General features: G+C 47.0%; 6 protein-coding genes across 18 annotated transcripts in view; 2 read left to right on the top strand and 4 right to left on the bottom strand.

The window, feature by feature from the left end:
- CCHa2 (neuropeptide CCHamide-2) overlaps positions 1 to 6,104 on the top strand; it is a 57,246-nt gene extending 51,142 nt beyond the window's left edge. For all 10 annotated transcript variants that reach the window (XM_077628719.1, XM_077628716.1, XM_077628712.1 and 7 more), the window contains 2 exons: positions 2,707 to 2,742; positions 5,756 to 6,104. In XM_077628719.1, coding sequence (XP_077484845.1) covers positions 2,707 to 2,742; positions 5,756 to 5,955 — 236 coding nt within the window. In that variant the 3' untranslated portion in view covers positions 5,956 to 6,104. The remainder of the gene's footprint in view (positions 1 to 2,706; positions 2,743 to 5,755) is intronic.
- A 10,153-nt stretch (positions 6,105 to 16,257) lies between these two features.
- Positions 16,258 to 75,276, top strand: LOC144093857 (uncharacterized). Of its 4 annotated transcripts, XM_077627588.1 has the most exons (4): positions 16,324 to 16,830; positions 46,789 to 46,812; positions 70,366 to 71,043; positions 74,439 to 75,276. In XM_077627588.1, exons 1-3 carry the CDS (start codon positions 16,551 to 16,553, stop codon positions 71,028 to 71,030), a joined length of 969 nt encoding a protein of 322 aa, XP_077483714.1. In that variant the 5' UTR covers positions 16,324 to 16,550; the 3' UTR covers positions 71,031 to 71,043; positions 74,439 to 75,276. The 4 variants fall into 4 exon arrangements, with proteins under 4 accessions (XP_077483715.1, XP_077483713.1, XP_077483714.1 ...); XM_077627587.1 differs by having other exon boundaries at positions 16,304 to 16,830; positions 70,366 to 75,276; XM_077627589.1 differs by lacking the exon at positions 46,789 to 46,812 and having other exon boundaries at positions 16,258 to 16,830; positions 70,366 to 75,276.
- A 9,758-nt stretch (positions 75,277 to 85,034) lies between these two features.
- LOC144093856 (acetylcholine receptor subunit alpha-like) lies at positions 85,035 to 251,018 on the bottom strand. Its single transcript, XM_077627586.1, has 7 exons — positions 250,757 to 251,018; positions 155,623 to 155,762; positions 102,468 to 102,512; positions 100,277 to 100,386; positions 98,233 to 98,413; positions 90,551 to 91,441; positions 85,035 to 89,370 (listed from the first exon to the last, which is right to left on the bottom strand). The coding sequence occupies exons 1-7, from the start codon at positions 250,818 to 250,820 to the stop codon at positions 89,185 to 89,187; spliced, it is 1,617 nt and encodes a 538-aa protein (XP_077483712.1). The 5' UTR covers positions 250,821 to 251,018; the 3' UTR covers positions 85,035 to 89,184.
- LOC144094392 (uncharacterized) lies at positions 185,053 to 186,406 on the bottom strand. Its single transcript, XM_077628357.1, has one exon. The coding sequence runs from the start codon at positions 186,295 to 186,297 to the stop codon at positions 185,053 to 185,055; it is 1,245 nt and encodes a 414-aa protein (XP_077484483.1). The 5' UTR covers positions 186,298 to 186,406.
- A 53,084-nt stretch (positions 251,019 to 304,102) lies between the features above and the next one.
- LOC144095383 (uncharacterized) lies at positions 304,103 to 306,479 on the bottom strand. The gene is made up of 2 exons (XM_077629139.1): positions 305,588 to 306,479; positions 304,103 to 304,119 (listed from the first exon to the last, which is right to left on the bottom strand). The coding sequence occupies exons 1-2, from the start codon at positions 306,477 to 306,479 to the stop codon at positions 304,103 to 304,105; spliced, it is 909 nt and encodes a 302-aa protein (XP_077485265.1).
- A 124,510-nt stretch (positions 306,480 to 430,989) lies between these two features.
- Positions 430,990 to 433,242, bottom strand: LOC144095381 (uncharacterized). Its single transcript, XM_077629138.1, has 2 exons — positions 432,474 to 433,242; positions 430,990 to 431,006 (listed from the first exon to the last, which is right to left on the bottom strand). The coding sequence occupies exons 1-2, from the start codon at positions 433,240 to 433,242 to the stop codon at positions 430,990 to 430,992; spliced, it is 786 nt and encodes a 261-aa protein (XP_077485264.1).
- Positions 433,243 to 495,447: the final 62,205 nt, after the last annotated feature.

The raw sequence follows: 495,447 nt of genomic DNA, 5'->3' as shown, positions 1-495,447 counted from the left end.
CCACCTGGGGATCTTTAACGTGCACTGACATCGCACAGCACACGGGCGCTTAGCGTTTTTCCTCCATAAAAACGCAGCTTCACGCAAATTTAACATCCTTCACATCGCAAAAGGGTGCTTGCGTATGCCAAGTGTGGAATGCAGTAGACAATATTTCTCAAAACATGTTGGCAATACGATCTTCCGCCATTTTCATGCAGACGGATTTTGCGCCCGGGATAATATCAATATTTCTAGAATTCTTAGCGTAATTTGTTTTTCGTTACAGAAAGTAGTACTATGTTTAATCGAGTGTCCAATCCTGGTGTTTCGATATGCTCCTTAAGAAAAAAAAAAGGTTTGGTTTGAATGTACATACTCCTCCTTAAAGCGTTGACCAAAACAGCCCGCCAAGTCTGTGGCGCGTGCTAAGACCAATTACACCCCCGCAGCAGATGACGTTAAACGTTGACATCTCAGCTGCATTCCAAAGAGGTTCCCAGCCACAGTGTGTGCTGGTTTCTCGTCGTGAAGGACTAAACCACTACGGAGTTGTTTATGCATATTAAGACGATAGCCTTTAATGGCTCATACTCGCATCCGTCCGTTACAATTTAGGTCACGTGACCTTAAGACCACGTGACATCACAAGGTCAGTTGACACCACGGCGCAGCACGTCTTGATGTCACGTGAACTTGAGATGTCACGTGATCTCTCTGCTACGCTCGTGCCAGCTGCTCTTCTCTTCCGTAAAATGCATTCAAGAGCGGAAAATTCAAATCAGTGCAATGAGTCGCAAACGGCTTTCGCCTTCCCGCAGTTAAGAGATATCTAAGTGCCTCCAACGAATTTTTCTAGCACCGTCAAGGGTTCTATGATTGCGAGTTTCCCGCGTTAAGTTTCTCGACTGTCGTGTAGAACTCTGCTAAACGCTTCCAGGTTTCTGGATGCTCAGGTTGCCACCTGTTCGCTGTGTGGTACTTAAGTAATAGGTGACTGTGCGACATCAGTCGCGCGCATGATTTAGTAAAACGCATGTTCGGCGGCCTGTTTGCTATATCCCCTGCACATTCCTTTACGCATGCTCACGGATGCATTTGGAGCGCCCGTTTTTATGAGTGTACTGAGTCTTCCCGGTCAAAGCACATTGGCCCACATATCATTGTGATGTTCGTTTCTGATCAATTGGTAATTTACAAGTGGCGTCAGTAGTAAACGGAATTCGGTTCTGCAAAGTTCTTATAAAACGGAAAAAGCGCGGATGGGAGACATTGTATAGTTTGGGCGGTACGCACTGTTCATGAGAGAGCTTTCCTGTGCCCCGTTTCTGCACCAACATAACTAATCCAGAATATCCAGTACTGAGGAGATCAGCGCACAGTCGGATCATGGAACCGTCATCCGTTTATTTCTGGCGTGGCTAGCCATGTTCACCTTGTGAAATCCTAACTATTATTATTAAGCCATTAACTCAACGTAGAAAACTCTATGAAACTGGTTGTGAGCTCGGCATGTAATAAAAAGCACTGCAATGTTATGTATTTGTACCATGCACTATGAAATGCGTGCTGAATAAAATATCATGCCAGAAATCCTTTAAAAATGATGTATATATGTTGAAGCTCAAGCCGAATAAATAGTGAATTGATTGGAAGTGCTCAGGAGTATGCAACATGTAAAGTTGAGCGAGATAGCTGGAATTCATTGCTAACGCTAAAGAAAAGGCGGAACATGAACGGAAGTGTGCCTTTGAATAATGGTAGGTCCTCGACATCCGTAGGGGAGATCTTGCACAAGTTTTGCAGCTGTCGGTAGGCGGTGGCGGTAAAAACCTTTATTTTGACAGAGGTGTTCGGGGCACACCGCTCGACTCCACTACACTCAAATGCTCATGATTCTACGGTCTATGACAGCAGCAGCCCGGCCCGTAACAGTCTCCTGCCGCGCCGGGTACTCAGGGCGTAGGAGGGTCTCCCAGTCCTCCCAGCTGGTGAGGTGCTTCAGGCCCCGCGGTAAAAGCCCCAGTTCACCCTCGTGGTTGCACTCGATGTACCAGTCCATTTTATAGGTTTCCGTTTCAGCCTGGAGTCCGGGCATGTCTCCTGATGCTACTCTCCTCTTTCAGTCCTGCTGAATTTCATGTCCTGGAATTCTAAACCGGATAATGGTGGTATTGCTTTATTATTACTGCAATAAGCTGCAAGAAGCGGGGTGTCAAGCTTCTTGCAGGTTGTCTTAGAAGCTATTGAAGAAGACGCGGCTCTCGTAGGTCCTTTTTGTGTATTAACCGATATAGAATCAGCTGTACAAGTCAAACTGCAAAATTAAAGACGCATCAAGTCACCGGAGATGCATGCAACCATTCTATTACTGCTTGCAGATTAAAGGTATCCTTTCGTTGTTTCAAACTGCATTGCTGCGAAATTCCGTACAAAATTTAAATCGTCTGACAGACTGAGAGAGGGACCGAGGGATAGGCGTCAAGGCAGCTGGGGAAGGCGGCATAACTTTTTACGTCACCTCAGTTCTTGACCGACATGAGGAAAACATTAGGCGTGGACGCATCGATTCTTACGCCGTGCACTGCATCTCGCACTGCTGACGAGCTGACGTAAACCGTTAATTTGCAGCGACTGCATGGAGCTCGAGCGTCATATCACCCGTGCCTGGTGCATTCTAACGAAGTTTTTTTCTTTCTCTTTATTCTATTCCTTCCCTCTCCTCAGACAGCTGCAAGCTGTACGGCCACTCATGCCTAGGAGGTGAGAACTGTGCTTGTCCTTTGGCTCACTTACACTGGGCGACATAAATAATGCGTTCATGGGTGACGACAAAAGCAAAATTAGCAGAGCGCTTCGGGCGACGGGGCTGGGCGTTTGCTGTAGAACCAGTTCATCCCATTGGTCGGTCGATCGGTCGACAAGAAGAAACAGAGTTGACCTGATTTCAAGGTTGATAACCTAGGATAACGCGAATGCAGCGCCCGTACTGGCGGACCAGTTTGGACGGATAAAAAAGTACATAAAAAGCTGCATTCGTAGAATCCTTGCAATGTGAGTTTAGCCTTCTGAAAACAGCGACGGGCGGTAACAAGCTTGACGAAATGCGAAAACACAGTATATTGAGTTGCGCGTGTTTCTTCGAACGCTGTTCGTTTTGCAAGTTCACTCTGTTTTCAGGACATGCCCTGACTAGCTGATCAGTTACTTTAGTAAGTTAATTGCTTAACTATCAGGGTACTTATTACTTTTCCGGAAACTGGGAACAGCAAATCCGCACGTTTTCCTTTTCTTTCGCAGGATAGCCTAATAGCAAGTGTGTTTTTAAAATCGGCAATGCTGTCAATGGTGCCCATAAAACTTTCATTTTTCTGTGTCCACCAGTTCAACAACTTGGGCTTTGTTGCGACGGGCATGACTAGCGGCAGCCCTTTAGAAGCGTACATGACACATACTCATCCAATGTGGCCTCGCGTTCAAGGCTCTAAGGTGTCTGGGAAAGGAGAGAAAAAAAAGACTGGCAGAGAAACAGAGGCACTCTTCAAAGCTTACCTCAGTGCTGAGTTGGCGCGCAGCCATCGGCAACACTCCGTAGAGGAGGTTACCTTTAATGCGGGGAATATTTTTCTGTGGTGAGTGACTTGTATAAATAAAAGAATAGATATACATGTCAGTGAAAAATTGGAGTAATTAAAATTGGCATCTTCACTTTTTTTACTGCCATTGTCTTTTTTTTTTAACAGTGAGGGTGCAAAAAAAAAAGAACAATCTGTGTTTAAAGACGCAGAACTCAAGATTTGCCCACTGGTTGCTTTACGTGAGGATTGAATGGTTGTTAAAAATTAGGAAAAACGTTTATTGCTATTGTAGAGAGAAATATTGTGATCTGAGAGAGATCTGAGCGAGACATCTCTCTTGAGACATATAGAAGGACAAAAACGAGATAAAGTTACGGGCCGCAGCTGCAACTCTCCGCATGCAGCCAGGGCTCAATACATACCTGGCTAGGGGCCAGAGTCAACAAGCGCTCTTAAACCACCTTCGGAGCACAAAGGACAGGAAAGAAGTGGGTGCAAACACTCAAGACGAGGCTCATCTTTCCAGGAAAAAACCGCAACCAACATTTCAGTATTTCACAACGCTATGTCGGAATCGGCCTATCGGGCAACATTTGTGTTTATAGTAACGCAAACAAACAGAAACCATATGAGCAGTGCAAGCACCAGATCGTATTTGTAGTCAGGAGCAAAATGAAACGGCACCTGGTGATATGCCGTATACGGTATAGCTGAGGTTTTCCTATGGCTGTCGGCACGACCGGCCTCTGAATGAAGGTGAACCCATCTGCACAAAAAAGCATGAGGTAAAATTTGTGAAGTGCGTAGAGAATCTGGTTTATTCGATCCCTTTGAGTTGTGGTGGTTCATATGTTGGACAAACTGGTCGTTGTTTGAACGATAGGCTGAGGGAGCACAAAAATGATGTCAAGAACGCTGCCCGCCACATTGGTGTTCACTGTCGTGATTGTTCGTGCCAGCCTCTGTATGACAAAAGCAGAATTGTTGATAGACACAAATATCAGCTGACTAGAGAAGTTATCGAAGCGTCTGAGATCTTTGAGCTGGGTCAGAGGTGCGTAAGCACCCCTTCTGTCGCTATCTTGCAGAAAGAACATGAATTTTTGCACACGTGTTAGCCTTGTGTTATCAAATTCGTGCCTGGTTGGAGGGATATCTGTCACGGTTCTGTGTGTGTTTTTTTCTGTTTTATCAGTGTCCCTGGCGCCTTTATAAGCATGGCTCACTGAATCAACATTCTGTTGTTAGTCAGCGCTGTGTATCGTCCTTTCTTGTCCTCTGGCCTTCTGCCGTTGCGCTGTTTCACTGAAAACTCTAGTTATAGTGGCACCAGCTGCTTCGCCGTAGTAACATTTAATATAGACGTTCAATTAAAGCCAACCGTTCTCTTGGGTGCCCACATAGTTTTGTATCACCATTCGTTTAAGCCCCTGGCAGAGCGCGCCTTCCATGATTGAGAATCTGACGGCACCTGATTCTACTTTGCTGACGTGTTGCGGCCATAGAAGTCGGGAACTTTATTAGTGGCAGGGCTTGCACAGCGGCCGTTCGTACTTATAGATTTGGTTTGTAGCCGGCCAACGTGCTTTTTCTTGGCGGCCAGTCAGAATAGATAGCATGACGAAAGGACCAGCATTCAGGGAAGGATTGTATGCAACGACCAACTAGCTCACCAGGCAATTCTCTTCTAGATAGCCCTTGAGCGAACGAAAACTTTAATATCCGGAAAGGCGTATAGGTCGGCCGGCGAAACGTGTCTATGGCCTGCTACCTCACAGAAAACAAAATGCAGAGGGTGAAAGTGTGACAGGACACTCATTGCATTATGACATGACATATTGCGATGAGGTTCCTGCTTTGTTTAAGGCGCAGTGCTCCGCCAAACACGGGAGAGAAAGTGACGTCACAGTTTTGAAGCCTATAGTCGCAACAAATAAAAGGGAGAAAGTCGGCTCAACGAGAAGGGCCGTGGTTGGCAGTCACGTGAGGCCGACATTGTGAGGGAGAAAGAGACGGAACTTGACTAGGCACTTAGGGAACGGCACCTAGGGAACGGCTCCGAGAGAGCTCGAAGCGCGAATTACGCCATGCTAGCCTTCGAGCTCGTCTTCAACCAGGGTCGTACTTAAGTTTTTGTGAAAGGGCTGCAAGTTTCAGCGTTCTCTTTGTTCACTTTGGTGTCGCGGTTTGTCCCGCAGGTCATGGCAAGCGTTCGGACGACGGAAGTGTCAGTGGCGGACCCGCCATGACGCCGGACGTGATGCAGATGCTGCGAAAGTCGGCCGATGACGAAGCGGCTGCCGCAGGGGGGCCCTTCCCGCCGCCGGCCAGGTTCAACAGGGTGGCCCTGCTCGAGAAGGCGCTCGTCCAGCTCCTGCGCAACAGGATGCTGGTCTGATGAGGACGCGTCTTCTCTCCATCTTCCGGATCTCTCGACACCGCCGCACTTCGACGCCACATTAATTGGTCACCTCTGCTGCAGACAGAGCGATGCCGAAGCCGGCGCTTGGGGCTCGGGTTTTTGCAGTAATAAAAAAGAAGTCAACGACGGAGAAATTTGAATTTGGCGTGGTGGGGCTGTCTCATTTTTTTTTTTCAACAAAGCAAGTGGCGAGGCCTTTTCGGTTGAATGCTTGGCCGCCGTCTTGAGCTAGCAAGATAAGGTGTTTGTTTATATGGTGCCCAGGATCGAGATTGCAGGGAACATGAGAACGTCAGCTAATGCACTATACTCCTTTTCCTGCAGTGAACTTCATGGGCACAGGAACAGTGTACTAGAATGTCCCTGTAGTACAGGTATACAAATTCATTTTTATTTTTTGTTTTTTCGCAACAAGGCAAGCAGACTGTTCAATCCTCAACATAAACTACGATTAGCTATTTAACTTACTTTCTCCGCTTGAAGACGTACTGTAAATTTTAGTGTGGAGCTAACGCGTAGATGACGTGACAAGCAAAGCGTTAACGAGTGTCGCATGCATGCTGAAAACAAACAAACGCCAAAAAGTATGCTCTTAGCAGACAATCAGCAGTGTATTCCAACTCGCGTCATGATTCCTTGGATTTGAAAGGAGGAAGCGCTTTTTCTGTTTCTTTTTTACAGTGATGACAACATATTCTTGGCATTTTTGTCCCTTCGTTGCGATATCGCTGTATGGAAAATGAAATCTTTTAATACGAATATTGCACAGAGAGACAGAGAGAGAAATATGAATATTCGTTAATATAAGAGTCCCACACTGAAGCCGCTGTTGGTACAACTAAAAAGCTGCAACTAGAAGCGAATACAACTAAACAAAGAAATGGACAATGACCTTCAAAGGGGATTCGACTCCAGCCAATGGCGGCAGACCTCTCCTGTTTCATTAAAGTTCTTCTCCTCCTCCAGCCAATGGCGTCGTGCTAATGTGATGGCGTCGCGGTCGACCACCTCGTACCGGCTAGCCACTTGCAATGCCGCGCAATATAGCATGCAGTTACAAGGTGGTTGACCGCGACGCCATCACAAAAGGACGATGCCGTCAGACTCATTTGCCCCTTTGCAGGGCATTGGCCACTGCTATCTTGAGTTGTATTCACCTATACGAACATTTCCTTCTGGAAAGAGAGATATCGATGCGCCTACTCTTTTGGGTGTTAGAAACAGGATCCGCTGCTTCCATCATGCTCCCGCCATGTGCATACAACAGCAAGCGAGCAAAAATTCTTTAGGGGCACTTAGATATCTCTTAACTGGGGGAAGGCGGAAGCCGTTTGCGACGCATTGCACTGACTTGAATGTAGTAGTAGTAAGTGTTTATTGATAAAAAATATAATAAAAAGGAAGTTGCAAGATTTTTGCTCACCCCGGCATCTGCCATCACTGTGTCGGCGGCACCTGAGCTGGGGCAGCGGAAATAAAGGATAGAAGGCAGTATGAAGAAGAGAAATGAAAGAGTTGAGGCGACAGCAAGAAAGGACATAGGGAGTGGTCATATATACACTATTTACAAAGAGTCAAAATGAAGTTGTCCAGGTCGTGCGCGTGTGCAGTCAATGAGAAAAATAAAATAAAAATAAAAACACACGCGCACAACAGTTTGCACACAGCAGCTGCGGTGGGGCGCGCAGCTGTTAAGCGTCCGAGGTAGTGCACAATGCTGCGCTCGAATTCGTTTCACAACAAAGGAGAAGAGCAGCTGGCAGAGAGATCATGTGACATCACAAGGTCACGTGACATCACGGCGCCGCACGTCGTGATGCCACGTGACCTTGTGATAGATCACGTGACCTAAAATATAACGGACGGACGCAAGTATGAGTCAGTAAAGGCTATCGCCTTAATTTGGCGATGTCCAGGAAGACCTTATGCAAAAGGTCATAAGCCTTTCAATAAGCGCTCTCTGGGCATCGCCACGTTCCTGACCGCACTATTGTGTGCACCTGACGCTAGCGCCGTGTAAGCAGCAGCGGAATCGGTTTCTAACACCCCAGAGAGGGGCCATGTGGACATCTCCCTCGGCCAATGGAATGGTTACCCCGTTAAAACGGTATGCAACTGTATGCCATCCCAACAGCTTCGCGAGAAAAATACGAACAAAAGTCTACCAGGATGGCCTCTGCAGTGTCCTTCGCAATCCTGGCCAACGCAGGAGAAAACCTCGCCGCTCGTGGCAAAGGTTTGCCGGGATTTATTCGCCACTTCTTTCCTGCCAGTTCTGGATGAACTCCAGGAGTTAATTATACGGAGCGGACTTTTTTTTTTTTTTGCTAGCGTGCAAATACCTCAAAGTCACTGTCACTGTCGGTGTTTTCGCGAGGGTCGACTCCGTGATAAGGTACACTAAAGAGGGGGTGGTAACTCATCCATCTGGTGTGACTTCTCCCGAGTTCCCGGTCATGCCCTTCGTTACCCTATTCGTATCACCCGAAAGAACCACACCCGGCATGATTTCTTGGGCTGCCTTCTGCCACGGCCGCTCGATTTATGCGAAATGTGCTCCCCGTCAGGTGCTGTTCGCAGGCTTCAAATAGGCGCCAGTTTCCTATGACCGGTCCCACGAATTACTGGACGGACCGATTGGTATCGTAGCTCCGGATGTCACATTATCTGGCTGCTCCCTCTCGTGCGGGACATCGGGTGCCTCTCACGCACCCGGACATTGGCGCACATGAGCAGCGTAGATAGTGTAGACAATGAGCGCAGATAAACGGCAAAACATGTTATCTGAGAACAGCACCGGAACAATGCTGGGTGTAAACGAGCCAGCCTAACTTATGCACTTGAGGCAATGTAGCCAATTGGCCAGGCCCATCTTCCTCTCTAGCATGCCGCATGTTTACAGTAGAGCTGGACAGCTGGAAATGCTGCACACCATCGAATCCGCTTGGTTGCCTCATCGGCTATGTCCGGCAACCAGGGTACCACCACCAACTTCGTACAGCGACAAGGGCTGGCGATATCTCACCTGGAAAATGAATTTTTGAACTGAATAATGCTTGCACTGCAGTGATTACGGGTTTAATAAAGGGACTTGTACCCACAAGGCAAGGTATGAAAACATAACGTTTACACACAGCATATAGCAACTGCATTTTACAACAATGCATGCCAGTGGCTCAATTACAAAACAGTTGAACACTGAAAGAAAGATGCGCAGTCAATTGCAAAGAAAAAAAAAAGCCTCAGTGCGAGGCGAAAACCAGGGTTTTCTTTTTCACGGATATATAATTGCATCAGGTAGATTCTTATGCTAGAATGTGAATTCACAACTTTTTCCTTTCTGTTTTTTTAATCACCTTTTTTAATCCAAATTCGAGTCTTCGTTACAAAATTATCCAATTACTCCACTGCTTACCCATGTGTGCGTTTGTATCAGCAATGTACCCCGGCCAATCCCCCGCCGTGGGCGCGTGCATGCCATTCAGCCTGAGGACATCATCATCAACATCATCATCATCATCATCAATCAGAGGGCTGCCTTCGTCGAAAAGCTAAAGTATTGCAGCTATATTTCTCTTCGACATTTTTTTCTATGGTCATGCCATGTGTTGCAAGAATATTGGTCGTTTTGGAAGGTTGTAGCATCCTGACTGGGTACGATAACTGGTGCGGCATAATGGTATCGATCATAAATCGGTATGGCGTACTGGATATGCTAGCATGTATTGCACAAACGGGAAAATATTGAGCATTCAAACGTTGTTATTTAAAATGGCAGATTTATACATCCGTAAAAGCCAAAAAGTTCATAAAGTCGTTCATTTGAAGTTGTTAAATTAAACGAAGCATTAATCAGTTGTACAATGGTGCATAAACATTTATTTACACAAGTTTTGTTTATGTGGAAAATATGTTCTGGGTTAATTCACTTTTGTTGTTACCCAGATGGCAAGAAAGTAAGCGATAATTATTGCAAGTTATAATCGCTTAGAGTCAGTAAGTGATGGTAAGGAAATCAGGTTTTAAAATGACCGCTGCTGTTTGAAGGGAAACAGAGAGAGCAAATAGCACCCAGGGGTTACAACCGCTATTTTTATAGCGAAGTGCCGGGAAAAACCAGACAGGAATAACGAATTGAACATGATGCTTACCGCTTGACTACACCTCCATCTTTACAACCTCGTATTCCGGAAAAAGTCTTTCGTATCTCTGACGTATCCAGGGTACGCACAACCAAGGGTTTCGTAATAAACCTCGACATGGTTACTATATGTTCAATGTCTGTGCTTATGGGATGTTACACTTGTGTAAAACTGAGCAAACAGGTGGTGTAACGGTATTTCCTCTCAAACTCTAATGCGTTTGTCTAATTCGCCCTATCCTCACCGCCACAAACCGCAGTGGATTATACTCATTTGAGAATACATGATTTGGGCGAGTTGGTAAAGGAATTCCATAATTATAGAAGAAAGCGCAAAACACAGCGTTCTGCTGTTTCATTCTTTCTGTGTCTCGCCCGTCGCACTCCAGTTGCAGGGACTGATTCGAGAACAAACTACCGTCGTCGAGGGGTAAATTACCGATTATCAGCTCTGCTAAGTTGGGCTATTGGCGCTCTTATCAAGACTTCTCCGATATTACTGTACCATCTCTAAAACGTTATTGTTCATTTTGGTAATTACTCATACGTCCTTCGCTGTTTTCTGATTCAATTTCTTGCTTATTTTCTTTCGTGTTAACAGCATAATATTCATCATACATTCCGTACAGCGCAATTTTATGTGATTTGCTTTTATTGCTTGCATTATTTTGCTTAATTCCTAAAATGTATTGTGAAATGTCGAGCGTGTGCCATGTCAAGTGGATCACCGCCTGTTTTTAACCTCCCCGATTAATTTTAACCGACGGAAACTGAATGTTATCATTATTGCTGTAAAGGTGTTTATTCGAAGCGCAGGTCAGTTGGCGTTGGTTGAACAGCGACACGACGGACACACTCAAAGGCGTCACTCGAAATCCCAGCTGCACTTCGTCTACATCTTCGCTGCGCTGCTTGAACTGCTGCCGGTCGGTCCCATTACATTGCTAGCATTAATTGGAAATTGTTCTTCGCGTCTTAAAAAACGAGCTGATAGTTAGCAAAAAAGGTATTTTTAACAGCGTTGCATACAATTGTGCGTTCTCAATGGATGTATCCGCGCTGCCTTTCTCGGAATTACACTATTTAATGTTTTTTTTTGTGCAAAAAGCCGCCGCGGTGACTCAGTGGTCATGGCACTCTGCTGCTGATTTGAAAGACGCGGGTTCGATCCCGGCCGTGGCGGTCGAATTTCGATGCAGGCGAAATTCTAGAGGCCCGTGTACTGTGCGGTGTCAGTGCACGCTACAGAACCCCAGGTGGTCGAAATGTCCGGAGACCTTCAATGCGGCGTCCCTCATAGCTTGAGTCGCTTTGGGAAATTAAACCCCCCTATAAACCCATCAACCATCTTTTTCTGCAAAAGTGACCTCACGAAACTTTCAGAGCAGTGATTTAGAGAATGTCGTGGCCTCATGTCGTGCAGCAAGAAAATTCCCACGCTATACTGGGTAGCGCCACTCTACGCATTTTTCTATAGGAACCCAGGCGATATGTATCACGATTGTTTTTCGACCTCTTTCCAGACGACTACGACTACGTTGATTCCAATTCCAAGCTCTAACAATTCGTCAAGAGCTTAGAACACTGAATTTTATAGCCTTCTTGTATGGCAGCCGATACTCTCTGAATGAGTTCCGTTCTCATATGCTAACTTGTCGTACATTTCTTTTGTCTTCTTTGCTTGTTTTTGAATCCCTTATAGAGTAAGGTTGGTATGTAATCCATGAGACAGCACCTTGAATCTTTTCTTGCCTGTTTTTCTTTTACCTTAGGTTTTATTTAATGTGGCTACATTTTTGGGTAAGCCCAACAATCACCATGCTGACTTTCACGGTCCCGTCTTATTGTGAAGTTGTGTGGGATTTGTGAAATAATCGAATAAAACAAAAAGTGCTTGTTTTTGCATCGAAAATTGCTACTTCAGTGAGTATACAGAAGAGGGGGGTCACATAGCTCATGGCTGCATCAGGACCTCCTGTAAGAGCGAACGGGAAAAAATTAAATGAAGTAAAGCACAACAACCGCAGTTATAATGGTATGAGTAGCTTACTAGTGCTGCAAATGATATTCGTACCAAAATTGAAGTTATAAATATCAAAAGTGATCGATGTTCGAGAGAAGTTAGACAATACCAAAGCTTATGAATGATGCAGTAAGCATATGTAAGGGGGAAAAAAAAAAGTCAAACGTGGTGAAAAAGCAATATATTAGACGTGTCGGCCGCGGGTCCCGCGGCCGACACGTCTAATGCATTGTTCTTTACCACTTCTTTCTTTTTTCGTCAAATAAACACAGTAAGTGTAATATTTTCAGTTGTAGTCAGAGGACATCGTTCGAGCTTCAATAATGCACTTGCTAGACTGTCTTTGAATATGTGCAGAGATGAAGAATCTTTCATGATTGCTGTTGAACTGTTCCACATCAACAAAGCCGAAAAAAAAAATATTGCGGTTTTGCGCGCAGCTGGAAGTAAAAAATTATGCCAGATTAACTTTTCGGAGTTTTGATTGATAAGAGCATCTCATTTGAAAGCGACGGGTGGGATTAGGTTACTGCCGAGTTTGTAAACAAGAATCATGAGGCGATAGCTAACTAGACGGACATTTGGGAGGATGCGATAAAGGTTATAATGCGACTTGATTTTCGGTACGCAACAGCTGTGATAAATGGGTGTGCAACATGCTTCTCCATTACGCAATACTGTAAGTTAAGTTACAGTTAATTAATGCGTAATAAAGCAAACTCAATGGCGACTGTGACAAAAAAGTGCGTGCTCTGAGAAAAGAGGTGCTCTTATTCTGTAAGAGCATTTTAATTTGATATGCCAGACATTTTCGGCACACTTTAAATTCGAGTTAAGAACGATGCCAAGAAATGTACAATTGGTATAGGTGCAGGAATAGCATACTAACCTAAAGTAATCACTGACAGATGTGAACGAGTGTTACGATGCGAAGAAAATATCATTATATTTTTTCAGCAAGGTTAATTCCCAAACACTAGCGATGACAACTGCAGCTAAAGATATTATTATTATTATTATTATTATTATTATTATTATTATTATTATTATTATTATTATTATTATTATTATTATTATTATTATTGCACCGATTAGACAGCACTGCTGTTAGTAGCGGTACAGCAGCCCGAAGGAACGCTCATGGGCGCACTATTGCTTTGCGCTCCTGTGCGCACCAAATCAATCAATCAATCAATCAATCAATCAATCAATCAATCAATCAATCAATTGCATTTTTGCCAGCAGCAGCAGAAGCAAAATAACCAGCAACGGTACCAAGCAACATAGATTTGCACATAAGCATTCAAGTAATTGTTTCTATGCAAGAAAAGAATGAAATGAAGCATACCTTACTGCTAATGAGAGCACGGACATATCTAAAGATGTAAATTGTAGGAACATACGGATGGATTTATTTGTTTGTAACAAAAAGATTGCGCGTGCTAATTATGCACGCGAGAAAAAGAACAAATGCACTTCAACAGCACCATAGATCATCTACAAGAGCATCACAACCACGGTGAGTGTTATTTTTACACCGTGATCACAACAGTCATTGCCATCGCGCAAGCTTGGAAGGAGCTGCACGACTTCACTTCCGACATTCGCCTTCTGCACAAACCGGAACGCAGCCTTTCTGCTACACTTTTATCGAAAAAAAAGAAGTGGAATTGAAAGAACCCGTTCAGTTTTTCTGCTGCTGTCTCTCAACAGGACCGCTCTGAACTCCCGGCAATTCGGTTTGACCGCTTCCTCCTCCTCCTCATTATTTTTATTTTTTTTTTCCTTGCTTGTTTCCAAGTTGTAGTGGAAAGAATGCGCCCTGGTTGGGCGCGCGAGAGCATTAAACGTCCCACCGAGGAGCCGGTCGTCGCTATCACGAACCCGAAAAAGGGTCCGCACCTATAACCACCGCCTCCTCGGGTCCAGGCCGAACAGAGGGGACCTTTCATCCCCTCCATTACCTCGCACGCGTGCCTCCTCTAAGCTTATGCAGACGGGCGACGTTTGCTTCTCTTGCCTCTGCCGCGACCGTCCTCGCATTGCATCGGCAGCACGCGCCCGCTCATAGCATCATCCACCCCCCGCTACCCCGGGTCGCTGAGCTGGCCAGTCAAGTGCTTTGACCCCCGCGGGGCCTTGTCGCCGGTGCAGCGGGGACATCCGGCGCGCGGCACAGCTAGCAGAGCAGCGTCTCGCCCCTTTCTCACCACCGCTCGCGCCAGCGCGAGCGCGCGCGGCTGTAACCAGGCGAGCCCAACCCGCTCACCGCAGCCGCCGCTGCCGAGCCGGCACGCTTCGCACCGTCCCGCTGCTGTGCCTTCTCCTTCGCTCACTTGCGTGTCCTCCTCTCTCAACTCTGCCAACCGAGCGGTCAGGAAAAAGGGTAAAAGAAATGAGAAACAAAAGAAAAGTCAGAGGAGGAAGAGGATGCTCGATTAGATCACCCATTTAGTGCATCCAGACCAGGGCGTCTGCCTCCGCAGCCGCGTTCCTCCAGATACGCGGTAGGTGGCGCTGAAAACGCATGCGACTTGAATGCTCTGGATCGTTGTAGTAACGTTGCGTCATATGGGCGAGCCGTGATGACGAGCGCACAACAACGAGGTGTATGCAAAATCAATGGTAAAACTCCGATGCATTCACAGTGCCTGTCCTGTGGGGTGTGCACGCTGTTTTACTGCTCTGTCTGCTATGGTGCTGGCGTTTTTCTAAGTATTTCATGACGCTTTTGGGTGCCAGTGCTGCGGCACTTTTCAGCAAGTCCTTCTTCGACCATGGTATGAATAAAATGCGTGCAACGGCGAAGGCACAAGAAAAATGGTTGTATTAGGGATATCAGAGGCACCAGTTACTCAGCAGTTCTAACCCTGGAATCCCAGTCTCGTGAATTCGTGACATCCGTTTGCACGCAGTGTACTCACGAGAACAAATGCCACTTGCACGCTAAGTTCGAAGTCAACACGTTCTCAGGAGCCAGAGCTTTCCGGTCGAAATGTCTGGCATCACTGTGATCAAGCTATGTGAAGAAGAGGGGGGCCTCGAATATGCAAATTTTAATCAGCGTCAAACTATTCCTGGTATCTTGCTTTCTGGCGAATGTTGTGGAGAAAAATAGGAAGGCATTCGCTGGATAAAATATTCTTTACTGTCTATGAGCCGTCGAGTTGGTCTTTTATTCAACTCGGGCTACGAATGCTAATTGTTGCTAGTTGGTGAAATACCGATTTACGAAATTTTAGCCGTGCTATCAAAGTTTTGATATTGTCATTTGAATTAGGTAGCATAATGTGGTGATGAAGGTTTTTTCTGCGTAATGATTTGTTTTCTGTAGTTCCTTCCTAATTTTGTCATTAAAGGGCTAAGCTGTGTAATCGAAACAATTTTTGGATATTAACGCTGAACTATGCCGCTACGTAAATGTAGTATCGGAGGCCCATGAAAGCCTACAGTTAATTGTGTAGTAATACATTTATAAGTCGTTGAAACGCATTCTATGCAAATCTAAGAACATCAGCAATGCATTTGAAATGCATCGGTTGATGCAGGCGGAAAAGCAGAAAACTTCCAAATGATAAACTAACGGGGAGCGTGACAGTCACGGGGGGGGGGGGGGGGGGGTATTGCGTTTATTGATGTTGTCAGCAGCAAAACTAACTTCACTACACAACTCGAGCTCTACTGTGGACATTGTCAACGCAAGTACAAGCGACCGAAGCAAGGAACTAATTTCAAAATTTCCATGCCGCAACGGCCAGCGGCTGTGATGTCAAAGACGGATATTCTTTCAGGGGTCTTGTTACAAAACTCGAACTCTCGCACTTGAAGTGTTGTACTCTGGGCAGTGAACAAGGACGGCCTGAAGAGCTACAGGCACTCACGTATCTCCTCTTTCAGTTTCTATCGTCTAGACAAGGTCCAACACACGCCCTGCACGTGCCGCGCATCATATCGTTTAGTTCGCGGAAAGCTAACACCGCGCGCTAGCCGCTTTCTATCCCACCATCGCCGAGCATTACGAAGCGCGCCAGCGATCGCCGCGCCATCGCTTGTTAGGGAGCGTCACCACGTTCACGGATTGAGGCTGGAGTGGACCCTCTCTCTCAGCTCTCTCAGCCCTGTGGCGGGACATGGCGTCGTCGCGCGCGAGAGGGATGCTGCTGCTGCTGCAGCCGGCGGCGAGGCGGGGCGCGGGCGGGTGGCGAGGGCGACGGGAGAGAAGGTTGCTGCTGCACGGCCGGGCGGCGTGAGCCGCGTGCGGAATCGATCGCGTGTGCGTGCTGCGTCGAGAGTGCGTGCATGCGTCATGGGCCGTGAGTGGAGAATGTTGACTCACGCGCATCGGCGCGGCGGCGGCCGCCGGCTTCCTTCCCCGGCGGAGCAACGCGGCGGAGGAGGCGCGGCGACATGTCCTCCGGCGAGGAAGCGGCGGCGCCATTTCACGGCACCTTCACGAAGGACATTCTGTATGAGCTGCACCGGCGCCAGCCGCACCGGTTCCACTTCATGACCAAGTTCAACGCCAAGAGCGCCTCGTGGAAGGACTTCGAGTTGGTGGTGCTCGACGGCGAGCTGCGCGACTTCGCGCGATGCGTGCACTGCAAGAACTTCGTCTCCTACTCGAGCAAAAAGGGCACAGGCAGCATGCTCAGGCATCGCTGCCACGCCAAGGAGTCCTACTTTACAGGTGAGACAACGCGTGACGCTGGCAGAAACCCTGTGCCAGGGGTTCCGCCTCCCTCCGCCTCCCCAGCCCCCGCCCCCCCCAACCACCCGCCTAATAACACCGCACCACCATGCTTCAGCTCCCCTCTCCACCTCTCCCCTTTCTCATTTTCACTACTTTTCTCATGTACTGTATGCAAACTATGTGTGTGGAGTGAACCGCGCGCTTGGTGTCGCCTCAATCATGAAGCTGCAGCTGATCGAGGGGTACTTGTGAAGGCGTGAATATGCACGGTCGAGAAGCCAGCACACGACCCTTGTCAAACGATACGTGTTATTTGCAAAGTTGACGGGACGAAGCGCTGCAAAGAGGTATTGCCGACGCAATCGCTCATTGCGTTGCCAACACCCACCCAACTTGCCTCAAAGCGCTATATTCTGAAAGAAATGAATTGAAAGTGTGCGCGGTACAAGTTTCACGTCGTGTCAGTTCTGGATTGTTGCTTTCATGATCAGCACTGGCACAGTCACTTACTGTATATTGGTTATAATGACATTTCGCAGGTTCTCGCCTAAAGCATATTATTATACGCATCAATGCATGCCATTGCTGTCGTAATTTCGCACCGTGCAGAAGTAACCGCTAGTGCCACGCTGATATAATATCGATGAGAGCAATCTATCCGCTGCTCTTTACTTGTCCCGACTCCTGTTGATCCCATTCCGCGAACCAGTAACCGCGCAACACAGCGCTGATAATGTGAATGATAGCAGTCTAGGCGACAGTAAGCGTTGTGACACGTCGCGTAGTGCTCACGCAACCCGCCCCTCCTTGACTGCCATGACATTTGTTCATGGCTTTCCGAGAACCGAACTGAGCAGGTACTTTAGATGAGACGTCTTCGTGCAGGTGCTGCAACCTGCATGCAGGCACATTCAACGCGTCAAGTAGGTTCCGCTTGCACTACGAAGAAGCGACCACTCTAGTGCGCGCCGGAAAGCCAGCCCGTGTGCGAACGCCTTCGAAGGCGAAGATTGGATTGAGCTATCTCGTATAGTTGCTCTGACAGGCTGTCGTTAAGCGCTGATTACAAGAGGAGCAAGTGGTTAACTTTTGAAGATCACTCCTCTCCTGTAATGTTCGGCCAGATTGATAGTGGAGCGTGCTGATGGAGGCAAGGAAAAACCGGCATCAAGTTCATTGCTAAAATTGGCGCTCCATTTAAACACTAGGCAGTGAGCTGGGGCAAGCGGTTGAAACGAAATTGAATGAGAATTTAACCGGTGTACAGAAATACGATTCAATTCGGTTCAGGTTTCCGCCCACGCATCGCTTGCTGTTTCTGATTACTAAACACGGAACAAAAATATCCCTGGGCGAGAAATATAGGGTAGCGGCTTGAGATAGTTGATGGCGCGTACTTTTTTATGCGAACCCGCACGAAACAACCTGCACGGACGAAAACGTAGTCTTTTCCGCGCTGTTCACACCAGAGGAGAGAAATTGTCCGAATTTACTGATTAATTAATTTAAGAAATTTAATTTTGGTCGTCGTTTCACTCCATTCCTTTGCAGATTTGAAATATTAATAACCATTCCGCAGCCCGGCTTTGAGGCTGAGGAGAGGGGGGGGGGGGGGGTATATCCGTTCTTTTTTCCTCGCACGGTGGCTGACATCTGCCGGACTGCCTTCTCGTCTTACCTCGTCCGGTATGCCAAGTGCACAGGCGCAAAGCTGGGGAGCAGAGTATATGAAGTGCAGGCGGATTGCATATGCGCCTATAGCGGTGCGGCGACGGTTCGTAATGAATCTCCCTATATGTTCTTTTTTTTTAGTTTTTTTTTATTCTTTCATGAATTTTTAGCCGCGCCCATGGAAGCTCAAAACTGAGAAAGGAAGAAAAAAAATACTGAAGCAAGCAAAAAGTGACAGAAAGCGAGGCCAGAGTTATGCGATGGGCGCCGCGTGCACAGACAGGAATGCAGCTGACCTCCGGTGCGTTTATTATGCCTTGCTTGCAGCACGGTCGGGTATGCGTCGAGCCAGGTGCAGAAAACGAGTGGGGAATGAAACAGTCAGAAAAAAAGAAAAATTGAAAGCCGCTGTTACGCTGGATCGCGCATGTCGGAGCCAGCGGCGGGACGCGCGCCAGAGGCAATCGCGAAGTGGAGCGAAGTTCCGTGATGGCGTGAGGGAAGGGTGCCTTTTTTTGTTGTTATTCTCGCGACGGGCTTCCCCTAAGAGAAGAGTGGGAACAGTTTCCCCGTATGCTCTTCTTCGAGTTTCACTGCATGCACAACGACCTTCTGAAACAAGCGGGGTGTTTCGTTCAAACAGGGTTTCTTGTTCAATCAGTCCGTGGTCAAGAGACTCCGGTACGGATAAACCGCTGCAGGCGAACAAAAAAAATTAAGTAATGCCGTCTATGCGGTTGGTCGGCTTTTGTTTGAGGAGCCATCTTAGAACCCTTTTTTTTGTGCATATAATTTTGTTATTTCCTTTCTAGCCGGTATTAGTCCCGGGTGGCGAGGCCGGTTGCATGCTCTATCGGGGCTTCTATTCTATAAAAGGTGAAAAGAGCAGCTGTGCATGCACACCGCGACTCCACTGCACCGAATGGGGACTATAAACACGCGATTATATCTGTATGCAATAAGGTCCGGATGGAACGTTATTGGAATGTCGCTAGCCGGGTTATTTCTACCTATAACGACACTAAACGTCGCGGAGGCCATTGATAGCTTCGCTATTATACGCCGAACGACCTACTGCCCAGCGCGTCAGTTGCGACTTCAGGGGCACAAATACGTGCCGTGCAAACAATGGGGGCGTCTCTCATATGCACGTCTTGCGCCACACCATATACGAGAAGAGAAAAAAAGCTCACGTTCCTTCTCAAAATTGCGCCTCAATCCGCAGCAAGCAGGATTGTGTGTAGGGGATTATAAAAATAAAAAGAAAGAAAAGAGAAAACAAACAATGTTTCGCACCCCCCCCCCCCCCCCCTGAAGAACAAGTAAGGAAACTGGCTGGCACCACAGCTATTGGCCAGCGTTAGCATCGCACGTTCTCAAATTCAAGGCTGTAAAATATTCCCTCAATATGTCGTCAAAGTAATTCAAGTTAAATAATTCAGTCCGGGGCCGGACTTCAAGAACTTAATCAGATTGAGGGTGTTGCTACTTCGTTCTCCGGTACTATTCCTTCCCTTTCCCACTGTCGTATTCCGTATGACAATAGAGCGGTATTAGAAGCGGCTTTTGTTAAAGGCAGTGACTAACTAGACTACCGCCGGAGGCACTCTATGCACTGCCTATGCGGTACTCGAGAAGGCACTTTAGCAGCGACCGTTATAACCCGGTCCGACAGTTCGCCAAGCGCGCTCTTGCACTGCCGACCAGCACTGCTGCAGATGCAATTGTGCGTTCGTTTGTATGGTGGCGTGTGCTGAGTCACGAGCACATTCGTTTGCTGTCGCGCCGCGCTATGGCTTTAACGAAAAAGAAGTTTGTCTTGATCATACGCAACGAAAGTTTAAAAGTTGGAAAGTTCATGTGCTGTGTGCTGACGACAGCCGCGCAGCGTCCGAGTACGGATGTCGTGCAGAGCGGCACAATCCCGGAGCGAAGCGGGTTCGTGGCTTTCAGCTCTTTGCCCTGGAAGCGATACGCCGGTGTTGTAAGGTGACCTCTGATCGATGCTACGTAAGCATCTGCGTTATTCTGTCTTGCACAAACGCCTGTCCTATCTCCGATAGGTCTGCACTGTCTCGACTTGCGAAAGGTGCAGCGGTCATCGGCGTATCCTTCAGAGCGGAGGTCGTACTCGTCTGGCTATAGCTGCAGTATATTCCAAGACAAATGTTCGGCACTTGCAGGAGCTCTGTACTGGAACTCTGCAGGGTACAGCAATGCACAGACAGTGGTGGAGTACGACAAGCGGAAAGCCATTTCACCGCAGCACAGGTAATGAAGTCGTTGTGCCTGTCGCTGCTGGATAACAATGGCGGTGTGTGTGCGCTAACCTTCAGACCCGATACCGCGAAGCTATCAGCCAGTTCGCGGCGGGGCTGTTACCTTTCGTCACGATTTCCCGTCGGTATGGCGTTTCAAGCCGGACTCCGCTGCTGTATTTCGTTGCATAGAGCGAATCGTGGATGGGAGGATCCCGTTTCGCTAATGGCCTATATTTCAAACGGCGATCCGGAGCAAGTTCTTTTGCTCTGTGAAACTGAACAGCGTGTTTCAAGGGGCGATTTGGATTCAGATCTTTAGTTCTGATTTGACGGCGACGTTACGGTCCCTAGACTCCCTAGACATATTGCTCCTTCGCGGATTCGCAGAGCTGCTATACTGATCGCCGATTGCAGTACGTCGTAAGTTAAGCGGGCCCTGGTTCCGCCTGCTCGCGCCAGATCGAGATAATACCGAGGCACTCGGTGCCAAATGCGGTGATTCGATGCATACCTGAAAACCGATCCTCTTCGTTTTGTTGTCATTCTGCTTTTGAGGTGAGGGCGGAAAGCAGCTATTTGTGGCCAGTTCATCGGATATGGCGGGGGTGTCGAGGAAGCCTGGTCGTAAATTTTGTGAGCTAGTTGATAAAACATCGCATTGCGCCGAGTATCCTTGCTGCCACCGCAGCACCTGACTGCTAAAAGAAGAAAAAAAATCTTTAATGGATGACGTTATGGAGTATCCTATGGCCAAGGTCTCTATCCCATTGTTTTTAGTTCGTTTAATTGTAATGCTTCATTAGAGAGTTGAGCCAACGCCAACTAGTCTGCTAAAGTTCTCGCTGCAGTCAGCCAAACAGGTCCTGTAGGCAGCTAGATACTGCAATGTTGGGTTAGCGGTTAAGCGCGCTGTTGAGAGTAGTTACTTTCGCCTTTGTAAATCCCGTACAAAAGTGGATGCCAGCTGCGTTTGGTTTTCCGCCTTGTATTCTCCCTAACGTCCCAACTCCCGTAATAGCGGTATACATATCAGTTTTACGGGAAATAGCTACCTCCGAGTTTGCGGCTGATGGCGGATAGAAGTATAGAGCTGAAGAGAACTCGCCCTTTGCCAAAGGTCCCGTACGCGTGTATACGCAGGAAACCAAGTTACTGAAGCCAACGGAAGAATAGGGGGAATGTTTTTTTTTTAAGGCGAATGCCTTTAATGGTTCATGCTGGCTACCCTGTCCGTCCGTCGGTTGCTCCGTCCGTTAGACTTTTCAGCAAGTCGATAAGAAAAACAAATCCTTGCGCGCGATGGGATTCGAACCACCATCCTTCCGGTCCGCAGCCGAGCGTGTTAACGACTACGCTACTTCCTGCCTTTTTTTTTCTTTATTGCATGGAAATAGTGCCGAAAAAGAAAAGTCTAAGCACGCTTACGCCACAAAACACCAGGCCACCTTACCCCTGCAAGGGCCCTCCTTCTAAACATCAAAAGTCTGGGAGGGATACACATGCATCCAGATAGGGGAGCCAGCTAGGCGGCTCTTGCAGGGCAGCATATACTCCCCCCACCAAAGCGCATTGTTCACGAAACAAAGATTTCGTCGACCGTGGAGATTCGGCGTGGCGGTCCATCATGCGGCTCTTCCAGAGACTAAATAGTCCCAGCAACATAAATAGATCATGTGGCATAGCACAGTTTTTCTCCACAGACAAAAAACTGATACTGTAGGGTGTAATCTCAATGTCCTTCATAATTGTTCGTTGTAAAATGTCCCAGAAGAATATAGCATCAATGCACAGAATAAAACAATGGTCAATTGTATCTGGTGTATTGCACAGGCGGCAATTCACCGTCCATGGCGCAAGCATCTCCTTAGCATGAACCAATGCCTTTACAGACAGCCTGGATGTGTGAAATTTAAAAAAGAATGTTTTTGCGGCAGAAGAAATGTGCATTCGCCTAACACGTTTTAAAACACTGGCGTCAAGGAACTCCAGAAAAGGTTGCCGATACATCGGTACAGGGAACAAATACTCTGTAAGTGCTTGAGTCATCTGCCTTCGGGAGAGGCTATACAGATAGTCTAAAGAAAAGCGCACAGTGAGGAAATTGAAGGCGTCAGCAACTTCCTTAAGGAATCCCCATAAAGGCCCCTCACGAGTGTGTCCCGTCGGTGCGAAAAGGAAAGGCAAATGAGCACTGGGACGCCTAATAAGGCCAGCTACTAAAAAAGGGTGCTTTGACGATTTGAAAACGAAAAAAAAGAGGCGAAACAAGCTGATGCACGAATAAGTGAACAAGGCCGATTCCACCAGACTCTAGAGAAAGAAATAGGTTATTGCTACCCATTGGTTTCCATTGGGAACGCCATACGAATGTAGCAAATATTCTGTGCATCACCTGCACTTTCTTCCTCGCACAGTGGAGAACCTGCAACACATAGGCAAGTTTTGCAAATAAAAAAAAATGGTGCAGACCTGAGCCCGAGCCGACATTGACAGTTCCCTATCCATCCATGCCTGGGTTTCTCGCCTCATGGAGACTATCTGTGATTCCCAGTAGGCGCCACTGTTGCGAATTTGGTGAAGAGGAACCCCTAGGTATAGTGAAGGGTCCCGCAGTCCCAGCTTATGCCACCATAATGACTTGGTGTTGTACCCCAATGGCCCAACCAAGAGTTGGGCCCCAATGGCCCAACGCTACTTCCTTCCAGCGCATGTGAGGTTTTCCTTGTGAGGGGCACTGGAGAGTGTTTGCGGAAAGGCGTCGAATCAGACGAATGCCTCCCAAACGCCCTCCAGTGTCTCCATTTAAGATTATCAAACAATTGTGTACTTAATCAGCATATTAACCACACATCAGTGACACAAGCAACACACCGCGCTAAGGGCTTTCGCCTCACCGCAGTTTAGGCCAGAATTTTTTTGCGCGTGTGCGTTGATCAGTGGAATTTATGGTGTAATAATTTCTGTTCTGACGGATAATTGATTAGAAACTAGAAGAAAAGACAACTATATGTGCTGCCAGTGGTATCCTAACCCACGACGTCCGCATCGCGCGCACGGCGCCCTATCAAATTTCGAGTGCGTTTGTATTGCGTGTAGCCTAGCCTTGAGCGTGTTCACCAGCGCCACCCTCGAACGATGCGGCGGACGTGGAAAATATTGAAATATCGCAAGTGCCACGGGGAACGTGATCGAATGTTGATGGCGGAAGTTGTGCGAGAAACCTCTTATGCTGCCTATGGCATCAAGATGTCCACAACCGAGCCTGTCGTTAAGTTATTGAGCAGACAAGAGTAGGAAAGTTTGGGGCTGGTTACGACATACATATTGTTACGTGGCGGCAAGGCGAATAATTAGACGCGATGACAGATGCTGATGAGATGATTTAATGGCTCCTACACTGTGAAAACGAATTACCCGACAAAGGAGTAAATGGTAGTCTAGCGCACTGCCTAATGGGGGCAGGGTATTCTGCCCAAGCACCGAGGTAGATTTTGATTACTAAATATACAGAATGCTTACTGTTTGCAACGGAGGCATATCCTCAGCTATATGCACGGTAACGTGATTGAGTTAGCAAGAGAAAGAGACTTTCAAACGCGGCACCGGGAGTCTTGAAGTTATCTGTTAGAGGAGGTTGAAACCTTGGTTAAAATCTAGGCAACTACACGAACTTCGAAGGTTTTTAAGAAGGAATCTGTTTTTAAGTATTCCTTTTTTTAAGGAAGGAAATCTACCCCAGGACCTGCCATAAGGAGTGCGCTTGACAACCATTTGCTTCCTTATAGGATTAATTCGAGTTCACAGTTTAGCGCAAGTGCTCCGCCTGCGTCAATGCCCGCTTCGTCGTCTTCCTAGTCCGCAACACTAGCCGGGGCCACCGAGAGCGATCGTCCAGATCGCGAACTAGGAAACATTTCACAGTCGGTGAGGTGCACGACATGGCGGTGGGTGTGGCTGTACACACTAAACACAAATCAACCCAGATGGGTGTTTTTGGCTTGTCCTCTAGCGTCCTCCCAAATCGAGGTTCGATATGCACCGTTAGACTTGGGGTAGATTTCAGCACCAAAAAATACGGAGGACTTACGGTTGGCGAAGGGAGCAGATTGGGTGTAAATTTTTACACCAAAAAATACGAAGCACTTGCGGTTGACAATGGGAGTATATTTGGTGTAGATTTCTACACCAAAAAATACGATGCACTTCCGGCTTTTTTTTAATTGGTTTTTTGGGGAAAGGAAATGGCGCACTATCTGTCTCATATATCGTTGGACACCTGAACCGCGCCGTAAGGGAAGGGATAAGGGAGGGAGTGAAAGAGGAAAGGAAGAAGAAGGTGCCGTAGTGGAGGGCTCCGGAATAATTTCGACCACCTGGGGATCTTTAACGTGCACTGACATCGCACAGCACACGGGCCTTAGCGTTTTTCCTCCATAAAAACGCAGCCGCCGCGGTCGGGTTCGAACCCGGGAACTCCGGATCAGTAGTCGAGCGCCCTAACCACTGAGCCACCGCGGCGGGTATTTTGCAATGGGAGGTTTCAACCGCGGCGATACGCTGAGCGGAGGCTGCGGTGTCGTGTTTATGCAGGCGCCGATTTTGCAACGCCGGCATCTAGGAGGAGGTGATGACAGCGGTCCGTTTTTCTATATTGCATTTCTGCTCTTTCTTACAGGGCTACTAGAACTGCTAACTATATAGGCGGAACGGTGCTAGTTAGTTAATCACAATAATCAGGTTCGAATGCGCTTTGTATTCATGAACAAAGCCCAATCGAACTTCAATTTTGAGATATAACAACCAGTCCCGTTCCGTCCATGCCGTTACGAAGTAGTACTGTAAGGAACAGGGCAAGAACGCTGGATACAAAGTGCATCCGACCGCTGTCTTCACCTCCTCTTTGAAGCCTGCGTTGCACGATTGTGGCGCCATGCGTACACACGACGTCGCAGTCACGTCGCAGCGTACTGCCGTACTAGCGGAAACAAAACGAGACCAGCGGCGGCGGCAAGGAAACGCCTTTAATCTGACTCCGCTGTGTATACGGCACTTCTGTGAAAAGTACACAAACCATGGCTCCGGCGCTAGCCGAAAGTATCTTGACGGGGTGGTTCGCAATAGGCAAGAAAAGCAGAGTTGGGGAGACGACAGGCAATGAAACTGAAAACAAGACCGTGGTAACGGATCTACGTGCCAAATTCCTGCAACACATTTTTCTTCTCGTAAAAGTATACCATCTCTTCACTGTGGTATAAAAACCGAATCCCTGAAGTTAAAGAACCTGAGTGGTGCACAAGCCACTTGCGGGCAGCTGCACATTGGATAAATGTTTGCCATCTCTCTGCCTTTAAAAGTTACTTATTTTTGCAGGTCATAATGGACCTTTTTAAAGAAAATTTTGAATTCCGTGCTCCACTCGCCCATTGAAAATATTTTTCGAGCACTATTTTCATCCAGTCTATAAGTCCTCAAATTCGATAAAAGCAGGATTTGCACTAAGGATTACACAAAAACATTGCACATAGCTTGTGCTCCGTGGTTTTATTTTCGAATAAAAATATAGTTCTTGGATTTTACCTTCATAGTGCAAGGTAGTTGTGTAAGTTTGTTAGACATTTTTTTTTCCCGAGACTGCAGTTTTAAGCACTTTACAGAACATTGTTACTAGCACATCCTCAAAACACTGTTCGCAATTTAACTTGTGCATGCGACTTACATTCATTCCATTGGATGTTCGAAATTACTGAATTACACAGACCACCGCTACAAATAGCACTGGATTATCACAAATGTCAGTTACTAACCTACACACATATCTGAAATATTAACACCAGCAGCATTAAAAGGCTGCTTAACATGTCAAGCTTATTCAGTTGAAAAGAAATTGAAGAACCTGCGTAAAGTAAAGGTCACAAAGACCTGTTGATTACAATTTTATTTTTTTTAAATGGAGGACAATAAACAACATTTGAAACCACAATTCTTGGACAGGTATTAGAGATAGGGACTAACTTGAAATCAGCACCTAAAAGTAATGAAAACGATACAATAGCAAATCTTGAAAAACAATGCAGAGTTGAAAACTTCTTCGCTACACTTCAGGCTAACTGGTGCTGTCAGATAAGATTAGCTAAAAAAATGTTATGCACCAGACAATTCCCAGTGACTAATTCCAAGTGGCTAACTTCAAGATGCAGATTGCGAACTACAGTAAAAGAAATACTAAACAGACATCCTAAAGCAGCCCACTAAATCTACAGTAAAATATCACAGGTATCCAACCTCTAATGTTTGTGTTTGTTCTTGAGAAACACATAAGATGAACATAACCTTAGAAAACGTATACAATACATTGAATTTAACACAGTCACATAAAAAGAACACAAAACAAAACTTTACACTCAATATATGGAGGCCTATGCTCTAGAGAAAGTTTATGTGCCCCGAAAGATATGTTAGGCATCCATTTGAAGGAGCCTGTCGGCAATAAAATTCAGCACTCATAAATTATATGGAAAAAATTAGAATACAGAAACACATGCACACATGCTTTTCAATCTAGCTAACAAGTAATGACTAATGCTGAATTACAAGGAATTAGTCAACCTGGTATTACATGACTGTGCGCACAACAAGCAAGGCAAAAACACATGGGCTAAGGTCAAAGCGCTAAGGACACATGCATTCTGATTGATCGGAGAAAGGCATTCATCACCTTCACTTTAGGACGAAGTCAAGAAAAATCCCAGAAAAGTTCCCATGGCAACAGGTCAGACTAAGGCCTAGTAACTTTGTGATTAAATAAGTAATTGAATTTCTGAAGACCTGTGTTTAAGCACATATTTGCTTGGAAACTTAATTGTTCACCAAATCCATTATCACCATTATTTTTTTCTAATTAAAGGATATGAATAAATGCTAAGAAATGTGTCATGTGGCAGAACGGAAAGTCTATAAAAAACGTAAAAAAAATTACAAAATGCTGACAGTGCTCCCAGGAAGCTGTCCAAGCTAGATGCAAAAAAGATAAAAACCATGATTAGCCCATGCAGGGACAAGAAACCAGTAAGGTGATGATTCTTAGGGTCAAGAAAATGTTGCTGTTCCTGTTTGTCATGTCTTTCCATGTTGCCACATAATGCGAGTACAGCATTTGTCGAAGTTCAGAGCCCAAGGAATTCACTTCTGAGCCTTGTTATGCATTGCTAGCATTCCAGGTCTCTTGAAGGTACAGAAAATCTTGCCCTGACCACCGTGAATGTTGGACATCCATGGATGCTCAGAGGCCTTATTACACGGCTTAGAAGCCAAACCCTTTGGCTCTGTACTTTTTCACAAAGGCTATACATCAGTTTTCGCACAGATTCATGCTGATATTGTTTTCCTTTTTCTTCGCTCTGGCTAACTGTATCATGTTAACATTGATAAGTTATAGTAACACAGTTTGTGTTCCACAACCAGTATTCCAAACAGTACCAAAAAACTAGACATGTAAAACATGTACAGGCAGATAGAAGAGGCAGCTGTGAAGGAAAGACGAAGTGGTTTTTAAAAACTGATGAGCTCAATACCATCGAAGCGTGGTTTATTTTAAGCCAAATATCTAAAAGCACTCTCAAGAAAGGTCAGCAGACAGAGTGCCTTCTTTATATTTTCCAAACGGAACACCCAGAAGGCTGCAAACAGCAGAATCCCCACAGAAGCGATGAGGTTTCACTACAGGGTGACGGCCCATGAACAGGAAAACTGCGCCCTGATAGGTGAGGAGGCATGCTGTAAGTGCTTGGTCCTGCAAAATTAAAAATGAAATATCACTGACGTTTCTAACACTTGTAGAAGTGCAATAAAATACTGTCGCATTTCAGTATAATGCACATTATGACTACACTATCCTAGGGATGAATTCATGAGGGGGTGGTCTCCCCTCCTCAAAGTGAGAAATTTTACACAGAAAAACCATGCTCAACCCAATGTTTTCAAGAATAAAGTCAATGAAATGTCAGGTTCAAACATGTCACTGACCGATTTTTAAAGATAATGGTAACCAGGCTAATGTACTTGGAGCTATCAACACTGTCTAGCTTCAACTTCATTGCCCACCACTATGTGCAGGAGACCTTGGTGACAAGTTTTGTATCAAAACTTTTTCATTCAAGATTCGTTAGTATGGATGAATCACTTTCCGAGAATTTTGCTCGGAAACCAAAGTGTCCATATTACAGAGGTGCAACTGTACATATGATTTGTTCATTAGAGCCATGATCACATTTAGTGGGCCACCACAACTATGCTAAAGTTAAACAAAACGCTGCAATGGCCTCCCTGCCAAAGATTTGAAAATCATATTCTAGCTATAAGACAACTGAGCTGCTCAATCTCATTTAATTGCAACCAGTGCAGCAACAGCCTAACTGTAATCTAACTAGAGGCTGAAGAAACAATGGTGAGCCACAGCTCATAAGGGAGCGTGATACAAAGTGCGTATTCGAAAGGTACAGCTGCACATGAAAGTTACCACTCTTGCTTTATCCGTGACATTTGACACATATGGCGACTACAGGAATTTTTGCTGAGCATCGAAGAAGCAAATGTTCTATGGGGAATCACATTTTGAGCACCTATAACAGCCCGGGATGCAACAATCAGTACTCCCCATGAATCATATTTGCGTGTGTATAATGAAGACCTAAAAATGCAAAACTGGTATGGTGTTGTCCGAAGTGTATATCGCCATTATACAAAGCTTGTGAAGTAGCACTCCACAATGATTGGATGCCATCGAAGAATACAACACAAAACACTCTTTTCCAACTGAAAATAAAAAATAGCTGCACCGTATCCAGACCTCATTACCATTTGTCAATAAAATGAAAAAAACCAGAGTCGCAAAAGCAAATAATGGTGATCGCCTCTCCATAGTTTCGTGCAAGTCTAAAGAAATCAAAACCGTCTCAGCATTGGATTATTGGTTATTTGAAAAGAGTGGTAGTGAACACGCGTGGAAATGAGACAGTAGCAATGCAAATCCCAAAATAGCAGCGTGTCAGTACGCTGTATCTGGTTTAGTCATGAAAGTACTCTATTTTCAGAACTGAGCATAGTTGCAGCAGTTACACTGGCTCCTTATTCCTACTGTCTTTTTTTTAATTGCACAAGTAACTATGCATGAATTTTAAAGAAAATCCCTTGGGGGTCAGCAGCTCCTTACTGCCACTGTTTGCATCCCGCCTTTTTGCAATATAATGAAACACCAGGGCTTTGTGCCAGCCCCATTCTAAAAAAATCACAAAACCCAAGCTTTGCTAAGGCTCGTGACATCAATGACTACATTTGAGTAAATTCTGTGCCTAAAAGGTAGTCATCAGATGCTCAGATAAATACTGAGCTGCTATTTTCTTACAAAAATTTCAGTTCCTGCCTATGTCCACCAATAATTTGCACAAAAATGCCTACAAGTGTTGCAGGGGGCATCTTTCTTTGCGACTTAACTCTGAACTGTTTGGTACTGCTTGTAGATTAAACTGATGCAGCCTTGGAGTTCATAGATTAGAACCTGTATAGAACAATGTCCAGTCAGGTTTGATGCCAAACAAATCATTACGAATAAAATACATGTCGTTCGAATTACTGACTCCAATAATGATAGGTGAGCAAGACAATGAAGTATGTGATGCTTTGAAATTAAAGCAGATGTTATATTTTCACAAATAGTGACAACACGTTTATGCTGCACACATCCAAGTTATGCCGCAACGAACCGCAGAACATAAGGCAAGAACTGACAGCCGTTGCTTTCTCGCTTTCACTCGTGTTCCAGTGACAAAGAGATTGCGCCATTGACTGAAAGCAACAAATAATCAGATTGGAATTCTAAATGTGGCAGCCGAATCTATGACGGCAGAATACAAGTATGCGCTTCTGAAGCTTTGAGCACATTCATTTGCTGTGACGCGCACGATAAGCAAAATTATGTTTTTTGTGGGGAACCATAACATTTTAGAAAAAGCGACCTGATTTTTTTTTATGTTAATAGCGATGCCGCATACCTCGTTCTGCGAACATGCATGAAATTAAGAGTGGCCAAAAATGTTTCACATATCCAAACTAAAATGACACAAATGCTTCCGAGGGCACTAAAATAACAATGCCGAAAACATACAGCCGCTTGCAAGCGCAGACGCAAGCAGACTTGTACTATAGACCGCTCGTGCGGTGCTTTGCGGAATGAAGGCGAACTTATAACGCAGGCTTTGGGATTGACTGACAATTCTGGTGCTCAAGCGCTGGCGCATAGTCATATAAAACAACCCATACACTGGCGGCGCGTCGTTAAGAAAACTGCGCTAATGTTTTGCTCCATTCCGCAGCACAGTGCTTCAGCGCTCCGCACAAGCCTGCTCACGTCTTTATCGTACAACGATATTTAAGACGCAAAATCAATTAGCATTACGGCGAGACGGATGTGAGACGGCAGGGATTCAAAAATATCCTTCCGGGCAGCAGTGCCGAGGTATAAATTTCCCTCCCACTGGCCATGGGAGCGGCAAAGCCAGCGCTTGTCTCAATTCGCTCACAACGGCGCCATACCGCCATTCGCAAACCAGAGCGAGGGGCAAGCTCAGCCGTCGTTTACGATATCCACTACGGTGAACTCGGTTAAGCATCCATATTTCCTTTCTCCGTCGCACATCGAAAAGCAGCAGCGGCAAACGCACAGTCGCCGCACAGGATATCCGTTCCAAGAGAGGCTCCAGACAACCCGCCGCGCTCAAATCCGCGACGCAATCCGAGACGGCCCCGCTGGCGCTACTAGGCCTAGCGCCTACGCCGCGTCGGTCACAGCGTCCGCACTCACTAGCCACGAGTCTCGCCGTCTTTTGATCCTTTGCGCCGCCTGCTGTCGATTGCATCTCGACCGAAACCAAAGCTTGCTGCTTCGTTCCGGAACTAAGCGAAACAGATAAAAGTACACAGTTCCACTGGCGCGTTCTTTTGAACAGCAGCAGGAATTCGACCTCGCTCCGTCTCAGTTGCCGTCCGGTGTTTTTTTCTACACCGTTCGCAAGGTTCCGAATGGCGACAACCACTCCGTTAGAGACGGCTGATGAACGATTGCGGACCTCGTTAGCACACCGTCGGTTCTAGCTGGTGTTGCTTCGGTGTTTATGATATCATGTGCACCGTTTTACCGGTGTTCTCGTCTGGCGATGCGGTGTTTTAAAGCGGACGAACACCGATAAACCTCCCATCTCGTGTCATTCGTGTTTAGTGTGTATGGTTGAGAGAAGAGAAAGTGAAGACCTTGCCGCTACGATGAAAAGATTAGGAACAGTCCTGAATACTATATAATCCCGCCTTCTTTCTTGGCAGCCTTATTGTGAACAAGGCTCTCTTACGGGACCCGAAACGTCATTTTCGTTTGTTTGTGACTTGGTCAGTGACCCAAACTTCACCTTGTTATGATGAAAGAGATAAGCGGATCAAGCCTGGTCCACGAAACCTGCACAGCAGCTGGGATCGCCAAAAGAACGCCGTGACCCATGAACGCACTGAACGGCAGGGGTGGGGTGCAGTCTTGATTACTGTGGTTTTCGGGTCGGTAAGCTTCTGGTCAGTCAGCGTCTTCTTGTGATCGGGGCCGGGAACGGGGTGAGGGTATCGTTTGATCTGGTCAAGTCGAGCTGGGGCGACGCTGGTAGGTGGTGCATGCGAACCACCAGCTCTCGACTGGACACCTCAGCGGACAACAGGCTCCGAAGCTCCGGGACCGAGCTGATGGGGATAGCTCGCACCTCACGTGAAATGTTATCCGGCGGCAAGCCGAAGTTTGGGAAGCGATGACAGTTGCTGATGAGGTGACTTAAGCGTTGCTGGTCTAGCGCGAACGCTCCGCCCGCGCTTCGTCGTTTTCCTACTCCGCAGCAGTATACGAAGGAAACCAACAGTCTGTGAAACTAAAGGAAGAAGAGCGGATTATTTTAACGCGCTAGCGTTAAGGAGCTCGTGTCACGGAAAATCCGGCGTTGTCGGTGTCGTCGGCGTCGTTGACCGTGAGCAAAAAATCTCCAGAGAAGCAACCTAGGATGTTGGTAGGCCACTTAGGTCACACGACCTTGTGCCATCATCACAAACCGCCCACCGGATTGTGAGCGAACTGACCACCGCGGCAGGTGGCAGTTAAATTAATGATAGGTCGCTTGAGGTTGCTCGGCGAGAGCAACCTGGGTGGCAATAGCCCCGCCGGTGGTAGCGCCTGCCATCGCAGGTTAGTTGCGCATCGCTTGACTGCTGCACCACTGCGCCAGGAGTGGTATGAGGACTCCCATGGATCTATAAATGTTAAGTACAGAAAGACGAATTCTGCACATACGGGCATTAAACCACTAAAGCCATCGCCCCATACCCTTAAGGCGGAGCTCAACTGCCCCCTCCAACTTTTTTTTTTCGTCCAGGCAAGAGGGCATCCCTCGCCGGTTGCTACCTCATGGGAACGCGATCACGTGACCACTCATTGCACATAATCCATGCCTTGCGCCTCGCGCTAACTTTCCCACAACAAAGAGATTTTCCCGGAAATGCATGTTGTGTTCGCGAGGGACTTTTCCAGGTCCGTGCAGGGCAGGGGTGGAAGAGACTCAATCATTATGGCATGTCATCTAGTGATCATTTTCCGCATAGTCACTTGTTTAATCGCCATTAAATTTTTTTAACCACTGTGAGATTTTCTACAGCACCAACGGGCCAGTTGCTCTGACATTATGATGAAAAAGCGCAATGCTGTTACCCTTTTGCACCATCAGCTTTGTGCGTATTTTCGCTTATACAGGCAACAGAAATCCGCAGAACACGTCAGCGCCAACCGAAGCCGATAACTCTGTTATTAGCCAGTTGTTCCGTACCGCACTTGTGGAGTTAGAAATCGACACAGGTGATATAATACGAGATAGTGAAATCAGGTGATTGTCGGCAACGTGACAGCCCTGCGCTTGGATCGCTGTCCGGGCGTCCCGAGAACTTTTTCCCTCGATTGTACAGTCGGGGACATAAGTCTCTGGACCACGAGTTCCTCACACATAGCCGATAGCTCTACAATTAGCTGGCGGCTGGACGCCACACTAATGGAGATGAAAAAGCAAAATTTTGACTTTGACCTCCACGGGTGTGGTCTCCAGCCGCCGGCTAATAGCGGAGCTATCGGCTTCGTTTGAGAAACACGTGGTGCGGAGACTTTTGGCCTCGACTGCAAATACCCGAGCAAAAATAACAGTTGTTGTCTGTCGGAACAAATTTGACTGATTGCCCTTCCTGTGGCCGGCGTACACTGTTTATGCCGAAAATTTTTTTGGTTCCAACGGAAATGGCTATTAGCGTCTGGAAAGGTTTATTAAATGCGATGACTCTGAAGAGCTCCGCGCGAACGTTTCCAAACGATTCTCAACTACAGAGGCACCTCTTGTGAACGCACTACAACGGTTGCATCATCGCTGAAGCTCTCGACGGTTAACAGATGTGGGTGCAGCTCCATCAGCCGCCGACGACGTCATGCATGTCGCGATATCGTGCTTCTTGGAAAAAGAACGGTCGAACAATAATAAAAAAGAAAAATACATCGAACGCAGGGGTAAGGCAACGGCAGGTGTGTCCACACTTCGGGAAGAGTTCCATCCATTCCTAGAAAGGTTATTTCGCAAATACAGCTTGTGGAGTGGGAACACACCCACATCGAAGTGCACCCAGGGCGGGTATGCAATGTAACTATTGCATCTGTTGGGTTTGATTCCATTACTACCGCCCACTGCTTGACTGGAAGATACCGTGGCGGTCGCAGGGGTGTGATCTCACTTTAGCCAATAGCCAAGGACGGATATATTAAAGATTCAACGTAAATGGTATACTGGGGAATATTGGTAACTGTTACAGTTTACAGTCTTTAAAATAAGACTATGTAAACTTGAAAAAAAAAAATTCACCCTGTATAATGGTCTCGTTGGGACCCAAATTCCACGTAGAAATAATAAAAGAAATAGCGGACAGGGAGTCTGAAAGAGTACTCGGTCCGTCCATGGCGGGCAGGTCGGCTCATCGGGATTGCAGTTGGGTGCGGCGCGATAGCAAATAGCAGTCGGGTGTTTGCGGGCTGGCAACTCGGCTGATTCGATACTGATGCGCCACACACTTTTGTGGTTTGCACAGCTGCGGGGCAGCCGCTCATGTGCCGCTTGGATGGGAGCAGTGTGAGGATCCCCAAACAGGAAGTAATAATCGTGGCGGTACTGTCGTCTGTCGATTTTGCGGATCAGTAAGTGTACAGGGCACGAATGTGGCTAACTGTTCACACACAGGGCCAGGAGAGAGAGAGAGAAACAACATTATTGAACCGAGCTAATTACGACGACTTCTTAGACGCCGTCGATGGAAGTGGTTCCCTCTTCACGGGACCCATATGCTTCCCTAGCTACCTGGCCCCTGGAGATCAGGACGAGCTGGTCTTCCAGGGCGGGGCTGGTTAGCAAGGTCTCCCATCGCTCGGTAAGGGAGGATGAGGGATTGGATGGGGCAGTTGGGCAGGTAAGAAGGGGGGGGGGGGGATTGCCTTGACTAAATCGCATACTCCAAGGACGTGTTGCAGCGTGCCTAACTGAGTCTTCTAGAAATTACATTCCTTCTCGTACCTTTCCGGGTACGTCTTGTTTCGGAGGTAAGGGTGCGGGAAGGATCCTGCCTGTATCTACCTGTAAATCGCTTGCTGTTCTCTGCTACGCGATTTGTGAGGATCGGCGTAACGTCGCCTCTCCGTCTTGTGATGGTTCGTAATGTCCCTATAACTAATTATGGGCTGTGGCTCACCTTCCTCGGCCGGGTTGTGTTTTGTTGGAGGATAAATAAAATTACGCCCGTGTGCTGTGCAATGTCTGCGAACAGTAAAAAACGGCACGCGGTCTAAACTAATCTGGAGCCTTCCACTACGGCGTTCCTCAAAGCCCATGTGGCGCTTGAAGATGTTAGACTAAATTCACAATTCACATCGCCTTTGCCATATCCTCTAGCGGCACCACGCCTTCACGACAGCGCTTTCGTTTGGGGCAAGGGTTCCAAAGTCATCTGGCCGCACTGGCAGCATTAATAAATTTTAGTCCGCCGCGGTGGCTGAGTGGTTATGGAGCTCGGCTGCTGGCCCGAAACACACGGGTGCAATCCCGGCCGCGGCGGTCAAATTACGATGGAGGCGAAATTCTAGAGGCCCGTGTACTGTGCGATGTCAGTGCACGTTAAAGAACCCCAGGTGGTTGAAATTTCCGGAGCCCTTCACTACGGCCTCCCTCATAGCCTGAGTAGTTTTCGGACGTTAAACCCCATAAACGATAACCAACCAACTAACCAACCATAAGTATTAGGCTCTCACGGGTCAATGGCCGCAAAAGGGAGAGGGAATAAAGAAGCTTGCCATTTAACACCCAAACTCACTGAAGCTGACAATGCCTCTCATCCACGGGATGTGACGCACACGCTGCCTATGCTGAAGCTTTCCAGGGGACGCAGTGCTCCTAGAAAAGTTAGAGGGGACACTTAACCTTTGCCTTAAGGTTGCGAAGCAACTGTGTAGCGGGTTAATTCCCATATATGCAGAATGTCATTCTCCACTTTACATTCATAGATCCCTGCGAGTCATCATAGCCCTCCAGGCACAGTGGTGCAGCGGTTAAGCGATGCGCCACTGCCCTGCAACGGCAGGTGTGCTCCAGGTGGTGGGCCTTGTGGGAACCACGTTGCTCTTTTCGAGTGTCCTCTCACGATCAGCCCGGTCCCCCTGAGCTACTCAGGAATTCTAAATTATCATAGGGGGGTGAGAATGAAGTACCCACCACCATGAAAACAGCTAAACAGACAAGAAGCAGTAGGATGGAGACTACTGCAGACAGGGGCCTAACCTTAACACCCTCAGTAAAGCCTACCCCACACAATACGGCGACAAATGCCCGCGGTGTGGGGCTAAGCCGAACCTTTTCCACATAACATGGGCCGTTCAGAAAAATGACCAGGTATCCAAAGTAGAAAACCCGAGTGCGGAACAGTGGGAGGGGATGTTCTCCATCGGGGACCTGAACATCCAACGTGGAGTGGTCCGACGAGCTTACTGGACAGCGGTCCTCAGCGGTGCCCTGGACTAGGGGAACCGACCCTGTGGAAAGAAGACGGAAAACACCATCAGAAAATGGAAGACATCGTCTGAAGTCGCGAAAATCACACCTCTTTTAGAGCACAATAAATGCTTTTCCTCCTCTTCCTCTGACGATCACGATAACTTTTTGAGAACTTGCCCCACACTTCGGACAGCGCGCGAGCGACATCTACGGAGCCAGGGCTGGACGCATGGGCCTCAACACCGGATCTTGTTGATACTCAAAACCGGAACGAGCTTGTAAAATTTTCTTTAAATTAATTTTCTCCAAATGGCAAATTCTCGTAATAAAATACAATTCAAGGAACAAAGCGGTGTTCAAGGCCCCCCAAAAAACGGAGTAACGAGCTAAGAAAAGAAAATTTTAGCACAAAAATCGAAGCGAATTAATCAGAAGCTCCGGCGAAGATGGCTACCAATAAACTAGGAGTTTGATCATTTTTTTTCAGTTAGCTTCTTTTGTTTTTGAGTCTTAATCAATGTTTTCTGGTCGTTTAAATAAAAGCTTTCTTTTGACGAAAGCAGGGATGAGCGGACATGACGTGGAAGGATTGTCATAAGACGGTAAAAAAAGGGCTGACGTTCTTCCGGAAGAAAGGTTGGTGTGTCTGGGGCTACAAGGCAATGTGGCGAGGCTCGCTCGACAAGTCTCTGCGAGCCGCCTTTTTGAGATCGCTGGTTTAGTGCGTTGACGACCACCGTCCGAATGAGAGACCGTTTTGTTCCTCAGAAACTGCGTATACCTGTTGTATGGGCATGAAGCTTGTAGGTCTCTACCGGCTACAAGGCTGTCATGCCTCGCATCTGTGTTGGACGGTCCCGTAGCCTGCGCATTCGGAAAAGTGACCGTTCGAAATGATATTTCGACGCCGCGAAATTGATTCTGCGAAAAGAAATGGCGTAGCGGTCATCACCCTGAACGGTGAATGTGAACTTCGAGGCATCTTAACACGACTAGCCTGGCGTGTTGGTAAATCATGCTTACAATAACACAGCGCAAAGACAAACACGGACAGCAAGTGGTGTTAAGCAATTTCATTTTGTCCAGCGCTTTGTGGTGTTTTCTTACTTGTCCGTGTTTGTCTTTGCGCTGTGTTATTGTAAGGAGACATCTGCTACAAGCTCCGCGTACCGCCAAGACGTATCGGAATCGAAAGACTCAAGATTTCGTACTTTCCCTGAAGCCAAGTCGGCCTATTGTACCAGCTTAGGAAGGCTTTGTGGTTGCATCGATCCTCTTGCAAAACGCATGACATGAAAGAAATGGCGGTGAGGGAAGCAGAGATGTATTTAATCGAAGTAACTCGGCTGAAAATAATGAAAAACGTGTCGAGTGCGGAGTGGCGGAATATGTTGACGTCATGCTCGCGCATCAGAAGCATCCTATTTTGGCACGTTTATATTGTATAGGTGTCAACCTCTTAAACGGAAATTTTTCGCTCTCTTCCAACTGCGTCTTCTCCCCCCCCCCTCCCCCTTATCGGTCTTTGCTTGTGCCAGGGTGCTCACATATTTCTTTCGGGCTCGCAATACCTTTATTATGAACAAGGAAAAAGAATGGATAACCGGATTCGGCTTTGTCTTTCGAGTTGCATATTGTTGTGGAAGTGTATATATCCCTTCGTCGCTTCCGACGTTTATCACCCATGTCTGCCGTGTATGCGTATACCACTGGCGTAATGAAGTGACGTGCTTCGTGGGGGCTCCTTTGATAATAAACGTGTGTTTTCTGCGCTGGATACTTCCGTGTTACCTGCCGCGCGTTGTTTGTTCGGCGGCCCGTTGAAGGTGGAAATGGCCGCGTGCGCCAACCTTACAGGATGTGTGCGCAACCCCAACCCTCGCCTGGTATCTCTGCCAACGGCGCCACTCCATTCGCTTGTGTGCTCCAGGTGCAACGCCTGTCCCTAAGCGATCTGTGGAGGTAAAGCGTAGTGGACGCTGTCTCTTTGTGCGTGACTCCGTTATCGGCAGGCAGACACTCCGTACACACAGGACGGAATGCGACCGCCCACACGAGCTTGTTCCCCCTTTGATGTGTAAGCCACTCCCAGGCCCTGAGGGGCCGTCGTCTGCTCAGGCCAATCGGCCCTGTCACGTCTGCGCACAGACGGGAGGCGTTCCCCTTGCTTCACCGAGCGTTTATTGTCTAGATTCTTGTTTATTTCTTTCTTTATGGCACGAACTGTAACCTGCGAGGTTTCTTTTTACTGTTATAACGGCACTTTGCAGCAGAAACCAGCGCGTCGGCCGTTCCTCGTTCCTGGAACGACACTGTAGTCGAAGGCAACTACGACAGTCATTCGAATGCATCTACGACAATCAGTCGAAGGCACCTACGACGTTCAGTGGAAGGCATCTACGACAATCAGCCGAGCTAGAGCAAGTCGTGCAGAAACTAATTCGAAAGAGGAGTTCAGTGTTCGATTGTAGAGCGTCGATAAAACTCACGGCGCCGCGGAAAATACATCCTGGATATCAGTGAAAAAAACACTATATATATATATATATATATATATATATATATATATATATATATATATATATATATATATATATATATATATATATATATATATATATATATATATATATATATATATATATATATATGAATCCGGCCTCGCGCTGCACAGTTTTTTGCCCTCAACCCTCTCCTCTGATACGTGAGCTTTGAGTGCCACGAGGCCTATTTCTCAAAGGAGGTATGCAGCAAGTATGCGTGCATTATTGGATACTACTCAAATCAATTTTTTTTTCACGGAAAAGGCTATTGTTTCTAAGTTGAGCAGCCCGCTTGCTGCAAACGTTGCTCGCTGTTGTTTATGCGTTCATTTGACGGCCACCGCGGCGGTGCCATTTTCAGGCGACTGAATTGTGTGACTGCGCCGGAATATTTTGTTTTCCACACACCTGCGTTTCGTAATATTTGATCGTGATAGTACCTATACATTCACAAGCATACGTCTGCACGCACCTACACACATAGAAACTCTCCTTAATGGTTCATTACTATGCAGTATATTCGAAGCAGTCTTCAGGACCCGTAAATATCGTTGCAGCGAGTACATAGAATTGTCCTGGGAAGTTATCATTTAGCTGGCAGGCAGTACGGCACACACTGCTTTTTAGATTGCTAATCCGATACAATTTTTTTTCTCGTATCGTAAACACGGCGTGCAGTAAATACCCATAGAAACAGACAAATGTTTGCCGCGTGTTTGCGCCGCGGGTCATTGCTCCCACGCCGACTGAGGCCCGCTCATATCACACTCACGAGATATACGTCCCGTTGCCGAAACGGGCCTCTCGGCGGAGATAAAAACTGCGCATGAGGACGTCCTCCCGCTTGCGCCACGCTCCGAGGCCGTCTCCAGCATTCTGTCGTCCGTAGGGTGTTCCGCAACAGACGCACTATATGTGTGCGTGTCTATAATGCCAGCGGCGCGAGCGAACACATGTGTCGCAACCGGCGGTCACAAGTTGTGGAAATATGGGGGACAATAAGCCTTCCGCCCCCGCACTCCCACTCCGTGGATGCAGCGTTTCCGGTCGCTAACCGCGGAGGGGTTCGTGCTCGAGATAACAGACGACAAAGCGTGAACGCTCATATGCTATTTATTACACTTGCAAATAATACACAGAGCGCGCCAGCTAGCTGCAGAACATCAACGAGGAATTCCTCGGAAGTAGAAGGCTACGTAAGAAGGGCTTCCGACTTACCGGCTGGGACAGGGACGTGACTTCGGAGGTATCGGCGGAGAACGTTTGTGTGCGCCGACGATGGCGGCCGGGTGTTCCCGTGCGCGCCGCATTCTCGGGGCAAAGCCATCCGCGAGCATTTGCTAAGGAAGGTGCCGAGAGCGCGCGTTTGCTGCGCTCACTTCGCTGCCTGGAACCAGAAGTCCAGCGGCATGGCATGACGGATTTCCGTGCGCCTCCCGCGGAAGGTGACGAGAGCGTGCGGCTGCAACCGCTCGTGACGCTGGCCGGATCCCGAAGAGACCCTCAACGGCTCCGCGGAATTTCGCTTAACCTTCGACGTGGAGCTCCCGTCGCTGTTTCCGCTTCCCCCATGAGGGAGACTTCCCTCCTTAGATTCAAAGCACTGTCCACTAGCGTTCGTGGTGTCCGTCTCTCTTCTGCCCTTGGCTTTAGCGCTAGTTACCATGAGATTTGAATCTAAAGATCACCAACTATAGCCCAGCTGCTTGCTTTAAATTTCCTCCTCGCCCAGCCGGTGCTGTCCTGATGCTCGACGATGGATATGGTCGGCCTCGTCGAAATGGAGGGGAGAACATGTTTTCCACATCCCTCCCTCCTTAACTGTTGGCCTATGGTAGAACTCATCCATGGGTGCTATCGACGAAGTTTCCACGAGCGCTGCGGTGACAACTGCAAGCCAACTCGTACAGGCGGTGAGCCGGGGTCATCCGATGAGCAGCAATGTCACCGGGCAGCCGTACTTGTCCCGTGGCAGGCACCCAAAATTAGCGTGCCTGGAGGGTGTTGTTCGCGCTGACGCGTCTTTTTTGGAAGAAAGGCGGTTGCCGCGCTGACGCGTCTTTTTTGGAAGAAAGGCGGTTGCCCCCCCCCCCCCCCCCCCCTCCCTCTAGTAGCCGCTGCAAACTGCTCGCCGGAGACTCTGCAGCTCGAGGACTCACGGCCGCAAGGCAGCAGGCAGGGACCCATACAATGGACAGGAGGCCGGACGGCTTCTCTCGCACCCTGCACATCGCTCCTATGATCTCCTACAGTTTTAATCCAAGGCAATGGAGATCGAGCAAACTTACCATTTGGTAAAATGCGGAGCAATGCGGGTGCCAAACAATTCAATCCGGCACCGCCTAAACGCTCGGTTCATTTGAACGTTCATTTGAACGGATCTCCGTGCGCCTCCCGCGAAAGGTGACGAGAGCGTGCGGCTCAAACCGCTCGTGACGCTGGCCGGATCCCGAATAGACCCTCAACGGCTCCGCAGAATATCGCGTAACCGCCGAGGTGTCGGTCCCGTCGCTGTTTCCGCTTCCCCCATGACAAAACTTCCCTCCTCGCCCAGCCGGTGCTGTCCTGACGCACGACTGTGGAGATGGTCGGCCTCGTCGAAATGGAGGGGGGAACAGGTTTTCCACAAAGTGCTCTTGAACGCAAGTGCATTCTTGATGTCTGTCCCTCTCGAGAAATCTCACGCACCTGTTGCGTCAACAAGTCGTGATTGCAGTGATAAAGACGATAAAATTAGTAGTTGCATTTTCAGGAGGGTTTCGTTTATCTCCTGCTCACGGCGGAAATGCGCGCGACAATTGCTTCTCTGGCAGCACCAACGCAGCTCAAGTGTATGGGAGAATTGGCACGCTTACAGAATGCATCCGGCATCGGAGGAGAGCGTGCTATAAAGTGTCGATATGTGAGCGTGATATGTACAGCTTTCTTTTTTTTTTTGTAGTAATATCACGGGAGAATCGACCAGACGGTCGTTCAGAGTCCCATGCAGGACCGCAGTGGAGAAATGTACGAGAGTATGCGCATGCGCAAAGTGCTCTTGCCATCGTCTGCTCGGCTATTCTGCTGACGTGACACGACCCCCGTTGCTCGTCTGATCGCGTGACTTTTTATCAGGACGCATTTCAAACTGTTCGATTTGATCCGCCGCTCTCCAGCTGCAGAAGAGAACCCCGGAAGGCCTTGAAGGAGCAGCGAGCAACGTAGAGTAGCGCGGTAGACAAAACACTCAACGATCCCACCTGGAACAATTGAATTTGATTCGCTTGCTACCTTCTTTTCTCTTCGTGCGGCATGTAAATACGGCAGAAGCACGCATTCGTGCCGTTCCATATTCGGCGATCAATATAGCAGCGCGGATTTTGCAGGGCAAGACTCGGACGATATCAGGTTAGATTAGGCTTGCTTTGCACTGACTGAACCGACTGCTGAATATTTAGCCGGTAGTTTGTCGCGGTAATCGCCAAATCTGTGTCCCGACCAAAAATACATCGCTAGATTTGTATTCAGGGCGGAAACGGAGGTCGCGTTGCTGCCACGGCAATTATGCGGCTTGCATTTTGTTTTCGCCTTAAAACAGATTTTTTTCTATATTAGTATCCCAAGTAAGCTTTTCTAAACGATTAAGCTAACCTAGATTTGTCACCGAAAAGCCGCATTCCCGAGAGTGTAGTCGTGGACTAGTCAAGTTCTTACATTCTAAAGCTTTAAAGGGTGGCAATGCGTGTCTACAATGGACTATTTCACAAAGATTTTGTGAGCACAATGTATGATAACTACCTTTAATCTTTGAAACCTTAATTCACTTGTGCAGCATCAGTTACCCTTCAGAAACGAGACACAGCGTAAAAAGTATGAAAAATGAAACGATGTGTTCCCTACGGTATAGTTATTTTTTTTTATTCGTCATTTTTGTCTGGCACTTGATCATTGGTCGAATAAATGAAAGAAATCATTTTCGAGGAAGTGGATTCGGCTACCTAAGCATAGCTGCGACGTGATTGAGGTTATTGTACGTCATATGACATTGATTAAATTGCGAAACTAGCATTCCTGCATTCACGAACATGTCAGCGCAGATTTATGATTTCGAATGACGAGAAGCTGTGATACCTTTGTGCGTGTATTAAATTCTTTCAGTGCCGACCTTTATTACTTCCTCTATATATTTTACGACAGTCACCTGCTGTCTTGTTGATGTGATTATGTCGCGGGCTATAGTGTATAACTACTATTTGTGCGCTCTGTATGCTTTATAACTGCAACTAGGAAGGAACGCTCATACAGTCAGTGTGTGCTGCAGGACGGCCGCAAGCCGGGTATGGACAGAGTTAAGCAAGAATCGCGAGATTAAAAACAGGAGTCGGTAAATGTGTTGCTGTAGCCGAACCCACGTTTTATGCTATTGTTCGTGGATGCATCAGTAATGCTTATGGTCCAAAGTTATACGAGTTCTATTCAAGAATTCATTTTGTTGGTAAAGATAACCAGGAAAGGACCCCAATTCTGCAATAGCCACGATAATAATACAATTTATAATTATTTATCTGTTTGAAGTGTTTCTTTCTGTTTTTAACTTCTTCCTAAACTGAATTTCGAAGTAATAAAGAAATCAGAAAACCGCGCAGCCCCTTGAAAGCTATATTTGCTGACGGGTTGGTCGGGCTTAGAAACCTTTGTGAGTCTGAATTAGCGCTCTATAAGCAGTGGTTACGCCTGCTTGCGCATGAGTCTGGAAATCTTTGCAGCACAAAATAGTACCAAACAGCGGCAAAACAAGAGCAGGATGAGTGCTAACTATCGAGTGAGATTTTAGTGAAAAACATTAATTTTATATATACGCTCAGTGCCATTTCAATCCCCACGGCGCTTGAGCGCAACTCCGGACAAACTTCACCGATCACGGCGAAAGGTCACTTCACGTGCTTGGTTTATGAAACTCGCCCAGGTTGCGCGTCCTAAGTACCCAATAGCCGCGAAATCTCACGTGCCACAAACTTGCAAACTCAGTCCCAGGTGAGCTAACGCTTCCCCAGCTCTGCTCGGTTTCGGGAACGAGAGATCAGCCCTGCCTTCAAAGCCGGGCGAATATGGCGAGGGCTTAGTCGGAGCTCACCGTGCATTCAGTGGTTGCATCTATACAGTGCAAAGTGATGAAGCGCACTCGCGTGGTAAGGGCGCGCAGTGGACGTGCCACCCTGATCGTGCCCGCCACGCTCAGAGGTCGTTTGCCTGCTTAGAAAACATTCGGTCGTTTTTTTTTTTTGTTCCGTGCGCCATTATCTTCATCCTACGGCGGTGGCTCAGTGGTTAGAGGGCTCGTCTACTGATCCGGAGTACCCGGGTTCGAACCCGACCGCGGCGGCCGCGTTTCGATGGAGGCGGAACGCAAAGGCGCCTGTGTTCTGTGCGATGCCAGTGCACATTAAAGATCCCCAGGTGGTCGAAATTGATCCGGAGACCTCCACTTCGGCACCTCTTTCTTGCTTTCTTCTTTAGTCCCCCCTTTATCTTTTCCCTTAAAGCGCGGCTCAGGTGTCCGCCGAGATGTGACAGATACAGCGCCATTTCCTCTCCCCGCAAACCAATTTTCAATTTCGTTTTTTTTTACCCGCCACGGTGGCTCAGTAGTTAAGGCGCTCGGCTACTGATCCGGAGTTCCCGGGTTTGAACCCGACCGCGGCGGTTGCGTTTTTATGGAGGAAAAACGCTAAGACGCCCGTGTGCTGCGCGTAGTCAGTGCACGTTAATAATCCCCAGGTGGTCGAAATTATTCCGGAGCCCTCCACTACGACATCTCTTTCGTCCTTTCTTCTTTCACTCCCTCCTTTATCCCTTTCCTTACGGCGCGGTTGAGGTGTCCGCCGATATATGAGACAGATACTGCGCCATTTCCTTTCCCCAAAAACCAGTTATTATTATTATTATTATTATTATTAATTTCAATTTTTTGCATTATCTTCAAATGCTGCTCGCTTTTGCTGGCCTTCTCATAATGTACACGGCAGGAATTCCGTGCAGTTAGCGTTGCTAGAAGGGGGAACAGCCTGGATACCGACGTTGCGAGGAGTCGAGTTTTATTATGAGGCCTTTTCGAGATTGAAAAGGAGCCCGCGATACATTGTTAACGTGTAGCAAACGTGGATACTTTTCTAAAGAACTGCGTGAAGCAAAGCAACCCGGTGCTGAAAAGAAAAACGGCCGAACGGGGTGGCACGTAAAGCAGCGACAGCGGCGAGCTCCTCAAGCTCCGAAAGCAGCCAGGAAGACCAAACGCGCTGCCCAGCTCGACGAACAGAAGCGGGTGAAGGCGAAGGCACGCTCAGCCGCCAGAGGGCCTGGCCTGTACGCGAGGGTAGCTGCCTCGATCTATGAGCCATCCTAGAATGAGTGTCATTCTGCCTGCAGTGCATATGCGCACACCTACAATGGACGACGAGAAAACTTTTGTTTTTTTAAAAGCTGCAGCTTCGTTTTCTTAATAATAATTGGTTTTTGGGCGGGAAAGGAAATGGCGCAGTATCTGTCTCATATATCGTTGGACACCTGAACCGCGCCGTGAGGGAAGGGATAAAGGAGGGAGTGAAATAAGAAAGGAAGAGAGAGGTGCCGTAGTGGAGGGCTCCGGAATAATTTCGACCACCAGGGGATCTTTAACGTGCACTGACATCGCACAGCACACGCGCGCCATAGCGTTTTTCCTCTATAAAAACGCAGCCGCCGCGGTCGGGTTCGAACCCGGGAACTCCGGATCAGTAGTCGAGCGCTGTAACCACTGAGCCACCGCGGCGGGTATTCTGCAGTTTTTTTTTTCTGGGGGGGGGGGGGGGGGGTTGTGCATTGAAACTTTGCGCAGCGCCATTGTGGCAGCGTATAGAATGGGTGCTAAACAGAAGTCAGAGTCAATGGTTCATTGCTTCAGCAAACATTGAAATCTTATCAAGACATTATTTGCGTGCTTCTGAGCACATTGGCCGTAAAAACGTTGCAGAAACGCCGTTATGTGGCGGCCATCACGGTACCGGCAAGAGCCGTGTGATCACACACACACACCAAAAACAAAAGATCGTTGTTGGAGGGTAATACGGCAACCGGTAGCATGCACGAGACTTTACCATAATGGCTACCACTAGGGTTTGCGAGATTGTGCAGAGAGTATGCATGAAGTTGCGACCACCGCTTCCGCTCTAGATTCATTACATTAACTGAATTTTGTGTAATTAGTTACAGGGTTTAAACTCATAAGTGGTTGTGCCGAAATTATCATTATTCGTTTTGTGGTGCACGAATTGTTTCAAAACGCTGTCTAATGCTGGCGAATTCTTTTCTTGCCGCCTATAGGTTACGCGGCCAGGAAGAAATCAGGTGAGAGATAATTTTTTTGATCAGTCGGTGGATTAGAGATCCAGCGTATCATTCCGATTAAATTAAAAATGCTGGCGAAGTTCGGCGGCCACTTTTTTTTTTTTTACACAGCTGGTTATTGAGGTGGGGGCGAAAACAAATTGTGGGAAATTATATGGGCGGAAATCTGGGAAATATATGAAAAGTCAAGAGAAATCACAATACGAAAGCACGAACTGCAAATAGAGAGATGTGCATGTTCAATTTTATTCGGTGGTCTCATGTGTCTGCAAATCAAGCTTACGCTCCCAACAACGCCATACATTGTTCGCGTTGAACACGTGTCCCGCAAATTTTTCGGGACGCGTGTTCACGGAAAAAAAGAGTTATTGTAGCTTTGTCTGGCGACCCAGTGGCGTGGTATTGTTACCAGCGGATAGAGCAAGTAGTACGTCCCCTCGAACACTGCGACATTTGAGGCGACTGAATTACGTGACGGCGCCCAAATAATTTTTTTTATCGTACACTCCGCTCCCATAAACTTTTTCTGCCAATGGTACGATGTCACAGTTGCATTTTTTCCGCGTAGTCCTTGAGACTACCGCGCTATCTTATCGCATGTAAAAAAAAAGAAAACGTGACTATTAGCTGAGACCAACTTTCAGGGGGGGGCTGACTAAATGATAAAATCGTATAGTGGCTCTTAAGAGCGTGGGCGCTTTGAGAGCTTTGCAGGGCAGAGGAACTTTCCATTCAGACATCTCGTCGTGAGCCCGCGAATCTGGTAACTTGACCTTAGTTATCTAGCTACAGTAGAGGTTAAATAGTTAATGCTTAGGCGTGCACTTGATCCAATATTTCGCGGGAATGCATATATATTTACGCAGATGCAAAGATGGCGCTAGTGTGGCTCTTTTCGTTTCCACGTGTGTTTTTGCTTGAATGAAACTTCATCTTGCCTCGTTATTATGACCGCCGTTAATATGGAGAACTGGAATTATGTGCCATTGTTTTGGGCACCAAATTTTTCTCGTGTACTTTCACTTCGTTATAATGGAAATTCGCTGCCCGGACAATGGACGGAGAGAACAAGCACAGAGCCTACAGGGGGCCATGTTTGCTTCGCTTTATGTGGGTTTATCGTCACAAAGCGACTCAGGCTATGAGGGACGCCGTAGTGAAGGTCGCCGGAAATTTCGACCACCTGGGGTTCATTAACGTGCATTGAAATCGCACAGTACACGAACCTCTAGAATTTAGCCTCAATGGAAATTAGACCGCCGCAGTCGGGATCGAACCCGCGTCTTTCGGGTAAGCAGCCAAGCGCTGTAACCACTGAGCCACCGCTGTGGCCCAATATAGAGGGCCATGTATTGTCGTGTTATTATGGCCAGCGATGAGAACAAAATGTCGACTTCCTGAAACAGATATTTCCATTTTTGCATTTTGAGTGTTGGAAATTAGTGAAAAGCAGTGCAGAAGTGCAAAACTTGCCAGAATGATGGCGTTCTGTAGTGGTTTCATGCTTTCTAGTGTCATTGTGTTCAGTGTCATTTGCATCATTTGTTATATACTACATGAACGGTCGTTAAGTATGCTTTTTCTGTCTCCTTCAGGAGCTGTCCGACGGCTTAGTATTGATATATACTGATGGTTTGTGTTATATAAGCAGTCGTGATAGTAGATACGTCATCATGCCATGACACACCATTATATTTGCCATAGTGTTCTTAATTTCACCATTCAGCCTTTCTTTTTTGCTCTTCCTCTTTTTTTCACCAGCCGCCGCGGTGGCTCAATGGTTATGGCGCTCGGCTGCTGACCCGAAAGACGCGGGTTCGATCCCGGCCACGGCGGTCGAATTTCGATGGAGGCGAAATTCTAGAGGCCCGTGTGCTGTGCGATGTCAGTACACGTTAAAGAACCCCAGGTGGTCGAAATTTCCGGAGCCCTTCACTACGGCATCTCTCATAGCCTGAGTTGCTTTGGGACGTTAAACCCCTATAAACCAAACCAAACCTTTTTTTCACCATCCTCTTATCTTCTATTCTTTCACCTTCACCTGGAGTAACATGCCAGGCCGACAGCCAGACTGACCATTCCTGTTCCATTAAAGTCCCCCCCCCTCCTCCTCCTCCTCTCAGGTGCTTCATACCGAGTCATATTATTTTAAAAATAATGGCGAACAGGGTGACACACTTGTAGCTTCCAAGATTTTTGTATAATTCCCAGTTCACTGCCCACCACTATGTACAGAAGGAGACATCAATCACGAACATTTTTTTTTTCTGAACAGCGTGTCTTTCTTTCATGATTCGTTATTACAGACGACTATCTTTATGGACAGCTTTGCTTGGGAACGAAGTGTACATATTAACCAGGCAGGGCTGTATATGACACCACCCAGAATGTGTGCGAGGTCCAAACACACGCGGGCATGACTGGTCGCTTAGAGCTCGCTTATCGTTTTACGAGAGGGAGAAGGACGCGTAGCAAGGGGGAAAGGGGAGGTCGTTGCAGCGCTGTTAGCGCGTCGAGTGGCTACACGTATTGTAACGCTGATATGACCGAAAGGTTTGACGCTGTCCAATCACGCGGGTCTTTTCGTTATAACTCGGCCCCAAGGCCCCATCTTGGATAAAGCGTTCCAGGAAAAAAAAAAAAGCCCTGCCGAAGGCGCGACCCCGGTGTCCTTGCCCATTCGCTTTCGCAACCGGGCGCTCGCATCCGCTGCGTTTTGTGCGTGCGGTGGGCACCGCGTCGCTCTCTGGCGCCTTCGCAGGTTGCGAAAGCCGAGCGCATGACGCGAGTGAAATGAAGGCACGTTACGAAGAGGGGTTCGCATCGCGCGCGTGTTGGCAGGTGACGCCGGTGAGCGAGTTTGTTATGCGAGCGGCAGCGAAACGCCTTTTTCTTTTTTTTTTTCATGCACGTGTGTTCAAATGCGGCTTGTGATATAAATGTGAAGACATACGCTCCTATATGCGCGGGTATATCGCTAGCCATGCGTATCTAGTCAGATCTGGGGTGTGCGCAGGGGCTTAATTTTGTTCTGGTTTATGGTTTATGGGGGCTTTGCGTCCCAAAGCGACTGAGGCTATGAGGGACGCCGTAGTGAAGAGCTCCGGAAATTTCGACCACCTGGGGTTCTTTAACGTGCACTGACATCGCACAGTATACGGTTTGGTTTATGGTTTATGGGCGTTTAATGTCCCAAAGCGACTCAGGCTACGAGGGACGCCGTAGTGCAGGGCTCCGGAAATTTCGACCACCTGGTGTTCATTAACGTGCACTGACATCGCACAGCACACGGGCCTCTAGAATTTCGCCTCCATCGAAATTGCACCGCCGCGGCCGGAATCGAACCCGCATCTTTCGGGTCAGCAGCCGAGCTCCGTAACCACTGAGCCACCGCGGAAGCGCACAGTACACGGGTCACTAGAATTTCGCCTCCGTCGAAATTCGACCGCCGCGGCCGGGTTTGAAAACCAGCGAAAACCAAAGACAAACGACCCGAAGAAGGCACAGACGCACTCTGCCGCCGGACCTACAACTGTGTATTTCTTACTCATCCGCGTACTTACGAGTACGTGGATGAGCAAAAAGACAAATCAACTCCAAGTCCGGCGACAGAGTGTATATGTGTGTGTGCCTTCTTCCGAGTCCTTTGCCTTTGGTTTTCCCCGGTTTTTTGCTAGTGCATAAACAACCAACTCTTCCAGCAATTCATGCTTCTGAGCTTAATTTTTCGGATGAGAGTAGTTCCCGTACGCGGTAATGTTCAGTGGCATTGGAATGTTCAGGTGACCTTGTAAACGCAGTATACGTCAAATGCGCATAGGTGGAATTTGAAAGTGCGTTTCGCACTGCGGTGTCAGTATACATACTGCCCTGTTTTAATCAGGCTTTTTTTTTGTGCGTGCCTAATTTGGCCGCATTATTGCGTCTTTAATGAGCCTCTGAAACAGATGTCCTCGGTTCGGGATGGATTACTCACAACGGGTGGAGGGTACTATTCTGTCCAAGTTTTCTCGCAAAAATTTCTCCTACATGCGCTGGATCAAAAAGTGCCCCGCCATCTTAGTGCTGCTGGTTTCCTCTTCAACCCGTACCCTGCTGGCGGCCACCTAACGCTGGGCTCCGCCCCAGTGGAAATCACTTCATTCCGCGAAGCCAACGTTGTCAGCAAGGGGCAGTTGAAAATGGACGAAGTATAGCGTCGTCCTAATCGCTTCTGCGGTCAGTTTTTCTAAAAGTCATTGTACGCTGTAGCACCTGCGCTGAGCGGTTAAATGCGAACGCTCACAACGATCTCTTGTATGATTTTATTGCATTAGAATGTGACCACTTAATCGTTCCAGAGTCCCCTTAATGTTTGTGTGACAGGTATGCATTTAAACAGTAGAAAGAAATACTTTTAATCGGTGCGGCGAAGTTAGCGGAGTTGTCCAATTATTCATTTTGCCTTGTTTTGTAGGTTTATACCGCGAAACACGCAGCGAAGGATGGACGCGCCGTGGAGACCGCTTTTTGTCCTGGCGGGCTTTGCTAATACTAAGATTTATAAGGTTGAGTGTGAGCAGCAGAGCGGCCGCTGCTTTTGCATTTAACAGCTTCAGTCGAACTTCCGTGTCTGAATTCGTAGCCAGAACTAATTTACTGCCAGTAGCATGAATAACTCATTGCTCCCGGTAAAAAATCGTTTATCAAATAATTAATAGGCACCGCAGGATAGACCTCACTGAACTACTTACTTTATTCTGTGGGTATGTCACTAGAAAAAAAAAAACGTGCAAAAACTTTAACACCGTACCGCGCACACAATAATTGTTTTACGTACTCTTTTTTTTCTCCTTAGGTCAAAAACAGACTTGACCGGCGTTGCTGACTATGCTTTTTTTAAGCCAAACGTAGAGCTTCGTTTTAAACCTCAACTTGACTTAGCTTGACTCTTATTCTGGTTTATGATCCATAGCGCAGCAACAAAACAGGGGACAAATACAAGCGCTAAACTTCCACTACGGCTTTATTTGGTGCACACAGAATTTATACAAGAAGTAAATAACGATACCAGTCAGATTAGACAAGATACTTTGTGAACAAAGCTTAAAAATCACATGCAATACATTTCACCGGTTGGCATACTGCTCCGAGTCTAAAAATACCATATCTTTCTTTGTCAGCGACAATGACGGACTGCTGACGCAGCTTTCAGGTCCAGCTCTTTCGATTCTGCTTCATTTGTACCTCTGTGTTTTTTTTATTTATGCTTTTATACTTTTTATTCTTTGTGTTCTGTAGCATTTCGTGCTTTTATCGGACGTCTGAAGTCGACCACACTAGTCGTTACCGGACTTCCTTCGAGAGTCCAGTGCGTATCTACATGCAGGTAATACTTTATGCCAGCAGGCACACTGTCGCAGTATTAAAAAAAAAGAATACGAGACTCACAATTGTGTTTTGGGGGATTGTACAGATCGCGGGCGAAGCTTTACACCCCTGTACAGAAACGTAGAGGCCAACCGAAAAGGGTTCAGCTTAAGCTAAGGACAACGCAGCGAGCCATGGAAAGGAAAATGATAGGTGTAACGTTACGAGACGGGAAGCGGGCAGAGTGGGTGAGGGAACAAAAGCGTGCTAATTACATCCTAGTCGAAATCAAGAGGAAGAAATGGGCTTGGGCAAGGCATGTAATGCGAAGGCTAGATAACCGCTTGTCCCTAAGGGTAACAGAGTGGATCCCAAGAGAAGGCAAGCGTAGAAGGAGGCGGCAGAATGTTAGGTGGGCAGATGAGATTAGGAAGTTGGCAAGCATAGGGTGGGCGCAGCTGGCAAAGGACAGGGTTGATCGGAGAGACATGAGACAGGTCTTTGCCCTGCAGTGGGCGCAGTCAGGCGGATGATGATGACCCTGAACAAAGGGCGTGCCGCTTAGCACTTAATAGTAGCACAAAAGCGGTGAGAAGGAAACAATATTTCCAGCAGTCTCTTTTGTTGCCTTTTTTTTTTGGAGCGGGGTTATTTAATCCAGCATCAGCAGAAGAATACGTCTTGCAACCTGGGGCGATGCGATACCCTGTGCTTATCGATTCTTCGCGCGTATCGGATTCTGTCAAGCGCGTGTGACTAGGCGTTACCAATGTACGCATGCACAGGGCCGCGAGTCATCGCTGTTGTTACGTCACCAGCACCTTCCGCTCTGGTGTGTGACGAACGAAGAGCGGCGTTTGTGACTGTTCGGGAAGTGAGAGCGTGGCTGAACGCTGAGACACAATGAATGCACGACGTGGCTGTTTTGCAGTCTCTATTTAACAGGTGTTATAGTTTAATTTCACTTTTGTTTTCATAATTACGGTCCATGAAACCGGCACTTGGTATGTGTTACAGGAGCACGTGTCAAGGTAACGCCTTCTGGGCGACCTCCTATTAGTAAATGCGTAGAAAAAGAACTCAGAACTTAGGAAACGGAATAAGCATTCGGTTGTTCACATATAATTAGCTGTTTATTGGGCAGCTCAGCCACGTCATAAGTGTAAAAGAAAAATGCGCATATACAAAAAATAATCTGTTTGTCATCACCAGAAGAAATCATAACAAAAAACAATGGCCAAAGTGATTACACATACCTGAATAACTTATGTTGAAAAAAAAAAACACGGCGGTGGTCTAGTCACTTTAGCATCCGCCTTGGCTGCTAGAGGTGTGGGGTTCCATCCCCAGAGCCGCCGTGCCCACATTACAATTCTTATTGTGGCCTGTTGGGAGCCTCTATATCCTTGCCCACATAAGGATGGTCGCTGAGGTTTCCCGACCTTCTTAAAAGCTTCTACTATTATATATTTCTAAAATTGCTCTTTATATGCTATCACTTGGTTGTACAAACTAACTTTTTAGGCCCTCTACACGACCGTCGCTTTTCCCGTTTTAATAAAGTTCTGCTCGAACAATTTTTCTCTACACCTTGAGGTTGGCGCATGATGGCTTTAGATGCTTATGCGCCACTAAACCGAACACAACACAACACAGCACAGCACAGCACAGCACAGCAAAGCACAGCACAGCACAGCACAGCACAGCACAGCACAGCACAGCACAGCACAGCACAGCACCGCACCGCACCGCACAGCACCGCACAGCACCGCACAGCACCGCACAGCACCGCACCGCACCGCACAGCACAGCACAGCACAGCACAGCACAGCACAGCCACAACACAACACAAGACACCACAACACTGGTGCTCGACTTATCTGGGGTGAAATGCTCGGGAAATGGGTCTTTTACTTCATCTTGTTTTGACCAAAATACCTCGTGACATGGTTCTTAGCGGCCAAAGCTGGCCTAACGTCATAAAAGTGCATTGTCGTTAACATAGAATAAAGAACACAAAAAGTATATGCTGCATAGAAAAATTCCTCTGTGTGAGGCAGCATCGTCATTGTAGTACATCGAAAACGAAAATTCCTAATAATAAATGGAAAACTGCCTAATAATCCCCGAGAACTTTGCGTGCTAGGTCCAGCAACAAACAGTGCCTCCGTGTTTTTAGACATTTCCGGCTGTCATCGCCGGTCAGTGCGAACAAAAGCGCTGCCGCACTCTGTGTGTTGTGAAGACTGGCTTGAAAACAGCACTGTTCTTTGCGTAATACATGCACGAAAAGCTGCAAACTAGATGTTCGAGTAAACCAGCGCGTTGCTGCGAGCATGCTTTCAGAGGGATCATATCAGTGACGGCCGGACTCTGCTCACAGGTATAGCTTAGGGTCATTTTTGCCTCGGCGGCTCATGCATGGGTGCAGGAAAAGTGATTGACACCCCCCTCTCTCCCTTCCCCCGCCCTCGTTCAAGGCGCGCCTATCGCCTGCAATGCTAAGCAATGGGCACTTTGGCGCTTTTCGTGGTGTTTGTGCATTTGGTCTTGGGAAGGCGGAAGCACTGGAAGAAATATATTCTCCTTGCGGTTTTTTTGTTTTTATTTATGTCGCTTGTCCCCCGTCGACCCGTAAAAAGTTGGCTCGTCATCAACACGTCTTAATCTAGGTTGTGTAAAAGGTGTATGGCCGTATCTCAGACATATGAGGACACAAACGAACACGCAATCCAGCACGAAAACACACACAAACGCGCGCGGACGTACAAACACGAAGGGAGATAGATAGCAGGCAAAAGGTCCCGACCGCACCACCGAAGTACGCGCTCAAAACGTTCGCCTCATCGGATAATTCCGTTCACTAAGCCAGAAAGCAAAACGAATACTTCAGTCCGCAGCGGAGTACGCGGCCACGATTCGGATTGGATCTTATGAGCATTGGTCGAAGAAGATATAGAAGTGGCTCCTGTGGCTCCCAGCAAGCCTTTTCGGTGTTCTAATTGAACTCTCATTTAATATCCAGCGTCAACAATGCTCGACATATCCAATGTACGCTGCGTGTCTCTTTACATTTGGAACTGAGGCGAAAGTTTAGATGTCAGCTGGTTCCGAGAAAACCTGTTAGTGGTGAAAATGTATGGTGCCGCTTTGAATAATAATAATAATAATAATAATAATAATAATAATAATAATAATAATAATAATAATAATAATAATAATAATAATAATAATAATAATAATAATAATAATAATAATAATAATAATAATAATAATAATTGGTTTTGGGGGAAAGGAAATGGCGCAGTATCTGTCTCATATATCGTTGGACACCTGAACCGCGCCGTAAGGGAAGGGAAAAGGGAGGGAGTGAAAGAAGAAGGGAAGAAGGAGGTGCCGTAGTGGAGGGCTCCGGAATAATTTCAACCACCTGGGGATCTTTAACGTGCACTGACATCGCACAGCACACGGGCGCCTTAGCGTTTTTCCTCCATAAAAACGCAGCCGCCGCGGTCGGGTTCGAACCCGGGAACTCCGGATCAGTAGTCGAGCGCCCTAACCACTGAGCCACCGCGGCGGGTTCTTTGAAGAAGCTGTGAGAAGGAAAAACGGACACGCGTGTACAACGGATATATTGATTTATTGATGGACTGCTAGCCCGCGTTCAGCGTCTCGACTTGCTTCATTTTTACCGTAATCATTGCCGAAGTAATGGGGCAAATTTTGAGGCGTAAAAACAAAAGTGCTCTCTTCACGTGAGCGTGAAGATTGGCCATGTCGTTATCAGACTCGAAACGCATGTTCTTGACGGGTGACTCGTTGGTTTTTTCAGTGACGCTCTTCGCGACTGTGAAAACTCGTTCCTACTCTGCCTCGAGAAAACACACAGGAACCAGTTTTTTTAGGGGGGGGGGGAATCTTTGCGCTTCTTGTTCGGATTCAGGTTTATTGAAAAAGAACTACATGTATAGGGTACATAAATGAGTACAGAACGAGGCCCCAAAGTAGAAACTTTCGGGGGGGGGGGGGGGGGGGTTGAGCTACTGTTATTGGTTGTATATATGAGGCGTGTAATGGGAATTAATCATCACCATCATCATAATAATAATTTATTTTACCCTTAAATGCCTTTATTGAGGCATTACATAAGGGCATTGCACAACAGAAATTTGGTTAAGCATGTCGAATTTTACGAGCACATTTAGAAACACGGCGAGAAAGAGAACACAGTACTCTGTAAAAACCCTCATGCAATAAATGCAGTACACAGTAAATACAGGGTTCATTGGCAAGTACATACTTTCTCAAGTTTTTATGGAATGATGTTTTGGTACGGGATGAGTTGAAGATTGTGGGTAGCGTGTTTAGGCAGATAACAAAGAATAAAGCGGACTGTTTGCCATAATTTTTTACTTTCGGAAGTATGTTGTTCTGAGAATATAGTATTAATAATAAGACAGATGTGATGCAGTAAAGATAGGGATGGTAGTGCTATTGTGTCGGGCGTGATAAATCAATAAACTTAAGTTGCAGCTGGAGTTAACAAAGGAGAGGTAATGTATTGAGCCCGAGGTAAATGAGATCACTGGATGCGGTGTATGAGCTGAAGGTCATTATTCGAACAGATTGGTTTTGAAGAGGACATAAAGAAGAAAGATCGCTACTGTTCGTGTTACCCCACGATGATAAACAGTAATCGAGGTGGCTGTGAATGAATGCATAATAAAGTAAACGAAGAGTATGTTGCTTAGAAAACGCGTTCTAATTAGTACATGTATACTAAATGCAACATTATTGCCAATAGATTTAGTGTGGAGGTTAAATTTTAATGTGAATCAGATGTCACACCAAGGAGTATTACAGAACAAGATGGGGAAATACAACCCTTGTCTGTAAAGTTTCGAGACTGATTTATTTTCTTCTCTAGAAATGATTCCCCAAAACAAATGTTGGCACGTATGTATAGCGCCATCTTTTCGGGCTAACCTGAGCTATTCATCTTAATTGCTGTGGCAGCCGCTAGATGACACTGCATGCTACAAATACGTTGTCACTGGTCGTTTGCGCATTCTAATGTGAGTGAATGTGGAGTGATAGACGTCCTCCTCGAAAAGCGTGTAAACATAAAATTCTGTGTGAAGCTTGGCAAGACAGCCACACAGACGTATGAGCTCCTACGTGATGCTTACGGCAACGAGACATTATCTCGGGCGCTATATAGTTTTCGAGTGGCACAAGAGGTTCGTTCCGGGGAGAACGTCGGTGGAAGACGACACAAGGCAGGGGCGCCCTTCAACCTCACGGAATTAAATACAACGTGACTCCGATCAGAAAAATCGTACTGCAAGACCGTACCATTACAGTCCGCATGCTATCAGATGCTCTCGACATTAGGAAGACAACATGCCACCAAATTTTGTTCGATAACTTGGGGAAACAAAAGCTGAATGCCAGAGTTATGCCGCATTCCCTCACAGAGGACAAGAAGGACACGCGGGCATCACTGAGCGCTGATTTGCTCTCTGAGGCAGAGAAGGATGCTGCATTTGTCGACAGCATATTAGCTGAAGACGAAAAATGGCGCTTTCAATACGATCCTCAAAGAGGCAGGTCGCCGAATGGCGGTCCACAAGCTCTTCGGCGTGGAGAAAGGTGCGGCGACAGAAGATCAAAACAAAGGCGATGCTGACAATTTTTTCGATGCCAGAGGTGTCATACAATCACGAGTTCGTCCCACAAGGGCAGACGGTGAATCAGGTGTTTCATATCCGAGTGCTCCAGCAAATGCGTGATGCACTGCGACGCCGTCGCCCTGACTTATGGGCATCTGGACAATGGAGCCTTATCCACGATAACGCAAGACAGCACACTGCTCTCAGCGTGACGAAATTTCTCGCCAAGCACAGTACTGCTGCACTTCCTCATCCGCCATACTCGCCTGTCCTCTCCCCATGCGATTTTGTCCTGTTTTCTCGTGTGAAGAGAGCCCCTAAAGGTCGCTGGATGGGGAGCGTGGATGCCATTCAAGACGCCACGACAAAGGAGCTGGCAGCCCTGCCAAAGGAAGCGTTTCCCAACTGTTTCCAAGACCTCAAGTAGCGTTGGAAGCTGAGTATAGACTGCAAGGGCGACGATATCGAAGTGGTGCTGCACAAATGTTTTCAATGTTGAACGCATTTTTTTTTATTGGACTCAGTCTTGGAACTTTACGGAATATGGTTGTATATGGTTATCTAGATATACGTCAGGAACAGAGAGAAGACGCTTGTGTTGTGAGTTATATAAAATTAGCTTTGTTCTAATTGGGCTTATTTGTGAAATAATGCTTCGAGACCAGTCCATTACAATTTCTAGGTCAGCATTAATTTTAGATGTTAGGTTACTTAATTAATCACTAGAGAAAAATAACGTAGTGTAATCATCATACAGGAAGCAGTTAGTGTTGTTAAGGTATTTATACAGATCATTAATGTAAATTAAAAGCAGAAGGGAGCCTAGAAAAGATAATTTGTGCCCAAAGTGTTTCAGGTCTGGTGGACCCCCAAGAAGGCGAGTTTTGTCTGAAATTATGGCAACAAACAACCGCTGTCAAGTGGTAGCAGCGATGGCAATCCTGTTCGCTTATGCTGCTTTGGAAAGCGACCATTTGTATATGGGCCGCAGCAGCAGTAAGGAGCCGACGGGGAATGGAAAATGACGTTGAGGGTTTGCGTTATTTAATGTTAATGTTTTTAATAGTGGTAAAGAATTCGTGGAGTGAGAATAGAAAATTACATAATTTGCAGTAGCGGGAAGCTAGCGACTGTACTACAGTCATCAAATACGTTTTTGTCGCTAAAAATGCCGCCTACAGTTTCTAAAACCAGTTTCTAAGCTGGTCCTAAAACCAGAAAAATTAGTTCATAAGTATGTTAGAGAAGCAACTGTGTAAAATTTTTATGACGACAATCGGCGCTCACTCTATTTTGCACAACATACGTGAATTATAAGAACAAATACTTATTCCGAGACCTGCTTTCTTAACAAATATCTTTATAGCGAAGTTGCGTTTTTCATATCCTTTTAGGAACATGCGTAGACTGCATTTCAAGGCACAATTTTTTAGGGATTTTTAAATGTGGGTGCCTGACTTAGCCCGCATAATGCAGCGTTTATGGCCCCCGAAAGATTACGTGGATGAAAATGGCATCCGGTGTGCATGACCAACTATCATTTCTCTTAGTACCGAACCTTTTGATTATGCGCACCTTTCTGGCGATACTGCCGTTTCTATCGCCGCAGAATTTCTGTTCGGTCTGCTGCACCGGATACCTGTGCCTCTCGAAGCGTAGCGGGCACCGTGAGTATCAGGACGAACGTTTCGCCGTTTAGGTTTGAGCATTTTACTATGCAGACTACTTTACTTCGTCGAGAAATGGCAGCGTCATTCGAATCGGATTTGTTGGTTGTATATTTATTTAGTATACCCCCAGGGCCATTAAGGCATTGTAGAGGGGAGTGGCTACAAAACATGGAAACAAGTCAAGATAACAAACTGCAGTTAATAAGTCGGAACAATGTGTAAAAAACGGCTCTTAGATATACGTTCTTGTCCCGCCGCGGTGGCTCAGTGGCTAGGGCGCTCGGCTACTGATGCGGAGTACCCGATTTCGAACACGACCGTGGCGGCCGCGTTTCGATGGAGCGAAACGCAAAGGCGCCCGTGTGCTGTGCGATGTCAGTGCTCGTTAATGATCTCCAGGAGGTCGAAATTATTCCGGAGCCCTCCACTATGGCACCTCTTTCTTCTTTCACTCCTTACTTTGTCCCTTCCCTTACGTCGCGGTTCGGGTTTCCACCTTGATGTGAGACAGATACTGCGCTATTTCCTTTTCCAAACAACCACTTTTCATTTCATTTCTGTGAGGGACGCCGTAGTGTAGGACCGCGTTTCGACCACCTGGGGTCCTTTAACGTGCACCGACATCGCCCAGTACATGAGCCTCTATCATTTCGTCTCCACAGTAATACGTCCGTCGCGGCTGGAATAGAACTCGCGTTTTTCGGGTCAGCAGCCGCGCACCATAATCACTGAGCCACACCGCCGCGGGTTTTTGAATTCTTGTTTTTTATTTGATCCTGCACTCATCCTGGGCTTCAAATTTTTCCAAACATTTTCCTCTATGCAGGCCGGCGCGCGTCCGGTCAGCCGTTCAGGTATGCCGCGGTCTTTCTACGTCCTGTTCCAGTTGTGTAATGTAGGCAAAGACGGTGGAGAGGGTAATTTACGGACCGCATGACCGGCCGCACACGGTCGCCCGCGTCCTTGGTCTCTCTCTCCTCTCTTCGCCTTTTTTTTAATACTTTTGGTCCATCCCCAACAAGAGCTATCAGAAGTGAACTGTCTCATCTCGAGCCCGTTCGACGCGCCCTCCTCTGCTGCACCCGCGCTCGTCCTGCGCGAACCACACCCCTGGCCAGCTGAAGAGCCTAAACGTGTGCCGTGCACGGCTTGCTACGGCAGCAACCGGGAAGTGTATGCAGCTTGGCCGCGTCTTCTTCTAGTTGGGCCGAATAAGATAGCCGGGGCCACGCTGGCAGGAGGGGGGGGGGGGGGGGGGTACGGGGAAGGTGATCCGCACCAGGGAAGAAGGCCGTTCGTTTGATAACTACGCCCGACAAGAGGCGGGCGGCCCAGTCAGCGGCGGCCGCGGGCCGCGCTCGTCCAGATAGCGCCCCGTGGCCTCCCGTTACCGAGAAGCGGCGCCCGATTGTGGGGCGCTCCAACTGGCGTGGACCGCGCCCACCAGCGGGCAATCGGGGTGCATTCGATTGGCGATAGGCGCCGCGAAGAGCATGCTGGAGGACCGGAGACGCAAGCTCGCGGCCGCCACCAGCCACGTGATGCCGGAGCCGCACTGGGGGTCCCGCGACCAGGCTGCGCTACCCAAGCGCCGCTGCATTCTTCGGGACATGGCCCCGTCGCAACCCCCGCCGCTGGTGGCGGCGTCGTCGCCGTGGACGTTGGAGCGCGCGCCGGGGGGCCCCCCCGGACTCCTGCCGAGAGCCGCTTTCCTTACACGTATGTAGTGCAGCAGCATTGTAGTCGTGGCACCGTGCGCTTAAGAGGAGGAAAGCCGGAGAGGCTGTTGGGATGGGGAGAGGAGGTGGGGGAGGGAGAGACACTCCCATGCACTGCGCTCGTGCAAGCGGCGTGAAGTATGCGTACGCCGAGGAGGGAGCCGGTTTTAAGTGGACTGGCTAGTGCCGGTGACGCAACGACAGGCCCTTGGTGCTAAATGCCCGGGAAGAAAAGAAGTGCTTTTTGGCTGAATATCGAATGGCATGAGATTGATGCCGCGCTTATAAAGCGTAAGGTATACACACCTGTGATTGTAACATCGGGCTTTCGCCCTAATTACAGCTCGACTGATAAATGATCATTACTCGTGCGTAAACTGTGAATTGTTAATTTTAACAATTATTTCTCGATTGATGTTAGCTTTCTTTTTCTTTGATAAAATGGGACTTGCTAAATGTCAGGCACAAAGGAGCTTGCACTGATGTGATATTGACATTGGCTATTTTGCTCCTTGTGACGGGTCAAGGCGTTTACTCAAACTGTCGTGTACAAGTTTACTTGGAAGAGGGGAGGGCCAAGAACGAAAGGCGGGAGGGGCAACCAGCCCTGGCAAAGCAGGGCGGAGCAAAAGTCGTGATCAATGACCGCGATATCTCTTGGGCGGTGACACTTGAGTTGCAGAGCTACGTTCAGCACTTTCGTGGTGTTGGCGTGAAGTGTTCAGCTCGCTTGTTCAATGGCCGCTGTGCGGTCAACGCTGAGATGATACGCTTGTGTGTTGCTGTGAGGTACTACATGTAATGTCGTCGTTCGTATACCCGTCTAGAACTCCCTTATTCTTTTTAATTTTCCGCTACGAACGCGCTCGCGAAGCGCGCACATTGTTACTCTTTTGAAGGGATACTGATTACAACATTAAGCTTCCTTTTTTTTTTTTTCCTGAGCCATATCAGACGCCGGAGCTTTTCGTGACTAGGTGGATGACTTTCCGGCAGCAGAATACGCATTCGTTGTCTTCCCTTTGAAAATAAATCTGGAACGTTTATTTCACCTCTCTCTAACTGGTAACGCTTGCAATTCAGTCGAGTCTTGTCCGTTTGCAGTGCTTCATTTTCCACATTTAGTTCTTCTTTTCTTCTTCCTTGAAGGAAAAAGTGTCCCAGTGATTAGGAGACAAAAGTCAGCCTAACATTATAGTGCTTATTCCATCTTTTTGTCTTCTGCAAATTTCCAAACTTCCTGTGACGTCATCGCAGTCTAGTTGCGGATGCGGCGTCTAGTCGCGATACGTGTGTTTCATTTCTCTTTTTTTTTTCTTTCTAGCTTAAGCTTTGTTGTCAATAAAAGTATCCTATTTGCTATTAGAGAGTCGTAATCAGTCGATGTAGGTTTAATTCAGTTCGTCCAGCGTTCCTTTAAAGCTTTATGCAATCGTCGAAGAACTCCTGCCAGTTTTGCACAAAGCATGCAAGAGATCTCTTCAGCTGCGTGTCAGGGCAACTATTTTGGAGTTCAGCGTGAACTACTGCGGTGCAGTTAGGCGACGCAGTTTGACTGCACAACGAAGTTGCTTACTAACGTTGGGAACTTAACGCACTTTCAGTGCACTGACCGCACTTTCAATAAAGCATGCTACTGGGAGAGTTGGTTGTGTGTGTTGAAACACTTAGTGCAAAAAAAAAAAAGACAGGAGTAAAGAACGCAGACATAGGACGTTCACACGCGCATATATGAACGCCCGTGTCTGCCTTCCTTCGTCCTGTTTTTTTTTTATGCGCTAAGTGTTTCTAGGATTGCGGATTTGGCGTGAATTCTTCGCTATTCGCTTGCGTTCGTTTCAGCCGCGGTGCTCCAGTCCTAGCTCTTCGAATTTGCTTGAGGGATACATCAGAGCGAATTCGCATCTACGTCTTGTTTTTTTCGGCGACCATGGTGAAGGATATGCGCAGGTCTTGCTTTGACTCCCGTTGTATAGCCGTTGACAAAAGTTTATGGAGCGCCAGACATTAGCGAGACATTTTAATTTCAACGGCGCTTTTGCACGCAGCTCAGAAAAGATACCGTAACCAACCTAATTCTGTGTTCACGAATTACGCTGAGCACCATGCAATTTCAAGCAACGCTCCCTGAATGAAAAAAAAAACGAATTTTTTCACCAATGTCGCATTGCATAAACTTGTCACTTTAATTGTACATTTTTTCACCTGTATTTTACTCTCTTCTTTGCTGCGTATTTTGCCTGAGCAGACGATCGCATAGGTGAACGTGGTATTGCGAGGAGAGAGAGGGAAGGAGACAGAAGAAAGAAAGGGAAAAGAACTGATCATTCGGAATATGCTATTCGAAGGTACAGCGGCCGAATTAATCGTGAATTTTTTTCCATGCTATATGCCTGGAATGACTGCGACAGCGGATTTTCCCCCATGACAATTTTTAGCCTAACTTCGACTATACTGAGCGGATCTGGTTGTGGCTATAGTCACCTTACGTCCGCCAGGCGCCTCCACCGTCGGCGCTGCATTCAGCGCCACCAATGGCCAGTTCAAAGATCCAACGCGCATAGAGCATCTGGCACCTGCGCGCCGCAGCGGTAAGCAGCGGCGTTTCAGCCAGTCAGCGAATCGATAAGTTTCTTTCGAAGTGGAAACTTGAGTAAAGATGTTAAGCTCTTTGAAACCGGCCATCTCCACCACTTTAAGGAAAATGTGAGTGAAGAATGGAGTAGGGTGAAGTAGTGGCGCCGTCTGCCGCGTGCCGATGACAAACGAGCCACAACGAAGGAAGCCAACGAGGGTATACTATTCTAACTTACTATTCTGTTACACACTGCAAACAACGCATGTAAAAAGAAAGCCGCCTGTTACAGTTCTGTTAAAGCTGCAACGAACGAATGTGTGATGAGAATAATTACGCAGAAATATTATAACAACCACTTACTTGTGAATGCGAACGAGTTGAATCGAACGATTTAGCCGTTCCTGCTACAATGTAACACGGTAAAACTTGTCCTCCGGCGAATTCCGTTCAGTGTTGCTGCAGGCAACAACAAAACAGTTAGCAACGCTCTTTTCAGAGTCCACATATGCCTGAAAGGAACTCTGCTACGAACCGCAAGATTCTGCTCAACTAACCGCCTCACACGCCCAGTTACTCTTGCCGTTCTAACCCAGACGCTCGCGCCGCCGCTAGAGGCGCGCGCGTCGCTCTGGGGGGGGGGGGGTCTATAGTTACTCTATATGTATACCTAGAGTTGCGTGCTCGTTTTCGCTCGGCCGCTTGCTACTGTATTGACCGAACGCGTTTACATGGTTGAAAAGCATCCTTGAATTGCGGAGAAGTCAACACATTTGCATCTAATTAGCATCAGACCGTTGCTGTCAGCAAAGTTGTACACCCACGGTTTTCGTGCTTTGCGGCATTCTTTTTTTTTCGCCCGAGAGCACCCGTTCACTGAAAACAATGTTTTCTTATCAATAACGCGAAATTTTATCGCAAGTGTTCGCTAACTGTTAAAAAGAAAACGTCTGTGATTTGTGGTGTTTAAAACTGATGGCGCCACCCATCCACATGGCGAGTATTTCGTTCTTCACTCACTGAGGCAGGCCTCGGTGCAGCCGACCGATTACCAGTAAGATGTGACATTCAATGCAGCAGTAGTTTGCCTTAAATAAAGCGAATTCGGCGACCACAAGCAAGCGGATTGAGCCTGCACTCGCTCTAACCACGCACCAAATCCGCCTCCTGCATGCAAGAGTTGCTGCTTTCCCTCATATTTGGGCGCTTTCTGCGGCAACTCTGCAGACCTACGCGCAACTCTAGCTACTTATACGGTAACTCTAAGGGAGTTCACACCTGCCCAGCTTGCGGCGCAACTGCTAAGCTGTGGAGGTAGATGCGCACGGATACTTCGCCTGCGTGTTGACCGCTTTCGTGGCTGAGTATTTCACGCCAGATTGTCCGGGGATCCCTGCGTGCCTTATCGGCGGATATGAAACGCGCATCTTGTATCTCCCGGATGTTTTCACGATGCGAGTCTGATTACCTCAGGGGCCTGTAGTGTTCCATTTTTCTGCGTATACGTGCTCGAAGGGTATACACTCTTACAAACTTCAAGTACGGACAAAGGACCTCGCCGCTCTATCTTGGCCACCTTCGCTCCGCCTGATTAACCTGCAGAGTTTATTGACCTGGTCGAAACAGAGTAGGAGATCTTGCGCATGGTTGACGAACGGAGTTTCCTTGCAGTGATACTTTTTGCACCCACGCTCCGGTTCCCACGACTGGCTGAACTTAAGTCGCTGAACTTAAGTTCCGAGGAAATGAAATTTTATTTTATTCTATCTGCTCACCGTGGATTACTCATTTTAGCGACAGGACGAGGACGCGCATTCAGTGCGCGCTGTTCAGCGAAGACAGGTACCTGCATGCGAGTACAGGATGTAAGACTGGCGGTTGAAATATTGTGTTTGTTCACGCCTTCTGTGGCGTGATTATGACACTGCAACAGAATTGTCATTTGCCTAGTTTTACAAAGTTCGCCTTTAAAATGGCATTCATTCCTTCAAATTTATAAGCGTTAAAGCTGTATAAGTTTTAAAGGGACACTGAGGAGAAATTGAAGTTGGCTTGTATCGATAGAATACTAGCTCCTGATCACAAAAACGCCACTCTTACCGAAAACAAAGCTCTTGTAATGTAGAAAATAGCAAGAACCAAAATACAGGTGTCGCCGCCACAGGCCAATCTCGCAAGTACGAGCGTGATGACTTCCTAGGACAAGAGGCGCCACCTTGAAGGAATTTTCCTTACTTCATGGAAACCACGAATCTCTGAGGCTGGCAAAGGAAGGTTGCGCACCGCACCGCTAGCCGTCAGAAATCACGGAGTCTGCGTTTACGTCACGTATCACGTCACTCCGTTCTGAGACGTCATAAGAGTTGCCGTGGCGTCATAAGAGTTCCTTGAGTTTGAATCAGAGCGGCGGGAAAAACATTTTCATCTTCGAATCCAAATTTCTTTGAAATAAATGCATCTTTCGCGCCCCGGCAAGCGGCAACAAAGCCATGAAATGCCGAACTATCAGATTTTGCTAACAAAAAAAAAAAATGATAGAGTTCTCCTCAGAAGCATTGCAAAGCGAGCTCCTGGCGCAGAAATTTTGTGCGTCTTCCCGAATTTTGTCTGGACTAATCAGCCAAAACTTGTTGGCGAATAAGCTGACATAGCGGGAAGCGGAGTAACGATGCTTTTTTTATTTTTACGTTGTGAAATATGCGCCTGAACACGAGTGTGTCGTTCACATACGTGGGAAGTTGCTTTTGAAATGTCGTTTTTAGGCGTTTCTCAGGATTTTCTTCTCACTATATCAGACAAAGCAATCTACCTGCGACATGTAGAGTAGTGCCCACTTTTATGCTTGGAAAGCTAAAGCTGCGTAATCGAGGTGTGACGTCCATTTTTGTGGTTTGCAATGAATTTTTATATGTGACGGGCAAATGTGTCGACCTAACGAAATTGTCGAGTGTTGTCGGCGTGATGTGTTCCGTTTTCCAAGTTTAGTTTTTCTTGTGCAATAAAGTTTTCCTTATGGTAAACAAACAAGAGTTAGCACAATATAAAAGTGCTTAATCCTTCGTTTCCTCTCCTACACATACCCAAAGTTCCCATGACGTCACCGCGATTTATTTGTTGAAGCGGCCTGTGGTGCGATATTTGTTTTTTCATTTTTCGCAGCTTTGCAATAAAGTATCCTATTTGCTATTAGAAAGTGCTAATAAGTCCCTTTTAAGCTTGATGCAGTCGCAAAAGAACGGCGGTTGGTTTTGCACAAAGCGTAAAAAAAAAAAAACCTCCTATCAACTGTATGTCAGGATAACGTGTTTAGCGTTCTACGTCAAAATCTTTGGTGTAATTAGGCGCCGAACCTGGGCTCTATAACGAAGTTGTTAATCAACGCCGTGCACGTGCTTGCATATTCCGCCACTTATAATTTTTTGTTTGTTTTCGTTGTAATCGTGTTGCTCCAGTCCCCAGCACTTCGAAGTTGCTATCGCGATTTATGTCGGGGAATTCACATAGACGTTGTCGTCTTCGTCGTTCACGTTGCGGAGGCCGTCCTTTGACTCCCGGTGTGCAGGCGCCATGAAAAGTTTGTGCAGCGCGCATTGTAAGCGAAACTTTTATTTCAATAACGCCTTTATACGAAGCTTGCGAAAAATATATAACTAACCTAATACTGTGCTTTGCGAATTACACAGTGCACTGTATAATCTCAAGGGGTGCGCCCTAGATTAAAAAAAAATTCTTCGCCAACTTAACGTTGCATAAAATTATGACGGCGGGTTTAAGTCTTTCACCTGCATTTTCCTGTATTTTGCCTGAGCAGACGGGCCAATGATGTGAACGTGGTTTTCCGAGGAGAGAAAGGAAGCGAGGCCGAAGAAAAAAAGAGAAAATAACTATTTGAAAAATATTTTTATAAGCTACAGCAGTAAAAGTAACCGCGACTGAATGTTCTTTCAATTCTACATGGTTAGAACGACTGCGGAAGCGTAATTCCCTCCATAAGAATCCTTAGCCTTACTCGGGCTTCACTCGGTGGATCTGGCCGTAGCTAAATATTCCTAGGTCAGTTTCTTCGAAAACTCATGAAGGGACATTTATAGCTCGGTATTCTTCTCTTGAGTGTTGACAGTCAGTGTTTCACGCCAGATTGTCCGGAGATTCCTACATGCTTTATCGGCGCGTACGCGACGAGTATTTGTGTTTTATCTCCTGGATGTTTTCACAGCGTGAGTCTGACGATCGCTGGAGCCTTCAATGTTCCATTTTCAACTTTGCGGACGCTAGAAGTGTTTACTCGTGCATGCGTCACTGTCAGCCAGTGTAGCTTCCCCAGACTATAGTAGCCAAAAGTTGTGGGCAGCCCATGTTAAAAACTATAGTACGGACAGAGGGCCCCATTGCTCTATCTGGGCTCGCTCCGCGCCGTCTGGTTAACTTGCAGAGTTTATTGCAGTGTTCACTCTTGGCTAATTTTAATAATTTGTTTTTTGGGGGAAAGGAAATGGCGCAGTATCTGTCTCATATATCGTTGGACACCTGAACCGCGCCGTATGGGAAGGGATAAAGGAGGGAGTGAAAGAAGAATGGAAGAAAGAGGTGCCGTAGTGGAGGGCTCCGGAATAATTTCGACCACCTGGGTATCTTTAACGTGCACTGACATCGCACAGCACACGGGCGCCTTATCGTTTTTCCTCCATAAAAACGCAGCCGCCGCGGTCGGGTTCGAACCCGGGAACTCCGTATCAGTAGTCGAGCACCCTAACCACTGAGCCACCGCGGCGGGTCACTCTTGGCTCCTGGAATGGATTAAAGCCCCCCCCCCCCCCCCCCCCCCCCCGCAATGCGGAAAATTTTACGGCAGAAAACCACGCTCATTAGCAGCCGTGGTGGCTAAGTGGTTATCATGCTCGGCTGCTAATCCGAAAGACACAGGGTCGATGCCGAACAAGGGTGCATTTGCATGGAGGCGAGATGCTAGAGGCCCGTGTACTATGCGACGTCAGCGCACGCTCAAGAACCACAGGTGATCGAAACTTTCCGGAGCCCTCCACTATGGCGTCCCTTATAGCCTGGGTCGCTTTGGAACGTTAAACCCTATAAAGCCAAACCAAACTAAAACCGTGCTGAACCACATTTTTTCGACCAATAAAGTCTGACAAATACAGGATTTAACTGGACTGCCACCCCAATTTCCTCCTTAGAGCAGCCCACAAATACGCCCCCTGTTTGGCTCGAAGCAGTAGAAAATTTTCTGTTAGTCGCTGAACTTATGCTGTGAGGAAATAAAATTTGATTTGATTCCAACTGCTGGCTGTGAATTACTTATTTTAGTGATAGGACGCGAGCTCTGTTATAAGCAAGCCCATTCAATGGGCACACTTCGGCGAACAGATAGTGCCCGCATGCGGGCAAAATCTATAGGGCTTAGATCGAAGTATTGTGTCCCGTTTCATGTGGCGTGATTACAACAATATATCAAAAATACCATGTTTCGTTTCTTACAAGCTGCCGCTTTTCGAACGTAATTAATTCCTTCAAATTAGTTTGTTATAGTGCAGGCTAATGATTTATAAGAAACTAAAAACGGCGGATTGCGGATCAGCTGTAAAGCGAGGTGCTGGCGGGTAAATTCTGTGCGTATGCTGAATGCTCGCTGAACGAAGCGGTAAATACTTTCACAGCGAGTAAACGTGAAAGAGCTGTGCCACCAAAAAGACGTCAGGTAGTCCGTCGCTCCTCGGAGCGGTCACGTTGTCTCCCCTCCCCTGCCACACGTATATATCTATGACGCCTGCGTGCAAACGACTCGAACGGCTGCTCAGTGCCGAAGTTGGCGCTGCATGTTGTACCGTTGTAACGTTGTTGTAACGTAAGTTGGCAACTGCATTTTGTAACGAGTTTTTCACGATGGAGGTGGTACCTTCTCAGCGTGATGAGCTTGACTGAGCGACTTCAAGAAGTCAGCGCGAAACCGGACGAGAGACAGGAGAAGAGATATAAGTCATTCAGACATCAGATGACATTCAAGACGTGTCTTTTTCTTCTGTTTTTCGTCCGGTCAGTGGGTGTCGTATGGTACTCCTGGAGGTACTAAACTCTCAATCTGACAAACTAGCCACAAAGCAATGGCCACAAGCTAACTTGGTTGGCTGTATAATCCCAAGTCTGCACCAGCTCTTTCGCCAGGTTCCGACGACAATCGCGCAGAGACGTTTCTAAAAAGCAGGTCCCAGATCGATCAACACTTGCTAAAGCCAACAAACGTCAACCGCGATCGAGTCGCGTCATACCTTAGAACTGCCAAGTGAACCATGACTAGCCATAATGCCCGCTGAGTGCTGCGTAGCACATAGGAGAGGATGGAGGAAGTGATTGATTAATCGACTCATTAATGGGCCTCTTACGGGGCAAAGCACAAGGCCAACCTCCATAGCAGTGCATGCCCGCGCTTCCTGCCATTGTTTGGCTTCAATCATTAAAGAGTGCTTCCGTTTCCTTTTCCTGTCGAGGAATGAGCTGCAGTTCTTTTATTTATAGTTATTTGTTTCTCTCTTTTATCTCCTGATTCCTCCCCGCAGCGGAGGAGCACAACCGCTTCCGTGAAATGGAGCTGTACATGCGGACGCCGCAGCCGGTGCCCATGGGCCTGTCGTCGCAGTTCGTGCCTCGGATCAAGGTGGAGCTGCCGGAGCCGCCCGAGTCGCCTCTGCGCCGGCTTCACACCGACTGCGGCGGCGTCGTCGGCCTGGGGAACTGCGACGACAGCCCGCTGGACGTGCGGATCCACCCGCGGTCCCCCAACGGCACCAGCAGCGCCAGCAACGGTGGCGGCGTTGGGGGCTGCGCCAAGGCGACGCCGACCACGACAACCGTGGGCGGCGCACCCATGGTCGACAACGGGGAGGTCGAGGAGATCGTCGCCAACGTCGAGTTGGCCGACGACAGCACTGGGGACGTGCTGGACGACCGGAACAGCGGCTCGGGCGGCGCGGCCGCCGCGGCGGCCGCCGGAAGGATGCCGTACGCATCGGCGCGCGCCGTGGCCGAGCGGCAGCTGGCAGAGCTGCAACGCATCCACGCCGAGGAAGAGCACAAGCTTCGGGTAGAGCTGCTCAAGAAACAGCACGCAGTGACCGACCTGCAGAGGAAGTACTGGCGCATGAAGGTCAAGGCATTCGCGCAGAAGATCCACCACGGCGACAAGAAGTCCATCGAGGAGGACGACTCGGACTCGGCCGACTGACGGACTGCTTGTTGTACGCGACTGGTTTACCAGTTCTGAGTGCGTGCGTGTGTGTGCGAGTGCTTGCGAGGGCGTGCGCGTGTGTGTACATAGTCGGGACGTCGCCACCCGTTTTCTGTCTCAATTTTTTTTTTCTGAGTGCCATGTGAACATAGCTTGCTCACGCTCATGTCTGGTCAAACTTGTTGTGGGAGGGCCACCGTTTCTCGATCGCTGTCTCTCTTAAGTCATTCGCAGTTTCGTGTCTGTGCCACAAGAGTCACGTGCCCCATGCTTTCTGTGCTTTAGTCGCTCCAGGCCTACAAGCTGTTCTGTGATCCGAAGAGCTGGTCGACGTCTTTTGTTTGCTAGTCATTTGTTTTACTGTGCGTGTGATTGAGGAGATACTGTGAGGAGGGACAGCTGCGTTCACCTGTGGCTGCAGCGCAAGCCCGAGTTTTATTTTGCTCCATACCTCTTCCATTTAACTTGGGAATGATGCGGAAAATTTTGCTCAATGACGTGCACTGTTGTGAAGGTCGTCCAGGACTCGTCGGTGGGCCTGTTCTTATTTCACTCCTGCGTTCACAGTGGTGGCTAAGCATGCATTTCCTTACTGTGTAGTAATTCTGAGTCAACAATGTCTACTGCATTGTTTCATGACCAGTAACCAGGGGGCAGTTAGGTGAGGAAAGAAATGTTTAGGGAAGGCTAACAGGATTCCAGCGGTATCCCTAGAAATATGGCCAACCTTGCACAAATGGCAGTTACCTAGTTTTCCTTTCACCTAACTGATCTCGCATGAGCTGGACTGTTCTCATCTCCTCCTTCCCTCGCTCCCCTCTCCTTTTCTTTTTTTCGCCCGCATGCTTCAGAAAAGAAATTTCTGGCTTCACCACTGCTAGTAACACCGGGTCCTGAACGACTGTTTGTGACACAGCGTCTTTGAGGATCGCGGTAGGCATCACCAGTTCCTTGTAAATTGCCGAGGAGTGCTTGAGGTGTTTCGGAGTGCCTTCCTCGCGCGCATTAAATGTGTCAGGCATGCCGAAGCGAGTGATGCAAGCAGTTAACGCTTTCCTGTGCAGCACAAAGCGAGCTTAACGAATTTTGAATGTATATTGATCTCGAGCGAAGTATAAGGCTGTTCAGCTGCCCACCTTTGCTAGCGCCCTGCACACACAAACAAAAAAGACATGGGCTAACCATGATTAATGCGAAAAGCCAAAAATAATATAAGTCCACACAGTCGGGTGTAAAGTTGTCGTGTTACCTCCCTCCTCCCCCCCTCAAGAAAAGAAAAAAAAACAACGAAGACGAATTGAAAGTGGCTTACCATGGCTTGTAAAGTGGCGCTCGTCCTGTGTTCTCTGTATGAATGTGCTCTTTGAGCCGGAATAATATTCCTGGGCATGTGCCAATTGGCCCAACAACAGGTCCTCATAAGTTTTAGCTACTGTTGTTTGTTGAAGGCGTATTTATAAGGAGCTGGAGATGTAGCGCCAGGAGGGCTCGCCGGAGCAACTGTGTTATCGAGATGTCGCCTTATCTCTCCTCTCTTGACGGCCAGCACTCATGCGGTTCATGCACTCAGAACGCCCACAATCCCTCGTGGCTTTGAAGGGTGCCGGAACTACAGCCACGCTGTTCGTCTTCTTGGGGCGGAAGTGAAACGCGATCCTATGCAGCAACCAGACCAAGGGATGTTTGAACGCGCGTTGCCAAGGGCTCAGTGCAAAAAACGCCGAGTGCAATCTGACTGGAAACCTTACACGTTTCTGTCGTAGGGATTCACAGCTGACACGTATGCGTGGCCGGCTCAATTCGGAAGCGTTGGCGGTCGACAAGTGCGATTCTGAAATGACAAGTGGGCACTGCATCGGCCGCCTCCGCGCAAACCCGTTTGAAGCGGCGCCCCGTCTTGCCTTCCCAGCTGAGCTGAGCTTCAGTCCAAACCTGTGCCAAGTTTTAGAACCTGTTCTCTATACTGCGACTTACGCCACGCCGTAAAAGGCGTAATGAAGCAGATGCCTCTGCAGGCTTGTTGAGTAGAGTTGTATATTTATCAGAATGCCATCACTCATGACACTTCAAGCAGAGATCGCATGTGCGTTAGAAAAAAAAAAAAACAGCTGCGATGATTATCATGGACGTGAAGTTGAAGCGGCTTTCAAAAGAGCGTAGTGATTTTATCACGCGAGTAGATTTTTCTTAAAATCTCACCGGCTGCGTGTTATTGCTAGTGGGCTGCTTGTCAATAATTAAGAATGCTGCCAAATATGTTTTTCAACGAGCGGGCCAACATTGCAGTTGTGTGAAATGCGGTAGTGCATATCGCTGCATGAAGTTGTTTATGACGATGCATCATATTATTAGAGGATTTTCAGAACGGTTAGGGGACATTTTAAGGGTAACCTTAGTCTTCGTATTTTCATTTCATTCAACCGCTGGCGTGCTGCGTTTACACTCTGCCATTTTTTTCTGCAGGACATTGCATTCACTGCATCGTCTTCTCTTCATTTTTTTTTTTTGCGTTTGATCAGCACAGTTTTGTTTATGGTGGGATCGGAAAAAGAAAGCCGATGTAGAAATTTATGGGCATCCAGCGGCAGGCGCTCATTTATACACAGATATGCAAGGCAAGGTTCAACCCAGCGTACAAATAGAAATGAATTTAACTTGTACAGCGCTGGACGCAGTTGCTTGTGTTTATTGTAATGACGGAAACCTCTCGCCGAAAAGTCTGCCTGATGTGTCAGGTTGCACCGAAAGGTATTCAAAGTAGCGGCGAGGGTTTTCTTAACGCTCTTGTATTGCGTTTGTGGGATCGGCCAAAATACCAGCGTTCGTAGACACCCCCTTTAGTTGTTAGGACAGCTGTCGTAGAGGAGTTTCGCTTTAATTTTTGAGCTTCTCTACCAAGAAGAAGCACTAGTGCTCGCCTTCAAGTAACTAAACAGCTGTTCACTGACTTGGCGAAAGAAAGGTCCGCAAAAGCTAAGCAACTTTCTAATGGGTGCTGTTTGATTTATTGCTGCGCCGGGCTGCGATCTCAAATGAGTTTTTCCCTTATTTGCGTGTATCTAAGGTGCCCAAAAGTGGCCCTTCGTAAGTCGTTACAGCTCAGCAAAAAATAAAGAAGATGGTCGCCGGTACTGTCGGCTTACTCATGGAAGATAAATATTGCTACGGATTCTTGCTTTCTTTATTTTATTTTTCGTAGCCATATACAGCGCTTAGAAAAATATAAAAAAGCTCCTCATTAGGACTAACTGGAAGCAGCGGTGGAAAAGAAGAAAAACAAAACAAAAAAAGAGAGACCCGGGAAGAGTTAGAGTTGTAGAAATGAAATATTTTAACAACACCTAAACGAAGCGAATATAGTAAATGATGTATGCGCTAAAATAGCTTCTGTTTGTATCTATACAGATGGCAGCACAAGTCCGTGTCGCTACGTTTCAAGCAAGCAGCAGCGATTTTTCAGCCCTGCGCCACGGAGGAAGCTGCACGCTGCGATGTTCCCATGCTTGCGGGGAGAACTAGTTCTGCCAACCAAGAGCACGAAACTGTCCCTCTCGCTCGCAGCCGGTGCGCGTTTTTATGCTGATACGTGAACGAATAAGCGGCCGTCGTCTTCCCTATGCGGACCATGCGCAGAGCTTTAGGTGCGCACCGAACAGCGGCAGCTAGCTGCGCGATGGTGTTAAGCGTGCTGGTCACGCCATTGCGTCGTCCTATGCCGACAGACGCGAGCGCGCGTCTGAGCTGGTCGTCGGTATTGTGCCAAGGTCGTCGAATATAGGCTCACTTTTTGCATTACACGAATGCTCTGTAGTTTTCCTCCTAATGGATTGTTTTTTTTTTATTTCCTTCTGGTGCTGCCGCCTGCACTTTGCCAGCTGCCCTTTAGTAGCTGCATTGCGTTAAGACATTCTCGAGCTCTTATTCTATTCTTAATGGAATCTGATCTCCTTTGCAAAAATTTGTTTTTGTTAATATCACGAGGGAGGACGTTGAAACCTTCATCAGAGTGGCGAGTAGTGAAGCCGGCCGGGTTGAATGTGAAATTTTTGTCGCTTTCTTGTTTTTTCGTTTCGCAATTTCCGAAGAGTGAATATGAAATGATTTGAAAAGCGCGACGCGCCTGCTTTTCGAGCCTGCGGCGAGTTACTCTGTGATCTCACATTGTTGTGCCAAAAGATGCTCACTTTTCCTTTTGGTCATTGCTGTACATAAAATGAGAAATATAAGCGCCTTTTTCAACTTTGTTCTGCGGTGCATCCTTTGTGTTCTCTTTCCTTTTGGTGGTGCGTACACACATTTATACACATATTCACTAGCCAGGGCTGCAGCCCAGTGCCTGAGGGGTTCGGCTGCCAGGCCCCAAGGTACCAGGATTAAATCTTCTGCCAAGCTGGCTGCCTAGCGAAGGCGGCAAAACTCAGAACGCCCATGGACAGATATATTGGTGCACGTTTGACCGAAGGCAACGCAGAAACCTCCGCTATGGTGCGGCGTCACAGCCCGTAGTGTCACCTTGGCAAAAGGAGTTCATCATTTAGAATTAGAGCTTTCGCTTCTACTGCTTTGTTCAGTAGACTTGGCACCGATATTTCGAACCAATTTAGTGCTTTGTGAGAATTATCTAAATGTGCCACTTTGCAAGCGTTCTCGAAGCAGTCAGATGAGGCGCAAGAATGTATCGTTAGCATTGCCTACTTAAACAGTGAGGGCTATGCTGTAGGCTTTATGTGCCTAAATGTACCGGGTGGATTGCGTTTGAAATACTAGTGCGCCCAAGGCAGAACTAGCGCAATAAGAGAGAAAAGGCTTAAGAACATGGTGCCCAAATAAAAGCTGCTGACTATCAGGTGGCCAATAAAGAGATTACGGTTCTAGGTTTCTTGCTAGTTGGATGCCACGGCTATATATTTTCGGGTCCTCACCTCCCGCGTGTTCTAGGGGACGGACAAACCTGGATCAAAACGAAACTCATAAAGCATATTCTCTCTATACGCCAACACGGTGACATGTATGCTCCGTATAAAAGCACATACGTATAGCCGCGGTGAAAAAGTCATGCAACGCAACTTTAATCCCTTAGTATCCAGTGCTCAATGACCGAGATTTAATTGCGCATGGAATGATTCGCATGATCAGAAAGAGGCTGCATTGATAGCTGTATTTCAGGCTTTTTAGTGAATGCCGCGTTCCATTAACTTTTGACTACGGGTGTAACGGATATGGCCAACATATGGACACGTTCATGCGTTGCTCTCACTGTAATCAAGCGGCTTATAGGAATGGCGACGTCTCTTGAGTTTGCTGCTGTGATAAATATACAACTAACGTCATGACGATATACTATATATAGGAACACATAGAATTGAAAAGCTCCATGGAGCTGTTGTTGCTCCATAAAGAAAAGAAACGTCAGGGTTCTGCGGTGATGTATAGTTACTGACGGATAAAAGCTCGTCACCCTGTCATATGACCACCGGTGAGTAGAAAATTGAAGAAACAGCGCTTTTGCATACGTCGGGAACGCGGATTGATTGACAGCAGCGCCGTGTCCAGGGGGAAACAGTGGTCACTGCACTCCTCACAATCTTGACGCTTGGCAAAGGGGCGCTGTCAAATATCGTAGGCTTTTGCGAGGGTATGCATTGCGACGGCATAATTTTCGTGTTGGGCGTGCACCAGCGCTCCCCATTTGCTACACGCACACGCACACACGACCGATTGAAGGGGATGAAGAAAAGTTTATTGGGTGCCAGGACGACCACATCTTAATGTTTCAAGGAAGTCTAATAGGTAAATTTGCGCGCTGTGCGCTGCATAATGAAAGAATGGGCTCGATGAACAAACAACATCCAGGTGTAACGTGCGATATTAATTTAGCTGCGATGGTAGTTCGGTTTCCCACTTTGAGGCGTGCTGCCTGATAGCTGCTTGGGTTTATACCTGTCTTGCATTTTTTGTCCAATTAAAATAATGCTTCGACGAATAAGCAGAGCAAGAAGCCGCAATTAAGCCCCTACGAAAGAAGATTACACCAAAAAAAGACCAATTATTATGTAGATAACCTGCAGGCAACCTGCTGCAAAATATGTAATTGTAGAAAAAAAAAGAGTGTTTTTAATATAAACATGGGAGAATATTGTGTGGAGATGGACATGGTAATGACCTGTCAGAAACTCGGTACAGGAACTATGAACAAAGCCTACGACATGTAGAAGTAACCATCAGGGATTTAGTGCGCGATATGGAGGACTGCCTCAAACCACACGCTACAGACGGTTTCGATAAAAGGAATTGGGCATGAGAAAATTAATGGCAAGATGTGTGCCTTGATATTAACCAGAGGGGAAGATAGAACGAGGGTGGTATTTTGCACAGTGACAAGTGTGTCCTTCGAAGAAAAGGACGAATATTCATGGTTTTCAGGCGTTGGGGAAACCGTTTCTCAGGAAGCTGTCTTAGTGTTAGCAGTCCGTAGCACAAGCACATTCAACCTCAAGCAGGCCACGAAGAAAAATGACCGAGAACCTGTGCCAATTTTAACGCTGGAATTGGGCCAAAGGTGGCGCATGGGGATCAACTCGAATATGCTATGCATGACGATCGATGTCGCCTTGCGAAGGCAAGTATTCCCACCGGACCGTGAAAGGCCCTTTCGTTTGCTTATCTCAGGAGCCATTTATATGCGCTATCCATGCGTGTGACTGCCCTATTGCAACTGGTTCATCACTACCCAACAAAACGCGCTGTCCTTGAGTTCTCCCGTCTCGACAATGTGTGTTCAGAGGCGCGCAGCAAGACCAAATACCTTTGGCATATCATCGGGAGAATGCGGTCACTTAATGCAAATTGAAGCATTGTGCGTGACTTAAATCGAGCTCCGCGTCGCTGCGTGATCACTTTGATAGCCTGATTACACGATAACCTGCGGGCACCTAATTTTATTATCAGCTTTCACAAAGAACGTTTATATGCTGGCGCGCTCCCAGCGAAAGAAAAATAAGACGAACAGCTAGAAATGTGAGCGCTTGAAGCGCTGCTCCTGTCATCTACCGGCAACACCATCACTTCCGACTTGGAAGAGCTCGTTGTAAGGACACGATGTGGCGCTCTAAGCGCACTCACCTTAGTGTTCCTGTATATGCTCCCGCAGGGAGCAGAGTTGCGCGACTGTTTTCCTCGCGCCGCTCTTGACGCCGTTCGCCGAGTGGCCGTCACGTGATTCTGCTGACGACGTTTGTTCCATTTTGAAGTGGAGGAGCCGACTTTCCAGGCGCTACGCCGGTTCCTTGCCAGCCCCAGTACCCTCTCGGCTGCCATCGTGATCGGACGCGTCCAGTGCGGTCGGCTGCGGTGTGTTCCCGCCTTTTTCATGCGCTCCAGTTGTATATATTTTGATAGTGTGCAGTGACGGCAGCCTCCAACTATGACGGGGTGCAGTGCGCCAAACTGCAAGAACCCTACCGAAAGCGGCAATGCTTTTTACGCAGTGAACAAGCTTTGCCTAGGCTATTTAACTATTTTATTTGTTAAGAATACCCTTAAGGTTCCACTGACAAGGATGTTAACACTGGAGGAGAGAGGAACAAAAATAGAATGAAATACTTGAAAGCAAAATTGGATATTCAGATAAGTTTTTTACTTGAGCAAAAGCATGGACCAGTCCAAAACAAAGATATTTCAGAATGCAGAGAAGGTACATATAATTCAAGTAGGTCAAGAGAAAACGCAATAGGGCTTAGGGAAAAACGAGCAAATAACAGCACCAGAAAGAGATACACATCACTTTTCGAGATCCTTGGAAACCCGTATACCCCAATTCAGCTGCAATGACTTAAGGCAGGCTTCTCTAACTTTCGGATGTTAAAGAAGTACGGCACGTGATGCGTTTGGCTTGAAAAGATGACCATGGCATAGGAAAAAATGCAGTGGAGGGCTAGAAGTCAGAGCAACAAATGGTACGTATATTTTGTGAAAGATAAGCGCGCGAGTTTGCGATATCTATGCCTTTGGTTGGTGAGATTTACTTGCTTGCAAAATTCATTGTTTTATACTGCCCGCATTCACATCGTATGCAGCGTGGTTTCACAAGCTTCGTGCAACATCGGTGGTCGCAACCCTATAGAATAATGTATTTCAACGTGGTTTTGCAGGGAGATGCATTACCAAACTTCTCTTCATCGCTCAATTCACGCAGGTTTTTCATTTCCAAGCATTTCTGCGCCATTAATGTCTGTACTGGGAGCTATCGCTGTCATTCCGCGATCTTTCTGTCATGTTGTATGATATTTTCGGAAAATCAGATTATTTTTACGGCGTTTTTTTCAACGAAGTATGATGGGCTTAGCATCGATTCCTGAGCACTGAGTCTGTAAAAAGAAAAAAAAAGGATGCCTGCAATCTGGCGCCGTTTCTAAGCTTTAAAAAAAAAGCGAACTGCTCTACAACGCCAGCCCCGTCATGATCCCAGCGCCTGTGCGCTCGAGGAGCTGCTTTCTCGCACAGCTTGGAACAAAATGGCGGACCTTCGCGCAACTCTGCTCCCTGCGGGAGCATATACAGGAACACTAACTCACCTAACTCACCTCACACTCGCCCCTCAATTAAGCTGCTTTAACTCACCTGACCTCGCGGAGAAGGACGCGTCAAAACAAAATATGTTTGTTTCTTAGCCTTTTTTTGTGCGCAGGGAAAACTATGTATCCTCTGTATGTGTTGTTAACCTTTAACTGTCTGCTGCAGTCTTCCAGCCCCGAATACTTAACAGGTTCACTGGCTCCCCTTGGCCGCGACGCGGTGTAGTGCGTGGCGCGCACAAGATATTTAGCCTCTTGCATCTTTCTGCGATTGGCATGGACACGAACGCTGACGTTTTCACCACTCTGCGATCCATGAAAAGCACGTTTGTTTCCGCGATGTATCGATAGCGTATATTTTTACCTCGTTGTCAAAGTGTAATATAACAGGGATTGTTATTGCCATCACCATCGCTATTTAAATCGTCGGGAACTGCATCCGTGCTTTCCAACAGGCCTTGTTTCATTTCCTGTGCTGAACTTCTTGCTTTTGCGCAACGAAAGGGACAAAAAAAGCGAGCTGCAACAGAGCAGCCTTTTACCTCCTTCGATGCACGTCACATTATTCAGGGAACTGCCACGAATGTCCTTGGCTGGGGATGAGGAAACATTTTCGATGCGCCAAAAGTGGAATCTGCTCGTTGGTATTGAAAATATTGAAAATAGAAGTCATGTGTGTAGGATAGGGCGTGTCAAATGCCTTGCATGAAAGCGACCAGCTCGGTGCGTTATTTCAGCAGAATGCCAGTAATCTGTTCCGCTCACCGAATTTATTCTTCTGTATCTCTGAACAGAGAGGAAGCTGCCCCATGGAGACAATTACACACAGGTTCTTACCCAAACCTGCACATACTAAACAAGATGCACCCTACGATGTACGCGGACAAATGTCCCTGGTGCGGCGAAAAACCCACATTATATCACATCACATGGGCCTTTCAAAACGTAGACGTGGTCCCCAAAATACAAGACCCGAGTGCGGAGCAATGGGAGAGTCCAGCGACCGCCGTGATGACCAACAAGGTCTGGTGCAGCGAGCTCAACGGGCGGCAGTGGCCAGCGGAGGCCTGGACTGAGGGCAACCTACCACTGATTAAAAGTGGACGAGCTCGACAGAGAAGACTCCTGGGGATACAACCGAAGAGAGGACATCTCTCAAGATGCCCCAAAACCGCAGAGTACAATAAAGTTTTCTTTCCTCCTCCTGCTCTATAAAAGCTAATTTCCTTTTACTTCGCCTACTGTGTAATTCGATCGCGTTCGTTTTCTAATTTCCGCTGCATGAGCCGTAGCTCAAACCCAATTAAGTAGGCGGAAGTCGACTGAACTGAAGAGTAATTCAGCGCCACGTGCTGCTGACTCGTGGCGAGGAGTAACCCTCTATGAGCATCCTAAGCAATCATAACTATCTGCCGTTCATCTAAACCTGATATCGCTTAGTGGCCACTCCTGTACAGTTCACTGGGGCCGTCTTTCATGCTGAATCACACAAGAACACTTAGTGGTCCCAGCGACCATGCGCGAGCAATGTCTGGAAGACGTCCACTCGTTGGCATGGTTTTAATAATAATAATAATTGGTTTTTGGGGCAAGGAAATGGCGCAGTATCTGTCTCATATATCTTTGGACACCTGAACCGCGCCGTAAGGGAAGGGATAAAGGAGGGAGTGAAAGAAGAAAGGAAGAATAGGTGCCGTAGTGGAGGGCTCCGGAATAATTTCGACCACCTGGGGATCTTTAACGTGCACTGACATCGCACAGCACACGGGCGCCTTAGCGTTTTTCCTCCATAAAAACGCAGCCGCCGCGGTCGGGTTCGACCCCGGGAACTCCTGATCAGTAGTCGAGCGCCCTAACCACTGAGCCACCGCGGCGGGGCTTGGCATGGTTTTCAAATATGTTTTCAGTGAGCTGCATTATAGTGAAGCTTTTTTTTCTATCTGCGTTCCTCTTCCTGTGTGGATGATTTGTTGCCCAAAAAGTTTCTCGATCGTAGTATACAGCGCCTGGCGATGGAATCATAGCGTGGAATGATGCGCACGTAACGCCTAATAGAACAACGTGTCGAGAAGAACTAATCCGATCATCTCTGGACAAGAAGGTATATTCAAGACTTTCTAAAGTGAGCGAGTGCGTATCGAGGAGAAAGCTGGCTTAAAGGTTCTTTTGTTATGCTCGACAGGTGTTCTCGCTGAATTCGAATTCTCTTAATGTTCATCTAGCCAATAAACTTTATGCAGTCAGACACAACTATACCATGGTATTATACTCGGGTTTCACCTAAGACCTTACCAAATTTTTAAAAATAGGCTTTTTCGGCATAGCATTCTCAGCGGGGAAGTACACCAAAATACAGCTAAGACGTGCTCACTAGCAGGCCGGATAACTAATATTTAATAAATAACTTTTTAACTATTACGGTTAGGCTCCTTAATTATTTAGAGGTGTGTAGCCTATCGTAAGTAATATCGATATCAGTATTCAGAATTTCGAAAACGCGATTACCCTGTTTGCTGTGGCTAAATAAATATTGGCTAATTCGACGAGTTCCGTGCACTGGAAAGATTGCTTTGCCTGCAAACCTGCGCATGCATTTTGGTGCGATGTAGCCAAATTTTCATGGGCCTCAGCGCAGAGGGAAACCAAATTTTTGAAATTCTAAAACTGATATGGATATTACTTACGGTGGGCTACACGCCTCTCAATAATTATGGAGCCTAGAAGTAATAGTTAAAAAGTTAACCATTCAATATCTGTTAACCAGCCTGCTAGTTAGAGCGACTTAGCTATATTGTACTTCATCCCTGACACTGCTATGCCGAAAAAAGCGCTCTTATAACTCAGACAGTCTATTTTCAAAAATTGTGTAAAAGCTCCATAATATTAAAGCAGCGCTAAGCTAAGCAACAAGGACGAAGAAAGAAGGGAACACACACACAGGCGCTGATCTTACAACTAAATTTTATTTGAAGTAAGCAGGCAATATTCCCCCAGAAGCGAGAAGCCCCTACTGAACTATAAGTCGTTCCATTCAAAACTGGTAAAAGCTGGAATTGTTACTAGTTGTTTAAGCTTGGCAGTAAACAAATCTTGTCCTCATCAAATGGGAAGCAGTCTCCTAGCCCAAGTGCGCAAGTGCAGGGAAGCAGGATACACGGACTCGGTTACTGTGTCAAGTGCTGATAAAGTATTAAAAACGGTGAAGTCTTCAGAGTGCACATCCCCGCCGCGGTGGCTCAGTGGTTAGGGCGCTCGACTACTGATCCGGAGTTCCCGGGTTCGAACCCGACCGCGGCGGCTGCGTTTTTATGGAGGAGAAAACGCTAAGGCGCCCGTGTGCTGTGCGATGTCAGTGCACGTTAAATATCCCCAGGTGGTCGAAATTATTCCGGAGCCCTCCACTACGGACCTATTTGTTCCTCTCTTCTTTCACTCCCTCCTTTATCCCTTCCCTTACGGCGCGGTTCAGGTGTCCAACGATATATAAGACAGATACTGCGTCATTTCCTTTCCACCAAAAACCAATTATTATTATTATTATTATTATTATTATTATTATTATTATTATTATTATTATTATTATTATTATTATTATTATTATTATTATTCAGACTGCACCTCTGATGTGCAGTCTTGTCAAAATGAAAGGAAGAGGGTGACCGTCATGCCATATGTTCACAAACTGTCGCACCGGTTTAAAAAAGTGGGGGCTAAGTACGGAGTTAATGTTCATTTTCAGCCCCTAATAAACTAAGTAGGGGCCGCAGTACAAAGAAAAATCGATGGACATAGAAATAGGAAAGTGTGTAATATCAATCACGTCAATCAATATGTCCAGTGCAGGACTGGCATTGTCTACCAGATCCCATTGTCATGTGGTTCTACGTACATAGGCCAGTCCAGCCGATGTATTAATGTACGCCTCATAGAACAGGCCAATTCCTCTGGAAAAAAAGAGACTAACCTAGCCAAGCATTGCTTCACGTGTAAATGCACACCGTATTTTGTCGACACGGAAGTGTTGTTTGTGCACACTGATCGGCGCACAAGAGAGATAGCAGAGGCCTTCCATATCATAAGAAAGACAATCTGTTGCGTCAGCACACCTTCAGTATCCCTAACCTCCAAGGAAGTGAGGCTGTTGCACAGGGGATAGCATATCGGCGATAACTGCATGAGCCTTTGATGCAGTGTGTTTTTATTTGCATTTTTAAATGAGTACATCTGTGTTTGACCATGCGCATGTGCGTAGTTCTTGTGTGTGTATAAATTGACCTGCTTACTTCAAATAAAATTTAGTGATAAGATCAGCGCCTGTGTGTGTGTTCCCTTCTTTCTTCGTCCTTGTTGCTTAGCGCTGTTTTAACATTATGGAGCATTTCCAACTCGCCCAATCTGCCGTTCTTGTGTAAAAGCTTAGGTGAAACGCCCTGTGTAGATCTCTCTCTCTCTCTCACACACACACACACACACACACACACACACACACACACACACACACACACACACACACACACACACACACACACACACACACACACACACACGCACACGCACACGCACACGCACACGCACACGCACACACACACACACACACACACACACACACACACACACACACACACACACACACACACACACACACACACACACACACACACACACACACACACACACACACACACACACACACACACACACACACACACACACACACACACACACACACACACACACACACACACACACACACACACACACACACACACACAAAGGCGTCTTTCACTTGCAACTCCTGAATGGTTTAGGCTGAGACAATTTATTCGCGAAACTAAGTAAGTCTCACACGGCAACACAGTCTGTCATGAAGCCACATGAATGCGATGAGCTCAATGTCGACCACGAAGACGAATGCATCCTCTTCAATTTATGGTAGCCTGCTCTGCCGGTTCAGCGACGGGACACCACGCAGGAAACACGAAGCCTCCAACGTTGTCGTGATTTGGAAGTTCATTATAAAGATATTCGAATGTGGCGCGATTTTGTTCAGCTGGATCGAAGTCTCTCTTTCCTTACTTCCTCACTCACTCAGTAGCGAAAAAATTTGCACATTTATTCCTTGCGGCTTTGATTCAAGACAAGAAAACAATACATCCGCTGCATAGAACAAAGTTGTTGCACAACTGAATTTCTGACTGGTCTCTATAGCTATACAATGTGCGTCAATGCACTGCCCATGAAAAGTGAACGAAGTCTACGAGTGCTCCTTTGAACACAATTGTCCCTAATTAATTTTTCTCTTCATGAAAAAACGTTGTGCACGTAAACGTTTTAGTTCTGTTCAGACGAGAAGGTAGCGCGCGGTTAACGTTACTGAACGTCACGGAAGCATGCCTTCGATGAGAAAAGAAAATGACAGGGGAATAATGAGGATTGCCAACGTGTTTTATTAAGCAACAAATGCCTCAACCAGAACGGACTCACGAACAATAATCAACATCCAACAACACTATTCGCAACCGCGTTACTTCACCACAACAAGACTTCACCATCTCACTCGCATCGACGACTATCGGTCCATATCACGGAGAACACAAAACGTGTTGACATGTGCACTGTGGAGACACTTATACGTCCGCTCAAACAAATGCAACAATGCGTTTTTTACATACAAAGCGAAGATTGTACCCAAAGCCAGCTGCAAGCTGTGGACTAAACAGATACATTATTACTTAATATGCTGGGCGGTAGGTTTGTTACGGCAGACGAAGGATCTGAGGCTTTGAGAAAAGATATCTTTTGCACACTATCTGCACTGGACATAACCAATTCTTATTGACTTTATCTACAAATTTTGTTTTATGCGGAGGAGGACAGGGCACATGAGTTGAACACACCTGAAAACTATATTGAAACAGAGTTGATTGTAACCGTAGACCAAATGCACCCTTTAATTATCAGTTTAGAAGCAGGAGCAATATATAGTTCTCTTTTGATAAAACAACTTAGTGAAAATTAACATAGCGTGGCGCGTGTAAAATTGACGGAGAGTTTGTGTAGTGCAACGTTATAAAGTGATGGCGACGAACGTATTGGGGCTTCGACGACAGAAGCGGCGGCAGTAGCGTCCAGGACGTTAAGCGTCGAGAGAGAAACGATAGTATCTGGTATTGCAGCGCCGACGCCACAGTGCTAGGTTAACTCAACTCTGCTCCTGTGCTTTGTGGTTAGTGGCTGGAACCACTGAGATTATGTGGCTCGGATTAGTTCATGTGAATTTGATGTGAGAAGTTACCCAGAAGCAGTTGCTGAACCAGGTTAAGCAACATAATTCAGCCATGAATTCCTTTTCACTAGCAGCAGTAAAGTGTAAGATTGTTTTAGAGTGAATTTGAAGGAACACCGGAAACTATCGGGCCTTGACATAACTTCTAGTTTGATTCCTATACTCTGCCAAATTTTATTCGAAAACGTCAGGCTAGAAAACTCAGCAGGGAGCCCAGACGAAGACCAGTCTTCTTGTCGAAACGTTGGCTAGCTGACTGAGACTGCCCCCTGCACCTTGCTCATGTTGTTTTGTGTTGTGAACTTGGAGAAGATAAGTATAACATTGATTTATTTGGAGTACTAAAATATATATGCAGAGTAAACCATTGTTTACTCTTGAACTTTTGACTTCATGTGCGAACAAACCGGTACTTTAATTGGCACAAACAGATGGAATATGCTCTACTTTTTAAACAAAAAGCATTCCATGCCATCATGACAACAAATACAGAGCGTGCTAAACCTACGCTGGATTAAGAGAAGCCCAATCCAGACACGTCACAATGGTCTAGAAGATCTATAGATGAGATTTTTGATGAACCAAAAGCCTGGATATCATCCAGTGTTATCTCTCGAGTCCAAGGTTATCCTTTTGTTTAAACACCACTTCAGCAAAAGGAAAAAAAAAACGTAGACTAACATGCATTTGTACTACAAGTGAACGTTTCTCCTTTTAGGTAAAATAAATAAAGACTTGCAGGAATAGCGATGCGATGAGGATCAATTTTTAAATTCTTTGGTTTCTCTAACAGCGGGGCGTGCAACCATGTTCACAACCTGAACGCCTCACTCTGTACTTGAGAAGTGCAAACAGTGGTTGTGGTTGTTATATAGGAGTCTACAGAGGAAAAGGGGTGTGCACAAGGGGACACAAAATAAACGGAAAGACTAAACGGAGGGAAAGGTTATTGCAAAATTGTATTAGGTGCACTCACACTGCCTCAGCAGGTGCACCTATCACGCCTTTCGCTAATTGGCCCGCCATCTTGTGTAACAGGCCGAGATTGGCCTCAACATTTCATTAAACCTGTGATGAACAATAACATCGTGTAGTAAAATGTTATAAAACTATTATTCAAAAATCCAACCGTATTTATTCTGTGCAGTGGAACCAAGACGCCTCTCCTCTACCGTTTTGCATCGCGTACTTAGGTCGAATGTTAGCCAGCCCAACCCCATTTAACACAGAAAACTGTTATCAAACCCTCCTTAATACAGAGAGGTGTTGCAGTGCCACTGGAGGCAGCATTCATGATATAGTAACTGCGCAGTTCAACCCCGGACAGAACCTTCATTTCAAAATCCGCGCCACTACTCAAGTGGACTGTAGAACTTTACAGGCCGCTCTGATCGCCGAGGCGCTACTGTTCTAAGCTGTTTTGATTGGCGTTCTTTTTTTTTTATTTAGCGCGAACCGGTTTCTTTCGTGCTCTTTTAGAACCGTAGCTCACGGCATTGGTCTAATGTTACTTTTATCGGTGTATGCAATTTCTTAGGTGAGCTCCTGAGGCACTCACAGGTATAGGACAAGTTTGCCTGAGAAAGAAAATAAGCTACCGCCTCAGAAACATAATAGATGGCTAATCGAGCTTTCAGGTCCCGCTGGGAGATGGACAAAAATACAGCCTTACTGTGTTGTTCTGACAGGGAAAATGATTCCAAGATTAGCCTAATAGTTTGGTTAAATGACGGCGTGCAATAACTGCTCACTGTCCATTCTCAGTCTATGCTGTAATATTTGAACGAACCTTGCAGCTAAGATTTATACCTGGGAAGTTAAGTTTATCTTTTGCATTTATATCACGAGCCATTGGCCACCGGTATAACAAAAGTCAAATGGTACTGAAGGCTGTGATTAGGGGTTGATAACGTCCGAAGCGAAAACATTCGTAGTGGTGTTTTATTTGTCAGATCTTAACCTTAAGTGCTTTTATTGGAAAGTTGCGGATTTGGTGGACTGAAACCTTTTGTCAGCGATTCCTAAATTCGAATTACGTACTTTGCCGACATTGCGCTGAAAAAGCCGTGTACCAACGCATGAACAAGTTTGAATTTTCTGCCTACTGTTCGTCGTAATTAATGTGATGTGTAAGATGCGGCACCCACAAGTGAAATCATACTTCGCGAAATATGTAGAACTGCAAATGAGAACAACAACAATAGCAGTTAATGTTTCTTTTTTAAATTAGCAATGAGACATTTTTTCAAGCCTAGAACTTGGTTTCTATTCTTTTAGTATAGCGGTACGCTTAAAATGTTCGTGTCAATTAAAAACTTAAAACTATAGAGAGGGCGTTACAAGTCCGTAAAGAGCTCAGAGGAAAAGGATTCTTTTCTTCACGAAAGAAAGCGAAATATTTGGTTAATTTTCGGGTTTTCTGCATGAAATTAATATGCGGTTTACCGTGACTATCACAGAGATCACATTAGGGTTTCTCGTAATAATAATTAAAAAAATAAGCTGTTTTGCTTCACTCACTGAATTGGGGGTAGATGTCATGCGTTGTGAATCACTGTTGAAGATCAGGTGCTCATAGCAATTTCACAACTGTCAGATTTTCATTTCAGGAAGTTTTTCAACTTGCATGCTTATCGAAATGTGGCAAGACAGAGTAAAACACGTGCTCTTCTCGCTGTATAAACAGCGTTAGTCGCCCTAGGTTATTACAACTCATTTCCTCGTGCAGAGAGGCAAGGTGCATTCAAGAGCTCATAAAAATGCGCTGAAATGAGAAAAATATAAACATTCAGAAAAATATATATAGATAAGCGGAAGAAGCTGAAATTACTCCCCCCTCTTCCAATTTTTCTTCATTAAACTAAACTTTTTAGCGCCTTAAGAGCAGGATGCAAACATTTCGCGTTGGTTTTTCAGTTAGGGATCCCGAGAATGTAAAAATAAAGCAGAGAAACAATTTTCTAGTTGACGCCGATCACGCAAGGATTTCTTCCCTGCTATTCGAGGGCTTCGTCATTGTAACAAGTGTCATTAGAGTAAGAACTAACGCCTTGACTCCTTGCTGCGTCTATGAAGCTCACCTCGGGCTGGTCCATTTTTCTGAGGCAGTAAACTGCTTGCACGAGGCCTCCAACAAGTAGGCGGAGTAAAGACGGACGCTCCACTTTCGTGGGATGCGTGTGTAACTCCGAAGACAGGCGGCACCTCGGCGTGCAAGCAAACCATCGATGCCACAGTCACAACTGGCAACAAAGAACTTTCGCCAAATGGAATCCCCAGAGAGGGATGGTCCCTAAGATTGCCCCTTGTAGAGCACGGAGAGGACCTCGGACAGCCGGACGTCGATGGGCTCACGGGTGTCGTAGAGCGTGGGTGCGTCGAGTATGATGGCGCACGTGCCGACAACGACGGCTGCCGTGAAGATCCATAGGAACAGCCGGTCCAGCACCATGGCAACGTACTTCCAGTCTTCCTTCACCTGGTACGCAGAGCAGGCAGCGCGGTAATATCAGGGGACGAGAAAAAAAATCCCTTTATAGAACAGACATGCAGATTTAACGTTCTTACTGCAGAGTGTTATGGAAAACAGTTTCAGGCATGAAGACTCTCTAACCACGACTGCCAGGGAAGAGCTTACCCACCGCGCCATGTCATGGAATTACAATGCGAATTGCAAATATCTTAGGATCAGCTTCAGTTTCATTGATCTCAAGCTCCTCGCTGCTGTTAGAACCCTGCTTTCTTATGGGACAACCGGTCTTTGTCACGTCAAGAAAGTTAAGGCAAATTTTCTTGCCCCTTGCGGTCGCGGCCCAAATAGCAGAGTGGGAATTATGCTGGAATGAGGTGCTTGGTGCTCAAGGACGCATTGATGTTTCCTGTTTTGTTTCATAAGCACGTATGCAGATTATTCAGTCGGCAAGGAAAATCCCGGGCTGAAAATATTGTGCCAATTCTTTGAGTACGGTTAGTTCACACACACACAAATAAAAACCCTTGCAGTGAAAAAAGAAGGAACAAGAAAACGCGAATGAGTAAAGATTTATTTTCTTGGCATCGAATTGCAAAGCTGGCATCATGTTAACGCAGAACCGACATAAACTACAGTAGGCTCACAATTCTTTGCAATGTCCAGCATGAAAACTGTTGGCGTGGCGCTGAAGAGCACACTAACACTGTGGCGTTCCAGTATTTATTCTGTTGCGCCATGTCAGTTTTCATGCTGACACCAAAGCCATGCCCAGCAATTGAGCTAAAAATTTTGAAAATTGGAAAATTTCAAGATACTCTGGCGAAAATAATGAAGGCAATGGTCCATTCTCGCAATATGTAGCAAAATCTTTCTTTTAAAGTGTTTTCATCGATCGTATCGAACATTTAAGACACCCAAGAAAACCAATGGCGAACGCTTTTGACGATAGCAAAAACATTGAGAATAAAAATTCAAGACTGCCGTCGAGTGATCTGCGTATATATTGATTGTTATAGTTAAATCTTATATTCTATGAAAAAATTGCATTCATAAAAGGTTTTCCGCCCAAAAATGCTTTTGTCCATTATTGTTGGGTATGTCCCTAGTAACTGACGTTTGTATTCAGCACAAAACTTCCGTTTCGCTGAATATTTAGGCAAGAGCATGCACGCGGAAAGCTACGAACCTCAATGTGGTCCTCGTATCGACGCGTGTGGTCGGCTATGAGGTGCACTGACTCGAGGGCCCGCTGCAGCTCTGGGCAGAAATGGAGCCGCATTCCTGGCCCTGCCACAACGGGTGAAGGCGGCGAAGGATGGCGGCGGCCGGCAGAGGGCTCCGCAAATTCTGCGAACGTTTCGCTGGGCGCCCTCCGAAGGCCGTGCACCTTGCAGATGATGGGCTCCTCCCGCTGAAAGCCGTCTTCGAAGCCGGGCCCCGGTGAGGTGCTGGTCGAGGCGTACGACTCTCTCTGGTCGGTGCCGTTGCAGGCGGAGGGCACCACGAGCTTGAAAGGCGGCTCTTCCTGCGCCGGTCGCGGCATCCGCAGGAGGCGCGGCAGGGTCTGCAGGAAGACCCGCTTGACCCAGGGGGCCATGCGATGCGTGGACGAGGTGCGGAAGTGCACGTTGAGGACCACCACGGTGACGCATATGGAGAGGGTGACCAGGACCATGGTGAAGAGCAGGTACTTGCCGAGCAGCGGCACCACGAGCGACGCCGGCGGGATGATCTCGGCCAGGAGGAGGAAGAAGACGGTGAGGGAGAGGAGGATGGAGATGGAGAGCGCCACCTTCTCGCCGGAGTCCGAAGGCAGGTAGAAGACGAGCACGGTGAGGAACGAGATGCCCATGCAGGGCACGATCAGGTTGACCGTGTAGAAGAGCGTCTTGCGGCGCATGCTGATGTTGAAGGTGATGTCGATGTACGGATGCTCGCAGCACGTGTAGTACTTTTCGTGGCGCACCGCGGGCACCTCGAGTATGTCCCACTCGACGCTCAGGTAGAACTCCGTCAGGTCCACGCCGATTTCCACGAGGCTCTGGTTCTGCACCTCGTCTACGTGCCGAAGGTCCACCTGCGTAGAGAATCAATCAATCAATCAATCAATCAATCAATCAATCAATCAATCAATCAATCAATCAATCAATCAATCAATCAATCAAGCAATCAATCAATCAATCAATCAATTAAACAATCAATCAATCAATCAATCAATCATATTGATGCTATCGTAAGAATGTTTAATTCGCTCCTTTGCAGCCACCGATAATAAATGTTGCTACAGTTTCGCGGCCACACGAGCTATTTCTCGTTTTCGAGGCGGAGTGATCAATTGAATGTCTCCTGCACAGCAAAACATTGCGACGTGAACGCTGGCAGTTGTCTGTTGCGATCTTATTTGGGTAGCAAAGCTGCTTATGGCATGGCGTCGCAGAAGACAGCACACCTCCCAGAGCGACCAATACGTGTGGTTTGTCTTCATGTTGCTGGTTTACAGCGAAACCGAGAGTGAATTTTATCCACAGAAGTATTCAGACTTGAGGATGTGTAACGTTGGATACCAGCTGTAGCCAGTGTTCACAATAAATCAAATTTGAAGTATCGGCATTTCGTATCAACATGCTACACAGCTGGTTTTATCCGCTTACGAAGTATCAATCTCCTTCTTCGCAACCAAATCTTCCTGGATAGGATCTCTGAGGCAGGTACATTTTCATTCTCTCGAAACGCCAGGCCGCTCCTTCACAACAATAGAAAATATTAAAGTGACAGCGTCAAGCGTCCCATTCGGCGTAAAGCCCTGCGTTGGTATCATTGTGACTGGAACATCTTGACTGGTCGAGATGGTAGCGACGTAGGAAAGCAGTTTTGTTGAAGAGTGAAAAAGGGGTTCAAGCGGAATCGAACCGCTGTCCTTATTGTCGGCCGCAGGGGCACACTACTTCTACACCAGCGAAGAGCATTACACGGGATGAATGGAAGCCTTGTACGGGCACCACACAGAGCACAGTAGGAGAATTACAAGGCGGGACCACTTAGTTAATCTGTAAGTAATCTGCGTCACTATTAATATTTGACGAGTAAGTCTAATTGAGCAGTATGATAGCAAGAAGTGAGCCGATGTGTGTGAAAGGGTGCGTCAGGGGAGCCACCAGCGACCGTGGAATCCTTTAACGCTATCGCGTCATAGTTTTAAAGTGAACTAAAGTTTATCTCGCGATTTTTTATCTCATGACACCTATGGCCCGGAGAAAATACAGGAACTGGCGGGTGCTTACATAAACAAACTCGACGCATCGAAGTGCGACAGTCTGCGCGACTGTTGACAGATTGACAAAGCGCTAAATACAAGGACGATTAGTGAATACACAACCGTTACATCAAGACTACATCAGTGCCTTTGTATTCCTCTCTCGTAATTGTGCTTAGCACGGTTATCTTCACTTAGTATGATGCTCTAACTAGCCTGCCAAAAAGCCTTAGACGTGTGACCGGTACGACAAGCTGATTAATCAAGGGGCGAAGCAGTTGCTCCGCTGAAAAGACATCACTGAAATGTTATCCAGATAGAAAATACTGCATGCGTATCATGCTGCCTTACGAAAACATATTCAATCTGTTTTTGATTTTTTCAGTTTCACTCAGGAAAAAAAAAGGGAAACTAAACAGAAAGCACAAAATAAACCTGCCATGTTGCCCCAACCATCCAGATATTCATGCCGAGCAAGATCTTTCCATTTGATGAGATGGTTAAAAATACATTATCATATTCACTGTGGTCGCATGAAACCTAGGAAGGAATTGTAGTCGCCCGCCCCTGTCCCGTCTCTTTTTGCGGTTTTTGTTCGTAATAGTGTTGCGTCAAAAACTAAGCTGTTGGCGGTCACATATAGCAACATAAAAGCGAAACGAAATATGAACAGATTCCACAATACCTGTTTAAGTAGGACGAAATTCGGAGCAAGATTTCAGCAAATCGCCGAGGCACTACGACAGGTATAGTTTGGCGGCACTTTGCTCCGCTAAAGCCAAATTACGGCGAGGGGAAAATAGAAATAAATCAGGTTTTCTGACTGGCAAATCCTGCTTCACGCTGACAATTATAGCGCGTAGGGCGCTTCCCGTAATCTCGTAAAAAAATGCGTTAACATGTGCCAGTGTTCTACCTGAGTACTTTCTATCCACACGCAAAAATGAAGATATATTTGTCTGTCATATTCACTCTAACTGGGCAAGCGACCTGCACTTTTAATATTTGCCGGCTCTTTTAACAAAATGAGTGAAAGAGCGAACTTTGCGGTGAGCTGAGAAAGCCGAGGGGCTCCTACGCGGACTGGGCAAGTCTGATTGTGACAAAGTGGCCGACCACATTCCCGCGTGGTTTGGTTCGTAGCACGATAACACGGGCGTCGCGTGCGCGCTTAACTCTAAAGTTGCGCTGTGTTGACATTAATTATGATGTAAGATCTCACTTTCCACAACTTAAATGCCGTGGAAGGGAAATTAATATGAACTGATGAGTGCTATGGGAAAGATAAAAAAGAAAAGAAAGAATAGAAGAAAGAAAGGAAAGAATCAAGGAATGAAAGCGCAAGAAAGAAAAAGAAAAGGCACTCAAGCAAGAAAGAAGAAGCTTTCCTTTGCATAAGTGGGGCTGATTTGTGGGGAGTTTTTCCGGGATACGATAGCAGGCAAATCTGGCGAAATTGCCGTTGATGGGGCTAAAGTGAATTATTTTTTTCTTTATGATTGAACGCAAAAGAGTGCGGAACGCCGAAGGGTTTTGCGGGCTTCTTTGTCCGCCAAAGAAACTGGGCTGGTTTAAAACCTGCTTCCTCATCACAACCGCTTCAATCTCGCCTCCAGTTGAATGGCGCCTTGAATGGAGGTAGACGCCGTAATATACTCTGCGTATTACGGAGTAATAAGAGATGTACTGCTATACATGAAGTGATACTGCCCAACGTACAACAGCGAATACCATCATTGTATGCTGACGTCGTGAAGCGACATCGGTAAGGCGCCGGTGTCATTTGTGCCTATTTAGTCCTTTAGACATCAGCCACTTGGTGGCTTTCAACTCGTATTGGACACAATGATGCGATTCACTCTCCTGAGTGCTACGTATGGTCCTGGATATTTCTTCTTTTTAAACTCGACGTAGCGAAAAAGGCAGAAAAGAGTAGCTTCATTGCGCCCCACCTCCAAAAAGACAAGAAAAAGCGTTAAATCTTCCACTCTCGAGCAATGGGAGACCGTGTTGGTCAGCGCAGACCTGGGCGTTCAAACCAGGGCCATTGAATGGGCTACTCAGGTCGCTGTCAGCCGTGCGCTCATAGCCACCTAGCGCAGATCATCCGTGTTTTGAATTCTGTGACGGAATAAATGTCTTGCAATACAATCCACTTGAATGCGGGGCTAGTGAAGCGGGCAGCGAAACTTGCACCGCTAAACACACTGAGAAAGGATTCCAAAACTAAGTGACATTGCATGGCTGATCATAACTCACTAACTTCATATGAAGGACAGCAGAAATCAGCACAGAGATAAACTTCCTGATCTATGAACTGGCCTTATATTTTGGTCCAACTAGCATGTACTGCGGAGTGTCACACATGTGAAAATTTTTGCACACACAGTGTCTTCGCTTCTTAAGGGAGTCGGCTACGTTGTAGTAAAAAAAACGGAAATCAAATCAAAACGGAACGGCAGGTTATTAGGACGCTGACGTGGTGCTTCGCCCAGCGGGATCTCTGGCTAGCTACAAGATACGCGGAGGTGTGTCTAAAAAAAACCATGATCAGACATTATAAGCATCATATGATGATTTACACCAACCACCTCGCCTCTAACTATTATTCGCACTATTCAGGTATTCAGTTGCTAGGTTAAGGAGGTATTCAGAATTTTCGCAGTGCTATAAAACTGGCGATCAGTTGTAAAAATAGGAACATAAAAAATACGTCATTCTCGCCATATGTTCTAAACAGAAAAAGCAATCGGCTCAGAGTGCCTGGCGCTCATAAAAATTGTTGCACTCCCCTGTCGGCGATGGTTTAGTGCTTAAAATTAACAGTTCGTTTCACTTTTTTTTTGTGAATCAACCTCATTTTACGTTCTTTATTAACACTCGTTGTTACTTACTGAAAAAGTTCCTCACACACTCGGATAAGCTCCTTCCGTATGCAAATTTGTCGGGTGCTCTCTGTCCTTACTTTTATTAGTTAAGGTTAGCAATGAGTGCCCGCTTCCGTATGTACTTAAATTAGAACAATTAAAACTTTAAAACTCCAGCAGCTTTCCAAGTGCAGTGAAAGCCGGTAGCTGGGTTGCCAACTTCTCGCGAAGGCGGGCTTTTAAAGGCCTTGAGCCCTCAGCATTTTCACCATAACTTGCCACTAATGTCTCTCTAACTTTCACTACACAAATAAGCGCAGTCTTTGCTTCACACCTTTTTCAGCGCGGGAAAGCTTTCAGCAACTTAGCTATCAACTCGATTGCTCTGATTACAAATAGCGCTTATTTGCCGCGAAGACAGTAAAGCTTAACGTAAAATCGTTGGTTGTATTATTCGAGCGAAACAATTTTGTTGAAATGCTGGCGGTGCTTTTAGCAAAATTCGGCTTATTTATGGAGTGAGCCACGAAGTTAACTTTTATCTGAACCAGGCAGTGTAGACAGGAGCATTGCGTGATGTGCACATGCCTTGCGTCGCGAACTGCGCTTTTTTTATTTCATATTGTTTGCCGCCAACTCGTACGCCTGGCCGGAGTAATCGAAATCATCGTCCTCCAATCGCAGCAGCAGTTTAATAAGATAGTTAAGTACCTTGACTGCTCCTTTTTAACTACCTCTGTTCGGAAAAGTTCTAAGGCAGTGTTAGTCAAATATGATTAGGGAAAACCCCATGGTGGCTCAGATTTCAATCAAGAGCGAAGATACTCATTAACGCCTGCCTGAGGGAAGTTATCTTACAAATAATTCATTGCTAATGAAGAATAATTACTCGTTACCGGCGGTCTTAGTAATGTTTGTTCATTATTGATTATGCGCAATCGCTCATTAAAACTTAATTGTATGGGCTCAGGTGGATGGCATTGAAGAATTACTTCTTTGAAATATGAAGGGAGCCAACAGACACCGAAGCCAAGGAGCACATCGGAATTTTATTTGTTTCAATTTGTGGTGTTATGAATCGGATATTGGTGGTGTAAATATTTAAGGCAGAAAGATATTTTTTTTTAGAAAGTAGAAGAAAAACAACCACATGCCGCCGGTGGGATCCGGACCCACAACCTCTGAGTTTTGCATCCGGTGTTCTACCAACTGAGCTACAGCAACGGCTGTCCAATCTGATTTTCGGCGGTATTTATGTGTAGTGTAAACGAGTCCAGGTTCCACTAAACATAAATACCCCCGTAAAGCAGAAGATTATACAGCCTTCACCGTAGCTTTTCAGGGGTGTTTATATGTAGTGCAACGGAGTCCATGTTACGCTGCACGTAAATACCCCCGAAAAGCAGAAGATGGACCTCCGTAGCCCAGTTGGTAGAGCACCGGACGCGAATTTCGGAGGCCGTGGGCTCGCATCCCACCACTGGCATGGGGTTGTTTTTTCTTCGGCTTCCGAATTAAATATATTATTAAAATATTCTGCCTGTTATTCTGCCATTGGTGAACACCACAAATTAAAAAAATATGTCGTATGTTCCTTGGTTTCGGTGAGTGTTGGCTTCCGTCATGTATATAATTACGAGCTCCTCTTTTCCCTTCCATTGTCTGCTTAATAACATTGTGTTCACCAGCGCCACCCCGGTCCATAGCGGCGGACATGGTACGTCCTGTATTGCCATGAGTGTCACGAGGCATGCGATCGAACGGAGAAAGTGGAAACTGTGCGATAAACCTCTTACCTAACAGTCTATAGCCAATACAAATCGTATAGACAGTCTATAGACAATCTATAGGTTTAGGGCCATACACCTTTAGTAGACTTTAGTCTATAGACAGTCTATACACTATGAATAGACAAAAATATCTATAGGAAGGCAACAGAGTCTACCAAGCCTATAGACTCTCTCTCTCTCTCTCTCTCTCTCTCTATATATATATATATATATATATATATATATATATATATATATATATATATATATATATATATATATATATATATATATATATATATATATATATATATATATATATATATATATATATATATATATATATATATATATATATATATACGGGCTGGTCCTCCAGCCGAAACGTCGTGAATTAAATCCTGTTATGTTTCTTCAATTTTTGGTGATTTTATATCACACACACACACACACACACACACACACACACACACACACACACACACACACACACACACACACACGCACACGCACACGCACACGCACACGCACACACACACACACACACACACACACACACACACACACACACACACACACACACACACACACACACACACACACACACACACACACACAACCGTTTTTGTAAGGGTTGCGCTGCCTACGGCATCAATACTGTCAGAACCGAGGCCCTCGTTAAGCGATTCAACACAGAAGGGAAGGGAAATGAGAGGCTCGGTGTGACAGGCATGTGAAGGAAGCCAACAGTCACAGAAATCAAGGAGCACGGAGGATTGTTTCTTTTCTGTTGTTCTGAATTGGAAATTACTAGTGCAGTTATTTAAGGCTGAAAGATAATTTGTTTGCACGTAGAAGAAAAACACAACCACATACCACGGGTGTGATCGGAACCCACTACCTCCGATTGAAGTTTTATAGTGTGGCTCGCTCACAGCGAAGTGATAATGTTGTGATGTGATATCAAAGGGAAGTGCACCTTGAATCCGTCGTAAGTCCACGATCCGAACTTCATGAGGCACGTCTGCTCGTCGAAGGGGAAGAACTCTACGTCGATCTCGCAAGAACTCTTGTAGATGGCGGGTGGCTTCCACTGGATGCGGCCCGTGTAGTTGAGCTGCGCCTTCGTCGACAGCGTCACCTCGAAGTTGCCGTCCGCACTGCAAAAGCGCATATAGTTCAGCAGCTGGCGGCGATGCTACTCGCGTGAAAGAGCAAATGTCACTGAGCAAGGACGGGAGTGTGAGCAATGGGCGACCACTTCTCTACAGCGTATATACATAAAACGAAGTCGCTTTATCCGAATGTTCATATCTTTACTGAGATCTTTGTGGCTCCTGCATACTGGCTATTTATCTGAAGTGACCCCTGGTTTTATTGAAATACTGTTGGTGTTCGTTAACAAAATAGAATGGTCGGTTTTTAACTGTTGTGTTTCGGACCGTGTGCAAAAATATGGCTTCAGAATCAACTGCCAGTTTAGTCCGATCGTATAGATGGAAATATTAATGTGCCATTCATGACAATTACAATAAGAATCATTATGCAGTGATTCACTAAACAAGGGTTCACACTCACGCAAACTGCAATTAAAACACAGAACGCAGTAAGCCGCACCAGAAATCCGTCATAGTACGCGACAGGATTTTGTGAAGCGTCTTGGGTTTCTCAGTGACGTTTTTAGTGATGAGTGATATCCTGCTTGCTTATGTTATGTGCACTGATACATGAGAGCCACCATATTCTAGAAGGACCACCATCATAGCGATCTTCATACCTAGAACCCGGGCTTAAGGTTAATACTGTCTTCCAGCTTTCCTAGAAGCCGCGTAGGCTTACTGCATAGATCAGGCTTGGTTCCGCTTTCTCTGCTACCCGCACCTTGTTGGCCGGAAGCGTTTACTTGGGGGCCCTGGCCAGAATCTCGATGTGCTGGACGAGAGATGAGGGTCGCTGTGAACCTTCTGATGAAGAGTCGTCTCACTTGCAAATGTACAGAACTTTTAGTCCAGGCATGGAAAAGCTGCTACGTTTTTGTATCATCGCCATAGTTATCAGCCTCTACCTTTTATTCCGGTTCGGTTCCCTCAATGTATTTAAGCACTCTTCTTTATTAGACCCAATAAACCTCTTTCGCATCCATCATCATGCCACAAGTTCAGTTTTAGTGACTCCTGTTCATTGCCTAATGTGCTCCGTGCTAAAATAACACCAGAATATACAGGCGAAATTTCCGTAAACTCTGCGCTGGCCAAGTCATCTGAGGCACCTGAAGAAAGGAGTACAAGCGGCTTGTCCGAAAACTGCTGAACATATGTTGCAGAAAGAGCAGTGCGATGAAAATTATGTGTGCTCCCGAAGAAAGAAAAGACAGGTTAGAGGCGGAATTCGTGAGCTTACGGTTAAGCTCTGTCACGTCCTCTCGGAACGTTGTCATTACAGTGCATATAGCGGAACTAGCCTCTAAAGCGTACAGGTTGTTACACATCAGTGAACTGTAAGCGGAGCTACCAAATAATCAAAGGTCTTTTAAAAATGTCTTGGCTGTGCCGTTTCCTTTGCTGAATGAGTGAAAGCATAACCCATGCATGTAACGCACCTGCGTAGCATTTAGCGAGCGATGGCAGTTTCTTAACCTTTGACAGACCATGAGGTCAACGAAATTAAATTGACATCTGCAAAATGTGATCTTGCACAAAACGAGAGGCATTAAAGCTTTCTAAATCAACAATAATAAACACTAAGAAGCAGAGTGATAAGCATTGGGAGAAGTCCATTGGGTCGAATATTAAGGATTCGATGACAGCAAAGCATCTGGATGAAAGAATCAGGCTGTGATGCTTTCGCTGCAAAGTTAAACTTAGTGCTTGGGTTGCCTTTGTCCCGCCTTTGTTGCGCTGTTCAACCACCATGAATGCTTACCAACTCGCCCAAATCTCAGCTTTACTCAGCTTTACACTCAATAGTTTCTCAACTGCTACGTCACTGTCTGGCTCAGGCAGCGCATGATCACAGTGGCCTACTTGTTGTAGAGGACGATGTCGGGCCTCCAGATGTGGTCGGATGGTACGTGCAGCATGTCCACACCGCCGTAGTCACGCGGGTCCCAGCTCAGCTTGTAGTCGTCCCAGTACTGCGAGCGTGAACGATGTGGTGTGAGAGGAGCAGGGTCTGAACAAGAGGCATAAACTCAAAAACAGAAGAGGCGGCTTCAAGCCAGGACGACGTAACGGGCAGGAACAGAACGCTTCTTAGGTGAAAAACAGTGTGATCCTGCTTTTGAAGCGAAAAGCTTCACTACGCGGGTCAGAGGCGAGCTTCGCATGAGCCGAACTGGTGAGTTATGCGCATGCGCGAAAACGAGTGACGTCACGCGCCGCAGAGGTGGTCGCTCCTCGCCGCTGCCGCAGCCGTCGCCGCCGCCGACTCCGTCGCCTGGCCTTTCGGCGCAGCCGCGCGCTACTGCACATGTGCGTCATGTGCATGCGCAAGGAGGCTATATAATGCGCTTGCCAGAAAATAGGCGTGCGCACTTGACACGGAAGGGAAGGAGAGTGCGGCTGCTGCTTGACTACGCAGAAAAGCAGAGAAACTAAATTCGCTTTTCGCTCTTATATCCAGGCTTAACCTGATCTAAGCCACTGCCTATTTTTTTTTTCCTTCAATGAAACTGTAAAGTAAGCTAGACAGGACCTGAACCTGAGTTCCGCAGGAGGACCTCCACACATATGCCAATTTACAGAACAAAGATGGCGGAGTTTTTGTTAGAAAGTCTTTGAGGGTAGAGGATAAACGGCGCAGTCTAGACGGGAAGTAGGAAGTTATAGAATTAAAAGGACCCAACAGAAAAGTGCCCTCTCACGGGATCCCCGCTCGAAGTGCGTAGCCGGGAACTTTTTGCGAATTGAGATTTTGTGGTCAAACCTGCTCGTGGAACTCTGAGATGAAACAACTTTTTCTGTGAGCCCACTGATGGCTTCTCACCAGGTTTCTTCTGCCAAGCCTCAATCTCGCTGGAGCTTACTCTTCACGCCAGGAACTTTCCCCATAAAGCGCGTGGCCTCGGCAGACCCGACCGAACACGTCTTCACTGAATTATGCGTCCATTCAAGCTCGCCTATCTATGTGTGAAAGATCAGAGTGTCCGAGGACCAGACTCAAGTGATTTGCGTCTTCATCTAATTAAGCACGCCATTTCTGAGTATTCCACTAGGATCTCGTCCTGACTGTGATCAGCGGAACGTTCTCTGCCCGAAGAACGGCGCTGCCTTGTTTTATGAGTGATGGTGTTTAGGTACTTCATAAAGGTCGGAAAAGCCTAGGGCACTTCCAGAAGAGCTCCGAGTATCTCTGTGTGCTGCGTGTCCGTGTTTGGGCTCCACCTCATATTTTGCTATGTTAGAGCAGAATGCCAGGCCTTTGCTTCAGCTAACCACGTGCTGTTACTAAACGACCTTACTTGTTTTTCTCTTCGTCCAGTCCTTTTAATTCCGTACACTTCATCTAACTGTGGCGCTAAAGCAGCTAGAACATAGTTCAAAAAGTGCAGTTTATGAAATTTGTCATAGCATTCGATTTTAGGTCTTCACCCTAGCGCTGATCATGCAGCTGCCAAAGATAAGTGCAGCACTTCATTGCGCGAAAAAAAAAAGTCTGGACAGCTGGTATGAATTGGCCTTGCTGAAATAACCTTTGAGGCAGGTGACATTACCCGTTTGGGACTTTAAAATTCTTGCATTATAACTTTAATAGCAGAAAAAAAGCGTGATAACTCAGTCTGCAAAGAGTATTCATCACCAGCAATATAGTTTTTCGTTGTTAGTGGCCATTCAAGTAACTACTCGTAATATGCAGTCAGACCGAACTAAGGGCAGAGTTTTATGCAAGTCAGAAAAAGGGAGAAGACATGTAGTCGTCTGTTCACTGATCAAAATTTCTATGCCTGCGCGGCGACTGTTCATACGCACATGTGCACTCTAGTCACAAAGAATTCAGTACAATAGCGGATATGTTTGATACCGGTGGTTCTCGGAAACGTGCAGCGCTGCTGCAAGTTTAGTGAAAGGTCACTCGGAGCGCCCAGAAAAAAAATGTAATGCAGTTTCCGCAATACAGTGGCATCATCAAAATAAGGTTCTACTTTGGGCATAGTATTTGATCACCTCGACAGTTTTCATGTGTTGTGAGGGGAAAAAGAAGTCTCTGTACACTCACCTGCTCCACCCAGAGGTTGGTAGTCATGATTTGGTTTTTGAGGTTCTGAAATGAACAGAGGAAAAAAGTAAAGTGAGAGGGAGGGCTACAAAATATGAAACTACTGCGTTTCCACACTGCTGGTAGTAGACTCACGCGCTAATCGACTCGTTGTGTGTGCACGTGTGTGTGTATGCGACGTACGCAGGTCTTCATTTTGAAACTACCTTTACGTAGTACGTATACGGACAGTCGTCAGCGCGCTTAACATGAATGCCGGAAAGCGTGGCCGGGGGTGGCTTGGACTGACGCCAGCGCCGAGAAGTGTTGCGCGCTGTTGCCGAGATAATATCTCGGTATGCTTGCGGTGGCTGACGATATCTGGAGTGCAGCTCGATTTGACTACTCACCTTGTTATTTCGCTTGTATCTAGCCGGCGGTGTGAGTGCGCTCACTTGACTGTTTGGCTACTTTTATCTACTGGCCACGGCTCAGGCGGGAGGAGAAAACACGTTGCGACTGTGAAAGATACGCTAAGGAGACTGGCTTGTTATGACTTCGTTGACTTAAGGTTAAGTAGAGTTGAGGACAAGCTTAAGGGACGATATTAAGTCCAGATCAACAGCAAGGAGACAGATCATTTTATGAATGAGGTGATATTTCACACCACAGAAGTACGGGCGCGATTGTATGGACTCATTTCTAAAAAAAAAAAAAAATTAGGCAAAGGTTTAACCCGGCTAAACCTAATTAACCGAAGCGAAAGCTTGAAAGTTAGGCCTGTTAAAGCTTGGCTAGACTTGGTTGTTGCTTGGTGGTAATAACTGACGTTTAGCCAAGGTTTACAAGGTTTAACTTTAAAGCTTTCGCTTTGGTTACTTTCTTCGTCTCTGCGGCAGCATCTCGGTGAGCTACGTCCACTGGATTGTCGGATTCGGACTGTCGTCATCGCAACCTCTGAGACGCTGACCGTTCACGAGGCGTCTCGCCTGGATCATCCATGACGACAGCTGCCGGTAAATTGTCGAGAGCGGTTGCAATCCGTTGGCACCGGCCTAGAGGCAGCGGAGGCTGTCCAGACAGAGCGAGCGCACAGAACCGTCGTAGCTGCGGTTGAGTGACGTCACGGTTGTCACGTGACTAGGCAGAGGCGAGCGCTCGGTTTCGGCGACGGCTACTGAGTGAAGTCATAGTTGTCACGTGGTTTCCCCTCAGTTTAAGATCAATTTCGCGCACACGGCGAAGGGGCGCCGGAGGGGAGTACTAAAAGCTTTCGCTTTTAAAAACAACGCCAGTATAAGGTGAGACATTGGAAAGAACCGGAAAGAGGACCCAGTGCTGGCCTTGTGTCCTTTCCTGAGTCATGCCTTATATTTTCGCTTTGCAACTTCATCTGCAATCAACTGATTTGCAAGGTCGGAGGCAAGGAGCGTAAAGCTCTTCTTACATGTGACTCGTGACATCTAATTTGGCGTGAAGTTCGCGAGACATGGGTGGGATTACTATAGGACGCGAAGGCGGATAAGGCCTTGTTTCGGTTTCCGTGGCAGTCAGCTTTGCGATTGTGATTTTCAAGGCGCACCAAGTTTCTGCTGCTGCCGTAACAGCATGCGTGCCAGTCAGGAGACGTCGGAGCCGAGCTGGAACCATCGTTTTCTTTTGTTTATACATTGAGGAAACTTCACGCCCGATAGCTTCACTTTCCAGGTTTTTGTTACGAATGGAAATATCAGAACCGGTACAAGAACAAAAAATAGTTTTACTTCTAAATAAGCCCGTTATTTCGAAGAAGCTGAAGGTTCCAAAGGGAGTGTGCGACTATAGGAGTGCAGATATGCTTCGCGACATGACAGAAGATGCAAGCAGTAAAATAATGCTTTATGCATGTATCATGGAGGAATTCATGAACAACTTTTGAAGAGAAATGACATGCGGCCTCTACAAGCGTATTAATGTCATCTTTTCCTAGCACTACAGAAATATAAAATCAGTCGCCAAATGATGTGAAGGACACTGATACCCAGAAATTACAAATCGGTTTCCGTAGGATTGTACTTATGAGGAGCATAGGTAAGATATATCCTACTTTTGCGAAATATGCATGAATCTCCTTTTGTATTACTTTCTCTTCCTGTATGACCAGGGCTGGTGGGTTAAGAGTATGACTGAATGAATGAATGAATGAATGCTTAGCTTTTTTTGTTGACGCTTCTTTGACACAATGCTTGCTAACGTTTGCTGGAATGACGTTTAACCGTTTTAATCTAATCAGAGAGTGGTTTTTGCCTTATTAATGTATCTACATAAACGAGAGTTCTTATAATTCAGTGAATAAACTGAGACAGGACAGTCGTGAGCACCATTGGGGGTACTGGACAGGATTTAGGCTAAAAACAAGCTACACCGGCATTTCCCTGCCGTGAACCAAAGAAAATCAAAGAGCATTCGAAAATCATAAATATAGTCTGTAAATAATATTAAAGATAGGACACGGTTTTAGGACAATAGGGAGAACAAGGCTTTGTCGGTCACGTTTTTTAAGCAGTGGATAAAATGGATATTGGAAAAATGGCCTCAAAAACATCTATTCAGCAGCGAAAGGGCTAGATATATGTTTTGAGATTTCTCTATAATCACGTTGGAAAGAAGGCAGAATTAGTTTCTGGCTTTTTTACGGCGGAATTTGTTATTTGCCAACTAATCTAAAATCATACCTGCATTTTATCCGCATGCATTCATTACTTGAATATGGAGGCCTTTGTTGGGACCCGCATACACATGGCAGTAAGCAAATTAGAAAAAAATTCAGAACGGGGCAGTCAGGTTAGTAATGAACAATTAGAGCCAGGAATGGAACTTAGCATGACAGAGTGCAAATGAAAATTCATATCACAAGAACAGAGAGACTGCAAAAAAAAAAAAAAATCTTAGATGAAAATTCTCCAACATTTTTGCTCCGGAACCGGCTTAAACCACGAAAAACATTTTCAACTATCAACCTACACGTCGAATCGATCAGATCATCTTTGAAGATCGAGGAACTTTGTTTTGGGGGTGATGTTTTGTAGCGATAGCTACATTACTCTAACACTTATAGCATTCAGCGTGGCACCCCTTGAGCTCCGTGGCGACGCCGTGGCTGGTCACGTGGTTGGTCACGTGGTCCGGAGCAGCTGCCGGCGAAACCGAGTGGGAGGGAGTGTGAGAGGGGGAGAGTAAATCCACGTCCAGGGACGAAGCTGAAGAAGGAACGCCCAGCGAAACGGAGCGGCGAAAGACTGACTTTGCTATTCGACTGAGCGAGTTCCACTCGGCCAGCTGTAGCTATCGCGTCACTGCAGGTTTAACCAGAGCTAAACCAAAGCCATTTTTTTGTTTTATTTTTCGTTCGAACTGTTCGAGAGTTGAACAGTTCGCCATGAATCATTGTTTATACCTCTTCAAGAGATGTTTTTTTCTGCGCTTTAAATGATTGTTATGTTTTGTAGACACCGTACCATTGTGATCCCCAAGCCTTACGGGACAATGGTAGTAACTAATAAATGAATAAGTAATTATAAAACCAAGCGTTATTGAAAAGTATAATATTGGACAATAAATTAAATGATTAAATCGTTAGCTGAAAGCTATCTGGCTGTTTTTTTATATTACAAACTTATTCCTGGTGATTAGTCTGTTTAGAGGCTGCCAGTATAACAAATAAGAGCGCAATGATGGTTACAAAATGGTGTGAATGAATTTTTCTACAGACATTATTATACCTTGCTCAGCATATACACCTTTGTACTGACAAAAAGAATAGATTCACGAATAATGAAAAGAGTTAAATAACCGTACTATGCGAGAGCAGTGCTAAAGAGAGTTTGGAAAGTAGTTACTTTGCGTCTATTACTATCATGATTTAATTCATCCGAAAGTATTTTCTTTATTAGCGCAATTTTCTGATGGCCCTTAAGTCATCACTCTCTTTAACAATGCTGAAGGTGTGATAATCATCATACACGCTGTGATAAGTTGCGCACCAATAAACTCTGAAGCTAGATATTAACCCTTTGCTATCTAGTGTCACTGTGAGGAAGCTGTGTGAAGAGGAAGGGAGAGCGAATATGGAACTTCAATCCAGCGCCAAACAATTCCTGATCTTTTATTTCTGACAAATACTTTGGGAAAAATAGGAGGACATTTTATGGATTAAAAAAAAACTACTCTTTCTGGGCAGTCGCGTTGGTTCGAGGCCTTCGAGGTGGTTTTTCGCACAACTCTGAACAGCTGCAGAAAATATCAAAATGTTAACTGCAGCTGATTGGCGACATACCGATTTCGCGAATATTAGCGACGCTAACAGAAGTTTGATATTGGCTTGAGTATGTAGGGGCATTATCTGGAAGTAGTGATTGCTTTCATTGATTCATTCATATTTTGGCAATGGAGGGTGAAATTTAATTTATGTCGCCGATCGCTGTCGATCTCTTTCTCATGCTCTTTTACGTGCGCTACAGTTTATGATGACAATTTTACGCATCAGAATGTAGATTTTTTGTCTTGATGCTATAGCGATGTGCAAGAATTACGTAATTGGATCGCCACGATGCGGACTGAGCGTTGTGTAGGCGAAACGCTTGTTTTCGATCACCAGTAGTTCGTCTTCGGCATCCTTGCTCTGAGTTTGCTATTCTTCGCATTAAACACATTTCCTGTCCGGGAATGTAAGCACGACTGCTACTAATTTAAGTTGCTGTTTCCTTATGTGAGAGGGATCGGCGGGATAAAGGGCTGATCGTAGAATATTTGTGCTGTTCGTATGTGCCTGAGTCACAGCAAAATATGCACAATTTCATTACATTCTGTGATGCTTGGCCGAATGGCTACGCTACTCTGTCACACGCGTCGAGAGCTTCCGAAGAAAATAGACGCGACTTCGGGCCGCAAACTTTTTGAAAGCTGGCTTCTCAGGTAATATTTTTTAAGGTTTTATGAAGCGAGGAAAATTACGTGGTTGTGCGCTAGGTAGCGTAAAGCACAACAAATCTTGTCTTCTCTTAGCCCTGCGTCTCAGCTGAGCTCATAAGGATAATTTCTTGAAGTGACTGGCGCACCACCAAGCAGGCGACAACAGAGTCCAATTTGTGGGGGTGATTTATGGCCGCCAGGAAGGGTTAAGAGCGAATTGGAGATACATGCCATTGACCAAAAACATTTTCTCTGCAATGAAGCACCACGATAGAGCGAGCGCGAGCGCTGGCTAAGCGCCGGCGCAATTAACATGAATTTTAAACTGAATATTATGATTAACGCATCAGTGTTATCTCGTTGATAACGCAAAAACATGTCCAACATTCTCGGACAAAAATTTAAAAAATTGGAAAGTTGTAATATACTCTCATGGAAATATAGAAGGTAATGGTCAATTCTTCTGACATGTAAACAAATCTTTCTTTTAAAGTGTTTCTATCAATCGAATCGAACCGTTAAGACGGCCATAGAAAAGCAACGGGGAACGCTTTTGATGATAGCAAAAACGTTAATAGGAAAAAAAAGAACAATGCCGTCAGGTGATCTGCGGATATATTGACTGTTATAGTGAAATAGGTTACATTATATGAAAAAAAATTCGTTCATAAATGGTTTCCCGCTTAAAAATTCGTTTGTCCGGAATTGTTGCGTATGCTTGCTGCAGCAGAACCGCGCTGTGGAAGTATGCTCGGCAGTATTTTCTAGCGGACGAAGAGCAGTAAATTGGGGCTGTCATACAGGCTCGACCAGAAGCCACCGCCACAACGCAGTCCTCTAAGAAACGCCCGCACTGCGGCGCGGCAGTCGGCAGAAAATGGCCGCGCTCGAGAACGGCTCTGAATTCTGGTCTATATCATAAGACAATAACATACTGGGGCTCCGGAGACGTGCATGAGTCTACTCTTGTTTCACACTAAACAAAGCGAGAGGGGGGAGGGGGTCACGATCGTTTATGTAAAGCGAGACGTGGTATGCAGACGTGTTTTTCAGGGAGGAGCCCCACTGTCTTCTTGCCGTGTGTGCCATCGATTGTATTCGTGATCTTAACACAGCAGGCGAGACTAGAAGCCTCTGACAATCACAGCGGCGGAATTTCAACGAAGACATGCATCGCTTTTTTAGGTGTGTTTTTTTCGGGGATATCGACGTACTGTGCCTCTTCGAAACGCTGTAATTTGTTGCAGTACCTTGTTAACGTTTCCTGGTTTTCTGATTTAACTTTCTTCACGATCTTGACACGGCGTCCTGTAATTGATGCCACGATATCTTGCACCTTTGAGCACGATCTTCAACACGGCTGCGCTCGTTCTTTGACTTGCTTGGAGGAAAAATGGGAGATGTGGGCGTTGCAGTCATTGAAAGTTTCAAATAACGAGTCGCCCACTTCAGGCTCATGCGTAATGGCTGTCAGTTTTGACCTTTTTCTTTCGCTGCGGTAGGGTGAGCGTGAGTGTCTTTATTTGGCTCACTTAATATGCATAGCACTAATCGTCAGCTAAGCCTTTCTTCGCTCTGTCTAGTAACAGTTTGTGCTCTTCCGGACTGAAACTGAGGCGGAAAGAGCGGGTAAACGGTGTGAAAGAAACGGACCTTTCGCGGCCAATGAGACGCTACGAGCGAAAGCTGAGGTATTTGCTCGAGTGCATTGGCTTGCAGTGTGAACACTCTTCGTCGGACCAGACGCTTTGCGTTGTTTTTACATCTATGGGCGTCGCAAGTCGTAGCACAGCTTGGTGGGGAAGTATACAAAAAGTAGCCATCAATTTGCCGCAGAAAAAACTTCGGTAGCGGCTGGGACGTTGCCAGAGCTTGACCTTCGAGTTCTCTGAAGGCGATATTCGGGCAATGCACAAAACCAAATAACCCAGCGCCGTACCGAGCAGTTGCTTGACGAACAAATCACTAAAAACTAAATATTCGTTCCCTGGTCTGAAATCTTGAAGTCGGCCAAGGTCGTCGACCTCAAAAGTGGTGCGGGAATGTAGCGTTGGGTATTTACTGAAGGCTTCGTTGCATCATTATATTCAGTAACAATTTCAGGGCGCTAGTAACATGCACTTGACATCAGAAAGGTCGCAATGCCGTTCTGCAGCGCCGATGCTAATGTTATTTAGCTTTTTAATAAAATATGTCGAATCATTTACAGAAGTTTATGTACGTCAGGTAACGGTAGAAGAAACTTCATGTGCACTCCGGGAAATTTTAAAGAGGATCGAAAGTAATCTATAATTGCGCGAAGTGGTATCCCGGCCTGGATGTTTTGGGTAACCCACATAGGGGCTGAGGCTGATCCACTAAAATCATAGCAGTAGTTGTTGGGATGTGAGAAATACGCGTATAAGGAAAATAAAAATACCCCGGGCACGGTAACTGCCCCACTGAACGGCAGTCGCCTGTATATTCCTTCGCCGAAAAAGCAGTGAAGACAGGACAAAGGGTGACGATGAAGTCGACTATGTAAAGGATTGGTCACCGCAACGAATACATGAGGAAAATCAGCATATAAGGCAGGGCACAGTGCCTAACTTCGACCACCGTCTTAGCTAAAAATGAGGCGGAGGAAGAAAAGGAGAAGGAAAGGCAGGAAGGTTAACGGGAAGAAGCCGTCTGGCTGCCCTGCACTGGGGGAAAAGGATGAGGGCATATAGAGATGAAGGATGAAAAAGAGAAACACGAGAAACAGGAAAATGAAGTCATTACGAAGTAAGGGTTCCGTAAAGTCACAGGCTATTGTGCAGGCCCGGCGCTTGCGGTCTCGAGGAGAGAACCTGAAGAAGCTGATAAGAAGTTCACGAAGCTTCCCTACAATTTTTGCATGGTTCGAATTGCTTCTGCAGGATTGGCAATTTCTCCATAAAAAAACAAACTGACGGTCGATTTGCATAGTTGGGCCAAATGCGAATTAGGTACGCTAGCAATTCGGTTATCACTTTGGTTCCGGTGTTCGGATCATTGTTCACGGATGGAAGTTGTTGGGATAGCGATAGTGGGTCAATGCCCATTTGTGCAGATTTGGTCAATCTCTAATTATAGCTCATTGGGAGTCATCATACCACTGCTGGTGCATTGGTGCAACGTTAAGTGATGCGCCATTGCCCTGATATGGCAGGTGATGCGATCGGCGAGGCTTGTGCGACCAAGGTTGCGCTCCCCGAGCGACCCCTCTCGGCTTCAGAGGTCGGGATTTTTGCGAGAATGCGGGTAGTAGTGCTGCTGTGCTAAAACTGTGTCGCACTTTTTACACACCGGTCTTCCACCGCCAGACGGTGTTCTGACTGGCGGGTTGTGTAGTATATTGCTTCATAAAACTATAGTCCTGTCGGTTTTATTTCAGAGCGCAGCTCTCACGCGCCCGTTCCTCGATTCCGCGTCCTAGTCGTCGGCGTAACACGCCACCTGACAACCTCTGTTGTCTATAGAGTTTGGAAAACTTGTTTCCTCCCTCCGTATCGATGTGACGGACCATTATGCATTTAATCAGCACCGGCTGGGGAAAGGGGTAAGTTCCCTTCATGGCAGGAGCGGAAGTAGCGACGGAAGTGCCACACAGACGGCTACGTGGATCTCCACAGCACAGGTGAGTGTCTTTTCGTGATCCGGCCAACGTCGCGATCGCTTGAAGCCGTGCGCTATTGCAGCCTCCCGCGTCAGGCGTACGGGAATGGCTTTGCCCCAAGATTGAGGCGCGCACGTGAATGCTCTTGGCACGTGCAAATGCTCGCCGCCGATATCACCGAAGTCCCGCCCCTGCCTGAGACGGCAAGTCGAAAGCCCTTATTATGCAGCCTTCTACTTCAGAGGAATGCCTAGTTGACGTTTTGTAGCCAACTGGCTCACTCTGTGTATTATTTGCGAAAGCAATAAATATCATCTTAGTTTACAGGCGTGTTCTTGTACCCCCTTTGTTCCCTCGAGCACGGACCCCTCCGCGGTTAGCGAGCGAAGCCGCCGCCTCCACGGAGTGGCATGGAAGACCCCACTATATATCCTCAAGGAGATACGGGGAGCGAACATCGGCCAGTGTTGGCTAAAACGTTCAGACTTATGCGAATGCATCATACCCCAGGACGTTTCTTGCCTCCCGCGGATTACCCAGTGTTTTGCTGTTTATTCAAGAAAAAGCCCTACGCATTATGTGATCCTTTCAGACAATCCTGTTTTTGAATTGGACCCTATTTCCAGCGCCACAAAAATGTTATCCACCATAACAGTCATTGCATCAAAATAAAGTTAAAAATTTTTCACTTCCTCTCCCTCTTAAATCTTGTCGCAACATTTACGGAATGGCAGATTAAACAAGTGCCCGGGCCGCTTTTCTACCATTTGTTTCCCTCGCTGTTACAGCTCTTAAAAAGTCACTTGGGGCAGAGCGGAAACACTGCGCACTTCTCCATTCGTACATGAGCGTTCCGCTCGAACTGTTTGTATTGAGTCCGCGTGCTTTTACTGCGCCGTACTTTAGCGTATTTCTCTCTTTATTCGCCTCCTGCTCCCGGGCCACACAAAAATAGCTCATTGCCAGAGATACCCTGGCGACACAGGTCATGTTTCACTCCGGGCTGGCACTATTTGCCGGAGTTTGGTCCACAGGGAACGCCGGACGGACAGCGTGAGCAAAGTTTGGCTCGGTGTCGGGAGAAAGCTCGCACTGCTATGAGCTCCTGTCTCTCTATATATAATACTACGCGGGCGCGAGATGCGGCGGCTCTCTAGCGGCCGAGAGAACTTCCGGAAGGCCGCGGGTCGCGCTTAATGTTTAATGGATGCCCCCCCGCCGCCGCCGCCTGACTTCATTCTTGTGCGCCCGTGATGGCTGAACGGAATTTGCTTCACTCGCCTGCAGGGTGCGTCTGGTTTCAGTGTAGTCGCTCGCGCCAGGATCTGGACGACGCTATGTGTACCGTCCCGCGATCGTGTCAAAAACTACAGCCTTCTTAGAGAGAACTTTTGGACAGTTGGCGTCGTGGATATGGAATTGTGACTTCTAACGAACTCAGATGTCCACAGTCTTCAGTGATGTTGTTTCGGTGTTGTCTTTTGGTGTTAATCGCGGAGGTTTCAGTACAAATCGCGCTCTTAAATGCCAGTTTTCGTGCCTTTTTAAAAACGTAACATGAGTGTCGTCGCGCATAAACTGTCGCCCCAAAAATGTTTTTATTTACGGACAGGCTTTCTCATTAAATGACACTGATCTATCACCTGCACCTGAAGATCCCAGGCTACCGCACTCGTGGCAGGTGTCCGGTTGCACGCGGTTCTTGGAGAAACAAGTCCTTTAATTTCGTCGAACGATGTCGTGGCTGCTGTTAGAATACCTCCTCGGCATCTTTAGTACAGCGAAGCCTGGAGGGCGGCAGTGGTTATTTTTGGTTTGGTTTGGTTTATGGGGGTTTAACGTCCCAAAGCGACTCAGGCCATGAGGGACGCCGTAGTGAAGGGCTCCGGAAATTTTGACCACCTGGGTTTCTTTTACGTGCACTGACATCGCACAGCACACGGGCCTCTCGAAATTCGCCTTCATCGAAATTCCGCCGCCGCGGCCGGGTGGCACTGGTTACTGCAGTATCATATGGCCATTACACTAAATACAATCATGAATGTACTCCTTGCACTGCGAACTTTTGCAATAACGATAAGCAATATAACAAAAATTAACGACAAGAAATGTACTAAACCAGTGAGTCATTTAGATACTAAACGTTTTGCGGCTACTACCGCTACTATAGCTATTAGGCCAGTATACTATCGTGTAGCAGAACCATTCGGTCATGCAAGCACGTGTCAGTGATGACAACACCTGTGCGCCGCAACGTTATCTCTCATCTCTCAGTACGAAGAGTCAGAGTGAGAAGTGCCCCCAAGGAAAAGTGCTCCCCCAAGAAGAACTTCGCATCCAAGCAGAGAAGGGGCCTTTCTTTGAATGTTTGTTTTATCACCACAAAACTTTGTGAAGTTGAACGAAACCAAATACACGAGTAAAAGTTCCAGGCAAGACGTATGGCCCGAGCATGCCGGGTAGTGTATTCATACCGTCAAGGCGCCGATTATACTCTCTCAAAAAGCAATTGAGCCGTGGCCCCATTCTCACTTCCTCACCGGCCCGTCTTTGAGTGGGGCACGGATAGCCATAAAAATAAACGAACGAACGTACAAGAAGAATTGGGGGGGGGGGGGGGGGGCACACCTTTGACGTACGCAGATGCCGGTGAAAGCGGCAGCGGGCCGCCCATAAATAAAGAGCTTCCGCAAAGGATGACAAAAAATAAAATAAACGAAAGCAAGCCCGGAAGTGGGTAGTACATACTACTGCATATCCTGCCGTCCTTCCAGACTTCCGATGAAAGAAGGGTAAGGGGATGATGGTGGCCGGGCGGGTGTATTGCATAGCCCTCATTATTTTCTTCTTAATCTTGAGGCCAGCGTTTTCGCGGTCGGCGTCGGGAGAGATGGAGCGCGGGACCTTAATTGCGCCATCTATTATAAGGGCATCGCCGGAAGCTCCCCGACTGACGACGAACGACGGTTCGTTGGGAGGTTAGCTCGCGACGCCCTGAGCCCGAGACTGAAGGTTGCTTCCGTCCTTTTCGTCTTCCACTCGGTCGACTGCGATCACACGCCGCATTAAGCGCGCAAAGCCTCGCCACGCGGCGTTCCTCCACATATCTGCGGTGAAGAGGGCGGTCCCCGCATAGTGTGCTTCAGTGGGAGGCTTGCATACAGAAATAAGGCTTCACCGAAACTCACGTGGCGTACGTCGGCCGTTCGAGCGGAAGACGCAGATTTGGGGCTTCGTTGTTCGGGGCGCGTTTCTTGCGCAGTCTGCCATTCGCCGGCAACAAGGAGTGTCCTCTAATAGTTGCTGTTTTTTGTCTGCTTTTGTGGTTGCTTCGTCGCTGATTATGAGGGAGATGAAGATGTCTCATAGGGAACGGATGAGAGGGTGCATCATATAGTGAAGGGGAAACTCCTCGTTAGCGCAGTGAAACGGAAGCACTAAAGAGTGAATGGAACCATCATCATCGTCATTATACGTGCTCAGTCCACTGCAGACCAAAGGCCTCACCCAACAGAGAACAGGACTTAAATGCAGCAGCAGACAGGGCACAACGAACAATGGCCCCGGTAGCCTACCCCCCCGCAACCACGTGTACCTCGCCCCACTACCTCCATAGGGCAGTTGCTCTGTCCAGCTCTAGCGTGTGCGACCAGCAACAGATGATCGCGCTGCCCCGCAGGATAACAGAAGCTATCCAAGTCCTGGACTGACGATCCTGCACACAACTGAGGGCCGGTCTCCCTGAAACGCTTCATTTTAACGAAATGTGCTTTTCACCATCGCCACCCACGCTCCAAAGAGGAAGACGAAGGGAGGCTCGCTCTCCCAGGCGGACATCAGAGGGCAGTACCCACTCAACCCTGGCCAATCCCCCGTCGTGGGTATGTGCCATGTGACCAAGACAACAACAACAACAACAACAACAACAACAACAACAACAACAACAACAACAACAACAACAACAACAACAACAACAACAACAACAACAACAACAACAACAACAACAACAACAACAACAACAACAACAACAACAACAACAACAACAACAACAACAACAACAACAACAACAACAATAATGGCAGTGACTTTTCCCTCTACAGAACAGCGGCGAGGAGAAATACAGATACGCTTAAAGGTGAGTAGCGCCAGCCAGTAAGAAGCGCCTTCCCTCTCACCTCGTGCTCCGTCTCTTCTCAGCCTGGGGTCTTTTCTTTCCCTTCTGTCTCTCTTTACGGACAACTATACAGGGCATCCTTCTCTTCCTCCTTCTCACGAATCACGATGGAATCATGCGACCACAGGTGCCTCATTTTCGAGTCAATCCATGTGACAACCTAAAATGCGAAGCTAACCTGGAAAATCCTCATATTGGCAGCTATTGACAAAGTAAAGGGTTTTCGCTCAGAACATTACGCCGACAATGGATGGCGGCTTTTGCCATAACTGAAAAGAAATTGCAGTTGTCGCTATGAAATATGCAGTCGTGAAGAAATCAACGCGAAGGCGAGGCGTCCGCCAAAATGAAATAATGGCTTTGTTTGTTATGTGCAGCAGGTTGTGTAGTATGGGCTTCTACGCCTACGCCGATGCTTCAACCAACAGTGTCGTTTTATAAATATTTGTTTGAGCGTGTCACTGTCAGCTTCAGGTGGATGTGAGAGCTTTGAACGAATAATATTGACGGACACGTCAATCCAGATCTCAGTGTTAAATTGTAAAGAGAACTTTCTCTGATAGAAATTTCCGGAGACCTTCGCTACGGCGTCTCTCATAGCCTGAGTCGCTTCGGGATGTTAAAGCCCCATAAACCAAACCGAAAAAATATACATAATGTAGTACTAAGGTAAATGAGAACTAGAAAACATAAATATTATAAAGTCCTCTAACAAAAAGGCATGCCCCATGAAATACGGCATTGCGCAATGAAAAGAATGTTAAGTATAGGAACATAATAATAATTAATAATAATTGGTTTTTTGGGGAAAGGGAATGGCGCAGTATCTGTCTCATATATCGTTGGACACCTGAAGCGCGCCGTAAGGGAAAGGATAAGGGAGGGAGTGAAAGAGGAACGGAAGAAAGAGGTGCCGTTGTGGAGGGCTCCGGAATAATTTCGACCACCTGGAACATAAATTTTGATATTTGCACAATGGCCGCGCAAAATGAACAGGCACATTTTCCAACCGCATCTGAACAACAACGCTCCAGCCATCTGTGGGTAATAAGTTTCAAAAGGACCAATGAACAGTGGGTTTTGTTTATTCACCGTAATAAGCCCTTACTTTTGGTGAAAGAAAATTAGTTATTCCTACTATTACACATTAATGCGCAGATTTTTACTTTTGACCTTGTTGAAAGCGCATTATCTGAGAAAGCGTAATTTTTGTTGCAGTGCAGTCGTGAAGGGTAGTATCTGAAGGCTATAGATAGATAGCATAAACAGTTGTCGAAGTTGGTAATAAATAATAAGCCTCAGCAGCGTAAAAAACACAACAAAAACAACGATGACCGAGAAGCTGGAACGGAGGTATAAAATACCAACTTTGGCTGCATTTCTACAGAAACAGACGACTCCACAAAGAGAGCAATTGCAAAACAACAAATGCGCAGTGCCGGCTATAGTGGAACGCTTGTCAGGAAGGGAAAAAAGAGAACTGATATCTATTACTCCCAAGTGTGGACCAATTGCGGCGCGTGCGGATGTAGCCTATTATTGAACGGTACGTCTCTTTTGTTCTTCCCGTGTAACCAGGCCACCAGAGTTAATGGAGGCGCCTTTTGTCATCAAGAAGCATTACTTCTACGTTAGCCAATAATGGCATTAACAGATCAGGAAGTCGCGTTCTTAAACAAATTCTGAAATAAGATTGTAGATCAGCTTTCTTGATTTTGTATTCGCGCGTGACATGCGTTGTCCACTGGTTGGCTGTGCGCAGCCGTCACTTTGTGGTTTCATTTGTCAAATGGTTCCGCCGTATATAAATGTGTTTCCTGCAATAGATATATCAGTTGTTTGTCAGTGCTATGGTCCTCCGTCCTCTTTTTTGTTTTGTATTTTTTTGCTTTCATGCCGTTCGTTTATCGTGATTAATGGCCAGACTGCTCAAAATATGAAAGATTAAGCGGAACCTGGAACACCGCAATGATTCTGGGCTTGTCGGTCGCAAACGCTGTTGTGTGCCTCGAATCTGGTACAATTCCTATACAGCGTAGTGCAGTCGGCGGACTTGAGGCACAAATGGCGGTACGACTAACAAAGTAATCCAAGGTTGTATGACGTCATCAACGTTTAAAGCACGCGAGACGGTATGCAGAATTCAGAATGAATAAAGGTTGGAGCGAATGTAAGTTAAGCTACCGGCGGGGAAAGTTTTCAAGTTATTTTAGGGAATTCAGCTTAAGTTTGGTCGCGCGACTACAACACCGCGCGCAACGTCGCGCGTCTCCCTTAGTGCGCTCCTCTTCATTCCGGATGTGGCGTAGAAATGGCTGCCGTTCGCGTCCTTGGCGTGCCGTTCGACAGGCGCGTTGCACTATGTGGCATTTTCACGTGGACAGAGGCGGCGCCCCCCAAAACAGAAAGGAGGAAACGAAATATTGATGTGTCGTGGATGTCACAACAGTACACAGAATATCAAGCATTCAAGACCTACTTGTGAACATGTATCGATTCTTGGGAAAGGGGCACGGGAAAGAAAGGCGGGCCAGTTACTCGCGTTTTCAAGAGACGACCACAAGGTACAAATATCCAGCCGCCTGCTACGTGATAAGGCATTCATTTTTGCACTCAATTTCGCATCCACACTCGGATCTGCGCAACCACATTTTGGGAGCGCGAACGGTCCGAAAATTAAAGGAGATGATAGGTTTGGACAAAACTTCTCTTGTCTTGCCAGTATAATTCGACTAGCGTTAGAGAGCACGGATTATCATTTTTGGGTAGCTCGAAAAGTATTTCTGCATTTATGCGCGCAGATTTCATGAAAAAGATTTAATCGTGTCAATGCTGCTCGTTATTAAATTTATCAGTTTCTTTGATATGTGAAGAATGAAAGTTTCTTGAGTTAATTGTTCCCTACGACAGGCGCTTCCTTTTGTTCTAAAGAAATCATCATTCGGTTTATTTTTCTTTAAAACGAATTTTTTAAATGCTGGCTGACAAATTTATGTGTTTCCTAAAAACACAAATTTATTAATAAACAAAAATCTCGTGCAAAAGCAAGTCTTTTACTTAAATATAGACCAATACTCAAATATAGACGTACGTCACGCCTACAGCGCCGCCGCATCAGCATGTGACCTCACCGGACATCCCTTTAAATAGCCGACCGCAAGAATTTCACTTCAGTGGGCTCGGCAGACCAGGCAGCGGCATGTGGCCTTACGCACCGTTCCTCTGTCTAACCCAGGTATTCCTGCTTGGTCATGCCGGAGCGGACTATCAGCACAACTTTCATCAAGAGCCTGATGACGTCATGAATCTGGCAACGTACGTCACGCCTACAGCGCCGCCGCATCAGCATGTGACCTCACCGGACATCCCTTTAAATAGCCGACCGCAAGAATTTCACTTCAGTGGGCTCGGCAGACCAGGCAGCGGCATGTGGCCTTACGCACCGTTCCTCTGTCTAACCCAGGTTGGTGCCTATTATTGTACATTTAAAAGTTATTGTCGTGGTATCCTGGTTCTGCCTTGCCCCCAGCAGTGCATTCGTATCGCATGTGATGTATATCTAATGTGCGAGTTGATGTTGTGTGGTGACGTCGAACTGAATCCTGGCCCCGAAACAGACTCTGACAGTATGAGCGCACAAGAGATGTTGAAGCAACTGATTCTGGGACAGCAAAAATTGACAGACGAAATGGCAGCATTAAGGGCGCATAACGCGAAGATGGAAAAAATGTTCTGCGAATTCACCCAACAGCTCGATCTATTAAAAGACCAATCAACCCGTGTAGAAAACCTGGAAAGAACAGTCACCTTCCTACGGGAAAAAATTATTGACTTGGAGGACAGAAGTAGGCGTTCCAACTTAGTTGTGTTTGGGGTAGATGAAGCCAGCGATGAAACAGAATCTGTCCTTAGGGAGAAAGTTATTTCTGAGGTTTTTCAAGAGAAGCTTGGTGTGACATGCAACTCAGTCGCCAGAATACACCGTATTGGCAAAGCTGGAAAAAAGCGACCCGTCATATTGTTCTTCCAGGACTTTAATGAAAAACAAGAAGTAATGCGGAATGTCCGCAAGCTTAAAGGAACCAAATATTCGGTACAAAATGACTATTCGCGTGACACGCTCAGAATAAGGAAACTCTTATGGGACAGTACAAAAATCGATAGGGATCAAGGCAAGAAGCCTATTCTGGTGCATGATAAACTAAAAATAGACGGGCAGATTTTTGCGTGGGATGAGGCCAACAATTGCAGAATCAAGATACGGAATGAGCAGAGTAAAGAGTGACTCGCATCACCGCTTATCAAGGAACTCAGGCTTCTAAACATAAATGCGCGCAGCGTGGTAAATAAAAGCGATCATCTTGAATCCATAATTCTAGGGTATCAGCCACACATTGTTGTAATCACAGAGACTTGGCTGCACGAAGGAATTGATGATGATGTTTTCCCTCCCCTTTACCGGGTGTTCCGTCGGGACAGATCTACCAGAGGAGGCGGTGTTGCCGTACTCGTAAAACATGGCATCGACACTTCTTTTCTAACTCAAATTGAAAGGCATGAAAACCTCGCGTTAAAACTTTCTTGTTTTGGGCGGTCCTTTTTAGTAATTGCAGTTTACAGAGCTCCCAATTCCCCTCCGCAGTTTCTACGTGAACTGTCTGATTTCATGAATGATTTTCATCATGACAGAATCTTATTAATTGGTGATTTAAACCTTCCATCAATTAACTGGGACAAGCCCTTTCTCAATCCCGATCATGCTGCTCATGAAGAGCACATATTTAATATTATGTTGAGACATGACTTGCAGCAAGTAGTGAGGCAGCCAACACGTGTACATGGTTCTACTTCTTCTCTACTTGACCTTATCTTTGTAAGCCGATCTATTAGTGACTACCATGTTTCAATTGAGCAGGGAATTTCCGATCATGATTTGGTATATTGTTCCTTCCCTGTCCATATTGTTTGCAAAAAGCCTGTGACCAAAGTGTGCTATGTAAAGGACTTCTCGCGTGCGAAAGATGAGAGCGTGTTGGATTATTTAGATTTTTGCCTCAGCAGTTTCCGAGGCAGTAATGCTGATGAGCTATGGAATAAATTTAAAACACTGTGCACTCACTGCCTTGAGAACTTCGTCCCTAATAAAATAATAAAGTCTCGCAAAGCTTCTCCCTGGATCACACGTGAAGTCCTGCAATTGAAAAGAAAAGTGAAACGTTTGAAGCGTGGAGGCGCCAGTCGTTTCATTATTCAGTCTTTTCAAATATCCCTTAATGCAGCTGTGAGGTCCGCTAAACGTCATTACTTTGAATACAGACTGCCTAATTTCATTCGAACTTCACCTGAAAAATTTTGGAACCACTTATGTCAAAAGAAAAAACCTATTGACCGAATAATGCACGACGGCAAGCCTCTCACAGATAAAAATGATATTGCTACGCAATTTAACCGCTACTTCCACAGTGTCTTTGCTAATGCAAGTGGTGAACGTTATTCTTTTGAAACGCCCTCCACTATGCCTTCTATTACGATATCAAGACCTGGCATTGTTGAATTGCTGCTAAACCTGAAAACTAAAGCATCGCCAGGCCCTGATAAAATTCCAAACGCTTTTTTGCGCCGGTATGCCGAAAAGCTTTCCGAGTTTCTGGTTGTTATTTTTTGCGCATCTCTTTCATCAGCTGTCATTCCTTCAGAGTGGAAAACTGCACGTGTTGTTCCTGTTCTAAAGAAAGGGGACGCATCACTGATATCAAATTACCGTCCCATCTCTCTCACTTCAACCTGTTGCAAATTACTAGAACACATAATCGCCAAGTACATCATCGGTTTTCTTGACGATAACAATATCCTTTCTAACGTTCAACACGGGTTTAGGAAGGGCTTTTCTACTGTAACTCAACTAACATCGGTTGTTCATAGTTTTGCATCTGTACTTGATAAATCCGGCCAGGCTGATATTATTTTTATGGATTTTAGTAAAGCATTTGACCTCGTCTCCCATTCTAAATTAATTTACAAGCTTAAACAAGTTGGTCTTCCTAACTTTATAGTTAACTGGGTTTCAGCTTACTTATCTAACCGACAGCAGTTTGTTAGTATTGACGACCATTATTCAAACAGCCTGCCTGTCTCTTCTGGTGTTCCCCAAGGAAGTGTCCTCGGTCCCCTGTTATTTTTAATATATGTGAATGACATTGTAAAAGTAGTTACTCATCCCGTTCAAATCCGGCTATTTGCAGATGACTGTGTTTTGTTTAATGTAATTACTTGTCGTGAAGACCAACTATTACTCAATTTAAACCTAAAGAATATTCTGGATTGGTGCAACCAGTGGGACATGAAACTTAACGCTCAGAAAACCGTATTTATGAGATTAACAAAAAAGAAAAACAGCCTTTTATACCCTTACGCTCTTCCATCATTTCCACTTTCGGAGGTAACTGAATATAAATATCTTGGCGTGACGATAACTAATAATGTAAGCTGGAACAAACATATAGGTAACGTATGTGCATCAGGTTTTCGTAAACTTCGTGTCCTCAAGCACAAATTGAAGCATGCTCCTGCAGACTTGAAATTTTTAGCCTATTCATCATTAATCAGACCCAAGTTAGAATACGCTTGCATTGTCTGGGACCCATTTACTAAAACTAACATTCAAGCGCTTGAAATGATCCAGCGCAAGGCCATTCGATTCATCTTTTCAAAATACCGTTCAACCGATTCACCTACTGCCATAATGCGAGCACACCGAATTCAAACATTGCAGGTACGACGTAAAATTCTCAGATTAAAATTTCTTTTCCTTCTCAAACATAACAAGTTGTCAATGTGCCCGGATCCCTACGTCAAGCCATTTTCCGCTCCACGACCAACAAGACATCGCCACTCTGATTCACTAACTCCATTCACCGCCAGAACTAACCTATTTAAATACTCCTTCTTCCCTCGCACCGTAACTGAATGGAATGCTTTACCTTTAACAGCACTATGTGACATAGATTCCATTGAAAAAATAGAAGATTGACGCCATCAAACTTATTTTGCTTTGTGTTTTAAATCTTCGTTCAGTGTTTTTTGTATATTCATGTTGCACTGTATTGCCCCTCCTGCTAGGGCCCAGAAGGGCCTGCAGTATTCTGTAAATAAATAATAAAAATAATAAAATATGTAAAATCTGAAGAATCATCTCCATGCTAGGTCTATTGGTTGCTGAGACTGTATACATTGAAGGCACAAAAATAATGTTTAAAAAACTGCATTGAGAAATTTGGTCTCATAGACATCACGCTAAAATCGGCCTAAGGCATAGTTTTTACCGTAGTTTCTTTCAAACTGTCTTAGGCAGATCTTCTTGGTTCCTTTCTCCATCTTCCGTTCCGGCCTGCTGTCAGCACAGGCCTGAAAGTGTGCCCTTGTTATCACGGCGCTTTCCGTGATGTTCATCGCGATATCAAAAATCATAATAGGTCTAGCACACTTTTTCCTGCAAAACTTCTTAAGAAGATTGCCAAAAACAAAAAAAAAACAATCGCTGTCTTCGTATTGTGTTTGGAAAGCAGGAAGCACGTGCGAGAGTTGGTGATAATTCAGCGATTGCAGTGCAGTGGCAGCGCGCCCAAATGTTAACTTATAAAAAATATTCTTAAAGTACTACTTTCTATTCTAATTATAAAAAAGCTTCTTTATATCCCCTTTTTGTTCTTTTTCCTTCCTGCACAAAGTATAAACACAGCGTTGGCTAACTTTAGATCAAGCACTATTTCAGATATAATAAAAAAAACAATATAGAAATGATACCTGCCTGAAGTCAGGCCTTATAACGAGCGAATAGGTTTGTTTTCGGTTATTTTTAAATGTATTCAGCGTTCATACCAAAGCGCCGTTTGGAGCATATGCTCCTCAGAAACCCTGGTATTTTTAAGAGTAATATCAAGAAGTGACTTTCTGCTCAATAAAAGCTCGTTGAAGAACTTCTTAATATAGGAAAGAAGAATGTTTTCAGTGTGTGTTTACGACCTGGTTAATTACGCAAATGCATCCACGCATGATTTACAGTATCAGCCCCGTGCCGGACTACTCAGACAGAATATCATTTTTGCGGACAAATTTAACGTGCGTAAAGCCAATATTCGCACAAAAGTAATATGCAAGTATCGCTCGAGATACGAAAGTAATGAGCAGGGTAAATTACAGCTGCTTCTCTAAAAAGTTGGCTTGTAATTTTCCCGCCGATGGGTATTTATGTCTCCTGTGTTTCCAAGCATTTCGGTAGACTTGTTTTCCTGACCGCACAGGAACAATTTTTTTTCTTGCGTAATAAACATTCCAAAGGGTGATTCTTGATAAAAACGTGAACCGTGGTCGACGTGCCGCTTGGTAAAGCACGGCCGAAAGTTCGCTTGCTAAGTAGAACATAGCGCTTTTAATGGGTTTATGCTGCAGTAGGCTTGAAAATGTAAAGAATTGGGGGTCACTTGAGCTCCGCCTTTAAGGCTATGACGCGAAAGCGGTTCCTCTTGCCCACGCAGACGGGGACAAAGTTTCCTCTTTCACAGTCAGAATCATTATGTGAAAGACCGCACGACATACATACAAATTTCCGCTTCAACCAAACCTGACGCGGGCCGAGCTGCGGGACAGGAGTAGGCCGTGGAAACGCAGTGCTGCGTTCAAAAACTTAATCCACAGAATAAGGATAACGACACCGCAGCAGCTGGTCAAATGTTTAGATGAATCACAAAGGTGGAGTAGATTTGGAATTCGGGAGTAATTACTTATTGGCATCCACACCAGCACAGTCATATGGCTACAAATGTTTTGAATTATTGATGAATTCGCTCTCGTTCTACTATATGCTACACGTCGCACTTAGTTCATTTGGAAGAGCGACTACTGCGGTGAAAAGGTGGTCCCGGGTTCGAATCCCGGACAGACAAATTTTTCTTTGACTACGAAGTTTTTGTGGAAGCTGTATAGTATTTTTTTCCTTTTCAGCGTATGGCAGCGCTTGGGCGGATGCCAATGAGTAGTAACTACCTAATTACACCATGGCGGTGGACGAGAAAGGCAGGAAGCACAGAAAATACCGGAAACCTGTGGCAGCGGAACGGCTGCTTGCTTTCGATGTGCGACAGCGTGTGCCACCACCACAGCGCCATAAATAATGCGCTACATATTTACGCTGGCGCGTCGCATTGCTTGTGATGCGCTAGGAAATGTGATGCGCTGCTGTTCCATTCACGTGAACGCGGCTATATTTTATATCAGAATGGAGCGGATCGACAAATGCGGCCGACGTCCCGGCTTCCCAAGACAGTGAAGGGGCAACATGCGTAGCACAAGATGACAGTGAAAACATAGCTTGCAATAAGTGCCATGCATACGCGGTCAGTAGAGGTTCATGGGCGGTAATGGCAAGGCCCGCAGGCAAACGGAATCGCCAGCGCATAGCGTCGCAGGAATAGTTAGGCGCTCAGAGCAGCTGGGTCAGACCTGGGCCGCTCTAGGCTTGCGTGATTCGCGGGCCGGAGAGCTCGGCTTCACGGCCTGTTGGAATTAGCCGTTGCATATGCTTATACCGAGCGCTTTGCCTTATTGAAATGAGCGTACTTGGCGTGGGACTGAAACGTCAAACCCGGAAGTTCGAATTAAGGCTTTTCCACCACGCATCGAATTAGAAGTATGTGCTCTCGATCTATTCGAATAAATCAGCGTTTGAAACAAGATTGATCCGATAGATCAAACTATTAGGTGCTTACTTTCCTAAAATTATTATTTTTCTCGCATATGCTGTGCAGTAACACAATACTAAGGATTTCATTTGGGCTAGTTGGTTGTAGCAGTGAAACATATTGACTAGCGCAACCCCAGACAGGGACCAAAGTAAGCGTAAGGACACTAGCGTGTGTCCTGTCTTTTACGCTTACTTTGGTCCCTGTCTGTGGTTGCGCTAGTCAATATGTTTCCCAGTAACACAATATCCATCCATAGAAGATATATATCAAAGAGCTGAACGCCGATGTACAGTAGACAGTAACTAGGTGTACGTATACCATGTTACAGCATCAAAATTTCGTTAGAAATTTAGAATAAAGCCCATGGATGTCTTCGTGGTAGACGGTTAGCTAAATGCTTTCGTTATTAATCTGATTGCGATCTACTGTCGCCTGATTTTTTCTGCTCCTTAGAAGTAAAAAAAAAATGAGCACAGAAAACTGTCAGTTATGTTCAGGCTCATACCTGCAGCATGTGGAGAGGCATGTGCTAGCGTTTGTTAACAAATAGACCACAAAGAGTCGGTGCGCCACTGCAGCCATGAGCGGAGTAGACATTTACAAAGTGCCAATTCACACATGCAATGTCCAGATAGGTCACAAAAGTCTTCACAGTCGCAGTTCGTTTCTTCCACGTGCAGACTTGCGTTATCTTTAAACTCTAGGGCATATTTTGTTTCGACAACGCAATTTTGTACTTGAGAAATGAAGAAACTTGAGCACAGACCCGCCGTGGTGGCTCAGTGGTTAAGGCGCTCGACTACTGAAACGGAGCTCCCGGGTTCGAACCCGGCCGCAGCGGTCGCAATTCGATGGAGGCGAAACGCAAAGGCGTCTGTGTGCTGTACGATGCCAGTGCACGTTAGAGATGCCCCGGTGGCCGAAATTATTCCGGTGCCCTCCACTACGGCACCACTTTCTCGTTTTATTCTTTCTCTCCCACCTTCCTTCGTTCCCTTACGGCGCGGTTTGGGTGTCCGCCGAGATGTGAGATAATTTATGCTCCATTTACATTCCTCAAAAACAAATTCAAAGTCGTGACATAGACCCCACTCACGATTCCTCCTCCCCCCCCCCCCCCCAGAAACACTTTTCATATTAAACTCAGCTCTCATTTGTTCTAAGTCTTTATATACTACGCATCCCTTTCTCGAAGTGCGATGCTGCCAACCGGTGACTTTTCTCAGTTAACTGCTCCGCCTTTTAACCTCTCTCGCTCATGCATGCTACTTCTCATAATCACTGAAATGGAAGCCCAGGTTGGCGCTGGCAGCTCACAGGCCAAATTTGCCGTGCTGTTAAACTGTTTACGAGGACAACAGCGCACTGCATTAGTGACTTCTTCGTATGACGCGTAGGGCATATTTTTCTGTTGCTCCTTCATCATCCAGAAGGACCCCGAAGTTCAAATACCATCTTACCAGTTGCGAAGCTTCTCATAGATGGCTGCGGTGAAAAACGTTTTTTTTTTTTAGCAAGAGTAGCTAGGAAGGGTGTCCACGCATTAAAAAAAATAGCGGTTTGATTGAGCTTAATTGGGGGGTTGCGGATTGTCGCAACACCCGTGATCAGTAACTTACAACTTGAAGTAATTGATAAATGCACAACCACCTAGTAACAAGATCAGTGAAACAGATGCAGTAACAAAAGTTCCTAGTTATAGCAGTAGGAGAGATAAATAAGAGATAAAATGAGCAAAAAGAAAGCACTTCAGATGATAATGGGGACCACTTCTTTTGGACGCTACAAGATGGCGCCGCCAACCGTAAGCCCCTGGAAGGTGGCCCTTGGGACTAGTCACAAAGCGGAGTCTCCCAACTGGTACGGCCCAAGAGCACTAATGGTGCGAGGCGTGAACTGTAAGGAGGGACTATACCGAAGAGCGATGTGCCAGCGGGAAACTGAGCATTCAGAACTTCCACTGGAAGGTACCATGCTTCATTTTCATCGCTTAACAAAAGCGACAACTCAGTAGACAAAAGTAGTTGATCACCTCTCGTAAACCTTACGCGCCCGCACTTGCGCATAATTTGGTGTGATCAACAATGCATGTGAGCCGGAATAATGCGCTTCAGAATAATTAAGTAGGTATCAAGTTTCGAGAAACCCTTTTAATAATCGGTGGGCATTATATATCCCGCTTTGGGGGAAACAGAGACGTGGGGGCGTGAAATTTCCCCGCCGGCCTTGGGATCAGGTTGGTAAAGCCATGGTCACTGCGGTCTCCCAGGAGGATCAAGTTACCCTAACGACGAGCTTCTAAGATCTTTAGCTATCGATCTCCTTACCGAAACAGTAGGCATGTCTGGTATTAATAATTTAGACATGTACTCATTAACATTCTGGTACGCGAGGCAGCATAATTAAGGCTTAAATATTCCCAAAGTTTGAAACAGGGGAATTTTAAAGCTAGCTGAGACGGAAAGCATAGTCGCGCACAGTTGCTGAGCCTTATTAGCACTGCATTTCTCATGCGACAACTTCACAAGACAGCAAAAAATCTGAGTTTTTAAACTACCGACAAAAATTAGAGATCAGTCTTATTACATGAGTCCGTTGTGCACGTTTAGACGTGTGAGCACAAAAGAAAAGTTAATAACGCTCCGAGAACCTTTTTGTAGTGCTGAAGAACGTTTCTCATTTTATGGCTTATGGGCGACCTGCAGTGGACAGATTGCGTTGAAATTGTTCAACTGGGTGCCTAAAATCTGCTGCCGCCAACCACTTGGGCCGGTTCAAATGTGAGATAACATTCGAAACCATTGAAGGCGCGAGGCGAAATTCTAGAGGCCCGTTGTAGTGTGCGATGTCAGTGCACGTTAATGAACCCAAGGCGGTCGAAATTTTATGAGCCCTTCACTACGGCGTCCCTCATAACCTGAGTCGTTATGGGACGTTAAACCCCCATGAACCATAAACCCTCACATGTGCGCGATTGGATGATAACTTTCCTTGCATAGCTTCTCTCGGCAGTTCAGTGGGCATGGGAACAACTCTACAATGCGACTGAACAATCTGCTCCGCTTCAGTCCGTTTCAGCTTGCGTCCATCTCCAGCCGAAGCACCTCAGCAGCGGCCTTATCGGGTTGGATTATTATTTTGCCAAAAGTGATGCAGACAGTCAAGCCTGTGCAAAGTAACACATGCTCCGCCCATCTGCGAGTTGAACTCGCCACCGCGACACCGATTCCTGTGGCTCCCCCTGAACTGTCGCCCGTAACTGCATCGACATCAACGACCCCGTTCTACTTAAACGAATAGCGCCTTGCACAGAAGCTCAGTGGGCCTGGGAACAATGCTACAGTGCGACTGAAGAAACTATTCCCCTTCTCTCTGTTCCAGGTTAGTTGCACTTTTTCTAAAACGTCAAATAATGCGTTCCGTTCAGTGTTCCCATGCCCATAGCTGCTTTCGAACCATGTACATCGGTGTTTCTGCGTTATGAGAGTGTCGAGTTGAATGTCGAGTTGAATCACGGGCTGAACCCCAACTATGCCACGAAAACTGCCGCAGGGAACAAAACATCTCGAGGTACTAACAGCGATGCGGCTTTAGTACTGGTTCATGATCTTATAGGCCGTTCCGCGAAAATCTAAGGGCTCGTACGTACATTTGATTCCCTACAAAGCCAATCAGAAAGATTTGAGTGGAAAGATTACAGGCATCTCGGCGTGCCACAATTCTGTTGAAAATAAACTAGCTGCTGTTCAAAACGACTTGACAGGGGTGGGGGAGGATGCCGAAAGAGCCCCGACATGAAACGAGATTCTTAAAATTTATTTGAAAGACATTGAGGATTGGTCCATCAGTGAAAATCTTGTGTTTTTTTCAATTCTAAAGATGTATTTACCAAAAAAAGGCTGAATATAAAGAAAATTTAAGAGAAGTTATTCAGGACAAAATGTCGCTAACTTTAGTCGAAATAGACAAAGAACGCGCCGCTCATAGGATCGGTACGGCTGGAACTGAGAAAACACGACTGATAATTACCAAATTAACGCATCATACAATAAAAAAGACGGGTTCTCGGCGCAAAGGGTAAACTTAAAGGGTCAGAAATCAGTTTCTGAAGACATCCGCAGCCACCAGACATGCATGGGAAAAACTTCTAGAATTCCCAAAGCAAAATGAGGCCGATTAGCTATTTAGTCTGCGTTACAACAAGCATATTTTGAAGACAAGGCGTTATAAGTACTGCCCAATAACTGATAGCGTACAGGAAAAAGATGAAATAAGGTTTGCGACTAACTCCGGTCCTCGTTCTCCAAGTGAACCGCCCCGGTGGTTATGGTGTTCGGCTACTGACCCGAAAGACGCGGGTTTTATACCGGCCCCCAGAAGCCTTAATAAGAAAGCTTGTCGAAAGTTCGTGCAGAAAAAAAACAGTGACAAATGAAAACGAGATCAGAATAAAGAAGAATACAATGCTCGGGATTTGGTATTTACGCAATACACGTTAATATACACTATAAGACAAATATCGAGACTTCGAGGTTTGAGTGTACGTTTACTAGTGCACTCAAGCGGTTGTTTGTATTTACTTATAGCATGAAATCTTTCTTTTAAGGCAGCAAATATCCGGAACCAACTCCAACGGATGCAGAAAATTATTTACCGGTTGGCTGAACGTATTTTGGCTTCTTTCCTTTCCAACGTAATATAAACTCAATTCCTAGGCATTCCATATGCTGCATTTGAATAACCACCTCCTCAGAATCGTTTTAGCCTATAAACAAAATTTGAGACCGGGAAAGGAATTCCTCTTTCGTTCCGCAACGACCGAATTATTTCGCCACAATAAAAAACAATTGTGTGTGGTGACATCACTCGATGGTTCATCTTCTTTTATAAATATATAAGGTTGTTTTGCATTCCGTCATTGGCGCACTACTCTAAAAAAATACAGCTTCAAGTATCTGATATAAGTTGTTTTATCATGATCTGATGTTATTTCTCACAGGTAATTTACGGTGTTCAGCCGATCAGCTTACGTGTCGCACTCTTGTAACTCGTGTATCGAATAAACCGTGGCAAGTCGCCTCGGGGACCTGACTTTTACTTGAATTTTTTTTTCTAAGTACAAAACTATATATTTGGTAGAATTCGCATATTTTGAACTTTCTTAGCCCCGCCGCGGTGGTTCAGTGGTTAGGGCGCTCGACTACTGATCCGGAGTTCCCGGGTTCGAACCCGACCGCGGCGGCTGCGTTTTTATGGAGGAAAAACGATAAGGCGCCCGTGGGCTGTGCGATGTCAGTGCACGTTAAAGATCCCCAGGTGGTCGAAATTATTCCGGAGTCCTCCACTACGGCACCTCCTTCTTCCTTTCTTCTTTCACTCCCTCCTTTATCCCTTCCCTTACGGCGCGGTTCAGGTGTCCAAAGATATATGAGACAGATACTGCGCCATTTCCTTTCCGCAAAAAAAAAGAATTATTATTGAACTTTCTTAAAGTAATCTACGTGTTTATGCGGTCCCCACACTGAAATTTATTACTTCGTTATTGTTGTCACCAGAAGAGCACGCTTTCTATTTGAACTTTAACTGCCCTGAAAAGTCAAGCATGCGCAAATGATGACAGCCTCCCATACTTCATCCCTATGGTTCTCTCTTCGAATCCTTTATTCCATTCCTGTCCGAGCTAAATTCGTTTTTTTCTAATTTTTTCTTGCTTTCCACGATCGCGAAACACATTTGCAATTCTTTGACCTACTTTTGATTGCTTTATGTCTTTTCTCTTTGTTATTCTTTGCGACGCACGAGAGGCCTGTCTTCTTTTTAAACCCTGTTGGGATTGGATAGTGGAAGGTGAGCTAAAGTATGGGGGCGAAAATAAGCAGCACTAAAAAAACACAATTCTAAAAAGATTGCAAGAGTACAACAGGTGGCACTGAACTCGTATGCTCTTTTTCTTTACTATCTTTCTCAAAGTTCGCGGCATGTACCGTGATATTGCGGCTCTGAATTCCTACAATACCTTTCGATTTCTGCGCATTCAAAGAAAAGTACAACTATGCGGTCCCTTACACGTCGGTCGCCTGCATAACTTTGCATTTTTTCGCACTCCAGGCCAAAAAGATTTCATTGAAGGGTAGTAGTGATAAGAATTTTTTTGAATTTTTATCACTTTCTGCAGGGCTTAAGTTTTAGTAACTGTTTGCAATTATCTCTGACTCAATTTGCGGAATCGATTTGGTTCTTTAATACAGTTAAGAACAGATTTTTTTCTTAACGACCAAAATCGGAGTTCTTAGATTACCAGTTTTCCTTCGAATGCCGCTACACCTCTTGTCTTCAGCGCATAGTTGTATTTCAGAATCAAATACTGGGTTTATTGAAGCTTTACTTCGAAACAATCAAAGGCCTGCATGCGGACACATCTCGAGGTTACCGTACGCTTTCTGCTTGCTCGTACAGCCTACTCGTACATTTTAATAAATTCTTTCTAGTACCTATAGTGATTCAGCAGCAGCATCAGCATCAGACTGACAACGCCCACTGCACGGCAAAGGCCTCTCCCATGTCTCTCCAATTAACCCTGTCCTGTGCCAGCTGCGGCCACCCTATCCTCGCAAACTTCTTAATCTCATCCGCCCGCCTAACTTTCTGCCGCCCTCTGCTACGCTAGCCTTCTCTTGAAATTCAGTCCGTTACCCCCGTAACGTTCTTTTCACTGACCCACATTTTGTCACAAGTATTTTGGCGCGTCTTGTGAAGAAGCTTGTTGGTTATTACACTGTTTTCCTCACTGACGCCTTTCAAAGATGCGTGACCGGCAGAGAATGCGTGGAAGTAAAGGAGGCACGTATGAGTTGCAAAGAAAAAGAAGAAAGAAGACAGGAGTGTTTTGAGGTCATAGGTCTTCTCCATCACAGACTGCTGGGCCGATGCACACACGGCCGAAAGCCTTCGCGTTTGGAAAGGAAGCGCCGGTTCTCAACGAAATGTATGTAGACGAGCGGCGATGGATCATGCCAACATAAGGACACCGTCGGCCCGTGAACTCAAGGTGTTCTCTCGCTGCAGTCACGCCACCACCGGTCACGCAAGACTGCGATCGCCGTTGCACCCGTGAAGAAAGCCTTCTAGGGTTATGTCCAGAGAGGACATCTACCCTGAGCGCAGATTCTTCCCTTGCCCTGTTTCCAAGGATCTTTGGCACTGACCTGTTTCATATCGCAGGGACATGGTTTTAGTACGTGAGGTCAAGGAACAGGGAGGACAGTTACATATGCACGCTCTTTGTTGAAAATAATTGAAGTGCCCGCTGTCGGTGCGATTCAAAAACATAATGTTAGACTTACTGATACGCTCAAGATATTTAAATAAGGGCCTTTTTCCACAGACCAATTTCGGAAGTTTGTTTTACGAGAGCCCGACTCCCAGCGTGACGTTAGAGTGGGTTGAAGTTAAGGTGGGAACATCTTTTCAAATGTGTTCAGTGCTAAGGTGGCAACATCTGTAGTGCTGTAGCAGCGTCGTCGCAAAGAGGTGGTGTCGCGTCAACCATAATGCGCGTTTTTTCTTCCTTTACCTTTCTTATTTTATTTTGATTTTATTTCGGAGTACGACTCAAAGGCGCCAGGTACAGGATATTACATGAGGTATAGTATTATATATAAGCAGATGAGTTTTTCGATGGCATTCTTGAAATGTTGAGGGTTGGAGAGGAGCACGGCTTCATTGCAAAAACCATTCCAGCATTGCCGCCGCGGTGGATCAGTGGTTATGACGCTGGGCTGCTGACCAGAAGGACGCGGGTTCGAAACCGGCCGCGGAAGTCTCATTTCGATGAAAATGAAATGCTAGAGGGTCGTGTACTGTGCGATGTCCTTGCACGGTGAAGAACCCCAGTTGGTCGGAATTATCTCGAGCCCGCCACTACGGTGGCCCTCATAGCCTAGTCGCTTTGGAAATGTTAAACTTCAGGAAAACCTAACACCATTCCAGTCTTTCGCAGTTTAGATGAAAAACGAGAAAAGATGCGTAGTACGAAGTATGGGCATGCGGGGGGGTAAAAATTTTTGTTGTGCCTGATACGTTGCAGGGTGTGTCTGGAAGGAAGGACGAAGGAGTTGGATATATAGTTGAGAATGACAAAATTAGTGGAACGGAAATACTCTTCAAAATTTACTCCGAATAGCGAGAACAGGGAGGTCAGCTTAAGACTCCAGGTTGAATGCACCGAGTAGCCATAGTTGTAGTACAAACCTGGAAGCTTGGTTCTGTATCGATTTAGCAGTGTTAGAAAGGAACAATTGAAGTGGGTACCAGATGACGCATGCGTATCGTGATTTTTTGGTCGAACGAGAAATATACAGGCAGTAAATTTTACCGAGGGTTTTAAACGATCGTGCAGAAAGACAAGGCATCGGTTGGCATCATTAATGACTGCAGATATGTTGTCTGACCAAGAAAAGTCGCGAGTTAATGTGATGCCTGGATATTTGCTTTAGGGAACAGAAGAGACAGCCGAGCCAAAAATAACGCAATTTGGAGAAGGGTAAGCCTGTCTGCGGTGGAACGGTACTAATGTTGTTTTGTTGGTGTTTATAGTAATTATTTTTATTTTTTCTTCAGAAAATTCAGGCAACATAGTGTTTTGGTGCACAGGGCAAAAAAAGTACCCCTCGAACACGACAGCAAGGAGCACTTCCATACACATTCAAAATGCATTCTGATTACCACAGTGTGAATGTTTCCAACATACAAATTTAACAATTAAGCCTTAAATCCTCATTACTGAGACATAGAGCAAGAGTTCACCAGAAAAAAAAAAAGCACAGTGCAATGCGACACACAAATCAGATCCATTTATACAACCTAGACAAATAAAACAAAACAAAACAAAACAAAACAAAACAAAACAAAAGAGACGACTGACTTGTTGAACCAAAAAAGCAGAGGTGTAGATGTGACAGGCAACGGACGGTAGAAGAAAAATCTCATGTTGTGCATTCTTCAGAAAGTAAGCTTTCACGAGCTTACGTAAAACAAAGACAGAGGAAGACTTCTTCATTATTTCGAACAAGTCGGGATGACAGAGCAAAAGATTAGGAATTTGTTAATTCAGCGAGTGAATGTCATAGTTCGTCCTGTTTCCTTAGTTCTGTACATCTGAACGCCTCATTCACTTCAGCATTTCGGCCAAGCAGGTGTCGCCGAAAGGACACAAGTTGCAGTACATCAAAAGATTAGGAATTTGCTAATTCAGCGAGTGCATGTCATAGTTCGCCCTCTATCTTCAGTTCTGCACATCCGAACGCCTTAAAACATCTCGTGTTTGATCGGTCGCATATTTATAGAAAAAAAAATGTTGCGGATTGCGACAGTCGCTCATGATAAAATGCTAGTAAAGGCAATATACGGTCTTCCTTATGTAGGAAGATGTAGAATCATAGTTTTATAGATTTTCAATAAATTGAATAGATTTATTCTGCAGTAACAAAAGACTCACGATTAGTTGTACGAGTGACTCTCCAAGACAAGCGAACAATAGCGCAACCAGGAATAGACTGTGCTGAACTAAAGCTGGCGCCTTAGTCTGATTGGTAGAAATGAGCGAATCTGGTTCAGTATTACAATAAATTGTGCTATAGTACGCTTTACGAGCTGAATATGCGGTGTCCATCAGATATTTTGTGGAATTGCGCATCGAAGAATTTTATTTCCGTAACGCGCTCCGATGGTCGATACTGAAATTTATCAGATTAGTGAGATGGATCGGCATGTTCCTTGAAGAGAATATGACATGTTTTGTTTTATTAACATTCAGCAAAAGTTGATTTGCCGTAAGCAATTGAGACAGATTCTTCAGCCATACCTTTATATCAGTAATTTGAGTTGACAAATCGTAAGCAGAAAAGAAAGCGCACTGGTGTCCTACGCATAAAGGATCATTTTTTGAGTGTCTGGTATGTACACAATGTCATTAACATAGAGAACGAATAGCATATAGGATCCAAAAGGGAGCCTTGCGATACACTATATTTTGTGCCTTCTAATCCAAATTTAATAATTTGAGCAACCAGATATTGGCAAAGATTCGGGAGATAATTTTGCAAAGGTGTGAGGGAAGTTCCCCTTATTCCATAGAACGCGTAGTTTTTTTAACATAAATGTCATGTTTAATGGAATCGAACGCATTGCTGAAATCTAAGAATACACCCAATAAATACGTTGATCCGATTTTCTATGTTCTGGTTGAGTGTTTCGTCTGTAGCAAGTAAAGTATATTTAGCTGATTTATGTTTCTGAAATCCATATTGACTGATACATATTAGGTTATGTTTCTGAAGGTGATTAGTAATTCTGGAGTTAAGCTTTTCAAAAATCTTTGAAGACAGCGGTACTGAAATTGCCCTGTAATTACCGAGATTGTCCACCGTTTCACCTCTATGGTTAACAATCACCCTCGCTATTTTCATTCGGTCAAAAAAAAATGCCAGTTAATTGTTAATATAACATTTGCCATGCGGCAAAGCACGTCACATATAAAATCAGAAATTGCTTTTATTGTCGCTGCTCTGATACCATTATGAGAAGGGCACAGCTGTTCCTTAAATTATATATTAGGCTGCAGATTTCTACGGGACTTGTTGGAGATAAAAATAATGTATCTGCTAGCCTATCCTCTAAGTACGTCTCAAAACGGCCAGATTCAGCCTCATCAAATTTCTCAGAAGTTAAGGAAGTGTTTCTTCATTTCGTTGGCCTAAAACCTTAAGGCTTACACTCCCCCCCCCCCCCCCCCCCCCAGTTTCATTCCAGTCGGTATATGTGTTTGTAGTTTTTGAAAACCCTTTACAGCACGCCAGGTTTTATTGCAGGTTGTAAGAATTCGAGCTTGCTTTCATTAAGTCGCAACCCAATCCATTCCTGACCTTTTTATACAGTTCTCGCAAGGACAAGCCTTTTTTTTCTATAAATCGCCTAAACAAATCATTTCCGTCTTTTAGGGGCTTTAGTAAATCAGGCGTAATCCAATATTTTCGTGCTTCGTTGAATTTAGTTCAAGACATTTTAAGTAAAGCGCAATTGTAGAATTATATACTGTTTTGGCATGAACATACTGTATAAGAGATTACGGTCTGCTTCACAAAAAAACTCATTCCAATTTACATTTGAAATTAAGTTCGGAAATGCTGTTTTTTTCCTTTGTTATGACCTGCACTGTAGTATCTGAACATTTAGGTGCTGTGATTCTTTCGCGCGATATTTGAATAAAACAGAAGTCTGAAAGATGGTCACTAAAATCGGTTAATAACAAATCAGGCATTCGGTTCATTTTATCGCAGTTTTTAAAACTTAAATCAATCAGTCCACCACTTATTGCACCATGATCTAATGTGGGGTAGATCACTGTGCAGTGCTGTATTGTCGTTACTGCTATAGATAGGGCGATAGATTGAACAATCATCTGCCAATAAATGAATGTTAGAACATAAGTAATTTCTACCGGTCGTTAGTGCAAACTAGGAAAAGTAAGGTCCCGAGGGTAGTACCTTTCAATCAATCAATCAATCAATCAATCAATCAATCAATCAATCAATCAATCAATCAATCAATCAATCAATCAATCAATCAATCAATCAATCAATCAATCAATCAATCAATCAATCAATCAATCATGTTTATTTAACATCATGACGATGTTGGGTGCGCCGAAAAAAGCCATTGGGAAGGCTTGACGAGGCCGACGCACCCCACAAGGGCATTGCAGTGGTACACAACATGGCAGCACTTCCAGGGAAAAAAAAGAAAGAAAATGAACAAAAGTAACATATTTGGCATTAGCTGTACATCAATTCGGACTCCTTATTTAGTTGATGTGGGAGAGTGTAGCTCAACATTTGATAACCATAATTTGTTCGCATCCTAGGCACATACCATTTGGGTGTCGCACGTGTAGTGTACTTTGGCTCATTGCATTGTAATCCTGACAGATTTGGCATATTGCAATTATTGTGATTAACACCGTTTTTATACCGTTGTAGAAGTAAAACTTCGTACAGCTGTGGCAAACGGATGATTCGAAGTTCATTGAAAAACGGTTCGGTGTGTTCTAGTCGAGGAGCATTCATAATATTTCGAACAGCTTTCTTTTGAAGAAGATACAAGCGGTTAATATTTGTAAAAGACGTGGTACCCTACACCAAAAAACAATAATTTACAACAGAGGAAAAAAGTGCACTATACAACATTTTCTTGATACTCTTCGGCATGAAATATCTCAGTCGATACAAAATACCGACAACCTTTGACAGCTTGTTCATCACCATGTCAACGTGATCATTCCAACTCAAATGCTCATTAAAAATAACACCTAAACTTTTGACCGCAGGGACCGTTTCGATGAGCGACTTAGCGATCCTTAAACAGAGTGGTGGCATATTTGTCAACTTGTTACGAGGCCGGAAAAGCACGGCCTTCGTTTTTGCAGTGTTTATGTTTAACAAATTATTTTGAGACCATTCTTGGAGTGACTGTAAACATTTTGTGGCTTGTTTCTCAAGATCTGGCAGCTATGCAGCTCTAATGAATAAAGTGGTGTCATCAGCGTAAATCACAAAGGTTGGAAGATTACTAATACAGACGAGGTCATTGAAATAAAGAAGAAACAGCAATGGTCCCAAGATGCTACCTTGCGGGACACCAGAAACGATGTGTCTAATATCAGATAAATCATTGTTTTTTTTACTTGTTGCGATCGAGCACTTAAGTAAGACTGAATTAGGTTAAGAAACTGTCCGCGGAAACCGTAATGTTCGAGCTTAGTTAACATTATTTTGTGGTTAATGCGGTCAAACGCCTTTGAAAAATCGATGAATATGCCAAGGGCTCTCCGGAGACGGCATCGGACATTTTGGATGAACACTTGTTGGCGTAGACGAATTGAGGTAGATTACCGAGGAGGGAACACAGCCAATTCAAAACTGGGGAGTATAGGCTTGAAAGTTTTGGAGAGAAACGTCTGTGACGATCGTTATTAAATGCCTTTCCGAAGTAAATTAAGAGTGAATTCACAGGCATGCTAATGTTAAGAACTAACGTCGTTCATAATTAATGATAGTTTGGTTTCGCAGGATAGTAATTTCAGAAATCCATGTTGATCAGGAGAAATGAAGGTAACTGAAATCAAGAATTTAATTATTCTAGTGTAGATTACGTGTCTACTAACTTTGAACGACACCTGCGACTAAGATAGGACGGTAATTTTGACGTGAGCATGGTTGACCTTTTTTTCGGAACCAGAATTATGTTGCCTGTTTTCCAATAGGACGGTACCATACAAGAAACAAAATGACACTTGTGGTATTTGATGCATTTTCAGTTTTTTAGAATTAATGACATCTATGACAGCTGAGGACGTCAGTTTCAGTGATTCGATAAGCTGCATAATACCGCGAGGTTCAAATTTAATGCCTGGTATGCGGTGTATTAGGGAGAACTGGTATCAGGTACGTCTTCATCTGGTTCTTTAGTGAATACTGCATATAAATTAGTTTAACAATTCTCCAGTTTAATCATCAAGAGCAGGGCTGTTGTTCTTGTCGCACAATGTTACAAGTTTTAAACTTTTCAGGCTAATAATATTCTATAACGTTGTAGGTTTAGAGTGAAGCATTGCGGGGAGATTAGAAGAAAAGAAAACACGTTTAACTTTGACTAAGAGCGACTGAAATATTCTTTCTCTGTTAACAATATTCCGCCACGCGGAAGCGCTATTAATGAGTTAATAGCCGTTTCTTCCTGTTGTGAAGGCGTTTAGGAGGCGCGCTGAACCACGGTGACGATGAACGTTCAGTAACTTCAACTGTAGGGATGTGTATTTCGGTTAGTTGTCGTAAGTTTTGTTTTTAAAAAGCGAGCAGCTTAATTTGACAAAGCCTTTTGAGAAATCCGTACGAAATCTATTAAAAAAGCAACTAATTCGTTGTTAATACTTTAGTAATTACCTTTTTCATTCAGGGTTATTGTTTTCGTTATGTTTTTTCGGACGCGAAGTTGAGACTGAGACGTGGTGTGAACTATTACGTGGTCCCTAAGGCCGGGCAGGTTTACAAGCGATGAAAAGTTATCGGGATGAGATATTAGCACGAGGTCTAAAATGCTTGAATAAAATCTGTTTCCCGTGTAGGGGCGCAAACAAGTTGAGATAAAAAAAAATCACTCAGGTGTTAAGACGAGCATTTTCAGTGTTATTTTTCGATGTGGTGAGAGCAAGACCAGACCACGTTACGCATGCAAAGTTGAAATCGCGAAATGAGAGGATAGAAACTTTCGCAGGCCATGAAAATATCAAGTGCGGAGCATCGTAGAAATGAACAAAATGAGTCAGCATTTGGTGAAGGATACATACATCGACGATTACTGAGGAGTAGGAGGTGTTGCATGACAAGAATACATTTGCTGAAGGGGTGTTTAGTTCGACATCAGAGCACGTTCGGTGATGCTTAGCGGCAACGAAGGCACCGCTTCCGCGCCGATTGACACAATCGCATAAAAAAATATCAGAAACGCACAGTTGCGAAAACCCTCTGCGGGCTTCCCAGTAGCGCCAGTCTGCACCTAACGCACTTTATGCCTACGATGTCACTGTCTGGGCCACACGCGACTCGGATGGACGGACTGCAGAGAACTGCGGACACTGTGCAGAACTATACCCGAATTCGATGCCTAGCATGCATAGTCCAAAAATCTGAATTGCTTATCCCATACAAAAATGTTCTATGGCCGGCTGTAGGTATATGGACCAAATAGCTATAAACCTTTTCTATGTCCATCTATAGCCGTAGTTTCAGGCGGATATATTTTCTATAGAGAGCTAAAAACAGTTGTATGGTTTCAAAGCTACGCCATTAGTGGCATAGATTTTTCAATAACGGGCAATAAGCACCTCTATGGGTACATATGGGCGTTCGTAAAAGGCCATAGACGGACATAGCTTTTTCCACAGACATCCATATGACGTTTTTGTATGGGATTCTTAAAAAGTGCGGGAGGAGGACTGACCCTACCCTAGACATGAAATTCAAAATCGAAGGAGAGCTCGTTATCAAGGTCGACAGTTACTCGGGCTACATGTGCAAGCGAACGCGAGAGCCACGTACACCACTGCGCTTCTAAAACGACATACAAGCCTGATAATTCATAAGCTACGAAGAGTAACTAAGCGCCGCGATGATCTTAAAGAAATGCATATCCTTAATTTATCCACGTTCTTATTATCAGCCGTATAAGCTAGATACCACGCCCCCTACCAACGGCTAGTGCAAACTGAATTTAAACAACTGGATATTCTCATCCGTACAAAAGTGAAAATGGCCGCCTGCAAGCCCGTCTACTCCATAACCAGCAGACTGCTACAATTAGGCACCCACATTACAATCGCCGAGCTTACTGAAGTCCATAACATGAACCAGCCTTGGAAGACTCAAACGTACCCCATGGGCAGGCATTTACTGCAACTAACTCGGTTACCCGACCTCCAACCTTGGATCCTGTGATTCTAAAAGCATGGCCTGGGAATAAAAAGCCAACATCTCCATGGCGGCGGCTGACTGCAAGGGTGATGCAGTCGCCACAGCCACAGTACGCACTGGAAACAGCACAGAGGCGAAATAATGTGCCATAGCCCTGGCTGTGCGAAGATCACCGGATCAATCAATAATTGTCATCACTGACTCGAAAACTGCCTGCCGCAACTGCGCACAGGCACGCGTCTCCCTTATCGGGCATAGCGTTCTACATTGCACACGTCAAATCCCGAAAACCCGCCTCGTCTGGACACCTGGGCATCCGTCTCTCACTTGCAATGATCGCGTTCATGTTACAGCCCCAGAACTCACCATCTGGGAGCTCAGTGGAGAGCCATACCAACCCAGAGGAGGCGGAACCCATCCCACTCACTTATTCGCACATACTCCAACAGTACTGACTCTCCTGCAGAGCATACTTACCCTCTCGCAAAAACCTCCGACGTGAGGAGGCGGCCTCCTGACGCCAAATCATAACACTCCCCCATCTTTCGCTTAGGCACACATTATACCCATGCGCTACACCGCAAATTGCCTTTTTTTGTGGCCCACATCCATCCCTGTATAGTCGGATACAACTCAAGAACGAAGCGGCTTTTCCCCGTCAAAGAACCACCTTCCAGCCAATGGCGTCCACCGATTTTCCTCCTCTCTCCCTTGACCGTTCCCCTTGAACCTGCTAGTGTGAAATCGCAGGGGAGGGGTGCAGATGAAGGTCGATAACAACTGCTCAATCGGATTAACCACGGGGTCATAAAAATCGGTCGACTCCATCGCCTGGAGCGTCTACTTTGAGGGGCATCTGCCACTTCGTTCTTGAGTTGTATCCGACTATACCATTATACATGGGAATGCCCCAACCCTCCCGCCATCCCCCATGTCGTTCCCCTTCGCGTCAGTGGGAAGCCGTCCTGTCTAGCACAGGCCCGGACGATCGCGCGACCTGATCGCCAGGGTAAAGGGGCTCTGGAAAAGGAGCCCGGGAAATGGGCTCTGGACTAAGGGCTGAGCCCTCTGGTGGCTTCCCTACGAGCTACACTCATAAGTTTTCAGAGGAAGAGCTGTACTCCTCGCGGTACAACTTCTGATTTCGATGTGGATGAGACAATGTCCTTCAATGCTTCACAAGGTCAAACCGAACTTAACTGCGTGGTGGTATGGCCCTTAGCTATGGTAGTATGACCCCGTGATCATATGACTGTGAACATTGGGTACCTGATTTTGACCTTTGACCTTGACACTTGGCCTTGACATTTTATTTCAATCAGCGGACATCACATCGACAATGACCTTCAATGCCTCGCAAGGTCAAACCGAATTTAACTGCGTGGTGGTATGGCCCAAGCTATGGTAGTACGACCACGTGATCATATCACTATGACCATTGGGTACCTGACCTTGACCTTGACCCTAACATATTATTTGAGACAGTAGAGACCATGGTTAACAGAGCTTTCGTTCGTATAACTATTGATTGATTGATTACAAACGTCTTTATTTCTTCAATGTTCTCCGAACATGTGGGTGGACCGCCTAGTCCGGTAGTCCACTGGCTGCTGCTGCTGCGCTGGCCCTCCCCACCAGCCAGTGCTGACGGTCAGGATCATCGCTGAGCAGAATAGCCTCCCACTGCTCCTCTGAGGGGTTGGGAATGGGGTCAACTAAGGGATTATATTGGCATGCCCACACCATATGGTAGAGGTTAGCTACCGCTCCACAATGTGGACACTGTGGAGAGTATAGTGTAGGGTACCACTGGTGTAATTTAGCTGGTGTTGGGTAGGTGTTGGTTTGTAGTCTCCTAAGGGTGTTCTCTTCTAACTTGTTGAGGGATTTGTGTGGTGTTGGGTACTCCTTTCTGGCTGTTCTGTATGGCGCAAGATTGTCAGCATACACTGCTAAGCCTATTAGGTCGCGGCACCCTTCATGGTCATCAGGGGGAGACGTCCGGTATAGAAGAGCTCGGGCATGCCTGTGGGCGGCTTCGTTTCCTCCTGGTAGTTCCAGGTGACCGGGGAACCAGATTACTGAGACCTGGTTGGGTGGATGCTTAGTCAGCAATGACAACCCTGACTTGTGAATTAATCCGTTATTGAAGTTTCGACAGGCGTTCTGGGAATCAGTGAGCACAACGGCGTTGGGGTTAGATGCTACAGCTAATGCAATAGCTGCCTCCTCTGCGTGAGTGGGGTTAGATGTTTTCACCGAGGCGCAGTTCACCATCGACCCTGAAGGCGTTGAGACCACAATAGTCATGACTCCATTATTTGGTCCTGCTGCGTCCACGTAAAGGGTGTTAATTTGCTTGTCCCATTTCTTCTGCAGGGATTCACCTCTTGCTTTCTTCCTCTCGGTGTTATATGCGGGATGCATATTCCGCGGAATGGGGTGCACGTTTATGCGTCTTCTCACATCGCGTGGGACCTCTTCCCTTTGGTCAATTGTATAGGGCAGATTAACATGGATTTTATCGAGCAGTTCGCTGCCGGGTTTTGTGAGTGCGAGCCGATTCAGTTGTGAGAACCATTGTGCTTCCCACATCTCTTTGAGGGTATTATGTACTCCTAGAGCCATGAGCTTTGCTGTTGGCGTGGAGTTTGGTAGCCCCAGTGCCGTCTTGTAGGCTTTCCTGATGAGTACCTCCAACTTTTCAATTTCCGACCTGGAGAGGTTAAGGAATGCCGTCCCGTACATTATCCGAGAGATCACGAAAGCTTGCACTAAGCGGATGGTGTCCCTTTCCTTCATGCCATGGTGTTTATTTCGGATACGATGTATCATGCGGAGGATTTGCTCGGTGGATGTTGTAAGCTTCTTCATAGTGGTGGTGTTCTGTCGCCCCTGCGGGATATACTGCCCTAGTATCTTGATCTCCGTGGGTTTCTGTACTGGGTGGTTCTCTATATACACCGAGATGTTCTGCGCTAGGGGTGTCCTCGGGTTCTTCAGGATTAGCAACTCGGACTTTTCCGGCGCACACTGGAGACCTCTCTCCCTGGCGTACCGGTCCACCGTGTCGGCTGCTGCTTGAAGACGCTCCTCGATCTCGGCGTCACTCCCCGAGTTGCACCAGACAGTGATATCATCCGCATATAATGTGTGTTTGACGCCGGGGATTTCGGAAAGAAGGCCTGGTAGATCTTTCATAGCCAAATTGAACAAGAGGGGTGACAGTACCGCCCCTTGCGGAGTTCCCCTCGGGCCTAGAGTGATGGGATCTGATTTTATTCCACCGAAGTTTATAGTGGCTTGCCTGACTGATAAGAAGTTTTTGATATAGTTGTAGGTTCTTGCGCCACAGTTGGTATCGGCGAGGCTTTGCAGGATGTTTTTATGTAGAACGTTATCGAACGCTCCTTTCAAATCAAGTGCCAGGATGGCCCTTGTCTGTGACTTGGGAGGTGTCTCAAGGAGGTCTTTGTACAGGTACAAGAGGTCGTCCTGTGTCGATAGGTGAGGGCGAAAGCCGAATTGAGTATTAGGTAGGAGGTTGTTTTCTTCTAAGTATCTACTCAGTCTCGTGTTGATGACCCTCTCTATGAGCTTCCCCAAACACGAGGTCAGCGATATCGGTCGTAGATTATCCAGTTTAAAGGGTTTGTTCGCCTTCGGAATGAACCGAACCTCGGCTGTCTTCCAGGATATTGGTAACGTTCCTGTAGCCCAATGCTGCTCGTTGAAGCATTCCACCAGCGCGGTGATGGTGTCATCGCTGAGGTTAAATAAGAGCTTCGCTGTTATTTGATCTGGACCTGGAGCTGCATTTTTTCTCATGGCCGCGATTTCTGCTTTGATTTCTTCTTTCGTGAGTGGGAGGTCCAGCTTGGGATTTGGCAGTCCAGGATACTCCGGCTGTTCCACGACTTGGTCCGTGCACAGATACCTGGTCTTGAGCTTTTCGATCAACTCTGTGTCCGTAGGTTCAAGCCGCGTTGAACCCCAGCCTTTTTTGTCTCTCTGTCTCTAAGTGTGCAGCTGGTTCAAATTATTTCAAGGTGTTCGAACGTATGAAGCGCGCAATGAGCATGGAATTGTCATGTGTCGTCCAGCTGTGCTAAAAATACCCAGAAATTATAAAAAGTTTCTAAAGCTCCAATATTTAAATCCGCGATACAGTAAATTTACAAAAGGTTCGAAAGTTCGGAAAGCAAAATTAGCATCACACTAAAGAAAACAAAACATAAAAACAATATTTGTTGTTCGCTTGTGGTTTCCGTGCTATTACTTACAATGAGCAACCAACCGCGAAAGCTTTACGGAGAAAAATCAAAATTCTAGTACCCGTATTCCCGTCCAGAAAGCACCAGCGGAAAGCATTTGGATCGTCGCTAGAAAACTTACTTCTATAAATGTTTTCTACGACATGGGCACTGTAAATATGCAGCGCATTTCCGTCGGCGAGGACTCTAAGACCATCGAGGAGTCTTAGGAGAGGAAAGAGGGCCTGGTTCTCGAGCTCGTTATTTCCGCGACTTATGAATCTTATAGAGCGAAGTTGCAATGTTGCGTGCTTGTTCTAATGCAGACTTCTGTGGCGACATTATACTAGAACAGCATCCGCCGGTGAATACGCGTATATACGTGCCATCCGGAACGAGTGGATGAGCAAATCAAGCTGAGTCTGCGCGAGACGCTCGTGATCAGCCGCCTTGATTTTATGGTTGGTTTATGGGGTTTAACGTCCCAAAGCGACTCCGGCTATGAGAGACGCCGTAGTGAAGGGCTCCGGAAATTTCGACCACCTGGGGTTCTTTAACGTTATTAATTAATTATTAATTGGTTTTTTTGGGGAAAGGAAATGGCGCAGTATCTGTCTCATATATCGTTGGACACCTGAACCGCGCCGTAAGGGAAGGGATAAGGGAGGGAGTGAAAGAAGAAAGGAAGAAAGGGGCGCCGTAGTGGAGGGCTCCGGAATAATTTCGACCACCTGGGGATCTTTAACGTGCACTGACATCGCACAGTACACGGGCCTCTATAATTTCTCCTCCATCGAAATTGGACCACCGCGGCCGGGATCGAACCCGCGTCTTTCGGGCCAGCAGCCGAGCGCCATAACCGCTAGCCACCACGGCGGCTGCCTTGATTTTATGTCTAAACACTACGCACTAAAGTTATGCGAAAGTAAACGACATAAGAATTTCAAATATACATAGTGTGTCATTAATGTTGTCTGAAACTATAAAAAAAATAGGGTTGTTGAGTAAGAAGAGCGCTTTTTTCGGCACAGCCTTGTCAGCTGTGTATCGCATCAGAACACAGCTACGGCGTGCTATCAGGCTGGTAAACTAACATTGAATTGTTAGCTTCTTAACTATTGCTGTTAGGCGCCTTATACATGAGAAGGCTAGTGGCCCACTGTAACTACTACTTCTAGCAGTTTTTTTTTAATTTCGAGAATGCCATTTTCGTAATCACGTGGCCAGATTGACTCGAAACTAACACAAAGCGTATACTGCCAGCAAAAACTGTCATTTATTTTCCGGTGACGTGCGAAAGAATTCGTAACGTGAGCAAAAGTTTTCTTTGCAGTGACAAGAATGCCTAACCCTTTAACACTCGGTACTGCGAATTCTGAATATAGCATAGACGTTTACACATTGCTGCATTATTCTCTCTCTCTACCCGTGTTCTCAGTAGCGAAGGCTTCTGTGAGGAATCTGCGTGAATAATAAGAGAGGATCGCACGTGCAGCTACCAGGCAGCGTTGAACGACTGGTCTCCTCCCATTTTCTGGCAAGTGCTGCGGAAAAAATAAGAAGCCATCTGGCCATCTAATAAAAATAATAATAATTGGTTTTTTGGGCGAAAGGAAATGGCCCATAATCTGTCTGATATATCATTGGACACCTGAACCGAGCCGTAAGGGAAGGGATAGAGGAGGGAGTGAAAGACGAAATAGAGAAAGAAGTGCCGTAGTGGAGGGCTCCGGAATAATTTCTACCACCTGGGGATCTTTAACGTGCACTGACATCGCACAGCACACGGGCGCTCCTGCATCAACTATTTCTGCGCAACTCGTTTCAGCTGCACGCAATGAGCCAAATGATAATTGGGCATGCTTATCTCTAAAATTTCAGCGGCGCAAACAAACTTCCGACATTGGTTTTAACGCAATAACGTTAAGAGCCTCGTGTCGCAGAAAAGCCGGTGTCGTCGTCGGCGGCGTCGGCTGTGAGCGAAAAATCCCAAAACATTACCGAGTAGGAAATTGGGCGAGTGGGAGAATCGAACCAGGGCCTCCGGAGTGCTAGACGAGCATGCTAACTACACCGCCACGCCAGCTCGATGGTTTGGAGTGAACAAAGGCGCGTCTAGGGAATACGGTGTTGTCTTAGAAGGGTGGTTTAGAGACATGTACAGTGGTGTACATTAAGTATGAGCATGGAAATTACAGAAGTCGCAGTTAAGTGAGTAGCAAAGCACGTTTCCGCTACTTTTCCTCTTCGCTTGGCGTGCACGTAGCGCTATCAGGCGGCGCCCACTATAACCACTCCCCGGCTGTATTCTGGCTACACTGCGCCAAAATACATGCGCTTTCGAGAATCTTGCAGGCAAAGCAACTCCTCCACTGCATGCAACACTTCGAAAAGAGCAAAAATTTGTGGGGCTACAGCGCCGAGGATAACTGCGATTTCGAAGTTCTAAAAACTGATATTGATATTACTTACAGTGGGTAACACGACTCTTAATAAATAAGGATAACAGCGAAAGTTAAATAGCTAACTACTGAGGTATAGTTAACAATACTAAGAGTTAACTACTCAATTTTAGTTAACAAGAATACTAGTTGACACGTCCTAGCTGCTGCGCCACACTACTGACATTGGGATGCAGAAAAAATTCGAAAAACCTATTTTAAAAAATTGCAGACCAGCTTAGGCGAAACACCCGGTTGACATGGGTATTAAAGTGGTTAATCTTTACGCCAAGAACTGTCTTGCTTCAAAACAACAGTGCTGGGCTTCTCTTTTTCGTCGATGTCCTTCAGATTAGTTGGAAGGAAAAAATTACACACAAAAAAGGATGCTGAATAAGTATATTGCTCAGTAGGGCGGAAATTCATTATCTCTAGAAGAAAACTTCAATGAAAAGTAATGGCCTTATGGGATGCGCTATGTTCAGTTCTTGTCCTGGGGGCTTTATTCCTGGTGTAGTGCAAATATTTGCTTTATAATCTTGATTGGTAAGCTTAGAGGCTTTATAAGCTTGATAAGCTAAATTAACAGGCCTGCTAAAGAAGAATTAGTGACAGCCGCAGTGTCCAGATGAGGCAATGTGGCAAGTTTCAGTTTCTAATTTTGACAATGAGCGTTCTGGGCTGCTCTATTCACTGAGTGAGATAGGAAAACGTATGAACGGAGAGGCGGGAAGGTTAATTGGTGACGCTCGGTACGCTGCTCTACACTTGAGAAGGGGAAGAAGGAAGAGAAAGAAAGGGAAGAGAGGAGTAGAGATCAGTTTTGCATGTGTCCGTAGGGCTTTACTATGACAGTACACAGGATGTACACTGAAAGTTTACAGCCTTGAACTCAACCTCGAGTACTTTAAGAGCGCTATTCACTGAAATATGCGAGAAGGGCGGCTCAATGCACAGTCTAAAATACCGGTATTGGCTTTGCGGAGCACCAAGTGTATCCTGATGCCTAAGTGAAGCGCGAGGTTCTCGTTTGCACTTGTACCTTCGGCCCTGGCGGTGTCAATTGACACCACAACACAAATATTCCGCTTGCGCCTCAGTAACGGAAGAAAGTACTATTAATTTTTAATACAATAGTTTCTCCGGGATCCATGTTGCTGTCGGCATCGCTGCTCACGCATTTCCATTGAGCTGTGCGCTCTAAGGAAGAAGAAGCAGCAGCGTGGTAGGCACGGGGAGAAGAAACCGAGGTATAGCAAATCTGTAGGCTTATATCTCTCTACCATTCGTTCTTTTGCGCTCAGGTTTATGAAAGTTTTGTGAAACACCTATCCAAGCTCATATCCCCGTCGTAAATATTATTCAGTGCATAGACGCTGTGCTTAAACACATTTTTGACAAGTACGATTTTGACACCACCAGGGCTCAACGGTTGCCAGCGGTTGCCATTGAGTGATGATAGGTGATCTTTGTAGAAGAGAATCTGCTAGTATTTTTGCGGTTGCGCATTTATTAGTATGTGTGTTGAACTGCTGACATGGATGTTAATCGCAGCAAATGGACGAAACCTTCAGATTAGCTTTCTGATGAGCTAATAATAATAATAATTGGTTTTTGGTGGAAAGGAAATGGCGCAGTATCTGTCTCATATATCGTTGGACACCTGAACCGCGCCGTAAGGGAAGGGATAAAGGAGGGAGTGAAAGAAGAGAGGAACAAATAGGTCCGTAGTGGAGGGCTCCGGAATCATTTCGACCACCTGGGGATCTTTAACGTGCACTGACATCGCACAGCACACGGGCGCCTTGCCGTTTTTCCTCCATAATTCTGATGAGCTGGAAGATGGAAATTTTCGCTATCATTCGAGGTGAATGTTCGGATGTCGGCGAACTGCAGCCGGAGCAGAGGAATAGCGAGAATAAATGCGCACCTGACATTGCGCTTTTATTCATTTTTTCTCTGCCTCTCTCCTCCTCCTGTGAGCATCGGCAGTGAATGCAAGAAGCCACCGGGATATTCACACTGCAACTCGCGCACCGCCGCTCGTGCAGCCGCTCGTGCAGCACGTGATGCGCACTAGACGCTGGGAGCAATGCAGTGTGTTTGGCGGTTTTCTTGTGAAATCATATACGGTGTGCTCATAAACAACTTCTGCTCTCTCACCGGCCGAGAGATATCCGCGCCGCAGAAGCCCATGGATGAGAGGAAATTTCTTGTCATCTGTAGGGAACGGCATTTGATCAAGATACAGACACAACACATTATCTTACAGTTTATGAATTATTTTATAGTAAGCAGCTGGTCTGAAAACAGGCGCAAACCAGATGCACTGAGCCTCGCGCAAGCTTAGAACTTAGACGTGCCCAGCTCTGCGCTGGGAAGCGCTTCGTGAAGCTCTTTAGACGAGGGCGTTACAGATTTGGGAAAAGCTTTCATCTTGTCGACATTTGCCTTCCAGGAAGGCTATGTAAGTTTTCAACATGTGTGTTGTTGACGTGACATACACAAGCTGGAACACAAGTCTCTCAGCAGTGTGTTCCAGCTTGTGTATGTCACGTCAACAACAGACATGTTGAAAACTTGCATAGCCTTCCTGGAACACAAGTCTGTCAGCAATCCCGGGTTCGAACCCGACCGCGGCGGCTGCGTTTTTATGGAGGAAAAACGCTAAGGCGCCCGTGTGCTGTGCGATGTCAGTGCACGTTAAAGATCCCCAGGTGGTTGAAATTATTCCGGAGCCCTCCACTACGACACCTCATTCTTCCTTTCTTCTTTCATTCCCTCCTTATCCCTTACCTTACGGCGCGGTTCAGGTGTCCAGCGATATATGAGACAGATACTGCGCCATTTCCTTTTCCCCAAAACCAACTATAAGTCTGTCAGCAACAAAAACAAGGAGGTATGATTCAAAACGCAAGGTAAACAGGAGAAAGTGGCGTCTCTTGTGACAATTGCAAGATCTATCTATCGCGTCTCTTGTGACAATTGCAAGATCTATCTATCCCTTACAGAGTAAAAAAAGCTTCCTTAGACTTTGCTATACTAGAAAATAAGAAAATTTTCTGTTCATTTCTTTGTTGTCGATTGCGGTAACCAAGATAGTTCCAATCGCATTTTACACCCACTAAGCCCTGATGTCCGATTTTGAGACCATACCTGTAAATCAATTCATACTTGCACCACGAGTTTTAATTTTCTACTATGTGCTCATGTAGCCCTAGGCATTGCAAAAACACGCAGCAAAAAAAATCTACGACCAAATTAAAAAATACAGGGCCGAGTGAAGGCTAAGTGAAGCCTAAGTGAAGCCTAAGTGAGGGCTAAGTGAAGTGCGAGGTTCTCGTTTGTACTTGTCGGAGTAGCGTTGGTAGTAATGGGTAAATACTGCGCGTTAACTAACGAAGTTACTCATGCTCGAAAAAAAAAACGCAATTCAGATAGTAACGGTCAAAAAATTCCTATAGGAAGATGTTTTTCAAACTAAGTTCCTGATTACTCTACGTCAGAGGAAGTAAACTCATCGGAGGAGCGTCACCCCCGGCGCAATTATTATTCCTCATAAAAATTTTGGTCTGACAGAAGCGTAGCGGTAAGCGCTACACCATGAATGGCGACAAAATGCGCCAGCACAACGGACGCATAGTACATGCAGATGATCTCTTTATTCGAAGGCATGCATTATTCTATATTTCTGCGCCTTCAGTAATTTTCCAGAACCGGGCGGGCGAAACCGCATCTCTGCTTCTATTTCAAAGCGAGAAGGCAGCCGCTGGGAAACTTTTGCGGTTTCAATCAACGAGAGCGTATAGGAAACTCCCAAAGTAAAGGCATGTTAGACATATCACTTGTCATTGAAGCGTGCTTGTGCTGTCTGAGGTTAAAGTTTCGTCTTGGGCTGCTATCTCTGCGCTGACCCAGTCGTTTAGATAAGCAAGGCTTATTTATACTTCGCGAAAAAACGAGCAAGGATATCACGACCGCCAACATCTACAGCTTAAGCATCAGGTGCTGAAATCGATGTGCGGGAGAGAAACTCGAGTAAAAAAACACATGCACAAATTGCCCGGTGCTTCGTACCTAACTATATGTGCGAAGGATAAGTTTTACCGTTGATCGTAGGACAGCTAGGGTTTCTGTGTACGGCGACAGACGATGATCGGATAACGCGCTTTCTATTACTGAGGTTATATAGATCTGCTGCTTCTAAGAAATGTTCGTGTGAGCGTAATTTTTCATCGCCAGGATGGATTCAGATGTGGGAAGAAAGCTCCTCTCAGAGCAACAACTTGAAAAAATAGCCTACGGGAAGTTCTTTAAAATGCGCGGTTGGCAACAGTCGGTTTAACCTAATACGACAAATAACCAGCTCCTTTGCGACTTAGGAAAAGAAGAAGAATGTTTGAAGGTTTTCAAGCACTAGAAATAGCGTCAGCCTGATATGTACAGAAAAATAAAAATAGGGAAAGCAAAATATAAATCAGGCAATTATTTTTGTAAGATTTATTTATGGTCGGGACACAAGATCAGTGTGTAGGGAAGTGCAGGCAGCATGCACGATAAATTGCCTCTTCAATAAATTTTCCGATAACTGACCTTTTTTTGCAAGTTTTCTTTTAGCAGATATCTGCACACGAAAGAGAAAATAAATGACTATAACTCATTCGCACTCGGAACAAGGCTTAGGCATAAAATGGTTAAGGAGAGATTCTTTTTGCGTTTACTTTGCCTTGCTACTTTTTGCCTTTACTACTTTGCATCGGCACTTGTCGAACTAATTTTAACACGATAGCGATAAAGGCCCCGTTCACCACAAAATCTGGTGTCGGCTTTGGCGTTTTGAGCGAAAGATCACGGCATTTGCTCTAGCATGTGGTCCACAGAGAGCAGCAAGCTAGGAGGTAGGAGGGCCACTTATAGGTCACTATAGGTCCCGTGACTTTACGGCGTGATCACACCCTGCCCACCAGATGGTGAGCAAACTGCCCACCGTGCTGGGTGCCAGGTAATGATTGGTTCCTCGGGCAGAGCAACCTGGTCCCCGCAAGGCCCACCGCTGCGAGCACCTGCCATCGCAGGGCACTGGCGCATCGCTTAACCGCTGCACCACTGTGTCAGGAGGGGTATGAGGTCTCCGAGGGATCTATGAATGTAAAGTAGAGAATGACCTTCGGCCCATATGAGAATTAACCCATTACGTTATCGCTTTATACGCTTAAGGCGAAGCTTAAGAGTCCTCTTCAATTTTTCGCTGCTTGTTCATCGCCATAAATTTGTTCCCCTCGGCACCAACGTTTAGTTAGCTTTTCTCACCGCAAAGCGCGACCATCTTCATCCTTTGACAAGCACCACCTCCCCTAAGCGGATCACAACCCGAGGCTCAACAGCTGCCATGCCGTTCTCGGCTCCGAGATGGCGACGGGCTGAACAAGCGGTGCTTTAATTTCTACGCCTCATTACCCCGTGACTGATCTTTCTTGAGCAGCGCACTGCAGGCACCTGACTTCCAGACTTAAATATGGCTGGCCACCCTGCACAAGGGAAAAGGTATAAAAGAAACAAAAGATGGGAAGGAGGAAAAGTACAACACAGAAAAGTGCATACGAAGTCAAACTACCACGGCCAAACTGCACGCAAACTCTTCTGCCTAGACATGACTGAACTTATTTTCTGGTCGCATTGCGTAATCCATTCGAAGGAAAAGTAAAAGCAATTTTACATTAGAAACGCACGGACTGAAAAAAAAATGATTGAAAGAGTACTGCGAAATTCACCGCTTTCTTTTTGACAGCACTTCTCTTGCGGTGCCATTACACTTAAATAAAACAAAAGCCGAGATACAGCCGGGAAACTGTTTTTGCCCGGACTACTTGACTCGAAACACAACGAGAAAAAAAAAACTAGCACCAAGAGACGCTGCGAACCTCCAAAAGGCACTTGTGGAGCTTTTATTTCACCAACAGCGAAGCAGTGACGCCCGCCTTCATGCTCGAATGGCTTGGCCTGCCAAAGTGCCGAAGCAGTGCCAGTGAAAGAGCCGTTCCGCACGCGACTGAAATAGTGTAGATTGGTTCCCAGAGTGAAATACCATCCAGACAGGGCTGATTCGAGGTTTTCTTTTTGTTTATTCTCAACTTCGCGACTTGCGAAAACGCATGAAGCGAGAGCTGAAAGACACAAGATGAGTAAATCTTGATTTATTTAATTTTTTTTTCATTCAAAAAGAGTGCGCTCATTTCAAATATACTTGAATGCGTGCAACTAGACGCACTTTTCTAGGCACAACTAAAACAGCAAACTCTTGCGTCGAAGTTTAAAGCAGTCATTTTGGAAAATGGTTCTTCTTAGCCTGCGTCTCCTTCAATTTTCTGACATGCATGGCTCCTGTACAACACCTAGAGGAGTGAAAAAATTCAGAGAAACCTCATAGGTCACAAAAAAAATTCTTTTCAGGCTTTATTAAAGCTGTTGTGACTGCGGTATATTGGTACCTTCAGACTGGAGTTCACATTAATCATTCTAGGCCTCTTTCTGGAGTGTTTGTAAACAGCGAGCCCTTGAACAGGTTTGACATGCATCTCTTCATAAATCATGTTGTGGTACATATCGCTTTGTCCGGGAACCCTCGATGCACGTTTTACACGTGCCATCCGTGATATCTAAAAAATTCAGCAATTCTTCCGCCAGCTATGCAGTAATGTAAGTCACCGTGCAAAAGACGGACACGCTTACCAAGAGGCAGCCTGCGGAGGCTCCAGCCGCGTATTGAGTGATCGGCTCGGCCTACACGAGGGATCGCTGGATCAGGAATAATTACTGCCGCTGCGCCTTATTACTGTTTCGAGCTCACGGAGAGATCACGTCACAAGCGTCGAATGATGATTGGCGTACGGGCAGATAAGTAGCTTTTCCATTTATATCGTCTCTGTATAGTCGTGAAAAGATCTACATATCACACGCATATCCCAAAGCTCTCTCGCTCGATAAAAAAAAACAAAAAAACAGGGCTACTGAAAGATAGACATACCCTTAGAAAAATGGAGCTTCTCACGACTCAACTACAGCTGTTGAGGATGTGCGCTAGAAAGCTAGCGAGCAAGATGCTGGCAACGCAGTATGTTGAACTCGATATGCACGTGATTACATAACAAGCACAGGCTGCGTAGGTTTGGGTTAAGAGACGAATTCGAAGTAAAAAGAACACAGGCGGAGAGTAGAATAGTTTCAGATGGCGAAAATATTGAAAGAGATAACGATGAGGAGGTGAAGCAAACAAGGGGAAGCACTGATACACATGTGAATGTGCTTTCACTTGTTAAGCGAAGAAGCACCGATTTTCTTTATACGTTTAAGAGGACGGAAAGCATTTCTAGGTGTTTTCCGGAGAAGGCTCCTCAGTGCTCGCCTCCCGACGTATTTTCCATTCGTACAAGAACCCCATGAGGCGCCTTCTTGATGCGACTTGCTAATAATATGCTAATAATATGAAGCGGTGATGCTTTGAAGGTGAATGCGTAGAGAGACGATTGCATGTTCTACCAACATAATTTTTGGTATCCAATGCGTGACTTCTCTAGAACCAATCTTTCTTTGATGATTCCTTGAGTTTCACTTGAGTGGCACGACCTGAACTTTAAGATAAATGCAGTTTATAAATCACAAGGGGAAAGGAAAAGGAAGGGACGTGTTTAGATGTCATTTGTGGTCGCTGGTGACTGCAAAGATACATCAGGACGTTTTCTTAAAAAGTGATTCCTGGCAACCCTTCCTTCTGAGGATATTTCGCAAATTTCATAAAGTGTACTTAAGTGCCCCATTTATCAAACTCAAAGCGCGTTAAATTATATTTCTCAGCAACATTCACACGCACCAAAGGAAATTACTCGAACTAAATGACCCTCTCATTTGAAGTTTCTTCAGAATTTTTTTTTCTTGCGACAATAATGAGCACACGTTCGACATCTGTTGTGTGAAGATTTCTGCGTTGTTTTATACTCGTAACTCGCAATTTCTCATGGCAGATCCTAGTTTGTCTCAGTGAAGTCTCCTTCAGTCGAATAGATAGAGCGACCGACTCCTTAACTCAGTCGAGCTGCTTTTCACTGAAGGACGGCGCGCTTAGTTGTCGAACAGGAAGTAAATACTTCGTGTCCTGTATACATGTTGCCGCTATTACTTGTTAAGTTAATAGCGATCTAGAGGCTAAGTTATAACGTTTATCTTAAAGCCGCGATGAATTTTCGTCAATTATGGATGACAACAAGGTTGCCAACGAAGCAATTATTAGTGAATGGTGGAATGTTTCGGAGATTGATGAAATACTTAAAGCAACAAGGTGCGTTCTATGCGAACCAAGAAGATTTAAAAGTAAAGATACGTGCGAAAATTCGCATAATTGCAATCAAATGAGTGCACTTTTGCTCCTATAGCTGCGTACATCAACAGAGCTGTTTGCAGGCACAGTTGGGACGGACTCACCACTTCTATAAGCTGGGAGAGCTTGAGCTTGATTCGTACTGTGAGCGCGTCGGTGTCGTTCATGACGGGGCGGACCAGCTTGTTGTAGCCGGAGATGAGGTCGTCGTACAGCCGCTTGGCGTCCGGGCTCCCACGGACTCCTGTACGTCAAAAAAAAAAAAGAAAAGCTCATTAGCGATTAGTTGGTTGGCTACTGGATTCTATGTTGCATGAACAACTAAGGTCACCATGCGCTAACACCTCGCCCTCTTCGTTTGGTTTTTGGGCGAAATTTGCCGACCGGTTTTTAAGGAAGGAAATACATTATATGGTTACATTTTGACTTTCCCACATTTGTCTCCCATCTCCGCTCATTCTTGTCAGCGCGACCGTCCCTACAGCGGCCGAGATGCACACGTGAAAGTACAAACCGCGCCTGCTCTGTACCTGTGCTTATCGTATGCACAGCTGCACCTGTGCACTTGTACGGATACCAAACATCATGAAAAGGCCAACGTCCTCACAGGTACCGCTCCAATACGTGAGCTTCTGTGGGAACGAGCCCGCGTCAGCAATGCAAGTGCAAGCCCACCTGGATTGTAGAGGAGTACCAATAAGTTTGCAAGCGTAAGGGATATCTTTGAAGAATACATGCACCCCCATGAGTGCTCTGGTAAGAGAAGAACAACAAGGAGGACCTGCAGCATGAGTAAATACATTACTGCATTTTTATTCCCATTTATGCCTATTTTTATGCCTATTTTATGTCTATTTTTAGGCACAGAACTGAGTGCGCTGCAAAACTTTTGCAGCGCTAGCTGTGTTAGCCTAATTCCCCTTGTTTGTCGTCGTCGGTGTCGTCCGTCCGCGTGCCCCATTCCGCAGCAAAAAGGTAGACGTGTATACAAACGTACTAAGCTGCACGCTCGAGCACGGCCATCCTATGGCGAGCCTTTGGCCACTCTACCCTGGACTCCATCCTCCGGAGAAGGCCAGCTCGGGCAAGTTAATTAGAACCGACGCTCCTAACCCAGACCGCGATGCAGAGTACACTTCCGTTGCGTTACGTGCTCATTCTGCACAACTCTCTGCTATAAGGGAGTAATTATTCATTAGCACCTGCCCAAGTGCAGTCATACGGCTACAATGGAAAGCTGTACAGCTTTCATACAAACTTTGTAGCCGTAGACGTTTTTTTTTTCTTTGACTACGAAGCGCCTGTGACAGCTGTATATCTTTCTTCTGCAGCCGTAGGGTTTTGCTTGGGTGGATCATAATCAGTAATTACTCCTTTATTATAAGTCTACTTTACCTTGAGGGAATTCTTAAAAAATTGGACCATCACCTGTCCGCTGTTTCGTTACAGCTGACCCCTGGGTTGTCACTGTTACATTGTACATTAGATATTATGTTGTACCCCCCTTCTGAAATGTACTGTTAGAAAGTACACTTAGCAAGGCTGAGCAAACAATACCCATTTCTATAATATTGGGCAGTATTTTTTCGACATACATAAATGTCAGATTTCGCAGTAAACATGGATGTATAACAGTGGTAGTGTAGCGGTTTCCTCATTCTGGCACTATCGGGCTTCCCCTTAAATTGCGAATGTGCTTTCAATTCAAACCCAGTCGCATTGAAGAAAGGCTTGGAAATCGCCTCTCAGCTTCATGTGAACTAAAAAATGACCATTTAACGTCAAATAAAATCGAATGCATTTTCTTCGAAGATCCTTTCAAAATACTTCTCCATAAAAGAAGTCACGTTCACAGAACATTAAGTTCACAACCACAAGTAAACCACATAAATTTCAGTTATTTTTGGTTTCAGTTTATTACCTGTTGGAAAGTCAAACGTTACCAAATTCCAGGCCTCAAAAAAGTTACATGCGGGTATTTTACGTGCCACAGAACAGCGGCACTCTTGAATTTTTTGTATTTACTCCAGGAAAGAAAAAAAACGGTGTTTACTTCATTTCACGCAATAAAGAAAGGAGACCACTCATATATAACGTGTTCGACTCACAAACAAAAAGCAAATTTAAACTAGGCCTTCAGATAAAGGGAGTAAAAGTAGATAGCCAGAATAATACATATTGTTTCTTCAATTATTAGATGACACAGCCGAAAAATTGCGAGTATTTTTAAAATTTTTCAATATTCCTGATCAAGCATTGCTCACAGTGAACTTCCTTATGACAGAAGACATGGATGGTCTTCAGAAAGCATGTGTATGATAGGTGCAGTAACCAGAGGACCTGTGGGAAGGCAAAATCCATTCGCAGAACGGTCCACATATAATCGCTTTTATTGAACCGTCTATATAAATTTAAGCGTGCCCGAATGCCTGTCAGCCTTTAACTATATGCCCTGGCGCTGTTTTGGTAAAATTAGATGATAATTTGGCGCTGAAATTGTTTCACGGTGGTCGCGGATTCAGTCGTTGCAGTACGGCAGGTAAAGTATCATGAACATTAGGTTCCTGAAACTTCTTATTAGAGCAGCCGTGACTCGACAGCTTGGAGCTTATTAAAAAAACTTTGTAACCGTCACTAAGTGACAACTGGGTGGCATAAATGTTTACGTATTCCTCGTATCTTGAGAATGTACATCCATATAAGCATACTGCTAGTCCTGAAGTGAATACTTCTTGCCGCATAAAGGATGTGGTTTGGAAATGTTCTGCATGCAGCTGTTGAAATTTGCAGGCACACATTATGTACAGTCTTGATCAAAAGCCTTAATTTCAAAGGATTTTCGCTTCAGTCTCATAACAGAGCTATTACAGCACTATTAAGGACAAAATGACCTTGAAATGCCAGCAGGAGGTTCCTTCTTGCGGTTGATACGCTTCCTGCTTGACTTCTTTTTTGAATGATCCGCTGCACGGGCAATTCTAGGAACATTAATTTCGCTGCAGCTGAACGCTGTGACTTTAAGACCTTTGACCAAGACTGTACCTAATCTAACCATTTCCAGTACGAGTGCAATTCAGACATTTAGACTACGCGTCAATATACGTAACTTAAGGCTGACTGCTTGTTAAATCTAGGCAGTTATGCAGAAGACAGATTAAGTCAGAGCCCGACGTTCCTCAGAGAGAAGCTTAAGTGTGTCGAGGATACGCGAAGCTTAACCTTTAGTGCGTTTATGCGTCGTAGAAAAGTGGGGTTCTTGTTAGGAATGCGTCCTATAAATTAGCATCCGTCTTTAATTGGTAATAAAGCAGCAAGTTGGGCTAGTTTGTGGTGGCCCATGGCTGGAAGAACGTTACTGCGCTACAAGATGTTGACATACAAGATGTTGACAGATGTCGTTTGGACTGTTAGCGTTGCGCTGTAAACTACGTGCCTCGTTCTAAGAAAAAGGGGGCACAAATGTTTTTCCAGAGAAACATCAACCAATTTACGTCTTTTCGATGCACTAGTCTAACTGAGAGCTGTATGTGTCCCATTCAGGAAGAGAGAGAGAGAAGGATGAGGAAAGGCAAGGAGGTTGACTAGGAGAAGCTACCTGTTTGCTACTTCGCAATGGGGGGAGAAGGAAGGGGGATTGTAAAGAGGATGTAGAGAAGAGAGTTGGGTTAAAAATTGCATATAAAAAGAAAGTAGCGACCTTACGTACGGCAGTCGTAGGCTGTTGCGTAAGCACGACGCTCTCAAAAAATACAGGAGTGCGTTGAAGGCCTTCAGAGCCGACGATCGCTGCGGCTGGCGTACGAGAACATTCATTTCCGTCAGCGGACGAGGCGCAAGTTCGTTCACTGTACGGCATAGGGGTTGTTTTCTGACATTAAATTAGAATAGAATAGAATAAAATAGAATCGAATAGAATACAGGATAGAACAGTTATTTCACATAAAGTGCCAAAATACAAAAATAGCACCGCAGGGACTCATCATAAATTGTTTAAGGGTCCCAATTAACATGAACAAACATTCTATGTGGGCGACAGCAAAATGTGACGTAACTATTTAGGAAAAACAAAACACATTGGAGCAATAGGCACTGCGCACTGGTTACAACATCTGGTAAACACATATTACACAGCTATAAATAAACTATAACTATAAATAAATAAAAGGAATGTGGATTGAGAATTTTTAAGTAGGAAGCGTTTCAATAGTGTTTGAAAGGCGTGAAGCGTAGGAGAAATTTGATGATTACAATCAAGGCTATTCCATAGGCGAGTACCCATGAATTCTAGTGTTTGTCAGCCATAATTAGTGTGTATTATAGGAAGCAGGAGCCGATGTCCTGTAGTGTAACTGTTAGTGCGTAATTAGTGACGTATACATACAGTTATGTTTAATCTGTTATTGATAATATGATAAATTAAAGCAGCTGTATTTTCAGTTACTTGGTCGTAGACACTTCGGATACCTAAAACTGTAAATAATTCATACGAATGTTCATTCTGCATATTGTGAGCAACAATTCCAAGAGCTTTTCTTTGAGACGTATATAATGGAGTCAGATGCGATGAATACGTGTGTCTCTAAACAGATATACAGTAATGAATATGTGAATGAACAAACGGATTATAAAGTTTAACAAGGACATCCATAGGAAAACTTTTTAGACATTTTGAAAGTACATGTAGGCCTCACGAAGCTTTTTTAAATGACAGAATGGACGTGCAAACCAAACTTCAGATGGTTATCTATTATAATACCCAAGAATTTTGGGCTAATGTTAAAAAAGCAGATACTATCCGCAAGTTGTAGACCAAATGACGAACTGGGCCATCACTGTGGCTGTGAAGTCCATTTTCACTATAAAAAGGGTTGTACTTATAGTACTCCGCAGTAGTGCTCTATCTTTATTTTTTTGCAGGAGGCGGCTGAAAAAGGTTGGGCCCCTCTGCACTTGGAGCCTTCAGCAAGATATAAATTCCTTCAGACAGTTCAGCAGCTTGCGACGAATGCCTAGGCTTCCCACAAGCCGCGCAAATGCAGGCTCTCCATATGGTCTCACATGTACTCTCCGAGTTGAAAAATGCAGCAAGAAAGCGCTGTCTGGGGACAAACGCCTCCAGCGCTGAATTTTATAAACGGGCAGAACGGATTGGTTATCGCGCAGCCTTTCAAAATCCAAACTGATATAGGTCTAGAACGTTTTTGAATTAGAGGTAAAAGGTTAGGAAATATTGACCATGATTTCAAAAGCTTTCGCCAGACAATTGGAGCGCTAAGGGCCTGTAGCAGTTAAGAGTTGTTATTGGTTTCACACGTTTCAAAAAAGTTACATTAACGGCCTTTCTCCATCTTTTTCAACGTAATTTATTTTAAAACTTCATAGAACTAGTATACTTGGATCGGAAACATGTGCGAGCTTTGCCAGTGTATTTATTCTGGTACTTTCTTTTTCAGTGACATAGATCAAATTTATCCTTGGAGTGTAAGCAGACTCCAGCACTCCTCCTTTATGACCAACTCTATCAAAACATAGTTTTTCAGCCACGTTTTTGTATCTCGGGGTTATGTCTCTGTATATATACAGAACATCTTGAAAGCTTGCGCAAATGTTCACTCACAACACTCGAGAACCCTTCTTGATTTGAGCGTGAGGTTTAGACAGCTCGTCAACTGTGTACGGTAAGTATAGTCGTCGCCAGAGTTGTACGTAACCGCGTTAGAAGTAATTGAGGACATGCAATGTATTACATTTTCTTCGAATTTTGTAATGCGCATTGATTGCATATTTGCAAGAGGCAACGTTCCCTGTAGAATTATTTTTAGTAATTGATTGCTAGCAAAAAGCTACATTGTAGTCAAAAATCAATTTGTATACCGACCACTTTTCTTCACGACGGCACAACTGAATGTCCTAATTAGTGAGCAAAAGCTGTATCTACTCAGTGCGCGAACAATAACGAAGCGCTGAGCTTTGTTAAGCAACGAGCTCGTGCGCAAGGTCTTCGTACGTTACAACTCAGCCCTTTCCTCCAGCGCGTACATCAAGATAGCTTTCAGTATCGCTACGAATATTTTCAGAAGGAAACGTGGAAAAATTATCGAAGAAAACTTGGACAAAAAACTGCTGCTCAACATTAACAGCGTACGATTTGCACAGAACAGCAAATCAAGGAAACCGTACCGACTCATTCCAGTCTGTATCTGTATGACGTTTTAAAGTCGGAAGAAAGATAACGTAAGTGATTACTCTTTTGGGATTTTTTAGTTACCTTTCGGGGGCTGTGAGTGACCGCTCGAAAAGGTTACATTTCAAATAGAGAAATTGTTATTGTAATCGGTTGATTCTTTTCTCTAACGTCACAACGCTGGTCATCACTGAACTAACAAAACTCGTCGCACACTCCTTCAGGTGTGATTCAGGTGTTGGTTGAAGACATGGATTTTCCACTACACTCTTACCGCTTTTCGGCGGTTGTTGTGGTACTACTTGTTGGGCCAAATGTATTGTCTCACACGAAGAACTGGCGCCGTCCGGCTTCATGGCAAGATGTTTACTTTCGTTGTGAGTATTAATATGCGATTATCCGTACCTGCAATGAATAAATAAATAATGCGTTTTCCTTCCTTTCCAGGCAGTGGAAAAAACCGCAGCTAGGCTGAGTGGCCTCTTCCTGTGCATGCAGTGACGCAGGATTTTCAGAGATACAACCATTATCGGTATACTTAACACACGTTGATTGACCATTGATAAGAGCCCTGGCCGTGCCTTTGTCTCTTGAAACAAAAACGGAAATTCAAGGACGGGCCCGAAATTTGCGTTATTACCTCCACTGAGTCTGGCATTGCACTGAGAGTAGAGGTCAGGACAAGGTATATCGTGTGTGTCTGTTTGTTCTCATGCAAGACTCTAATTCGATGTACATTCTTTGTCAAAAGTTTAGAGTCCAGGCGTTTGCTTGCAAGCCGTGCAGTGTGGTCCGTGTAGCATCTGTGACAGTCCTATTCTACGGAGCGGGGTCGACATGATTTCATCTTACCTTCATGAAATTTTTAATGCTGGGGATGCGTAACGAGGCACACGGCACGGCCGAAAAGCAAAGCAAGCATCTCTGGGCTCTAACCTCTTATACTTGAAAAAAAAACGGCGTGCCAGCGAAAGCACAAGGACTCATACACACGCAAAAGGTGGTACACAGGGACGGACGCTGGACTTTCAACTGTGACCGTGTGTACCACCTTTTTCTTGTGCTGCGCTCTTGTGTTTTCGCTGGCACACCGTTTCTTCAAGTTTTACATACACCAACTGAGAGCTAACGCTATGGAATATCTAAATTTTTGACAAAGGGTGTAGGTTAGCGAAGGTTTGTGCTTTATTCATCAAGCATCTCTTGCTTGGTAAGATGCACAGTGATTCTCGAATATTACAACCCGAACGCGAGTACTGTTTTCGCGGAATCGATACGACAGTGGTGTGTAGCCTCCACCAAGGCAATAGGCATCAGTTCTGCAAACAGGACGTTCTTTTGTAGATGACCTCTTGTATGCACCGGTAGGCCGAGCACACTTGTTCTCGAGTCTGTGGTGTCGTAAAGAACCAAGCACCTGCCGACTTCGAGTGCCCCGGCTTGGTCGGTGATAAACTGTTGTCTGCCTGGTCGACACCAGAACATATGGTTGATACTGTTTTGACGGCGAGTGTCATCGCGGAATGAATTCATATGGTTATGCGGACTATGACAAATTGTTCTTCAACTACAATGTTTCTGTGAAAGCTGTATAGCTTTCTTTTGTAGCTGTATGACTGCGCTTGGGTGGATGCTAAAGGATGCTCAGTTTTCACAAAATTAGATCCTAATGCATCCGATTTCTGTCAGTTTCCGCACCATTGTCTCTGCTTTTTCATTTCTTATCCTTCGCTGCGCTATGTCCAGCTGTCTGATTCATATCCCTTTCCTTTTTATTTATATTGTACAGCTAACGTCATTTCTGGCTTACTTACTGTGGTAACTATATATACGCCATGTATCGCGTGCATTGTACTATGTCAGCCGCTTACTTTTTGCATCTCATGTATAAAAGCCGGACATTGCCGTTTATATGTATATATCCTGTACAATACTTGTTGCCGCATTGAGTGTTCTTTGTATATTTTTTTAATGCTGCTGAACTGCACCCAAGGGGGCCGGGCTTCGTCACGCTGCGCATGTGCAGCTTTTTTCCGTCGCCCCCTTTCTTCATCTCGGAGAGAAATAAATTTGACTTTGACTTCGAGTAATTAACAAAGAAACTAAAAATCTACAATTTTGCCCACAAAGGAAATGACGTAGGTTGCTGTCATCTGTATACCACTTTTTGAGCAAACTATCAACTGTAAAATTACATCTTACGTCAACCGCAAGACAACGGCCTTTCACAGTGACCTCAAATTAGCATTAATATCTGCAGAACGTGCGAACTCGGGCTCGACCGCCAAGCATAATAGTAAGCAAGCCACTGCGGCTGGTGCACTTGTTGACAGAAGAGTGGATGCTTGAAGTCTGGGGCGACGGCCTCTAGACTTATGCACTGCTAGTCGCTTGCACTGAATTTCGCTGGCGAGCCATACGCCTGCAGAGCGCGAATGCGCAATGCGCAGGCATAAGCTTAGTGCTGACAATGCGGCACCGAGCGCCAGATGGTTCCACATCCTCTAGTGACCCGTATGTTCTATGTACCTGCACTCTGAATACAGAATGCATCTAAGGGCAGCTACCCTGTTCTTGTTTTCTAACGTTTACAAACAGAAGATTTCCAGGGCGTCCTCACTTTTAACTCTTATAAGGAACAGAAAAAATACACTTCAGAAACCGTAACTGATATCCGTAAAGCCACATTAGCACACATACTACATGAATGTCCGAAGGACTGCCCTCCTGAGGACTTGCAGCTCTGTAGTGCTGAACAGTGGTAGGCCGCGTTACTCATCTCCGTCCTGGAGAACCAAGTTCGGATGGTGACAATGAACCATGGAGGTCGCCCAGCGCCAAAGGCTCAAGGATAGATAGATAGATCGATTGTTGCCAGGAAGAAAGAAAAGGAAAGTGCACAGGTCTGCCCACTGCCTCAAGACGAGCCACAATCGCTACCACGTGCAGATAGTAGGAGAGTTGAAAGATGGGATAGAAAGACAGGATAGTAATGACGCGCTAAAGACAAGGCCGATCCCGGAGGTAGTGCAATACCGGGCCAACCGGTGGCGGGAGTGAAGCATCCTTCAAACTCTCCGCCACATTTCCAAAAATAAATCCAATTGGACCCGTAACAGATACTCTACTAAGACGGGGCTAGACCCCCAATTGAGCGCACCAAGCCTGTCATCTGTATACCACTTTTTGAGCAAACTACCAACTGTAAAATTACATCTTTCGTCGACGAAATAAAAGTTTTCATCTCTTTCTCTCTCTCTCTCTCTTTGTATTATAACTTTCTAACGATGAAATTTCTAAGTTGGTAATTACAATTCCACTACTCTTTCTGACTAATTAAGGAGTAGATGTGATAGCAAAATGTTGCTGCGCCCCTGCATTTTTCCTCTCTTGTTCCGCTCCTTCTCTCCTAATCTCAACCTGCCCTCGCATGGTGGTTTGCGGAGTGACCACTTGGGAGGGGAGGGGGTGACTCCGCCTGGATGAATAACGCTGGGGACGGTGAAGTAACTCCTCGTACTATGGAATAGAAACCTGTGTGTAAGAGAGGTGCTGTATTCTAAAGGTAATGAAGACACTGTCTCGTAGTTGATTGAATGCGACATGCTTGACTTGCTTTATACCCACAGCTCCGCGGAAATTGATTTTAATAGATCTTAGAACGGACTTCTTTGCACCCAGAGGCCCAGAATTTTATTGCTTGCCGAAGAAATATGTGCTCACTGATTGCATACTGCTTGCTGACAATCTGAAAAACTTAATTTAAGTCGAAATATGCCCCTGTAAACTGAACATTGGATGCTGACTGTAGTGCGGCAGATACGGATTTCTCCGGTCTTGGCGACACCTGAATCTACTTTTCTAGTCTTTTCGTGTTATAAAGGGTCGATTCGTTCTCAGTGATTGCGGTCTTTTTGCTGTTAGAATGTTGATACAGACCAACTTCGACTTACCTTCAGTGTAGCTTTAAAGACACAGAAGATCAACCATCATCAAGTTTCGCCGGCGATTAACAAACGATTCGTTTGGAAGTGAATATGATATGTGCGATTGCTCGGAACGAGGCTTCGGGCGATATGATTTGGACGTGCACATCGCAATCAAATGAAGAGCATTGGAAATTATCTGCTTAGATGGTGTCATTTTTAATTAACATTTTGCCGCATTTGCTCACTACATTAGGCATTAGTGACAGCACAAAACAGTAATTTGCACAACATTCAAAGGGCAGCAGCCTCTCTTCCCCCGTTTTTTCCCGTCCTATGTTTCGAGCCTGATTTATAATCAACTTATATCCGATATTTAGTCAGTGTACCCTCCCCCTGCAAGAACTACATCTCATTTACGATTTTTTTTTTACTGGAACGATCTTCCGCCAGAACCCATACACCTTACCAACACCATCAAATTCAAGAAAAAGATTGAGGCCGTCATTTTGTAGTCTATCATGCCCATCCCTCATGTAATGCCCCACACCCGGGATCTTTGAGTTAATAAATAAATAAATAAATAAATAAATAAATAAATAAATAAATAAATAAATAAATAAATATTCAATCCATGAACATGCGAGTATTGTGCTACTGGCTCCCCTTGAATTTCAGATAAAAGGCTGTAAATCTTAAACTCTTAGAAACTGCTGACCAAAGGAAAAAGGACTGCGAAAGAAACACGACGCACACACAAACACGTTCTGTGTCTAAAATAAACCAACTAGACCGACAAGTTCTATGAAACGTTAATATGCTTGTGCTTGCACTCATGTCCTACATATTTCAAACGGCGGCCGTCACAGAATCGAACTTCAAAGCCCGAAACTAAAAAAAAAGTAAGAAAGACGGAGGAAGACTTGCTGTTTTCCTGTCCTTCAATAATTCAGTCTCGCAACAAAAACGCAACGTTTTTCTATTTACATTGTACCAACTGCGAGCAGTGAGGTTGATCGCCAACCGAGGTCGTTATTGTCACTCCCGTGCCAGCTAACACATTTCCACAAGCTCAAATTGGTCCCGAGACAGCGCCAAGAATACGGTGAGCGAAGGGATGGGGGACATTGCAAGCAAAGTTTGCCTCCTCCTGCGATGCCGACTGCATATCCGACCGGGCCGACGGCAGGCGGCGCGACGGAGGGAAGCGGACAAACGAGGTTACCCTGACAATGGTCTACCAGGCTGCCCTACTTTGTTGGCCCCGGAGACTTCAATAAGAGGGCCAACCTGGAAGACATGTCTCCGTGTACAAGGCCCAGACGTCACGCTCGAATGAAGACTGGCGAGAGAGTACGTCGTGAGAGCCGGTCGAGGCGCAGCCGGAGTGTTCGCGACACGTTTCTAGCGCTCATCCCCGATGAGAAGACAACGCGACACTCATGTCGGCCAATTCACCTCACGCGCAAGAGAATGTTACCACTGGCATTAAGGGATACACTTGGGAACATTTTGTTGTTTGTACAGAAACTTTCGACAGCTCAAAAGAACGCAAGATGTGTGCGTTACACAGCAAAGAAAAAAAAAGTTTCAGAAGGGTGGAAACTTGGGCTGGTTGGTGCGCAGTTTTCACAGGAAGGGCGCGAGAAAAACAAGAGGCTTCGAAAAGAACACAACAAAAAATACAAGCGTACCCAATTCTTTTTATACGAAGAAACGAACAAAAAAACTCATTGGGTTGTTCTTGCACAAAGAAAACACTGAGGAAATTTGTTATAGCCTTTCAACACAACTCTAAAGTTAATTCGGAAGGATTTCATTGATTAAATGCACTTAAACAGCTGGGCCCCGGACAATTATTCCGTCTTTCGTGCAGCGTGCCAAGCTGCTCTCAACTAGGAAATCACACAACTGATTCAACTAACTCGCACTTCGGGCCAAAGTAATTTAATTCATGACGTTCTGAATTGTCGTTCAGTCTTTACCAAGATGTTTTTTTCGTCATTTTTATGCTTTTCTTGAATAGCGCTGTGCTATATAGTCATTCACTGATTAACAAAAAAAAAACGCTATACAGACAACAAAGTGTTTTGCTTTGTCACGCGCTGAGTGTCATCGTTTCCTAGAGCACAATTTACGTCTTGAAGCGATTGCGTTTTCTCGTCATCGCCTACCGAGTGGAGAAGCTTACCGTAAGTAACCACGCGTACTTAACGTTAGGGTTTCTTCCTCATTCAACAAAGGTCTGGTTTTGGCAACGTATCTGTCACTCCTGAAATATATATATATATATATATATATATATATATATATATATATATATATATATATATATATATATATATATATATATATATATATATATATTTAAGAGAAGTGGGCACTTCTACTAAGACACTTTTATTTATCAACGTTTCGAACGCGGTGCGGTCTTCTTCAGGACTGTAGTGGTCTCGCGTCAGATGGACGTTTTAAGTTTGTGAGCTCAAGAGCAGGGAGAAAGGAGTGTAACACGCAAATAGCGACAACGGTTCAAAAAATTGAAAAAAAAAAATAAAAAATACAGAGGTGGGTGCGGGGAGCAGACAGGGACAATATTTGGGGGAGGAAGCAAAAAAATAGAAATAAAAGAAAAAAAGGGGGGAAAACTAGTATAGTAAGGAAGGGTGGGCTACAAAAGGAGATGGCGAAACGAGAGAAAGGGAGAGGAAGACGGTGCGGGGGACATGGGCAGCACGGCGTACGAAAGCAAAACGTGCAAACAAAACACACAAACAAAATGCACAAACACAAAGGGCGCCGCTGCAGATGCGTGGCCAAAGAGGAGCCGCTGCGCAAATGACACTGGCAGTGACGAACAGGCCAAACCAGGCGCCTTTTGGGGTCTCACTAATTTCCGGTGAGCCGAGGGCTAGAACGTTAAGGAAGTAGTGGGCTACGTTAACGAGCACATGTTTAAGAACTTACTCACGGGGTCTGGGTTTCACTGAACGGTGCACCCCTCTCCGTGGGTGGGTCGTTGAACCGACCTCGCCGGGAATACTTGTTTGTAGGGGAGGAGGGCTGGGCTAGCTGTGTGCAAAGATTTCAAATTGTCGGAAAATGTAAGGAAAGAACGTCAAAAGCTTATCAATACTGCACGAGGCAGGATAGTGTAAGTAAGGAGGGTTATGATTGCCTGGGATATACACTAGGAGTTATAAAAGGTATATCTGAGTTAGCCAAGTAACGAGAAATGTAGTATTATTTTGTTTTGAGGTCGTGAATAAAAGAAAGGGTACCAGGCTTTTCGTTAAGACCTTCTTGAATAGTATTAAACTTGTGGACAAAATAGGATTCACGCTGTTCACGTTCTCGCCTGTTTTTGAAGCCCCCTTGAATAATTGTTACTTTTAGTTGGTCAAATGGGTGTCCTTCTGCGTTTACATGCTTGGATAGGGGAAGGTTTGGAAGAGACTTGGCGTGTGCCCGGTGATTGTTAAATCGAATGCGGAATGCAGTGTTTGTCTGTCCTATGTATTGCTGGTTACACAAAGTGCATTCAAGAAGGTAAATAATGTTTGATGAGTCGCAGTCAAAGTTACCGTTGATTGAATGCTGGAAAACTGACCTCGTACTAGTTGCGGAACACGTAGTCTGCATGTGCCTGCAAACTTTGCAGCGACCCTTACCACAGGGCTGGCATCCATATTTTGGGGTTTTGTGTTCCTTGGAGTGTACTAGGTGGTTCTGAATGTTTTTGGCGCGCCTGTAAATCACGCGGGGTGCGCATGTAAATATTTTCGATAGTCGTTGACTTTGCTGGAGAATGTTAAAGTGCTTATTAAGAATTCTGTTTATGTTCGGTGCGTTACTGTTAAATGTGAGGATAAGGTTTGTAGTGTAATCATTTCGGTTATCTATTTGGTGCCCCTGGAGTATTTGACTACGGTTAAGATTTGAAGCTCTGCTTATGGCGTCATCAATAAGGGAACGTGGATAGCGCTGTGCTAAGAGCACGTTGCGCATGTGTTCGGAGTTTTCATGAAAGTCTAGGTCGTTAGAGCAGATTCTTCGAAAACGATGGGCCTGCGAATAAGGGATGCTGGTTTTGCAGTGACGGGGATGGGCGCTTTGAAAATGTAGATATTTTTGTGAGTCGGTTGGTTTTCTATAAACGGTTGTACTAACTGACCCCTTGTCCACCAGAATGTCAACATCAAGAAAATTGATTTGACTGGCTGAGTAGGTGTGCGTAAACTTTATGTTTGGGTGCACGGAGTTGAAACTGTCAATGAAATGGATAAGTTGTTGTTCTGTGTTTGTCCATATTATAAAAATATCATCCAAATAGCGCTTGTAAAAGTACGGCTGAATTGGACAAGAAGAAAGAAATTTTGACTCTATATGATGCATGAAGATATTGGCATAATTTGGGGCCATTCTTGTCCCCATAGCGGTGCCACTTACTTGCAGATAATATTGAAGATCAAATTCGAAGCTATTATATTCTAACACAATTTTGGCTAGTGTTCCTAACACGTTTGGGCTTGGAGATTCATGAGGTTTCTGCTGTTCATATGATTCTAAAAGGGCTGCAATGCCGTCGGCATGGGGAATGTTTGTGTATAAAAATGTTACATCCATGGTCACAAGAAAGGCTCCTTCTGGTAATGTTATATTGTCTATCTGGCGGAGAAAGTGGTTTGTATCTTTGATGTAGGATGGATGTGTGGCTGGAATGTGGCTAATTAGTGTGTCAATGTACTTTGATATTGGTTCTGTGAGAGTGCCGATTCCTGAAATTATTGGCCGTCCAGGAATACCGGCTTTATGTAATTTAGGGAGCATGTAGAAACGCCCAGGAGAAGGATGGGTAGCCGTGAGTGCCTTGCATAGTTTCGGGGAGATTTCATTGCGTTTTGTGAGGTCGAGGAGAATGTCAGATATAGCTTTTGAGTGCTCGTCGGTGGGGTCACCACGCAGTTGTTTATAAAAATGGTTGTCAGAAAGCTGTCGGATGCCTTCTGCTATATAGTCATCCCTGTTCAAGATAACAATGCCTCCGCCCTTATCAGCTGGCTTTATGACGATGTCGGTACGGTTGCTGAGCGCCTCGAGAGCAGTACGTTCTCCTTTAGGAAGATTGTCTGGTCCTAACCTGCGGTTCTTAAAATTTTCAACAATGTCATTTTGAACTGCCTTAATATAGATATCCAAGTGTTTTTCCCGCCCGATGTTGGGAGTCCAATTTTGGTTTGCTGAGTGGAAGTCCGTGTTTTGGTGGGGGTTTTCGGGCTTATCAAAGAAGTATTCTCTCAGGCGAAGTTTTCTGGCGAAGTCGTCCTTTGGAAATTCCCCGTCGAGAGCCCAACTACCGCCATCATCGGGGACTCTCAAGTGAAATATTTACATCAGCACTTTGATCCTGCAATCCCGCACACCCCAGCATTTATCTGCCAACCTGGTGCCAAAATTGAAGACATCCCCAACCTCCTGGATTGGGTACCACGAGGTGTGTCGGACATCGTCCTTCACGTCGGAAGCAACGACGTCGCAATCATGGATGCCGCCACCGCCGCAGACCGGTACGTGCAACTAATACATCAAATCAGAATAGGAAGACCGGATATTATTAACATTTTTGCAACGCTCGTGCTTCCTCGGGCTCCAAACTTGCGAAGGAACTCAACCAACAGGCCTCAAGTGGTAAATATCAACCAGAAGGCCCAGACCTTTAATGCCCTTCTTGTCGACATCTGCCGACGAGAGCAGAACACCTTCTTCGTAGACCACCAAATGGAAATATTCCACCCTAGCACAGTTCTGTCTGCAGATGGCGTGCACCCCAGCTTCGGTGGAGTCTCGCTGCTGTCATGGAATATCTATAATTTACTCCTCCGAATTCGCCACCTCACATTGGGGCAATGGAGAGACTACGCTCCACAACATCCACAGCCTCGGCAGCAGCAAAATTCGATGAGTACTCCAGAGCCTCGAACATTTGCACAAGTCGTAGGCCAAAAAGCTATTTCTACTAGACAAGCAGCAGCCAGCCGTCCAGACATCACCACCAGGCCACCACTCACCTCCCGGACATCGAGGGAACACTGCAGCGCCACACTAAAACAGCCACCCCAGACCACCAGTGGCACAGCAGCAGCACATTCCCCTACAGCAAGCACCTCAGCCGAGGCGAGCACATCAAACAAGCCATCGTGTCGAGAGGCAAGCCCGAAGAGAGGTATGCAACCGAGGCGGAAACCTGCCGTGGATTCTGCACCAGAACAGCAACCCATCACCAGCAGCCCGTCATATAACTGTGGACTGATCCCCAGCACACCTGTTTTATCATATGACCTCCGGAAGCGTTGTGGTTCCGCCCAGCGAGTGCGCCGGGACTGATACACAGGCCGCGTGAGTACTCCGCCTCCCTTGTTCTCATATCACCGGCAGCAATGTTTCAAATCTTCAGCTTTTCATAAATTACGAAAAATAATTGATAAGCGGCTTAGACATGACCTTCATGTTAAAACCTTAAAAACGTACCTTCGGGCTAATATCGTACCGAAAGGTCTACAAGTGAAGCTGATACCATCAATGAATAATCTATCAGAAGGAGACAAAAAGCAATGGAACGACATATTAAAATCAGCTTCCCTAGAGTTGCTCAAACTCACAATACGGCACTCTGAGAAAGCTTCGGTGATACTAGGAACAGAGAAGCGTCGGGCTCGGAATAATCTTCTTGTTTCCGCGCTGGAGGCCGAGGAACTAGAACGTTTCAGAACAAAAAAAAACTTCAGAAATTGGCATAATCAAAATTAGAAAATTTACACGGGACAAAGTTCCCCATGACGAATGGATGAAAGAAGTACTAAGTGCGGTTGGATCAAATTCTCCCAACCCCGATATCGCTCAGTCAAAGGTCAGCCAAGGGCAAACACTCTCAAAACAGGGCCATCACAGTGTAGACAACATCACCAATCTATCTCTAACATCGCTCACAGAGTATGAGCGAGCCGTCCTATCTAGAGGGCTGACTTTTTGCCCCCGCACAGGCAAATTCAATGAATTCCAACTCCTGAAAGATCTTGACGACTTCGCCAGAAAACTTCGCCTGAGAGAATACTTCTTTGATAAGCCCGAAAACCCCCACCAAAACACGGACTTCCACTCAGCAAACCAAAATTGGACTCCCAACATCGGGCGGGAAAAACACTTGGATATCTATATTAAGGCAGTTCAAAATGACATTGTTGAAAATTTTAAGAACCGCAGGTTAGGACCAGACAATCTTCCTAAAAGAGAACGTACTGCTCTCGAAGCGCTCAGCAACCGTACCGACATCGTCATAAAGCCAGCTGATAAGGGCGGAGGCATTGTTATCTTGAACAGGGATGACTATATAGCAGAAGGCATCCGACAGCTTTCTGACAACCATTTTTATAAACAACTGCATGGCGACCCCACCGACGAGCACTCAAAAGCTATATCTGACATTCTCCTCGACCTCACAAAACGCAATGAAATCTCCCCGAAACTATGCAAGGCACTCACGGCTACCCATCCTTCTCCTGGGCGTTTCTACATGCTCCCTAAATTACATAAAGCCGGTATTCCTGGACGGCCAATAATTTCAGGAATCGGCACTCTCACAGAACCAATATCAAAGTACATTGACATACTAATTAGCCACATTCCAGCCACACATCCATCCTACATCAAAGATACAAACCACTTTCTCCGCCAGATAGACAATATAACATTACCAGAAGGAGCCTTTCTTGTGACCATGGATGTAACATCTTTATACACAAACATTCCCCATGCCGACGGCATTGCAGCCCTTTTAGAATCTTATGAACAGCAGAAACCTCATGAATCTCCAAGCCCAAACGTGTTAGGAACACTAGCCAAAATTGTGTTAGAATATAATAGCTTCGAACTTGATCTTCAATATTATCTGCAAGTAAGTGGCACCGCTATGGGGACAAGAATGGCCCCAAATTATGCCAATATCTTCATGCATCATATAGAGTCAAAATTTCTTTCTTCTTGTCCAATTCAGCCGTACTTTTACAAGCGCTATTTGGATGATATTTTTATAATATAGACAAACACAGAACAACAACTTATCCATTTCATTGACAGTTTCAACTCCGTGCACCCAAACATAAAGTTTACGCACACCTACTCAGCCAGTCAAATCAATTTTCTTGATGTTGACATTCTGGTGGACAAGGGGTCAGTTAGTACAACCGTTTATAGAAAACCAACCGACTCACAAAAATATCTACATGTTCAAAGCGCCCATCCCCGTCACTGCAAAACCAGCATCCCTTATTCGCAGGCCCATCGTTTTCGAAGAATCTGCTCTAACGACCTAGACTTTCATGAAAACTCCGAACACATGCGCAACGTGCTCTTAGCACAGCGCTATCCACGTTCCCTTATTGATGACGCCATAAGCAGAGCTTCAAATCTTAACCGTAGTCAAATACTCCAGGGGCACCAAATAGATAACCGAAATGATTACACTACAAACCTTATCCTCACATTTAACAGTAACGCACCGAACATAAACAGAATTCTTAATAAGCACTTTAACATTCTCCAGCAAAGTCAACGACTATCGAAAATATTTACATGCGCACCCCGCGTGATTTACAGGCGCGCCAAAAACATTCAGAACCACCTAGTACACTCCAAGGAACACAAAACCCCAAAATATGGATGCCAGCCCTGTGGTAAGGGTCGCTGCAAAGTTTGCAGGCACATGCAGACTACGTGTTCCGCAACTAGTACGAGGTCAGTTTTCCAGCATTCAATCAACGGTAACTTTGACTGCGACTCATCAAACATTATTTACCTTCTTGAATGCACTTTGTGTAACCAGCAATACATAGGACAGACAAACACTGCATTCCGCATTCGATTTAACAATCACCGGGCACACGCCAAGTCTCTTCCAAACCTTCCCCTATCCAAGCATGTAAACGCAGAAGGACACCCATTTGACCAACTAAAAGTAACAATTATTCAAGGGGGCTTCAAAAACAGGCGAGAACGTGAACAGCGTGAATCCTATTTTGTCCACAAGTTTAATACTATTCAAGAAGGTCTTAACGAAAAGCCTGGTACCCTTTCTTTTATTCACGACCTCAAAACAAAATAATACTACATTTCTCGTTACTTGGCTAACTCAGATATACCTTTTATAACTCCTAGTGTATATCCCAGGCAATCATAACCCTCCTTACTTACACTATCCTGCCTCGTGCAGTATTGATAAGCTTTTGACGTTCTTTCCTTACATTTTCCGACAATTTGAAATCTTTGCACACAGCTAGCCCAGCCCTCCTCCCCTACAAACAAGTATTCCCGGCGAGGTCGGTTCAACGACCCACCCACGGAGAGGGGTGCACCGTTCAGTGAAACCCAGACCCCGTGAGTAAGTTCTTAAACATGTGCTCGTTAACGTAGCCCACTACTTCCTTAACGTTCTAGCCCTCGGCTCACCGGAAATTAGTGAGACCCCAAAAGGCGCCTGGTTTGGCCTGTTCGTCACTGCCAGTGTCATTTGCGCAGCGGCTCCTCTTTGGCCACGCATCTGCAGCGGCGCCCTTTGTGTTTGTGCATTTTGTTTGTGTGTTTTGTTTGCACGTTTTGCTTTCGTACGCCGTGCTGCCCATGTCCCCCGCACCGTCTTCCTCTCCCTTTCTCTCGTTTCGCCATCTCCTTTTGTAGCCCACCCTTCCTTACTATACTAGTTTTCCCCCCTTCCTCCCCCAATATTGTCCCTGTCTGCTTCCCGCACCCACCTCTGTATTTTTTATTTTTTTTTCAATTTTTGGAACCGTTGTTGCTATTTGCGTGTTACACTCCTTTCTCCCTGCTCTTGAGCTCACAAACTTAAAACGTCCATCTGACGCGAGACCACTACAGTCCTGAAGAAGACCGCACCGTGGTCGAAACGTTGATAAATAAAAGTGTCTTTGTAGAAGTGCCCACTTCTCTTAAATCTTTATTCTGCGGAGCCAACGCAACCTACGTTCGCAACATATATATATATATATATATATATATATATATATATATATATATATATATATATATATATATATATATATATTCATTTCGTGGTTTTATACCGTATCTCGGCCACACGCAATCATGGCCCTAATATGACAGGTATTAAGGCCGTATAGGAAAGGTACCCTTAATATGGCAAGCGTCCTCATTACCAACCGCTTGACTTACCAGCTTCCTTATCAATTGCTCACCGAAAGGCAACAAGACAAAGCTGATGCGCTTATTAGAAAGGCGGCCAACTCAGCACTCCGCCTACCACAAGCAGTAAGCACAAACCACTTATTCGCACCGAGTACCTACAGTCCTAACACAGAACTAATCGAAGCCTTTACGAAGCAACCAGATACTACGACTAACCCGCACAGAAACCGGACAACACCTCCTACTCCCCCCCCCCCCCCTCTTTGCTGACCTTCCCGAAACTATCAGTCAGCCCACCTGAAATCCAGGGCCAACTGCGCATCAAACCTATACCCATAAATATGAACCCCAAGCTAAACAAGGGCCGACGACAGGCCAGAGCTGAATATGTAGCAACTTTGCTGTGTCGCCTGTGGCTTGGTGTAGCTTTCACCAACCATTACTCTTCCTTAATTGGAATAGCTGATAGCGCTGCATGTGCCATCTACGGGTGTGACGACACTATAGCCCACATTCTTTGTGAATTCCCTGCCTACAGCTCCGAAAGGCAGTCTCTCGGCCGTGCAATGGAGCATCTAGATCCACGGCCACTGACGGAAATGAAGATTCTCGGCCACTGTTCGTGGCAATCGTCTGCGGTGAAGGCCTCCAAGGCACTGATCCGCTTCTTGAGAACTTGTGGCCAGCACGATAAGCTGTGACTTTGCCTAACGCTTGCTGACTTTGCAAAGTGACTTCAATATCTTCTTTTCATTATCTTTTGTCCTCTCACCCCTTTCCCCCCGCGCAGGGCAGAAAACCGGTTGTTCTTGTTGTGGTTGTTGTCCACATGCTATGGCACATGCCCACATAGGGGGATTGGCCAACAATTGGGGGGCACGGACAGTTTTTGAGGTAAATAATTCTTGGACGAAATTAAAATGAATGGTAAGGACGGAAGAAGTAAACAAAAAATAACACTGGAATGAAACGGGAAGTGCAGAACGCACGCAGGAGATCGAGACTGATGTTTATAGCCGAGTAGTTAAATGATAATGATAATTGTAAGAATAAAAATAATATAAATAATATAAATATAATATAAATTAAACTATAAATATTATAATAACAAACCTCCCTGCCTTTCCTCTTCATCTTCCTCCTCCTTTTTACACCAAACAGCACAGAAGCAGACCAGACATCCTGTACGTGGAATCAGCTCAACACACCCTACCAGACTATTATACCGCTGCCGCCGCTTTCGTGGATGGCACTATCAAGACTGCAACCACCCTCCACGCCAACAACAATAAAACAATAAGGAGGCTGAGGGCATGGCCATCGTATACACACTACACGAGATACACGCTACACGAGATCCTAGAATCGCGGAAACCTGCACCGACTCCCAAGGTGCGTACTGACAATACCCGCAAAGCAATATCACACCAAACTTACCCGACGAATTTTCGCATCAAGACACTCGCTCACCCAATAGTTTAGTTTATGGGGGTTTAACATCCCAAAGCGACACAGGCCATGAGGAACTTAACCAAGAGATAATCCTCATGTGGGAACCTGGGCATGCCTTGATCCCCGGTAATTAGCGCGTTCATGCGCTGGCCTGAGAAATATCCATTCAGGCCCCGGAAGATCGGACACCCAAAGCCTCGCAGGAAACCTCGGAGGCACTGCTCACATACCACCAGACCACCACTCATTACAAAAACAGCCACTTCACCTTCCCACCAGGTCACCATGCACTAGATTCAAAATACAGTGCGGTCTGGAGGCAACTGTCGACAAACTGCTACAACACACCTTACCTCCTTCAGCGCTACCACCCTACCTTGTCCCTGCCACGCTGCTGAACATGTGGGGCGGCCAAGGGCTGCGTTCAAGGCGGCGTTAAAGGTCTATTACAACGACGAAATCAATTGGACTAACCACGGCGACCACGAATACAAAGAATGCTCACAAAAGGCGATGGGATTTGTAGTCGCGGGCTCCTTTCTCAATCGTCTAAGACCCCCAGAGAAAGCCGAGCGCCTGACCGGGACTGTCTCTGGTACCCATCTGAGAAAAGTTGGTTGTGTTTTAGCTCTGGTTAAACCTGGAGTGACGTGATAGCTACAGCTGTCAAAGTGGAACTTGCTGAGTTGAATTGCAAAGTCAGTCCTTCGCCGCTCCGTTTCACGGGGCGCTCCTTCATCTTCGTGCCACTTCACACGGCGCATGCGCACAGCTGTGGCAGCTCGGTATCGCCGGCGCGCCGCGCCGCCGGCAGCTGCAGCTGCTCTGCACCACGTGGCTGGTCCCGTGATTAACCAGGTGATGAACCACGTGATCAGCCACGGCGCCGCGCCGCCACCAGGTCCTCCGCACCACGTGACCAACCACGTGACAGCGTGGCGGCGCAGCCACAGGGTGGCGGCGCCGCCGTCGAAATGCTACCGTAATGTAGATATCGCTACAAAAACCGACTGGGTAGGCTGGCGGTTGCGGGAGTAGAGCCCGCAACCTCCCGCAGCCGAGGCGGGCGCTCTACCTTAATGCCACTGCTGCAGTCACACTGCGGGCACTCTTATACAGTCCCTCTGGGAATGCCTCCAACCTATGGGAGTACCTGCCCCACTCAAACCATTCTCCTCCTCATGGGAGGCCGCTCTGCGAGTTGCTCAACCAGACAGCCAAACATGGCTAGTGGACGTGAACTCCAGAGCCGTGGACTCTTGGACAAGTAGGAGCCCACCCTTCGGAGCCTTCATTTATTTTTTGCTTCAAAATAAAGTTGTTACCACCACTGATGCCATAACAGCTAGGTTTTTGTTCTAACTTCTACAGCCGAGTTCTCCCGGGAAAAAACAACAACAAACATGTCCTGCACTGCAGGCAAGGATAGAGACATGAGGGACTCTTTATGACGTACAGTCTTGGTCAAAATTCTCAGCGTTCAGCTGCAGCGAAATGAATGTTCCTAGAATGCTCCGTGTAGTGGATCATTCAAAACGCAAGCCAAGCAGGAAGCTTCTATACTGTAAGAAGAAACCTTCTACTAGCATTTCAAGGTCATTCGGCCTTTATTAGTGCCCTAATGGCTCTGTTATGCGGCTGAAGTGACTTTTCGGTGACTTGTGGCCTGCTTCAAATCTACGTCATAACGAGCAAGCTCTCGCGTCCATTCATTACTTTAACTTTTACCTGCCACCTTGGGCTGGTTCTGATGACATCACAAAGTTGGCGGTTGTGATGATATCAAAAAGGCGGTCGCCATTTCCGGCTGCACAGACCCTTCCAGTTCTAACTCATTAATGACTACGTTGCATTTCTCAAGACTCCATTGATATTGCAGAAGAACCGACAACTGAGCGAGTTGGTGTATCATTGAAGAACTAAAAACACCGCCGCGACGACAGACAAGAAAGAAGGACAGCGTTTGTCCTTCTTCTTTCTGGTCGGGCACCGTGGTGTTGTTTTTAGTTCTTCAACAATGCATTGATATTATCATCGTCACTGCAGTTTACGTCAGTCCATCTGTCAGTCCACGTTATCTTCATCAGTGCGGTCCACGTGTCCCACTCCGAACTGCTGAGAACGTCTCCAATTGACCGCGGGCCCTGCAAACCACGAGTCTGTTGTGCACAGACCACACATATACCGGCCGCCTTCCGACCCTTCCCTCTGTCACGCAGAAACTATATAAGCCGCGCTGAGCGGCGCCAACGCTTCGTATTTCGTCTCGGGTAATTGACCGCAAGAGTCCGCTATTACGGCGTCGCTGCATCATCATTAGGCGGAACCAAGCCCTTTGGTCGATGGCGCCACTACGCTCGCCCACCGCTGTCAAGAGCTGCGCTGACTGCCAGCGCCTCTGCTGGACTCGCCTTTAACGGTGCGGCGCAGCGGATCAGCGGGAACCTCTGCCTAACACGGTTACGAGCATTAGCCGAGCACGCATCGCATTCGCAGTATGTATACAGCGGCCCTAACTTGCACTCTCCCCACCGTTTCGCTGCTCGTCTGCTAGACCCATTGTGTGTATACTGGCTGACGCTAGCGGTGTCTGAAGGTGCGAACGGCACTGCACAACACTTCATTCTGAAGCTTTTGTTTGCGCTGCGTAACCGTTACGAGCTGTACATAGCGTCTGGGTAACGGGTTTGCAACGTATGCTGCTACAACTTCAACAAATGCAAAGTGTACACAAAGTGGAGACTACACACCTATTAGCTGCTTGACTACGCGCTGGAAATAAGCGCAGGAACGGATAATGGCCCGTGCATGTGTACTTGAGGCAAGACCCGAAACCGTGAGAAGCGTTTAGGCTGCATGCTTCTTGATGTTTTCTATCCTTGTAAACACAGTGTATTACGCTCGTAGACAGACATTCAGGTCATGTGTCTGGTGAGGCCATGTGACCGATGTCGCATCGTTAAAAGAAGAAGACGAGAACGAAGACGCCAAAAACGAAAAATAAATGAAATCAAAAAGATATTGATAAGTGATCAATGAGCGTAATTCGTAATGGCGACCGCTCACGCATTTCTGTCGCGTCACCGAAGTGAGCATCATTTAGTTTTTTTGTTTTTTTTTAGTCCGTTGTGTACAAGCAAAGTCTGCCGCGTTTGCATTAATTTTTCTTGCTGCAAAAAGGAAGCACCCGACATTGTGCTTAAACGTGCACAGGGTGCGCGGGTGTAGAACCTATAGTGTTATCGGTAGGAGAAATGAAATTACTTGCGTACGGGCGCATGATTGTGAGGAGGTGTTGTTACCTGTTTATTCTCTGTGATGTTCGTTTAGTTCTTTCTTTTTGTAAAGAATACTGGATGTGCACACATGCCATACCGGCCAGGAGGAGCGATGAGAGAGAGAAGGCACAGAGAGAAAGGATAAGCGACTGCCATTACAGTAATGGACAAAATAATATCTAGATTTCATTTTTATGTGGATTTTTTTCTTGAATTTCGCAGCAGCGCCTCTGCGCTGCATCTGTCGTGAAACTTCGGCGTGCAAATATTATGCGAAGTTGCTGACCCATCCTCGCATAAAGTGACACACATTTCTAATGTCACGCCGCAGCTAGAAGAATTTTAGATTATTGCCCTTAAATTGTCACGACAGTGTAAAAACCTCACTTTAGGGCGTCACTATATCTCGAAAGTGTTCTGAACACGGCCAGCTGTTCCAAGAAATGATATTCTGTGGCAACGCTTTAGGTTGGCTTGCTGCTCGCATTTCATTAGCGACGGAACAAAGTGGTCTGGGATGATCACATTAAGAAGAGTCTTAAGCAATAGAGAATTGAAAGCCCCCATGAAGGTCGTCTCGAAAGCAATTGGCTATGACAGCGGAGCGAACGGTGAGAAGCTAACCCCATCTATCTACAATATTTGGGCAAGAGTTTCTTCTTATTTCAGAACCAGAACGACAGCACCAGCAATAAAAGGAAATGTCACGCATAAATTATTGCTAATAGCCTTTAAAATATATGGTTTTGAAAGGGGGTTTAATAGCTCAGGCACCACCAGAACCAGGAAGGCAGAACCAGGCGCAGAACGAGGCCTTCTAGGCGTCCGCGGTTATTCTAGAGCCCGGCAGCAGCACGCGCTCAGCGATAGCACTGCCGCTACCTCGTTGTCACATCTTCGTCTTTACAATGGCCCCCGGGGATGAAAGGAGCCATCCTGGCGACTCAAGGCGTAGTGCAGATCAAGGGGTCATGATAAGGCTTGAGGCGACTGACATGCACCGTTTCACGGCCACGACGGCGAAGGTCAGAGGAGGGTGTCAGTGGTTCGACGACATAGTTCACAGGGGAAGGTTGAGAAAGAACACGGTAAGGGCCTTGATATTTGGCTTGGAATTTGGACGACAGGCCAGGAGAGCCAGCAGGGATCCAGAGCCAGACAAGTGAGCCGGGGGAAAGGGGTACGTGAGTTTGACTACCGGAATCCCGACGCTCTTTTTGTCGATTCTGGTCAGCGGACGTGAGGGAACGGGCGAGCTGGCGGCATTCCTCGGCATACTTGGCAATTTCAGAAGCAGTTGCGCAGTCAGATGCATCAAGATGGTAGGGAAGAATCGTGTTAAGCATGCTTGTAGGTTCGCGGCCGTAAAGAAGAAAGAACGGAGAATAGCCTGTGGTGGACTGGACGGCGGTATTATATGCGTAGGTGACGAACGGAAGAACGAGGTCCCAGTTGGAATGGTCGGGACTGATATACATGGTGAGCATGTCACCGAGTGTCCGGTTAAACCGTTCGGTGAGGCCGTTGGTCTGAGGATGGTACGCTGTGCAGGTTCTGTGAACGATGCGGCACTCTTGCAGAAGCACCTGGACAACCTCGGATAAAAACACACGGCCGCGGTCGCTCAGAAGCTCACGAGGGGCGCCGTGGCGGAGAATGAGCTGGTGGAGAATGAAGAAGGCCACGTCTCGCGCTGTAGCCGCCGGAAGAGCCTCTGTTTCAGCATAGCGCGTGAGATGGTCGATGGCGACTATAACCCAACGGTGACCTGAAGGGGTAGAGGGCAGGGGCCCGTAAAGGTCGATGCCGACGCGATCAAAGGGACGGGCAGGGCAAGGTAATGGCTGCGATGGGCCAGAAAGGCGCTGTGACGGAGACTTGCGGCGTTGGCACGCAATGCATGAGTGAATGTACTTGCGTAAAAATCTGTACATTCCACGCCAGTAGTACCGGTGCCGAAGTCGAGTGTAGGTTTTCAAAACACCAGCATGAGCAGTCTGGGGGTCGGCATGGACAGAGGCGCAGACTTCAGCTCGTAGTTGGCGAGGGATGACGAGGAGCCATTTTCGACCGTCGGGCATGTAATTGCGACGATAGAGGAGACCGTCATGCAGAGTGAAGTGGCGGGCTTGTCGCCGAAGTGAGCGAGAGGCAGCTGCCGTAGGGGGCCCAGACAGATGGTGCACGAGAGATGTAATCCAGGGGTCCTTGCGCTGTTCCACAAGCATGTTTACCGGGCGCAACGAGGACAGCTCGGAGTCAATGCTCGAGATGGTCGCAGTGTCGGAAGGCAGCGGAGACCGGGAGAGGGCGTCAGCGTCAGAGTGCTTACGGCCAGAGCGATAGACGACTCGAATGTCGTACTCCTGGAGGCGCAGAGCCCAGCGGCCAAGGCGACCCGATGGATCCTTCAACGATGACAGCCAGCACAAAGCGTGATGATCGGTGACTACGTCGAAGGGGTGGCCGTAGAGGTATGGTCGGAATTTGGTTATCGCCCACAAAATGGTCAAGCATTCTTTTTCTGTGATCTCGGCCTTGGACAGCGTGCGGCTCGCATAGGCGACAACGTATTCTGGAAATCCAGGTATTCGCTGGGCGAGCACAGCACCAATGCCCACGCCGCTAGCATCCGTGTGTACTTCTGTCGGGACGTTAGGGTCGTAATGGCGAAGGATGGGAGGTGAAGTAAGGAGGCGACGTAGGGTAACAAAAGTTTCATCGCACTCAGGGGACCATGACGACAAGGAGTTCTGGGCTTGAAGCCGCGTGAAATGCGAAATGATTGTAGCGAAATTTCGGATGAAGCGGCGAAAGTAGGAACAGAGGCCAATGAAACTCCGCAGTCCTTTGAGAGTAGAGGGCTTTGGAAAGTCGGCAACAGCGCGAGGCTTTGCCGGATCCGGAAGGATGCCCGCTTTGGATACGACATGGCCGAGTACGGTCAGTTGGCGAGCGCCGAAGTGGCATTTCTTCAAATTTAGTTGCAGGCCGACGGCGGTGAGGCAGGTCAACACTTGGCGCAGACGAGTCAGATGTGTGGAGAAGTCGGCCGTGAAAACAACGATGTCGTCGAGGTAGCAAAGACACGTATTCCAGCGCAAGCCGCGCAAGACGTTATCCACCATGCGTTCGAATGTTGCGGGGGCATTACAAAGACCAAATGGCATGACGTTAAATTCGCATAGTCCGTCGGGCGTGACGAAAGCAGTTTTTTCACGATCGCATTTGGACATGGGGATTTGCCAGTATCCAGAACGCAGATCCAGGGACGAAAAGAATTCCGCACCTTGCAGACAATCGAGGGCGTCATCGATGCGTGGTAGAGGATAAACGTCTTTCCTAGTTATTGTGTTTAGGCGGCGATAATCCACACAGAATCTTATGGAGCCATCTTTCTTTCGAACCAGCACGACCGGGGATGACCAAGGGCTGTGCGACGGCTGTATAATCCCACGCTCGAGCATGTCGTCCACTTGCTCGTTGAGGACTCGACGCTCTGTCGCTGACACGCGATATGGGCGCTGTCGCAGAGGTGGATGGGAGCCGGTATCGATGGTATCGTGGACATGTGATGAACGCCCGAGGGGAGACTGGCACGCGTCAAACGATGAACGAAATTGGTGTAACAGGTGGAACAGCTGGTCACGGTAGGGAGAAGTGAGATCTTGATCGATGGCGCTATACAGAATGTCAGAGGGCGGTGGGGGTGACAGGGGAACAGGAGTAAGAGAGTCCAGCGATGGCGGGAGGGCAGTTTCTCGGTCGTCGTCAAGTTGCAGAAGTTCAGCCGGTTCGTCGATTCACCATGAATCAGTGTCACTGGAGATGAGAGAGGGTTGTTGACGAGCATGGCTGTCGTTCCGAAGGTCACCGTGAGGACAGCGAAGGGTAGCGGCATGTTCTTGCGGCGAAGAAATAACTCCGAGGGGGTAAAGAGTACAGTTACAGCAGGTTGGTTGCGTGGTGAGGCGCACGAGAGGGATACAAGGACAGAGGAATTTGCCGGGAGCTCGACATCGTGAGACAGGTGTACTTTGGCCGGATATTCAGGAGACGGTGCGGCCGGGTAGGCGTTGGGCAGGGCAGAGAAAGTAACTTCGGCGCGGCCACAATCGACGACGGCGGAGTGCTCAGAAAGAAAGTCCCATCCTAGAATTACGTCATGGGAGCAAGAGGAGAGGATCAGGAATTGAATGATGTACCAGACGTCTTGAATAACGACTCGCGCGGTGCAGGTTGCGAGCGGCTCGACCTGTTCGGCGGTAGCAGTGCGAAGAGAAACTCCCGAAAATGGCGTCATGACTTTCTTCAGTTTTCGACAAAATTTCGCGTCCATAATTGAGACAGCAGCTCCGGTGTCCACGAGAGCACAGGTTGCAACACCTTCGACAAAAACATCAATAACGTTTGTTAGTGAGAGCAGAGGCCTTGTAGAGTTCCCAGGGGGCGCAGCTCTTGCCTCGGGAACTGCGCTCATTAGTTTTCCGCAGCGGAAGGGCTGGCCCGACGGCGCATAGGAGATAGGGAACGGCGCCGCGGAGAAGAGGAACGATGAGAGGTGGCAGCCTGGCGGTTGGTGGAGAAGGCAGGAGGCAATGGGTCCGCTTGCACGCGGGGCGGCTGTATGTAAGACCCATACGCAGATGGTGGCAGGATGTCAGCAGGCGAAGAAGGACGTCTGCGGCAGTAGCGGGCTACATGGCCGGCGAAGCCGCAGGCAAAGCAAATAGGCCTATTGTCGCGAGTACGCCACAAACGACCGTAGTGCGAGACTGCCGGCGTGAAGCGAGGCGACGGTTGTGCCACCTGAGCCCGATACGAGAAATCAGGCGGGGGCGTCGAAGGTGGCGGCGCTTGAGTGGCGTCTTGAAAAGGGCTCAAGGGATGGGATGGTGGTCTGGCAAGAACGTCGGCGTACGTAAGAGGGGCAGCCACAGGTTGCTGGGGCAGGGGTGGCAGTGCCTCCGCGACTTGGGCTCGGATCGTCTGCTGAAGGGTGGGAGACAGCGCTGGCGGGGGGTTCCGAACTCCAGAGATGAGCGCTAGTCGGCGTGCGATTTCCTCTCGAATGAACTTCTGAATGTCATGCCTGAGCTGCTGCCCTCCTGCGGTCTCGACATCAGCGGACAGGACGTCGGCAGGCTGTACGGTGCGACGAGTGAGGACGCGTTGCTTGCGGAGCTCCTCGTAGCTCTGGCACAAGCTGATGACGCAGGCCACGGTGGCCGGCTGCTTGGCTAGAAGCATTTGGAACGCATCTTCATCGATACCCTTCATGATATTTTGGATGTTATCAGCCTCGGTCATATCGCTGTTCACGCGCTTGCAAAGATCCACCACGTCCTGAATATAACTAGTAAATGTCTCGCCAGGCTGCTGAGCCCGTTCGCGTAAGCGCTGTTCGGCGCGAAGTTTGCGCACGCCAGGACGGCCAAATACCTCAGTGAAGCTCGTCTTGAACGTGGACCATGTGGCGACATCGGCTTCGTGGTTACGGAACCAGAGGTTGGCGACATCAGCCAGGTAAAAGATGACGTTGTTTAGTTTCATGGCGTCGTCCCAGCGGTTGTGCGTGCTGACCCGCTCGTAGGAAGCCAGCCAGTCCTCGACGTCAGAGTCGCCGAGCCCACTGAAGACAGCCGGGTCCCGTTGTCGAGGTGTGCCGGAGCAGACAAGCGGAGCAGCTGGTGGCTGGGGAGCCAGGGGGGCGTTATTCGGCATTGCTGACGTTACAGTGCCGCTGCGGAGCTCCAGGACGGGATCAGGAGCAACCTCCACCACTTGAAAGGGGGTTTAATAGTTCAGGCACCACCAGAACCAGGAAGGCAGAACCAGGCGCAGAACGAGGCCTTCTAGGCGTCTTCCGCGGTTATTCTAGAGCCCGGCAGCTGCACGCGCTCAGCGATAGCACTGCCGCTACCTCGTTGTCACATCTTCGTCTTTACAGTTTAAGGATGTAACGTTCCATTCTTCCAACTAGTGCAGTAGGGCAATTACTATCCACATGAAGTGTTGGTCTACCCTTTTAACACTCCTTGAATAAAAGCGAAGGTGTGCAAACCACGAAATGCACGCTGTACGTCAGACGCCTGCCAGCAGTGCTCATTTGGGGGCACATGTGAGCAGCTGCAAATTTTGTTTGTATACATATCCTTTCGATCTTTTAATTTCTTACCCTTATAACTGGCGAGAGATCTCGCTATTCTTTGAAGGCACCCATACGCTCCAATCAACTCCGATAGCTGTAAGAGACAAAAAGATTGAGCCAAAACATTAAAAAAGAATCAAGCAAATAAAAAAACGAAGTTGCCGACTTGTATTGTGCAAATAGGTGTCTGCCACTAAACATGATGCGAGCGAAGACTATGTATACGCACTAATTATTGTGCTTCAGTGTATTATCTCCTTTAGTAATAGCTAAGTCTCAGATAGCACTGGCAGCACCTTGTGTAGATGTCGCGATGAACCCTCAAATCCTTCAACTCTGAAGAACGTCCTCATTATGTCAAGGAAAAAAGCGCCGTATAACAGAGCGCTTAGAAACGACCCCAAAGCAGATCGTGCCGCGTCACAGTATTTTACGTCGTGCATAATCGAAAGCGAACGTTCCTGTGTGTTATTTCTGAATTTCGTGATGTCGCAAATATAATAAACAGGTTTATGAATAAAGTATGTACGATTAGAAAGCCCCTGATAGCAAAAAAAATGAACCACTTAAGTTCTTCACTGCGTATATTAACATAAAACGGCGAAAGGTGTGTTTTGTTCAGACAGTATACTCACGTTTACTATTGGCCTGACAGTGCAGTCAGCCACGAATGAAATGTAAGCAAGCATATGCCGTGTTTTTATACTATGTAGGGACAAATTATTTTACAACCTGTTTATAACTGTGCACTTCTTTGGACTTTCCGTCTAGAAATATGAATCAGGCAAGTTGTACACTGCACCCGAGGCTACACAGGTAAAATATTTTGTTTCATTCAGAGGCACTGCTTGCGTTTTATTCCGGCTTGACTGCGCATGACATGCAAGAGCAAACAAGCACCCAGAGACGTATAGCCATACCCTGAGGCAACCCTTAGCAATCAACCACACTTGCCTTACCAATGTACTGCGCGGTCAGGAGCATTGCACAACACATAAGAACGCACCACTGCTAGCGTCAAAAGACAAACCGCAGGTATCAGCCCTCAGGGCGAAACTCATCACAGGCCCACCGTAAATTTTCTCTTTTTGTTTTTGCGTACTTCAAACTAGTGCACATATTACCTTGCATTTCGAATAAGCTGGGTCGCTAGGGACGGCTTCAAGACGGAAAGTTAGGTTTCCCAACTCTAAACACGCCTGTGATAGCAGCGACACGGACATCCGCTTATCATCCCAGGCCCTAAGCCTTGGTTGTTTCGACCGGTGATGTTATAACAAGTTCTTGCGTAACGCATGCGACCAAAGGGTAAGTGGTAGCAGCAATAACTCAGGAGCAACTATCAAGCAAGGACAAGCAGAGCGATGTGGGTTGGCCCACCCACGCAGGCACATGCACTATATAGGTATATACGTGCGCTTATTCCCCCTCCCCTTTCTCGTCCCTTTAATCTTTTCCCTCAGGACATGGTTCAGTCGTCGTCCTGCCAATACCTTCCTTAATCCGCTCATGCCTTGTACGTAACCCGACCGCAGTATTGCGATCCCGCCAGGGCACTCTCAAAGCAACACCACCACCACAAGCTCGTGGCTGGTGAACGTAGCTGACAACCTCTATACTTAGAAAAATAAGCTAACCGAAGGGGACGTTTGATTACAGAGCTTTAGTGCTATGATGACAGCGTATTTCGGTAACGTTATATGTGAACATTGTGCCTTTTTTTATACTGTTTGAGGTTGCGATGGAAGGAAGTGTTTTTCGCCCGAGAAGCCCAGCCGATTATCGCTCAAATTTCTGTGAGATGGTAACGATACTGTTTGTTTACGACAGCGATCTAGCGGGGTCAACACCAGTTCTAAATCTCATTAAATGCGATGTCGGATGGTACTTTCACTGCCTCATCAAAGGGGGCCCGGCTTACACGCACAACAAAAAAGAGGGAGAAGAGGCTGCCTATAATCATTTCTCATGCCTTAATGAATGTCTTAAATCGGAGAAGTTAAAGTGCGCCCTCGCTGAAACCATTTCTCAAGTCCTCAGGAATGCCTTAATACGACAAAAAAGGGCTTCGCTTATAATCATTTCTCAAACCCTAATGATTGTCTTCAAAGAACAAAACAAATAGGTATTTTCCTATAATCATTTCTCAAGCCCCAAGAAATGCCTTAAAATCGAAATAAAGGAATAAATAACGTTGCTTTGTTACGCACAGCTCACGCCACACGGCAACGGCATCGAACAGAGTAATTAAATACACAGGATTGCGCGCGCCCGCAGCGTTGCACGAATCTTCATACGCGTCTTTATGCACCTTTTTAAGGCCATTTTGCCCCCAAATGTGCGGCTGGAAAGGCCTGAAGCCTATTGTTCTGCGACTCTATCATGTCAACGGCAGAAACGACACAAAATCCTTCCTAATCACCCCCCCCCCCCCCCCCTTTGCTTGTTGGCATGCAGGGCCGTTATGGGCTGTCGGCAGGGAGTTTGGGCTCAGCGCAGCCGTCAACGCCATTCAGAAACGAACTCGCCCTTTGTTGCAATGCGCGAGGCTGTAGTGTCAGCTCAGTATGCAACCTGATCACCTGTTTGCCGAACTGAAAAGCAAAACAAAACAAAGTCATTGCGAGCGTGTTCGTACTGCGCATACGTGAAGCTGGCATAACTAGCATCACCGCTGCATCATTAATTCTTCTCCACAGCTCGTCGCGCTGCACACTACTTGCTAAATCGAGCCCGGGCGACTCACTAGCGGCACCATCGTTTCTCACATCAAGAGCAGACTTTTAAAGACCTTTAAAAGAGCAGAACATTGTAAATGAATTAACTCGCTTCTTTTCTTTCCCAACCTACAAGACAATTTTAATTTCTATGGCGAAGCTGAACACTTCCAGGGCGGGCTCAGGCTGTCCTGTCCTAAATGAAGTATGCACCCAGAGATCTGGCTACTCGACACGGTGCCGTTTTAATGCCTGATTAATTGACTGCTGCTCCCAAGTGCAAAAGCAAGCTGCAGCAAGAGCTTATCCTCTTCGCAGAATTCAGGAAAAAGAGAAAGAGTCGAAGCGAGGTGAAGAAGCACGATGGCTCAAGCTTCGCGGAAAACTAGAGTGGTTGCGAAATTAAGCACCGACACACATAAACCCAATCCTCTTCCTCGTGTCATGCTAATTAAGCTTCTGTATGTAAGGTAGCATGCCAGGGTTTTAGGTATTGCAGTCTACGTGAAACTACCTGCATTAGTTCCCTTTTTCCTCCTGCTACTCCTCCTGCAATACTACACGTCACACGTGCTTAGTGCCTTATCTATTGTTCCCAGTTCTCATCAGGTTATTTGCGCATGGTATCTTTGTTCGGAGTTCGCGGTGTTCGTTCGCTCAGCAGCACATCTATTGTTGCCGAGGCGGCTTCAGAGAGCGTGAAAATGGATTTCAGCCTTTGGCGCATCGAAGTCTTCACCTCTCTTCTGAGAAGAATTGGCGCTGCGGCTTTCACCATAGAGCTTATGGATCGATATCTGGCGGTGTTCCGTGGTCGCATGCTTGTTTGAAACACGAACTTGCGATTTTGATCACGAAAAAAAACTCTTTTGTTCACCTGAAGTTCAGAGGCTGGATTCACGGTAAAGTAGCAACTTCCGCTGAGTGGCGCTCAGCCGTCTTCATGCTTATGCTAAAAGAGCGTTCCGTTATTCTGTGCACTTTCTTCGTCGAATATCTACAACAAGCGAAGATAAGTTTTAAGCACGCTGAAATGATTGCCTTCGAGTGCGGCTTGGCCTTGTTACTCGGGAACGGCAGGAGAAGCCGCATATCCGCCTACATCCCGACGCCATCAGCTCTCGCCACTCCGCCTTTGTCACTGGCGTATAGCCTAACCCAAGGCTCACTTAATGAGATGAAAAAAGGAGTTCTGGCCTTCATCAGGGGATTCTACACCGGGACCTTCATATATCTGTCTATTCGTCGTGACTTATCCAATAGCGTTTTCATTCCTGGGGCACTTCATTCTTCGGCTCCGACAATATCAAACCTAGAATCAACGAAAAAACCGCATGACATAGGCGGCGATGCTTATAATTGCTCTGAGCTGCATAAAATAGGTGCACTGAGAACAAACCCACATTTTCACTGCCAAAATCTCCCCATAGCTTCTCTCGCGGTGTTTGTACATGCGCTATCTGGAGTGCAGATAATGTCCTATTCAGTTGAGCGGGTGCGCTCTTTAGAGCCGCAGACAGAGCTGCGTGGTATTAAGGAAGCAGTTCTGGTATCTCTTGCGGAAGATAGTGCCAGATGACGGCTTATCTTTACCGACTCTGAAAGAGGCTTAAAAAAGCCTCTTAGCGTGTTCATAAAATATAACCGCCCCTCCTCAAGCTCCAATGCTATTGGGTACCCGTATCGCTTTCACACTTTTGCTGTCCACTTTGTAACTTTGTCGCAGATTTGAGCGCAGTTCAGTATTTTGGGAAATGAAAAGGCATATCATGAGGTAAAAGGTCTTTAGTACTAGAATTACAGGATAATACTATTTTCAAAAATTGGACGCCTTAGGAACGCAAAAATGCAGTGATAAACAAGGGGCTCGCATCTGTAGACTATCGCCTCATTCGGCTTCCAAATAGTCTTCCGCATCTACTTAATCCCCACACATTCTCTGTGGAGGACATTTTTACGAAAACTTATCGGTATCAAGCTATCGTTACTGTTTGGAACAAGTAAACAGTTCAAAATTGTGACTTCGATTCTGTGGAAAGAGTGCAGCGCATTTTTTTGGATCGTCCATCATCTATAAACGAACCAAGATGTTGCGACTTTAAAATGAGCGAATTTTTGTGAATACCGCAAAAAAAAAAAAGATATGCATTAAGTCTCTTGCTCTGTTGTTCAAAGCAGCCTCAAGCGATCTGCTTTTTTGTTCGCATGTCTGTTTAAATGAACTTTAGGTTTTTCTTGTACCAAGATTTGAAAGGTACACACTCCAAATATGTGTTCACAAGCTACTGTCAGGCATTTTGCTCGCCTTGAAGTCGTCTCTGCACTTTTTAAACGCGACAGCGTTAAAGGACCTGTTACGCAGAAAATGCGGCGTCGGCGTTGTGAGAGAAAAATCACGAGCATGACTCCTGCAGGTGATGCCCAGTGAGGAACCTAGGAGGCGGGTGGGCCACCTAGGTCTCGTGACTTTGCGGCGTCACCGCAACCTGCCCACCGGATAGTGTGCAAACTGCCCACCGTGGTAGGTGGCAGTTAAATTAATGATGGGATGAGCAACCTGGGGCCCACCACTGGGAGCACCCGCCATCGCAGGGCAGTGGCGCATCGCTTAACCACTGCACCACTGCGCCAATAGGGGGGGGTATGAGGACTCCCAGGGATCTATGAATATACAGTAGAGAGTGACCTTCCGCATATATGGGAATGAACCCACCACGCTATGGCGTCATAGCCTTAAGGCGGAGCTTAAATGTCCCCTACAATTTTTTTCTCCTGGCTTACTTCCCTCAAACCCCTTCCACTACCCAAGCACCAGACACTTTGCCGTGTAACTTCTTTCATGCGATATAACCGAGTGACTGTGATGGACAGTGTAGCTCTCACACAGTTCGCTCTCCTAGCCAGTAGCAACGGTGTTTGCTGATGTCATTACTGAGGGGTGATATTCGTGATCGGTGGCCACTATTACCCACTACAAGAGGACTAAGCGCAGAATGAGACTTTTCTTTACCTTTTATAAAAAAAAATTAAAGCAGCAGTCAGCACTCAAAGAGCATCCTTAGAGTTGATTCGATTATGGTCCAGTAGATGGTCCTTAGCACCGCTGCCAAGATGCGATGTCGCGTAGTTCTTAAAGACGTATGGAAACTGTCTTGTTGACCCATGCCAATTCTGCTAGCAAGTCCACTATCGTAGAGGACTCATCATTACACGTGGATTGGGTGATACGTATCGCTACAGAAACCGCTGATATGGAAAAGTGTGCACTTTTCTGTTGACGCGAGAATGAAACCGAGCCATTTGTGACTGAAAGTAAGCCGCTTTGATAAAATTTTTGGCATTTTTCATACGCACATTTTCATGTTTCGCCTAGTGGATCTTCTTGACGATGGCTTGGTCTTGGGGAATGAAGGCGCAATGGGGCCACTTCATTAAAAATTCTTTCACCTCCTCTTGACGGATCAAATCTTATAGGGCAGCCTTTGGGGTCAGCTTTTGACCTTTTTTCTCAATTTCCTTGCACCAGCCACTGACCAAGTAGAAGGTTCTATTTCCTGTCATCTTTCGTGCTGACCTATTTTTGAACGAGGTCGGTAATGAGACGCCAATAGGGTTCGTTTTAACCACTGCGTTGGCACAATTTTTATGCCTCGCACGCTTTTACTTTTTATTTCTTGCCACATTGTTGCCTGCCACATCAGGCCACACTACGCTTGTTTCACATGGGATGTGAATGCTCTTCCATCAGATCAGCACCATTGAAACCCTGCGCGGAGTCAAGTAATACATGCTCCGGTTTCATCTTTGCCTTTCAGTGGTACTACATGCATTTATTGAGTTATGCATAAATTAGTGAGAGCTTGAGTGGCAACGTACGAGCGGGAGAAATTTGCGCCAACTGAATTCAGCGGCGGCAGGCACCAGACAATGTGCAAAATTCCACTCTTTTTGATGAGCACCGAAGAAATTAAGCTACTGGCACAGACTTCGCGGTTTCGTTGCCGGCAGACCACATATTTTAAAATCGCCAGTGAGACATTTGCACGCCCAGCATATAATTTTTTCCCATCAAACATTACCACTTGTAATAGCCAGCAAAACTAACCGTCAACGAACACAAACTGGCTTGAAACGGTGTTGCCCAATCATCTTTTAGAGGCATAGCAAACAAACAAAACAAAAAAGAAACGCAGACTATAAGCGCTGTACTGCAACGCAGAGACTAAGTCGTTCCACTTCGATTTAGAGTCTCATAAGACTGCTCTAAACGCAGACGAGAGTCACCAGGAAATTCAGTTAGCAATTATGTATTATGCGTTTGCTTTTTCTTCCTGATTTTAAGATTTTCATGTTGATGTTTTCGTATCCTCCAAAGCCGAATCATTCAGAGTCATCCATAAACCACGTTACTATCTGTAAATGTGTCAAGAAAACGCATGCCCCACAGGCGCGTAGGCTAGTCACTCGTTTCTGGATCAGGAGAGATGCTCCAAAGCTGTAATTCGGCGCCGACCCCTGTCGGGGTGGCCGTTAGCGCGAGGAAAGGTTCCGGCACACGGCAGCGCGTTCAAACAGCCTCGGCCGACTCACTTGTGTGTCGCCCTGGCCCGATCGCTACCGAACGCGCTCATTGCAAAGCAAATTGAATAGAACTGCGAGTACAATATTGATCCCGAGATGTTAGTGCTGCCCTTCCTCCCTCCGCTTCCTCCGCAAAAAAAAAAAATCGATGGAATTTCCTACACCCCAGCTCCCATCTACATCTGGACCGCGGAGCTTGTCTTGGTTCCAGTCTGCAGTCGAAGACACGTTCGACATGCGTGTCACCATTCCAAGTACGTGTTAAAGAAGTTCAGTCAGTCTGTTTACTCCTTGTTTGGAGGTTGGCGACTAGAAGTCTATTTGCATCGAACCAGAATGAGATGCCTTAGAAGTGAAGAAATTTTATAAAGCCTGCCTTAAAAGGGCGTCGCTCGAGGGCCCGTTCAGTGTGACTGATTGGTCGGTTAACACATGTTAGCAAGTTCATTCCCGCGGGAACATTCGTAACTGGAGCTGCCATCTAGGAACATTTGACGATATACCGGAGGATTCTTTCTAACTTTTAAACATTTATACCTTAAAAACAACGAGAGATACTCCGGTGTGGTCTGTGCAGTTCAAGTGTACAGGAAAACAGACGTTGTGCAGGTGATACACATAAACTAAAAGCCGATTATTTTAAATAAAGAACAAATCGGCTTTTTAATACCTGGTGTAAGTGCGCAAGTTTATACTACGAACTTGAAGTCCGTCAACCTCAAATGAGAGCCCAGTTTTTTAATTTCCTGAATTGGAGCTGTGGTTAAAAATATCGAGTGCCAAAAATACGTTTGTGTAAGTACGTTGAGTTGGCTTTTTGGCATGAAACATTTCCACAATGGCGTCGCTGCACGCGCTATCATTGTCGAACTCATGTTTTCTACTTCAACATCAGAAAATACACAAAATCCATCTGTATTCTTTGCATTATAAATGCGCGCGGGGCCGTCTTGTACAAGTGCAATGCAGAGAAGTAACCTCAAAGTGCTTAAAGAAAGCGTATTTTTGATGCTCGATATTTTGAACCAAAATTCCAATTTAGAAATTAAGAAACTAGACTCGCCTTCCTTGTTGATGCCCTTCAATTTTTCAATATAACCTTGTGCCCTAAAACCGAAAATTGAAAAATTGAGGACCTATATTAAATTTATTAATCGTGCTTTAGTTAAGTGCCATCGCGTACTTAATGTAAGCTTTGCCGTAAAATACAAATGCCCAGACCGCACCGGCGCATATCTCAGAGCTTTTCAAGTAAGAATCTGCAAATGTTAAAAAATAGCACCAGGTATGTTCTTTTACTATAATACCACTTTGTGTTACGCTTCGACTACACTAGAGCAGGTGAAAAGCCGTTAATATCTTGGTGTTACTGTTCGTTGTTCGTGTAAACGCAGCGCGGTCTATAGGTATGGTATATAGACTTCGCTATCTTCTAGCCACGTGGTTCAAGAAAAAAATCTGTTTTTAACTTGTTCATTCACCTTTCAAATACTGCTTATTAGCTTGGGGCACCTGTGGACGAACTGACATGGAAAAATTGCTATCGCTCCAACGTAAAGCGGTTCGATTATTGGTGTCCTCTAAAAGCTATAGACATCAGCGCAGGCGACCTAATGAAGCAGCTTGCCATACCACTTGTTGCAAGATCCTATAGTACCAGGTTATGTACGCCTTAAGGTATGCAGCAAAATAGCAGGAAACTGCAATAGCTTCTGTATTCAATACTTTAGCAGAGATACGAGTTACTTTTTGCGAAGAACCTCAGTTGTAGTCCAGTCCCCGTACCAATTATGGAAAGGAAACTGTGGAGTATCAAATCATGCTCATCTGTAACGCTCACTGTGAAGTTCGCTGACCTTTCCGCGAACTAGTCGGTCTCGTGTTCGCAAGGAAGGCGGCACAAGTGTGGTCGGAAGTGGTTGTATTGTGATCAGTGCGTCGCCAACAAAGGGACCCGTCCCGTCCCTGCCTCCTTTTGCAGCGGACGTCCTTGTTTACTTCGAGGCATCACGGGCATAAGTCGTCTTGAACCCGGTGCAGCTGTCGACATGTGTGCGTCGTAAGGGGGTTGCCGAGGCTTCGGGAATGCGGGAGATACGGCCGAGTAGGAGCCAAGTGACCATGAAGCCCATTATTCCCTTAACGAAAGTCTTCTCTTTTTGTTTTTTTTTCTTTCTGTAAACAACTTGAGTGATCGTCTCGTCGGCATATGTTATCTCGCATGTACGTGTGCGAAAGAGAAAGCAGATGACGATGTTACGAATGCGGTAACTGTGGTGCCGTGGGAAATGGTAGTCGTGGTTGTGCTGTTTGTGTGTTTGATTGCAACCTCTCCTTTCCCAAACGTTTAATCAGTACTCTTTCCCCGATCTGTGATTAGTTGGCGGAAGCCTTATTTTCCTTTCCCTAACCACTGATTGGCGAGGTGGGCCGCTTGTAATCGTATCGGTTGCAGTCCCCGCTAAAAGCAGAGACAGAGGGCTTAAATGTAAGCCCTCTGGGTTGAACCAGGGCTGAATTTGTCTGATCAACGGTTTAGTCATGTTGTAAATAGCTTTCTCCTTGCTTTCTTTCTGCTTGTTTTATTTTTGTCGTAAATAAATAGTTAACCTTCTCCTTTCCTCGAGTAACGTGATTGTTTGCGAGTTAGAACCACCGGGTCATCAAGAAACCTCGATTTCATCAACAACAAGGTGTTTCCTCTCATCGCCACATGAAGGGGATTGCAACTGGCGCAGTCTGAAGAGGGGAAACTCAACTCTCACCTTAAATTAACTGACACTGCAAAAGAAAAATATAACGGCTCGACAATTTTTGAGCATGAATGCTCTAATTTCGTATAACCGTGTGCATGATTCTGTAATGCGCCATCTTGCGATCTTCTATCTTTCTTTTTTCTTATTCCCATCTTGAACAGAGCATGCTATCTTCACTGTTTGACTTTAAATTTATTGACCAACTATTTTTGTTTTGCTTTGCTCTTTGCACAGCACTGTTACATTATATTTTTGAAATTACAATTGTGAAATGCGAAATGTCATTATGTTTTCATATGCACGCCTAGTCACAGTACAACGTTTTGGATATTCTTGCTTGTTTTTGTTGAACCGTTGTTGAGGAGAGCGACTGCTGACGTGCCCTTTAAGGCCAGGGCCTAGTCAGGAGAACGTTTCCTCCTTTTGCCCTGCTTCATGGAAATAACTTTATATTACCTGAATAAACAAACAAACAAACAAACAAACAAACAAACAAACAAAAAACATGCATGGCATCATTGTGGAAGGGAACGATTTCCGTTCAGTTTAATTATTGTTAGAGAGAGCTGCTATTAGCAAATTACGTGCAGAAAAAAAGCAAAGAAAAAGCCATGAATCTTCCTGTTTACATTAGCAAATTACGTGCAGAAAAAGAGCAAAGGAAAAGCCACGAATCTTCCTGTTTACCCAACTGCGGAAAGGCTAAAAAAGAAACAGAACAAGGAAGTCCTGAGGGAAATAGAATAAGGAGAAAAAGGAAAGGCGCGGAAGATACGCGAGGTATCGCCCGGACCTTAGTAGGGGGGGGGGGGGGGGGGGCACGACCCAGCAGATGCGGAGCACATGGGTCAGAGTTTTTGTCGATATCTTCGCCTACGACGGCAAAGAACCAGGAGACACTCCCCGCGTCTTCCTTTCGGACAAAGGGGGCGATTGTTCAACCTACTTCGGGCGACTAGAAGCGGGCGTCTTTGCAAACATACGCGGGGACGGTGGCGAGGGAGGTGTTCGATAGCTCGCTCTCACCCTGGAGGCGAACAATGCGGGAACTGTGTCGTCGGTCACATCGATGAAAATGCAGCTGCATATCGTGAAGGCCATTCCCAGTTTCAGAGGATCTCTAGGACCAAGTTGTTTCGCGTCAGTGAAGGCTGTTTGGACGTAGTGCAGCAGTGGATCGAAATGGCGAACGAGCCAACACTTGTGTGAAGGGATGAGCTTATGGCGGAAGGCGCCTTCTGGGAATTAGGACTCACAGATAGGAAGTCCTTCTCACTGTGGTACTGGATGTATTTACTCTTTCATCTCCTGTACATTTCCGATCAGTCACGGTCCACACAGCAGAAGCTTTCATGTACTATGAAGAACAGGATCCCCCGCTGACAAACAGCCACATGCATTTATCTCTCCTGCTATTCTTTTACTTTTTCGCAACCCCGGTGAAGGCCCACGACACAAATGCAGAATCTCAGCAGTGTACCGCCATTATCATGGCACGTTTACAGAACGGGTACTAAGTGCATTCTGTAGGCCTTCCTAGGGTGTTCAGCATCTTAAACAGCTTCCCTAGGTATTGCGTCGAAGAACTAACGAAAAAAAGGAAGAAAGTGATGACTTGTGAAAATAAGGAGACGAGGACGGAGCAACAGGTCTCTGTTGTATAGCGTCGACTGGCGATGAAAAATGATGAATGCATGTTGCTGGGTATTCATGTGCCATCTGGGCAATCAATAAATCAGCTTGGAACTCAACTGCCATCATGGCTATATACTATTGTTACCTGATTTAGGCAGATAGAATACTACAAGAAATCATAGTACGTCTTCAGTTTTTCTTTCCGTCTCTCCCATCACCACCAGTCTGCACCACAAAGGCCTCTGTCATAATTACTAATAAACTTACATTTAACTTTCTAACTGGTTTATTTAAGAGGCTGACCTCTTATTAGAAGTGGTGACCTTGTAACAAAGGTTCTTTGTTCTTGACAGCAGCCGGACTGTTTTTATACAATAGCATTAAAAGCCTCATGGAAAAAAAAAATATGTTGTCGATCATAAAATCCAGTGGCAGGTGACGCCCTCATATGGGATAATTCCAGTTAGCCGGAGGGGAGTGAAGTTACCAGAGTGGATAATTCTCATTGGCTGGAGGGTAAATAACGTCACCAGACCGAAAATGAAGTCACTTCTGGTAAAGACACCAACAGCTTATAATGCTTTCGCGTTGCCGACATATAAGGTAATTAATTATCCCTGTGAATTTTTTAATCGTACGAGTTATTTGAAAGATTTTCGATCAGCTTGACTGACCGCGATGAATTGTTGGGCAGTAGAGTTCAGTGTTTATACAAGTCACGCGTTTTAAAAAAAGAAAAGCAACGATAAGCCTTAATAAATCCGCGAACTTACGTTACATAGAAACTAGCGAAGCTGACCGCTACCATTTTCTCGAATAAGAATGTGCAGAGAAGACAAGATCAGAGCAAATGCCAGTAGAAGCAATGACGCTGATTATCATGTGAACTCTGTAAGACACACATTTATTCATGCTTTCACAACCATAGACAACTGAGCACACGCAGGACAGTCTTTAGTGCAAAGGTTAATGCTTGACTGCCTTGTTTACTAATCAGTTCAACGAAAAAACAATGAAAGAAAATCGTAAATGAGAAACAACTGCCAAGACAGTTCAACGTTTGCTCAAAGTTGTAATCTGGTCGACAGCCACATTTCTCGCTACATTTCTTAGCAGCATTCAAATCCTCCAAGCGGAACAAATTAAGTAACACTGGTACCGGTTGAAACGAGCGCATTCTTCAGAACTTCGAAGCGCCCTCCAGCTGAACAATACTTCCCAGAAGAGGACAGGCTTTGTTTCCTCGAGTCAAGCGAGATGACGGAGATGGCCAAAGGCCTAACGAGCTTTTACACAAGTCGGTGGCAAACTGTTTCAGCCGGGTCCTCGATCGTCAAGCGTCGGCACGTTCCTGTAAGAACTATCGATCGACGACTTGCATATGCCTATGAGCGACTAAGGCGCTAATCTAATTCGCCAGCTATTTCCTGGGCACTCATTGGAACCCCACTCTTTGCACACCCCGAAAAAAAAAAAAACAGTGCTCGCTTCTCAAAACTGCCTTGTTCCTCCAATAGCATCACAAGGGTGTGTAATCATCGAGTGTGTCGAGAAAGTTTGCTCTTCATACAGAAAGCAAACTGACAGCACGCAAGACTGTTTCTACATCCTACCAAATAGATTTCACGTGCAATAACTATTGCACGAGAGCCAATTACGTCAGGGCCAGCGCAGCAGGCGCCTCAGTGCCGGTTTATTAAGGCGCTTTTCATTTGCTCCCGTGCCGTCATGGTGTAGTTCTTTAGCCCAATCATGCAATTTCTTGTATACAGGGCGCGGTCTTTGCGGCAACAGGTTGGCAGCATCACACGAGCCTATACGTGTCACCCACGCATGGGAAGGGTGATCTACAACCAGGTGAGCGGCTGCATCCGTCAGTCGCTTAATCTCAGTCTACGGGTTCAAGAAAGTCGAATCATAGAAACAAAAATTTTTAATAGATAAACAATCACACAAACATGCCTGTACTTTGTGCAGTTTTTCGCTCTCTGTCAGGCGCTGCCCCTCAACACAATGAGGCTTCGGCACGCCTGATTCTTGTACAGTTCTTTTAATGATCGCAATAAAATATTGTTAGTTTTACTATGTCATGCGCCGATAACTGGAAATTATTTTTAACCACGCATTTTTTTTTCCCGGAGGGAAGCAGCGTTAATTATGTTCCAGAAACTTCCTTTACAGCGGAAAAATTGAAGAATGAGAAAGTAGTTGCTTCACGCTCAGACTTCTTTTGATTGAGAGCTGAACGTCAAGGCTATGATAGCGGGAATTTTGGTCAGTTGGAAAAGGTCTGTGCAATGCCTGCTCTGATGCTATATGTTATACCTCTCTTGCGTGTTCTTGAAAGCTCTAGAAAATATTGGATTTGTAATAGCAATTTCTAAAAGTGGAATAAGTGTACGAACTTTCCTGTCACTTCGTATGCATGTTCGTCAAAATTTAAAAGTCACCGCACGAGAGCATGAGCATAAGCTTGCTTGCTGCAGCAGTCAAATACGACTGTTGTAAGCTAAAAACTTTTCGCGTGAATATTTAAGACGGCGTAACCGTATTACACATTGCCCGAATGACAAAAAAAAGTTGGACTGCTGTATTGAAATGGCTGTTTCAGTTAACTATTTTCTTTTATTGCGCACGTCTTTCTGTTCTCGATATATTTTTGCAACACTAGTTATGCCCGTGGCTGAAAACTATTCAGGAGTCTGGAGTGAACATTAGAGCCGAAAATCAAAAAAGCTTTGTCCCTTACAAAGGATATTCGCGAAAAAGTACCAATTTCAATCAATTGAAGAGAAAAAAAGACGAATGGAAATAAAAGAAAACAACCAAATGCCAACACAAGAGCCCTATGAATGTATATATACAAAGAAGAAAATTTTATGAAAATAACGCTCCATATTAGATTGCATTCCTTCTATGAAAACTTCGCCAAAATCGCACTCCTAAAATTATACTTTGTTTGCAAACAATAACGTTATAGTGTTCAAGCTAAGTTATTTATTTAAATCTGTTTTAGAGCATGAAAGTCCATAGAGAATGTTTTTTGCTACATTCGAATCAATGCGTTGGAGAATAAGAGGGTGTACACTGATATTGCCGAGTTTGGTGATGGCGGCCAAACTGTCTAGAGCACTTCGTGTCATGACAGCAATGAAACCACGGCTGGCATGATTTACAACGTCGTCATTGCCATCTCTGATGCCGACTTGCCCATCTTAATCAAGCGGATAAATAACAGCATTTCCATATTACCAGTTCAGCGCCTTGGAACGTCTACATGCATCAAGTGGACCTTCAAGGATGGCTTCATTCCATCATGTGTGAAGGTGGGGAACTTTCAATACCCAGTTCGTCCATTCGTACCTAAGCCGCTACAGTGCAGGAAATGCATGAGGATTGGTCACGTGAACGGCGTCTGCATCAACTCGATCGTGTGCCCAAGATACTCCGGGCAACACAGCGGCGACAGTGGCCGCGCGACTACCTCGAAGTGCGCCAACTGTCGTGGCCCTCACTACTCTTCCTCGAAGGACTGCCCTCGCCCCTAAAGACGGAGAAGGCGGTACTGAAGCAAATGGTTCGATACCATTGCACCCAAAGAGAAGCCACTGCAAAGGTGCGACGACGTCGTTCACGGCGCCGAAGGTCGTTGAAGGAAGCAATCACCTTTGAAAAGAAGACCCCAAGCGGCACTGCAGTTTGTCCGCCTCCACCAACAACCGCACTAAATCAGGAAAGCCCGGCGTCTGGTGACACACGACCTGCTGCCTCAGATACAACGTGGCCACCAATACCAAAGCCTAGAGTGCACATTGCGTCAGGTACGTACGTTGGTGCACGCCATATATGCAACACCTACGACTCATCCGGGCAAAAGGCACGATTGGGACAATGGCCAAGATATACAAGTGACTGCAATTCTCACGTCATTTATGAATGTCATGCGTGCTCCGCTTTCCAGCTTGCACACGCCAGTAGCACACAACGCATTGCAAGCACTGGACGCGCTACATGCAGTTCTTGCAGCTGTACAATAGAAGACACCACGGTTCCACCGGAACTATATTATCCAAAGAAAGTCGAGCACGCTTTTGTTTTTCAGTGGAATGCCCGCGGACTCCAGTCCCGGATTTCAGATATTCGGCACTATGTTTATGAAAGCATAGTCAGGGCATTGGACCCTGGTCTGCGCTTCTTGTGAAAGCTGTGTCTGCGAAGAGACAATCAGTCATCTCCTGTGTGAGTGCCCTGTCTTTGTGAACTAAAGACGTAAGCTGCATTGTGCTCTGGACCGTCTTGACCCTCGCCCTTTCACAGAGGCCAAGATCCTCGCTCCGTTGCCACAGCGGCCGGCTGCCATCAAGGCTTACAAGGCAGTGTTTTGTTTTCACGAACGACTGCCTTGATTGACAGATTGTGACTGTGCTTCTCGTTCCTCCTCCGCTTCCCTTTTTTAATCCCCTCATTCCCTTGCCCAGTGCAGGGTAGCCAAACGGAAGCTTTTCTGGTTAACATCCATGCCTTTTCCCCCTATTTTTATCTATCTCTCCATCGAATCAGTGCGAAGGCACGGATTTGTGCTACGTAGAAGACGAAGAGCGGCAGCGCCGCGGGCCGGAGCGCTCGCGCTAGGCCAGCTTCTCGAACATACACTAGACGATTTTGCTAGGCGCTGAACCTCCGGCTTAGTGATGTCGCAGTAATAGCATGATATTAGAAGTCATAGCATCTGAAAACTGTCGTATTCTTTAATCATCAACATTATTATAAAAGGAAGGTTAAAAAGGGCTTAGTTTATACCACAGCTCAGACCGATTTAAAGTTGGCCTAGTTGGTGTTGCAATAAGCCCCTGCATTTGATATTTTACGCTGTTGCAAAAACTTAACCCGCTGGCCTTGTTCGCTCAAAGAAACACACAGCATAACAAAAGAACAGTTCAACTAGCACGACTGACTAAAAGCAGGCTACTAAAAGGTTGGATGAGATTTACATCAAGACGAAATTCCGAAGCGCGCAGATTTAAGAGCGTTTTTATGTGGAACCTATTGCGACAGCCTTCGAAGCCAAGAAGCATATAATTTATGATATGGTCACGTAATAGAAAAAAAAGTTCACTCTGCCTCGCTCGATCACATCCTGTGCGCTTATGACGTAAGCACTACACTAATAGCGCATTGAGGAAGTTGCAACCATTTTATCCCAGTATAAATGATGTGACACAAGATTTCATAAAGAAGGAAAATGCAGTCGCCAAAAGTATTGAGGAACAACAGCTTCTCGAGAGAGCTTCCTGAGCAGTATCAAGTTTTCGCTAAATAGAATCTCCCAAACAGTTTTAGAATCGCGCGCTCTTGTTGAAAGTCTGTCTGCTTCTGCGTTGTCGCTGACTGCCAGCGGAGTGGAAATGAAAATTTGATATGACCGAAATGGGTTAAGCAGCCCATAACTGTGGAGACGAGAAAAACTTGCATTCTCAAAGTAATCACGATGTTGTAACAGCGACTTATGCTGGGTTCATACTACAACAGTAAGGGTCGCTGCTCCTCTAAAAAGAGACGTCACCACGTGTGCTGACAAAAATTACAGGATTTCACTAAAGTCTGCTTAAGAGCGCAAATGCGAAAGCCTTTCCCTTTCCTCTTTTTCTCCTTCCTTTTTTCATTTCCGCCACGAACTTCATGGCGACCGAACCCACGACCTCTGCGGGACTCGAACACACGACCTTCGCAGGACTCGGACCCACCACCTTCCTTTGCTATCGCTGCCATCATCATTACTATCAGCACTAGCATCACCACTAGCATTATCATCGCTATCAGCGACTACCACTATTGCTATCATCATCACTATCATCGTCATCACTATCACCAAAGATCACTATCGTTAACTACCATCATCACTATCACCAACTATCTATCAGAATTGGTAAACGAGGACCCCAGTGTTGTCACAGGGAACCAACTTCAGGCGTCATATTTTGCGCACACTTCAGGCGTCAACATAGCCATCTAATGCTTTCGCTTTAGTAATAACCATTCAAGTGTCATTTGCTACGAAATTTGCGTACACACACTGTCGGTTAGTCTGAGCGCCTCTCCAGGCAATGAAGTTCTTTCATAAAACACATCTCTTCCAGTTTCTAATTCTGGACCTCTTGACATCATTGATGACTTATGCTGGCCGCCTAAGGTGCCTTGCGTGGCGCTGCTCAGAAATAACACGCCAGACTGTTTTCCTGCGTCGCCCGCAATACTCGTTTCAAGTTTCAATTTTTCATAGTTCGATGATAATGTGCGGCCAGAAAATGGGCAGAAACGTTGTTATTTATTGATAAAGATTTCATTTCCTACTAAAATGTGGCCTGCTTCACACCACGGCATGAGACAGAGTAGGATACAGCATGCAAAAAATTTAACAACTGAAGCTCTTATAGAGTGCCGATGAGCATGTTATTCTGATGCGTTGAAGAAAGTAGAAGTACCTTTCGAATTTAAACATTATGCGGTAGTAATAAAAATAATAAATAATGGTGCCTAACGCATATCAGTGCCGTTTACCAGAAACCAATGTATAGAACGTACTCGCGTAGTTTTTTTTTTAATCTAGACATCAGCAAAAGAAAAATCACTGAGATTCGCCAGAGCAAACATTTACGAACGAACAAAAATGTCTGAGTATGCGTTTCTTCGGCATTATACAATTCTGACAGAGTAGTAGACAAACTACGCAAAAAGAACATTGACGGGGGGGGGGGGGGGGGAGCGAGAAAAAAACTGCAGCGAGAGCTGGCGTTCACTGGAATTCGATGTCAGCTACTATGACCGGCCAGACCGTGCTGTGTTAACTCAATTACACGCACTCCACTCCACTCCCCCGCCCCCACCTCCTCCCCAAACACCCCCAGAAGCAGTTCACATCACCCCTCAAAGCCCCCCCCCCCCCCCTCCCCCCCTTCTTGCAATTGCATGGGCGAGTTTCATAACGTGCCCCCTGTACATTTCTGCACACTGGAGGCCGCAAACTTGCAAAACACTGTAGCAAAGTCGATACTTCGAATACGCCTCTGGATTCATTCGCTTTCGCGAGTACGTAAGAGTTTTCACAGCAGCGCGTGATGGATGAGCCCACAAAGCGCGGTTTTACGTCGCAATCCACGCGATATGAAAATGAGCACAAAGTAAAGCACTACACGTGTGTCCGCTACAGCGGAGTCGGGGTTCTAGACGCACATACCTCCAGCGTATACATGCTAGCGAAAGAAGCTTTCTTTCTGCGCTGCGCCCTAGTCGCACAATATGCTATCGACCGACTTTCAAAGAAATGCACAGGCAATCGTACGATGTGATGCGACAAATCTGCGTTAGCAGTATTGATTGCAAGTTTCGCTTCTATAATGATCGCCATCCCGTTGTGCCTTTGAATAGTATTTCACCGTCTCTTAATTGTTCCAGTGCTTCGTGGGCTTCTTTAGGAGCAACGAGGGAGGAATTCAGTGAATGGGTGGCGAGTAGGGCCTTCTGTAGGGTGCAGGTGGGTGACGCTTGTGTGGGGTGGAGATGAGTTGGTTGGTGGTAGGCGGCGGCTACTGCGCGGTGAACGTGGGTAGAGGGTGACGCTTCAGAAGGTTGAAGGTGCGTTGTTTGGTGGTAGGTGAAGATTCTCGAGGATTTAGATTGGTTGTGGCCGCAGATTAGTGGTTAGTGAGCGGAGGCCTTCTGGTAGTGAGGAGGCGGAATCACATGATACCTCACGAACAGGTCTTGCGAAGATGAGGCAGTCAGCTGTATACTTAAGCATTTTTTAAACTTAGAAATCATTTTCTTACTCATCTTTACCACGTACTTGCGGCGACTGGAACAAACTCCCGGCTGATATCGCATGCATCAATGATTATGCCCTTTTCAGGAAATCTTTATCCGCTTTTATGTTTGTTGATGACGTGGCCTAAGCGTTGTAACAATTTTTTATTTATAATGGTCAAATGAAGCCATGACATTATGAACTTCTTTGCAATTCAGTAACGTCATAAAATTACATGCTTAAGTAGTCGGCTTTAAATTTTTTTTCCTCTTTTTCCATGGCTGTCTTCCCTTATCCCTTCGTACTCGTGAAAGAACCAATTCGAGCTGTGTGTATTGTTATCTCTATTTTTCATTTTTAGTTGTTTGCTGCTAATATTATGTCGGGATTTTAATGGTTTGTTACTGTTTACTGTAATGTTTTTGCAGTGTGGTTACTAATACTGTTTTTTTTCCCCTAAAACCTGCTATATGCAACCTGCTCCTCTTCAACCAAGATTCGTCACAAATGTTCAGTACAAATGTTCACCCCACTCCCCTCTGCAATGCTTCGGCGGTTGAGGGTATTGTAAATAAATAAATAAATAAATAAATAAATAAATAAATAAATAAATAAATAAAGGCCACTTGCCAAGCGTTGATGCATTAGTATCGCTTGCCAAAAATGAAAGTATCGCAGTATCGGTATATAAAATGTATTTTAGTGTATCGAGTGTTTTAACTAAACTCGATAATAAAAAAACTGCCGCAGATTCTGAGGCGGCTGTGAGTCAGACTTTGGGCCGGCGGCGCTCGCCCAGCCGGTAGAGCATTAAAAAAAAAAGGGAAGAATTTAGAAGTGACGATGTCAATGCCGTTGGCCCAGTCAGTCGTCTTTCTTCCTACGGTCGTTGTTTGGCAGACAGATGTATACGTTGCGCTTCTGCAGACTCGGTGACAGCAGAGACGAGGAAATAGACCGAAGCGGTGGTCTAGTCTTTTGAACATCCACCTCGCATGCAGGAGGTGCGGAATTCGATCTCCAGTGCCGCCGGGTACCCACCGGTGGTACAATGGGTACAAGCTTTCCCCTGCCTGGTGTTCGGCTTTTTTAGGCTGAAATGCTTCGGAAATAGGTCTTTGACCCCACCTTAAGTAGAAGAAAAATTCTTCTGCCATGGAATTTTTGGCCATAGATGCCCTTGCGCCATAAAGAATTCTTCAGCATCATCAGAGACGAGAAGATGGGTTCACCATTATGCTAGGACTACATCCCTTCACTCTATTTCAAGTTGCGGTGGTTGCCAACAGGAACGGAAGATTTTTACCTAAATTTGTTCTTTACATTGGAACCACGATAAAGGTTACACACTTTTCCAGACGCGGGCCAGTTTGGTCATCAGCGTGAAATGTACCAGCTGGAGCATTTCTTTCGCTTGGCGGCGCAAGCTACAAGACTTGGTTCCCAAGAGGCACTTGTGAAATTTTAGTTTCTTAACTATACCCTGAGATCCTCGAGTCGACGTGGGTATGCTTCATTCTTATCTGTTGATAAAATTCGGGACACACCTAAGCTCCGTCTTAAGGGTATGACGCAAGAGCGTCAATGGGTTCCTTCAGCGGCCTGGGGTCATCTCTGCAGAACGCTTCGCCGATAGGAATACTGTTCCTAATTTTTTTATTTGTTTGTGTTATTAAAGTTTTTATGTTTATTTCTCACTAGGTGTTTCTTTAACTAAGTCAACGAACGTTTAAAATCGATGACGTGATGAACGACAGAGACTGCGATGATGAAATTGTATTGCCTTTTCGAAATCTAACACAGCGGAAAAAGGTGGAATGTTGAGTGCCAGACATGAGTACAGCAGTTTTGTAAATAACACAGGCCTCCATTGCTTTTTGCTCCGATGCCTTTGAAGGACATAAATAAAAAACTTCTTCAGTGGTCGTGGGTAGTGCGCCCGGCTCACGAATCGAAGGACGGCAGTTCGAGTCTCTGCTCCACCATTCCTCTTTTCAGCGCTATTGCTTTTCTTTTTTCAGGGGATAACGCAAGGACCCTGTAGACCAATGAGATGTTCTGCAGTGATGTCGTCATTGCTGTACTGTATAATTTTTGTGGGTTACTTTATTTACCCGCTTGAGGTCATGTGGCTGTGACGTCATGACCGTTTCGACCAATCCCGATTTTCTCGACAGGCCAGCGCCGATAACGGTGGTTTCTCCGCAAAACGGAACTCTTGACGCTCTCTCATTGAAATGCACTACATAAAATAAAGCACGGAGACGTGCTCGCGTGCCGTAAATTTTCATTTGATTTAATAATAATAATAATAATAATAATAATAATAATAATAATAATAATAATAATAATAATAATAATAATAATAATAATAATAATAATAATAATAATAATAATAAGAAGAAGAAGAAGAAGAAGAAGAAGAAGAAGAAGAAGAAAAAGAAGAAGAAGAAGAAGAAGAAAAAGAAGAAAAAGAAGAAGAAGAAGAAGAAGAAGAAGAAGAAGAAGAAGAAGAAGAAGAAGAAGAAGAAGAAGAAGAAGAAGAAGAAGAAGAAGAAGAAGAAGAAGAATTGGTTTTTGGGGCAAGGAAATGGCACAGTATCTATCTCATAAATCGTTGGACACCTGAACCGCGAAGTAAGGGAAGGGATAAAGGAGGCAGTGAAAGAAGAAAGGAAGACAGAAGTGCTGTAGTGGAGGGCTCTGGAATGATTTCGAGCACCTGCGGATCTTTAACGTGCACTGACATCGCACAGCGCACGGACGCCTTAGCGTTTTTCTTCCATAAAAACGCAGCCGCCATTTTTACGGAGGAAAAACGCTAAGGCACCCGAGGAAATGCTGTTACCTACAACAATAAAATAAAAAAATCTGAGGGCACTGAAGTTTGCTTACGTGGAGGAATGAGAAAGCTTGTGTTTTGAAAGGGTGCAGTAGCTTTCAAATCTCGACATCTCGGTGGACACATCTACCGCGTCTTAAAAGATGTAACTAATGGTGCATAAGTCATCGGTCCGAACCCCTGTCACAAGCTAGCCTCCAGCTTGACCAAAACATGTGAACTATATTGTAAAGAGAAATGCTATAACACCAACTAGAATTCTGTACAACGAAAGGTTGCTCGAAATTTAAAGGTCAACTGGTGCGACACCTTGATGGACCACATATGGAAAGGCCTATAGCCACACTTTACCTCTGTCTCACTTGAAGGTCAACCGGCAACGCACGGTGAAATCGGCTTTACCTAGAGTAGTGAAGCTTTTACTTCAAAAAACGTCTAAACAACAGAGATCAGCAAGGTGTGCTTCGCCTAATGAAAACATTAACACTTTTATTTTTTGTTGTTTTTCATCTAGCGTTTAACGAAAAATGTTCTAATTTCAAACATATGTTAAACATAGTGCTGGAAAAATAGCTGTTCTACTTTCCAAAGCGCACGGAGCTTGCACTTTTTAACACTGCAGGGCAAATGCGGAGGCAACCGGTAAATACTGCCGTAACAAGCGAAGAACATCAGAGACAATTTCAAGTTTATTCGTACGCAGTTTACTGCTCAGAGACAAGTTCCCATGAAGAACATTAGCTTTAAGAAAATTTTTACAATCTGCTTATTGAAGTCGTTATTTCAACGTCATGATGGCTTCACTCCAATGCTAAAGTTTTAAAAAAACCAGCTGCGCCGGGAGTGGAGCTTAAAGAAAGTGTAGAAATCCGTGCGAACGTTTAAACACTTTCAGACACAGTGCGCTATATCATATAGACTAAAAATGTTAAAAACCATGGAGAAATTTCTGAGCTTAGCAAATCATATTACCAGCATTGTCAATATTGTTAACTTCAGTGATGCATCGAAGTATCGACCATAAAGTATCGAGTAAATGAATTTTGTTTCGGTATCTTGCATTGGTATCGGAAATGCAATATTTGAGGAGGTCGGGTATCAGTATCGAAAGTACTTTTTCAACTATCGTGGCCAGATGTGCTATTAAAGGCATATACAATGCGGCACGCAGTAGTATAGAGCTTCAAAATAGTTTCTACCGCTTGGGATTCTTTAACGTGCACAGAAGTATTAGTACAGGGGCGTTTTTGCATCTCATTTGCGGCTGCAAATTCGAACCCGCGACCTCGTTCTATAGCTGGAGAACGCCTTGGTCGTTGATCTACTGCTGCATATTTTAAATCCTGAAATTAATTTAACTCCAATTCTCGGAGATTGCAGGAAAACATCGTCCCGAAAACGAGGTAAAGTTGAGGCCAAAACTAAAGTAAAAAAAATGCTCATTTCCGCCCGAAGAGGATATTGGTACTCAAATTAAAAACAGGAAGGGGCGCATATTTCGGAAGGGGCCCAAGGTGATTTCTTATATCGGAGGTGGGGGCGATGCGGATGAAGGCCGAATGGCAGCATTGCTAAAATACGCTAGTATTAGAACTGGGGAGAGAGACCCGGCCCTCCAGGGCCGCCTCGGGATCTCCCTTTGGCAATGAACTGTAAGCTTCCCGCAATGCTTGTTCGCAACGAAGACAGCGGCCTGTGGCTACTGCGAAATAAATGTGGGACATGATGAGCCAATGCACAGTCAGCCAATTCGAATCAAAAGCAACAGTTTGGATGTATACCTGTGCGCATGTGCGCGATTTGGTTGTTCTTTCAGTCTTGAGTACTTTTTAGTGCACTTTTTTATATATTACACATAAGAAAACTTATATCTGCAATCTTCATTGATGTACCGCCTAAACTCATGCGCTGCCTTTCCCCCTATCTTTTTTTTTCGCGGCGAGGGAGGGGAGGGGAGGGGCATATCAATATGCGGACGAATTCTGTTACTGAAGCTGTCAGTCATCCCCATCACCCTCCAATAGCGTCTCCATTTGCCACTGACTGGCGAAACTTTTTACCTTATTTGGATCACACGGCTCATTGTGACTACGTGGGCCATGCAGCAGATTCCATCAAATCTAAAACCGCTAATGCGCACACTTGGACGTAGACCAATCGTAAATTTCGCCCACCGTCAACGCTGAAGAGGATGGCTGATTGCGAACCTGAGAAAACCGTTCCAGAGGATTTGGAGCGTCGCATGTTACATATTCAAGTCACATTTAAACCAGTTTTAAATTATAAGCAAAGTTTATCTTCACCATTTTTTCTTCCTTCTTCTATCTCTGATTAAAGCGGACGCATGCTTATCAGCGAAATCAGAAAAACGAGCGCGCAGGCAACAAAGATACATGGAGGCAATCATCGAAAAGCCCTTTCTCACACCACGAGAAACAGCTTCAGCTTCTCGTTACTCTCCTCATTCATTAATACGAAGCAGACTATTTTAATTAGACAGCTTACAAAAAACGGAAACACGGTGAAAAATTTTGTTTTTTGGCTTCTTGGTCATTTCATATATTAGCTGTTTCGTTTTCGGTATCAGATTGAAGGTGCAGATGGGCCATTAAATTCGCGAGCAGTTGTTTTCTTGTCCAAACGAGCTTTCAGTGAAAACTATTTTCATTTAGGGAAAAGAAATGCGCACGGAAATTATCTGCTGCTAGTTGGAAAGGGGCTTCCGCACGACTGTACGGACGCCCAGCGGGAACCTGTACCCGAAGGCCTAGTGATTTGTATGCGTAATATCGGAGTGGACACCGCCGTGATTGGAAGCTATTAACGTTTATGCAAATTGAGAGGGCGCATTTGAAGAAAATTAGAAGAAAAAGGGAAGGGGGAAAAACAGAATGAAGACGGGCACAGGCGCGGAACTAAAAGCCATCGTTATAGTGAGTGCACAGGAACACGCATAGGATGATGGGGAAAATATGAACTAAAAACAAGGCTTATTGTACACCCAGACGCCGCGCTTCACAAAGAAAATTGTGCGATTTCCTTCCCTAGCAGGCATATTAGTGGCGCAGTGAAACACGTGTCGCCTTTTAATTTCATGATGTGGGCTGCATAGCTCTCAAGCGCTGTCTTTATCGGAATATAGCTCCTGAAAACTTAGCATTCTTCTGGCTTAGGAATGCGCCCGAATTTCGAGCAGCAAATTGCCGAGCGTGGTTAGATTTTTTTTTCAACAAGAAGAAAAGATCAAGCAGACGTTCCTAGATGCGTCTTTTCATTCTGTCGAATCCAAGACCGGCCACAAAACCTAGGAACGTCGTAGACAATTAATTTCTCAGCATGCTTTGTTGATTTATTCCAGGTTGAGCGGTTCTTCCGGCCTGGATATTACACCCGGCCTTTGTTTCATTCCCTCGTACGCTCATCTATGGCCTAACTCGTGTCGAGGGTCGGCCACCATCAATTACAAAGACGTCAGCGCGGCGCGGTCATTCTGAGACCGTTGCAGTGGTTTGGCACCGAGGTCTATCACGGAGATTCCCTTTCCCGCTCCCCTTAAGCTATCGAAGCTCTGCAGACTGAGAGCTACATCCATCACCCTGTGCTGGATGCCTGTACATGAGAGGACCTAAGCAGTGATTAGTTTATCTACTGGCCCGCGAAATTAACACCCTGGCGCCCTCTATCCCATAGCCAAATCCACTGTCAGCGCAAGGCGCCGTAACGTACAAAGAGCAAATAGCTCAAAGCTACAGGAACATCAGAGAAAAAGGCACAACCTTCTCCGAAGCACAGTCAACACTCAACAAGGTACGAGCAACATCCTCTGCAAATTTCAGATTAACACTCTCCTCACGCCACTAATGCTCCACAACTTCGGATGGCGTGATGCAGCTCACTGTCCAAAATGACCGGAGATCAAGGCATGCGCAGCACATATTCTATGCCCGTGTAACGCTGCCATTACCTAACACTATTCCCCGCAAGCCCCCCCCCCCCCCCCTTTCCTTCTAGAAGAGGGGCCGCCGCGGTGGCTGAGTGGTTATGACACCCGCCTGCTGGCCCGAAAGACGCGGGCTCGATCCCGGCCGCGGCGGTCGAATTTCGATGGAGGCGAAATTCTAGAGGCCCGTGTACTGTGCGATGTCAATGCACGTTAAAGAACCCCAGGTAGTCGAAATTTCTGGAGCCCTTCACTACGGCGTCTCTCATAGCCTTAGCCGCATTGGGACGCTAAACCCCCATAAGTCATAAATCGCCTTCTGGAAGAGCTTGGTTCTACTCGGACAAGGAAGATGAGCAAAGAGCCTTAGCGGAGCAAGAGCTTGTTTTCACTGGGCCTTTTTGAAAGTCGAAAAAAAAACAAATTTTGAAAGTAGAAAAAACATGAAAAGATACAAGTTTATTTTTGCAAATATTTAAAAGGTTAAAAATATACTCGAAACAAAGAAGGTGCGCACGATTTAACGCAAGGTACATTGAAGTTTGACAACAAAATTAATATTTACGATTTCTTCTCACATCTTTTAAACATTGCTCGTACTTGAGCTTCCCAAACGCTGCTGTTTGCTGATCCATCAAACAACAGGTCATCTGATCAGTTTTCAAAAAAACGGCGCTTCAAGGATTTATTATAATTACAGTCGCTCCAAGAGCCAATCTAATGAAGTTGTAAGATCTAGAAGTATGCTCTCCAAAGCTGAGAGCACCACGGTTAACGCCAAACAAGCCTATCGGTATAGATCGACGGTAACGTCAGTTGAGGGAATAAGATCGGAGTGTCAGATGACATTTGATGAGGCGCTGCCAAACAAGATATGCTCTAATGAGGCAGCCTTGTTGGTTATAAACGATACCAGCTCGAAATACTTCAAGCTTAGAACAGCACGGAAAGGCAGCGCTTGCAGACGATGACACAAAGAATACACACGAGGGCACCATGGCAAGCGCTGCCTTTCCATAATGTTCGACAAGTACCAACTCATCTTAATACAACTAGACTCATCTTCATACATTAGACGATCCGCCACCTTCCCCTCTTCCCCCAGATCCGTTCCTGTCCCACGTTTCCGATTCCGAAGTTCTGCGCCAGCGAACACGCGCTCTAATTCCTCCGTGTTCGCACCCTCTCCCCCGTAGTCTTACTCGGCAGGAGGAGGTATCCGTGCGCCGGGTTCGGGCAGGGGCGGCTCTGACACCATCTGTCCGTCATCGATGGCGTGCCAAAGAACTGCCAGCACCTCACAGGTGCCCTCACTGTAGCGCTGCACCGGACATTTGTGATGTGCGGCACTTGTATGGACGTTCCCAGCGACGGCTGCTATCAGAAAACGGCTCCTCAGGGAGGTGGGCCTGCGGTGGAACCGCGAAAGTGACTACGTGAAGTGGACTATGGACAACCGTTTTATTAGCAACCTGTGCGACTAGCAATGGTTCTTCACTCCTTCTTTTAACTTTCAATCCCGTGCATTCCTTCCCCCCCTTCCTTTTTCAACTTATGCCTCATGGCACACTTCTCGAATAAAAAAAAGTACCAACTAGTCCAGCAAGACACCCTGTTCAAGCTTAAGAGTCTCGCATTAGTGCAGCCATCGAAGCAACTTCCTGGCTGACGATTCCTGGGGGTTGAATATCGCAGGATGATGTGGCGAGCAGAAAAAGTCCCATCACATTTGGAGTTTGTGCTTACTGACCAGCTGCTACACTGCAGTGGAAACTGATGATCATTAGTGAACAGTATATAGTATATATCAGTGGATATTTCAAAGTTTATTGGAGAGCTTGACAGCGAGAAAAAGTTTGCCGTATAGATACGCGCCATCTGAGCTACTTAAAAGCTGTATATGAGCGATCATAAGCCAACGTTAACCAACGTCAAAACAGCGGGTTGCTGCGCCCGCGCACCTGACTTGACTTTGTCTGAAAGTAATTAAGGTAATGCGCTGCATGAAGTTAAGTCGAAACGTGCGTACAGGTACACAAGTAACTCTCCCTCAGTGTCTGCTCATTCTGCAATGCTATAGAGTGTTCTGATGGAATAGCTCGTTTTTTTCTCTCATCTATGCGCTTGGTAGTTAGCGACAATGAATGTTTAATAATAATAATTGGTTCTGGGGGGAAAGGAAATGGCGCAGTATTTGTCTCATATATCGTTGGACACCTGAACCGCGCCTTGGGGGAAGGGAAAGGAAGAAAGGAAGATAGAGGTGCCGTAGTGGAGGGCTCCGGAATAATTTCGTCCACCTGGGGATCTTTAACGTGCACTGACATCGCACAGAACACGGGCGCCTTAGCGTTTTACTATGAATGTTTCCTAAAATGAAAAAAGCAAGTGCCTAATGTTTCCAGCGCGAGAAAAAACTTCCACGGAGTTTCTTTTTTTCAGGAGTTAGAACTTTTTTATGCGTAGATAAGCGGTCGCGAGGGCATAGCACCTGATTCGAAAACTTAGTTGCATAACTTTCATCATGAGCAGGCGTGTTCTCATGCAGAACAGACCCACGCAAAACTTCGCACATAGTCTTCACTCCAGCTCGTTTAGAACGGCAAGCAAAATGCACAGTACGGTAATAAAGCACGCCATTACTTCGCGCAGCACTCATTTAAGCCTCTTTATAATAGGACGAGTAATCATGATGTTATGATTTAAACTATCAATTATTTTCCAGCTTATTCATAATATTATTATTAATGAACCACACTTTTTTGCGTTTTCCTTTTTACAGAGACAGGCATCATGCTTTCAATGTTAAATACTACTACCCATGCTCGGTTTTCTTTTTTTTAAACTTTCCGCGCTTCCGGGGAAAAAAGCAGTTTTTTTACCAACGTTTTTCTTCTTTACCCGGCACTGCCATCACTACCCCCAACCATATTTACTCAAGCTAAACTCAATCGCGTTGCATCAGCGCATGCGTCGTTTTGCTACACATTACAGCAGCATAACTGAAAAGCAAGGTACGCGCTTTGCTCTCGCTACTTAAAATGAATTCTGCTCGACCAATGGCGTTGTCTTGGATAGAAGCGTCTGTACTCTTGTTACTGCACTCTATGACAAACACTTGCCTTGCTATCCTTCCACTTTGTGGAAAATGCATACGTTAAAAACAGAAAAAAATCCGAAATTCCAAATAATTTCTACGTGAATTTCGTGTCTGTTCCTTCACATAAGGACTTCGATGAAACATAACTTGGTAGCTTGCACTTTGATGTCTTCCGCTTACAAAAATCTAGGATTCGTTCATTTTCGGTATCGTAACTCAGAGGTGTGTCAAGGCACATTTAAATATATACATATATGCTTAGTACACGTCTCATAAAAAACGCGGTGCGTATCACGGAGAAAAAGCTCAGAAGTGTGATAACGAGCCGGCAAAGTAACTCGCTATAATGTGACAAGGCTCAGAAAAACACAATTCTCCTAGAGTGCGGCAAACGCTTATCAATGCAGAGGTGAAGCGGGCAGAAGAAAGAATGCGACTACAGTCGCTAAACCCGGCCTGAATTATTCATATTTCGTTTTCCATTTCATCTGAACGGCAAGCTCGCATTCTTGAAACCTTCTCTATTTAGTTTTTTTTTTTTGCAATGTTGCCTTATTCCTTCAGCGTATTTTCACGCTTGTATCAGCGCAGCGTCGGGCTGCATAACTTTTCTCCGGTCGGAAATGGTGTGAAACAGCGAATCATGGAACATAGGTATCCGGGATATATAATTAAATATTTTATATCACACGATATTCACATCGTGTCTTTTTTACAAGAGTTTGAAGTTTTTATTCAAATTAGAACCGCACGGGGCTGACTGCACAGACGGCATTACTCCAGGAAATGTGGTATGCAACCACTATTTTTATAGTTCGTTCGCTTTCCTCCTATATGCTATAGTACGCCCGTGCACTGCAGTCATTGTACTAAGCTTACCTTCTCAAGGTGTGCGTCATAAAGTTCTTCACGTAAACTAGGCGCTAGTTTTAATGTTGAATGCCTTTATGGGCGAGGCCACTTTTAGTTTAGCCACAAAACATGCCGAGGTAGTGGGAGGCTGTGAATTTATTCTGAATAACAGCCGCTGCCTGTGGTTGCTTGAACCCACTAAAATCTGAGAGCACATTATAGCTTTTACATCTTGCAGTGCCCCACAATCGAACTCCTTAGTACTTGTAGTTTACCCTTCATGTGTCTTAACTGTGGCAGTGGTTCCATGGCAGTTGTTTGGTCCATTACGTTATTCACATGAACTTTCAATCCCGTGCATTCCCCCCCCCCCCCCCCCTTCCCTTTTCAACTTATGCCACATGGCACACTTCTCGAATAAAAAAAAAACCTCTTTTTTACATCATTTTTCAGTTTTCCTTCAAGGAAGAATCGTACAGGGCCGACTTAGTGTATAAACTGAGCTGCTGCAGGTAATACAGCGTGCAACGATTATTCTTATTGTTTGTTGCCCTTTTCTCCGATTTGCTACAATTCACCCGTACACTGCAGCCATTGCAGTAATGTTGCCATCTCAAGGAATGCATCATAATGTTCCTCACTTATACCAGGCGCTCAAGTTTTAATACTGAATGGCTTTATAAACAAAGCCACTTTACGTTAAGCCACAAAGCATGCCGTAGTAGTGGAAGGCTCCCAGCATATTCTGAATAATATCCTCCGCCTGTAGTTGCGTGAACCCACTAAGACGTGAGCGCATTGTAGCTGTTTAATCTTCCAGCGCCCCACATTCGAACTCCTTAGTTCTTGTACTTTACCTTCCATCAAGAGGCGCTCTCAAACTGAACGGACGTGCCTCTCTGAGCTCCCGCAGGCCAGAGCTCAGCAGTGACCAATCACTGACCTCTACCTGGCCTCAGGGCCCATTCTCCGGTTTCGGGGGTGCCTACGGCAGTCCTACACCACCACTGACCCTTCTATTGAGGTCCCAGACGACCGCTGGCGGGTTTTTAGCCGCTTTTTGCGGTTCTTTCCGAAATTTTGCGGTCTCGGACTTAGCCGCGGCTGGGTTCCGCCGCGGCCGGGGAGGAGGAAGACGAAGTTTCTCTTCCTGGCTGCCTGAGCTCCTCTGCGGCCTCGGGGTCCTTCGAGGTCCCTCGAGGCGCCCTTTCTGGCTGCGGTTCGTGGTCCGGGCCCTGGTTTCATGGCAGCTGCTCCGTCGGTTACCTTGCTGTGACGCGATAGTTAACGCGGCTAAGTGGACCACTGGCAGAAGGAAAGCAAAGAAAACCTCAAAACACTGCTCCTTAACTCCCAGCACCGCTTTATGTAGATTCTCTGTCTCTGTCCTAGCTTTTTTTATAGCGCAGGCATTCGAATTCCCCATTTCTCTCACGATTTCCCGCTGCAGTGAGTATCCGCAGTTCCTTGCCTCAGTGCAATTATGAGCAACCCTTTATCAGCTTAGTTGGTGGCGAATGTTAAACATAAGCAGTCCGGTAAGCGACGATCCAGAAAGAGAAGGTGACAAATGTACGTTGATTGGCGCACGACTGATCTCATTTTCTTGTCATTCTATTAGCGGGAATTTGACACAGCGCCCGGCAGTGATGGGAGGCGACAAATATTTTCCAGTAACTAATCGCACAGACATCACCTTGGATTTTTTTTCAGATGATTTAAGTGTTTTGACGTTAGAGCATCTGAAGGCAGTAATGAACCGGTATCCCGTCGACACTTTATACCATCGACCTTCAAAGTTTCAACAGTAGGAGTCGATGGAAACGGCCGAAACTGGAAGGAGTGTTGGGAGATAACTTGAAAGTTGTCAGTGATCTACTGCTCTGTTAGCTTCTTGTTAGCGCAAACGGATACAATAAAAACCCAGCTAACTATTCTTCGAGCTTTTATCTGTAAGAACAACGAAGAAAAGTGTGCAAAATCCGCATTTTCAGACCACAGTAGTCTAATCCTGTGCAGTAGGGTTAAAAGTCAACCTGTCCTGCGTTGCGTATTCGTTCCTCTGTGGCCGAGTTGTCCAAAAATTCTATCTTCTGAACAGCGAGTATCTCAACTGCTGCCGCAAGACTTTTTTTTTCTCAATACATCAGCGCGCTATTTTTTTATGTTAGAGCATGCGTTACCTAGCGGCAGTCAAGGAATCTAGAAGTGCTTCACCTGAATTTCTGCTAATGGCTTTTCACGTGGCTGCCTTTTAATAATTCCAAAAATCTCAATATACCAACAAGTGCGCTCACTTGTATAATTCGCCACTTTTTTCCCTCTTCATTGTGCAACAGTTCTTACCAACTATGAATTTTACTCCTTGAGTCCTCCGCTGGCCGAAGTCTTCTTTCGCATTCAATTTAAGTCAAAAGAACTGCGTGCTTTGCTGTGCAGCGTAATATAGACAATTGTGCTGGTTGGTACAGATTCATTTTGAGTGGAACAGCTCAGAGACGAATGACAGAAAAAGGAACAATGAACACACAAGCGAGCGCTGACTCGCAACAACATTTTTTGTTCACAAAAACCACATACTTATACCTACGATAAAAGAGGGAGTTAATTTCGGCATATTTTATTCGAACATGGAAATAATAATGCGTTATTTATCACCCATATTTACTGCTAGTAAGAGGTAGTACCTTTCCTTGACAATACATGATGTGTTGTTTTTCTTTTTGTTTCCTAGGTTATTTTTGGGGCGGCGCGGGGGGGGGGGGGGGGAGAGATTGTAAGTGTTTTTCCATTGACTGGTGCTGTCGTTTTTAAATTGTACTCTGAGTGTGTGCGCGAGAGCTGTTGGGTCTTGTGATTGCGCCAAATGATTCCCTGCGCACAAAAGAGACGAAAACTGACAAAAAACACACCACAGTCTTCGTATGTTTTTTTGTGAGCCAGGGGTCATTTTGTATGTGTAACCAACTAGCCCACCAGTTCGTCCTGTGATTGTAGTTAGGTATGAGCAGTGTTGTAGGGGTTACCGAGAAAAAATAACTAAATAAGTTACTCGTTACGCTAAAAACTAGCAACGCGTTACCAACCTGCGTTACCTACAAAAAAAGATATCCTGTTACCGTTACCGTTACCCAAAAAAAGCACCGCACGTTATTTTGCCGTTACTCCATTTCCGTAAATTTTTAATCAGTTCGTCTTCGCTGCAAGAACTTAAGATACCAATTTTATAAAGTTTATATTCCACATAAAACTTCCAGCCCAAACAACGATTTCAGCCGAAATCCTGATTTCACAAGAACAATTTGCACAAATGGGCAGGTGCTTCGCAATGTTACAGTGACCTAAAGTTATCTGTAGAGTTAATGTAATGGCTTCTAGCTCTGTGGCACATGGTGCAGCCATTTTCTAGAGGTGACATTAAACACAAAAATGACACTTCGCCATCAATTCTAACTTCACAAAGAAAACAGCGCTGAATTCTCAACAAATTTGCAGTAATTCAGAAAAATGTGATATTCCAAATTGCTCAGCCCGCCGCAGCGGCTTAGTGGTTAGGGCTCTCGGTTACTGATGCGGAGTTCCCAGGTTCGAACCCGACCGCGGCGGCTGCGTTTCGATGGAGGCGAAACGCTAAGGCGCCCTTGTGCTGTGCGATGGCTGTGCACGTTAAAGACCTCCAGGTGGTCGAAATTATTCCGGAGCCCTCCACTATGGTACATCTTTCTTCCTTTCTTCTTTCACTTCCTCCTTTATCCCTTCTCTTACGGCGCGGTTCAGCTGTCAACCGATATGTGAGACAGATACCAGCGCCATTTCCTTTCGCCCAAAACCAAAAACCAATCCAAAATGCTCGGCATGCTTCCACTCTGCAGAGAGTTGTGTGTGTGAGTGGTTCAGGAAGGGGAGGTAGGTGAAGGCAAGTGTGTGAATGCATTTTCGAGCACGTGTTTCGTGCTTGATGAGTATTCTGTCTTTTTCTTTTAGTTGGGTGTGTCGTCAAGAGCAGCTGTTTTCTGGCATGCATGCGAGCCGCAACGAAGGCCGTCGAGTGCACCTGTACATTTTGTTTATTGTTTATTTGCAACCTCACTTTAGGTGCTCTGCGCTTTTTTTTCTAAAATATATAGCGGGGGGGGGGGGGGGGGCAATTGGAATAAAAAGTAACTGGTAACGTGACACCTCACGTTACTGAAAAATATTAACGTAAGTACGGTACCCGTTACAGTTCGGAAATGGTAACGAGTACGTTACTAGGTTACCGAGAAAAATAACGCGTTACCGGTAACGCCGTTACTGGCAACACGTTACCGCCAACACTAGGTATGAGTACGTGGTTTTTCGGAAAAGAACACGTAGTTGCAAGTCAGCGGTACTCTGTGTGTTCCTTGTTCCTTTGCTCTTTTTCGTTCGTCTGGGCTGTTGCACCCAAAATGAACTTTAAGGTACGCTTCCATATTCTGACACCATCCTCCCTGAGAGCCCTCAGCGACTATATCGTTTCGTCTCACTTTCTACGCAGACCAAACGCAGGATAAGAACGGTGAAAGCTTTTGTTTCTGCATTGAACAGTATAACAGCTGATGTAAGATCTACAGCAGCACAGAAGTCTTGAGTCGTCATGAAACACGCAGAAATTAAAGTATGGAAAAGTCAAATCCTCTTTCAAGCAGCACAACATTTCCTCTAGAGCGTACGCTTCTCGATAAACAGTTGCCAGTGCAGACGAGTGCATGATTTAGCCCTACTGCCTTCTATCAGCGAATCTGCCCGTCGCTGAGCCGTGAAATGAGCTCGGTTTAGTTCAAGAGACAATCGGAGATGCTCGTACATACTCACTACGTCTGAAAGGCCCATCTCTTTTTCTCTTTTTCCTCGTTCATAGTTGGCATTGATTGAAATGAAAGACTGTAACTGGATGTTATGAAGAGGTTTGTGACTTGTAATTTATTAAAGTATATTGTCTTTGCCAAAAGTAACCAAGGCATGAGGTTCACTTCTCAGATCTTCATGATCAGCGCCGCTAAAGAAAGCAGATGGCAAACTTTCTGTCCCCAAGGCCTCGGACGTCTATTCGTAATGATGCGACTTTTTAAGCAACAGCATTTAATCTAAAACGCATTTACTAATAAAAAAACCTGAGTTAGCAAATGGAACAATAAGCCTGAATCGACATGGAAGAATAATATGCTAATTCTGGCAAACAAATAAAGAATAACAAACTATTGCGAACCAACTAGGAGTAGTGTACTTAAGTGAAGCTTTTTTATATAAAAATAAAAAGCAGAGGTACTAGCACGGGTCGTCATCATGATCATAAGCCTGACTACGCCCACTGATGGGCAAAGGCCTGTCCTACATCTCTCCAATTAACCCTCTCTTTTGGAAGCTGCGGCCACCGGTATTCTTGCAAACTTCTTAATCTTATCCGCCCGCCTAACTTTCTGCCGTCCCCTGCTACGCTTGCCTTCTCTTAGAACCCACCCTGCTACCCTTAAGGACCATCGGTTATCTTGCCTTCGCATTAAAAGCTCTGCCCAAGCCTACTTGTTTCTACTGATTTCGACCAGGATGCCATTAACCCGCGTTTGGTCTCTCACCCATACTGCCCGCTAGCTCGTGCAAATGCAGTCAGTGCTCCATACGTTCACGGTGTGTACCAAAGCGGAAAACTGTGAAGGGTGAACATGAAATTACGTAAGTGATCAGCTTCAGTAACGCAGGAAATGAACATTGATAAGGGCGACGGAAAGTGCTATTTGCTATCACACAAGAGAGGAGGATTTGACGAATGCCCAAGTTCTCTGGACTCTCATGAGGCAAGTGAGAACACATGAAACTTATTTTTTTTCTTCCTCACTTTTGAACGCAAGCTGTCACACGAGTGTGTACGGGGCTCCTAATCGAAATGCTATTTTCATCACCGGATGCTATTAAATAAATGCAAGGGCAAATTCTTTTATTAGAAGCAGATAAAAGTAGACAAGCGTTAAAAGTAGTGACTTCCTGACTTATTTATTGCGCTCAGTATGAGCATTCCAGCTAGGGTAAGTAAGGAAAGCGGATGATTGTTTTAGGGTTGATTTTCTTTCTTTCATACAGTCTCATATTGCTTGTCTTATTAGGAACTGGATGACTAAGTGCATAATTGCGTAGTTCTAAGTTTTGCATGCTGTGGTACTCTCAAAGTACCACGTCTTATCTATCATCCTGATTGCACTGTAGGGCAAGACACTCTCAAGCGCTTTCCGTTTGTTCTTAATATTTCGCAGTGACATAGTGATATTATTTTTGGCTATAATATACAGCTCGCAAATGATTTGAGTTGCTTATGAAGAAGAGAAAACTTTTAAATGACTGAAGCCAGCAGCCAACGGAAGCAAAGAAAGCATAGGGGCAATGTTTCTCAAGGCAAGTTGTTGGGCGAGTTGGTGACGGTATTCCATAACCACAGCGTTACGAACGTGACTTAGAAGACAGGAATACGCAGGGACGCAACAGAGCGCGTGTTGTGCCTCTATACGTGTTCCTTTCTCCTCTTTCCCGTTCGTCCCACTGCATATATTGGATCGTTATTCTTTTTATTAATTGCTGTTGTTAAACGCTAAAAGTTGAAAGGGCAGGAGTGTAACCATTTTATAGCTCAAAGATAAGTGATTAGAAAGTAGAAGGAAAAACAGCCACATGCCGCCGGTGGAATCCGAATCCACGATTTCCGAATCTTCTACTTTCTAAACACTTATCTTTCAGCCATAACGTAATTACACTATTAACTTTGCCCTAATTAGCACCATCAATAATAAATAAATAAATAAATAAATATCCTCCTATGCTTTCACTGGTTGCGGCGCTGCTGTGTTCCTTCATATGTACGTCACAGTGAGAGTCCCACTTCTATGCACTTGTTTGCTCACGGGCACACTTTTATAAGTTAAACATACTGTCGGTTTTTTTTCTTTTTCTGGTTAGCACGTGCACTGAAAACACGAATCAAAGAAAGAAAATAAGGAATGTATACACACAGTACGTTTCGTTAAACACGCAAGGAAGCGCGAGCAATGGCGTGTACAAAATATAGCAAGCATGGTACAGTAAAATGAAAAATAACATAAAACAAAGTCAAGGGGGCTGGTTTCTACAATGAAATCGTTTTGGGAACCGCGCCAGAGAACATGCAGAAAAAAATACTTTGAAATCTTACACGCTCCCAGTCCTGCTTGCTCGGTTCATGTCTTTGTCCAGGTTTATTGGTCACTTCTTGAAACTCATTCGGAGCGGAATTCAAACTTAGTCTTTTGGCCTGCGTTCGCACTTTTACAGGAAGCGTGCGACAAAGAAAAAGTTCCAGCTCAGTTTATACGTGTCGATTTATGCTGATTGCGTTTGCCGTGAGCCACGTCAATTATTTAAATCTGCCTGCAGGATAGCGAGACGGACAGAATTAGTCGTTGTCGTGAATATCGAGATTTAAAAACAAATAAGAGAATACGCAAAGATAGCGCCCTCCAAAAAAAAAAAAAGGTTATATAGTCTTGCTTTTACACAAACTGCACGTGTCTCTTTTATCAGGACTGAATTAAGCTTGAAATGCTCGATATATAAAATTACATTTATTTCTTCCACGCTGAAACTCCATAGTGAACGACTCACGGGTCTTCGGGTTACAATCAATACCTTTTCTCTTGCTCTTTTGCTTTTCGCCTCTCTCTGGTTATGGTGTTTGTACGAGGGGTGCACAGCAAGGTTTGCCTCCTGGTCTGTACCTTATATTCAGAGTGATGGAAATCAAAGGAGTTGCATTATAATGAAACTTTGGAAAGTCCTGTCTGCATGTTGCCGGAGAAAAATGAGGGTGGTTTGTAATCAGTGTTACGCATTCGATGTATGCTGTGTTCAACTGACAGTTATTAGTAATATTCTCGCAAAAAAATGCAGGAATGAGAAATGTGCTGTTAAGAAACTGACTCAGAACAATATCGCTGATTACTCGCAATTCTCATGGCTTCATGTTAGAAAGTATTAAGTGCCATCAGGAAATGCACTCGCGCCATGGAGCGGTGTTGCTGAGAAAATTTCGCAGCGCCGATGGGTGGTGCGCCGCCACTGCAGTGGTAACTAACAAGTTAGTTTAACGAAATAAGTGGCAACTCCTGCATGTAGCGAGCGGACACGAATCTAATAGTGAGAAGGCTTTAAAGGGGTTCCTAGGGGAAATTTTCGTTTTCTTGTATCGACATAATACCAGCTCCTAGCCACAAAAAGACCACTGTTACTTAGAACAAAGCCCTTCTGCGGCAAAAAGAGCAAGAACTAAAACACATGTTTCGCCGCCACAGGCCAAACTCGCAAGTACAATCGTGATGATGAAATAGCCGGAAAGATCGCCCAGATCTCTGAGGCTGAAAAACGAAGGTTTGGTTTATGGGGGTTTAACGTCCCAAAGCGACTTATACCCCTGTCACACGGGACTTCTTCTCGGCCTTTGCCGGAAAGTTGTCTTATTGCACTAAAGGAGGAAAACCGAAAAGGAGCAGCGACGCTGCTACACGGCAAATCCAAAGGAGCTAGAACGCGGCCTCCGTGAATGCCAAAAGTCACCGCTGTGTGTGAAGCGGCGCTAGTAACATTATGAAATTAAAGCAGACGGTAGCACTTCAGCTAAGAGTGCTTTCGTTTATGTTGGAAAAAGTAGCTATCACGATAATAAACGAGCGTTCTGACGGTGAGAAACAGATATTTTGAAACAAAGTTTCTTTTTTTTTTTTCATCGTTCTCGGTCCGACCACGGTAGGCGCACTTTTCCGTTCGGCTCCTCGTCGCGTTCGAGAAGCGTGCTTTGTTGCTTGTGTCTTTGTGCACACAAGCAAACTCAAAACAGGCACACAACAAAGAGCAAACGAAGAAAAAACAGTAAAGCAAGATGCGCAAGCACGTGTGTGTCGATGCGGCTGCTGAAAAGCGTTCAAGTCCTTTCTTAGCAGTGTGGATGTGGATGTAGCAGTGATGAAAAACGAAGGTTATGCGGTTGAGTTTTGAAGTGAATGTTCTTTTTAAACCGTTAGTGCACTTGGTCACACCAGGGAGTCGGCGAAAAAGGCGATATGAATGTTTTCAAAGAAAACGTATACTTGGCTGCGCAACAGGCGGCCAGCTGAGTTACGGTATGCTTTGGTGCGTGGAGACTATGCTCGGCTATTCCCACGTGCTTTCGTTTTTGACGCGCCTCGATTTGCAGGTGCGGAGCAGCAGAGAAACCCAAAGTGCCCTTCTAAGTGCTCTTCACGCCGCTTCAAGCACCTGCGACGAGGAAAACACCTGTGGCTAGCTAATGTTCCACGAGTTTCCACGTTTGCAAACGCACCACTTCGCGTCTTCACCTCGTCAACGCACCCACACGCTGGGTTGCATAATCAGCGCTACGAAGAGTATTATTACAGAATTTAAATATGTCCGCACGTACCAGTCTCTACTGATGAGTCATAACGGCGGCTCGGACGTCACAGCTGCCGCACCAGTAGTTTACAGTTGCTTCGACGGATCAGCGATAATTAGTTCCGCCGTCAACAACCTTAAATCCGCCTCGTGCGGTAGAAGCCCATTTGTGGCCCCCTTTTGTTTAGGAATTGTGGTCAAGACCCTTTTCACAAGCATCTCGCCCCTAGAAGAGCCGAGCACCAAACCGGGGGAAATCTTGTACCCATTAAAAACCGGTGGGTCCCCGGCGGCACTGGGGACCGAACCGAGCACCTCCCGAAGGCGGGGCGGATGCTCTACCCTCAGCTAAGCCCTCGAAAGCATTGCACGCTGCGTGGGGCTGAACTAGCTTGAAATGCAGGTAGCAGTTCTTTGCGAGAACTTCGTTGTGGAGATCGGGTATTGAATCCATCGCAACGCTGGTGCAAACGTAAACGAAGCGAAGGTAGCGACAGCTGACAGAGACCTTCAACGTCTTGCGGTGGAAGTATCATTGCTGCTAGGCTGTCCCGCTCCCGCCTGCAATCACAGAGTCCACGTTAACATCAGTTGACTTCACTTTTCGAGTATGTCGTCATCAGAGAATCCCGAGTTTGAATCGTAGCGGCGGAAAACAGCTTCTCAACTCGGAATCCAAATACCTTAGCACTAAATGCATCTGTCGCCGCTGGACAAGCGACAACAAAGCCACTAGATGCCGAACTATCAGGTTTTACTAAGAAAAAATCAATTGATAGCGTTGTTCTCAGAGTCCCTTTAAACAGACACTGAGGAAAAAAAAAATGTTGGACTCCATCACTAGATTGCGCTGTTCTAATCACAAAGGGATCACTGCAACCTAGAACGGAGACTTTATGAGTTTGAAAAGAATAGAAATCGAAATTCGAGTGTCACCATCATTGGCCGATGTCCGTCGACACCATACTCATTAACGGATCCCTTGAGGCTACGCCGTACCTCAATACCCTTGAAAACGGCGACAACCCGTCCTTTGCGGTAAGAGCGTCACGTTATTTAATTGAGTGATGGAACATATTTAAATCCAATAAGTGCGTCTTCTTCCGAACGAAGGTCAACATACCACAAAAAGCCGTAGAATTAATTTACGCTCGGTCAATTAATTGGATGCAGTTTTTCCCCGTCCCTTAAATGTCAGGCGGCCATGTAAGAACAACGCAGCATGACGGGCCTAGCGGCCGCTTTTTTCTGTATACAGCCTTGTCGAGACTGAGTTCATAGGCATTCGTAGAGAAACAGGTTGTATGGAGTACATACTTCAGCATTGAAACCAGTTGAAACCTCAGCAGTAATGCAGTCATTACGGAATAAGGGTGTAGAAGAGCAAAATATAAAAATATTAGAAGATATATAGCGGCTGCGTAGCCTACATAGCACTCCATAAAGAAAGTAATAAAATCTCAATAAGGAAGGACTTCACGCCGGCAGACACGATCTCTTCAATGCTATTCACTGCGTGTTTACAGGAGGTATTCAGAAGCCTGGATTAGGAACACTTGGATTTAATAATAAATGGAGATTACCACAGCAATCTGCAATTCACTGATGACATTGCCTTCCCATGCAATTCAGGAGACGAAGTGCAAAGCATGATAAATCAAAGACAGGCAAGGTAAACGTTAGGTCTAAGAAATTAATATCACAAAACGTAAGTAATATCGAACAGTTTCAGAAGCGAACAGCAATTTCCGATTAGCCAGACGCTGGAACTGGTAAGGAAATGCGTCTACTGATGTCAGGTAGTGACTGCAGATGCGGGTCACGAAACTAAAATAACCGGAAGAACAAGAATGGGATGGGGCGCATTTGGCGCTTGGCTCTCAGATCATGAACAGCACTTTACGAATATTTCCGAAGAGAAAAGTATGTAACAGCTGTATCCTAGCGGTACTGACCTATGTGGAAGAAACGTGGAAGCTGGCGAAGACGAAGCTATGGAAAAGAAAATGGCATGTGTAGTGTTAAAAGCCAAGAAGAAAGCAGAATGAGTTAGGGAACAAACGCGAGCTAATGGAATCCTAGTCCAAATCAGGAAAAAAAAAATGGGCATGACCAGGGCATGTAATCCGAAGGAAAGATAACTGGTGGTCCTTAAGGGTAACGGAGTGGATTCGAAGAGAAGGCAAGCGTAGCAAGCGGTGGCAGAAGGTTAGGTGGGCGGATGAGATTAGGAATTCACGTTGATAAGGTGGCCGCAGCTTGCACGGAACCGGATTAATTAGAGAAATATTGTAGGGGTCTTTATTCTGCAGTAGACGTAGTCAAACTGATGATGATAATGATGACCCACATACTGTAAATATATACAAGATGGACGCCTCGCTATCTCTTTCACAAAAATCCCTGCTTGCGTCCTTGGCTGCTTTTTCCTTGTAGTACGGCTCAGCTCTTTCTAACCCCTAATCACGCTGTACACAGGTTAGCAGACGTCGCTTTCAGTAATTTATAGTTATTTTACTTGTTCCTGTCTCGCCTCTTTGCAAACATCTACCTCTGACAAGTCACAAAACGACTTCCGAAAATAGCTCTGGGTAGGTTATTAATGTGCTAAAATTAAACGCTCCATAATCCAAAAAAAGAACGAGCTAAGAATAGTGAGAAACAACGCACCACCTTAGTTGTTCCGAGCTCATAAACGCTTTAACAGATGGTTTCAGAGTCGCCGAGCGCGCAGTCAGGTGAAACAGGAGAGCTGTGCTATACATTCTCACTCCTCTGTGGGCGATCCTGCATTTCAAACAATAGGCACGCAAAGAAGCTAAGGACTTTCGGAACTGAAATTTTGAAAAGTCGGACTCTGACAACGACGCACTGAGAGTCCCACTATGAAGTTTATCCCTTCGCGTCGTATTTGTTCCATCATTTTCAGACTTATAGGTTCATCGTTGACATTTCATCCGTACTTTTCTCGAGCACATGCAGTTCGCATTCAAGCGGTCTGATCCGGTGGTCCCGTAATGACTGCTCGAAAGGGCTTAATCACCGGAGAGGGGCAATGAGGTTGGCATCGCAGAGACGCGGAGTTACAGTTGGCAGCTAGTTTGGTGGCTCCCACGCAAAGCCCTCGGGGCAGGAGATAGTGTCCGAGGGCGGTGGGGTTCATTTCGAGGACTATATCCACTCGCGGCCTCGAATTCGTATCCCAAGCGACCGCGCATCAGTGTCGCTGTCGCTCGGAGTGGCGCATTGCGCCTGGCGGCATAAGTTTGCCTAAGTGGTGTCTTTTCAAACAGGCTTGGTTCTAATCCTGAGATCACGCTGCACTCTTTTTCAAATATAAATAAAGCGCTTAAGAGCCAAATGGCTTTGTTAAGCAAAACAGTTAGCTCTAGGTCCAGTAAGACCCCGTGGACTGGTAAGGGGCGGCAATACCAAAACGAACTAGATTCCACGCTACGATAAACGCAGCAAGAGTGGCAGAAAATCAGGTACATATATGAAATTAGGAATTTAGTAGGAATGATATTAGTTGGGATCAGCCAATACTGCACGGTGGCTTTTAGTGACCTAAGCGTCGATTGAAGATCGGTCGTGGAGATTCTAAAGGTGATTGAGAGCAGTCTCTCATTCAGTGCTTACCTTGACAGAAACATGATGTGGGAGCTCTCGTGCTAATAAAGTGTATTTGTCTCAAAAGATCCACAGTAGTACACGCTTACTAGTTCGCAGATTAGTTTTATACCGCATAAATGAACCAGTGTTTCGCGGACTGTTAGAATGCTCACATGCAAATAAACCATTTCGATTTTGACGAGTCACACAGTTTTTTCGCGTGTGGCGTGTCTACAACTGTTTCCATCGTTTTCTAGGACATTATCGCAATAAGCAACAAGGCAACTGTGAGCAGAGAAAGTCACTGAATTACGGCAGCCTCGTAAAAAAAAGAAGTATTTAAATGGATCGGTTCTGAAACGATGCTGCAGCGATGCCGGACGTCATCGACCCACCATCGTGTCGGCGATGAATAGGTGAATGACCGAGTGATCTTACGTAACATCAGGTGCCTATTTATTCATTTATTTCTTTATTCATTTAATGTCATGGTTTTCAGCTTAAGGATAATTTTCAAGTGCAGCTTTTTTGGACACAATTTTTAAACAGGAGGCAGCTGTGAAATATTGTTAGATACTGTTATGAACTTAGCGACGGGGAGGGACTAATATTCCAATGCGTAGCAAAATCTTCATTTTAAAGTTGTCCTGCACCGCGGCACCGAGTAATTAATACTGTTACGTAGTGGTGAAGGCAGTCCAGGCAATGAGGAAGACACTAAAGAAGTATTCCGAAAGAAAGTTTACTGGGCTGACCTGCACCCACAACGAACTGAATGACTAGGTGGTGGCAAAAGCAACAAGCGTGCTCGGTGGTCGTCGGAATAATGCCCGCCGCTCTCGGCCGTGCTCAATTTAAAGCTGACAGCGAACTTTCCAGATGCGGCGTGCTAAGTTACTACAATAGTCAGGAACAACCTAGAATCGGCTTAGCCTGGATGCGATCAATCGAGATAAATCTGGTCGCGTCTTGCATCACAAACAACGCGACAAAGTCGCTTGTCGGCACCTTTGAAGATTGGTTTGGTTTAGGGGGGTTTAACGTCCCAAAGCGACTCAGGCTGTGAGATACGCCGTAGTGAAGGGCTCGGGAAATTTAAACCACTTGGGGTTCTTTAACGTGCACTGACATCGCACAGTACACGGGCCTCTAGAATTTCGCCTCCATCGAAATTCGACCGCCGCGGCCGGGATCGAACCCGCGTCTTTCGGGCCTGCAGCCGAGCGCCATAACCATTCAGCCACCGCGACGGCTTCGGCGGCTCACACCTTTGAAGAATGAACAAACAAACAGTGTAAAGATCCGTCCCAATACTGCCATAGAAAACCAATGGCGAGCGCTTTTGAGAATGAATAACATAAAACTGAAAGCGTCCCTAGAAGGCGTTTGCAGATATATTAATTTTTATGGTACACTTTTACAATATACGAAAAAATTGCGTTCATAAACAAGTTGCCGTTGGGAAAAATTCGCCTGTCCAGAATGTCTGGGCAAGAGTTGTAGAATTAACTTTACATAATCAAGCTCGGGAGAAAACCCTTGATTTCGCCCCTGGACGAGAAAATGAGAACGACAGCTGTGTGCTCGCAGGTGCAAACACACTCACCACTTGGTATATTACTCACAGTTGCCGGCAAAAATGAAACATTGACGTACGCAAACATGCCAACCCATTTCCGTCAGATGTTCACGGTCAGGAGAGGTGAACTTTAGTTTCATATATTGCTACGAGGACAGCTCTGTTTTGCTTTCTTCTTCTTCTGCGAATTTTCCTTTCGTGCGGGGTTTCTCATCGCGTCCCACTACCTTCAAACTCAAGGGCGTCCGCCGGTGCCCTATTGCTATGACTTCGTTCTGTTTCCACGGAAGTTGCCGCGTTCCGTGAGGAGCTTGAACGTGAAAATTTGTTGCCCTGGCGCTTTCTTTGTTGTTGCCGTTTCTCAGAATTCGATCACATCTTTCCTTTAGTTTGGTCACGAGCCACTCGGTCTGTTTAGACGTAGAAGTGCCCTTCACGGAAAAGCAATATTGAGGGTTCAGAGTATGAACCTCAGCTGTCCACATGTCTTCTCTCAGTGATCCTTCTGAAAATGTTTACGATCTCCTGACTTGTTTCTTTTGTAGCGATAGCTACATTACGGTAGCATTGCGAGCCTTAAGCGTGGCGACGCCGTGATGGTGGCGGCGCCGCCACCCCGTGGCTGCACCGCCACACTGTCACGTGGTCGGTCACGTGGTGCGGAGCAGCTGCCGGCGGCTCGGCACCATGATCATGTGGTTCATCACGTGACCAGCCACGTGGCAGGCCACGTAGTGCGGAGCAGCTGCTGCTGCCGGCGGCGCGGCGCGCTGGCGAAACCGAGCTGCAACAGTTGTGCGCATGCGCCGTGTCAAGTGGGGCGAAGATGAAGAAGGAACGCCCAGAGAAACGAAGCGGCGAAAGACTCATTTTGCAATTAGAATGAGCAAGTTCCACTTGGCCAGCTGTAGCTATCACGTCACATCAGGTTTAACCAGAGATAAACCACCGCCAATTTTTATTCGTACCTCTGTCACTGCATCTTTTGAAGGAGCCGGATGTGATTTTTTCAAGCATACAAAGAAACAAAAAATTCTAGTCTTGGCTTACTGTCTTTGCGCATCAGACAGTGAAAGCTGTTGTAGATTTGGTAAACGAAAGCATCGCATCTGGCCTTGTAATCTACATCGTCGGGAATAATAGAAACCCTAGCCATGCTAATGTGAGTTATCGAAATATGATATAGCAGCCCGTCTCCTCTCACTCCCTGTCCTTTTTCTCTCTCTCACACAATTTTTTATTTATTTTCAATAAATTCATAAACGCCTTAACTACGAGAATATTACATATAAGGGAACACAGAAAAGAAATATTACAGGGAACATCTACCATTAAACACTGAACTATAAACAAAACAGAAAAGTGAAAGAAATAAAATAGGCTACAAGTATCAAAATGTGAAAAAAAAACACGCAAAATGAGCTTATAACTCCAAGAAACCCCCAAAAGTCTTCACTACGAGGGTATTTATACACTTCCCTGTTTCTCCTCCCCCTACATCTGGAAAAGGGAATTTCTCTCCCTTCTCTTTGCCAGCGGCCACGGTTGGCATGTGGCGCTCAAGAAATTGAATTAAATTAAATTAATTTATTATTAAGATACATATAACCGATTTACCAAGTAATTAACGTCTTACGGCTAACGCTGTACATTTCACGGCAGAATGCAAGGCTGTATGACTAAATCAAACCTAAAAAATCATTCGCTCTAAAAAGAGATTTATGTACGGTCTTCACCGCCGCAAAATGAGCATCATTTTGAACTCCCTCTCTTCAGCAACGTGCTCATTGCACATGAATGCGGTCTTCATGTCAATGTGATCTCGAACCCCGCTGGACTCAGTGGTTCGTTAGATACAAGTCATCACGCGGATATTTTCGTTTACTGCTTTCATTACAACGCTTGAATCTTCAGTTCCTCCACTGTAAGCATAAGCACTTGTTTATCGACAGCAGTGTCTCGATATGATTCTCAATCGTTTATGTTCATGCTATCATCTCTGCACTTGTGAAACCTGCGTGGTGTCAACGCACTTTCAGCATATAGCGTGCCCAATGGGGCCAATAACCCCAGTATAAACCGAATGTACATGTTGTAAGGTTAATTTTCAAGTGCGTAGAATATGTAGTGTTGACCAAAAACTCAGATTTATTTACGGACGTAACGACCGTCAGCATTAGGGATCCATAACAACCGATCAGAGACTTTTCCGCAATACGCGTGGTGACGATTTTGAGGCCAATACGTTCATTGACCGCGTCCCGTAAAAGGTTCTTAGAAATAACAGAGCTCACAGCGCGATAAAACAAGATGCTTTGCGACTTGGAGCGGCTTTGACTTGGAGCGAGAAGATTCAGTCCAACAGTGGCATCGCTACATGTTGCCGGCACAGTCACAGCATGCAGATTTACTTATAAAGTCACGTTTGACGCCACGTTCTACTTCTCTGGCACGAAATACGAGTCCGTTTGTTTAATTTTAAGTTTATCCGCACCGTGGCACAGTGGTTATGGTGGTCGGCTGCTGACCCGAAAGACGCGGGGTCTATCCCGGCTGCGGCGGTCGAACTTCGATGCAGGCAAAATTCTAGAGGCCCGTGTACTGTGCGATGTCAGTGCACGTTCAAGAACCCCAGCTGGTCGAAATTTCCAGAGCCTTCGCCACGGCGTCCCACATAGCCTGAGTCACTTTGGGACGTTAAACCCCCATAAACCTAAAAACCTAATTTCCAGTTTTTCTAGCTACAAAAAAAAAAAAACAGAGAGAACAGCCTTCAACAACGAACACATGAATAATTGCACAATTGTTCGTCTGCAATAAAGTATGATAGTTCCCAAAAGTTTAGTTCTAAGCGTCTTGAACTAAGCTGTGTTATCTCCTATTTCTACTGCTTCCCGTGAACGCCAGCAACTAGTAAGCACTAAAAGCAATAATTTAGTATCATATTTAAAGGTATCAAAACGTTAATATAAAAAGAAGAAAAATCGGTGCCTTGGATGTTGTCCCGCTTCTTTCATCTGGGCCTGGAAGTTAATATTTTGAAGAAACTATCCACGCCTGCTGAAAAACAGAAGCACGCAAAGGTCTTCCGCACGAGCAAGAAATGCCTTGAAACCGAAGATTGAGAAACACGCGGGACGCTAATGCATGTAGGCGTGCTATAGAATGATTCCAAAAATAAGGACGCAAGCCCGCGCCTTGAGAAAGCATACTTGTTCATACACATATTTATAAGTGCGAAAAAAAACGACGACCAAAGTCTAGACGACGAATCAGAACACAGGCGCAGGCGCTGCTAAATATGAATACATAATAAATGTAATAAATATTAATGCGTTCTCCTTACTCATAGATAAACAAGTGCTAAGCTGTAGACGTCTCAGTAACCCAGAACATTGGCAATTCATGACTTCAAGCTTTCAAAGTATACGTACCGATTTTTCTTTTCGGCGCGGGCCACACTCGAAATAGGGGGGTTTCTTGCAGTCGAAGCGCGTTTGCACTCAGTATTACACTTATTTTTTTTTCCACCTCAAATAAGGTCTGTGAAAGGCGGGTAGTTGTCAACTTTGCGTCAGTACTGTAGTGATGTGTCTTGTGACGTGGCCACGGGTGTAGGCGCCCAGCGCTATAACAGACTACCTAAGGTTTGGAGTTCACCGTTTAGGATGCCGGCATCAAAAAGTGACCGCATGGTCGAATGCGCCCGCGCTATCGTTGTAGGAGTCACTCTGAAACCAGTAGATAAGATTGGTTTCAGCTTTACAGGCAAAAAGCGCATTCAGTCATACACATCAGAAGTTTAGGACGGCAGAGGTGAACGAAAACTAACCGACAACCAATACTACCACAACTCCCCCTCTACTTCCATATTGTTTTTATTGTTAGGGCTACAACAAAACACAACCTGCTCTCGTTAGCCGGCTCTATGCGCAAGTGCAAAAGTATTGCCATTGACGCGGCTGGTCTGTTCCAGGTAAGCTGAAAGCTTCGAATTTACTCACCAGTTCAAATCGACGAATCCTTTTGCGTAACGAGGATAGTGCATGAGTTCCTTCAGACATTTAGTGGTTCTTGTAATGAGCGTACCTACATTCCTTTACAATTTGCATGTTATAATTAGGCCACTAAACCACTCTGATGTAAGCATGCGCGCTAGCATTTTACGGGGCGAAACTGCACAAACCAAAAGGCGCAACTGTGGCGCGGACGGGCGAGAACTTTGCGCCTGCCACGTAGCGCCAGCTCATTAAAGACACAACTCTTTGTAATGCAGATGCGCCAAGCCGGTGACATAGACAGGCTTCATTATGCAAAGTAAGGCAATCAAGTCGTTTCTTTAATTATTGTTTCTCAGCAGCTTCCGGTAAAAAAACGTTCTCGATAGGACATCCTTGCTTCCTTCCTCAAAGGTTGCTCCTTGGGCTTATGCCTCTCCCCAGTATTATGACCGTTCGCCTATAACGGGAAGTCTCTGCAAGGTAACTGATATGAACAAAGATTAGCCGGCGAATTTATCGCTTTCATCAGTGAATATTCTTTTATCAGCGTAAGACCGTGCAGGCATCTCTAGTTATTAATATTTTGCCTTGAAGCGACAGGCTCTTTTCTCCGAGAAGCTAACTTGGTGAAGTGAATTTCCTGCTACTGCAGACACAGCAAATCTAAAGCTCACATATCAAAATTCATTTACCTTAGCAGAACACAGTATAGGCCTGCAACCTTGTTCAAACTGAGCTTAAAACAGTCTTAACATCATTTTATAAATAAAGGTGATATGTAATGATCAATCAATCAATCAATCAATCAATCAATCAATCAATCAATCAATCAATCAATCAATCAATCAATCAATCAACCAACCAATCAACCAATCAATGAATCAATCAATGAATCAATCAATGAATCAATCAATAATAAAATTCGGCGCTTCAGCTCCGCCTTTACGGGTATAGCGCGATAGCGTTAATGGGTGTTGTCAGCGAGTCAAGTTGATCTCATTAGCATAGCACCAAGTCACGTGCTATAGCGATGTTACCAGATCACATTACACACCAATTTCGCATGATACATTCGTTTACACACACTTCCGCATCCCCAACTTGCACTTTGCTTCATGCTTAATCACTACTCCCTCAATTAGTACTTCTCTAATTACACACATACGCATTGGCATGCTGTGGTAAGCAACCCCATTATGTGACAGACCACACGGCATACATTTGAAAGCCCGCTTCAACCAAGCCATGCAAATGTGCCTGTGTAGCCTAGACGACCCGGGCCAGGATATCCGGATTGTCTAGGTCTCGCAGCTACGTTCGTACGGCTTGGCTAAAGTGAGGTCTACGAAATGTTCTTGCCTCGACTAGCACCTGCCTTGTTGGAATTTTTCACTGCTGCTTATGACGTAGGCTTATTACCTCTCACTTTCTATACTGGTCACAACATAATAATCGCGAAAAGCACAAATGCAGATCGGTTGAAAACTGTTGAAGGGTATCCTCCGATATCCTTATGCAACGTGGATTACAAAATATCTTCGATTTATCTATCAGGTACTATAATGGTCACACCATACTGATCTGGAAAATCTCTAATGCAGATCGAATGAAAACTGTTGAAGGCTAACGTCCGATATTCTTATGCAACGTCCATTACAAGGTATTTGCGTTTTATCCTTCACGTTCTATAGTGGCTACACCATACTAATCGGGACAAGCACAAATGCCGACCAGTTAAAAACTGCCGAAGGGTATCGCCTAATACGCTTACGCAACTTGGATTAGAAGATGTTTGCCAAGGTTATTCTAGTTTGCAAATTGTGGCATTAGACTTCTTATGGCTGCACCAGATGTGTGGACTCAAAGGCCGTATTATCCGAACCATATCCATATAGCAAGTTCGGTGTTGGAGACATTGTCAGATGAAATTAGTTCAGTCGATCTTAGTCATATTTATCTAAAAGAAGATTTGATAATGTGCGTCATGATTTTTTATTTGTAGTCTTGAGGAGTGCAAGCAATGGTGATGCCTTGCTTGAAGACTTCTAGAACTACGTTATAAAACGTTCAATACAAGACTGATCGTTGAGAAAAAGCTTACCAAACCTATTCCACTTAAATCACCGGCTTTACAGGGCCACCCTCTATCGCCTTTGTTATTCGCTTTATATTTTGAGCCCCCGTGCCTTGGCATCACCAAAAACTCAGCAATTTTTGTCTTCTTGGTATCGCAATACGAAATTAAAATTTTGGCTTAAGCCGATGAAGTTTCCCTTTCCGTTCTGGTAAAAAGCGTGTGCACTGGGCTTTCCTTGTAACTGAGCAGTACTGTGAGAGTTACGGTGAGGCCCTTAAGAGATTGTCTTGCTGGGCAAGTTGTTAACTGTTCATCTGTGGTTACAGGCGCGAAGAAAGACACAACACAAGGCAGAAAGACGCGACGGAGCGCCAGTCACAACTGGGTTATTCGAAGGCAACACGCACGAACACGCACGAACGCACGAAGGCAACACGCACGAGGTTCTTAACATTGATTATTCAAAGACATTTTGGCTAGGAAAGTTGGGTACGAAAGCAAGCCTTTTTGGAGGCATCAGGTGGGACTCCAAAGATTTGCAGTATTTGAGGGTTCCCTTGCATCTGTATCGCAATGGTGGGCCTCATTGGGAATGCTTCAAACCCGTGCGTCAGGCGATAAACCCGGGCTTGGATGGTTAAGGAGCTGTCTTTATTTGGACGAGCACAAGTATACAATATCTTATTGGTTTCAAAAATGATTTACTTAATGCAAGTGTTGCATTGTTCAAGGAAAAAAGTACAGGCGATGCGTAATTTTTTTTTTTTTCACTTTTGTGTGGTGCTCTAAGTGGGAGCCTATGCGTCGAGACAATCCGTTTCTCTCTCTGTGTTTGGTGAAGCTGGTCTTAAACACTTGTTTGACCATCAGCTTGTTGCATGGTTTTCTTTTTTAAACCGGCAAACCATCCCTTCCTAACAGCTGTGCTCAACATTCGATTAAGTGCTCATTTGCCTATTCTTCTTGCGTCCGCCGGTCATAGACGTAAGGGGCCTTTGTGGGGTTTTCTTAACAAAATTGCCGGCTCATTCCAGTTCTCACAGTACGTTTTTCCTTAGAGCACTTAAACAATCTCTCTAGGAAGCAGTTGACAAACTTTCTGATTAAGACGTTATTTCTTGTTCCGATGTATTGGCAGCCTTACCTCGCCTTTCTAGATAAATGTATTCAAGCGGGTGCAACGAATGTTTGTTCAATCGGCCGCTAAGAATTTATTTTTTAAACCTCGCACGTCTATGTTACCTGTCAAAAATGGCGTCATAGTATGGGATTTGTGCCGTGGACAGTAAACTACCGACTGTGTCAGCAGCCAAACACTATTGATAAATGCTTCCTGTTTTGTCGTGATGCGGTGTTCTTTTCTGAGACATTTTTTAACGAGCTATTAACGAGCACATCGAGATCACGCTCAATATTATAAGATTTTTGCCTACAACGAAAGGTTCTAAAGTGCCATGTGACCTTTTTGTGCTAATGGGACTGCTTAGCCTGTGGAAGAGTGGTTTGGTTTGGTTTGGTTTATGGGGGTTTAACGTCCCAAAGCGACTCAGGCTATGAGGGGCGCCGTAGTGAAGGACTCCGGAAATTTCGACCACCTGGGGTTCTTTTACGTGCACTGACATCGCACAGCACACGGGCCTCTAGAATTTCGCCTCCATCGAAATTCAACCGCCGCGGCCGGGATCGAACCCGCGTCTTTCGGGCCGGCAGCCGAGCGCCGTAACCACTCAGCCACTGCGGCGGCTACCTATGGAAGAGTGGGATTATCTACCGGCAAGCATAGCTGCCACGTTCACCGTAGTCTCAGTTCAGAGTGTAGTGTGCTTTGATTCAAGGATTTAAGGTGTACACATGGTGCGCAAAATCTGCCTCCGGTCTGGCTGCCTTTGCTGGATGCTTATGTTTGTCTCCCGTAATTTTTATGTAAAGGGCAGAGTGACAGCAAGATACTGGTGTAACTATGCATGAGGGGTTCGCGGGATGCGACCCAGTTAAGTAAGGCCAGAAGCCTGTCAGTGTTGCACTCCCATGCAGGAAAGAAAAAAAAGTGCCTGCGTGGCCTATGGATCGTTTATCTGATTCGCAATCCAAGGGTCAGGGGTTCGACTCCCTACTAACTACCCCATTTTTCTTTAGAGCTCAATTCATTTACTTTATATGCTTATATTTCATAATTTGCAATTACGTTTCAGTCATGTTGCGTCCTTGTAATCATAGTTTATGCAATGTTTTATTCAATTTTAAATTTCGCCTCGAAACTTGTGACGTCAAACCTCTTCGATCAATCAGGAGTTTCGCGACGCAGCGCCGGACGCCAAATTTTTTGCTCAAAGGGAGACTTCAAGGTCTCGCATTAACAGGTCAATCAATTGTCCTTTATTTCTTGTGTTCAGGAACAACCCCAACGTCTTGGACTGGTACAAAATGCATGAAACAATGCAGCGACATTATCACAAAAAGATAAGTAATAAGGACGACAGAAAACTGAACTAGCAAGACGGTAAAAAAATGATGGGTCAGCGAAGCCCCTAGACGAAGACAAAGTTTGACAATTGCTGTTTCTTGGCCGCTGCTCCCCCGCTGTGGCTATAGGTCATCTGTTGTCAGGCCAATAACAACAACAAAGCAAAAAGAAGAGGCGCAGTATATAACGCCCCGACACCTGACCGGCGCATACCTGAATGGGTGAGGAAAACAGAAACGAGAGAAAACAAAAAAAAACAGCGATCTTGTGCACATAATAATAAAATTCTTTATTTTCGGAGGCCAGGAACAACCATAGGGTCTTGAAACTGCTCGGGTAACACACGATGTCGGTCCTGTGGGCCCTATGTGGGCACTGAGGCTTGAGCAGCCGCTCAAATCGGCGGCCTGTGGGGAACACGTGTGAAATATAGAGCTGGGCTTCCCCTTTAGAGCCCACATCGGTCACTTATCGGTATTACTACTGCTGACAAATCCAACGTTCCTCCGCATGGGCTTCAATTTTAGAACGATGGGAGGGAATGGTGCGCTGCCGATTTTGGACCGATGCTATAGTAAGATACAACTGATAAAGGCAGTTGCTAACACCTGGACACGGTCCGTGGCATACTGCATTACTCCGCTGTCCAATAAAAATAGGAAGCGAAATAAACTTTGCACAAGGCGAAGGAGAAGGCAAAAAATAATAAAAGGCATGCATAATAGGGCATCGAAGACAGCAACGATGTGAATACAGCTTTTATTTTAGAGGGATAGCTGTGTAGATAACAGCGGCGTCTTTGTGTATCGTAACCGAAAATACCCACTTTTGCGTGCTGGCTGGAAGTGTGTCCTGGTGGGCTTGAGCCATATGGCGCAGCCTTTGTCAAAAGTAAGTATCCCAAGAGGTTTGCTTTTAAGCAGCGTAGTGGAAATCTTGTAACATCTGTAGAATTCTTAACTTTCGGAGGGGTGCGGGCATAACTTCCTAATTACTTTCAAAGGTTTCAAACGCTGACAACGCATAACGAGCTACACAGCGTAGCTCAGAAGCAAACTACATGGGCTTCAAACTTGTGACAAAGGCTGTACATTACAAAAGTAATAATAATATTAATTGGTTTTTTGGGGGAAAGGAAATGGCGCAGTATCTGCATCATATATCGTTGGACACCCGAACCGCGCCGTAAGAGAAGGGATAAAGGAGGGAGTGAAAGAAGAAAGAGGTGCCGTAGTGGAGGGCTCCGGAATAATTTCGACCACCTGGGGATCTTTAACGTGCACTGACATCGCACAGCACACGTGCGCCTTAGCGTTTTTCCTCCATAAAAACGCAGCCGCCGCGGTCGGGTTCGAAAGGAAACCTTGACACAAGCTTATGGTCAAACAAGTGTTCAAGACCAGCTCCGCCAAACTCCAGAGGGAGAAACAGATTGTCTCGACGCATAAGCTCCCACTTAGAGCACCAGACAAAAGGGGAAAAAAATTACGCATTGCCTGTACATTTTTTCCTTGAACAATGCAACACTTCCATTAAGTAGGTCACCTTCGCAACCAATAAGATATTGCATACTTGTACTCGTCCAAATAAAGACAGTTCCTTATCCATCCAAGCCTGGGTTTATCGCCTGACGCACGGGGATTGAAGAATACCAATGAGGCCCACTATTGCTATATGGATGCAAGGGAGCCCTCAAATAAAGTAAATCTTTAGAGTCTCACCTGATGCCTCCAAAAAGGCTTGGTTTCGTTCCCAACTTTCCTAGCCAAAATGTCTTTGAATAATCAAGGCTAAGACCCTCGTGCGTGTTGCCTTCGTGCGTTTGTGCGTGTTCGTGCGTGTTGCCTTCGAATAACCCAGTTGTGACTGGCGCTCCGTCGCGTCTTTCTGCCTTGTGTTGTGTCTGTTTTCGCGCCTGTAACCACAGATGAACAGTTAACAACTTTCCCAGCAAGACGTTCTTTTTAGGACCTCACCGTAACTCTCACAAAACTGCTCAGTTACAAGGAAAGCCTAGTGCAGATGCTTTTTATCAGAACGGAAAGGGAAACTTCATCGGCTTAAGCCAAAATTTTAATTTCGTATTGCGATACCAAGAAGACAAAAATTGCTGAGTTTTTGATGATGCCAAGGCACGGGGGCTCAAAATATAAAGCGAATAACCCGACAACGAGTGCTTTCGCAAATGCACCAACAGTAACTGATGTGATTCGTATACATAAATCTGGATCACATGAGCTAATTTTATTGAAGCCAAAGCAGCTATACCTAGCTTTGACTCTAGCTACAAGAGCTTCTCAGCGACATTATTGGAGCAACACGACATACGGATTCCACCATGCAGCCTCAGTGTAATTGAACAAGCAGCCAACAAACACGTTTCTCGATTCAGTGTAGTTCAACCTTTTTGCCAGTTTTAGTGTGGTCACATGGGGCTCTTCAAACGCGTTTAGTCCAGATATGATTCGATTCGACGAAGCGGCTTGAAAACAACGGATAATTACAAAATCATTTTAGACGCGAACTTGCCTTCGCACTTTGGTACGCGACGTGTAAAAAGACAGTTTATCACTAAATACCTTCTTTCCAGGGGGTGCTGTGTTAGCTGCTGCGGTCAGAGCCTCCTGGGCAGCATAGGCTTCTCCCCTGACATGTCCTTCTTGCCCATATCGGGCCACGGAGTCAACGCTGACATGCCCGGACTTCGGGCAGCGCGCGGCCGATATATATGCAGTCAAGGCTACCGTACAAGTCAAATGCCAGACAAACGCATGTTACTCATGGACCTCAGCATCGGGTCCTGCTAGCATACAGTAATGAAACTAGCCTGTACCTTCTCCTTTAATCGAGGCCAAAGGGTATATTTGCGCGCTAAAAAAATATCTACCTAAAGTTAAAAAGTTTTGAAAACCTACTGCATGAAATATGCCGACAGAATCGGCACACTGTCAGGCAGCCCCGGTAATCACGGAGTTGAAAACATGGAGCAGTTCTCCAATCTACACTTTTGCAGCTTTACCCGCTGTTTTTGATATCCGCCGCGTTGGTTCAGTGGTTAGGGCGCTCGGCTACAGATCAGGAGTTCCCGGGTTTGAACCCGGCCGCGGCGGCTGTTTTTTTAGGGAGGCGAAACGCAAAGGCGCCCGTGTGATGTGCGATGTCAGTGCACGTTAAAGATCCCCAGGTGGTCGAAATTATTCCGGAACCCTCCACTGCGGCACCTCTTTCTCCCTTTCTTCTTTCACTCTCTCCTTTATCCCTTCCCTTACGGCGCGGTTCAGGTTCAGCCGAACTCAAACCAAGCTGAAAACCTTCACTGACGGCGTCCATTAGTCGTGACTCATGGCAGCATAACCGCACAATTAAATTAGGCAAACACCCCAAACGATTAAACAGAAAACAACGCAGACACACAAACCAACGAAATACCGATATGATACCCATCAATAAAAAAAAAGTTGCGGTGTATCACCTTCTCTGATGAACAAAATCTTTGAAGGTAGGCGACGCCTGTCATGGAAAGTGACCCTGTCAAATTGAAAGACCGGTTACTGTCTGTCTTTGAACATTAAATCTGTCTATATTTCTTTTCTCGCCCTTAGTTTGATGTGCTTGAGCAACTCGTTTGTAAATCCCCTTCTCTACTCGATTCATTTTTTTTCTGTAACTGTTTTAATTGTGTTCTCATTTGATGTTACTGATTGTATTCGTTGTCTTAAATGTCTTCATTGTATGTTTATATATATATATACATACACACACACACACATACATATATATATATATATATATATATATATATATATATATATATATATATATATATATATATATATATATATATATATATATATACATGCGTGTGTTTTACTAGATTTGTTCTTTTTTTTCAACCTCTTTGGCTTTGTTCTTGTATTGTCCTACGTACGTCGCCCCCCCCCCCCCTTTATGTAATACCCTGTGAAGGGTCCTTAAGGGATCAATAAATGATAATGATGATGGTGTTCCGACTTGCGCATGCTACGATATGTTGTAACAGGCGTGGGGTAGATAACGGGCGCGGCGTCTATCGCGTGTCGTGTTCAAAAATTCTGTCCAGTTGTGCTGTTAAAAGGCGTTCCACTGCCTCCTTACCTACCCGGCCTTTTTGAGTGCACCCGCTGCCTACTTGTATCGCATAACCAACTACGGCAAACTCTACGGAGCCCAGAACATGCTGACATGCGATGTCTCACCTTAGTGTAGACAAAAAAGAAACAAACAACGCGAACTACTTCTTGATAAAAAAAAAAAGGAAACTTGGTGTAGTAGTTTAAGGCATACTTACCTCAAAGAAAAGAGGCAGGCGTCACGTAGCTCACGGCAAGACTTTACAATAATTCTAATTTTAAATAGTTCAAGATTGTTTAAAATCGCTTGGCCCTCTCGCTTATGAAAGCTTCTGCATGTTGCCGAAGCGAAACTGAAGGAATCTGCTCGACATGGGAGAGGCCTTTGCCCTGCAGTAGGCATAGTCGGGTTGGTGATGATGATGACGATGATGATGATGAAAATTGTCGCGAAGCATGACGAAACTCTACTGAGTCAGAATACCACATGGCGGCCTGACTGTCATCCGGCCCCAATGTCTCAATGCACTCGTGCACCATGGGTACTACCTTGCATAGGCGCACTCATAGGTACTTTCAAATTTCCTCTCTCTCCCACATTGCCCCGTCTTTTGCTCTTTATGAAAATGGCTACCATTCCTAGCTTGAATTCTTTAATTCTTATTGTTGTTCAAAATACCCCTGAAGGCCCATGGCCTGGTCATTGCCCTTGGTAGTGGAAGCGGGTTGAAGAGCGAGCAGATGCATGACATACAGGAACTAGCAGATGGAGAGAGAAGGAGGGGTACTTTATTAGATTTTTGCATGCAAGTGGGTGCTTCTAAATTTAAAAGCCCCTCGCTCTCTGCGATCGTCCGTGCACGGCGGACCAGCAGATGTTGGCAACCGGCAAGGGAAGCAGCCAGTAATCCCACGAGGCTGTTGCGGGATGGCGGATGGGCGGACATTCATAATGCGCGAAAAATAAAGGGATAACGCGACGCATACAAGACAGATGCAACTAAGGACTTAAGAATATAATATACATTACCGTTTGCTATATCACGATTGAAATATGGGAATTTACTCTACTGATATAATATAAGCGAATACTACATAACTTGTTTTTAATTCTTGAACTTTGTTTGTGTTGACTTCAGTTGCAATTAAAAAGGCTGGCGATTTCATATGATTACGGTTGGAGATATGAATGATACGGTGTATCAGGAATGTAAAGTGCGATGCTTGTCTCTCCAGAAGATGTTCACAGCATGGGGAAATTGTAGAGGTCAAGTAGACGTTGTTATTGGGAAACATTGGCGGACGATAAACATTGCGAAAGAGACAGGCACACGTGGGGCAGTGGCATGTGTTTTCTGCGTGTTGTCCTACGTTTATAGCTTTCGTCTTTTGCCCGTTTTAGTTTTCCAGGCTGGCAAAATTGTTGGAACACGTGCCAACATGCCAAATTTCAGTCTATCCTAATATGCTGAATGTTACGTTGTAAAACACCTTAGCAGCTGTTAGCAGATGCTAGATTGAGGCTAACATGACAGTTCCAGTTTAAGGAAGATTGAACAATACTTGAAGAAACTTCTGCATAGGAGCTGTCTCGTGTTTTTTTTTTTGTTATTTGAAAATATGCGACTGGTACATGACAAGACCATTTAGCCCAAAAAACGGGTGTTTATTCACACCAGTTGGAAGCCATTAGCCCGGATTAACACCCAGCGCTTATAGAACAATCCAGAATCATGGGCTCAGACGGGGGGCTGAAGCGTAACTCTGCCCTCTGTTTCCATTTATTGGCGGCTACACGTGATGCTTATTAGATTCTCGTGCTGGCGTAGCTGTCGCTTCAACAAAATTGGAAGAAACGAAGCAACAAAGAAGAAATAACTCTCCATAAATATGAAAGCTTAAACGGCGGGGCAAAGGAAGAAGCGTGACATAAATTGCAGAAGTAAGCAGAAAACGCGAAGGAAGCTGAGGACACAGCTCTACAATTTTTTAATATCATGGTAGCGTAGATCAGACGGTGGTTCAGCGTCTGATATAGAATCGCAGTGGATGATGAATAAATGACGATGACATTCTTATGCCACAAGGGCACCTGTGGCCAAAGGGTGCCATGGTACAACGTGTTTCCGTCTACACAAGGAGGGGTCAAAGATTCGTGTCCCAAGCATTTCAACCCAGCAAAGCCGAGCATTATTCCAGGGGAAAGCTTGTACCTACAGTATCGCCGGTGGGTACCTGGCGGCATTGGTGATCTAACCTTGCACCTCCAACATGCGAGGCGGATGCTCAAACAACTAAGCTCCGCAGTGCAGAAACGGGCTATAGTACGCGCATGCGCACAGAGCGCTTGCCAGTTGCAGCTTCGTCTGGTCGGCTATTCCAATGATGTAAAGAGGAGGAGGTGGGGTTAACTTTAGTTATATAGCAAAAAAAAGCTCTTGCCCCCTGGGAGGGCTCCTAAGGCCGGGTGCATGCGGCCTGGCGAAATATTCGAGCTGGTCTGAAGCTGCCTGCAGACTGTGCTCTCGTGTGTGTCGAGGGAGTGGTGTGGCGTTGTGTAAAGGCATAACCTCCGCTGCACCTCAGAAGAACTGCCGAGCAGACGACGCTGCAACTGGCAAGCGATCAGTGCGCATGCGCGTACTAGCGTCTGTTTCTACACTGTGGTCCTGCATGAGACACTGAACCACCGTTTGGTCGACGCTGCCGTGATATTCAGAAAAAAATGGAAAGCTGTACGGAGAGGTAACGCCGTGAGAAACGGTGCCTGTGGTTATGTACTAGATTGTCACAAAGAGCTGTGCTCATAGATTAGTCATGAAAGCGTTCTTGAAACATTTATTCGCGGTGTTTGGGGTGCTCACGCGTTGATTATTTTAAATTCTCCAGCTTTCGAGCGTCTTACCGCGAGCGCTGTCCGAAGGAGCGAGATACATATTTAACAAAGCGCGAATGACAGGACACAAGGAAGGAGACACCACGAGCACTGTCTGTCAAATGGTCGATTATTTTTTTTTCAGGAACTTAAGGACAATAATTAGGTTTGGCACACGCGGAATGAAAGAGCACGTTCCCAGCCCGGCTGCTAAGAGTAGAATGTAATGAAAAAGGTCTTGTCGCCGATGTTTACCTCAAGACTATGATGTCAAGATAGCGAAGTGATATCGACTATTAATGAATGTTCTTCATTTTCAAGGCAACAAGTAAGAATTTATCTCGAGTGGCACTGTTTTGAATGAATGACCACCTGACATTTTTAATTCGAGTAGTGTGTCACTAGGGTTTATAAAGCGGTGTTGGGATAAAGGGATAAAGGACAATGTTAAAAGGAGTGCAGACAAATTTCGTTAGGTAAACCGCAATGTTTTTCGATATAGGAATTGGACATTGTCCGTTATCGTACTCCCCACTGAAGCAGCTTCACGTTCGTTCATTAACATATAACAAATAATAGGTGAGTCAGTATGCAGGTCTGTTTAATGCCCCCTCCATCGAATAAATTTTCTGGCTAGGCAACTGCCCAGATCAATTCGCAAAGACTGACAGTCAGTGACGCTGGCATCCTTACGGTATGTTGCCCACTCATCGGCAATTATTCCAATCCGAAATGACATGCTACTGGGAAAGTCTTCAACTAACATTAACCAAGCACGCTTTGCCGCGGTACACCAGACGTGACTTGGGTGATGGAAGAGTTTGAATCATCCGCCGAGCTGAAATGAACGAGAGATGAGCGAGAATCAATCATCCATGTGAGAACCGGGGGTGAACACTGAGGTGGGCTCACCACAGAGGAATTGTGCATTAAGAAATCCGGCTGAAAGCGCTGTAAAGTTCAAGAAACTAAGCATTAAATTGCACACTGGCGTATAGTGAGGAAAGTACGTGGTTAGTGAATTAAGCGATATGAGTGTTGTACCAGAATGCAGTGCTGGAGCACGAATATAATTTTGTATTCTTCGGAATAATATTCGTGGTAAGAAGGTTAAAGAGAGTCCAGGTCAGTGAAGTGGGTAGATATATAGTTTAAGTGGCCACTGCAGCCACCAGATTTGATTATTGGTATTACTTTGGCTCCGACCACCTAATGATCCGCCCACCTAATCACTGGCGTATAGGGGGCAGATGAGAAGTTTGCGGAGATAGGGTGGCCGCAGATTACACAGGACAGATATATCCAAGAGGCATTTTGCCTGCAGTGGGCGCAGTCAGGCTGGTGAAGACGCCAGTGATGGAAGAAATGTCATTAAGATGCCATGTAATTAAATATAACGTGGCCCTATTGACTGGTTTTCACGGAATAAACGAGGAAAAGGGGGCGACCAAACACCAAGATAAAAAACTCATCACTGGGACCTATTCTTGGTCCGCATTATACGCACAGTTCCTATTGAAGCTGAATTGCACAAGCAGCTTCCAACTCGCTAGCTCCGCTGTAAGAAGAGGAAAGGCTTCTTTCTTCCCGCGCTCTCAGTCAGTGCGAAATCGAACCATTACATGCGTTGTATACGAATGTGCCCATAAAGTCATTTTCACGTCTTCGATCTCCCAGTTAACAGGGCCCCTGTCGTTGCGTCGTCCAATCTATCAGCCTCTATCCTCTTATGACTCATTTTCTTCTTCTAAACGCTCCTGTTTCCAGCAATTCACCGCCAGTGTCTTGGCCACTCCCCGTAGCGGGTATGTGTCATGTTTATTTGAGGTCAACCAACCAATCCACCAAACCCTGGCCAATCCACCGCCGTGGGAAGGTGCCATCGCTTCAGAGGCAACAACAACAACACATGCACCGTGAACGAAACGTGTTTACCATAATTTTACGAAAGCGTCGTCACACGCATCCAGAATTTAAAAAGCTAAGCTCATGTCAAAAATACACAAGTAATCTGATAAAGAAACGGTGCGCCTACATATAGGGCCCGGATCGCTTTATCTATGATAAAAACCAAACAAACCAAGTCATTAAGCTATCGCGCAAGGTGCATTCCGGCGACAGTTGTGGAGTAGTTGTGCAATCCCCGCAGACATGATCGTCGGTTTCTTCAGTTATCTCGACCAGCTTTATCACAACCTTCATCCTTCCCTTCCCCTTCCCCTTTCCCCCCCTCCTCCCGCACCAGCCTATCAGAGTGTCCACTTCAAAATCTGGAGAGTGCGTACTCGCCGGCCTAAATGTACATTGCGCTCATTGGCTGACAAATAACCTCGGTCAGGGAGCACTGCGGAAGTGCCATTGCCAGATGACCTATAAAGTTAAAAGAATTCCACGTGCAAAAGCTGCACTGTGGGTGCAGATGAGAGACGCGTTGAGGTTAATTTCGACCACTTGTGATTTATTCTCCGCGTACAAAGGTCTTGGTGCACGATAATTATTTGCATTTAACCTCAATCGAAAAGTGAGCAACGCAGCCGGGATCGAACCTGCGACCTTGTCGACAACTCCGGGGCACAACACGGAGACCACTGGGTCACCGCGGGAGGTATTTGGCTGTGCTTCGACTGATGTGTCATATTATAGGTCTTGGTTTAAAGCAGAAATTATTTGGTCGCAGAACTCATGTTCTGGTCACATCTCTAAATTGAGGAATGTTGGCAACCAATAATAATGTTCGGCATAATATCCATGCCCTCTCAACCACAAGTTTCGCACATAGGTCATAGGTTATGCGCAGTACTCCATGCAGGTCATCAGAATATATCGGTACATCAACGTCATTTTGAACTCATGTCAGTATTTGCACTTATCACTAGCGCATATAAGCCGCTTGAAGCGGTCCGCATCCTTTACAGTCAAACTGCCTGAAGTGTTTCCGACCAGTGATTACACAGTATATTACTGTGAAGTTGCAAGTGAGAAGCGCTGCCTAGATTTCCAGTTTCATTTAAGCAAACAAATCAATCAGTCAGCTCCAAACGCCAACTGTCCGTTTCGCGAGTCCATTGTGCGGGCATTCCTTCGTCCCTGCGTCCGAATGCTTACTCAAGGTGTAAGAGGCTGAGATCCTCCATCTCCTCCGCCTAGGTGCACACTTCCCTTTTCCTCCTTCAACAGGCCAACACAGTACGACATTACTCACAAAGCGTGACTGAAGGCAGGAGTAGCCTGAGAAGTCTAATCCTGGAGGAAGCATATATCCACGGCCGAAAAAGAAGCGGTATGATATGTGTGGACTTAAAAACCCCGAAGCCGCTCGTGAGTTATGACAAACGTCATAGCGAAGTGCTGCTGATGAGTGGTTGATAATGTCCAATGACATTACACACCGCCCTGAGGATTTTGCAATTGCGCCTCCACTGGAATGCTACCGTAATGGTCGAGATTCGATCCAGGCACCTTGGCTGACCGTCAAATTCTGTGAGCCAGCGCGGGCAGCGGCTACCGCCGATGGTGTCCCGGAATGTGGACTACCACCCAGGCAAGGAAGGGAGCGGTGAAACCCTCCACTCTCCTCTAAAATCCACCCCAGTCCATCCAAAAAAGTTTTACCACCCCCACCACCAGCGCTGCGGGCCCTGAGAAAGAAAGACTGGACTCACCCAGCGCAAGTGCCAGCAGGAGTAGCCTGACGGGTCTAATCCCCGGAGGAGGAGGCAAATCCATGGCCGAAGCAGAAAGACCGCGTGCTAACCGCCCACGGGGTAGTCACTGGTCGGCTGCCAACAGGGCAGCGGGGTATGGGCGCCCCAGCCGGCCCGGCAGCCGAGTCGTCCGGGAGCAGAGCGCGTCTTCGCATCCGCGGTCGCCAACGGAAGAGGAGGACCGCATCGCAGCGCGCGCCGTCAGAGCCGGCGCTCGTCTGAGCGGCGACGGCGCGACGACACGCGGCTCGCGCCAAAGCGGCCGGCGCACCGGGGCGGCGCTGCGCTCTCGGGCAGAGTAGGCAGCGTGCGCTCTGCCGAAGTTGGCGCTAGGCGGCACACAGCCAACAAATGTGGGGATGGCAATAGTCGATTACTTCGGCAAAGACATTTTTTTTTTACAGTGAAGCTCTATATATACCTCCACCGCCACAATGAAATTTTCGTGTCGTAGGCGTCGTCAGCAAAAAATGCCGGGATAAAAATTGAATGCTACTCAGAGTGGAAAAGTACCCTACAGCATAGAAATCGTATATCAATCATATTGATGATAAAGCAGTCGTAATATCTAAAAACTAAAAAAGAAAAATATATAAAATATAAAATAAAATAAAACACAAAACCAAAGATATATAAGAATTACACGAGAAATAGATGCAAAAGATGTAATAAAAGATAAAAAATCAAAAATATATAAACTAAAAATACATATAAAATATAAAATAAACATTTTAAATATAAATGGAAAAAAAAATATGTGAAGGTTACATCTCCTTTGCAAAACGTATACAGCATACACTCACTACTCGTTTTCATTAAGAGAAAACACAAAACAAGCATAAAAAGCACGTGATGGATTATAAGGCGCGTGTGAACAATGGGAACACTGTCCGTCGCGTTCCGGTAAACATTATGCGAAAAATTGAATGCAAACAGCGTATATCCTTTGAAATCGGGCATACAGCTTACAGCTCGAGTGCATTTCACTTGTCTCTGGTTTCACTCTTTGTTGAGCCACGTGTGTGAATTTTCAAGTGACGTCGCAATGGGAATTGGGTGTCGTATTACAGCTTCGCTGTCCAACCACCTTCACAGCATGGATTGGAACCATTTTTTTTTTCATTTTTATCTCAACGTGGTTTCCATTCGCATGAGCTTCGTATCTGCAAATCGTCTTTTCTTTTTACCTCTCTTCAGAGCTTACACATTGTTCCATTCCCGACAGCCGAACAAACAGGTGGCTGTGTAGCACTGACTACCTGCTTTTGGTTTGTATGTTCCCGCGATGTTTTGTTAAAGAAGTTCAAGGGGCTATTTGCTAACAGTCCCGAGAAAACCAGCACAGTACATACCCGTTTCGCCATCTAGACGGTTATGCGCATATATTTCCCACCTGGTCCCTCCGGGAGTCGGTGGCTAAAGCCGTTAGGGAAGCTGATTTATTGTCGCGATCTTTTATCTGAAACGACTGTCGTCTGGCGATACTTCGGCCGCGCGATGATGGAAATAAAGGGATCACGAAAAGTAAGATAGAAGACGCTGGAATATTCGAGGGACAGATTGCGTGGTCGTAAAACAAAAATGGGCCTTCGGACGGTAAGTTATGGGAGCCGATGGAACTCGTCAAATTCAGGATGCTCGTCTTTCCTCCCTTGCTCCTTGCGCATGAGAGACCTCGCGCCATATTTATTGAGGCATTAGCGCAGCTACGTCAGGGCATGAAATGCTTGAATGCTCTGACTTTACAAACTTTACAAACCAACAATTTCAGAGATTTATGCTGAACGGAAACGGTGTGCACATCGACACGCTCCGAACTGCTTCAACCAGTGACGCTCTGTTTCTCGCCGGGGAAATTTATTCGCTGTGTGCAAATGTAGTGTTTTATAAGCTGACTTCTCCGAGCTCATGAATGATGCGAGGTTGGACAAACCAAACTGACACAGCTTCAACTAACTAAACTTTGTGCGCGCGAACAACTCAGGCTATTGTGGGAGCAGTTACGCTTACGCAAGCTTGCAATGTATGAAAAAAATTTACAAAGAAAAAAAGAGAAAACAACACGTGGGCAGTGTGTGGATTTCGGACATTCTTTTATCCATAGCACCTAACCTCCTCCTCTCCACTGGAGGTCGTGGCTGGAATCGGCGGCTCAACTGAAATTATTCAGGAATGAACAGACGCGAAGAAAACTAGACACCAAAATACGGATTTGTGCGAATAGAAACGTTTCGACGACATATGGTCTTAAATCTTTAGAAGAGCGACGCCCATGACTTCTTATTAATCTATTTAGACAAGGGACCACATTTAAACATGTCACAGTTATCATCTGCTTAGCCTCCTTCCGTTCTGAAACTTTGCTTAGTTGTTACTTCTTCAGGCAACGAAAAACCAATAACTTTGCAGAATGCTGGTATTCCTTCACGTTATTATGTGTTTTCTTTTTAACAGTGTTTGCCATGTGCGTTGTGGAAAAAATTAGCAGTTCTAATCACTTGATTTTTCTTGCTGTTTGATTACGCTTTAATTATTTGTCAAAGATATATATACCAGGTGCAGCTTTTATATAACATCCATTAGGGAGCAATGCTCTGCAGTCCAGTGTGATCAAGCCTTGCAGTGTTTCTCTTCTGTGTAGATTGTTGTTTTTTTTCGTCACTATCTTTGCTGCTGTCAAAATAAAGGCCCGTTCCTTTGTAAAGCTGTTGAAATGCACCTTTTACTTCGGTCCTCCTGTATCATCATGTATAACGTAATGGTCAAATAAGCTTGTTTTTTTACGCCTATCGGTTAAGCTATGCTCGCTTTTACTCTTGTTCACTTAGCAAAAAAGCACTTCTAGGATCTTAATTTAACTTTGTATAAAAACCCTACTTCTCGACTAAGACATCTTCCTCTCCAAGCAACTGTTTTGTGAAGGTGATGCATTGCGGTCTCAAGGTTGAAGGCTCTCCAAACGTCGCGAATCTAATGAGGGCATGCAGGAGGACCCGCCGCGGTGGCTCAGTGGTTAGGGCGCTCGACTACTGATCCGGAGTTCCCGGGTTCGAACCCGACCGCGGCGGCTGCGTTTTTATGGAGGAAAAACGCTAAGGCGCCCGTGTGCTGTGCGATGTCAGTGCACGTTAAAGATCCCCTGGTGTTCGAAATTATTCCGGAGCCCTCCACTACGGCACCTCTTCATTCCTTTCTTCTTTCACTCCCTCCTTTATCCCTTCCCTTACGGCGCGGTTCAGGTGTCCAACGATATATGAGACAGATACTGCGCCATTTCCTTCCCCCAAAAACCAATTATTATTATTATTATGCAGGAGGCTTCTTCATTCTGCCGCTTCTCGTCGTCACACCGACAACAAACGTTGCATGCGGCACTTCACGAAGCACTATAGTACATGTCGCCTGAATTGCACGTTTTACATCAGCGGTCCAGCTGTTCGCATGAAGTGCGGTCGCTTTTTTGAGCGATTCTTCGAGTGCACGCATTTTGGCATGCAGGCGCCATGTGCTGTGCTATGCAAGCACACGTTAAAGAACTTCAGGAAGTCGACATGAATCCCAGGCGCTCCCCGACGGCTTCTCTTTCTCTCTGCCTTGCCTTCTTTCGGTCTCTTATTCATCCGTTTTCTCCGACCGTGGCGGCCGCGCTTAGAAGGAAGCAAGAAGCATAAGACGCTTCTGTGCTGTGCCATTTCAGTGCACGGTAAAGAGACCTGGGTAGTGGAAATATTTCCGGAGCCCTCCACTACAGCGCCTATTTCTCTCTGCCTGCCTGCCTGCCTTGTCTTACCTTTCCTTGCCTTGACTTCACCTGACCTGACCTGACCTGACCTGATTTGACTTGACTTGACCTGACTTGACCTGACTTGACCTGACTTGACCTGACCTGACCTGACCTGACCTGACCTGACCTCACCTCACCTCACCTGACCTGACCTCACCTCACCTCACCTGACCTCACCTGACTTGCCTAGCCTAGCCTAGCCTAGCCTTGCCTTGCCTTGCCTTGCCTTGCCTTGCCTTGCCTTGCCTGCCTACCTGCCTCGGGGTGCGTTTGAGGTGTCGGCTGAGGTGTTAGAGAGTGTACGACTTTTATTTCCTCGAAAGCGATTTTCGTGAGAAACCGACAAACAAATGACTCGCAAGTGTCACTGGCCGCAAAGTGGGAGCCTCCGTGACGTGACAGAGGAGAACGCTGCACGGAGGCCATTGCGGCGACATTGTTCCCCCGATGGCCAGCTTCTTCAGGCAACCGTAGTACCCCCTCACACAGCCCACACTGCAGCCAGCCTGAGGCGATGCGGTGAGCTCTGCGGCGCGTCGCGATGAGGAGCGTGCCCAGCAAGCGCAAGCTGGCGATAAGGTGGCAGCCACAGTGCTGGCGTCGTTAGTCGAGACAGCTGCCCGCCCCTGGCTGCACTTCGTTTGGCCTGCGCCGTAGTTTCTTTCCCTTATCGGAGCCCGCGAGCGGAAACATAGTACGTGGTGCAGACGTTCCCGTCACGCTGCCAGCCCCTCTCCCGTGCGACGCACTCGCATCGACCGCTGCATTGGCTGACCAGAGTGATGTACTGGTTCCCTCTGCCATTGGGTTAGCTGTTAAATGAAGCAAGACACAATGTTTTTGGTTGCGCCCCTGTGTCCTCCTGAAAAGATATGAACCAACACGCCCAAGTACAAGTACTTCTGAGCATTGTGACAGGCTGGCAGTGCTTACGACGACCCGGAACGACATCGCGCTTACAGCAAATAAAAGCAAGCTCACCCCTCACCCTCCCCGTAAACTCTTTCTGTCCACTGTAGCGTCACGATATGCGCGCCAAGTGATTCTCATGAGGAGCGTTTTAGCGGCCGACACTTGCAATGTCACCGTTCGATGTCATTATGCACATCGCTACGCTGCACTCCTAACTGTTGCACGTTTACACGCTGCTGCGGATGTCTTATCCCTGTTGACCTGCAAAGTTCAAGTTGTTTAAGACCCGCAGCTAGCTAGTTGGTAGTGCTACCCACGCTCACTACTACAGAGCAATAGTAACAAGGACGAGACAAGAAAAGAACTCGATCACAGGGGCTGACTATAGCAACTTCGTTTAATGCCTGGACCTGGCTTATATAGACACCAGACTCGTGACGGAACGAAGAAAGGAAAACAAGTCACGTATTCACGGCATGATTGAAAAAAAAATGAAAATTGGTTTTTGGGGAAAGGAAATGGCGCAATATCTCTCTCCCATATCTGCTGACACCTGAATCGCGCCGTAAGGGGCGGCGATAAAGGAAGGAGTGAAAGAAGAAAGCGAGAAAGAGGTGCCTTAGTGGAGGGCTCCGGAATAATTTCGACCACCTGGGGATCTTTAACGTACAATGACATCGCACAGCCCACGGGCGCCTTTGCGTTTTGCCTCCATCGAAACGCAGCCGCCGCGGTCGGGCATGATTATTTCGCCCTTATCCCACATCGCTCCAATCATTAACGTTGTCGTTGTCGTCCAAAAACAGCGCCTCTTTTTTTGCTCAGACGCAGGGAAGCCCTGCTGACCACACAACTGTCAGAAAATTTCGAAATAGCAGGAACTTCGATTATCAGCATTGCGGTTGTGTCCCGGTACTTGTGCGGAGCGGTTGTACTTCCGAAGGCAGGTTTGCAGTCTTTACACTTGCGGCAGTGTTTGCTTAATTTCCCTGATTTTTACATCCTTCAGATTTCTTTTGTGTTCTTGTAGTCTTGTGTTTAATCATCTCCCGGTTTGGCTGATACAGGTATTGCCGTTGGACAAAAGGATTGAATAAACAAATTTTTTTCTCTGTTTTCATAATTTAAAAGAAGCGGACGATGTCGCACAGAAATTGCAAAAGTTGAATAGAAGGACTAATTTAGACGCCCTTATCGACTGCATGACGAGACATCATCCGCATATTTTGAACTATGCAAACAATGTTGTTTATTCAATCTTCCTGTCCCGCGGCAACGCCCATATCAGCGAAACCGGGAGATGTCTGAACATTAGACTACAAGAACACAAAAGAAATCTGAAGGATGGAAACTCAGGGGAATTAAGCAAACACTGCAGCAGGTGGAAAGACTGCAACCCTGCCTTCGGGAGTACATCTGTTTCGCACAGGTACCGGCACACCACCGCAAGGTTGATAATTGAAGCTCCAGCTATTTCGAAATTCTCCGATAGATGCGGCAGCTAGGCTTCCGTACGTCTGAGCGAAAAAGAGCTGCTGTTTCCGGACTGTTTGGAACGATGGTGGAGAAGAGTGAAATAATCGTTGCATGAATACGTGAGTCGTTTTTCTTTCTTCGTGACGTCACGAGCCTCGTGTTTATATGAGCCAGGTCGAGGCAATGAACACGGTTGATATAGTCAGCACCTGTTTTCGCGTCTTTTCCATATCTTGTTCGTGTCAGCTGCTGCTGCGCTGTAGTCCTATGTAATTATTTAAAACCGTCGTCTACGTGATTTTGGCTCGCTTGTAGAGTCACCTTCTGGATTCCTTGTTGGGTCGCTTTGTCTGCGTATGGGATAGGGATGACTTGCTCGGCTCCAAGGTTTGTGTGAATGCGAGGCTGTAGTTTATCATCGAGACAGCGTTGCTGTTCGCCCGGAATGGCCAATGTAGCCGTATTCGATCTCTGGGTTTCTGTGACCACGATTCTTGGCAACTATTTTGTACCCGAATGAAAGCTGCGAAACCACATGCGTTGATCTACTAAGAACGACACGAGAGACATGCTGTGCTTCGAGTCAGGTATGGCATTGCGATCGGAAGTGCAGCAGTGGAGCTTTGTCCGGAGTTGATATTCCATCAACATTTCCGAGGGCGATTTTCCTTCTTTAACGGGTGTCCGGTGGTAACGGCATCAAGACTGGCCCAGATGGGTTGTCATACTGCTGCTTCTTATTATCCGAAGTCTCTTCTTGATAGTCCTGACAGTTCATTCGGCGAGGCCGTTGGACTGAGGTGGGTGGAAATGTGATGCGCTGAATGCTGTTGCGGGCCTCTAAATGCCGGAAAACTGCCGATACGAATGGCGGTGCATTGTCCGACACCTGCGCTGGCTGTAGACCTAACCTGAGAAAACTTCCCCTCAGTACGCCGACAGTTGCTTCTGCTGTACGTGGTGCTCCTCAAAAATATTGCGTCTATCAACTTTGTTTCCCATCTAAAAGCGCAAGGATAATGCGTCCCTGCACTGGTCCCGCATAGTCCAGGTGCAGCCGAGCCCATCTTTGTCATTGTTCCAGCCAGGGTGCTGGTTGTAAAGGGGCCGGCATCGCACTCGCTTGTGAACATGCTTCACAATTAGGCATGAAGTTCCCAATGTCTGCGTCCGGATGTCCGGATACCAAATGTGGCTCTTCCCGAGCTCCTCATTGCCGTCATTCTTGGGTGTGTCTCGTGAAAGACGTAGAGCAGCCGAAGGGTAGCCGCTTTTCGCACTTTAGACCATTTACAGCGCGCAGTTCTTCCGTTCGAGACCAGATGGCGCCACAGGTGCGCTAGGAATGCGGCGCCATTACGAGCCTCGTAAGTCGCCACAGTGTACGCCTAGACGCAGCAGTGGAAATATCGCGGGTGGCTGCCGAATGTGTTCTTTCTACGAATATGTGCAAAGGCCGGGGAATTGTGGATTTCAAGAATTGCGAGAGAGAGTTAAAGGTGCGGTTGCGATCGTTTGCGATCATCACGGAACCGAACTGCACAAGGACGTACTGTCCCTGTCGCGCCCGTTCGGTATGCGCCCTTTCCGAACGGATGAACGCAACAAACACGTTCGCCAGCGCTAGATAGCCAATATAGGAAGAAATGTTTCGATCTTGGAAAATCTTCGGTGGTAAGTGCACTACATAGCAGCATGGACAAGCTGTTCCGCCACCGAAACCGTCACTTCGTGCTTTCAAATGCTGTGCAGTTGCGTATGCGTGTGTATAGCGAGACCCGATTACTCGTAAGTTAAGGTATGCGGCCATGAGTAACCGGAGCGTACGAGGGCGAATCAGGAACGGAAGAGAAAGATGGCTTACGCTCCCACATACCGCTACTGCAGATTATGCAGTGCACAGCCGCGCGAGCGGACAACGCTTACCGTCAGTCCGTGTATTACAAGACGTCTTGGTGCTACTGTTGAACTTAGGTTCATGTAGCGCGGTTTTCTTGGACCATATTCTGAATAAAGTATTTGCATTACGGCTGGTGTGCTGGGTGGTTCTCACTTCCTCGCGGTCAATGCGAGACAGTCACTAAAAGTGACTCCGCAGGCCAGCGCTCATAGTGGAGCTGATTACTTTCCCCCAACGAGACCTCGAGCATTTTCATGTCCGCATATCGAGCGTAGAGCGTACCACAATTTTATATGTGTGGCTGACATAATTGTAAACTTCGTGTAGCATTAACGCGTTTCCATGCGCGCATTCTAACAGTAATATCGCGGAATCCTTGGAAATGCACGCCAGCTCGTGAAGACGGCTTTATGCATGGTACTGCGACCATGATAGTTAATATATGTGTGTCTGTTTATTTTTGTCGATTTTCTGTGTTTAAGAAAGAAGTTGAAAGTATTTTAAGTTTCCTAAGCACCGCTAACAGGGTGTAAACGAATGCGTACGATGCGCATGCAAGCATTTGAGTGGTGTCTGCATGCAAGTGCACAACACGACAACCTGCGCTGCCGCAGCAGCATTAAACCTTGCCGTTTTAGCTAATAACAATAAAAAAACTTTCAGCAAACCTTTCAGCGGATGCGAAGACAAGCATTAAGCCGATCTAACCCTTGGTTCGAAAAGGAAGAGCTGAGCGGCTCTCCGCGACATGAAGCCCGATCACATTTTCACGCCTCAAGGGATCAAATTAGGGCTGTCACATGTCCTTCGAAGCTTTGGCCAAACCATAGTGTCGTCTACCCACTCCTTTACAACCATATCAGCCGAAACACTGCCCGTCAGAACCGAACCATCGGGCGCAGCAGCCGTCGCGAAGAGGCGCGCGCCGAGCAGTCAGGAGGCGTGCAATGGCGGCGTGATCACGTGATCAAAGATGGCAGCCTCCATGATACGGCGCTATAAAGCCTGTATACTACGCGGTCACCCCAGTAGACCAACAGCTGACTTACGGCCAATTAGTTCCTCTTGTGTAAGTGCGGCCGAAACTGCTGTTCTGTTTCGGGCGGATATGTTGGCCATCCTGTACAAATCCACTTTTAGATCGCTGCTCTTAGGTGCCCTTTCGTTGCTTCCGCGTCGTAGTCGTCGTGGCGCCGCCTAAGTCGGCGTAGTTGGCGTAATATGCCATCTGGCAGGTCACAGGGGACTCTGTCGCTTAACAGGTGGTGTGTTGGCAGGTAGTAGTAGCTGAGCGAAACGCCACCTGCCAAGGTGAGAGCCGAGGAACGGACAGCCAAAAGGTGACTGCCATGGGAAGATCATGGATGGTGGCTAGCAGCATAACACGGCACATGGCAGCGGTGGTAGGTGCGTGTGAATAGCTGAGCTTAAATTTCGCACTTCCGTGTATCGTAATAGTGAGCCAATTTTTAACGCGACAGCGTTAAAGGCCTCGTCCCCCCCCCCCCCCCCCCCCCCGAGAAAAAAATTCAGTGTCAATGTTTTCGGAATCGGCGTTGTCAACGAATAACCACGGGAATGGCTCTGACAGGTAGCCCCCGGAGAGCAACATAGGAGGCAGGTGGGCCACCCAGGCCACGTGTCCTTGCAACGTCATCACAGCCTGCTCACTGCATAGTAAGCAAACTGGCCACGGCAAGTGGTGGCAGTTAAATTAATGATTGGCCGCTCGGGAAGGGCAACCTGGTCCCCGCAAGGCCCACCGCTAGGAGCACCTGCCATCGCAGGGTAGAGAATGACCTCCCGAATATATGAGAATGACCCCATTTTACGAACCTACTGGCCTTGGCCCTTCGGCTGAAGAACTTCGCAAACGTGAGGAGCTTGTCGCTGCTTGCCGACGAGCCTAAACAAGTATTTATTTTTGATGGCAATAATGCGCTAAAATAGAAAAAAAAACTACCACTGAAGCGGCGGACACGGGGCAAGCGCGCACTAACAACTAATCATTATCCTGGTACGAGGGCACATGGATACATGTCATGCACATGCTCAAAAAAAATCAATTCATTGCCACCGGCAATGTCGCACGCACCTTCACTTCTTGATGAGTTCTAACTCTTCACAAGATAACAGCATCGAGGGTGTGCTTACGCACTCGTGTTCACCGCCTCCCTTATCTCGAAGGTTTCCTTTATTTTCCATTCTTTCTTGTCTCTTGCACGACCTAAAATTGTAGTCCGTTCAAAGCAAGGTGAACACTTGTGTTTGGCGCAATGAGGGGCAAGGTTTCCAGTATTCGTTATTTTTCTAGGCTTTGCTGTGCTCTTTAACCTGGTGTTTAGACATCTACTTGATTGGCCTATGTAACTCATGCCGCATGACAAGGGAGTATTTATTTACGTGCACTTCTGCGATAAGTAGCCGCGCACATTGTTGGAGAACCTTCCCACTAAATAACGGCCACTGACTAAATGCTTCGCCTCCGGAGTACCCGGGTTCGGTCGGGTTCGAACCCTGGTACTCCGGATTAGGGCACTTGGCTGCTGATCCGGAGTACCCGGATTCGAACCCGACCGCGGCGGCCGCGTTTCGATGGAGGCGACACGCAAAGGCGGCCGCGTGCTGTGTGATGTCAGTGCACGTTAAAGATTGGTTGGTTGGTTGGTTGGTTTTTTGGGAAAGGAAATGGCGTAGTATCTGTCTCACATATCGGCGGGCACCTGAACCGCGCCGTAAAGGAAGGGATGAAGGCGGGGGAAAGAAGAAAGGAAGAAAGAGGTGCCGTAGTGGAAGGCTCCGGAATAATTTCCATCACCTGGGGATCTTTAACGTGCACTGACATCGCACAGCACAAGAACGGAGGAATTCGCCTCCATCGAAACGTTCGTTAAAGATCTCAAGGTGGTAGAAATTATTCCGAAGGCCTCCACTATGACACCTTTCATCTCTTTTTTTTTTCTCAGTCCCACTTTCCTCCTTTCTCTTACGGCACGGTTCGGGTGTTCACCGAGATGTGAGACAATTACTAAGTCATTTCCTTTCCCCCAAAAAAACATTTGTGAAGCGAAAAGCTTCACTAGGCTCGTCAACACCGGGCTTCGCGTGAGCCACACTACAGATTTGCCACAGCTGCGCATGCGCGAAACCGAGTGACGTCCCGCGGAGCACAGGTGGCCGCTGCTGCCGCGGCCGTTGTCGCCGCCGCGCGCTGCCTCCGTCGTGTGACCTTTCGCCATGGAAGGAGGAGAATAATAATAATTCTAAGAAGACCCAGAAGTGGTAGCGTGGGAGTTGGCTCAAAAGCAGCGAAGACATAAAAAGTGCAAGGCTAGACAAGCGGCTGAAACGCCAGATTCACGAGAGGCATGCCTTGCTAAACGGCGGCAAAAGGACGCTGAATTGCGCCGTTTGGCTGCGTCAATTGAGAGTGGCCAGGTGAGCGAAGACTGTACTTCGGGAGGCATCGAGCGGTTTCCAAGAAAGAATGAAAAGACCAGAGCTAAACGAGCAACCGAAACACCCGAGCAACGAGAGGAGTGTCTCGCTAAACGACGACGACAAGACGCTAAAAAGCGGCTCTTAATTTGCCGCTACCAGTGTTAGCAGCCAACAAAGTGAAGACGACGATGACGACGCTATGGAAGAAGAGGTAAAGACACGCCGCTACCCAGACTACATACTGAATCTCGGTGAAAGTGCCAACGCGACCAAGGTCTTTACGACAGACTTAGTGGACAACCCGTTCGGCCACGTGTGTGACGTTTGTGAAAGACTATGCGGGATCTTAGAAGATTGTACAAGCTTTGTATACCTAAGACAACACGTTTTGGAAAAGCTAGAAGGGTATACCCAAATTGTAACCCTATGTACGAAACCTTAAGCTAAACCACGAGCATCGCCACGAAGCTTTTCGCTTCGAGATATTCAGGCTTAACACTTTAGCTAAGCCTCAGCCGAACATTTTTCTTCAATCTTCCTGAATGCCAGATCGCACGTGTTCGGAGGCGCATTCACATAAACACACTCGAACTGCACGCAACAGCATACACAACGATACTAGACTTGCCAGCCAGGCGTGTACTCCGTCAGGTGACGCGCTGATGCAACCCGCCATTACCCGACACGACCTCGTCGGAGTTTGTTACTTCTGGCCCCGGGTTAGTACGTGCTCGACGACCTCGCTTAGAGCTCAGCGCCAACACTGTACGAAAGGGCCCCAGGCCCGGCCCGGCAAACGAGTCCGCTCCACTCGGGGCAAGACGCGATCCCCGTAGACGTAAGACGCTGCAGAAGTGGGATGAACGCAAATGCGGAGATCCACTTACGAGGACGGAGTCCCCAGACGCGGTCTGCTCTGTCACGCGCCCTCCCTTTCTGCACGCACCGTCGCGCCCAGGCGCGAAAATGCGCAATGGGAAGAGGAAATCCCCGCATCCCCTGCGCGAGTGCTGTTCGTTGTAAGGGAGTCACATAATCGATGAAGATATTGGTCCCCACTGCCAGCGAGCAGCCTCGTGCTCTATGGACGGCGCTCACTCTTTATTTTTTCATGCTTTTTTTTTGCGAAAGAAAGAACTTTTGGCCTCGGGATGAGCTGCGGAAGTAGAGCAGAAATGCACGAATACCGGACCTGTGCGCCTTTTTTTCGTTTAACTTGGTATAGTTAAGCATTGCGCTACGCCGAGTTGAGAGTACTAGTTGTCCAACAAAAGCAGAAGCTCTCCACAGTAAGCACCAAGCTGCGAATAATAATGAGCGCAATGAAAACGAACTGATGCCTAACAGTCTGGCGTTAAGGAGGCATTAATAAAAGTGCTTGCTTTTCTTTGTAATGCTAAGCTATATCGCAACAAATGCGCGAATATGCAGGGCTATAACTACTGGGCATAGCGTGTAAGGAACCAGTGCGAATTTAGCGAATACCTTTGGTTTTAATGAGCCTGAGGAATGAAACGTTAAACAAAAGACTTTTCAACGTGAACTGTATCCCTAAAAGATTTAATATAAACAGCTTAGATCATGGCGTTTTTGTTGATATGATCGCAATGAGGGAAAGGACGCCTAGCGGAACGAATTTTCTTGACGCACACAACCGCGAAATATCTTCAGTTTGGTGCAGACGCGAATATTCCACACTTGCAGTCCTGCCGGCCGATTGCTTTTTTTTTTCTATTTCAGTAAAGTGAAATATCGCCCTTTCTAAACAGGCTATTCTGAATAACGTCTTGCCGTTAAAATGTCGGCGTAATGTGCTAGGATGGTGAAAGGAGAGAGAATGTTAGTACCCCGTATTATGCGTGCGGTGTTTTCGTTCGAGCACAATTAGGCTTAACAAGCTGCTGACTCCAGTCGGCAAGAAGCGAACTGGCGTTCTGGCGACTGTAGCTGGGAGCATTTATGGTCCCTCCATGGCAGCCTATGCAACGTTATGTGGCGCATGATCAGAAGCAAGACTCTACAAAAACATTTGTGAAGCAAACAATTAAATAGAAGTGTTTATATTTGCGATTGCTTGAGATTTGCCGTGAATAAACCTGCAACTTCGCAGTTTTTGGGATGCAACAAGCATTTTGTGCAGAACAAAACGATGATTTCAAAAGCGACATAATTTCAGTGTGCAGAAATTATATCTCTTATACCTTTTTGGGCGCAAGTTAAAATGTTGAAATGCAGTCACCCTATGAACGGAAAAGTTACAAGGGGGAGCCACTACAGTGTTGTGAACGGTAGTGCTTTTATGATACTGGATTTGCGATGGGCTGGGCAGCCTTCGGATAGCAATTTTGCCAGAGTGATTTCCAGCCAAGTCTCCCGAACCGACGTAAAATATCTTAGCAAACCAACGTATTGGCTTTGCATATCGGTTCTTTTTTTTCTGTATGGAATTTTATTTAACCCTTCTTGCCCTATGCGGCTTTCAAACGTGCGCGCTTGGACTAGTTGGTAATTCATAACCTGTAATAAAAGAAGAGAAAAGAGCGCAAAAAGCACTATGCAAAACACACCATCAGCACCACAACCACACTGTCTTTGAACTGTATTTCAGTTTAACGACAGTGAGGTGGTGTTTGTGCGTCTTTCTTGTGCACGTGTCTTCCCCCATTGCTTTTACCTTTTGAACAAATCCATGCAGCGTTCTCTACTCCTTATACACAAACCATCAATGTATAATGACGGCCGGGAAGGCGAGCTTCCGTGCAAGCCACGCGCTGGCATTACTCGTACGCAACACGTTTCAACTTCCCGTGGTGCAGAGTTACAGCCATGACAGATTCGAATGAAATGGGCAACGGCAAAGCAAGCTAGAAAATCGCTTATTGTCCTAACGATCCACTAATCTAACCTCCATCCACTCACTAATCGCCTCTAAGAATCAGAATCAGTTTATTTTAAATGATCAAACAGTACATATATTTGACAAATACAGGAGGAGGTCACAAGGCCAATGGCTGTACAGGGGACCTTAATTTGTTAATCCGTTTTGGGGAGTTGGTCAACTTCCAAATTTTGGGGGGTCCTCAGATGTTCAAAAGCTTGGCGATGTCCTATGATTGGTTTTCTGGTGATCATGTAATGTTGGCGTCACGACCCTCTCAATCGCATTCACAGATCACGGGGAGTCCTTATACCACACTACTGGCGTAGTGATGCAGCGGTCAAGTGCTGCGCCACTTCCCCGGCAGGTGGCTTTTGCAAACTCAGATCCCTGTGTGGTTTGTGAGACCCAGGTTGCTTTTCTTGAGCCCCCGTAAGGCTCATGTGCGTAAGGCCCCGGTAAGCACGTGGCAGCTGCATTGAATTTGGAAACTGTGGGAAGATAGATAGACAAAGAGGAGGAGGAAAAGGCAGGGATGTTAACGAGAAAGGGGTTCCGGTTGGCTACCTTGCACTGAGGAAGAGGGATTAGGGGACTAAAATGAGGAAGAGAGAAGGGGAACAAGGTATAACACACACGCACAACGCTGTAACAATTAGTCACTCAATTCAGTCGCTCTCAAGTAGGCAAAAAGTGCCTTGTATGCCTTGAGGGCAGTCGACTGCTGTGGCCACGGACCGAGGATCTTTTTCTCTGTTAATGGGCGAGGATCGTGGCGGTCCAGGGCACAACAGAGTGTATGTCTTGCACTCGCAAATTCAGGGCACTCACAGAGAAGATGAGCGATGGTCTCCTCACAACCGCAGCTTTTAGAGGCAGGGCTGTCGGCCATCCCCATCCGTAAAGCATAGTGGTTGGTAAAGGCAACACCGATCCATAACCGGCATAACAATGTTGCGTCTCGACGTGCTAAGCTACGTGGAAGACGAAGGCGCAGTCCAGGGTCCAGTGCCTTGAGGCGGAGGTTGCAAAACTCTCCCGTGTTCCACTCTGAAAGTGTAAGCTCCAGCGCCAAAGGGCGAAGCCCACACGCAGCGTCAGGCCTCGATATTGGGATCCTCACTGGAAGTTCGTCGTGAGCAGAACGCGCAGCCGCATCGGCCTGGTGATTACCGTTAATACCACAGTGCCCTGGCAGCCATTGAAAAATGTCATGACCTTTGGAAACGGTGCCGTGGTACAGTAGACGGATCTCAGCAACAAGTTGTTCCTGCGACCCGCGGCGTAGCGCAGCTTGCAGGGCTTGAAGGGCGCTGCTTTAGAGTCGGTGAAAACCGTCCAGTAATGTGGAGGTTCTTGACTGATCGAAACTCTACCGCAGCCCGTAAGGCTGCGAGTTCCGCACCAGTTGAAGATGCTGGATAGGTTGTCTTCACTTTCATGAAGATGGATCTGGCCGGTATCACCACCGACCCCGCAGAACTGGTCGAGTGAACTGATCGATCTGTGTAAACATGTATGCGGTGACTGTGGTAAGAATGCAGGTGATTCAATGTCAGTTGTTTGAGAGCGGGCAGTGATACACCAGCTTTCTTCGTAATGCCAGGAATATAGAGGCGAACCCGAGGTTCATGAAGACTCCATAAGGGTGAGCACGGTCTTGACGCAGAGGTGAGAGAGAGATAAAACATATATTATTTCATTGAAGTGTTCTACGAGTCAGGTAGGCGTACTCCTCAGTTCAGGACTCCGGTGGCTTGGGCGGATGCCTGGACCAGTCTGATGATGCGACACTGATCCTCCAGACCATTGCTCCAGACCATTGGTCAGGGCTGCCTCCCACTGCTCGTATGATGTCTGTAATATTTTTAGATGAGGTGGTTTTTGGGGACAATTCAAGGAAATGTGAAACAGCGTAGGCTTATCGCCGCACCATGGACAGAATGGGCGGTATTTGGAAGGGTGAATGAAGCTGTACAAGTACCGGTTAGGGAAGGTATTCGTTTGTATTCGCCTCCAAAATGTGGCTTCTTCTGTGGTGAGCTTAATATGGGGAGGGGGATATATTCTACGATCTAATCTAAGCATCCCCAGCCGTTCCCCATAGTTTGATGGTAGGGGGGTGAGGTAAGGGCAAGGATCCGCTCGGTTTGTTAGCTCACGAGCTAGACGCAGAGGTGAACTCCGATGGAAGATATGCGCGATGGGCTTCAATGACTTTGGCGAATGCAGTACGCGGCCTAATTATTGGGAGCGTTGCGAGGTGATGACAGGGAACCCGTGTGAGGTGCCGAATATGTGTTCTCATGGTGTCAACAGGAATGTATGTAGTAACAGGATGTTCCCGGGCAATAAGAACAGTTGCTGCTGTTGATGCACATTTAGGCAGTCCAAGGCAGATGCGGAGAGCTTGCGCTTGCACACTTTGAAGAGTCTTGATATTTGTCTTTCTAATGGAACTGAATATCGGAAGACTCTACCCCATGTAGCCCAGAAATAAGGAACGGTACAGTTGTAGCATAGAGCGCACTGATGCGCCCCAGGACTTTCCCCCGAGGAAGGAGAGGACGTGGACAATCGCAATTAGTATCTTTCTCATGTCGTAGATATGTGGACTCCACGAGAGGTTCCTGTCGATGACAACACCAAGGAATCTGTGGCTTCTCTCATAGGGAATGGCTTCGCCATTGATGCGAATGGTGTAGCGTGACATTATTTTGCGTGTGAATGCCACAAGTGAACACTTTTCGGTCGAAATGTTCAGGCCCTGCAAGCGAAGATAAGATGTCAATATCGAGGCCACCTTTTTAAGTCTTGCACGAACTTGAGGACGGGTCACCCCTGACGCCCAAATACAGATATCATCTGCATATACAGAGATCTGAGCAGATTGTGGCAACACGTCGACCAGGCCGATGAGAGCAAGGTTGAAGAGAACTTGGCTCAGCACTCCAACCTGAGGGACTCCACGCAAATTTCGATGTAAGGACGTTGGTCCGTCCGCAGTCAGGACAAAAACGACCTCTCTGATAAATAGCTGCGTATCCAGCTGATCGTGCGGCCTCCGATCTCAGCAGCTTCCATTGCGTCCAAAATGGTCTCATGCGTTACGTTGTCGTAAGCGCCCTTGATATCCAAAAACAATGCCGCGGTCAATCTTTTCAAGCTTTTGCTGTGTTGTACTGAAGTTGCAAGGTCAACCACGTTGTCTATAGAAGAGCGGCTCCGTCGGAACCCAGACATGAAGGTTGGATAAATCTGATATCGCTCGAAGTACCATTCCACGTCTGTGAGCAGCATTCTTTCCATGAGTTTCCCGACGCAGCTGGCAAGTGCAATTGGACAGTATGACGAAAGGTCGAGCGGTGATTCCCGCGGTTTAAGAAGTGGAACCAGACGACTGGTCTTCCAATCATGAGGAACTATGCCAGCAGTCCATGACTTGTTATAAATGTCCAAAAGAGCCCGTCAAGCTTCTTGGCCAAGGTTGGCAAGTGCGGAGTACGTCACACCATCGGGCCCTGGTGATGATGACCTTCTACAACAAGCCAGCGCAGCATAAAGTTCTTCCATGGAGAATAGTGCATCCATCCGAGAATCACGTGAGGGTGGAACATTGTTGCAGTGCAGCGTTGCGCCTGGATTCGGAGGGCCTGTTATTCTTGCGCAGAAATCTTCGGCTACCTCAGCCACACTGCGCCTTTGGTGGAGCGCTACGGATTTGAACGGGTAGCGCTGTTGAGGGGACGAACGAAGACCCCGAATTACACTCCAAACGCGTGACAATGGCTTCCGTGGATCAAGTGTTTGGCAAAATGTCCTCCAGCGTTGTGTTTGCAGTGCCTGAAATCTGCGCTGAATCTTCTTCTGTATGCGCCTAGCATCTCTTAGATCTAGGCGTGACTTTGTACGTCGGGTATCTGCGCTCTGCCCTGCGCCGTTGTGATCGCAGTCGCTGCAATTCGAAGTCAAAATCGGTGCAGTTAGCGACAGGGTTAAAGGGGCAGGTGGCGTGCTCCATGGCCTCCTTAATTTTTTGTTCAACAGCGGTAGAGAAGCTGTCTGTGCAAGCAGCCTCCATAAGTAATTTAAAAGCTGTCCAGTCAATGCGCTGCCTACACGTGGCTGGGGGAAATGTGAAATGGCCGGTAATGATAAGAAAGGTTGGGATATGGTCGCTGCCATGGGTTTCTACATCCGTAAACCACCCGACGCTGTTGGTAAGGCACTGTAAAACGAAAGTCAAATCCGAGCAGCTGCTATAAGTCACCCCTCGAATATAGGTCGGGCTTCCGTCATTAAGGCACTGGAGGTCATGATCAGAGGCGAAGGACACAAGCTGTCTTCCCCTAACGTCCATCCCAGCTGTGGGAAGTTTGCTTACAAACAGGTGAGCTGGTTGCCACCTTCGACGGTGGGTAGGTTGTGATTACGTCACAAGGTCACGTTACCTCTCTCGACCAACCAAGGGATTTCGCAAGAATTTCAACTTTCGCGGTGCTCTCAGATTGGTCAGGCAGGGTCACATGACCCCCGATGACGTCCTGAGGAAACCGACCAATCCGAGAGTTTCGTTACGTAGAAGCCGGAAATTTTGTAGCGATAGCTACATTACGTTAGCATTTCGAGCCTTCAGCGTGGTGGTGACACGTGACCGTGGCGGCGCCGCCACGTGGTGCGGAGGAGCTGCTGCTGCCGGCGGCGCGGAGCGCCAGCGAAAGCGAGCTCCAATAGCTTTGCGCATGCGCCGTGTAAAGTGGGACGATGATTTAGGAAAGCCCAGCGAAACATAGCGGCGAAAGACTGATTTTTCAATTCAACTGAGCAAGTTCCACTCGGCCAGCTGTAGCTTTCGCGTATCTCCGGCTTTAACCAGAGCTAAAACACCGGCACATTTTTGTGCGACGACAGCCTAAATGGTATCGCATTAAAGCAAAATGAAACTTTGGGTGCTACTTTTTTCTGGGAAATATTTGTTCAAGCTTTATTTAATGTAGCTTCGATTATACAGTTGCTGCAGCAGATTTTTTTGGTGGAAAAAATTGTAAAGACTCAATCGATATTAAGGAGCAATGCCCAGAGGTGCAGTTTAGTGTTTCCAAAACTTAATGAAGCTTGCAGCACTTCAAAAACATCGTAGCTTTCAATCTCCCGCATGCGTTGCAAATGTACAAAGGGGGATAAGAAGTGCACTATCCGCATAAACGGGACTTGAAAATATACACCTGTAGCTATCGCGCCAGAACGAGCAAGGCTGAGGAATACCGCGGAAACCGCGGGAAACAAACGATCATAATCCCACATACCATTCTACAGACCACCTGCCTGCATCGATCTTCCTGCAAGAATTGACACGTCTGTTATTAAAGCATCACTTAAATATTTGGGTATAAGATCTTCGTATACGTCGTTTTTGAGATCGGCTAAATGCTTCGTATTAGCGCATAGATTAAGTGACATCTGCGTTACCTTGCTTGTTTTTACATAACTTGTCTTATGCGTTCCACAGTCATGATGAATTGCGTCTTGCTTCTCTGCATTTGGTTTTTATCATGCTCGTCCGTATCTTATTTGTGAGCCTAATATTTATACACAGGGCACTCCGTGTTCTAGCTTCATTTTTTCGAGAATTCGGGGAAACTCGAGCGATAGCTCTAACTCGGCATCGGTGAATAATTGGGTTATTTGGGGAAAGGTAACGAAAACATCGCCTTTTTTTCGGGTCATTTTACAATTTTGTGTTAGCGCTTGTTTTCGTGGGGGACATAATTTATAACTTTTTTAATTATATACAGTTAAAGGTTGTCATGACGAAGCTGATTGGGTTTCGCTATTCGTGGCAGCCATTGCTTCGTTTTAGCCGCAAATGACCTTGGCCGCAACTGTGGCGTGCCAACGGGCTTTCCTACCACCATGCAAACCGAAGACAACATAGGTGGCGCTTAGGTTGCCGCCACGTGTGCTGGCCCCATTGTGACCACGGTATGTTTGCTTCGTAAACACCTTTAAAGCAGCTGCTCCCAATTAAGTCTCCGTCGCACGTGTGCAGTTTCATTGCGACCTGTATCATCTTCAGCCCCTAATGACGCGGCTCAAGATTCGGAAGACATCTTTTCTAATCCACATTCATTTCTGTAAGCGAGCCTAAGACACGCACACAAAGCGCCTCCGATACGGGCGAATGTGGGCCCACCAACCAAATACATCTGCCTCGTCAACGGTCACCCGTTTCTTACGCAGGGCGCTTATGATTTAGTGCATGAGAAACGGGTCTTGGAGGAATAATGTCGTAGGGGACAGGGGAAGACCTATTCCCAATAATTAGCCACTTTTTACCTGCGCTAAGGCAGATGTGGGCTGATACCGGGCGCTGCGTTCCTGTGCGCCGCTCTTTGTCATTTCGATATCATTCAGCAGGCCCCGTATACTCGAGTGTCGATGAACATTGGCATGCCGGCGTCAAAATGTTTTCAAACCAAACGGATGGAATAATCCAGACAAACGTCTTTTTTTTTCTTTTTTTTTTCGTGCGATGCTCGTCACTGCCGTATATGCGCGGTGGTTTAAATTTGCATCGTCGAATAGCTGTGCAACTCCTCCACATCATTACAAATCGAACGCATAGCGTGAAACACCAAATGAAGTTCTGTCGTCGTTTCTTATATCCACTTGTATATGAATAGCTTACTTGAACGTTTCAGCACCCTGTGGAGTGCACCCCACAAGCCATGTGTGACGAAGGGACTGAGAACATCCCAGGCCACTCTACTACATACAATTCGCACGGCCTCTGCTCGCACTCCTGCCTGGATGCACATCTCAACTCAACTCAAATCAACTACTTGGCAAAAACAATGTATTAAGGGGTCAGATAAAAAGTTTTGCCTTATAAGACATTTTTGCCTCGTTTATTGCATTTATTTTGTCGTGTACATTTCCATCTCATATACTGCACTTACGTGTTATACTGCACTTACGATATCCGTCTCAAATGCAAAGCATGATGTACGAGAGGAGGTTCGTTTTGGGTGATTAGCTTGGAGGCGTTTGGAGGATAAACTCTAATCGAGGGGACCAATACGAGCAACGTGCACCCTTGTCAACCTTCAGAGGCTTTACGCTACCTCAGTTCGCTTCGCGTGTTGTTTTTTTTTTTCATTTTGTGCGCGTCACAAAAACGAGAAGACTGAAGTACGACTACGGGGTGACTCGATGTTATGTAATAAAAAAAATGTTAGATACTTGCAGAAGTCAGGAAACGAAATGACGCTGTCAAGCATTAAAAATCTTCCTTGATTTGATTTCGAAGTTGATGGCATGTTAGTTGTGAAAAGAAAGTTCTAACACCGATATCCGTCTCTAATGCAAAGCATGATGTACGAGAGGAGGTTCGTTTTGGGTGATTAACTTGGAGGCGTTTGGAGGATAAACTATCACTTTCGCACAGTTTCTATGGTTTGTGACCATTAAGTTCGCTTATTTTCCTCCCTTCCACAGTGTTTATGTTCCTCTTTACCCTTCCTCCAGTGCACAGTAGCCAGCCGGAACCATCATTGGCTAACCTCTCTATCTCTCCACCCCATCTTTACTCCCTCTCCTTTTATCTCTCGTAGATTAGCTTCTGCCAGAGTCCTTCAATGGTTTTACTTTTCTCTGTACCAAAGCTAAACAGAACCAGTTAAACTGAACTAAAACTCTAAACAGCCTCATACAACGCTTAGTTTAGTTTATTTTATCTTTAATCACAGAGTGTTCTAGCGTAGGAGGTTAACGGCATGCTTATATTTAGGGCAACGGAGCACGCCAGCAATAAGCCGGAATGCAAGATAATGTAAGAGGGAATGCAAGGGAGATTTAGCGATCTATCCAGCCAATGCGGATCATCGTTTTTTTTTTCGTTATGATTTTCTGCATTGGGCCCTCTGCCCTTTTTCAAACGATCTTGGCTAGGCTCTGTTCAGAGATGACCAAGGCCGCTAAAGGTCTGCTCCAAAGATGGCTTAAGCCGGAGAGGAGCGCAAACTGTTGATGTGTTCGTGATATCTGCCTCAGGTCTTTGCTTACATATAAGCTACAGTGCAGGTTTCACGATATCACAGGGTGAACCCGCTCACATCCACGCTGCACTAATGCACAAAAGCAACCGTTCAATGGGGCGCTGCAGGTCACTTCCGTGCTCAATGCGCACACTGTGCAATCTTTGTCGGCAAGCTTCGTTCGTTAACTTGGACTTTAACTCGGACGTCATTTAAGCCGCATGACTAATGGGTTTCAAGTATCGCTCGATACAAACAAGCTTAAGTCGTTCTCAGCAGAGCCCACCATTCGTTCTCCAGCTTTCAGGAGAGTAATTTTACATATTTAATGACAAAGATCGAGAAGTCACACGGCCACGTAAACCAATTCTTTCGATTGTCCTATCATGTCGCTAGAGCCTCGTTTTGGTAGACTTCAGTTCGAGCGACTGTTCCAATGGCTCGGACTCTTAGCAGCTGCAGCATGCAGTTTCATGGCGATATTAAGTCAAGTTAGATTGACAGATTGGCTACCAAAGGTGACAAATTGCTTTTTTCTTGATTGATTTATTGATTGATTGCAATAAGAGCCGAACACAAACAGGCAAGACCCGCGAGTAGCACTAGCCACCGAGACTGAACACTAAATTCCGCTCACTGCTTTCTTGCAGTGTGGAGACAATGAAAAAAGAAATGAAAGCAAGCAGACTGGTGGAGACGCTAATAAAAGCACCAACGAATGTTATCCAGGCCTCGCACCGGCGTAAGTAGGACATATGCTCCACCGCGTCACCAACAGCGACGCGATATACGGTACGAATAACCAGCACTCGGCACAGGGACGAAGCGACAAGCACGACCCAAGATGTACACGACACAAGATGTACACAAAAGGTGTGTGTATACCACAGCGGCCACCGTCACGGTAATCTGTCGATAAACCTTATTCGCGCATTCAAGATGACATATAGGAGACGAGAACCCGTATAAAGCCGTACGACGAAGCTATTAATTTTTTTTTCTGCGCGCCAGTATAGTGGAAACTCTGAGGTCATCATAAGAGATGGAGTTATATAGCCAGAGCGCATTATCGCTTCTTTTATTATCATCAGAAACAAGTCACTCACACTAAGTGCTCGGTTGCCTTCCACCAGCCCGAAAAGAGGCCCAACTGAAAAATGCTTCCATCGTTTGCTGTGAGGCGTTTAGGTTCAGTACGATATGATACGATGCGATATGGCACACAAAAAAATTGGTAACAGAGATGTTTAAGGGTAAATGCTGTAGATGGCAGCTTGACACAGCTAGAATACGTTTCATGGCAGCAGCAGAGCTCATTAACAGTGCACAGGGAGACAATAATCAGGCAGAAAAAAACAGCGCAAAAGGATGAAAGAATGGACAAAGTAAGTTACATGATATGCAAAACAAACAGTAAGAAGAAAATCAGGCACTAAGACCTATTACGATATATGTCGTAATAACACATACAACGCGCTGTGTTTATGACACAACGTCAGACAATGACGAACCACGCAGTTAATTGCACACCGATTCTTCTCCTAGAGGAAGTATATACTTTTTTGCCGGAAATCCAAATATGCTCATTAAGCACTCATTCGCCGACCACTATGGCCACGTGGCCGGAGAAAAGCGCCTGGCGACGCGAAAACAACAAACGAAAACAATGAGTGCAAAGGCACAAAACCACAGAGCTGCAGGTCGCCTGTCTTAGTTGTTTAGACCGGTTAGTTATTTAGATCGATATCAGTGGAGGGATACCCGTAACGTCACTAGAAGGTATTCATAAGGGGTGGGTGGGATGTGTCTTAAAATTGATGAAATAGGGTTGGGGTACATCATTTCACCGGTGAAATTTCTAAACCGGGGAACTTCATTCGCGATTTTTTCTGCAACGCAAACACATTTCGTAGCCCTCCTGAAGATTAATCTATCCGTCTAGCTTAGCGTTCCTATTTAGTGTCCGTTAAAGCGCCATGTGTGCTTAGAAGCCAGAGTGAACTTTTAACCACTTGAGGGCATGAACTCGGCCATAACGACTTAGCGTCAGTGTACGAAAACGACCGTTCATTGCAAGTTGCGGGTCACATCAGCGGTCAACGTGAACACTCCTCAGCGGTGAAGTTTAGCTCATTAATTCGCATGTTAACTCGAACGTCTTTCAAGACACATGACTGATGGGTTCCAAAAACTGCTCGATACAAAAAAAGCTTATGGCGTTCTGCGCAGACCCTCTGTTCTTACTCTAGATTTCATGAGAATAAGTTTGCATATTTGAAGGCAAACTCTAAAAAGTTTCGCGCCTGCTTCCATCATTTTTTATATGTTTCGCTCACCTCACTGGAGCCTCGCTTCAACTGGTGTATGATCCATTGACTGTTCTCTGGAATTTGAACGTTGCGCTTTATGAGCTGTGTCAGTTCCGTGTGTGCGTTCTGTGTTCGCATGCACTTGTTTCAGCTGTGCTAAGAGTTCACAGAGTTATCTTCGTTTGTACTTCATAATACTTGTCAAGAAAAAGAAAGAATATACAGCTTAGAGGCGTTTTAGGGTGTATTCTCTATCAAGGCGTTCCTGTATCTGGCCCATGCTTCGTTTTTAGGCGTGAGATGCTTTTAGCTTCCATTCGCAGCGAGTTCACCTGAACATATTTCGGAAACGAGAAAAACCGGAGTTGAACACGAAGCATAGCTTCAGCTTGAATGCGAAGTTGATCACCAACATTTCGAAACCATTCCCAAGACTTTTGTCTGAATGGCAGCCAGCAGGCATAAACCTGAGTCCAGAACAGGACATGAACCAGCGTAGGCGCAAACAGGGCAGCTCTGCTTCCGGTGCATTAGCCATACGGTCGTCGCGACAGCTGTGGTATTCGCAGAGAAGGAGCCAGATGCTGGTGCATTCAAGGAACACAGGCTGCTGCCTGCCGCCTGAAAGTGCCGTGCGAGCACGCACTTAGTAGCCGTCGTCAGGAGACAAGAGTGCCGCATTCACGAGGTACAACAATTCTTCCCCAGAGCAGGTTATCAACTCGGGTGGTAGTTCGCTTTAGTTTGGGCCACCGCCGCCTAAGCACTTTAATCTACTGTGTCTTCTGTAGACTCACTGAAGAAGGTTAAGAGATGTACTTTTGCTTCCTGCGAACTTGATGATCACGATAATTTTTTATACCACAAAGCACAAGGTGTTTTTGTTTACTCATAATCAGCCTGCCTACGCCCACTGCAGGGCAAAGACCTTTCCAATATCTCGCTAGTGAAGGCGGTCCTGTGCCAGCTGCGGCCACCCTATCCCGTAAAATTCTTGACCTCATATTTCTGCCCACCAAAGTTGTTACTGCCCCCTGCTACGCTTCCCTTCCCTTGAAATCCAATCTGTTACCTTTAAGGACGATCGGCAATCTTGCCTTCGAATTACCAGCTCTGGCCAAGCCCATTTCTTCCTCCTGATTTCGACTAGAATTTCCTTGTCCTGTGTTTGATCCCTGACCCACTCTGCACTCTTCCGGTTTCTGAACGTTACACCTATGATTTTTCTTTCATTATCTCGCTAACTGTCCTTAAGTCGAACCTTTTCCGTTAGCCTCTACGTTTCTGCCTCATAGGCGAGTACTGGTAATATACAGCTGTTATATACTTTTCTCTTGAGAGATATTAGTAAACCGGTATTGCTGATCTCGGAGAACCTGCCATATGCGCTGCACCCCATTCTTATTTTCCTGGCCACCAACGCTGAGGTGCTTCCTGCGACCTTGCGTGCAGCTCTGTTTGGTGAGCGCTCTCACACTCTTTCTCCACTGCTCTGCGTTTCGTGACGCGGGCCCTTTCAACGTGCCCTTTGTTCTGAGAATAGTTGCACCTCTTCTGACCACACTTGGAGTAGTTCAGCTACCCGGAACATAGGAAACAATAAAAAAATTGGTCGCTGCGCATCCGTGATGCGAGAACCTGTGCCGCGTATGTTGACGGCGCCCTCAGGTAAGCCCGTGGTTGAACTCTTTCTGCCGCAAGAACCAAGAACGTGGTGTCCTTCTCGCCGAAGAGACGCTGTTGCAGAGCCAAGCATCATTTCGAGAGGCAGCTTTGTACTAGTTCATCTTGAGCGAACCGCAGCAGTTGAGGACTACATGGAGACGTTACAGCCGCCACACATGCTGTCCCGGGAATTGAACCAAAGTTGCACTCCCTCCCAATACTCTTGAATTCTTAGACGGCAGCGATAGGACGAGTGTATTGCGCCAGCTACCGGCAGAAAGTAGCCCGCACGTTTGCCCTCTTCCTGTCCCCTCACTTCTTTCATTTCATTTCTCCATTCTGCCTTCTATCCTTTATTTCCGCTGCCCCAGCTCAGGTTCTTCAGTATCGATGGCAGATGCCGGGGCTAGCAAAAATCTTTTCCTTCCTTTTTACTATTATTTTAATAAAAGCCACTACCACCACCCGCACGTACACTAGCTGTTTTTCCCATTGGCTGGCTGTGGTCCCGTCATATTGCCGCCAATACCCCAGAAGGAGAGCGTTTATGAGTATGCTGAACAAATAAATAAATAAATAAATAAATAAAAATATAAATAATATGCCACACAGGCGCACTTGAGCAAGCATATGCTGCCTGCAATTTCTGGTTGTAAAAAAATAGGAAAGACAGTCGATTTGCGGCGAAAGCTTTAAAAGGCCGCTGGTCTCATTTGTAAAGCTAGTGACATCCGACCAGCTCTTATTGCTTGACATTGAAGTGGGTGGACTGCAGATGAACTCGCTTGTCATAGCCCACCCCAGCCAGGCGTGTCGGCTGGTTCGCAGCTCAAAAATGCGTTGTCCAGGATTTTTTGGTATGCCTAAAGACGCGATTTTCAGCCCCGCCGCGGCGGACGGTGTTTACGGAGGCGAATCGCAAGAGGCCCGTGTGCTGTGCGATGTCAGCGCACGTTAAAGAACTTAACGACGGTCCAGATTATCCGCAGCCCTCCACTACAGCCGCACTCATAGTCTGAGCCACTTTGGGACGTTAAACTTCGCAAACCCAAGTGTCAAATTTTTGCATTGCTGTACAGCAGCCTACGAAAATTAACCCAGAAAACAGCTAATTTTGTCCCTCGTTCTATCTGCTACAGCAAGAATGCTACTCAGCATTAAGGCATCGGTACCGCCACCTGATAACATCATCAGATCTTACGTACATTTACACTGCACGTTTTTCTTTTACAGAATTCTTAATAAGCGCATTACTTCTGCAGCCTATATGCTATCCGAAGTCACATATAGTGCTAATTGTTCTGCCGCGTATTCAGCTTCTCAAAAACTTTATAACAATGGCTCACATTTCTGCTTTCAGTGTACAAATAACTCCCAAGTTTTTCTAGGCTTTACCAGGCTTTTAATACTAATTTTGATTTAAATACGTGCTCTGTCACGCGTGTACTTAAATGTATGTCATATGACACTGTTACATGTTTCTGTTGATGCAGAGGCACGGAGCAGAAAGTATGCTTTGGCGGAAAATGCCTGTTGACGATGTCACTATCGTTGTCATCGCAAGAGGATACGCCCAATACACCCATAGCAAACGCATGCGGCACCAAGCATCACCGCCAAAAAAGTAGCTAATGACCTCATGGGTGAACCAGCACAGGAAGGTCCTAAAATTCAAGAAAAAAAGTGTCCTTCGCAACAGAAATGAAATGTGAATAGAAGCAGCCAGAGGTAGAGGTAGCTCTGCGATTCCCACAACGGCATCATGCGCGGGGCCACTTCCAGCTCAAGAAATTCCGGGCTAAGTTAAATAAAACAAAAATTGAAAGAGGAGGCTGCCAAAAAAAATTATATATATATATATATAAAGTGGGATAGCCACGAGGCGGGTAAGCGCACTTTTCAGTTCTCAAGCGATTGGCGTGTTTGGGTCAAGTTTACATTTTTCTCGCTTGCATGTTTGTATCCGAGAATGAACACGTGAGAACTCGGCTTGCTGCGCAGTCATGAATATCATCGTAAGCGCCAAGTGCTGGAACACATAGGATTACATTAGAATCGCAGCAAGGCGACGATTCGGGCTAGTTCGGTGCACGTTGTATTCTACGGGCTACCATGGTAGAAACAAGAGAGAAAATGACGACCACCAGACAAGCGTGTAAATGACAACTGAGTTATTCAGAAAGAGGGCATTGAGGGCATTGATGTGGTCATGCATGCAAAATATATTAAATACCAACTTTTTCCGTATAAACCAGTTGTCAGTTGTGCGCTTCTCTTGTGGTAATAGGGAATAATAGGCCACGCAAATGCACTCTAAATAACGCTTCCCGCGAAGGGCGCTGCTTGCTTCTTTCTTTGCGATTGCACATGCCATCTTAGCCAGAAGTAACCAGGTTGCCGCGACCAGACAAAAAGCGGGCTGGCGGCAACTTGCCCCAGCGGCGACGATGTGGTCGCCAGCCGTCGTCAGCTGTGTGGTCACCTGCGTGACGTGCGAGTGCTCCTTCCCCCTCTAGATTTCCTGACAAGATGAGAAACAGAAAGGGCAGCCTTGTTACTTCTGGTAATAATACACCAAAAAAACCCTTGCAGCGCATGACAATTCATCTTGCGTTAATGCTGTTGCGTTATTTGGGCAGTACTCAGTAATCGAGCAGGGCCATGCACTGAGGGCAAACAGCATTTACTAATTCCTTGGCGTACCGGACACTTTCGAGTAAGCAAGAAAACAACATTTACAATTTTCTTGATGAGAGTAGTTTAGGAAATCTAGTTCCATAAACATAAGGATGATACCATGGTGGATGATACCGTCTAATTGAAATGCTTTGTTTGTGAAAGCGTGCTTCACTGTGTGCTGAAACACCTTCGCTTCCAAGGGAGGACCAGCATCTGCAACCATGGCTCCTCTCATGGAGCTGGTGGGAGCAGTGGCAGGGTGAATGGTAATCCGAACTGCAAATGAGGAACTCAGATGGAGCAATCTATCATCCCCTTGTCGAAAGCCTACCTGTCGTATGGCTGCTTCAGCCGATGATCTGCGGTGCTCATGACATGGAGTTTGACAACGCAGGAAGGGTGTTGCAAGCTCCTCAGAATTGCAGTAGCTGTTGCACAAGACATTCTCGAGGAAAGAATTGCTGATCGTTCAAATCTTTCCCAAAAGCCGTCCCACCCCGGAGTTCTTTCGGCGATGAAGTTCTATTCGATCCGATGGTCAGCAATATATATCTGGAGCGGTTTTCCGCGAATATTTTTCACATCTTTTTTTAAACACCGTGAGCAACGTTGGAATGTTGGTGCGTTCCCTGAGAAAATAACTCGGTGTATTCCTTTTCTTGCCACAAATCTCCTGGACGCACTGAGGGAGCTGGCACTCGATGATTGAGCTACCAGTTCAAGATGTACCGCTCGTGTGATTGCACATGTGAAGAGAAGAATGCATGTCCCTTCCTTCAGCTTTGGTGTTTAGTGCACCGGAAATGTTTACGCATGTCAATTTAGAAGGCAACTATTGTGTTGCCCTTCCAGGTACACAGAGAGCAGCTGCTGTCTGCTCGGCTGTTGAGGTCGCCGTAACCAGATTTTTGAACAAGCTTTTTACCACTTGTCGTTCCCTAATAACCGAGTTCTACGAACCTTTCAAGTGGACCAGCATGTAAAAGGCGCCTCTGCATATTATGAACTCGGAGCTCGAGGAAGGAAAGATTCGCCGAGAGTACAACGAAACGCTGGGCATTTTAGGAAAGCTCGACTTGCTTGAGACGTCCCAAAACTATGAGTATTCTGATTGGCTAAGAAGATAATGAGGTCACGTGCTGGGAAACTATTCGGCATTGGTGCTGAGGGACGACTGGAATTCTTGGAAAAAGCCTCGTGTTGTACCTCTTTGATAATACATACTTGATTGCTGTTCATTTCTTCTGCTGTCAGATATGCTTTCTGCCTCTCAGTAGGATTTCTAGTGTAGAAATCATTTCATCCAGGTGGCAACTCTGAAAAGCTTTGACAGGAAGCTGTGGCGTTTAAAAGCTAATTCAGATTCTTCTGCCCTTCGTGTCACGTTGTGAACATGAAATAGCTTCTTTTCATCATATGCAGTTATATGGTGAGCAATTATTTTGCTGCAAGGCCACGTAAGCAGACGGTTCAGTGAGCCAAGAAGGCCCGAGCCACCAAATCGTTGTTGACCTGAGCGCTTCACAGGAAAAGCCTCCGGTAAGGAAGTCAGCTGCGTTTTCTGCTTTTGGGCAGTTGCTCCTGGTGTCTTGATCAGTCAGCTGTTGCATTTTCATCAGGCGGCTGGCGACGAAAGCTGTCCATTGTTGAGCAGAACCCTGCACGTAGGGAAGTGCAATTGTGGAATGTATACTGATCGACTGAGAGTGATCGACTGCGACTGATCGACTGAGTCTGATCGACTGAGACTGATCGACTGAGTGAAGTAGTCTTTTAGCCTGGTGCATGCCCATTAACGTTCTCATTAATTCAAGTCATGGGCAAAGTTGATTTAGTGGGGCCACTCTCGATTTGGTGCGTTTCGATGGAGGCGAAGCGCTAAAACGCCCTTGTGGTGTGCGATGTCAGTGCACGTTGAAGATCTCCAGGTAGTCGAAATTTTTCCGGAGCTCCCCACTGCGGCACCTTTCTTCCTTTCTTCTTTCACTCAGTCCTTTACCCCTTCCTTTATGGCGGGGTTTAGGTGTCCAACGATATGTGCGACAGATATTTCGCCTTTCCCTTTCCCCAAAAATCAATTTTTTTACTTGAGCCATGGTGTGTTTGAGTTATGTGTTTGGCAGTTAATGCGTCTTGAGAGCCGCCTTTCCGTATATCTCAAAATGCTTGGAACAAAGGGATCAGTTGTTAGTCAACGCGTGTCCGTATTACTCTCCTTTCATCCATGTATTTTTTGCGCTGTAATCCACGATTCATGATGCACCCCCCCCCCCCCCCCCCAACATCTGGCTTAATTACCGCACCACAAGACTGCCGCGTTCAAGCGTTCCTTCACATCGAAATGAGATGCGTTGTTCTAATGGCGCCTTTAGGCTTAATTTTAAGATCGGAACTTTTTGCAGTAGCGTCCTGGGCATGCATGCGGCAGGCCTCCTCGTTCGCGATTTGCGCCTTTCATTCCAGGGAAAAAATCGCGCATTAGTTCGCTTCACGTGTCTTTCCAGCGACACTCCAGTAAAAAAATAGAGAAAATATCCAAGAAAGAGACGATAAACATTGGGTGTAAGCGCTGTTCTCTGCTATGTTTGAGTTCACCAACAGGAGGACCGAGTTGGTTGACCGATTCTCAAGAGTCACGCGCGGGCACGGTGCCTGAAGCGCACCGTGACGAAGAAAGCAAGCGTGCACGAAAGATTCCACACCTCAGTAGACCATTACAGCAGAAGCAACCCACAAACTGCCTCTCGCAGTAATTGGATTAGGCGGAAGGGGAGGTCAAGGAATTTTGTCAGCGACCAATGCTTTGGTCTCATGCCATGACTAATGTCAAACGGTAGCGCTGCCAACTTCTGACCGGATGCAAGCCCGCCCTGCCATTGTAAAGGAGCTTTCGGAGAAAAATTTGAGGGGTCACTATAGCCCAGGGGGGCCCAGCCATGGCCGGTTTGGTTCGCCCGGCGGCTGCCAGAAGAGTGCGCATCAAAACACCGGTGACGTCTATATTGCCCTCTCCCTCTTCAGCACCTGGGGAGCAAGGCGCGGCTATGGGCACTCGAGGGCGAAAGAAAAGTAGCGGCTTGCCTGCTCGGGAAACTTCATATGAGCGCCACCCACCCTCAAACCTTGGGGACGTTCATCGCTGTATCTCAGTCACCAGTGTTATCGTTGCGCTTTCTTGGCAGTACCCACTGATAATGACTGACCCTAGATAAGCGTGATTCACGAGTGGTTATAAGAACAAATTTGCGGATAGCTCTGTAGCAGCCGCCCTCGTTTCACTGGTGGAAGCTGTTGGTGTAAAGAGAGGGACCTCGGTGTCGGCCCATGGCTTCCCACAACCAGGAGATGAGCAGCACTCCAGTCGACAATCGTCGGTCCGACCTCCGGCGAGCAGCGTTCGCACAAGGAAACCGTCGACTCCAGAAACAGTAAGTGATTGAACGGCCGTTTATTTGCTTAACTAATATAAAGGCAAAATACGAACTTTTGATTCTAAACTGCGCAAACCATGCCATACTTGAAGGAACCCGGCGCGGTGGCTCAGTGGTCAAGGCGCTCGTATACTCAGCCGGAGTACCCGGGTTCGAACCCGACCGCGGCGTCCGCGTTTCATGTGCTGTGAGATGTCAGCGCACGTTGAGGATCAAAATGAAAATTGGTTTTGGGAGAAAAGAAATCGAACAGTATCTGTCTCACATATCGGCGGGCACCTTAACCGCGCCGTGAGGGAAGGGATAAAGGAAGGAGTGAAAGAAGAGAGGAAGAAAGAGGTGCCGCAGTGGAGGGCTCCGGAATAATTTCGACCACATGGGGATCTTTAACGTGCACTGATAGCGCACAGCACACGGGTGCGTTTGCGTTTCGCCTCCATCGAAATGCTTCCGCCGCGGTCGGTTTCGAACCCGGTTACTCCGGATCAGTAGGCGAGCGCCCTAACCACTGTGAAGGATACCCAGGTGTTCTAAATTATCCCCGAGACCTCCACTACGGCACCTCTTCCTCCCTTTCTTCTTTCACTTCCACTTTTCTGTCTTCCCTTACAGCACGGCTCGGGTGTCCACCGAGATATGGGAGATGTGGCATCTCCTTCCCTCAAACACGAATTTTCAATTTTTCATCGCCGCGGTGGCTCAGTCGTTAAGGGCGGTTCACATGCAAGCGAATTGGCGAACAGAGCGAACAGCGGCGCGGCGCTGCGAAGCGGTTCGCGAGCTTTCGTTTCACATGCATCGCCGCTCCGCGTTTCCCACCGCTGCGAAAACCAATGTTGCGGGCAAAAGATATGCGCCTGCAACCGGTTTTGGTGGCCTGCAAACATAAAAAAAGCGTAATATAAAAGCATTATTTTGTCATTTCTTTTCAGAGTTTATTTAAATGAATATAATTATTGCGTTTTAAGCATTAAACAGCGCTTTATACAATTTCTTTCGTAAAGAAAAGTTCGTACGTGCGGCGTACAAACTCGCGTGGCAACGCCGGGCCAGTCTAGCCACCCTTGCCGGGCGGTCATTGGTTGAGATGCGGTGCTGCCGCGTCGCCGCCGCGAAAATTTCCAACTTGCCCGAACCTCGCGCTCCAGCCGCTGGGGCTTTCTCCGCCGCTTGAGAGAGGGTGTACTCGCCGCCGCGGCGGAGTTCGCGAGTGGTTCGCTTGCATGTGAAACGGGCTTTAGAGTGCTCGGCTTTGCGAACCATCGTTCACAAAGAGCATTTCCGTATCCTTGTTCGAAAAGGAAGTGAGGAGATTCCGAGGAGATTCCTCTTTATCTGTATGAGACGTAAAGAACAAAATAAAGCAGCCGAGGAAACTTCTCAGTGAACTATACAGTCGGATACAACTAAAGAACACTGATGCTTTTCCCCTTCAAAGCACCCCCTTCCAGTGATAGTGTCGGCCCATTCTCATGACCCTGCTAGCACAACAATGCAGGTAGCGGCGCCGTAATCTAGAAAGGGGTCTATTCCCGGCCATAGAGGGAGGCGATTATTCCCTTTTACCTATCACTTCTTTCTCTGTCATGCGAATCACGGTCATGAAAATTGGCCGACGCCATTGTCTGGAAGGGGGTCTTTGAGAGAGAAAAAGCCGCTGACTACAGGGTATCATGGCCACTTCGTCCTCAACAGTATTGTTCTCCAGCTTATCCCCAGTAATTGCTCCCTATCTCTTCTTTAGTGTTCAGAGTAGGGGTACTAACGCGATGAGCAGGTCAAATCAGGTACTCGTCAACAGAATGCACCATTGTACCTTTTGAAGAACTCACTTTGCACGCGACGTCGAAAGCTGGAGGTAGCCGTGTGGGCTTCGGCTCACTTAGATAAAAGCCCATCATCCCCAACCCTTTTTCAAAAATAATACAATGGAGGGTTACTGACTCCTTCCCCCTTGCGCTAATCCCTTCGGTCGGAAGAGCAGGAGGAGAAATGTGGTTGTGAACGAGGATTTTCATTTCATAAAAAGTTACCTGCAAATCCATCCCTTACAGCGCCGGTCAGGTGTCTGCTGAGATGTGAGACAGATACTGCGCCATTTCCTTTCCCCAAATACCAACCAACCTGCAAATCAGCTTCCTCGCAATTTTGATAGTTATGCATTGTGCTCGAGAACCTGTATATGCTCAGGGCGACAGCGAAAAGCAACTCTAAAAAAGAGCAACAATGAACGCTAAGTAGTTCATTTCTTCAAAATAGCCAGTTTTAAGATAACTGCAAATTGTCGCCTGACCCAGACCTTCTCATATCATTCATCTTCAGTGCAACCTAGACAAGTTCCATCCCTTTAAAGGGGCTGCGAAACACCGCTTGAACAGACGCCGGTTACACTTGAGATGGATTCTGTGATGACCCCCATAATGCGCAGGTCCACACGGGACGGAGAGGCAAAGAGACACCGTATGGCTCAGTTTAAACAAACAGGTATATTCAATAATTACACATGATTATGATTATACATCAGAGGCTGGGGCGTCCGAGCTTACGTGCCGACGACTTCATGGGGGCGATGGAGTGGCTCCGGAGTTGGGCTCGAGCGGTTGCTGGCAGAAGCTGCACGCCGTCGGGCTTCGGCGCTGAAGGCCCTCTTGGCAACGATGTCGTCCTGAGCGTGTATGCAGTAGAATTTCAATAGTCGTCCGTTTCTTCGAGGATGGTTCACAAACCCTTCCTCTAGTGTCGTTCGGCTTGGAAGATGAACAGGAGGCGAGCTTGTAGATGATGACAGCAGAGCATAATTTTACAACAGAACAAACTTTGCACTACTTTACTCATCGACCGGGCAGGTTAGTGCCTAAGTAGCATCACATTACATGCTAAGCATGGAGCCCCAGCTCAGACTGGACTGCATCCGTTTACATGCGCTTTTAAGCACTTGATTAACAAAGGACTAAGGGCGGTCATTTCCAGTGGCCCGCCCAAAGCATCAATTCTCCAATCCAAAATAACATGCGAGATGGGGACCACCCCTTTGGGTTGGGCTTAGCCTCGACCCCAGAGTCTGTTATCAATACAAACTAAATAAACAACAAAAACGCCACCACTCTCTCTCAAGTGAGAGTATACACAGGCTCTCTCTTCGGAGCTAATTCACTAGCGCCTGTCTTTCCACATTCTTGGCGAGTACTGCCTGTCTGTCTGACAGGTGTCCGTCACGGCCCTTCTGGGAAGCTGTGGGTGCCTTCCCGGCGATAGCCCACGACAAAGGGGGGGGGGGGGGGGGGGGAGGGAAAGAATGTTGTCTTCGCGGTAGCGCATAGCGTCGGCTGTGGTACGGCGCGCTCTGGCCCGCTGACAGCTCTCTTGTCCTTGAATGTGCCCGGAAATTGGGGAGGATAAAGCCTGTTTCCCCGGGGCGGCGGCGGGTCCGGTTGTTCTGGTCGTCACTCAAAGAGCATGGCTGGGTAATTGATGATGCCGCTGTCACGGGTCTCCGTCTACGCCGCGCCGTCGAACGTGGATCCTCGTAGCACACACGGAATGTCACACTCGCTCACCCTCCAGAAGAATGTTCTCCGAACATTTGAGTCCACGCAGCTCCCCTTGTCTTTCTGAATCGCCTCGCACAGTGCGTCCGACAAAACACTTTTCGCTGCACTCAACACCACTGCACAACACCATATGCCTCCGCTGTCAATACTGGCGTCTCCAGGGGCAGCACTGATCTTCTTTTACAGATAAACATGAAACTCAGCACCCAAGCCTCTCTTTTCTAGTCCAAACTGGACGAAATAAATTTACCACAGTTATAAAGGAGCTCCCACTTCTAGCACGATCACGGCACAGACAAAAATATAGATAACGAAAGGAAGTAGGGCAGGTTCTGCATGCGCTCCGCATGCTCTCCTGTGAAGGTGTTACTTAATGACAGAAAGGTTTAACTACCAACTCCGATAACTTAACACATAAGCACATAGCAATGTTATGAGCTGTGGCATTACACAATTCTAACCAGTGCAAAACTCCGCTCTGTTTACGCCATTAGTCCGACTTAGCTTTCCGATTTCGCAGCGGATATCGGCCTTCATGAGTCATACTAAGTAAGTCTGTGCCCCTTTGTCTGCTTTGGGACTCGCGAGGGCTCGTGGCAGGAGCCTCTCCTGGCGTTATCTGCGCGGCAACCTCGCGCGCTTCTTCTTCTAGCAATGCATGAAGTAAATCCGGTGGCATTCCGGCCGTCACCTCGGGCGCCTGCCGAACAAATGCAGGAGAGGGCGTTTCTTGCGAACTATCTGCGCGCTCCGCTTCACTTCTGTCCCCATCAAAATCCGCGCTTTCCCTTTCCTCATTTCGTGAATACTGAACCGGTGCCGACTTGAGGCGATTTCCGTGTATCCTTATCAAACGCCGGTTCACGTCTCGGACTCTGAAGTTTACCGGAGAAACCTTCTCGACAACCTCGCACGGTCCTCTCCACTTCGTCTGGAACTTACGAGCTAGCCCAATCTGCCTTTGGCAGTTTTCAATGTACACGCTGTCCCCCACATTAAACGGCGCGTCTCTAGCACTGCGATCGTGCACCTCCTTCCTGCGCTTCGCCGCTTTCTTTAAGGACTCCTTTGCGATGTCCCTCGCCACTTGCAAGCGCGATTCTAGCTCAACCTTATAGTCGTCCAGTGAAGCGTATGGGACACGACGGGGGCCCTCTGGCACTTCACTAGGCTGGTCCGGGTCTCGGCCGTAGAGAAGAAAGAATGGCGATTCGCCCGTGCTCTCGTGTGCTGCGGAATTGTAGGCAAACATTGCATACGGGAGCCACAAGTCCCAGTCCCGCTGGTCGCGCGAAACAAAATGCGACAGGAACCCGGCCACGGTTTGGTTCAGTCGCTCCACCGCGCCGTTGCAAGCCGGATGGTACGGTGTTGTCTGCTTCTTAGCGATCTTAAGCAGCTCGCAAACTCTCCTCATTAGCTGCGACACGAAGTTCGTTCCCCGATCTGTCAAGAGTTGCCTCGAAGGTCCATGTCGGAGCACGATCTGTTCGACAAATGCTCTTGCAACCGTGTCTGCCTTCTGATCTGGGAGTGCTACCGCTTCCGCGTATTTTGAAAGGTGATCGACAAATACTAAAATGTACTTGTTTCCGGAAGTGGTCGTGGGCAATGGGCCCATTATGTCCATACCTGTCCGCTCGAAGGGAGCCGAAACCTCAGGGAACGGCTGAATTGGAGCTGGTCTTCGTCCCTTGGGTGTTTTTCTTTCGAGACAGGAATGACACTTCGCACAGTAGTCTCTAACATCCTGTCGCATGCCCCTCCAAAAGTACAAACGCTCCACACGCCTGCGTGTCTTCGCTACGCCAAAATGACCGGCGCATGGCGCATCGTGAAACGCGCGAAGAACCCTTTCTGTCCACGACCGAGGTATGACGACTCTCTCCCAAGCGGTTTTCTCTGGTCTCCGTTTCCTGGTTGGCCTCGTGCGCCGACACAGGGTGCCGTCTTTGCCAATGAAATAACCTAGCTGTTCGGGGTGAGACGGTGCGTCCTCTAAGCTTTCGATTATTCGCTTCAGGTCCGGATCTTTGCACTGCTCTGTGCGTAATTCGGCGGGGTCGACTACGGGGACAAACTCATCTATAGCTGCCACGCAGCTGTGCGGCTGAGTGCATCAGCATTCAGATGCGTCTTTCCTGACTTGTGCTCAACTTCAAAGCAGTATTCTGCAGGTGTAGATTCCATCTAGCGAGTCGCGAGCTAGGGTCCCTGACACTCATCACCCATTTCAGAGGATGGCAGTCTGTGACTAGCTTGAATTTGCGGCCGTAAAGGCAGCATCTGAAGTGCTTTACTGCCCAGACAACGGCGAGGCACTCCCTTTCCGTAGCTCCGTACTTTTGCTCTGTGGGGCTCAGCTGTCGGCTAGCAAAAGCAACGGGATGTTCTTTGCCCTCGATAACCTGAGATAGCACGGCACCCACTGCGAACTTTGACGCATCTGTGGCCATAACGAAGGGCAAATTAAAATCCGGGTGGCGCAACAGCGGTGCACTCATTAGCTTCCTTTTCAGGGCCCCAAAAGCATTCTCCGCGTTTTCGTCCCAGCGAAAGGCGACATTTTTGGCTGTTAAGGCGGTGAGCGGCTTAGCGAGCTTGGCGAACTCCTCTATGTGCCTTCGGTAGTAACCGATCAGGCCGAGAAACTGCCGGACCTGGCGGACGCTAGTCGGGGATGGAAAATCCGAGACACACCTTAGTTTCTCAGGGTCCGGTCGCACGCCGTCAGCTGAAACAACGTGCCCGAGGTATTTCACCTCGTTTTTGAGGAATTGGCACTTAGAGGGCTTCAGCTTGAGACCCGCTCCTCTTAGTCGCACCAAAACCTGCTAAATATCGCGCAAATGGTTCTCAAAACTGTCACTGTATATGATAATGTCATCCATATACACGAAGCACAGCCTCCCCAGAAGACCTGCCAGGATAACATCAGCGGTTCTCTGCCAGACAGCAGGGCTGTTGGCCAGACCCATCGGCATTCTTTTCCATTCATAGTGCCCTGAGGGCGTGTTGAATGCCGTTTTCTCGGCATCTGCCGGATCCATTGCTATCTGCCAGAATCCCGCCGCCATGTCCACTACCGTGAAGTACCTGGCAGAGCCCAGCTGAGAAAGCGTCTCCTGTATATTGGGGATGGGGTATGGATCGATGCGAGTTATGGCATTTAGTTTGCGGTAGTCCACTACCAATCGATACGAGCCATCTGGCTTTTCCACCAATAGTGCTGGTGCTCCCCAGGGTGACTTTGAGTGTTCGACAATGCCGCGATCCATCAGGTCCTGCACCTGCCGCTCCATCTCCTCACGTTGGGAGTAAGGAATCCTGTACGCACGCTGGTAAACGGGCGATGAAGTGCCGGTTTCTATCCTGTGCTTTATAACGCCACAGCAGCCCAAATCCAGGTTGGACGCGGCGAATACCTCCGAGTAGTCGTTCAGCAAACCAGCCAGAGCCTCCCTCTCCCTGGATTTTACGTGAGAAAGATCGAACGACACCTTTGGAGCAGCCGAAGGACTAGCATGCTCTACAGTTGCGAGTACCGTATCGGTGGGCTCACGTTGCTCTATCGCAGAGGTGAAGAAAGCCAATGTTTTGTTCTTGGGAAGGCTCAGTGGCTGCTGGCTACAGTTAACCACCCGTAGGGGCACTTTGTGGGCGTCATTACCTGTCACGAGGCACGCGGCTGCCTTCAGGCCATTGCTGAGAGAGTCGACCGGCTCAAGCACTCCCACGGCGCCGCTCTCTACATCTGAAGGCACAAATGCGTACAAAATGTGCTCCGACCAAGGAAGGACGACCGCCTCCTCGACCAGCCGGACGGCAACCCGCGAATATACCTTCTCCAATGATCCCACTGTTTGACGGGTTTCAATATCGGTAATGCGAATCTCAGCCCCTCTCCTGTTCAAAAACGGAACGTTTGAGCCGCCCGCATTAACCTCTTCCTCAGAGAATGAGACTACTACCTTCCCTTTTCTCAAAAAATCCTGCCCTAATATACCTGACACTCTGTTTGGCAGAGACACCGTGTCCGGGCATACGTAGCAGGGGTGCTCCAATGCAATTCCGCCGAGAGAGAAGTGTAACCGGTAGAGTCCACTTATGCCAAGAGGATCCCCCGTTATGCCTACAAATTTGGTTGCCATACCACCAGACGCTTCCAACACCTCGCGGTCCCCCTTCCTTCGAAGCGTGTTAAAACTGCTCGCCTTAAGCAATGTCACCTTTGACCCCGTATCTATCAACAATTCCATACAACAACCATTTAACTTGCAACGCACAACAGGGCATGCCTCGTCGGCCACACAAACTACCACCACCTCATCATCTACTGCTCCCTCCCCACGCTCCTCAGGCTGGGGAGGACTAACTAGTTTTTTGACTCGGTATCTGGAGCCCCGCTGTAGGCTTGCTTAGGGCGTGTCTCGCCTGCTTCTCTTTGTGGCTCCCCACGGCGCACGTTTTGGCAGAACCTGGCGATGTGTCCGCGACCCTGGCAAGCGAAGCATACGATTTCTTTAAAATCTCGCATACCGCGCCTGTAGCTTTGTGGCGGTCTCCGGTTTCCCGCGAATGGGCGCTGTTGAGCGCGCGCTTCAACCTGGCGTTCTACCTGCTGAGATAGCAGCTGTTCTAAGCGATCTAACCGCTCTGTCAAGAGAGCAACCTCAGGGTTGAGCACCGCTCTCTCTATGACGCGTACTCTCGCTGCGGCTGTCGTTAACGCCTCATTTCGTTCCTCATCCAATGCGGCCTCCACGGCTTGGTCGAAATTGCTCGGCTTGCGCGAGAGCACGAACCGGCGCACGGGGTCTTGCAGACCAGCCACGAACAAAGCGGTCATTTCCTCTTTAAGTAGATCCTCCGCGTACTTCTTCCTTAAGCTGGTCTCCTTCCTCCTCCTTGCTTAACGTATCGCGCGCTAAGCGCTGAAGCCGCGACGCAATCGTTCGCACGTCCTCCCCTACCATCTGTCCGGCGTCACGGAACCTCTGTACTCGCACGTGACGTGGTTCAGTGTCAAAATGCTCTAACGCGAGCTTCTTAAATTCCGCAAATGATTTTGTGGAATTTACTTTTTCGTCTCGCCATGCAAAATCATGAGCAGCTCCTGCCATCTTACACCTCGCCATTCCCAGCATTTGAGCATCGGACCATCCCCCCATTTTCCCAATCTCTTCTAGCATGGAAAAGAAATCGCAGATTGGAACCCCTGTCTTATCTCCCGTAAACGTCGGAATGACGCTTCCTAATGCCAGCATGCTTGCTCCGAGCGACGGCTGTGGAGTGGGAGCTCCCTCAGATACAGTCATTTTTTTTTCAAGCCTTCCAGTGCCTCAAGCCTCTCAAATGGGGGTAAAAGTCCCAAAATCAGTCCCGTGATTCCCTTTTGATTACAATTTTGAAGTCATGAATGTCACAGCATTCAGAGGACATTTGTTTTTGAGACCCCCCTTCTGACACCAGTGTGATGACCCCCATAATGCGCAGGTCCACACGGGACGGAGAGGCAAAGAGACACCGTATGGCTCAGTTTAAACAAACAGGTATATTCAATAATTACACATGATTATGATTATACATCAGAGGCTGGGGCGTCCGAGCTTACGTGCCGACGACTTCATGGGGGCGATGGAGTGGCTCCGGAGTTGGGCTCGAGCGGTTGCTGGCAGAAGCTGCACGCCGTCGGGCTTCGGCGCTGAAGGCCCTCTTGGCGAACGATGTCGTCCTGAGCGTGTATGCAGTAGAATTTCAATAGTCGTCCGTTTCTTCGAGGATGGTTCACAAACCCTTCCTCTAGTGTCGTTCGGCTTGGAAGATGAACAGGAGGCAAGCTTGTAGATGATGACAGCAGAGCATAATTTTACAACAGAACAAACTTTGCACTACTTTACTCATCGACCGGGCAGGTTAGTGCCTAAGTAGCATCACATTACATGCTAAGCATGGAGCCCCAGCTCAGACTGGACTGCATCCGTTTACATGCGCTTTTAAGCACTTGATTAACAAAGGACCAAGGGCGGTCATTTCCAGTGGCCCGCCCAAAGCATCAATTCTCCAATCCAAAATAACATGCGAGATGGGGACCACCCCTTGGGTTGGGCTTAGCCTCGACCCCAGAGTCTGTTAACAATACAAACTAAATAAACAACAAAAACGCCACCACTCTCTCTCAAGTGAGAGTATACACAGGCTCTCTCTTCGGAGCTAATTCTCTAGCGCCTGTCTTTCCACATTCTTGGCGAGTACTGCCTGTCTGTCTGACAGGTGTCCGTCACGGCCCTTCTGGGAAGCTGTGGGTGCCTTCCCGGCGATAGCCCACGACAAAGGGGGGGAGGGAAAGAATGTTGTCTTCGCGGTAGCGCATAGCGTCGGCTGTGGTACGGCGCGCTCTGGCCCGCTGACAGCTCTCTTGTCCTGGAATGTGCCCGGAAATTGGGGAGGATAAAGCCTGTTTCCCCGGAGCGGCGGCGGGTCCGGTTGTTCTGGTCGTCACTCAAAGAGCATGGCTGGGTAATTGATGATGCCGCTGTCACGGGTCTCCGTCTACGCCGCGCCGTCGAACGTGGATCCTCGTAGCACACACGGAATGTCACAATTCTTTATGTCGCACAGATGCTGACTCAAAAAGAATTACGAGAATCGATGCATAGGAACGGGAGTTATTCAATGAAGAAATTTCAAAATACAAGCAAACAAAATGCTGCCCTCAACTCGATTGTCGCGCAGCTTCCCATTCCCATTTCACTCTACCAATGACGACACAGTGTGTGACCAATCAAAACAGCCTATCTTAGCACGTGGAGGAAGTTTACACTCCATGGTTGCCTGTTCTCTGTAACTCGTTCATGCCAAGGCTGGCGGCGCCGTTTGCATGGTTACAACAACCATGTGAACGGCGAGCTGACCCAGAGATGCTTCATCGTCACCTCGACGGCGCAGAAGGGAACACTGATCAATGACGTTCCCTGACTTATGGATCCCAACTCGAGCGCGAGATACTGCGACGGTGTGACGGCCTGCGAAAGATATCAGACACATTAAGCATAGCGCGTACCGCTACTGCTTACTGCCAACCATCGCCCCTAGCGCGCTAGTTGGTCGCGGCTAGCAAGGAGCGCGCGCTGTTGACGGGAACGTGGCGCCATCTGGTGCCGCCGCCCGGTGATCCTCCGCAAGCTGACGATGCGCACGGTCTGCTGAATGTGAACTGAACGCATCATTCCTTGGGACCGAAACGAGCGCTTATAGAGTGCAATAAGCTCGATCGGATCAACTCCGCAAAGCCGCTCTCAGATAGAGAGTACCCATAAGTATTATAGTGCTAGGTCGTAGGATGTTTACAGAGAGGCGCAAAGCCGGTCGATGCAAAAAGTAGCCAGAGGCTCTAGTTTTGTATTTTTGTTTTACGTGCTTTACAGTGCTTTTATCTAGGGCGAGCAAGTTGGTTTTGTTAATGAAATATAGAACACAAATCTTGACAAAACGTAGCTCTAGTTCTTAACACAATTTGCAGTATATTTACTCTTTGTCCAATCATAAAGCTCGCCCTCCGTGATGTCATATCCGATGCCAAAAACCGCCACGGTATGGTGACACCGTCAGCGCCATAAATTTGTTTTTGCGAGCTAATTAAAATATTAAAAACAGGAGTATACGCGGTACGAACGATGCCAATAGCATCACTATAACTCATTCTATGCAACCAGCGGGCAAAACAATGCACCGAAAATGCGTTTCGGGGCCCCTTTAAGGCCGATTCACAAGACGGTCCGTTCCCCTGCGGCCAACGTTTATAGATAGACTTCAGTTTCGAAACTCCTCGGCGCGCCTTCTGGTAGGAGCCGGCCCACCGCGGTTCCTGCCACCGCGGCGCTGCGGTCGACGGTTGAGCTATCGGAGCAAGCGTCGTCTGATAGCACCTAACGTTTCGCTTGCGCTGGGGTTTTCGAGTTCGCTCGAAGAATGTTTGTTCAGCGACCCTCTTCGACAACTAAGCATTATTTCAATAATTCACGCTTGCTTTATCGTATGGATAAAAGTCTGAGTCCGGTTGGCTTGTTTTTTTTTAGCACTATATACGTTGCGTGCCCGCTCCTGCTAGCACGCAGCAAAGCGATGCGTCTGCATGCGGCGTTCACCGCGCCGACATCTGCGGCAAGAGTGCACTCGAGCTAGTGTGCATTAGCGCTAATTTAGGCGTGTTGCGGTATAAATGAAATGCACTTGCCCGTCATCTGTCGTTTCAGGCCACCGTAGCTCCATGCACACGTGTCCCGGCGACGTCCAATAATTTTAAGTGCACTCAGCGCCCCGTTCTTCTGGTTTACGTTGCTGCTGATGATGCAGCATTCCTTAATGTACTGACTCATGATATACTCTAACTGCAGCACTGGGCAACGTACCATCGTTTTAATCCGAAAATTTCTCAAGAAGGATCGCGTATGAGGAAAAGCAATCATCAAAAATAAGTGACACCAAGAAAACAATTCAGTATAATGAAAGTACAATATAGGCTATTAAAAATGAAAGGAAGGACTTGAATGTATTACCAGTTTATATTGTGGACATATTTAGAGGCACACTCCTACGAGCGCTCTTTTTAATTTGCAGGCGGTGTTAGGCTGCTCCAGCCTCGCTCTGGGCCCGGGAGTCCTAACACCTCTATAGACGCTCTCTTTGCACGGATCTTTTTTTTTTTTTCATCTTACTTCCGAAAAAAAATGTATGTGTGTTACCGAATAAAAATGAACATAATGGGCTCATCTAGCAAGCAGCTTATCGAAAACGGCTCCTCAATTCTCTTGAAGATAAAAAGCCTCTTCTTTCCGTTTAAAAAGAAAATGCACTTGCAGAAGATCAGGCCCCGGTTTTAAAAGCGGCAATAAAGTAATTTCACCTTGCGAGATCTTCTAATTCTGAGGAAGTCGTAGGGTGGAAAGCACCGTTTTCGGTAATAGCTCCAATTAAGTGCTCTCCAAACAATTATGTTACCCACCTTTCTTAACATGTCTTAAAAGATACTGGTTGTGTGCTGCTATAATCTCCATCCACCCTATTCTGCGATCGCCGCTTTTTGAAGGCAAACGACAGGTGTATACGCAGCATTGATCTGAAATCGCGTAAAAATGGATTTTTTCTTCAATGCGCCTTGTGCATCTCCACGACGTCGCCATTGATGTCTACGCTTTTACGCTAAGTGATTGCTTGAAACTTAATCACATAAGTTGTGTGTTTTCTCGAGCAGCCTGACAGCGCAGGGATTTTCCTGTTTTTCACTTTTTCAGGAACAGAGGGTCACATAGCGAGCAAATGCGAAAATTCTTAAATATCATCAGCCGCTGGTGCAACCGCGCATGAAGCAGGCAGTCATATTTGTTGAATATCAGACAATCGGAGAGGATAAAACAGTGCCGCACAACTTAAACGCTCGGAAGTTCATTAAGAATAACACTTCCTGGTCACAGGAAGCACCTGCATATGCATCAGCGGTAGTTTCGTCCATTACACCTTTAAAACTTTTCGTTGATAGATATCAAACTGCGAAGGAGAACGGCAGGCCGTTACTGAAAGCCATGAATGGCATGACATCGCAAAAAAAACTGGGAGTAGAGTAAATATTATGCCACCATATACAACGAGATGAGCGCTGTCGCCCGCACCGCGCGACGGCCACGACGGCGCAAGCGTCGACTGCAGCGCCCTTACACTCCCTAGGGGCAAGTCGCACCCGGTTTCGGCGGGAGAGTTTCGAAACTCAGGTATATCTATAAACGTTACTAGCGGCCCGCGCATCACGTGTTCTTGCGCCACTAAAAACGGGCCTGCGATCCGATGATGTCAAGCGGATCCGACGGACCAGAAGAGCAGACGACGCGCTGACCCTACCACTGTTGCCGGGTTATCTTAAAGCGCTTGGCAACGCCGGCCGAATCAGTTTTTTCCTCCCGACCCATGACTGCGATGGAATGGTGTAGGTGCGGCCCTCTGTCCAATTCCTCAATGGCCTGGGGACCTCTTGCTAGCCCAGTCGATCGCTTTGTCATGGTAGCGAACGCAGTGCAGCTTGTCAAAACAGCGCGCCAGCTCAACGCCACTCTGCGAAATGCGGCAGCCGAAATATTGGCAAAAGCAGTGGTTGCCAGAGCTTGCGCGCTTGTCTTCGCGGGCCGCTGCTAATTCCCGCGAGGGGAGAGGCTCCTGAACTTCCCTGCTGGTCCATACCGGGGGCCGACAGCACGCCTCTAAATTTGATGACGCACGAACACGTGTTACGCGGGCTGCGGGCGAACGGTCCATTGTGTGAATCGGCGTTGGGCGAACTGTCCGTCGTGTGAATCAGCTTCAGACATTCCCCCCCCCCCCCCCCCTCTTTTCGAAATTTTTTGCACCGCTGACCAAAAGAACCACCGGCGCCGGAAATCATTCTTGATTTTTCACATAGAGATTTTTTTTTTCAGACTAGAAAAGACATTTTGGCGCGAACATTGCTAACTCGGGTTGGATTTAGTGGCAACGCCCATGCACCTTTAGTCATGTAACTCAAAGGGCTCCATCTTAGCACGAACTTTCAAGGGACTACCGGTGGCTCGCTGTTGCGAATAAAATTTCAGTGCAATTACTCGCAATAAATAGCAGGCAGGTTGAAGTGAAATGAAAGAGGAGAGGGGACAGTAAGAAAGGATATAGGGAGAGTTGATAAATACACTATTTAAATAACAATACAATTGTAGAAGTTGCGCGCGTGCGCAGTGAATAAAAGAAAGGAAAAACACACGCACAAATTTTTGCGCACTACAGCTGGGGTGATGCGCCCAGCTATTAATTGGGCACCCTGACAAGTGGCTGTTTAATTAATGGTTGATCGCGAGAGTTTTGGGCACCCAATGATCGCTCCGGCCTATATACTGCTGCAGTGCCGCGTGTCTGCCACAACATTGTCAGCGCTTAATGCATGCCGCCGACATCTCCCTCTCTCTCACCACAGCCACGCACCTCAAAGCTCGATTGAGGCGTCCACTAACCATGGGAGACAGTTATGCGCTCATCCTCTCAAAATTGTAGGAGTCTAGAACGTTGTCAACGGCAGCGCCAACGAACACAATGAACGCCGACGGCCTATAGAAACAGAGGCTATCGCTCGTTTTTGGCGGCGGCGGCTGAGTGGTCTTAGCCCTCACGTGGTTTTCTCCCCCGTTCGAGGTCTAGCGCACTCGGCGAAGAAGCTACGGAGAAGATTCGTAAATCTTTCGCTTTGAAAAATTGCTGGTGGTTTAGCTCCTATTAAAGCTATTGTGTACGGGTTAGCGATCCATGTGGTAAACGAGTTTAATTTAGTTTGGTCAACCCCTCGTTTGAGAAGTCCGTCCTCGCTTCTTGGACTGGCTGCTCACCCGCCTTGCACCATGCTGCAACTCGATGTCCGACGACATGGCTTTAGCCTGCGTTGATGTCGTACTGAGTACGTGCGCTGATATTCTGCCTCTTCACTCATCGCACATCGCACTAGGGAGCGCTTCGCATCCCCTGTTTGTAAGCTGCCGAGCAACAGCGCGCGGCGCTTGCTCTACTGCGCATGCGCGGCTGTGACGTCACGGTGTAGGAACCGGCGGCGGCTTCGGTGCAGCGGTGAAGTCGTTGCGGCGGCCCATGTGCTGTAGCGGGTTGTGCAGGCACAGCGAAATCGTCTTCAGATGGCGTAGCGAAGCTATCGATTCAAAAAGAAATAAAGGCAGTCAATATCTGGCAGTCCAATTTTAACCCACTATGCTTTCTTGGTGCAGGCTATGACTCCGCTCAAGTGGGATCTCTGGACGCATGCGAGACGCGTGACTGAGCTATGCCCGGGGCTGTTCCCTTGCGTCAACGAAGCGTATGCCAGGCTGCATGAGGCCCTGTGGACACTGTCCAGGAGCGGCGGCAACCTCTGGACGCCATGCGGTAGGGGCAGGAGCCGCCACGTCTGCGAGCTGCTGCGGCGGATGCAACAGTGGAACCGGCTCTTGGCGCCCATCAACACGCAGCTCAGGGAAGGAAACACTCCAGGAGAACTCGCCATCCTTAGTGTGGACGGGTACCAAGGGCACAGCGGGTGCAGCATCCAACGCGCTGTAGTTCTCGTTCACTGGCTGCTTCTTAGGCACCCCTGCGTGGCTACGCTCCGAGCGGACTATACGAATCTTATCCATTTTTCCCTCTTGTACGACAGTGTGCACCTGAGCAGCTTCAAGTGTAATGGTGAACACCACCTATACGGGAGACTTAGCCGTAGGCTCCTGAGTGCGATGCTTCACCTGCGCCAGCTCGAAGAGTTCATCTGTGATGGTCTAGACATCTCCGACGAGTCTGGAAACATGCCACTTCTGTGCGATATAATAGCGCGTAATACCAATTTGTATCGGCTCGAGGTCCAGAGATTCGGTCATGTGTTGACAAGCCTGTGGTACTTCCTCCGGGCGTTAGCCATGAATGTACGCCTCAGAGAACTCTGCCTGGATGTGAGTTGCCTGCAGGACAGCGAATACATCTTGTTCTTGCTGGCGCTCAAAGAAAACAACGCACTAAAGTCGCTGCGCCTGCTCGCTTCGCTCGATAAACCTACCTTGAAAGTGGCTGCGGTCGCACGAGCTCTGGAAGGCGCGACAGCGCTGACCAGTTTGGAGCTCTGTTATTTTCATGTCACCACCGATGATACCTGGGCCCTGGCGACGTCCCTCATCTGCAACCAGTCAGTGCAGCAGCTGGCACTGTTCGCGTGCGTACCGATATTCTCGCACGTGACCAGTGTGCCGTGCTCCGGGGACAAAGGAGAAGCCTCGTGGAGCGGCGCTTCGAAGCACATTGATCCTTTCGTGTACATGCTGCACAAGTTGACGTCACTGCGGAAGCTCACGTTTCCTGTCTCCTCTTACCCCTTGGAGGACCAGCGGGCATTTCTGGAGGCTTTGGTGGCGAACGATTTCGTTGAAGAAGTACGCGTTCAGAGCCTGAACCACCGCCACTTGAGGGAGTTCCGCAGGCTTGTCTCCGAAACCGGCATTGGTGGCCGAGTGAAATTCTGTGCTGCTCCGGTAGAAGAGAGCAGATTGGACAGTGATTCCTTTGATGCGTACGGTCGAGATGCACGTGTGCGGCTATACGAAATATCGTTACGCAATGAAGTGTATAGATGGTTCAGGCACCTGCCAACGCTCTACGGTTTGACAACCCTAGACGTGCACCTGCGAGGCGCCATTGACGCTGAGTCAGCAGGGCTTTTCGGGCAGTACCTGCGGAACACTCAGGTACTTAATGACCTCAAGATGAGCTTCTCCGCGTGCCGCGATGAGGCCCTGGTCCTCCTCGAGGCACTCTCGCTCAACACCAGCATCACTGCTCTCGACGTGGAGAGGTGGTGTCGCACCAGGCGTACCACACGACTTCTTGCGGACGTCGTCTGTTCGAGCAAGAACATTCTGGCGTTCGCCTACTATTCGGAAGGCAGGAATGCTTCGCGAGCGTTCTTTTTGGCGTTCGCCCAACACATTGACAGCAATTTCACCATCCTCTCTGTAAAGATGCTTCCGCGCAAAAGAGAAGGCAAGCACTGGAATCGCATCCAGGAGGTTGTGACCCGCAACCACACGCTCCTGATCCACGCCGCGCGCTACGTTACCGGCTGCGTGATGCAAAAGAGCGGAGCAGAGGCGCTCGAGTTGATGTCCTCAAACCCCATGCTGGTCTCCAAAGTTGAGGAAATGGCATCACTGAGTGAAAATGCAGCTTGTATAAAATGTCGTGAATACGTTGACGGTCGTTGAAGAGTAAGCAACCGATGAACGAAGAACAACTGAATTTAATACTGGGTAAAAGAGACAGCTTACAAAAAGGTTCGATGCGTACAAGGTTCGTTTTGCGACTGACGCCTTCGCCGTTGTCTCGTCGCTCCCACGGTCTGAGCCGCCAGACACCTCCCCTCTCGCCACTCGGGGACTCCGGCGTTGAGAGATGCTCTCCAGGGAGAGCGGCCTTGCGTGGCGCAGGGGGACGCGGGGCGCCCCCCTCGAAGGGCACAGACGGTAATAAATAAGTCCGAATGTTTCCGCAAAGCGGGGAATCGGTCTCAGAGGTCGACGCACGGAAAACCGTCTTTCCACGAAACATAACGTTCACAACACATTCCCGCCCGAAATGGCACTGACATTTCACAGCCACACTCACTTCACAAGCTCTAACGGATAGAGCAGTTGAACTGGACGACGCAGGGTTGCTCCTCCGGGAAGTCGCACGATGCATGACCGCACTCGCCCGTCACGCCCGGGAAAGGTCGCGTCAATTAGTGCCATCTTCCAGAGCTGTCTTGGCTGAAGAGATTCTTTAAGCAGCACAAGATCGCCTGCCTGTAGACTCCGGGTGGGGTTCTTTCGGTGAAACTGTGATGCTTGCAATTCCTTCAAGTACTCATTCATCCACTGCCGCCAGAATCCGCGCAGCAGTCGAGACCTGTTCGTGAACATTTGCCGTAGGGTCGCACCAGTAATGGCATTCAATTCGACATGCGGCACATCTGGCAGTGAGGTCAGCCTCTTGCCGGTGAGAAACGATGCCGGGCATAGCGGCTGAGGTTCGTTTGCTTCGGTGTGTACGTGCGTGAGTGGACGAGAGTTGAGGATGGCTTCCACTTCAATTAGCGTTGTGGTGAGCTGTTCAAAATTGAGACAACTTGTTCCTAGCGTTTTCTTTAAGGCTTTCTTTGTCAGGCCGACAAGTCGTTCGTAGAAGCCGCCCCACCAAGGCGCGCGTTCCACTATGAACTTCCACTCAACTCGGCTGTTCGCGAAGTAGTTTTTCACTTCGTCGCTTCTGATAATGCTCCAAAGAGTAGCTAGGTCCTTGCTTGCCTTCTTAAAGGTAAGTGCATTATCACTGTAGACAGTATGAGGTACTATGAACTTCCACTCAACTCGGCTGTTCGCGAAGTAGTTTTTCACTTCGTCGCTTCTGATAATGCTCCAAAGAGTAGCTAGGTCCTTGCTTGCCTTCTTAAAGGTAAGTGCATTATCACTGTAGACAGTATGAGGTACACCTCGTCGGGCGATAAATCGGCGGAAAGCCAAAACAAAGGAGAGTGTAGACATGTCACTCACCAATTCAAGGTGGAGCGCTCGGGTGACGCCACAAGTGAACAGAGCGATGTAACACTTTGACGCACCATTCCCCTTGACAAGTAAAGGACCGGCGAAGTCAACTCCAGTCACTTGAAACGGGTGAGCCTCTGTTATTCTGTCCCTTGGAAGTGGCGCGCAGACCTCGTTGGCTGGTTGTGCGTGGTAGCGCTGACAGATAACGCACTCCTTGACTATTTTCTTTACCAGCTGTCTTGCGCCAATCACCCAGAATTTTTCTCTGAGTTGAGTCAGAGTATCGCGGATGCCTCCATGCAGCACTTGTCGGTGGCATTGTTTGGCTATAAGCATGGACAAGTCACTGTGTTTAGGCAGAATGATAGGGTGCTTGCTGTCATAAGTCAGTTGGCTCTGTTGAAGCCTTCCGTGCACTCTAAGAACACCGTGACTGTCGAGCTGCAAGGACACATTTTTCAGCGGTGAGTCTGAAGGGATTCTCTGGCTCTTTCGTACGCACTCCACTTCGTTGGCAAATCTAGTCCGTTGTTCATGAAGAATCCAGTATTCCTCTGACCTCTTTAGCTCCTCCGTTGTCAGTGGTCCGGATTCGCTTTTTTGGCGTCGTATTTTCGCGACAAATCGCAGCACCCAGGCGGTCACTCGAGCCAAGCGTGAGAAGGAACTGAAATGTCGCATTTCCGTCAAGGCGTCCGCTGCCGGTGTGGTTGCGGCGGCGGGTAGTGCCTTCGTTTCCCTTCTTCGCTCCAGCTCCGCCTCGGTGTATGTAGTCGCGATTCCGCACTGAGGCCAGTAGCATTCCTCCATGCAGATCCATCGTGGACCCGTCCACCAAAGCTCGTTATTCGACAGCTTCTGTGCGGGTAGACCGCGGGTAAGGAGATCTGCAGGATTCTCTTTTCCTGGGCAATGCTTCCAGGTAAATTCTCCAGTCAGCCTCTGAATATCGACCGCGCGATTGCGTACAAACTGCTGCCAGCGATCGGCGTTCCCCTGAATCCAATGTAATGCGATGGTTGAGTCTGTCCACAAATGGACATTTTGGGGAGGTTCCTCTAACTGGCCGAGAATGTAGCGACCTAATCGTGCAGCCAGCAGGCATGCCGTTAGCTCCAGCCTAGCTAGGGTAAGTTCCTTAATTGGAGCGACCTTAGATTTGCTTATTAGTATTGTCGCACTACCTTCCTCGCCATCTGTCGTCAGGTAGGCAACCGCTCCATAGGCGACTGGGCTCGCATCTGCAAAAATGTGCAGACTGGTTGCTGCGTCTCCACCTGCTTTTGCCTTGTAGTATCGCGGCACCTTGACCTCGGGGAGGTAAGACAGTTCGTCAAGCCACTTTGACCACTCCGCTGCAATTCCTTCGGGCAGGGCATCATCCCATTCGATATTCAGGCGCCAAAGTTGTTGAAATAGTACCTTCGCTCGTACAATGAAAGGGGATAGCCACCCTAGGGGATCGTAAATCCGTGCTGTGGTTTGTAGGACGGATCGTTTGGTGGGTGGTTCTGTCGTGGAGATTCTATCGGTGCAGGGGCAGAATGTTAGCAAGTCGGTACTTGGTTCCCACGTGAGGCCCAACACCTTCAACACTCCTGATAGATAACCCAGCGGCTTGGCTCCCTTCGAGTCTTGCTGAAATCTCTGACAAAGCTTTTCACTGTTAGATGCCCATTTGTGCAGCTGCATCGAGGCCGCTCCGAAAATGGCGTTTGCCTCGTTGTAGAGATTCAATGCGGCCTGTTCGTTTTCGGCTCCCATCAGTATGTCATCGACATAAAGGCTGCGTTGCAGTCGACTAGCAGTGATCGGGAACTGTTCTTCCGTGTTCTTTAAGTGATGTTGGAGAGTGGCAGAGAGCAAAAACGGACTGGCAGTCGTCCCGAATGGAACTCGTTTCATGCGCCACGTCAGAATTGGTGGAAGTGGACCACCTGGCTCAGGCTTCGTTTCGTACCACAAAAAACGCAGGGCATCTCTGTCCTCAGGTCTCACTGAGATCTGTAAAAACGCCTGTTCGATATCAGCTACGAGAGCTATCTTATGCCTGCGGAAGTTGAGCAGCATGCCCACAAGGTCGGCCGTTAAATTTGGACCACTTTCCAGGTTGTCATTCAGAGATTTTGCTGACCTGTTGTGAGACGAGGCGTCAAAAACAACACGCAGCTTGTGAGCGCCGCGCATTACAGCCTGATGCGGCATGTGATATACAGTGTTTGCGCCACTGTCGTTCGTTTCGACGATCTCTGCCATATTAAGTGCGCTGTACTGTCTTATAGCCGCATCATAATCATTCAATAGCTCTGGAGAGTTCTGCAGGCGTCTTGTCAGCTGGTGTAGGCGTCTGAGAGCAACCTCTCTGTTATCCTCTAAAGCCGTAACAGGTTTCCAGGGGAGGGCTACCTCATAACGACCCCCCTTCAGCTGTACCGTGTCCTCAAAAAACTCCACAGCAGCATTTTTTCCGGTCTTTGCCTCATTGTCATTTATCCCAATCGATTCCAATGTCCAGAATTTCGTCAATATGTCAGTTGTGCTTATTTCCGTGACCGAGGTTCGCAGGGTGATCGTTTGCATGCAGTGGGGCCCTTCGTCTATGCCTTGAACTGGTCCTTGAATGGTCCAACCAACAGCTGTTTCAACGGCTCTCAGTTTTCCGTCGATCTTTGTGGATCGGCCGGTCGTTAGCTCCCAAATGTGATCGGAACCTATTAAAAGCCCAATATTTCTAGGCCCTCCGTCGTTGGTAAAATCGGCGGGTTCGTAGCCGAGTATTCTCAGCCTGTCCGTCAGTGTCACGGGTGGTGTTGGGATATACTGATCGCAAATTACGTCTGTCTCCAGAACCTCCAGTTCGCAAGTTTTCCCCTTTTTAGTTTTCACCTTGACCATAACTCGCCTGAATAATTTTTCTTCTTGGTGACCGCCAAAGACCCCCACGGTCAGCATTTCTTCTCCGAGAAGTCTGCATCCTATTCTTTTCGACGCTTCCGATGTGATGTACGAGCGTTGGCTTCCGCCATCGAAAAGGACTCGCAGTTGCGTCCAGGTTTTTTGGCCACCACAGTTAACTGCCGCAGTTTGCAGTAAGACGGTCCTCATGGGAGCGGATTCGGATCCTGTTGTCGACGTTTCAAGGCTAACCTGTGCGTTTGTGACTCCATTAGCTGCTTCTCTTTTGCGAGCTACCAAGTAGGAAGGGTCACATGTTGAGGTAGCCTGTCTCTTCCCGCACTTCATGCATTTCATGTACACATTACAATTTCTTGAACGATGCCCTTTTCGTGTACATTTAAAGCATCTTCCTGCCGCTTGTAGAAGTTGTTTCTTTTCGTCTATGCTTTTCTGTGCATCGCATTCATGCGTCTGATGCTCCTCAGCCTTGCAGAAGAAACAGCCTTCCTTCGTTATATTTTGGTGCAGGGCTGCAGCGGTCGAAAAAGGCTTATTCATCTTTTTGGAAGGCGGCTTCGTTTTCTCCTTTCGACTGTCATTAGCGCCTTTAGTTATATCCATGTTCCTTAATGCAGCCAGATTTTCTCGACTTTCCACTTCGACCCTCAGGAAAGCAATAAGGCGTGAAAAGGACGTCACAGTACCTTTTTTAGTTTCGTTAGAGCTTTCCGAAGCGTCGTCGGTCGTTGATTCCTCGTCCTCGTCCGAGGAGCTAGTTGTCGCGATGAGGCATTGACGGCTGTAGTCGAGAAGGATGTCCGTTGGTAAAGCTCGTTGCACAATCGGCATGAGCAGTGAGCTGTAGGAGTCATGCCTTTGACCCAGTGTCTCCAAGCCCTTGATGTGCGCAGCCAGAGTATCGTACAGGCGACGAAGTCCGCGTACATCGTCCGAAGAGCGAACTGGCTGTATATCAATCAGCTTCTTCATATGCTCTTGGATTAGGAGCTCTTCGTTGCCGAAGCGCTTCTTGAGGAGCTCTACGGCGTCGCTGTAGCACCGTGCGGTTGGTGGAAGTCCGGCGAGTGCAGCAGCGGCGTCACCTGTGACCGATGCCCTCAGGTAGTGGAACTTGTCTACAGATGACAGTTCTTCGTTCTTGTCGACTACTTGTTCGAACACTTCCCAGAAGGGCTGCCAGTCGTGTCGCCGTCCGCTGAATCTCGTGAGCTCCAGCCTTGGCAGTTTGAGCCTAATCTTGGAGGTCGTTGTGGCCTGAGCGGCGTTATTCTCGTGCTGAGTCGTTGGTGGGTTTCCAGTCGGGTTGGAGATACACTGTTGCAGCTTTGCCAAGACGGTTACGATGCGATCGTTGTATTCGAAAATCTGCTCGTACTCCGTCTCGGCCTGATCATCATCCAGTATCTCCTCGAAACGACTGTTCACAGCGTTGAGCTCAGCATGGAGAGACATTAGTCGAGCGTGCAAGACACTAGCATCGCTCTGAGTTAGCCGATCTAGACGCTCGAGGCATTCCTTGATAAGCTTCGTTACTTGAGTGCGCAATACCTTTCGCTTCTTGCAGATGTGCTCCATCGTTGTACCAGTACCGTTGTGGATCACCGGAATTGCTTCAAATAACCAAAGGATGAGACGACTTCATGTAGCAGCGTTGGATCTGTTGAGATGACAGGCCACAATAAGGCGAATATCCACGGTTCGTTGTTCGCAATTTCGTCTCTTCACTTCCCGTCCCGGGTTTCGGCACCAAAAACTCTTGTGTAAAATGTCGTGAATACGTTGACGGTCGTTGAAGAGTAAGCAACCGATGAACGAAGAACAACTGAATTTAATACTGGGTAAAAGAGACAGCTTACAAAAAGGTTCGATGCGTACAAGGTTCGTTTTGCGACTGACGCCTTCGCCGTTGTCTCGTCGCTCCCACGGTCTGAGCCGCCAGACACCTCCCCTCTCGCCACTCGGGGACTCCGGCGTTGAGAGATGCTCTCCAGGGAGAGCGGCCTTGCGTGGCGCAGGGGGACGCGGGGCGCCCCCCTCGAAGGGCACAGACGGTAATAAATAAGTCCGAATGTTTCCGCAAAGCGGGGAATCGGTCTCAGAGGTCGACGCACGGAAAACCGTCTTTCCACGAAACATAACGTTCACAACACAGCTAAGGTTTTGATAAGAAGCAGGCTAGCTGACCTAGATGACATGGACTTCTTCATGAGCGTTTCTGGCGTTGTTAAGGAAAGCGTTGTGTGCGAAGAAACCGCCGAGGGCAGAGCCAGCTTAGGTGCGCTGCCGTATGACTGCTGGCTGCGCTTGCGGCGCTTCTTGCGAGTGGCAGACGTGATAGACAGGCCCCAAATGATCTAAGGAGGCAGTTTTCTAGGAGAACTAACCCCTACATGTTTCTTAAGCAAGAAAATTGTTCGATAAAACTTGTGATTATGTAAAGGCTGCTGCGAAAACTCTTGTTCCGCAGTCTTGCTTGCGTTTGCCGTTTTCTGATTTTTAAAATACTTGTGCAAATATGACACGTCATAAATTGTTCGTTTCATGCTTGCTACTTGTGACACATTGTTTTGATAGCTCTGGACAAAGATATCACCAAATGATCGCTTTCACAAGTCTATTCTGATTAGGGATCGTTAGGTCTTTTCTGCTATTAAAAGCGTACTCCGCGCTAGACATTTTTTTTTTCTGCAGCTAGCCACCTTGAGCTTTTCAGGAAACAAGAAATCCAGACACTGTTTTGAAGTTCTCATCGATCAGCGCAGAACCTTATGAAACCTTTTCCGAAAGCATAACGCTACACGTAGGTCAGTCGTCGAAGCTACACAATGCTTGTGATTGTGAAGTTTGCATGTTAATTGTGTGTTGCTTGCAATATATTAAACGAACAACATACTTTATTAATTTGTTCAGGAATATATCCTATTTGTGAACACAGGAATTACGCTACACTTCTGAGCGCGCTGCTAGCTTGAGACCGACTGACGCGTGCTGACATCTAACCGAGGTCGACACATGCTTAATTCTTGAGGTCACTAGTATTGCTCATTGACAATAGCAGCGTTTGGTACTATTTTCTCAGTGAGATCGGTACTTTTGTCAAGAGTGTTCAGCTTCCTATATGTGAACACAGTAACTTCGGTTCTAAGCACAGAGCTCTCTTGAGGCCTAGTAACGCTTATCAGCCCGCAAGAGAATGAATGTCCGTGGCGAATGTCCATGTGCGGAGATGGTTAGTATGAGGACTGTCAGGTGTTCATCTCTTATCCTTGAGCCCAGAGGTGACTTGTTACATTTTAGCAATAGGCTTGCACAAGTAGTTAGGTAGAACGGAAACATCCCGGAGGAGTGCTGCACGAAGAAGTCTCACATGTCTTGTGCTGAAAGTTGAGCTGGCAAAGACAGCGTGGAGCAGCGTACAGCCTTCAAAGCGCCTAAGTCAGCCTGCGTGTTTCATAGACGCTCACGCTGACTTCCTTCGTGAAGTGGCGGGCGTGCTTCGCCGTAAGGGCACATTTCTTGTCTGTGACCGAGACTATGAAGAAAATGGCTGCTCTAACGACTGTTAGACAGCAAGAAAAGCATATAATTTGCTAAATATTCGCAGGCGCGCAATTATCATGGCTGCTTTTTCGAGAAAAACGGAGGCAATGGGCGCTGCAGGCGACTGCTCTTCTCTTCTTGCACGAATGATGTTTTTGGGCTGGCATCGTTGATCCCCGTTGACGAAAGTTGGGCGAAAGTCAGCAAATTTTGCGTGTCGTTGTTTGGTCGTGTTGTCGTGATCGCGGAGCTAAAAAATGTCGCAGCTGTCGTCACTTGCAATACATTACATCTCAACATTTATTTAAGACAAAAAGTGAAAAGGGAGGGTGGAGAAGAAGCTGTTTGAATACAGTTTGACAGCGCTCCATCTCCCCAAAGGCAACAGTACAGAGTTATAGCATATCGTTACCGTGTTTACGTTACCGTTTACCGGGCCCTGCAAGCGACGTCTGCGCATGCTCCGCCACTTACCGGTCCGCAAACACTTTACGGAATCCCTTTTAGCGTTGCGGAGTGTTAGCGTGCGCTTGTAAACAAACATGGCGGCGCCCTACACGGCCTCTTCGGACCAAATACAGCACCGCCGCCGCGTTCCTCGGCGCCCTTTGTCGCTATACATAAAGGAATTCGCTTTTAATTTGCAAACTCTCACACATACGTGGAGGTTTAAGTAACAACTAGGCCATGTTTTTGAGATTTATTGCCGATTTTCGAGCAATTAAGCCTTACTATATACCGTGTACCTAGCCAAATAGCAACGACTACACTACAGCTCTTCAGTTTCGTGCTTGATTTTACATTTTTCTATGTTTTCATTCACTGGTAATTCTCTTGGTATATTCATCAGTAATTGCAGAAAATAAGAAGTTTCTCCGGCCCGGTGTTGGCGCGCTTTAACTTACTTCCACTAGATGGCGCCACAATGTTCACATCCAAATACATAATGAAGCGACGACGCGGCACGGCGAACAGGTGTCGTAGTTGCTTTTTTTTACAGTGCTCGCAACGCAACGTGCGCTGTGTATGCAAGGTTACTGAGGTATGCGTAGTGAAATTGTCTACTGGCCAGGGTAGACAAAGGTGTCTAGCTTCACGGGCACATTTGAAAAGCCGCTGAGTGGGCTGTTAGCTGAAGTGTAGTCGGTACGTCTTTATATGCAGAGAAAAAGATTATTAAAGCGTAGCATTTCACTTCTTAGGAATGATTGCAATGCATCCGTTTTTTATCATTAAAAGCTGGGCATCTGCCGTCATCATCACTCGTTTTAGCCCTACGGTAACTTTTTACGGGAGAGACGGTACGCTAAAACGTCTTCTGGCGTGCGCCGCGCAACCGGAAAATCCGGCGTTCGGTAACACGGTAAACGGTAACGTAAACACGGTAACGGTATGCTATAACTCTCTATTAACAGCTTGTATATTTCACGTTACAAGATTACAGAAAAACCTATAGATTTCAAAAGTTAAATACTGAATGCAGGACTACAAGTTTTAATGTTTTGAAGTTACATACCTACAAAGGAAAAGAGAGTAATTGTTAACCGGAGAAAGATAAAATAAGAATTAAAATCTGGCAAATATACGTGGAAGAGAGACATCCAGACGCAAAGCATTTGTCTAAAGCGAAAACGCTAATAATTAGAATGAAGTCGAAGCATATCCACATTGATTATTTCTATTGACACCAGAAATGCTCACTTTGCATAAGAATATCTGTGAAATGTGGTTGTTTTTAAGCCTTTCCACATACACGCCTTCCGAGTGGAAGCGGTTAGGAACGCCTGCTAACCTGCGCGGAAATCTTTTTTTTGGCCGTAGTATGTACTCGGAAAAGTATTGTTCCAGGGTACCTGATGTCGACAGGGGTAGATGCTTTGTGTGTTCTCTAAATTTGAATGTTTTAGGAATGTCTCAAGTTTGCCCTTAATTGCTCGCTTGTAGCATCTAATTAACTTGTAGCTATATATATCAGCTGATCTTAAAATATTGTTTTTGACAAAAACTTGTTCAGTGTGTTCCAAATAAAGAACATTCTCAATTGATCGTATTGCTGTCTTCTGCAATAGACCTAAGCTATGTATATTGTTTAATGTCATGTTCCCCTAAATCAGTGAGCAATAATCAAGCTGCGAGTGGATTAAAGAATTGTAAAGAAGATTTTTTTTACGCCAATTGGTAACGTGTGGCGGCATTTATTTGAAAAAACAACAGCTTTTTGCACTTTCGCGCAAAAATTCGACATGTTCGTTGCAAGTCATGCCATCTGACAAGGTCACCCCAAGTGTTTTCACAGTTTCCGGGATTCCCGGAGTGGGCAGGCACCCATATGAGCTCCATGTGGCGGGGCGGGTGTGTGGCGAGGGAGTTCAATATGCGAAATGCAGGGACGTGAACTCTCCCGCGGACGAAATTTAGTATGGCAGTTTAAGAGTCCGATAGTATATACCGGGCATCCGTGCGCGTGATGGCTAGGGCAGTAGCGACCTCTTCAGCCTCCTCCGAAGTGGCAGTGGAAGAGATGTGAAGCTTTGTGAACCATATCGTTTACAAAGAACATTCTCGTATCCTTGTTCGAAAAGGAAGTGACAAGATGCCTCTTTATCTGTATGAGACGTAAAAAACAAAACAAAGCATCCGAGAAAGCTTCTCAGTGAACTATATAGTCTGATACAACTAAAGAACACTGAGACTTTTCCCCCTCCAAAGCACCCCCTTCCAGCGATAGTGTCGGCCGATTCTCATGACCCTGCTAGCGCAACAATGCAGGGAGCGGCGCCGTAATCTGGAGAGGGGTCTATTCCCTGCCATAGAGGGAGGCGATTATTCTCTTTTGCTTATCACTTCCTTTTCTGTCATGAGAATCAGGGCCATGAAAATCAACCGACGCCATTAGCTTGAAGGGGGTCTTTGAGAGAGAAAAGCCGCTGACTACAGGGTATCATGGCCATTTCGTCCTGAACAGTACTGTTCTCCAGGTTATCCCCAATAATTGCTCCCTATCTCTTTTTTATTGTTCAGAGTAGGGGTACTAACGCCATGAGGAGGTCAAATCAGGTACTCGTGAACAGAATGCACCATTGTACCTTTTGAAGAATTCACTTTGCACTCGACGTCGAAAGCTGGTGGTAACCGCGTGGGCTTCTGCTCACTTCGATCAAGGCGCATCATCACCTACCCTTTTCAAAAAATAATACAATGGAGGGCTACTGGTTCATTCCCCCTTGCGCTAATCCCTTCTGTCGGGAGAGCAGGAGGAGAAATGTGTTTGTGAACAAGGGTTTTTATTTCAAAAAAACTTACCTGCAAATCCATCCCTTACGGCGCGGTACAGTGTCCGCCGGGATGTGAAAGATACTACGCTATTTCTTTTCCGCAACAACAAACCCACCTGGAAATCAACTTGCCTGTAATTCTGCAAGATAAGCATTGTGCTCGCGAAATAGTATATGCTCAGGGCAACAGCGAAAACCGACACTAACAAAGAGCAAAAATGAACGCTAATATTAGTTGATTACTTCAGAATAACTAGTTTTAAGATAACTGCAAATGGGCTTTTTCACGTTGGGAGGGCGCCCCTAGCGGCGGCCGCCGAATCACAACTGGTGTTTCGGTCTGTCCGCTCGCCTCTCGCGCAGTCAGTTTAGTCGGTTGATCATTTGCTGAAGTTTTCGTGCTCACCCGAACGTCGGTACTGCGTTTTCGCCGATGGATTTAGCGCAATTTTTGGACGCGAGCAAGCAGTGGACCAACGATCAGGCTTCTGTGCAGCAGGTTGGGGAGAATGCGATTTACATGCACTGTGGCGCATCGAACCGGCAACTGCGGAAACAATGGGCTTTCAAAGAGGAGAAATACATTCGCCGCATTGCATGTTGCGTTCGCCAGCACTCGTCCCAGGGCGAGCTCCTGTTGCGGAGAGAGCGGGCGACCGCGCCGACGCAGCTATCATATTCTTGTGTTCGAAGATCGATGGCACGTAATACGGATGGTCCAAGAAACGAGAAGGCACCCCTGCAAAAAATAAAACGCAAGAGAAATGCACGTCACCCTGACCTTTTTCAGAGCTGCGCACTGTCGTCACTTTAATCACCGCAATTTCAGGAATAACAAACGGGAATAAATGGATTGAAAGCCCGGTCCCGATACCTTGTCGAGCGTGCTCGTTGTTTAATAACAAGGCTGTTCCAGGGCTGTTGACGATGCGCAAACGATCTCACAGCGTTCTAGAGTGCTGTGGAGGCGCCGAGCAGCTTACTGACTGGCGTATTCGGCTGGCTGGCGAGCGCACGAGAGTTCCGCTGAGGAAGCTGTCACCTCGCATTCGCATAGTCCACTCCACTGAGATGGTCTGAAATGGGCACAGTCCACTGCAGCAAAATAAGTCGACGCGACTGCTCTCGCAGGAGAGTTGCTCCTAAGCGGAAGGTATGCGGCATTCACGAGCCATTGTCGTTGTTTCGGCGAACACTGGTCGCGCGCTCCGTTCGAGAGCGGCCGTTCCACGGCGCGCGCACGCTTCCGTAGGCGCACTACATTCCTTTTAGCTTTCGCCCTATCTTTTAGGCTACCCTCTATTCGTATGCGGCACTCATATCACAGTTGCAATGAAAGAACTGCGCGATCGAGTCACGGACGACGAAGAGCCAAAGACGCACACAAACGCTGTCTTCACCTCTTCGTCGTCCGTGACTCTTTTGCGCAGATCTTTGCATCTGTATAAACCAACCAGCCCGACAAGTTCTACTGAAGTTATTGTGATGACCATGGTGCTAGCAGACAGTCCCGCGCTGTTTCCGCTTATATTTTCATGCAGCCACTTCTGCTATGCTACCAAATGGACAACAGAGGCGTCGCACCTTGAGCTTCGCCCTACAGCTTCTCAGAAAATGAGTTCAAGAACGAAGAAAAGGAGTTTGTACCAGACATAAAGTCGTCGCTGCCGACACGCGAGTTGGCTGTCACGGAGATCCATCAACATTCACACGGCACATTGCCTGTGCCCACTCTGCTCTTCTGGCTTCATGCAGGGATGCCGCAGGGAATTTAAAAATCTTACTTTTTCTGGCTTTTTGCTAGAATTAAAGCATCCCACGATGGCGCATCGTTGAAACACCCCGCCAGCTTTTTCAGCACGTATGTAAAGAGCAGAGTTGGCGACAGGTACGCCGCAGCGATGCGCCGATCGCGCGAAGCAGTCGGACTCAACTGGCCGACGAACCACCAAAAAACATGGCGGTCGCGCTACCCGCAATGCACTGGGCGCGCGCACGCGCAGAGTGCCACCATGAAAAAGGCCCATTGTCGCCTGACACAGACCATCTCGTATCAGTAACCTTCCGTGTAACCTAAACAAGTTCTATTCCTTTAAGGCCTTTAAGGCCGATTCACACGACTGTCCGTTCACCCGCGGCCCGCGCATCACGTTTTCCTGAGCCACTAAAAACTGGGCTGCTATCCTATGACGTCAAGCGCATGCGACGGACCAAAAAAGTAGACGACGCGTTGACCGTACCACTGTTGCCGGTGTTATGCCTGGCGTGCATTGCAGCCCAAATGAATAAAGACGTGGACTCCCCGCCCAGGACTTCCAGAAAACCAAAGAAAAAAGACTGCAAAGACTGGCGTTCGCGGAACGAATTGCAAAGGTAGCGACGACAATGGCGTCCCCACGGAGTCAAGCATTCCATCGGGTCGACGAACCGAGTGTTGTCCTCATTAGTCACGCTGGGGTTGAAAATTGGCAGAGCTGCGCCTTCGACAGAGGTTCCACGTTCCGGTCATGAGACGACGAAGGGCAAGGTCTTTCAGCCCCTGCTGGGAAACAGCCTGACATTCCTGTGCCATATGGCCCGCATTCCTGGGTCACCCGCCGCGGTGGTTCAGTGGTTAGAGCGCTCAACTACTGATTCGGAATTCCCGGGTTCGAACCCGAGCGCGGCGGCTGCATTTTTTTTTGAGGAAAAACGCTAAGCGCCACTCCCTCCCCCCCGAATTTTTTTCCACCGCTGACCAAAAGAACCATCGGCGCCGGAAGTCATTCTGGATTTTGTCACCTACAGATTTTTTTTCCAGGCTAGAAAAGAGATTTTGGCGCGAACATTGCTAACTCGGGTTGGATTTAGTGGCAATTCCCATGCACCTTTAGTCATGTAACTCAAGGGGCTCCATCCTAGCACAAACTTTCAAGGGCGTATCGGTGGCTCGCTGTTGCGACTAAAATTTCGGTGCAATTACTCGGAATAATGGATAGCAGGCAGTTTGAAGTGAAATGAAAGAGGACAGGGGACAGTAAAAAAAGGATTCAGGCAGAGGTGATAAATACACTATTTACATAACATTACAATTCTCCGTTATTGCACAACTTTTTGCACAGAACACCTGAGGGGATGCGCCGAGCTGTTAATCGGGCACCTTGACAAGTGGCTGTTGAATTAATGGTTGATCGCAAGAGGTTAGTCACCCAATGAATTGCTGCAGTGCCGCGTGTCTGCCACAACGTTTTCAGCGCTAATGCATGCCGCCCACATCTCCCTCTCTCTCACCAATGCCACGTACCTCAAAGCGCGATTGAGGCGTCCACTGACGAAGGGACACAGTTATGCGCTCATCCTCTCAAAATTGTATGACTCTATAACGTTGTCAACGGCAACGCCAACGAACGCAATGAACGCCGACGGCCTATAGAAACACAGGCTAGCGCTCGTTTTTGGCGGCGGCGGCTGAGTGGTCTTAGCTCTCACGTGGTTTACTCCTCCGTGTGAGGAGCCGAATATGTGTTCTCATGGTGTCAAAATATCGCATTAAAGCAAAATCAAACTTTGGGTACCACATTTTTCTGGGAATTATTTGTTCAAGCTTTATGTAACGTAGCTTTGATTATACAGTTACTGCTGCAGATTTTATTGATGGAATAAATTGTAAAGACTCAGCCGATGTTAGACAGCGATGCCCAGAGGTGCACAGTGTAGCATTTCCGAAACTTAATGAAGCTTGCAGCACTTCAAAAACCTAGTAGCTTTTAATCTCCCGCATGTGTTGCCAATGTACAAAGGGGGATAAAAAGTGCACTGTGTGCTCCAACGGGGCTGGAAAATATACACCTGTAGCTATCGCCTCAAAACAAGCAAGGCTGCGGTATACCGCGTAAACCGCGGGAACCGAACGATCATAATCCCACATAACGTTCTACAGACCATCTGCCCAGCATCGATCTTTCCGCAAGAATGGACATGTCTGTTATGAATGCATAATTTAAAAATTTGGTTATCAGATCTTCGTATACGTCGTATGGAGATCGGCTTAATGCTTCGGATGAGCGCATAGGTTAAGTTTGATCTGCGATTCACAATTTTCGTTGTTGATGCCTTGCTTATTTTTACATAACTTGTCTTATGCGTTCCACAGTATGAATTGTGCCTTGATTCTCTGCATTTTGTTTTTATCATGCTCGTCCGGCTCTTATTTGTGAGCCTAACATTTATACACAGGCCACTTGATGTTCTAGCATCATTTTTTCGAGAATCCGGGGGTGAAAATCGGGGCGATATCTCCAACTCTGCATCGGTGACTAATTGAGTTATTTGGGAAAAAGAATCAAACTTCGCCTTTTTTTCGGGTCATTTTACAATTTTGTGGTAGCGCTTGTTTTCGTGTGGGACATAATTTATAACTTTTTTTAATAATTACAGCTAAAGCTCGTCATGACGAAGCTGAAGGAGTAACGCTATTGCTTCGTTGCAGCCATTGCTTCGTTTTAGCCGCAAATGACCTTGGCCGCAACTGTGGCGTGCCAACGGGCTTCCGTACCACCATGCACACCGAAGACAACACAGGTGGCGTTTAGGTTGCCGCCTACGTGTGCTGGCCCCATTGTGGCCACGGTATGTTTGCTTCGTAAACGCCTTTAAAGCAGCTGCTATCGATTGAATCTCGGTCGCGCGTGTCCAGTTTTATTGCGACCTGTATCATCTTCAGCGCCTAATGACATGGCTCAAGATTCTGAAGACGTCTCTTCTAATCCACAATCATTTCTGTAAGCGAGCCTAAGACACGCACACAAAGTGCCTCCGATACAGGCGAATGTGGGCCCACCAACCAAATACATCTGCCTCGTCAACAGTCACCCGTTTCTTACGCAGGGCGCTTATGATTTAATGTATGAGAAACGGCTCTTGGAGGATCAATGTCGTAGGGGGACAGGGGAAGACCTATTCCCAATAATTAGCCACTTTTTACCTGCGCGAAGGCAGATGTGGGCTGATACCGGGCGCTGCGTTCCTGTGCGCCGCTCTTTGTCACATCGATATCATTCAGCAGGCCCCGTATACTCGAGTGTCGATGAACATTGGCATGCCGGCGTCAAAATGTTTTCAAACCAAACGGGTGGAATAATCCGGACAAACATGTTTTTATTCTTTTTTTTTTCGTGCGATGCTTGTCACTGCCGTATATGCGTGGTGGTTTAAATTTGCCTCGTCGAATAGCTGTGCAACTGCTTCGCAGCATTACAAATCCATACGCGCAGCGTTAAACAGCAAATGAAGTTCTTTCGTCGTTTCTTATATCCATTTGTATACGAATATTTTACTCGATCGTTTCAGCACCCTGTGGAGTGCGCCTCACAAGTCATGTGTGACCAAGGGACTGAGAAGATCCCAGGCCACTCTACTACATACAATTCGCACGGCCTCTGCTCGCACTCCTGCCTGGATGCGCATCTGAACTCAACTCAAATCAACTACTTGGCAAAAACAATGTATTAAGGGGTCAGACAAAAAATTTTTGACTAATAAAACATTTTTGCATCGTTTATTACATCTGCCTCGTCAACAATCACCCGTTTCTTACGCTGGGCGCTTATGATTTAGTGCATGACAAACGGGTCTTGGAGGAATAATGTCGTAGGGGACAGGGGAAGACCTATTCTCAATAATTAGCCACTTTTTACCGGCGCTAAGGCAGATGTGGGCTGATACCGGGCGCTGCGTTCCTGTGCGCCGCTCTTTGTGACATCATTCAGCCGGCCTCGTATACTCGAGTGTCGATGAACTTTGGCATGCCGGCGTCAAAATTTTTTGAACCCAAAGGAATGAAATAATCCGGAAAAACATCTTTTTTTTCTTTTTTTTCGTGCGATGCTCGTCTGAGCCGTATATGCGCGGTGGTCTCAGTTTGCGTCGTCGAATAGCTGTGCAACTCCTACACACCATAACAAATCGATACGCATACCGTAAAACACCAAATGAAGTTCTGTCGTCGTTTCTTATATCCAACTGTATACGAATATTTTACTCGATCATTTCAGCACCCTGTGGAGAGCGCCCCACAAGCCATGTGTGACCAAGGAACTGAGAAGATCCCAGGCCACTCTACTACATTGAATTCGCACGGCCTCTGCTCGCACTCCTGCCTGGATGCGCATCTGAACTCACCTCAAATCAACTACTTGGCAAAAACAATGTATTAAGGGGTCAGACAAAAAAGTTTTGACTAATAAAACATTTTTGCATCGTTTATTACAGTTATTTTGTCGTGTACATTTCAATCTCTATTGCGGCACTTGCGTGTCCGTCGAGGACCTGCCTGCATTTCTGTTTGTTGCCTTCACAAACATTTATTCAAGACCACAGCGGCCATTTAAAATACTCAATTCGTGGAGCAGCACGTCGTTAGCGGGGATAGCGCTTGATAGAGTAATGGAAATTATACGTTTAGCCAGCACTAACATTACGGCCTTTCATTTCTAAAACCACGTTCTCCAACTTAATCTGAAATTACGTCTCGTCATGAACAACAAGCATTAAAAGAGATTTGAAATCATTATTTAACTATAAACACCCTTTCGAAATAAGCGCAAGATATCCGCTAATTCGCTTTCAGTGTCTTAAGCTTTCCGCAGGCGCATTTTCGTATATATCCGTTCGTGAGGGAGAGAGATGGGTAAAACCAGGTTTTCCTCAAACACCAGTTGCCCTACGCCCTTCTCGTCATGCCAGGCACTGTAACACATTCACGCTCGCCCTCTCAACGCAGTGAAGATCCTCGGACGGGGATCATCAGAGCTGGGCAACTGCTTTGAAAACTTGACAGCTCCTTTTCAGCTGCTTGAGAGCGTAGTGCTTGCGTGACAGGCTGTGGTTGTTGCGGACGGCGTTATTTTCTCTCCAATGCCTTTCATTTTCTATTTCCTATCTCCTTTCCCAATGCTGGGCAGCATACCTTCTACTAACGAACCTTCCTGTTTCCCTTCCTTTCTCTCTACACTTAGCCTGCGACCGGTTTGAGACGATGGTCTGCTTTCTACAATTATTTAATTATAAGAAACTAGTGAATCAGTATTGACATTTGCTTTTTTCAAGCGTGTCTTCAAAAAGGAAATACTCTGAATATGATCCGTCACGTCTGAGAGGGTTCAAAGCGCACAACCTGAAACACTCGGCGGCAATTAAGAGCTGGGTTGCGCGCGGGACGATGTTGTCAAAACAGAAAACAGGAGACAGGGCGTGACAAAAAGTTGAGTGTACATTCGGGTTGAGAGAGCGCTCGTGTTTTTTTTATTTTTTTAACATCAGACCCGAAAGCAGACGCGTGAATGACTCTGTTAGGCGTTGGTCGTTTAAAAGCGTGCTTTCAAAATAGCAATTTTTCTATGCCGCCTAACGTGCCTTTCATGTGCTGAAGCGACAGGCTAATCTTGAAGGTTGTTCAGTAAATTGAATGAGTGTACCGAAGGCTGTGACACCCTTGTCGTTAGGGCTTCTTGTTTGTGCGACATTTCCGCTTTCATTTATTCAGGCAATTCTACTACGCATGCGTGAGCGTAAGTGTATATGTTGTTTTAAATGTGAGCGGATATTACAAAATTAACTGCCAATTTTTATACTGATATTATGAATTTACTTTCTGCTTATTTTTTATGTGTTGGTGGCAGTGTGATAGCCGGTGGTCCGTTTTCTAGGTGCGTACCTTATGTTTTCTGTGTGTGAAGTAAACGTCCGTATACCTGGTGTCTACTTTCTAAAAAACACAGCATAAGCTTGACATTCTTAATTTTGCGAAACGGGAATTATACTTACATGTACTGTCTTGTTGTCGATTGTCATATTCTTAAGGCAAAGAGCCGGCAGCACAGAATATAAAGCTCTTTCGCAAAACCAGTTCCGCTTATATACTTTCACTGTGCTGCCCTATATGCTTCGGGTGTCATCGTATGAGCACGTCTCAAGAACATCGCTGGAGTAATTAAGTAGCACGCTGTTCCAGTATTCAGGACTTCATTGGTTGTTTTCACCGAATACCGGGAACGCCAGGCTGGTACCTGGCGTTGTTCTCAGAGTCGAGCCGATGAACGACGACGCAGTGGTTCTACGTACGAGAGAGACAATACGTATATCTACCGGACGGGTTATTAGTTCGCTTCGCGCGAGTCATTGCAGCTACGGAAGTCTGGGAGCACAGCACCTGGTAACGCCGAGAGCTGACAGCGTCACTCAAGCAGCGCAGTGTTCGTGGGTCTTCGTTATCGCTTTGTCGGTCTCCGATGGATTGCTAAGCCATGAAGGCTGCGCACACATCGTGTGAGCAAGTCCATCCGGTACAAATCGGCAACAGTGAAAACCCAATCGAGGAGACTAAAGGGGGAAACGAGCAAGGTGCACCCTTGTTAACATTCAGAGGCTTTACGCTACCTCAGTTCGCTTCGCGTGTTTTTTTTTTCTCTATTTGTGCGCGTCACTAAACGAGAAGACTGAAGTACGACTACGGGGTGACTCGATGTTATGTAATAAAAAAAATGTTAGATACTTGCAGAAGTCAGGAAACGAAATGACGCTGTCAAGCATTAAAAATCTTCCTTGATTTGATTTCGAAGTTGATGGCATGTTAGTTGTGAAAAGAAAGTTCTAACACCGATATCCGTCTCTAATGCAAAGCATGATGTACGAGAGGAGGTTCGTTTTGGGTGATTAACTTGGAGGCGTTTGGAGGATAAACTCTCACTTTCGCACAGTTTCTATGGTTCGCTTATTTTCCTCCATTCCTCAGTGTTTATGTTCCTCTTTACCCTTCCTCCAGTGCACAGTAGCCAGCCGGAACCAGCATTGGCTAACCTCTCTATCTCTCCACCCCATCTTTACTCCCTCTCCTTTTATCTCTCGTAGATAAGCTTCTGCCAGAGTCCTTCATTGGTTTTACTTTTCTCTGTACCAAAGCTAAACCTAACTAGCTAAACTCAACTAAAACTCTAAACAAGTTAATACAACGCTTAGTTTAGTTTATTTTATCTGTAATCTCAGAGTGTTCTGGCGTTGGGGGTTAAGGGCATGGTTATATTTAGGGCAACGGAGCACGCCAGCAATAAGCCGGAATGCAAGATAATGTAAGAGGGAATGCGAGAGAGATTTAGCGATCTATGGAGCCAATGCGGATCATCGTTTTTCTTTTCGTCATGATTTTGTGCACGGGGCACTCTGCCCTTTTTCGAACGATCCGGGCTAGGCTCTGTTCAGAGATGACCAAGGCCGCGAAAAGTCTGCTGCAAAGATAGCTTAAGCCGGAGAGGAGCGTAAACTGTTGATGTGTTCGTGTTTGTCCGCCTCAGGTCTTTGCTTACATATAAGCTACAGTGCAGGTTTCACGATATCACAGGGTGAACCCGCTCACATCCACGCTGCACTAGTGCACAAAAGCAACCGTTCACTGGGGCGCTGCAGGTCCCTTCCGTGCTAAATGCGCACACTGTGCAATCTTTGTCGGCAAGTTTCGTTCGTTAACTTGGACGTTAACTCGTACGTCATTTAAGCCGCATGACTGATGGGTTTCATGTATCGCTCGATACAAACAAGCTTAAGTCGTTCTTAGCAGAGCCCACCATTCGTGCTCCAGCTTTCAGGAGAGTAATTTTACATATTTGATGACAAAGATCAAGAAGTCACGCGGCCACGTAACCCAATTCTTTCGATTGTCCTATCATGCCGCTAGAGCCTCGTTTTGGGTGACTTCAGTTCGAGCGACTGCTCCAATTGCTGGGACTCTTAGCAGCTGCACCATGCAGTTTCATGGCGATATTAAGTCAAGTTAGATTGACAGATTTGCCACCAAAGGTGACAAATTGCTTTTTTCTTGATTGATTTTGTTGATTGATTGCAATAGGAGCCGAACACAAACAGGCAAGACCCGCGAGTAGCACTAGCCACCAAGACTGAACACTAAATTCCGCTCACTGCTTTCTTGCAGTGTGGAGACAATGAAAAAAGAAATGAAAGCAAGCAGAGTGGTGGAGACGCTAATAAAAGCACCAACGAATGTTATCCAGGCCTCGCACCGGCGTAAGTAGGACATATTCTCCACCGCGTCACCAACAGCGACGCGATATACGGGACGAATAACCAGCACTCGGCACAGGGACGAAGCGACAAGCACGACCCAAGATGTACACGACAGAAGATGTACACAAAAGGTGTGTGTACACAACAGCGGCCACCGTCACGGTAATCTGTCGATAAACCTTATTCGCCCATTCAAGATGCCTTATATAGCAGACGAGAACCCGTATAAAGCCGTACGACGAAGCTATTCATTTTTTTTTTCTGCGCACCAGTATAGTGGAAACTCTGAGGTCATCATAAGAGATAGATTTATATAGCCAGAGCGCATTATCGCTTCTTTTATTATCATCAGAAACAAGTCACTCACACTAAGTGCTCGGTTGCCTTCCTCCAGACCGAAAAGAGGCCCAACTGAAAAATGCTTCCATCGTTTGCTGTGAGGCGTTTAGGTTCAGTACGATATGATACGATGCGATACGGCACACAAAAAAATGGGTAACAGAGATGTTTAAGGGTAAATGCTGTAGATGGCAGCTTGACAGAGCTAAAATACGTTTCATGGCAGCAGCAGAGCTCAATAACAGTGCACAGGGAGACAATAATCAGGCAGAAAAAAACAGCACAAAAGGATGAAAGAATAGACAAAGTAAGTTACATGATTTCACAAAACAAACAGTACGAAGAAAATCAGGCACTAAGACCTATTACGATATATGTCGTAATAACACTTACAACGCGCTGTGTTTATGACACAACGTCAGACAATGACGAACCACGCAGTTAATCGCACATTGACTCTTCTCCTAGAGAAAGTATATACTTTTTTGCCGGAAATCCAAATATGCTCATTAAGCACTCATTCGCGGACCACTATGGCCACGTGGTCGGAGAAAAGCGCCTGGCGACGCAAAACCAACAAACGAAAAGAGAGAGTGCAAAAGCACGAAACCACACAGCTGCAGGTCGCCCGTCTTAGTTGTTTAGATAAGTTAGTTATTTAGATCGATATCAGTGGAGGGATACTTGTAACATCACTAGAAGGTATTCATAAGGGGTGGGTGGGATGTGTCTTAAAATTGATGAAATAGGGTTGGGGTACATCATTTCACCGGAGAAATTTCTAAACCGGGGAACTTCATTCACGATTTTTTCTGCAACGCAAGCACATTTCGTAGCGCTCCTGAATATTAGTCAATCCGTCTAGCTTAGTGTTCCTATTTAGTGTCCGTTAAAGCGCCATGTGTGCATAGAAGCCAGAGTGAACTTTTAACGACTTGAGGGCATGAACTCGGCCATAACGACTTAGCGTCAGTGTACGAAAACGACCGTTCATTGCAAGCTGCGGGTCACATCAGCGGTCAACGTGAACACTCCTCAGCGGTGAAGTTTAGCTCATTAATTCGCATGTTAACTCGAACGTCTTTCAAGACACATGACTGATGGGTTCCAAAAACTGCTCTATACAAAAATAGCTTATGACGTTCTGCGCTGACCCTCCGTTCTTACTTCAGATTTCATGAGAATAAGTTTGCATATTTGAAGGCAAAGTTTGAAAAGTTTCGCGCCTGCTTGAATCATTTTTTATATGTTTCGCTCAGCTCACTGGAGCCTCGCTTTAACTGGCGTATGATCCATTGACTGTTCTGGGGAATTTCAACGTTGCGCTTTAGGAGCTGTGTCAGTTACGTGTGTGCGTTTTGTGTTCGCATGCACTTGTGGCAGCTGTGCTAAGAGTTCACAGAGTTATCTTCGTTTGTACTTCATAATACTTGTCAAGAAAAAGAAAGAATATACTGCTTAGTGGCGTTTTAGGGTGTGTTCTCCATCAAGGCGTTCCTCTATCTGGCCCATGCTTTGTTTTTAGGAGTGAGATGCTTTTAGCTTCCATTCGCAGCAAGTTCACCTGAACATATTTCGGAAACGAGAAAAACCGGAGTTGAACACGAAGCATACCTTCAGCTTGAATGCGAAGTTTATCACGAAAATTTAGAAGCCATTCCCAAGACTTTTGTCTGAATGGCATCCAGCAGGCATAAACCTGAGTCCCGGACAGGACATGAACCAGCGTAGGCGCAAACAGGGCAGCTCTGCTTCCGGTGCATTAACCATACGGTCGTCGCGACAGCTGTGGTATTCGCAGAGAAGGGGCCAGAGCAGGTTATCAACTCGGGTGGTAGTTCGCTTTAGTTTGGGCCACCTCCGCCTAAGCACTTTAATCTACTGTGTCTTCTGTAGACTCACTGAAGAAGGTTAAGAGATGTTCTTTTGCTTCCTGCGAACTCGATGATCACGATAATTTTTTATACCACATAGCACAAGGTGTTTTTGTTTACTCATCATCAGCCTGCCTACGCCTACTGCAGGGCAAAGACCTTTCCAATATCTCTCTAGTGAAGGCTGTCCTGTGCCAGCTGCGGCCACCCTATCCCCGCAAACTTCTTGACCTCATATTTCCGCCCACCAAAGTTTTTACTGCCCCCTGTTACGCTTCCCTTCCCTTGGAATCCAATCTGTTACCTTTAAGGACGATTGGCTATCTTGCCTTCGCATTACCAGCTCTGGCCAAGCCCATTTCTTCCTCCTGATTTCGACTAAAATTTCCGTGTCCCGTATTTGATCCCTGACCCACTCTGCACTCTTCCTGTTTCTGAACGTTACACCTATCATTTTTCTTTCATTATCTCGCTAGCTGTCCTTAAGTTGAACCTTTTCCGTTAGCCTGTACGTTTATGCCTCATAGGGGAGTACAGTTAAGATACAGCTGTTATATACTGATCTCTTGAGAGATATTAGTAAACCGGTATTGCTGATCTCGGAGAACCTGCCATATGCGCTCCGCCCCTTTTTTTTTTTTCCTGGCCAACGCTGCGGTGCTTCCTGCGACCTTGCGTGCAGCTCTGTTTGGTGAGCGCTCTCACACTCTTTCTCCACTGCTCTGCGTTTTGTGACGCGGGCCCTTTCAACGTGCCCTTTGTTCTGAGAATAGTTGCACCTCTGCTGACCACACTTGGAGTAGTTCAGCAAACCGGAACATAGGAAACAATAAAACAATTGGTCGCTGCGCATCCGTGATGCGAGAACCTGTGACGCGTATGTTGAAGGCGCCCTCATGTAAGCCTGTTGTTGAACTCATTCTGCCGCAAGAACCAAGAACGTGGTGTCCTTTTCGCCGAAGAGACGCTGTTGCAGAGCCAAGTCCCGGACACCAGACACGAACGTTTGTCGCGAAGCATCATTTCGAGAGGCAGCTTTGTATTAGTTCATCTTGAGCAAACCGCAGCAGTTCAGGACTACATGGAGACGTTACAGCCGCCACACATGCTTTCCCGGGAATTGAACCAAAGTTGCACTCCCTCCCAATACTCTTGAATTCTTATACGGGCAGCGAAAGGACGAGTGTACTGCGCCAGCAACCGGCAGAAAATAGCCCGCACGTTTACCCTCTTCCTGTCCCCTCACCTCTTTCATTTCATTTCTCCATTCTGCCTCCTCTCCTTTATTTCCGCTGCCCCAGCTCAGGTTCTTCAGTATCGATGGCAGATGCCGGGGCTAGCAAAAATCTTTTCCTTCCTTTTTACTATCATTTTAATAAAAACCACTACCACCACCAGCACGTTTGGTAGCTGTTTCTCCCATTGGCTGGCCGTGATCGTGTCGTAATGCCGGTAATACCCCCGAAGGAGAGCGTTTAGGAGTATGCTGAACAAATAAATAAATAAATAAATAAATAAATATTATGCCACTCAGGCACTCTTAAGCGTGCACATGCTGCCTGGAATTTCTGGTTGTAACAAAATATGAAAGACAATCGATTTGCGGCGAAAGGTTTAAGGCCGCTGGTCTCATTTGTAAAGCTAGTGACATCCGACCAGCTCTTATTGCTTGACATTGAAGTGGGTGGTCAGCAGATGAACTGGCTTGTCGTAGCCCACCCCAGCCAGGCGTGTCGGCTGGCTTGCAGCTCAAAAATGCGTTGTCCAGAATTTCTTGGTGTGCCTAAATACGCGATTTCGAGCCCCGCCGCGGCGGACGGTTTTTATGGAGGCGAATCGCAAGAGGCCCGTGTGCTGTGCGACGGCAGCGCACGTTAAAGAACTTAACGACGGTCCAGATTATCCGCAGCCCTCCACTACAGCCGCACTCATAGTCTGAGCCACTTTGGGACGTTAAACTTCGTAAACCCAAGTGTCAAATGTTTGCATTGCTATACAGCAGCCTACGAAAATTAACCCAGAAAACAGCTAATTTTGGCCCTCGTTCTTTCTGCTACAGCAAGAATGCTAGTCAGCATTAAGGCATCGGTACCGCCCCTGATAACCTCATCAGATCTGACGTACATTTACAATGCACGTTTTTCTTTTACAGAATTCTTAATAAGAGCATTACTTCTGCAGCCTATTTCCTATCCGAAGTCACATATAGGGCTAATTGTTCTGCCGCGTAATCAGCTTCTCAAAAACTTGATAACAATGGCTCACATTTCTGCTTTCAGTGTACAAATAACTCCCAAGTTTTTCTAGGCTTTACCATGCTTTTAATACTAATTTTGATTTAAATACGTGCTCTCTCACGCGTGTACTTAAATGTATGTCATATGACATTGTTACATGTTTCTGTTGATACAGAGGCACGGAGCAGAAAGTATGCTTTGGCGGAAAATGCCTGTTGACGATGTCACTACCGTTGTCATCGCAAGAGGACACGCCCAATACACCCATAGCAAACGCATGCGGCACCAAGCATCACCGCCAAAAAAGTAACTAATGACCTCATGGGTGAACCAGCACAGGAGGGTCCTAAAATGCAAGAAAAAAAAGTGTCCTTGGTAACAAAAATGAAATGTGAATAGAAGCCGCCAGAGGTAGAGGTAGCTCTGCGATTCCCACAACGGCATCATGCGCGGGGCCACTTCCAGCTCAAGAAATTCCGGGCTAACTTAAATAAAACAAAAATTGAAAGAGGAGGCTGCCAAAAAAAATATAAAGTGGGATAGCCACGAGGCGGGTAAGCGCACTTTGCAGGTCTCAAGCAATTGGCGCGTTTGGGTCAAGTTTACATTTTTCTCGCTTTAATATATGTATCCGAGAATGAACACGTGATTGCTCAGCTTGCTGCGCAGTCATGAAAACGATCGTGAGCGCCAAGTGCTGGAATATGTACGAATACATATGAATCGCAGCACAGCGACGATTGGGGCTAATTCGGTGCACGTTGTATTCTACGCGCTACCACGGTAGAAACAAGAGAGGAAATAACGACCGCCAGACAAGCGCGTAACTGACAACTGATTTACTCATAAAAAGGGCATTGAGGACACTGATGTGGTCATGCATGCAAAATATATTAAATACCACTTTTTGCCGTATAAACCAGTTGTCAGTTGTGCGCTTCTCTTGTGGTAATAGGGAATAATAGGCCACACAAATGCACTCTAAATAACGCTTCCCGCGAAAGGCGCTGCTTGCTTCTTTCTTTGCGATTGCACATGTCATCTTTGCCAGAAGTAACCAGGTTGCCGCGACCAGACAAAAAGCGGGCTGGCGGCAACTTGCCTGAGCGGCGACGATGTGGTCGCCATCCGTCGTCAGCTGTGTGGTAACCTGCGTGACGTGCGAGTGCTCCTTCCCCCTCCAGATTTCCTGTCAAGATGAGAAATACAAAGGGCAGCCTTGTTACTTCTGGTAATAATACACTCAAAAAACCCCTGCAGCGCATGACGATTCATCTTGCGTTAATACTGCTGCGTTATTTGTGCAGTACTCAGTAATCATGCAGGGCCATGCACTGAGGACAAGCAGCCTTTACTAATTCCTTGGCGTACCGGACGCTTTCGAGTAAGCAAGAAAACAACATTTCCCTTTTTCTTGATGAGAGTAGTTTAGGAAATCTAGTTCCATAAACATAAGGATGATACCATGGTGGATGATACCGTCTAACTGAAATGCTTTGTTTGTGAAAGCGTGCTTCACTGTGTGCTGAAATACCTTCGCTTCCAAGGGAGGATCAGCATGTGCCCCCATGGCTCCTCTCATGGAGCTGGTGGGAGCAGTGTCAGGGCGAATGGTAATCCGAACTGCAAATGAGGAACTCAGATGGAGCAATCTATCATCCCCTTGTCGAAAGCCTACCTGTCGTATGGCTGCTTCAGCCAATGATCTGCGGTGCTCATGACATGGAGTTTGACAACACAGGCAGGGTGTTGCAAGCTCCTCACAATTGCAGTAGCTGTTCCACCAGACTTTCTCGAGCAAAGACTTGCTGATCGTTCAAATCTTTCCCAACAGCCGTCCCACCCCGGAGTTCTTCAGGCGATTAAGTTCTATTGATCCGATGGTCAGCAATATGTATCTTGAGCGCTTTTCCGCGAATATTTTCCCATCTTTTTTTAAGCACCGTGAGGAACGTTGGAATGTTCGCGCGTTCCCTGAAAAAATAACTCGGTGTATTCCTCTTCTTGCCACAAATCTCCTGGACGCACTGAGGGAGCTGGCAGTCGATGTGTGAGCTACCAGTTCAAGATGTACCACTCGTGTGATTGCACATGTGAAGAGAAGAATGCATGTCCCTTCCTTCAGCTTTGGTGTTTAGTGCACCGGCAATGTTTACGCATGTCAATTTAGAAGGCAACTATTGTGTTGCCCTTCCAGGTACACAGAGAGCAGCTGCTGTCTGCTCGGCTGTTGAGGTCGCCGCAACCAGATTTTTTGAACAAGCTTTTTACCACTTGTCGTTCCCTAATAACCGAGTTCTGCGAACCTTTCAAGTGGACAGCATGTATAAGGCGCCTGTGCATACCATGAGCTCGAAGCTCGAGGAAGGAAAGATTCGCCAAGAGAATAACGAAACGCTTGGCATTTTAGGAAAGCTCGACTTGCTTGAGACGTCCCAAAACTATGAGTATTCTGATTGGCTAAGAAGATAATGAGGTCACGTGCTGGGAAACTATTCGGCATTGGTGCTGAGGGACGACTGGAATTCTTGGGAAAAAGCCTCGTGTTGCACCTCTTTGATCATACATACTTGATTGCTGTTGATCTCTGCTTTCAGATATGCTTTCTGCCTCTCAGTAGGATTTCTAGTGTTGTGTAGAAATCATTTCATCCAGGTGGCAACTCTGACAAGCTTGGACAGGAAGCTGTGGCGTTTAAAAGCTAAAACAGATTCTTCTGCCTTTTGTGTCGCATTGTGAACATGAAATAGCTTCTTTTCATGATATGCAGTCATATGGCCAGCAATTATTTTGCTGCAAGGCCACGTAAGCAGGAGGCTTAGTGAGCCAAAAAGGTCCGTGCCACCAAATCGTTGTTGACCTGAGCGCTTCACAGGAAAAGCCTCCGGTAAGGAAGTCAGCTGCGTTTTCTGCTTTTGAGCAGTTGCTCCAGATGTATTGATCAGTCAGCTGTTGTATTTTCAGCAGGCGGCTGGCGACGAAAGCTGTCCATTGTTGAGCAGAACCCTGCACGTAGGGAAGTGCAATTGTTGAATTTATACTGATCGACTGAGAGTGATCGACTGCGACTGATCGACTGAGTCTGATCGACTGAGACTGATCGACTGAGTGAAGTAGTCTTTTAGCCTGGTGCATGCCCATTAACATTCTCATTAATTCAAGTCATGGGCAAAGTTGCTTTAGTGGGGCCACTCTCGATTTGGTGCGTTTCGATGGAGGCGAAGCGCTAAAACGCCCTTGTGGTGTGCGATGTCAGTGCACGTTGAAGATCTCCAGGTAGTCGAAATTTTTCCGGAGCTCCCCACTGCGGCACCTTTCTTCCTTTCTTCTTTCACTCAGTCCTTTACCCCTTCCTTTATGGCGGGGTTTAGGTGTCCAACGATATGTGCGACAGATATTTCGCCTTTTCCTTTCCCCAAAAATCAATTTTTTTACTTGAGCCATGGTGTGTTTGAGTTATGTGTTTGGCAGTTAATGCGTCTTGAGAGCCGCCTTTCCGTATATCTCAAAATGCTTGGAACAAAGGGATCAGTTGTTAGTCAACGCGTGTCCGTATTACTCTCCTTTCATCCATGTATTTTTTGCGCTGTAATCCACGATTCATGATGCACCCCCCCCCCCCCCCCCAACATCTGGCTTAATTACCGCACCACAAGACTGCCGCGTTCAAGCGTTCCTTCACATCGAAATGAGATGCGTTGTTCTAATGGCGCCTTTAGGCTTAATTTTAAGATCGGAACTTTTTGCAGTAGCGTCCTGGGCATGCATGCGGCAGGCCTCCTCGTTCGCGATTTGCGCCTTTCATTCCAGGGAAAAAATCGCGCATTAGTTCGCTTCACGTGTCTTTCCAGCGACACTCCAGTAAAAAATAGAGAAAATATCCAAGAAAGAGACGATAAACATTGGGTGTAAGCGCTGTTCTCTGCTATGTTTGAGTTCACCAACAGGAGGACCGAGTTGGTTGACCGATTCTCAAGAGTCACGCGCGGGCACGGTGCCTGAAGCGCACCGTGACGAAGAAAGCAAGCGTGCACGAAAGATTCCACACCTCAGTAGACCATTACAGCAGAAGCAACTTCGCAAACCGTCTCTCGCAGTAATAGGATTAGGCGGAAGGGGAGGTCAAGGAATTTTGTCAGCGACCAATGCTTTGGTCTCATGCCATGACTAATGTCAAACCGGTAGCGCTGCCAACTTCTGACCGGATGCAAGCCCGCCCTGCCATTGTAAAGGAGCTTTCGGAGAAAAATTTGAGGGGTCACTATAGCCCAGGGGGGCCCAGCCATGGCCGGTTTGGTTCGCCCGGCGGCTGCCAGAAGGGTGCGCATCAAAACACCGGTGACGTCTATATTGCCCTCTCCCTCTTCAGCACCTGGGGAGCAAGGCGCGGCTATGGGCACTCGAGGGCGAAAGAAAAGTAGCGGCTTGCCTGCTCGGGAAACTTCATATGAGCGCCACCGCCCTCAAACTTTGGGGACGTTCATCGCTGTATCTCAGTCACCAGTGTTATCGTTGCGCTTTCTTGGCAGTACCCACTGATAATGACTGACCCTAGATAAGCGTGATTCACGAGTGGTTATAAGATCAAATTTGCGGATAGCTCTGTAGCAGCCGCCCTCGTTTCACTGGTGGAAGCTGTTTGGTGTAAAGAGAGGGACCTCGGTGTCGGCCCATGGCTTCCCACAACCAGGAGATGAGCAGCACTCCAGTTGACAATCGTCGGTCCCGACCTCCGGCGAGCAGCGTTCGCGCAAAGAAACCGTCGACTCCAGAAACAGTAAGTGATTGAACGGCCGTTTATTTGCTTAACTAATATAAAGGCAAAATACGAACTTTTGATTCTAAACTGCGCAAACCATGCCATACTTGAAGGAACCCGGCGCGGTGGCTCAGTGGTCAAGGCGCTCGTATACTCAGCCGGAGTACCCGGGTTCGAACCCGACCGCGGCGTCCGCGTTTCATGTGCTGTGAGATGTCAGCGCACGTTGAGGATCAAAATGAAAATTGGTTTTGGGAGAAAAGAAATCGAACAGTATCTGTCTCACATATCGGCGGACACCTTAACCGCGCCGTGAGGGAAGGGATAAAGGAAGGAGTGAAAGAAGAGAGGAAGAAAGAGGTGCCGCAGTGGAGGGCTCCGGAATAATTTCGACCACATGGGGATCTTTAACGTGCACTGATAGCGCACAGCACACGGGTGCGTTTGCGTTTCGCCTCCATCGAAATGCTTCCGCCGCGGTCGGTTTCGAACCCGGTTACTCCGGATCAGTAGGCGAGCGCCCTAACCACTGTGAAGGATACCCAGGTGTTCTAAATTATCCCCGAGACCTCCACTACGGCACCTCTTCCTCCCTTTCTTCTTTCACTTCCACTTTTCTGTCTTCCCTTACAGCACGGCTCGGGTGTCCACCGAGATATGGGAGATGTGGGATCTCCTTCCCTCAAACACGAATTTTCAATTTTTCATCGCCGCGGTGGCTCAGTCGTTAGAGTGCTCGGCTTTGCGAACCATCGTTCACAAAGAGCATTTCCGTATCCTTGTTCGAAAAGGAAGTGAGGAGATGCCTCTTTATCTGTATGAGACGTAAAGAACAAAATAAAGCAGCCGAGGAAACTTCTCAGTGAACTATACTGTCGGATACAACTAAAGAACACTGAGGCTTTTCCCCTTCAAAGCACCCCCTTCCAGTGATTGTGTCGGCCCATTCTCATGACCCTGCTAGCACAACAATGCAGGTAGCCGCGCCGTAATCTAAAAAGGGGTCTATTCCCGGCCATAGAGGGAGGCGATTATTCCCTTTTAACTATCACTTCTTGCTCTGTCATGCGAATCACGGTCATGAAAATCGGCCGACGCCATTGGCTGGAAGGGGGTCTTTGAGAGAGAAAAAGCCGCTGACTACAGGGTATCATGGCCACTTCGTCCTCAACAGTATTGTTCTCCAGCTTATCTCCAGTAATTGCTCCCTATCTCTTCTTTAGTGTTCAGAGTAGGGGTACTAACGCGATGAGCAGGTCAAATCAGGTACTCGTCAACAGAATGCACCATTGTACCTTTTGAAGAACTCACTTTGCACGCGACGTCGAAAGCTGGAAGTAGCCGTGTGGGCTTCGGCTCACTTAGATAAAAGCCCATCATCCCCAACCCTTTTTCAAAAATAATACAATGGAGGGTTACTGACTCCTTCCCCCTTGCGCTAATCCCTTCGGTCGGAAGAGCAGGAGGAGAAATGTGGTTGTGAACGAGGGTTTTCATTTCATAAAAAGTTACCTGCAAATCCATCCCTTACAGCGCCGGTCAGGTGTCCGCTGAGATGTGAGACAGATACTGCGCCATTTCCTTTCCCCAAATACCAACCAACCTGCAAATCAGCTTCCTTGCAATTTTGATAGTTATGCATTGTGCTCGAGAACCTGTATATGCTCAGGGCGACAGCGAAAAGCAACTCTAAAAAAGAGCAACAATGAACGCTAAGTAGTTCATTTCTTCAAAATAGCCAGTTTTAAGATAACTGCAAATTGTCGCCTGACCCAGACCTTCTCATATCATTCATCTTCAGTGCAACCTAGACAAGTTCCATCCCTTTAAAGGGGCTGCGAAACACCGCTTGAACGGACGCCGGTTACACTTGAGATGGATTCTTTATGTCGCACAGATGCTGACTCAAAAAGAATTACGAGAATCGATGCATAGGAACGGGAGTTATTCAATGAAGAAATTTCAAAATACAAGCAAACAAAATGCTGCCCTCAACTCGATTGTCGCGCAGCTTCCCATTCCCATTTCACTCTACCAATGACGACACAATGTGTGACCAATCAAAACAGCCTATCTTAGCACGTGGAGGAAGTTTACACTCCATGGTTGCCTGTTCTCTGTAACTTGTTCATGCCAAGGCTGGCGGCGCCGTTTGCATGGTTACAACAACCATGTGAACGGCGAGCTGACCCAGCGATGCATCATCGTCACCTCGACGGCGCAGAAGGGAACACTGATCAGTGACGTTCCCTGACTTATGGATCCCAACTCGAGCGCGAGATACTGCGACGGTGTGACGGCCTGCGCAAGATATCAGACACATTAAGCATAGCGCGTACCGCTACTGCTTACTGCCAACCATCGCCCCTAGCGCGCTAGCATGGCCGCGGCGAGCAAGGAGCGTGCGCTGTTGACGGGAACGCGGCGCCATCTGGCGCCGCCACCCGGTGATCCTCCACAAGCTGACGATGCGCACGGTCTGCTAAATGTGAACTGAACGCATCATTCCTTGGGTCCGAAACGAGCGCTTATGGAGTGCAATGGCTCGATCGGATCAACTCCGCAAAGCCGCTCTCAGATAGTTAGAGAGTACCCATAAGTATTAGTGCTAGGTCGTAGGATGTTTACAGAGAGGCGCAAAGCCGGTCGATGCAAAAAGTAGCCAGAGGCTCTAGTTGTGTATTTTTGTTTTACGTGCTTTACAGTGCTTTTACCTAGGGCGAGCAAGTTGGTTTTGTTAATGTAATATACAACACAAAAACTTGACAAAACGTATCTCTAGTTCTTAACACAATTTGCAGTATATTTACTCTTTGTCCAATCATAAAGCTCGCCCTCCGTGATGTCATATCCGATGCCAAAAACCGCCACTGTATGGTGACACCGTCAGCGCCATGAATTTGTTTTTGCGAGCTAATTAAAATATTAAAAACAGGAGTATACGCGGTACGAACGATGCCAATAGCATCACTATAACTCATTCTATGCAACCAGCGGGCAAAACAATGCACCGAAAATGCGTTTCGGGGCCCCTTTAAGGCCGATTCACACGACGGTCCGTTCCCCTGCGGCCAACGTTTATAGATATACTTCAGTTTCTAAACTCCTCGGCGCGCCCTCTGGTAGGAGCCGGCCCACCGCGGTTCCTGCCACCGCGGCGCTGCGGTCGACGGTTGAGCTATCGGAGCAAGCGTCGTCTGATAGCACCTAACCTTTCGCTTGCGCTGGGGTTTTCGAGTTCGCTCGAAGAATGTTTGTTCAGCGACCCTCTTCGACAACTAAGCATTATTTCAATAATTCACGCTTGCTTTATCGTATGGATAAAAGTCTGAGTCCGGTTGGCTTGTTTTTTTTTAGCACTATATACGTTGCGTGCCCGCTCCTGCTAGCACGCAGCAACGCGATGCGTCTGCATGCGGCGTTCACCGCGCCGACATCTGCGGCAAGAGTGCACTCGAACTAGTGTGCATTAGCGCTAATTTAGGCGTGTTGCGGTATAAATGAAATGCTCTTGCTCGTCATCTGTCGTTTCAGGCCACCGTAGCTCCATGCACACGTGTCCCGGCGACGTCCAATAATTTTAAGTGCGCTCAGCGCCCCGTTCTTCTGGTTTACGTTGCTGCTGATGATGCAGCATTCCTCAATGTACTGACTCATGATATACTCTAACTGCAGCACTTGGCAATGTACCATCGTTTTAATCCGAAAATTTCTAAAGAAGGATCGCGTATGAGGAAAAGCAATCATCAAAAATAAGTGACACCAAGAAAACAATTCAGAATAATGAAAGTACAATATAGGCTATTAAAAATGAAAGGAAGGACTTGAATGTATTGCCAGTTTATGTTGTGGACATATTTAGAGGCACATTCCTACGAGCGCTCTTTTTATTTTGCAGGCGGTGTTAGGCTGCTCCAGCCTCGCTCTGGGCCCGGGAGACCTAACACCTCTATAGACGCTCTCTTTGCACGGATCTTTTTTTTGCATCTTACTTCCGAAAAAAATGCATGTGTGCTACCGAATAAAAATGAACAAATTGGGCTCATATAGCCTTCCAAGCAACTTATCGAAAACGGATTCTAAATTCTCTTGTGAGCATAAAAAGCCTCTTCTTTCCGTTTCATAAGAAAATGCACTTGCAGAAGATCAGGCTCCGGTTTTAAAAGCGGCAATAAAGTTTTTTGGCCTTGCGAGATTTTCTAATTCTCAGGAAGTCGTAGGGTGGAAAGCACCGTTTTCGCTAATAGCTGCGAGATAAGTGCTCTCCAAATATTTATGTGACCCACCTAACATGACTTAAAAGATACTGGTTGTGTGCTGCTATAATATCCGTCAACCCTCTTCTGCGATCGCCGCTTTTTGAAGGCAAACGACAGGTGTATACGCAGCATAGATCAGAAATCGCGTAAAAACGGATTTTTTCTTCAATGCGCCTTGTGCATCTCCACGACGTCGCCATTGATGTCTACGCTTTTGCGCTAAGTGATTGCTTGAAAATTAATCACATATATTGTGTGTTTTCTCGAGCAGCCTGACAGCGCCGGGATTTTCCTGTTTTTCACTTTTTCAGGAACAGAGGGTCACATAGCGAGCAAATGCGACCATTCTTAAATATCCTGAGCCGCTGGTGCAACCGCGCATGAAGCAGGCAGTCATATTTGTTGAATATCAGACAATCGGAGAGAATAAAACAGTGCCGCACCACTTAAACGCTCGGAAGTTCATTAAGAATAACACTTCCTGGTTACAGGAAGCGGCTGCATATGCATGAGCGGTAGTTTCGGCCATTACACCTTTCAAACTTTTCGTTGATAGATATCAAACTGCGAAGGAGAACGGCAGGCCATTACTGAAAGCCATGAATGGCATGACATCGCAAAAAAAAAAACTGCGCGTAGAGTAAACATTATGCCACCATATACAAAGAGATGAGCGCTGTCGCCCGCACCGCGCGACGGCCACGACGGCGCAGGCGTGGACTGCAGCGCCCTCACACTCCCTAGGGGCAAGTCGCACCCGGCTCCGGCGGGAGAGTTTCGAAACTCAAGCATATCTATAACGTTGCCAGAGGCCCGCGCATCACGTGTTCCTGCTCCTCTAAAAACGGGCCTACGATCCGCTGATGTCAAGCGGATCCGACGGACCAGAAGAGCAGACGACGCGCTGACCGTACCACCGTTGCCGGGTTACTTTAAAGCGCTTGGCAATGCCGGTGAAACCGGTTTTTTCTTCCCGACCCATGCCCCGCCGCGGTGGCTCAGTGGTTAGGGCGCTCGACTACTGATCCGGAGTTCCCGGGTTCGAATCCGACCGCGGCGGCTGCGTTTTTATGGAGGAAAAACGCTAAGGCGCCCGTGTGCTGTGCGATGTCAGTGCACGTTAATGATCTCCAGGTGGTCGAAATTATTCCGGAGCCTTCCACTATGGCACCTCTTCTTCCTTTCTTCTTTCACTCCCTCCTTTATCTCTCCCCTTACGGCGCGGTTCAGGTGTCCAACGATGTATGAGACAGATACTGCGCCATTCCCTTTCCCCCAAAAACCAATTATTATTTCTCCCGACCCATGACTGCGATGGAATGGTGTAGGTGCGGCCCTCTGTCCAATTCCTCAATGGCCTGGGGCCCTCTTGCTAGCCCTGTCGATCGCTTTGTCATGGTAGCGAACGCAGTGCAGCTTGTCAAAACAGCGCGCCAGCTCAACGCCACTCAGCGAAATGCGGCAGCCGAAATATTGGCAAGAGCAGTGGCTGCCAGAGCTAGCGCGTTTGTCTTCGCGGGCCGCCGCTAATTCCCGCGAGGGGAGAGGCTCCAGAACTTCCCTGCTGGTCCATTCCGGGGGCCGACAGCACGCCTCTGAATTTGATGACGCACGAACACGTGTTACGCGGGCCCCGGGCGAACGGTCCATTGTGTGAATCGGCGTTGGACGAACTGTCCGTCGTGTGAATCAGTTTCAGATACCCCCCCCCCCCCCCCCCCTCTTTTCGAAATTGTTTTGCACCGCTGACCAAAAGAACCACCGGCGCCGGAAATAATTTGTGATTTTTCGCATACAGACTTTTTTTCAGACTAGAAAAGACATTTTGGCGCGAACATTGCTAACTCGGGTTGGATTTAGTGGCAACGCCCGTGCACCTTTAGTCAGCTTCCCGGACAATTTCGCGGCTTTCGCGCAGTCAAGTTCAGGCAAAAAAAAAAAGCGCTCGTCATTGTTTGTCTCGCTTGTCCTCGTTTTTCCGCGCCAACTTCTTCCGTACACCTTTAGTCATGTAACTCAAAGGGCTCCATCTTAGCACGAACTTTCAAGGGACTACCCGTGGCTCGTGGTTGCGACTAAAATTTCAGTGCAATTACTCGCAACAAAAAGCAGCCAGGTTGAAGTGAAATGAAAGAGGAGAGGGGACAGTAAGAAAGAATATAGGGAGAGGTGATAAATACACTATTTACATAACAATACAATTGTAGAAGTTGCGCGCGTGCACAGTGAATAAAAGAAAGAAAAAACACACACGCACAACTTTTTGCACACTACAGCTAGGGTGATGCGCCGAGCTATTAATCGGGCACCCTGACAAGTGGCTATTTAAAGTAATGGTTGATCGCGAGAGGTTGGTTCCCTAATGAACGCTACGGTCTATATACTGCTGCAGTGCCGCGTGTCTGCCACAACATTGTCAGCGCTTAATGCATGCCGCCCACATCTCCCTCTTTCTCACCACAGCCACGTACCTCGAAGCTCGATTGAGGCGTCCACTAACCAAGGGAGACAGTTATGCGCTCATCCTCTCAAAATTGTAGGAGTCTAGAACGTTGTCAACGGCAGCGCCAACGAACACAATGAACGCCGACGGCCTATAGAAACAGAGGCTATCGCTCGTTTTTGGCGGCGGCGGCTGAGTGGTCTTAGCCCTCACGTGGTTTTCTCCCCCGTTCGAGGTCTAGCGCACTCGGCGAAGAAGCTACGGAGGGGAGTAGTAAATCTTTCGCTTTGAAAAATTGCTGGTGGTTTAGCTCCTGTTAAAGCTGTTGTGTACGCGTTAGCGATCCATGTGGTAAACGAGTTCAATTTAGTTTTGTCAACCCCTCGTTTAAGAAGTCCGTCCTCGCTTCTTGGGCTGGCTGCTGACCCGCCTTGTACCATGCTGCAACTGGATGTCCGACGACATGGCTTTAGCCTGTGTTGTCATACTGAGTACGTGCGCTGATATTCTGCATCTTCACTCATCGCACATCTCACAAGGGAGCGCTTCGCATCCCATGTTTGTATGCTGCCGAGCAACAGCGCGCGGCGCTTGCTCTACTGCACATGCGCGGCTGTGACATCACGGTGGAGGAACCGGCGGCGGCTTCGGCGCAGCGGTGAAGTCGTTGCGGCGGCCCATGCGCAGGAGCGGGTTGTGCAGGCACAGCGAAATCGTCTTTAGATGGCGTAGCGAAGCTATCGATTCAAAAATAAATAAAGGCAGTCAATATCTGGCAGTCCAATTTTAACCCACTATGCTTTCTTGGTGCAGGCTATGACTCCGCTCAAGTGGGATCTCTGGACGCATGCGAGACGCGTGACTGAGCTATGCCCGGGGCTGTTCCCTTGCGTCAACGAAGCGTATGCCAGGCTGCATGAGGCCCGGTGGACACTGTCCAGGAGCGGCGCCAACCTTTGGACGCCATGCGGTAGGGGCAGCAGCCGAGACGCCTGCGAGCTGCCGCGGCAGATGCAACAGTGGAACCGGCTCTTGGCGCCCATCAACACGCAGCTCAGGGAAGGAAACACTCCTGGAGAACTCGCCATCCTGAGTGTGTCCGGGTACCAAGGGCACAGCGGGTGCAGCATCAAACGGGCCGTAGTTCTCGTTCACTGGCTGCTTCTTAGGCACCCCTGCGTGGCTGCGCTCCGAGCGGACTATACGAATCTTATCTACTTTTCCCTCTTGTACGACAGTGTGCACCTGAGCAGCTTCAAGTGTAGTGGTGAAGGCCACCTATACAGGACACCTAGCCGTAGGCTCCTGAGTGCGATGCGTAACCTGCGCCACCTCGAAGAGTTCATCTGTGATGGTCTAGACATCTCCGACGAGTCTGGAAACATGCCACTTCTGTGCGATATAATAGCGCGTAATACCAATTTGTATCGGCTCGAAGTCCGCAGATTCGGTCATGGGTTTACAAGCCTGGGGTGCCTCCTTCGGGTGTTAGCCATTAATGTACGCCTCAGAGAACTCTGCCTTGATGTGAGCTGCCTGCAGGACAGCGAATGCATCTTGTTCTTGCTGGCGCTCAAAGAAAACAACGCACTAAAGTCGCTGCGCCTGCTCGGTTCGCTCCGTGAACCTACCGTGAAAGTGGCTGCGGTCGCACAAGCTCTGGAAGGCGCGACAGCGCTGACCAGTTTGGAGCTCTGTTATTTTCGTGTCACCACCGATGAGGCCTGGGCCCTGGCGACGTCCCTCACCTGCAACCAGTCAGTGCAGCAGCTGGCACTGTTCGCGTGCGTACCAATCTTTTCGCACCTGACCAGTGTGCCGAGCTCCGGGGACAAAGGAGAAGCCTCGTGGAGCGGCGCTTCGAAGCACATTGATCCTTTCGTGTACATGCTGCACAAGTTGACGTCTCTGCGGAAGCTCACGTTTCCTGTCTCCTCGTACCCCCTGGAGGACCAGCGGGCATTTCTGGAGGCTTTGGTGGTGAAGGATTCCATCGAAGAGGTACGCGTTCAGAGCCTGAACCACTGCCACTTGAGCGAGTTCCGCAGTCTTGTCTCCGAAACCGGCATTGGTGGCCGAGTGAAATTCTGTAGCGTTCCAGTAGAAGAGCGCAGATTGGACAGTGATTCATATGAGGCGTACGGTGGAGGTGTGCGTGACCGGCTACACGGCATAGGTTTAGGCAATGTAGTGTATTGGTTCAGGCAGCTGTCAACGCTCCAGAGTTTGACAACCATGGATGTGTGGCTGCGAGGAGCCATTAACGCTGAGTCAGCAGGGCTTTTCGGGCATTACCTTCGGAACACTCAGGTACTTAACGACCTCAAGATGAGCTTCTCCGCGTGCCGCGATGAGGCCCTGGTCCTCCTCGACGCACTCTCGCTCAACACCAGCATCACTGCTCTCTACGTGGAGGGGTGGTGTCGCACCAGGCGTACCGCACGACTTCTCGCGGACGTCGTCTCTTCGAGCAAGAACATTCTGGCGTTCGCCTATTACTCGAAAGGCAGGAATGCCTCGCGAACGTTCTTTTCGGCGTTCGCCCAACGCATCGACAGCAATTGCACCATCCTATCTGTGAACATGTTTCCGCGCAAAAGAGAAGGCAAGCACTGGAATCGCATCCAGGAGGTTGTGACCCGCAACCACACGCTCCTGATCCACGCCGCGCGCTACGTTACCGGCTGCATGGTGATGCAAAAGAGCGGAGCAGAGGCGCTCGAGTTGATGTCCTCGAACCCCATGCTGGTCTCCAAAGTTGAGGAAATGGCATCACTAAGTGAAAATGCAGCTAAGGTTTCGATAAGAAGCAGACTGGCTGACCTAGATGACATGGACTTCTTCATGAGCGTTGCTGGCGTTGTTAAGGAAAGTGTTGTGTGCGAAGAAACCGCCGAGGGCAGAGCCTGCTTAGGTGCGCTGCCGTATGACTGCTGGCTGAGCTTGCGGCGCTTCTTGCAAGTGGCAGACGTTATTGACAGGCCCCAAAGGATCTAAGGAGGCAGTTTTCCAGGAGAACTAACCCCTACTTGTTTCTTAAGCCAAGAAAATTGTCCGATAAAACTTGTGATTATGTAAAGGCTGCTGCGAAAACTCTAGTTCAGCAGTCTTGCTTTCGTTTGCCGTTTTCTGATTTTTAAAATACTTGTGCAAATATGACACGTCATAAATTGTTCGTTTCATGCTTGCTACTTGTGACACATTGTTTTGATAGCTCTGGACAGAGATATCACCGAATGATCGCTTTCACAAGTCTATTCTGATTAGGAATCGTTAGGTCTTTTCTGCTATTAAAAGCGTACTCCGCGCTAGACTTTTTTTTTCTGCAGCAAGCCACCTTCAGCTTTTCAGGAAACAAGAAATCCAGACACTGTTTTGAAGTTCTCATCGATCAGCGCAGAACCTTATGAAACTTTTTCCGAAAGCATAACGCTACACGTAGGTCAGTCGTCGAAGCTACACAATGCTTGCGATTGTGAAGTTTGCATGTTAATTGTATGTTGCTTGCGAGTGAAACGGTTAGGAACGCCTGCTAACCTGCGCGCAAATCTTTTTTTGGCCGTAGTATGTACGCGGAAAAGTAATGTTCCAGGGTACCGGATTGTCGATAGGGGTAGATGCTTTGTGTGTACTCTAAATTTGAATGTTTTAGGAATGTCTCAAGGTTGCCCTTAATTGCTCGCTTGGAGCATCTAATTAACTTGTAGCTATATATATTAGCAGCTTTTAAAATATTGTTTTTGACGAAAACTTGTTCAGTGTGTTCCAAATAAAGAACATTCTCAATTGATCGTATTGCTGTTTTCTGCATTAGACCTAAGCTATGTATATTGTTTAATGTCATGTTCCCCTAAACCAGTGAGCAATAATCAAGCTGCGAGTGGATTAAAGAATTGTAAAGAAGATTTTTTTTACGCCAATTGGTAACGAGTGGCGGCATTTATTTAAAAAACCAACAGCTTTTTGCACTTTCGCGCAAAAAAATCGCCATGTTCGTTGCAAGTCATGCCATCTGACAAGGTCACCCCAAGTGTTTTCACAGTTTCCGAGATTCCCGGAGTGGGCAGGCACCCATATGAGGTCCATGTGGCGGGGCGGGTGTGTGGCGAGGGAGTTCAATATGCATAATGCAGGGACGTGAACTCTCCCGCGGGCGAAATATAGTATGGCAGTTTTAGAGTCCGATAGTATATACCGGGCATCCGTGCGCGTGATGGCTAGGGCAGTAGCGACCTGTCCAGCCTCCTCCGAAGTGCCAGTGGGAGAGATGTGAAGCTTTGTGAACCATATCGTTTACAAAGAACATTCTCGTATCCTTGTTCGAAAAGGAAGTGACGAGATGCATCTTTACCTGTATGAGACGTAAATAACAAAACAAGCATCCGAGAAAGCTTCTCAGTGAACTATAAAGTCTGATACAAATAAAGAACACTCAGGCTTTTCCCCTTCAAAGCACCCCCTTCCAGCGATAGTGTCGGCCGATTCTCATGACCCTGCTAGCGCAACAATGCTGGGAGCGGCGCCGTAATCTGGAGAGGGGTCTATTCCCGGCCATAGAGGGAGGCGATTATTCCCTTCTGTTTATCACTTCCTTCTCTGTCATGAGAATCACGGTCATGAAAATCGGCAGACGCCATTAGCTTGAAGGGGGTCTTTGAGAGAGAAAAGCCGCTGACTAGAGGGTATCATGGCCATTTCGTCCTCAACAGTACTGTTCTCCAGCTTATCCCCAACAATTGCTCCCTATCTCTTTTTTAGTGTTCAGAGTAGGAGTACTATCGCGATGAGGAGTTCAAATCAGGTACTCGTCAACAGAATGCACCATTGTACCTTTTGAAGAATTCACTTTGCACTCGACGTCGAAAGCTGGTGGTAACCGCGTGGGCTTCTGCTCACTTCGATTAAGGCGCATCATCACCTACACTTTTCAAAAAATAATACAATGGAGGGTTACTGGTTCATTCCCCCTTGCGCTAATCCCTTTGGTCGGGAGAGCAGGAGGAGAAATGTGGTTGTGAACAAGGGTTTTTATTTCAAAAAAACTTACCTGCAAATCCATCCCTTACGGCGCGGTTTAGGTGTCCGCCGAGATGTGAGACAGATACTGCGCTATTTCCTTTCCGCAACAACAAACCCACCTGGAAATCAACTTCCCTGTAATTCTGCAAGATAAGCATTGTGCTCGCGAACTTGTATATGCTCAGGGCAACAGCGAAAACCGACACTATCAAAGAGCAAAAATGAACGCTAATATTAGTTGATTACTTCAGAATAACTAGTTTTAAGATAACTGCAAATGGGCTTTTTCACGTTGGGAAGGCGCCCCTAGCGGCGGCCGCCGAATCACAACTGGTGTTTCGGTCCGTCGGCTCGCGTCTCGCGCAGTCAGTTTAGTGGGTTGATCATTTGCTGAAGTTTTCGTGCTCACCCGAACGTCGGTACTGCGTTTTCGCCGATGGATTTAGCGCAATTTTTGGACGCGAGCAAGCAGTGGACCAACGATCAGGCTTCTGTGCCGCAGGTTGGGGAGAATGCGATTTACATGCACTGTGGCGCATCGAACCGGCAACTGCGGAAACAATGGGCTTTCAAAGAGGAGAAATACATTCGCCGCATTGCATGTTGCGTTCGCCAGCACTCGTCCCAGGGCGAGCTCCTGTTGCGGAGAGAGCGGGCGACCGCGCCGACGCGGCTATCATATTCTTGTGTTCGAAGATCGATGGCACGTAATACGGATGGTCCAAGAAACGAGAAGGCAACCCTGCAAAAAATAAAACGCAAGAGAAATGCACGTCACCTTGACCTTTTTCAGAGCTGCGCACTGTCGTCACTTTAATCACTGCAATTTCAGGAATAACAAACGGGAATAAATAAATTGAAAGCCCGGTCCCGATACCTTGTCGAGCGCGCTCGTTGTTTAATAACAAGGCTGTTCCAGGGCTGTTGACGATGCGCAAACGATCTCACTGCGTTCTAGAGCGCTGTGGAGGCACCGAGCAGCTTACTGACTGGCGTATTCGGCTGGCTGGCGAGCGCACGAGAGTTCCGCTGAGGAAGCTGTCACCTCGCATTCGCATAGTCCACTCCACTGAGATGGTCTGAAATGGGCACAGTCCACTGCAGCAAAATAACTCGACGCGACTGCTCTCGCAGGAGAGGTGCTCCTAAGCGGATGGTATGCGGCATTCTCGAGCCATTGTCGTTGTTTCGGCGAACACTGGTCGCGCGCTCCGTTCGAGAGCGGCCGTTCCACGGCGCGCGCACGCTTCCGTAGGCGCACTACGTTCCTTTTAGCTTTCGCCCTATCTTTTAGGCTACCCTCTATTCGTATGCGGCACTCATATCACAGTTCCAATGAAAGAACTGCGCGATCGAGTCACGGTCGGCGAAGAGCCAAAGACGCACACAAACGCTGTCTTCGCCTCTTCGTCGTCCGTGACTCGTTTGCGCAGATCTTTGCATCTGTATAAACCAACCAGCCCGACAAGTTCTACTGAAGTTATTGTGATGACCATGGTGCTAGCAGACAGTCCCGCGCTGTTTCCGCTTACATTTTCATGCAGCCACTTCTGCTATGCTAGCAAATGGACAACAGAGGCGTCGCACCTTGCGCTTCGCGCTACAGCTTCTTAGAAAATGAGTTCAAGAACGAAGAAAAGGAGTTTCTACGGGACATAAAGTCGTCGCTGCCGACACGCGAGTTGGCTGTCACGGAGATCCATCAACCTTCACACGGCACATTGCCTGTGCCCACTCTGCTCTTCTGGCTTCATGCAGGGATGCCGCGCAGGGAATTTAAAAATCTTACTTTTTCTGGCTTTTTGCTAGAATTAAAGCATCCCACGATGGCGCATCGTTGAAACACCCCGCCAGCTATTTCAGCAGGTATGTAAAGAGCAGAGTTGGCGACAGCTACACAGCAGCGATGCGCCGATCGCGCGAAGCAGTCGGACTCAACTGGCCGACGAACCACCAAAAAACATGGCGGTCGCGCGCTTCCCGCAATGCACTGGGCGCGCGCACGCGCAGAGTGCCACCATGAAAAAGGCCCATTGTCGCCTGACCCAGACCATCTCGTATCAGTCACTTTCCGTGCAACCTAAACAAGTTCCATGCCTTTAAGGCCTTTAAGGCCGATTCACACGACTGTCCGTTCGCCCGCGGCCCGCGCATCACCTTTTCCTGAGCCACTAAAAACAGGGCTGCGATCCTATGACGTCAAGCGCATGCGACGGACCAAAAAAGTAGACGAGGCGCTGACCGTACCACTGTTGCCGGTGTTATGCCTGGCGTGCCTTCCAGCCCAAATGAATAAAGACGTGGACTCCCCGCCAAGGATTTCCAGAAAACCAAAGAAAAAAGACTGCAAAGACTGGCGTTCGCGGAACGAACTGCAAAGGTAGCGACGACAATGGCGTCCCCACGGAGTAAAGCCTTCCATCGGGTCGACGAACCGAGTGTTGTCCTCATTAGTCACGCTGGGGTTGAAAATTGGCAGAGCTGCGCCTTCGACAAAGGTTCCGCGTTCCGGTCATGAGACGACGAAGGGCAAGGTCTTTCAGCCCCTGCTGGGAAACAGCCTGACATTCCTGTGCCATATGGCCCGCATTCCTGGGTCACCCGCCGCGGTGGTTCAGTGGTTAGAGCGCTCGACTACTGATTCGGAGTTCCCGCGTTCGAACCCGTGCGCGGCGGCTGCGTTTTTATGGAGGAAAAGCGCTAGGCCCCCCCCCCCCCCCCCCGAATTTCTTTCTACCGCTGACCAAAAGAACCATCGGCGCTGGAAGTCATTCTGGATTTTGTCACCTACAGATTTTTTTTTCAGGCTAGAAAAGAGATTTTGGCGCGAACATTGCTAACTCGGGTTGGATTTAGTGGCAATTCCCATGCACCTTTAGTCATGTAACTCAAGGGGCTTCATCCTAGCACAAACTTTCAAGGGCGTATCGGTGGCTCGCTGTTGCGGCTAAAATTTCGGTGCAATTACTCGGAATAAAGGATAGCAGGCAGCTTGAAGTGAAATGAAAGAGGACAGGGGACAGTAAAAAAGGATACAGGCAGAGGTGATAAATACACTATTTACATAACATTACAATTCTCCGTTATTGCACAACTTTTTGCACAGAACACCTGGGGGGATGCGCCGAGCTTTTAATCGGGCACCTTGACAAGTGGCTGTTGAATTAATGGTTGATCGCAAGAGGTTGGTCACCCAATGAATTGCTGCAGTGCCGCGTGTCTGCCACAACGTTTTCAGCGCTAATGCATGCCGCCCACATCTCCCTCTCTCTCACCAACGCCACGTACCTCAAAGCGCGATTGAGGCGTCCACTGACGAAGGGAGACAGTTATGCGCTCATCCTCTCAAAATTGTACGACTCTATAACGTTGTCAACGGCAACGCCAACGAACACAATGAACGCCGACGGCCTATAGAAACATAGGCTAGCGCTCGTTTTGGCGGCGGCGGCTGAGTGGTCTTAGGGCCGTTGTACGATCGTTTCGGAGCGCCCTCCGCCTCGTCCGCTTCGCGAGCGGTCCGCCAGTTTTCGGCCGCCAGGCGGACGTGAGGCGGAAAGGTGTTGTACGATCACTTTGGCGCTTGCGAGCGAGGCGGATGGTCCCAGCTTTCCGATTGGCGCTCCCGGCAGTGCCTGTCGTCTAATCACGTGCGGCGGTACAGGCATGCATGCTTGTAGAAAAACACGCAGATATCTTGCAGTAGGGATAGCCCGTATTAATTGCGGCGTAATCGAGACATCCGTTCCGTCAACGCTTTTTTTTTTTTGCCGCAGGATTTTCGTCGAAGGTACAATCGGGGTCGGCTGTGATATGTGTGAGAAACGACATGTAGACCATTTATATCCAAGGGACCGAAAAATATCGCGATCGCGAACTCTTCCTCGTTTGATCGCGATGTTTTCACAACGGTCGACGATTTGCGAAAATAACAGAAGGCTGCCCCTCTGAAAGTTAGGCAACCCTCAGGATTTCAGAACAACGACGCAATTCTTATTGCGAATTCTCCATATATATGGTCAGGCCACAGTACAGGCTGCTATCAACCGACCGTAAGTATAACCGGGATAATCACGTTTTTCAAATAGTTCAGATTACATACTTAATATTTTAGTCAGTTATTCAAAATTGCACACTGCAGTGTTAATGCACTGCTGACAGAGAAAAAAATAATGGCACTTGCATCCTTTCCTAAGGGGCCTGTCACACTAGTTCGACACGACGCCGATGCAGACACGACAACGACGATCGGCCGACCGGGTCGGCACACCGTGACTAGGTCGACAACGACACCAACGCGTCCGACGACCAGATGTCTTCGTAGTGTGACGTGCTTTGACGCCCGCGACGCCGACAAACCCAGACTGCCGACCGTGTCGACGCGAGATCGGTCGCCGAGCTGAAACATTCACCAGACACGAACACGATTCCGCTCTAGTGCTGTTTGTTTAAGTTCATAACAAGCTCTGGGATAGATGAATGTTCAAAAAGTATCATTACTGAGGATCGTTGGCCAATGCGAAGGTGCTGGTTGATGTGATAACTACGATACAAGGAAATTTCAGCCGCCAGCTGCTGCTGCTGCTTCGTGAGGCTCGCCTGACGTCTGCTAGATCCGCTGCTGAAGGCGTCGCGGAAATCGAGCATAACTTTTTTTATTATGGGACAGGTTGGCAGTAAAGGGGTGACTAGAGAAGTTTCTTTATTACGGCGCTGGCTAGTTCCAAAGCGCCCTGAGCTGCGGCATCGATGCGAAACCAGCTAGGCTTAGCGACGAGCACGGCAGCCGGGAAGCAGCGCAGTTCGTCGCACTGGAGCTGCCGCAGGCGGCGTCGTTGACGAAAGCGCGGCTGTTTTGCAGGCATGCTGTCGTTGCTCGAATATAGCAGGCGGCCTTTCTGATAGCATGGCTGTTTTGTCTTTTTTGGTGCGAACGTGAAGTAAACCGAGCCTGCTCGCCGGCAGGCCAGCCTGGATACCGTACGCCGCCGTAATAAAAATCAGCTTAAGATTGTTTTTGACGTAAGCAATAAACGCTCAGACAGAGAAATGTGCCAAATGTATCATTCCTGAGGATCGTTGATCAACACCGAGTTGCTGGTAAAAGCAACAACTCTGATAGGAGCAAAATTTCTCGCCAGAATCGCCTCGCAACCTGCCGCTGGCCCGCCGTTGCGGTCCGGCTCGCCTTTCGCCCGCAGCGGTCCGCTGGCTCCGCAGCCGAAGGTGTCGCGGAAATTGACCATAACTTTAGTTTATGGTAAGATTATACTGCTAACAGGAAAGCGATATTAAGAGATATTATAGCGCAGGCTACTCGCGAAGCGGCGTGTGCTACGCCAGGCAGCAGCGCAGTTCGTCGCCTGGCGCGACCGCAGGCGGTGCCGTTGCCGAAATCTCGCTACTAGCGCAAGCATGCTTTGTCGCTGCTCGTGTATAGCAGGCGGTCTTTCTGATAATATTTCTATTTTGTCTTTTATGGTGCGAACTTCAACACCAAGCCAAGCAGTAATCAGACCGCTGCGAGTGGCAAAGCGTACGCTTTGAGCTCGAGTGCTTGAGTCGAGCGGCGCAGCGATGCTTGCTGCTCCGTGTGTCCCTGCTTGCAGTGGGGCTACAATTCGCAAGCAGCGACCGGTGCAGCGCGCCGGCCGAGTTTTCGCACATGGGTCGCCTGCTTTTTAGTTCTATCGTCACACTGCTGAGTGTTTCTTATCAGCACCTCTGAAAACCGCGGATTGCTCTGTTCTCCATGGTGTCGTGGGTATAGCAGTAGTTTCGCATTCCAGAGGTTCCTAGTTCGAATCCGCTTGGTCGGGAATTTTTTCTTCTTTTTATTATTTTAGTTTTAAATAATCTCTCCTGCCTTGCTTACCCGCAAGCGACTGGATTTATTTTTCGAGCCATGCCTTTCTGACCCAGCAATAAGTGCCGCTCAGTACTGGGCTGCACTCAATATAGGTTCATATAATCACGAGTGTTAAGAGTTTGTTTTACTATGGTGAGATTTATTTAAAACAGTTAAAAATGAAGCGTCCAGGCCCATGAATTTCGCATAGCAGGAAATGACAAAAGAAGAGTGAGAACGAGAAAGGGCCAAGTCGGCGGGAGGTTGTGACATGGGAGTTGGCGAACCATCGGCCAACTGCCGTCTTGTGGGAGACGTGGCGCCGACGCCGACAGTCAACCGACTGTTTTCGTCGGCGCAGTGTGACATAGAGCCAGACATCACGACGACATGGTTTTGGCAGACCGAATCGGCCGTCTGTTGGCCTGTCTTTTGCACAGTTGTCATTTTAATATGTAAACAAACCCCCACCCCCAACTACGTATACAGCCAGCTCACTGCTAATGCAAAAGACATGCTTATCTATTCAATATATAAGTTGTGTGTGTCTGAATTGTGTATGCATTAAAAATTCACATTTCAGCACACGGCAGTCAAACACAAATGCACATAAGAAATTATGACTTCTCCAGTTGTTTGGAACAGGTAAAATCAGTTCTAATTAAAGCAGTTCTACATTTTACAGAACAGTGACAATGTAACAATAGTGACTTATTTTTGTTGTTTTTCAGTCCATTATTAAAGCCAAAATAGAAATAGCACTGTGTGGCTGCAAAGGGGCTTAGACATGCATCACTTGGTTGTAGTGCAAGGCGCTTTGTTCTCCACAGAGACAGCGGGCCATCAGGTAGTCCTTTAGCACATCTTCATAAGCTGATATTGCCGTTGCACAAGTCAGACTACAGAATTGAAAGCAAGTATGGGAAGTTCTGCTGAAGCCCATGTCATTGTTGCCATGTACAAAATAAGCTGGCATATACTTTGTTCAACTCCAAAGCATTCTCAAATGTCGCTGTGAGTGGAAAACAATATGGGTGCCTTTGTATTGCATAAAAGTCTACACATGTCTTTCTATTACTATAAACATAATGAGATGTGGGAGCCAGTAAAGTGGATTACAGGTAGAGGAAATGCAAGAACCAATTTGGAGGGCTTACATTGCAATGGCTCCTGGCTTAGGCTGGGAAAGAATACTTTGTACAGTCAGGGAAACAGGATACAATGACCCTATAATCTGCTTATCTCGCACAAACACCAACATCTCAAGAAGAATTTGTAAACTTGGATTTCCAGGATGAGGTCTATGATATTGCACAATAAAATGAAATAAAAATTGAGCCATTTAAGTATGTGACAGGCATATATGCGTATGTTCTCTGATACAACTTTCAAGCAATGTTTAAGAGTTATTTTCACTCATTAGTAAAATGTAGACTGATTGAATGTAAAGGTGATCAGTTCACAATCTAGCTAGCAAAAGTGAGCATTGCTCACTGTTAACTGATGTTTATACAACTCAACATGTGTTGAATTTTAAAAAGAGTGTGCTATTAGTTGCTGACTGTCAACATTTTCAGCAAAATATATCTATTTCACTGCAAGTCTGGTTTTGAAAGAATGAAATTAATTGAGGCACCGATAGGCATCAGAAACTTGGATAAGACCAATTTGAAGTTAGGCCGAAGAAAGCCGAAAAAAAACAGAAAAGCAGTGATGACTTTTGTCTTTACTGGTGTCTCTTTGCTGCAAATTGAAGTTGACGGCTTTTGTGTTCAAGATGAACCAACAGCCCTGTTAACACTATCCTGAATATATAAAAGTCACATGCATAAACATGCATTCGTAGCATTCTCACTGAGCCATGTTATGAAGGCGGTGTGTTGCTTAGCTGAAGAGACTATAAGAGAGAAACCAAGAAAAATCTGACCTAGACAGGCACAATACTGCATGCTTAGCTTTTGAGTGCACATGTTCAGTTGGCTAGACCTAGCTTTTGAACAGTGTGCAAGTAAGCGTAAATGCAACTGTATGCCATCCAACAAAAGTATTGTGTAAATGTGCCCCAATATTGCTTGAAATAGATTGTGAGGAAAGTTCTTACGCGTAAGAGAACATTGCATTGGCTTGCCGAGCTGAGCAAGCGACTAAGCACTTCATTAGAACAATTTATTTTAACATTTATTATACCTAAATAGTACTAAATGACAATACTTGAGTGGTCAGTTTTGTGTAGAAGTAATCAACCATTAGAATCCAAGCACAGCCATACGGCTACAAAAGAAAGCTTTGCAGCTCTTCTTTATGGCCTTATGGCTGCACTTGGGTGGACATTAATGAGTATTTACTCCCTTATTACAAATATTCTCTGCCTTGGGGAAATCACTTTGATCAGTGGATGGACATCATCATTTGCTGGGTGGATTTCTGCAGTGACCAGCTCAAAGGACAAGAGGCTAGTAAGCCTTGTGAGGTGGAAGGCCATTCCAGCCTTTAGAGGCAAAAACAAAAATCAATCTTGAAATGCAGTGGCATGAGCTAACTGAGGCACAACAGTACTTGTGCGGCTAGTGCAGAAGGAAACATGAGTCAGAACAGATTAGTTGGTTATGTGATGGTAAAGAGTTAAAAAAAACCCTGCAGTTTCTGCCCGACATGAAGAAATTTGAAGATACACCTTTGGTGCTGAGAAACTGGAGCTTCAACAATAGTCTGAGCAAATAAAACAAGGGCTCAGGTCTGAACTCATTCTAGGATTTTAGTTAAGTTCGGTTTGTGCCATGTGCCAGATGGTGCCACACAGGGGATCTGAACGCAAGTAACTTGGAAGACGGCGATGCTAAGTACATGTTATGGTGTAAATATCCTAAACTGTGGGAGGGCGTACAAGCATTAAGAGGCGAGACCATGCTACATTGCGAGCCATGCGAACGGCTGAGTATTTCAACCAGTATCCAGTGAAAATACCTTTCTCGGTAAGCCCTTATAAGTAGGCAAAATGTAGTTTTGCTGACAATAAAAAAAGTCGTGAGCACATTCTTAGTAACATTAGCAAACAGGCCATTCCAGAGCATGCAAAATGTTGTTTTGGAGAACTAAAACATGGGTATTTATTGCAAGATGGCAGACCACTTTATATAGCCATCAGTGAAGGCATGTAACAAAACACTGAAGGGAAAGCCATAATGTAGGCAGTAAAAAGCTGAGGCTCAAGGGCAATGCCTTGGGGGATATCCAAGACTGCAGGAAAAGGCAGGATGCTTAAGGATTGGCAAGGGAAATCTGCCGACGGCTGGCTTGGATCTAGTTTAGAGCTATTGGATACAGGTTAAAGCACGACAAAAAAAGCCATACATAAATAAGGGAATCACATGCTTTTTCAAAGCCAAGAAGAAAAGCATCGAAGGGGATATTGCAGTCAAAGTGCATGTCGTGAAGAACAAGAGCAAGTTGGCTATTGCAGGAATGTTTTCTAAAAGCTTGCCAATTTGGATGAAACAACTTAATGGGCCAAAACAATCTAGCAGGGCAAGAGTACAAAATGTGTTTGGTGATTTGCAGCACATGCCAATGGCATAAATAGGGCCATAGGTGCTGGGAAATGATGGGTAAGAAACATAGAGGGGCCGAACTATGATGAGGCAGGAAGCTATCTGCACAGTATGCACTAGATATGCGTACACCGTGCTTCCTGTCCCGTTGATGTTTGCTACAAATTTCACAAAACTTGGTACGAGTGTACTGTCGGGTGAACCGGCAGTAAGTTTGCATATTGAAACTGCGCTAAGGGAGGAGGACAACAGAGCAAGAATTGTTACTATGTGTAGTGGTGCTGTTTTCCGTCGACTTTGTTCCTAACATACCTTTACCAGCTCTACAGGGCTCATTTTGCAGTCTGCTGTTTTAAGTGGTGTCAGGTAAAGCCAATCGCTATTCTTCAACCAACAAACTGCTGTGCCATACAACACATCCTTCTAATCATCTTCATAAGTTGCAAGATAAATGTACTTCTTTAGTCTCATATTCAAAATAACACAGATTGATTGCTTGTGTCATCATCAGAACTAAAAAAATTAACCATACTTTCACATATACATCCATTCCTCATTAGTGCAGTCCTCGTTAATATGGACTCATACTATTAGCAGTGTTTCTGGGGAAAAAACTTTTTTCAATGCACTTACGCTTTGCTAACATAGAAACTTGCTGATCATAGTGGACAGAGTGAAAATGCGTACGGCCCATTGTGGCATATGTTCTTGTCCCATTAATGTGCAGAGGGGAAAGACTTAACATTTTGGATTTGAGCAGATAAATCGAACGCTGCCTGAATCATATACCTATCTTGCACACTGGAATTGCCATCACAATGCTTGCCCCACTGTCTGCACAGACTGTTATGCTAACCCGTGGACTGCCAGGCACACTGACTTCTAACCAGCTCACGCACTTTCTGGTTGCCAAAGAGCTTCTCTTTCTAGTGTAAAAATCACTGTCAGGGCTCGGCGAATCACATCCTGGCTTGGATTCCTCATTGCACAAAATGAAATAACCTGCTTAAAATTAAAACAACAGAATCGCTTGCTTATATTATAACCTCACGTATGCCTACCCGCAGCCCGCAATTCTAGGTTAGCACTTTTTATACTGAGTACACCGCAGAAGAAAAGAAAAATGCAACACTCCTGATTCAGGCAGGCGCAGCGGGCAAGAACAGAACTAGGCACCGGTGCAAAGCAGGGAATCTGCTAATGCAAGCAGCAACAGCTATTTCATTCAAGTAAAGGAATGGGTTCAAATTAAATGTGGTCTTTGCCTTGGCAGGTCAGTGGTTCCATTGATACTACAGGACTCTCAGAAACAGGGCAACATCGGTATTGCAGAACCAACCACCATGCAACAATGCTTAGCACATTTCAAAGAACTGAAATAAGCTTTGTTATTGTAGCTTTGAATCTGTGCAGGAATGGTACTGTCGTGACCACACAAATGTGAAAGGATAAGTGGGCCAGACAACCTAGCCGATCACTGGGGAAGGTGCAAATATGCGTCTATATGTCAGCAAATAAACTTTTGTTAGTGTAAAATGTAAGGAGGATTAAGGAAATCTTGGAAGCGTTCTACACTGTCGATACACAGCTGATTGTGCTCGCCATCGCCGTCACTCAGCAGACAAGTAATCATGTCCGTAGCACGCAGTCACAGGCAAATGAAGGTAGCAAGGTGCATGTGCATTCTGACATCACCTTCTCAAGGCTTCGAAACTGTGTTGTTAAACAAACTGGTGCGGCTGTCCCAGGGAGTGTTGGTGAATAACCACTTAACACCAGCAAAGCAGAGTTCACGAGCTGCTCTGCAACAATAGCATTGTGCACACATCCACTTTCGTACCGCTGATCTCCTGATCGAAAGGGACCGTGAGTAAAATCAACAACAAACAGTGTACGGCTCATGAGGCGCTTCAAGGTCACCGAATTTTTCTGATTACAGTGGAAACCAAGATCCCACTTCAACTTCACATTGCCAAGAATTTGTCAGAGCAAAAAGGTAAAAAAAGCATAGGGGAAATATTTTTTAGTATATATATATATATATTTTTTCAAGACTTGTTATGCACAACTTGTTCTGTGGACAATTTTTACCCCATTAGTTGCTGCCAGTTATTTTTTTTTGCATAACAGAGTAGAATGCTCATTGAAAAGTAGACTCATGAGTTAACACATATGAGAGATTCTACACTGTGAACTAGCCGTGATTTAAATGCGGCAATGATTCTTGTTCGTAATCGCGTAATACCATGTCACAACCTAAACCGAAATGGCTAGAGGAAGGGTTCAGTCACCCATTCATCGCGCAAATATTTATTGCAGACAAATATCTGCACAGCCGGCAGGAAATAAAAAGAAATGACGCCCCCGAAGATACATCTGCACTGCACACCAATGTTTTCACACAAGTCACACAGTGCCGCCGGCCACTCGTAACACGAGCACCCATAATCACAATATGTATTGAATGGAGCGCCAAGACGCAAAAGGATGGCAGCGTTGCTTTTGTCGCCGCGGAAAACAGTCCGGCGGCCGTGCAGCAAAGATCGTGTCACGTCGCACGCACGGCAGTACTCGAGCACAGCGCCCGCACGAATCGCGATCAAAATGGTAATGGATACGTAGCAGAAATAACGTAGTGTGGTAGCGATCACTGCAACCATCGCAACGAATGCGACTAGCTGCGCAACGCCACGATCATTTCAGCATTCGGAAAGCACAGCGTCCGTCGTGAGCTTTCGCAGGCACACATTTCTCTGCCTCGACGTAAAAGCACTCGCTCCGATCGCAATCACGTTCACTACGCGGACACTTGTCATTGTGCTATGCAGCTCATGCACGCACAAGAAATTCACCGTGACTCGCCGCTGTCCGTGATGATCCTCGCAGGAATTACAAACGCTTACAACAACCACAAACAGCTCGAAATAAACACTTCGTGACACCGCCACTGCACAGGCCTTGCATCGGTTTGAAGCGGCGCTCTGTCAACTCCGTCAGCGTAGATGATTACAGAATTCAACTAGTGGAACTACCGCTTGCCACTGCTGAACGCGGCGAAGTTTGCAGTCGCTCTGAACACTGGTAATATCAAGATGTGTCCAATATAATATGCTTCGCGACATCGCTGCCACTGCCCAGGCCGCGCTCCCCAGTTCAGTCGACGGATGGCCATCTTGCCCCGGCAGGGCAGAACCGAGGCGGAGGGGCTCGAGACGTCACTGACGTCACGGGAAAAGCAGCCAACAGATGCAATCCGGTCCCCGGCCGGATGCGCTCGTCCGCCAGAAAGTTGAAGTTGACCAACTTTCCATCCGTTCGCCGAGCGAGGCGGATCCGCCAGGCCCGCTCGCGAAGCGGACGAGGCGGAAGGCGCTCCGAAACGATCGTACAACGGCCCTTAGCTCTCACGTGGTTTACTCCTCCGTGTGAGGAGCCGAATATGTGTTCTCATGGTGCCAGAATATCGCATTAAAGCAAAATAAAACTTTGGGTACCACATTTTTCTGGGAATTATTTGTTCAAGCTTTATTTAACGTAGCTTTGATGATACAGTTACTGCTGCAGATTTTATTGATGTAATAAATTGTAAAGACTCAGCCGAGAGGTGCACAGTGTAGTATTTCCGAAACTTAATGAAGCGTGCAGCACTTCAAAAACCTTGTAGCTTTTAATCTCCCGCATGTGTTGCCAATGTACAAAGGGTGATAAGAAGTGCACTATGTGCTCAAACGGGGCTTGAAAATATACACCTGTAGCTATCGCCTCAAAACAAGCAAGGCTGCGGTATACCGCGTAAACCGCGGGAACCGAACGATCATAATCCCACATACCGTTCTACAGACCATCTGCCCAGCATCGATCTTTCCGCAAGAATTGACATGTCTGTTATTAATGCATAATTTAAAAATTTGGTTATCAGATCTTCGTATACGTCGTATGGAGATCGGCTTAATGCTTCGGATGAGCGCATAGGTTAAGTTTGATCTGCGATTCACAATTTTCGTTGTTGATGCCTTGCTTATTTTTACATAACTTGTCTTATGCGTTCCACAGTATGAATTGTGCCTTGATTCTCTGCATTTTGTTTTTATCATGCTCGTCCGCCTCTTATTTGTGAGCCTAACATTTATACACAGGGCACTTGATGTTCTAGCATCATTTTTTCGAGAATCCGGGGGTGAAAATCGGGGCGATATCTCCAACTTTGCATCGGTGACTAATTGAGTTATTTGGTAAAAAGAATCAAACTTCGTCTTTTTTTCGGGTCATTTTACAATTTTGTGTTAACGCTTGTTTTCGTGTGGGACATAATTTATAACTTTTTAATAATTACAGCTAAAGGTCGTCATGACGAAGCTGATTGGGTTTCGCTATTCGTTGCAGCCATTGCTTCGTTTTAGCCGCAAGTGACCTTGGCCGCAAGGGTGGCGTGCCAACGGGCTTTCCTACCACCATGCAAACCGAAGACAACACAGGTGGCGTTTAGGTTGCCGCCTACGTGTGCTGGCCCCATTGTGGCCACGGTATGTTTGCTTCGTAAACGCCTTTAAAGAAGCTGCTCCCGATTAAGCCTCCGTCGCGCGTGTCCAGATTTATTGCGACCTGTATCATCTTCAGCGCCTAATGACGTGGTTCAAGATTCTGAAGACGTCTTTTCTAATCCACATTCATTTCTGTAAGCGAGCCTAAGACACGCACACAAAGCGCCTGCGATACAGGCGAATGTGGGCCCACCAACCAAATACATCTGCCTCGTCAACGGTCACCCGTTTCTTACGCAGGGCGCTTATGATTTAGTGCATGAGAAACGGGTCTTGGAGGAATAATGTCGTAGGGGACAGGGGAAGACCTATTCCCAATAATTAGCCACTTTTTACCGGCGCTAAGGCAGATGTGGGCTGATACCAGGCGCTGCGTTCTTGTGCGCCGCTCTTTGTGACATCATTCTGCGGGCCCCGTATACTCGAGTGTCGATGAACATTGGCATGCCGGCGTCAAAATGTTTTCAAACCAAAGGAACCGAATAATACCCTACACAAACATTTATTCAAGACCACAGCGGCCATTTAAAATACTCAATTCGGGCAGCAGCACGTCGTTAGCGTGGATAGCGCTTGATACAGTAATGGAAATTATACGTTTAGCCAGCCTTTCATTTCTAGAACCATCTTCGCCAACTTAATCTGAAATTAATTCTGGTGATGAACATCAAGCATGAAAAGAGATTTGAAATCATCATTTAACTATAAACACCCTTTTGAAATAAGCGCAAGATATCCGCTAATTCTCTTTCCGTGCCTTAAAGGGCCACAGAAATGGGTGTTTGAGCTTGGAATTAAAATGTTTGCAGTATGTAGAGCACAGGCCACCGAGCGTCCATGCCGCTTACGAGGCATCAGAAGCGAGCGGGGAGTTTACATTTTTAAAAATTCCCGCTTTTGCACCTCGCGGCGACGCGCGGTTGTGGGCTTTCGCGCGAAATCCTGGCAGACGACGTCACGCCTTGCAAATGACGTCAGCAGCCGGGGGTTATCATTGGTTCACAGCGCCAAACTCTTTCAGACGTCACGCGCTACCGCGGCCGAGGCCATTTCCGCGAGCGCCGCAGCCGGCAGAGGTAGGGGAGGGGCCGAGTGAGTGGAGCCGGCCAATGAACGCCGCGGTTTTGGCGTGCGAGAGGAGATGGAAACGCGCGAAGACGTGGAAGTTCAAATTTTGTCTGCATATAACCTAGCTTTCACAAAACGCAATAAAATATATCTTGCTGGGGGATAATTATGAACCGTCATCTTTCAACATCTCAGACAGAGCGCACCTTTATTGAGACCCCCTTTCTGGGTCCCTTCAAGCTTTCCGCAGGCGCATTTTCGTATATATCCGTTCGTGAGGCAGAGAGATGGGTAAGACCAGGTTTTCCTCAAACACCAGTTGCCCTACGCCATTCTCGTCATGCCAGGCACTGTAACACATTCACGCTCGCCCGCTCTCTCCGCAGTGAAAGTCCTCGGACTGGGATCTTCAGAGCTGGGCAACTGCTTTGAAAACTTGACAGCTCCTTTTCAGTTGCTTGAAAGCGTAGTGCTTGCGTGACAGGCTGTGGTTGTGGCGGATGGCGTTATTTTCTCTCCAATGCCTTCCACTTTCTATTTCCTATCTCCTTTCCCAATGCTGGGCAGCATACCTACTACTAACTAACCTTCCTGTTTCCCTTCCTTTCTCTCTACACTGAGCCCGCGACCTGTTTGAGACCATGTTCTGCTTTCTACAATGATTTAATTATAAGAAACATGAGAATCAGTATTGACATTTGCTATCTTCAAGCGTGTCTTCAAAAAGGAAACACTCTGAATATGATCCGTCACGTCTGAGAGGGTTCAAAGCGCACAACCGGATACACTCAGCGGCAATTAAGAGCTGGGTTGCGCGCGGGACGATGTTGACAAAACAGAAAACAGGAGACAGGGCGTGACAAAAAGTTGAGTGTACATTCATGTTGAGAGAGCGCTCGTGTTTTTTTATTTTTTTAACATCAGACCCGAAAGCAGACGCGTGAATGACTCTGTTAGGCGTTTGTGTCGTTTAATACCCCTGTCACACGGGACTTCTTCTCGGCCTTTGCCGTAAAGTTGTCTTATTGCACTAAAGAAGGAAAACCGAAAAGGAGCAGCGACGCTGCTACACGGCAAATCCAAAGGAGCTAGAACGCGGCCTCCGTGAATGCCAAAAGTCACCGCTGTGTGTGAAGCGGCGCTAGTAACATTATGAAATTAAAGCAGACGGTAGCACTTCAGCTAAGAGTGCATTCGTTTATGTTGGAAAAAGTAGCTATCACGATAATAAACGAGCGTTCTGACGGTGAGAAACGGATATTTTGAAACAAGGTTTCTTTTTTTTTTTTTCATCGTTCTCGGTCCGACTACGGTAGGCGCACTTTTCCGTTCGGCTCCTCGTTGTGTTCGAGGAGCGTGCTTTGTTGCTTGTGTCTTTGTGCGCACAAGCAAACTCAAAACACGCACTCAACAAAGAGCAAACGAAGAAAAAACAGCAAAGCGAGATGCACAAGCACGTGTGTGTCGATGCGGCTGCTGAAAAGCGTTCAAGTCCTTTCTTAGCAGTGTGGATGTCTTTAGTCATAGCCTCCTCTGCGGTTAAGTGCACAGTAACGCAAAATTAACCATTGAATAAGATAAATTAGATATTTTTTACGGTTTCAAAACTAAAAATTGCGTCAATTTTTTATTCTTCGAGCTCGCTAGCTGGCGCTGCCGTCTGGGTTGCTCCTTTCAGCAACTTTAAGGCCGCTGACGGCCGCCTTTATTGCTACGGAACTTTATCGCAATGGTCTCGACGCTTTGCCGTGTAGATGCGCGTCACGCGCCTTTGGGGCAAAGGACCCTAATTTCTAAGGCCTTACAAGTGCCCGTGTGACAGGGGTATTAAAGCGTGCCTTTAAATGCCAATTTTTCTATGCCTCCTAACGTGTTTTTCATGTGCTGAAGCGACAAGCTAATCTTGAAGGTTGTTCAGTAAATTGAATGAGCGTACCGAAGGCTGTGACACCCTTGTCATTAGGGCAAGGCTTCCAGTTTGGGTGACACTTCCGCTTTCATTTATTCAGGCAATTCTACTACGCATGCGTGAGCGTAAGTGTATGTGTTGTTTTAAATGTGAGCGGATATTACAAAATTAACTGCCAATTTTTATACTGATATTATGAATTTACTTTCTGCTTATTTTTTACGTGTTGGTGGCCGTGTGATAGCCGGTGGTCCGTTTTCTAGGTGCCCACCTTATGTTTTCTGTGTGTGAAGTAAACGTCCGTATACCTGGTGTCTACTTTAAAAAAAAACACAGCATAAGCTTGACATTCTTAATTTTGCGAAACGGGAATTATACTTACATATACTGTCTTGTTGTCGATTGTCATATTCTTAAGGCAAAGAGCCGGCAGCACAGGATGTAAAGCTCTTTCGCAAAACCAGTTCCGCTTATATACTTTCACTGTGCTGCCCTATATGCATCGGTTGTCATCGTATGAGCGCGTCTCAAGAACATCGCTGGAGTAATTAAGTAGCACGCTGTTCCAGTATCCACTACATCATTGGTTGTTTTCACCGAATACCGGGAACGCCAGGCTGGTACCTGGCGTTGTTCTCAGAGTCGAGCCGATGAACGACGACGCAGTGGTTCTACGTACGAGAGAGACAATACGTATATCAACCGGACGGGTTATTAGTTCGCTTCGCGCGAGTCATTGCAGCTACGGAAGTCTGGGAGCACAGCACCTGGTAACGCCGAGAGCTGACCGCGTCACTCAAGCAGCGCAGTGTTCGTGGGTCTTCGTTATCGCATTGTCGGTCTCCGATGGATTGCTAAGCCATGAAGGCTGCGCACACATCATGTGAGCAAGTCCATCCCGCACAAATCGACAACAGCGAAAACCGAATCGAGAGGACCGAAACGAGCAAGGTGAACCGTTGTTAGCCTTCAGAGGCTTTACGCTACCTCAGTTAGCTTCGCGTGTTTTTTGTTTTTTTTTCATTTTTCGCGCGTCACTAAATGAGAAGACTGAAGTACGACTTCGGGGTGACTCGATCTTAAGTAATAAGAAGAAAATGTTAGATACTTGCAGAAATCAGGAAAAAAAATGACGCTGTCAAGCATTAAAAATCTTCCTTGGTTCGATTTTCAAGTCATGGCTTGTAAGTTGTGAAAAGAAAGTTTTAGCACCTATATTCGTCTATAATGGAAAGCATGATGTACGAGAGGAGGTTCGTTTTGGGTGATTAACTTGGAGGCGTTTGGAGGATAAACTCTCACTTTCGCACAGATTCTATGCTTTGTGACCATTAAGTTCGCTTATTTTCCTCCATTCCTCAGGGTTTATGTTCCTCTTTACCCTTCCTCCAGTGCACAGTAGCCAGCCGGAACCAGCATTGGCTAACCTCTCTATCTCTCCACCCCATCTTTACTCCCTCTCCTTTTATCTCTCGTAGATAAGCTTCTGCCAGAGTCCTTAAATGGTTTTAATTTTCTCTGTACCAAAGCTAAACCGAACCAGCTAAACTGAACTAAAATTCTAAACAGCCTAATACAACGCTTAGTTTAGTTTATTTTTTCTTTAATCACAGAGTGTTCTAGAGTAGGGGGTTAAGGGCATGCTTATATTTAGGGCAACGGAGCGTGCCAGGAATAAGCCGGAATGCAAGATAATGTAAGAGGGAATGCAAGAGAGATTTAGCGATCTATCGAGCCAATGCGGATTATCGTTTTTTTTTTCGTTATGATTTTCTGCACTGGGCCTTCTGCCCTTTTTCGAACGATCCGGGCTAGGCTCTGTTCAAAGCTGTCCAAGGCCGCTAAAAGTCTGCTCCAAAGATGGCTTAAGCCGGAGAGGTGCGTAAACTGTTGATGTGTTCGTGTTTGTCTGCCTCAGGTCGTTGCTTACATATAAGCTACAGTGCAGGTTTCACGATATCACAGGGTGAACCCGCTCACATCCACGCTGCACTAATGCACAAAAGCAACCGTTCACTGGGGCGCTGCAGGTCACTTCCGTGCTCAATGCGCACACTGTGCAATCTTTGTCGGCAAGCTTCGTTCGTTAACTTGGACGTTAACTCGGACGTCATTTAAGCCGCATGACTAATGGGTTTCAAGTATCGCTCGATACAAACAAGCTTAAGTCGTTCTTAGCAGAGCCCACCATTCGTGCTCCAGCATTCACGAGAGTAAGTTTACATATTTGATGACAAAGATCAAGAAGTCACACGGCCACGTAAACCAATTCTTTCGATTGTCCTATCATGTCGCTAGAGCCTCGTTTTGTCTGACTTCAGTTCGAGCGACTGCCCCAATTGCTGGGACTCTTAGCAGCTGCAGCATGCAGTTTCATCAGGATAATAAGTGAAGTTAGATTGACAGATTTGCTACCAAATGTGACAAATTGCTTTTTTCATGATTGATTTTGTTGATTGATTGCAATAGGAGCCGAACACAAACAGGCAAGACCCGCGAGTAGCACTAGCCACCGAGACTGAACACTAAATTCCGCTCACTGCTTTCTTGCAGTGTGGAGACAATGACAAAAAAAAATGAAAGCAAGCAGACTGGTGGAGACACTAATAAAAGCACCAACGAATGTTATCCAGGCCTCGCACCGGCGTAAGTAGGACATATGCTCCACCGCGTCACCAACATCGACGCGATATACGGTACGAATAACCAGCACTCGGCACAGGGACGAAGCGACAAGCACGACCCAAGATGTACACGACACAAGATGTACACAAAAGGTGTGTGTACACCACAGCGGCCACCGTCACGGTAATCTGTCGATAAACCTTATTCGCGCATTCAAGATGGCTTATGTAGGAGGCGAGAACCCGTATAAAGCCGTACGACGAAGCTATTATTTTTTTTTTCTGCGCGCCAGTATAGTGGAAACTCTGAGGTCATCATAAGAGATGGAGTTATATAGCCAGAGCGCATTATCGCTTCTTTTATTATCATCAGAAACAAGTCACTCACACTAAGTGTTCGGTTGCCTTCCACCAGCCCGAAAACAGGCCCAACTGAAAAATGCTTCCATCGTTTGCTGTGAGGCGTTTAGGTTCAGTACGATATGATACGATGCGATATGGCACACAAAAAATGGGGAACAGAGATGTTTAAGGGTAAATGCTGTAGATGGCAGCTTGACAGAGCTAAAATACGTTTCGTGGCAGCAGCAGAGCTCAATAACAGTGCACAGGGAGACAATAATCAGGCAGAAAAAAACAGCACAAAAGGATGAAAGAATAGACAAAGTAAGTTACATGATATGACAAAACAAACAGTACGAAGAAAATCAGGCACTAAGACCTATTACGATATATGTCGTAATAACACTTACAACGCGCTGTGTTTATGACACAACGTCAGACAATGACGAACCACGCAGTTAAATGCACATTGATTCTTCTCCTAGAGGAAGTATATACTTTTTTGCCGTAAATCCAAATATGCTCATTAAGCACTCATTCGCCGACCACTATGGCCACGTGGCCGGAGAAAAGCGCCTGGTGACGCAAAACCAACAAACGAAAAGCGAGAGTGCAAAAGCACGAAACCACACAGCTGCAGGTCTCCCGTCTTAGTTGTTTAGATCGGTTAGTTATTTAGATCGATATCAGTGGAGGGATACCCGTAACGTCACTAGAAGGTATTCATAAGGGGTGGGTGGGATGTGTCTTAAAATTGATGACATAGGGTTGGGTACATCATTTCACCGGTGAAATTTCTAAACCGGGGAACTTCATTCACGATTTTTTCTGCAACGCAAGCACATTTCGTAGCGCTCCTGAAGATTAGTCTATCCGTCTAGCTTAGCGTTCCTATTTAGTGTCCGTTAAAGCGCCATGTGTGCATAGAAGCCAGAGTGAACTTTTAACGGCTTGAGGGCATGAACTCGGCCATAACGACTTAGCGTCAGTGTACGAAAACGACCGTTCATTGCAAGTTGCGGGTCACATCAGCGGTCAACGTGAACACTCCTCAGCGGTGAAGTTTAGCTCATTAATTCGCATGTTAACTCGAACGTCTTTCAAGACACATGACTGATGGGTTCCAAAAACTGCTCGATACAAAAAAAGCTTATGACGTTCTGCGCTGACCCTCCGTTCTTACTTCAGATTTCATGAGAATAAATTTGCATATTTGAAGGCAAAGTTTGAAAAGTTTCGCGCCTGCTTGAATCATTTTTTATATGTTTCGCTCAGCTCACTGGAGCCTCGCTTTAACTGGCGTATGATCCATTGACTGTTCTGGGGAATTTGAACGTTGCGCTTTAGGAGCTGTGTCAGTTACGTGTGTGCGTTTTGTGTTCGCATGCACTTGTGGCAGCTGTGCTATGAGTTCACAGAGTTATCTTCGTTTGTACTTCATAATACTTGTCAAGAAAAAGAAAGAATATACTGCTTAGTGGCGTTTTAGGGTGTGTTCTCCATCAAGGCGTTCCTCTATCTGGCCCATGCTTTGTTTTTAGGAGTGAGATGCTTTTAGCTTCCATTCGCAGCAAGTTCACCTGAACATATTTCGGAAACGAGAAAAACCGGAGTTGAACACGAAGCATACCTTCAGCTTGAATGCGAAGTTTATCACGAAAATTTAGAAGCCATTCCCAAGACTTTTGTCTGAATGGCATCCAGCAGGCATAAACCTGAGTCCCGGACAGGACATGAACCAGCGTAGGCGCAAACAGGGCAGCTCTGCTACAGGTGCATTAACCATACGGTCGTCGCGACAGCTGTGGTATTCGCGGAGAAGGGGCCAGAGCAGGTTATCAACTCGGGTGGTAGTTCGCTTTAGTTTGGGCCACCGCCGCCTAAGCACTTTAATCTACTGTGTCTTCTGTAGACTCACTGAAGAAGGTTAAGAGATGTTCTTTTGCTTCCTGCGAACTCGATGATCACGATAATTTTTTATACCACATAGCACAAGGTGTTTTTGTTTACTCATCATCAGCCTGCCTACGCCCACTGCAGGCCAAAGACCTTTCCAATATCTCTCTAGTGAAGGCTGTCCTGTGCCAGCTGCGGCCACCCTATCCCCGCAAACTTCTTGACCTCATATTTCCGCCCACCAAAGTTTTTACTGCCCCCTGTTACGCTTCCCTTCCCTTGGAATCCAATCTGTTACCTTTAAGGACGATTGGCTATCTTGCCTTCGCATTACCAGCTGTGGCCAAGCCCATTTCTTCCTCCTGATTTCGACTAAAATTTCCGTGTCCCGTATTTGATCCCTGACCCACTCTGCACTCTTCCTGTTTCTGAACGTTACACCTATCATTTTTCTTTCATTATCTCGCTAGCTGTCCTTAAGTTGAACCTTTTCCGTTAGCCTGTACGTTTATGCCTCATAGGGGAGTACAGTTAAGATACAGCTGTTATATACTTAACTCTTGAGAGATATTAGTAAACCGGTATTGCTGATCTCGGAGAACCTGCCATATGCGCTCCGCCCCATTCTTATTTTCCTGGCCAACGCTGCGGTGCTTCCTATGACCTTGCGTGCAGCTCTGTTTGGTGAGCGCTCTCACACTCTTTCTTCACTGCTCTGCGTTTTGTGACGCGGGCCCTTTCAACGTGCCCTTTGTTCTGAGAATAGTTGCACCTCTGCTGACCACACTTGGAGTAGTTCAGCAACCCGGAACATAGGAAACAATAAAAGAATTGGTCGCTGCGCATCCGTGATGCGAGAACCTGTGACGCGTATGTTGAAGGCGCCCTCATGTAAGCCTGTTGTTGAACTCATTCTGCCGCAAGAACCAAGAACGTGGTGTCCTTCTCGCCGAAGAGACGCTGTTGCAGAGCCAAGTCCCGGACACCAGACACGAACGTTTGTCGCGAAGCATCATTTCGAGAGGCAGCTTTGTATTAGTTCATCTTGAGCAAACCGCAGCAGTTGAGGACTACATGGAGACGTTACAGCCGCCACACATGCTTTCCCGGGAATTGAACCAAGGTTGCACTCCCTCCCAATACTCTTGAATTCTTATACGGGCAGCGAAACGACGAGTGTATTGCGCCAGCAACCGGCAGAAAATAGCCCGCACGTTTACCCTCTTCCTGTCCCCTCACCTCTTTCATTTCATTTCTCCATTCTGCCTCCTCTCCTTTATTTCCGCTGCCCCAGCTCAGGTTCTTCAGTATCGATGGCAGATGCCGGGGCTAGCAAAAATCTTTTCCTTCCTTTTTACTATTATTTTAATAAAAACCACTACCACCACCAGCACGTATGGTAGCTGTTTCTCCCATTGGCTGGCCGTGATCGTGTCGTAATGCCGGTAATACCCCCGAAGGAGAGCGTTTAGGAGTATGCTGAATAAATAAATAAATAAATAAATAAATAAATAAATAAATAAATAAATAAATAAATAAATAAATAAATAAATAAATAAATAAATAAATAAATAAATATTATGCCACTCAGACACCCTTAAGCGTGCACATGCTGCCTGGAACTTCTGGTTGTGACAAAATATGAAAGACAATCGATTTGCGGCGAAAGGTTTAAGGCCGCTGGTCTCATTTGTAAAGCTAGTGACATCCGACCAGCTCTTATTGCTTGACATTGAAGTGGGTGGTCAGCAGATGAACTGGCTTGTCGTAGCCCACCCCAGCCAGGCGTGTCGACTGGTTTGCAGCTCAAAAACGCGTTGTCCAGAATTTCTTGGTATGCCTAAAGACGCGATTTCGAGCCCCGCCGGGGCGGACGGTTTTTATGGAGGTGAATCGCAAGAGGCCCGTGTGCTGTGCGACATCAGCGCAAGTTAAAGAACTTCAGACGGTCCAGATTATCCGCAGCTCTCTACTACAGCCGCACTCATAGCCTGAGCCACTTTGGGACGTTAAACTTCGTAAACCCAAGTGTCAAATGTTTGCATTGCTATACAGCAGCCTACGAAAATTAACCCAGAAAACAGCTAATTTTGTCCCTCGTTCTATCTGCTACCGCAAGAATGCTACTCAGCATTAAGGCATCGGTACCGCCCCCTGATAACCTCATCAGATCTTACGTACATTTACACTGCACGTTTTTCTTTTACAGAATTCTTAATAAGCGCATTACTTCTGCAGCCTATATCCTATCCGAAGTCACATATAGTGCTAATTGTTCTGCCGCGTATTCAGCTTCTCAAGAACTTGATAACAATGGCTCACATTTCTGCTTTCAGTGTACAAATAACTCCCAAGTTTTTCTAGCCTTTACCATGCTTCTAATACTAATTTTGATTTAAATACGTGCTCTGTCACGCGTGTACTTAAATGTACGCCATACGACAATGTTTCATGTTTCTGTTGACACAGAGGCACGTAGTAGAACAGCATGCTTTGGCGGAAAACGCTTGTTCACGATGTCTCTACCGTTGTCATCGCAAGAGAATACGCCCAATACACCCATGAGCAAACGCATGCGGCACCAAGCATCACCGCCAAAAAAGTAGCTAATGACCTCATGGGTGAACCAGCACAGGAAGGTCCTAAAATGCAAGAAAAAAAAGTGTCCTTGGCAACAAAAATGAAATGTGAATAGAAGCCGCCAGAGGTAGAGGTAGCTCTGCGATTCCCACAATGGCATCATGCGCGGGGCCACTTCCAGCTCAAGAAATTCCGGGCTAACTTAAACAAAACAAAAATTGAAAGAGGAGGCTGCCAAAAAAATAAAAAATAAAGCGGGAAGCCACGAGGCGGGTAAGCGCACTTTTCAGTTTTTTTTTTATTTGATTTATTGATCTTTGTTGCTTTACAATTGTACGCAAACACTGCTCGGACCCATAGCCAACGGCTAGTAACGGGTCCAATAGAGAAAATGTATACAAGCATGCAGGCAACAATATACCAAAATAAAGTAAGCAAGTTAGTAAAAAAAAGAAAAGGCTATACATCACTCTCAACACTTGTAAGAGTATCTCAAGCGATTGGCGTGTTTGGGTCAAGTTTACATTTTTCTCGATTGCATGTTTGTATCCGAGAATGAACACGTGAGAACTCGGCTTGCTGCGCAGTCATGAATATCATCGTAAGTGCGAAGTGCTGGAACACATAGGATTACATTAGAATCGTAGCAAGGCGCGATTGGGGCTAGTTCGGTGCACGTTGTATTCTACGGGCTACCATGGTAGAAACAAGAGAGAAAATGACGACCACCAGACAAGCGTGTAAATGACAACTGAGTTATTCAGAAAAAAGGGCATTGAGGGCATTGATGTGGTCATGCATGCAAAATATATTAAATACCAACTTTTTCCGTAGAAACCAGTTTTCAGTTGCGTGCTTCTCTTGTGGTAATAGGGTATAGTAGGCCACGCAAATGCACTCTAAATAACGCTTCCCGCGAAGGGCGCTGCTTGCTTCTTTCTTTGCGATTGCACATGTCATCTTTGCCAAAGTAACCAGGTTGCCGCGACCAGACAAAAAGCGGGCTGGCGGCATCTTGCCTGAGCGGCGACGATGTGGTCGCCATCCGTCGTCAGCTGTGTGGTAACCTGCGTGACGTGCGAGTGCTCCTTCCCCCTCTAGATTTCCTGTCAAGATGAGAAATACAAAGGGCAGCCTTGCTACTTCTGGTAATAATACACTCAAAAAACCCCTGCAGCGCATGACGATTCATCTTGCGTTAATACTGCTGCGTTATTTGTGCAGTACTCAGTAATCGAGCAGGGCCATGCACTGAGGGCAAGCAGCCTGTACTAATTCCTTGGCGTACCGGACGCTTTCGAGTAAGCAAGAAAACAACATTTACAATTTTCTTGATGAGAGTAGTTTAGGAAATCTAGTTCCATAAACATAAGGATGATACCATGGTGGATGATACCGTCTAACTGAAATGCTTTGTTTGTGAAAGCGTGCTTCACTGTGTGCTGAAATACCTTCGCTTCCAAGGGAGGACCAGCATGTGCCCCCATGGCTCCTCTCATGGAGCTGGTGGGAGCAGTGACAGGGCCCATGGTAATTTGAACTGCAAATGAGGAACTCAGATGGAGCAATCTATCAACCCCTTGTCGAAAGCGTACCTGTCGTATGTCTGCTACAGCAAATGATCTACGGTGCTCATGACATGGAGTTTGACAACACAGGCAGGGTGTTGCAAGCTCCTCAGAATTGCAGTAGCTGTTGCACAAGACATTCTCGAGGAGAGAATTGCTGATCGTTCAAATCTTACCCAAAAGCCGTCCCACCCCGGAGTTCTTTCGGCGATGAAGTTCTATTGGATCCGATGGTCCGCAATATATATCTGGAGCGGTTTTGCGCGAATATTTTCCACATCTTTTTTTAAGCACCGTGAGGAACGTTGGAATGTTCGTGCGCTCCCTGAGAAAATAACTCGGTGTATTCCTTTTCTTGCCACAAATCTCCTGGACGCACTGAGGGAGCTGACAGTCGATATGTGAGCTACCAGTTCAAGATGTACCGCTCGTTTGATTGCACATGTGAAGAGAAGAATGCGTCTCCCTTCCTTCAGCTTTGGTGTTTTGTGCACCGACAGCGTTTACGCATGTCACTTTAGAAGGCAACAATTGTGTTGCCCTTTCAGGGTGTAGAAGAGCAGCTGCTGGCTGCTCGGCTGTTGAGGTCGCCGCAACCAGATTTTTTGAACAAGCTTTTTACCACTTGTCATTCCGAGTTGTGCGAGCCTTTCAAGTGGACAGCATGTAAAAGGCGCCTCTGCATACCATGAACTAGCAGCTCGAGGAAGGAAAGATTCGCCGAGAGAACAACGAAACGCTTGGCATTTTAGGAAAGCTCGAGGTGCTTGAGACGTCCCAAAACTATGAGTATTCTGATTGGCTAAGAAGATAATGAGGTCACGTGCTGGGAAGCTTTTCAGCATTGGTGCTGAGGGACGACTGGAATTCTTGGGAAAAAGCCTCGTGTTGCACCTCTTTGATAATACATACTTGATTGCTGTTCATTTCTTCTGCTTTCAGATATGCTTTCTGCCTCTCGGTAGGAAATCATTTCATCCAGGTGGCAACTCTGACCAGCTTGGACAGGAAGCTGTGGCGTTTAAAAGCTAATTCATATTCTTCTGCCCTTCGTGTCACGTTGTGAACATGAAATAGGTTCCTTTCATCATCTGCAGTCATATGGCCCGCAATGATTTTGCTGCAAGGCCACGTAAGCAGGAGGCTTAGTGAGCCTAAAAGGTCCGTGCCACCAAATCGTTGTTGACCTGAGCGCTTCACAGGAAAAGCCTCTGGTAAGGAAGTCAGCTGCGTTTTCTGCTTTTGGGCAGTTGCTCCAGATGTATTGATCAGTCAGGTGTTGTATTTTCAGCAGGCGGCTGGCAAAGAAAGCTGTCCATTGTTGAGCAGAACCCTGTACGTAGGGAAGTGCAATTGTTGAATGGATACTGATCGACTGAGAGTGATCGACTGCGACTGATCACTGAGACTGATCGACTGAGACTGATCGACTGAAAGAAGTAGTCTTTTAGCCTGGTGCATGCCCATTAGCATTCTCATTAATTCAAGTCATGGGCAAAGTTGCTTTAGTGGGGCCACTCTCGATTTGGTGCGTTTCGATGGAGGCGAAGCGCTAAAACGCCCTTGTGGTGTGCGATGTCAGTGCACGTTGAAGATCTCCAGGTAGTCGAAATTTTTCCAGAGCTCCCCACTGCGGCACCTTTCTTCCTTTCTTCTTTCACTCAGTCCTTTACCCCTTCCTTTATGGCGGGGTTTAGGTGTCCAACGATATGTGCGACAGATATTTCGCCTTTTCCTTTCCCCAAAAATCAATTTTTTTACATGAGCCATGGTGTGTTTGAGTTATGTGCTTGGCAGTTAATGCGTCTTGAGAGCCGCCTTTCCGTATATCTCAAAATGCTTGGAACAAAGCGATCAGTTGTTAGTCAACGCGTGTCCGTATTACTCTCCTTTCACCCATGTATTTTTTGCGCTGTAATCCACGATTCATGATGCACCCCCCCAACATCTGGCTTATTTACCGCGCACAAGACTGCCGCGTTCAAGCGTTCCTTCACATCGAAATGAGATGCGTTGTTCTAATGGCGCCTTTAGGCTTAATTTTAAGATCGGAACTTTTTGCAGTAGCGTCCTGGGCATGCATGCGGCAGGCCTCCTCGTTCGCGATTTGCGCCTTTCATTCCAGGGAAAAAATCGCGCATTAGTTCGCTTCACGTGTCTTTCCAGCGACACTCCAGTAAAAAATAGAGAAAATATCCAAGAAAGAGACGATAAACATTGGCTGTAAGCGCTGTTCTCTGCTATGTTTGTGTTCACCAACAGGAGGACCGAGTTGGATGACCGATTCTCAAGTGTCACGCGTGGGCACGGTGCCTGAAGCGCACCGTGACGAAGAAAGCAAGCGTGCACGAAAGATTCCACACCTCAGTAGACCATTACAGCAGAAGCAACCCGCAAACCGTCTCTCGCAGTAATAGGATTAGGCGGAAGGGGAGGTCAAGGAATTTTGTCAGCGACCAATGCTTTGGTCTCATGCCATGACTAATGTCAAACCGGTAGCGCTGCCAACTTCTGACCGGATGCAAGTCCGCCCTGCCATTGTAAAGAAGCTGTCGGAGAAAAATTTGAGGGGTCACAATAGCCCAGGGGGGCCCAGCCATGGCCGGTTTGGTTCGGCCGGCGGCTGCCAGAAGGGTGCGCATCAAAACACCGGTGACGTCTATATTGCCCTCTCCCTCTTCAGCACCTGGGGAGCAAGGCGCGGCTATGGGCCCTCGAGGGCGAAAGAAAAGTAGCGGCTTGCCTGCTCGGGAAACTTCATATGAGTGCCACCGCCCTCAAACCTTGGGGACGTTCATCGCTGTATCTCAGTCACCAGTGTTATCGTTGCGCTTTCTTGGCAGTACCCACTGATAATGACTGACCCTAGATAAGCATGATTCACGAGTGGTAATCAGGTCATATTTGCGGATAGCTCTGTAGCAGCCGCCCTCGTTTCACTGGTGGAAGCTGTTTGGTGTAAAGAGAGGGACCTCGGTGTCGGCCCATGGCTTCCCACAACCAGGAGATGAGCAGCACTCCAGTCGACAATCGTCGGTCCCGACCTCCGGCGAGCAGCGTTCGCACAAGGAAACCGTCGACTCCAGAAACAGTAAGTGATTGAACGGCCGTTTATTTGCTTAACTAATATAAAGACAAAATACGAACTTTTGATTCTAAACTGCGCAAACCATGCCATACTAGAAGGAACCCGCCGCGGTGGCTCAGTGGTCAAGGCGCTCGTATACTCAGCCGGAGTACCCGGGTTCGAACCCGACCGCGGCGTCCGCGTTTCATGTGCTGTGAGATGTCAGCGCACGTTGAGGATCAAAATGAAAATTGGTTTTGGGAGAAAAGAAATCGAACAGTATCTGTCTCACATATCGGCGGACACCTTAACCGCGCCGTGAGGGAAGGGATAAGGAAGGAGTGAAAGAAGAGAGGAAGAAAGAGGTGCCGCAGTGGAGGGCTCCGGAATAATTTCGACCACCTGGGGATCTTTAACGTGCACTGATAGCGCACAGCACACGGGTGCGTTTGCGTTTCGCCTCCATCGAAATGCTTCCGCCGCGGTCGGGTTCGAACCCGGTTACTCCGGATCAGTAGGCGAGCGCCCTAACCACTGTGAAGGATCCCCAGGTGTTCTAAATTATCCCCGAGACCTCCACTACGGCACCTCTTCCTACCTTTCTTCTTTCACTTCCACTTTTCTGTCTTCCCTTACAGCACGGCTCAGGTGTCCACCGAGATATGGGAGATGTGGGATCTCCTTCCCTCAAACACGAATTTTCAATTTTTCATCGCCGCGGTGGCTCAGTCTTTAGAGTGCTCGTCTTTGCGAACCATCGTTCACAAAGAGCATTTCCGTATCCTTGTTCGAAAAGGAAGTGAGGAGATGCCTCTTTATCTGTATGAGACGTAAAGAACAAAATAAAGCAGCCGAGGAAACTTCTGACTGAAATATATAGTCGGATACAGCTAAAGAACACTGAGGCTTTTCCCCTTCAAAGCACCCCCTTCCAGTGATAGTGTCGGCCCATTCTCATGACCCTGCTACCACAACAATGCAGGTAGCGGCGCCGTAATCTAGAAAGGGGTCTTCCCGGCCATAGAGGGAGGCGATTATTCCCTTTTGTTTATCACTTCTTTCTCTGTCATGCGGATCACGGTCATGAAAATCGGCCGACGCCATTGGCTGGAAGGGGGTCTTTGAGAGAGAAAAAGCCGCTGACCACAGGGTATCATGGCCACTTCGTCCTCAACAGTATTGTTCTCCAGCTTATCCCCAGTAATTGCTCCCTATCTCTTCTTTAGTGTTCAGAGTAGGGGTACTAACGCGATGAGCAGGTCAAATCAGGTACTCGTCAACAGAATGCACCATTGTACCTTTTGAAGAACTCACTTTGCACGCGACGTCGAAAGCTGGAGGTAGCCGTGTGGGCTTCGGCTCACTTAGATAAAAGCCCATCATCCCCAACCCTTTTTCAAAAATAATACAATGGAGGGTTACTGACTCCTTCCCCCTTGCGCTAATCCCTTCGGTCGGAAGAGCAGGAGAAATGTGGTTGTGAACGAGGGTTTTCATTTCATAAAAAGTTACCTGCAAATCCATCCCTTACAGCGCCGTTCAGGTGTCCGCTGAGATGTGAGACAGATACTGCACCATTTCCTTTCCCCAAAAACCAACCAACCTGCAAATCAGCTTCCTTGCAATTTTGATAGTTATGCATTTTGCTCGAGAACCTGTATATGCTCAGGGCGACAGGGAAAAACAACTCTAAAAAAGAGCAACAATGAACGCTAAGTAGTTCATTTCTTCAAAATAGCCAGTTTTAAGATAACTGCAAATTGTCGCCTGACCCAGACCTTCTCATATCATTCATCTTCAGTGCAACCTAGACAAGTTCCATCCCTTTAAAGGGGCTGCGAAACACCGCTTGAACGGACGCCGGTTACACTTCAGATGGATTCTTTATGTCGCACAGATGCTGACTCAAAAAGAATTACGAGAATCGATGCATAGGAACGGGAGTTATTCAATGAAGAAATTTCAAAATACAAGCAAACAAAATGCTGCCCTCAACTCGATTGTCGCGCAGCTTCCCATTCCCATTTCACTCTACCAATGACGACACAGTGTGTGACCAATCAAAACAGCTTATCTTAGCACGTGGAGGAAGTTTACACTCCATGGTTGCCTGTTCTCTGTAAAGCCCGGGATACATGCGACGTTTTTTCCGACGATGTTCGCGCGGCAGAAAACGTCGCGGCGGCACGACGCCCGGCCGGAGATACATGGAGCGAAAAAGCGGCAGCCCGCCGCCGCGTATCTCTCAGCGCGAAAGCAATGTGATCAACAAGTGGAAAATACCATTGAGCGAGGAGCTCTTTGAGAGCAGCGACGCTGACTCCTCTGTCAGAATAACGAAATTGTTCATTTAGACACCACTTTACTGATTGCAGCACGCGTGCATAGATATCTACAAGGTTCTGCGCGCTCGAATGCATGCGGTCGCGTACCTTTCGATGCCCGCTCAGCCGTGGCTACCATCGGCTGCGGTTTTCTTCGGCACCTTCTCTTCAGGGAGGAAAAGCGGGCATTTCGATCCAAGATTCGGTCCTGTTCTCGAAAAAAAGTGACATTTCATGTCTCGTGAAGCGTTTATTTTCACGATAACAACATTTTCGTGCAATAAACACAGCAGAGCTCGTCGGCCATGGCGGCCATGTTGGCGGTGGCGGCGGTGGAGGCGGCCAAACCGGAAGAGCGGGCTTTCTGCGCTGCTATTGGCTTGCTCCAGCTGCCGCTTCCGGTCTCTCCGAACGCCGCGCGTCAATATCTGGCGGGGCCAGATCGGCGGCGGCGGGCGTTTTTTTCGAGGCCGGGCGTCAAATGCGTGCCGTCGGGCGAAAATCGCCCAAAAAACGCTCCATGTATCCTGGGCTTAACTCGTTCATGCCAAGGCTGGCGGCGCCGTTTGCATGGTTACAACAACCATGTGAACGGCGAGCTGACCCAGCGATGCTTCATCGTCACCTCGACGGCGCAGAACGGAACACTGATCAGTGACGTTCCCTGACTTATGGATCCCAACTCGAGCGCGAGATACTGCGACGGTGTGACGGCCTGCGCAAGATATCAGACACATTAAGGATAGCGCGTACCGCTACTGCTTACTGCCAACCATCGCCCCTAGCGCGCTAGCATGGTCGCGGCGAGCAAGGAGCGTGCGCTGTTGACGGGAACGTGGCGCCATCTGGCGCCGCCACCCGGTGATCCTCCCCAAGCTGACGATGCGCACGGTCTGCTAAATGTGAACTGAACGCATCATTCCTTGAGTCCGAAACGAGCGCTTATGGAGTGCAATGGCTCGATCGGATCAACTCCGCAAAGCCGCTCTCAGATAGTTAGAGAGTACCCATAAGTATTAGTGCTAGGTCGTAGGATGTTTACAGAGAGGCGCAAAGCCGGTCGATGCAAAAAGTAGCCAGAGGCTCTAGTTGTGTATTTTTGTTTTACGTGCTTTACAGTGCTTTTATCTAGGGCGAACAAGTTGGTTTTGTTGATGTAATATACAACACAAAAACTTGACAAAACGTATCTCTAGTTCTTAACACAATTTGCAGTATATTTACTCTTTGTCCAATCATAAAGCTCGCCCTCCGTGATGTCATATCCGATGTCAAAAACCGCCACTGTATGGTGACACCGTCAGGGCCATGAATTTGTTTTTGCGAGATAATTAAAATATTAAAAACAGGAGTATACGCGGTAAGAACGATGCCAATAGCATCACTATAACTCATTCTATGCAACCAGCGGGCAAAACAATGCACCGAAAATGCGTTTCGGGGCCCCTTTAAGGCCGATTCACACGACGATCCGTTCCCCTGCGGCCAACGTTTATAGATATACTTCAGTTTCGAAACTCCTCGACGCGCCCTCTGGTAGGAGCCGGCCCACCGCGGTTCCTGCCACCGCGGCGCTGCGGTCGACGGTTGAGCTATCGGAGCAAGCGTCGTCTGATAGCACCTAACGTTTCGCTTGCGCTTGGGTTTTCGAGTTCGCTCGAGGAATGTTTGTTCAGCGACCCTCTTCGACAACTAAGCATTATTTCAATAATTCACGCTTGCTTTATCGTATGGATAAAAGTCTGAGTCCGGTTGGCTTGTTTTTTTTAGCACTAAATACGTTGCGTGCCCGCTCCTGCTAGCACGCAGCAAAGCGATGCGTCTGCATGCGGCGTTCACCGCGCCGACATCTGCGGCAAGAGTGCACTCGAGCTAGTGTGCATTAGCGCTAATTTAGGCGTGTTGCGGTATAAATGAAATGCACTTGCTCGTCATCTGTCGTTTCAGGCCACCGTAGCTCCATGCACACGTGTCCCGGCGACGTCCAATAATTTTAAGTGCACTCAGCGCCCCGTTCTTCTGGTTTACGTTGCTGCTGATGATGCAGCATTCCTCAATGTACTGACTCATGATATACTCTAACTGCAGCACTTGGCAATGTACCATCGTTTTAATCCGAAAATTTGTAAAGAAGGATAGCGTATGAGGAAAAGCAATCATCAAAATTAAGTGACACCAAGAAAACAATTCAGAATAATGAAAGTACAATATAGGCTATTAAAAATGAAAGGAAGGACTTGAATGTATTGCCAGTTTATATTGTGGACATATTTAGAGGCACACTCCTACGAGCGCTCTTTTTATTTTGCAGGCGGTGTTAGGCTGCTCCAGCCTCGCTCTGGGCCCGGGAGACCTAACACCTCTATAAACGCTCTCTTTGCACGGATCTTTTTTTTTTTTGCATCTTACTTCCGAAAAAAAAATGCATGTGTGTTACCGAATAAAAATGAACAAATTGGGCTCATCTAGCCTGCCAAGCAGCTTATCGAAAACGGCTCCTCAATTCTCTTGAAGATAAAAAGCCTCTTCTTTCCGTTTAAAAAGAAGATGCACTTGCAGAAGATCAGGCTCCGGTTTTAAAAGCGGCAATAAAGTAATTTCACCTTGCGAGATCTTCTAATTCTGAGGAAGTCGTAGGGTGGAAAGCACCGTTTTCGGTAATAGCTCCAATTAAGTGCTCTCCAAATAATTATGTTACCCACCTTTCTTAACATGTCTTAAAAGATACTGGTTGTGTGCTGCTATAATATCCGTCCACCCTATTCTGCGATCGCCGCTTTTTGAAGGCAAACGACAGGTGTATACGCAGCATTGATCTGAAATCGCGTAAAAATGGATTTTTTCTTCAATGCGCCTTGTGCATCTCCACGATGTCGCCATTGATGTCTACGCTTTTACGCTAAGTGATTGCTTGAAACTTACTCACATATGTTGTGTGTTTTCTCGAGCAGCCTGACAGCGCAGGGATTTTCCTGTTTTTCACTTTTTCAGGAACAGAGGGTCACATAGCGAGCAAATGCGAACATTCTTAGATATCCTCAGCCGCTGGTGCAACCGCGCATGAAGCAGGCAGTCATATTTGTTGAATATCAGACAATCGGAGAGGATAAAACAGTGCCGCACAACTTAAACGCTCGGAAGTTCATTAAGAATAACACTTCCTGGTCACAGGAAGCACCTGCATATGCATCAGCGGTAGTTTCGTCCATTACACCTTTAAAACTTCGTTGATAGATATCAAACTGCGAAGGAGAACGGCAGGCCGTTACTGAAAGCCATGAATGGCATGACATCGCAAAAAAAACTGGGAGTAGAGTAAATATTATGCCACCATATACAACGAGATGAGCGCTGTCGCCCGCACCGCGCGACGGCCACGACGGCGCAAGCGTCGACTGCAGCGCCCTCCCACTCCCTAGGGGCAAGTCGCACCCGGTTTCGGGGGGAGAGTTTCGAAACTCAGGTATATCTATAAACGTTACTAGCGGCCCGCGCATCACGTGTTCTTGCGCCACTAAAAACGGGCCTGCGATCCGATGACGTCAAGCGGATCCGACGGACCAGAAGAGCAGACGACGCGCTGACCGTACCACTGTTGCCGGGTTATCTTAAAGCGCTTGGCAACGCCGGCCGAATCAGTTTTTTCCTCCCGACCCATGACTGCGATGGAATGGTGTAGGTGCGGCCCTCTGTCCAATTCCTCAATGGCCTGGGGACCTCTTGCTAGCCCAGTCGATCGCTTTGTCATGGTAGCGAACGCAGTGCAGCTTGTCAAAACAGCGCGCCAGCTCAACGCCACTCTGCGAAATGCGGCAGCCGAAATATTGGCAAAAGCAGTGGTTGCCAGAGCATGCGCGCTTGTCTTCGCGGGCCGCTGCTAATTCCCGCGAGGGGAGAGGCTCCTGAACTTCCCTGCTGGTCCATACCGGGGGCCGACAGCACGCCTCTGAATTTGATGACGCACGAACACGTGTTACGCGGGCCGCGGGCGAACGGTCCATTGTGTGAATCGGCGTTGGGCGAACTGTCCGTCGTGTGAATCAGCTTCAGACATCCCCCCCCCCCCCCCCCCTCTTTTCGAAATTTTTTGCACCGCTGACCAAAAGAACCACCGGCGCCGGAAATCATTCTTGATTTTTCACATAGAGATTTTTTTTTTCAGACTAGAAAATACATTTTGGCGCGAACATTGCTAACTCGGGTTGGATTTAGTGGCAACGCCCATGCACCTTTAGTCATGTAACTCAAAGGGCTCCATCTTAGCACGAACTTTCGAGGGACTACCGGTGGCTCGCTGTTGCGACTAAAATTTCAGTGCAATTACTCGCAATAAATAGCAGGCAGGTTGAAGTGAAATGAAAGAGGAGAGGGGACAGTAAGAAAGGATATCGGGAGAGTTGATAAATACACTATTTAAATAACAATACAATTGTAGAAGTTGTGCGCGTGCGCAGTGAATAAAAGAAAGGAAAAACACACGCACAAATTTTTGCGCACTACAGCTGGGGTGATGCGCCCAGCTATTAATTGGGCACCCTGACAAGTGGCTGTTTAATTAATGGTTGATCGCGAGAGTTCTGGGCACCCAATGATCGCTCCGGCCTATATACTGCTGCAGTGCCGCGTGTCTGCCACAACATTGTCAGCGCTTAATGCATGCCGCCGACATCTCCCTCTCTCTCACCACAGCCACGTACCTCAAAGCTCGATTGAGGCGTCCACTAACCATGGGAGACGGTTATGCGCTCATCCTCTCAAAATTGTAGGAGTCTAGAACGTTGTCAACGGCAGCGCCAACGAACACAATGAACGCCGACGGCCTATAGAAACAGAGGCTATCGCTCGTTTTTGGCGGCGGCGGCTGAGTGGTCTTAGCCCTCACGTGGTTTTCTCCCCCGTTCGAGGTCTAGCGCACTCGGCGAAGAAGCTACGGAGAAGATTCGTAAATCTTTCGCTTTGAAAAATTGCTGGTGGTTTAGCTCCTATTAAAGCTATTGTGTACGGGTTAGCGATCCATGTGGTAAACGAGTTTAATTTAGTTTGGTCAACCCCTCGTTTGAGAAGTCCGTCCTCGCTTCTTGGACTGGCTGCTCACCCGCCTTGTACCATGCTGCAACTCGATGTCCGACGACATGGCTTTAGCCTGCGTTGATGTCGTACTGAGTACGTGCGCTGATATTCTGCCTCTTCACTCATCGCACATCTCACTAGGGAGCGCTTCGCATCCCCTGTTTGTATGCTGCCGAGCAACAGCGCGCGGCGCTTGCTCTACTGCGCATGCGTGGCTGTGACGTCACGGGGGAGGAACCGGCGGCGGCTTCGGTGCAGCGGTGAAGTCGTTGCGGCGGCCCATGTGCTGTAGCGGGTTGTGCAGGCACAGCGAAATCGTCTTTAGATGGCGTAGCGAAGCTATCGATTCAAAAAGAAATAAAGGCAGTCAATATCTGGCAGTCCAATTTTAACCCACTATGCTTTCTTGGTGCAGGCTATGACTCCGCTCAAGTGGGATCTCTGGACGCATGCGAGACGCGTGACTGAGCTATGCCCGGGGCTGTTCCCTTGCGTCAACGAAGCGTATGCCAGGCTGCATGAGGCCCGGTGGACACTGTCCAGGAGCGGCGGCAACCTCTGGACGCCATGCGGTAGGGGCAGGAGCCGCCACGTCTGCGAGCTGCCGCGGCAGATGCAACAGTGGAACCGGCTCTTGGCGCCCATCAACACGCAGCTCAGGGAAGGAAACACTCCAGGAGAACTCGCCATCCTTAGTGTGGACGGGTACCAAGGGCACAGCGGGTGCAGCATTCAACGCGCCGTAGTTCTCGTTCACTGGCTGCTTCTTAGGCACCCCTGCGTGGCTACGCTCCGAGCGGACTATACGAATCTTATCCACTTTTCCCTCTTGTACGACAGTGTGCATCTGAGCAGCTTCAAGTGTAATGGTGAACACCACCTATACGGGAGACTTAGCCATAGGCTCCTGAGTGCGATGCTTCACCTGCGCCAGCTCGAAGAGTTCATCTGTGATGGTCTAGACATCTCCGACGAGTCTGGAAACATGCCACTTCTGTGCGATATAATAGCGCGTAATACCAATTTGTATCGGCTCGAGGTCCACAGATTCGGTCATGTGTTGACAAGCCTGTGGTACTTCCTCCGGGCGTTAGCCATGAATGTACGCCTCAGAGAACTCTGCCTCGATGTGAGTTGCCTGCAGGACAGCGAATGCATCTTGTTCTTGCTGGCGCTCAAAGAAAACAACGCACTAAAGTCGCTGCGCCTGCTCGCTTCGCTCGATAAACCTACCTTGAAAGTGGCTGCGGTCGCACAAGCTCTGGAAGGCGCGACAGCGCTGACCAGTTTGGAGCTCTGTTATTTTCATGTCACCACCGATGATACCTGGGCCCTGGCGACGTCCCTCATCGGCACCCAGTCAGTGCAGCAGCTGGCACTGTTCGCGTGCGTACTAATCTTCTCGCACCTGACCAGTGTGCCATGCTCCCGGGACAAAGGAGAAGCCTCGTGGAGCGGCGCTTCGTCGCACATTGATCCTTTCGTGTACATGCTGCACAAGTTGACGTCTCTGCGGAAGCTCACGTTTCCTGTCTCCTCTTACCCCCTGGAGGACCAGCGGGCATTTCTCGAGGCTTTGGTGGCGAACGATTCCGTCGAAGAAATACGCGTTCAGAGCCTGAACCACCGCCACTTGAGTGAGTTCCGCAGGCTTGTCTCCGAAACCGGCATTGGAGGCCGAGTGAAATTCTGTAGTGTTCCAATAGAAGAGCGCAGATTGGACAGTGATTCACATGAGGCGTACGGTGGAGGTGTGCGTGAGCGGCTATACAGCATAGGTTTAGGCAATGTAGTGTATTGGTTCAGGCAGCTGTCAACTCTCCACGGTTTGACAACCCTAGACGTGCACCTGCGAGGCGCCATTGACGCTGAGTCAGCAAGGCTTTTCGGGCAGTACCTGCGGAACACTCAGGTACTTAACGACCTCAAGATGAGCTTCTCCGCGTGCAGCGATGAGGCCCTGGTCCTCCTCGAGGCACTCTCGCTCAACACCAGCATCACTGCTCTCGACGTGGAGAGGTGGTGTCGCACCAGGCGTACCATACGACTTCTCGCGGACGTCGTCTCTTCGAGCAAGAACATTCTGACGTTCGCCTATTACTCGAAAGGCAGGAATGCTTCGCGAGCGTTCTTTTTGGCGTTCGCCCAACACATTGACAGCAATTTCACCATCCTCTCTGTAAAGATGCTTCCGCGCAAAAGAGAAGGCAAGCACTGGAATCGCATCCAGGAGGTTGTGACCCGCAACCACACGCTCCTGATCCACGCCGCGCGCTACGTTACCGGCTGCGTGATGCAAAAGAGCGGAGCAGAGGCGCTCGAGTTGATGTCCTCAAACCCCATGCTGGTCTCCAAAGTTGAGGAAATGGCATCACTGAGTGAAAATGCAGCTAAGGTTTTGATAAGAAGCAGGCTAGCTGACCTAGATGACATGGACTTCTTCATGAGCGTTACTGGCGTTGTTAAGGAAAGCGTTGTGTGCGAAGAAACCGCAGAGGGCAGAGCCTGCTTAGGTGCGCTGCCGTATGACTGCTGGCTGCGCTTGCGGCGCTTCTTGCGAGTGGCAGACGTGATAGACAGGCCCCAAATGATCTAAGGAGGCAGTTTTCCAGGAGAACTATCCCCTACATGTTTCTTAAGCAAGAAAATTGTTCGATAAAACTTGTGATTATGTAAAGGCTGCTGCGAAAACTCTTGTTCCGCAGTCTTGCTTGCGTTTGCCGTTTTCTGATTTTTAAAATACTTGTGCAAATATGACACGTCATAAACTGTTCGTTTCATGCTTGCTACTTGTGACACATTGTTTTGATAGCTCTGGACAAAGATATCACCAAATGATCGCTTTCACAAGTCTATTCTGATTAGGGATCGTTAGGTCTTTTCTGCTATTAAAAGCGTACTCCGCGCTAGACATTTTTTTTTTCTGCAGCTAGCCACCTTGAGCTTTTCAGGAAACAAGAAATCCAGACACTGTTTTGAAGTTCTCATCGATCAGCGCAGAACCTTATGAAACCTTTTCCGAAAGCATAACGCTACACGTAGGTCAGTCGTCGAAGCTACACAATGCTTGTGATTGTGAAGTTTGCATGTTAATTGTGTGTTGCTTGCAATATATTAAACGAACAACATACTTTATTAATTTGTTCAGGAATATATCCTATTTGTGAACACAGGAATTACGCTACACTTCTGAGCGCGCTGCTAGCTTGAGACCGACTGACGCGTGCTGACATCTAACCGAGGTCGACACATGCTTAATTCTTGAGGTCACTAGTATTGCTCATTGACAATAGCAGCGTTTGGTACTATTTTCTCAGTGAGATCGGTACTTTTGTCAAGAGTGTTCAGCTTCCTATATGTGAACACAGTAACTTCGGTTCTAAGCACAGAGCTCTCTTGAGGCCTAGTAACGCTTATCAGCCCGCAAGAGAATGAATGTCCGTGGCGAATGTCCATGTGCGGAGATGGTTAGTATGAGGAATGTCTGGTGTTCATCTCTTATCCTTGAGCCCAGAGGTGACTTGTTACATTTTAGCAATAGGCTTGCACAAGTAGTTAGGTAGAACGGAAACATCCCGGAGGAGTGCTGCACGAAGAAGTCTCACATGTCTTGTGCTGAAAGTTGAGCTGGCAAAGACAGCGTGGAGCAGCGTACAGCGTTCAAAGCGCCTAAGTCAGCCTGCGTGTTTCATAGACGTTCACGCTGACTTCCTTCGTGAAGTGGCGGGCGTGCTTCGCCGTAAGGGCACATTTCTTGTCTGTGACCGAGACTATGAAGAAAATGGCTGCTCTAACGACTGTTAGACAGCAAGAAAAGCATATAATTTGCTAAATATTCGCAGGCGCGCAATTATCATGGCTGCTTTTTCGAGAAAAACGGAGGCAATGGGCGCTGCAGGCGACTGCTCTTCTCTTCTTGCACGAATGATGTTTTTGGGCTGGCATCGTTGATCCCCGTTGACGAAAGTTGGGCGAAAGTCAGCAAATTTTGCGTGTCGTTGTTTGGTCGTGTTGTCGTGATCGCGGAGCTAAAAAATGTCGCAGCTGTCGTCACTTGCAATACATTACATCTCAACATTTATTTAAGACAAAAAGTGAAAAGGGAGGGTGGAGAAGAAGCTGTTTGAATACAGTTTGACAGCGCTCCATCTCCCCAAAGGCAACAGTACAGAGTTATAGCATATCGTTACCGTGTTTACGTTACCGTTTACCGGGCCCTGCAAGCGACGTCTGCGCATGCTCCGCCACTTACCGGTCCGCAAACACTTTACGGAATCCCTTTTACCGTTGCGGAGAGTTAGCGTTCGCTTGTAAACAAACATGGCGGCGCCCCGCGCGGCCGCTTCGGACCAAATACAGCACCGCCGCCGCGTTCCTCGGCGCCATTTCTCGCTATACATGAAGGCATTTGCTTTTAATTTGCAAACTCTCACACATACGTGGAGGTTTAAGTAACAACTAGGCCATGTTTTCGATATTAATTGCCGATTTTCGAGCAGTTAAGCCTTACTATATATCGTGTAACTAGCCAAATAGCAACAACTACACTACAGCTCTTCAGTTTCGTGCTCGATTTGACATTTTTCTATGTTTTCATTCACTGGTGATTCTCTTGGTATATTCTTCAGTAATTGCAGAAAATAAGAAGTTTCTCCGGCCCGGAGTTGGCGCGCTTTAACTTACTTCCACTAGATGGCGCCACAATGTTCACATCCAAATACATAATGAAGCGACGACGCGGCACGGCGAACAGGTGTCGTAGTTGCTCTTTTTTACAGCGCCCGCAACGCAACGTGCGCTGTGTATGCAAGGTTACTGAGGTATGCGTAGTGAAATTGTCTACTGGCCAGGGTAGACAAAGGTGTCTAGCTTCACGGGCACATTTGAAAAGCCGCTGAGTGGGCTGTTAGCTGAACTGTAGTCGGTACGTCTTTATAGGCAGAGAAAAAGATTATTAAAGCGTAGCATTTCACTTCTTGGGAATGATTGCAATGCATCCGTTTTTTTATCATTAAAAGCTGGGCATCTGCCATCATCATCACTCGTTTTAGCCCTACGGTAACTTTTTACGGGAGAGACGGTACGCTAAAACGTCTTCTGGCGTGCGCCGCGCTAACCGGAAAAGCCGGCGTTCGGTAACACGGTAAACGGTAACGTAAACACGGTAACGATATGCTATAACTCTCTAGTAACAGGTTGCATATTTCACGTTACAAGATTACAGAAAAACCTATAGATTTCAAAAGTTAAATACTGAATGCAGTACTACAAGTTTCAATGTTTTGAAGTTACATACCTACAAAGGAAAAGAGAGTAATTGTTAACCGGAGAAAAATAAAATAAAAATGAAAATCTGAGAAATATACGTGGAAAAGAGACATCCAGACGCAACGCATTTGTCTAAAGCGAAAACGCTAATAATTAGAATGAAGTCGAAGCATATCCACATTGATTATTTCTATTGACACCAGAAATGCTCACTATGACTTAAGAATATCTGTGAAAGGTGGTTGTTTTTAAACCTTTCCACATCCACGCCTTCCGAGTGGAAGCGGTTAGGAACGCCTGCTAACCTGCGCGGAAATCTTTTTTTTGGCCGTAGTATGTACTCGGAAAAGTATTGTTCCAGGTTACCTGATGTCGATAGGGGTAGATGCTTTGTGTGTTCTCTAAATTTGAATGTTTTAGGAATGTCTCAAGTTTGCCTTTAATTGCTCGCTTGTAGCATCTAATTAACTTGTAGCTATATATATATATCAGCTGATTTCAAAATATTGTTTTTACAAAAACTTGTTCAGTGTGTTCCAAATAAAGAACATTCTCAATTGATCGTATAGCTGTCTTCTGCAATAGACCTAAGCTATGTATATTGTTTAATGTCATGTTACCCTAAATCAGTGAGCAATAATCAAGCTGCGAGTGGATTAAAGAATTGTAAAGAAGATTTTTTTTACGCCAATTGGTAACGTGTGGCGGCATTTATTTAAAAAAAACAACAGCTTTTTGCACTTTCGCGCAAAAAATCGACATGTTCGTTGCAAGTCATGCCATCTGACAAGGTCACCCCAAGTGTTTTCACAGTTTCCGGGATTCCCGCAGTGGGCAGGCACTCATATGAGCTTCATGTGGCGGGGCGGGTGTGTGGCGAGGGAGTTCAATATGCGAAATGCAGGGACGTGAACTCTCCCGCGGGCGAAATTTAGTATGGCAGTTTAAGAGTCCGATAGTATATACCGGGCATCCGTGCGCGTGATGGCTAGGGCAGTAGCGACCTGTCCAGCCTCCTCCGAAGTGCCAGTGGGAGAGATGTGAAGCTTTGTGAACCATATCGTTTACAAAGAACATTCTCGTATCCTTGTTCGAAAAGGAAGTGACAAGATGCCTCTTTATCTGTATGAGACGTAAATAACAAAACAAGCATCCGAGAAAGCTTCTCAGTGAACTATAAAGTCTGATACAAATAAAGAACACTCAGGCTTTTCCGCTTCAAAGCACCCCCTTCCAGCGATAGTGTCGGCCGATTCTCATGACCCTGCTAGCGCAACAATGCAGGGGTCGGCGCCGTAATCTGGAGAGGGGTCTATTCCCGGCCATAGAGGGAGGCGATTATTCTCTTTTGCTTATCACTTCCTTCTCTGTCATGAGAATCACGGTCATGAAAATCAACCGACGCCATTTGCTTGAAGCGGGTCTTTGAGAGAGAAAAGCCGCTGACTACAGGGTATCATGGCCATTTCGTCCTGAACAGTACTGTTCTCCAGCTTATCCCCAATAATTTCTCCCTATCTCTTTTTTAGTGTTCAGAGTAGGGGTACTAACGCAATGAGGAGGTCAAATCAGGTACTCGTCAACAGAATGCACCATTGTACCTTTTGAAGAATTCACTTTGCACTCGACGTCGAAAGCTGCTGATAACCGCGTGGGCTTCTGCTCACTTCGATTAAGGCGCATCATCACCTACCCTTTTCAAAAAATAATACAATGGAGGGTTACTGGTTCATTCCCCCTTGCGCTAATCCCTTCGGTCGGGAGAGCAGGAGGAGAAATGTGGTTGTGAACAAGGGTTTTTATTTAAAAAAAACTTACCTGCAAATCCATCCCTTACGGCGCGGTACAGTGTCCGCCGGGATGTGCAAGATACTACGCTATTTCCGTTCCGCAACAGCCAACCCACCTGGAAATCAACTTGCCTGTAATTCTGCAAGATAAGCATTGTGCTCGCGAAATAGTATATGCTCAGGGCAACAGCGAAAACCGACACTAACAAAGAGCAAAAATGAACGTAATATTAGTTGATTACTTCAGATTAACTAGTTTTAAGATAACTGCAAATGGGCTTTTTCAAGTTGGGAGGGCGCCCCTAGCGGCGGCCGCCGAATCACAACTGGTGTTTCGGTTCGTCGGCTCGCGTCTTGCGCAGTCAGTTTAGTCGGTTGATCATTTGCTGAAGTTTTCGTGCTCACCCGAACGTCGGTATTGCGTTTTCGCCGATGGATTTAGCGCAATTTTTGGACGCGAGCAACCAGTGGACCAACGATCAGGCTTCTGTGCAGCAGGTTGGGGAGAATGCGATTTACATGCACTGTGGCGCATCGAACCGGCAACTGCGGAAATAATGGGCTTTCAAAGAGGAGAAATACATTCGCCGCATTGCATGTTGCGTTCGCCAGCACTCGTCCCAGGGCGAGCTCCTGTTGCGGAGAGAGCGGGCGACCGCTAGACGCGGCAATCATATTCTTGTGTTCGAAGATCGATGGCACGTAATACGGATGGTCCAAGAAACGAGAAGGCAACCCTGCAAAAAATAAAACGTAAGAGAAATGCACGTCACCTTGACCTTTTTCAGAGCTGCGCACTGTCGTCACTTTAATCACTGCAATTTCAGGAATAACAAACGGGAATAAATAAATTGAAAGCCCGGTCCCGATACCTTGTCGAGCGCGCTCGTTGTTTAATAACAAGGCTGTTCCAGGGCTTTTGACGATGCGCAAACGATCTCACTGCGTTCTAGAGCGCTGTGGAGGCACCGAGCAGCTTACTGACTGGCGTATTCGGCTGGCTGGCGAGCGCACGAGAGTTCCGCTGAGGAAGCTGTCACCTCGCATTCGTATAGTCCACTCCACTGAGATGGTCTGAAATGGGCACAGTCCACTGCAGCAAAATAAGTCGACGCGACTGCTCTCGCAGGAGAGGTGCTCCTAAGCGGAAGGTATGCGGCATTCTCGAGCCATTGTTGTTGTTTCGGCGAACACTGGTCGCGCGCTCCGTTCGAGAGCGGCCGTTCCACGGCGCGCGCACGCTTTCGTAGGCGCACTACATTCCTTTTAGCTTTCGCCCTATCTTTTAGGCTACCCTCTATTCGTATGCGGCACTCATATCACAGTTCCAATGAAAGAACTGCGCGATCGAGTCACGGACGGCGAAGAGCCAAAGACGCACACAAACGCTGTCTTCGCCTCTTCGTCGTCCGTGACTCGTTTGCGCAGATCTTTGCATCTGTATAAACCAACCAGCCCGACAAGTTCTACTGAAGTTATTGTGATGACTATGATGCTAGCAGACAGTCCCGCGCTGTTTCCGCTTATATTTTCATGCAGCCACTTCTGCTATGCTAGCAAATGGACAACAGAGGCGTCGCACCTTGAGCTTCGCGCTACAGCTTCTTAGAAAATGAGTTCAAGAACGAAGAAAAGGAGTTTCTACCAGACATAAAGTCGTCGCTGCCGACACGCGAGTTGGCTGTCACGGAGATCCATCAACATTCACACGGCACATTGCCTCTGCCCACTCTGCTCTTCTGGCTTCATGCAGGGATGCCGGAGGGAATTTAAAAATCTTACTTTTTCTGGCTTTTTGCTAGAATTAAAGCATCCCACGATGGCGCATCGTTGAAACACCCCGCCAGCTATTTCAGCAGATATGTAAAGAGCAGAGTTCGCGACAGGTACGCAGCAGCGATGCGCCGATCGCGCGAAGCAGTCGGACTCAACTGGCCGACGAACCACCAAAAAACATGGCGGTCGCGCGCTTCCCGCAATGCACTGGGCGCGCGCACGCGCAGAGTGCTACCATGAAAAAGGCCCATTGTCGCCTGACACAGACCATCTCGTATCAGTAACCTTCCGTGTAACCTAAACAAGTTCCATCGCTTTAAGGCCTTTAAGGCCGATTCACACGACTGTCCGTTCGCCCGCGGCCCGCGCATCACGTTTCGTGAGCCACTAAAAACTGGGCTGCGATCCTATGACGTCAAGCGCATGCGACGGACCAAAAAAGTAGACTACGCGCTGACCGTACCACTGTGGCCGGTGTTATGCCTGGCGTGCATTCCAGCCCAAATGAATAAAGACGTGGACTCCCCGCCCAGGATTTCCAGAAAACCAAAGAAAAAAGACTGCAAAGACTGGCGTTCGCGGAACGAATTGCAAAGGTAGCGACGACAATGGCGTCCCCACGGAGTCAAGCATTCCATCGGGTCGACGAACCGAGTGTTGTCCTCATTAGTCACGCTGGGGTTGAAAATTGGCAGAGCTGCGCCTTCGACAGAGGTTCCACGTTCCGGTCATGAGACGACGAAGGGCAAGGTCTTTCAGCCCCTGCTGGGAAACAGCCTGACATTCCTGTGCCATATGGCCCGCATTCCTGGGTCACCCTCCTCGGTGGTTCAGTGGTTAGAGCGCTCGACTACTGATTCGGAGTTCCCGGGTTCGAACCCGAGCGCGGCGGCTGCGTTTTTATGGAGGAAAAACGCTAAGCCCCCCCCCCCCCCCCCCGAATTTTTTTCCACCGCTGACCAAAAGAACCATCGGCGCCGGAAGTCATTCTGGATTTTGTCACCTGCAGATTTTTTTTTTTCAGGCTAGAAAAGAGATTTTGGCGCGAACATTGCTAACTCGGGTTGGATTTAGTGGCAATTCCCATGCACCTTTAGTCATGTAACTCAAGGGGCTCCATCCTAGCACAAACTTTCAAGGGCGTATCGGTGGCTCGCTGTTGCGACTAAAATTTCGGTGCAATTACTCGGAATAAAGGATAGCAGGCAGCTTGAAGTGAAATGAAAGAGGACAGGGGACAGTAAAAAAGGATAGAGGCAGAGGTGATAAATACACTATTTACATAACATTACAATTCTCCGTTATTGCACAACTTTTTGCGCAGAACACCTGGGGGGATGCGCCGAGCTGTTAATCGGGCACCTTGACAAGTGGCTGTTGAATTAATGGTTGATCGCAAGAGGTTGGTCACCCAATGAATTGCTGCAGTGCCGCGTGTCTGCCACAACATTGTCAGCGCTAATGCATGCCGCCCACATCTCCCTCTCTCTCACCAACGCCACGTACCTCAAAGCGCGATTGAGGCGTCCACTGACGAAGGGAGACAGGTATGCGCTCATCCTCTCAAAATTGTAGGAGTCTAGAACGTTGTCAAATGCAACGCCAACGAACACAATGAACGCCGACGGCCTATAGAAACACAGGCTAGCGCTCGTTTTTGGCGGCGGCGGCTGAGTGGTCTTAGCTCTCACGTGGTTTACTCCTCCGTGTGAGGAGCCGAATATGTGTTCTCATAATGTCAAAATATCGCAAAATCAAACTTTGGGTACCACATTTTTCTGGGAATTATTTGTTCAAGCTTTATTTAACGTAGCTTTGAATATACAGTTACTGCTGCAGATTTTATTGATGGAATAAATTGTAAAGACTCAGCCGATGTTAGACAGCGATGCCCAGAGGTGCACAGTGTAGTATTCCCGAAACTTAATGAAGCTTGCAGCACTTCAAAAACCTTGCAGCTTTTAATCTCCCGCATGTGTTGCCAACGTACAAAGGGGGATAAGAAGTGCACTGTGTGCTCAAACGGGGCTGGAAAATATACACCTGTAGCTATCGCCTCAAAACAAGCAAGGCTGTGGTAACCGCGTAAACCGCGGGAACCGAACGATCATAATCCCACATAACGTTCTACAGACCATCTGCCCAGCATCGATCTTTCCACAAGAATTGACATGTCTGTTATTAATGCGTAACTTAAAAATTTGGTTATCAGGTCTTCGTATACGTCGTATGGAGATCGGCTTAATGCTTCGGATGAGCGCATAGGTTAAGTTTGATCTGCGATTCAAAATTTTCGTTGTTGATGCCTTGCTTATTTTTACATAACTTGTCTTATGCGTTCCACAGTATGAATTGTGCCTTGATTCTCTGCATTTTGTTTTTATCATGCTCGTCCGTCTCTTATTTGTGAGCCTAACATTTATACACAGGCCACTTGATGTTCTAGCATCATTTTTTCGAGAATCCGGGGGTGAAAATCGGGGCGATATCTCCAAATCTGCATCGGTGACTAATTGAGTTATTTGGGAAAAAGAATAAAACTTCGTCTTTTTTTTCGGGTCATTTTACAATTTTGTGTTAACGCTTGTTGTCGTGTGGGACATAATTTATACACTTTTTTAATAATTACAGCTAAAGGTCGTCATGACGAAGCTGATTGGCTTTCGCTATTCGTTGCAGCCATTGCTTCGTTTTAGCCGCAAATGACCTTGGCCGCAACTGTGGCGTGCCAACGGGCTTTCCTACCACCATGCAAACCGAAGACAACACAGGTAGCGCTTAGGTTGCCGCCTACGTGTGCTGGCCCCATTGTGACCACGGTATGTTTGCTTCGTAAACGCCTTTAAAGCAGCTGCTCCCGATTAAGCCTCCGTCGAGCGTGTCCAGTTTTATTGCGACCTGTATCATCTTCAGCGCCTAATGACGTGGCTCAAGATTCGGAAGACGTCTTTTCTAATCCACATTCATTTCTGTAAGCGAGCCTAAGACACGCACACAAAGCGCCTCCGATACAGGCGAATGTGGGCCCACCAACCAAATACATCTGCCTCGTCAACGGTCACCCGTTTCTTACGCAGGGCGCTTATGATTTAGTGCATGACAGACGGGTCTTGGAGGAATAATGTCGTAGGAGACAGGGGAATACCTATTCCCAATAATTAGCCACTTTTTACCGGCGCTAAGGCAGATGTGGGCTGATACCAGGCGCTGCGTTCCTGTGCGCCGCTCTTTGTGACATCATTCAGCGGGCCCCGTATACTCGAGTGTCAATGAACATTGCCGTGCCGGCGTCAAAATGTTTTCAAACCAAAGGAACCGAATAATCCGGAGAAACGTCTTTTTTCTTTCTTTTTTCGTGCGATGCTCGTCAGTGCCGCATATGCGCAGTGGTTTCAGTTTTCCTCGTCGAATAGCTGTGCAACTCCTTCGCATCATTACAAATCGAACGCATAGCGTGAAACACCAAATGAAGTTCTGTCGTCATTTCTTATATCCACTTGTATACGAATATCTTACTTGATCGTTTCAGCACCCTGTGGAGTGCACCCCACAAGCCATGTGTGACGAAGGGACTGAGAACATCCCAGGCCACTCTACTACATACAATTCGCACGGCCTCTGCTCGCACTATTGCCTGGATGCACATCTCAACTCAACTCAAATCAACTACTTGGCAAAAACAATGTATTAACGGGTCCGATAAAAAAGTTTTGCCTTATAAGACGTTTTTGCCCCGTTTATTACATTTATTTTGTCCTGTACATTTTCATCTCATATGCTGCACTTACGTGTTCGTCGAGGACCTGCCTGCCTTTTTATTTGTACCCTACACAAACATTTATTCAAGACCACAGCGGCCATTTAAAATACTCAATACGGGCAGCAGCACGTCGTTAGCGTGGATAGCGCTTGATACAGTAATGGAAATTATACGTTTAGCCAGCCTTTCATTTCTAAAACCATCTTCGCCAACTTAATCTGAAATTAATTCTCGTCATGAACATCAAGCATTAAAAGAGATTTGAAATCATCATTTAACTATAAACACCCTTTTGAAATAAGCGCAAGATATCCGCTAATTCTCTTTCCGTGCCTTAAAGGGCCACAGAAAGGGGTGTTTGAGCTTGGAATTAAATTTTTTGCAGTATGTAGAGTACAGGCCACCGAGCGTACATGCCGCGTACGAGGCATCAGAAGCGAGCGGGGAATACACATTTTTAAAAATTCCCGCTTTTGCACCTGGCGGCGACGCGCGGTTCTGGGCTTTCGCGCGACAACCTGGCAGAGACGTCACGCCTTGCAAATGACGTCAGCAGCCGGGGGTTATCATTGGTTCACATCGCCAAACTCTTTCAGACGTCACGCGCTACCGCGGCCGAGGCCATTCCGCGAGCGTCGCAGCCGGCGGAGGTAGGGGAGGGGCCGAGTGAGTGGGGCCGGCGAATGAACGCCGCGGTTGTGGCGTGCGAGAGGAGATTGAAACGCGCGAAGACACGGAAGTTCAAATTTTGTCTGCATATAACCTAGCTTTCACAAAACACAATAAAATATATCTTGCTGGGGGATAATTATGAACCGTCGTCTTTCAACATCTCAGACAGAGCGCACCTTTATTGAGACCCCCTTTCTGGGTCCCTTCAAGCTTTCCGCAGGCGCATTTTCGTATATATCCGTTCGTGAGGCAGAGTGATGGGTAAAAGCAGGTTTTCCTCAAACACCAGTTGCCCTACGCCATTCTCGTCATGCCAGGCAATGTAACACATTCACGCTCGCCCGCTCTCCGCAGTGAAAGTCCTCGCACGGGGATCTTCAGAGCTGGGCAACTGCTTTGAAAACTTAACAGCTCCTTTTCAGCTGCTTGAGAGCGTAGTGCTTGCGTGACAGGCTGTGGTTGTTGCGGACGGCGTTATTTTCTCTCCAATGCCTTCCATTTTCTATTTCCTATCTCCTTTCCCAATGGTGGGCAGCATACCTTCTACTAAAGAACCTTCCTGTTTCCCTTCCTTTCTCTCTACACTGAGCCTGCGACCATTTTGAGACCATGTTCTGCTTTCTACAATGATTTAATTATAAGAAACATGTGAATCAGTATTGACATTTGCTATTTTCAAGCGTGTCTTCAAAAAGGAAACACTGAATATGAACCGTCACGCCTGAGAGGGTTCAAAGCGCACAACCGGATACACTCGGCGGCAGTTAAGAGCTGGGTTGCGTGCGGGACGATGTTGACAAAACAGAAAACAGGATATAGGGCGTGACAAAAAGTTGAGTGTACATTCGCGTTGAGAGAGCGCTCGTGTTTTTTTATTTTTTTAACATCAGACCCGAAAGCAGACGCGTGAATGACTGTTAGGCGTTTGTCGTTTAATACCCCTGTCACACGGTACTTCTTCTCGGCCTTTGCCGTAAAGTTGTCTTATTGCACTAAAGAAGGAAAACCGAAAAGGAGCAGCGACGCTGCTACACGGCAAATCCAAAGGAGCTAGAACGCGGCCTCCGTGAATGCCAAAAGTCACCGCTGTGTGTGAAGCGGCGCTAGTAACATTGTGAAATTAAAGCAGACGGTAGCACTTCAGCTAAGAGTGCATTCGTTTATGTTGGAAAAAGTAGCTATCACGATAATAAACGAGCGTTCTGACAGTGAGAAACGGATATTTTGAAACAAAGTTTCTTTTTTTTTTTTTTTTCGTCGTTCTCGGTCCGACCACGGTAGGCGCACTTTTCCGTTCGGCTCCTCGTTGTGTTCGAGAAGCGTGCTTTGTTGCTTATTTCTTTGTGCACACAAGCAAACTCAAAACACGCACTCAACAAAGAGCAAACGAAGAAAGAACAGCAAAGCGAGATGCGCAAGCACGTGTGTGTCGATGCGGCTGCTGAAAAGCGTTCAAGTCCTTTCTTAGCAGTGTGATGTCTTTAGTCATAGCCTCCTCTACGGTTAAGAGCACAGTAACGCAAAATTAACCATTGAATAAGATAAATTAGATATTTTTTACGGTTTCAAAACTAAAAATTGCGTCAATTTTTTTATTCTTCGAGCTCGCTAGCTGGCGCTGCCGTCTGGGTTGCTCCTTTAAGCAACTTTAAGGCCGCTGACGGCCGCCTTTATTGCTACGGAACTTTATCGCAAAGGTCTCGACGCTTTGCCGTGTAGATGCGCGTCACGCGCCTTTGGGGCAAAGGACCTTGATTTCTAAGGCCTTACAAGTGCCCGTGTGACAGGGGTATTAAAGCGTGCTTTTAAATGCCAATTTTTCTATGCCGCCTAACGTGTTTTTCATGTGCTGAAGCGACAAGCTAATCTCGAAGGTTGTTCAGTAAATTGAATGAGCGTACCGAAGGCTGTGACACCCTTGTCATTAGGGCAAGGCTTCCAGTTTGGGCGACACTTCCGCTTTCATTTATTCAGGCAATTCTACTACGCATGCGTGAGCGTAAATGTATGTGTGTTGTTTTAAATGTGAGCGGATATTACAAAATTAACTGCCAATTTTTATACTGATATTATGAATTTACTTTCTGCTTATTTTTTATGTGTTTGTGGCCGTGTGATAGCCGGTGTTCCGTTTTCTAGGTGCCCATGTTTTCTGTGTGTGAAGTAAACGTCCGTACACCTGGTGTATACTTTCAAAAAAACACAGCATAAGCTTGACATTCTTAATTTTGCGAAACGGGAATTATACTTACATGTACTGTCTTATTATCGATTGTCATATTTTTAAGGCAAAGAGCCGGCAGCACAGGATATAAACCTCTTTCGCAACACCAGTTCCGCTTATATACTTTCACTGTGCTGCCCTATATGCATCGGGTGTCATCGTATGAGCGCGTCTCAAGAACATCGCTGGAGTAATTAAGTAGCACGCTGTTCCAGTATCCAGGACTTCATTGGTTGTTTTCACCGAATACCGGGAACGCCAGGCTGGTACCTGGCGTTGTTCTCAGAATCGAGCCGATGAACGACGACGCAGTGGTTCTACGTACGAGAGAGACAATACGTATATCTACCGGACGGGTTATTAGTTCGCTTCGCGCGAGTCATTGCAGCTACGGAAGTCTGGGAGCACAGCACCTGGTAACGCCGAGAGCTGACCGCGTCACTCAAGCAGCGCAGTGTTCGTGGGTCTTCGTTATCACTTTGTCGGTCTCCGATGGATTGCTAAGCCATGAAGGCTGCGCACACATCGTGTGAGCAAGTCCATCCCGTACAAATCGGCAACAGTGAAAACCCAATCGAGGAGACTAAAGGGGGAAACGAGCAAGGTGCACCCTTGTTAACATTCAGAGGCTTTACACTACCTCCGTTCGCTTCGCGTGTTGTTGTTTTTTTTTTCATTTTGTGCGCGTCACTAAACGAGAAGACTGAAGTACGACTTCGGGGTGACTCGATCTTATGGAATAAAAAAAAATGTTAGATACTTGCAGAAATCAGGAAACGAAATGACGTTGTCAAGCATTAAAAATCTTCCTTGGTTCGATTTCGAAGTTGATGGCATGTAAGTTGTGAAAAGAAAGTTCAAACACGATATCCGTCTCTAATGCAAAGCATGATGTACGAGAGGAGGATCGTTTTGGGTGATTAACTTGGAGGCGTTTGGAGGATAAACTCTCACTTTCGCACAGTTTTTATGGTTTGTAACCATAAAGTTCGCTTATTTTCCTCCATTCCTCAGTGTTTATGTTCCTCTTTACCCTTCCTCCAGTGCACAGTAGCCAGCCGGAACCATCATTGGCTAACCTCTCTATCTCTCCACCCCATCTTTACTCCCTCTCCTTTTATCTCTCGTAGATAAGCTTCTGCCAGAGTCCTTCATTGGTTTTACTTTTCTCTGTACCAAAGCTAAACCTAACTAGCTAAACTCAACTAAAACTCTAAACATGTTAATACAACGCTTAGTTTAGTTTATTTTATCTGTAATCTCAGAGTGTTCTGGCGTTTGGGGGTTAAGGGCATGGTTATATTTAGGGCAACGGAGCACGCCAGCAATAAGCCGGAATGCAAGATAATGTAAGAGGGAATGCGAGAGAGATTTAGCGATCTATGGAGCCAATGCGGATCATCGTTTTTCTTTTCGTCATGATTTTGTGCACTAGGACTCTGCCCTTTTTCGAACGATCCGGGCTAGGCTCTGTTCAGAGATGACCAAGGCCGCGAAAAGTCTGCTGCAAGGATAGCTTACATATAAGCTACAGTGCTTACATATAACTACAGTGCAGGTTTCACGATATCACAGGGTGAACGCGCTCACATCCACGCTCCACTAATGCACAAAAGCAATCGTTCACTGGGGCGCTGCAGGTCCCTTCCGTGCTCAATGCGCGCACTGTGCAATCTTTGTCGGCAAGCTTCGTTCGTTAACTAGGACGTTAACTCGGACGTCCTTTAAGCAACATGACTGATGGGTTTCAAGTATCGCTCGATACAAACAAGCTTAAGTCGTTCTTAGCAGAGCCCACCATTCGTGCTCCAGCTTTCAGGAGAGTAATTTTACATATTTGATGACAAAGATCAAGAAGTCACGCGGCCACGTAACCCAATTCTTTCGATTGTCCTATCATGTCGCTAGAGCCTCGTTTTGGCTGACTTCAGTTCGAGCGACTGCTCCAATTGCTGGGACTCTTAGCAGCTGCACCATGCAGTTTCATGGCGATATTAAGTCAAGTTAGATTGACAGATTTGCCACCAAAGGTGACAAATTGCTTTTTTCTTGATTGATTTTGTTGATTTATTGCAATAGGAGCCGAACACATACAGGCAAGACCCGCGAGTAGCACTAGCCACCAAGACTGAACACTAAATTCCGCTGACTGCTTTCTTGCAGTGTGGAGACAATGAAAAAAGAAATGAAAGCAAGCAGACTGGTGGAGTCGCTAATAAAAGCACCAACGAATGTTATCCAGGCCTCGCACCGGCGTAAGTAGGACATATGCTCCACCGCGTCACCAACAGCCACGCGATATACGGTACGAATAACCAGCACTGGGCACAGGGACGAAGCGACAAGCAGGACCCAAGATGTACACGACAGAAAATGTACACAAAAGGTGTGTGTACAGCACAGCGGCCACCGTCACGGTAATCTGTCGATAAACCTTATTCGCCCATTCAAGATGCCTTATATAGGAGACGAGAACCCGTATAAAGCCGTACGACGAAGCTATTCATTTTTTTTTCTGCGCACCAGTATAGTGGAAACTCTGAGGTCATCATAAGATATGGAGTTATATAGCCAGAGCGCATTATCGCTTCTTTTATTATCATCAGAAACAAGTCACTCACACTAAGTGCTCGGTTGCCTTCCACCAGCCCGAAAAGAGGCCCAACTGAAAAATGCTTCCATCGTTTGCTGTGAGGCGTTTAGGTTCAGTACGATATGATACGATGCGATATGGCACACAAAAAAAAATGGGTAACAGAGATGTTTAAGGGTAAATGCTGTAGATGGCAGCTTGACAGAGCTAAAATACGTTTCATGGCAGCAGCAGTGCTCAATAACAGTGCACAGGGAGACAATAATCAGGCAGAAAAAAACAGCACAAAAGGATGAAAGAATAGACAAAGTAAGTTACATGATTTGACAAAACAAACAGTACGAAGAAAATCAGGCACTAAGACCTATTACGATATATGTCGTAATAACACTTTCAACGCTTGTGTTTATGACACAACGTGAGACAATGACGAACCACGCAGTTTATTGCACATTGACTCTTCTCCTAGAGAAAGTATATACTTTTTTGCCGGAAATCCAAATATGCTCATTAAGCACTCATTCGCGGACCACAATGGCCACGTGGCCGGAGAAAAGCGCCTGGCGACGCAAAACCAACAAACAAAAAGAGAGAGTGCAAAAGCACGAAACCACACAGCTGCAGGTCGCCCGTCTTAGTTGTTTAGATCGGTTAGTTATTTAGATCGATATCAGTGGAGGGATACCCGTAACATCATTAAAAGCTATTCATAAGGGGTGGGTGAGATGTGTCTTAAAATTGATGAAATAGGGTTGGGGTACATCATTTCACCGGTGAAATTTCTAAACCGGGGAACTTCATTTACGATTTTTTCTGCAACGCAAGCACATTTCGTAGCGCTCCTGAATATTAGTCAATCCGTCTAGCTTAGCGTTCCTATTTAGTGTCCGTTAAAGCGCCATGTGTGCATAGAAGCCAGAGTGAACATTTAACGACTTGAGGGCATGAACTCGGCCATAACGACTCAACGTCAGTGTACAAAAACGACCGTTCATTGCAAGCTGCGGGTCACATCAGCGGTCAACGTGAACACTCCTCAGCGGTGAAGTTTAGCTCATTAATTCGCATGTTAACTCGAACGTCTTTCAAGACACATGACTGATGGGTTCCAAAAACTGCTCGATACAAAAAAAGCTTATGACGTTCTGCGCTGACCCTCCGTTCTTACTTCAGATTTCATGAGAATAAGTTTGCATATTTGAAGGCAAAGTTTGAAAAGTTTCGCGCCTGTTGAATCATTTTTTATATGTTTCGCTCAGCTCACTGGAGCCTCGCTTTAACTGGCGTATAATCCATTGACTGTTCTGGGGAATTTGAACGTTGCGCTTTAGGAGCTGTGTCAGTTACGTGTGTGCGTTTTGTGTTCGCATGCACTTGTGGCAGCTGTGCTATGAGTTCACAGAGTTATCTTCGTTTGTACTTCATAATACTTGTCAAGAAAAGGAAAGAATATACTGCTTAGTGGCGTTTTCGTGTGTGTTCTCCATCAAGGCGTTCCTCTATCTGGTCCATGCTTTGTTTTTAGGCGTGAGATGCTTTTAGCTTCCATTCGCAGCAAGTTCACCTGAACATATTTCGGAAACGAGAAAAACCGGAGTTGAACACGAAGCATACCTTCAGCTTGAATGCGAAGTTTATCACGAAAATTTAGAAGCCATTCCCAAGACTTTTGTCTGAATGGCGTCCAGCAGGCATAAACCTGAGTCCCGGACAGGACATGAACCAGCGTAGGCGCAAACAGGGCAGCTCTGCTTCCGGTGCATTAACCATACGGTCGTCGCGACAGCTGTGGTATTCGCAGAGAAGGGGCCAGAGCAGGTTATCAACTCGGGTGGTAGTTCGCTTTAGTTTGGGCCACCGCCGCCTAAGCACTTTAATCTACTGTGTCTTCTGTAGACTCACTGAAGAAGGTTAAGAGATGTTCTTTTGCTTCCTGCGAACTTGATGATCACGATAATTTTTTATACCACATAGCACAAGGTGTTTTTGTTTACTCATAATCAGCCTGCCTACGCCCACTGCAGGGCAAAGACCTTTCCAATATCTCTCTAGTGAAGGCTGTCCTGTGCCAGCTGCGGCCACCCTATCCCCGCAAACTTCTTGACCTCATATTTCCGCCCACCAAAGTTTTTACTGCCCCCTGTTACGCTTCCCTTCCCTTGGAATCCAATCTGTTACCTTTAAGGACGATTGGCTATCTTGCCTTCGCATTACCAGCTCTGGCCAAGTCCATTTCTTCCTCTTGATTTCGACTAAAATTTTCGTGTCCCGTATTTGATCCCTGACCCACTCTGCACTCTTCCTGTTTCTGAACGTTACACCTATCATTTTTCTTTCATTATCTCGCTAGCTGTCCTTAAGTTGAACCTTTTCCGTTAGCCTGTACGTTTATACCTCATAGGGGAGTACAGTTAAGATACAGCTGTTATATACTGATCTCTTGAGAGATATTAGTAAACCGGTATTGCTGATCTCGGAGAACCTGCCATATGCGCTCCGCCCCATTCTTATTTTCCTGGCCAACGCTGCGGTGCTTCCTGCGACCTTGCGTGCAGCTCTGTTTGGTGAGCGCTCTCACACTCTTTCTCCACTGCTCTGCGTTTTGTGACGCGGGCCCTTTCAACGTGCCCTTTGTTCTGAGAATAGTTGCACCTCTGCTGACCACACTTGGAGTAGTTCAGCAAACCGGAACATAGGAAACAATAAAAGAATTGGTCGCTGCGCATCCGTGATGCGAGAACCTGTGACGCGTATGTTGAAGGCGCCCTCATGTAAGCCTGTTGTTGAACTCATTCTGCCGCAAGAACCAAGAACGTGGTGTCCTTTTCGCCGAAGAGACGCTGTTGCAGAGCCAAGTCCCGGACACCAGACACGAACGTTTGTCGCGAAGCATCATTTCGAGAGGCAGCTTTGTATTAGTTCATCTTGAGCAAACCGCAGCAGTTGAGGACTACATGGAGACGTTACAGCCGCCACACATGCTTTCCCGGGAATTGAACCAAAGTTGCACTCCCTCCCAATACTCTTGAATTCTTATACGGGCAGCGAAAGGACGAGTGTACTGCGCCAGCAACCGGCAGAAAATAGCTCGCACGTTTACCCTCTTCCTGTCCCCTCACCTCTTTCATTTCATTTCTCCATTCTGCCTCCTCTCCTTTATTTCCGCTGCCCCAGCTCAGGTTCTTCAGTATCGATGGCAGATGCCGGGGCTAGCAAAAATCTTTTCCTTCCTTTTTACTATCATTTTAATAAAAACCACTACCACCACCAGCACGTTTGGTAGCAGTTTCTCCCATTGGCTGGCCGTGATCGTGTCGTAATGCCGGTAATACCCCCGAAGGAGAGCGTTTAGGAGTATGCTGAACAAATAAATAAATAAAAAAAATATTATGCCACTCAGGCACTCTTAAGCGTGCACATGCTGCCTGGAATTTCTGGTTGTAACAAAATATGAAAGACAATCGATTTGCGGCGAAAGGTTTAAGGCCGCTGGTCTCATTTGTAAAGCTAGTGACATCCGACCAGCTCTTATTGCTTGACATTGAAGTGGGTGGTCAGCAGATGAACTGGCTTGTCGTAGCCCACCCCAGCCAGGCGTGTCGGCTGGTTTGCAGCTCAAAAATGCGTTGTCCAGAATTTCTTGGTGTGCCTAAATACGCGATTTCGAGCCCCGCCGCGGCGGATGGTTTTTATGGAGGCGAATCGCAAGAGGCCCGTGTGCTGTGCGACGGCAGCGCACGTTAAAGAACTTAACGACGGTCCAGATTATCCGCAGCCCTCCACTACAGCCGCACTCATAGCCTGAGCCACTTTGGGACGTTATACTTCGTAAACTCAAGTGTCAAATGTTTGCATTGCTATACAGCAGCCTACGAAAATTAACCCAGAAAACAGCTAATTTTGGCCCTCGTTCTTTCTGCTACAGCAAGAATTCTAGTCAGCATTAAGCCATCGGTACCGCCACCTGATAACATCATCAGATCTTACGTACATTTACAATGCACGTTTTTCTTTTACAGAATTCTTAATAAGCGCATTACTTCTGCAGCCTATATCCTATCCGAAGTCACATATAGTGCTAATTGTTCTGCCGCGTATTCAGCTTCTCAAAAACTTGATAACAATGGCTCACATTTCTGCTTTCAGTGTACAAATAACTCACAAGTTTTTCTAGCCTTTACCATGCTTTTAATACTAATTTTGATTTAAATACGTGCTCTGTCACGCGTGTACTTAAATGTATGTCATATGACATTGTTACATGTTTCTGTTGATACAGAGGCACGGAGCAGAAAGTATGCTTTGGCGGAAAATGCCTGTTGACGATGTCACTACCGTTGTCATCGCAAGAGGACACGCCCAATACACCCATAGCAAACGCATGCGGCACCAAGCATCGCCGCCAAAAAAGTAGCTAATGACCTCATGGGTGAACCAGCACAGGAGGGTCCTAAAATGCAAGAAAAAAAAGTGTCCTTGGTAACAAAAATGAAATGTGAATAGAAGCCGCCAGAGGTAGAGGTAGCTCTGCGATTCCCACAACGGCATCATGCGCGGGGCCACTTCCAGCTCCAGAAATTCCGGGCTAACTTAAATAAAACAAAAATTGAAAGAGGAGGCTGCCAAAAAAATAAAAAATAAAGCGGGAAGCATGCGGCGGGTAAGCGCACTTTTCAGTTCTCAAGCGATTGGCGTGTTTGGGCAACACCCTCTAAATACTTTCTTCAGGCCTCTCCAGGCCCTCCTTTCCACACGCGCTACGTCACGCCAAGTGTCCGGTCAGGCTGCTCACCAAGCGCGGCTCCGCTCCGCTCGGTTGTCTCCCTCGATGTGCTCGCGCTTGCCCGGGCAAGCACAGACACGAACGCAGTCTTGCAGTGAGCGTCTAGCTGCTGCTTGAGTCTTTCAGCCTGGCGTTGGGTGCATTTCCGTTCGCTCCTCGCACGGCTGTGTCTGTTTCGTGTGGCCGTTTCTTGTGTGGCGTGCGTACCTGTGCTAGCGCACGAATGGGAAACTGATTGCCTGCCGTGTAGCGAGTGCAACTTCGTGAAACATGGGCCGGTGCTGTGTTCCCGGGTGCCGCGGGAACTACCAGAATGGTCCCAAAGTACGTGTTTATTGCTTCCCAAGAGACGAAGTACGAAGAAAAGCCTGGTTGCGAGCCATTCCACGGAAGGATTTCACACCTACAGAGCATTCGAGGGTAAGACTCTGAAATATTGCTTAATAGGCGCTGGTAATTATCTTAGTTGTGAGCTGTCGCTCCCGGAAAGGCATGCTGTCTTTGTAGGCAATGATATCACTTCTTACACTTATGTATGAATTGTCCAGGAAGCATTTAGTTCTGTGGATGTGCATAAGGCTTGTGTAAAAGCTGTGTAAATATGTAAAAGCTGTTCACTATTCAGACTCTTTTTACTTAGTGTTTTAGGCAATGGAGAGTCATGGCGAATGGCCTTGCTTCATTTTCTCGTGCAGGTGTGTGAACTGCACTTCCACGCAGGCGACTTCATTACGACGTTGTCACACCAAGATGAACTGACAGGGAAAATAATAGAGGTGAAGCGTGACAGGCTACAGTTGAAGATTGATGCTGCGCCTTCTGTTTTTCCAAACTGCCCAAAATACTTGTCCTCAACGCCTGGACGGAGTGAATCGCCAGAGACGAAAAAAGCAAGAAGGGAAAACGCTGCTTTGCAGGAGGCTATGAGGAAGTCACTTCAGTCTAATGAGCTTGAACAGAAAAGAAACAAAGTTTCATCTTACGAGGAGTTCAAATCTAAGTTGCCTGGAATCTGCAACACGAAATTCTGGACCGTTTCTGTCGATGAGCAGTGCGTTAGGTTCCTTCTCATCGAGAATGATCCTTCACCTAATGTGAAATGCGCCTTGGTAGTTCTCCCTGATCTGTCACTTTCTGTTTTCTTGAATGGAGTGAAGCTTCTGTCGCTTCCTTCAGGCAGGATTCTGCCAGCTCAAGTATGCGACACCTCCAGCCTGTCCTTGCTGCTAGAAGAACTCGAGATAGGCTTGCATAATATACCTGAGGTGACGAAAGAGTCGAAACATACTAAAGTATTGCAGTTTGTCGGTTCACTGCTTGGAGACCTCATTGAGGACAGTGATACGACGAAAGAACAGTCTTCTTTGCTGAAATTTCTGGTTGAGCAGATAGAGCTTCTCCTCGCGAAACAGCATGTGTATAGCGCAGAGCTGCTGGTATTCGCCAGTATTTTGAATTCAATTTCTCCTCACGCATATCACTTCACAAGAGCTGCATCAAGAATCATTCTGCCCCATCCTTCCACACTGCGCCGTGTTTGCTCAAATTACAAAGCTGACCCTCTTGTGGAGCAAAATCAACCGCACTGTCTCTCCTACATCCGAGAACGAGTCAAATCAATGAAAGACCACGAGAAGACAGTGACCCTGATGATCGATGAGATCCACATAAAACCATACTTCGACTACAAAGGGGGCACAATAGTAGGATCGTCGGTTCATTCAACGGAACCAGCAACAACAGCCCATGTGTTCATGGTACAATCACTCCTTTCTGCAAACAAGGACGTCATTCACATATTACCTGTGAGCAAACTGAGCGCAGAAATTTTGCACGAGCATGCTAAGAACATAATCATTAATGTTGAGAAAATGGGGCTCAAAATTATCGCTGTGATAACGGACAACAATGCTCTGAACCGCAAGATGATGTCGTTATTTGCTACAAGTCCTCAGGTGAGCATTGTCTATCCCCATCCAGCCGATAACGCTCGCCCTCTTTTCTACGTGGTCGATCCTGTGCATCTCTTGAAGTGCATTAGGAACAATTGGATTAACCAGAAAAACCCTGGAACATGCCTCTATTTCCCTGAAATGGACTTGAGTGGAGCAATGCCCGAAGGGCCTCCTCGTATGAAAGCTGCTTCTTTCGCAGCTGTGCGGCAGCTTTATTCTTCAGAGAAGACGTCGCTTGTGAAGGCTGCTTACAGACTGAACGCAAAAGCCGTGAATCCAACCTCAATGGAGCGGCAAAATGTAAAGCTCGCTCTCGACGTCATTAATCAGTTTGTTTCAAATGCCCTCAGGACACATGGTTCCGCGTTCAAGATTCCTCAAGCTGAGTCGACTGCTCTTTTCATTGACGTTATCCTCACATGGTGGCAAATAGTCAATGTTAAGACCCCTTGCAAAGGCCAGAGGCTAAGGGACAGCATGCAAGACCCTGTAAGGTCTGTTGATGACACACAGTTAGCTTTCCTGAGCGGCGTTGTGGACTGGTTGGACGCTTGGGCAAGAATAAACATCACCAGTGGCTCGCTGACGAAAGAGACTCACAGTGCTTTGCGACTGACATGCTATTCTCTGGTAGAACTCTCGCGCTACTGCTTAGAAGAACTTCACTTCAAGTACGTACTGCTGGGCAAATTTCAGACGGATGCGCTAGAAGACCGGTTCGGCCGTTACCGCCAGCTGGCAGGATCACAGTACCACATTTCCGTGCGTCAGCTCTACGAATGTGAGAAGAAGCTTCGTCTTCAAAAACTTTTGACATTTCCACGCGAGGAAACAGAGTTTGAAGACGTAAGTGAGGATCTTGTCCCATGCAACTTTTCTGTGGCTGTCAGCGACGACGATATTACACACGCCCACTCTGACATGGATGCTATTGTCTACATTGCAGGATACGCTGCTCATGCTGCTTTAAAGAAGCTTTCATGTTCTGATTGCTTCAGCACATTGGTGATTGAAAATCGAGAGATCGAAGCGGAAAATACTGCCATGATAGCTAACCTGTCGAGAGGAGGGCTGAAGTTTCCCCAGCCATGCACAGTTCACATGGTACTGATGACTAAACTAGTTGCAGAGAAGTTGTCTTTTGGAGCAACCGCGGAAGATTTTCTCTCCTGTAGAAACCAACGTGGTGTCGTGATTTCACAGACGATTTCCCTCCTGGACGAACACGACATTGAGACATGTGAAAATGGCCACACTGCACAAACTCTCCTGCGCTTGGTAGTACGCGTTGCAACCAACGTTGTTCTAAACAACTTTTGCAAACTAAGAAATGATGCCATACAAGACAATGCGCAGCAGAAGGCCGCAGCCCGGAAAGCAGCAACGCTTAAGAAGAAGTAAGTTTTATTCCCAAGCAATAAAAATGCTTTGCGCACACTTCATTGCTGGTGTCTCGTCGTTTTTTATTGTAAGGGTCAGATTAGCTGTACAAATACTCAACAGCGCAACATTATTGTGAGTGTCATTATTGCTGTGTGTGAAAGCTTTAAGCAAAACACAATACAGAATAAAACTAACACAATGCGCAGTAGACGGTGTTTTTTTTTCAATGTTCACGAACTTCTACTTTAACAACTAGATATACGCATGTGCGGTCTGTGCGGATGGATTTTACCGCACGGCAGACATCATGTACGTGATAGAACCTAATAATTAGATGATTAATTAAAATTAACTAATCAATTTTTTATTATAATGACCAATAATGCGAAATTGGCGGCCGTATGCTAAATTGTTTATTATAAAAAACTGTATTAGCAGCTCGAACTTTCTTGACAATAAGGTGTTCTGCAATAAAAAAAATATATAAAGCAGATAAAATGATAGCCTAAGGCGCGCACAAACTAGCGAATTTCTTTTCTGCAGCAACGACAAAAATGAAAATGAAGGAATCACTTATAAGGCAGCTACGTACGGCAGTACCCGAATAGTGCAGACGGGCGCGGCGCGCTGAAATCGCGGAGCGCGGGGCCTGCACGGTCCCTTGGCGTGACGTCACGCGGCCGGTGGAGAGGCCTTAGCATTGAGAGGGTGTTGGTTTGGGTCAAGTTTACATTTTTCTCGATTGCATGTTTGTATCCGAGAATGAACACGTGAGAACTCGGCTTGCTGCGCAGTCATGAATATCATCGTAAGCGCCAAGTGCTGGAACACGTAGGATTACATTAGAATCGTAGCAAGGCGACGATTGGGGCTAGTTCGGTGCACGTTGTATTCTACGCGCTACCATGGTAGAAACAAGAGAGAAAATGACGACCACCAGACAAGCGTGTAAATGACAACTGAGTTATTCAGAAAAAGGGCATTGAGGGTTGATGTGGTCATGCATGCAAAATATATTAAATACCAACTTTTTCCGTAGAAACCAGTTGTCAGTTGTGCGCTTCTCTTGTGGTAATAGGGTATAGTATGCCACGCAAATGCACTCTAAATAACGCTTCCCGCGAAGGGCGCTGCTTGCTTCTTTCTTTGCGATTGCACATGTCATCTTAGCCAGAAGTAACCAGGTTGCCGCGACCAGACAAAAAGCGGGCTGGCGGCAACTTGCCTGAGCGGCGACGATGTGGTCGCCATCCGTCGTCAGCTGTGTGGTAACCTGCGTGACGTGCGAGTGCTCCTTCCCCCTCTAGATTTCCTGTCAAGATGAGAAATACAAAGGGCAGCCTTGTTACTTCTGGTAATAATACACTCAAAAAACCCCTGCAGCGCATGACGATTCATCTTGCGTTAATACTGCTGCGTTATTTGTGCAGTACTCAGTAATCAAGCAGGGCCATGCACTGAGGACAAGCAGCCTTTACTAATTCCTTGGCGTACCGGACGCTTTCGAGTAAGCAAGAAAACAACATTTACCTTTTTCTTAATGAGAGTAGTTTAGGAAATCTAGTTCCATAAACATAAGGATGATACCATGGTGGATGATACCGTCTAACTGAAATGCTTTGTTTGTGAAAGCGTCCTTCACTGTGTGCTGAAATACCTTCGCTTCCAAGGGAGGACCAGCATGTGCCCCCATGGCTCCTCTCATGGAGCTGGTGGGAGCAGTGACAGGGCCCATGGTAATCCGAACTGCAAATGAGGAACTCAGATGGAGCAATCTATCAACCCCTTGTCGAAAGCCTACCTGTCGTATGTCTGCTTCAGCCAATGATCTACGGTGCTCATGACATGGAGTTTGACAACACAGGCAGGGTGTTGCAAGCTCCTCAGAATTGCAGTAGCTGTTGCACAAGACATTCTCGAGGAGAGAATTGCTGATCGTTCAAATCTTACCCAAAAGCCGTCCCACCCCGGAGTTCTTTCGGCGATGAAGTTCTATCGGATCCGATGGTCCGCAATATATATCTGGAGCGGTTTTCCGCGAATATTTTCCACATCTTTTTTTTAATCACCGTGAGGAACGTTGGAATGTTCGTGCGCTCCCTGAGAAAATAACTCGGTGTATTCCTTTTCTTGCCACAAATCTCCTGGACGCACTGAGGGAGCTGACAGTCGATGTGTGAGCTACCAGTTCAAGATGTACCGCTCGTTTGATTGCACATGTGAAGAGAAGAATGCATGTCCCTTCCTTCAGCTTTGGTGTTTAGTGCACCGACACCGTTTACGCATGTCACTTTAGAAGGCAACTATTGTGTTGCCCTTTCAGGGTGTAAGGGAGCAGCTGCTGGCTGCTCGGCTGTTGAGGTCGCCGCAACCAGATTTTTTGGACAAGCTTTTTGCCACTTGTCGTTCCCTAATACCCGAGTTCTACGAACCTTTCAAGTCGACCAGCATGTAAAAGGAGCCTGTGCATACCATGAACTCGCAGCTCGAGGAAGGAATGATTTGCCGAGAGAACAACGAAAGGCTTGGCATTTTAGGAAAGCTCGAGGTGCTTGAGACGTCCCCCAATTTTCAGTGTTCTGATTGGCTAAGAAGATATTGAGGTCACGTGCTGGGAAGCTATTCGGCATTGATGCTGAGGGACGACTGGAATTCTTAGGAAAAAGCCTCGTGTTGCACCTCTTTGATCATACATACTTGTTTGCTGTTGATTTCTGCTTTCAAATATGCTTTCTGCCTCTCGGTAGGATGTCTAGTGTTGTGTAGAAATCATTTCATCCAGGTGGCAACTCTGACCAGCTTGGACAGGAAGCTGTGGCGTTTAAAAGCTAATTCAGATTCTTCTGCCCTTCGTGTCACGTTGTGAACATGAAATAGGTTCCTTTCATCATCTGCAGTCATATGGCCAGCAATGATTTTGCTGCAAGGCCACGTAAGCAGGAGGCTTAGTGAGCCAAAAAGGTCCGTGCCACCAAATCGTTGTTGACCTGAGCGCTTCACAGGAAAAGCCTCCGGTAAGGAAGTCGGCTGCGTTTTCTGCTTTTGGGCAGTTGCTCCTGGTGTCTTGATCAGTCAGCTGTTGCATTTTCAGCAGGCGGCTGGCAACGAAAGGTGTCCATTGTTGAGCAGCACCCTGCACGTAGGGAAGTGCAATTGTTGAATGTATACTGATCGACTGAGAGTGATCGACTGCGACTGATCGACTGAGTCTGATCGACTGAGACTGATCGACTGAGTGAAGTAGTCTTTTAGCCTGGTGCATGCCCATTAACATTCTCATTAATTCAAGTCATGGGCAAAGTTGCTTTAGTGGGGCCACTCTCGATTTGGTGCGTTTCGATGGAGGCGAAGCGCTAAAACGCCCTTGTGGTGTGCGATGTCAGTGCACGTTGAAGATCTCCAGGTAGTCGAAATTTTTCCGGAGCTCCCCACTGCGGCACCTTTCTTCCTTTCTTCTTTCACTCAGTCCTTTACCCCTTCCTTTATGGCGGGGTTTAGGTGTCCAACGATATGTGCGACAGATATTTCGCCTTTTCCTTTCCCCAAAAATCAATTTTTTTACTTGAGCCATGGTGTGTTTGAGTTATGTGTTTGGCAGTTAATGCGTCTTGAGAGCCGCCTTTCCGTATATCTCAAAATGCTTGGAACAAAGGGATCAGTTGTTAGTCAACGCGTGTCCGTATTACTCTCCTTTCATCCATGTATTTTTTGCGCTGTAATCCACGATTCATGATGCACCCCCCCCCCCCCCCCCCCCCAACATCTGGCTTAATTACCGCACCACAAGACTGCCGCGTTCAAGCGTTCCTTCACATCGAAATGAGATGCGTTGTTCTAATGGCGCCTTTAGGCTTAATTTTAAGATCGGAACTTTTTGCAGTAGCGTCCTGGGCATGCATGCGGCAGGCCTCCTCGTTCGCGATTTGCGCCTTTCATTCCAGGGAAAAAATCGCGCATTAGTTCGCTTCACGTGTCTTTCCAGCGACACTCCAGTAAAAAATAGAGAAAATATCCAAGAAAGAGACGATAAACATTGGGTGTAAGCGCTGTTCTCTGCTATGTTTGAGTTCACCAACAGGAGGACCGAGTTGGTTGACCGATTCTCAAGTGTCACGCGCGGGCACGGTGCCTGAAGCGCACCGTGACGAAGAAAGCAAGCGTGCACGAAAGATTCCACACCTCAGTAGACCATTTCAGCAGAAGCAACCCACAAACTGCCTCTCGCAGTAATTGGATTAGGCGGAAGGGGAGGTCAAGGAATTTTGTCAGCGACCAATGCTTTGGTCTCATGCCATGACTAATGTCAAACCGGTAGCGCTGCCAACTTCTGACCGGATGCAAGCCCGCCCTGCCATTGTAAAGGAGCTTTCGGAGAAAAATTTGAGGGGTCACTATAGCCCAGGGGGGCCCAGCCATGGCCGGTTTGGTTCGCCCGGCGGCTGCCAGAAGGGTGCGCATCAAAACACCGGTGACGTCTACATTGCCCTCTCCCTCTTCAGCACCTGGGGAGCGAGGCGCGGCTATGGGCACTCGAGGGCGAAAGAAAAGTAGCGGCTTGCCTGCTCGGGAAACTTCATATGAGCGCCACCGCCCTCAAACCTTGGGGACGTTCATCGCTGTATCTCAGTCACCAGTGTTATCGTTGCGCTTTCTTGGCAGTACCCACTGATAATGACTGACTCTAGATAAGCATGATTCACGAGTGGTTCTAAGATCAAATTTGCAGATAGCTCTGTAGCAGCCGCCCTAGTTTCACTGGTGGAGGCTGCTTGGTGTAAAGAGAGGGACCTCGGGGTCGGCCCATGGCTTCCCACAACCAGGAGATGAGCAGCACTCCAGTCGACATTCGTCGGTCCCGACCTCCGGCGAGCAGCGTTCGCACAAGGAAACCGTCGACTCCAGAAACAGTAAGTGATTGAACGGCCGTTTATTTGCTTAACTAATATAAAGACAAAATACGAACTTTTGATTCTAAACTGCGCAAACCATGCCATACTAGAAGGAACCCGCCGCGGTGGCTCAGTGGTCAAGGCGCTCGTATACTCAGCCGGAGTACCCGGGTTCGAACCCGACCGCGGCGTCCGCGTTTCATGTGCTGTGAGATGTCAGCGCACGTTGAGGATCAAAATGAAAATTGGTTTTGGGAGAAAAGAAATCGAACAGTATCTGTCTCACATATCGGCGGACACCTTAACCGCGACGTGAGGGAAGGGATAAAGGAAGGAGTGAAAGAAGAGAGGAAGAAAGAGGTGCCGCAGTGGAGGGCTCCAGAATAATTTCGACCACCTGGGGATCTTTAACGTGCACTGATAGCGCACAGCACACGGGTGCGTTTGCGTTTCGCCTCCATCGAAATGCTTCCGCCGCGGTCGGGTTCGAACCCGGTTACTCCGGATCAGTAGGCGATCGCCCTAACCACTGTGAAGGATCCCCAGGTGTTCTAAATTATCCCCGAGACCTCCACTACGGCACCTCTTCCTCCCTTTCTTCTTTCACTTCCACTTTTCTGTCTTCCCTTACAGCACGGCTCGGGTGTCCACCGAGATATGGGAGATGTGGCATCTCCTTCCCTCAAACACGAATTTTCAATTTTTCATCGCCGCGGTGGCTCAGTCGTTAAGGGCGGTTCACATGCAAGCGAATTGGCGAACAGAGCGAACAGCGGCGCGGCGCTGCGAAGCGGTTCGCGAGCTTTCGTTTCACATGCATCGCCGCTCCGCGTTTCCCACCGCTGCGAAAACCAATGTTGCGGGCAAAAGATATGCGCCTGCAACCGGTTTTGGTGGCCTGCAAACATAAAAAAACCGTAATATAAAAGCATTATTTTGTCATTTCTTTTCATAGTTTATTTAAATGAATATAATTATTGCGTTTTAAGCATTAAACAGCGCTTTATACAATTTCTTTCGTAAAGAAAAGTTCGTACGTGCGGCGTACAAACTCGCGTGGCAACGCCGGGCCAGTCTAGCCACCCTTGCCGGGCGGTCATTGGTTGAGATGCGGTGCTGCCGCGTCGCCGCCGCGAAAATTTCCAACTTGCCCGAACCTCGCCGCTCCAGCCGCTGGGGCTTTCTCCGCCGCTTGAGAGAGGGTGTACTCGCCGCCGCGGCGGAGTTCGCGAGTGGTTCGCTTGCATGTGAAACGGGCTTTAGAGTGCTCGGCTTTGCGAACCATCGTTCACAAAGAGCATTTCCGTATCCTTGTTCGAAAAGGAAGTGAGGAGATTCCGAGGAGATTCCTCTTTATCTGTATGAGACGTAAAGAACAAAATAAAGCAGCCGAGGAAACTTCTCAGTGAACTATACAGTCGGATACAACTAAAGAACACTGATGCTTTTCCCCTTCAAAGCACCCCCTTCCAGTGATAGTGTCGGCCCATTCTCATGACCCTGCTAGCACAACAATGCAGGTAGCGGCGCCGTAATCTAGAAAGGGGTCTATTCCCGGCCATAGAGGGAGGCGATTATTCCCTTTTACCTATCACTTCTTTCTCTGTCATGCGAATCACGGTCATGAAAATTGGCCGACGCCATTGTCTGGAAGGGGGTCTTTGAGAGAGAAAAAGCCGCTGACTACAGGGTATCATGGCCACTTCGTCCTCAACAGTATTGTTCTCCAGCTTATCCCCAGTAATTGCTCCCTATCTCTTCTTTAGTGTTCAGAGTAGGGGTACTAACGCGATGAGCAGGTCAAATCAGGTACTCGTCAACAGAATGCACCATTGTACCTTTTGAAGAACTCACTTTGCACGCGACGTCGAAAGCTGGAGGTAGCCGTGTGGGCTTCGGCTCACTTAGATAAAAGCCCATCATCCCCAACCCTTTTTCAAAAATAATACAATGGAGGGTTACTGACTCCTTCCCCCTTGCGCTAATCCCTTCGGTCGGAAGAGCAGGAGGAGAAATGTGGTTGTGAACGAGGATTTTCATTTCATAAAAAGTTACCTGCAAATCCATCCCTTACAGCGCCGGTCAGGTGTCTGCTGAGATGTGAGACAGATACTGCGCCATTTCCTTTCCCCAAATACCAACCAACCTGCAAATCAGCTTCCTCGCAATTTTGATAGTTATGCATTGTGCTCGAGAACCTGTATATGCTCAGGGCGACAGCGAAAAGCAACTCTAAAAAAGAGCAACAATGAACGCTAAGTAGTTCATTTCTTCAAAATAGCCAGTTTTAAGATAACTGCAAATTGTCGCCTGACCCAGACCTTCTCATATCATTCATCTTCAGTGCAACCTAGACAAGTTCCATCCCTTTAAAGGGGCTGCGAAACACCGCTTGAACAGACGCCGGTTACACTTGAGATGGATTCTGTGATGACCCCCATAATGCGCAGGTCCACACGGGACGGAGAGGCAAAGAGACACCGTATGGCTCAGTTTAAACAAACAGGTATATTCAATAATTACACATGATTATGATTATACATCAGAGGCTGGGGCGTCCGAGCTTACGTGCCGACGACTTCATGGGGGCGATGGAGTGGCTCCGGAGTTGGGCTCGAGCGGTTGCTGGCAGAAGCTGCACGCCGTCGGGCTTCGGCGCTGAAGGCCCTCTTGGCGAACGATGTCGTCCTGAGCGTGTATGCAGTAGAATTTCAATAGTCGTCCGTTTCTTCGAGGATGGTTCACAAACCCTTCCTCTAGTGTCGTTCGGCTTGGAAGATGAACAGGAGGCGAGCTTGTAGATGATGACAGCAGAGCATAATTTTACAACAGAACAAACTTTGCACTACTTTACTCATCGACCGGGCAGGTTAGTGCCTAAGTAGCATCACATTACATGCTAAGCATGGAGCCCCAGCTCAGACTGGACTGCATCCGTTTACATGCGCTTTTAAGCACTTGATTAACAAAGGACTAAGGGCGGTCATTTCCAGTGGCCCGCCCAAAGCATCAATTCTCCAATCCAAAATAACATGCGAGATGGGGACCACCCCTTTGGGTTGGGCTTAGCCTCGACCCCAGAGTCTGTTATCAATACAAACTAAATAAACAACAAAAACGCCACCACTCTCTCTCAAGTGAGAGTATACACAGGCTCTCTCTTCGGAGCTAATTCACTAGCGCCTGTCTTTCCACATTCTTGGCGAGTACTGCCTGTCTGTCTGACAGGTGTCCGTCACGGCCCTTCTGGGAAGCTGTGGGTGCCTTCCCGGCGATAGCCCACGACAAAGGGGGGGGGGGGGGGAGGGAAAGAATGTTGTCTTCGCGGTAGCGCATAGCGTCGGCTGTGGTACGGCGCGCTCTGGCCCGCTGACAGCTCTCTTGTCCTTGAATGTGCCCGGAAATTGGGGAGGATAAAGCCTGTTTCCCCGGGGCGGCGGCGGGTCCGGTTGTTCTGGTCGTCACTCAAAGAGCATGGCTGGGTAATTGATGATGCCGCTGTCACGGGTCTCCGTCTACGCCGCGCCGTCGAACGTGGATCCTCGTAGCACACACGGAATGTCACACTCGCTCACCCTCCAGAAGAATGTTCTCCGAACATTTGAGTCCACGCAGCTCCCCTTGTCTTTCTGAATCGCCTCGCACAGTGCGTCCGACAAAACACTTTTCGCTGCACTCAACACCACTGCACAACACCATATGCCTCCGCTGTCAATACTGGCGTCTCCAGGGGCAGCACTGATCTTCTTTTACAGATAAACATGAAACTCAGCACCCAAGCCTCTCTTTTCTAGTCCAAACTGGACGAAATAAATTTACCACAGTTATAAAGGAGCTCCCACTTCTAGCACGATCACGGCACAGACAAAAATATAGATAACGAAAGGAAGTAGGGCAGGTTCTGCATGCGCTCCGCATGCTCTCCTGTGAAGGTGTTACTTAATGACAGAAAGGTTTAACTACCAACTCCGATAACTTAACACATAAGCACATAGCAATGTTATGAGCTGTGGCATTACACAATTCTAACCAGTGCAAAACTCCGCTCTGTTTACGCCATTAGTCCGACTTAGCTTTCCGATTTCGCAGCGGATATCGGCCTTCATGAGTCATACTAAGTAAGTCTGTGCCCCTTTGTCTGCTTTGGGACTCGCGAGGGCTCGTGGCAGGAGCCTCTCCTGGCGTTATCTGCGCGGCAACCTCGCGCGCTTCTTCTTCTAGCAATGCATGAAGTAAATCCGGTGGCATTCCGGCCGTCACCTCGGGCGCCTGCCGAACAAATGCAGGAGAGGGCGTTTCTTGCGAACTATCTGCGCGCTCCGCTTCACTTCTGTCCCCATCAAAATCCGCGCTTTCCCTTTCCTCATTTCGTGAATACTGAACCGGTGCCGACTTGAGGCGATTTCCGTGTATCCTTATCAAACGCCGGTTCACGTCTCGGACTCTGAAGTTTACCGGAGAAACCTTCTCGACAACCTCGCACGGTCCTCTCCACTTCGTCTGGAACTTACGAGCTAGCCCAATCTGCCTTTGGCAGTTTTCAATGTACACGCTGTCCCCCACATTAAACGGCGCGTCTCTAGCACTGCGATCGTGCACCTCCTTCCTGCGCTTCGCCGCTTTCTTTAAGGACTCCTTTGCGATGTCCCTCGCCACTTGCAAGCGCGATTCTAGCTCAACCTTATAGTCGTCCAGTGAAGCGTATGGGACACGACGGGGGCCCTCTGGCACTTCACTAGGCTGGTCCGGGTCTCGGCCGTAGAGAAGAAAGAATGGCGATTCGCCCGTGCTCTCGTGTGCTGCGGAATTGTAGGCAAACATTGCATACGGGAGCCACAAGTCCCAGTCCCGCAGGTCGCGCGAAACAAAATGCGACAGGAACCCGGCCACGGTTTGGTTCAGTCGCTCCACCGCGCCGTTGCAAGCCGGATGGTACGGTGTTGTCTGCTTCTTAGCGATCTTAAGCAGCTCGCAAACTCTCCTCATTAGCTGCGACACGAAGTTCGTTCCCCGATCTGTCAAGAGTTGCCTCGAAGGTCCATGTCGGAGCACGATCTGTTCGACAAATGCTCTTGCAACCGTGTCTGCCTTCTGATCTGGGAGTGCTACCGCTTCCGCGTATTTTGAAAGGTGATCGACAAATACTAAAATGTACTTGTTTCCGGAAGTGGTCGTGGGCAATGGGCCCATTATGTCCATACCTGTCCGCTCGAAGGGAGCCGAAACCTCAGGGAACGGCTGAATTGGAGCTGGTCCTCGTCCCTTGGGTGTTTTTCTTTCGAGACAGGAATGACACTTCGCACAGTAGTCTCTAACATCCTGTCGCATGCCCCTCCAAAAGTACAAACGCTCCACACGCCTGCGTGTCTTCGCTACGCCAAAATGACCGGCGCATGGCGCATCGTGAAACGCGCGAAGAACCCTTTCTGTCCACGACCGAGGTATGACGACTCTCTCCCAAGCGGTTTTCTCTGGTCTCCGTTTCCTGGTTGGCCTCGTGCGCCGACACAGGGTGCCGTCTTTGCCAATGAAATAACCTAGCTGTTCGGGGTGAGACGGTGCGTCCTCTAAGCTTTCGATTATTCGCTTCAGGTCCGGATCTTTGCACTGCTCTGTGCGTAATTCGGCGGGGTCGACTACGGGGACAAACTCATCTATAGCTGCCACGGCAGCTGTGCGGCTGAGTGCATCAGCATTCAGATGCGTCTTTCCTGACTTGTGCTCAACTTCAAAGCAGTATTCCTGCAGGTGTAGATTCCATCTAGCGAGTCGCGAGCTAGGGTCCCTGACACTCATCACCCATTTCAGAGGATGGCAGTCTGTGACTAGCTTGAATTTGCGGCCGTAAAGGCAGCATCTGAAGTGCTTTACTGCCCAGACAACGGCGAGGCACTCCCTTTCCGTAGCTCCGTACTTTTGCTCTGTGGGGCTCAGCTGTCGGCTAGCAAAAGCAACGGGATGTTCTTTGCCCTCGATAACCTGAGATAGCACGGCACCCACTGCGAACTTTGACGCATCTGTGGCCATAACGAAGGGCAAATTAAAATCCGGGTGGCGCAACAGCGGTGCACTCATTAGCTTCCTTTTCAGGGCCCCAAAAGCATTCTCCGCGTTTTCGTCCCAGCGAAAGGCGACATTTTTGGCTGTTAAGGCGGTGAGCGGCTTAGCGAGCTTGGCGAACTCCTCTATGTGCCTTCGGTAGTAACCGATCAGGCCGAGAAACTGCCGGACCTGGCGGACGCTAGTCGGGGATGGAAAATCCGAGACACACCTTAGTTTCTCAGGGTCCGGTCGCACGCCGTCAGCTGAAACAACGTGCCCGAGGTATTTCACATCGTTTTTGAGGAATTGGCACTTAGAGGGCTTCAGCTTGAGACCCGCTCCTCTTAGTCGCACCAAAACCTGCTAAATATCGCGCAAATGGTTCTCAAAACTGTCACTGTATATGATAATGTCATCCATATACACGAAGCACAGCCTCCCCAGAAGACCTGCCAGGATAACATCAGCGGTTCTCTGCCAGACAGCAGGGCTGTTGGCCAGACCCATCGGCATTCTTTTCCATTCATAGTGCCCTGAGGGCGTGTTGAATGCCGTTTTCTCGGCATCTGCCGGATCCATTGCTATCTGCCAGAATCCCGCCGCCATGTCCACTACCGTGAAGTACCTGGCAGAGCCCAGCTGAGAAAGCGTCTCCTGTATATTGGGGATGGGGTATGGATCGATGCGAGTTATGGCATTTAGTTTGCGGTAGTCCACTACCAATCGATACGAGCCATCTGGCTTTTCCACCAATAGTGCTGGTGCTCCCCAGGGTGACTTTGAGTGTTCGACAATGCCGCGATCCATCAGGTCCTGCACCTGCCGCTCCATCTCCTCACGTTGGGAGTAAGGAATCCTGTACGCACGCTGGTAAACGGGCGATGAAGTGCCGGTTTCTATCCTGTGCTTTATAACGCCACAGCAGCCCAAATCCAGGTTGGACGCGGCGAATACCTCCGAGTAGTCGTTCAGCAAACCAGCCAGAGCCTCCCTCTCCCTGGATTTTACGTGAGAAAGATCGAACGACACCTTTGGAGCAGCCGAAGGACTAGCATGCTCTACAGTTGCGAGTACCGTATCGGTGGGCTCACGTTGCTCTATCGCAGAGGTGAAGAAAGCCAATGTTTTGTTCTTGGGAAGGCTCAGTGGCTGCTGGCTACAGTTAACCACCCGTAGGGGCACTTTGTGGGCGTCATTACCTGTCACGAGGCACGCGGCTGCCTTCAGGCCATTGCTGAGAGAGTCGACCGGCTCAAGCACTCCCACGGCGCCGCTCTCTACATCTGAAGGCACAAATGCGTACAAAATGTGCTCCGACCAAGGAAGGACGACCGCCTCCTCGACCAGCCGGACGGCAACCCGCGAATATACCTTCTCCAATGATCCCACTGTTTGACGGGTTTCAATATCGGTAATGCGAATCTCAGCCCCTCTCCTGTTCAAAAACGGAACGTTTGAGCCGCCCGCATTAACCTCTTCCTCAGAGAATGAGACTACTACCTTCCCTTTTCTCAAAAAATCCTGCCCTAATATACCTGACACTCTGTTTGGCAGAGACACCGTGTCCGGGCATACGTAGCAGGGGTGCTCCAATGCAATTCCGCCGAGAGAGAAGTGTAACCGGTAGAGTCCACTTATGCCAAGAGGATCCCCCGTTATGCCTACAAATTTGGTTGCCATACCACCAGACGCTTCCAACACCTCGCGGTCCCCCTTCCTTCGAAGCGTGTTAAAACTGCTCGCCTTAAGCAATGTCACCTTTGACCCCGTATCTATCAACAATTCCATACAACAACCATTTAACTTGCAACGCACAACAGGGCATGCCTCGTCGGCCACACAAACTACCACCACCTCATCATCTACTGCTCCCTCCCCACGCTCCTCAGGCTGGGGAGGACTAACTAGTTTTTTGACTCGGTATCTGGAGCCCCGCTGTAGGCTTGCTTAGGGCGTGTCTCGCCTGCTTCTCTTTGTGGCTCCCCACGGCGCACGTTTTGGCAGAACCTGGCGATGTGTCCGCGACCCTGGCAAGCGAAGCATACGATTTCTTTAAAATCTCGCATACCGCGCCTGTAGCTTTGTGGCGGTCTCCGGTTTCCCGCGAATGGGCGCTGTTGAGCGCGCGCTTCAACCTGGCGTTCTACCTGCTGAGATAGCAGCTGTTCTAAGCGATCTAACCGCTCTGTCAAGAGAGCAACCTCAGGGTTGAGCACCGCTCTCTCTATGACGCGTACTCTCGCTGCGGCTGTCGTTAACGCCTCATTTCGTTCCTCATCCAATGCGGCCTCCACGGCTTGGTCGAAATTGCTCGGCTTGCGCGAGAGCACGAACCGGCGCACGGGGTCTTGCAGACCAGCCACGAACAAAGCGGTCATTTCCTCTTTAAGTAGATCCTCCGCGTACTTCTTCCTTAAGCTGGTCTCCTTCCTCCTCCTTGCTTAACGTATCGCGCGCTAAGCGCTGAAGCCGCGACGCAATCGTTCGCACGTCCTCCCCTACCATCTGTCCGGCGTCACGGAACCTCTGTACTCGCACGTGACGTGGTTCAGTGTCAAAATGCTCTAACGCGAGCTTCTTAAATTCCGCAAATGATTTTGTGGAATTTACTTTTTCGTCTCGCCATGCAAAATCATGAGCAGCTCCTGCCATCTTACACCTCGCCATTCCCAGCATTTGAGCATCGGACCATCCCCCCATTTTCCCAATCTCTTCTAGCATGGAAAAGAAATCGCAGATTGGAACCCCTGTCTTATCTCCCGTAAACGTCGGAATGACGCTTCCTAATGCCAGCATGCTTGCTCCGAGCGACGGCTGTGGAGTGGGAGCTCCCTCAGATACAGTCATTTTTTTTTTCAAGCCTTCCAGTGCCTCAAGCCTCTCAAATGGGGGTAAAAGTCCCAAAATCAGTCCCGTGATTCCCTTTTGATTACAATTTTGAAGTCATGAATGTCACAGCATTCAGAGGACATTTGTTTTTGAGACCCCCCTTCTGACACCAGTGTGATGACCCCCATAATGCGCAGGTCCACACGGGACGGAGAGGCAAAGAGACACCGTATGGCTCAGTTTAAACAAACAGGTATATTCAATAATTACACATGATTATGATTATACATCAGAGGCTGGGGCGTCCGAGCTTACGTGCCGACGACTTCATGGGGGCGATGGAGTGGCTCCGGAGTTGGGCTCGAGCGGTTGCTGGCAGAAGCTGCACGCCGTCGGGCTTCGGCGCTGAAGGCCCTCTTGGCGAACGATGTCGTCCTGAGCGTGTATGCAGTAGAATTTCAATAGTCGTCCGTTTCTTCGAGGATGGTTCACAAACCCTTCCTCTAGTGTCGTTCGGCTTGGAAGATGAACAGGAGGCAAGCTTGTAGATGATGACAGCAGAGCATAATTTTACAACAGAACAAACTTTGCACTACTTTACTCATCGACCGGGCAGGTTAGTGCCTAAGTAGCATCACATTACATGCTAAGCATGGAGCCCCAGCTCAGACTGGACTGCATCCGTTTACATGCGCTTTTAAGCCCTTGATTAACAAAGGACCAAGGGCGGTCATTTCCAGTGGCCCGCCCAAAGCATCAATTCTCCAATCCAAAATAACATGCGAGATGGGGACCACCCCTTGGGTTGGGCTTAGCCTCGACCCCAGAGTCTGTTAACAATACAAACTAAATAAACAACAAAAACGCCACCACTCTCTCTCAAGTGAGAGTATACACAGGCTCTCTCTTCGGAGCTAATTCTCTAGCGCCTGTCTTTCCACATTCTTGGCGAGTACTGCCTGTCTGTCTGACAGGTGTCCGTCACGGCCCTTCTGGGAAGCTGTGGGTGCCTTCCCGGCGATAGCCCACGACAAAGGGGGGGAGGGAAAGAATGTTGTCTTCGCGGTAGCGCATAGCGTCGGCTGTGGTACGGCGCGCTCTGGCCCGCTGACAGCTCTCTTGTCCTGGAATGTGCCCGGAAATTGGGGAGGATAAAGCCTGTTTCCCCGGAGCGGCGGCGGGTCCGGTTGTTCTGGTCGTCACTCAAAGAGCATGGCTGGGTAATTGATGATGCCGCTGTCACGGGTCTCCGTCTACGCCGCGCCGTCGAACGTGGATCCTCGTAGCACACACGGAATGTCACAATTCTTTATGTCGCACAGATGCTGACTCAAAAAGAATTACGAGAATCGATGCATAGGAACGGGAGTTATTCAATGAAGAAATTTCAAAATACAAGCAAACAAAATGCTGCCCTCAACTCGATTGTCGCGCAGCTTCCCATTCCCATTTCACTCTACCAATGACGACACAGTGTGTGACCAATCAAAACAGCCTATCTTAGCACGTGGAGGAAGTTTACACTCCATGGTTGCCTGTTCTCTGTAACTCGTTCATGCCAAGGCTGGCGGCGCCGTTTGCATGGTTACAACAACCATGTGAACGGCGAGCTGACCCAGAGATGCTTCATCGTCACCTCGACGGCGCAGAAGGGAACACTGATCAATGACGTTCCCTGACTTATGGATCCCAACTCGAGCGCGAGATACTGCGACGGTGTGACGGCCTGCGAAAGATATCAGACACATTAAGCATAGCGCGTACCGCTACTGCTTACTGCCAACCATCGCCCCTAGCGCGCTAGTTGGTCGCGGCTAGCAAGGAGCGCGCGCTGTTGACGGGAACGTGGCGCCATCTGGTGCCGCCGCCCGGTGATCCTCCGCAAGCTGACGATGCGCACGGTCTGCTGAATGTGAACTGAACGCATCATTCCTTGGGACCGAAACGAGCGCTTATAGAGTGCAATAAGCTCGATCGGATCAACTCCGCAAAGCCGCTCTCAGATAGAGAGTACCCATAAGTATTATAGTGCTAGGTCGTAGGATGTTTACAGAGAGGCGCAAAGCCGGTCGATGCAAAAAGTAGCCAGAGGCTCTAGTTTTGTATTTTTGTTTTACGTGCTTTACAGTGCTTTTATCTAGGGCGAGCAAGTTGGTTTTGTTAATGAAATATAGAACACAAATCTTGACAAAACGTAGCTCTAGTTCTTAACACAATTTGCAGTATATTTACTCTTTGTCCAATCATAAAGCTCGCCCTCCGTGATGTCATATCCGATGCCAAAAACCGCCACGGTATGGTGACACCGTCAGCGCCATAAATTTGTTTTTGCGAGCTAATTAAAATATTAAAAACAGGAGTATACGCGGTACGAACGATGCCAATAGCATCACTATAACTCATTCTATGCAACCAGCGGGCAAAACAATGCACCGAAAATGCGTTTCGGGGCCCCTTTAAGGCCGATTCACACGACGGTCCGTTCCCCTGCGGCCAACGTTTATAGATAGACTTCAGTTTCGAAACTCCTCGGCGCGCCTTCTGGTAGGAGCCGGCCCACCGCGGTTCCTGCCACCGCGGCGCTGCGGTCGACGGTTGAGCTATCGGAGCAAGCGTCGTCTGATAGCACCTAACGTTTCGCTTGCGCTGGGGTTTTCGAGTTCGCTCGAAGAATGTTTGTTCAGCGACCCTCTTCGACAACTAAGCATTATTTCAATAATTCACGCTTGCTTTATCGTATGGATAAAAGTCTGAGTCCGGTTGGCTTGTTTTTTTTTAGCACTATATACGTTGCGTGCCCGCTCCTGCTAGCACGCAGCAAAGCGATGCGTCTGCATGCGGCGTTCACCGCGCCGACATCTGCGGCAAGAGTGCACTCGAGCTAGTGTGCATTAGCGCTAATTTAGGCGTGTTGCGGTATAAATGAAATGCACTTGCCCGTCATCTGTCGTTTCAGGCCACCGTAGCTCCATGCACACGTGTCCCGGCGACGTCCAATAATTTTAAGTGCACTCAGCGCCCCGTTCTTCTGGTTTACGTTGCTGCTGATGATGCAGCATTCCTTAATGTACTGACTCATGATATACTCTAACTGCAGCACTGGGCAACGTACCACCGTTTTAATGCTTAAATTTCTCAAGAAGGATCGCGTATGAGGAAAAGCAATCATCAAAAATAAGTGACACCAAGAAAACAATTCAGTATAATGAAAGTACAATATAGGCTATTAAAAATGAAAGGAAGGACTTGAATGTATTACCAGTTTATATTGTGGACATATTTAGAGGCACACTCCTACGAGCGCTCTTTTTAATTTGCAGGCGGTGTTAGGCTGCTCCAGCCTCGCTCTGGGCCCGGGAGTCCTAACACCTCTATAAACGCTCTCTTTGCACGGATCTTTTTTTTTTTTTCATCTTACTTCCGAAAAAAAATGTATGTGTGTTACCGAATAAAAATGAACATAATGGGCTCATCTAGCAAGCAGCTTATCGAAAACGGCTCCTCAATTCTCTTGAAGATAAAAAGCCTCTTCTTTCCGTTTAAAAAGAAAATGCACTTGCAGAAGATCAGGCCCCGGTTTTAAAAGCGGCAATAAAGTAATTTCACCTTGCGAGATCTTCTAATTCTGAGGAAGTCGTAGGGTGGAAAGCACCGTTTTCGGTAATAGCTCCAATTAAGTGCTCTCCAAACAATTATGTTACCCACCTTTCTTAACATGTCTTAAAAGATACTGGTTGTGTGCTGCTATAATCTCCATCCACCCTATTCTGCGATCGCCGCTTTTTGAAGGCAAACGACAGGTGTATACGCAGCATTGATCTGAAATCGCGTAAAAATGGATTTTTTCTTCAATGCGCCTTGTGCATCTCCACGACGTCGCCATTGATGTCTACGCTTTTACGCTAAGTGATTGCTTGAAACTTAATCACATAAGTTGTGTGTTTTCTCGAGCAGCCTGACAGCGCAGGGATTTTCCTGTTTTTCACTTTTTCAGGAACAGAGGGTCACATAGCGAGCAAATGCGAAAATTCTTAAATATCATCAGCCGCTGGTGCAACCGCGCATGAAGCAGGCAGTCATATTTGTTGAATATCAGACAATCGGAGAGGATAAAACAGTGCCGCACAACTTAAACGCTCGGAAGTTCATTAAGAATAACACTTCCTGGTCACAGGAAGCACCTGCATATGCATCAGCGGTAGTTTCGTCCATTACACCTTTAAAACTTTTCGTTGATAGATATCAAACTGCGAAGGAGAACGGCAGGCCGTTACTGAAAGCCATGAATGGCATGACATCGCAAAAAAAACTGGGAGTAGAGTAAATATTATGCCACCATATACAACGAGATGAGCGCTGTCGCCCGCACCGCGCGACGGCCACGACGGCGCAAGCGTCGACTGCAGCGCCCTTACACTCCCTAGGGGCAAGTCGCACCCGGTTTCGGCGGGAGAGTTTCGAAACTCAGGTATATCTATAAACGTTACTAGCGGCCCGCGCATCACGTGTTCTTGCGCCACTAAAAACGGGCCTGCGATCCGATGACGTCAAGCGGATCCGACGGACCAGAAGAGCAGACGACGCGCTGACCGTACCACTGTTGCCGGGTTATCTTAAAGCGCTTGGCAACGCCGGCCGAATCAGTTTTTTCCTCCCGACCCATGACTGCGATGGAATGGTGTAGGTGCGGCCCTCTGTCCAATTCCTCAATGGCCTGGGGACCTCTTGCTAGCCCAGTCGATCGCTTTGTCATGGTAGCGAACGCAGTGCAGCTTGTCAAAACAGCGCGCCAGCTCAACGCCACTCTGCGAAATGCGGCAGCCGAAATATTGGCAAAAGCAGTGGTTGCCAGAGCTTGCGCGCTTGTCTTCGCGGGCCGCTGCTAATTCCCGCGAGGGGAGAGGCTCCTGAACTTCCCTGCTGGTCCATACCGGGGGCCGACAGCACGCCTCTAAATTTGATGACGCACGAACACGTGTTACGCGGGCTGCGGGCGAACGGTCCATTGTGTGAATCGGCGTTGGGCGAACTGTCCGTCGTGTGAATCAGCTTCAGACATTCCCCCCCCCCCCTCTTTTCGAAATTTTTTGCACCGCTGACCAAAAGAACCACCGGCGCCGGAAATCATTCTTGATTTTTCACATAGAGATTTTTTTTTTCAGACTAGAAAAGACATTTTGGCGCGAACATTGCTAACTCGGGTTGGATTTAGTGGCAACGCCCATGCACCTTTAGTCATGTAACTCAAAGGGCTCCATCTTAGCACGAACTTTCAAGGGACTACCGGTGGCTCGCTGTTGCGAATAAAATTTCAGTGCAATTACTCGCAATAAATAGCAGGCAGGTTGAAGTGAAATGAAAGAGGAGAGGGGACAGTAAGAAAGGATATAGGGAGAGTTGATAAATACACTATTTAAATAACAATACAATTGTAGAAGTTGCGCGCGTGCGCAGTGAATAAAAGAAAGGAAAAACACACGCACAAATTTTTGCGCACTACAGCTGGGGTGATGCGCCCAGCTATTAATTGGGCACCCTGACAAGTGGCTGTTTAATTAATGGTTGATCGCGAGAGTTTTGGGCACCCAATGATCGCTCCGGCCTATATACTGCTGCAGTGCCGCGTGTCTGCCACAACATTGTCAGCGCTTAATGCATGCCGCCGACATCTCCCTCTCTCTCACCACAGCCACGCACCTCAAAGCTCGATTGAGGCGTCCACTAACCATGGGAGACAGTTATGCGCTCATCCTCTCAAAATTGTAGGAGTCTAGAACGTTGTCAACGGCAGCGCCAACGAACACAATGAACGCCGACGGCCTATAGAAACAGAGGCTATCGCTCGTTTTTGGCGGCGGCGGCTGAGTGGTCTTAGCCCTCACGTGGTTTTCTCCCCCGTTCGAGGTCTAGCGCACTCGGCGAAGAAGCTACGGAGAAGATTCGTAAATCTTTCGCTTTGAAAAATTGCTGGTGGTTTAGCTCCTATTAAAGCTATTGTGTACGGGTTAGCGATCCATGTGGTAAACGAGTTTAATTTAGTTTGGTCAACCCCTCGTTTGAGAAGTCCGTCCTCGCTTCTTGGACTGGCTGCTCACCCGCCTTGCACCATGCTGCAACTCGATGTCCGACGACATGGCTTTAGCCTGCGTTGATGTCGTACTGAGTACGTGCGCTGATATTCTGCCTCTTCACTCATCGCACATCGCACTAGGGAGCGCTTCGCATCCCCTGTTTGTAAGCTGCCGAGCAACAGCGCGCGGCGCTTGCTCTACTGCGCATGCGCGGCTGTGACGTCACGGTGTAGGAACCGGCGGCGGCTTCGGTGCAGCGGTGAAGTCGTTGCGGCGGCCCATGTGCTGTAGCGGGTTGTGCAGGCACAGCGAAATCGTCTTCAGATGGCGTAGCGAAGCTATCGATTCAAAAAGAAATAAAGGCAGTCAATATCTGGCAGTCCAATTTTAACCCACTATGCTTTCTTGGTGCAGGCTATGACTCCGCTCAAGTGGGATCTCTGGACGCATGCGAGACGCGTGACTGAGCTATGCCCGGGGCTGTTCCCTTGCGTCAACGAAGCGTATGCCAGGCTGCATGAGGCCCTGTGGACACTGTCCAGGAGCGGCGGCAACCTCTGGACGCCATGCGGTAGGGGCAGGAGCCGCCACGTCTGCGAGCTGCTGCGGCGGATGCAACAGTGGAACCGGCTCTTGGCGCCCATCAACACGCAGCTCAGGGAAGGAAACACTCCAGGAGAACTCGCCATCCTTAGTGTGGACGGGTACCAAGGGCACAGCGGGTGCAGCATCCAACGCGCTGTAGTTCTCGTTCACTGGCTGCTTCTTAGGCACCCCTGCGTGGCTACGCTCCGAGCGGACTATACGAATCTTATCCATTTTTCCCTCTTGTACGACAGTGTGCACCTGAGCAGCTTCAAGTGTAATGGTGAACACCACCTATACGGGAGACTTAGCCGTAGGCTCCTGAGTGCGATGCTTCACCTGCGCCAGCTCGAAGAGTTCATCTGTGATGGTCTAGACATCTCCGACGAGTCTGGAAACATGCCACTTCTGTGCGATATAATAGCGCGTAATACCAATTTGTATCGGCTCGAGGTCCAGAGATTCGGTCATGTGTTGACAAGCCTGTGGTACTTCCTCCGGGCGTTAGCCATGAATGTACGCCTCAGAGAACTCTGCCTGGATGTGAGTTGCCTGCAGGACAGCGAATACATCTTGTTCTTGCTGGCGCTCAAAGAAAACAACGCACTAAAGTCGCTGCGCCTGCTCGCTTCGCTCGATAAACCTACCTTGAAAGTGGCTGCGGTCGCACGAGCTCTGGAAGGCGCGACAGCGCTGACCAGTTTGGAGCTCTGTTATTTTCATGTCACCACCGATGATACCTGGGCCCTGGCGACGTCCCTCATCTGCAACCAGTCAGTGCAGCAGCTGGCACTGTTCGCGTGCGTACCGATATTCTCGCACGTGACCAGTGTGCCGTGCTCCGGGGACAAAGGAGAAGCCTCGTGGAGCGGCGCTTCGAAGCACATTGATCCTTTCGTGTACATGCTGCACAAGTTGACGTCACTGCGGAAGCTCACGTTTCCTGTCTCCTCTTACCCCTTGGAGGACCAGCGGGCATTTCTGGAGGCTTTGGTGGCGAACGATTTCGTTGAAGAAGTACGCGTTCAGAGCCTGAACCACCGCCACTTGAGGGAGTTCCGCAGGCTTGTCTCCGAAACCGGCATTGGTGGCCGAGTGAAATTCTGTGCTGCTCCGGTAGAAGAGAGCAGATTGGACAGTGATTCCTTTGATGCGTACGGTCGAGATGCACGTGTGCGGCTATACGAAATATCGTTACGCAATGAAGTGTATAGATGGTTCAGGCACCTGCCAACGCTCTACGGTTTGACAACCCTAGACGTGCACCTGCGAGGCGCCATTGACGCTGAGTCAGCAGGGCTTTTCGGGCAGTACCTGCGGAACACTCAGGTACTTAATGACCTCAAGATGAGCTTCTCCGCGTGCCGCGATGAGGCCCTGGTCCTCCTCGAGGCACTCTCGCTCAACACCAGCATCACTGCTCTCGACGTGGAGAGGTGGTGTCGCACCAGGCGTACCACACGACTTCTTGCGGACGTCGTCTGTTCGAGCAAGAACATTCTGGCGTTCGCCTACTATTCGGAAGGCAGGAATGCTTCGCGAGCGTTCTTTTTGGCGTTCGCCCAACACATTGACAGCAATTTCACCATCCTCTCTGTAAAGATGCTTCCGCGCAAAAGAGAAGGCAAGCACTGGAATCGCATCCAGGAGGTTGTGACCCGCAACCACACGCTCCTGATCCACGCCGCGCGCTACGTTACCGGCTGCGTGATGCAAAAGAGCGGAGCAGAGGCGCTCGAGTTGATGTCCTCAAACCCCATGCTGGTCTCCAAAGTTGAGGAAATGGCATCACTGAGTGAAAATGCAGCTTGTATAAAATGTCGTGAATACGTTGACGGTCGTTGAAGAGTAAGCAACCGATGAACGAAGAACAACTGAATTTAATACTGGGTAAAAGAGACAGCTTACAAAAAGGTTCGATGCGTACAAGGTTCGTTTTGCGACTGACGCCTTCGCCGTTGTCTCGTCGCTCCCACGGTCTGAGCCGCCAGACACCTCCCCTCTCGCCACTCGGGGACTCCGGCGTTGAGAGATGCTCTCCAGGGAGAGCGGCCTTGCGTGGCGCAGGGGGACGCGGGGCGCCCCCCTCGAAGGGCACAGACGGTAATAAATAAGTCCGAATGTTTCCGCAAAGCGGGGAATCGGTCTCAGAGGTCGACGCACGGAAAACCGTCTTTCCACGAAACATAACGTTCACAACACATTCCCGCCCGAAATGGCACTGACATTTCACAGCCACACTCACTTCACAAGCTCTAACGGATAGAGCAGTTGAACTGGACGACGCAGGGTTGCTCCTCCGGGAAGTCGCACGATGCATGACCGCACTCGCCCGTCACGCCCGGGAAAGGTCGCGTCAATTAGTGCCATCTTCCAGAGCTGTCTTGGCTGAAGAGATTCTTTAAGCAGCACAAGATCGCCTGCCTGTAGACTCCGGGTGGGGTTCTTTCGGTGAAACTGTGATGCTTGCAATTCCTTCAAGTACTCATTCATCCACTGCCGCCAGAATCCGCGCAGCAGTCGAGACCTGTTCGTGAACATTTGCCGTAGGGTCGCACCAGTAATGGCATTCAATTCGACATGCGGCACATCTGGCAGTGAGGTCAGCCTCTTGCCGGTGAGAAACGATGCCGGGCATAGCGGCTGAGGTTCGTTTGCTTCGGTGTGTACGTGCGTGAGTGGACGAGAGTTGAGGATGGCTTCCACTTCAATTAGCGTTGTGGTGAGCTGTTCAAAATTGAGACAACTTGTTCCTAGCGTTTTCTTTAAGGCTTTCTTTGTCAGGCCGACAAGTCGTTCGTAGAAGCCGCCCCACCAAGGCGCGCGTTCCACTATGAACTTCCACTCAACTCGGCTGTTCGCGAAGTAGTTTTTCACTTCGTCGCTTCTGATAATGCTCCAAAGAGTAGCTAGGTCCTTGCTTGCCTTCTTAAAGGTAAGTGCATTATCACTGTAGACAGTATGAGGTACTATGAACTTCCACTCAACTCGGCTGTTCGCGAAGTAGTTTTTCACTTCGTCGCTTCTGATAATGCTCCAAAGAGTAGCTAGGTCCTTGCTTGCCTTCTTAAAGGTAAGTGCATTATCACTGTAGACAGTATGAGGTACACCTCGTCGGGCGATAAATCGGCGGAAAGCCAAAACAAAGGAGAGTGTAGACATGTCACTCACCAATTCAAGGTGGAGCGCTCGGGTGACGCCACAAGTGAACAGAGCGATGTAACACTTTGACGCACCATTCCCCTTGACAAGTAAAGGACCGGCGAAGTCAACTCCAGTCACTTGAAACGGGTGAGCCTCTGTTATTCTGTCCCTTGGAAGTGGCGCGCAGACCTCGTTGGCTGGTTGTGCGTGGTAGCGCTGACAGATAACGCACTCCTTGACTATTTTCTTTACCAGCTGTCTTGCGCCAATCACCCAGAATTTTTCTCTGAGTTGAGTCAGAGTATCGCGGATGCCTCCATGCAGCACTTGTCGGTGGAATTGTTTGGCTATAAGCATGGACAAGTCACTGTGTTTAGGCAGAATGATAGGGTGCTTGCTGTCATAAGTCAGTTGGCTCTGTTGAAGCCTTCCGTGCACTCTAAGAACACCGTGACTGTCGAGCTGCAAGGACACATTTTTCAGCGGTGAGTCTGAAGGGATTCTCTGGCTCTTTCGTACGCACTCCACTTCGTTGGCAAATCTAGTCCGTTGTTCATGAAGAATCCAGTATTCCTCTGACCTCTTTAGCTCCTCCGTTGTCAGTGGTCCGGATTCGCTTTTTTGGCGTCGTATTTTCGCGACAAATCGCAGCACCCAGGCGGTCACTCGAGCCAAGCGTGAGAAGGAACTGAAATGTCGCATTTCCGTCAAGGCGTCCGCTGCCGGTGTGGTTGCGGCGGCGGGTAGTGCCTTCGTTTCCCTTCTTCGCTCCAGCTCCGCCTCGGTGTATGTAGTCGCGATTCCGCACTGAGGCCAGTAGCATTCCTCCATGCAGATCCATCGTGGACCCGTCCACCAAAGCTCGTTATTCGACAGCTTCTGTGCGGGTAGACCGCGGGTAAGGAGATCTGCAGGATTCTCTTTTCCTGGGCAATGCTTCCAGGTAAATTCTCCAGTCAGCCTCTGAATATCGACCGCGCGATTGCGTACAAACTGCTGCCAGCGATCGGCGTTCCCCTGAATCCAATGTAATGCGATGGTTGAGTCTGTCCACAAATGGACATTTTGGGGAGGTTCCTCTAACTGGCCGAGAATGTAGCGACCTAATCGTGCAGCCAGCAGGCATGCCGTTAGCTCCAGCCTAGCTAGGGTAAGTTCCTTAATTGGAGCGACCTTAGATTTGCTTATTAGTATTGTCGCACTACCTTCCTCGCCATCTGTCGTCAGGTAGGCAACCGCTCCATAGGCGACTGGGCTCGCATCTGCAAAAATGTGCAGACTGGTTGCTGCGTCTCCACCTGCTTTTGCCTTGTAGTATCGCGGCACCTTGACCTCGGGGAGGTAAGACAGTTCGTCAAGCCACTTTGACCACTCCGCTGCAATTCCTTCGGGCAGGGCATCATCCCATTCGATATTCAGGCGCCAAAGTTGTTGAAATAGTACCTTCGCTCGTACAATGAAAGGGGATAGCCACCCTAGGGGATCGTAAATCCGTGCTGTGGTTTGTAGGACGGATCGTTTGGTGGGTGGTTCTGTCGTGGAGATTCTATCGGTGCAGGGGCAGAATGTTAGCAAGTCGGTACTTGGTTCCCACGTGAGGCCCAACACCTTCAACACTCCTGATAGATAACCCAGCGGCTTGGCTCCCTTCGAGTCTTGCTGAAATCTCTGACAAAGCTTTTCACTGTTAGATGCCCATTTGTGCAGCTGCATCGAGGCCGCTCCGAAAATGGCGTTTGCCTCGTTGTAGAGATTCAATGCGGCCTGTTCGTTTTCGGCTCCCATCAGTATGTCATCGACATAAAGGCTGCGTTGCAGTCGACTAGCAGTGATCGGGAACTGTTCTTCCGTGTTCTTTAAGTGATGTTGGAGAGTGGCAGAGAGCAAAAACGGACTGGCAGTCGTCCCGAATGGAACTCGTTTCATGCGCCACGTCAGAATTGGTGGAAGTGGACCACCTGGCTCAGGCTTCGTTTCGTACCACAAAAAACGCAGGGCATCTCTGTCCTCAGGTCTCACTGAGATCTGTAAAAACGCCTGTTCGATATCAGCTACGAGAGCTATCTTATGCCTGCGGAAGTTGAGCAGCATGCCCACAAGGTCGGCCGTTAAATTTGGACCACTTTCCAGGTTGTCATTCAGAGATTTTGCTGACCTGTTGTGAGACGAGGCGTCAAAAACAACACGCAGCTTGTGAGCGCCGCGCATTACAGCCTGATGCGGCATGTGATATACAGTGTTTGCGCCACTGTCGTTCGTTTCGACGATCTCTGCCATATTAAGTGCGCTGTACTGTCTTATAGCCGCATCATAATCATTCAATAGCTCTGGAGAGTTCTGCAGGCGTCTTGTCAGCTGGTGTAGGCGTCTGAGAGCAACCTCTCTGTTATCCTCTAAAGCCGTAACAGGTTTCCAGGGGAGGGCTACCTCATAACGACCCCCCTTCAGCTGTACCGTGTCCTCAAAAAACTCCACAGCAGCATTTTTTCCGGTCTTTGCCTCATTGTCATTTATCCCAATCGATTCCAATGTCCAGAATTTCGTCAATATGTCAGTTGTGCTTATTTCCGTGACCGAGGTTCGCAGGGTGATCGTTTGCATGCAGTGGGGCCCTTCGTCTATGCCTTGAACTGGTCCTTGAATGGTCCAACCAACAGCTGTTCAACGGCTCTCAGTTTTCCGTCGATCTTTGTGGATCGGCCGGTCGTTAGCTCCCAAATGTGATCGGAACCTATTAAAAGCCCAATATTTCTAGGCCCTCCGTCGTTGGTAAAATCGGCGGGTTCGTAGCCGAGTATTCTCAGCCTGTCCGTCAGTGTCACGGGTGGTGTTGGGATATACTGATCGCAAATTACGTCTGTCTCCAGAACCTCCAGTTCGCAAGTTTTCCCCTTTTTAGTTTTCACCTTGACCATAACTCGCCTGAATAATTTTTCTTCTTGGTGACCGCCAAAGACCCCCACGGTCAGCATTTCTTCTCCGAGAAGTCTGCATCCTATTCTTTTCGACGCTTCCGATGTGATGTACGAGCGTTGGCTTCCGCCATCGAAAAGGACTCGCAGTTGCGTCCAGGTTTTTTGGCCACCACAGTTAACTGCCGCAGTTTGCAGTAAGACGGTCCTCATGGGAGCGGATTCGGATCCTGTTGTCGACGTTTCAAGGCTAACCTGTGCGTTTGTGACTCCATTAGCTGCTTCTCTTTTGCGAGCTACCAAGTAGGAAGGGTCACATGTTGAGGTAGCCTGTCTCTTCCCGCACTTCATGCATTTCATGTACACATTACAATTTCTTGAACGATGCCCTTTTCGTGTACATTTAAAGCATCTTCCTGCCGCTTGTAGAAGTTGTTTCTTTTCGTCTATGCTTTTCTGTGCATCGCATTCATGCGTCTGATGCTCCTCAGCCTTGCAGAAGAAACAGCCTTCCTTCGTTATATTTTGGTGCAGGGCTGCAGCGGTCGAAAAAGGCTTATTCATCTTTTTGGAAGGCGGCTTCGTTTTCTCCTTTCGACTGTCATTAGCGCCTTTAGTTATATCCATGTTCCTTAATGCAGCCAGATTTTCTCGACTTTCCACTTCGACCCTCAGGAAAGCAATAAGGCGTGAAAAGGACGTCACAGTACCTTTTTTAGTTTCGTTAGAGCTTTCCGAAGCGTCGTCGGTCGTTGATTCCTCGTCCTCGTCCGAGGAGCTAGTTGTCGCGATGAGGCATTGACGGCTGTAGTCGAGAAGGATGTCCGTTGGTAAAGCTCGTTGCACAATCGGCATGAGCAGTGAGCTGTAGGAGTCATGCCTTTGACCCAGTGTCTCCAAGCCCTTGATGTGCGCAGCCAGAGTATCGTACAGGCGACGAAGTCCGCGTACATCGTCCGAAGAGCGAACTGGCTGTATATCAATCAGCTTCTTCATATGCTCTTGGATTAGGAGCTCTTCGTTGCCGAAGCGCTTCTTGAGGAGCTCTACGGCGTCGCTGTAGCACCGTGCGGTTGGTGGAAGTCCGGCGAGTGCAGCAGCGGCGTCACCTGTGACCGATGCCCTCAGGTAGTGGAACTTGTCTACAGATGACAGTTCTTCGTTCTTGTCGACTACTTGTTCGAACACTTCCCAGAAGGGCTGCCAGTCGTGTCGCCGTCCGCTGAATCTCGTGAGCTCCAGCCTTGGCAGTTTGAGCCTAATCTTGGAGGTCGTTGTGGCCTGAGCGGCGTTATTCTCGTGCTGAGTCGTTGGTGGGTTTCCAGTCGGGTTGGAGATACACTGTTGCAGCTTTGCCAAGACGGTTACGATGCGATCGTTGTATTCGAAAATCTGCTCGTACTCCGTCTCGGCCTGATCATCATCCAGTATCTCCTCGAAACGACTGTTCACAGCGTTGAGCTCAGCATGGAGAGACATTAGTCGAGCGTGCAAGACACTAGCATCGCTCTGAGTTAGCCGATCTAGACGCTCGAGGCATTCCTTGATAAGCTTCGTTACTTGAGTGCGCAATACCTTTCGCTTCTTGCAGATGTGCTCCATCGTTGTACCAGTACCGTTGTGGATCACCGGAATTGCTTCAAATAACCAAAGGATGAGACGACTTCATGTAGCAGCGTTGGATCTGTTGAGATGACAGGCCACAATAAGGCGAATATCCACGGTTCGTTGTTCGCAATTTCGTCTCTTCACTTCCCGTCCCGGGTTTCGGCACCAAAAACTCTTGTGTAAAATGTCGTGAATACGTTGACGGTCGTTGAAGAGTAAGCAACCGATGAACGAAGAACAACTGAATTTAATACTGGGTAAAAGAGACAGCTTACAAAAAGGTTCGATGCGTACAAGGTTCGTTTTGCGACTGACGCCTTCGCCGTTGTCTCGTCGCTCCCACGGTCTGAGCCGCCAGACACCTCCCCTCTCGCCACTCGGGGACTCCGGCGTTGAGAGATGCTCTCCAGGGAGAGCGGCCTTGCGTGGCGCAGGGGGACGCGGGGCGCCCCCCTCGAAGGGCACAGACGGTAATAAATAAGTCCGAATGTTTCCGCAAAGCGGGGAATCGGTCTCAGAGGTCGACGCACGGAAAACCGTCTTTCCACGAAACATAACGTTCACAACACAGCTAAGGTTTTGATAAGAAGCAGGCTAGCTGACCTAGATGACATGGACTTCTTCATGAGCGTTACTGGCGTTGTTAAGGAAAGCGTTGTGTGCGAAGAAACCGCCGAGGGCAGAGCCTGCTTAGGTGCGCTGCCGTATGACTGCTGGCTGCGCTTGCGGCGCTTCTTGCGAGTGGCAGACGTGATAGACAGGCCCCAAATGATCTAAGGAGGCAGTTTTCCAGGAGAACTATCCCCTACATGTTTCTTAAGCAAGAAAATTGTTCGATAAAACTTGTGATTTTGTAAAGGCTGCTGCGAAAACTCTAGTTCAGCAGTCTTGCTTTCGTTTGCCGTTTTCTGATTTTTAAAATACTTGTGCAAATATGACACGTCATAAATTGTTCGTTTCATGCTTGCTACTTGTGACACATTGTTTTGATAGCTCTGGACAAAGATATCACCAAATGATCGCTTTCACAAGTCTATTCTGATTAGGGATCGTTAGGTCTTTTCTGCTATTAAAAGCGTACTCCGCGCTAGACATTTTTTTTTTTCTGCAGCTAGCCACCTTCAGCTTTTCAGGAAACAAGAAATACAGACACTGTTTTGAAGTTCTCATCGATCAGCGCAGAACCTTATGAAACCTTTTCCGAAAGCATAACGCTACACGTAGGTCAGTCGTCGAAGCTACACAATGCTTGTGATTGTGAAGTTTGCATGTTAATTGTGTGTTGCTTGCAATATATTAAACGAACAACATACTTTATTAATTTGTTCAGGAATATATCCTATTTGTGAACACAGGAATTACGCTACACTTCTGAGCACGCTGCTAGCTTGAGACCGACTGACGCGTGCTGACATCTAACCGAGGTCGACACATGCTTAATTCTTGAGGTCACTAGTATTGCTCATTGACAATAGCAGCGTTTGGTACTATTTTCTCAGTGAGATCGGTACTTTTGTCAAGAGTGTTCAGCTTCCTATATGTGAACACAGTAACTTCGGTTCTAAGCACAGAGCTCTCTTGAGGCCTAGTAACGCTTATCAGCCCGCAAGAGAATGAATGTCCGTGGCGAATGTCCATGTGCGGAGATGGTTAGTATGAGGAATGTCTGGTGTTCATCTCTTATCCTTGAGCCCAGAGGTGACTTGTTACATTTTAGCAATAGGCTTGCACAAGTAGTTAGGTAGAACGGAAACATCCCGGAGGAGTGCTGCACGAAGAAGTCTCACATGTCTTGTGCTGAAAGTTGAGCTGGCAAAGACAGCGTGGAGCAGCGTACAGCGTTCAAAGCACCTAAGTCAGCCTGCGTGTTTCATAGACGTTCACGCTGACTTCCTTCGTGAAGTGGCGGGCGTGTTTCGCCGTAAGGGCACATTTCTTGTCTGTGACCGAGACTATGAAGAAAATGGCTGCTCTAACGACTGTTAGACAGCAAGGAAAGCATATAATTTGCTGAATATTCGTAGGCGCGCAATTATCATGGCTGCTTTTTCCAGAAAAATGGCGCCAATGGGCGCTGCAGGCGACTGCTCTTCTCTTCTTGCACGAATGGTGTTTTTGGGCTGGCATCGTTGATCCCCGTTGACGAAAGTTGGGCGAAAGTCAGCAAATTTTGCGTGTCGTTGTTTCGTCGTGTTGTCATGTTCGCGGAGCTAAAAAATGTCGCAGCTGTCGTCACCTGCAATACATTACATCTCAACATTTATTTAAGACAAAAAGTGAAAAGGGAGGGTGGAGAAGAAGCTGTTTGGATACAGCTTGACAGGGCTCCATCTCCCCAAAGGCAACAGTACAGAGTTATAGCATATCGTTACCGTTTTTACGTTACCGTTTACCGGGCCCTGCAAGCGACGTCTGCGCATGCTCCGCCACTTACCGGTCCGCAAACACTTTACGGAATCCCTTTTAGCGTTGCGGAGAGTTAGCGTTCGCTTGTAAACAAACATGGCGGCGCCCCACACGGCCGCTTCGGACCAAATACAGCACCGCCGCCGCGTTCCTCGGCGCCATTTCTCGCTATACATGAAGGCATTCGCTTTTAATTTGCAAACTCTCACACATACGTGGAGGTTTAAGTAACAACTAGGCCATGTTTTCGATATTAATTGCCGATTTTCGAGCAGTTAAGCATGACTTTATATCGTGTACATAGGCAGATAGCAACGACTACACTACAGCTCTTCAGTTTCGTGCCCGATTTGACATTCTTCTATATTTTCATTCACTGGTGATTCTGTTGGTATATTCATCAGTAATTGCAGAAAATAAGAAGCTTCTCCGGCCCGGAGTTGGCGCGCTTTAACTTACTTCCACTAGATGGCGCCACAATGTTCACATCCAAATACATAATGAAGCGACGACGCGGCACGGCGAACAGGTGTCGTAGTTGCTCTTTTTTTACAGTGCTCGCAACGCAACGTGCGCTGTGTATGCAAGGTTACTGAGGTATGCGTAGTGAATACTGGCCAGGGTAGACAAAGGTGTCTAGCTTCACGGGCACATTTGAAAAGCCGCTGAGTGGGCTGTTAGCTGAAGTGTAGTCGGTACGTCTTTATAGGCAGAGAAAAAGATTATTAAAGCGTAGCATTTCACTTCTTGGGAATGATTGCAATGCATCCGTTTTTTTTATCATTAAAAGCTGGGCATCTGCTATCATCATCACTCGTTTTAGCCCTACGGTAACTTTTTACGGGAGAGACGGTACGCTAAAACGTCTTCTGGCGTGCGCCGCGCTAACCGGAAAATCCGGCGTTCGGTAAGACGGTAAACGGTAACGTAAACACGGTAACGATATGCTATAACTCTCTAGTAACAGCTTGCATATTTCACGTTACAAGATTACAGAAAAACCTCTAGATTTCAAAAGTTAAATACTGAATGCAGGACTACAAGTTTCAATGTTTTGAAGTTACATACCTACAAAGGAAAAGAGAGTAATTGTTAACCGGAGAAAAATAAAATAAAAATGAAAATCTGACAAATATACGTGGAAAAGAGACATCCAGACGCAACGCATTTGTCTAAAGCGAAAACGCTAATAATTAGAATGAAGTCGAAGCATATCCACATTGATTATTTCTATTGACACCAGAAATGCTCACTATGACTTAAGAATATCTGTGAAATGTGGTTGTTTTTAAACCTTTCCACATCCACACCTTCCGAGTGGAAGCGGTTAGGAACGCCTGCTAACCTGCGCGGAAATCTTTTTTTTGGCCGTAGTATGTACTCGGAAAAGTATTGTTCCAGGTTACCTGATGTCGATAGGGGTAGATGCTTTGTGTGTTCTCTAAATTTGAATGTTTTAGGAATGTCTCAAGTTTGCTTTTAATTGCTCGCTTGTAGCATCTAATTAACTTGCAGCTATATATATATCAGCTGATTTTAAAATATTGTTTTTACAAAAACTTGTTCAGTGTGTTCCAAATAAAGAACATTCTCAATTGATCGTATTGCTGTCTTCTGCAATAGACCTAAGCTATGTATATTGTTTAATGTCATGTTCCCCTAAATCAGTGAGCAATTATCAAGCTGCGAGTGGATGAAAGAATTGTAAAGAAGATTTTTTTTACGCCAATTGGTAACGTGTGGCGGCATTTATTTAAAAAAACAACAGCTTTTTGCACTTTCGCGCAAAAAATCGACATGTTCGTTGCAAGTCATGCCATCTGTCAAGGTCATCCCAAGTGTTTTCACAGTTTCCGGGATTCCCGGAGTGGGCAGGCACTCATATGAGCTTCATGTGGCGGGGCGGGTGTGTGGCGAGGGAGTTCAATATGCGAAATGCAGGGACGTGAACTCTCCCGCGGACGAAATATAGTATGGCAGTTTAAGAGTCCGATAGTATATACCGGGCATCCGTGCGCGTGATGGCTAGGGCAGTAGCGACCTCTTCAGCCTCCTCCGAAGTGGCAGTGGAAGAGATGTGAAGCTTTGTGAACCATATCGTTTACAAAGAACATTCTCGTATCCTTGTTCGAAAAGGAAGTGACAAGATGCCTCTTTATCTGTATGAGACGTAAATAACAAAACAAAGCATCCGAGAAAGCTTCTCAGTGAACTATATAGTCTGATACAACTAAAGAACACTGAGACTTTTCCCCCTCCAAACCACCCCCTTCCAGCGATAGTGTCGGCCGATTCCCATGACCCTGCTAGCGCAACAATGCAGGGAGCGGCGCCGTAATCTGGAGAGGGGTCTATTCCCTGCCATAGAGGGAGGCGATTATATTCTTTTGCTTATCACTTCCTTCTCTGTCATGAGAATCAGGGTCATGAAAATCAACCGACGCCATTTGCTTGAAGGGGGTCTTTGAGAGAGAAAAGCCGCTGACTACAGGGTATCATGGCCATTTCGTCCTGAACAGTACTGTTCTCCAGCTTATCCCCAATAATTTCTCCCTATCTCTTTTTTAGTGTTCAGAGTAGGGGTACTAACGCCATGAGGAGGTCAAATCAGGTACTCGTCAACAGAATGCACCATTGTACCTTTTGAAGAATTCACTTTGCACTCGACGTCGAAAGCTGGTGGTAACCGCGTGGGCTTCTGCTCACTTCGATTAAGGCGCATCATCACCTACCCTTTTCAAAAAATAATACAATGGAGGGTTACTGGTTCATTCCCCCTTGCGCTAATCCCTTCTGTTGGGAGAGCAGGAGGAGAAATGTGTTTGTGAACAAGGGTTTTTATTTCAAAAAAACTTACCTGCAAATCCATCCCTTACGGCGCGGTACAGTGTCCGCCGGGATGTGAAAGATACTACGCTATTTCCTTTCCGCAACAACAAACCCACCTGGAAATCAACTTGCCTGTAATTCTGCAAGATAAGCATTGTGCTCGCGAAATAGTATATGCTCAGGGCAACAGCGAAAACCGACACTAACAAAGAGCAAAAATGAACGTAATATTAGTTGATTACTTCAGAATAACTAGTTTTAAGATAACTGCAAATGGGCTTTTTACTAGGGAGCCTACATGTCGCGCCCCCTCCCGGCTTAGGGTGGTGACTTCCTTTGACACAGCACATGCCGCCTCCCGCTAAGACCCATGTTGCCAGCGTGTGTGTTGTCATGGTTACGGGATGACGCCGCGCCATCTTGTTCCCCGCCGTGCATAGGCGCGCATTAGCTGCTGCAGCAGTTGCGTCTTCATCGCCGTTCATCGTTGAGTGGGACAGTCATATGTTGTCGGTTGTTGCACTAAGTGCGCCAGGAAGCTTACGCAGCAGCAATGCCCGGGTGTTGCGTTCCGCAGTGCTCGAACCACTGCAGGAAGGGCACACGGATGTTTCGTTTGCCGGCTGACTCCAACCGAAGAAAACGTTGGCTGGCACAAGTAAAGCGAGACTGCTGGGAACCCACTGCTGCTTCTCGTATATGTTCTGTGAGTACCGTACCTTTTTCTCTTTTGTTACCTGCTCGCTTGCCATGTTTGGTGTGCTGTGCTTCACGTTTACGATAATTAAACCACGGCCGCCTCGAACGGCGTGCGCGGCGTGGGTTTGATAACAGGCTACGCATTGCGGGCGTGGGTGCAATCTTCTCGTTAGTTTTTAGATGCGCTGGCGGCGTGTCTCGAGCACCAAGGGCGAGAAGCAACGGTTCGCATTCGCCCTCGCTGACTGTAATTCTCACGCGAGTGCACTCACGATATATTGGCGCCCGCTTCCTTGTTCGCGCTGTAATACATGCGCCAAGACTCATGTCAGAGAACATGACTGAGGTAGTGAAAATAAATTTCTACATCTCTCTGACATTGTACGCGTTCGCTGTTTCGTGAGCGCTGTGGTCGGAGGAACTTATTTTCAGTCAGGTCTGGTTATCTAGGCACCGTTCTGCTGTACGACGCTATTCGGTAGAAAAAGATTGGAAACCCAAGATCAGACTAAAAGAACACATTTTGTATATGCCCGGTTACTGGCATGCATATGAAGCCTTTAGGAAGCCCTTATCCAGTTTTTTTAGCTTGACACTATAGCCTGGTAAAAGACTGCATGTGAAAACATTACAGCAGGTAGAAACAGCTCTGTAGTTGTAACGCTAGTCATGTTCCGGTTTGCAGCATTTGTCACAGTTATGTGCAGGTATGAATATACTTCTTTGTTGCTTATGAAGTACTTGCTGCCATTCATTTCAGGCACATTTTGAAGAAACAAGTTCCGAGCAAAACAGACAGGATGGCTTAAAGAAGCTAAGGCCAGATGCGGTTCCCACACTTTTTACTTATCGAGGTAAGCTTCTAATTTTGATCCATCTCTTAAATACAACTCTGCCTCATTCATATGAAATGTTTGCAAAGAAATTTGTCTACACGTATACGGTAGTGCTGTGGTTGCTTTGTGCAAGCTCAAAAATGTGCGCTCATCTGCTTTTAGAAGGCTGCAAAGAAAGGTTCATCACCATCAGCATTTCAAGGTCCATAGCAGGACGAAGCCTATCCTACTGACTTCCCTTTAACCGGTTCCTGTGCCATCTGTGGCCACATTATCCACACAAACTTCTTGGTCTATTGATATGGCTTTTATATCCAAGCATTCCTACAGCGCATGTTTGCATCAGCATCTAGATCCCTAGCTAGAAATTTGTTGGGATCCATGCAATTCATTTCTTGTAAAACTAAATCGCGGGCATAAAAAAAATATGTATATTGCACGTTATTGTAGGATCATGCATTAGAACAGCACCTTCAAACATAAAATCACCTTAAGCCGTGTTTTAACGGCTTCTGCATTACCTCTGGCTCATTTTTCACTGTAGATTGAAAAAAAAAATGAATGAATGACAATTGAAATCTTCCGTGTAAGCCATAAAGGTATAAAGTATGGCACTAAACAAAACTTTTGCCACCTAACTCTCTGCCTACCCCTACTATATTTGCTTTTCTTGAACACCCACTGCTTCTCTAAGGGACTACTGTTTATCTTCTCTACACATTACATGCACTCATATATATATGATACTAAGATCCAAAACATAACACACAGATATAGCCCTGTATTCAAAGAGCACAAGGCCACCTATAGTGTGTTTATACTTTGTAAAGCATCGTTTTTTCTTTATAATTCACCCGACGCCTGCGAGAAAGGGGACGTCTAGAATCAAACAAATATCGTGTAGCAGACTGCATTCTGTGCTTTCTCATTTGTTCTATGTCACCTGGCACAGAAGCTAAAATGGCAAAATTCAGGACGATTAGTAATTCTAGTTGCATCAATGGTACCTCAGCTGCTAACACAACCTGCTGTTGCGCACAATTTTGCACGACTGAATCATTGCCAGTCGTAGCATGCTTTCCGACGCTGTTAAATATGCACTGGCGGTAAGAAATCTAAAGCCCCCCAGTACAGCTTTGGGATCTTAAAACCCAACTGATATTACTACTCCTGAAGTTTATTTGGAAGTTTTATGCAGGTACTAGGTTGCTCTTCTGTAAATGCAGAATTTCTGCAGTTCTTGAGTGTAGTGCTACCCTATTGACTGAATTTTTTATTTCAGCCATCCCGAAACACCGGAAGCCTCCAAAGAAGCGGTCTTGCTTTCGTCCGGCCACGCCAACGCAAAGCCCAGTACTTGACCCCACTGGAAATGAACCATGTGGTAGTGCTGCTCTAGAGCCTGTCTTCGCATCAACAGCCGAACAAACACAAGACTCGGCTGTGAGTGACAGCATGAGTTCCCAGGACACTGTCAGTCCACTACAATGTGCTCAGGTACCAGGGTATGATCTACCTTTAACAACCACCTTGCTGCCGCCCAAACCTGTCGACACTGTTATCTATGCAGACAGCGTTGCCCATTCCTTTCTGAGAACAGATAAAGCCAGTGGGGAAGATTCCACTGATGCAAGTCGACTTCCTCTGCCCGCAGCTTCACCCATGGAGGCCGAATCCTTAAGCGCTCAAAGGTCACAGCATAGTAATGAGCGATCAAGTAAAGAAATGCTGGGAAGTTGCATCGCTGGGAGTGGCAGATGAACGGCAGTTAACCGTGGCTTAATCGGATTGACCGCGTTGTCATGAAAATCGGTCACCGCTATTGGCTGGAGGGAAACGGTCGGTGGGCATCTGCCACTACTTCCTTGGGTTGTACCCGAATATAGCACTCTGACACTTTCACTATGTATGTCGTGTGTACTTTGCTCGCCTGTAAATTGTTCACGTCTTTCAGCATATTTTTATGTCACCTCTCTGTAGCAAGCTGTTGCTTGCAAATTGTGTGCACTAACCAATGAAGCTGCTTTGCTTCAGTCAGCATTTGGAAATAGCAAACTGATTTACAGTGCGCGCCACTAGTGTGTTCATCAAAGGTGAAGTTTTTAGGAGCAAGTGTTGGAACTAGATGCAAATGTGTAAACCACTGTTTCAAGTCTTTTGTGAAGTGCGTAACAGTCTTATTTTTGTGGCTGGAGCATCACTACCATGCCTTGCATTATTTAGGGGCTGTAAAACATACGCTCCCACAGAGTTGCCGTGGTGTTTCTCATTATCATTTGGGTTGTTTGTATTACTAGTCCTGCTAATTTAGCCCATTTGTTGTGTCCTCTGTACGGCACTCATGCAATTTGTTCATGGCTATCAGTATATTTTGTTTTATGTAGAAGTGTTCATTGAGCAACGAAGCTGCTTTACTTCGGTCAATGTTTAAAAATAATAAGCCTGTTTGCAATTACACCATAAGTGTGCGCACCAGATATGTTTTACAGGAGTGACTGATATGTGTACAAAAATTTCACTGGTTTCACAGATGCTGATAATGGAAGAATGTAATTTCATATGCACTTTAGCTGGCTGCGGATGCTTATATATTCTGTCAGTTTGCTTGAGAAAGAATATGAGCACCTCCCCTTTAATTGACAGTTGCCAGAAGTGTGTCGGCAATAAAAGAAGCTTCTTGAATGTTTACACGAAGGCGTCTGAAAATGTCATTTGGTTTCTTGATTTTAGGTTTTCTCACTTGTCCCATTGTTTGTATTGCTCCTCTTTCTCTGATTCCATTCCAGCAAGTCTCATGTTACACTCTGAACATTTTAGCCTCCTACTGAACACCCTGTGTAAGTTAGTTTCACAGCACACGTGGAAAAATGGTAGGCAATGTGAAATGAAGCACTGCTTTAATGTTAACTCAATGGCAATCTGTACAAAACTAAGACGCTTACAACACTCGATCTTAATTTGTTAACATCAGCCTCAAGATTCCCTAAATTTTTTTAAGTATGTTTATACCTTTTGCTGAAGCTACAGTGTGCTAGTATGGGGTTGCATAGCTCATTGCGTAGAGCATGTGTAATTGCTCACAGAAGAGCAAAATGCACAAACTAATGGTACATTGCACACGCAAATGCCATTGTGATGTCGGTAATAGAACTACTGGGGCACTTAAGTCTCTTCCCGTGCTGTGAATGCATAAGCATTAGGTGCTACTGTTTTGCTTCTGTTGTGTGGTTTTATTTTAAACCTACATAGACCAGCGTTAGCTCGGTTTACCGTTCCATTTTCGATTCTACTCATCGAGACCTTTCAACGATATATGACGATGCTATAGCATTAGGTTCAATTTTAAATCAAATAACCAATTAATGGTAATTAAGACCTGCGATTACTCCGGTGGAATTATACTCGACATAAGCTATCCAACGATATATAGCTTGATGATGGAGCATAACGATTGATTTTTAATCACGGTTATCTAATTAATGGTCGGTAAGACAAGATTAGTTCAGTGCAATTGTACTCAACATCAGCTATCCAGCGACTTAGTGATGTAGCGTAAATTTCAATTACATTACAATTAACTAATTACCGGTAATTAATTGAGACCTACAATTAGTCCGGTGCAATTATACTCGACATAAGCTATCCAACGATAGAACACTTGCGGCGATTATGCCCGACATAAGCTACACAGCCACTACGGCTACATTCTGTACAGGCCGCGCATGAACCAAGTAATTGATAAGCATTAAAAAGTGGGCCTGCGTAATCTTTTGATTACCGTCATAACATTAAATTCTGAACGCCCAACACCTAAGCTCGGTTAGTGCTCATCGTGAGGAGGAACCCTTTTTACGTAATTGATAAGCGCTGCCTTTTGGCGCGATGACGCGCGCAGAGGAGAGACCCGTTCGGAGTGTAATGCACCGTCGCTGAGAACTGCTCTATGTCGTCGGAACGGCGTCATCTGTTGGTACTAACTTCGAAAGAAACGCCGATAAACTAGAATATAAACTAATGTTGTAGATCGCCCCTGCGACCACGCCACTGAAAGCCGGGGATGCTCTCTTCAAGGGGAACAACATGGCTGCCCGTCATGTTTAGCGGCCGTTTTCGGCAACACTGGGAGAGATGTCACCACCCTAAGCCAGGCGGCATGTAGGCTCCCTATTTTTCACGTTGGGAGGGCGCCCCTAGCGGCGGCCGCCGAATCACAACTGGTGTTTCGGTCTGTCCGCTCGCGTCTCGCGCAGTCAGTTTAGTCGGTTAATCATTTGCTGAAGTTTTCGTGCTCACCCGAACGTCGGTACTGCGTTTTCGCCGATGGATTTAGCGCAATTTTTGGACGCGAGCAAGCAGTGGACCAACGATCAGGCTTCTGTGCAGCAGGTTGGGGAGAATGCGATTTACATGCACTGTGGCGCATCGAACCGGCAACTGCGGAAACAATGGGCTTTCAGAGAGGAGAAATACATTCGCCGCATTGCATGTTGCGTTCGCCAGCACTCGTCCGAGGGCGAGCTCCTGTTGCGGAGAGAGCGGGCGACCGCGCCGACGCGGCTATCGTATTCTTGTGTTCGAAGAACGATGGCACGTAATCCGGATGGTCCAAGAAACGAGAAGGCACCCCTGCAAAAAATAAAACGCAAGAGAAATGCACGTCACCTTGACCTTTTTCAGAGCTGCGCACTGTCGTCACTTTAATCACTGCAATTTCAGGAATAACAAACGGGAATAAATGGATTGAAAGCCCGGTCCCGATACCTTGTCGAGCGCGCTCGTTGTTTAATAACAAGGCTGTTCCAGGGCTGTTGACGATGCGCAAACGATCTCACAGCGTTCTAGAGTGCTGTGGAGGCGCCGAGCAGCTTACTGACTGGCGTATTCGGCTGGCTGGCGAGCGCACGAGAGTTCCGCTGAGGAAGCTGTCACCTCGCATTCGCATAGTCCACTCCACTGAGATGGTCTGAAATGGGCACAGTCCACTGCAGCAAAATAAGTCGACGCGACTGCTCTCGCAGGAGAGGTGCTCCTAAGCGGAAGGTATGCGGCGTTCTCGAGCCATTGTCGTTGTTTCGGCGAACACTGGTCGCGCGCTCCGTTCGAGAGCGGCCGTTCCACGGCGCGCGCACGCTTTCGTAGGCGCACCACATTCCTTTTAGCTTTCGCCCTATCTTTTAGGCTACCCTCTATTCGTATGCGGCACTCATATCACAGTTCCAATGAAAGAACTGCGCGATCGAGTCACGGACGGCGAAGAGCCAAAGACGCACACAACGCTGTCTTCGCCTCTTCGCCGTCCGTGACTCGTTTGCGCAGATCTTTGCATCTGTATAAACCAACCAGCCCGACAAGTTCTACTGAAGTTATTGTGATGACTATGATGCTAGCAGACAGTCCCGCGCTGTTTCCGCTTATATTTTCATGCAGCCACTTCTGCTATGCTAGCAAATGGACAACAGAGGCGTCGCACCTTGAGCTTCGCGCTACAGCTTCTTAGAAAATGAGTTCAAGAACGAAGAAAAGGAGTTTCTACCAGACATAAAGTCGTCGCTGCCGACACGCGAGTTGGCTGTCACGGAGATCCATCAACATTCACACCGCACATTGCCTCTGCCCACTCTGCTCTTCTGGCTTCATGCAGGGATGCCGGAGGGAATTTAAAAATCTTACTTTTTCTGGCTTTTTGCTAGAATTAAAGAATCCCACGATGGCGCATCGTTGAAACACCCCGCCAGCTATTTCAGCAGGTATGTAAAGAGCAGAGTTCGCGACAGGTACGCAGCAGCGATGTGCCGATCGCGCGAAGCAGTCGGACTCAACTGGCCGACGAACCACCAAAAAACTTGGCGGTCGCGCGCTTCCCGCAATGCACTGGGCGCGCGCACGCGCAGAGTGCCACCATGAAAAAGGCCCATTGTCGCCTGACACAGACCATCTCGTATCAGTAACCTTCCGTGTAACCTAAACAAGTTCCATCGCTTTAAGGCCTTTAAGGCCGATTCACACGACTGTCCGTTCGCCCGCGGCCCGCGCATCACGTTTCGTGAGCCACTAAAAACTGGGCTGCGATCCTATGACGTCAAGCGCATGCGACGGACCAAAAAAGTAGACTACGCGCTGACCGTACCACTGTTGCCGGTGTTATGCCTGGCGTGCCTTCCAGCCCAAATGAATAAAGACGTGGACTCCCCGCCCAGGATTTCCAGAAAACCAAAGAAAAAAGACTGCAAAGACTGGCGTTCGCGGAACGAATTGCAAAGGTAGCGACGACAATGGCGTCCCCACGGAGTCAAGCATTCCATCGGGTCGACGAACCGAGTGTTGTCCTCATTAGTCACGCTGGGGTTGAAAATTGGCAGAGCTGCGCCTTCGACAGAGGTTCCACGTTCCGGTCATGAGACGACGAAGGGCAAGGTCTTTCAGCCCCTGCTGGGAAACAGCCTGACATTCCTGTGCCATATGGCCCGCATTCCTGGGTCACCCTCCGCGGTGGTTCAGTGGTTAGAGCGCTCGACTACTGATTCGGAGTTCCCGGGTTCGAACCCGAGCGCGGCGGCTGCGTTTTTATGGAGGAAAAACGCTAAGCCCCCCCCCCCCCCCCCCCCCGAATTTTTTTCCACCGCTGACCAAAAGAACCATCGGCGCCGGAAGTCATTCTGGATTTTGTCACCTGCAGATTTTTTTTTTCAGGCTAGAAAAGAGATTTTGGCGCGAACATTGCTAACTCGGGTTGGATTTAGTGGCAATTCCCATGCACCTTTAGTCATGTAACTCAAGGGGCTCCATCCTAGCACAAACTTTCAAGGGCGTATCGGTGGCTCGCTGTTGCGACTAAAATTTCGGTGCAATTACTCGGAATAAAGGATAGCAGGCAGCTTGAAGTGAAATGAAAGAGGACAGGGGACAGTAAAAAAGGATAGAGGCAGAAGTGATAAATACACTATTTACATAACATTACAATTCTCCGTTATTGCACAACTTTTTGCACAGAACACCTGGGGGGATGCGCCGAGCTGTTAATCGGGCACCTTGACAAGTGGCTGTTGAATTAATGGTTGATCGCAAGAGGTTTGTCACCCAATGAATTGCTGCAGTGCCGCGTGTCTGCCACAACATTGTCAGCGCTAATGCATGCCGCCCACATCTCCCTCTCTCTCACCAACGCCACGTACCTCAAAGCGCGATTGAGGCGTCCACTGACGAAGGGAGACAGTTCTGCGCTCATCCTCTCAAAATTGTACGACTCTATAACGTTGTCAACTGCAACGCCAACGAACACAATGAACGCCGACGGCCTATAGAAACACAGGCTAGCGCTCGTTTTTGGCGGCGGCGGCTGAGTGGTCTTAGCTCTCACGTGGTTTACTCCTCCGTGTGAGGAGCCGAATATGTGTTCTCATGGTGTCAAAATATCGGAAAATCAAACTTTGGGTACCACATTTTTCTGGGAATTATTTGTTCAAGCTTTATTTAACGTAGCTTTGAATATACAGTTACTGCTGCAGATTTTATTGATGGAATAAATTGTAAACACTCAGCCGATGTTACACAGCGATGCCCAGAGGTGCACAGTGTAGTATTCCCGAAACTTAATGAAGCTTGCAGCACTTCAAAAACCTTGTAGCTTTTAATCTCCCGCATGTGTTGCCAACGTACAAAGGGGGATAAGAAGTGCACTGTGTGCTCAAACGGGGCTGGAAAATATACACCTGTAGCTATCGCCTCAAAACAAGCAAGGCTGTGGTAACCGCGTAAACCGCGGGAACCGAACGATCATAATCCCACATAACGTTCTACAGACCATCTGCCCAGCATCGATCTTTCCACAAGAATTGACATGTCTGTTATTAATGCGTAACTTAAAAATTTGGTTATCAGATCTTCGTATACGTCGTATGGAGATCGGCTTAATGCTTCGGATGAGCGCATAGGTTAAGTTTGATCTGCGATTCACAATTTTCGTTGTTGATGCCTTGCTTATTTTTACATAACTTGTCTTATGCGTTCCACAGTATGAATTGTGCCTTGATTCTCTGCATTTTGTTTTTATCATGCTCGTCCGTCTCTTATTTGTGAGCCTAACATTTATACACAGGCCACTTGATGTTCTAGCATCATTTTTTCGAGAATCCGGGGGTGAAAATCGGGGCGATATCTCCAAATCTGCATCGGTGACTAATTGAGTTATTTGGGAAAAAGAATAAAACTTCGTCTTTTTTTTCGGGTCATTTTACAATTTTGTGTTAACGCTTGTTGTCGTGTGGGACATAATTTATAACTTTTTTAATAATTACAGCTAAAGGTCGTCATGACGAAGCTGATTGGCTTTCGCTATTCGTTGCAGCCATTGCTTCGTTTTAGCCGCAAATGACCTTGGCCGCAACTGTGGCGTGCCAACGGGCTTTCCGAACAACATGCAAACCGAAGACAACACAGGTAGCGTTTAGGTTGCCGCCTACGTGTGCTGGCCCCATTGTGACCACGGTATGTTTGCTTCGTAAACACCTTTAAAGCAGCTGCTCCCGATTAAGCCTCCGTCGCGCGTGTCCAGTTTTATTGCGACCTGTATCATCTTCAGCGCCTAATGACGTGGCTCAAGATTCTGAAGATGTCTTTTCTAATCCACATTCATTTCTGTAAGCGAGCCTAAGACACGCACACAAAGCGCCTCCGATACAGGCGAATGTGGGCCCACCAACCAAATACATCTGCCTCGTCAACGGTCACCCGTTTCTTACGCAGGGCGCTTATGATTTAGTGCATGAGAAACGGGTCTTGGAGGAATAATGTCGTAGGGGACAGGGGAAGACCTATTCCCTATAATTAGACACTTTTTACCGGCGCTAAGGCAGATGTGGGCTGATACCGGGCGCTGCGTTTCTGTGCGCCGCTCTTTGTGACATCATTCAGCCGGCCTCGTATACTCGAGTGTCGATGAACTTTGGCATGCCGGCGTCAAAATTTTTTGAACCCAAAGGAATGAAATAATCCGGAAAAACATCTTTTTTTTCTTTTTTTTTCGTGCGATGCTCGTCTGAGCCGTATATGCGCGGTGGTCTCAGTTTGCGTCGTCGAATAGCTGTGCAACTCCTACACACCATAACAAATCGATACACATAGCGTAAAACACCAAATGAAGTTCTGTCGTCGTTTCTTATATCCACTTGTATACGAATATCTTACTTGATCGTTTCAGCACCCTGTGGAGTGCACCCCACAAGCCATGTGTGACGAAGGGACTGAGAACATCCCAGGCCACTCTAATACATACAATTCGCACGGCCTCTGCTCGCACTCCTGCCTGGATGCACATCTCAACTCAACTCAAATCAACTACTTGGCAAAAACAATGTATTAAGGGGTCCGATAAAAAAGTTTTGCCTTATAAGACATTTTTGCCCCGTTTATTACATTTATTTTGTCGTGTACATTTTCATCTCATATGCTGCACTTATGTGTTCGTCGAGGACCTGCCTGCCTTTTTGTTTGTACCCTACACAAACATTTATTCAAGACCACAGCGGCCATTTGAAATACTCAATTCGGGCAGCAGCACGTCGTTAGCGTGGATAGCGCTTGATACAGTAAGGGAAATTATACGTTTAGCCAGCCTTTCATTTCTAAAACCATCTTCGCCAACTTAATCTGAAATTAATTCTCGTCATGAACATCAAGCATTAAAAGAGATTTGAAATCATCATTTAACTATAAACACCCTTTTGAAATAAGCGCAAGATATCCGCTAATTCTCTTTCCATGCCCTAAAGGGCCACAGAAAGGGGTGTTTGAGCTTGGAATTAAATTTTTTGCAGTATGTAGAGTACAGGCCACCGAGCGTACATGCCGCGTACGAGGCATCAGAAGCGAGCGGGGAATACACATTTTTAAAAATTCCCGCTTTTGCACCTGGCGGCGACGCGCGGTTCTGGGCTTTCGCGCGACAACCTGGCAGAGACGTCACGCCTTGCAAATGACGTCAGCAGCCGGGGGTTATCATTGGTTCACATCGCCAAACTCTTTCAGACGTCACGCGCTACCGCGGCCGAGGCCATTCCGCGAGCGTCGCAGCCGGCGGAGGTAGGGGAGGGGCCGAGTGAGTGGGGCCGGCGAATGAACGCCGCGGTTTTGGCGTGCGAGAGGAGATGGAAACGCGCGAAGACGCGGAAGTTAACATTTTGTCTGCATATAACCTAGCTTTCACAAAACACAATAAAATATATCTTGCTGGGGGATAATTATGAACCGTCGTCTTTCAACATCTCAGACAGAGCGCACCTTTATTGAGACCCCCTTTCTGGGTCCCTTCAAGCTTTCCGCAGGCGCATTTTCGGATAGATCCGTTCGTGAGGCAGGGATATAGGTAAAAGCAGGTTTTACTCAAACACCAGTTGCCCTACGCCATTCTCGTCATGCCAGGCACTGTAACACATTCACGCTCGCCCGCTCTCCGCAGTTAAAGTCCTCGCACGGGGATCTTCAGAGCTGGGCAACTGCTTTGAAAACTTGACAGCTCCTTTTCAGTTGCTTGAGAGCGTAGTGCTTGCGTGACAGGCTGTGGTTGTTGCGGACGCCGCTATTTTCTCTCCAATGCCTTCCATTTTCTATTTCCACATCCTTTCCCAATGCTAGGCAGCATACCTTCTACTAACGAACCTTCCCTTCCTTTCTCTCTACACTGAGCCCGCGACCTGTTTGAGACCATGTTCTGCTTTCTACAATGATTTAATTATAAGAAACTAGTGAATCAGTATTGACATTTGCTATTTTCAAGCGTGTCTTCAAAAAGGAAACACTCTGAATATGATCCGTCACGTCTGAGAGGGTTCAAAGCGCACAACCGGAAACACTCGGCGGAAATTAAGAGCTGGGTTGCGCGCGGGACGATGTTGACAAAACAGAAAACAGGAGACAGGGCGTGACAAAAAGTTGAGTGTACATTCGTGTTGAGAGAGCGCTCGTGTTGTGCCGGTCTCCTTTCACCGCGCCGTGTTTTTTTTATTTCTTTAACATCAGACCCGAAAGCAGACGCGTGAATGACTCTGTAAAGCGTTGGTCGTTTAAAAGCGTGCTTTTGAATAGCAATTTTTCTATGCCGCCTAACGTGTTTTTCATGTGCTGAAGCGACAGGCTAATCTCGAAGGTTGTTCTGTAAATTGAATTAGTGTACCGAAGGCTGTGATACCCTTCTCGTTAAGGCAAGGCTTCCCGTTTGTGCGACATTTCCGCTTTCATTTATTCAGGAAATTCTACTACGCATGCGTGAGCGTAAATGTATGTGTGTTATTGTAAAAGCGACCTAACATTACAAAATTCACTGCTAATTTTTATACTGATATTATGAATTTACATTCTGCTTAATTTTTATATGTTGGTGGCCGCGTGATAGCCGGTGGTCTGTTTTCTAGGTCCCCAACCTTATGTTTTCTCTATGTGAAGTAAACGTCCGTATACCTGGTGTCTACTTTAAAAAAAACACAGCATAAGCTTGACGTTCTTAAATTTGTGGAACGGGAAATACACTTACATGTACTGTCTTGTTGTCGATTGTCATATTCTTAAGGCAAAGAGCCGGCAGCACAGGATATAAAGCTCTTTCGCAACACCAGTTCCGTTTAGATACTTTCACTGTGCTGCCCTATATGCATCGGGTGTCATCGTATGAGCGCGTCTCAAGAACATCGCTGGAGTAATTAAGTAGCACTCTGTTCCAGTATCCACTCCTTCATTGGTTGTTTTCACCGAATACCGGGAACGCCAGGCTGGTACCTGGCGTTGTTCTCAGAGTCGACCCATGAACGACGACGCAGTGGTTCTACGTACGAGAGAGGCTATACGTACATTTACCGGACGGGTTATTCGTTCGCTTCGCGCGAGTCATTGCAGCTACAGAAGTCTGGGAGCACAGGAGCTGTTAACGCCGCTGGCAGCGTCACTCAAGCAGCGCAGTGTTGGTCGGACTTCGTTATCGCATTGTCGGTCTCCGATGAATCGCCAAGCCATAAAGCTTGCGCACGCATTGTGTGAGCAAGTCCATCCCGCACAAGTCGACAACAGTGAAAACCGCATCGAGGGGACCGAAACGAGCAAGGTGCACCCTTGTTAACCTTCAGAGGCTTTACGCTGCCTCAGTTCGCTTCGCGTGTTGTTAATTTTTTTTTTTTCATTTTGTGCGCGTCACTAAACGAGAAGACTGAAGTACGACTTCGGGGTGACTCGATGTTATGTAATAAAAAAAAATGTTAGATACTTGCAGAAATCAGGAAACGAAATGACGCTGTCAAGCATTAAAAATCTTCCTTGATTTGATTTCGAAGTTGATGGCATGTTAGTTGTGAAAAGAAAGTTCTAACACCGATATCCGTCTCTAATGCAAAGCATGATGTACGAGAGGAGGTTCGTTTTGGGTGATTAACTTGGAGGCGTTTGGAGGATAAACTCTCACTTTCGCACAGTTTTTATGGTTTGTGACCATTAAGTTCGCTTATTTTCCTCCCTTTCTCAGTGTTTATGTTCCTCTTTACCCTTCCTGCAGTGCACAGTAGCCAGCCGGGACCATCATTGGCTAACCTCTCTATCTCTCCACCCCATCTTTACTCCCTCTCCTTTTATCTTTCGTAGATAAGCTTCTGCCAGAGTCCGTCAAAAGTTTTACTTTTCTCTGTACCAAAGCTAAACCGAACCAGTTAAACTGAACTAAAACTCTAAACAGCTTAATACAACGCTTAGTTTAATTTATTTTATCTTTAACCACAGAGTGTTCTAGCGTAGGGGGTTAAGGGCATGCTTATATTTAGGGCAACGGAGCGCGCCAGCAATAAGCCGGAATGCAAGATAATGTAAGAGGGAATGCAAGAGAGATTTAGCGATCTATCCAGCCAATGCGGATTATTGTTTTTTTTTTTCGTTATGATTTTCTGCACTGGGCCCTCTGCCCTTTTTCGAACGATCCGGGCTAGGCTCTGTTCAAAGGTGACCAAGGCCGCTAAAAGTCTGCTCCAAAGATGGCTTAAGCCGGGGAGGTGCGTAAACTGTTGATGTGTTCGTGTTTGTCTGCCTCAGGTCTTTGCTTACATATAAGCTACAGTGCAGGTTTCACGATATCACAGGGTGAACCCGCTCACATCCACGCTGCACTAATGCACAAAAGCAACCGTTCACTGGGGCGCTGCAGGTCCCTTCCGTGCTCAATGCGCGCACTGTGCAATTTTGTCGGCAAGTTTCGTTCGTTAACTTGGACGTTAACTCGGACGTCCTTTAAGCCGCATGACTAATGGGTTTCAAGTATCGCTCGATACAAACAACCTTAAGTCGTTCTTAGCAGAGCCCACCATTCGTTCTCCAGCTGTCAGGAGAGTAATTTTACATATTTAATGACAAAGATCAAGAAGTCACACGGCCACGTAAACCAATTCTTTCGATTGTCCTATCATGTCGCTAGAGCCTCGTTTTGGCTGACTTCAGTTGGAGCGACTGTTCCAATGGCTCGGACTCTGAGCAGCTGCAACATGCAGTTTCATGGCGATATTAAGTGAAGTTAGATTGACAGATTTGCTACCAAAAATGACAAATTGCTTTTTTCTTCATTGATTTATTGATTGATTGCAATAGGAGCCGAACACAAACAGGCATGACCCGCGAGTAGCACTAGCCACCGAGACTGAACACTAAATTCCGCTCACTGCTTTCTTGCAGTGTGGAGACAATGAAAAAAGAAATGAAAGCAAGCAGACTGGTGGAGACGCTAATAAAAGCACCAACGAATGTTATCCAGGCCTCGCACCGGCGTAAGTAGGACATATGCTCCACCGCGTCACCAACAGCGACGCGATATGCGGTACGAATAACCAGCACTCGGCACAGGGACGAAGCGACAAGCACGACACACGATGTACACAAAACGTGTGTGTACACCACAGCGGCCACCGTCACGGTAATCTGTCGATAAACCTTATTCGCGCATTCAAGATGGCTTATATAGGAGACGAGAACCCGCATAAAGCCGTACGACGAAGCTATTAATTTTTTTTTCTGCGCGCCAGTATAGTGGAAACTCTGAGGTCATCATGAGAGATGGAGTTATTGAGCCAGAGCGCATTATCGCTTCTTTCATTATCGTCAGAAACAAGTCACTCACACCAAGTGCTCGGTTGCCTTCCTCCAGCCCGAAAAGAGGCCCAACTGAAAAATGCTTCCATCGTTTGCTGTGAGGCGTTTAGGTTCAGTACGATATGATACGATGCGATATGGCACACAAAAAAAAAATGGGTAACAGAGATGTTTAAGGGTAAATGCTGTAGATGGCAGCTTGACAGAGCTAAAATACGTTTCATGGCAGCAGCAGAGCTCAATAACAGTGCACAGGGAGACAATAATCAGGCAGAAAAAAACAGCACAAAAGGATGAAAGAATAGACAAAGTAAGTTACATGATATGACAAAACAAACAGTACGAAGAAAATCAGGCACTAAGACCTATTACGATATATGTCGTAATAACACTTACAACGCGCTGTGTTTATGACACAACGTCAGACAATGACGAACCACGCAGTTAATTGCACATTGATTCTTCTCCTAGAGAAAGCATATACTTTTTTGCCGGAAATCCAAATATGCTCATTAAGCACTCATTCGCCGACCACTATGGCCACGTGGCCGGAGAAAAGCGCCTGGCGACGCCAAAACAACAAACGAAAACAGAGAGTGCAAAAGCACGAAACCACACAGCTGCAGGTCGCCCGTCTTAGTTGTTTAGATCGGTTAGTTATTTAGATCGATATCAGTGGAGGGATACCCGTAACATCACTAGAAGGTATTCATAAGGGGTGGGTGGGATGTGTCTTAAAACTGATAAAATAGGGTTGGGGTACATCATTTCACCGTTGAAATTTCTAAACCGGGGAACTTCATTCGCGATTTTTTCTGCAACGCAAGCACATTTCGTAGCGCTCCTGAAGATTAATCTATCCGTCTAGCTTAGCGTTCCTATTTAGTGTCCGTTAAAGCGCCATGTGTGCATAGAAGCCAGAGTGAACTTTTAACGGCTTGAGGGCATGAACTCGGCCATAACGACTTAGCGTCAGTGTACGAAAACGACCGTTCATTGCAAGTTGCGGGTCACATCAGCGGTCAACGTGAACACTCCTCAGCGGTGAAGTTTAGCTCATTAATTCGCATGTTAACTCGAACGTCTTTCAAGACACATGACTGATGGGTTCCAAAAACTGCTCGATACAAAAAAAGCTTATGACGTTCTGCGCTGACACTCCCTTCTTATTTCAGATTTCATGAGAATAAGTTTGCATATTTGAAGGCAAACTTTGAAAAGTTTCGCGCCTGCTTGAATCATTTTTTATATGTTTCGCTCAGCTCACTGGAGCCTCGCTTCAACTGGCGTATGATCCATTGACTGTTCTGGGGAATTTGAACGTTGCGCTTTAGGAGCTGTGTCAGTTACGTGTGTGCGTTTTGTGTTCGCATGTACTTGTGGCAGCTGTGCTATGAGTTCACAGAGTTATCTTCGTTTGTACTTCATAATACTTGTCAAGAAAAAGAAAGAATACACAGCTTAGAGGCGTTTTAGGGTGTATTCTCCATCAAAGCGTTCCTCTATCTGGCGCATTCTTCGTTTTTAGGCGTGAGATGCTTTTAGCTTCCATTCGCAGCAAGTTCAGCTGAACATATTTCGGAAACGAGAAAAACCACAGTTGAACACGAAGCATACCTTCAGCTTGAATGCGAAGTTTATCACCAACATTTCGAAACCATTCCCAAGACTTTTGTCTGAATGGCATCCAGCAGGCATAAACCTGAGTCCAGAACAGGACATGAACCAGCGTAGGCGCAAACAGGGCAGCTCTGCTTCCGGTGCATTAGCCATACGGTCGTCGCGACAGCTGTGGTATTCGCAGAGAAGGGGCCAGATGCTGGTGCATTCAAGGAACACAGGCTGCTGCGTGCAGCCTGAAATTTCCGTGCGAGCACGCACTTGGTAGCCGTCGTCAGGAGACAAGAGTGCCGCATTCGCGAGGTACAACAATTCTTCCCCAGAGCAGGTTATCAACTCGGGTGGTAGTTCGCTTTTGTTTGGGCCACCGCCGCCTAAGCACTTTAATCTACTGTGTCTTCTGTAGACTCACTGAAGAAGGTTAAGAGATGTACTTTTGCTTCCTGCGAACTTGATGATCACGATAATTTTTTATACCACATAGCACAAGGTGTTTTTGTTTACTCATCATCAGCCTGCCTACGCCCACTGCAGGGCAAAGACCTTTCCAATATCTCGCTAGTGAAGGCTGTCCTGTGCCAGCTGCGGCCACCCTATCCCCGCAAAATTCTTGACCTCATATTTCCGCCCACCAAAGTTTTACTGCCCCCTGCAACGCTTTTCTTCCCTTGAAATCCAATCTGTTACCTTTAACGACGATCGGCTATCTTGCCTTCGCATTACCAGCTCTGGCCAAGCCCATTTCTTCCTCCTGATTTTGACTAGAATTTCCTTGCCCCTTATTTGATCCCTGACCCACTCTGCACTCTTCCTGTTTCTGAACGTTACACCTATCATTTTTCTTTCATTATCTCGCTAGCTGTCCTTAAGTTGAACCTTTTCCGTTAACGTTTATGCCTCATAGGGGAGTACAGTTAAGATACAGCTGTTATATACTTATCTCTTGAGAGATATTAGTAAACCGGTATAGCTGATCTCAGAGAACCTGCCATATGCGCTCCGCCCCATTCTTATTTTCCTTGCCAACGCTGAGGTGCTTCCTGCGACCTTGCGTGCAGCTCTGTTTGGTGAGCGCTCTCACACTCTTTCTCCACTGCTCTGCGTTTTGTGACGCGGGCCCTTTCAACATGCCCTTTGTTCTGAGAATAGTTGCACCTCTACTGACCACACTTGGAGTAGTTCAGCAACCCGGAACATAGGAAACAATAAAAGAATTGGTCGCTGCGCATCCGTGATGCGAGAACCTGTGACGCGTATGTTGAAGGCGCCCTCATGTAAGCCTGTTGTTGAACTCATTCTGCCGCAAGAACCAAGAACGTGGTGTCCTTCTCGCCGAAGAGACGCTGTTGCAGAGCCAAGTCCCGGACACCAGACACGAACGTTTGTCGCGAAGCATCATTTCGAGAGGCAGCTTTGTATTAGTTCATCTTGAGCAAACCGCAGCAGTTGAGGACTACATGGAGACGTTACAGCCGCCACACATGCTTTCCCGGAATTGAACCAAAGTTGCACTCCCTCCCAATACTCTTGAATTCTTATACGGGCAGCGAAAGGACGAGTGTACTGCGCCAGCAACCGGCAGAAAATAGCCCGCACGTTTACCCTCTTCCTGTTCCCTCACCTCTTTCATTTCATTTCTCCATTCTGCCTTCTATCCTTTATTTCCGCTACCCCAGCTCAGGTTCTTCAGTATCGATGGCAGATGCCGGGGCTAGCAAAAATCTTTTCCTTCCTTTTTACTATTATTTTAATAAAAGCCACTACCACCACCCGCACGTACACTAGCTGTTTTTCTCATTGGCTGGCTGTGGTCCCGTCATATTGCCGCCAATACCCCAGAAGGAGAGCGTTTATGAGTATGCTGAACAAATAAATAAATAAATAAAAATATAAATAATATGCCACACAGGCGCACTTGAGCAAGCATATGGTGCCTGCAATTTCTGGTTGTAAAAAAATAGGAAAGACAGTCGATTTGCGGCGAAAGCTTTAAAAGGCCACTGGTCTCATTTGTAGAGCTAGTTACATCCGACCAGCTCTTATTGCTTGACATTGAAGTGGGTGGTCAGCAGATGAACTGGCTTGTCGTAGCCCACCCCAGCCAGGCGTGTCGGCTGGTTTGCAGCTCAAAAATGCGTTGTCCAGGATTTTTTGGTATGCCTAAAGACGCGATTTTGAGCCCCGCCGCGGCGGACGGTGTTTACGGAGGCGAATCGCAAGAGGCCCGTGTGCTGTGCGACGTCAGCGCACGTTAAAGAACTTAACGACGGTCCAGATTATCCGCATCCCTCCACTACAGCCGCACTCATAGCCTGAGCCACTTTGGGACGTTAAACTTCGCTAACCCAAGTGTCAAATGTTTGCGTTGCTATACAGCAGCCTACGAAAATTAACCCAGAAAACAGCTAATTTTGTCCCTCGTTCTATCTGCTACAGCAAGAATGCTACTCAGCATTAAGGCATCGGTACCGCCACCTGATAACATCATCAGATCTTACGTACATTTACACTGCACGTTTTTCTTTTACAGAATTCTTAATAAGCGCATTACTTCTGCAGCCTATATGCTATCCGAAGTCACATATAGTGCTAATTGTTCTGCCGCGTATTCAGCTTTTCAAAAACTTGATAACAATGGCTCACATTTCTGCTTTCAGTGTACAAATAACTCCCAAGTTTTTCTAGGCTTTACCATGCTTTTAATACTAATTTTGATTTAAATACGTGCTCTGTCACGCGTGTACTTAAATGTATGTCATATGACATTGTTACATGTTTCTGTTGTTGCAGAGGCACGGAGCAGAAAGTATGCTTTGGCGGAAAATGCCTGTTGACGATGTCACTATCGTTGTCATCGCAAGAGGATACGCCCAATACACCCATAGCAAACGCATGCGGCACCAAGCATCACCGCCAAAAAAGTAGCTAATGACCTCATGGGTGAACCAGCACAGGAAGGTCCTAAAATTCAAGAAAAAGAAGTGTCCTTGGCAACAGAAATGAAATGTGAATAGAAGCAGCCAGAGGTAGAGGTAGCTCTGCGATTCCCAGAACGGCATCATGTGCGGGGCCACTTCCAGCTCAAGAAATTCCGGGCTAACTTAAATAAAACAAAAATTGAAAAAGGAGGCTGCCAAAAAAAATATAAAGTGGGATAGCCACGAAGCGGGTAAGCGCACTTTGCAGGTCTCAAGCAATTATCGCGTTTGGGTCAAGTTTACATTTTTCTCGCTTTAATGTTTGTATCCGAGAATGAACACGTGAGAACTCGGCTTGCTGCGCAGTCATGAATATCATCGTAAGCGCGAAGTGCTGGAACACGTAGGATTACATTAGAATCGCAGCAAGGCGACGATTCGGGCTAGTTCGGTGCACGTTGTATTCTACGCGCTACCACGGTAGAAACAAGAGAGAAAATGACGACCACCAGACAAGCCTGTAAATGACAACTGAGTTATTCAGAAAATGGGAATTGATGGGCATTGATGTGGTCATGCATGCCAATTATATTAAATACCAACTTTTTTTGTATAAACCAGTTGTCAGTTGTGCGCTTGTCCTGTGGTGATAGTGAATAGTAGGCCACGCAAATGCAATCTAAATAACGCTCCCCGCGAAGGGCGCTTTTTGCTTCTTTCTTTGCGATTGCACATGTCATCTTTGCCAGAAGTAACCAGGTTGCCGCGACCAGAGAAAAAGCGGGCTGTCGGCAACTTGCCTGAGCGGCGACGATGTGGTCGCCAGCCGTCGTCAGCTGTGGTGCAACCTGCGTGACGTGCGAGTGCTCCTTCCCCATCTAGATTTCCTGACAAGATGAGAAATAGAAAGGGCAGCCTTGTTACTTCTGGTAATAATACACCCAAAAAACCCTTGCAGCGCATGACAATTCATCTTGCGTTAATGCTGTTGCGTTATTTGGGCAGTACTCAGTAATCGAGCTGGGCCATGCACTGAGGGCAAACAGCATTTACTAATTCCTTGGCGTACCGGACGCTTTCGAGTAAGCAAGAAAACAACATTTACAATTTTCTTGATGAGAGTATAGTTTGGGAAATCTAGTTTCATAAACATAAGGATGATACCATGGTGGATGATACCGTCTAATTGAAATGCTTTGTTAGCGAAAGCGTGCTTCGCTGTGTGCTGAAACACCTTCGCTTCCAAGGGAGGACCAGCATCTGCCCCCATGGCTCCTCTCATGGAGCTCGTGGGAGCAGTGGCAGGGAAATGGTAATCCGAACTGCAAATGAGGAACTCAGATGGAGCAATCTATCAACCCCTTGTCGCAAGCCTACCTGTCGTATGGCTGCTTCAGCCAATGATCTGCGGTGCTCATGACATAGAGTTTGACAACACAGGCAGGGTGTTGCAAGCTCCCCAGAATTGCAGTAGCTGTTGTACAAGACATTCTCGAGGAAAGAATTGCTGATCGTTCAAATCTTTCCCAAAAGCCGTCCCACCCCGGAGTTCTTTCGGCGATGAAGTTCCATTCGATCCGATGGTCAGCAATATGTATATATATATATCTGGAGTGCTTTTCCGCGAATATTTTCCACATCTTTTTTTTAAGCACCGTGAGGAATGTTGGAATGTTCGTGCGTTCCTTGAGAAAACAACTCGGTGTATTCCTTTTCTTGCCACAAATCTCCAGGACGCACTAAGGGAGCTGGCAGTCGATGTGTGAGCTACCAGTTCAAGATGTACCGCTCGTTTGATTGCACATGTGAAGAGAAGAATGCATGACCCTTCCTTCAGCTTTGCTGTTTTGTGCACGGGCAACGTTTACACATGTCACTTCAAAGGGCAACTGTTCTGTTACTCTTTCAGGATGTAAGGGAGCAGCTGCTGGCTGCTCGGCTGTTGAGGTCGCCGTAACCAGATTTTTTGAACAAGCTTTTTACCACTTGTCGTTCCCTAATAACCGAGTTCTGCGAGCCTTTCATGTGGACAGCATGTAAAAGGCGCCTGTGCATACTATGAACTCGCAGCTCGAGGAAGGAAAGATTTGCCGAGAGTACAATGAAACGCATGGCATTTTAGGAAAGCTCGACTTGCTTTAGACGTCCCAAAACTATGAGTATTCTGATTGGCTACGAAGATAATGAGGTCACGTGATGGGAAACTATTCGGCATTGGTGCTGAGGGACGACTGGAATTCTTGAAAAAAGCCTCGTGTTGTACCTCTTTGATCGTACATACTTGATTGCTGTTCATTTCTTCTGCTGTCAGATATGCTTTCTGCCTCTCAGTAGGATTTCTAGTGTTGTGTAGAAATCATTTCATCCAGGTGGCAACTCTGACAAGCTTGGACAGGAAGCTGTGGCGTTTAAAAAGCTAAATCAGATTCTTCTGCCCTTTGTGTCACGTTGTGAACATGAAATAGCTTCTTTTCATCTTATGCAGTTATATGGTCAGCAATTATTTTGCTGCAAGGCCACGTAAACAGGAGGCTCAGTGACACAAAAAGGTTCGTGCCATCAAATCGTTGTTGTCTTGAGCACATCACGGGAAACGCCTCCGGTAAGGAAGTCAGCTGCGTTTTCTGCTTTTGGGCAGTAGCTCCAGATGTATTGATCAGTCAGGTGTTGCATTTTCAGCAGGCGGCTGGCGACGAAAGCTGTCCATTGTTGAGCAGAACCCTGCACGTAGGGAAGTGCAATTGTTGAATGGATACTGATCGACTGAGACTGATCGATTGAGTGAAGTAGTCTTTTAGCCTGGTGCATGCCCATTAGCATTCTCATTAATTGAAGTCATGTGCAAAGTTGTTTTAGTGGGGCCACTCTCGATTTGGTGAGTTTCGATGGAGGCGAAGCGCTAAAACGCCCTTGTGGTGTGCGATGTCAGTGCACGTTAAAGATCTCTAGGGAGTCGAAATTTTTTCCGGAGCTCCCCACTGCGGCACCTTTCTTCTTTCACTCCGTATTTACCCCTTCCTTTATGGCGGGGTTTAGGTGTCCGACGATATGTGCGACAGATACTTCGCCGTTTCCTTTCCCCAAAAACCAATTTTTTTACTTGAGCCATAGTGTGAGTTATGTTTTTGGCAGTTAATGCGTCTTGAGAGCCGCCTTTCCGTATATCTCAAAATGCTTGGAACAAAGCGATCAGTTGTTAGTCAACGCGTGTCCGTATTATTCTCCTTTCACCTATGTATTTTTGCGCTGTAATCCACGATTCATGATGCACAACTCTCCCCCCCCTCCCCCCCCCCCCCCCCCCCAACATCTGGCTTAATTACCGCACCACAAGACTGCCGCGTTCAAGCGTTCCTTCACATCGAAATGATATGCGCTGTTTTAATGGCGCCTTTAGGCTTAATTTTAAGATCGGTACTTTTTGCAGTAGCGTCCTGGGCGTGCATGCGGCAGGCCTCCTCTTTCGCGATTTGCGCCTTTCATTCCAGGGAAAAAAAAATGGCGCATTAGTTCGCTTCACGTGTCTTTCCAGCGACACTCCAGTAAAAAATAGAGAAAATATCCCTGAAAGAGACGATAAACATTGGCTGTAAGCGCTGTTCTCTGCTATGTTTGTGTTCACCAACAGGAGGACCGAGTTGGATGACCGATTCTCAAGTGTCATTCGCGGGCACGGTGCCTGAAGCGCACCGTGACGAAGAAAGCAAGCGTGCACGAAAGATTCCACACCTCAGTAGACCATTACAGCAGAAGCAACCCGCAAACCGCCTCTCGCAGTAATAGGATTAGGCGGAGGGGGAGGTCAAGGAATTTTGTCAGCGACAATGCTTTGGTCTCATGCCATGACTAATGTCAAACCGGTAGCGCTGCCAACTTCTGACCGGATGCATGGCCGCCCTGCCATTGTAAACAAGTTTTCGGAGAAACGGGAGGTCAAGGAATTTTGTCAGCGACCAATGCTTTGGTCTCATACCATGACTAATGCCAAACCTGAACTGCTGCCAATTTCTGACCGGATGCAAGCCCGCCCTGCCATTGTAAAGGAACTTTCGAAGAAAAATTTGAGGGGTCACTATAGCCCTGGCGGCCCCAGCCATGACAGGTTTAGTTCACCTGGCGGCTGCCAGAAGGGTGCGCATCAAAACACCGGTGACGTCTACATTGCCCTCTCTCTCTTCAGCACCTGAGCAGCAAGGCGCGGCTATGCGCCCTCGAGGGCGAAAGAGAAGTAGCAGCTTGCCTGCTCGGGAAACTTCATATGAGCGCCACCACCCTCAAACCTTGGGGACGTTCATCGCTGTATCTGTCACCAGTGTTATCGTTGCGCTTTCTTGGCAGTACCCACTGATAATGACTGACCCTAGATAAGCGTGATTCATGAGTGGTTATAAGATCAAATTTGCGGATAGCTCTCTAGCAGCCGCCCTCGTTTCACTGGTGGAGGCTGCTTGCTGTAAAGAGAGGGACCTCGGGGTCGGTCCATGGCTTCCCACAACCAGATGAGCAGCACTCCAGTCGACATTCGTCGGTCCCGACCTCCGGCGAGCAGCGTTCGCCCAAGGAGCCCGTCGACTCTAGAAACAGTAAGTTATTGAACGGCCGTTTCCCTAACTGAAAGAAAAGAAAAATACGAACCTGTCATTCTAGTCTGCGGAAATCATGCCATCGTAGAAGGAACCCGCAGCGGTGGTTCAGTGGTCAAGGCGCTCGTATACTCAGCCGGAGTACCTGATTTCGAACCCGACTGTTGTGGCCGCGCTTCATTTGCTGTGAGATGTCAGCGCACGTTAAGGATCAAAATGAAAATTGGTTTGGGGGAAAAGAAATAGAAAAGTATCTGTCTCACATATCGGCGGACACCTTAACCGCGCCGTGAGGGAAGGGATAAAGGATGGAGTGAAAGAACAAAGGAAGCAAGAGGTGCCATAGTGGAGGGCTCCGGAATAATTTCGACCACCTGGGGATCTTCAACGTGCAGTGATATCGCACAGCACGCGGGCGCGTATGCGTTTCGCCTCCATCGAAACGCTGCCGCCGCTGTCGGGTTCGAGCCCGGTTACTCCGGATCAGTAGGCGAGCGCCCTAACCACTGTGAAGGATCCCCAGGTGTTCTAAATTATCCCCGAGACCTCCACTACGGCACCTCTTCCTCCCTTTTTTCTTTCACTTCCACTTTTCTGCCTTCCCTTACAGCCCGGCTCGGGTGTCCACCGAGATATGGGAGATGTGGGATTTTTCCTCAATCACGAATGTTCAATTTTTCATCGCCGCGGTGGCTCAGTCGTTAGAGTGCTCGGCTTTTCGAACCATCGTTCACAAAGAGCATTTCCCTATCCTTGTTCGAAAAGGAAGTGAGGAGATTCCTCTTTATCTGTATGAGACGTAAAGAACAAAATAAAGCAGCCGAGGAAACTTCTCAGTTAACTATACAGTCGGATACAACTAAAGAACACTGAGGCTTTTCCCCTTCAAAGCACCCCCTTCCAGTGATAGTGTCGGCCCATTCTCATGACCCTGCTAGCACAACAATGCAGGTAGCGGCGCCGTAGTCTAGAAAGCGGTCTATTCCCGGCCATAGAGGGAGACGATTATTCCCTTTTACCTATCACTTCTTTCTCTGTCATGCGAATCACGGTCATGAAAATCGGCCGACGCCATTGGCTGGAAGGGGGTCTTTGAGAGAGAAAAGCCGCTGACTACAGGGTTTCATGGCCACTTCCCCCTCAACAGTACTGTTCTCCAGTTTATCCCAAGTAAATGCTCCCTTTCTCCTCTTTTGTGTTCAGAGTAGGGATCCCAACTCGATTAATGGATCCCAACTCGAGCGCGAGATACTGCGACGGTGTGACGGCCTGCGCAAGATATCAGACACATTTAGCATAGCGCGTACCGCTACTGCTTACTGCCAACCATCAGCCCTAGCGCGCTAGTTGGTCGCGGCGAGCAACGAGCGCGCGCTGTTGACGGGAACGTGGCGCCATCTGGCGCCGCCGCCCGGTGATCCTCCGCAAGCTGACGATGCGCACGGTCTGCTAAATGTGAACTGAACGCATCATTCCTTGGGACCGAAACGAGCGCTTATAGAGTGCAATGGCTCGATCGGATCAACTCCGCAAAGCCGCTCTCAGATAGTTAGAGAGTACCCATAAGTATTAGTGCTAGGTCGTAGGATGTTTACAGAGAGGCGCAAAGCCGGTCGATGCAAAAAGTAGCCAGAGGCTCTAGTTGTGTGTTTTTGTTTTACGTGCTTTACAGTGCTTTTATCTAGGGCGAACAAGTTGGTTTTGTTAATGTAATATACAACACAAAAACTTGACAGAACGTATCTCTTGTTTTAACACAATTTGCAGTATATTTACTCTTTGTCCAATCATAAAGCTCGCCCTCCGTGATGTCATATCCGATGCCAAAAACCGCCACTGTATGGTGACACCGTCAGCGCCATGAATTTGTTTTTGCGAGCTAATTAAAATATCAAAAACAGGAGTATATGCCGTGCGAACGATGCCAATAGCATCACTATAACTCATTCTATGCAACCAACGGGCAAAACAATGCACCGAAAATGCGTTTCGGGGCCCCTTTAAGAGGGTTCATCAGTGACAGTGTCCATAGGAAATACATGGGAACTTTCAGAAGCTGTATCGTGTCTAAAAATGGACAAATTTTCATGAGATTTGTGGCAGCGTTTTCTTTTTTAGTGAACAGACGAAATTTTGCGGACAGATTTTATTTTTTTTCAATTCAGAGGTAAATATCCAGAAAAATTGCACTTTTAGATATGTCGGTCTTTCATGTCATCTTGTGAAAAAACTAAGCCAGTTATCAAAATTTCGTCCGCAACATTTCCTTCCTTTTTCTCTCTTGGTTGTTAAGCCGCAATTTTAATCCATATCGAGCCTAGTGTTTGCGTTTTACAGGCTCTGAAAGTTGTGTATGTATTTTCTGCGGGGATTTGAAATTCGCCCCATGTGTAAACCACTGCGACGTAGCTCCACCAGGCATCAGCATATTTTTGTCGCTACTACACTCTACCACCAACCTCTTGGTTGTCTGTGTTCGTGCGCGCAGGTTTTTACTCAGAACTTGGACGGACTTGAGCTCATTCTTCCCTTTTTTCTTGCTTGGGCTGTTTTCTGAAAGGATTTCTGCTTTCCTTTTTTGCTCGCGCTTATGGTGCGTGACGTTGAGCTGGAGTGCTGTTTTGACAAGCTGCACAGCATTCCCTACTAAGACAAAGCTATCGACGGGGGTTAGCAAGACGGCCCACGCCATTGAGGAATTGGACAAAGGGCCGCACCTGCACCATTCCATCACACAGTCATGGGTCGGGAGGAAACATCTGTTTGACTAGCGTTGCCAAACGCTTTAAGATAATCTGACAACAGTTGTACACCCAGTGCGTCGTTTGCTCTTTTGGTTGTCACTTGCTTATCACGTGCGCCGTCGCGCCTCCTATACAGCGATGGCGGCCCCAATTTCGGAGGCTGCCACTGCTTGCTCGCTCGTCGCTTGGTGTCGCTGCAGTTGAACCGGTCTCGACTCCCTAAAATCAAGTTCATCTAAACACGCACTGGTCGAGTTGGGTGGACCTCGCTCAGCCCGACCCCCTACTCAACCAGACGTTGTTGGTTCATGTAAACAGGGCTAACCAAGAACTCGCTTCCCGCCCTTTTAAGTTTTATCCAACTTTGACTTATTTCGTTGTGAAATTATAAGCAGTGAAGGAGGTGTGAAAGGAAGTAAATCTACTACAATTTATAATAAATATTGTCACGAGGCGGTGAAAATGCCATGAAAAAGCAGACGAGCAGATTAACGTGGTACTGAAACAAGCTCTTTATTGGGCTGCTGCAGAATAGGCGTCTACACCCATACGCGGTCACTTGGCTTGAATTGTGCGTGGCGACGGCGGAGATTGTAGCGTCGGGCGTAGGTTCGCTCTTGGTGTGTAATGCGTAGCCGAGCGACTCGTAGAGCTCCCGCACGCTGCAAGCAGGCGGTGACGTCAAGGTTGTCCTCACTGGTGACGTTTGGCAGCATGGCGTCAAGCGTTGTCGTTGCTTCTTCGCCGTAAAATTAGCCTAAAATGTGTCATATATGACTGGTCATCTCAACTGCGGTGTAGTAGACGAACATGACATACGGAAGGAAGACATTCCAGGTTCAGCGTCGGTGACCATGGCGAGCTTGTCTGCAGTGGTTTTGTTCAAGCGCTGCGTGAGGCCGCTCATCTGTGGATGAAACACAGTCGTCGTCCGACGGCATCTATACTGTAGCGCACGATGGCTTGCGTTAGCCCCACAGTGAACGCAGTTCGTGTGTGTCACGCAGGACACAGTGAAGGAAGGAAAATACGCGCTGTAGTCACAATGGGTGTCCTGGGTGGTTTCGTCGTTTTTCGACGTTTCTTTCAATGGTCGCTTGAGCGACCGAGTGTTTTGTGCTTCGAGTATGTAATCAGGCTCACGAATTGGAAGGCCACGGCTCCTCCTTGGGTCCACGAGCTCAGGCAGCAAGCAGTGCATATAAAATTATTTGAGCCGCGGCAACATCTCGTCCTCCCAAAACGATTGATTCCTGGATATCACCTCAGTGCTGATGCCTTTTTTGGTCCACAACACAAACAAGCACTTCCTACGGCGAGCAGTATTCAACTGTCCTTGCACTTGATACCACTAATTACTGTTTGTCTTCAGCTGCAATCTCCCGTTCTTGTTTTCCTCACAGCACGTTATTTTTTTGACGCGAACTCCTTCCAGTGGAGTAAGGTCCCTCGCTGAGTACGGACACTTGACTTCAACAAGAACGTCCTCCCCAATGAGTCCGTCCTGGGAAGCGCGAAGAAAGGGGCTCTCCTTTTCAACAAACAGGCCGCACTCCTGCACCACGACGTTGCACTCATTCTCTATTTGCTTGAGTGCTAAGCACTCGTGGTCCTTTCCATACCAAATCGCTTCGGAAGTTATTTCTTTGTACAGGATGTCACCAACTGTCCGCCCAAATCCCGTCGTTGGCTTCATTTTACAAGTAGCACCAAACAATGATGCCGTCAATCTTTTTCGCCTTTCTTGTTTCCACACAGTGGATCCACTCTGCTTTGACGTTGCTCGCTGCAGGTCTTCGATGTTGGTTGCTGATAGCGAGAGCGATTTCAGGAAGTTGTCGGAAGCAGATTGAAAAGCATCAGGCTCCATGTCTGGTACGCCGTAATCAGCATCGGCACCAATATGTTGCTCTTTTTCTCGATGCTGGCAACGTGGAGTGATTGATGTCTTCTTTTTCGGTAGCTTTCGCTTCGAATCTCTCCTAGAAATTAATGCCTTCACAAATGATGCTGTGCATCCTCCAAGCTGCCCTCCCGATATCCTGCGCGCGATTTTTTCCTGGTATGTTCCTCGGCAGTTGAGCGATAAGGAGGCTGCAAAACACCTTGTCTCGTAAAATGCTTTCAAGGAATAGTTTATCCTCTTTCCACCTACAAATTTTGCCACAACGGAGTTGTAATGCTCGGCAGCATTGTTATCGACGTCCATTATTAGGCTCGCCGCGTTTGCAACCACTCTGCTCATGGCAACACAAATTTCTTCAAAGATGCCTTTCTGAACTATTTCAGGAAATCTATTTTCTTCTCCCGCTTTGCTTCCGGAACAGAAGTAATCAGCGCAGTTGGCGTGGTCTCCAAACACATGACTTGGCCGTTCTTTATGTCATGAGCAAGACGGTCTATTTTTCAGAAAACGATGCATCTTCACTGCTTCTTTTATTGCTGTTGCAACTCCATGCCGTAGGCGCACAGCTGCTTGGAGAATAGAGTTTTTTAATTTAGGAGGAATTTTTTCCAGCCGTTTCTTCTGAGCGATCTCTCTTATTTTTCATGCATAGTTTCGAAGTAGTTGGTTCCTGCACTCAATTTTTTCAACCCGCTGGTTGCCATACGGTGCTGCTGCGACGATAGATCGGTAAGTGCTGGAATCACCATCAGCTATAAGCTTTGTATATTTGATGCCATGTAGCTCAACGCTTTTCTTGAAGCCTTCAACAACAATAGCTTGCTCCATGCTTGTTGAGCTTCCCTGCCAGTTCTTGTGGCACTGATGCTCTTTCGGGGTGGCACCTTGTGGAGTCCGACGACACATTGCGCATACCTTGTTTTTCACGCCAAGGTACAGGACTTTTCCAGATCTGTGACCAACGATGGCAGCCTGAAAGAGTAAGACCAATATTAGTCACGAAGCCGCCATACTGGCTGCACTGCTAATCGCTAGAACATATAGGTATTGTCATGCTTGTGACTCAAGTGCTGCTTTGTAACTACCTCCAGGCAAATTGATGCCTTTCGATCACAGCGGTACATAGCCCCGCTTTCATGCATATTCTACAGTGTTTCTTTCTGCTCGTAGTGTGATGTAAATACTCTGTTTTTCACAAGATATTAATCACTGAACAACAGAAAAAAATTATAATTATTAAAACTGTGCGTTTGCACGTATACAAGGACCAACTCAAACACACATAACATCGCTGACAGCATTTTTGTATTCACAGTTCTAATCACTGCACGCTCCCTCTCTTCATTGACGCTAGCACTGAAGCTAGTTTCAGTGCTTTGTTATGAAAGCGCGGGCCTTTTCCATATCTCTTCAATTAGCCGAAGGAGCAAGTGTAAAATATTTCAAGTACAAAATGCAGCATTTTTACCACTTTGGCAATTAAATAAATTTTTACACTCACCACGCCTGACGAAGCGTCATATTTGTTCTCGTAGGATCTCTTTGACCACGCACCATCTGCGATGACTGCTATCGTGGGTGTACCGTCACTTTCAATGTTGCCACATTCTCTTGCCAGCCTTGCCTCTTCTGCGCCCGCTCTTTTCATTTCCTCCCAGGCGGCTTGATTGATAATGTGGCCAACGTTGTCCTCTATTTTTGTGTAAGTGTCCGATGACATTCTTGGGATGTTCATAGACGCAAGCAGTTCGTTAAGGTTTGAGAAGCCACAGTCAATTGACATTATTCCACATACTGCTGATGTGTTTACATCACCGCAGCCGATAGAAGCTTGTGCGTCACGTGGCGGGTCCGTGTGGATGACATCCTTCCATCGGCACATCCTGCATACGAGAGTCAACGTGGTTCGAAGACCTTGCTTTCTTTCAGACTCACAGTCCATATCCGCTAAAGTGCAGTTGAAAGGAGCATGGAGGGCGGTCTTTTGCAAGCTGCTCAACAGGTACTGAAGGCTAACAATGCGCCGCCCTTGAATTCCAGCACTTACACTGCCGTTCTTTACTGAGGTGGTCGCGGAACCTCCAATAGCAATATCTTCGTCGCACGACCCTGTTGCGCTCATCACTGAAGATGATGAAGATGACAGGGCACTTCCTGGCACCTCCGGTTCTCTGATGAGGGCTTCAACGTCTGCCGGCCTTGGGTTGTGTTCGTTGACTTCAGGCATCGAATAACCTTCAGCAGGGTGGCCAAGGTCACCACGATAGCGAGGAGAGTGTCTTTTGCTCGTAGGAGCTTCGTTTTCGAGAGCTGGCCGCTTTCTGGTGTTCGCAATCCGTGCACCTGCACGCTTACGCTTCCCGTACCTGGAATTCTTTGATGGCATTTTCTGCTGACTTGTTGCCTGCTGGTATTCAAGCCCTTTGAGACAAATCTACTGCTGTCAAGTCAGGGATCAAAAGTATGGCGCACAAAAGTGTCACAAGATGATGACCACCGTTAGAACAAGCCAAACACTCAAGCCTTGTTGGTGCTGAGAAGCGGAACATGGGTGTTCGGTGCTGGGAACGCTCGTACGAGACTAGGAAAAGTAAGCTACACGCTGTCACTGCACTCGATGACATCCATCTGTAGCTATATAAGGAAGGCTACGCGGGAAAGGGAAGAAGACCAGCCATGAGGCCTTGTGCTAGGAGCTCCTTTCTTTCCTTTAATTTGGGGCTGGCTACATAGGTGCTCAAACCAATAGACCTTTTTCCAGTAATGTCCTGGGGATGCGCCAAGTCTCTTCCGCCATTTTAATCGAGCACACCTGTCCGCTCAAGCGAAACCAGAAACCCCACCCTTCCACTGTAAAATAATTTTCTCAGAAAAGTCGAGGGAGCTTAGGCGGCCCAAACCAGAAACGCTAAATTGGTGGGTTACTGCGAAATGGTCCATTGTCTTACAGCCACATCCTTCTTTGCTGAATGGCTTCAGAGGGGTTAACTTTTTTGTGCTTCGGTCCCCCGAAATTTCGCCGCGTACCTACAGAAAGTTCAGGGCTATACTCTTTGAACGCGCAAGAACGAGTGCTTTCGTGTCACTGTGTAGTTTACATACCTGGAGGGGGGATAGAACTTACCATTTTTTTGGGGTGCTTAAGTGCTACCATCTATCGACAGAAAAAGTTCAAATCAGAGTTGTCTTGTTAAACGATAAGTAAGGGCAACAACAGCAAAGACAATGCGAAATAAACACTGGCAGCGCAAACAATGAGAGCGCAAAAAGCTTTACACAGTCTGAGTTCGCGTCGCCGAATTGGCGTCCACACTCGTACACGGCCACTAGGTTTTCATTGTGTGTGGGGACGGAGGAATACGGGGAATACGGAATAGCCAGCCGAAGTGCCGAAGGGGAGGTGTTCCCAAGGTGTGTCAAAAGATGACTCACACTTATCTGTTCTGGCTATGGGAAAGCAGCATAGGCTGTATAACCCATCCTAGCTGTCACTTGTCATTGTAAGTGAATTTTCTCAGAAAAGATTCGAGGGAGCTTAGGGGGACCTAGAGTCACTAAATAAAACTTAGAGTACCGTCACTGCAGCACGGCGGTAAGCAGAGGCGGTCATTTTGTTGTTTATCATTGTTGCCAGATTGCCGCTTCGGCGACCTCGCCGCTAACTTTGGCCCGGCCATTTTGTAAACAACGCTGTTAGCCACCCTGCGCTGCGGCGGGGATCGTAGCCGTACGGCATGGAAAGCGGAAAGCGCATGAAGCGTTTTCCATCATTCTGCGAGTTGAAACAGCCAACAACGCAGCAAAACGGCATCCTCGTATGCTCTTGTGCAGCTGAAATGCTGCGAGGCGCGGAATCCCTGGTCACTGAGTCGGTCACCGGCAGCACTCGCAGCGTCGCAGCACTAGGACTACCACAGTTGCCCGACTGAAAACGCATAAGCCACAAAATGGCAGCCCCCATGAACCGTCGCAGTGTAAACAAATATCACGTGATGCAAACTGACCAATGATCGTGGCGGCGGCACAGAACAATAGGAGAAAAGAGTGCCGGTACTCTAACCCCCGTATTCACAAACTGGCCTTACCTTTACCTTACCTTAACGCGAAGGGCGCCTTTCAGAAAGGTCACTTAAAGTGAAAGGTAAGGGAAAGGCCAAGCTGTGTTTCAGAAAGCCACCTTTTGGCAGCCTTACGGAAAGTGCCCTTACCCCCAGAAGTAAGAGGTATGGTAACGAGGCTAAAGAAATAATAATGCTTGTCGCATCAATGGATGTACTGATAACTTGTTTTGTATACTATAGAAAGCAGTTAAACATATACTGGAGCGGTCATAATCATTCAGTAGACGATATTAACTAGCCTGACTCAAATTTTTACGCATGTTTCCTCTTGGTCTAGCCACAGTGATAGGCAGCCGTCGCTACAAGAAGCTTTGTTGAGTCGACGTCGGTGTTTGTTTATTTTTGTGTGCCTCGATCGTGGTGTGTTGTGCTTGTGCGCGTTTGTTGTTTTGAGCTGAGCGTCAGAAATGTACCTTTTCTGAGGATTGTTGGCCAATACGAAGATGCTGGTAGAAGTGACAACTACGATACCAGGAAATTTCATCCCATAGCCGCTTTTGTTGCTGCTGCTGCCTTGTGCGGCTCAACCTTGGCTTCTGCACGATCCACTGCTGAAGGCGTCGCGGAAATCGTGCATATCTTTATTTTATTATGGGATGGGTTCACAGTGAAGAGGTGACGAGAGTAGTATTTTTATTATAGCACTGGCCTGTTCCGAAGCGCCCTAAGCTGCGGCATCGATGCGAAACTAGCTAGGCTTAGCGACGAGCAGGGCAGTCAGGAAGCAGCGTAGTCCCTCGCCCGGCGCTCCCGCAGGCGGTGTCGCTGCCGGAAGGTGGGCTATTGCGCAGGCATGCTGTCATTGCTCGAATATTGCAGCAGACTTTCCGATAGCATGGCTGTTTTGTTTTTTTCTGGTGTGAACGTGAAGTACACTAAGCCGGCTGGCCGGCCGGCCTAGCTGAATCTCGTGCGCCGGCGTCAGAAAATGAACTGTTCTTGACGTAAATAATAAAACATGGAATAGAAAAATGTCAGCAATGTATCATTATTGTGGAGTACTGGCCAATACTGAGTTGCTGGTAAAAGTGACAACTGAGATGCGAGTAAATTTCTTGCGAGAACCGCCTCGCAGCTTCCGTTGGCCCGCCGTTGCGGTCCGGCTCGCTTGGCGTCCGCCAGCTCCGGTGCTGAAGGCATCGTGCAAATCGACCATATCTTTAGTTTATTGCGAGATGTAGCTGTCCACAGCACAGTGATATAAATAGTGCGCCATTATTGCAGCGCAGGCGACTTCCGAAGCGCTGTGCGCTGCTGCATTGATGCGAAACAGGCTATAGGCCTAGCGGCGATCAGGGCAGCCGGGCGCAGTTCGTAGCGCGGCGTGCCCGCGGGTGGTGCTGTAGCCGAAAGCTGGCTACTTGCTCAGGCATGCTTTGTCGCTGCTCGACGATAGCAGGCAGTCTTTCTGATAATATAGATGTTTTGTCTTTTCTGGTGCGAACTTCAAAGCGTGACACCGGCCGTGGGCGGCGCTTGAGCCGAGCTGCGCATCGATGCTTGCTGATCGGTGTTTCCCTGCTTGCAGTGGGGCGCCAGTTCGCAAGCGGCGACCAGCGCGGCGCACCGACGAAGTTTTCGAACATGTCTCTCCTGCTTTAGTTTTTGCATATCTTCGGTTCAGGGAAACTTGACCAGTGCCGGAAACAATGTTGCTACGATTACGGCGGATACAATCGATACCACCGGTAAAGATACATCGACAGGGTAGCCGGCAACAACTTGGAAAGTTCCCGCACCGTAAAAGCGAAGGGTGGTAAGCAGTCGCAGCGGCACGGGGCAACCTCGTCCGTTGGGGCAGCGGTGCAGCGGCAGCACAGACTAGAGTTCCAGCACGGCAGGCTTCGAAAAGCGGCACCTCGCGAGAGGCTCATCGTCAAAGAGCTCCATCGGGCACTGGCGATCCCTCAGCACTCGCCGTTCCGGCTTCGCGCGATGGGGCGCCTGATCGATTTCTTCCATTAACTCTGTGAACTTGATAAATCAGAAAAGCGGTCGCCGATCGTACTCGGTTGCCATGTTGGATTGACGAAAGGAGCTGCTAAAGGTAGGCCAGGGGCTACCTTTGCGAACGCGCCCTTTCCGAGGCCGAAAGGGCGGCTAAAGGTGCAGTTTAAGGGTAAGGTCGGTTTCTGAAACCCGGAAAGGAGCCGTAAAGGTAAGGACCTCGAAAGGGAAGGTAAAGGTCGATTTGTGAATACGGGGGGAAGTATTTATTTAGTGACTCTAGGGGGACCCAAACCCAAAAACGTATTTTTCGTTGTGTCAGCTGTATGGTGGGTTACTAAAAAAAGGTCCATTCTCTGACCACCACTCATTGAGAGGGGTTATTCTTATTTCCAGCTTTGGCAGGATATACAAAGAAATTTCTTGGCCCTACTTTGTTCGCGGAAGAACTACTACTTCCGTGAAGCGGTCAAGGGGGTGTCGCGGTAGAATTTACACACCTGGAGGGGAAATAGAAGTTCCATCCTTTTTTTGTGGTAGTTAAGTGCTGCCATCTATCGACCGAAAAAGTTCAAATCTGAGTTGCCTCGTAGCAGATAAGCCCTCTTAAGGTCGATTCACACGACGGTCCATTCCCCTGCGGCCAACGTTTATAGATATACTTCAGTTTCGAAACTCCTCGGCGCGCCCTCTGGTAGGAGCCGGCCCACCGCGGTTCCTGCCACCGCGGCGCTGCGGTCTACGGTTGAGCTATCGGAGCAAGCGTCGTCTGCTAGCACCTAACGTTTCGCTTGCGCTGGGGTGTTCGAGTTCGCTCGAAGAATGTTTGTTCAGCGACCCTCTTCGACAACTAAGCATTATTTCAATAATTCACGCTTGTTTTATCGTATGGATAAAAGTCTGAGTCCGGATGGCTTGTTTTTTTTAGCACTATATACGTTGCGTGCCCGCTCCTGCTAGCACGCAGCAAAGCGATGCGTCTGCATGCGGCGTTCACCGCGCCGACATCTGCGGCAAGAGTGCACTCGAGCTAGTGTGCATTAGCGCTAATTTAGGCGTGTAGCGGTATGAATGAAATGCAATTGCTCGTCATCTGTCGTTTCAGGCCACCGTAGCTCCATGCACACGTGTCCCGGCGACGTCCAATAATTTTAAGTGCGCTCAGCGCCCCGTTCTTCTGGTTTACGTTGCTGCTGATGATGCAGCATTCCTCAATGTACTGACTCATGATATACTCTAACTGCAGAACTTGGCAATGTACCATCGTTTTAATCCAAAAATTTCTAAAGAAGGATCCGGTATGAGGAAAAGCAATCATCAAAAATAAGTGACACTAAGAAAACAATTCAGAATAATGAAAGTACAATATAGGCTATTAAAAACGAAAGGAAGGACTTGAATGTATTGCCAGTTTATATTGTGGACATATTTAGAGGCACACTCCTACGAGCGGTCTTTTTATTTCCACGGCGGTGTTAGGCTGCTCCAGCCTCGCTCTGGGCCCGGGAGACCTAACACCTCTATAGACGCTCTCTTTGCACGGATTTTTTTTTCTTTGCATCTTACTTCCGAAAAAAATGTATGTGTGTTACCGAATAAAAATGAACATATTGGGCTCATCTAGCCTTCCAAGCAGCTTATCGAAAACGGCTCCTAAATTCTCTTGTGAAGATAAAAAGCCTCTTCTTTCCGTTTCATAAGAAAATGCACTTGCAGAAGATCCGGCTCCGGTTTTAAAAGCGGCAATAAAGTAATTTAACCGTGCGAGATCTTCTAATTCTGAGGAAGTCGTAGGGTGGAAAGCACCGTTTTCGGTAATAGCTCCGAGATAAGTGCTCTCCAAATAATTATGTTACCCACCTTTCTTAACATGACTTAAAAGATACTGGTTCTGTGCTGCTATAATCTCCGTCCACCCTATTCTGCGATCGCCGCTTTTTGAAGGCAAACGACAGGTGTATACGCAGCATTGATCTGAAATCGCGTAAAAACGAATTTTTCTTCAATGCGCCTTGTGCATCTCCACGACGTCGACATTGATGTCTACGCTTTTACGCTAAGTGATTGCTTGAAACTTAATCACATATATTGTGTGTTTTCTCGAGCAGCCTGACAGCGCAGGAATTTTCCAGTTTTTCACTTTTTCAGGAACAGAGGGTCACATAGCGATCAAATGCGGCCATTCTTAAATATCCTCAGCCGCTGGTGCAACCGCGCATGAAGCAGGCAGTCATATTTGTTGAATATCAGACAATCGGAGAGGATAAAACAGTGCCGCACCACTTAAACGCTCGGAAGTTCATTAAGAATAACACTTCCTGGTCGCAGGAAGCGACTGCATATGCATGAGCGGTAGTTTCGTCCATTACACCTTTCAAACTTTTTGTTGATAGATACAAACTGCGAAGGAGAACGCCAGGCCGTTACTGAAAGCCATGAATTTCATTTCATTTCATTTCATTTCATTTATTTGTCCCTTAAAGGCCCGAAGGCATTACATAAGGGGGGGCGTACATACAGGTTGGAGGGTAGTAGCAGAGAACACAAAAGAAAGAAAGGGGGAAAAATACACGGGGTACCAAAAAAGTGTACAATAATATACAAACTAAAAGCAAGAAATAAACATACAAAAAGAAAACAAGGAACAATTGGCACTTCGGTGTCGCAGTATGAATATGTTTATGAGAAGTGATTAGCCAGTTTCTCGCGGAAAAGGCGGCGATCGGAGCATGTTATTACGTTGTCGGGAAGGCCATTCCAGAGCACTATGGCGTCGGGAAAAAATGAACTGCTCATTGCGGAGGTGCGGGTTTTAATGCGTGCGATTGGGTTACTGTGGTTTAGGCGGGATGAAGTACGTGGGGGTGGCTGCAGCAACAAATGTCTTGGTGAGCGATAAAAGAAAGAGTGAAAGAGGCATAGACGGGAAATAACACGGCGAGTTGCTAGTGTTTGAAGGCCGAGGGATCGTTTTAGTAATGTTACGCTGGTATTTCTTGAGTACTGCGAAGTAATAAAACGGGCGGCGCGATTTTGAATGGCTTCAAGGTCTGAGATGAGATACGATTGTGATGGATGCCAGACAGATGACGCGTACTCCAATTTAGGACGTACGAATGTTATGTATGCCAACTTTTTTACTTCAGGTGATGCAGATTTTAGATTGCGCTGGAGAAAACCAAGTGTGCGTGATGCTTTGGAACAGATGGTCTGAATGTGTGTTGTCCATGACAGCGATGATGTGATGTGTACTCCTAGGTATTTATAAGATGATGTTCTCGTGACGGCGACCGATTTTATGTTGTAAGTGCTATCAATAACTGTGTTTTTGCGAGAGAATGATATGGAGTGGCATTTATTTAGATTAAGAGGCATGTGCCATTTGTCACACCACGCTGAGATAGTGGTTAGATCCTGTTGAAGAGCGGCAATGGCGCTAGCGCCGTGGATGGGGCTGTAAATTACGCAGTCATCTGCGAATAAACGTAGCGTTGATTTTGTGTTGATCGGTAGGTCATTGATGTAGATGAGGAATAAAAGAGGTGATAAGCCTGCACCTTGAGGTACGCCGGATGTTACGTCGGAAAAAGCTGAGCGACAGTTATTGCATGACATCGCAAAAAAAAAAAAACTGGGAGTAGATTAAACATTATGCCACCATATACAACGAGATGAGCGCTGTCGCCCGCACCGCGCGACGGCCACGACGGCGCAAGCGTCGACTGCAGCGCCCTCACACTCCCTAGGGGCAAGTCGCACCCGGCTCCGGCGGGAGAGTTTCGGAACTCAAGTATATCTATAAATGTTGCCAGCGGCCAGCGCATCACGTGTTCCTGCGCCACTAAAAACGGGCCTGCGATCCGATGACGTCAAGCGGATGCGACTAATCAGAAGAGCAGAGGACGCGCTGACCGTACCACTGTTGCCGGGTTATTTCAAAACGCTTGGCAACGCCGGCCAAACCGGTTTTTTCCTCCCTACCCATGACTGCGATGGAATGGTGCAGGTGCGGCCCTGTGTCCAATTCTTCAATGGCCTGGGGCCCTCTTGCTAGCCCAGTCGATCGCTCTGTCATGGTAGCGAACGCAGCGCAGCTTGTCAAAACACCGCGCCAGCTCAACGCCACTCAGCGAAATGCGGCAGCCGAAATATTGGCAAGAGCAGTGGCTGCCAGAGCTAGCGCGTTTGTCTTCGCGGGCCGCTGCTAATTCCCGCGAGGGAAGAGGCACCTGAACTTCCCTGCTGGTCCATTCCGGGGGCCAACAGCACGCCTCTGAATTTGATGACGCACGAACACGTGTTACGCGGGCCGCGGGCGAACGGTCCATTGTGTGAATCGGCGTTGGGCGAACTGTCCGTCGTGTGAATCGGCTTCAGACTCCCCCCCCCCCCCCCCCCACCCCAGCCCTCCCCCCCTTTTCGAAATTTTTTGCACCGCTGACCAAAAGAACCACCGGCGCCGGAAACATTCTGGATTTTTTCACATACAGATATTTTTTTTTCAGACTAGAGAAGACATTTTGGCTCGAACATTGCTAACTCAGGTTGGATTTAGTGGCAACGCCCATGCACCTTTAGTCATGTAACTCAAGGGGCGCCATCTTAGCAGGAACTTTCAAGGGACTACCGGTGGCTCGCTGTTGCGACTAAAATTTCAGTGCAATTACTCGCAATAAATAGCAGGCAGGTTGAAGTGAAATGAAAGAGGAGAGTGGACAGTAAGAAAGGATATAGGGAGAGGTGATAAATACACTATTTACATAACTATACCATTGTAGAAGTTGCGCGCGTGCGCAGTGAATAAAAGAAAGGAAAAACACACACGCACAACTTTTTGCACACTACAGCTCGGGTGATGCGCACAGCTATTAATTGGGCACCCTGACAAGTGGCCTTTTAATTAATGGTTGATCGAGAGAGGTTGGTCACCCAATGAACGCTCTGGCCTATATACTGCTGCAGTACCGCGTGTCTGCCACAACATTGTCAGCGCTTAATGCATGCCGCCCACATCTCCCTCTTTCTCACCACAGCCACGTACCTCAAAGCTCGATTGAGGCGTCGACTAACCAAGGGAGACAGTTATGCGCCCATGCTCTCAAAATTGTAGGGGTCTAGAACGTTGTGAACGGCAACGCCAATGAACACAATGAACGCCGGCGGCCTATAGAAACAGAGGCTAGCGCTCGTTTTTGGCGGCGGCGGCTGAGTGGTCTTAGCCCTCACGTGGTTTTCTCCTCCGTTCGAGGTCTAGCGCACTCGGCGAAGAAGCTACGGAGAGGAGTAGTAAATCTTTCGCTTTGAAAAATTGCTGGTGGCTTAGCTCCTGTTAAAGCTATTGTGTACGCGTTAGCGATCCATGTGGTAAACGAGTTCAATTTAGTTTGGGAGAAGTCCGTCCTCGCTTCTTGGGCTGGCTGCTGACCCGTTTTGTACTATGCTGCAACTCGATGTCCGACGACATGGCTTTAGCCTGCGTTGATGTCGTACTGAGTACGTGCGCTGATATTCCGCCTCTTCACTCATCGCACATCTCACTAGGGAGCGCCGCATCCCCTGTTTGTAGGCTGCCGAGCAACAGCGCGGGGCGCTTGCTCTACTGTGCATGCGCGGCTGTGACGTCACGGTGGAGGAACCGGCGGCGGCTTCGGCGCAGCGGTGAAGTCGTTGCGGCGGCCCATGCGCAGTAGCGGGTTGTGCAGGAACCGCGAAATCGTCTTTAGATGGCGTAGCGAAGCTATCGATCCAAAAAGAAGTAAAGGCAGTCAATATCTGGCAGTCCAATTTTTAACGCACTATGCTTTCTTGGTGCAGGATATGACTCCGCTCAAGTGGGATCTCTGGACGCATGCGAGACGCGTGACTGAGCTATGCCCGGGGCTGTTCCCTTGCGTCAACGAAGCGTATGCCAGGCTGCAGGAGGCCAGGTGGATACTGTCCAGGAGCGGCGCCAACCTCTGGACGCCATGCGGTAGGGGCAGCAGCCGCCACGTCTGCGAGCTGCCGCGGCAGATGCAACAGTGGAACCGGCTCTTGGCGCCCATCAACACGCAGCTCAGGGAAGGAAACACTCCTGGAGAGCTCGCCATCCTGAGTGTGGACGGGTGCCAAGGGCACAGCAGGTGCAGCATCCAACGCGGCGTAGTTCTCGTTCACTGGCTGCTTCTTAGGCACCCCTGCGTGGCTGCGCTCCGAGCGGACTATGCGAATCTTGTCAACTTTTCCCTTTTGTGCGACAGTGCGCACCTGAGCAGCCTCAAGTTTAATGGTGATCACTTAAACGGGAGAGATAGCCGTGGGCTCCTGAGTGCGATGCGTAACCTGCGCTACCTCGAAGAGTTCATCTGTGATAGTCTGAACATCTCCGACTTCGGAAACATGTCACTTCTGTGCGATATAGTAACGCGTAATAGCAATTTGTATCGGCTTGAGGTCCACAAATTCGGTCATGGTTTGACAAGCCTGTGGTGCCTCCTTCGGGTGTTAGCCCTGAATGTACGCCTCAGAGAACTGTGCCTCGATGTGAGCTGCCTGCAGGAAAGCGAATGCATCTTGTTCTTGCTGGCGCTCAAAGAAAACCACGCACTAAAGTCGCTGCGCCTGCTCGGTTCGCTCTATAAACCTACCTTGAGAGTGGCTGCGGTCGCACAAGCTCTGGAAGGCGCGACAGCGCTGACCAGTTTGGAGCTCTGTTATTTTCATGTCGCCACCGATGACGCCTGGGCCCTGGCGACGTCCCTCATCTGCACCCAGTCAGTGCAGCAGCTGGCACTGTTCGCGTGCGTACCAATCTTCTCGCACGTGACCAGTGTGCCGTGCTCCGGGGACAAAGGAGAAGCCTCGTGGAGCGGCGCTTCGTCGCACATTGATCCTTTCGTGTACATGCTGCACAAGTTGACGTCTCTGCGGAAGCTCACGTTTCCTGTCTCTTCGTACCCCCTGGAGGACCAGCGGGCATTTCTCGAGGCTTTGGTGGTGAAGGATTCCATCGAAGAGGTACGCGTTCAGAGCCTGAACCACCGCCACTTGAGCGAGTTCCGCCGGCTTGTCTCCGAAACCGGCATTGGTGGCCGAGTGAGATTCTGTACTGCTCCGATAGACGAGGACAGATTGGACAGTGATTCATTTGAGGCGTACGGTCGAGATGTGCGTGTGCGGCTATACGAAATATCGTTACGCAATGAAGTGTATAGAAGGTTCAGGCACCTGCCAACGCTCCACGATTTGACAACCCTAGACGTACGCCTGCGAGGCGCCATTGACGCTGAGTCAGCAAGGCTTTTCGGGCAGTACCTGCGGAACACTCAGGTACTTAACGACCTCAAGATGAGCTTCTCCGCGTGCCCAGATGAAGCCCTGGTCCTCCTCGAGGCTCTCTCGCTCAACACCAGCATCACTGCTCTCGACGTGGAGAGGTGGTGTCGCACCAGGCGTACCGCACGACTTCTCGCGGACGTCGTCTCTTCGAGCAAGAACATTCTGGCGTTCGCCTACTATTCGGAAGGCAGGAATGCTTCGCAAGCGTTCTTTTTGGCGTTTGCCCAACACATTGGCAGCAATTTCACCATCCTATCTGTAAAGATGCTTCCGCGCAAAAGAGAAGGCAAGTACTGGAATCGCATCCAGGAGGCTGTGACCCGCAACCACACGCTCCTGATCCACGCCGCGCGCTACGTTACCGGCTGCGTGATGCAAAAGAGCGGAGCAGAGGCGCTCGAGTTGATGTCCTCGAACCCCATGCTGGTCTCCAAAGTTGAGGAAATGGCATCACTAAGTGAAAATGCAGCTAAGGTTTCGATAAGAAGCAGACTGACTGACCTAGATGACATGGACTTCTTCATGAGCGTTGCTGGCGTTGTTAAGGAAAGTGTTGTGTGCGAAGAAACCGCCAAGGGCAGAGCCTGCATAGGTGCGCTGCCGTATGACTGCTGGCTGAGCTTGCGGCGCTTCTTGCGAGTGGCAGACGTGATAGACTGGCCCCAAAGGATCTAAGGAGCCTGTTTCCCTGGAGAACTATCCCATACTTCCTTTTAAGGCAAGAAAATTGTTTGATATCACATGTGATTATGTAGAGGCTGCTGTGAAAACTCTTGTTAAGCAGTTCTCTTTCGTTTGCCGTTTTCTGATATTTAAAATACTTGTGCAAATATGACACGTCCAAAAATTGCTCGTTTCATGCTTGCTACTTATGACACTTATGCTTGCTACTTATGAACAAAGATATCAGCGAATGATCACTTTCAAAAGACTATTCTGATTAGGGATCGTCAGGTGTTTTCCGCTATTAAAAGCGTACTCCGCGCTAGACGTTTCTTCTTTTCCTCTAGATAGCCACCTTCAGTTTTTCAGTAAGCAAGAAAGCCAGCCACTGTTTTGAAGTTCTTTCAAATCGATCAGCGCACAACCTCATGAAACTTTATCCGAAAGCAGAACGCTACATGCTAGGTCAGTCGTCGAAGCTACACAATGCTTGCGATTGTGAAGCTTGCATGTTAATTGTGTGTTGCTTGCAATATGTTAAACGAACAACATACATTATTGATTTGATCAGGAAAATGTGTTATTTGTGAACACAGGAATTACGCTACACTTCTAAGCACGCTGCTAGCTTGAAGCCGGCTGACACGTGCTGACATTTTAGCGAGTTTGACACATGCTTAATTCTTGAGGTCACTATAGTATTGCTTCTATCACTGACAATAGTAGCGTTCGGTACTATTTTCTCAGAGAAATCGGTATTTCGTGAAGAGTGGTGAGCTTCCTATATGTGAACACAGAAAATAAGCTTCAGTTCTAAGCACAGAGCTCTCTCGAGGCTTAGTAACGCTTATCAGCCCGCAAGAGAATGAATGTCCGTGGCGAATGTTCTTGTGCGGAGACGATTAGTATGAGGACTGTCAGGTGTTGTTCTCTTATACTTGAGCCCAGAGGTGACTTGTTACATTTTAGCAATAGGCTTTCACAAGTAGTTAGGTACAATGGAAACATCCAGGAGGAGTGCTGCACGAAGAAGTCTCACATGTCTTGTTCTGAAAGTTGACCTGGCAAAGACAGCGTGGAGCAGCGTACAGCCTTCAAGGCGCCTAAGTCAGCCTGCGTGTTTCATAGACGTTCACGCTGACATCCTTCGTTAAGTGGAGGGTGTGCTTCGACGTAAGGGCACATTTCTTGTCTGTCTGTGACCGAGGCTAAGAAGAAATTGGTTGCCCTTACGACTGTTAGACAGCAAGAAAAGCATATAATTTGCTAAATATTCGTAGGCGCGCAATTATCATGGCTGCTTTTTCCAGAAAATGGCGCCAATGGGCGCTGCAGGCGACTGCTCTTCTCTTCTTGCACGAATGATGTTTTTGGGCTGGCATCGTTGATCACAGCTGACGAAAGTTGGGCGACAGTCAGTAAATTTTGCGTGTCGTTACTCCGTCGTGTTGTCGTGATCGCGAAGCTAAAAAAATGTCGCAGCTGTCGTCACTTGCATTACATTACATTTGAACATTTATTTCAGACAAAAAGTGAAAAGGGAGGGTGGAGAAAAAGCTGTTTGAACACAGTTTGACAGCGCTCCATCTCCCCAGAGGCAACAGTAACAGCTTGCATATTTCACGTTACAAGATTACAGAAAAGCCTATAGATTTCAAAAGTTAAATACTGCATACAAGACTGCACGTTTTAAAGTTTTGAAGTTACAAACCTACAAAGGAAAAGACAGTAATTGTTAACAGGAGAAAAAATAAAATAAAAATGAAGATCTCACAAATATACGTGGAAGAGAGACATCCAGACACAGTGCATTTGTCTAAAGCGAAAACGCTAATAATTACAATGAAGTGCAAAACATATCTACATTGAATATTTCTATTGACACCAGAAATGCTCACTATGACATAAGAATATCTGTAAAATGCGGTTGTTTTTAAGCCTTTCCACATCCACTCCTTCCGAGTGGAAGCGGTTAAGAATGCCTGGCAACCTGTGCGCAAATCTTTTTTTGGTCATAGTATGTACGCGAAAAAGTAATGTCCCAGGGTACCTGATGACGATAGGGGAAGATGCTTTGCGTGTTCTCTATGTTTACTTGTGTTAGGAATGTCTCAAGTTTCCGCTTAATTGAGCGCTTGTAGCATCTAATTAACTTATGTATATATATATATATATATATATATATATATATATATATATATATATATATATATATATATAGATATATATATATATATATATAGAAAGATAAACGTATTTGGTTGCTAGAGGCAGAAATTCAAAGTTGAAAACGCTTCATTTAGTCATAGATTTATATTGAGTCGACATTTCGGACAGAGCCTGCCCTTCTCAAGACTGCGGTTACAGGGGTCTTCTTCCTCTTCTTAAGGAGTTGGCACTGGCAGACATGTACGACACATGAACAAAAGAAACAAACGGAGGCAAAGAATACTAGAAAAGATACAGATAGAAAGGGAAAAAAGGGGAACAAATAAAAAAGAAAAATTGTTGTCCCCCGCCGCCCACCCCGCACCCGCGGGGAGCTGACCCCGGACGAGGAAAAGAAAGGAAAACACAGAGCGGGAGGGGATAATAGAGAGTTTTAGTTTCACGTACGTAGAGGGTTCACATACGCAAACGTGAGGAGTCTACGCGTAGACTACACGCAGGTGGTTTGAAACGCTTATAGTTACACGTACGCGAAACACGCCGCGCGTTACGCCTAGCGCCATCTACTAAGAAACACACACACTGATTGTATCCAAAATCATCCAAGGCAAGTCATTAAGCGAAGCCATTCATAGCGAGACCGTTGCTATGACGACGACCAACGCTACTTCGCCAGGCTTAGCAGCTGAAAAATCGCCCTTCTGTCTGAAAAACAAAAGCTATTTGTCGCTTGAAACCTTATGCGAGGGTAAAATGGGCAAATCGAAGGCGAATACAGTAGTTTAGAACACGATATCGCCTCGAGGGATTAGCGACGAAGCTGTTATCGCCGTGAAGCAGCGGGCAGGGTGCCGCCATGTTTGTCAACGCTACGTACGCAAGCAACGCAAAGACCGCAACGTAAGAATCCGAATCTCACGTACGTACGTGAGACTCGCTCATACCCTTTGCGTTCTGCGCATGCGCACTGGTCACCCGTAAGAGCTCTACGTACGTGAAGCCTCTACGTACGTGAAACTAAAACTCTCTAATGGCTACCCATCAAGGCAACAGAGCGGCGGCGTGTAAGGTGCACAGGAGCAGACGGTGGCGGGATCGCCCTACACACAAAAGTTAAAGACGCGTGCACTCGCGTGCCCCGACCATAAAGAGTAAACAAATAAACAGAATAAAATGCAGACAGGGCCGGAGCTTCCGTCATCTGGAACCATTTCGGCAGCCAGAGCCAAGGCCGAATCAACGGCGCCGTGAGCTTAACTACACACACGTGCACAGTGCATGAAAACACCCAGACACACAGCAGTAAAACATCCGAGCTCATGCCAGTGTCATGTGGCGGCTAAATGACAATGGCGGGAGCATTTAAGCGAGTAAGGTGTACAGAAACAGACGGTGGCGGAATTGTCCAACATATATAAATTGGAGATGCTTGCACTCGCGTGACCTGGCCAGAAAAAGTAAACAAATAAACAGAATAAAATGCAGACAGGACAGGAGACTTCCGTCATCTGGAACCATTTCGGCAGCCCGAGTCAAGGTAGAATCTGCGGCGCCGTGAGCTTAACTACACACACGTGCACTGTGCCTGAAAACACCCCCAAAAGAAAAAAGAAGTGGAAAAACATCCGAGTTCGGCCAAGTGTGGTGTGGGAGGTAAATATGAATGGCGTGAGCACTTAGGCAAGGGTTCTTCAATTGCACCCCGTCGTCAAGGTAATCGAACTGGGAAGATAGGGGCGGGATGGGGTAGGGAATGAAGAAATTTGTGTGAGCTTGAAAAAGATGTCGCTGGCAAGAAACGACCGAGGTATGTCAAGCTGGCTCTCGTAATGTCAGCAACGGCCCTGCAAGGGGCGGATGGAGGACAATGCACCTGGACTTTCATTAATGCCGTGAGGAATTGTTTCAAATTTGTAAATGAAGTACGACTCGCGTTGTTCTCTTTCCCGGGTGTTGTGGAACCCACCCTGTAGGACTGTTAACTTAATTGCATCAAATGGGTGGTTGCGCTCATTAATGTGTTTTGACAAGGGAAAAGGTTGGGTAGGGATAAGATATGCGCGCAGTGGTTATTAAAGCGAATTCGTAGACGGTTGACGGTCTGTCCAATGTACTGCATACTGCACACACTGCATTCTAGGAGGTATATTACGTGGCAGGAATCACAATCAAAGTTGCCATTAATTTCCCATTTGAAGCCCGAAGCTGTGCTTACTGCACAGCTTGATGTTTGTATGTGTTTGCAGACCTGGCATCTACTTTTTCCACAGGGCCGGCACCCCAAAACCGGCTGGTTATTTGTTTTTGAGAGTGCAAGAATATTTTTAATGTTTTTGTTCGTCTGTAGACCACGTGAGGGGGAGCAGTGAAAATTTTGGTGAGGCGCTCGCTTTGTTCGAGGATGTTGAAATGTTTTCTGAGGATTTTGTTTACGTTAGGCGGGTTACTGGTGAAGGTAAGTACGAGGTTTGCCCGGTGGTCTGTTTCGTCGTTGTAGCGACATCCCTCCAGTATTTGCTCTCGGTTGAGTTTAGATGCCTTTTGAATGGCATCGTCGACAATGGCGGGGGGGTATCGTTGCTTAATGAGGACTTCTCGCATGCGTTTGGAATTTTTTACGAAGTCCTCGTCTTGGGAACATATTCTTTTAAATCGATGTGCCTTAGAGTATGGGATGCTTGTTTTAGAGTGACGAGGATGGCAGCTTTGGAAGTGTAGGTATTGTTGGCTTTCTTTATACACCGGTGGTAAGTGAGCCTTTGTTTACCGAAATCTCAACATCTAGAAAGTTAATTTTGGTGTTGGAGTACGTGTAGGTGAAAGATATGTTGGGGTGGACGAGGTTGAAGTTTTCTATAAAACGTATGAGTTCTTGCTCTGTGTCAGTCCATATTAAAAAGATGTCATCCAAGTATATATATATATATATATACATATATATATATATATATATATATATATATATATATATATATATATATATATATATATATATATATATATATATATATATATATATATATATATATATATATATATATCAGTAGCTTTTAATATATTGTTTTTGACGAAAAGCAGTTGAGTGTTTTCCAAGTAAAGAACATTCTCAATTGATCTTATTGCTTCCTTCTGCAGTAGATGTAAGCTATGTATAGTCTTTAATGTCATGTTCCCCTAAATCAGTTAGCAAGAATCAAGCTGCGAATGGATTAAAGAATAGTAAAGAAGATTTTTTTTTACGCCGATTGGTAACGAGTGATCGCACCTATTTAATATACCAACAGCTTTTTGCACTTTCGTGCAAAAAGTCGACATGTCCGTTGCAAGTCATGCCATCTGAGAAGGTCACCCCAAGTGTTTTCATATTTACCGCAAGATATACAAAACGGTCTGAAAAGAACGCATTTTGTTTTTGCTTCGTTGATTAGCTGGTTGTTTCTTTGCCACCATTCTTGAAGCGTATTGCAAATGGAGCTTTATTGGCGAAGGTTTTCTTTAAATACGTTTACATAGTACAAAAAGAATATGGGGCCTAGGATATTGCGTTGTGAAAGAGCAATTTTTTTATTTGTCGAGGGTTTGATATATGTTGATTAATTGCTATAAATTGGGTTCGTGAGTGAAGTTAAGATTTATAGGCTGGAGCTAAAGTCCTCGGATACCATATCTTTCTAATTTTGTGAGCAATAAGTCGTGGTTAACACAGTCAAAAGCGTTCCTGAAGTCTGTGTAAATACCAAGCGTCATTGATTTTTTTTTTCAAAGTTATCTAGTATTATGTCTTTTTCAAATAGTAAGGCGGTTTCTATAGAGCGATTTTGTCTGATACCTTGCTGACTATCGGTTATTAAATTATATATGCGAGAGAAACCATCTACTCGGACTTTATTTATCTTTTCATGGCCTTTAGAAAAAATTGGCAGTAGAGAGACGGGGCGATAATTAATCATATTGTTCCTACTTCCTCCTGTGTTTATAGCTGTCACTTTCGCGACCTTCATGCTCTGGCGCAAAACGCCTGTTGTCGATGTCACTACCGTTGTCATCGCAAGAGAATACGCCTAATACACCCAATAAGCAAACGCATGCGGAACCAAGATTCACTGCCGAGAAAAAATGCTAATGACGTACTTGGTGAACCAGCACAAGAAGATCCTAGAATGCAAGAAAGAAAGCGCCCTCGGCAACAAAATTGAATTGTGAATAGCAGTAGCCAGAGGTAGAGGTAGCTCTGTGATTCCCTCATCTGCATCACGTGGCGGGACCAATTCCAGCTCAAGAAATTCCGGGCTAACTTAATTAAAACAAAAATTTAAAGAGGAGGCTGCCAAAAAAAAATTAAACGGGAGAGCCACGAGGCCGGTCAATGCACTTTGCAGGTCTCAATCGATTGGCGCGTTTGGGTCAAGTTTACATTTTTCTCGTTTGCATGTTTGTATCCGAGAATGAACACTTGAGAATTCAGCTTGCTGCGCAGTCATGAAAACGATTGTATGCGCCAAGTGCTGGAGTACGTAGGAATACATGGGAATCGCAGCAAAGCGACCATTGGGGCTAGTTGGGTGTACGTTGTATTCTACGTGCTATCACGATAGAAACAAGAGAAAAAATGACAACGACCAGACAAGAGCGTAACTGACAACTGATTTATTCAGAAAAAGGACGTTTAGGGCGTTGATGTGGTCATGCATGCAAAATATATCAAATACCACCTTTTTCCGTATAAACCAATTGTCAGTTGTGCGCTTGTCTTGTGGTAATAGGGAATAGCAGGCCACGCAAATACACACAAAATAACGCTTCCCGCGAAGGGCGCTGTTTGCTTGATCCATAACTACAGCGCAAACGACAGGACAGAGATGAAGAAGGGACGCCACACAGCGCTGACTCACAACTAAAGATTTATTGGATGCCAGCAGGTATAAATACCTCCCTGGCGGCCAGAAAGAATGCAGTGTACACTTACATGCGTGACTGACATACTGGTGTGCCAGTCATGTGCCTCCAAGCAAATCACATGCGCGAGAATACAATATAATCAGTGAGCAAGCACTTGTCAATATTCGCAATCAAGGTATCGTCTTTCTTTTTCTGACAACGCGATAGATGAAGCACTGATGCATTCTTCCGGGAGCCTACCTATTAAGTGAGCTTCAATGATCTCCCTTGCTAACGAGTCACGGTTCTTTTCTAACACTGCACTTTCATGATAGTTTGGCGCGCAGACGTAGGTATCATCGTCATCTTCATTGCCTTTGCAGTGCCTGCAATGTTTCGCCACGTGGCCAGAGATAGCGACACAGGAGACATTATACGCATGCTCTTATGAGTCTTTCGTTTAAACATCGGCCGGTTTGGCCGATGTATCGCTTACCACAAGACAGTGGCAGCGAATATACCACCCCTTCCTGGCAAGGCACAAACTGTTTTGCGTGCTTTATCGGGCACTTGCGTGATTCTTTATTCTCTGAATTTACTTTCTTAATCAGGCTGGACAGTCGTTTGGGCGCCGAAAAGACGACATCAACGCCTGCATGTTTTCCGATTCTTTTTAGATTGTGCGACACTTTGTGAAGATATGGCAGCACAACAATCTTCCTTTTCTTCGTCTCTTTCGTACATTCGCTATTTCCTTTTGATTTTAACTTTTCCTGTAGTTTTCCTGCCACGGAAACTAATAATTCGGACGGGTAGCCTGCCTTTGCCAGGCGGTCTACTTGGTTGCTGAAGCTATGCTCCAACCTGTGTTCACAGGATTTGTTCACTGAGTTGCTAAAAACGGTATGTATAATTGCCCTTTTCACCAGCTTGGAGTGAGCTGATGAAAACGGCAAGATGGGCTTAACATCACGGGGCTCATAAGCCCAACAAACATGAGATGGAGTGAAATGAAGCGAAATATCTAAAAACCTAATAAAATCTTTCAATGGTACTTCGTGTGTTAACACCAATGGTGTGAGGCATTCTGAGAACACCGAAAGGACGTCAGGGAATTGCTGCTCGAAACCAAGGTTGTCACAATCTAAAAACACAAAGTAGTCATCAACGAATCTAAAAATGCTACAAACTCTGGAACCTTCAAATCGCTCTTTCATCCTTCTGTCTCGTGCTGCTAGGAACACGTCACTAAGGAAAGGCGCTAGACATGAACCAATACAGATCCCCTCTTTCTGAATAAAAACTTCGCCATTCCATTCTGCAAAAGTTGAGCCAAGATAGAGTGACAACAATTCAAGGAACCCAGTAGTGGAAATTCCGCTCTCATTCTGAAATGCAACAGCACCATATACATCAATCAGGTCATTGACAGAAGACAAAATTTCTGCTTGAGGAATGGTGTAATAGAGGTCCTTTACATCGACTGAAAATCCACAAAGCTTCTTGCTGTAGTTACTTTCTAGAAACGCGATAACATCTTTCGAACTTTCTACTCTAAAAGGGTCGTCAATTGATAAAAGATTCAGTTTTTCCTGCAAGAACATAGCTACATGCTGCTGCCATGTTCCAATCTCCGAGACAATTACACGAAACGGCCACTCTAGTTTATGTGTTTTCGCGGTGAAGAACATTTGCAACCACATTTGCAACCAAGTAGACCGCCTGGCAAAGGCAGGCTACCCGTCCGAATTATTAGTTTCCGTGGCAGGAAAACTACAGGAAAAGTTAAAATCAAAAGGAAATAGCGAATGTACGAAAGAGACGAAGAAAAGGAAGATTGTTGTGCTGCCATATCTTCACAAAGTGTCGCACAATCTAAAAAGAATCGGAAAACATGCAGGCGTTGATGTCGTCTTTTCGGCGCCCAAACGACTGTCCAGCCTGATTAAGAAAGTAAATTCAGAGAATAAAGAATCACGCAAGTGCCCGATAAAGCACGCAAAACCGTTTGTGCCTTGCCAGGAAGGGGTGGTATATTCGCTGCCACTGTCTTGTGGTAAGCGATACATCGGCCAAACCGGCCGATGTTTAAACGAAAGACTCATAAGAGCATGCGTATAATGTCTCCTGTGTCGCTATCTCTGGCCACGTGGCGAAACATTGCAGGCACTGCAAAGGCAATGAAGATGACGATGATACCTACGTCTGCGCGCCAAACTATCATGAAAGTGCAGTGTTAGAAAAGAACCGTGACTCGTTAGCAAGGGAGATCATTGAAGCTCACTTAATAGGTAGGCTCCCGGAAGAATGCATCAGTGCTTCATCTATCGCGTTGTCAGAAAAAGAAAGACGATACCTTGATTGCGAATATTGACAAGTGCTTGCTCACTGATTATATTGTATTCTCGCGCATGTGATTTGCTTGGAGGCACATGACTGGCACACCAGTATGTCAGTCACGCATGTAAGTGTAGACTGCATTCTTTCTGGCCGCCAGGGAGGTATTTATACCTGCTGGCATCCAATAAATCTTTAGTTGTGAGTCAGCGCTGTGTGGCGTCCCTTCTTCATCTCTGTCCTGTCGTTTGCGCTGTAGTTATGGATCATCGTAAACACCAACTCGCCCAACAAATGCTTTTGCTGTTTGCTTCTTTCTTTGCGATGGCACATGTCATCTTTGCCAGAAGTAACCAGGTTGCCGCGACCAGACAAAAAGCGGGCTGGCGGCATCTTGCCTGAGCGGCGACGATGTGGTCGCCAGCCGTCGTCAGCTGTGTGGTAACCTGCGTGACGTGCGAGTGCTCCTTCCCCCTCTAGATTTCCTGACAAGATTTCCGAGACGTGAGACAGATACTGAGCTATTTCCTTCAACCAACAGCAAACCAAGCAACCAACCTGCAAATCTGCAAGTTATGCATTGTGCTCGCGAACGTCTGTGTGCTCAGGGCAACAGCGAAAACCGACTCTAACAAAGAGCAACAATGAACGCTATGTAGTTCATTACTTCAGAATAACCAGTTTTAAGATAACTGCAAATTGTCGCCTGACCCAGACCGTCTCATATCATTCACCTTACGTGCAAGCTAAACAAGTTCCATCCCTTTAAGGCCGATTCACACGACAGTCCGTTCGCCCGCGGCCCGCTCATCACATGTTCCTGCGCCACTAAAAACGGGCCTGCGATCCGATGACGTCGAGCGGATGCGACGGACCAAAAGAGCAGACGACGCGCTGACCGTACCACTGTTGCCGGGTTATTTTAAAGCGCTTGGCAACGCCAGTCAAACCGGTTTTTTCCTTCCTACCCATGACTGCGATGGAATGGTGCAGGTGTGGCCCTCTGTCCAATTCCTGAATGGCCTGGGGCCCTCTTGCTAGCCCTGTCGATCGCTTTGTCATGGTAGCGAACGCAGTCGAGCTTGTCAAAACATCGCGCCAGCTCAACGCCACTCAGCGAAATGCGGCAGCCGAAATATTAGACAGTTTTAGCTGTGCGTACTCAAGTGCTTGCGTACGCAAAGCGCTACGGCGCTGCGTGCGTTACGCTGTCCGCTCCGAAGCATAGTTTTAGCTGACCGTGCCGTAGCGTCCCTCAGGCGCACGTGGCGCCATCTAGTTACGAAACGTCAAACCACATCAACGCTCGGTTGAAGAACATTTCATTCGTGATTACTGATAACTAGTGTGAGTGCATTGTGAGCTTTTTTTGTTCCAAGAAGAAAAACTATGCAAACCGAAGAAAATGTAAGAACTGGCTAAAAGCCAGAAAACTACTTCGCCAGGTGTCGTTGCTACGAGGAAAACACACTGCATATAGTTAGGCCTAGGAGCTTGAAAATAACCAAATTATCTGAAAAACAGGGGCTAGTTATCGCTTATACCACTGTGTGTGGGCAAGAGTAGGCGAAATAAAAGCGAACCGCTACCATTTGAGCGAGCTATTGCGTCGGAGAATCCGGCGGCGACATGTTTTTATTCCGAAGCGGGCGAGCAGGGCGCCGCCATCTTGTCAAAGTTAGCGTACGCAAGCCACGCAAGCGCCGCAAAGCAAAGTCCGCTTTGCTTGCGCAGGGCTTGCGCTTGCGTTCTGCGCATGCGCACTACCGTCCCCGCAAACTCCTTGCGTACGCTAAGCCGTTGCGTACGCACAGCTAAAACTGTCTATTGGCAAGAGCAGTGGTTGCCAGAGCTAGCGCGCTTGTTTTCGCGGGGGGGCCGCTAGTACCCGCGAGGGGAGAGGCACCTGAACTTTCCTGCTGGTCCATTCCGGGGGCCAACAGCACGCCTCTCGATTTGATGACACACAAACACGTCTTGCGGGGGGCGCGAGCGAACGGTCCATTGTGTGAATCGTGGTTGGGCTAACGGTCCGTCGTGTGAATCGGCTTCAGCCCCTCCCCTCCCCCCGAATTTTTTTGCACCGCTGACCAAAAGAACCACCGGCGCCTGAAGTCACTGTGGAAGTTGTCACCTACAGATTTTTTTCCAGACTAGAAAATACATTTTGGCGCCAACACTGCTAACTCGGGTTGGATTTAGTGGCAACGCCCATGAACCTTTAGTCATGTAACTCAAGGGGACCAATCCTAGCACAAACTTTGAAGGGCCTGTCGATGGCTCGCTGTTTCGACTGAAATTTCTGTGCAATTACTCGCAATACATGACCAGTGACAGCTGCTGCTGCACAGTACACTTGAACGAAGGGCAGCGTCATTGAGGCTTTTCCCTGGCCGCTCCATATGTACAAAAATGTAAAGGTATTTGAACGACAAACATTAATTAAAATATTTGTCCTCTACTTGCTAATTTCATGGTCTTTACGTTTTTCCTATCAGCGGCACGCATTGCTTTGTTTTGGTTCCGGGCCGATATAGTTCTAGACTTCGTGTGATATTTTCTTTACTTATTGAATGGGCAAAAAATGGACCCATTGATATCAGTAATGTCTGCCACGAGTGAACGATAAGGGGATAGTTGGTATGGCATGATTACAAGACATAAAACTGAGCAGGGGACAAGACACAGAAGGGAAGCAAACAGGACGAGCTCGTCCGGTTTTCTTCCCTCCTGTGTCTTGTCCTCTTCTCAGTTTTATGTCTTGTAATCATGTCTGCCATGATTTTTAAGACATTAAGGATCCATTACTTTATCTTTAAAAAATGCATATTTCGCTTGTCTAGGCAGTCCGCAGCGTTATCTAATACACAATGGCAATGTCAATGGCAATGGCGATGCAGTTATTATTGTTGGGTTTGATCCACAAATTCCATCAGGAGGCCGCGCTGCAACATGAGCCCCCCTACGCCACTAGTTCAGCGCATTTGTCACTACCCCCCCCCCCCTTTTTTTGCGTGCGTGTGTGTGTGCTTTGGGAGCGGTGTCGTATGTCTCGAATGCTTCTGTCCTTTTTCAGTTTCACGTAAGCTTTTATGTATGTATCTGTTTGATTTTATTGCCTATATTGTTTAAAATTTTGTACCATTTTATGTTGGTTCTTTCATTTCACAACTTGGGAGAACCCTCTCTGGAGTTCAATTATTTATCAATAAATAGAAAAATAGAACTAAAATGTTGCTTGAGGGCTCAGGTCATTGACTTTGAATTCCTCTGCCGCACATATTCGTTTATAGTCGCCCTCGTGTGTAGCCCGCAGCCCCCACTTTCGGTCGCCAAAATTTGTAAAAAAGAAAAGAAAACTAAAACGCGCAAAAACGCACCTAGCACCACAATGTGCGACAAGATGGCGCCAGTTAGTTTTTCTCACAACGCATCCGTTGTCAGCACCGTTACGCAACACGACGTTTCCGCGGCTTCTATTTCCGTTTTTCACGGTGCTCGCTTCAGCGGAGGGCGGGAGCGTCCCTTCAGCGAATGTGCGCTTCGATTCTGCACGCGTGGCGTTCGTTGTTAGCGGACAGACGGTGGTTAGGTTAGGTTAGTTTGGGTTGGGTTGGGTTAGAATTGGTTAGGTTGGGTTAGGTTAGGTTAAGTTGGATTGCGTTGGGAGAGTTTAGGAGTCGCGTTCCTGTCAAACGCCATAGAAGGCACAGAGGACGACTAGCTTTGGGAGCACGCCAATGACGCGCGCTCGTCCGACAGAGGTGCAAGTGCAGATGAGCTGACTCGTCCGCCGGCGATTAGCGCAAAACCGGCGGTGAGTTATAAGTTCGCATCTGACGCGAGCTTTTTAATTATCTGACACAGTAGTCGCAGAGGCGCCTCAGTGTGTTAATGTGTAGCTGCATGCCTGATTCGTATATAAACTGCACCTGAGAAAATATGATGAAAACAAAAAACTGCGGATTATAGACGAGTATAAACGGTAATTAGCGCT

The sequence above is a fragment of the Amblyomma americanum genome, chromosome 6 (genome assembly GCF_052857255.1).
Source record: "Amblyomma americanum isolate KBUSLIRL-KWMA chromosome 6, ASM5285725v1, whole genome shotgun sequence".
NCBI lineage: Eukaryota > Metazoa > Arthropoda > Arachnida > Ixodida > Ixodidae > Amblyomma > Amblyomma americanum.
The sequence above is the reverse complement of the archived record's forward strand: the minus strand, read 5'-3'. Positions and strand labels throughout refer to the sequence as shown.

Bases quoted from the DNA above. Each gene is read 5' to 3' on its own strand.
- LOC144093857 (XM_077627587.1), top strand. From the start codon at position 16,551: ATGTCCTCCGGCGAGGAAGCGGCGGCGCCATTTCACGGCACCTTCACG. The intron at 16,831-46,788 runs GTGAGACAACGC...TGCCGCCTATAG, and splicing joins CAAGGAGTCCTACTTTACAG to GTTACGCGGCCAGGAAGAAA. The intron at 46,813-70,365 runs GTGAGAGATAAT...TCCTCCCCGCAG, and splicing joins CGCGGCCAGGAAGAAATCAG to CGGAGGAGCACAACCGCTTC.
- LOC144094392 (XM_077628357.1), bottom strand. From the start codon at position 186,297: ATGCCGAATAACGCCCCCCTGGCTCCCCAGCCACCAGCTGCTCCGCTT.
- LOC144093856 (XM_077627586.1), bottom strand. From the start codon at position 250,820: ATGGATTTGCCTCCTCCTCCGGGGATTAGACCCGTCAGGCTACTCCTG. The intron at 155,763-250,756 runs GTGAGTCCAGTC...TTTGACGTACAG, and splicing joins CCTGCTGGCACTTGCGCTGG to GAGTCCGTGGGAGCCCGGAC. The intron at 98,414-100,276 runs GTAGGCCACTGT...GCGCTTTTGCAG, and splicing joins GACATCGTCCTCTACAACAA to TGCGGACGGCAACTTCGAGG.
- LOC144095383 (XM_077629139.1), bottom strand. From the start codon at position 306,479: ATGGAGCACATCTGCAAGAAGCGAAAGGTATTGCGCACTCAAGTAACG.
- LOC144095381 (XM_077629138.1), bottom strand. From the start codon at position 433,242: ATGTCTCTCCATGCTGAGCTCAACGCTGTGAACAGTCGTTTCGAGGAG.